At 51.9% G+C, this 562,056-nt stretch overlaps 10 protein-coding genes and 1 pseudogene across 21 annotated transcripts; 7 read left to right on the top strand and 4 right to left on the bottom strand.

The window, feature by feature from the left end:
* Positions 1 to 123,341: 123,341 nt before the first annotated feature.
* On the top strand, positions 123,342 to 457,441 carry KIRREL3 (kirre like nephrin family adhesion molecule 3; the record flags this gene model as incomplete). The annotated part of the gene is made up of 17 exons (XM_082330666.1): positions 123,342 to 123,402; positions 337,880 to 337,957; positions 362,073 to 362,222; positions 363,935 to 364,084; positions 402,249 to 402,406; positions 406,103 to 406,253; positions 411,848 to 411,953; positions 432,916 to 433,064; positions 433,455 to 433,582; positions 436,361 to 436,487; positions 441,870 to 441,970; positions 442,075 to 442,273; positions 443,385 to 443,420; positions 445,592 to 445,699; positions 449,496 to 449,605; positions 456,389 to 456,475; positions 456,998 to 457,441. The coding sequence occupies 17 exons, from the start codon at positions 123,342 to 123,344 to the stop codon at positions 457,439 to 457,441; spliced, it is 2,343 nt and encodes a 780-aa protein (XP_082186792.1).
* Positions 457,442 to 460,032: 2,591 nt separating this feature from the next.
* On the bottom strand, positions 460,033 to 478,367 carry ST3GAL4 (ST3 beta-galactoside alpha-2,3-sialyltransferase 4; the record flags this gene model as incomplete). The annotated part of the gene is made up of 12 exons (XM_082330871.1): positions 478,298 to 478,367; positions 472,373 to 472,442; positions 463,548 to 463,626; positions 462,935 to 463,004; positions 462,322 to 462,402; positions 462,120 to 462,217; positions 461,700 to 461,760; positions 461,363 to 461,458; positions 461,083 to 461,272; positions 460,829 to 460,972; positions 460,545 to 460,688; positions 460,033 to 460,119 (listed from the first exon to the last, which is right to left on the bottom strand). Exons 1-12 carry the CDS (start codon positions 478,321 to 478,323, stop codon positions 460,033 to 460,035), a joined length of 1,146 nt encoding a protein of 381 aa, XP_082186997.1. The 5' UTR covers positions 478,324 to 478,367.
* A 7,311-nt stretch (positions 478,368 to 485,678) lies between these two features.
* On the bottom strand, positions 485,679 to 503,180 carry DCPS (decapping enzyme, scavenger). Its single transcript, XM_082330718.1, has 6 exons — positions 502,946 to 503,180; positions 501,543 to 501,711; positions 493,679 to 493,824; positions 490,234 to 490,347; positions 486,951 to 487,061; positions 485,679 to 486,014 (listed from the first exon to the last, which is right to left on the bottom strand). Exons 1-6 carry the CDS (start codon positions 503,108 to 503,110, stop codon positions 485,748 to 485,750), a joined length of 972 nt encoding a protein of 323 aa, XP_082186844.1. The 5' UTR covers positions 503,111 to 503,180; the 3' UTR covers positions 485,679 to 485,747.
* Positions 503,181 to 503,430: 250 nt separating this feature from the next.
* On the bottom strand, positions 503,431 to 509,550 carry TIRAP (TIR domain containing adaptor protein). Of its 4 annotated transcripts, none has more exons than XM_082330719.1 (8): positions 509,508 to 509,550; positions 509,236 to 509,426; positions 509,007 to 509,102; positions 505,738 to 506,003; positions 505,235 to 505,302; positions 504,885 to 504,939; positions 503,997 to 504,596; positions 503,431 to 503,831 (listed from the first exon to the last, which is right to left on the bottom strand). In XM_082330719.1, exons 6-8 carry the CDS (start codon positions 504,889 to 504,891, stop codon positions 503,788 to 503,790), a joined length of 651 nt encoding a protein of 216 aa, XP_082186845.1. In that variant the 5' UTR covers positions 504,892 to 504,939; positions 505,235 to 505,302; positions 505,738 to 506,003; positions 509,007 to 509,102; positions 509,236 to 509,426; positions 509,508 to 509,550; the 3' UTR covers positions 503,431 to 503,787. The 4 variants fall into 4 exon arrangements, with proteins under 4 accessions (XP_082186845.1, XP_082186846.1, XP_082186847.1 ...); XM_082330720.1 differs by having other exon boundaries at positions 505,738 to 505,880; XM_082330721.1 differs by having other exon boundaries at positions 505,738 to 505,863.
* Positions 506,002 to 508,995, top strand: LOC309599371 (cryptochrome-2-like; annotated as a pseudogene). The gene is made up of 7 exons (XR_014230912.1): positions 506,002 to 507,236; positions 507,329 to 507,469; positions 507,586 to 507,753; positions 507,841 to 507,981; positions 508,064 to 508,215; positions 508,287 to 508,471; positions 508,547 to 508,995. The product of XR_014230912.1 is annotated as a cryptochrome-2-like (transcript).
* Positions 509,551 to 509,725: 175 nt separating the features above from the next.
* Positions 509,726 to 521,639, top strand: FAM118B (family with sequence similarity 118 member B). Of its 4 annotated transcripts, XM_082330628.1 has the most exons (9): positions 509,726 to 509,748; positions 510,156 to 510,190; positions 514,867 to 514,944; positions 517,057 to 517,309; positions 517,698 to 517,925; positions 519,189 to 519,317; positions 519,656 to 519,941; positions 520,569 to 520,956; positions 521,566 to 521,639. In XM_082330628.1, exons 3-8 carry the CDS (start codon positions 514,874 to 514,876, stop codon positions 520,700 to 520,702), a joined length of 1,101 nt encoding a protein of 366 aa, XP_082186754.1. In that variant the 5' UTR covers positions 509,726 to 509,748; positions 510,156 to 510,190; positions 514,867 to 514,873; the 3' UTR covers positions 520,703 to 520,956; positions 521,566 to 521,639. The 4 variants fall into 4 exon arrangements, with proteins under 4 accessions (XP_082186754.1, XP_082186756.1, XP_082186757.1 ...); XM_082330630.1 differs by lacking the exons at positions 509,726 to 509,748; positions 510,156 to 510,190 and having other exon boundaries at positions 511,725 to 514,944; positions 520,569 to 520,628; positions 520,714 to 520,956; XM_082330631.1 differs by lacking the exons at positions 509,726 to 509,748; positions 510,156 to 510,190 and having other exon boundaries at positions 511,725 to 514,944; positions 519,737 to 519,941.
* Positions 521,315 to 528,017, bottom strand: SRPRA (SRP receptor subunit alpha). The gene is made up of 14 exons (XM_082330627.1): positions 527,848 to 528,017; positions 526,922 to 527,005; positions 526,096 to 526,259; positions 525,816 to 525,976; positions 525,529 to 525,682; positions 524,873 to 525,026; positions 524,428 to 524,534; positions 524,111 to 524,229; positions 523,764 to 523,850; positions 523,491 to 523,663; positions 523,178 to 523,391; positions 522,936 to 523,099; positions 522,710 to 522,808; positions 521,315 to 522,376 (listed from the first exon to the last, which is right to left on the bottom strand). Exons 1-14 carry the CDS (start codon positions 527,971 to 527,973, stop codon positions 522,248 to 522,250), a joined length of 1,935 nt encoding a protein of 644 aa, XP_082186753.1. The 5' UTR covers positions 527,974 to 528,017; the 3' UTR covers positions 521,315 to 522,247.
* A 2,245-nt stretch (positions 528,018 to 530,262) lies between these two features.
* FOXRED1 (FAD dependent oxidoreductase domain containing 1) lies at positions 530,263 to 533,099 on the top strand (the record flags this gene model as incomplete). Its single annotated transcript, XM_082330525.1, has 9 exons — positions 530,263 to 530,574; positions 530,664 to 530,774; positions 530,853 to 530,971; positions 531,071 to 531,165; positions 531,421 to 531,522; positions 531,617 to 531,693; positions 531,794 to 531,942; positions 532,230 to 532,359; positions 532,442 to 533,099. 9 exons carry the CDS (start codon positions 530,263 to 530,265, stop codon positions 532,799 to 532,801), a joined length of 1,455 nt encoding a protein of 484 aa, XP_082186651.1. The 3' UTR covers positions 532,802 to 533,099.
* Positions 533,100 to 533,726: 627 nt separating this feature from the next.
* EI24 (EI24 autophagy associated transmembrane protein) lies at positions 533,727 to 541,554 on the top strand. Its single transcript, XM_082330605.1, has 11 exons — positions 533,727 to 533,820; positions 536,077 to 536,224; positions 537,603 to 537,748; positions 539,098 to 539,158; positions 539,752 to 539,818; positions 539,979 to 540,103; positions 540,190 to 540,309; positions 540,402 to 540,513; positions 540,639 to 540,750; positions 540,850 to 540,924; positions 541,054 to 541,554. The coding sequence occupies exons 2-11, from the start codon at positions 536,183 to 536,185 to the stop codon at positions 541,232 to 541,234; spliced, it is 1,041 nt and encodes a 346-aa protein (XP_082186731.1). The 5' UTR covers positions 533,727 to 533,820; positions 536,077 to 536,182; the 3' UTR covers positions 541,235 to 541,554.
* A 264-nt stretch (positions 541,555 to 541,818) lies between these two features.
* On the top strand, positions 541,819 to 551,884 carry STT3A (STT3 oligosaccharyltransferase complex catalytic subunit A). 4 transcript variants are annotated; one of them, XM_082330497.1, is made up of 19 exons: positions 541,819 to 541,906; positions 543,674 to 543,761; positions 543,939 to 544,064; positions 544,364 to 544,424; positions 545,065 to 545,186; positions 545,465 to 545,610; positions 545,873 to 545,963; positions 546,675 to 546,781; positions 547,187 to 547,351; positions 547,891 to 548,071; positions 548,615 to 548,770; positions 548,960 to 549,051; positions 549,742 to 549,897; positions 550,011 to 550,199; positions 550,282 to 550,398; positions 550,480 to 550,582; positions 551,179 to 551,367; positions 551,488 to 551,603; positions 551,691 to 551,883. In XM_082330497.1, exons 3-19 carry the CDS (start codon positions 543,977 to 543,979, stop codon positions 551,727 to 551,729), a joined length of 2,118 nt encoding a protein of 705 aa, XP_082186623.1. In that variant the 5' UTR covers positions 541,819 to 541,906; positions 543,674 to 543,761; positions 543,939 to 543,976; the 3' UTR covers positions 551,730 to 551,883. The 4 variants fall into 4 exon arrangements, with proteins under 4 accessions (XP_082186623.1, XP_082186625.1, XP_082186624.1 ...); XM_082330498.1 differs by lacking the exon at positions 541,819 to 541,906 and adding an exon at positions 541,967 to 541,982; XM_082330496.1 differs by lacking the exon at positions 541,819 to 541,906 and adding an exon at positions 542,755 to 543,592.
* A 449-nt stretch (positions 551,885 to 552,333) lies between these two features.
* On the top strand, positions 552,334 to 560,233 carry CHEK1 (checkpoint kinase 1; the record flags this gene model as incomplete). Of its 2 annotated transcripts, XM_082330765.1 has the most annotated exons (12): positions 552,334 to 552,398; positions 554,249 to 554,472; positions 554,577 to 554,641; positions 554,715 to 554,784; positions 555,256 to 555,444; positions 556,143 to 556,247; positions 556,320 to 556,415; positions 556,489 to 556,597; positions 557,448 to 557,625; positions 558,697 to 558,828; positions 558,929 to 559,030; positions 560,095 to 560,233. In XM_082330765.1, 12 exons carry the CDS (start codon positions 552,334 to 552,336, stop codon positions 560,188 to 560,190), a joined length of 1,431 nt encoding a protein of 476 aa, XP_082186891.1. In that variant the 3' UTR covers positions 560,191 to 560,233. The 2 variants fall into 2 exon arrangements, with proteins under 2 accessions (XP_082186891.1, XP_082186892.1); XM_082330766.1 differs by lacking the exon at positions 558,929 to 559,030 and having other exon boundaries at positions 560,095 to 560,192.
* Between the last annotated feature and the right edge of the window lie 1,823 nt (positions 560,234 to 562,056).

The following is a 562,056-nucleotide window of genomic DNA, read 5'->3' as shown; positions in this document are numbered from 1 at the left end:
CCAAAATGGGATGCTCTGATTAATTCCTGCCCCCCCCCGCCCCGTTTGTTTGCCGGCAATTTATTCCGATAACTCCCCCCTGGTGACTCAGGGGTAAACAAATGCGTATTTCCGAGGCTCCGATGTTTTGCCCCGTGGCTGGTGATCGCCTCCGGAGATGATACATGTCCCGGGTGAGGCTGGCGGTGATTTGGGGTGGAAGCACGTTCGGCGAAGCGCGGAGGGCTGGCTGTAACTTCCCTTGCCTGCAAGAGTTGTCTAGGAACAACACCACAAACCACCAAGAAAACAAAACCCTATTCCTGCTTTTTAAGGGTTTTTTTGGCTAAGCTCTTGGGCTGTCCAAAATGGGGAAAAGTGGTCTTCAGTGTTTGCCTGCTCTTTATTCCGTGCGTGTTTTCTCTTTGTTTTCTTACTGGGATCACTCTACTATGCATAGGACTCCACTCATCACTTTCTGCTCTTGAAAAGCCCCTTCGTGCAGGTGGGAATATTATTCTGGAATAGCAATGGCCAGAGGCAATGGTTAGAGGATGGTATCTGCCCAAAAAGAAAGGAAAACTTGGCTCGCTGCTAAAGCCCATATGGGAAAATCACAGCTGTGATCCAACAGATCCCATCGTGCAGTGCCCGTGCAGCAGGAACACGCTGCAGGTTTGGAAAAGGGACTAAACCTGTCCTGTTTTCATGTAGGAAAAGGTGGAATTGGTCAATTGAGAGTGTTATGATCTATCATTCAGGATAACTGGGAAAGCTTTGTGGTTTTTTTGAGGGGGGAATTAGGTTCTGTGTAGAACTGGAGTAGTTAATTTTCTACAAAAAATCCTGAAAGCCTGTCTTCAAAAGATAATAAAACTTGATCAGTTCACCTGGGTTTCCATTTTAATTCACTCTGAAAGAGTGTTTGTGAAGACACCTACTCTACATGCTCATAGCACACTGGATAATAGACCTAAGAGTTATAACTTGGTGATAAAAATAATGCATAGATAATGGAATAATTATCAAGTGCTTCCTCCGCGAATGCAAATCGGGGTTTTCCCTGTGTGCTGGTTTTCCCTCTGTGCTGGTTTTCCCCCACATACAGAGTTTTACAGCCAGGCTTTTGACCGAGCCGAGACATTGCATGGAAAGGGAGCAAAGCAATTAATGGGCTTTGATAAGGCTGAATCTCCAGCCGAACCATTTTGCAAGAACGAGGAGGTGGAGGTAGCCACGTGGCACGTAAGGGCTCTCCTCCATCAGCGTGACTTGGCTGGGGAGACAGAAGCTGATTTTTTGGCACAAAACCAGGGAGAAACCAGCCACGTGAGTCTACTTAGTTTACTGCTGCGCTAAGAGCAAATCTCAACAACCGCGGACCAAAGCAACCATCGGTTGGGCTCCACCACCCAGCCCTAACTTCTCAACTAAACATCACCATTTCTGCCATGTTGCCTCCCTTCCCTGCTCCAAAAAAAAAGCTCAGGGTCTCAGGAAGGATCCAAAACCTCTGTGGTTGGCTTGAAGCTTGGCTGAGGGTGCAGATGTCTCTCTTGCTTCCAGCTTAAATACCCATCTTCTTCCATCTGCATCCATTACAGAAGAAAACACGGGGTTGTTTTCAGAGTGTACGGGCACGCAATGGGATTCCTAAAGGTCTGTCATTTGGTGTGTTCTTTTCTGGGTGATTTCTAGCTATTTGGGACCCCCTGGGAATGCATCTCTCTGTTTTAAAGGGTAATGCTCTTAATACAAAGAGTGGTATTTAGGGGTTATGAGTATACTGTACAGAAGAGTGTTGTTACAGTCATTTTTAATAAAGCCTTTATTCTAATAAAAATAACACTTATAAAACTTAAATGAATCCGTAGAGCTGGTGGGAAAAGGGACAAGTTCTTTGCCAATTATTTTTCTTCAAAAATACTTCAAAGATAAAAAAAAAAAAAAAGAAGAATCAACCCACTCCATTCATTTCTTTATGAATTAATAAGAGCAAGAGAGAAATAAGCAGTTAACATGCATAGATTTCAAAACCCGGGGGGGATTTGGGGAATGATGTAGTCTGACCTTCCGCGTACCAGCAGCAGGGTTCAGGGAGGAACACCTCCACCGCCGCTGCTGCTCTCCAGAGCTGCAGCCCAATTGCTCTCCAAAGGGCTTGTTTACACACACGGGCCTGAAAACCCACATGTGGACACTTCTCAGTCCAAAAAAAGCTCCTTTCTGGCTTTTTTTTCCCCTTTATTTCTTTTTTTTTTTTCATTTTACCTAAACTAGAACTCAGGAGAATGACAGAGGTTTTTTTTCCCTACAAAAACTCTTTTGCAATTTGCTCTAGAAAAGCTCTTGTGCTTTAAATTCTTTAATATTTATTAAACCTCCCTGCGCAGACAATAAGAGATCCCTGCTCGCTGATTTGCAAAGCAGCAGATGAAGGTTTCCCCATGTGCCTGGAGCATCTCTTGCAGCGGACGCAGCCCTTTCTCGGTGGGAGTCTCAGGGGAAATTGATACTACCCATATCGCGAGTAGGACACGAGGGGTTTGACCTGCATTAAGTTCTCTTTCCCACGTTTGTTCCTTGCAGCTGGACTTTGCGGTTAAAGGTAATTCATAACCCTCTTTTCAAATTATTTTACAGTGCTGGGAGTTGCCCTGAAACACGAAAAAAATACTGCAAATAAGCATGTTTGCACTTAGTTTTTCTCATAAAATAAATCAGAACTAGACTTTGCTGAGAAAAATCAGTGTGTGGGACTCCCTAGTGCTGGGTGAAGTAAAAAAATCAGCAAGATTCAATTTTTTTAAAAGAAAAAAGCTTTTAAAATAAAAAATCAAACAGACATAAGGGATAAAACCCAGATTCTGCATGTTTTAAATGCTGGAGAGGAGGAGAAATAAAATACATATGTGACAACATCCATTATGCCAGGATCATATTTCCATTATACATGATGATGGAGCTGTTTGTATTTGCTCTGAAGCACAAGTGGATGCTTTTCGCATGGGATGCTTTTCTGGTCTGGCCTTGGAAATGCCTTTGCGTGCACCCTCACCTCCACACTGAGCCCGAGGACCTGATACTTCTCCAAATTAGGATCAGAAAGCCTCAAATGAGGTTCTTAAAATGCGGCCAGCTTGGAAACCACAGCTGCAAATCCTTTCTATGGTCACCAAGACCCAGAGTTAATTCAGAAGAAACTCCACTGCAATGACAGTGCAACAGAGCCCAACGTGCCTCGAAGGTGAGCTCAGCATCTTGGGCCACTCGTTTGCTTTTAATTCCAAGGTAGAGGGAGAAATTTTAATGAAAGGGTAGGATGAGAGGCAGCATTGTTACCTGGACCTGAATCTTTTGTATCTCCGACAGGAGATTTCGCTGAGGTTGAACCCGCACGTTGATAAGGCTCCCCCTTCTTAATGGCTTTATTCTCGTCCATACTGCCGTAGATAACCTGTTCCCACCAAACCCTCTTTATTCTTCAAGCAGAGCTCATTTCCCACAACCTTTTTAGACCAGAAGGGCATAGAAAAATAATAAGCACTGTGCACTGTGTCCAAGTTGAGAACCGTGATTATCCTTTTGTAGTGCCGGAGTTGGTATTTTCACGACACCGGCGGTTTATTTTAAGTGCATCTCTTTTGAGATGAGAAATGGGTGTTTACACTTGAAGTAGATGGAGAAGAGCAGTCAGGACTGGTTGGTCTTCCTGGAAAAGTGAGGGGCTGTGGCTGCGTGTGGGGGCATCCAATTTAAAGTCATCGAGTCTCTACCATGGGAGCATCACTCTTAAAGCCTAGATTGAAGGAGAACCTCACCAGCACCCCAGGGTTAGCCAAATAATGGCAAAAGCATTTCAAGCTGGCTTCGTAATACCCACCTGATTTAGTTTGTCAAAGCTGGGCTTGTAAAGGTGCACCCTGGCTTCAGCACCCGCTTCTGGCTGCAAAATTATATTTAAAAAAAGCCAGTAAGAATGATATTTCTAGGTGTATAACTTGATTTCTCAAAGTGACTTTGGAAAGATGGATGGAGATCATAGATTTTTCTTACTGTCATCCAGACTTGTGTCTGGACGCCAAGTAGGACAACAGAAATGGGTGATGAGGGGCAGATACAGCTTGGCCAGGGTTCAAAACCAAGTTGGTCATGTTCATAGGTCACCTATGGATCTCACCTCCTTCAAGACCTCTTGCTGCATCTTCATCCATCACATCTTCTGGGGCAAAGAGCAAAACTGCTTGAACTGCATCACCTCTCTGCACCATCTCATTCTCTTCTGCTTGCCATTAAAGTGTCAATATTTTGAGCTCTGTTTGATGACACTTCCAAGGTCCCCACGCCACCCGGGCTGGATCAACACCTGCCAATTCCGCACCACTGGGGCGGAGAAGAGGGTGTCAACCTGGCTGAGATGCACAAAGACGCTGCAATGATAATAAATTGGCTTGTCAAAGAGGAGGGCAGATTTGCTATTAATGGAAATAATAGTAGATTACATGGGCTTTTGTCACACAATATAATCAAAGGCAGGATCAAAGGGAGGGAATATAGCAAATGGTTAGCAGGCAAGACATGCTAATGAGATAAAAACGCTAGCCTTGCCACCTCTCCGAGCTTCAATCGAAGGATAATTGATACTAAATAATGTAATTTTGAGCTGTGGTGAAATGCACTTAAAACCAGCAGACAAGGCTGTGAAAATGTTTTAGTTTTTCTGTTACTCTGCTGTCATTTCCATCACTTTTTTTTTTTTTCCTCCATGTGGCAGCTGATTGTGTGTGTGGGAGCTGTTGGGGGAAGAGAGAATAAGTGGAAAAAACCCTACTTTGGCAAAATACTGGTGCGTTTACACAGCTTTAACTTTGCGGTGTAAAGCCCCTGGGTCTGTAGTAGGTCACCTCAATTCACCTGTGTTTGGGTTTGTGCGGTGAGGATGGCCCGGCGGCGGCACCGGCACCGCTCCTTGCAAAGACCCCGGGGATGGCACCGCTGCGCGGTGGCGGCTCTGCCACCTCCGCCGGCACCGCAATGCTCTTAGGCAGCAGCTTCAGCTGCCTCAAATAAAGGCTGCTGTTTCAACCTGCCACTTTAAGTGCAATTTAAAACTAACCATGATTTAAATGCAAACCGATGCAGTTTAAATGATTCTCTAGCAGTAATGCAGTGAAGTGCAAAGGTTTGGCACGGTGTGGTGTCAAAGGGATGTTATTTTATTCCCTGAAGCCGTGTTGGCTGAAGCTCCACTGCATTTCAGTCAGCTCTCTCTAGCCCGAGAAATTCGTGATAGTCTAAAATACTTTTTCCCCTGGAAAACTTCTGTATTGCCTGCTTTCTGGAAAAATAAAAATGCCAGACTAGACATACCTTAAATACTTCCTAGTGCTTTCACATGGCTCTTCCTATGTATTTTAGGGCAAACCTAACCCCTGGCACTGTCTGATTTGAGACCTGCCATCCACATTGGTGCGAGCAGCTCAGGAGAGACACAGATCTCCCTTTCTCCCTTGTAGGACTCATCTTTTTTTATTTCCCACCCTCCTGTGGTACATGAAAGATGCATCCGTTATAGTTGCAAGTCCCAGCTCAGAGGGCTTTTCAATCACCACCCAACGAACCCAGCTGTCAGCACAAACTCGCTGGAGAGCATCTGGAGACTCTTAGCAGATGGGGGGGGGATGTTGTAAAGTAATTCCCCAAGATTTGAAGGCAGTGAGCAGTGCAGGAAGCTGGATACTGTCTGGGGACAGCAAAAGAAGCCCTGCTTGGGGCAGAGCTGGCCCAAGGAGCCATTTATATCCAGCCCAGAAGATCCCACGTGTGGAAAAGCTTGCTCAGGAATCGCAGGCTTAAAGTGATGACAGCTTGCACCAAGATATGAGCATCCTAGTAGGGAAAAACTGTAAATTAAAAAATAGAGAGCTGTCATCCTCTGAGGAACATCTTTTTGGAACTGGAGGGAGAAATCATCCCTTCCTCCAGTTGATGACAACCATCAGTCCCCATTGGGCTTTGCTGGGGTAGACTCCTTGAGTACATCCATATTTTTAACATGTTCAGATTGCAGCAAAAGTCTGGGAGTATGAAGGTACACAAGCGCTTTGCAGAGTGTGGGTGGAGGAGAGATTTTCTGGGTCCAGTAATGGCTGCAAAGGACATCAGTGGTGCAGCTGAGCCATGCAAGAGCATCCCTTGCTGCCAAGGTAGGAAGAGCTCTGTGACAAATGCAATGAATGACAAGCTAAAAATAATTACTGTGGTGGTTGCAGTTTTTTTCTACTGATTTTTTTTTCTACTTAGAAGTTCCTTGTGGCAAAATTAATCAAATCAGGACATTCCCCAGAAACTTTTTGTTTTGCTTATTTATTGCAATGAGTTCGGCTGAGCAGCTTCCCTGCAGAAAGAAGACTGTTCTGTGTCACGGAAAATAAATAATGAAAAATAAAGGATCTTTTCTCCTGCGTTCCCAACCCCTCTTTGCTAATTGATGCCAAAGGCAATTACCAAGGCTAAATTAAGACTAATTTTGCCAGATTTCTTCTGAAGAACTTTGGAAGCACTTTTTCACGTAAGGATGCCCTGGGGAGTTAGGCAACACAGGAGAACACATGAGATCCAGGTTCATGTAACGTACGGCCTCAGTACCGGCTCAATGCTACATCAGTGTGAAGAGAAGACGGAGGGGTAATAAGTGGGTCCTGCTCAGTGAGGCTCTCAGAAACCCCAGCAAAGTCTGAATTTCAGCACTCTCTCGAATGCAGCCGCTAACCTGCTTCCCCCTTGTCTTTTGAAGCTTGCTGAACCCTAAGTGCTGAATTCCTCTCCCAGGATGCATTAAAATCCACCACATGCCTTTTCCTCTGCCCCGGCTCCTTGATGAACATTGCCACGTCCTCTTCTCCTTGCCTTCCTCTCCCCTGGTGCTACATAAACTAACTGTTGCTTTTCATGCCCTGTTTTCCCTGCGGTCCAAAGGCTGAAGCTGCCTCGTGTCCCACGTAGCCGGACCAACTTTCAGCTTACCCGCTTGGATGCTGCTAATGGCAGAGATTGGCACAGGCTGCAAAGCCAACCGCCGCTGGTGTCAGCACACACATGAGCTCACGTGTCTCTGCCTACATCTATTATCGAGAGGGACCCTAAGCAACTTGTCTTCCGCAGCTCCTCAACATCTGCTGACTGTTGGGGTGGAGGTCAATGAGCAGAGATGCTGAAATACTAAACTGGAATTTAATGAAGCCAGCACCTTCTTAAAATTGGGTCCAAGCTGTCACATGAGCTATTTTCACATTGCAGCCATATTTCAATCATTCATGCACCTCCTAAGTCCACCTGGATGTAAAGGAAATAGAGAAAAGTGGGATTTGAGATGGAATCAAGTTCCTGTGCCTGACCTGTCAGAGTTAAGGCAAGTCTAAGAACTCCTCATTTCTGGATAACACAATTGTATTTGCAGGATTGCTTTTTATAGATGCCTTCATCTCCTTTAATCATTAAAAAAAAAAAAAGGAAGGCAAAATATACACACGCAGATCCGGTGAGGTTCTTGTGCTCTGCTTAGACAATTGCTACCAATTTGAAGTGCCGGTGCACATATGCTTAGAGGCTGCGTGAACGTCAGCATCTTTTCACATGAGATGCTTTGGTCAAGGCTTTGCATACACTGAAGTGTCTATATTTCCCAGAACAGAAGGATTAGTTTCCTGGGCATCTGATTATATGGTTGTGGTTGTTCTGCGGATGATGACGGCAAGTGATTTATGGCAATTTAAGAAAGGATCCAAGCAGTTATTCCATTTATAGCCTTGTGCATGTGTATAGCCTGTGTATTCAAGGCACTTTGCATAAAACACAGGTGTGAACTACCAACAGCCATGCTGTGAGTGGAGTTTCTCATCCGTTCTCGGCGAAAGGACCTGATAAGGTACAACAGCCTTTGACCGCTCTTACCAAGGGTAAGAGAGTCACAGAGTCTGGGGTTCATTTTCTGGAGCAAAAAAAGAGTGGGGAAAAATGGTTCAACTCGGGCCAGAACAAAAAGATATTGTCTCTTCCTGAATTCCCAGTTAATTTGGGGTGGAAGGGGTGAGTCTTTTTCAAAATTCTTCCTCCGCTCCTTCTCCCATCCCATTTTCATCTATTCTGAAGTGAAATAATAGCCCTGCAAAGCAAAAAGCCAGAAGCTACATTTTAATGGTGTTAAAAATAAAACATTTTGAAGCAGTTGATGTCTTCCTTGCATTGTTTTTGTCTATAAGGCTTCAGTGGTGGCTTGCATGCAGAATGAGTGGGTTTTTGGGTCTACCCAAGAGGGCATTTCCTAGCAAATCTACTACTGTCTGGAAGGAAAAAAAAACCTGCCCAAGTCTCTTTCTCATTGTTTTTTATTTGCTTTTATGAGTACAGCTACGAGCTGGAGGACAATAGTCGCTGCATTGGCTCTGCTCGAGTAGAAGGAGAGAAACCGAGGTGAAAATTTTATATAACTTGCCCGTGGTCATCCAGCAGATATGCTGCCAGACGATGGCTGGGCAAGGTATATTTAGAAATGAGTTAAATAGAGCGTTCAGCCACCTGGGATGGGAGCAGCAGCTCCAAGTGCTACTTGAAATCGCACACATGGACTCAAAGTGGCCGCCGTCCCCCACAACTCCTTGCATGGAGATGAGTGGAAAATGGATGGAGATACTTGGGGTGTCCTTGCTCCTTGTTTGCTCTCCAGACGTCTTCCAGGCGTCTCATCCGACACAATGCTCAGATGGAGTAACTCACGACAGCCTGAACCTCCTCCAGTTTTGACATTGAGGAACTTTCTTTGCAGAATAAAGCATCCTGTAGGAAATGTTTTCAAGCTGTGGGAGTCGAAAAAGAGATTAAACATAAAAGAAAGATAAACCGCTGCGTCTTAGAAATGCGATATCTACACTCGGCCCATGTCTAATGAAGTGATTCGTGTAAAGCCTCCCCGGAGAGGCGGTGAATATTGCTCCTCTTCCAACTCAACCTTGGAGCCAGCGGCTTTGAATATCAGCTTTATTCCTTGGAAATAAGGAGTCAAGAGGGTGATGCTGTGAGGTGGGAATGGTTGGGAAAGATCTCGGAGTCAGGGACGATTCAACACAGCTAAAAAATCCCCCTTTCTTTCCTTCCCCATCTCTGGTCAAGGCTTCTTGGTTGGAGTGAGATGGTTTGTAAGCTTGTGTGTCATTCTCCAGGGCCTTTTTTATCTGCTTGTTTGCTCTTCTTTAGCATATATTTTGAAGGGTTCTGGATGAGCCTGTGTTTTATTGATCAGGCAGCTTTCAGCTCCTTTTCTCCAGCCCTTCATTAAAGCTGGGATCACACTTTCTGAAGGTCTCCCTCAAGGATTCTTGCTTGTGGAAACCGTATGATTATGGCTAAGGCTGCTGGACTTGAGACCACACTTGATATTTCCCTTTTTGTTTAGTGCAGAGATGCTCTATTTACCATAGATTTTCTTTCCACACTTGTTTTCCTCTGGCCTTCAGAGTGGGGAAGAGAAAGAGAGCTCTTGAATTTTCTTTGTTGGCTTCATCGATTAGTGTGTTTTGGGTTTCATTTCATTTCTTTAAAAACAAATTTGTGAGAGATGGGATCTTCTGGGTTTTCCCTTTAAAGTGGAAAAGGTCATGTTAATTAGCCATCCTTGTTATGACAAGCAGTGCTGAGGACTGAGGGAAGAATTTTTTCCGTTCCTGCCTGCGTGTGGGAGTTTGTATGATAAGGATGCTCCGATGCACATAATACAATCATTGTAATGCCTTCGGACCATTATGTAAACTGAGTAACATGTCACTCTCTTCCTTTTTTCTCTGTTAAATTAAATGAACTGAAGTTTGAAGGGGGAAGGTGGAGATTAACTCTTTAAATACTGGACACCAACAAGAGACATTCAGAAAAAGCTCCATCGAAGTTTTCCCTGCCCTCTAAAAGAAAGTGCTGAGAGTTACCTAAAACAAATATTCATCGGCTGGAAAAAGCCAGAGCTTCCTTTAGATTTTTAAAACCTTTTTGTTCTGCTCATTTGTGGAAGGTGTCTCGTTTGAAAAACACCTGCACTCATTTAGAAAGGAATGAATCGGAATAATAAATAGTACCCCCTTGTCATTCATTGAACTGGGAACACTTGAATTTTATTTTTTTTTCTCCTTCCAACTGTTATAAAATAGACCAAAAGAGGGCTATTTTAGATCAATAATCTTTTTTTTTTCCTCTCCCTTGATATTCCAGGTCAGCTGGCAAATGGAGAATTATTCTTTGCACAGTTCTAAAAAGCTCCCGTTATCACCCGTCTGAGACGGCCACTTGCCCCAGATAAGGGAGCTGCTGTCTGAGCGAATGGGTAATAAAGTGAATTGTTTTTGGAACGAGCTGCCGTCAGGTTTGCCCTTGATGGTACCTTCTTCCTCACTGCATCCCGGCCCCACGTTTGGATGCTTCGGCTCAGGGATGAGCATCCCTTGGTCCCTCTCGATTCCCTTTGTTCGTGTTTTTTTCTGCTCGCTTTCAGCCCAAGTCGTTCACGCCGTGCTGCTCCGTGTCAGAAATTCATTAACTAACTTTGCATTTTGATGGTAGACGTGGAAATGCCATCTGCTACCCAACGGCTGTGCTTTCTCATCTGCCCAAATCCTGCCGAACCCCGCCAATGTCACTGAGATTGGTTGAGCCGCTACTCGCTTTCCTGTTATTAGCAAATTAAGATACACTTCCCGCTGTTGATTTCCTCATCTAAACACTGTGCTGGGAACAGAAATAACCCTATTACTGGGCCAGGATATAATTTAGCCATAACACTAATCTTTGCTGGTCTGAGACGGGGTGTTATTCTGCATCTGTTGTTATTCTCCATAGCCCTTATTCCTAAAGCTGGGGAAATACATTTCCTTATCAAACAGCTTCATTTAAGTCTAATTAGATAGAGGCCCACAGGTGACTCTGTCTAATATCCTCCCCTCCGTCAGCACTACCTTAAGTACCCCAGGACGTGTGCTTGAGGAAGCCTTACTGCAGGAAAAAAGCTCAGCTCCAGCAGAGAAAAAGTCAGTTTATTCGTGCATCCTTCTGCGCTAAACACGGGCCAGGCAGTGATTTCCACGCTGATGGGGAGCATCGGATACCATGAGGAATAGCACTGGAGTCATGATGGGCTCCCCGTCGAGCAAGATACGGCTCGGGGTAATGGTATCAGCATCTGCCTCCTCGTAAAGATCCAAGATCCTGATCAGCGCCAAGATGGGGGGCGGGGGGGAGGGGAAGTGAGAAATTCAGAGCAGGATTTTTGATGGTTTTGGGAGGGATTTGAAGGGCTGTCATTGCTTTCTCAAGGTGCAAGAGGTTGGTAAGGTGCGAGGGAAGGATTTTCCTAAAGAGTGGGATTTGCTTTGCCATGCCAGCGGCTGGAAGCTGTCCTTACAGAGATAAGTTGGTGCACCTTCTCCAAAGAGAGGTCAGCCGTTGGCCATTGCAGGTTATGGCTGTCTATTTTTTGGATGCCTTGAGGATGGTGTTCATCTAGGCAACAGAAGGGCAAAGTGACATTTAGACAGGGAAAGCAATGCCCCCAATATGGTCTGCTCCTCTTTGGCTCTGGAAATAAGTTAAATGAGTACGTTAGGCTTAGGCAACCTGCTCTTGGGCACCTAACATTAGCAGAGATGCTGGTGGGAAGAAGGACTCAAGAAAACTGGGCAGTAACTACCCCCCCAGTCTCCCTTCCCCACTTTTCATGAGCTGAATCATCTTTACCCGCTCGATCCCTGTCCATCACTCCAGTGCTCTCCTGCAGGTATTACTGCAGACAGGTTGCAGAGGGTTTGGAAAGGTAAGAGGAGCTGGTAATTACGTTATTTGCATTCTTTTCCTCCCTAAAATGGACTGAATAATGACTTCACGTGAGTGCAGCACGATTAGCGGGAGCAAAGCTCGCAGGTGCCAGCTGGGAATGTCACCCACATTGGTGGCTTTAGGTAATGAGGAGGGTTCATCTCCCTCAAATCCCATCTGAAATAACCAGGATTTCAATCATCTGGCTCCTTGGAGGGTCTGGTTCCATCTCAGGGAGTCTCATGTGTCCCTGAGCAGATCCCAGCACATCACGGGGACCAGAGGGATGTGGTGCTCGGTCCCCACCCATGTGCAGTTCTTGGCAGCGAGGACTCTTGTCCCATCAATATAATTAGAGAAGGCAGAGAAAGGAAGGGTTTGTTATGAGAAATGACCAAGAATGAGAGTCAGGTTTCTCGAAAACATGTGACTCCTGTTTTCAATCCCTTGTCACAAAGCCAGGACTTGTAGGTTCTGCACAAATGCGTTCACAGCCTTCATTTGAGTATCTCATTTTCTCGTATTGACCCAGAAGGATTTGGGGAACTTGGTGAAATCAGTGCTTTTCTGTGAATTGCTTCAGCCTCAAAGAAGCTGCAATTTCCAGCGTTCCCCAGCACACATAGGAAACCTGAATATTGCTGCTGGACGGGTTTGGGATTCTTGAATCTGTTTGGGTTATTTAGCAGAAGCAATATTATTTAGCTGCCCTGAGTGCAGGCAAAGGGACCAGACACAGATCACAGAGGCCATCCCAGGCAGAGGCAGGGTTTCTCCTTGGAGACACAGCTGAGGTCAAAGCAACCGTTACCCTCTCCAGAACTCAATTAGCAAAAACCAAGAGTAAAATGAAAGGCATGAGAAAAAAACTTGACCCTGCTTTCAGCATCGTGGCATGGGTTATCAGCGGCATAACTCAGCGCAAGGCCATTCGGCGGGTGCAAGCGTGCCAGCGTGCATCAGTCAGAAGCCGGCCTGCTCTGCCTCCGATGTCTTCCAGTCGACTTGATTATTATTATTTTTTTTTAGCCCAGGCAATGCTCACAAAACCTCCTTGGGGGCTTCAGTTGAGCTGTGAATTCGTCGGACGCTTACAGCTATTCCCAGTGCCGGAGGCAGCTGCTTTGCTGCTCCGGCGCCCTGCAGCAGCGAGGCGAGAGTTCAGCTGCAAAGCACCCTCGGCAGGGAGCCAAGGAGTTAAATCCAAATTCACCCATACCTCCTGGCACCCATCTGTCCGGCAAAGCCAGGGCTGGGGCGAGCACGGCCGCAGGAGCCAAATCACTGCTGATTCCCTGCCAGGCTCCCGCGGGATGTTTGATGTTGATTGCTCACATGGGCTTCAAATCCCTGTGCTCTCCAAAGGAGATGCCTCTCAAGGCTCTTTTAAATCCTAAATGTTGCTTCAACCTTGTCCCTCCAAGCAGGCACCTCCATCGGCGAAAGAGCCATCTCCCATCAGCGTTCTCGCCTGCCTCCTCGCCGCTCCCGGCTACTGATCCAGGTCTCCTCCAGCGATAATTCTCTGAGGTCACCGGATCAAGCGAAGCAATTTAGAATAAATTGTGGTCGCTTCAGACTTTTGCATTAAACTCTGAACTTTGGGAGCTTCGCTGCACTGAAACTGTTGGCGATGCGCACCCGGGAGGATTTGTATTTATTTATATCCAAAGCGCTCCTTACTGCGCAACCTGCAGAGGCTAAGGAGATCAACGGGAAGGAGGGGAGAGTGGGGGAAGCAAGGAATATGTCTTTGGCCTTTTTTTCCTCCTTTAAAACCCAAAGGCAACTCTGAGCTTAATGGCCTCTGCTCGCTCGAGAGGCCAGCAGAAGGCCAGCGCGTGGTCAAAATTCAGCAAAAAGGCCTTTAAAGGGCATTTCTGAAACTCTTTTCTGGAGTTTGTTCGATATGGCTGTAGCAGAAGGCCAGGTCCCTGCTCGGTGCTGCTGCTGCTGAATACCTGTTTGCTGTCCTTGAGATGCAGAGAAGGTGGGGAGGACCTCCAGGGACCCCAAATAGCCGGAGATGCGGGAGAAGATATGAACTCAGACAGATCTCGAAACATCATCTCCATTCAGCTTGCTTTTGCTGTTGGGGGGTAGAGGGAAGGAGGCTAAAAGTAATTATTTAGAGGTATTTCATCTTGGCATCTTCTGAAATACATTTTTAATTCTATAATTAATGCTATAAAAAAGCAGAAAAATCACAGTTTAGTCACTCCTTTCTTTCTGATTTGCTGAAATACTTTGGATCAGCCCTAAGTGTATCTCACTCGAAGCTCTGGAAAACTTTAAATATTAATGGAAGAAGGAGTTTATTTAGCATGCCTGTTGCCCAGCTCACCGCTAGAGCCACAGCATCCCCTCACACATAGTACGGGTGTGTCTGGATTTAAGTGATGATGGAATTAGAGTCCATCTCCACGACATGCCCATCTGCTGCCGGTTCGGTGACCTACATGAGGTGAAATGAGATGTGCTGGTCTCCAGCCAACTCCTGGAGCGGGCATGTTGCCCCATCGTAAGCATAAAAGAGCATTGCCCAGCCTGAGTGCAGTAAAATGCCGTCGTGACAGGCACAAGAGGCCCCTTTTGGCCCCTATATTGTAATTCAATCACATTTCAGGCTGGGTTTTGCATATGTGAGTCAGAAAACTTACAGCAAATGGAAATAAAAAATCATACAGGAGATTTAGTCCCATTCACCTGAATCCAGACGCTGTTTTATTTTAGGAAAACTCCAAATATTGTGAATTTGGCGATGCTTGTGCATCCACGGCTTACATCCCTACTAGAATTTGCAGACCTACAGATGTGCTTTTCTTTCCTCGTATTCCCAACCCATGCCTCTTAGACCAGATGGAAAGTTTACCCTTCCCAATCTAGTGCTATCTCTGCATGTAAATGAAGAAATTTGAGCTTAAAACCTGTCAAGCCAACACCTTCCCCCAGGATTAAATTGACTTTGAAAGTGTACGCTTCAAAAAATACCCAAACAAGCAGGAAAAAATCCCAAAAGGAAAAGAATTAATAACCGCAGTGTTTTCTAATATGCACACTAAACAAGTCCTTAAATCTAAATGAAATCTATATTGCATTCATTTTCTATTTTTGAGCCGAGACTGGGCTAGTTTGGCTCCACATTCATCCAAATTTCATGCTTCTCCTTTGAACCTGGCTTATCGGAAGTGTTCACTTTCTTTTTTTCCTCCCAGTTGCCTTACGGTGGGTTTTCAAAACTCAAATCAAAGCAACGGCCTACATGGCAGGAAAGAAAATTACTGTCCTGTGTTCTTGTCCCCCTGCACGTGTTTTTGGGCATGATGCTCTGTGATGGCCAGGATTTGGGTATCACCCTCACTGTGGACCCAACCTGCCGAAATCCCACTCTGTTCCATGGACCAGGGGGAGAAATCTTAGCTTTGGGTGTTTTGAAGACTGCTATCAGACAAATACAATATGCCAGTCACATCACTGCTGGGGATTTAGTCCTGTACCTGTGAAATTTGCATCTGCAACAACAGGTTTCGGTGAATTTGGTGTATTTAATTTCCCTTCCGCACTGGGCTTGATCATGCCTTCCCTAGTGATAAGGTGCCCACACCACTCTTCTTCTAATGGACGTGTATTTCAGGGTAAAAAAGGAAGATGGCTCCTATTGGAAATGGCTTTCAAGATCCCTGATGGACCAGGGAAGGAAACCACAGAGGCGACAACTTTTATTTAAATTACCCGTGGCTAGCGGGGCTCCGAGCATCGCCTGTGTCCTGAAGACACAATTAGAAATACAAGCCCGAGCAAAGGAGCAGATGGACAGCAGTTGTTTTGCTGTCTGCCTGCACCTGCCAAATGAGCTTTCTTCCCCGAGCCACAGCGGTTTCCAAGTGCTCTTGAAAGCAGAAGGAGCTGGCAAGCTGGCTGCTGCCTCCCCGTGCCGCCGACGTGATGGAGCTGGATTTTGGGAGCGGCGGTGGGGAAGATCATTGGAGTTGCGTTCGCTTGTTGGAGGGGCTGCATGCTGGGGAGAAAAGGGATTTGAGATGTGGAAGAAGAGGTGCCTCGAAGACCTGAACCTAAATACCCTCTCACGTAACAGCATCGAGGTGTGGAGGGCAATTCCCACGGCAGTGTTCCAACCTCCTTTCATTTCCACCAGGGAGAATCTGGCAGGTCTGAGGCTATTTATTCCCCATGGGCTGAGTTTGCTCATCCTCAGAGGTCTTGGCTTCCTCCCCTGTAAAAAACCAAGATCCCAAATCATCATGGGCTATTTCTGCAGACATTTCCATGCAAACCCTGGCCCCGCTGAAGCCGGTTTTGTTATCAGCTTAATAGGGCCAAGACTTCAATTCATCCTTGCAATAAACTAGAGAAATGTTGTCGGTCTTGCATTTTCTAATCAAATAAGACTTTTTTTCTCATAGAAGAGGCCGTTCGCTAGCCCTGAGATAGCCGCCCAGCCTCAGCATGTGGAATTACAGATACTGCCAGCGCCTATTAACTGTACAAATCTTTGCATTGATAACTAAGGGAGAGATTTATGTCTTAAAATGAGAAATACTATCCCCAACAACAAAATTGAGCCCATGGATCAATCCAAATCAGAGTCCGCCGAGGAAGTAAATGAGGCAATTGGCATTAATTGGCATCTCTGGCATTTTAGCAGCCTGCCAGGAATGCTGGGCCAGAGGGACGGAGCTTCTCCCTTGCCCTTAGGGGGCTCCTGGCCAAGGTCGAGCCATTTTGGCAGGTTATTGGGGAATATTTGCGGAGTTTCCTCGGTGGTGCGTTTTGGCACCTTCAGGGAAATAAATCAAAAATCTACTCACAGGGCTAAATGTGCTTTAAAAAACCAGCTTTTTGCTTTTGCATACCAATTGGCTAATAAGCCACAAACTGGATTTTCTCAGATTAATTCCCATACATTTAATTTACTTGCTGCTTTTTATCCGACAGCCTTCTATCTCCAGGCAGGTACTGGCAGCCATGGGCAGGATTTCTCTAAATGTGACCGCTCCTGGGGGCATCATCATGCCATATCCTTCCTAACACCCCAAAAAGTCAAGACCTTGTGCATGATCTTTTGGGCTTGTACCCCATCATAATAACCTGGATGTCCACCATGTGTTTTTAAAGGAGTAACTGCTTTTCTGGTTTTATTTGCATGGGTGTACCCCAGATGCCACTTTTTGGGGTGCCCCTGGGTAAGCTGTACAAGCTGGCAGGGGGCTGGGGATGTCTTGTAGTCTGAGCTTTTGTCCCCAGGCCCTCAAATCTACCTAAACTATTCCTGACAGCTGCTTGTCTAAACTATTCTTAGATGGAGAGTCGGCGGTCTCCCCAGGTAACCGCTTCCTCGTCAAAGCCGAGCTGTGCTGGTATTCTCTTCCTAATGTGCCCTGGAGGAAATGATAAGACATCGCTAAAACTTCATAGGTGTTTAATCTTCATTATGAAGCAGTCCCAAACCGCCTGATGGGTAATGGATGGGTCTCAAGATACGGCTCTGCCGGTCCCGGGAGATATGGGCTGTTCTGCTAACCCCCGTCTCCCCCAGGCACATGGCTAGGGCAAAATCACATCCTCTCAGCTTTTGTTAAGAAGGCAATCCACTTTTAGGTCTAACAGTTGCAGGGAAAAAAAAAAATCTGGAAAGACCTACCTCCTTCCTAAAACCTCAGAAAGCAAATTAACCCAATCTTGCAATCCTCTGCTTAGTCTTAGTGTCACCCAGCACTGGGCACTTCCCAGAAAGAAATAAGGAGCCTGACCAAGCATCCCTCTGCCATTCAGAAAGGAAACCCAAATGAATTAGAAAATCCTTGCATTTCCCTGGGTCTTTCCGAGTGATCCAACAGGATGCAGAGAAACCTCCAAGCTCTGGAGCAAATGAGAAGGATTCGCCCTCTTGTTCACCTCTAGCTGGCTGGGTTTGTTCGGTTTTGCAAAACCAAAGCTTATTTGCCACGAAATGAAAAGAAATTGTCTCTTGGGAGACTGGAAGGGCTCCAGAGAAGAGCTGCTGCCATGAGAAAAGCTTTGTAAGCTGACCCATGTGGGATGAGGTTAAGGGAAGTGAGCAGGGACAGCCCCGAGCAGGAGATTGCTCATTCCTGCTCCGGGCTGTGGCTATAAATAAAGACCAGGATCTAAGAAAAAAAAAAGGAAGAATGAGTTGGTTTATTCTCCTTCATCAATGAGAGAGGACAGCTTTAAAGAGACACAAGAACAATATAGAACATAACAAGCCTGGTTTCCTAGAAATTAAGGCTGAGCTAAAAGCAGACCCGCCAGCTCAGCCAGATCGGCTGTCAGGGGGTACCACGATCTGCTGGAACTTGCTTTTACTCCTGAGCCCTTTGTGTTATTTGGGCCTGTGCAAAGCAGAGCTAAAAAAAAGGGTTTCTGCCCATATTTTCCCTCTTCTGCCCATTTCCAAGGAGAGCTGCTGGGCTTGAGTATGAAATGCAAAGAAAGACAAGGCTGCAAAGAAAGATTGAGTTGGATCAGAAATGTTATGGCCTCTCTGGGTCCTTGCCAGGTTTTTTCCCCCCCAGCAGTATGTTCCTGGCGTGAGCATTGCCAGAGGGCAGAAGGGGTCGGATACAGCCCCGGCCGCATCGGGCTCCAGCATCTGTAATGAGCCATCGCTGAAGCCGGGGGTAGAGCAGCCTGCTGCCGTCTGGGCATTAATCAGATGAAATGGGAAGATGTTAAGGCAAGTGCTTTTTAGTGCCACATTTTGTTAGATCCTGGGAGCTGACTGCTGCCACAGTGCTTTCCACTCCCTCCTGAAATGGCATGAGAAAGGCCTAATGGCTTTCATGGTGAAGACATCTGTTATTAGACCCCACACACTCGCTCTGGTGCTTGGGTTTTAAAGGGATTTCTAAGGAAAGGTCTGAGGATCTCTATGCAGCCTCAGAGATATGAGTGACTCACGGGACATTCATCCTTCTTATCATGCAAGGATTGTGCCCCCCTTGGCTACCAGCTCGGCCCTTCTCCTGCATCGCATTTCTTCATGGTCCCCATACCTTCCTCCTGCCGCGTCCCCGTGATGCCGCTGCACGTTTGGCAGCTGCTGAAGACCTTGTCCCTCTGCTGCTGAAGCCATTACAGATCTTACTGAAGCCTGGCATGGATTGCCTACACCCTTCAGCAACCTTGAAAACCCTTCAGTGGCCACAGCATCTGTCACCGCAGATGCCAGCAAGGATGTTCCCGGCAGAGGTGGGATGAGCCTCAAAGGATGCAGGAGTCCCCATCTGCCCTCAGGTCCATCCTTGAAGGTCAGAGAAGAGCACACATGGAGAGGTGTCACCTGGCAAATGCTCTGGTCACCAAGGAAAGGACAGCAAACAGACAGCAACAAATCTCATCTCCTATCCTCTTTCCTACTTTACGAACGAGGAAAGCAAAAGGAGCAGCCAAAATTATCCTTTTCTTTATCCAAAGTGGCTGACATTTGAGTGTTTCACTCCAAAAAAGCCCAGCAACAGTCCCCAAATCCTGCTCTCCTCATTCAGGGAGCTGCTGCTACGTTTTGTGGGATCTTTGAACGCGTTGCTTATAAATTCTTGTACCTTTCTGGGAAAAGGTGTGGTTTTTTCCTCATCACAAGCTGAAGGTTTTTTTCTCCTATAATAGAAGCTGAAAGTTTCTCATGTTTTGTTGCATTAACTGGACTGTGGGGAGAGGAGAAAGTATGTTTAATGTTCCAGGTAGATGTCCAAGAAAAATCAAAAGAGTCCAATACATGGAAACTCAAACAGCTCAGCTTGCCTTTTTCTGCTGTAAAGCAATCAGGTTCAGCAAAGGTGAAGCAACATATTTTATTTCTTTTTTTAAAAATAACTGTCTTGATCCAAGCAAAGCAGCCACAAGAATCCTTAATTGTCCGGTGCTGTCGGTAATGAACCCAGCCCCATAGCATGGGTCATTGCCTGCGGGGAAAAAACAAATAAATGGGGGAAATTTGCATCCTGTCCCCCTTTCTGGCATAATTCTGCCTGGTTTGGTTCATTTTTAGGGGTGACGGGTTCATTTAGAGCTGCGCATGGGCCAATATTGGCTTTGCAATTGTCATCGGTGAGCACAACCAGCTTGCTAAGAGCCTGGGCATCTTGTCACCAGCCAAAAATAGGGACGCAAGCTGGGAATTAAAGAGCTGGAACTTCAGCGATTGGGTCTTAGGCAGGAGGTGGGATATGGGAGAGAGGTGTTAGGCCAGCCCAGGGAGACATCAGCCCTCCATAGACATCCAGCGTGAAACATATGGGTTATGTGCATCGCCCCGGGCCCCGGCTGGCACCTACTTACCACACTGTCTTCTCCTTAAAGAGGAGGCTGTCACACCTGCCTGCCGCCTTGACGTGACATTGCCTGGTTTTTTCCAGCAGGGAATCCTCTCCCAGCTTCTTTCTCACCTCTCCGTGTGCTATTTTTTTTTTCCCCATTCTCCCTAGGGTTTTTAAGAGATAAGCAAGCAGATGTGAGAAGGAAATCAGTACGTCTCCTTCTTGATGCATTTCTAAGCACGGCTTTTCAAGGCTCAGGCACTAAAGAGGCTCTGGGGATCTCTCAGAGGTACCTTCACCCTCATCATTAAAAGTCACTTTGCCTACAGCTCTTTCTAAGCCAAGTGTCCCATAACCTTTGAGGTCAAGTGAGGCACGGCGGTTTGCATATGGCTCAAGTTTAAGGCTTCATGCTAATGGGGAACTATGGGGCCAGAAGATTTCCATCTTGCTGAATTTCTCCCTTGGAAATTAAATAAAACATTCTGGATCTGATAAATGCCATGGCCTCTCCATCATGGACAGACACCGTATCGCTGGCAAGCAGGCTGCCAGTTGTGCTCGGGATGCCTCGACAGGCTTTTCTCCTCATCTTCCAACAGCCCTTCTCTTCCCATATACATTTATAAAGTGCGATGGAAAGAGTTTTGTGATGTATTAGACCCCATGAATAATGCACTCACAAAACGCCTTGGTGCAACAGAGCATGTTTCATCCCATCAATATGATAAATGCAGGTACAGTTGTTTTAATTGTCGAGATCATGTTATAGTGAAAACGCATCTGTGCTTAGCCTGGGGGAACGTTAATGTTGCCCTGCTCTTGACGAACCAGTTCATTCACACACTGCCGTTCGGCTGCCTTTAGCAGCGAGCATGGGTTGGGTCCAGCAAAGGGTGAAGGCATCTGCAGCTTAGGTCCCTGCTGTTGCAGCCATAAGTCTGCAAAGCAGAACCTAAAATTGAGAGCTGGGCACCACTGTGTGCCCCAACCCATCCATAAGTTTATGGGTGATCCCAAACCTCAGGGAGATGCTCAGAGCTGGTGAAATATGGAACACTGAGTATAGGGTTTGTCTAGAAATAGGGTTTAAAGGATGTCTATCATGTCCTTCATGCCACCTCAAAGATCACACATACACCTTGGCTCTCCCCATTCCTGCTGGAGCAATACAGGAGGTTCACCTCCATCTCTGCCCCCCATCCTGGCCGATATGGTGGGCACCAGCCCTTCGGTTTGGACCCACAAAGTCCCCGCAGGCCAAAGGGCCACACTGGGTGCACGGCAGGAGCCGTGGCAGCTCTGCTTCCCACGCCACTTTATTTTGGCATTTCGGTGGCCGAAACGGGGTGCAGGCCAGAGACAGGAGTAAAATATCTCTGTAATAAACTGAAACATTTGGCTCTTTGAGCCGATGCCAGCTTTTATAACAATTTCCATCTTAAGCCGGCTCAATACATATTTAATGAAATCTTCTATAAAACCTTTAACAGCCCTCAATTCATTTCAAGTGGTAAATGAGTCAGCAGTTTGAAATGATGAGCAGGATTCAGACTCCGCTGTCGTTACTTAAGGAGAAGAAGTGATTCTTTTTTAATGCTTTTTCCTCTAAATAACATTTCTTTTTCTTTCTTTTTTTTTTTTTTTTCTTTTTTCCTTCTTGTTGCTGGTATGATGCTGCTGAATAGAGGCGAGGGCAGGCACAGAGGCACGAATCCCCTGACATTGGTACCATCCCGCCGGTCCTTGCAGGCAGACCTTGCCAACCCAGACTCCCCTATCTGACTGTCCCTTGTCCAATCTCTTGGTTGAGTCAGCTCCAAATATGGGTTCATCTCTCCCTGCCTCAGTTTCCCCATTTGCTTAGTACTACCAACCTCCTGCAAGGCGTTTTTGAGAGCTCTGGAGGGAGGGCCCAGCTATTAGTGCAGTCCAAATACCTATAACTTGGGATGTGAAAGCATTCAGGAGGGGGACATCGCAGCCACCAAGCGTAGCCCACCTGGGGAGCAATCACCTGCCCTGTTATTCCCAGATTCCCTTGGTATCAGACAGCAAAATCCCCTAAAGAGTTCAAGTTGCAAAGAAAGGCAGATACCAGCTGTGTAATCACCGCTATATGGTACCTGCTCATTTGAATAATGAAATGGCATCTTTGTTAAAGGCAAGGAGACTTCCAAGTTGTCTTGTTCCGCAGCTCACCTATAAAAGCCAAGCAAGCTTTGCAAAACATTTCAATTCTCTTGATCACTGTAATTACTGGAGGGGATCCAGCGCTGCTCTCTGGCTCGCGCGTGCCAGCAGGTTAGACAGAAGGGATGTGGGCAAAGGCTTTAAAATAAAGTGAATCGTGGCTCGCCTTTTTTTTTTTAAAGGCCTTTATTTTGCATTATATTGATTTTTCTCTTATTCCAGCAGCTCACCACAATGCGAAGCAAGCACCTGCCGGCATGGGGATGTGTCAGGTCATTTTTGGGTGGGGTGAGCTGAGGTTGCAGATATGTGTCACCGGCTATAGCGTAACATGGAGTCAGGAATCTCCACAGGGAGAAAGTACCCTTAAATATTGCTTTTAAGTTTCAGTGAGGGGGTGATGGTGGCACACAGCCTAATGCTTTCCTCTGGACCACAGTCAACTGCTGGCTCTGCCGTAGGACCGTGTGGCTGGGGTCGACTCACCTAAAGCAATTTGATGGCAGGCTTTCTAGCACCCCCACGGCTACAGTCATTCAGCATTTCCAATTAACTTTTGCATTTAAATGGCCTGCATTCTGCTGAATTCGTATCAGATGCACAACGGGCGGCCGTCCCTTCTAGTTTTATTCTGGCACCGCTGGGAAGCGGCAGCCCCGGTAGCAGCTTTCTGGGCAGGTTTGTGCAAGGTCTGTGGTTGGGGGGGTTATATAGGGAGGTGAAGTGGGTAAATTAAGCATGGTTGGGGGAAGCTGAACTGAAGAGACAGCTTGGACCCTGGTATCTGCTTATCCTAAGTGCCAGGGGAGGTATGGATCTGTCTGGTGTACACTTGGGTGAGCTGCACTCCTTGGGTACATCTCAAGGTTTGAGTGGTCACGGTATGGTACAGCCAAGAAAAAATACATCCACTTGCTGCCCTTAAGTGCTTGGAGTATTTTCTTCCAGGTATACTCGGAATGAGAGAGATTTCTAGGCAAAATGAGGAGGCATTCCTGTTAACGTGTTAGACCCAGGTGAGATTGCCTCTGAAACCCCCTGTACGCTTTTAATAACCGCTATTGAAAAAGGCTGAACTGGCCCTGGAACAGCTGCTAAAAAGAGCAACTTCATTGTCCTTGAAAAGGGAGAGCGATCTCAGGAGAGGCAAGGAGCAGAGCAGGGCTCCTTCAGCCTACCTAAGCAAAGATGGAGAGGGGACCTGGCTGCTCTCTATAAATATGTCAGAGGAAAAAACACAAGGGGAGGAAATAATGGCTTAAGTTAAAGGCCATCGTTGAACAACGGCTAAATTTAGGCTGGGAGGCAAAGGAAAGATCCTAACCGGCAAAGCAATTTGGTTCGGAACAAGCCGAACTGCTTCAAAGATTAAACTTGATTAGCTGGTGAATGGGATGACATTAGGCCAGACCTAACCCCGCAGCCAGGAGGGTGGTGGCTCCAGATAGCTCTCGATCAAGGGCAAGGACTGGGAGATGCCCAGGAGTCGCAGGAGCCCACAACACGTGTTGCAAAGTACCTCGAGGAGCAGAACATGGGAACAACCCAAAATACAACGGGAAATCTTTCGATCCAGATTGCCGTGCTTTTAAAAGCTAAATTTTTAGCAGATGTTTCATGAGTGCATGCTGCTAATGAGAGCTGAAGATGCTAAATGCAGGGGCTGTGCTTTAAATTGTTAATCCCGCTCTAAATCCATCAGCGAGGAGCGCATCTGCCAAAACCAGTTGACTCCCAGCTGATCCCATCTATCTTTCATGCGACTCCAGTGCAGGCAGCCTCGGCGGCCACCGTGCCGGGATGGGACCTGTCACTTCTCCTCAGCCCGCGGGAGAGCCGGTGAGGAGTTTGTTAAACAAAACCCATCGCAAGCTGTTATCTTCTACACACATCACCCCGATTAAATGGCACTTAATGGAATAATGAACCACAGGGAGAAACATACAAGGAAACGTCATTAAATCTTGTTAAAAATGAATAAAATTCTGAATCAATTCCCATTAGTGAATGCACTGATATTTCACGTATCTTTAGGAGTTTTATTATGCATTCATGCATAATCTGATATAATGATGGCTATTTCCCCCAAAACTCCTTTCTTCCTAATAAAAATGAGCAGGACGAAGGATCCAGAACTTTACTCTCTTCTGCTTTTTTTTTTTTTTAAGCATTATATGAAATATTTAAGCAATGTCTTTTGCTTCTCATGGTCATGCCCTTATTGTGTCAAGTCAAATTAGTTAAGTATACAAATGAGAGTAAACAAAGGTGACAGATAAATGAAACACATGGTTACCAGACTGTCAGAGGCCCCTCTGTACGGTCCATCCATAGGTTCCTCGATGGGCTCCTCGTATGCAACCCTGGGAGAAGTTGAGAGGAAGAAGCTCCAAGCTTCAAACAAACAAGTTTCTCAAAGGACCAGATGTGTTTGCCTCCCTCCCTCTTCTTTTCCTCTCTCCCCATATTGCACACTTTCCCCTCTCATTTAAACACTGAGCGTACACTAAGCAGAGCCAAGCAAAGAGTGGAAAACAAATTCCCTTGACTATTAGTATTTAATAATATTTGGAAAACACCAGCATGTAGACGTTCCTGCAAGGTTTGGGCCTCATGCTAAGAGCTGGAGGAGCACAGCGCAGCCACCGTATGAGCTTTAAGCGTGTTTAGTGTCTCCCAGGCAAGATGCAAAAGCTGGATGAGATAAGCCAGCAAAAACCTAGAAGAATTTGGACTGCAAATTCATCGGTGTAAGGACCAGATATACAAATTTGTGCAGTGCCCAGCATTTTTGCACTGCAAGCTTAGCAAAGATCTTTAACTGCCTTAAATTCAAAGTCTACAAGAAGTTTTAATGCATATTTTCCCCCCATTTATAGCCCCAGTTGTGGGACATGACCATCTTCTGCAAAATATTGGACAAGCTCATAACAAAAAGTGCCCGAGACAAAAAAAAACCCCTAATAAGTGGATACATGCAGACAGATGGAAGAGCAAAAAGTAGCAAGGAGGCAATATTGGTCAGCATGTTAAACAGGAGTCAAGGCATGATAGACAGCGAGACACCAGCTGCTTAGCTGTTGTCAGGATTTTAATAATAATAACAGGCTTGTTTTGCATAAACTAGCTGTGTGCATAATTCATAGATGTAATAAGCTGATCATTAGGAGAAGTCTCAGCTCACCTCCTAGCTGCATGTGGTCGGAGCGAGGTATTCGGTCTGGATCACGGCAGAGGAGAGCCATTAAGGAGGCATATGAAAGAGGATAATTTATTCTAATTCAAAAGACAGCTTCAGCTTGACCCTTTTGTGTTCACTCACCTTGAACAGAGCCAGTCAAGTTTCGCTAGCATGAATCCTCCCCGAAAACAAACTTTTCCTTCAAATCTTCCGTGCCGGGGGCGTTTCAAAACCTCTCCTTGATTGCAAAATTCCCAGTTTGCGTTGGGTTGGTTAGGTTTCAGCAGCCATGCCCCACTGCTTTGACTCCAAGCTTGGCTTGGTTTATAACCGGCCGCAGCCCAAATTGCAAATGAAGGGTCCCGGCTTTGCGAAATCCAAGTGCCGCACTTGAAACGGTGGACAAGGCAGCTGCGATAGTTGTTGGTCTATCATCTGCAGCCGCGCTGGGAGAAGCTTCGGAGAGCCAAGGGATCTTTAGCAAAGGCGTGACAAGAACTGAATGTAAATTAGAAATGTTCAGATACAAATTAAACAGCAAGGGTAATTAAGCCCTGGCTCAGCTAACTGAAGAAGGCGGTGAAGTCTTCACTACTTCAAGGTGCTGAATCAAGGCACGGGCTTTTCCGAAAAGTTGGTTTTCTGGGTAGTTGATTAGACTCAGAGCAGCACTCACCAGAGGAAAACCTTTTAGAAGTCAAACTAGAGGATTTTGTTTCCTTCTGGCCTTAAAACTGTGACTTTCTGCCTTCTTCGTTGCGTATTTATGGTGCAGAAACATCAAAAGGCCACGGCTGGGTCAGCGGGAATTGTGCGACTGTGAATTGTAGATTCCATAATCACATTTTCGACTCGAATTGATCCTCAGACCATGAAGAAATTTGCAAATATTTTCAAACGAAGAATATGGTGGGGACTTTTTCAATCTGTTTGCAGGCAATTTGCAAACAGAAAACCTTGGCAACATTGGCTGAATACGTAATTAATGCCGTGATTTATGTGCCTGGCTGTAATTTCTCCCAGCCTCCCTACTCCACTCTAAAAAATTTGGGAAAGACTTGTTTGCCTCACGCTTCATTTTGCTGGTACTTCTCCCTCTAATCCTGTGGTTTGAGATATCCATGCGTGGAAAGGACAGCATTTTCCGGGGGAAATAAAAGGGGGAATGGTTTGCTTTCCTGATGGATATGGGCAGAGAGGGCAGCTTGTTCTCCCGGTGGGACTTTTAGTGTGTTCCCCTTTGCCCCTGCCACAGACAGTGGCTAAACTTGCTCAGCACCTTTGAGTGGCAGAAGATGCAAATCGATCTGTATGCCATGTGGCTGGAGCAGGTATTTCTAGCAGTGCATGAATGCAGCGGTATTTGCATCGCAGATGAGCTTCCAAGCTACTTTCTCCTCCAGCACTTCAGCATCTCCCTGAAACCCTACAGAAACACCTACATTTAACCCCCTAAGTCCCCAAATCCTTCTTCTCCTTGTCTTTTGGGTTCAGATAGAGAGGGTAGGTGCTCAGCAACTCAAGACAGCAAGGAGGAGGTGCATTGGGGAATTAAGGACAGATCTGCCTCTTTCCCAAAATATTTGGAGGAAACGAAGGCATTCCTGAAGACCTGAGCAGGGCTATTGGTTTTCCATCAAGCCGATGCTGCCTGCATCGTCCCAAGTTTATTCTCACAAAGTCTTTAGTCTCTCGGAGGGTTTGCAGCCTGGTGTCTGCATTTCTGGCCCATCTCTCCTTCCCTGGGTATGTCCCTGAGAAAACTGGGACCAAACTCTCTTGACTTGCTGCTGTCCTCTCCTCCCATTACCCCTTTGCCTTGTACTCCCTGCCACTCAATCCCATAACGTCTGGCTAGAGCTGCTTGAAGAAAAGTGAACTTTTCTCATTTTTCAGTGGAAAAACCATGCTTCTGAAGAAAGGGAAGGAGGGAGAAAGGAGAAGAGCCTTTCTTTTTTCCCCAGCCACTTCTTCTTCCTGGCAGAGCCAGAGTATGATTGATAGAAAGAGATCCAGTCTTGATACTAAGACATCAAGTAATGGAGAGCCTACCACAGCTCCTGATAAGACTTTACTTAGCCACTCATTTAATGCATGTGTATCCGTTCTTCTTCTACCTTAAAAAGGGGACAATTATTGTTCCTATTTCTTGCAGAGTTGTTGGGAGCCTGAAGTTATTAAGGTCTGTAAAACCTCTCAGAGCCATTAGAGTATTTTGCTTTTCTACCACCGGAAAGCGTCCTGCTCTCTATAGCACAGCAAATGGTGTTGGCCCCAAAGCATCCCTTGTATTTAGGTGAAAACAGAGAAGATGTCCAGCCACAGAGGGGCTTCCAGGAGCCAGGGCAGCCGGCACAGCCGAGTCAATGTACGCCAACCGGCGTGTCATGATTTTGTATAATATTCCAGAAATCCTGCATTTTGCACAGGCCTTTTCATCAGACTATCCCAAATTGCTTAATTTCTGGGTTTTCAGAGGGAAAATGGGCTCTTTGCAGCTACAGACACGGTGGGGTCCTCTCCTGGGGTCCACCTCCTGGGAGGTGACCGATGCCATCGGCTTTCAATGGACCATCCAAGGTGGAAAGTCATCTCCAACTTCATTTTACAGCCTGGGAAACTGCAGTGAGGAGACACGTGCTCTCCCATCACAGCCTCGTCCCCGTCGCAGCCCCATCGTTGCTGAACGTGTAACTAAAATAAACCAGTCCAGGGAATGTTAATCCCTGTGATGAATCTCAGCCTGTTAACAAAAAAACAGCAGGTGGACCCAAAATTCTGCACCCCCCCCCCAAATAAAACTGTTTGATAGCAAAATAAATCCCCTGGGGCATGTTAGCTGCTCAAAAGTTTGCAGGGGAAATCCTAGGATGATGCGATTTGTCTGTCAAATGCAAGCGAAAAGGAATAAATATCCCGAGAGCGAAAACTATTATCCTTTCAGAAAGTGACACCAGCGCTGTGATTTACTCTACGCGTGGGTGCTGAGCCCTGGCAGCTGGGATGGAGGTGAGATAATCCTGAGAAATACTTTAAAAAAAAGAAAAAATCCCAATAAGGCACCATCTCCGCTTTGGAGCTATCGCTCCATGATTGTGGGATGCTGGCGATTTTTCACGAATAGCATTTGCTGCTCCCCAGCGGGAGATATTCATAAAGAGAGAGAAAAGAAGGTGAAATATCCCTCACACCCCCAGGCTGCATCCTCATGATGCTGGGGGGGGGTGATCTTCTTGGGTTTTGCTTCATTGGGACCAAAGTGGGTGTTTCAGAGTGCAGCACTCCTTGGCCAAGTTTCCAAGAGGCTGATGGACATCAGTGACGCGGGAAGCATCGCTTCGGGCTGCCGTGCCTCAGTTTCCCTCTTTGAAAATGCAGATTTTTCCATTTTCTTTTTTTAGCTTTTAAAAAATTGCTCATTTTTTAGGACTGGTGGGCACGGGGGAGTGGAAAGCAGACAGGTGGGTGGCATGGGCAGGGTACGGCAGGGTACAGCTCGGAGCTCGGCCAGTGGCAAGCCTCCTCCCTCCCCTGCCCTAGCAGCTTGCCGTGTATTCACTGTATGTTCAATTATGCATCGTTTCCTGTTCTCATTAGAGACCTTCAAACAGCCTTGAAAATATCCTCATTCAGGGCTTATTTTGTCCTCGTTAAATTTTTATCTCAGCTAAAGGAGGAAGATAATAGCATTAAACCCTACGCAGAAGCACATGAATGAGCAACGGCAAAGATCTCAGGAGCCGTTGTCTATCTGCCCACCCCAGCTCTGCAAAGACCCCCCTTTGGTTTCGTGGCCAAACCAGGATGGTTTTAACCCATTTGGAAAGCCAAGACGCGCCTTTCACTTTGCTGCATGAAAACAGCGTTTCCAAGCCATAGCCCAGCGCCTCTGTTCATTAAAACTCTCGAGGAGGACTTTAATGGGGAAACGGATTTTTTTATTATTTACATTTTTTATTATCCCCATCGCCCTTTGAGCCTTTTTTCCCTCCTGGCTGCTCTCTTTTGCTTGCAATCTCTGCACTTTTGGGGTTCGAGCGAACCACTCAGTGGCTGTGAGTTAGCTTGGGCCCTTTGGAGGCTCTTCGCTCATCTCCTGGGGCTGGTTGGGCTCTGCCGTGGGCTGTCCTTCCCCTCTCTGCTCCTGCTCCCCAAATCCTCCCTCTGGATAGAGGTGAGTGAAGGAGAACCGTAATGACTTTGCGATTGTTCAGCCTGGAAAACCAAAGGAAACCATGGAAAACGTGCTTTCGGGATGCATTTCAATCCCAAATCCATCAAGAAAGTTTCCCTGGTCCTCTCCATCCTTGCCCTGCTCTGTGCCTTCTCCTTGCGCTCCTTACCACCTCTGCTCCTTAAAAAAAAAGAAGATTGAGGCTTCCCATCACTAAATTCTTAACTATTTGCCTGCAATTTCCCCCAAGGGAAGGTTATTAGCAGCAACTTAGTGTCTGATGGATGGCTGTGTTGCTGAGGCTCTGTTTTGCATCAAGGCTTCTGAAGATACATCATTTAAATTCACATGGGCAGGCGTGTATTAAATAAACGCCAAGAGAAATATTTATTACAGCGGGGAAATTGGACTGCAGCTTTGTACGTACGTGTATTTATAGTGATTTAATAATCAATTATTGCATTGGCAGTCAATACGCACCTTATTAAATCTTTGCAGGAAGCCGTCTCGAGAACTTTCACTTAAAAAGGTGATTTTAATTCTCTTCTGTAATTGTTCTTTTGTTGCTCTTGGCCACCCATGAGCCGTACCATCTAGCTACGACATACCCTAGATGGACTGTGGCAAGGAGGCTTGTGGTGATGGGTTAATGGAGCCATGAATTGATTTTACTTTGTGGTCTTTATTCACTTCCCTTCCCACTCCCCAAAACTTTTTTTTCCCCTCTCATAAGGGATAATTCATTTTGTGATTGCAAATAGATCACTGTAAACTCAGTGTAATGGAGCAGTAATTACCTAAGAAGTGATGGATTTGGGTGGATTTTGTAGGCTAAACGATCTGAGATGTACTGTACAAAGTAGGAGCAACTATTTTGAAGCTGATCAATGAAATGCTGCGAGTTTTCTGCTTATTCCTCTTATAAGCAGCTGCCCGCTTAACCTTTACGGTGGAGCTGAAGCTCCCCAGGTCTCCCTCACAGTGCGTTTTATTACCACCTTTGGAAACGGAGCCATCTGAGACAGCAACTTAGCAAACATTGCACTTTATATTGCCAGATTCTCTGCAAACCCGTCATTTCCAGGCCAACATTTAACCCGGTATTTATTAGTCAGGTCCCTGTTTCCCAGGCAGGTAAGGGGCATCTCGGCAAGGCAAGGGTTGCCTCTTGCCCTCGCGACTTTGGGCATCGCTTTGGTTGTGAACATACAAAAGTGCCTTTTTTTTTGAGCAGTTTGCAAACTTCTGACGTGGTGGAACAGGATTCCTCTGTTATTGCAGGGATGCGGCCGTGTAGAGCATCCCTGTGCACCCTGGGGCAGAGGAAAGCAGGTCTGGGATCCCCAAAATTCAGGATGCGGTCAGGTCATCTGGCAAACGATTGCTTTTAGGACAAGCCACTAGTGGGAGCCGTGGTCCCATACAACCCCCAGCAGACCCTACACTCGGTGTCCAAGGGCAGAAATGGTCCCGTGTCCCTGCGGGCTCTGTCTGAGCTTTCACCTACCTTGTGGGTTTGGCAATGTCTTTCCCATTGCTCCTGGCAGCCCTCTTCTTGCATTCAAAGCTGGGCTTTCTGGGAGGAGGAATGGAGGACCACGGGGATGCCGGGTGGACGGAGAGGTCCGTTCTGCCCTTCCCACCGCGATGGAGATGCCCATGGCACCAACAGGGAGCACTTTCCTATCTGGCCCTGGAATAAGGACAAAGTTTTCTACTCCTGCATGGCTGCTTGGGAGATGGAGGGAGATGCAAGACACAGCCAAGGCTGGGAACAGATCTGCATTTGCTTCTCGGATGGAGGCAGCTTTCAGAAGTGTCTCTGAAGGACTCTATCAAACCATCTCCTTTGCAGTCTTGCTTTAGCATCAACCATCCTCCTCCTCTCCTCTTCCAGATAAAATGCATCTTTCTTATCGCTTCTCCTCTTAGGGAACCGGCTTGTTACCTGAAAGAACTGCTTTTCATGGGTGCATCTGGGGGGTTCATGGCTCACTTACTGCCCAAACACACGTCTGCCGTCACAGCTTAGGGATGCAGCGCAAGAAACCTGCCGGGCTGAGTAGCAAGAGAAGGCGAACTGCACGGCGCTGAGTTCAGGATGCCTCTGCTTCCAGAGCAGTGCATCCAAATCACAGCTGAACAAGCAGCTTCACGTTGTTTGTTCAGACCTTACTGGCTGGCCTCGAGGAGAAAATGATATCTTATTAGGGACTCTAATAATGTTCCAGATCATCCTCCGTACAGAGCAGATCTGAAGGATTAGCAAAACAAATGAAGTAATGACTTTTCTGTGAAATTAAAATTTTGTAAGATAATCCAAAGAGGAAATAGAAATTTTATTTCAATTATGCATTAAACTTTCTCAGCTCATTTTGGGTGAGGGTTTTAACTCCAGGGGAAATTTGTAACAGCATTGGGCCAGAATAGGCTCAAACCCTGCAGCCTGCTCCCGGACCATGCCGTCACACTGATGCACCCCTGCGCAGCACCCGGCGTGCTTGCAAATATGCACGACATCCCCTAAACCTGTCTTTTCGCAATTAAAATCCGGGCTGCAAAGCGTGAGCATGCTGCACGGGTGAGATATTTTGTCCTATGTGATAACTGCACAAATAATTGAAATTTCTTGCGTTGCTCATAGCTGAAGGAGTCCTGGACAGATAAGCGGTTAACAGATGGACTATCCTTTTTCCTTACTGCATCAGAGGCCAGAGCAGCATTGGGAAGGCCTTGGGCTTAAATTGGGACTGGGGTTTATTTCTGATTTGATTTTGGAACGTTCCACTTTGTGCTTGAACTAGCTGAGCTCATGGCGGTGCTATCAGCCCTAAATGGTTTACTGGGGAGAAAACCATGCTGGCAGGTGTATTTTGCATTTTAAACCAGATTTATTTATTTTATTAAAATAGAACTCAAGAAACCCCTTTGCTTTTCCCTGTAAGGAGAGGGGTGCGTCACACCATGGCAGCCCTGAGGAGCTGTCGGTATGAACAGGGCAAGTCTCCACCACCAAGTCCACAAGGAGTTGCTTTCCAGAGCTCCATCATACATAGAGACATTGGGATGCTGCTCTAAAATGGGGGTGAAGTGAGCTTCTGGAACTGCCCTAAGGGGACAGTTGTGACAAAGCCACACTTGCTGTCAACGAAAGGTTAACCACCATGAAAGATTTGACCAGGGAGAAACCTTCAATGGAGATTTTATTCCACATCCTAGCAGCTCTTAGGATCTATTAATGTCCAGGAAGGAAAAATAAATAAATAAATAAAAATTAGGTAATTCATTAGCAGCCATAATCTAGTGTGTGTCACATCTGGTTAGGCACCACAGTACATATCGTATGCCTCAAAAGCAAGGAAATGAGAGGTTAACGCATTTCCTTGGTTTTGTGAGCTGTCTACAGACCGCGCTCTTATCTTAATTGATACAGCATCAGCCTTTCTCTGCACGCCTCCGACAACAAGCCCAGCTTTTTGTCCTCTCGAGTTATTAAAGCCTCCACTCTGGATGATAGGAAGAACAGACAGGCTTGCTGAGGATGTGGTTCTCTTGGTGCAAAGCCCAAAATCTCCTTTTTTTCCAGCTTCTCGGGGCACAGGAGACATTTAATTCTTCTTCCAGTATTTGAACGCTTTGCTTTTGGGCTCTGGAGCAGAGGATAGGATCCAATCCCATCCTCACCCTGTGTGTTGAGGAAAAAAAACCACAAAATCAGCCAGTTTCCCATCCCAGATGGGAACACGTCCAGGCCATCTGGAAGCAGGTGGCCGTGGGCAGGTAGCATACGAAGCTCACTAAACGCTTCTGTGAAATACCACGGTTTCAGCATTTTTTTCCCAACCTGGAGAGAAAAAAAACCACACGACCAGTATCACTGGGACATACGCAACGAGCTGAGGCTCAGACCCAGCTGGTCACAGCCCCAGCAGGTCACACACACATCTGGCTGGGGGAAGAGGACAAAGAAAGGATGGCACCCTTCATTTGAAGCCTCCATCAGGATATGAAGGTGAGGGACCAGCCTTTCCACTGGGGCTGGATGCAGGCTTTTTGCACCTTAATTTAACCACTGGTTCCTAAAATACCATGTATAGGTTACGTCCATCTCTTCCACGAGGTGCAGCGAAGTCTCTCAGGACAAGTGCTGAGATCATTCCTTCCCAAATACTTGAGTTTCCAGCACTTTAGCCACCAATACCAGCTTTCTCCCAAACCTCCCCATGCGTCCAAGAATAAAATAAGTTCCTTCTTTATTTGTATTTATTCTGTAGATGCTGCCAGCAGGGTGGTGAGGATTTGGGGCCCAAATCTGCTGAGTAAGGCAGTGCTTATTTTGTTTCTCTGCTTTTTGCCACCAAAGGGCATTTTCTAGCCTGTGGATTGACGGCTGTGTCGCCCGCATGGCAGCGTAACGGGGTTTGCAGACAAAGGAGACCGACAGCTTGGTAATGATAGCAAAGCAAATAAATAAAAGTCTGGGTCTGCGTGCTGATAAATCTTTTACCAGCAACTCCGATTTAGGGGGGCAGGGCAAGGGGAATAAAGGGAAAAAAAGCCTCTGTTTCAGCAATACATCCTGAAAAGCACAGCTGCAAACCATTGAGGGCACAGCCATGTCCCCTCTCTGCCACGACGGAAAGAGGAGCCGGAGCCCCAAATTATTTGCAGCTTTGGGAGGACACGTCCTAGCCGTGTACGTGGGAGGATGTAAAGGGAATTTCTCCCCGACCTGGCTCGGATCAGCATTTGGTGACACCTGGGAGTCGACATGTGGCAGCACGGTGAGGATGCTGAGTCAGGGAGGAGGATGGCGGTGCTTCGTTTATTCAGCATCCAGATCCCATAGGATCCCTCACAAGCAGCTGTGGGTTTGATGCCTTGGGCCAACGGGCAAATCAGAATATATATAGGAATAAAAAAAATATATGCATGATTTAAAAAAAATAGGAGGATTTCCATCAGCTGTGATATGAGCTCTAGCATCTCAGCGTGGGACATCAGTGTGGACAAGCCTGTCTCCGACAGGGAATGGCATTAGCAGTGTTTACCGGAACTACATCCCAAAATAGTCTCATTACTCCTCAATATGCCGTGTCAGCACCCAGCAGTGAAAATAGTCCACGTTGATGCCTTCAGACTTCAGCAGAGCCATAATGGGAAACAAATTGCGTGAGACTCCTGGGCGATGGAGTGATGGCAATCTGCATTTGTGCTCTCAAGCGAGCCGGGCTTCAGCCGGGAATTCGATAAATACCAGTAGAGTTAATTCTCTGAGTGTGGAGCATCTCTTTGGTGATGGACAAGATTGACAGCTGTCAATGGAGCTGACAGCTTGCCGTGCTTCATTCCCGGCAGAAATGGAGATGGAGAAGGGGAGCTGATGGATCTTGGACCAAAAATCAGCGTACAGGACAGCCAGCCCAGGAAAGGAAGCAATTCCCTGTGGATATTTATATGCCAGGAGGTATACAAACCTTTTAAATTCTGCCAAAAGGGGGAAAAACTCCACTAAAACGAAAAAAACACCGCAAATGCCGCACGCTTTAGTTATTCCAATGGGAAGCCCTGTGTGCTGACCTACTCTTCCCCATACATTTCTTTTTTTTTGTGGCATAAACAGCGGGTCAAGCTGTCTGGGAGATGTCAGGAGTGATCCATGGGCTGGCTTCTTGAATCAGAAAGCTGTTTTAAGAAGTCCTTACATATCTCTAGCTACTTTGGTGGATGGTTTTTATTCACCTTCTTTTCTCCAACCCCTTTGCAGTTCCTGTTTCCAGGCTTATTCCGGCCAAAGCCACCCACCCTGCTTTTTAATAAAAGCTGGGCCTGCTGTACAGCTCTAGGATCAAGGGATTTAAGGTAAAACCCACCAATTTTCACACTACTTAGACCCCAAGAACCGGCAGTGCTTCAGCTCGGGGCTTTTCCCACCTGAAGTTGATTAAAATGAAAACTGGAGAGCTGGAAATGAGCCGTAAGAAACGCTGGGCTGAACTTTTCGCAGGAGTAAAAGGGGAAAGTGGCAATGAATTGCTATTATGCACATCATGTAGTCCCTGAAAGTGCTGCTGAGTGTAGCCATACATTCACACGGAGTCAGCCAGGAGTCCATTTTTACATCGCTATGGACAGGGAGATGGATATATGGACCATTATATGTTCCCATCTGGAGAAGAGTGGCTTTAGCTTTACGACCAGAAAGCCCTGGCATTGCTGTGGGCTTTGGGGTGGCTCCTTCTCATTTTTTTTCTCTCTTATCACCTCTTGCTTTCATGGGATGGTATCAGGCAGCGTAGCCACCTTTTCTCCTGCCTCCTTGACCATCGCCGCTCTTCCAGGGATGCAGGGATTTGGGAAATGAGCCCGAATCCTGCAGCAACGCCCTTAGCGTTCATTCACCAACCTCTGCATCTCCAAATCACTCCAAAAAATACCCATAGCACCAAATTCAGATTTCCTCCTCCCCTTCAACGTTGTGGCACTGGGCAAGTTTTGACTTTGTGTTTTCTTCTGGGGTGGGATTTTTTTGTTGTTTTCTGGATGCTGTGAACAAGATCTTGCCCCATTGGGTTAAAAAAGCCTTTTCTGGCTGCGGCAGCCCCTCACCCTGCAGAGCAATGTTGGGAATATTTGCACTCAACACAGTGTAACCATTTGCTTTTTACATAACGGCAAAGTTTTTTCATAGGAGAAGTATTTAATTTTAATTAGTGGCCAAGATTGCTCTTTCTCATCTTCCGCCTCTGTAATCCTCCCCTTAAATTAAAATGATTTTTTTGTAATTGGAAATTAGAAAAATTATTACAGATTCACATGAAATAGCAGTCTGTACTTGAAGCCCAAGTCACTGCGCATCCCTTTTAGAAGAAAACTGGGATACAGGTGGCTTCGCCCATCCCGTCTGCCTTTCGGTGCTGGGTCTGGAGACCTCCCCGCACCTTTGGGTTAAAACACATGATGCTTAATTGAGTTATCCAAACTCTTCTCCCCTTTCCACCGGGGTGGACTTCTCCTGAGGTTTTGAACCGAAACAAATTGCCTCTTTTTCTAGTTAGATCTCCCCGGGGCAAAGCTCTGCAGCAAATTAGGTATTAACATCTGTACAGCTCTGTTATCCATCATGCCAATCACAGCTCCATAATTGCCCACAATGTCTTCCCTGAAGGACGCCTGCTTGTATGTTTAATAAAACAACCAAACCGGGTCTCAAATTTCCTTGCTTGTATGAAAAATTCATAGCTGCAGTTCCTAGTAAGCGTTGATCCGTCGTACGCCTGCCATCAGCTGCGAGGAGAAATCCTGAGCCCAGGGAGATGCCGGCAGCACGATGGTGTTGAGTGGCTGCTCTGGAGATGCACATCAGGGATGCAAGGGGGAAACTGAGGCAGGGCAATGAGAAGCAGACAGAGGATTTGGGGTGAAAAACCCAGTGTTTTCCTCTTCGCAGTATTGGGTTGGTGCACATTGACTTCAAATATTCGCCAAGTCCAGAAGTGAGTTTTAACTTACCCCCATGCATAGGCTGCGGCACCAGCTGGGGCTTTCCAAACTCCTCAGCGACTCAAGCGCTGCCGGCAAGCGATTTCAAGCTCGTCTGCTAAAATATGCACCCGAAAATGTAACGTAAATTGTATATTTGATTGTAAAAATTGCAGTTCATGCTGTGTTGCTTAGTGACATAAATCATCCGGCGGTAGGGCAGAATACTAATGCTCGACTTCTGTAAGGAGCTGACATGGAGCAGCCTAGGTAAGGATTTATCTACCAACCAAATGTTGTTCCCAGGAGAGCAGCACAAGCAATTCTGCATAACAAACACATTACTCGGCTGCGGGATATACGCACAGATGCAAACCAGGGGAAAATATATCCGCCTGCTTCTTCGTGACAAACTCTCTGGAAGAGGCTGGTGCAGAGGAGAGGAGGAAGGCAAGTTTTCCGCCTGAGTTTGTGATACTGATAGAGAAATAAAAGCGCCTAAATGCACACAGGCAGAGCGGTGTTGATCTGTCATCATCACCGGCCGAAACCTGAAAGGAAGGGGAAGATTCATAGGAAAGTTTTGCTTCAATTTGGTAACATTATGGAGCTTTTTTTCAGAGGTGGTTTTTGCAGGTTGAGCATCATAAGCTCCTCTTTTTGGTGTGGGGAAACTGAGGCACGGGAAGGAAAGGTCCCATAGCAAGCCCAGGGTGGCTTTGAGAGAGGATGAGCATCCACAGGGTGCTGTTCAGAGCTGTATCCCTCCCATTTTGGGGGCTTGGTAATTGCCCATCTGGCTTTGCCACCCCTTTCAGCTCTTTAAACCACTTGTCATCCCACTTCGGCACCTGCTTTCGGATGGGATGAAGCCACCCTGCGCCCCATCCCAGGGCCTGGCAGTTCCCGAAGGATACGGAAATCCCTGGGAATGCATCTGGCACTAGGTGCTTTACAAAAAGGCACCGGGCTCTTTGAAACCACCCTCTCCCATCTTCGAAGCTGAGCAGACAGCTGGCGAGTTGGGAGGAGAGATGTGTTTAATAGTAATTAGAGATGTTAATAATTGAACAGATGATGAACCGGGGCACGGGAAGATTAAAGCTGAGATTTGCCGAAGGGGTTTAGATGCACGAGCCCAATTAAAAAGAACAAGAGGAATTAGACTAAATTGAGGCTGAGTTCCCAAATCCCTTAAGCCTCGGCAATAGATGGAGGGAGAAACAAGCTCTGTCTGTGTTCTGCTATGTCCCGGCGCTGGATCGGGCCCTTTGCAGCTCCCACGCTGGTCATCGCCGTGCTGATCCATGGGACAGAAGCAGGGGGGGACATTTGGGTTGCGACTAACAGGACCGTAGGCATGATGGGCTATGATGACCGATGGCCACCCGGTATTTGGGGGATGCTTCCAGCCCCCCGGTGATGCTCGTCTCGGCACGTGCAATCGGCAGCGTTACCTGCTCCTCCTGCCAAGCCGCTTCCCCGCGAAGTCTCTCCGGGCACGGCGTCTCCGCAGCCCCTTCTTCCCAACAAGCTCTTATCTTCCCGTAGCTGCTTCCTCGGGCGTTGCAAATACCACGATCTCTTGTTTTCCCAAATGCTCCGGAGGGAAACTGGGCATTTAATTTCCAAATAAACCCCTCGGATTTTTTTTTCCCCCCTGCCGCTGCCAAAGTGGTTGTAATAATAATAATTAATCATAAGCAAAGCTCGCTCTTTTGAACGGGACAATATTAATACTAGTTGGCAAGTTATATCATGCTTTACAGACATTAACTAATTAATCCTCAGAATAACAGAAGGTGTTTTTTAACACCCGAATTGTGATGAGCAGGGAAACATCCCTGGGATCAAACCCTTCCTTTGTCCCCAAAAAGAGACGGTTTGGGTTTGGGGGCTGCGGGCGATGCTCAGGAGCGTCCCCGGGGGACCAGCATCGCCTCCTGCTGTGGGCTGGACCTGCCTCAGATAAAATAAATCATATAAACCCCAGGTTGAAAAGCAGAGGGGAGCAGGAGGCTTGGAGTACAACACCCCTATTTTTGAGGGGGTCCCTTTCCACCGCAGAGCTGCTCCTTTAATTATTAATAGTTTATTCCACTTTTCCCTCTTTCCTCTCATTTACTGACTTGTTCGGGTTTTTTTTTCTCTCGCAACTAGAACAATGGGAGGGTTTTGAAGCTGGAGATGTAATAACGCCAGAGTCTTCAGTTTCCCCGTTATGATTCCTCATTATAAAGTTATTTCCCCACGATTTGAAATATAAATGATGCCTTTGATGTCTGCATTTTTAAAACTGCTCTTTTTAATTTTCTCCTTTTAATTTTTTCCCAACAAGATGCTCACCCACAGCCCCCCCCCCCCAAACACCAGCACCACTTAACTCAACCCCACTGCTCCGATGCGGCGTTGTAAACACGGCTTGGGCAGAATAAATAAAATGCCTCGAATTGCAAGACTTTGCTTTGAACAAATGGGATAATTGGGGCAGCTGGAAAAAAAAAAGAAAAGAAAAAAGAAACAGCCTTGAATGCGATTTCTTTTATATTTTTTTTTTTTAAAGGAGGGGGAAATAAAGCCCAAGCCTCCCTGCTTTTGAGCTTTTATCAATAAATAAGAAGCAGCGAGCCCATCTGGGCGAGGAGCGCTGTCAGATGTCCCTCCGAGCCGTGTCCCCGCCGCCATCTCCAGCTCCTCTGCCCCTCCAGTTTGCGGCGGTGGGCTGGGACAGGGGGCTGCAACGCCTTCGCGGCGGGGAAGTGCACGCTACAGATAAGGCCCTGCCAATTGTGCTCTAAACTTATTTAATTAAAAGCCGGAGACCCCTGGTGCTGGGGTGATGGCAGCTCCCACTATAATTTCCTATGCGTGCAAATATTTTAAGCATTGCTTGAGCATTGCCCATAGGCCAGCAGAGACATATAGAAGGTATGCGGGTACATAGGAAAAGGATTTTCCCACCAGTGTCCCTGGGCGGACAAGCGCCCCATATCCGATAAAGCTTTTTCTTGGCAAAGCCGGTGTTTGCAGGCAGGAGGGAGCCCGCGAGCGCCAGGCTCTGCCTGCCTGATGCTGGCGATAAAACCCCCGTTGCCGTGAGTTTAATTAAAAATTATTGTTTCATGTGCGTGGCGGGGGCCCGCCCTTCGCTTGCAGATGGATCCGTGGGAGCGGGTTCAGCGGGGTGTGGGTTATCCGTAACGGCGATTAATAGAGCTCAGGAGAGAGGGAGGCACCTTTGGGAGCAAATTGGGAAGAGGGGAGAGGAAAACTGATGCCAGCCTAGGCTGGCAGCATCCCTCGGGATTGCTGGGGAGATGGAAGATGCTTCCTGAACACCGGGACCGGACTTCTGCCAAGGCAGATAAGTCAAGGGGAAAGCACCGCTCTCTTATTTTTTTATATTTTCGGTTTAACATTTCCCTCGCCTGATCCTTCAGCTGAATTCCAGAGGTGATGTGTCTCGGCAGCGTTGAGCATCCCGGGAAAGCAGAGAGATTAATGCTGTCCCGGCTGCACAGCCCTGCACCGGGTTTATCTGAGGGATGCTGGAAGGAAGCATCTCCCTGAAAAATTACTAGCAAGTTGGGGTATTCCTCTACCCTGTAGTATACTCAAAAATCGTGGCCGGTTGTGGATTAAAATCTGGTATCTGGCAACCACGAGACGCAGTTCCCAGGGCAGGAAGCAAGCCCAGTTCACCAGCTGGATAAACAGGATGGCGAAAGAAGGCTGGGGAGCGGAGAATAACTCTTGAAACACTTAAAAACCCATGGAAACCCCCAAATCCAGGGCAATTTTGTCCCATCCCATGCAAAGCCCAGCGCCATCCTCCTGGCAATAGGGACTGAGCATCCCTGCGAGGCTGTACATCGCCGGGAGGTGACAAACATCCCGGATAACTTTCTTGGCTTCGCGGCACACGGGTACCTTGAAACAAGCGGCAAATTAAGATGAGGGTAGATGAGATCGTATTTAAAATCTATATTATACTTGTTTTTAGCAGGCCCCCAAGCTGGACGTATTATTATTTTATAAAAATAGGATATTGAAAAGAGAATCAGGCTCAGATGAAAAATTTAACAGTGAGTGCGATTTAAGTTTTCATCTTCTAACGATGTCCGGAGAATGGATGTCTTCTTGAAAAGGACAAACTGCGAATTAAAGTGATAGTCAGATGATAAAAACCTTCACTTAAAATATATATTTCTTCCCCATGTTATTAATAACATGCGAGATTAATATTTTAAACTGGATGAATTTTAAAAAATTTCATTTCCAAACCAGATTGAAAGCTTTTTGCTGAGATTATACTGTCGGGGGGGAGGACCCCTCCTTATATTCATTGCGGGAGCGCTATGTATATTTTATAGATGTTAAATATAAATATCAGTTGCCTCCCCCTCACCCCATTTTCTTGTGTCTCTTTGCACTTTGGAGCCAACACTAGCCTGGCTACTTTCAAAGGAGGCGGGGACTTGCTCTGAGGAAGCCAAAAAAGCCCTTTTTGCCAGCAAAAAATGCCAGCCCTAATGGATGTTATGCTTTTAAAGGGCACGGGAGCATCTCGATGCCGGGTCCTCGTGTGCCGGAGCAGGAGGGAGAAGTCCATAACTCACTGCCGGGCCCGGGATGCATAATTTATCCCTTGCAATTCTCCGTCAATTGGTTATTAAAAGTGCCCTCCCTGTGATGGGCTGTATTAAGTATGTACGAGGGAAGAGATAAATCTAGTTCCCAAGGTAACTAACTCCCAGTTACGGTCCGTAGGGAAAACTTTGCTTACTTTGTCACAAAAGATTGGTTATTTGGCCCATTTGGGGGTCAAAAATTAGTATTCTGGTTCAAAGCAGAGCAGCATCCCCATGTATAACCTCCATGAAGGTCCCTGCATCCTCCGCAGACCATGGGACTGTGGATATAATCATATATTCAAAAATAAAGTTGAGGGCTGGATCTGCTGGCATCGAGGGCATCATTTTTGCAGAGCTCGAATAGGCAAAGAGTCATTTCCCTCGATGGCCTGTCGATGAGGCGCAAAGAGCACCCCAGCGTCACTGAGCTAAACAAAATGGAAATAATTAAGAAAAAAAATAATTTCCTGGAGCAAAGCACCCTCCGAGCAGCCATTCTCTCCCTGCTAAATGCCAAGGATCGCAGCTCCGGGTCTCGTTGTGATAACGACTGTGAGCGGATGGAGAAACTCCCTGGGGCAGACGAAAAGATTGGGGAGAATAAAACTGCTCGTGCTGGAAAATATTCAGCTCTGGGAGGCTGCAATGTTAGGGGCAGTTGGGGACGGCTTCATCGAGGCGAAGGTGCCCTGGGCGGTGTGGGAAGGAGATGGGGGAGCTAAATTGGATCGCTCCAGTCGCTGGGTGATTGTGTGCCAGCAACTCGTGCATTTTTTCCTTCCCGATGTGGATATTTGGACGTAATCCACCTTCTCCTGCTCAGTAACACTCTTTATCCTGCGAGCTCCAAGTTTGCACGGCGGCTGGTGCTCTCGGCTGTGTTTTTCGGAGGGTGAAGCAGAGGGAAGAGGTTGAAGCAATTGCCCTTTATTTACAGCAAAAAAATAAAAAGTTATAAAAAGACCATCATAAATAATAAATACAATTTAAAAGCCCAGAGCAAATGGTCTTGCTATGTCCAAACTCCGCTGTTTCCCTATGGAAAGCCATATCCAATAGCCCCAGGTCTAAAAGCTCTGGGTTTCCCCGTCCTTGCCTCCCATGGGGTTTATTTCCTCGCAAGATTGTGGCATGTTCTTCTTATTTTCAGGCATTTTTGGCCTCCAACAATTGACTGGCCCCATTTCCTCATGCTCAGCAACACACACCCAAGTAATGTGATGACCTGAAGCTCTCCGCATCCGATTGCCCTACTTCTCTTTATCGGGCATCATCTGCAAACCGAGAGAACCTTGTATCATAATAATGGCACCACAATAATGTACCACTGCCATAATCCCTCTGCAAAAAATAAAGGAGAAAATAAAGAGGAAAAAAGCCAACAAAACTGATGAAATGGGAATGTTGGTGCCCATGGGCCCAAACGGTGAAAGGTGATGCTCTTTGGAAATAAAGGAAGAGGAGTGGCTCCGGACACATAAATGTCTAAGTGGGGATGTTTAAATAATTCAGGCAGAGGAATGAATAAAAAGAAAAAGCTTGGCCAAAGCAGGGAACAGCTCAGGAGGTGGCAGATCCAGGCCAAAGCAGAGGAAGGCTGGACCGGGCTGAACCTGGAGGCTGGCAGGGAACGGGTCGGATCCTGCACACCTCCAGATGCTTTCCTCCACCTCGTAGGGATGGCATCAATAGATGGCACTCAAGAACTGCTCCTTCCTCCTCTTGCAAATCTTCTACGGATGGTGGAGAGGTGATGGTTCAACTGGGGGGCAAGTTTTGGAGCAAAGAGGTGCTCAAATGGCCTCGCAGCCCTCCTTGCGCCGCTTGGAAAGGCAAAGCCGCGTGCTCGAACATATTTTGGGTGTCCAGGCATGACGAGGACTCGTTCAAAAACAGAATAAAAATTGCTAAAGACTTTACAAGGACACAGATCTAGGCTGAGGTCGGGATACACCAACATTCCCATATCCAGTGCTCCCGGTGCCGACGAAGGGATGAAAAACCGAGGGAGAGAAGGAGGGCAAACCCCCCCCAACCTCCTCCACCAAATTGCTTTTACTTAACAGTTTAGGTCAGCTTCAAGTAGGTCACAAGGATGTGTGTATCTTCAGAATAAAGTCTTTAATCGGCTGATGGATATGAAAAAATAAATTACAGTGGCAAAATGTAATAAACGTTAAAGGGAAAATGATGAGGGTAATATAACTACATTGATTTAACTAGGATGATATAGAGGAATTGTCTGGTTTATAGGTCTTTAGATGTCTATTAGTGGCTCTGTATTAAGGAATAGGGCTGTTCTCTTGATATACTTAAGAGCTGTCAGTAATTCCTATTTCACAGTCCACTGCTTCAATTCAGAAAGTGCGGTGCAGCCCCAGCGACCCCATCCCGGGCTCGCTGGAGGGTGACCGCCTGCCAAAGGTTTCCTTTTCAAGCCGGCGGCGAGCTAAGCAGCCAGATTATTCAAACCCACGCCGCGGCGAAGAGGAGCCGGCGGTCCCCTCCCTGGGGACTGCGGTGGCATTTGTTTTAATAACTCCTTCGTTACGCCCCGCTCTTCCTCCACTGCGGGAAAACTCCGTTCATTTGGGGGGAAAAGACCCCCAAGGCTTCAATCTGCAGGGTCCAGATGATCTTTTTCCCATGTTTAGGGTTACAGCTGCACTTTCAGACCTTTAAATGCTTTTTTACATCTACCTCTCTGTGCCTAATTTCACCCAAGGGGTGCGAAATGAGTCCTGCTCTTACTGCTCTCCCTTTCCTCCTCCTAATGAGCATTTCAGCCCAACTTCCAGGGTGCCGGCAAGGCCACCCTTAATGAAAATATATAAATATTTTTCCAAAGCAGAAAGAGAGGCAAGGAGTCGGGAGCAAATTCACAGCCCTGGCCCTGCGTGACCCAGGGCCAGCAGGTCGGTTGGTCCTCAGCCAGCTCCGGCGAAGCCTCCAGCTATCCATCGACCTGCGAAGGATGCTTGTAACTTGGAAAGTATGCTTATAATTGAGAAAAATAAAACCTGGTTGAATTTCCTGGATGGAAGAGGTAATGCCTGGCCATGGCAGCCCAGGACCACAGAGATATTTGATGTTTTTCCCTTTTCCATTTACTCCATAAACCCCACCAAAGTGAGGAGCATCCCAGCCCAGCAGCCTGCACCATGGCTAAAACCAGAAAATTAAGCTAGCCCAAATAACAACATCCAATATCATTCTTTAACATGAAAAAGGACAGATTGGTACAGTTCTCTTCCTAGCCTGCTCGCCGCAGAGAAATAATAACACTCCTTAATTAGACCTGCAGGGTCTATGTCCCTGTTCAGGCGAGGCTGGGATGCAGCTGGCGGCGGTGGCTTTTCCTGGGTTTTTCCTCCTGGGAGAGCTCGTGCGGGAGCGGATGAGCACCCCGGTGCCATCGGCCACCTTCGCCTCCACTCCCTGCCCCACCAAAAAAGATGGTTTTATTGAAATTGAAATTTTCTAGGGGGAAAAAGCAATTTTCCACTGGGAAAAGGCAAAAGGGTGGGAGCACAGAGAGGTTTGCAGACACCTGACACAGCCAGGGGTGGAAAGAGCAGAGGAGATTTTGGGAATGTTGCGTCTTCACCCCACCTGAAAGAAGGCAACCCGCTCCAAGCCTTTTGCAAAATAATTGCAAACAGTTTGCAATAATTGCTTTTTCTCTGGGGTTGGTAGCTGTAGATGTCAGGTGGCTCCTACCAGCCTTGGGATGCTCCTACCATCCTGCTGGGATGCATTTCCATGACGCATAGCATCCTCCTGGGGAGCAAATTGCGTGTCACGATAGAGCACATTTCAGCTGGATACAAAAGGGTTCAACCCCCCGACGATGGAGCAGGAGGGATAGCACAGAGCTCTACCCCAAAATCCAAACGAAACACTGCATAAAAAAGAAACAGGACGGGTTTGATCCCCAAACTGCCTTTCCTGCTTCTTAGCAAGAAAGAAACATTTCAAAAAGTATCAGAAACATGACGGAAAGATGTTTTTCTTGATATTTCATAACATTTTCACCTGCAGCATTTTGGCTGCTTTCTTTTTTTTTTTTATGGCTTACGAGTAAAAGAGGTTTTTATCGAAAATCTGTTTTTCAGGAACAAGAAAATCAATAAAAATATATCAGTTCAAGCCTTTGTTAAAGAACTAGGAAAAGGTCCCACTGTGCAAAAAAGAAAGCCTAAATGTCTTGCTCGGATTAGACACCAAACTTTTAAATGTCTTGTTACGCGAGACGAATCCCGCACTTAATGCAGAATTTTTTTGCATAACAGTTTGTAGAGATCCCGGTGCCGCTGTGAGCAATCCATAAACCAAATAAAAAAGGGCTAAAATCATCAAATAACTGGTTTGCAATGATTTATTTGGCCAATTTCAGCCATAACCGAATTCCTGCGGCTTCGATAATCTCTTTAGCATCGTCAGATTGGGCTTTGCATGTGACAGTTTTATCTGTTGCCGTTCCCCTCCCCTCTTTTTATTAACAAACAAAAAGTAGGGATGCAGTGCAATTGATCTGGCATTTTTCTAAGCATCTCCTGCCCTCCAAGTGTCGATGTTTCACCTTTGGGAAGGACTCCAGAGGGCTGGTAGTGATCTGCATCCCGGCACGTGTATTGGACTCCTTGGGAGCCGTTAGAGTGATGCAGAGATGCACTTTGCTTCAGTAAATCCAGCAGTCATTTAACCCCCCTGAGCACATATATATATAATTTTCACCATCCCTCAGTCCAAGCCAGGGCACTGAAGGACAAAGTTGACTTCTGTATTTTTAATACATTAATCTCAGCTGCTCTTTGCTTTCTCTTCCCAGGGATTTTCACCTCTACTTCTTTTTTTTTCTTTTTTTTTTTTTTTTTGCTGGACATATTCCAGCAGATCCAGGATGTGTTTGATATTGCTCCTACCGTATCAAAGCATTCAATGCACACAGATTTCAGTGAAGTGTGGAAAGCAAGCAAGAGATGTTTTTATCTCTCTGCCTCTTCTCTGAACCGCCTGGAGCCCGGACTTCTCTCTGTCTCAGCCACGTGATGCGGCTGCAGCCCCAAAGCCTCTCTCCGAGTCAAGGGAGGAGGCTGGGGCGATGGGTAAAGCATCAGTGCACACCTCTGGAGATGGGGCCAAGCCTTTGCTCCAGCACAGCTTTTCTGTATGACCTTCAAAAGGGCAGGCAGGCTTGGAGCTGTGCTTCTCCAAGGAGGTAGAAAGCTCCTGGTGCTTGCATCTCCCCCACGGTGCTTGCATCTCCCCCCTGGTGCTTGCATCACTGCCACGGTGCTTGCATCTCCCTCCTGGTGCTTGCATCTCCCTCCTGGTGCTTGCATCTCCCTCCTGGTGCGTGCACCTCATCCACGGTGCTTGCATCTCCCTCCTGGTGCTTGCAGCTCCCTCCTTGTGTTTGCATCTTCCCGTTGGTCCTTGCATCTCACACCCTGGCACTTGCATCTTACCATTGATGCTTGCATCTCACCTCCGGTGCATGTATCTCATTCCTGAAGCTTGCAGGGATCAAGCGGGATAATACAATATATAATATATAATAACATTTATTGCTGCAGCTACAGAGAGAAAGAGCATTTCTGGAGTGCTATAGGAGCCAAATGTGGGTAGCACATATATGTCTCCATACGGGTTTTTCCAAGATTGCTCAAGCTGAGGAATTAGGAACAAAAAAAATGGGGGAGAAAAAGAAACTCCCCAAAACCCCTTGGCACCAAAGACCTAGGTGGAACATAACAAAACACATACAGTGTGGAGAGAAATAGCTATGTGTAATGGACAATATACATAGGCAGAAAGACAATCATCAGCATCAAGCTGTTCTTGTGAAATACTTGGCAACGCTAATGCTGCATTTCTCAACCTGAAAAAGCAACCAACCCGCCATGAAGTGATGCTTCATGTTCAAAAACTTCTGGTCCAGGCTCCCAGGATGCAAGTGTTGGGATTTCAGGTCAGACACGTGTCAGGGAATCGCTCTCAGCCCCAAGCTGGAAATGGAGCTTGTTTTTCTCTGCTAGCCAAAGAGAAAAGTCTCCCCCTGGCTCTGCTTTCTGCCAGTTTACTCGTCACCCCAGTTAAAGGGCATCCAGCGGATGAGAAAACCTCCCCGGCGTTAATCACGGCGGTAACAACCTGCAGCGACCGGAGCAGCGTAATAAGGTCACATCCAGGCAGCAGAGTAACCCACTCCTCCTGTCACCTCTCGTCAGCCCTTTCTCCCCAAATGCCCTTTAATTAAGGGTCGCTAAAGACTTTCACTGCTTGGAAACGATCCCGAGCCCGGGTTTATATCTGCAGCAGAAGGAATGGACATGGATTTTTGCAGTGAGGAGAAGGAGCAAGGGGCTAAAAATGATGCTCCATTAATGGACATTAATGGACATTAAAATGAAAATAACTCCCCCCAGGCTCCCCCATCAGCTCCGTGTCCTTTTGGCACTGCCTGTCTTTGGATAAATAAAATATCAGGCTCAGCCCTGCAGACGGAGCCGGGAGAGGCAGAGCCACCGCCGGGGTCACTTCCCAGCCCTCCCCTTCCCTGCGTGCTCAGCTTCTTCCCAGATGCTGACTAATCCAATCGTTATTAGTTAATAACGAGCAATGGCCATTAACGGCGGGGACTGCATCTTCCTCCACTTTGTGCCGTGCCAAACATGCCGCCAGCACGCGATGAATAAATAAGGCTGGAAGGAGGCAGCTCACGGGTCTCCGTGGGACAGGGATGCATCTTTTGGGGACGTGTCTACTCTCTCCACATGCACCTTCACGTGTTGTGTCATGGTCAAAGCCACTGCAAAGCTGTTATGGAGGTGGCCAAAGCCTTTGGGAAATTTGGGTTCCCTCTCTCCACGGCTGAGAAATATTTGGATCGGTCAAAAGCAGCCTTGTATTGGAAGGGGATGAAATCGTGGTGGTGGATTCCTACCTCAGTGAAGCATGGGGAAGTCCCACTGATCTCATTAGCGAGTGATGGAGATGAGGGAGGGGATGGGATGTCTCATTATGGGGCATTTTGCCCACTAAGGAGCTGCCTGGAAAAAAATCTCTGGGCATCACAACATCCCCTTGTGTGGGAAACGAGATGTGGCATCTCATGGGACATAGCTCTCCATTCAGGGCTTTTAGACCTGGTGATTAATTCCTATCTGATTTCAAAAGACACATATCAGTCTCAAAAATACATTTCATTAAGAAAGGAATGGAGAAGATCCTACAGTGCCTGTGTGGACAGGAAGGCTGCAATCGCAAGCCCAACACTTTACTAGACACTAGAGACTCCCCACCAGAAGAAGGTGCAAACGCTTTGGCCCCAAGGAAGTGCCAAGAGCGGCTCAAACCTCCTTAAACAACCATAAACCCAAGTAAATCCGAAATCTGGAGACTCTCTGGGTGTCAACACCGGTGAGCGATGACCAGAGGCTCAGGGCTGGTTGTTCCCAGGAGCCACATGCTGGGAGAGGCATTCTGGGGCTGGTGGCATCTAGGGGGGGAATACTCATGCCCAGGAGCTCCACGGGCTCATCAGGCACCAGCAGGAGCCGCCTGCCTTAGAGCGGCTGGAAAATTGAGTGAGCTCGAAGAGAGACACGTCTGCAGATGAACATCTCGGGCCCCCTCTAACTGCCAAGCTGCTAGCGAAACAGATGGCTCCAGGTTAAATGTGAATTGCAAAGCTAAAAAATAAAAATGGTGTTTGTGCCCTTCCCTGCACCTTTATGATATATAAAGATACAGAAAGCGGGTTTATTTCCTTCGGAGAAAAAGTGTTGGGTTTTTGGTTTTTTGATTGGGCTGGGTTTTTTTTTTCCTTGCATTAGGGAAAACAAGGCAGGTTTTTGCCTGCTGGGAGATGGGGGAGCTCAGCTGCTTTTTGGGGGTATTTCAGCTCTGGGAAGGGGCAAAGCTTAGGAAAAAAACCAAAGATGTGACGCAATTAATTGCATGAACCATGGAAATAATACACACTGGAGACTCCAGGGTCCCTTGACCATTTTATAGATGTGCAAAATCCTTCAGAAGAGCAAGAGAGAGATGGGAGGATCTAACAAGCCCATTCTCCACCCTGGCAAGCCCAAACTGGGACCGGAGCAGGGAAAAGCCGTTTGCATCTCCCAGAGAGCTCCACAAAGTCAGTTTGTAGAGAGGCGGCCGTAAGGGCCCTTTCCTCCTTCAGCCGGGGATTACGGCGTAATTAAGGTGCCGTGTCAGAATAATTACCTCTCCCAGCCAGGGAGCTTGTCCCTGGCTCCAATTTATTCTCCTGGAGTGGAATTAGTCAGGAAGTCATTTGTGAAGGGCTGTGGTTTGATTCGGGTTGGCTTCGAAGAAGCCAGCGGAGAGGTAAAAACATCCCCCCAGCCCTTTTTTCCCTTTCTTTCTCGGCTTCGGGGGTGGATTTATTCCCTGTGACAGTCACTCAATGCTGTATCCCGATAACAGCCCAGCCACTGGCTTTAAATACAGGTGGGGCAATTAGACAGAAAAATAAGATCGTGGTTGCTACATGCAGCGGGGCATTTAAATACCTTTTGTTAATCCAATGATCGCCGTTCAGGCAGAGACAAAAAGAGTATGCGTCTTTTTGGAAAATAAATCTTGCACCGCCTTTTTTTCCCCATGTAGAGAGGAAAATATATTATTCATATTGAGACAAGGACCAGCTGAAGGATTTGCAGCTGAGGCTGCGGCTGGAGCAGCAGGAGTTGTGCCTGGCAGGTTCGGAGCGAGGTGCTGGCTGGGAATGCTGCGAGAGAAAATCAGCATCGTTGCAAGCAAAGAGGCAAAACCCATCGTGGCTTCACCCAAAGTGGCAATTTCCTCTTGCAGTCGGTGAAACCGAGCGTTTTCATTTGGTTCTGTCAATTAATTAAACTTCTGGTTCACCTTTTAAAGAAAAGGAAAAGCGGGGAAAAAAGCTTCTTAGGAGCTTTCGAAAATATCGCAGCAAAATGTTTTGGCACTTCTGAAACAAAGCCTTTCACTTCAGAGATACCAGGATGAAACACCTCAGCGTTTTTCAAAGGTTTTCTGCTCTTTAATTCTTTTTTAACCTGAAATTATTCATCTTATTAACATAATCCTGAATTCACACTGCTCTGGTCCTCCTCAAACATCATTTCCAGCAGATGCACAAACTGATCAAAAAAAATCTTTGCCATGTATTGACTTAAGGCCATAATTTTGCCCATATTCACACCTTATGACTATCTCCTAATTCCCTGATCAGCAAATACATCTATCAACTGGTAGCGAGCAATGCAGCCCCATGAGAAGCCCATCTTGGGTTCCCAAGATGCCCAGGAGAGTTTGCAGGAGCCTCCGGGCAGCTTCCAGCCCCGGGAAGGATGGGGCTGAGGTGGGAATGCTATAAATATAAATATGGGTGCTTGGTTTATTGAGATAAATTTGGAAGATGTTCCCCTGGCTTTCTATAACACGAAGGCGACATGTGTTTACTTCTGTCTCTCGTTGATATAAATATACATAGATATGGTCCATCCTGGTTTAGGCACATCCTCATCACTATATAGGCATTGCTATAAACTGTGCATCTCTCAAACATGTTTATGCCCCAGATTAATGTTTATACCCGCAGCCGGGTTCATTCCTTTGAACATCATGTTCACATCCCTTTGCATTCGGATGCACCAGTGGAAAGATGAGCCTGGCTCGAGATACCTGTGGCTCTCCATAAATCTTCATTTCCAGGTGGGGGGAAAGGTGGTACATGCACGTGCCCAAATCCAGGAGCTTAATAAAATGCTGCAGGAAGGTCTGGGGGACTTTTCTCTCCTCCTCAGTTGGTCAAAGCCACATTGCTGTCAGTATAATTCCTTGGATTTCATGAGAAATGTGTTGAAGAAGCCCTCCCAGTGTGGGCAAGAGTCTTGCGACGCAAAAGGACTGATGCAAACTGGATGCCACTGGTATGGTGATGGGAGATGGCATGGGGTGATGCTCATCCCTGCCTGGAAGCGTGGGAGTTTGCAGTGGGGTAGGCAGGACGCCGGCGGGGGGATTTTGGGGTGTGGGTTTGTGCACATCCCTCTTCTTTCTTGACTACTGTGGTGTTAGATAGCGTAATGGTCTCACCTGGGTCCTTTGGGATCACCCTGCCCTGGGCACTAGCACCCAAGGTGTTAGGGGAGAGGCGACGCGATAACTCAGTGCCCATTATGAAATAAGCTTAAGGCATCTCGTTAGCTGAAGGGCTGGATTCTCATTTACACTCCAGCCTCTCCAGGCTGCACGGCGAGGGCTGCAAACGCAGCTTGCGGAGCCCTTTTATGTTCAGAGCAGCTCAAGTGTAAATGAGAATCAGGTCCTCCAGTGCCATTTCTTTTCTTCCAAAGAGAAAAGATCTCCTTGACTACAGGGAGTGAAGTGGGTCAAGATGGTTTGGGGTTGACTTAAATCTCCTTAATGCTGTGGTGGGTGATGGTTGTCCTTCACTTGAGAGTGGAAATGTTTAAGCTCGTTTCCGAGGCAAGGGTAGCTTGCAAACCAAGGCACAGCATCCATGGGAGGGAGAAGATGCTTGCCCCATCACACGAGTATTAGAGCAAAAGGGCTTTCCCAGTTTCCCTCTGAGCAGAGGTCTCCTCCGAGGAGCAGATGAGCAGGCAATGGTCAAGGTCAAGGAACTCTTCTGGACTTCACTCACAGAGACATGACATTGCAAAGACATGCCCAGCAGACAGCAGGTTTCGCTGCAATAATCTTCCCGATTTTTGTGCTCCATTGCTCTAAAAGAGGACACAGTGATTTGAGCGTAGTGAAATAAATCTGGGTGCACGGGTAGCTGCAAAGGCTGTGTCTCCTGCCGTTGGGAATGAAAAGGTTTGTAGGAACCATAGTGGTGAAAGGGAGATGGACTCATGTGTAGCGCAAATACCTGGGGACGGTATTAATTAGTGCAAAAAAGAGGGGGAGGAAAGAGTGATTTGGCTGTGAGACACACAAAGATGTTCATCTTCTATTGAGTGGGTAATGAGGCTGTAACAAATTAATGTCTGGGGCTGGAATGTGTTCAGACGAGGTGATAAGGACGTGTCCATGCCTGGGAATGAGGATTTCAGAGATGGGGCTGTCAAGATCCCCCAGGATCTTCAGAAACTATTGGTAAGGTGACTCTGACCCTACTGATGACAGTAATGAGGACACCCCCTTCCACGGAGGGTGCCCATTCCCCTCCCAGAGATGTCCCTGCCACGGCTCCCGGCACTGGCATGGCCCCTCGGTGACTCCAGATGCCTGCTCTGGGGCTGGAGACACCAAAGCAGCCTGTCGCTGCCATCCCCGCTCCCGTCACTCCGTGCTGATGGAGCAATGGGATGAGACATGCTTGCTGATTCACTGCCTCTCCTGGCGACGTCGAACAACCCTCCTAGGAGCTTCCCTTAGCACTTAATCAGAGAAGAGCTTGTCTGTGGCATCTTAAGGACTTCTCAGGTGAGACACATCCTTCCCTGAATAATAAAGCAAGCTAACGTAAAGGTGGAGAAAGGACAAGGTTTTTTTTGACACTGCAACTCTTAACATCTGATTGCAGCCTATTCCCATGATGGATGCACAGAGAGGAGATGCCGGCTTTGGTGCACAACCTACTTAGTGTCTTTTCACTGTTTGCATTTCTCTGAAGCCTGAGCAGCCCCCAGCCTCATGCAATGATCCTTGCAAGGTGAGACAGGGTCCTCCTCACTACAGGAACCCTGTAGGGAGAAGTTAAGCGACTTGGCAGGGGTTGTGATGGAAATAACTCTGATTTCCCAGCAGAAATCACCCCAATTATTAGCCTAAATCATCACAGAAGAACTCTGGCCTGCATATTCTTCCTTTACACCAAGGAGAAGATGCTGGAGGAATCTGAAATTCAGATTCCTCGCTTTTGAATCACATCTGCTGCTATTGCTTGTGTTACAGCAGCTTGCAGAGCCTGGTGGAATCGGCAGCCCGCGTGCTGGATGCTACCCACATCCAGCCCTTCAGTTATTATCATTGCTATTGTTATGGAATAAATCACTCCTTAAGCTTCTCTCTTTCATTGCAAATTGTCCATGAAACACTTGCAATCTCTGCAGAGAGACACCTGGGTTGACTGACTAAATCAGATCAGTAATCAAATCCAGATCCCATCTCCTGCTACCTGGTATGAGTTATTAGTACTAGAAGGTGTTGAAGGAAAATGCAAGAATCTCTGCAGGAGGAAAAAGAAACATGTAGGAAAGCTTTCTTCTGCTTAGATCTGAACTAGAAAGGTCTGGAGCTTTCTCATATGTATTATTTAGCCAATATGTTTACTCTTTTATTTCTAGATATTTGAGGTCTGGGTCTTAACAGCAGTTATGCCTGATGTTTGCTGCAACCAGACCTTGGGTCAAGGAGTTGCACCAGTTAGCAACACCAAATAGATAAGGCAGGAGCACAAGGACTGATGCAGGGCAGGTAGGACCAGCAAGGTTGGAGCAGGAAGGCAGTTCCTTAGGTTACTCCTGAACCTGGACAAAAAGTGTTTGGAGTCATAATTGTGAAAAAACCCCATGTTTTAATGGCTTGCCAGACTTTTCCTGAATAAAGTCCTACACCTAGCTGGCAGGGTATGGCCCGAGTGCCCCATTTGGTGTGTTGGTTGAGGCATCAAGAAGTGAAAATTTGCCCTCAGTCGACAGGAGCTCCACGTCTCTTCATTGATTTTTGTTTTCCTTGAGATTTAGGTCCTCTCGCCCATATCTTCTAATAAAAGCCTCAGTTTTCCCTGTCTGTGAACGCCTCTGCCCGGCACAGCCGTATTGCTGGGGATAAAGGGCCCTGGGGAGCGAGCAGCACCGGCTCCCTGCGCCGCTCCGTGCCGGGGTCGATACCGAGTCGCTGTCTCTAGTAATTGGACTCCTCGTAGAGACAGGCAAAGCTGTGGGCTCGAAACTGCACTTGCACCTTCTCCTAGGACTTTTTGGCTCAAAATCTACCCCTCTGGAGAAATCAGATGTTTTGCAGAGGCTGAGCCTGGGGAGAGGGCAGTGCGTGTTGCGCCCTTGCAACCCCCCTTTAATTAGTCCGTTACACCAAAACCTGATGTTTTCTTCATTTGCAGGTGAAGATTCAAGGCTTTATTTTGTACCATGGGTTTTTTCTAGTGTATTTTGTCCCATTCCCCTGGTGTTTTGCTTGGCAGAGAAGGCAGCGCTGCCTGGGCTAGCAGCCCCCACCTTCTGGCTGCTCCAAAAGGCAGGCAGCTCTAGAGAAAGCAAATGGGAGGATGGATTTTATTTTATACCATTTTAATAAAGCGACAGGGAAGGAGTTGGATGCCTCATGACATACAGCGAAATCCAAACAAGCTTGAAGTCATCCCTCTGCCCTGGCCTTGATTCCACATTTGTTTCTGTACACGACTGAGCACTAAAGCATCAGCAAAGGCTTAGCAAAGCTCTTCCACCACAAAAAAAATAACCAGGTGGCTCAGAAGTCATGGAGAGAGATCAAGCACCCAGTTTTTTCTTGCTGGAGAACCAGAGGCACTCGTGGGTAGGCTTGATCCCTGCTCCAGAGGAGAGATTTCCACCCTCTGGATCCGTGCTGCTCCTGCTGCCTTCCCCACTCCAGCACTTCCCTGAGGATTGTGTCTAAATGGGATTTAAACTCCCCCATCCTTATCGCAGAGTAGTGACAGCTGACCGAAGCCTAAGGCTTATTCTTTCTCACTCTTGAAAAAACATGTATACATCTCTCTCTCTCTCTCCCCCCTTTTTTCCAGCTGCTGTAGCATCGGCTTTATCTTCTCCCATTTGCACTTTCTCATTCTTGCAGGTTTTTTGCATTGCTTGGCGAGGGGTATGCATGTTTTAAAACAACACAGCAGTATTGCAACCCGGTTAGAAGGAATAAACCTTGCAGGTATTGCCTCTGGATTTAGCCCAGGGCTTTGCAGGGGGAGGATTTAGCAGTCCCAGGGTCAAGGTGCAGCTGCCCTGAAGTCATATACGTGTACTTACGGGGACACATATTTCTCGCTAGATAAGAGATTATATCTGAACAGTGGGATACAGCCTATAAAAGGAAAAACTCTTGACTTGCCCCATGCAGTACTTAGCTGTAAAAGAAATCCCTCTCTTTTCTTCTCTCTGCTGGTAATTAAAATCACCAGCTTCGTGTTTCGAAGCCCGTCCTCGGGAAGGCTCCGGCTGTGCCCTGCGAGGGGTCGGGGTGACAGGGGATTTTGGCGTGCTCAAACGTCAGAGCGATGCTCCGGACGCTTATCCCTGCACCCAGCCAAAAGCCCTGGCAGCTTCATCCCTTCTTCCAGCCTCTTCCCTCTGCAACGCTCCCACCCACAGAGGGTGGGTAAGAATGTGTTTAAATCCCCGTAATGTGATAAAACTGGGGTGCAGGACCTGAATTTGGGTTCCCAGTGTTGTTCAGTAGGAGCTTTGGGTTTATTTTGGCAGCATCATTTCCAGAACGAACCTTCTCAGTCTACATGGGGGCGGGGGGAAGAAAAAGCCTTTTCTGATTGTGAGAGCCATCATTCGAGCAAGAAATACAGAAAGAGAGATGGGTCTCCATGAAGACCAGACCAGGGGCATCTTCTGCTGGGTGCCTCTGCCCTCGCCTCCCCGTGCAGCAGCCCAGAGCTTCCAAGCTGCCCAACCTGGCCAAGCGGAGGCAATCTGCTTTCCAGGGGAAAAGCAATTGCAAGGATTTTGCTCTGTTTCAGGCTGTATCTCCTCTAAAAGACCAGGTTTAGCGGCTTTGGCTCTCGCCATTCCTGTCACAGCCGTCAGCAGTGACCAGCTATTTCTCAGCAGCGTAATCTCCCGGCCGGAGCGCTGGGCTCGTGGCTGGGCGCCTGGGTCCTTCCCTGGGCGGTGGCTTCACCCCCCCGTGCAGATCCCTGCCCTCCTCTGCCCCACAACATCCCCCCAGCCCCTGCTCAGCTTCGGCAAATACAGATACAGGTACAGATATAGGTGGTATGGACATGGATTAGACGGATATGGACATGGACATGGATATGCATGATAAAGATATAGATACAGATACCAATTTTATGGATATGGATGGTATGGATATGGATACAGAGAGAGAGAGATAGGTATAGATATAGATTATATGGATATGGATATAGATGGTATGGATATGGATACAGAGAGAGAGAGATAGGTATAGATATAGATTATATGGATATGGATATAGATTATATGGATATGGATGTGAATGATACGGATGTAGCTACAGATGCAGATACAGATAGAGATGATATGGGTATGGATATGGATGATATGGATATAGATTATAAGAATATAGATATTGATATCAATGTAGATGAAATAGATATGGATATGAATATGGCTATTGATATAGATGTTATTGATATGAATATTAATGTGGATGTGGATATGGGTATGGATATGGCTATGGATATAGATACAGACAGGCATAGGTATAGGTATGGGTATAGGTACAGGTACAGGTAAAGGTAAAGATAAGGGTAAAGGTTGAGGATATATTTATATACAGACAAAGATAATGATATAGACATAGACATCATCATAGATATGGATATAGACATAGATGATATAGATATAGATATAAATACCGATACCGATACTGATACCGATAAAGATATAGATACAGATATAGATCCAGACATGATGCTATGCGAAAAGCAAGTTATTTTGGGGCATTAGCACAGAGTTTGGGCCACTCAGAGCCCTGAAAAACCTCACCCACAAGCCGCGAGGTAGAGAGGAGGGGAGAGAAGTTGAGCCGTCCCACTTGAAGCTCCTGCAAAAGCCCCTGCTGGGACAAAAAGCATTTGTTACATTAATCGGCGCTGGAGATAGCGCCAAACAAATGAAAGTTATTAAAGGAAGGGAGATGGATGGAGCTCAAGGCATCCGTTTGTTTTGCCAGCGCCAAATTCATTTCCAGAAAAAGCCCTTATCAATTTCCAGGGAATAGTTTGCCCTGTCAGTGCCGAGCGGGTGTTAATGTTCTTTACGGCTCCGTTAGAGCTGGTGCAGTGACACCAATCTAAATAAGGGAGGAAGGAAGGCTTAATCAGCCTGTCACTGACCAGTTATTAACATTTTAGAACAAGGGCATTAAAGGAGAAAATTCTGAGAGGTCAATTTGTACTTCAGGAGAGAAGCCAAAAAGATAAGGAGGAAAAACTAGGAGGAGAAAAGCGACGTCTGCCAGCCAGCGGTCACGATGCCGGCCATGAGACCGGGCTGGATCCGCCTGCTATCGAGGTACCCAAAAAATGCAAAGGACCTGAGATGGTGATGGACGGGCATGGGACCCTGCAGAAGGGCATTTCTTCCCGGTGAGGGTCTCCAGCTGAAGCCAAGCCTTCCACCCATGTCCTTGGCAGCGGTGTCCCCCCCTCTCCGCACTCACTCGCGGTCTCTGCACCCCAGAGGCGGTTGCAATTCAGCAGGGCCGCGTGCGATTGCTCTGCAAAGCCCTGTGGGATGAAAGCTGTGTGCTTAGATATGGTTTATCCCTTCCAACCCCTGATGATAATCCCGGATTAGTCCTTCCAGTATATGATTACATTTTGCCCACTCTCTTTGAAACGACACCGTTCTGGCCCTTTTCCCCGCAGCTTGTCCCACCAACCCTTAGGAAAACTGTTTGCCAGGCTCTGATTAAACCCTGCTTGCGGCAAAGTCCCGCCAGGATCCCAAATGACTTCACATACATGTCCCTCCCGGTCTGCACTGAACCTCCTCTCTGCTCCTCGCCCCGCTGCAGAGCTCAGCATCCTCCAGCCTCGAAACACCCGTCACTTCTAATGTCCCCACGGGGACCACACAGGGACCAGGCACAGAAATGCATCTATTCACCTCCCATAATAAATAAGCAGCTTTGCCTGTGACAGTGGCTTCTGGCCGTCACTCCCCCAGGCAGCTGGATCTATGGAGAAATAGCATCCCGGCTCCATTCTGGAGCACGGTATCGGCTGGGAAGCCAGCACCGCTGCTCCCCATTAGGTTTGTTCGCTATATGTGTTGCTGGGCCATTAAAGGAGTTGTGTGATAGCTGTCTGGCTGTTTGCAGGAGCAACGGAGCAGCAGGAGAGACAGCAGCCGTCCCTCAAATCATTTCTCCAGGGGAAAAGAAAAGACAGAGGAATAAAAAATTTAAAAAATAAAATAAAATCTGCAGCAGAGGAGTCAGGAGGGCCAACATTTCTAGTTTTGCTGTTTGTTTTTTTTTTTAAGTAAGGAGATTTGCTTTCTTTTCAAGCTCATTATTCACAGGGAACCTGACTCCAACGTGTCTGGACTCCGGAAGGGCTGGGGATGCTCTTTAGGATGGCAGTGCCTCTGCTGGTTAATGCAGGTCCTGCCAAAATAAACACAGGAAGGGACTCTTCGCTGGGGTTGAGTGCTTCTAGACGTAGCATTTGCATCGTGGAGCTGCCTTCAGTCCCAGTTCTGTCATACAGGCCCATTTCTTGCCTCGTACAGACCTTCGTCGATGTGATTTGGCGGGGTCCAAAGGCTGAAAGGATGCACCCAAGGCCAGGCTGTGGATGAGAAATACTTACCATTTTCTGGCCTCTGGGATAGCGGCTTGTCCTCCTTATTTATCCTACTTTTTCTGCCTCCTAGATGGGGTATAGACAGCAAGACCCCCCTCAAGTCCTGCCATGAGGTTTTACTTTGTGGTTCATGCTGTTCTGCCACCAGATATCCCTCCTTTCCCCCTCTCCCTTTATCCCAGATGCCCAGAAAAGAAAGGCGAAAAGCAGCAGCAGTTCCCAGGGTGGATGGAGCTACCTTTGCAGACCTGCCGCCAACACCCAGGTGCCTGATGATCCCCAGACAGCATCCATTACCTTGCACAGACACAGTAATTATTGCCCAGCCCATAATAACTGACTCAGCACCACTAATAAATGAAAAAAACTCCTTACGTCTGGGGGTGTGCAAAGGAGAGCAGTTAATTGTGATGGATTTTTCTGCTGCAAAGGCTGCTACATCCTCCAGTCCCTCTGGTCCAGGGCTTAGCATGGCCCTGATATCCCCAGCCGGCGTTTGGGGACCAAGCGAGGATGCTAATCCCGTAGCAATTCATTGGAGTGGGGGAAAAAGTAATGCTGAGCCTCCAGTCCTGGCTCTCGCTTCTCTGATGGCCCCTCTTGCAAGATTTGAATCCGTGAAAGATGGTTTTAATACCCGGTGTGCCGCAGGGATATTTGTTTGGCGACAGCTTGCGTTAAAGTCAACCAGCCCGAATCCACCCCGGTAAATAAACCGATGCTGAAAGTTGGGCTCCCCACGATGCACTTGGGAGGGGGAGTGGGGGAGATGGATGGATTTTATTATTGCCATTATGGCAATTATTATTATTATTATTTATTGGGCAAAGGGAAGGAAAAGCAATTCTTTCTCCTGGTCCAAAGGCCCAATTGCCAGGGCTGGCTCACGATGACAGAGCACTGCAAAGCAGCACAATAACGGCAAATTATAAATCATCGCCTTTTGTTTTGGATTGGACGCCACGAATCAGGGACTTGCCCTCCGTCGCCTTCCCATAAACGGGGTGACGTGCAGAAGGAAAATAGACACCGGCACTGACCCCAAACCCAACGGAGATGGTCGGGCCACGTGCTCCCGTGATGCCCCTATTGCCCTCCAACACGCGTGGGGCAGAGGAGCTGGGGTTGCCTGGGATGAGCCAACCCAAACAGCAACACAAAGTGTTGGATTTGGCTTCCCTTTCCGCATTAGAGCTGATTACATTAATTGCCATGTTTGTTTGGGGTTGGATATATTTTGTTGTCCTTTTTTTTTTTCAACTTCTTTATTTTTTGGAGCCAGAACAACATGGTTGTTGCCAAACGGTTGTAAGAGCGGGTGCTTTCCAGGGGAGGTCTCAGATCTACAGGGACTGGCCACCTCCTCCTGCAAAGCAGGAGCCTTTTATACCAAAGGCACCATGTCCTTGCACCTTTTTGGCACACTACTTCTTTTGCAAAGTGCCCCGAACCTGTTTTAAAAGGATTACCTGCTTCCTCGCAATTCAGCCATGGCTTTCCATGAGAAAATTTGCTTGCATTCCCTGGTTTTCCCCAAGGAATTGCAGGTCTTGCTCTCACCCCACTATTAGATTTGGTTAATCTCTATAAAGCAGAGATGTAGGGATGCTGGAAGCCAGGGAAATATGGAATATGGTACCCAGAGCAGCCCAGAGATGCTTCTCCCATCCCTTGGATCCAGCCTCCTCTGGGATGGAGCACCTTAGCCAAGTGCACAGCTGCTGAGTCGCTCAAGTTTTCAGCCACTGCAGCAGTGAGACACCGGCATTCACACACTTTCGTCCCTTAAAACTAAAATAAATGATCCCCTTGGATTAAACAGGACTGTGGCTGTGAAGTTCATTTGAAAGCTATCGCCATCAGGAGCGTCGAACTGCCCCCGGACTGCCAGGGCGCATCGGGGAAAGCCACATTACCTCCTCAATCAGCATTAAATTCCCGATCAGCCTGGCTGATTTTTGAAGATCTTCCATCTAAAGGTCGAGCAAATCATCTGCTGCGGAGGCAGACAGAGGGGACAGCAGGGAAGCAGGCACCGGCACAGCAGGAGCGAGGGATGTTGCTGCTGGCTGTGGACCATCCTGGGCTCTCCGTTTCAGGAGCTGGTTCCTGATGCTGGCCGAGGCCAGGGACTAAAAGGAACAAGCAAAACCCTGAGGCATCCCCAAACCTAACAAATCCAGAGTTTTCTCAGGAAAACAAAGTCTCTCCGAAAAGAGGGTGATGCTGAGCAATGGGAACATTGCACTGCCCGCAGCAAAAAGCCTTTGGTAAATGGAATTTCTTTTCTATAGATCTTATGTATGAAATTTTAGGGGAAACAGGGCTTATTTTCGTCCAAAAGCCAAAACCTGAAGTTGAAACCATTCAGTAGAAAAGGAAAGGGAGCACAGCCCTGTTTCAGCCAGACTCACCCCTCCCTCTGCCTCCCTCCTCCTCCTCCCGCAAGCATCCAACCCCACACCCCCTCTCCCCCCATCAGGTACCCAAGAGGCAACCAGACCCCCAACAACCCTCCACCGTGGTGCACAGCCACCAACCTGCCGCCCTCATCCCTCGTCCCCTCGATCGCTGGTAAAAAATCACAGCCACTCATTCCAGCATCCCTGTTTCTTCCAGGCGAACGTGTGATCCCCTTGGATGAACCAGGGCCGTGGCTGTGAAGTTCGCTTGGCCCATTAGCAGATTAGTTATATTGTGCCGCGAGGCACTTGGTGAAACCTTCAATGAGGCACTTATAGAATTAGGACCCAGCGTTTAATCGCTTTGCTGGTGGCTGAGTGTTATTAAATTCCCCTGAGTTCAGCAACTTTGTAGCCCGGCTCTTTTTTTTTTTTTTTCCTGCAAGGCTCAGAGCAAAGCTTGGAGCACCCAGGGAGCTTGGGTGAGTCAGGGTCGGGAACGGCATCTGAGAAGTGTTTTTCTTTTAATGCCATCAATCTGTCGTTATCTTGGTGGGTGAAATGGATTGATGGAGGAGGAGATGGTTCTACCAGGGGAGCAAAACATCTCAGTCCTGCTGAAATTAGTGGGAATTGGGTGTTTGGGGTGTTCGAACCCAGCATTTCTTTCCATGCCTCATCCATACTCCATCCCTGTGCTCCGAAGGAAGGCCAAGACTGGGCAGCTTCATTTAGAAAGCAGAGAAAAAAAACAGAGCGAGAGTACAGACTAGAAGAATATTAATATTTAATCAGAGCAGGCCAGAGGTTGCCGAGGCAATCGCCGTTAACTGTTATTGAAACAAAGCATTCATATTCCCACTGTAGGGGTAGTTTAGAAGCGCTCCTTTCTCCGGTCAGCACTCAGGATTGGTGCCGCGAGTAAATCTTCCTGTTAGGACTTTTCCCTGGGGAGGGAAGGGATCCCCAGATAAAAGGGGGTTTCAAAGCTGCTTTTTGCAGGACCCCTTTCTCTCTGCATCAGGGATGGCTTTGAGGACACCTGGATTTCCAGCAAAAAGCAACAAATATGCTGGGGGAAAAGCGACAGCCTCCTACATTGGGGCTCTGTGTGTTAGGGGATATAGATTTATATACCTGGCTTTCCCGGTGGGTTAGTACGTACTGGAGTTGTACAGAAGCGGAGTGTGCAGCCCTCTTGCTGTCTTTGCCCATCTCTTGATGAACCAAGAAAGGCTTTCTCCACCCAGCTCTCCTGCCAAATACTCCCTCCACCTTCTCTCCGCACTGTCTCCCTATCCAATATAAGATCGTCTTAAAAAATATATATATAATTAATTAAGTGGTCCACGGCTCTGCTGGTGTTTCACTCCTTCACTGATTTTCGGTGGCAACCTGCCCACGCTTCCTGAACCTTGGGCTTTAGAAAGCCCCAAGGAGATGTTTTGGAAGGACCTTCAAGGGTTGGCATCGTATCTTAACACCACGCTGCTTTAAATTCTGCAAGGGGTTAAGCCTCGGGCAGCAGCTCCTCGCCACCTGGTTTGACAGGTCATTAGCAGATTTGATACCTCACTTTCGTCAAAGCGGGATTTCTTCCCTGAGAATTAATTCTAATTTTTTGCCCGCACACAAATCATTAGCCCAGCTCTCCAAATGAAGTGCTAACATTTCCTGTCACCTCCTGCTCCTCACTCCCTGCAATTCCTTAAAGCTGCTGCAATCAAGACCATGAAAAGCTAATCAATTAAGCCCCAATGTATCAAGAGCTCATGAGCCACGGTGAAGAACCCAACACATCATTACCGAGCTTGCGAAATTTCTGCCGAAAGAGCAGATGTGTGGAAAGCAAAAGCATACTGTGGCCCAAGTGGTCCTTTTTCTTCACCACTACCTTCATCTCAGTGCTCCTGGCTGTGTCAAGTCATCTCTAACTTCTCAAGTGCTTTATGACCGGGAGAGGACACTTGTCTTCTCCCTGTTGGTAAAGGGAGATATTAGGTGCAGGCTGGGTCTTCCATTATAGACACGTTGAGATGCTGGTTATGCCCCAGATGATTTCATCATCCCTATGTGGTTTTTTTCCCTTTGGAAAATCTCTTTGTGGAGGACTGAAGAGGGTTTTCTTCCCCCTTTTCGACTGAAACCCCCAGAATCCTACAAAACACACCCCCACACCAAAAAATCTCCCCTCCAAACAGCTCTGCTCCAAGCTGCCAGTCTCAGCCAACCCTTTCCCTAAAATTAAACCCAAGCATCTGCATCAAAACACAAAATACAGAGCTCGCCTGCCCTCAGATTTTAGAACAGAACAGTAGTCTCCATGGAAACCCACACTTTGGCTTTTTTTTTTTTCCTTTTTTTTTCCTTTTTTTTTTTCAGTTCAGAAACCAGAGCACCAAAGCATGGAGCAATCCAAGGGGTGAGGTAAGAGCGTCCATTTTAGCTACCAGCATGGCAGGAGGGATGCATCTCATTTTTCTGGAGAAGAGCTGTGTGTACGGGATATACCTTCGTGCTTTTTCCAAGCAGAACACCTCAGTTTGTTTAAAGAAAAGGCTTTTTCCCTAACATATTGGATGTGGGCTCCCAGGCCTTGAATCATGGCTGGGCAGTCCCATGTCAGCCTGGTGCACACCAGAAATCCAGCTCTATGGATTTCCAGCCTGACCCCATCAGGCTTTTTGTTTGAGTTACCTTAAACAGAGGCCAGCTTCACTCCTGAAGGTGGACATCATGAACCTGCTGAAGGCTTCTTCAAGCCCTCAGAGCTGCTCTTAAGGCAAATCTCCCCATGGGCTTAGGCAGGTCTGAAAACATCATGCCTACGTAATGAAGACTAGACTCCGCCTTCCCAAATATTTTTAGTTTCCAAAGCTAAGTGTCTTTCCAAAGCGCAAAACCCAAATTTCATAGCCAAACCACCTCAAATGCTGGAGCAAGGGGCTGACAAATAAGCTGTGGCTGGTCTTACTCAGCACCCTCCGATACCAGCGCCCTTTCTCAAGGTCATTCATCTCATCCAGCATCTCATGTCTTCCTCCAAGCATTTGGCACTGGCCAACTCTTGGGAAAAGGCTACCAGATTTTCATCTGGTGATAAAAAGTAGGCTTTTTTTAGTAGTAAATATGCTCATGGTGATGCACGTCTTTGGGTGAAAACTGGAGTTATCTCTTCTGCACATCCTCCAGGTCATTATTAAGGATGCCCCAGCACCTGGCATCTTTTGAGGGTTTATTTGGTGCTCTCAGCCAGAAATTTCTTTTCATAGCACATGCAGGATGCTTTGTCCAAGCCTCAGGAACCTGCATTTCAGGGATGCCATCTCAGCCGCATACAACTTTAATATACATACAAACGCATGTCTGGTTTCTAAAGCCCACGTTGTTTTGCAGGATAAAAGCTGCTGTATATTAATACCATTATCAATAGGTCTTGAAATTGCTGGACTTCCTAATTACGCCTGACGACATGCTAAATGACAGAAGTGAAGTTTAAGGTCAACCACGGGAAAAATTAGCAGCAGCTTCTGCCTCTTAAGGGCACAGATGGAAACCACAAAATGGGTCTAAAATTTTCGCCAGGCAGCCCGACCTCTCTGCGCTGTGCTTGGGCCAGAGCTTCGTGGCTCTGCTCCACCTTGCACAAAATGTTCCGGAGTGAGACTCCTCATTTCTCTGATTTAAGAAGTTTGCCACAGCCCTTTCCTGGCAAGTAATATTTACAGGTGAAAATGCAGGGTGATATTTAGAGGTAAGTGGTATTTATAAGTACATATGCAGGGAAATGTTTACAGGCAAGATACTCATGGGTAATTATAGATCAATACTTCAAAGCAGAGTAAATAGAGAGGTAAAGGACCTTTGCTGGTATGTTACAAATAAATGTTTAGATATAACAGATGCACATAAGTACGTGTAGGCTATATGGAAGAGATAAAGATTAGAATTTAGATGGAGCCCTTTTATAGGGAGGCGAGGCTGTACCATTAGCAGCACATCTATAACTCAGCAACATAAGAGCATCCGAGCAACGCTATCAGATCAGCCCCACGGTCCATCAAACCTGGCATCAGGTTTCCAAAAGCAACTCCTAGCAGAGATATAAGTAAAGAAGTGAAGGTCAGGGAAGTCTTTTTTCTCTGTTTAAGGAGCCCTGATGCCTCCCCATCCCACCGCCCCTGCACAAAACCTGGGACCAGAGCCGCGTTATGCCTTTCCAGCTCCCTCCGACTCGCCGCATCCAAATCTCACTTGCCAATCACGCAGGAGCTCGTGTTTGACAAAGTTCAGCCAAGCAACGAGCAGCCTGGAAGGCCCTGAGATCCCGTAGAAATCCCCATCCAATTTATCAAGTCAAAAATTCAGCTGGGTGGGAGCTAACTGGGATGAAGCTCTGATCAAGGCAAGAGATTACGGCGGAGCCGGTTACACAAATCACAGCTCTCACTCGGGGGGAACAGCAGGGTGAAGGGGAGTTTTTCCAGAGCTGGGCATAGCTGGAGATAAGAGCCTGTTGTTGGTAAATAAAAATGCTGGGGAATCGCATGTCTGATCAGTGTCTGCTCCCATCAGGCTTGCAGAAGCTGGCAGCATTATTTCCAGGCTTTTCACTGAGAATACTAAGGGCATTCGGAAAGGCAAGAACAAAGCTACAACTTTATTTGAGAGCAAAACAAAAGCAAACAAATGCATACCCAGAAGACCGAGCGTTGAAAGAGAGCGATAGACTATTCAGCCACCATCTGAAGCAGCTCTTGGACAGCTCATGACTGTTAAAAATTTTCCCGAGGAGCAAATGCTTTTTTTATTTGTTTGTTTGTTTGTTTGCAGGGAGAAAATAAAGTGAAAGGATTGCCGATGCCTTTAGTAGTAAATGAAGACAAATATCCCCCGGCCGCGAAGATTGCCGGAATGGGAAAAACACTAGTCGCATCATTTTGGAAAATGTCTGAGCGATGCTTTTGGGGTCCTCAGGCTTATTTTCCAGAGATGAGATCTTGCACCCCAGATCCCAGGGGGACCTGACACAAGCTGCAGCTCTCGGCATCACAGGCTGGGCACCGGCATGTGTCACCTGATCCCCTGGTGGTCTATCCCAATGGTTTTGCATCCTCAGTATTTTGGAAAAAAAATGCAATTTCTCATTTACCTTTGGTCTGTCTCTGCCTTCAAACTATTTTTTTCCCATTCTGCCTTTCTCTGAGGGCTTAAAGAGCCCTTTAGTATCTGGCATTTTCTCCCTGTGAAGCTACTTAGACATGGTAATCAAGTCACCTCTCTGTCTCCTTTTTTAATAAATTAAGCAGATGGAACACTTTAAAGCATTTTTTTGCCAGCCCTTGAGTTATTTTTCATGGCTCTTTCTCAGCCCTGGCTTTCCATCCATGGTGCTTTACTGGCAGAGCTCAACGCGGGCATGGCCACCACCTCTCCCCATCCCCATCCCGCTCACGTCCACTCCCCGGGTATCAGGGTCGGAAAGCTGTGATCAGCCTCAATGAGGTTTTATAGTTTCAAAGCTCTTGCCAGTCAGATACTTCAGACAATCCAGCTCATTAAACAAAAAGAAAGACTTTAAATTTACTGCCTCCATCAATGTATAAAGTCTTTGGCTTCCCGACGGCCCCTGCCCAACTGGCATTATAACATAATAGCCTTTTTTTTTTTTTTTAAAATAGATAATAATTAAAGATTGGATTATGAGCTAGCCCAGCATCAGAAAAAAGACACAACTTTATCATATTACACAGCATCAAAATTAATTAGAAGCACGTTAATCTCTAATCTAGGAAAATATTGCAGGATCTCTGGCCTCAATATAACATCCCCCATACACTGACTGACAGCCTGCCCCTTTGAAAGTCTCCCTGCATCATGCCTGCAAAGAAACCTTTGCAAAACTCTGTGTAATCAATGTTGCTTTGATTAGTAAGAGCTTCCAGACGCTCTGGCAGACAGCTCCCACGATGCCTGCTGCGGATTGCCTTTGTGTGCGCAACTCGGCGCTTTGAGAGAGTTGTTTTAACAGCATGAGTGAGTCAGGTCCCACTCCTGGTCCGCTGGCAAATCACCACTTAAAATGCTTAGGAGCGTATACGCAGGTGCCTAAACTCACATTGATCACTCAATGCCTTTGCGATTGGGGATGGAGAGAGCTGAGCAGGGTGGAAATGCAGGCGGGAGAGCCTAGGCTGGACATCAGGTGGATGCAGCTGAGATTTGCCCACGGTTGGCTCCTTTCTGCTTTGCTTAACCAAGCCACAGCAGGGGTGAAGTGGGTAGCATCATCAGTGCTGTGTCAAAGCCACTTCACCCCATGTTGGTCAGGATTTGGGAACTCTGCTGAAGCTCCAGACCTGGGGTTGATTTGATTTTCCAGACCCATCTCTTGGTCGCCACCATTCCCCATGAGGTGCTGAGCAGGGCTCTGATCCGTGAGTGAGAGCTGCATCCCCCAAATCCCAGATGTGGGTCCATGTGCCTCCTCTCCAGGTGTGCTGAAGATGGATACGTTGACTGGGAGATGCCTGAGGACCACAGTGCTACCTGTATTCAATTCTGACAGGCAGTTTTTGGAGCAGCATAGACATCCTGAAACAAGGCTTGAAGTGTTACGCAGAGCAGCAAACCAAGGACAGCAGCATCACCATAATTTTAGCAACGCTCGCTCTCATTTTTAAAGAAAGCCCTTCATTTGAGCGGCCTGGAAAACTTTGCATTGGGCATAGAAGGGCTTGGGGTTGGGGGGATTTTGACCTCTAAGGAGGAACCTGGACGCCAGTGGCTCTGAATGAAGCTGTCCAGCTGCAATAGCAGTGCCCAAAACTCCTCCCTTCAGGCCACATCACCTCTCCCCATTTCAGGCTTTGAGCTTCACTTACAAAGCTGAATTCCCTTTGGCATCATGATCTATACAGTCCTGTAGGGTCACCTGAATTCGGGAGCCACTGACCAGTACTTATATGTCTCGCGACAACCTGGAAGAAGCAAGGAACTGGTGTTTGCTCAACATGTTTCATGTAAGAGAGACAAGAAGCTTTGTGGCAATTGGCTTTTCTGACCCGATCCAAATATTTATGTTATTCAAGTGAAAAGGGGCTTGAGAGGAAAGCAAAGGACCCAACCCAGGAGAGGAGGATCCCTGAGCGATGAGTTATTCAGCAAAGAGAAGTGCAAGGTAATGCGATGTGGGACGACCGCTTAAACTATTCATGCACTGCAGTGGTTTCTGAATTAATTGTAGCCTGGCAGGAAAACACCCAGGCATCCTGCTGGATAACCTGATGGAAGGATCTGCTGTTAGCCAAGCAGCAATTAGGAGGGGAAACAAGTCATTAAGCTGCATTAATACAGGGATGGAATGTTTTAATGCTATGATATTGGTCAGCTGGGCAAATTCGGGGAGGGGGTTGACTCCTTCCCTGTTCATCTCTGGAATAACCTGCCCCAGGACACCCGGAGGACCGTGGTCCCTGTCGTGCTGAGGTGGGATTGCCCATGGTCTGATGCAGACAGGCTCGGTGCCTGCCAAAAACCAAGGATAAATCTGAGGACCCGCAGGCTCGTTGCTGCCATCGAGACAGATGAGGCTGCTCAGAGCCGGGCTCCAACGCGGCACATCAGCTCCTATAACTTTATGGAGTCAGCGAGACTCCCTCCACCTCTCTGAGCCGAGGACAGGTACGGGAGATTGAAAAGACTTAAATTTGTGTCTACAATTTGGGTATTGCATTTCTTAAACCACAGGGATCAATTTGTTATGTCTCAGGGAGATCAGCGCGAATGTACACACATAAATACATATGAGAACCTGCGCATGTATATGGTTCCCTCTCCCTGCTTTAAAACATCCTGTCAGCCTCCTCTTGATCCTAATTGCTGCTACACATTGAGTTTATATCACAGACATAAATATATATTTATAATCTCCAGGACATCCTCCTTGCCAGCTGATAAATTCAAAGATGCGTAGATCACCCTTTGGGTGTCACCTACTGTCACTTGGCCTTTACGAAAGAATAAACTGCAGCCATTTCTCCACTTCATTTTGCACATGCTGATGTTACACCTCGGTAGTATTTGAGCACGTGGTGGGTTTTGCCCACAGTTTATATCCTTCGGGGTGCCAGTGAGCGGGTGGAGAGCTGGGGAGCTGGGCTTAGTGATGAGGTGCTGCCGGAAAAGCATTTTGAAGGGTGGGAGAAACATGTGGAGAACGATGCTACTTCTGCGCAGCATCCCCGACAGCTCTCTCAAAGGGGGTTTGCAGGACTCGGTTGAGAACATTCCTCTTGATTCCCTCCAGCATCCCTTGGGGCAGTTATCCATCCCATCCCATCCCATCCCATCCCATCCCATCCCATCCCAATTCACATATTCCTTCCCTGCTGTCCTGCTTGCTAGATGCTTGATGACCCTTTTATCCTGCAAATGCTGCCCTGGGTGAGGGGACTCTGATTTTCTGGAGGAAGAGGGTGGCACCCGCTCATTCATCCCCCTTGGTTTCCTTGGAGCAAAGCAGGTGAGGACAGAAAAACCGGTGCATGAAGCAACAGAGTTTTTGCCGCAGCAGAAGGGCAGAAGCTGCAGGTCAAGGTCTCACTCAGCACAAATCAGCCCAGTTCACAGGATCCGTCCTCCCCTTCTTGGAGGAGATCACTAGCAGAGAAGCAGGAGGTCTGTTTACCAATACAGTCTGGATGCAAAAGCCAAAGGCGACCTAAATATTGACCGTGATGCTCACAAAGCACTGAGAAACTGCAGCTTTACGGACCCTGGTGGTTTTTAAGTCCCAGCCCTCCTTGGCTGAAAAATGCAGTAATTAGGGAGCTGGTGCACTCCAGTTCTGAATTTTGTTCTGTTTAATGAGCCCGTGCATGCGTGTGCGAGCGTATTCACACGCCTCTCCTTGTAATTGCTCCTCAATCGTCCCAAATCCGGCACAGACGCAGCCTTCAAAGCACGCCGCTGGTGCGGGATGGGCTGGATTCGGTCCAGGATGAGCCGATGGGCAGCAGTGGAGCCACATCAGCTGGATCCAGTTTGGATGGAGACACATTTTGGGTTGCGACTACCTCTCCCAGGGCCCAAAGCAACACCTCTGCTTGCATATTTGTCACTAAATCCATATATTTGCTCAAATGGCTAAGCTCAAAAATCAGCTACATCCCATGCAAGCAGCTGTTTGAAGGAATCTACCTAATTTAAGGCCATTTTAAACTCACAGGTGTCCACCCAGGGAGAGAAGAGCTGCAGCCTTTCTCGTGCTGTGTCCCTGCTCCATCTCTCTGCTGTGCTTTCTTCCTGACGACGACAGCAAACCAGATCTGGTGTGAATGGGGGTTAGCTCCCTGCAGAGCTTTGCCAGCTTCTGCCAGCTGGTGGTTTGGCCCGCCTTGGATTTAATAATTTCTTTTGTCCCTCGGATTCTATGACTAATTATGATTACAAAAAAAAAATACACACAAGTTATAAAATGCAGCTGAATGAGAGTGATTTAATTTGCGACTCTTTTCGATGGGTGTTTAATGAATTTTTTTATAGCCCCTCCTTAACAGGCAAGCAAATCCCCAGAGGAAGGGAGAACAGTGTTTAAAACGCAAATAAATAAGGTCTCTATCAAAGATGATGGCTTCAAAAGGGGGCAAAGAAAGAGCCACAAGAGCCATCTGCCCAGTGGCCACCTGCCTTGCCACTAGCCCCCTCAACTTCTCTGCCAGCAATAAGGGATCTCAGAGAAAAGCTGAGCTTAATTAGAGCCCTCCTACCAGCCCTAAATATTGTTTCCCCCCTTGCACAGATATTTTCTCCCTCATTTATTCCTGGTTTCATCCTTGAGTCCAGCAGAAAGCGATGTAAAGCTCCTCTCCACCTTATGTGCATGCAACGGGTGCTGCAGCCTTTTGAGGCTACGCTGGGATAAAAGTGCCCAAGGCAAGACATGATGCCCTGGCTGCTCCAGCATTTCTCTCACCACCCTCTTAAGGTCTGTTTCGAGTTTTGCAACCATCAAACTGCATCTTTTGGAGTAAGGATTGGACCTCTGTGCTAATGCTGGAGGGCAGGGAGGGCAGGGGATGGGGATGCCCAACGTGTAGATGATGCGGGAGGATGTGGGTGAACAGGGATTTGCAGCGCCGCTCCCAGGGAGGAAAACCTCTTGGTGACTTTTTTACAAAAAAAAAACCAGCAGCAAGTAATGAAAAATATTTGCAGTTTGCATCTGCTCGGGAGAGATGGGTTTGTCTTTATTGGCTATGCTCGTTAAAGATCCTGGTGAGGGGAGAAATCCTGACATGAGTGATTGGGAAACTCAGGTGATGGAAGAGGGAGAGCAAAAGGAAAAGGTTTTTTTTCTTCTCCCCTGCTGAAGACAGCAGGAATTGGGGAAGGATTGACTTAGCACTATCCATCAGGAAAAGACTTTCCATCAAAAAGTGAGTAAGAAAAATTGCACCTGGGAAAAAGCAAGAAGCCTGCAAGGAGAGCAGCCCCGCTCGGCGCTGCAAACTCTCCTCAGAGGTCGGCAAAGTCTTTTTGGGGAAGGACTCGGCAGCGCGGGGGGACCTAGGCAAGGCGGGGAGGAAGGCAATAAGAAATTAAGCATTATAAAAAGAGATTAAATGGGTTAGGGAGGGTGGAAGAAAAGAGGACCCCCCGGAGCGTTTTGGGAACAGAGATGTTCTTCATGTGGGATGAAAGGCGGGGGATGTCAAAGCTGTGCCGGAGGGGGGGCAGGCTGTGAACGGGGGGGACATGTCTCGCTCAGTGGCTCTTTGAAGATTTGTCTGGTCGCTAAGAGCTTGGAAAATTATGCTGTTGGCTTGGTGGGTCTGCTTTGGCACCGGGAACAAGCGTCTTGGGGGAGTGCAATGGAAATATCCTCATTTTAGCTCAAGGCTGGGGTGCGGCTGCCCGGTGGCACGGTGATGCAGAGAAAGCCCTAAACAGGGGGGCTCTGACCACCTTCTTCTGAAAAATCCTGGCTCAGGCACCCTGCAAAGGATGGAGCTGGAACGGTTTGGGGCGAGAAAAGCTGTGGCATGGCAGAAACTGCTGCAAAGAGCCGACACGGCCCAGCGGGGACGGAAAGGCAGATTTTTCCCAGGATCCCAGAGGAGACCTTGCAGAATTTGTTGCAAGCCAAGAAAGCATAGAAAAGTTGATGGAGTGCAGCTGAATTGGAAGGCGAGGATATGCCCTGCAAGGACAATGAGATTTGTTACCAGCCCTTTCCACCGCTCTCCTGGTTTGTTCTGTGCTTTCTCTGGTTTAATCAGTCCCTGGCGCTAATCGGCTTCGGTCCCACCCCGCCGCGCGGTGGGGAAGACCCTCAGAGGGTCCCCTGGAAGGGCACAGCTCAGCCGCATCCAGCCCCAACGTTTCACCTGTTTTGGGTCCCATCACAATTCTCACAAAATAGCATTTGCATTATGTAAATTTGGCATATGCAGATCAGCCCTTCCGAAAATAATATGCAATCAGGCAATTAACAACTGCCTTGTCTTTAACTCACAGGTAGTCTCAATTCCTGCAACTCTTAATTTTGGATTGCCCGGCTCCGCAACCTTTATAGTATCATTTTTAACTCCCTGGTAGCCATTTTAAGGTGGATTTTCTCTTCCCCCCTCTTTATTTTCCTGCCCCAAGCCCTTACTGCCGTCCACCAGTTGCCTCTCCCTCCGCTCACCCACGGAGGGGAGGATGACAGAGGGATGCTTTTCTCACCGCAGATAGTACAGCCATAAATTTCACTTATATCCAGTAAAACACAGGCATCCAATTAAACCCATAATCCTATAAACCTGCCAGCAATCAACCACACTTTTAAAAATCAAGAGCGACAGGTAGTTTAAATCAATACATCCAGGTAACAACTTGCAGTCTGTAGGATCTTCTGACACTGCATTTTTTGCAGCTCCACAACAGAAACAACAAATATTCCAGGTTGCAGGTTGTTTTTACGGCTTTTTCCCCCTTTTCCTTCACCAGAGGAAATTGCTGAGTGGTGAGTGATGATCAGGGATCGAGGGAAATCAAGAGGAGTTTGGGTCTGTTGCAAAAATTCACAGCCAAAGCCTGATACAGCATCGCATCCCACGTTATAAGACATCACCACTCCTTGGCTTCTTCCCCTTGGAGATGTCGGGGGGACCGATGGTTTGGGATATATTGTTATTATCCAGACTTTTTTCCAGAGGAAAAAAAAAAGAGGTTTTAATTTAGTACCCGCTTTCCGATAACAGCTAAGGGCTCTGCCAGATTCGGAAACCTTTTCTATCAGGCACGGTACGAAGCGGTTGGCAACGTGAAGGGACAGGGCAGGTGATTGATGCTAAGGAACATCATTGCTGCTCATCACCCCGCTGGCAGCACCGGGAAGAGAGGAGTCACCAGTTTTGTGGCCATTCTTCAGGTCACCGTAGATGAATTTCTGGGTTTATTCTCTGTTTTCAGGGAGATTTCACCTGTAACAAGTCCAACTTGCTGCCTCTTGATGGTGGTGCCTCCTTGGGGAGGAGACCCATGGCTGTTTGCGAGGAGCACGGGAAAATGCAAAAGGAAAAGGGTTTAGTGCATTATCCAGGCATTTGGGCTGCCACCACCAAATTCACATGGTTTGGCAAACTCAGAGGGTTGAGTAGCACAGAGCCAGCATTCATCTCCCACCCCATCCGCAGGTTCCAGCTTTCAGGGGAAAAAATGTACTGTGGGCGAGACGATGCGTTGAGTGCCTCTTTGGCTCTGTCTCTATTCGATGCACCTTGAACTTGCTCAAAATAGCTTGGAAATGATGTTTTCACCTTCTTTTCCGAGGTCGCTTCAGCGAGGCTGGCAGGCAGTGTAATTCCCGTATTCTGCCTGTCTATGTCTATGTTGTATTATGTGTCGTTCAGTGTTAAAAATGGTTGGTTTTGCCAGATAGGAATCATGGAGGTCAGGAAAGCGAGAGTCAGATGGATTTTACACCCTGCATGCTCCCAGGAGCAAAACCTGAGCCAGCTCAAAACCCTGCTGAAGCCACAAAGAAGCTTTCCAGCCACACCAGCATCTTTGCTGAGAGTTTAAACGCCACACGTGCAGCAGCAGGGAAGTATTTTAAGCATATTTAAGAGTGCCTTAAACAGTTTTATTGAGGCTATTTTTTTTGTATCCCTTCACCTGTAAAACCAGGTACTTCCATCATCAGAGTCCAAACGCAATAAACGTGGCAGGAGTCATAAAAAAATCTTTTAGGTTGACCTGGAATAGCTTTTCAGGACCTCAGAAAGTGGATGTTCAGACTTTCAGCTTGCCCGGAGCAAGCTGCTTAACCATACGAGGAACCAGCGCATGCCCCAGCCCAATGGATGGCACACTCCCTTTCTTTTTTAGTCCTTTCCAGCAATAAACCGTAAGCTTGAAATTAATGACCACTTCATGGAGAGAAAATGTAGCCATTGACCTGGGACTGAACTTCAGCCATTCGAGGCAAAGCATTTGCTACTGTTCAAATGTTCATTTTCAGGAGTCGCGGAACAAAACCTTGATCTTCTGAATACAAAATGTTTCTAATGCCATCAAGCTGTTTCATCTCTCATCCTCGAAAGTTCATTTTGTGGGGAATGTCCAACACGTTTTCACTAATTTAATACCAAAAGGCAGCCAAAGAAATCTCCAGTGCAAATTTCCCGCATGGCTATAGCTCCAAAATAAGTCGGTGGAATAACGATCCAAGTGACACCCAAGTCGAGGATCTCAGGATCTGCATCCCAAGACCCGTGATCTCACCATCTCCTGGTTATAGAAAAAGCCATTTTCTCTTTTCACAGATTATTGGTACCCAGTCAAAGGATCAGCCCAGTGCAGAGTACGTGGGAAGCGACTCTCATATTCACCCCAGCTCCCAGAAGAGCGAGGGGCAGAAACCTGCCTCCCATGGACCCCTATAAAATACCATATTATTACCGACAACATGAAGAGGATCCACCTCATCTGGTGTGTTTATTCTCTGCAGACCTGGAGTTAAGGAGGGAAAAAATATAAATCTGTCATTTAAGGAGTCCCGTTTCCTCTCCTGGTAATAGGATTATTCAAAAATGTTTTAAATCAGAATCCCAAAGCCTGTTGTTGGTTTTTAAATGAGGCTGAGCCTTTCTGGTGAGGCTTTTTTGATCTTTCTGCTGGGTGTTGACTCCAAGTTGGAGTCCCAAACTTCTCTGGGGTTCATAGGCAGCTCTGAGCCAGATTGCTTGGAAAAAGTGGGGGTTTGGGGGTCAGAAAAGGACTGATTTTCAATCTCAGCAGCCAGGGCTGCACGGAAAGCATCTCGTGGGCTGGAGAGGCGGTTTTAGTGCAGCAGGTTTTGGTGACAATGCTGAGCTGCTCCCATCAGTCCCAGGGGACGCATCTAGTAAAAAGAAAGGATGCTGAAAAATTGGCAGGAGTGCAAAGAAAGGCCCAGAAATAACCCGAGGGCCAGGGAAAATGCCTTACAGTGGGAGACTTAAAGAGCTTCGCCTCTTTATCTTATCAGGAAGAAGAATGAGAGCGACTTGATTACAGCACACAAGCACCTTCTCAGGGAGAAAACACCGGGCATGGCAAAACCTCTTTAATCCATCAGCCAAAGGCATGACGAGAAGCAAAAGCTGGAAGCAGAAGCCAAATCCATTCAAATTAAAAATTAGGCACTGGCTTTTTAATTTTTTTTTTGAGGTATTTTTTCCATCAGCATGAACGATTAACCATTAAAACAAACCACCAGCGAAACGGCACATCCTGCTCCAGTGCCGCAGCGGTCGGTCCAGGCTCGGTAGGAATCAGCGAAGGCAGAATATTGGGGTTTATTGCATCAGATTTGGGGGTGCTGTGCTTCAGCAGCTGGGACTCGCATCGATTCACAAGGCAGAGGGCTGCAGATATTTCCAAGCCCTGCCTAACTCCTCCACCCTCGGAGCCCTCTGCTAGACGGTGAAGTTTGCCACTTCCCAGCCCCTCGCTCTCATCGCAGCCCGCAGATGCATCTGATCCACACTGCAGATAATGATAGAAAATTACAGTGTAATAAGATAATGGGATTTATTTATAGAATTTGCTTTCCAATCACGCCCACATGATATATGTATCCACACACGCGCGCGCGCGCACGCACATACACACAGCACTTTCTATGTATATATATTAGCATAAGTTGTTGGCTTTGTGGAAGCAAAATGCCACCTGGGGGATGTCGAGATGTTCCCAAGTGGTTCAATACCAGCGAGAAGGGTGCTGGCACATCACAAATAGTCCCCTCATCATCATAACAATAACACCATATTTCCATGACACTTTTATCTCAAAGCACTTGAAAAAAAAAGAGGAAAGAAAAATATAAAATAGATGTAAACTGCTACATGAACCCCAGCGTATGCGGAGATGGGAATTGAAATGCAATGACAGACTTAACCGGAGACAAATCCCGTCTCCAATAGAAACAAGCCAAGGGAAATTTAAGGAGGCAGCCTGTAATTAGCTGGTGATGGTCAGCACAGCAGGACTGTTAACGAACTTTCTCCCCGCAGGGCCCTGTTAGGTTTAAGAATACTGAGGTGCGGCAGGTTGGTGGGTCTCCAAATCCCAAACCGGAGTGAAGAAACCCAGCAAGTGCAACCTGAGGGTGATGAAGCACCACAATAACTGAATTAAGGGTGCGGTGGCTGTTCCACCTCTTGTTGGAGTCCCAGCTGGGCTTCCCAACACACAGCAATGCTGGGTTTTACCACTCACACAACATCATGGGGCTGTTAAAGCTTTAGGATTCATGGCTTTGGAGGATTCATCCTCCTGCCATGAGGCCACTGGGGTTTATTATTTCTTTCTTAATTCCTACAGCAATCTGCATCCCAAAATCCAGGTACAGGGTGAGGACAGAAGCTGTTAATCAAAAGGCAAATGGGCCAATTGCCCCCTGCAAAATAATCCTGTGCCCTACTGAAGCATCAGCCACGGACTTGGGGATGTTTGCAGATGAAACGATGGCAGAGTTGCTGAATCCCCGCTTCTTGGGGCTGCTGCTGCTCTGAGCATCCCCATCACACTGCTCACCCAGCACCCAGCCTGCTGCCGGGGGCCACCAACAGCCGGGGAAACCTGGTACCAGCTTTTTGGGTGAAACACCAACTCTTTTTGGAGAAAAGACATTTTCAGCACCTGCAGACTTATCAGCTAATGCATTTTTCCCGTACACTTCACTAAGACATCTATACACCGCAACGGGATTATACCTGCCCGTCCGTGGTGTCTGATCAACCGGGGACAGGCGGTGGGGGAGCATCCCTGCTCAGCATCCCAGCCCACACGTTAAACCCGGCCCCGCCGGGCATGGGTAGGAGATGGCAGGCATCTCTCCCCTCGTCTGCAGTGAGGTGCAGTTTTTTTCTGAGGGCTGCTGAGCATCTCCACCGAGCGGGCTTCCCTGGAGAAGATCAAAGCCAACCTCTGATCAGGAGAGCCGAGCAAGATCCCTTCGCTGTACAGGAGAACAGGGAGGAGAGAAAAAAATATAAAGAAAAGGGGGAAGGCTGGGAGCAAGGGGAAGTTTTCCATTATTGGGGCTGGATAGACCCTAAACAAACCCTGCTGTGGTTAATGTCTCACCTCTAACGACTCCGTCATGGCATGAGCGGGCTTTCGCAGCCCATCAAGGAGCTGCTTTATGCCAATGGCTTTGGGTGGGCAACGTAGGGCTGGCCGTACCCTGCCGAGCTCACCCACCCCTTTGTCCTCCAGCATCCCTGGCCCGTCTCAGCTCGGCTTTGCTGGTGGGGCAACCGAGGCTCTGAGGGCTTTTTTCGGAAATGCAAATGACTGAGAGGACCCAGATCATCTTTTATAGATGCTGTTGCCTCCGGCAGAAAAGCCGAAGCAAACTCCAGCACTTCACTCCTTTGATTTTGGCACTTTTAACCAGAGAGGAGAGAAAGACCCCCACAGCAGACCCCAACCCTGCAGGCACCGGAGCCGAGGTGGACGCTCGAGGATGCCCCACCATCACGTTCCCTCCTGCCAACCACCCAGCAGCAAAAAACTCATCAACGACACAGATTTTGGGGCTCTTTTCAGGCTGCGGGGAAGGGAGGGGAGAAGGTGCGGGACTGGCAGAGGTTCCCTCTCCCTTAAAATTTAGTTGTGCTCTATATTCAAATGGCAGTTTAATGAGCCTTTCCCTCTTTCCAGCAACTTTATCACATCATTAAAGTGTAGAAATGAATAATACATCTAGCGGCTGGATTAAGCTGAACTCCAGACCCGACGCAGCTTCAAACGGAGGAGGGAAGAGAGGCGGCTGGAGGACGGGGCGCTGGGCGAGGGCAGTAGCCATGCCGGGGAAAGGACGGAGTTATTTCGGCTCTGATGTGCCAAACCACATGCAGGGGTAGTTGTGGTCCTTCCCAGCAAGCCAAACTCCTGCCATTTTAACTAAGTGATGAACAGGAGCTGCTCTTACCCGAAACATCCCTCCTCCTCTCCTCTCTGGCCTGCAGAAATAAAGGAATCAATTTTTTTTGTTGTTGTTGTTTTAATATTATTTTTAATTATCGCTTCCAGCAAATTCATCCTCAGATACTGCACAGCGGCTGAGACAAGACCAGGCACAGGCTCCACGTGTGCCTCTGTCCCCAGCCCAGCTCCATCTCTTCCCATCCTTAAAAATGAAGCAAATTGGGTAAAAAGCCCTGATCCCTGTCACATCACCCCTCACCGAGCACTGGGGCAGGTCTTGGCCAAATTATCCCATTGCTGAAGAGAAGCATTCGTTACATCCGCACGGATGGATGGGCAGATGGAGGTTTTGCTGCTCTTGGAGGCAGGATCTGTCCTAAGGTGGCCACAACAGGGGCTCAGCACCCCAAGGAAAGGAAACAATCTCATTTATTAAAATGAAAGCTCATTTAAAACAGGAAAGAAGGCAAAAAAAGAAAGCAAGAGGCCAAAACAAACCATCTTTGGTTCAGGATGTGAAACGTATTCTCCCCAAGGGAAAAATAAGCAATTAATGCTGGAAAGATTCACAGATTTTGTTGTTTGGGGCTTTTTTATGAATAAATTGTACTCATCAAAACTGGTCTGTATATATATTTGCTTTGCCCATTGTTTGTGGGCATTGATTTATTTTCCTCTTACTCCTTCTGATTGTTATATTTCAGATGGTGCTTACTGATGTGAAAAAAGCCATCTTGTGTTGCTGATAAGTCTGGAGATAACGGCAGAGGTCAAGGAACAGATGGGGAAAGAGAAGAGAGGAGGGAAAAAAAGTTTCAGCATCTCCAGCTCCATCCTCACTCCCCCCAAACCTGCAGAAAAATAGCATCGAGTGGCCCAGAATGGTTAATTAGATGGATTTCCCCCAGGGCCAGACCGGAGGGAGAAAGGAAGGAAACAATTTAAATGTATTTCCTCGTTATCTGATCTCCGTCATTTTAATTTGTGCTCTCTTTGAGGCTTCTCCTTTTTTTTTTTTTCTTCTGTGTTCATCTTCTCCTGTCGTGTGTGTGTGTGTTCAGCTGAGTAATGGATGACATTGCAAGAAAATGGGAGGTTTTTCTTGTCCAGCCCAATAACCACTTCCAAGGTCCCACGTGATGGAGGGAGACGATGCTTTCAAGGTGAAGCAGAAAGGAGAGAAACTCTTCTCTTATCAGATCTTAATAAAATAAATTCGCTGCTGTATTCCCATCATGAGCCAAGAACAGCCTCATCCTTTCCCATTTTTTCCCCCTTCAATGCTGGTAAAGCCGGTCCTAAGCCATCACCCAAGGGAACTGAAAAAGTAATTGCTCGATAAGAGAGATCAGTCTTTAAGGAGAGGTTGAAGAGAATTACATCAGAGACCCAGGGATGCAAGGGGCATGTGGGGCGGCCAAGAAATAGCTGAACCCAGAACCAGTGACTCCCTAAAGCTGGAGGAAGGTCCTTTACTTGGTTTGAGGGCGTTTTTCATAGCATTTCAAAGAAGCAATTTGGTAAAATGGCTATTAATTATGCCTGCCTTTGTTTGAGCAATTAAGGGGCCATTTCACTTATGGGAGAGCCCAGATGGAGCCTGAATGAGGCCAAAGCAAAGCAAAGCCACCTTAAGCTTAATTGTAAATGCAATTTGATGCTCTGAATTTGGCCTCTGGAGCTACATTTAGTTGCAAGACGAAGGGAGCGGTCTCTGCATCCTAAACCATTTGGGGAAGCAGAAATAAGGATGCTAACAAACCTTTTGGTCGCGGACACAACACGATAGCAGGAGTTGCCCAGGAGGAATCGGAGCCCACGAAATCCTCGCCAGCATGAGGACAACATTACGGTGCCAATCCAGAGTGAAACGGAGCCCTGCAGCTCTAATTAAAAGGGCTGCTGTGGCTAATGATCTGCCCAGTGCTAATTAACTTCAAAACGTGGCAGCTCAATATGCTTTCTGCTCTGCTGCTGGGTTTGCTGTTGTTCGGACGTGCAAGTGCCTTCTCCAGGCTCCTCCTCGGGTCAGCATTTTTCCTGAGCCATCCCCGGGATCATCTCCTGAGCAGGGATAACTAAATCTTTGCAAACCTCTGAGATCTCTCCTCTTCCTTCTCCTCTCTCCTTTTATTTTTTTTTCTTTTTTAATTTGCCCAATTCTGGTTCCAAGTCTCAGAAATTGGTGACTTATAATAGAAGTGTCTTCTCATCCGTATTTATAGCATCGCACCAGCGTGATGCTTGCATAAAGTTCAGGTAGCACGGTAATTTAAATTTAGCTCGGGGAGGCAGCGAGGATGCAGTCATGTCCTTCGGGAGCGGATTTTCTCCACTTTCCCCCCAAGCTGGCTACGGATTCGTGCACTGAACCTCCCACGTGCTGCTTTGATGGGGCTGATTTTGGACGCACGATGGGATATGGTCTTTTCATCCCGACTTTGTGTTGAAAATCAGGTCTCCACATTGGTGTCAGGCAGAGAAATCATCAGCTTTAAGTATCAGTTTGGGTTTTTTTTTAAATTTAATTGCTTGTCATAGATAGGGGTTTTTGCAGAAGGGAGAAAAAGGTTCCCCAGCCCAAAAAAATGACCTGTGGAGTCTACATCCTTTGCTATACCAGTCCAATCCCATCCCATTGCCTCCTCCTTAGAGAAATACAGTATTACGGAAGCGTGACTGGCAGCCAGCCTTTGCCATCTGCTCTGGCCCCTCATTACAGATTCACAACAAACATATGTGACAATTAGATCCGTAAAAACATCTCGTGGATCATATGCGATTGAAAGGAGGGCATATGCTCTCTGCCCAATAAATCCCACGTCTGAGCTGGGTTTGCTCCTGAAGAAGACACTGAGGAAGAGGGATGAGCTGTTCTCCTCCCCTACGCTTGCGCATCAGAGGGAAGGTTTGGAAGAGCAATCCTGCTCTTCTGGAGAAGAGAAAGAAATGATGGGGAGTGAGGATGCTTGGAGGTACTTTGGGCTTTACAAGGGCCTGAACCCTTTTAGTGCCTAATTCCCTAAGGCCAAAAAGCACAGACTGGGCTTGATAAGCCAAGAGCCGCATGGAGGCTCATCTCAGATGAGCGCCCCGAGATTTGCACAAGGTCTCCGCGTCTCCTCCGTTGAAGAAGAACCTCTGTGTGAGGGCTGCTGGTTGCATGAGCGACTGATTATGATGATAACTGCTCTCAGTAGCCGAAATTGAATTGCTGCTCGAAAAGGAGCGGCACGGAGGGACGATGGCAGGAATAATAGTTACCGACTCCTCAGCAGCCCCCATAGACAGGCAGCGTTGGCACTGGGAGCACCACTGCTTCATTGGTGAGACGTGCCCAGGGAGGAGAACATCAGCCTCTGTGGCTGGTGCTCCTTGTCGCTTTGAACCCCTTGCAATCCACCAGAAAAATGTCATGGATGAGGCAAAAATCATCCTTAGAGCCTGGAAAGCCACCTATGAATTCTCCAAGCTCCATCTGCTCTTCAGCCTTTGGAAGAAGTTGTCTCCCTGTCATCTCATGATGCTCAATAAATTCCTCCCACCACGCGCCTGCAGACCTGGAGAAATCCACTTTTTTTCCCATATTTCCTCTGCCAAGCCTACTCCAGCTCTCTGCAAAATTAAAAGCTCTCTTAACCTCCTCCTTTGCCTTCCCTCTAATAACCACGTTGGGGAGAGATCCCCACGGCGCAGGCAGCAGCATGCCCATAAATAGCCCCTTGTGTTTCCCCAAATTGCCGTTTCATTACTATCACCTGGCTTTGTTGTAGCAATAAATTGGGCATGCAGCGTCTGCACATCAGCTTCTTTCAAGTGCTTTGATAAAGGAGGCCTCTGATACCTTTTTTTTTTAGTTCCCTTCTGCCCCAGAAAAAAGATGTGCGGTGAGGTTGCCACGCCGGAGGAAAGCGATGCTGCAGCACTGGAAGGCTTTGGTTAGTTAGTTTTCATTTAAAAGTTTAAATCATCACATCCCTGGAAGATGTTCCTGGGGTGAATCCAAAATAGAGTCTTTGCTGGGGATTTCTGGTTGTCAGCAGCCCACTGGAAGGAGAAACGGCTGCTCCAGCCAGGCTGGAGAAACGCTGGAAATCCCAAGCCGATGGGTAAATACATAGGCAGACTGGTATTTCAGAAAGATATTTCCTTCTTTCCTGAAGATAAAAATATGGAAGAATGAATGTAATTGGTCATCCACAATCTCAGTCTCTGTGGAAACAGAGGCAAGCTGCATTTTAATTTCACGAAGAGGCAAAGCTTAAGGATGAAAATAAAAGGGAAGCCTTGAAGAAAAGCCCCTCAAGGGTTGGGAGACCTCAACGGGGAGCTGGGACGGCTGGGGGCTGCTGCAAGGGAAGCGCTGGGCTCTTACTACGTGCAAGGGGTGTACAGGGATCTGCAATTTCTGGCTTGCCACCAAGGCTGGGGAGAGCCTCCATGGAGTTAAAAATAAGATGCCTTAATGCAAGCGCCCACCGCTTGCCTCTGACCCAGCCCAGATTTATCCATGCGCCAAATTAAGCATATTAGCCATCCTGTGAGGAATATTTAGAAATCTTTGGAAGATGCCAGCAGATGGGGCGGAGGATGTATTTTGGGTTGAGGGAACGGGGAGTCTGTTGAGATGTACCCAGAGGGCAGTTTTGAGTAGCATTGCATAGAGAGCAAGCGATGCTGACGGGAAACAAGGGACATGAAGCATTGCCCTTCCCCGGTGCACAAGACTTTTGGCAGAGCAGACCGCTGCATGTGAAGTGCAGAGATGATTTCGTTTTCACTCTGTATCACTTTTCCTCCCAGCCCCCTCTGCACGCTTGCCAAGGAGGGGAAAAAAAGCACTTTTTTGGAAATTGCACCATACATCACGTTGTGGCGGTCAGGCAATGGCAGGGGGTAAGCGATGGGTTTGGCATTGCTGGTTGGGCAACGGAGGATGGGAAGCAGCAGGAGTGATGTGGATGCTGTTCCCCAGACTCCCTCGATTAATAAAATAACCCAAATTGCTGGAAGCAAGTAACCCCGAGAAGCTTTTCCTACACACACACTCTCCCCCGGGGCTTCATCCTCCTTCATTGTCAGTTATTGAAACTTTCGATCACAACCCAAAGCTGATAAGTCTCCGCTGAAAATCACCCAGGGCCATATACAGAGGAGGAAAATTCATCTTTTCAACCAGAGCTTGTTGAAACTACTGGTTGGATTTTATTTTTTCTTTTTGCTATCCCAAACTGGAAAAGAACTCCAAATATTTTTTAAAATTTAAATTTATCATTTAGGTTTTCTGATGGAAAATCAAGGCTTCTGGAAAAGCTTCTCTTTTTCTCACTGAAGTCCTCTGCTGGAAAATGTTTCGGTTCCCTATGAAATGTGGGCATTACCACTATTGGTTTTCCCTGTGAAAGGGGAAACTGAGGCAAGGGGACCTTTCTCCCCTGACTTTTGCAGAGGATGAAAAGCCTGTGCTATCCCAAAAGCTGCATCTTCCCATCCCACACGATGCCAAAGAGGCTTCAAAGCAACCCAAAATGCTCCTTTTCAGTGTATAATATCTGCATAGCACCAAGAGGAGCCACGAATGCATGAATTAGACACTGGACAACATCGTGCCCAACCAACTGCTGCTCCCTGGGCATCATGTGCCGAAAATAGGGGCAAGGCTCCAAAAATGCTCTCCCCATCTAGATCTCCCCACCACCCCTCTTCTACCCTCCTTTCCCCATCCCTCAGCCCTCAGCAAATGCCACTGCTAAATATTACCCAAGGAAAAGGCCAAAGAAGGAAAAACAAAGTCACTGGACTCCGAGACAGATCATGGAAACAGAGAAGATAAATCCTGAGAATACAGCCTGCATGGGGAGAAAAAGACAAATACTGAAATAAATATGAAAAGAAGATAAATTTGGGCTACAGGGAGCGGGTGAGCCAGAGAGAGAGAGAGGAAATTGCACTAAAATAGACGAGGTTTCCTGGAGACAAAGGTAAAATTGGGAAAAATGAGATCTAAACCAAAGGGGGATAAATCATGAGGGCAGCAATGTCTGAAAATTATTGGGAATGAAGCCTTCCCAGTAAGTGAGACGTCCCCTGCAAGACCGATCTGCTGCAAGCAACAAATACAGCCACGGTGACAAGGACAAAGCTGGAGTGGGGTAGACAAATTTGTTGGGTGACTCTGACTTGTCTGCTTCTCCTAAAGGGGTTTCTGCAGTCATCCCCAGGTGGTCTGGGCTCCTCCTGCTTGGCTTTAGCAAGGTGTCCCCCAAAAACCAAGCTTTGGAGGAGGAAAACTATATGGGGAGCAGGTATTTTTCCACTGGGAGCTGTGTCTCCAAAACATCAGAAGCTCTTCATTTCCCCCAAAAAAACATTTTATCTGGGAAAAGCGTGCTCAGGCTGCAGCTGCCTTCTCTGAAGTTCAACCATGCAAATGGAGCCAACCCTTTTTGCCAAAGGTTTTCAGCAGAAATATTTCCTTCTACAGCTTTTCCCAAGAAAAAAACCCAGCTGCTAAACTCCTCCCAAAGCCACTAAATCCTCCACGGAGGGACCAGCGCCGTACCACGAGCGAGCGCTGCGGTGGGGCATCTCTTCAGCCCTGTGACTCCTGAAGACCAGCAGTATTTTTACCCTCGGGCTCCTCTCTTGCTCCTTATCTAGATGACACCGCACAGATAAATAACAGCGGTAATCCTAAATTGAGATCACAACACGCTTTACACTTCTGTGTTGCACTGTGAGCAAGGAAAGCTCTCCCCAGGCTGTAGGAAGGCAGCATGAGATTATTTTTTTTCCTTTGTGCCAGGCAAAGCTGTGACATAAAGCCTACGGCTTGTTACATGCTTTTTTTTTCCACATCTCCCCCACTTTGCTTTGGCAAGAAACTGAGTTTTCATCTGGGAAGAGCATGTGCCATGCCAAACACACCCCCAAATTTCCACTGGGAAAGCAGAAATCTGCACACCAACACACACAAACTTGGCAGCTCTGTTTTAGGGGGGGGGATTAAAAAGCCAGTGGTTTCTGCAGAGAAAATACTCCGTTTTCCCATCAAAAATCAACTTACTGCTCGCTCGTAAACCTATCACATCCCTGCTCATTTGCAAAAGTCTCTGGCTGGCATGAGGCTCTCGGTGTGGTTGGTGGTGGAAACATGGAAAGTCAAAGGATTTTGAAGGTGGATTTGAAGCTGATCTAGATGGGGACAGCAGGGTCCCCTTACGTAGGGCTTGCTGTCCCCAGAGGCTTGGGGACAAGCTCGTGGTTGGTGTGGCCCCCCCCAGGCAGCACCAACGTTGCCCAACACTGCGGTTTCCCAGACCCCTGCAGATTTTCCCAGGGAATTTGCTCCAAACCCAAGTGCAGAGGGGAAAATGCCTGAGCCAAAAGAAAGAGGAGACACAAAAGCTGGTGTCAAAGCACAGCTCAGCTCACGTATCCATCCAGCAGGTCCCACTGGTGCGTCCTCGTGTTTGCACATCCCACGCCTGCTTCCTCAGGCCTGGCTTTTTATATGCCCGTATTCCCCCTGTGCTCGTTGCTCTCCCGGCCTTTCCCCTCTCTTCCTCTCTCTGATTTATGTAATTTGAAGTCCTGGTTGGGAGCTGATATTATGACACGTCCAGACTTCAAAATAAACCTCCCTCTTGATACTGGGTTATTTTATTGGGTGCATCAAGGCTGAAAACAACCTCATTCATCTTAAGAAATGTATTTTCCCATTTGCTGTATAAATACATACATGTTTCCTTGCATTATTCACCTAGGCACAGCAGATAGATGAGCAGCAACAACGGCACCACATTTTTATTTCTCATTCTGTAACAGAAAAGGCACTGGGGAGGTTTGTGCCAGCAGCTCGGCGGTGCGGAAAAATCAGCTGGGGCAAAGGGTGGGGAGAAAATTGAACGGAGAGGAGATATCCCACTCCCAGCGAAAGTCATCCAGGGATGGGGACAAGGTCTGGTCTCCAGGGTCCTTGTCCAGGTCAGAGAGACGGTCTGGAAACACAGGAATTAGAGGTGGAGAAAAAGCCGAAGGACAGATGAAAAATAAGACAAGGAGGAAAAAAAAATAGGCAAAGAAGAAGAGGGAGGGATGAAAAGAGAGGGGGGGAGATGAATAATTGAAAGTCTGTAATAAACACAGTGTAGACACACAGAAAAAATGCCTATGTGAAAATGTAATTACTGGCTGTATCAATAACACCAGTGCACACGACTGGCTGCACTGGGGTTATGACCAAAACAAGCCATAAGTCTTGTGAATGCTCAATTCAGATGTGCCTTAGAAATCATCCGTGTTAAGGTCCAGGCATCTTAATTCCCCCACACCTCCGCGGTGATTTCATGAAATAATAAAGGGGAAACTCAGCCTTTCTTTACATCAGTTATGAGGCTCATACAGGACTCTGAACCCTAATGGGTTTTAGCCACAGTTCCACAGTCCTGTAGAGACCAGGTTAGGGGAAAGATGCCTATGGCCAACAGTCTTTGCCAAGAGCCCCCATGGCCAACAGCCCCAATGGTCAACAACCCCAAGAGACAAAAGTACCAACGGCCAACAGCCCCGATGGCCAACAGCCCTGATGGCCAACAGCCCCGCTGGCCAACAGCCCCGATGGCCATGGCCCGATGACCAGGGTTTGCCAACACGGCCTGGGGACACTCTTTGTCAGTACTCATGGAAGCTGATTTCAAGTCTTGCCTTGCCCTCATGAAGCAGAAAATGTGCTAGAAGAGTTAAAACCCCACTTCCCTTCCTTTTTAGCCCAAGATGACTTGAAGCCTTCATCTGCTATTTTTAAATCACTGCTGGGGATATGCAGTGGATTTCTCTTAATTGGACATCATTGCTGACTGTAATGAGTCCAAAATAGGACTCTCTTTCTCTTCATTAGCTTCCTGCATGAATTTGGAGTTTCATTTCATTGCATCAACAATCCTCACCTACCAGCGGCTGCAGTGCTACAATGGGATACCGCTTCCTTAATCGCATCCGGAGTAATGGGATAGGAAAATCAAATTATTTATCCCTGGAAACTTTGACCTGCACTGCCTCAGCCTTGTGCAGCCTGGGGGCCTCATGGGCCCTGCAAATTCATCCTCTTCTGGGTAACTCAACCCAGTGTGCAGGTATCATGCGGTGGTCCTGCTTCCTCTAGTCTCACCCATACTCAGACTCAACTGGGAGCAAATCAGCCCCAGGAGGGTGTCTGTGCTCCTCCACCCCATCTCCTCGCACACCATAACCTGTTGCAATGCGGCTCCTTCCTCACACACCAGCCCCGCTTGTCCCCAGAAGCGCTGATAAACCCAACAGAGATGCAGATTTAATGTTATCGGGAGATGCAGGGCATGTTTAGCAGGAACTTGAAGGATCATAGCAAGAGGCCTGGATGTAATCCAGGCTGCAGCGGATAAGGAACTGAAAAGCCGCCGCTGCTGCTGCTGCTTCTTTTCCTTTTTCTTTTTTTTTTTTCTTCTTTTTTTTTTCATTGGTTGAAGATTGCAAAGAGGCTGAGAGAGAAGAAAGGGAAACACGGGGACCTAGTGATAACGGGTGATGGACGTGATGCTGTATCCTCACTGAGAATACCAGAGATTGTAAAGCATTGAGAAATCAAACTGACAAGTGGGAACACAGGCTCAGCATAAGAAACGGCGGCTTGTTCAGAGCTCCTGCAGGCCTGGAGAGCTTTTCGCTTCTCCTCACGATGGATTAAGTGGATGTTGGCAATAGATAATTTTGAACTCCTTCTGCAATGTGTTCTGGCTTGTCATATCCTAAGGGAGGCCTGGAGCCAGAGAGACAAGCACCCAGCGTGATGCTCGCAGACACGAAACTCCTCGAACAAGGGGGGAGGATTGGCAAAAGCCATATCCTGCAAGGCTGGTGACACCGGGGAGCCTTTTTATACCTGGCCAGCCTCAACCATGGCTTCCCTGGGGCTGTGAGGGATGGGCGAGGAACCAGGTCGTGATTTCAGCTGGTTTGGCTGCAGGAGAGAACGTTGGCCTTGGCCAACAAGCAACTCAAAACTCAGTAGGTTCCCCAAGGACCCGTGGAGATGTTAACCTTGTCAGTTTTGGAGGGTTGCAGCAATTTTTGGCAGGTTTGGGAAGAGAAGTAACCCTGAACCTCAAGCTGCTCAGCCCCAGGGGAGCAGCAGTAGGTTGCAATACAGCCCAAACTGTTCCCTCTCTGCTGCACTCACCTTGGCTCACTCTCTTTGCCTCAGTTTCCCTCCCACCCCAAGGAAAAAATCATTCCCACATCCTGGGGTAACAGAGAGAGGGAAGCCGAATTTCAGGAGGAGAAAAGAGAGGTGAATCCCAACATCAGCACAAAAAAAGAGGAAAAAACTTCCCAGTATCAGGCAGGTGCAATGGGGCCCTGGCGGAAAAAAATCCTAATAACAAAAAATATCAAAACACAATCCTCCTTTCTAATTATTTTGCAGTGCCATGTGCGCGGTGCCAGCTCGGATCCAATCCTTGCTTCCATGGAATTTTTTTTAAGGCTTTCATGCCTCCCCCTTTCCCTGTATCGCTCTCCTGTTCATGGGCTGAGCCGCTTTCTGTTGTTGAGTACAGCAGAAGGAGCTGCTCTGAAAGGGCAGGGGATGCTCTGCGTCTAGATCAGAGCCACAGGCTCCTTTGAAAATCCCCAGGGCAAAGGAGTGGGGTTGAAACAGGATGCCCTGGTTGAGCCGCCATCCGCTTAAAATTGTCCGAGAAATCTAACAGCTTTGATGAAAAATGCCTGCCTTTGCCTTTGATGCTCCTGTCCAAACAGCGTTAGGTGTCGAGCTGATAGCGCGGCTTTCACCTGAGTTAGTGGCAAGAAAAAACATGCCCGGATAGATATTCTGTCGTCTGCTGAACTGGGAGCGATGATGGGGTATGTGGAAGTTTTAATTTATAGGTTCAAAGGCAGTGGATGCTGGAAAGTGTCTATAACCCGAATGAGAAATAAAGATTGCAATGTGAAAGCCCTGTCAGCGTAAGTAGCAAGCACTCGCCCAGGCACGAGCTAAATATTCCTGGGCCAGAAAACCAGGGTTGCCATGAAAATAAAAACATTTATAGAAAGTCCTCGCTACACGCATCCATATAGACGTACACGACTTTATGTCAAAACCCTTGGGATTTCAGAGCACCAACATATTTGGGGTGTTTGTGCATATGCGAGGAGCATCTTTTTTGGTTTTAGCTGTTTTCTGTCCATTTTCTCCACTGCTTGTAAGAAATTGGTTCAAACCCCATAAGGGTAGAGTTGAAATATCTTTGAATTTTGATTAATAACGAGTTCTCCATATGGGATACATAATAATCCAATCCCTGCCTGTGCCACTCCGTCAGATATAGGTCAGCCTGCGATACTGATCTCCGATAAACCCTTGAGCACTGGGAGAGATCCAGAAAGCTGAAAGAAAACGAACGTCGTGCCAATATGTAGGAAGGATAAACGAGATGACCTGTGTAATTACAGCCCTGTCGGCTTGACATTGATTTTGGGCAAAATAATGGGATGTCTGGTACAGGACTTGTTTAATAAGGAATTAAAGGGAATAACATAAAGGATGCCAATCAACAAGGATTTATGGAAAATAAATCTTGCCCAACTAAGTTGATATCTTTTTTTCATGAGGTTATAAATCTGGGCTGATAAAGGTGACGCTGTCAGCGTAATGTACTCAGGCTCCTGCAAGGTTGGGTCCTGCGTGACATCTTGATTAAGAAACTGGGAGGGTAGGAAATCACCGTGGCAGAAATTAGATGGATTAAAAACTGGTTGGTTGACAAGTTGCAAAAGGCACCTCTCGAAGTGGGAAGCAACAGGCTCTTCTGCTCCCCGCTGCCTGCAAGGGCCGGCTTGCTGCTATTTGACATTTCTATCAATGACCTGGAAGAAAACATCACGTCACCCCTGATAAAGTTTGCAGCTGACACAAAGATCAGGGGAATGGCACGGGAGGAAGAGGAAAGGGCATCGATACAAGATGAATCTTAATAAAGCCATTCGGCCAGCGCCGGAGAGGGGGGCTCTTCCCTTGGCAGCGGGGATGGGAGATGGGGCCAATAGGCGGACAGACAAGATTTGGAGGATGAAATGCAATGCTTTTCAGGCTGAAAAGCATCTTTTCAGGCTTTTTGGTATGAAAAGGTAGAAACTCCAGGGTATTTTGGAGCAAACCCGTTTTGGTTCTCCCCTGGGTAAGCCATGCACACCCATGCTCTCTGCGCACCCGGTCCACGATGCTCGCTTGACTTCAGCTCATTCCTCACCCACTTTGCAGGATTTCAAGGACTTGCAGTGCTTAGACCTTATTGCAAATCCCACAAGGCACCGGGCTGAGCCTTGTGGCTTCAAACTATATTAAAAACATGGCCTGAAGTGACTTGCCTGAAGGCAGGCACTGAGGGACTGCTGCTGCTCAGCAGATCTCCGCATCAGGTGGGCTTTAGGCAACGTGCAGCCAAGCTCAACGCTCCCTCCCTGCTCTCCAGCTCCCATCCCTTTTCCCAGGATTGAGTCTTTCCCCCTGCAAAAACCCTTTTGCAAGCCCCGGGTAGCCGCAGCTGCTGTGATTTTGAAGCTGCCTTCTGCGATTTCTCCCAATGCCAAACGCACACGACACTTCAGGGCTCTCCGTAGCGAGCACTTTATTGCTTCCAGAGCGGCTTTTTTCGGCTCCTGCAATCCAATGCCTGAGAATAATGGACAGGCTTCAGCCGAGGGAATTTAATTCTGCTCCCACTCCTTTCAGATCAGAGCCTGTGTCAGCGGGGTGCTCTTACAACAAGAGACTTTATTACAGCTTATCCAACACTTGGCAAGTTCTCAATCTGGAGAACTGGTTTGTACTACTGAGATTGCTGCTCTGCGTTGCATGCTAATAGAGATCTATAGCTGCGCCTTGTACGTATAGGGGAAGGGAGGTTTTTAAACACTGGTAGTGAAAAAGCACACTGGAAGACTTTGTGGAGGCTTGGGGTTGGTTTGAATTGGAAGACCTGCATCAGGTATGGTGGTCTAGCTGGAATTATTGAGCTGAAGAACTCCTTTTCATCCAGCTGTTTCCATCCACGAGAAAAGCAAAGAGGCAGAGATGTATGAAATTCCTCAGGGATGGCTTCTGGTCCCAGGTGCACGGAGCATCACCAGACACTGCACTGCACCCACATTCAGACCCAAACCTCCCCTTCTTTTTTTTTTTTTTTCCTTCTTTTTTTCTGGTACGAGCATTGCCTTCACCTGCAGAAAAGCCCTGGGAGCAAACTGACCTGCGAAAAAATGATCCACTTAATGAAACAGCTTGCAGCAGCCCTCAAATCCAGCCTCCCACAACTTTTTCCTCTAATTTATAGTTTATATTTCCCTGCTGAGGCCAGGCAGGGGGAACGAAACCCAGAAATCCTGTTTCCTGGGCTCCTGTCTTGCCAAAATAGAGCATCAGCTCTTCCTCTGCCCTGAGCAAACATCAAACTCCCTTTAACTTCAGCAAGCGCTCCCCAGGCCTGGCCAGCGAGGTAACTTGAGGATGCATGGCTTGTCACTGCAGATGACACATGCCTCTCTCTCAGGATGTGGTATAATGAGCTTCTTCGTGGTCTCCCAAGGCAGAAATGTATTTATGGCACAAGGGGAGATTTATATAGTTTTTCTTTAAAATCTGTCAGCTAATAATAGCCGCGGCTGGGGCTGGGTTGTGCTGGGCTTGCACGCAGGTATAAATCAGGGGTGCGCTCTCAAGCCATACCATCATTTTCTCCCATTTGGAGACCAAGGAGATAACATCGTGTGCAAATGCTTGCACCAAAGAGAGAAGGATAAGAAAATATTCCAGCTGGGTTACCAAGGCATGGTGTCTATATATATCCTGCTGCTCCCCTTGCACATCCCTGCCAGGGCAGACAGCCCCAAACTACCTGGATCACCGGGACCTTCTTGCAGCCCTGATATTGCTTTCCAAGGCAGGGATACCCCAGCAAGGAGAGGCTATCCGTGCTTCCAGTGATTCATTTTTACCCTGCCAAGCGACCTATATATCTTCGGCCTCAACCAGCAAGCGAAGTTGATAAAACGCCTCCCATTGTCCCCTGGTATCGCACAGCCTTGAACCGTACAAATGCCCTAAAGACAATTTTTTTTCAAGCAAAATAGATGCATATTATTTTTTTTTTTTATCCGTGGGGGTCTGAATATAATAGCTAACAGGTTCCAGAGGGATGTATCCTGTTAATTCCACTCATGATAAAGGTCTTTTAAAATGCCACTGATGCCTGAAGTGCTGATGAGTTTCCAGGTTTGCTGATTTGCGGACCGTGGGCCGGGCTCCCACCGGAGCCCATTAGATGGCCTATAGATAGGCGGCTGGATGCACAGGCACAATATGCATACCTGCCACTCAAAAGTTGAAAAGCATTACTAAGCAAGCCCATGCATTTCCCCTCTCCTACAACAAGGCTGAGGGACAGCAGATTAGCTCCTGGGTTTTTTCTCTTCATGCCACCTTAATTATTTTAGCGCGGAGCTCAAAGCGTGATGCTGGGGAGGAAGAAGAGGAGGATGGACAGGCTCTGCGTGTTGCTTCATGTCATCACCTTGCCATGATGCACCCTCTTCTTGCCTTCCACCCATCGCATCCAAAAACTCACGCGACCCACACCGCAGCGGCTAATTTTTTATTCTCTGCCCGGTTCGCACCACATATTTGTGCAAGTCCATCTTGAGAGGTTCCCATCGTAATGTCATCACGTCCACCTCATTTTTGCTCCGGGCTGCTTTATTTCTTCCTGCAAGGCCAGCCTGAGCTTGGTGGTGGACTGTGTAATTCAATAGGCTTGCAGATCTTTCTCGGGTCAATTTTAATTCTATTTAAAGGACAGTCGATAGAGCCATCTCTGGGGCTTTCTGAGACGGAATTTCATATTGTGTTTAATATGCGCTGAATGCACCGGCCGGGGGAGAAAGCACTTCAGCGTCAATGAGACATAAAGGATGGGACGGGAAGCGCTTTGCAACCTTTCTTCTTTGCTATTTTAGGCTTCACGAGACCCTCGTGAGATGGCTCCCGGTCTGATTTGTTCGAAGGCCTGCTCTTCTGATGCTCATGGAGACACAAATCAGCCCCTTCTTGAGCATCGCCAGCCAAAAGCCCACCCTGATGCCAGATTTACACCACTGTGAACCTGTCCTTGGGGTCCAGGGGAGGTGACATGCAGCAAAAAGGACATAACCCAAAAAGCATGAGATCTGAGTACCGCCGCATGACCATTATAACCTGCTCTACCTCCCTGTTCATCATAAAATAGGGGGTAACGTCCCAGAGAAGAGCTGGATATTAATAAAGAAAGAGGGCTTTCAATGCTGCTGCTCATCTAAAACGTTCCCTTAAGTGCAGGATGAGATGTTCGAGCACTAAGACACAGTTTTTATGCAACTTAATAAAAGGGAAAAATGATATCACCAGTGGAAAAAACAAAATGCGTGCAGGGGAATTGGATTGCATCGCTTTACACTCAGATCAATCCCGAGATTGCATTGCCCAAGCGAAGGAGGGAGTTTTCAGCGCTGCCTCCCACTGCTCATGCTAACACTCTAAAGGAAAGCTTTGCCTGGGCATTTTTAGGGGGACAAACCCCATCACCCCAGATGGAAATATTTTCCTACTGGACAAAGTAAGAAAAAATGCCAGACCCACCCAATAAACCTGCTGCTGTAGGAAAATTATTAGTGATGCATTGATGAGCACCTAGATGATAAATGTGGGTCCATACCAAGGAATAAATCCGCTTACCTCAAGTCAAGGTGATGGCAAAGCAGGGGTTAAAATACCCCTCTGGATTTTGCAGTGTGATGGGGGGGACCTTGCGGCCGCTCTCACTTTTTTGCGGCACGTCACGGGGTTCGCTCCCATCGCGGGGAGCATCCAGCCGTCTGCCGTGGCTCCAAATTAAATCGCCCGTTCCCTGCTGGAGATAATTAACGTATATCAGAGAGGAATTTAGCTGGAGTGGCTATTTCAGTAACATGCAGCGTTCTCCCCCAGTTTGGGTTTGTTTTCGAAATTGCACATAAAGTGCAACTGCGGCACATTTACTTTTCTATTATGCCTACGAAATTAAGTTAGATGGCCCTAATAATAGCATTGCCTTTAAAATAACGTTGTGTTTAAAGAACAAACTCTCCAATGTCGCCGGCACAGCATATTTGTCTTGTGCTTAATTTCCACTTGCTGTTGTATTATTAGACATTAACATGATAGTTTTGTTTAATCTCTGGCTCTGTCGCCCATGGCTGGCTCCAAACCGATCGCTTGCCCCTGTTGATGAAAGTCCTAATTCATCCTTGTTAGCGCAATTAGGAGGAAATTGGATAACGGTGCCACTTCTCACAAAAGGTCTGGGAGAGGGTGAGTCTCTCCCCCGAGAGGTGAAGCCGGCAGCGAGCTCTTGGCTGCGGGAGGATTAGTCAGCTCCCGGGAAGACGATGGGGACAAATGAATTGAGACTTTGTGAAGTTTTGAAGTGGAATTGGATGGACTTTGTTGCTCTTTTCCCAGCACGGAGGTGGTACGAGTCCCTCCCTGAAACCCAGCGAAGGTCATCTTCATTTTGAGGTTGTTTTGAGCACACCTACATGAAGGATGAAAGAAATGTGAAAATAACAGGATTATTTTTTCCAAAAAATAAGTCCTCGAAATCTTTCAGAAAAGCGTCTGTGGTTTTTTTGCAGCGTTTGCTCTCCGTGGGCATCTCTCTCCCAACTATGAACACGAGCACAGAAACAAGATGAAATGCTCTTCAACCGCGGCGCCGAAAATAACGTGCGTGTTTGTAGAGCAGTTCCCCCAGCCTCTGCACCTCCCGGCATGATTCCTTTAACACTTTTCTCCTTTCAGCCAAGCTTTTCTGGGTTCAGTTAACATCCCCACATCCAGGACCACGTGCAGACCCAGGGCTTGCTTTGGGTCTCTTCTCATCCTGGTCAAGATGGGACCTGCAGCAAAGTCCACCCAAAAAATATGGGGAATCATCAAATCTTGGGAATTTGCTGCCCCTCGGCAAAAATTAGGCATGCAGCCCCTAGTGCTCGGGATATCAACCTTCTGTTACAGATTTTTTTGCATAAAAAGAGGGAATTCGGGGCAACTAAGGAGGAGTTATTGTGGCTCTCACCCCACCTGGGTACTCGCCTTCCTACGTCTCAGAAAGCAAATTACGCTAAACCAGACAAACGAGCTTTTATTGCTTAATGAAATCCATTCCTCATGGGTACAACTAGGAAAGGTGCAAAGGCTTTCATACCAGAGGAGATTAAATACCTCAGGTTTCTTACCTTGGAAAAAAGGCAGCCAAAGGAGGATTTGATGGAGGTTTACAAATCATGGATGGCAGGGAGAAGGTGAAATGGAAATCCTAATTTCTGCAAGCGTCTTAAGACTGAAGTGGCACTGGATAAAATCAGCAAGAGGCAAGTTTAATGAAAATAGTTGGTTAAACTGTGGAACTCATTTCCAAAGGATTTTGTGGAAATCCAAATTATAAGTGGGGTGAAAGCAAAGGATTAGACAAAGTCGGGGGAAACGATCCATTCCAGTATCAAATGGACCGGTGCAGATGCAATCGTGGCAGGAGGAGTACTTATTTAGGAGTACTTATCGGAGTGCTTTAGGCAGAAGAGTTTTGTATGTGCATTCTCCAATTTTTCTGCCATTGCTTGCGATCCCTAAGGCCAGATCTGGTCCCTCTGACAAACCCACAGGGGAATATATATCAATAGCCCAAGGATCCCCCCCCCAAATAGATATATTTTATTATATATAAACCCACAGATGCCAAAGGCAGGAGCGAGATGATCTGAAATTGTTCAGGACTGTTAAGAGTGTCGCGGTCCAAACATCCCACTCCCCAAAAACTGGATATTTCCTGGTAGGGCTGGGACTTTGCCTGGGCTCCACACTGGTTATATTGCTTCTTTTCAGTCTTTGGGATTTTGGCACCATCCTTTTATTTTCAGGGCTTGTACCGTGCCCATCATGATGGCACTGAATGCTGGGATACCTACCCAGCCAGCCAAAAAAGGCAGCCGGTCCCTCAGGGGATTTACAGATGTGCCCAGCTGGAGGAGGCAGCAGGTACCATTGATTCTCAATTCAATCCTCACCACAGCAAGCTGGGAAAATCGCAGTGGAAACAATAAAAATAGACTGGAATTTGGGTAGACACCTCCCTCCTCCCCACTTCCAGCTATTCTCAAGCTTTTGTATAAATCAGGGTTTATTCATACTTTCAGGTGGGCTCGTTATTCATGCAGACAACTGCAACAATAACTCCGCAAACCCTCAGCTGCTCTTGACCTCCAAATAATCCTTGTTTTTTTGCTGGTATTTCAGACCTCCTCCAGGGAGAGGAAACAACGTGTGCTTTCGGCAGCCACGAATATGGCCTGCTCAGCTGCCCCAGAGGCGTTGAAGAGTTTGGAGAAGCCACTTGGGAAGGAGAGGTCCTCATGGCGCAATCATGGTGGGGATGCAAAGCTGCGAGAGCACATCTGGTCATGGCATGGTCGTCTCCAAGCAACCGCGTGGTAAAATCGCTCAGAAATAAACCCCTACTCTCGGCGTTCGGTAGGGTGTTTAAATTTCCAGCCTCTCTCATTTGGGATGCAACTGCGCTCCTGCTGCGGTGCCATCCACCCCCCAAAAATGGGGCTGCTACTGCTCAACCCGGAGGGTTTGCCATGTGTGCTGGACCTCAAAATGACGATATTTTGGTTCTTCTGAAACTCTTCTGGAGACGAATGGCAGAAGGCAACGCAAAATGAAGAGCAAAAAGCTGAAACTCATATTTTCACAGAGCAGAAACCCTATTTTTCCCAAGGGGTTACCAACTAGCACATCGGCGGCCTGGGGCAATTTTGGCACAAGGGATTGTGGGGCCCAGAAACTCCTTTTCTAAGGTGTTTTTTAAATTTTTCTTCAGGGCTTTCCTCGCACAGATCACGGCGTGCTTGGCAAAACATTAGCATGCAGCTCATTTCTGATGGGCCTGGGGAAAATAGGCTTGGACAGTGAAGGGTGGAAGGGAAAGGCTTGTGAATAAATGTCTTGTTGTCACAGTCTTATTAACCTCCTCTCAGTCTAATCCTGTCCTTAATTGACTTTATTCTGATTATATTCTTGATAGGCCAGTATCAGCCTGGGAAGGTGGGGTAGGAGGTGGCGATGAGTGGTTTACAGGATAGAGCGAGCTGGAGGAGAGCAAAACAGCGGAGCAGCAAGACACAGGCACTTGTATGCATGCACGTCTGCTTTTTGAAACAGCAAATGGAAGGAAAATGAAGTTAAAACTTCCCAGAAAAGGTGAAAAAAAAAAAAAAAGGAATCTCCACCAAAACAGATCACAAGCTACTGTTTTAATAATTAAGAGGCTTTAAACTGCCCGTTTAACACAGACGAAAATACCATCTGCGGGTAACGGGGAGATAAAGCTTGATACCTAATCAACCATCCTCTTGGTAAAGCAACATCACCCCATCTGTCTGCAATCAGCGGCGGAGCAGAGGCTGCGATTCCTTGAAGTGGCTTCTCCGTGAGGGTTCGGTAATTGTCTCGGCGGAAAGTAAGAGTTCCCCCTAGTGCAGAGTGATAAATCAGGGATAATAATAACTCTTTCCAAAATAATCCTCAGGCAGAAACAAAATCCAGCGGAGAAGGTGGTACGGAGTCAAAACGTGGCACCTGGATCTGAGGGTTAGTTAGTTAGGTCTATAAATACACCGAGCCTTTCCTGTTGACATAATATATTGTTATTAGTAGTGCTCAGCTATAAGGCTTTAGATTTTTTTTCATCTCTTTATTTCCTGGCTCCTCCTTGTGCAGTGATGCTTCTCTCATCATCACCCTGAATCTCAGGGCTTGCACTGCTGGTGGTAAAACCCCGGTGCCTTGCTGCGTGCAAAGAGGACGGGGACACCCCAGGGCTGGCTTCGGGGGGCTCTGAGCTCCTTTTGCAAAGCAGAGGCTCGACACAGCCCGTGTCAAGGAGTCCTTGAGCTTCAGCATCTTTCCAGCAAGGCTGGGCTTAGAGCCAAAGACCCCGGGATGGGTTGGAGGTTTTGTCTCACCGGTGCAGCCAAGAGGCAAGAGCAATGCCAGCCCAGGGGTGACGCGGGCTGAGCTGTGAGATGCTGTGGGATTTGAGATTTGCAAATATAAATGCAGATTTGCAAATGAGCATTTTACCCCAAACTCTTGGGGAGCAAACCTCCTCTGATGGCACCGTGCAGATGCGACGGGTCCCACCAGCCCTTTTGGGTCGCCCATCCCACCCGCTCCTATTTCCCCCCACTTTTTCTATCCACTGGAAGCAAAACCCCAGCAAACCCTACCTGTGGGTCAGCAAAATATGGGGAATCTGTTAAGCCACCCAACACCTGGATGAGGAGAAAGCCAGCAAGCATGAAAAAAATCACCAAACTACATAATTTTTTTTTTATTTACTTATTCATTCCCTTATTCATTCTGATTTTTCTTCTTTTTGCAAAAAAAAAAGGGGGTGTGTAGGGTTATTTCAATGTTTTGAACCGATTCTGTTTACTCGGGAGCTGATAGGATTGATTTACAGCAACGCGATGAATGCAGAGAGGGGAAAAAAGATACCGGAGCAGAGCAGCAGTGTTGGATTTCAGGGCTGGCTTTGCGGTGAATGCTAATGCCAGGAGCAACTTCAGGCCGTGGCCACCTGAAAAATGAAGGGCTGGGAATTGTTTTGCTGAAACTGGGATAAGGAGTGAGGAAAAAAAAAAAGCATCTGGCTGTCCAAGAGACTTTTTGTGAAAACGTCTTGGAGAAAACTAATCAAGTTTTAGTGTTTTGTGGATTTCCTTCGAGGTGATGGGGGATCTTTTCTCTTATATTTTTATTTTTTATGCTTTTTTTTTAAAGAAGCAATGGAGTAGGGGAAGAAAACATCAGAGAACCGGGTTTTTATTTGAAAAGGAATACGGACCAAAGGAAAATACAAACATTCAATTCAAAAGTTGATAATTTAATATGGTGAAAAGTTGCAAACAAGCCTAAACTACTACTTTTGGGGCTAGTTTGCTTTCCAGAACACATATAGGGCATTTTCTGGGAACCAGATCTACTTGAGAAACTTCTCTTTGGGGTCTCTAGATCTTAAACTTCCCATCCTCAGCTCTCGGGTTAAACCCCCCAGTATATAAGCCAAAATCCCCAACACGGACATCTCTGCAATAGCAAACCCCATCCCAGTCCTACGCGGTGTCCGCAGGCTGCTCCGATTTGGAAACTCCCCTGCAGCCTTAAATCTTGTCTTTGTGGAAATATATTATGACTTGCTATTCTGTGACCTTTAGGAAAGGGAAGCAAAAGGCAAAAACCTGCCATCATGAGCAAGGCAAAATGATGCCCATGAACCAGCACAGGGCATTGGTTTGCCGCTCCTGTTACGGTGATATTATTTCCTACGGAGGCTTATTTGGATCCCCATGACCTCAAAACTCCCCCAATTTTCCCCAATTTCTGTATCAATCATTACTCAGCTGCAATATTCCAAATGGAAACCTCAAACTTTATTCTTCGTGCCTTTATTCACCTATTTTTCATTCTTCTGTGGAAAAAGCAACGCTTTCTTATTGGAGACGGTGGATTAAAGGGGATATGGCAGGGATATCGCTCGTGCCATCGTGTCCCCTCTGCCGCGGCCACGCAGTCCAGCTGCATTAAAGCATCAGCATGTGATTCTCCAAGCACACGATGTTTCGGGAGACCGCGCACCAAGCTGGGCACGCCGGAGCAAATGAGCAATTTGCAAACACGTGGGAGGCTGAAATTTGTTGGCTGCAAACGTACAAAACACCCGAGCCGCACAGGCGGGGTGATTCACGAGGAGCGCCGCGTTACCTGAGTCATCCGCGCAATATTTGCCGCTGGTTGGAAACGAAGCCGATGGCGCTGGAGCAGTTTATAAGGAAAAAATAAGTTGACGGCAGCACCGGGCACTTTCTGCTGGTCAAGGTAAATGTGCAGGAAGTGGGAATAAAAATGCAAGCGTTGCAATGTGAGCGGGGATGTTATGCAGCCACCGCCACGGCCACAGCCATGCCAGGGGACCTGGGAGTTTTGGGGTGCAAGGCCAGGGGTGCACAGCATAGCATGGGAAGGCAATGGATTTTAGCACGGAGCTGCAGAGCATCCTCCTACTCGGAAGTACGAGGGATTTATAAGCCAGCTCTCCGCAGGTGCTCTCTGTTTGAGGTCTCCTCCAGCAGACGGCGTTGGGATGAGCCGTTTGGGGTGATTAACACCAACCCCAGGCTGATGGAGATGCCTAACCGCAAGCGGATGAATTCTTGCAAATTCGCCTTTGAACGCGTTGGTGTGCACACGTGTGCACGTCCCAACCGCATCCCCCTGCTTCGCCTTTTTTTTTTTTTTTTTTTTGATGAGCCTTGGATTTTGAAAGAGGCTCCTCTTGGCTGGCAGAGACAAAGGAAGAAATGATCAAACCCAGAGGCTCCTGCCTCTTGTCTCCTCCGCTCGGCCCCTTTTGCAGCGCTGCGGAGGAGCCCTGCTTTTAAACAAAAGCTAAACACTGTCAGTGGGAGAGCAAAGCAGGATCTCTCTGAAATGCAAATGCCTTTTTGAGAGCAGCCAGCTTTGAAAACAGGGATCCTGCTGACTCATGTTTAGGAATTGGGGGAGAAAGCCTGCTCCTGTGCCCTATCCATCTTCCTCTCCTCTTTAGCACTGCCTCATCCCAGGGATGCATATATAACCCCCAAACAGGCCAAGCGGACTCCACGGATGAACCGGCGTCGGTGGGGACAGGATCTACAGCCCAGCCCGGGTTTGCCTTGCACAGCCATCGGCTGCTCTTCCAGCAAGGCAGGGTCAGCACGACGCCGGCACAGGGGAGGATTTAGCAACGGGGCAGCGTGGATTTAAGCCTCCATACACTAGGTAGATTTGGAGGGGCAGCTCTTCAAATCCCTCTGCTCCCCTTTCTCACCTGCAGCATCTTCGTTTTCCCTTTCCATTTTCTCCTCCTGGTTGGTCCCCAGCTCTTATTTTAGGTTCGTTAGGGGTGAGCCTGCACCCAGCGCCCAGATCCAAGGAGGCAGAGAGCTTGCGGCTGCAGGGTCTCGCGCTATTTCCATTTAAGAGCAGATCCTGCACATTTCCAGGATTGAAGGAGCAGGACCCTGGCCTGTGTTTCTACAGAAAGGCAAGGGATGAGGGCAGGAAGGAAGAAGGAGGGAGAAGCACGAGAAGGAGGAGGCGTAGATCCCTTTCCGTAGGGCAATAAATTTCTCCATCGCACGGTGGCAAGAACAAGCGTGCAAAGCTGGCACCGAGCTGCCGCAAAGCCACCGAGTCTGCAAAGGGCAGAAGCCAAATCACTGGGTATTTCTGCATTTCTTTTTGCTTTTAAATCTCCCTTATTATTTTTGAGAGCAGACTGTCAACTTTGGCTGCTTAGACCTGATTTCTGAAGACATTTCCTGCCCCGTGCCCACCCTTCAAGGGGGCAGGAGGGTCCATATCGAGCTGCGTTGCTGTGACCCGACTCATCTGCAAACGTTTGCAAATGGTCTGCCTGTTCCTGGGTGTGCACGTGAGCCCGAGAGGCTAAAAATACGGGTCCATATTCTCCCCCCCAACCTTCGCAGCATCGCTCTATTTACTCGTTATTAATATAAACCCATAAGCACCTGCAGGGTGTCTCCGATCCGATGCAAAAGTCTCTTTTCCTGAGTGATGGGGAGCTGACAGCAGAGCTGTACAAAGTCATCGGCTCCTGACACCCGCCCGCAGACACCGCTCAGGCTCGCCCGGGGCGAGGTGGCCCCGAGACCCGAGTTAGTGTCATCGGGCGAGTGATCCACATCTCCGCCCGGCCCCTGGATTAGCACCAGGAATCCGAGCTGCTCGTAGGTGGGGTATCTGAAATCAAAACATGTAATAATAAGCAGAGCAATAATGGAAATTCCATGGCTTGCAACGATGTCGAGCTCCAGGGGCGTGATTGAAATTCAGGCTTTTTTTTCTAATGCGCTTCTGCTCTAATAATCGCTTATTTTTCCCCTCATGGCTTTTCATCTGAAACCACTGGTGTGCTGCACCAGCAGCAGCTGATCAAGACTTCACACGTCCTGCTCATTATCCCCCGTTTCACGCGAGGGGAAACGAGAAGGATTTATAGCACCCAATTTTGTAGAAGTGTTGCCCAAAGTGAAATACCCAGCCGTGTCTGCTCCAGGAAAGCCGCAGCCGTGCTGGGTCTAAGGCTGGGAGAGGAGAGACTTTATAGGGACAGATAAAATCTTTTATTAGACCAACTGATCTAGCTGGAAGCAGCAGACAGGTTTTAGGTGCACAGACCTGTCTTTGGGTCTCAGGTTGTCTGCAGGCGGCTCCAGAGCTCCTGCAACACATTGCCCAGCCTGTCTCCATCTCCCTAAACCCCAGAGATGCAGGAGATGAATTAACCCCAGCAGCACGGCCACCTTGAAAACCCTCCAACACCGACAAAGTATAAAATCCCACCTAAGTCCTTCTTCTTTTGGGTTTCTGGCACACCAAAATATCTCCATCGCGTGGCATTTGCCATTTTCCCCTGTATCCCAACCCGTTTTTCCCTGCTGCATCCCTTGCTATGGAAACCCACCTTGCAGAAAACGATGCTGAAAGGCAGGTAACAGAGGGAGAATTCAATCTGGGTACCGGAGCCACAGGCAATGAAAGCAGGGAGGAGAATGGTGAGGGCGGTAATTAGAGCAGAGCACGGGAGCGTGCGAGCTCGTGGGATCAGATGGTGGCCAGGATCAGCATCGCTGGAGGTGACACCCACAGGCGCGTGGTCTCGCATCCTTGTAGGTGTTTGGGTGGCTCTGGGTGATGAAGAGTGCGTGCAAGGGAGATCTGAAATCATGTCCTTGAGTCCTCGGTGCCACTGCAGTACTTTCATAGAATCACAGAGTCGTTTAGGTTGGAAAAGACCTTGAAGAGCATCAGGTCCAACCGTTAACCCAGCGCTGCCAAGGCCACCACTAAACCACGTCCCTGAGCACCACATCTCCCCGGCTTTTAAATATCTCCAGGGATGGGGACTCAACCGCTTCCCTGGGCAGCCTGGGCCAGGGCCTGACAGCCCTTTTGGTGAAGAAGTTTTTCTTAATATCCAATCTAAACCTCTTCTGGCGCAGCTTGAGGCCGTTTCCTCTCGTCCTATCTCTTGTTCCTTGGGAGAAGAGACTTTTTGCACTTCCATCCCTTCCATCCATGCCAATTCCCACCCAAACCCCCCCAGCCACTGCGCCCAGCCACACGGCCACGGCATCAGAAATAAAGCACGAGCTGCCATGCGTTATTTAGCTCTTCTCCTCTCCGTGTCTCATAGACCAATTCCACTGAGGAACAGCCCCTTGCCTCCCAAATTATTTATAACTGCGTAAGGCATATCAATAAGATTTCCCTTTTTTTGGAAAAATAATCAAAAGGGTTGATCCTGCTAGTAATTTATAGTAATTGTAGTAACCTGATAATAATTTCTAGCAATTAAGCACAATACTAATTCACTCATTTACTGAGTAATGTCTTGTCTTTATTTATGGGGGCTGTGCCAGAGTATAAATATCTTACTCACTTTGTTGGCTAATGAAAATTTACTAAGTAGCTTTTTTAAAAAAATGTTTATTCATTTTAAGCTATTCTTGGTAATCACGTGTGAATAAGGAGTAATTGCTTGACTTTGGGCTGGTAATTAGAAAGTACTAAGTCATTGTTTTCTTCTTGCAAGCGGATGGTTTGTTTAAGCGTGCATCTGCTCTCCCAGCATTAACTCAACCTGCCAGCCCCTCATCCCCTGCCTAAGCACCCAGGGCCGCATCCTGCTCTCTCTGAACAGGAGTTTTTCTGGACCCTTGGGCTGGATCAGCCGTGGGTCGAGGTGTCCAAGTGGGTGCTGAATTGCTCGACTCGTGTTGTTGAGAAGCCCTCCATCGGGTCTCGGAGGCTTTGCTCCGGGAGCAGAGCGGATCCATCAGCATGCAGGGCAGGATTTGCATCTCTTAATCAGAGCCGGATCCAGGGAAGCAACTTGCAATAAAAGAATCCCATTACAAAGCAACGGGCTGTGAAATACTGTACCTGTGTTGTACCCTGCAAACCTTCAGCCTCTTCTTTCCCTGCCAAGGAGGTGGGAGCTTCTCCTAAGTGTGGAGATGGGGAAGGAAGAGGCAGGGAATGAAATAAAAATGGGAAGGGGGTATTGATATTCATGCGGAGGATTGCTCATCTGGGGACCCTGCACCGCTCCATCGTCTCCGGGCGGAGGGATGCTCATGGGAAACTTCAGGAAAAAGTCATTTTTTCCCCAAAGACCCCCAAAGCAGTCAGAAAACTCATGTCCCTTCGCAGCGTTAGCCAGAGTACAGCCTTGCCAAGCAGAGCCGTGGCTCAACACCTGCAAGGATCTGGATGCAGCCCTCCACTTGGGCTGCACCTCCAGCCACAGCCCAGCCAAAGGGAAATGGGGCCAACTGATGTGAATTCCAGGCTCATGCACACCGTGCCTCAGTTTCCCCAACTGTAAACCGAAGTTAACGGTTCTGCTCTCCTTTGCGAAGCGCATCGGGATCTCCTGGGGAAGAACCGGGCTCCCACGTCAGGTTAGGAGACGGTCGCTGCGTGGGATGTTGGGCAACACAGCGTCGTTTCGAGGTGGTTGCAGACACGCAGCACAGGACATGATCTTTAAAAGCACCAAGCCATTTTGAAGTGCTTCTCCGAGAGCATTTACAGGGCCCTGGTTTACTGAGTGCTCAGAGCAGCCTGCTCCTGCTGGAAAACAGGCCTCGAGATGCAGTCAAGCACCTACAAATACAAGCTTTGCGCTGTCTTAATCTCTGCCTTTCTCAGGTTTCCCGCCTTTAAAATGGGGACAACCCGGCTCCCGGGGACACATTCCCAAACACCGCAGCTGCTTTGCTACCTGCACCCCCTATAAAAGTGGCAAAAATCTCTAAAAAGGCACCATCCTTCCCTGTCTCATCCCGATGCCGTAGCAAAGACGGGGGGAAGATCCCCAGCGCCTGCGGGTGCTGGGAATACCAAAAAGCAGGAGAAATCCAGGGGGATCATCACAAAGGCAGCTCACATCCCAGGGCACAGGATCAGAAATTGGATGCTGCAGATGACCTGCAGGTTCATCCAGTGGCCAGAAACAGGTAAGGAGGATTATATATGGTATTGGTATATATACATACCTGTACCATACCTATATCATACGTCCCTGGCAGCCAGGGAGGCAAAGGAAGAGTCAAAACACCACGGTGAGCATTTAGGGGTCTTAACCATCTCCTTGTCGTGCCAAGGTCCAGCAGCCTTGTGCAACACCTCCCAGGCCAGCTTCTCATAGGGACCATTTGCATTTTCACATCCCCATCCCTTTCCAAGCAACCCTTTCCTTCTGCACCACTCCCAGTGATTTCGCTTCGCTTTGAGCCGCGTCGTGGCCGCAAAGAGCCCCGTAATCGCAGCGGCGTGAGCTGCAAAGGCCAGAGGGATTCTGTGTCCTTCTGAAAAAGCAAAGCATCGCTGAGAATTTCCAAAGCAGCGACCAGGAGAGGGCAAAGGAGGTGACGTGGCTGGTGCTGTCTCCAAGACATTTCACTGCAAAATTGCTGTGGGATTGGCCTTTACAAAAAAAAAAAGCCCTTTATACCCCTCCTTTCCTCCCGCTCCCGCTGGCTCTGGTGCTCCCTGGGTGCAAAGGAGCCAGCGCAAGAGGAAGAGGCAGATCCAGGGCACCCCGATAAATCCCTGCAGGGCTCATGTCCAGCGCGCCTGCTTCCCAGAGATAAAAAGAAAGCGCTGCTCCTCCGAGGCACGGACACCGGGCTAATCTCTTCGTGCGCCTGGTCCGTCACCGTGCTACGGGAAGCAAAGATGGGCGAGGGAGGGAGACGGCAGCGACGGGGCTGTAAGCATCCCAAACCCTCCGAGGGAGACCAGCCCCAACCGGCTGCTTGAGGAAGGAGCAGCTACTTGTGTTTAGTTTGCAGGGGGAACTGGAAAGCATTTTTCCGTCTCAGAGTGGAAAAATAATCCTGCAGAAGGGCTCTGGGGTTTGGGTACATCATTTAGGTGCTTTGAGATATATCCGGAGGTGTGATGCGGCTCTGACCGGTCCCATGACGGGAATCTGGGAGGACTTGCAAAATTGCAGATGCTGGAGGAAAATCACTCAAGGAGCCAGAAAAAGGGAGCTGTAACGACATATAAGCAGCTTCGCAGGGAGAAAATACCGGGCAGGGAAAGGCAAGCAAACTGCCGCTGCAGGACGTTAGTGCCAGACCAACTCCTATCGGAATTAGGCACTCATTTTTAACCAGGAGGATGATTAACCCTGGGAATAAATTATCAGGCGACATAGGAAACGCTCCATCTCTTGATGTCTATGGATAAAAACTAGGTGCCTTCTGGGAGGCTCTAATCAAACCCCAAGCGCTGGGGTCCCAAAAGCAGCCCCTCGGGGATGGTCTCTGGCCAAGGGCCAGGAAAGCCGGGCTGATGTTCCCATCGGATCCCACGAGCACCGTGAACGCTTATAAAACCTGCCAGTCCATATAAAATGATTGCTCACCTCTGCCCTGGGAAATGACTGACCCATCCTGCCCTCTTCAGAAGGAACGACTACGAGACACTAAGCAATTGCCAGGTGCCAAATGGGTTTTTTTTCCCCAGCACTAAGAGAGGATTTAAATGTTCAGGCCAGATTAAAGTCCCCTCCCAGTCCGCTGTTGGTCCAGCAGCACGATATAATGATGGCTCTTACTTTAACAGCCTCAGAAGATGGTGTCCGTTGGCTTTCTTCTGGCAACGAAACTTGCATTTTTATTTTTTATTTTTCTTTTCCAAGCCTGGTCTTTAATCTTATTCGCAATTCCTGGGCTGCGTTATATTAATATCTCTTCATTTCTTACGCATGTTTGATGGCAACCTTGGGATGCTCAGAGCCCACTTGTAGGGCAATTGGGGGGGCAATGTCACGGGGCAGGGGTGGCAGGCGGGTTGCTATTTCTGCCTAATGACTTCCAGTTTAAATTACCTACAAAATGTCCTAATTATCCAGGTGCCATTTTAATCATCGGGGCGGCGGGGGGAGGCCGGGCAGGCTGACAGCTGCAGGTTGCCTCCGCTGAAGTGCTGCGGGGTGGAAGAAGGGGATGCAAACCACCAAGTGCCCAAAGCAAGGTGGAGAAAAGGGTTGGAAAATCCCTGTGGAGTGCTGGATCATCCCCTTATGTACCCAACTGGCAGCATAGCTGCAGGGGGGGAGCAGCGAGACCTGCCCGACCTCCCATCTCCATTCTGCATCCAGGTGACTCAATGCCAGCATCAAGAGATGCTCCCAAAGAACCACCACCCTCCACGCTAGGGGCTTCGGTACCTGGTGCCTTACCAAAGAAATGAATAGCATTTTTCTAAGTGGCCAATACAGGAATGTCAGTTAACAAATGTGGGATTTATCATTCCCATCCCCATACTCACAACCCATCGGTAATAAGTGAAGCAAGGTCCTAACCCAGACACTCAGTTCCCCCAGCCCTAGAAATGGGTTTGCTATTTAACCCCGACCAGCCAGGAAGGAAAAAACTGACAAAAATGAGAAAAGATGGGGCTTTGCCTCCCCCAGCTCCATCTCAGGAGGAACTGGGAGCGTTTCCGATCAAACACAGCCCCGCGGGGACTGCTCCGAGTCTGCAGCGGGAGCTGCCTCGCCTGGCTCAGCCGCGGGGAGGGCTCCCCGGGGACCCCAAGGCAGCGCTTCCAGCAAAGCTCGCAGCCTCTTCCCCTCGCAAAAAAGCCTTCCAAGTATGAGTTTTTGGTCTTCGGCACGGCAAACGGGAGGGATATTTTGGGAGCAGTCTTGTTCTCCTGCTGCCTTTCTTCTTTTTGCCTCCTGCTGCTGCTTCACTCTTTTGATCTCTCTTCTTTCCCTCTGCCTTCATGTCTCTCCTTTGGAGGCGAGATGCGGTTCCCTTCTCCCCCCGCCACGTGCACATCCCGGTGCCAAAATCCCGGAGACGCGTGGCAGCGTGGATCGTCCTCCCCAGGGCTTTGAAAACCATGAAAGCTCTGGGATGCCTGAAGCAAGCAAGCCGAATCTTCAGTGCACGCAGCCCTCCCCAGCACCCCCCCGAACCCATTCACCCAGCCCCAAAATCTTTCGGCGTAATTATTTAGATGGTAGCTTCCAAGCGGTTTGCAAAGCGGTTGCAAAGCCAACTGGTCGCCCAGTGCAAAAGCATGAATTATTCCAGCATTAGCACTGCTTGCCGGCAGCCAAGCTCTTGCAGCCTGCAAAAGCAATTGCAGGGTCGCAATAATTGAGTATTACTGGGTTGCAATAATATCGCAATAAAAAGTGGCATTGCAAAAATAACATTTATTGGCTTGCAATAATATTGCAGGGTTGCAATCATTGGCTGTTACTGGGTTGCAATAATATTGCAATAAAAAGTAATATTGCAAAAATAACTTTCACTGGGTTGCAGTAATATTGCAGGGTTGCAATAATTGGTTATTATTGGGTTGCAATAATACTGGGAAGAGAGAAATACACACCAAAACGGTGCATCGCTCCCATTCCCTTTGCCTCCCCACCCCAATTCAGCTCGGGACAGAGGCAGAAGGTGCGAGGCCGCATCTCCGTGCCGAGAGCATCCTCCAAGAGCAGCAGCAACCAGGATCTCATCAACCATCGGCAGGGCCCGCGTGTCCCCCGGGCACGGGCGCGCGCGCGGCACCGTGGCGGGGTGCATCCTTCAAGGAGCTGAGCTGTTTATTGGAGGAGTAATGAGATAATCAAGGAGTCATTTAGGCTCCTCTGGAGCTGGATAAGTGCCTCCGGTAGATTATTTTTTTTTGCATGGACCGGGTCCGCAGGGGCATCCCAAGCAACCAGGGAGATGGATGCAGCAGCCGGTGCAGGGGTTGCCGTTCATTTTCCATCCGCAGAGTAAAAAAGCAAGCTGATGGCATTTTGGCCATACCCCTTCTGCCACATAGGCCTTTTTTCCCTGCTATATTTCCCTACATGAAATTACCCCCCCAGGCTGCATGAGCAGAGCAATGCAAAGCACTGGGGAAACTGAGGCACGGGGAAAGGAAGAGGTTTTACCCAGCAGCCGAGCTGGATTAAAACCCCACGTCTCTTGAGTCTTGTTGGCAAGCTGTAGCCTCCTCACCACCCTACCGCTGACCCTCTTCCATCTCACGTTTTCCAAGAGCCAGCCAAGTCCCTGGTCCCCAGCTAACGCCCGCAGCCCCTGCCAGCGCGGTTTCCCTGTTCAGGGGGCTGGTGACAAGCTCTTAACATCTCCGTGCGCATATGGCAGCCTGACTCCTCTGAGCACATTTTTAGGGCAAACTTCTCATCCCACCGCTCGCTCGCCTGAAAATAGAAAGCTGAATTTGGGATGAAATGCATAGCTGTTGGCTGGGGAAGCGGCAGGCAGTTAAAAAGGAGGGGGTGCCAGGAATATTTCATACAGAAAGAAAAAGAAAAGCAAGAAAAAAGGACTTTTTTTTTTTTTAAGAGAAAGAGGAAAAAATGTTGTTTATGGTTTGACTTGCTAGGATCATTTTGGAAAAGCTGAAATGCTGCTGGCTGCTCCATGGTTTTACCTTTCTGGATCATTCAATGTTCAGCCCACCTCCTCTCCAAGACACCTGGGCTTCTCCAACCCCTCATGGCTTTGGTGGCGGGCGACTCCAAAAGATGGGAGCGACCCTTTGGGGACATCTTTGCCCAACTGGGGACGTGCTGGAGTGGGTTACACATGAGTCACTACATCAGCTGAGCATTTAGAGAGTATATTTAATACAAAATATGGAAATTCCCATTTGCGTGGAGGATTTCATGATATTTGTCAATGTTTCAATTGGGTTCGCAGCAAAAGCCGAGAATTTTCCGACGCTGCAAAAGGAACGTCTGCCAAAAAAAAGAAAATACATTTACACTCGAGCAAAACTTTGCATTTCCTTCAAACTTGGCCCTTCTCATACATCGTAAATGTGGCAGCGAAGCCTTTCCAGGATGAAAACAAAGACGGTAGTAAACTAGACCTTGCCAAAGAGAGGTGGGAAGCCATCCGCACCGGCTTTGGGCTCCGGGTGTGATCCAGACCTGAGCAGAGATGTCCCTGGAAGCGAAAGTCATCCAACCAGCAGGTCTGATGTTGTGACGTTGCGATGTCGTCCCAAGCCTTTTAGCTCCTGGGACCCTTCGGGATAACTTGTACAGCCCCGAGCACAAGGATGGGCATGACGGCGTTCTCCAAAAATGCACATTAATCTGTAATAACCCCAGCTTGGTACCCAGCCTTATCAAAGCCAGCGCTGCAAGCAGAGCTAGGTCGAGCTTTCTTCAGGCAGCGAAGAAAAGAGCTAAGGAAGGGGAAAGAAATGCTCTGAAAAAAGCCATTTGTCCCCTCGGCTTTATTCCGGCTGCAGAGCCGGAGCAGCTTGTAGCTCCAGAGAACTTTTAATAGAAATCTTCGGAATGAAATGGGCTACAGCTGTTTGCCTTGATAAATATATTTTATGCTACATGCCTCAGCCGCCATCTGTTTGCTGATACGAGCATTTCTCCTCTGCAGCAGCTGAAGAGAAGTCATCAAAGGGAATAGCAGGAGATGGGTTTCGTTGCAGGTAGAGGGGAAGAGGTGAAGTGGCCCGTGCAATGGAGTTATTCTGGCGGCTTAATGCAGCGAAGCTGTTACAAGAACAAGAGGGAAGACAGCGGGTGGGCTGGGGGTTGGGGGGAGCTGGGGTTTTCGGGGGAAACCTGGTCTTTCTGTTGGTGTTATCCAAGGGGAAATGCTCTGGGTAATACCGCGGGCCAAGGGCCAGGCTTCTGGAAGGTATTTAGATGTTTAGAGGTGCAGGTAGCAGCCCAGGAGGAGTTGCAGGTGCTTAAAGATCGTTAAAAACTACCCCGCTGCCTTGGGCAATCCCACGAGGCGGTTTTATGCACCTAAGTAAAAGGAGGGGTCTGACTTGGGCTCCTTCCCTCCTCTCTCTCCATCCCCACCCAGGAAAAATCCCCTTCTGCAAAAGTACTCGAAGAGCCACCCCCATAAACCACCCGCATGGGTGTCAAAGCCCCGTGAGCATCGTGGCCCCAGCTGTTTTTCTCCTGCCCTCCGAGCATCGTTTCTCCCGCAGAGACATCCAGCTCTCCTCGCTTTAGAGGGGCAACCTGAGACCCAGCGGGGAAATCGTTCCAGCTCCACGTACAACTTCACGGAGAACGCACCGCCACCCCCGACAACGTTGGTTTAATGGCTATTTGGCCTTGTAGGTAGAACCCCTGCCTTGCTGCTCGTGTAAAAACTTTGCTGGAGCGAATTGCACCGATCCCATTCGGCAACAAACCCTTGTGCGAGCAGCAGGACGCGGGAACGTTTGCACAAGCAGCCTGGCGATGGCCGCAGGTACTTACCCACTTGAAAATACTCACCAATTCATAGATATTCAGGCTCGCGGGACCGTTTGGGGAGCTGGGCTGACCTCCAGGCGGGAGCAATGCTGTCGGAGAGTCGCGTTTTGTTTTCCTATTTCCCCTGCTCTCCTATTAACACCCAGCCGTGGCACCACTACACTTAGCCTAGGTATGTAATAGCTGGTTGTCACTGGTGCTCGTATGCCTAGGTGACAGGTGCCCTAGCCAGAACATGGCTTATTATTATGATTATTGCTATCATCGCTATGATTATCATATTATTTTATATTGCCTGGATGGCTCAGCCAAGGTCAGGGCTGCAGGAGGTGCTATAGAAACGTATAGAAAAAGGGAGCCCCGTGTCCAGGGGGGGTTGTAATCAGGCAGCTGGGTCGACAGGCAGGCGGGCAGAGGTGAGGTGCCCCGGCTGGGCAGGAGAAGGGGAGCAGCAGGTCGGGTTTAATAGGGTTGTGCCAAATTCTGTCAGAGGTCGACATCACCCGCGGTCAGACGGCTGATGTTGGCAAGAAAACGTGGGCGCGAGCGCTGTCTGCAAGTGGAGCCGGCGTGGGTGACTCGGGGACGTGGGCCTGGAGGACCCCAAGGTTCATATTTCAGGGCAATTATGGTCTCTTTATGACATTTATTCCTGGAAAACAGCGTCCTCCCCCTTAGCCTGCGCTCCAGCTTGCCTCTGTGCTGCTTGCAAGCTGCGCGCATGGCTCAGCGCAGCCGGGCTGCCATGCTGCCTCGGGGTGGGACGATGCTGCGCGCCCAGCCCAGCAAAAAGGGTAGAAAATCCCTATTTCCTAATGGGCTCCGGAGGCTGGGATGCTATTCCTTCTCCCTGTGGATTTTGGGCCAAAACCTCCACAACTTGCCTATGATGCCCGCGTGACTTACAGGCACGGAGCACGCCCCAGGGCGGAGCGGGGCTGAGCGGGGCTGGCGTGGGGGACCCACACAGGGACGTGGTCCCCCCTCGACGTTCCTGGTGCCGGTGCACACCAGGGCATGGGGAGCAGAGCCGCAAATGGCTGGTGGCTGCTCAGGTCCCTCTGTCCGTGTCCACATCCTCGGCGTCCCCTTGCCAGCCCTCCATCCTGTCCCCTGCCCTCCCCAGGGTCCCCCCCTGTCCTGCAGCCCCCCGGCACCGAGCGATGCCGGCCCCCCCTTTTTGAGATGACCACGGACCAGCGTCAGCAGGGCTCCGATCAAAGCCTGTGGGAAAAGTCCCCCAGCACGGACAGGGGCTGGATCAGGCCCTGCCCAGGGCCGCAGCGATCTGTGCCTGTCCTTCACCGCATCTGCAAAACGCTCCTTTTCCCCTGCATCTCTTTCTCCCTCTCCCCACTCCTCCTATTCTTCCTCCCAGAAAGCTTCAAGCTCGGAGCACTTTAAAATTCAAGGGGATTCAATACAATGCAGGAGGTTTTATTTTTTTTTTTTTTTAGATTTTCCTCCTCCTCCCTCATCTCCGGCATCTTTCATACAAAGTGTCTCCAAGCATTTTGCCGGGGGAGATAAAGGCTCAGCAAAGCCCTTTTGCAGAGCCGGGCATCCCGGCGGCTCAGAAAAATGCCGTGAAGCAGAGAGCAAGCGAGGAAGGCGGCTGTTTCAGAGCGTGGGCACCCCGCAGCTCCTAAACCAGGGCTGGAAAAACCTGGGGGTACCGTGGGAAAGGAGCCCCCCTTCCCTTCAGCATCACCCAGCACCGTGTCCGCTCTCCCTGGATCTCAAGTCACCCATTTGCCTGGATCTCCTCGGTCCCCTCCCTGCCTCCGTCCATCAGATCGCACCAAGAACTGGGGCTAAAAGGGATGATTTGATTGTTCAGCATCCCACGGGTTGGTCCCCAACCTGTGGCCCCCCCCAGCATCCCAGGGCGGCCCATCCACACGCTGCTGCCGCTGCGTTTCGACCAACTCGGGAGCTTCTGCTGGGGGGAGGCTGTGGATTTAGGTGCTTTTATGTCAGCACACACTCATTCCTGTGAGTGATTCCTTTCAGCAAAGCCAGGCACTGAATCACTGGTCTGTGATCCTGTAAAATTAACATGCCCCGCTATAAATAACCGCTCTCTAATGGGCTGTCATTCGACGGCTTTTAGAAAGGCTCAGCTCGTGTAAGCAAAAGTTTTAATGACTGTAATTGAAATTAGATGAAACCCATCAATGTTGGGCTTTCTGTGACCCATGCTAGGACAAAATCTATCATGCATCAGGGAAAAATTACCCCCCCCCGGGACACGTCAGGCACGACAAAACCCGGGTAACTCTGTGAACACGTTCTGGAAGCGCAGGAGCCGGTTTGGGCAGGGAGGACGCTCAGCATTTTCCCCTTCCCATTCAATTCCTTGCGTGGCTGCGGCGGGATGGGACGTGGCAGAGGAGCTGGCGGGTCTGGGATGGGCCGATGCCCAAGAGCGTGGTGTGGGATGCTGGGGGCCAGATCACGGGCCAAGCTTTTAGCCCCGAAAGCTTGATATTGAAAAGGAAACACAAGTTATCGTGGCTGCAGGTAAAACAGGGTTCATTTTGCATTTGGCCCGAGCAAACCGAGCAACAGCACCTTCCGCAAGGGTGTTTGCCTTCATCCAGTTTCCAAGGGGAAATTCCGGCAGGAGCCGCCGAGGCCATGCCATGCCGACCCACGCTGCTGCCGTTCAAGGAGTGCACGATCACGGCTCGGATGCGATAAATTTTGCAGGCAGCTCGGCGTTTTGTTGCCTTGTTTCTTCTCCTCCCATGAAGACCCTGAAGGCACCCGGGCTCCTTGGGGCTGCAAACCCCACGCGTCACCCCCAGCCCTCACCGTAGCCCCCGGGAGCGACCGCCGGCCCCCGGGGACGGGATAACAAGTCCCCCCGCGCATCGCACGTGCTCCTTGCACATAACAAAACATCTCCTCTCCCGGGACACGGGGGTGGCACGGGGCAAATTAAGAGACGGCAAAATGCCCCAGAAGTGCTGGTTCGCCCTCGCCGCCGACGTGCCTTGGGATGCGCAAGGATGCTTTTAATGAGATGGCCGGGAAGCGGGGGGTTGCTGTGGGCTTCGGGTTTGTTCCTAAGGGCCAGAGAAAAGGAAAAGACAAGAAAATTGACTTTTTAAAATTTTTTTTGGTCCTAATAAGCCCCAGCAATTTACCGGCACGCGGAGACATACAGAAGGATGCTTGCCTTTCATTACCTGAGGAAGGAGGCTGGAGGCACGGCAGGGAGGCGAGCGGGGAGATCCGCGGCGCACGATTGGAGTGATTGCTGCAGGATTTTTGCAGCAAAAAGACCTGGAAAACGTGAACTAAATCACCCAGCCAGGCGCCCGTTGTGTTCCTGGGGAAACCGAGGCACGGGACGCTTCGGCCCAACAGCACCGGTGACTTTTTGGGGAAGCAGAGGTTTGCAGCCTGGCCCCAAAAGCTTGATATTTAAGAGAAAATACAAGTTATAGTGGTTCCAGGTAAAAGAAAGGGTTTGTTTTGCTTGTGGCCCCAGCAAACCGAGCAACAGCACCTTCCGCAGGGTGCCTGCATCGGCAAAGAGAGCATTGAAACGGCAAGGAGGGAGATGGGCGAGACGGAGACGAAGCGGCTCAGCCCTCAGCTTCACTCCCGGCGTTTGATGCTCTTCTCCGCGGTCGCCTTCCATTTATTCACTGTTTAGAAATCTTTCCAGCTTGGGGGAATGAAATTCAGATTGTTGTGTATTTACTAATTGAGGAGATGGATGGTTTGGGGTCTTTTTTTTTGCTACGAAACTTTTTCTGGCCAGCAATGTACTTTTTCCGACAAAGGTTTTTACTCCAGTTGGGCGGTTTCAACTCTTTTTAACCTTGCTATTAATGTTTTTCACTGAAAAAATTAGAAGTTAAAGTGAGGGCAAATGTTTCCAAAAGTCACAAGGAAACACAAAACCTCAAATTAGAAAAAAAAAGTAGCTCGGGGCTATGGGAGTGAACTGTTTGGTTGGTCTGCAAGAAAATATCATTCGAATTTAGCAGTTGCAGAAGAATTCTAAAAGGATTGGTTAACATTCCCCATCAGAGACAATGTTTTTATTTCAAAATTGCCAGCAAACCCAAAAAATTTCATTTTCCTCTCTCTCCATTTGTAAGTGAATATTCACTGGGATATTTGATAGCTGTAATTTACTCTTCAAGCTGTGTAATTAGCCACCTCAATCAAATGGCATCATTTCTCTCTTTGCTCGAAGAATAAACTTTTCCACTGCAAAACAAACGCCTTTTCCTCGACTTGAGCAAAACCCAGGGACAGGCTGAAATTTTGCAGCCAACTTTTGCTTTCAGCCGATGCTCACGCTCGTCACGGGTTTTGAAAGCTTTCTGGGAAAAAAAAAATAAAGGAAAAAAAAAAAGGAAAAGATGGAGCTGAATATTGACTCACAGCTCTCGCTCAGCCCCCTGTAACAGCAACCAGCTCGGCGAGGTGGGAGGCAGGGTTTGACTCGGTGTTGGCGAATGGGTTTTATCCCCTATACTGCGGATTTTGGGGATTCACGGCATGGGAGAAGAAGGGGAAGGAGCTGCAAGGTTACCCAGAGGTTCTCCTTTTTACACCCGAAAGCACCAAAAGCAGTGCTGAATCATTTTTTTCAGATTGTTTTTTTTCTATTTTTCAGCAGATAAAACGATCCTTATTTCCAATAAAGAAACAATTTCCCAAGGAGGTCAGGAACTGGAAATCTCCAGCGTCCCATTTACCTCCCCTTCGCGTGCGTGGAGGTGCCTTTTACGTCTGGGCGTAAAACCCTGCTCAGCCCGATTTCTCTGCTCGTCTCACTTTAAATTTTAGGAGGTAGCGAGACTTAGGTATAGACGTTGTAATCTGGGCACATTATTTACCAGCAGCGCTTATCTGGAGCCAGTCTCGGGAGATTCCCCAGGTGGCTGGGAGCTGCGAGCTGGAGTTACAGCCTCCGCACAGTAAAAGAGAAGGAAAAGAGGGAAATTGCCTTATAAAAACCACAAGGACTTTGGGCTTTTTTCTTTTTGCTGAAGCTCTTAAATTCGAGGCTGGCTTTCGAGCCTGCCCGGTCCTTGTCTTCTCCCTGGCAGACTTGAGAGACACAACTTTTCTTCCCTGTTCTTCTTAGCATAACAATCCCTTGTTAACATAATAAGATTAATTCTTGTGCTGCAATCAGGAAGCCACGCTTTCTCCAAGCCCTAAATAATATCGTTCCCATTTATAAGGTGCTTTTTTTCTTTTTTTTTCCCCTTTGCATTAAAAAAAAAATGGAAATCTTGTAATCTTGAGATAAATATAATGGTGTGGAAGCTTCCCATTCTCCTCCAATCTGATTGCAGTGGCAGCAAAAGGACATGCGCCTAATTAAAGTGCCAATCAAGCAAAAACGGAATTCATTGTTTTTATACAAATGCTCCGTTTAACCCTTCGCGGCTCGTTCGTTTTTGAGGGCTTTTATACATGCACCAGTTTTTTCTCTAGCAAAAAAAGTCCAAGCCAGGTTTCAGAAAGAGCTTGCGGGATGAAAAATCCAAAAAAAGGAGTATTAAAAGCCACAAAACTGGCAGAGAGGCCAGGGTCTGTCCGTGTCCCGCAGTCTCATCACATACTTGCCTTCGCATTTGTCTACAGCCAGCTCCTCTCTTGCAGACCACGGGAGGAGCTGCGGAGCTCCCTCCTTCCCTCCTGAGCTGCAAAGTTTTGTGGCACCTGAAAAAAGTCAGGATCAGGTGGTAATTCTTAGCAAGAACTAACGTTCATCATGTTCAGACACGTGAATAACACCCTGATCCGGAGGTTTAATGGTTTTTCAGTGGATTGAGACAATCTGCCCAGCTCTGAATCCCCCCGAGCACCGAGAGGGGAGCGATGGAGGGCAAAATCTGGCCCCAGTTCTCCTGTAACGCGCACAGCTCGGCAGAGGGCCGATGCCCCAGCACATCTGGGCACATCTGGGCGGTGAAACAGGAGCTGAAAATCTTACAGGAATGAGCAATTCTCTCTCAACCCCGGGAAATACCTCGTGGAGCTTCACCCCGGGCTTTGGAAGCCATCCTTCACTACCAGCTTCTCCGCAGTGCCCCGTAAATCCCCTGCTCCCGGAGGAGATGCTGAGATGCACCCAGCCCATCCACGCACAAAACTGCCGCAGGTTCAACTCCGCTATTTTAACTTTGCGTGGCAGGGAGCGCTGCCATAAAAGCAGACAACCGGCTGAATGCAAAGCACGCCCTTAAAATAACTTAGCATGAAAAGATCTGCATGAAAGGTTGCATCAAAGCATCGGGGGGATGGATGCGGGACTGATCTTGATTAAGTTAGGAAGGCCTAAGGAGAAACCAATTGGTGATGGTGTTTGGCCATCTTTGCAACTTTAATCCGTCTCCATCGTGGCGCGATGCAACCAGTTCTAGCTGCAATGGCATGTGGCTACGGGCACCGAGCAGGGTGGCTATGAGGACCGAGCAGGGTGGCTATGAGGACCGAGCAAGATGGCTATGAGGACCGAGCAAGATGGCTATGTGAAACCACGGGAGGAATTGGGGAAGGGGTGTTTGATGAGGACTTGCCTATTAACCAGACACACTCTTCCAGCCTCGGCAGCATCGCCTGGCAGCAGCGGTGCACTGCGGACGGGTCCCAGTTGCATCCCTGCTCCTTGCCACCCAGCTTCAGCCTTCCCCCCTTAGAAAAAGGGGATGCCAGGTTGGCGTAGAAAGCCAAGCTATCCCCGCCTGAAACCAAAATGTCATCAAAGCGTTCTTCTTCTTCATCTTTAACCCTCGAAGCCTCAGTGCCTTTCTCCCCCCCTGCCCCTGCCCGTTTCCAGGCCCTGCCTATCTCTGCCTGTATTGTTCCCAGACCTGCTGTACAAGAGTTTTAGCAAGTGCCACAAGCCGAGGTTTTTTTGGCAGCTGTCCACGCAGCCGGCAGAAAAAGAAGGAGACAAGGAGAAAAAAGAGCTCAGGCACTCCCCCCTGATCGGCTTCCCCGGCCTGGGTTGCTTTCCAAGCGGGGCCGGTGGGAGACGTGGAATGGGACCGGCACTTTGGGGCTGGGGTTGCATGGAAAGCCAAGGCAGCGTGAGAGGTGAAGGGCTGCAAATCCCCGTCATGTCCCGGGCTGGCATAGCTGGGGGCTTTCTGTAGGCAGCTGCCTTCACTTTTGCCTCCCTGTTGCCAAACGAAAAGGTCTCCCTGTGTTTTCTGGCCTTCCCCAAGAAGCATCCCGGGAAGGTGGTGGCCTGGAGGAGATCAGCCTCCTGTCCCAATGCCCCCGGCTTGCTGGGGGGAGAAAGAGAGTCCCGAATGTCTCCCCAGAATCTCAGAGGGACCTCAACCGGCTTCATTGCCTCCTGCCATCTCCAAGGGTGCACCTCCGCAACACCTCTCGGCCCCAAAGCTGCGGTGAGGTCCCCCGGTGCCTGCCAAGGGCTGGGCACCGCTCCTGACATCTGGAGGGACAACCGCTCCCTCCTCCATCCCGTTATCCAAATAATTTCGCTTTCCAGTTAGGAGACAGCTCATGCTTTGAAGCATTTGTCTTGCAAATAGGCAGGAAAGGTGAGCAGCGCTTTGCAGAGGGGGAAACTGAGGCAGGGTGGGCTGAATTTCCCTAAGGCCCTGGGGAAAGCTCTGCAGCAAGAGCAGGGAAAGGCTCTGAGTCCCCGGTCAGTGTTTTTACAGCAGGGCTCTCTATAGCTTTCACTTGTCATCTATATTTTTAAACAACAAGGAAAAGATTTTATAAACCAGGGAAAGGGGTGCTTATTTTCCTCTCCCTCTCTCTTCCAGGTGCTTGGCTTAGCTTTGTAATACGCAAGAACGAAATCCATCTGAGTTGCCGTTGTCCTGCTGTTTAAAACTCCATTTTCTGTCACTATTGCTTCATTTTTATCAAGTTGCTTACATGTTTTATATTATTCCCCTTTTTTTTTGCCCCCCATTTTGCTGCAGCGTTTCAGCACATTTTGTTTCTTGCACTTGTCGGTAAATAGCCTGGAAGTAAGAGAGTCAAAGCCATCAGAAAAGTATTCCCTTTCATTGTTGCCATGTTTCATATCTATTGCACTTGTTAATGGGGAATAAAAAAAAAAAAGGGGGGGAAAAAAGGGGGAAAAAAAGGGAAAAAAAAGAGAAAGATGCCGGGTTTACCCCCCTTGACTTTCCGAAGCAAGGGAGCGGTTTCTCAGCTGCTCTTCCCAGCTCCCAGCGTTGCTCTTTGCTGTTAGGCGGCGCGCGGGGCGGGGGTGCAAACCCCAGGCGGGACGGGGAGGCGCAGCCGCGGCCCCACCAGCCAGGGGCTGGAAGCGGGGCGCTGCAGAGGGACCCAGCCTGGGGTTCCCGCCTGCAGACGCAAACCTCTCCCGTTCGCTCCACCAAAGATTCCTCCCCAAAGGCCATTTCACCCAGCGCTCTGATTTTCCCAGCTCTTTCATTGGAATGATTCATTTCCTTCGCCAAAGCAGGGCAGATTTAAAGGAGATACCCGAGAAGAGCATCTAATAATCACTTTGCACTTGATTTTGTCTGCTGTAATAACGCAGTCGTGCAGGTAAAGGAAAGTTAGGCCCAGGCCAGGCAGTTTTGCAGGACGATGCTCAAAGCCGCAGCCTTCTTTCAGCTCCAGCAAGCCAGAATGATCTCAGAAACCTGCTTTTTTTTTTTTCTTTTACATGCACGGTGCAATTGCCTAGTCCTCTCAATCAAATTTGCCTAGCAATGTAGTTGAAACCGCAGAGGTAATCAGTTAATAAAACTTTGCACTTCCATGCTACTTCCAGGCAAGGATTTAAAGCCCTTTGCAAAGGTCAGCGTTACAATGGTGAGAATTTTCCAGCTGAAATGTTTTTAATGGGAAGGAGGAAAAAAAAAAAGAGAAAAATATTCCCTTTTCCTGAAAGTTAAAAATTCTGCTGGTTTTAATGCAGGCAAGGAATAATATTCTTGGCGGGGGGGGATAAGAAATTGCTGTAAAAATGTTAATGGTGTTTTGGAGCTTCACAGAAAAGTCTCGCATGTGTCGCAGCTTAACATACATTAGTACCCCTAGTCTGCAAGCAAACGGCATTTTGCAGAATAAAGTAAAAACCAACAGGGAAAGTCTCCGAATTATTTAGCACTCTAATTCCCACCGAAATCAGGCGTCGAGGATTTTATTCAACGTGCATTTGCAGTGCTGCCTGCTACCACCTGTAGCCGCTCCCCAGCCCTGCCTCGCAGGGGAGCCACAGAAACGTCCCCGCGGCCTCGGCCGCTGCCAAAAGCCCTCCGAGGGCCAGGGCTGATGTGACTTGCCCAGGGCAAGCTGGTGGCAGAGGGAAAATACTGTCCAGGAGCCCCACTGTCCCTTCCAGCCCCGGGAGAAAACGCAGGATTGTGGTAATTGCGGGCAAACATCCCCCTTTTTGGCTCTTTCCCTCCCAAATCGGTTGACAGGTACGCAAGCAGGCAGGGCTGGGAAACCCAGCACGCACGGACACCACCAAATGAGCTTTATTTCCTGAGGGACGCAAGCTAAAAATAATAATACCAATAAAAAAAGCTCTTCATTTCCAGGGTGACTACCCCTCCGCAGAGAGCAAAGCGTGCGTGCGCCAGGCCGAGCCGCTCGCGTCTCAATAAATAAATCTCAGCTCGCTGCGGCCCCTAAGCCAGGCTTAGCCCGCCTGGCATCGGTTTAGCTTATTAGCACGAGGAGACGTTGCGGAGTTCTCCCAGCTTAGCTAAACCAGCGCAAGTAGCCCCAAACCCAAGCTCCCAGCAAGGCAAGCCGGCGCTGGCAGAAGCTAGCCACGGCTGGCGAGCTGTGGCAACCCCTTTGAAGTTCACCTTTCAGCACAGCGGTAAGGAATTAAGGTCCACAGCTGTAATTACTTTCTAAAGCTCGGTCTTATAATTGCGCTCCCAGGTGCCCCTTTGCATTTGGAGACGAGGGAGCCTTTGGCCTCGGTTGCTGTGTGAAGCGTGGAGGTAAGAAATGCTTTTATTTCTGTGGTTTTGCTTGTTTATTTTTGCTTCGTTATTTTTGGGACCCTCTGCTCTGTGCCCAAACTCTCGCTGGCCAAAAATAATATTAAAAAAAAAAAAAAGGGGGAAAAAAGCAAGGTGGAAAGCTGAAAACTGGTAATGAAAGGAAGGAAAAGGCTCCGGCTGCTTCCTCCCCCGGGGCAGGGAGCGGCATGGGGGGGTGGGCACCCCTCGGAGGGGGCACCCCGGCTTTACACCCCAGGCACAGCCTTTACTACAGCCCTCGCACCCCAAAGCGCTTGGGGGGTGCACGAATCCCCCCCCCTGGCTGCAACCAGAGGGCGGGGGGCTGCACCCCGGCCCGGGCTGAGCCATCCCCCGCCTCCGCGCAAGTTACTCCCCCTTTTAACCATCACTTTCCTCCCTCCCCTTCCTCCACCACCCAAAAGCCGGGCTCCGCCAGTCAGGGCAGCGCTGCCGGGGGAGGAGCCGGCGGCGGCGGCGATGGAGCCGGGCGAGCGGAGCCGGCGGGCGGCGGCGGCGGCCTGAAGCCCCCCGCCGGCAGCGGAGCCCCCCGGCGCCGGGCCCACCCTGAGGAATGAGCGCTTTCCAGGCAGACCTCCTCCTCCTCCTCCTCGGGTGCTTCTTGCTCAGCCACGGTAGGAGCCGGTGCCGCACTTAGTTTCCGAGCGGGGCGGCCGGGAGGAGTAAAGGGGGTGGGGGGTCCCCGTGTTGGGGGGGGGGGGGGCTCCCCGTGTTGTGGGTGGGGGGTCCCCGGGTCGGGGGAAGGGGGCGTGTGTGGGTTTTGCTCCTTGCAAAAGGTGAGGGGAAAAAGGTAGGGGGAAGAGAAGGAGGATTGCAGAGTTTTTGCATGCATGCCTGGCGAGGCGGCTTGCTAAAAAAGCAAGCTTTTTTTTTTTTAAAAAAGAAAAAAAAGGGGGAAAATCTTTCGCATGCAAACGAGTTCTTTCTGCTCCAGCTCCGTTAATTAGATCGTGGTTGTGTGTAAACACGGCTTTGCTCAGCAACACCCCCCTCCCCATCCCCTCCCCAGGAGCGGGGGGCGATGGATGCTCGGTTGTGCTGGGGAGGGGGGCAGCCTCCCGCTCCAGGCGGGGGGGCTGCGGGGCCGGGGTGGGGAGCGGGCTGCTCCTGGGCAGCTGGTGGTGGTTTGGGGGGGGGGGGAAGAGTTGCTTTGGATTTGGGGAGCCCTGCGGTGGGGTTGGGGGGGGGTCACAGGCGGATCCCACCTCCCTGCAGGCACAGGAGCCGGGGCAGGAGCGTGGGAATCCGGAGGAATTTGCCCTGCAACTTTGCTACCTGCCAATCTCCCCCTAAATAAAAAAATCCAGCAGGATTTGGGGAGCGGGGAGCGTTTTGTGTGTGCCGTGCTGCTGTGTGGCTGGTCCCTGGGCTCGCTGTCACCTGTGGAGGACGCTGAGCTGCAGCCAGACCTAAGCTTCGCCTCTCTGCTGCTCATCCCCTCGCAACGCCGGTGTCAAACACCATCTGCGTCGCGTCCCGAAGCCAGCTTTTGTCAGGGGAGGGCTTGGGGTTGCTTTAAAAAAAAAAAAAAGGTGGGAAAAAAACCCCAAACCCACGCAGCTAGTCCATCTGTTGATTAAATGAAGGATAAAACTTTTGGAGAGAGTAGTGCTTCGCAACGGGCAGCTGTTTTTTTGCTCAGCCAGACATTATTGCTGAGCATCCCCGCCATACGCTGCGTTTCCCCCTGTTCCCTGAGCAGGGATGCCTTGTTTCGAGGTGGCTGGGCTTCTGGTTGTCCTTACCTCTTCTTTTCCCGGGCTTGGATATGATGTCGGGCTCTGATGTGATGTCGGGCTCCCGTGCTGCCCTCCCTTCCCCTTTTCTTTCCCTCTCTCTGCTTGTACTAATATTCCTTCAGGGAGAAAGCTGTGTTTGCATTCGCCTTTGCTTCTGCATAAAAGAAACCCACTGCGTCTTCGGTGTAGGTTTCTGGCTGCACAAATGTGAACTCTCCCCGGTACGGTACGGCAGCGGCGGGGCCGGGATTGGGAAGCTGATCCTGGCCTCCTCGCATCTCTCCCCGCTCCCAGGAATCTCTCAACTCCCTGCAGGTCAAATGGCAGTTTGCTGACGGAGCTGGATAAGTTTGTGCCTGGGATCCAGCGGGGATTTCTTTCTTTTTTTTTTTCCCCCTCTTCCCTTTTGCAGCCGTTGTTTTGAAGAAGGGCTAATGCACTTTTTAATAGCGCTTGTGTTCGAAAGCTGCCGTGGCTCCTCGGCTCTGCTGCGCGTAGCCTGAGCTCGCTTGATTTGTCTCCCCGTCTGTACCGTCAGGAGCGTGCATCTGGCACCTTGCTTATTCATGCCGGCTTACGAGGCAGGGAGAGAGTGCCTTGCAGAGCCTTTTTCGGCTTTTTCCTTCCGTGAGATGAACCGAGTGCATTTCTATGGAGTTGCTGCTCGCAGTACATGAGAAAAGGGCTGTCGACAGCATTGTGGCTTTCCCCTTTGGGGTGAAACCGTGCAAAGCATCCCTAACGGGATTTCATGCAAAGGCTTCCTTATCCACGTAGTACTTTGGGGGGAGGAAAGGCCTGGATGTGGGAACTGAAGGTTATTTTCTCGCCTGTGTTGCATTTGCCTCCCTGCGAGCGGCCGCTGCGGTGGTTGGGGTGGGTTCAGATGCGGTGGCGTTTGCTTTCCGTGGGCAGAGGTGCTCCCACAGCCGGTGGGCCGTGGGGATGGGACGGCACGTGGGCACCCAGGGAGCAGCCGTGCCTGGCTCTGGAGGGAGCTGCTGGGCCAAAACTCACTTGGAGGAGCAATTAAAATCACTTGACCCTGTCCATCAGGAGTTTCAGTGGCTCCTTTTTGTGGGCAAGGAGCAGGCAGGGCTGCCTTTCCTTGCCTGCGGCACCGAAGTGGCTTGGGGGGATTTGCCGTAATAAGGCAGGCAGGACTTAAATTCCCCCGAGCCAAGGGCAGCAGGGATGGGAGTTTCACCTCTGCTGAAAACCTCGCTTGGGATCTGTGGTCTCTGGACGCTAGTTTAAAAGCTCCCTTACGCAAAGCCTCGCCAAAAAGGTATTTTCCATCGCCGGATCTGCATGCTTATGCCCTTGGGTTTGTACTTCACGGGCCCCGTGCCTCCGTGTGGCGTTCCGGCATCCTGCTGTTCCTTGCAAACCGTGCAGGCTGGAAGTTGGGCTCCCGGCTGAGCTTGCAGGAGGAAGGTGCCTGCTGCTCCCCGGCTGGGGCCCCGCTGCACCTGGGTGCACGCAGGCATGGCTCAGCCTAGCAGGAGCATCCCTTTCGCGGCCGACTTGTGTGCCTCTCTTGAGGCGATCTAGGAGGAACAAATTGCCTTCCCTTGAGCATCCTCTGTCTTTCACCCTTGCAAATGGTCTGAAACAGCCTGCATTTTCCCTTTCTGGAAGTCGATAGGTCAGTGTTGCCTATACAGGGCTGTTTTTCCCCTGGCGTTACTCACTTTTCCACGGCTCCCCCCCCAAGAGCTGTCAGGACCACAGCTTTGGCGGAAGGCGAGGTGAAGTCGCAGCAGGATTTGCCTCCCGCGGAGACTTAGATGTGTGGTGCCCCTCGGTGGGGAAAAAGTTGGTGCTGCCATGAAAACTAGCTGCCTTTGCTTCTTCCCCGGGAAATAGCTTACCCCTCCCGCCTCCGCTCCAGTGGTGTCCAGACTGGGCGAGGGTGGAAGGAACTGGGGAAGGTGCCTCAGCTGTGGGAAGGAGCACCGCTGAAGATGTACCTACAGCCTCTTAACTGGCCTGTAACAGCCTAGATGGATTTGGCAGGATCCAAAATTTACCTTGGATGGGAAGATTTCTGCCTGTCTGGGGCTCTCTTTCCAGAGGCATGTTTGCTTTCCCTCAGGGTGATGAATACCAAGTTCTCCGGGTGTTGCAGGGTATGTTTTTCTCCTTCACAGTTCACTTGGTTCCTCCCTGGAAGCAAATGCTTTGCAATCTTCTGTCAGAGGGGCCTGTTATTAGCAGCAGTGGCTCAACTTCCCAGTGGCTTGTCATCAGCCCCCGGGTGGAAAAGGGTGAAATGATGCTGATGAGAGAAACCAGGCCAATTCCAGCCCCCCCCCCCACTGGTTAGGACCAGGAGATGAGGGTTTTCAGCATCTCAGAGGAGGTTAATGGGTGACAGGGAGCAAAAACGCAAGCTTACGGGGTGCTGGGAGGTGGGTGTACAAGGGCTGCTGGCTTTGCTCCCTGGTGCAAGAGGGGGTTGCTGCGTCTGGCAACCATGAGCCTGCTAATGAGAAGCCTGGAAATCTGTGCTTGTGATCCCTCTTTAAAGTTAATTCCTCCTGCCATGTAGAGAGCAGGGTAGCTTTGCGAGAGAAATGTGTTGGGCTGTTTTCCTAAACCCAGCAGGTGAATCTCAGCGCTGGGGAGCTGTTTGGGAAGTACAGGGAGTGCATATGGTGTGCTGCAAAACGAGCAAGTGCTAATGGGCTTTAAAAATTAAGCCAAGGAAGAGTGCTAGCAGCACAAGAAGTTGCAACTGGAAATGGTTGAGTAGAAGAGAGCAACGGTTTGGAAAGGTGCTTTGTGAAGGTGGGAGGTGCTGCTGGTGGGAAGGTGTGGGTTTGGTGAGGCTGCAGGAGCTCACAACTGGGCTGCGTGGGAGGGAAACCCGAGCAAGCCTCAGGTTGGAGCTGGTGTCGTCCAGCCTGTGCTGTCCTGGGGGAAAAGTGCGGCATCGCCTCTTCTGATGTCTGTTTTAACACAACGTAAGCGTTCTGCATGCTTCCCCATCTTCAGTCTGTGCCTCCTGCAGCGAGGTGCAGGTGAGGACCAGGGCTGACTCTGCTCAAAGTGGCTTTCTTGCGAGGTTTCGGTGAGTGTCAAAGAAGGAGAGGGAGGAGCTGCGGTTTTGTTCGGGTGCCCTTTGCCAGAGGGAGGAAAGCGAGGAGAAGCGCCTGCCCTGGTGCCACCGCCGCATCCCTCCTGGCCTCCTCCTTTCCCAAGGTTGGACGGAGGGCCCCGGGCAGTTTATGCACGGCACATCTCGGGCAGATGTCGATTACTTCGGTGCTTTTTAGGTGACACCGACTGGAGTAGAGACGTGCACAGAAATCCCCGACAGGTTACCGGCACTGCGTGCTACCAGCTCCCAGGCTCTCTGTAGTTGGGCTGCATAAAATAGGCTCAATGCTCTTCTTTCTTTTGTAGCCGTAAATAAAGGGGAGAGGCCGATGAGCCCCTCAGGTTGTGAACTGGCTGAGGACCAAGGGTTTTGAATAAACTGTTTTCCTGCAAGCAGTCTGTGATGGAGAGCGTGGCTGGCTTCAAACCTCCGGTTTAACGATCGGGTTTGCGAGTCGGTGCCGTGCTCGGAGCCGTCGGCTCCTCGGCGCGCGGGGTGGCGGGGACTTCACGAAAGGTGCTGCTGGAGCATTGGCTTCGTCGCTTCCAGGATCCTTGCAGTAGGATTTAACAGCGTTTATTTTTCTTTTATTTATTTTAAAGACCAGCAAATTTATAACGACGATTGATGAAGGCCCTAATTTAGCTTCTGTTGAGGAACAATGCGAGTCTTGTCTTTGCCTTCCTTGGGAGCTACCTCTGGCCAAAGAGAGAGACAGAGCAGTAGTGACCGGGTGCAAGCTTATTTTATAAATCAATAGGTAGTGAAACAAATTGGTTGTAAATCAGCCCCGTACTTATTTGCTGAGATTTAAGGCGGTTGGCGGAGCTGTGGGTTTTTAAGGCGGCCTGCCCTGCCTTCGGGGCTGGCACTGGTCCCAGCTCTTGCAGGGGGGTGTGTGAATCCATCGCCTGCAGTATTAATTTCAAACGTGCCAGGAAACGTGCGGGATTTCTTTTCTCTTGGCTGGGAAGAAATGAAGTTTAAAGCCCGTGCTACTCTTTCCAGGCATGGGTTGAATAGCAGGATCCTGATGCTGCTCAAAACTCTGTTTTCTATGGTTTCTGATCTGTGGGTTTCTGTTCCTTTACTTCACTGCCCCTCGGGGAACGTCTGTACTCCAAACTGCTCGAGGGGGGGGAAAGAGGAAAATATCCATTTCTGAATTGTGCATTGTGGTAGGACAGAGCAAACGCTGGGTTCTGGTCTTGGAAACTGTGGCCTAACAGATGTCCGGGTTCAATATGCCTTTTGAGCGGAGTCGAGCCTGTTTATTCATTGCCTGGCTGGCAAGACCCGTGCTCAAGTGTTTGCCTTTCCCTGGTGGCAGCAGCAGCCTCCGAAGTGGAGCAGAAGGAGCCGTAGGTCGCTTGGCTGCTGCATGGCTCCTCCTTTTACTCAGTTGCATTAAAGAGCTTAAAATCTAAACGTGCTTTGAGCGTACCTCTTGGCGGTGGGCTCCGTCCTGCCTCTTTTGATGTCGCGTGCTATCGAAGTGGGAGGTGGAAGGCTCGCGTTGTTAAATTCGGATGCAAACTTCAGGATAAGATCTTGTCTTAACGCGCTCGTTCAACGCCCCCGCTTGCAACGCAAGCTACAGCAAGCTTTTGGTCTTGCATTTTGGGCTCTCGGGGTGGAGCAGGATGGAATTGGGTTTTGAGGGCTTTGCCCATGAACCATTGATGCAAGCACCATCAGACTTTCAACTGGGATAATTGATGCTTGCTTTTCTTTCCAATTACTTTGTGTTTGGTGGAATTGCTGCGCTGGTTTGATGTGTACGTCGTCAGGTGGTGGCTAATTCACCTCGTAAGTGCTAGTGAATTTATGTTCTTGGGTCCCTTGCTGTCATTTTTCAGTATGGCACGTGGCAAAGCCGCGGTGTGTGCACCCTGCCTGGGTGTGCCAGGCTCTGGTCGGATGCTGCAGCACCCGAAGGCTGAACGTTTCGGGAGGCTTTTGGGTGAGCAGCCCTGTCTCTGTGGGAGGGGAAATACAGATACTATACTATTCAAGATAGATAGATAGATACGATACTATTCGATAATGGTTTTTAAGCAGCTCGCTGCCCGGCAGGACGCACGCCGCGGGCTGGGGGAGCCTTGCTAATCACAGATGAAGTAGGTGCTGATAGTGGAAGGGCTGAACTTTCTCCAGCTGCCTCTCGGATGAAGGATCAAAGCTTTGTGCTCTGGGTCCAATATTACTTTATTTTCCCCCAAGCAGGGAGGGAGTGGGAGAAGCCATCGGGTTTGGAGTCCCACCTTGCATTTTGGGCAGGTATTCACTCATTAACTCCATATTGCCCAACTCATTACAAGATCAGAAATGAAGGGCCTGAATCCTTCTCGGGCTTCCCCCCCTCCACTAGCATAAATGAGTATTCAAGCTGTATGCTGCCAGTCAGTAAATGTCAATAATTGGATAAGTGTTTCCTTTATATCACTGTAATTTAGCATAAGCTGCTTGGAAACAAATGTCTTCCATAAGCATGAGGTGTTTCAGTAAGTACACAGTCAACATTACTATGAGGATTAAATAAATGTCAGCCCCACTTGTATGCTCAGCGTCAAGTCAAGGCAGCCGCGCTTGCCCAACGGCCAGCGTGGCAGCGACAACAGGAGGGATTTGGGGAGTCTCTGTGGAGAGCATGGGATGGAAGGAGCCGCTTTGGATGGAGGTGCCTGGATCCTAAGGGCAGGGGGTAGCTGATGGGATGGGGTGCGAAGGGATGCGCGGGCCTTCCCTCCACACTAACAGGTCTGCTCCGGAGAGAGCCTTTCTCTGGCACTGGCTGGCAACCCAAAGCCGAAAACTTGGTGTAACCAGTGTTGGCTTGAGTAGGTGGAGTTGGCTCAGGATGTCTCCTTCCGCAGATCTGCCCAGGCCACCGGTGCTCAGGTGGGTCTACCTCTGCCTTTTCCAGTGCAAACTGGGAGTTGCTGGGCTGCAGTTGGCAGTCACGGGGAAGCAAGGCCAAGGGGTGAAGCTTGGCCGTCGCCTGCTTTGGAGTGAGGAATGTTTTGTGCTTTCAGAGCTGTCTGTAAGCCCTGAGCTTGCTTACAGCTCAAGGCTTCCCAAAGCCATGGAGATGCCGGCTATAGGAGTGGTGTTGGTCCATGCTGGCAAGGCCCATGAAGGTGGATGGAGGGAGATGGTCACCTTTGGCTGCTCTGCCTTCAGCTGTGTGAATGAGAGTTTCTCTCTGCCAAACAGGCAAGGGCATCTGGCTTCTGTAAAGGGATCTAAATCCAGCCAGCACGTCAAGGTGCTGCTCAATTGTCAGCAGAGGCTCGAATCAAGCGGCGTGTGCAGGAAAACCCTGCTCTTTGCCACCCCGCCCTTTGCATCTTCACCGGTCACCCTGAGATGTCGCTGAATGCGGTCTTGGTCGGTCCGTGGCAACCTCTGCCAGCAAGGAGAGAAAATCTGGGAGCACGGTGCGGGGCCGAGCTGGATCTGTTCCCATTCCCAATGATGCAAAACTGCTGCTTTCTCCCCAGCTGGCAAGTAGCTGACTGTAGCCACTTGTTCCCAGCTGCACAAAAATAACTGTAGACAAAATCGTTAGCAGTCAGATGAGCCTTATCAGCTCCTCTAATGCCTGTCTCTGCCTCTGGTCTGCGTGGACTTGTTACCCTGCAGAGTGTGTATTTTAATGACCGGCTATTGCTGTTCCAGCTGACTTGAGCAGAGCATCCCAGTCGTGTCCTAGCAGCCCTGGCGAGCGGTCGGAGCTTTTTGCAGCTCGCTCGTAGAGCGGAGTCTAACTGCGGCTCTCGCCTCGGTAGGCTGCGTATTTACGGCGCTGAAGAAACAGCTTGCGGGCATGTGGGGTGTCTTAATTCAGAGTAAAGGAAGGGAGTGCAGGGGGAAAGGAATACCTCAGTATTTTGAATCTCAAACCAGGTCACCTGGCAGAGCTAATGCAGTTTTTATCCTCGCTTTTTCGGTTCAGCCTGGCGGTGGCAGCAGCAGCGCTTGCATGGAGCAGAGCGGTCTGCTGCGCCCTGCCAGCGCCGGGCTCCTTTGGGGAGACGCAAGGCGACCCCCAGCTCTTTGGGGAGGCTGAGAGCCCCGAGCCTGAGGTTTGGGGTTCAGCAACCAGGGCCGTTCCCCCTCCTGTGCTGCAGAGAGGTTGCTTGAGGGGTGGGGAGGAGAGTTGGGGGCCCTCTGAAGTTCTGGCCCCTCTCCTGCGGAGCAGTGGTCGCCCCGTTGCGTGGTTGGACGCATCTCTGGACAACAGGGCGGATCTGGAGGTGACCCTGCCAGGGAGCACATAGCAGTGATACAGATGCCCTCAGCTTGCTCAAAAAGCAGAAAGGACCAAGGTGTAGGAGGGGAACGTGGGGCTGTGCCTGACCCGCTGCTTGCCCTCCGTGCACGCGTGTGCCGGCGCGATGCACGGAGGTGATGAACCCCCCGTGCGTCCTTGGGGGACGCGGGGTATCCCGCAGCAGCGGCAGGGAATGGATGCCATCGCTGGTCAGCGGTGCCTTGCTGGGTTGTTTTTTCCTCTCTGCCACGAGCTAATCCCCGGAGTGTGATTTAACACTCCTCTTTTCTCCTTCTGGCTGTGTCTTTAATAAACTGGGAGTGACGGGGCCACCCCCCCCCCCACCACCCGCAAGTGCCGAAGAAACAGAACCAACAGATGCTAAAATTAGGCACAGCTGTTTGCAGCGTTTTGTCCTCCCGATCACAGAGTCTGACACTGTCTATGCTTATTCCTCATCTTGTCCAGAGACTGAAAAGGTTTAAGATATCAAAGCTCTGAGTGGCTGGAAATTAACTCCTTCTGTCTAAGCTGAAGCCTGACTTACTGGTAGATGGTTACACTTCTTGTGATTTCCTTTATTTGTACTTAAAATAATGGAAATTGCCAGGTAACCTCGAGATGGGCATATTCTTTCTGTACTTGGGAGACAATACTGCTGGTTTTCCCTTGCTCATAAGCTTTCCCACCAGAGACCAAGAGAAACATCTTCATCTCTGCTGCCCCTCACCCTCTACATGCCTAAACCCAGTTCTAAAGCGCAGCTTAAATAACCGCTGCAGTCCAGCTCAGTCTGTGCACGCCTCAAGTTGCCCCGATCCAGCACCGCATACTGAATATTGTGATCTGCTCTCGCTTTGGCGAGGTGGAAGATGTGCTGAGCGCTTTTCCTTGGTTCGGATGCAGGCTTTGCGTCCGTGGCTCGGTCACCAGGACGGGCATCGTCCCGTGTGCCTGCTCTTCCACCACCCTCTGGGGTGCGTTTGCTCCTGACGGTGAAGGCGGGAGGCTTTTTAAGAGATGATGGCTGTCTCTGGTGCCTGCCACCCCTCGGAAGACGTTTATTCCCCTTCACTTGGGTTGCGCCGTAGGGGCTCGGTGTCAACGATATGGAGATGTACGCTTCAGAAAGGGCAGAGGGGAAAACTTCATGGGAGAGCAGAAGCTCCTTTCGTTGTCAAGACCAGAACAGTGTAGATGTCGCCTCTTGACAGATCTGCGCTGATAGCAGCCGCAGTGCTGTTGGGCTGGATGGGCGTCGGGGTCTTGCATGATGTTTTAAGTCTGAGGGATTTTTTTTTTCTTTGCCTGTTGTGTCTATCTCCTGCGGCAGGAACGGTTTCTGAAGATTCCTCTTGCTCCGGTCATGCTTAAAATGATAATATTGGTTTAAGATAGACACTTGCGATAAACTAGGAAACACGGCGCCCTTTGAAATCTTCAAAGCTCTCTTCCATCAAATGGGCTGGCTGGAAAGGCGGCTGCCAGGGCATTTGGATCGCCTGGCTTTGGATGCTAACCTCCTCCTAAGGCTGTGCTTTTCGTCTAAAGAGCTGACACCTCTCACCTTCCTCTCCTTCGCTGGGAGGTGTCGATGGCATCGGGGTGGTATCCACTGCACTTGCTCAGCATCTCTGTGCAGCTGCTTGTGTGCTGCCCGTGATCTCCCAAATTTGCCTTTTGTTTAACCTCTCTGCAATGGAAGCAAACCAGAAGGGGGAAGTGCTAACCAGGCAAAGCAGTTTGTTCCTGGGAGTGGGTCGGGATGGGGGGAAGAGAGAGGGGAAGAGTGGAACCTTTCAAGAACGAAAAGGACCACGTACAGTTGCCAAATGGCTCATGTCCCTCGATGATGTCTTTACAGTGGTGGTTGTAGCAAAATTTTCATCCAGCATACTGATGATTTTTCCGCAGCAGGTCGGTTGCTCTCTGTGGTTTGGCTTTCTCCCAAGCATACACAGAAATCTGTGTAGTGCTCTTAACCTCTGCGAGTTTTTGCTGACTTGAGCAGATCAGAGTTGCTGTCCCAGTGGAAGCATTTTCTTCAAAATCAGGAAGAAAAGTTGAAGTTTTGAAACTTGTTGTGGAGCAGGAAACATGTGAGAATTATGGATTGGAAGCTTTGAAGTGGACTTGCCAAAATTCTGCATTTTGATATTTGCAATTTTAACATGAAGTTCAGGAAGGGTGTTTTTGTGTGTGTGCAAAGGATGGCGAGTACCGCTGTCCTCTGGTGGATGAAGGGATGCTGGGAAGCTGTTGTAGAAACTGTTTGCCTATCGATTGCTGGTCATCCTTCTCTGGGGTTTGGAAATGGGATGAAGGTATCTTCTTGACTTTGGCCTGGCCAATGAACCCACCATGATGGCTCTCGCAGCGTGCCACTTTGTCACAATATGCTTAGTTCTAGGACAAGGTTAACCTGCTCTGTGTGCCCATAAAGCATCTTGTGGTAGGTTCCATACAATTGCATTATTATTGTCTAACCCAGTTTTTTCTCTTGCTCTGGTTGCCTGCTTCTCCTACCCGTTCTCCTGCACGCCACGAGGGCATCACGTGCCAGCATGTGCATTACTTGCTCTTCTCTGATAGCACCCTTAAAATCGGCTCATAATTATTGGAAAATATGGAAAGATTATAAAGGTGCCAACGATATTCATCTGGCCCTGGTGCATTGAGCAGGTAAAGAAAGGACCTAAGAGGCAGTTGAAGAGATTGATGGGCGGTAATGGGTATAATAGTAATTTTTGTCCTGTGTTTTTAATAAAGTGATTGACGACAAACGCAGCTGGAGCCCCCGTGCGGAGACCAAGAGATGCCGTTAAATTACAGAGGCTTCTTAACTTAATGAGGCCGTGTAATAAAAATGAGGCATAATGAGCAAAGCATAATAGTACTGTTATGCTTACGAGTGCTCTAGCAGAGGGCTGAGCAGGCAGCGCCTGGATGTGCCGGGGGGTGATCGTGTGATCTCTCTGGGAGGAAGGGCTTTCCTGGTTGGGATGAAGATGAGGAGGCTGGGGTACATTTGGGAGACTTGGAAAAACATAGGCTAGCCAAGTAACATGCTTGCTTGTCATCTGATGGGAATGAACGAGTAGGTGGGGTGCCAGACGTGGTTGGTCCCCCCCATGCTTTTGGGTTTGTTTGTGAGGTTTTGGGCAAGTCTCTGCTCCAGGTTTTATTCACTTTGTGTCACCTTGGGGAAGTCCATGCCAGCCTCCTTGCTGTGTAGATGAAATTGCGAGGGGGTCAGGTTTTGTGACACGAAGGTAAAGCAATGGGATTTTTTTTGAACAGCCTGGAGGCAGGAGGTGCAGGGAATCGATGGGCAGGCTCCGAGAGGCTGGCCAGGGCTGCGGCAGGTTTGCGTGCCAGCGCCTTGATTTGGAGACTCAGTTGAGGCTTTGCAAGACTCCAGCTGAGGCTTGCATTAGCTGGATTGAGGCCTTTTTTGGGCGTGGAGGTGGGAAGTGGATTAGCATCTGCAGAATGGTTACATCTCTGCTGCTGTTAAATGTAGTTAAACTTGAGCGACTTCCTTTCATTATTAGATTAGAAGAGAAATAAGTGTTCTCAGTGATGCATGCCCCTCATCGTAAGTACTAATTGAAAACAGGTATTTACTTTAAAATGAAAATGTAATACGATGAATGGTGGGCTGAGAGTTTTGCACCCGTAGGAGGGAGAAGCGAACGCACGCAGCCTCCCATCTGCTCTGCCCAAGCTCCGTGTCCGACGCGCGGCAGGATCTCCCACGCCGTGGGGCTGGTGGGCCGGGAAGCCTAGAGAAAGGGCTGGAGGCTCGCGTTGGAGCAGAGCTCAGAGCCTTCCTTTGGTGAAATCGGGTGCGTCGGGGTTTTCTTCATCTGACCTTGGTCTGCAGAGGACCTTCCAAGCTGGGCTTCTGTTTCTTCTCCTTGCAAACCCTTCCCAGCCAAAGCTCTAAGGGAAGGAGAGGTTAAGCCTTTTAAGACTGGGGAAGCATCATCTCCCTTGTCACTAGGGTGGTGGGGCTGGACAGCAGTGGTGACCCTCTTCCTGATGGTCTCTGCTACTTGAGACCCACCTTGCTGCCCTGAGCTTGCTGTCCTGGCCCGTAGCCCTGGCTTGGTGGGCGAAGTGGCCAGTGCTGGAGAGATGCTGGCCAATGCTCTACCTTTGGGGGCTGCTGGAGGAGCGTCAGGGACATCTCTGGTCCCCTCAGGCCAATCTGAACGGGTGCTGATCCCTCGAGGAGACCCTTGGCTGTGAGTGCTTGGGCTGTAGCACCCCTTGCCTCTTGTCCTCGCTTTGTCCACCCTCCTCCTGTCCCCTGCAACCTGTCTCAAGCAAGGCATCGCTCCAGCAGCTGAAGCCAGAGTCGCAGTGCTTTTCAAAGTGGTTTGTAGGCAAGGCTCAGTGTTGCATGACTGGTGACCATTAAAGGATGCTCCCTGACAAAGCCCCCCCCAGCACGGTAATCTTCGGAGGGAAGCAGCCTGGCCCTAATCCCTTTGTGCAGAGTTCCCGCTTGTTTCTTCATATGGGTGCATTTGTATAATTTGCATTTTGCACTCTGATCGTATGCATAGAATTCAAAATGAAATGGGGGCTTGAATAGATTTGCATGCTAATGAGGCACTGGCTTTATTTATTTATTTGGAGCCCTCTCAAGCAGGCAGCAGTCTGCTGGAAAGCAACTTGTGCGGCTCTGTTGGTGACAGAGGACCCTTGCTTTTTCCCAAGACCCACTTGCCCCCTGTGCGTAAGTGGTTGAAGTTGGTGGTCTCTGCTCCAGCAGCTCCTGGCTCAGTCCTGAACCCTTGTGGGGTTCAGCTGACCATCCAAGGACACTTTCAGCCCACCTTAACTAACCAGAGATGCCTTTTTAACGTTATACTGGTGCTAACTGGGTCTGGGTATGGACTTGGCACACGGTGCAGTGGAAATGCTACTGTGTTAGAGTTGGTTATAGCCAGCACGAGCCACTTGATGATGAATGCAGTGGTCCGTGGGCAAAATAATCAGAGCGTGCCCCCGTTCTCTCCTTGACTTTGCAGTAGGTGAGCGTGGGTACCTGCTGGCCTCACCGCCTGTGTTCCTCATCGCACCGTGACCCTTCCCTTCATCGCCGGGCTGTTACTTCTGGTGTCTTTCAGCAGCTGACCTTGGGATGTTGCATATGGGCTCTGGCTGCGATGCCCATCAATCCCGCTCTGCCGCGGCGTGCGGTGCTGCTGTGGTCCACCCACGCTGTTTTCCCTTGGCGGGAGCCTTTCAGCCTCTCAAAGTCAGCAATAGAGAAGAAAGTTTGGAAATGTTGAGAAACTGTCAGCTAGAGAAGGGAAAGCCAAGGGCTAGGAGAAAACCAGTTCCCAAAAGTCCACGCCATTACTGGAGAGGAGAAAAAGACACCAAAGCCCAGGTGCTTCATTGAATTGCAGCACCGTGTCCCTTTGCCTTCTCATCCCTGCCCTGTATCTACAGCAGATACGCCCGGCGTATAGCTTAATGCTCAGCCTTTCCATGCCAGCTCTCCCTCCCCAGGTGACTTCTGCTGCCGCCGAGTTTGTTGCCGGCGTGCTGAAAAACGGCCAAGCGAGGGCTTCTGAAATGGCAGCAGGAATTGGGTCACATCGCGCTGCCCCGGGAGAGCGAGTTTCTCTCGGAGCAGTCTGCCTTCCAGTTATTATTTTACAGGGGATGTTAGAGGTTGATAAGGGAGCTGTTCTGACTGCCAGTGGGGCTTATTTGGGGCTTATTGTATGCTCCAGTTTATATTTTAATATAGTCAAAGGTGACTTACAACTTTAATATTAATTTTAAAACAGATTGCTCAAGGTTTTTTTTTATCTACATGAAACCAGATTAATCTCAGCCTTCCTTGATCCTGCTGGTAGCTTTTCTTTCCCTGGCTGGAGACACATGTGGTCTGTGTTGCACCAACAAAAGACGAGAAGGAAGATGTTTGCGTGGCGATAAATAATTGTCATGGGGTCTGCTTTTCTTCCAGAGAAATCTCTGCTCTACGAGCTCGACAATGGCCTCAGTGGGAGCTCTTGCTTTTGTACAAGGTTCTCTGCCTCGGCTTGCGGAGCAGGGCTTTGCTGAACAATGTCCAGCTTTGTCCTTCCCATAGAAACCTCATTTTTTGTCGTTGTGTTTCTCCCCGGTTTTGCAGGCTCTCCGTAATACATGTCCTTCCGTGCCGCTTTGTGCCACCAGCATTACAATTTCTCACACGCTTGCTTTGCTGCTTGTAAGGTGTTTTGTGCCCGAGACGACGATATTTTGTGGGGTGAGAAGGTGGCCTTGTGGCAGGGCAGTGGGGTGGGCCATGGGGAGCTGGAGTTGAATCGTGGTCCTGCTCCTGGCTCCTTGAGCATCCTTGGGTGGTTGTGCTAGGCTGGGGGATCCAACAAGGTCTTGGAGATGCTTCTCCCTTCTGGCGCCTAACTTGGGGTGTTTCAGGCTGCCTTTACTGCCAGGTTTTTGCCTGATACTTTGGTCATGTTCAAAAGCATCACATTTACTCAAAGTTGGGCACCCAAAACTGAGTTGGCAAAACTCAGCATTAATGCTAGGCCGCTGGCTTGCCTTTGGAAGCGGAGGCTGGTGCCCTCTGACCCTTTCGTAGGTAATAAACCCAAATCTCGTGGTGTAAATGAATCCCCTTGATTTCGCTCCAACTCGGCTGGTTGTGTTGCTGGAGATGCTCTGAGCAGCCTTGCTGGTGCTGCCAGTCTGTGGAGCACCAGTGGGTGGTTGGTCTTTGTAACTGGAAGAAAAGGGTAAGAGTTGTGACTCTGAAGACCTGTGTAGCAGTGACAGTTGTTAAATTTACCCCAAATAATGAGTTTACAACGCGCTGTACTGGCAGTATTCTCTGTACCTCAGTGAATGATTGCTAGAATCAAATGTGCTGTAACCACCCTTTAGCTTTTTTCTGTTTTCTGTGTGGGATAGCATTTCACTGACGGTCCACGTTCTCCAGAATACTTCCCAAATGCTGCCTGTAGCTTTTCTCATCCCAACCTTACAAATAAGTGCTTTTCAGAGCCTGTTGTTCCATGTACGATGCAACTTGCTGTATATAAATGTGCTGGATTGATGGGCTGGGGGCTGGGAATTGAATAAGCTGTATGAATCTGATAGCCGTAGGCGAGGGGAACTGAGGCACAGAAGTCTGCAACAGAGATCCATGCTTGTAGGTATTGCAACCTGGGGGCGGGGGGGAAACAGGAGGGTTTGCTTGCTAGAGCTACCCCGTGTCTGTCTGTCTGTCCCACATGTTGTCTTTCAGCCTGGGGTGGGAAGCCATCAGGTATTGCGTTGGCTCGGAAGCCAAAGAGGAACGATCTTAAGACGGTGACGAGACTGAAGAGCCGTTAAAGGCAAGACTTGACACTGTGCAAGCGAACGCCAAACAGCAGCCACATAAATCCCATTTGTTTTACATTTCAGAGCTTAATGAGACAGAAATCGCATGGCAATTGTCATACGTGAAGGCAGAGATTGCTAGTTTGCATTTAACTAAAGCAACCGCCGTATGCGGCACCAGTGCCTGAAACTGAGCCGCGATACCCACTCGCTGCATTGCTGCGGTGACGGGGGATGGATGTCGCGTAGCTGCAAACTGCTGGTTGCCCTGAAACTTGGCACGTATAAAACCCCCAGCAGCACCAGCAGGCTGGCTTGCAGTCTTGGAGGTCACCAGCCTTACACCCCCTCTTCTCCAAAGTACTCGAGGATCACATTCTTCATGCAAAGAATTGAGGCATGCAGTAATCAAGTCCGGGAACCCAATTTTTGCATAATTTCGCTAGGATACGGGTATTAAAAACCATGTCCTTTGGAGCAGGAAACGTGAGAATTATGGATTGGAAGCTTTGAAGTGGACTTGCCAAAATTCTGCATTTTGATATTTGCAATTTTAACATGAAGTTCAGGAAGGGTGTATTTGTGTGTGTGCAAAGGATGGCGAGTACCGCTGTCCTCTGGTGGATGAAGGGATGCTGGGAAGCTGTTGTAGAAACTGTTTGCCTATCGATTGCTGGTCATCCTTCTCTGGGGTTTGGAAATAGGATGAAGGTATCTTCTTGACTTTGGCCTGGCCAATGAACCCACCATGATGGCTCTTGCAGCGTGCCACTTTGTCACAATACGCTTAGTTCTAGGACAAGGTTAACCTGCTCTGTGTGCCCATAAAGCATCTTGTGGTAGGTTCCATACAATTGCATTATTATTGTTGTGTAACCCACAGTTTTTTCTCTTGCTCTGGTTGCCTGCTTCTCCTACCCGTTCTTCTGCTCGCCACGAGGGCATCACGTGCCAGCATGTGCGTTACTTGCTCTCCTCTGATAGCACCCTTAAAATCGGCTCATATTATTGGAAAATATGGAAAGATTATAAAGGTGCCAACGATATTCATCTGGCCCTGGTGCATTGAGCAGGTAAAGAAGGACCTAAGAGGGAGTTGAAGAGAAGGTAGGAAGCTGTACAGAGCATCACTCTGGGCCAGCGGAATACCGTGGGTCCAAAAGTAGGCTGAAGCCCTGATGTCGGAGCCGTCCTGCACCAGTGCACATTTCAAACGATTTCCAAAGCTCTGCATGGCATCGACGTCTCTGAAGATTGCTCGCGGTGGTTTGCATGCTGGGCGGAGAAAGATTGCGACGGTACTTTATGAGGCTGTGGCAATACTTAATCGGCCACAGCTTCGCACCCTGGTCAGGAGGTAATATCATGGCTGCTTTTCCTAAAGCAGTTATTTTTAGGAGTGGTGGTGTTTCTGCCGTAGACACCTAGTCGCGGGAGCCCTGGCTTGAAAAACACCGTGTTGAAATTACCTAGGCAGCACCTTTAGCAAAGGCGTGCGCCTTGCCCACCGAGGGGTGGAAACGCTTCTGGGAATCATCTCAAATCTGTGTACCCATCAAGCTTTCCTCCATTTTTTTTTTTCAGTGTAAACCTATATCTGCTTAAAATTAGTTGAACAATAGAAAGGTATTCATGTCAAAATGCATTAGCTTGGGTAACTTGCTCCATCTCTGCTAATTTGTGCCTTAGCTTTCCAGATAATGTTCACAAATTGCTAAAGCAGTATTTTAATATGAACAGAAGCTACAGTCTTTTTGACAACTGTTACAGAATGGGCTGTGTAGGGAGCTCTGAAATGGATTTTTTTTTTTTCCCCCCCTTGTCTGTCTGAACTGAAAAACTGAAGAAATGCTATATTGGGTTAACTGAAAACAAGACTGAAAATATTTGTTTCAGGTCAAATAAAACATTTCATCTGATATGGTATGTTCTTTGTTCAGACTCAAAAAACCTTTTTTTAAAGTAAATTAACTTCAGAGATGTCTTGAGGGGGAAAAAAAAGTCTAAATGTTTCATGTAGAGGGGAAAATGGCTAAATAAAACACTTTTTTTTTTTTTTTACCCACTCCCCCACTTTAGCCTGAAGAATTGAATGGGTTTGATGGGAGTTCATGCATAGCACCAGTTGACCCACATCTTCATGTTGGAAGTATTATGCTGAAGATGCAGGGGGAAGAGCTAATGAGTCATTTTTCTAATGGGTATCTTGGTAGGTGAGAGAAGTACTGAAATTATGTATTTGAAGGAATAATGGGACCCTAGTTAGATGACTAAATCTTAATCATCCTGGGGGCGATGAAGAGGGGAAACTGTGAGCTGGATCATCCTGATTAGATAAGTTGTGGGTGAGGAGTGTTTTGCAGCTAGCCTAGAGCTTTGGGGGGGAAGAGGGGGAACCAAAACCAAGCTGACAGTCCCTGCTGCATGCCTTGCAACAAATCGAGCTGGGTCATCCCCGGTGTTGAACCGGAGACTTGTGTGGTCTTTTCTCATCAAGAGAGGTCTCCGTGACGGTGCGATTCAGTGACATGCTGGGTCACCGAATCTGCTCCCTGCTGCTGCTGCTGCTTCATCATCAGTTCTATCAAAATGTTATTAAATTCCTCCTAGTCCTGGAGGCACTCTGGTGTTCGGCGTTGCGTTTGGCTTCCTGATGACTCCTTACTAGGATATCTGAGACCTTCTCAATGGGATGAGAAACTCCTCAGGCCCGTTGTTGCTACTGTAAAGCACTTGAGAAAACCCTCCTGAGACCTACTGCCTGTTGCTGGGGTGTCTTAAAGGTGAAGCGAGCAAAGGCTTGCTTGGAAAATAATTCAGGTAGGACCTGTGGACTGGTCCAGGTCTTCTCCTGCACAAGCGATGTTGCTCTGGGCACGTGCATTTGGATGCATCTCTTCCAAGTTTGCACCTGGGGTGCTGGGAAGGGTGCTATCTGTTTTAGTGGAGTAATTGAGCAATCGCATTGTCCTGGACATAGCAACTAATGATTTTTTTCTGTATGATAATGTGTCTTCATTACTCTAGGGAAATCATTTGCTCCTGTGAAGACAGGCCTCTCATTCCTTTCATTGTGTGGGTTAAGGGGGAAGAGACTAATGGCTTAATTAAAAGGTTGGAGAGAAAAATCTGTCTTAACCTTTTTTTTTTTATTTAAAGACTACTGCGGGTAGGAAGATTGCACATGAAGGCATGCTACAGCCCAGCCTCGTCTAGTGGAGCTATTTGGTACCATTGCTTCAAATGAGGGACACAAATGTCGGGTCTTCACCCCGTCACCCATGTCTCCTGTAAGCCATCTGCCCGCTGGAGTCGGCTGGCGTAGGCATGCGCTGCCTTTCTTTGTGGAAAACGCTGAGATTTATTCTGTGTGAAAGGGGAACGTTATTTAAATCTGCACATTTTGCAGGATGTGAAAGCAGCTCCACGTAATATACAGCCTTCCTCTCCGCTGGGACTGCTCTATTAACATCTTTCATTTGTGTAGTTGGATGCTTTGCCGTTCCTTTTAGTGGTGATAATCCAGCAAAGACCTCTGTGTTGTTCACACTGCAATATTTATGGAGCCAGCCTTCCTTTTAATTTCCTCGCCGAGTTTGGCCATATGTAGAGATATAATACAAACGGTGGCTTAGTCGCACAATAGTTCAGGCTTTTCCCTTGGTGGGATGTAGGGCTTTTCAGCGACTGATTTGGAGCTGATTGGGTATCCTTTTGGAAAAGGAAGAGAAAGGTTTGAGTGTGTCTGTTGACAGCGATTGTGCTCTCCCCGGCTGCCTCCAAAGACAAATAGTGGTGGAAAGCCCTTTATTGGGACCAGGTGAATGACTTTAAGCAGAGTCAAGAGGACCGATGGGTCAAGTGCTGGGATTTTTAGGGCGGAGGGGACCCGCTTGTATGTATCCTTCCATCCAGCCCTTTCAACAACGGAGTGTTAGCGCAAGGCATGTCTTTGTGAATGAGAAGAGCCGTCCTGCAAATGCGCAGTGCCTCCAAGGCAGATTTTTTGGGGTGATGCAGAGGGGAAGGGAGCCCTTCTCAGGTGGCTCGTGCTTATGAGTGTTCCTATGCAGGGCCATGGGTGCCAATAGTTTTCTTATACGTGAGGGTGGATGGAGCCTGTGGCTTGGTTGAGGCAGCTCGGGTCCCACGGAGCTGACCATCTACCTGCTGGGTTTCACGTACGTGCCTTCAGGACTGCTGCGCGTGGTGCCTCTCCAAGCTCTGCCTGCCCTGCCTCCCTCCACGCTGCGTGCTCCCAAACCAGGCTGCTTTTTCCCCTGCCAGGGAGGGGAGCAGAAGGCAGCCTGGCAGCAGTGATGGGCACGTCCAAGCGGGTGCTCTTGAGGTTGGTACTTTGGCTCGTCTGGGTGCTCGGCTTGGCAGGGAGGCATCGGAGCACCCGACACGCACGTGCATCTCTCTGCAGCTCTGATTCCCCAGCTTCTTTCTCTTCATTTTGTGCGATTAAATATTAAAGCCAGTAAACACTTTAGTTCGTCTGCACAACTCTGGCTGCCCAATTATCCTCCTGCAGGGCTGTCATATTGTGCCAGTTGCTTCCCTGGGTGCTGGCAGCCTTTAGCCTGTACGCCAGTCATCGCTGCGAGGAAAACCCCAGCTCTCCAAACCTCTCTTCCCACCCCTGTCTGCAGCTCTTCAGTGCCCTGGGGTTACCTCGGTGCGAGATATCCCAAGGCAGTATTGGACTGCCTGCGTCTTTTCCGAGCGCCAGAAAGAGCTGTTTGTTCTTCTAAAGCTGTTTTGCAGGTATTGACAAGGGAATAAAGGGAGAGGTTTGGTGGTGGCTTCCTAGAAGCCTGTAACCACGGGTCAGACCTGTTGTACTGCGAAGCGCAGGAGCTGTTCTTCGCTCCCCGGAGCTCCGGGATGGCAATTCCACAGTGTGGTCCCAGCACCTTAGAAATCCTCGCTGCTTCCCTGAAGCAGCGACTGTGGTGGTTGGAGGTGGGATTTTGCTGTTTCCAAAATATTGGAGTTAAGGCATTGGCTTCTCAGCTTTAGAAATGCGGTGTTGAGTCTCTCCTCAGCCCCTATCCCAATGCTGAGGATGCCCTCCTGGTAACTTAAAGCCCTTTTTGTATTTTTATACAGCCGATGAGATTTTGCTGACAAACGAAGGGGAATTGCTGCAGCCATCTCTCCCAGCCTCAGCCCAGCAAAGCTGGTTTGTTGTGGATTTTTTTTTGGTCTTGCCTTTCAGGGCCTTGCTGTTCAGTGGAGTCCATTTCCAAGAGGGATGGGACGGCACGATTTTACTGTGGTTTCAAAAGACATTTTAAGTGCTTGAACTCCTGCCATCACTGAATTACACGCCTGAATCTGGCCTTGACTGTGCAGGCTGAATTTCTTGCTATGATTTTCAAGGTAGCCTGTATGAGCAGCTTGTCCTCTGCCAGACAGATCAGTGTTAACAGCTAATAGGGTTTCTCTTTTCATTCACTCAGTGGTGATGTGCTGTCCCGGACCTTGGCATTTGATGTGGTCAGGGTAAATATCAGCATACCCGCGAGGCGTCCCTGGCTTGTGATAATCAGCATATGCAGAGTTTTGCCCCAGAACAAAATTCAGATCAGAATTTTTTCTGGTCTCCATTAAAACTTATTACCTATTGGGATTGCTATCGACTAGGCGCTCTCGTCAGTCAGTATTTCCTTCCTGGATCAATAAATCTTGGTATTGATTTCAAAATAAGTCGGTATCTTAGAAGGACAGCGGTGCTGGCTCCAGCAGGCAGCTCAGGGCTCCGCTGCTGTTCGAGATGCCGATCTCGGCTCCCCGCAGGTTATCATCTGCAGGTTGCCACTTCCATAGTCAGCTGTAGGATTTTTGTCTCCGTATCTCAAAGCCAACCTCTCCCTCCGGAGATGAGACTTGGAAATACTTCAGCTGAAGGGAACAGTCCTTTTGCATGGCTGCATTTTGTCATCTCGCAGGTCAAGGGCTCCCGTTTACCTACAGTGCCTGTCCCCTATGGTGCGATCCCATCTCTGCACGGCACCAGCTTGCAGCGGAGGTGACCCCAGCGGCACGGCGCTGCGGATCTCCCCTGCGTTCGTTGGGATGGGTCCCAACTCTCCGGGCTGTCGGAGGACAATCCCTGCCAGGGTGTGGGCTTTTTGGGACAGGGAAGGAAAACTGCTCCTTCAGTCTTCTGTAAATTTTGCATGGCTCGTTACAGCGGTACGAACAGCTTGAATTGACCAGCAGCTCCAGCCATCCTCCTCCCCTTTGCATGCTTTGCTCCCAAGCACCTTGCTTTCCAGCCCAGGAAAACCTCCTGGAAAGCCAGTTAATAATGCATGAATCTCTCTAGGCTTGATGAACTTGTCCCTGTGGTGGCTTTTGTCCTGTATGATGTTTCATAAGGAGCTTTACTATTTTATACCAGCACCAGATCTTCCAGGCTTAGCTGGCTCAGGAGCAGCTGAGGTATCAGGCAGGATCCCTTATGAAATCTGTTGGGAGTAATGAACCGCAGATGACTCTGTTTTCTGAATCGATATCGAGCTGCTGTTGCTAGAAAGCTGCCAGCCACACAAATGTGAGGTTAGCGATGGAGGAGCGCTTTTACGGGGGAGTCGGGAAAGCTGTTGGTACTATCAAATGTCTGTGCTTTCCACCCAAGAGGCTTCTGTATTTCTGTCTTGGGCAAAGTGTCTGTTCCTGTTTTCTCCCTTGTTCCTTCCAGGTACCATGAGGCTTAGTGCAGCTCATGCTTGCAGAGCGCTTCTTGGGTAAAGCATGCTTGAAAAGTGCAAAGTATTTATTATTATTTGCATAGCAGCCCCTGACCTGCTGTGAAGAAGCAGCCCTTCAGCTCTGCTGAGTAAATATACCTTCATTAAAAAAACCTCTGCCTGTACTGCGCTGAACCACTCTGTCTCACGTTCGTCTGCTTTTTCATGTGTAAAAGTCTTGGGAGTATTTGACTTTAATGAATTTGGAGCATGCAAAAGTGCCTGCTTGGACCAACGCAGTGCAGCATCTTGACCCTGACGGCGCCGGTGACGGATAGGAATGCTATCCAGGTGGACTGCTGGGAAAGGATTTGCTTAAGGAGTACCTCTGTGCCCGGTTTAGAAGTTGCCTCATGGCTGGAAACCTGCAGGCTTCTGTGGAAGCCCAAGGACCAGTTTAGGGTGGTGTGGGGGTGATTTCCAGCTTGGTTTGCTGGAAGGGTGCATGGGCTGGGGCAGTTGCAGAGCTCCTTATTGAAAATGCTGCCAGCTCCAGCCCTGCTTCTGGGGCATCACACCCACGCTGAAAAGCCACCTTAGTCCTGCTAGTGCAAAGCTGTGTGGATTGCAAATGGGATGCCAAGGTTTTAGATGCTCTCAGTGGCCCGTAAAATCTTCTTGAGCTTTACATGACGTTAAAGCTTGAAGAGTCACTATTTAAAGCAGAGTGTTTTCACAAGTGCTTGAGGTTGGCTTAGCGCTGCTCATGTTGTTGTTGATTTAAGTCTAGTTCAAACAAACTTTTTTAGAGGCTGAGCAATCTGAAAATATTCCTCCCTCCCCCCCAGAGGAAGGCGGGCAGATAGCTGTGTTGGAAGAGCAGCTGGAAAGCTCTGGGTCTTGCTTTATCACACAGCAGGTTAGAGCCGTTTTCAGTCTGACTGCTGGAGAAGTGGAGGACGGAAAGCGTTGGCCATGATCCTTCAGCTCCCTGGCCTTGGCGGCTACAGTAAATCAGACGCTAGGCAATACTGGGTGCTAAAGGGAGGGGTTATTTCTGCTTTACGTCTCATTGATCAGCGTACAGGTTCAAGTGGGAAGTTGCTTTATCTTCAGCGTCTTGCTGAAAAAAAGTTGCACAGCTCAACAGATTTCCCTGATAAATTCCTGGGGCATGCTCTCCTCCTTCCCTCTTGTCGTCTGACAAATGAGGCTTTTGTCTGGCATTCCTTATTGACTTATTTGCTTTTAATGCAACTGCGTCGCAGAGAACGAGGAACCCAGGCAGCAGGAGCGTCTTGCTTGTAACTTTGGGGTCTTGTTTTTGATTTAGGAACTGGAGTGCTTTCTTGTGGTTCTCGATAGCGCTGGTTTCATTTGAGGGTTTGTTGCAAATTAAAAGCTCAATTTGCGAAAGATTCCCATTTGTTTTCCTTGCCGGTCAACTCTTGGTGCCTACTGTAGCACTTTTGGGCCCTGACCGGTACCCCTGCACCTGTTTACCTTTGCTTCCCTCTATTCAAGTGTTTTAGAAATGGGAAAGCCAGATGGGGACCATGTGGACCGTGTTCATGGCTGTTGTAGATGAAGAGTCTCGTGAAGCTTCCCAAAACCCCAAGAATGTGCCAGGGATAGAGAATAAACAACAGACGCCGCGGCGTCACTGAATAAAGCTGAAAAAGCACCATCCACCCATAGATGCAAGGTGCGTCCCACCTGCATTTTGCTTCCCGGGCAGCCTGTTGGTCAGCAGTGGCGATGAGGGCTCTGCAGTTTGCAAGTTCTTGGTGCTTCTACCCAAAATGGGATGCCATGAAGGATTTGTGCTTCTGCTGGCTTGCCCGTTAATCTGCCAAAGATGGGATTTGCCGAAACGCTTAAGAGCTGAAGTTCAGCTGGCTCGCAATAGGATTAGAGCTCCTAAAGAGGCGAGGATTTTAAAAAGCTGGTGTTGCAATCACCTCTGTCTTGGAGCCGGCAGTCTGGGTGTCTGTTGGAGTAATTTGGATGTAGGTCTGTTTTGTTTTTAGTTTCCCTTTTGGTGTCCTACTGTCTTTCATGCTGAACCACCTCTAAGGCAAGATCCCTTCGTTTGCTCGTAGGGAGCGCGGCAGTTGTCATCCTAGCATCCCACCACATCTCTCACCAGTTTAGGACAGGTGGAGAAGAATTAAAACCCAGGAGGATTACAAGCAGGCAAAGTGCAATTACTTAAGAAGAAATCCACTAGGATTCTGCTGAATACCATGTCTTAAAGGGACTTTTGGGGCTTCTTAGCTGTCTGGAAGCTTTGAGATCCGGTAAGACTGTGCTTTGAGAAAAGTAGTCTGAAGTCTGCAGCACCAGGGAGAAGCTTGCTGGGCTGGAGGTGATGCCGGCAGCGTTCTTCATTTGGGTGTGAAGTTCAGGCCCTGAAATTTGGGGCAACGCGTATTGCTGCGATGCAGCCCTTGGTGGCTTTGTACACCAGGGGAATGCTGTCGAGCGAACACGTTGAGTGTGTAGCCTGCCTGGCTCGCACCTCTGCCTGTGGGTTTGACCCGCTGGAGAATCGCATGCCGATTTGTAACTTCCAGAGGAAGGAAAAGACGGGCTGTGCCTCTTCCTTCCAACGCAGGATCAGCCTTTCCTATTAGAGACACCCTCAAAAGGTGCAGTTTCCTCTGGGCAAACAACTCGCTGCTGTGGGAGAGGTGAAAGAAGAACTGAATGGTGTGGTGGACCAACTTTCTCCAAGAGCATCCCTTTCAGATGCCTCCTTCACCATCTGGTCTTCTTCCAGGACCTTCCCTAGCATGTTGTCCGGTTGCTAACCGTATTGCTTTTCCATCTTCCTCCCGTTTTGAGCGATGCTCCCTCCCCCAAGTCCCAACACCATATGTCATTAAAATGCTTAGACATGTGGAAAAGGCCTTGACAGAGATTGAAGGAGACAAGGGAGACGCGGACAAGCGGAGACTTTGTCAGATGGAATGATTCTGACATTAGCGACGCTAACCCGAAGAGAAAGATATAGCTATAGGAGGGGGATGAACGGGTCGGGGGACGTGAATTGACAGAGGCACGGAGATGGGCATCGTGAGGCAGACAGAGGCGGAGGGAAAAGCGGAGCAATTTCCAGCAGCAAACGAAGGGAAAAGCAGCGGTGGGGATGGAGGACCCAAGCGTTGTCTCAGTTTCACGGTGCAGGGCAGTCTGTGACCCTGCCTTGCCTTAAGTTGGGGAATGTTTTTAGGTCTGAGACCAGCAAAGCAGGATTTTTTTTCCTCCTCCTCCCTTTGGTGTGCCAGGAGGTTGTTTGGGAGACTTTCCTCCCTGAAATCTCCTCCCACAACCCTGTGAATAAAGATGTTAGCTAGCTCCTGCCTCCAACCGTACCAGGTGAAGGTAGGAAAATAACCCTGAGAGCATCTCAGGGATGGAGGAAGCTTTTTGCCTTCATTCTCCCTTGTGTGAGTCCGTCACCTACTGCGGTTTGCCCACTGCAGTGGCAGGGTGCAGGATTCCCTCTGCTATCTGCTCCTTGCATAGACCTTCCTTAAAAAGACAAGACAGCACTGTTTGGCTGGTTGTTTTCATGCTTTGAAGGTATTTTTTTGCTTGCAGAGAACACCTCTGAATTGCTTTGCGATCCCATAAAGAAAACAAACGAAAGCAAGCCCACCCTGCTCCCATCGGTGGGGGGAATTCAAGCATCCACGTAGGCGGCAAGCGTAGATGTACGGCCCCGCGCGTTTGGTGTTCGGGGTAGGACGCTGGTGGGGAAAACCCAGCGAAGAATTCCTTGTGTCGTTAATGCAAATATGCCTACGGTTCAGAAAAACGAAACACTTGGACCCGGGAGGGGAGAAAAAAAGCAATTCCCAAACTACGTGCAACCTGCAACAAAAACACAGCTTCTGTTGTTTAAACAGACTTGGCTAGAAAGCGCCGGGAGGAATACCATCTGCGGCGTGGAGGGGAGCAAAGGATCTGACTCCAGGTAATAGCAGTCATTAGTGAGCCAGGGAAGGCAATATCGCGGGGGACGCTCCTGCATATCCCTCGCCCCCATGCTGCGTGCCTGCGAGAGGCCGCTCTTAGTTATTTATGAAGAGCTGGAGGCCAGGGGTCTCCAACCAGCAAGGGTTTGCCCCGGCCGCGGCTCCCGTGCCCTTTGGGGAAGGACCGGGAGGCTGCTCCCCGTGTCTATCACTGGAAAACCTGCTTTTAAAGTTACCTACTTGGCGAATGCTATCATGTCCTCTCAGGTGGCTGAATTACGGAGTATGGGGCGTTTCCACTGGTCCCCAACCAGTGCAGCAGTCTCCTGCCCTTATTTTCATGAGTTTTCCCCGCGTTCCTTGAGGGATGCAGTGATCCACCTTTAAATGTAAGGGCAGGTATTTGTTCTGGGCAGGTGATGCTTTTATAGAGGCTGGGCAAAACCAGCTTGTACGGTTTTCTCTGGTACCTGGACACGATTAACTTTGGGTTACCAGAACTTTATAGCGTCTCCCTAATTTCTGGTCTGGTGGTTGGGTTTTTGGGGCTGTATTTCCCCTCCTCCTTGTCTTTCAGCACGGTGGTGTCTCCGTAGATGAGTCACTCTGCAGACAGCCCGTTATTTTTTCTGCAAGTAGCCTATACAGAACAAACTTTGGTACTCTTAAGTACGAAGGGAAGCGTTCTTAGGGGAGACGAGCTCAATTTGTTTAACACTGTAATTCACTGTTAGAAATCTCTCTCTTTTGTCACCGACAGAGTCACTGGATGCGTCAGCCTTTGATCTCGGCGGCTGATCTTCTGTGTGCAAGAAATTTCAGTAATACTTTAAATTATGTGTCTAAGATACCCATTACCACCATGTTGCGCTTAGATTTAGGAAGACTGTCGAGGAGTAGATAAATACTAGATGAGGTGCTTTTTAAAATAGTTTGTTTTATTATAGCGGTATTTTTCTCCGCGAGATGCTCTTAGGAACTCGGAAACTGCATTTCCTCTCCTGCCATTTTAAAAAATGCTCCACAAGCATGGTTTATGGTAGTCTGCCTAATTTGATAGATGTTGATAAATGGCATGTCTTATAACTAGTGGCTTTGGGGCTAAGTATGCTTCGTGGTTGGATTCAGGTTTGCTTCTTGCTCCGCAATTAATTCCTTGGGTGACCTTGAGCATATTGCTTCGTGTCTGGCTCATTTTACTGTATTATCTAGAAATGAAGTCTTTCCACTTAGAGAGGGGAGTCGAAATGAAAGCTCTGCTGGCAGCTGGGAGATCACCTGGTTGTGTGCAATGGGTTGCAAAACAGGGTTGCATTTCACCCTCCGGTAACGCGTTGCGGTCTGTTGTGTTACGCTGGAGTTAAATCTAGCCTTTTGCTCTCATCTGTCAGGCTCCTGCGCTAAGGAGATTCACCTTGTTGCTTTTACACAGCTTCAGGTCCCTGGGCTTCACTTAACAGGATTGTCTGTCCGGGAGACAGCTTGGGGAAAATTTAAAGATGTGCTTTCTGCCTCCCGTGTTCTTGCTGTTGCCTACCTAGGAAAATCTATGGGAGAAGATCTCGCAGGGTGCAGCAGGGAGTGCTTGGGAAACGCATACCGAGACTTTTAAATCTCCTGTGGAAGCGTCCACCCGAGTGCCAGCCGCGTTTTAAAATCAAGCTTGAGGCTTGAGAGGCTCGAACTCCTCTTCTGTGCACGCATAAGCTGGAGAAGAGGTGGGCCCACCAGGATTATGAAGTACTATAGCTGTTGAGGCATTAAACGAGTGCTCCTAGGGCTGGGAGAGGCCACTTTGGCAAGGCAGAGCGCTCCAACTCGGGGCTCTTCAGGGACTTACTTTGGGCTGGCTAGCAAGTCCCGTCTCCCCGGTGCCCCGGACCTAGAGCTGTTGGGTCTGGCTCCTGCCGATGACTTGAGATAGCAAGCGGCAGCAGGCAACGCTGCGGGAGCGCTGCCGCTCTTCTGCAGCCACATCTCCAGCCGTCCCAACCCTTCTACGCGTGGCGACTGAACCCGTTTCGTAAACCCCAGCGGCAGAAGGGACTGGTCTCCACTCGTCGGCAAATCCGATGGTGTGACAAGAGAAAGCCGATGTTTTTCCAGGGCTAACAGCCTGTAGCTGTTGCTAATAGCATAATTTCCAAGCTGGTGTGTTCTTTTGAAATCCTATGAATGGGATAGGAAGGGTCTAATTTGGAGCTTTTAGCTACTTGACCTCCTGCTTTTATTTTAAACAGGCTGCGCTTGTGTGTTGTTAGCGGCCAACTGGAAGGGAGCGCGTTAGAAGGCGGCACGCCGGAGCGCGTGCCTGCGCCGCTGATGCCCCACAAATGGGTCTGTAGTCACAGCGATGCTGCTTGCTGTTGTTTAACAGGTGACTAAGTCATCTCTGAATATATTGACTGCGGTACAATGAAGTAAATTTATAAAAAGGTGGGTGGTTTTGTTAAAGATGAACTTGTGCTCTGAGCATATTGTATTTTTTTTTTTTGATCGGAGGAAGGTTGTATGCTTCTGTAGGCGGAGACACATGTAGAAGGGAAAAGATTTTCCTCGGGTGGGTGTTCAGAGCAAAGACACATTGATCGCTGGAAGCGGCGAGGTCTGCTTGGCCACCTACCTGCCTGGGGTTTTCCACCAGTCTTTGCCTTCTGCATCGAGCTCTCCCCTTTTGCAGCAGGGGCGTAGCAAAGCTTGCTTCCCTTTGAAGTGCTCGGAGAGCTTCAGGAGGAAAAAATAATGAAGTAGATGCAAGAATCCCTTCCCATGGATCATTATTCGGTGTGCCTGGACGTGCATCAAGGGGGGATGCAAACCAGACCTTAAGGCCTGGGAGCTGGTTATGGGGCGTGATGAGCGTAGCTGTGGCCAGAGTGCCTGTAAGCGTGGTTGCTCTTTAAAGTTCATTATGGACTTATTGCTATTCCTTGCAGCTAACGTAGGGGAATAGCTGCTGGAGGCAGTAATATGTCTGAGATAGTGAACTTTTTTTTTTTAAAAAAAGCTGCTGTACTGTGGTGAGACAGTGCTGCACAGGGCGGGTTAGCAGAGGTCCCTGTGAGGCATCGTAATGAAACACAGCACCTTTCACCCTTAGCCGAAGCTTCGGTAAATTGTGAACGGGGATTAAAATGGTAGCAAGAGCCCAGGGCCCTGTTCCTCGTGGCGCAAGGCACGCGGTGAATTTTGCTCAAGCCGAATTGGGGGGAAAAAAAAACCACGGGTAAGAAACCAAGGGTTATGGGGCAAAGGGGCAAGTCTAATGAAACTAACTGTGACCACATTCCCCAAATTAAATCCAGAGCAGTTGGTTTGCAGAGAACTCCCTGGCCCTGGTTGCTTTTTAATTCTTATTTAATGAAGCAGTCGTGCAGTATCTGAAAGAGGCGCAGAGATGGAGAGTCGTTGGGAGGGGGGGAGCGCAGGAGGAGGAGATCAAAATGGGTTTGTCAGTGCAAAAATCGCATAGAGCCTGACGGAGACAGGGAGAAGCAGCTCGCACGGGGGAAAATGAGACTGAGAAACAGCGAAGGTGTCAGAGCAGGTTTGTCGCTGACGGAGCCAACTGGAAGTGAAAGCATCACGGAGAACTAGAGGCAGATCGAGACTGTCAGGGAGATTTAATTTGTCCGAGGACTGCAAACACTCACAGCCCCGGTGTGATTGGAGTGGACAGCAAGGAGAGGCGGGTGCCTGCGGATGCTGGAGCTGATGGTGGAGGTACCCGATGAAGGGCCCGGTTTGGGAAGCTCTTGTGCGGCACCGCCGTTGTGTTGCCAGGCGTGATGTCCAAGGGGAGCGTGAATGGTTGTGCCCTCTGGCGAGCTTGAGGGTCTTTTGGTGTAGTTCCCAATGAACACTCAGTTGGAGTCTCAAAAAAATAATCTGAACCGAATAGGCGTTGGGGGAAGATCGGTGGTATGCGAGGGACTGGTGGCCATCTCCATCTGGAGTTTGGGTGGTGGAAGGGGAGCGGTGTGCCCCACCACGGGGTTGCCCTCCTCCCTGCCTCCGCTTCCCGGCAAATTCCCTTGTAATATTCCGCCCAGATCCTTTTAATATGACAGGCAGGGGATGCTGCTGTGCTTTATTGCCACCACGTTAATGAAAAGGCCATTGTAACCGAGCTTCTTCTTGTGACTTGAAGATGGATTTCCTCTTAAGGCGAGTAAAACAAGCTATCCTCATCCCGCGTGTAGATAAGAAATGGTGAAAGATGGCTGGGGCTGGAGCATATTTTGCTGGGCGGCTGCCATTCTTCTGCCTGACGACTTGTTTAAAATCCCAAAGACGGCCCCTTCGTGTCAAGCAGCGGTATGAATGGCACAGGTAGGGCTTTTTGAGAGCGCAGGGCACCGAGGGCCTCCTTAAAGATGGGGAGGAGGAAGCCCTCTCTGCTGTTGGGATCCAGAAGAAGGTCCCTTTCGGATGCCAGAGATGCTGAAACCTGTGCCCGTGATTGCATCGTCTCCCCTGGTCCTTGCGTGGGCCGGGCGGCTAAACCCGCTCCCAGTGGCACTGGATTAGGTGATGAAGCCTTGCAAGCTGGGGAGAGCTGCAAGCAGTGGGAGGGCACTGGGTTGCTGCCATCCAGATCTGCTACTAAGCCACAGCTGTGATCGCCCAGGCTAACTAAAGCTCTCCTGCCTCCTTCCACCCCCGTCTAGGTGCTGGGGCAGCTCTCTGACCAGCCTTTATGGCGGTTTTTCCTCTCTGCCTTTTCCAATATGGTTTTTTTTTGTCTTCTGCCTCTTCCAACCTGTCTGAAGTGTCCCAGACCACTGGGCACGCGATACTCGGACGGGGATCTTTAGGTGATGTTTAGCAGCGGAAGCAAAAAAGAAACAGCTAGTCGCTGTGTGCAGCAGCGCGCTCCCCTCCTAATACCGTGGAGAGGAGCTTCAAAAAGATGCAGGGCAATGATGCTGAGGCAGCGTTTCAGCAAACGAAGGGTCAGCCAAGGAGGACTCGGAGTGTTACGTGTTTCCCAGGTTTCAGTATAAGGTGGCAAGTTTGGGGTCCCAGTGCAATCGAACACAGGGCAGAGACCCTGGAAGTACTTGAAGCGGCGTGGAGTCCGATGGAGCTGTCGTCTGCCAAGAGTTTGGCCCCTGCCTCCTGAATTTGATGCATCTTTTTCATTTTTGCACATTGCTGCTGCAGGAAAGCTGGGTTTAAAAAATAGGGAGGGGAAAAGTTTCTTATCTGCTTTAAATTAAAATAAATCCAGAGCAGAGAAGGCCTTTTGTAAGGTCTGCTGAGTTAATGGATTCATAATGACTTTTAAAGCTTCACTTGGGTAAGAAATACTGTTCATTTCATAATTGCATATAAATATACTTTCTCATAATCCAGGACAGCATAGCAAAAGGAAATCTACTGGCTTAATTATAAATCTTTTTATTAGCTGGAACCCCGCTGGAATAAAAAAAAGCCACATATTGTTTTTATCTAAGAGGAAAAGCATGGGGAAAGAGGAGGGGGGATGTCTTGGAAATGAATTATGAGGAATTAAACAGGAAAGAAAACAATTCTGAGTGCTGCGGACTGTAGGGTAGCACTGCAGCTACCGAGGGCTGATGTGAGCACTTTTCTCTGCATCGATCTGTGGCCGTTCAGCATGCCTGCCCTGGCTTCCCCGGGTGTTCGGAGCTAGCGCAGAAGATCAATTCAATATCCAGTCGGTGGCTTCTCAAACATGTACTTTTATATCATGTTGACCTACCGTGACCCGAGCTGAAGCGGATTTGTCTCCTTAGCTCCCATCCACCTTGCGGGCACAGGCAGATCTCTCTCTCTCAAAGCTGGGTCCTGAGGGCTGGAGCAGAAGGCTTAGGTGGAGGAGTGTGCGGAACCCCGTGCGGCGCCTCGGGTAGCTGGGGAAGAAAGCAGATGCCTCCAGCGATGTGCTTTGCTTTGGAAGTGAGGTGCCACGTGTGCGCTGTGTACGGGACTGCCCGTGAGCAGAGGGATGCTGGGGGCGGCTGGGACCCCTTGCTTGCCCTGGAAGGTGGCGGAGATGAAGTCCAGTCACCCCAGCAGGTGCCACCAGTGCAGAGCTCTGGCTTCAGACACCATCTCCGCACGTTCCTGCGTGCCGGCTCTTCGAGGCTGAAGGATTGGGCTGCTGCGCCCACGCAAACAGCCCATCCATCACGCCCCGCTCCCCCGTTCCAGGGGAGCGCAGCACCCAAACGTTGCTTTTAAAACCCAAAAAGGGAACTAATTAAGCGCTTAAAGGTTGAGCAGCCCATTTGCACCTGATGGAGACAAACAAGGCTACCTCTGGGCCCAGGAGACCTGCTGCTCTTCGCCCGCTCCCCGGGGGCTGCTTGCAATTACAGGCTGGCTGCAAGCCCCCGGCAGCGCCGGGCGCCTGCCTGCTGCTTCCCCGGTTGCGGAGCCAGCGTGGCCGCGCCTGGCAGCACGAGAAACGTGGTGGGAGCAATCCCTGGGTATCTCTAAATCCTCCTCGCCGGGCTCGTGCGGCCCCGGCATCCCACTGCTGGACTCCAACCCAGGGGACTTGCGGTGTTTCAGGCAGCCGCTTCGTAGACTGAGCAGGCAGCTCGTTGCCGCCCGCTCGCGGGCTGGTAAGCCTTGGGTTTTTCTCATGCACCTCTAGACAGGCGTTCCTCTGAGTTAAAAGCCCATGAGCAAATCCCACCAAGACTTTTTGTTTGGCTGTAGGAAGGCTTAGAGTGGCATGGCTGTATAAAAATCCACCCAGGCACCTTTCCCTCTAATTTCCCTCTAGCCCTAAGGTGTTTTTTTTCCTCCCAGGCGTGTCCAATCCTTCCTCGAACCTGCACAAACTTTGCAGCCGATGTCCCGTAACTTTCTGCGCTCAGTCGTGCCTTGCTACGCGTTTCCTCTTGTATCAGCTCCATCAGGCTTGGTTTTCCTCTCGCAAAATGTGCAATTGCCATCCAGACTGGCCAGCTTGTGACTCCTGGGTATTCCTTCCCCCCTCTGCCTGCATTTGGGAGAACGTGTTTATAACACCTGTAACCTGCATAACCACAGGGAAGCACAGGAGCCCCTTGGGAGTCTTCCTCGTCTTGCTCCTCGCCTGAATTAGGGTGCTGGCATCCTCCGAGTTGTGTCGAAGGTGAAATACAGCTGGAAAGTGTGAAATCTGGGTTGTGACAAGTAATTTTGGCTGAAAGAATATGTAAAATTCTCCTTCTGTCTGGATATAACCCAGTTCTCTGGGAGGATTTAAAATACCAGCGTGGCTGGGCAAATAATTTCCCTGTTTATTTTGCCTTGTGTGTTGAGAGATCCGTTGTTAATTCATCCCTTCTTAGGGGAGCCCGGGAATGTCTTATCCAAGCTAAATCATCAACAGTTTTGGCTGGATCTTCCCTGGGTCCTGTACGTATTGATGGAGGTGGGAGGGAAAGGGAAAGCTACAGCAAAACCAGAGAACTAAGGAAAAGCAAAGCAGACCAGGAGAGTAATTTGCTTTGGGTTTGGTTTTTTTTCATGTTTTGAAAAGGAAATGGGGAGAAAAAAAAATAATCTCTTCTCCCATCTTTCTTTCTAGACCATGGAATTAAATCTATACCTATTAGAGAAACATTTCGACCCAGACATCTTTTTTTGTTTCCGCTCTTTCTCTGTATTCAAAAGCCTCCAAAGCGTCAGCATGTTTCCATGCAGGCGAGATGTGCATAGCATCTAAACAACGTAATGTCAGTGTGGTAGAGAAAATTCCCACTGAGGGCCCTGCAGGTCAAAGCAAGCTAATGTACGATGCCCTCCCTTGCACTATTGAGCGTGAGTTGTGCTGATAAGACTCCGTACGCTCTGTCTATTAAATCTTGTCTCCTGTATAAGCAACGTAGGTGCGGAGTTATTTATTTTTCCTGCCTTCCTCCCCCTTTAAATTGTCATCCTCAAGCAGGGGGGACCTGCTCGGCCGTAGGAGCTGGTGGTAGCCATCCTATTGGTTTTTATTTTATTTTGATTCTCTTTTTCTCCACTCGGCGTGACGCTGGTAACTTGTGTCTGCTTGCTTTACGTGCCGCTGTGGCTTCGCTCCAGGGCCTGTCCTCGCGTAGCGCCGAGCGGTTCCTCTCTTCCCCGCTGTCGAGGGTGCGAGGCGAGCGCTGGATCCCCTTCGGCTCCTTTGGAAAGCGGCCACGGTAAGTGGCTGATACTTCACCGCCGTCTGAAGCTTTTGACGTGGAAGATTTTCCAGGAGAGGTCTGTCTGATTGCAGAGCTGCTGCCCCGTACCCCTGCCTTTCCCCGTTTTGCAAGGACCATCCTGTACCAGCGGGGTGCCCAGTCGCTGTTTTTCACACTGCTGCTGCCTTTTGGTGCTGTTTCTCCATCTCCCGAGTCTTTTCTTATCCCAGCCGTGGGGCTACCTGGTCTGGTGATGAATGCATCCTCTCCTCTGGATTGCAACAGAAATTATTTCAGCTCTAGTCCGAGCCCCGTTGCAAAAGGCTGGCTGATTAACCACGTCTGCACCAGCTTGCTCAGCAAGGAGGGAGAGAGGTCAAACTGTGAAAGCTGCTAACGTGGGGCTTTTGTAGGAAACTGCTGGAGCCTCTTAGAAAAGAGGCCTTGGGGACTCATTATCTGCTGGCGATGTTGCAGGGAGCGAATTGGCTGTGGATTTGCTTTTAAATGGAAACGGGCGCGCGAGTCCAGCGTCGCGGGTCTCGGTGCAGCTCACCAAGACGGTGGGGTGCTCTGGGAGCAGGAGGGTGGGTGGCCGCAGGGAGCTTCCAGTATTTTGGGTGGGAAAGGTTAAGAGCAGGAGAAGGACCTCTTTTCCGTATTTCCATATTAAGGACCTGCTGTTCCCTGGGCAAAGAGGAGGATGACTCTGCAGGTGAGAGGTTTCCACTGCGAGGATAAGGACATGTCTTAGTGGAGTGATGGAGGGAGCTTGTGTTGTGCGGAAAGAGCAAAAGAAACAAGGGAAGGCAGCCAGATAGACACCTTTAATCTTTCACATTAACCGAGTCTTTTTGCCTGTGGATTTGGGGAAAGCAGCTGGCTCCTGTAGAGCCAGGCTGGCGAATGAAAAAAGGGATGATGGAGATCTCTGATGCTGAGAGTGGATAACGCTCGTAGGGGAGAGTGGTGGGGTGGGGATGAGCAGTGTGGGGGAAATCGCCGACATCTGCTCTCACGCTCGGCCTTTGCGCTGATCCCTCCTCGAATCTGACAATCCGCTCCCCCTAATCCCTAAATCCCACCGATCCGCTGCTGCCGCCCGCCCTAACGCTGCCTCCCTGTGCAATCTGCCTGCCCGCAGGCTAGCGGGTCGTCTCCGCCGTAGGGCGAGCGAGGCAGCCGCTTTGCATGATGCAGCCCAAATGAGACGTTGGCCTTGTTGTCAAACACTGATGGCTTTCCCCACCTGGCTGATAGAGGCATAGACATGAATTAATCAAACAAGCATCGGATGCTACGAGGAGTAACTCCCAATGGCTGCCTGAAAGGTGGCGGGGTTCAGCTGGTTTTAGGGTAGCGAGTAAAATCCCAGCTGCCTGGCTGTGTTTCTGTGGTCTCCCTCTGGTACCCACAAAACATATGAGTCAAAATGCAGGGAGGCCTTTTTCCCTGTGGGGCTGGCGGTCCAAACACTGTGTCAGGGCTTGACCTGTGCTCTTCTGCAGGTCCTGACCCAGGTTTATGTTGCTTTATTGTTGCCTTCTCAGTTATGATACAGTTATTGCTGATGTGCCTTTTTTTTTTTAGTGGGCAATGCTGCTTTCTCCTTTGGGAAATGTCAGTCTCAAAATCCAAACTTTGCACGGAGACAGAGAGTTTGCAGGCAGCCTTTGTGCTTCTGCAGAGGAGCGTGCTGTGGGGATGCCGGAGGCTCATCTTCGTGTCCTGAGCAGGAGAATAACGCAGGTTTCTTGGTAGAAGAGTACCATTACCTGGAAGAAGGGCGTATCTGTGGTTGCTGCGAGGTTGGTCCTATCCCAAGGAACACACACGTATAACTTCTTGTAAGGTTATGAGCATTTCCATTTTCAAATGCACGTGTGCCAGTCTTTGGGGCTTGCTTAGGTTCCTTGAGATGGTCCTTGGAAGCCACCAAGCAAATCACAGGCTGAGGGGGCCTTGCTCAGTGATGGGCTGATTTTATATATATATATATATTTCCCACTCCCTCTTCTTAAAGAAATTAGAGGTCTTTTGGGAGGAGGAGAAGCTCAGCTAACTGTCTTTCCATTGAAACCCGTTGGCATGAGAAACGTGCCGAGATGCCACCCATCATCTCTTTAGCACCTTGTCAGTGATTGAGACCGCGTAGCCAGCTGAACTGCCTATTACAAAATATCTTATCAGCTATTTTTTACACTATAACCAGGTTTCTTGGGTGTGGTTTTTCCCCCCCTCTATCCTCCCAAAATTAGCTGACTTTGCAGTACTTGACACACAAAAACTGATTGGAAAAATACTGCGCAGAGAGGCCTCTTTGGAAACGTGTCCCTGTGCCAAAGAAAGGTGGCTGCGCTGTTTCTGGGAGGGAAACTAATGTTCGTTCGCCTTGCTTGTGGACATGTTTATGGCGTCTTAGGCTGGCAGCACTTCTGCTGTTGGGGAAGCACGTAGATGTAGCCTGCCTTGTCCCCTATAAAAGTGTGATCTGGCGCCAGTGGAAACCTCTGTGTGCTCGGGGAGTTATATTGATCCTATCAAGTTGAACAAGCAAAGTGCTCCTGAGTTGCGTTGGCTCGCCAGATGGAGCAAAGCAGGGTTTGCTTTTCTTGGGGCCACGTCCTAGCCGTTGGCTGGCATTCTCTTGCATGTGCGTTATGATTTATTGCTGCGGCAAGAGCTGGGAAAAACATGCCCCAGAGCTGATGGTCATTAACTCAGGACATCCTGCACCACAGGTGTCCCGTAGATCCTTGGCTAGCAGGCTGACATCTAGGGATGTGTCACTAATTACTCTAATTACTGTTGCCCAGGACTGCCAAGGTCATCTCTCAGTTGTAGTTCCAGGCTTTGCTGTTCAGGCACAGCCCTGCCAGTTTAGCAGGAATGATTTAAATGACACTCAAAGACTGCAGGCGGTCGGATGGGATGGGGAGGGAGAGAAAAGAATACAGTCCGTGCGTTGCAGAGCGGTGCTACCGCAATGCCAAAATTTGGCACTTGCGTAACGATGCTCCTTTGGTCTCCAGCAGCTTTCTTGGGAAGGAATAGAGGGACTAAGGAGACTTTAGAGCTGAGACCGACCGTGCTCATGGTTGCTGTTGGGGTGGCTGTGCCGTGCCCCCCATCCCATGGATAGCCAGGCAGTCGGAGCCAGAAATAACTCAGAAATAACAAAAGCCCTGGCTGGCTTCCCAGCCTTGGAGCCAAAGCAAAGATGTCCCCGAGGTGGGTGGCAGGAGCTCAGCAGCAAAGATGGCATTAAGTGCCGAAGATGGATGCTTATCTCTGTAACCTTGTACCTCGCCCGCTCAAAGCATTGGTCAAGACGGAGACGGCAACGTCAGAGCCCGGGTTGGAGGTTCAGCTCGCAGACGGGAACGCGGCGAGCGCCCGGCTCTGCCCAGCGTGGGCTCGCTGGCTGGGAGCGCTCGCGCGGCACGCTGCCTCGCGCTCGCCGCTCGGAGGTGGCTGAGGAATAGATGACTCTTGCAGTTTTTGAGGGCGGGGGAGAAGAAAATATCATCGATGCCAGAATCTTTCTTGAATTTGGCTGTCTGGTTTAAATAAATCATATTTACAGACTTTACCTCGTCTGTACTTTTCCGCTCCGCTTTGGCTGTGTAGCAGCGAGGCCGTAGGTTCTTGCCAAGTCTGGGGAAATCTGAGTCAGTCTTGGTTACGAGGAGTTTTGTGGAGTTGGGATTATCTCGTCTCCACCAGTATTTCTCATGCAGTTGAGAAGGGGAAAAGACAAGAGGTATCTTTTCCTCTCCTTGCTAACAGAAATTGAGGCTCCTCCTCGCTCTGCTGTAGCTGAATTAGCTTAAGCCTTTCTTTTTGTTTAGGCAACCTTCTCTTATTTTAAACGTATACCCAGCAAGCCGGATTCATTACTTATTAATTTACAAAGTGGTAAATTTCAAAGCTGTCATAATGCTGAAGTCATGTTCGCTTTAGTTATTCTGCATAATTAATTACAAAGTAATAATTTGTACATCATGATATTTTCATTCCAACATGAAAGCGAAAGACTCGGGGCCGTAACAGCCTCGGGCACGGAAGAGAGAAGGAGGAGGTGTCCAGATGTGCTTGCATTGAGGGGAATCTCAATTCAGCCTCGCTGGCCGCAGCGTTTTGGGGGAGGCTCTCCTTGCTTCTCGTTGGGGTGGTCTCCTCCTCCGATCTCTCTTCTGTGCCTGGAGGTAGCTCTCCGAGAAGGTCGGCATCGCTCACGTTGCCCAAACCTTCTCTTGCACCTTGCTGGCACAGCTGGTTTGCAGACCCTTGCTGTTTAACCTGGTGCTCCTAATGACTTGCTGTGCGTTGTGGAGAGCTTTTTTTCATCCTCTCTGTGGGCTGAACCTGCTCGGATGATGTCCCAGCGCCTGCAGAAATGCTGCTGGGATGGGAGCCTCTGGGAGCCTCTGGAGACAGTGGTACGTGCTGGCGAAGGAGAGCAGGGCGAGCGTATTGCACAGCACTGTCATTTTATCCAGGATGCTGAAAAATAAATGTTGATTTGGGTGGGAAGAAATGCCAGTGTCGGATGAGCTCCACAGGGAACAAAACCCGTGATTTTATTGATTTGTTCTTTTGATGCTCTTTTTGTTTATAAACAAAAGGAGAAATGGTTTGTGTCTGAAACTGCCGAAGACCTGAGCCGCTGCGTCCGTGTGTACAAATGCGTCTCCGGGGATTGAGCAGAAGCTGTTGCCCCTTTGTACAAAGCCCCGCTGAAGCTGAGGTTTACCTGCAATGCTGCCGTTAGCCCACGCCGAGGGTGCTCTTCGCCTTCCTTTCTCCCGCTGTTGCTTTGCAAGGGGGTCGATCGCACTTCCAAACTTTTCAGCCATGAGAATTCAAAACTTTTAAATGACAGCCGAGAGGACCGGACTCGCCTGACCTACGGAGCTCGGGCTTTGGGGAAAGCTTCAAGAGATCCTAGCAAAACTCCCAGTAAGCTCAGTGGCATTGATTTCGCTCCAGACGTAATGAGCCTTAGCAGCTCTGTCAGTTGTGCGTCTTTGATCTCCATTTTACTCCTGGTTTCCTTCTCTCTCCAAAAAGCCCTGACTTTTGGTTCCCTGTCAGTCGATTCCTCTGATTTCTAGGTATTCCTGAGACAAGCACGCCGGTTTCTGCATCGTGCCTTTGTACCTCTCCTGCCCCTTGAGGAGGTTTCTGTTGCGAGTCCCCGATCCAGTTCCCCCTTGGCAGACCTGGATGTCTTCACGCCTCCCCGTGTCGATGCTGTCGATCGGTGAGGTCCCAGAGATGAAGTCAGCTCAACGGCTTGGCCGCACGAAGCGATGTTGAAGAGAAAACGTGCGAAGGAGGGACTTGTACGACGTGTGTAATGCAAATCCTGGAACCCCGGGTGGCAAAATTTGAACGTGCAACTACAGCAAACGCCACGCGCGCTCAAGGGCATGCCGTGCTTGCGTTTAATTGCCTGGCAAGCAGTGATGAATGGATCGCTTTGGACTTGAACTTTCACGTGGGAAGCCGGCTTCAGTCCGACGTCACCGTCCCACCAGCCAGACCTTTGGTGGATGTTAGGTCGCTCGTGTTTTATTGCGAGGGTCTGCCACGTGCCCGGTGGAAGCCCTCCTCTGCGGAGGACAGCCTCCGAAGGAAAGGGTAAGATCATAAATCTCCCTCCGCTGAATCACTCCTCCGTCGTCGGAATCGGCTCCGTCGGGAGCATCACTTACCAATCCGATGGCGGAAGAAAATATTCCTTCTGACAAGTTTAATTCATTAATTGCAGTTGATGACGCCACGTGCAATTGCGACAGTGAGTGGCGGAGGGGACGTTAACAGCGAACGGCGCGAGGATTTCTCAGCCGCCGTGCACTCCGTGTCCTTCAACGTAGCCGGTTTTGACATCCCGTCAGCGGCGAACTGCATTCCTACCAATACAGTAAAGGCTTTTCAACCCTCTGGAAACAGGACTGCAATTTTTATGAAGTCTGCCTATGTTTATTTCGTGAGAAAACAAAAACAAGATCTTGAAAGCAAACAGCTTTCAAAAATTGAGTGGTGCAATGGTAAACTTGTAATTTGGGAATGGTTGTTATATTTACCATTGCAAAAAATCAATCTATAGCTTTTGTGAGCTGGTTATTTTGCCCAGTCTGGAGAACTTATTTTAATCACTGGAAGCTAATCTCATTTTCAAGCCTGAAAATGGTCCCAAACATTGAAATTATATGTTAATATACAGAGATTGACAAAAGGAAGCTGCTTGTATCGACTTGGAATTAATGAAGCAATTCAGCGGTGAACAATAACGCTGGCAGGAGGTGTTAAGGAGAATTGTTGCGGTTGTTAAATTTTGGCACCGAGAGGTCTCGTTGCTCCAAGGAGATGGTCGGATCACAGCAAAATGAAAATTACCTGGGAACTTCGGAGTTATTGAGCTACCCTGAGTCATTTCAGAGTCCAGGAGGAAGCAGGAAAACGCTGGTGGAAGGACTCGTATTTATCCGCAAGTGCTTTACGACGTTGATGAGGGAAGAATTCTGTCTGCATTTATCTGAAATAGTAGAAATAACGTGTTCCTGTCTGCATTTATCTGAAATAGTGGAAGTAACGTGTTCCTCGCTTAGGTTGGGCCGTACCGGGCTGCGGGCAGCGCTGATGAGCTAAATTTTGCTTTGCGTTACAGCAAAGACAACTCCCGGGCAGAAGAGTGCTGGCGGTTACTCATCGTTTGCAGCTATGGCTTTGCGCATCCTCAGCTAAGGCGCTTGCAAAGCAGAGTTCATCAGCTGGCTGCGGGTCAGGCGCGTAGCTGTGCACGGACAGCAGCAAGACCCCGCGCGGTTTTGCAGGGCGGCCGAAAACTTGGCTTTTGCTGTGGATTTTCCCTTTTTATGGGATGCTCGGTAGCCCAAGTTGTCTTGAGGCTTCCTGCACGTGGCGTGGAAACTATTTGCTAGTTTTGGCTTGGTGCAAAGTGGTGTGTGGTGTTGGTTTGGCGGCTGACAGCCCAAAAGTGTTTCTCCTTCCCTAGGATCAAATTTGTAAACAGCTCTGGGATGCTTGGTGGTCAGCAGCGCGAGGCCTTGGAATTGCCTGAACCAGGCTTTGATCCTTTGACCGGCGATCAAGATCAGCCAAGAGACACAAAGCGCAAAGCTTCGTGTCAGTAGCAAAGGAAAAGTTGTTAAGAAATAGAGTTTCTGTTCTTTTGAATAAAATTCTCAAGCAAGACTACAGAAGGATGCCAAGATGTGTTGCTGCTGTTAACATCTCAAGCCTTTGAACTCATACATGCAATACTTGAGAGACCAATTTGAAGAAACTGAATTCAAGGCACAGCAAAAATGCTTTAGAAGCTGCTTACTGACAGTGATAAACATGTGAAACAGTGAAGTAAGTAGTCGCCCAGCGGATTTTTGAAGTAGCTGCTAGTGAAACTGTTCCTTCAAGGAAGCCAAAGTTGAAAGTTGAAGCATGTTTACCAATTATTGACTTGTTGATTGATGGCTTAGCGAGATGAATGAGATGTGAAAACATCAACACCGGTTTCCTTACGGGAGAGGGAGATTCTGCAAAAGCAGAGCGGGGCCATCAACGGGAGATGACGCGCTCCTCTTTTTTTCTCAGCACCGTGGCTGGAAACCACATCTTGTTTGTGAACGTGCATCCTCCTAAGTGTCTCGGGAGCAAAGGAATTGATGTCCGTGTCCAGGATTTTTGCTCATCAGTCTTCAGCTTCAAATGGGATTTCGCGTTCCCTGGCATTAACGCGTGCTTCGAGGCTTTTCTTGTCTGGTACCAAACTGCACGGGCTGCTTCCATGCATGGTTAGACTCGCAGTGTGCAGTTTGAGGTAGGCAAAGTGAAGTTTCCTGTTAATCTGTCTTGAGTATACTGCAAACAAAATTTTTTTTTTTTTTAAATTTCAAAGTAACTAAAAAATGTGGACGACTTTTTTTTCCTTGCAACAAAAAGTAAAAATGCTGAACGGTGGTTGAAAATACCCACGAGCTGAAGATGTTCTCCGAATGTAGCTCGGATTTGCAAAATTACTTCAAGCCCCCTCTCTGCCTTTTTTTTTATTTGCCATCCCCCCTCAAAAACCTGAGCTCTATGGAAGGAGCAGTTCGGGGCAGCGCTGCTTTGAATTTTAGGCTGGAGCAAATGCAAAATCTCCGCGTGAAAGTCTCGGTCAGGGTCCTGATATCCTCCTCTATCACCGCGCTCACCAATGTCTCTGCGTTCCCTTGATACGAGGTAGCATTATCGCGTTTTTAATGATGGAAAATAATTTATCTGAGGTCATAGAGTGAATCTGTGACTCGGGAAGGACTTTGCTTCAGAGCAGCTGTGTTCAAGCCTTGGGTTTTAACCACGAGACCGTCTTTCTGCCCTAAGAATTAAGCTACTTTGGGCTTAGAGATGCAGGTTTAAGGTCTACTAAAAGATGTGATTTTTTTTTTTTTTTTTTTTTGGTGTAAGGTGTGAGATGGCATTGAAAGCTTCAACTCGGGCTTGGTCCCAGGTACTGGTGTGCTGCCTGGGTGCCAGGAGCAGCATCTCAGCTCCTTGAAAAATCGACATCGTGCACTTTGTTTGCCCTGGTATCTGAAAACTCAGCCGGCAGGAGATTTGGATGTCACCAAGATAAAATGCCGCATTAAATGCAGATCCGTGCCACCATAGATGTTCTCCAAGGTGCAGATACACTGCCTGTGAGACGGACAGCTTGCGTTGTTTTATTGCAATCAGGAGTATTTCTGGTCCTAACAGGCTGTCTGTTCAGAGGGTCTGACAGTGCCCTGTCAAAGGCAAGCTGGTAATTATTAAAGCGATGGCAGCACATCGGAGCCTGTAAAGAGGGGGGAAAATATACTCTTAAAGCCAGCCCCAACCTTGGGTGCCTAAAAACAGCCCCGCAGCTTGCTGGTATCAGGCGCAGCAGTCCAAAACTTGCTTACCCCGTGTGCCGGTGAAATGTGGTGCCTCTTGAATGGATCTGTTAGAATAAATTTGTTAACTCAAAACCTTTTGCTAAATCAGTGGCAAAGGGCCCGGGTCTTGCTGGCTGCCTGGAGTTTAATCCCGTCCTTATTAGTCCCTCAGGTGGGTTCTGCTGTCTCTGAAGTCGGACCCTCTTGGCTGGCAGGGCCGCCGGCACCGGCTTTCTGCCAAGACCTCTGCGACGGTGAAGATGAGCTTGTTGCATCCCTGCCGGCTACGCAGCCCGCCTACGGGATGCCCGCCGCAAAGGCAGGGCTGCCCAAGCGCCAGCATCTCCAGGGAGCCCTCAGTCGGTCTGCGCTTAAATCCGCCACCGGCATTTCCAGCGCTTAATAGACTTCGCGTGGCCGGGCGAGGGCGAAGCGATGTGGTTCGTGTTGGGTCCGTTGCCGTGCTGCTGGGTGCTCACAGGGCTCTGTCTGGGGATGGTTGCGTTGCTCGTTGTCGGGGCTGGCTGTGCGTGTCCGTCGGCTTTTGGCTGGGCAGCTCTTGAGGATCGCAAGGCTTCATTTCTGAGGGAAGAGATTGTATCTCATGTCTACCATCGAATTTGAAATGGCCTTATTTTTGTTCTTTCTTTTTCTTTTTTGTGTGAAGAAATAAATGCCGTTAGGGAAAAGGAAGAAGCCTTGGAAAACTCCAGGGGCTGACAGTGAGGATTAGAAATGGATACAGGTGTGCACCAAGAAGTGATGGAGTCCAAGGCAAGGACGAAGCCTGCCAGACACAGGAGGTTTTTGTTTGCAGTGCCTCTTTGAAACTCATGAAACGGGGAGAAAGAGGAAACACAGAGTTTGTTTTTTCTTCTCTACAGAAGTTTGTATGTTTAATAACAGTGAGGCACTGAAATACTTTTAGCCAAACCCCCAAGCGCTGATGTTCCTCGGGGCCTGTCTGTGTGGTTTTGGGGCCGTGCCTCTGCTGTACATCGCGTGTTGTACGCAGAGGGAGCGCGACGTGGATTTGGAGCGCAGACCGCTTCCATAGCAGCCTCTGTTTTGGGGTCGGATCTTGTCCTGGCCTCCAAAAATCTCCTTTGCTGTCCTGTCTGCTTGCTCATAAATCAGTATGGAGAGGTGCTTTGTTCCCCCCAGGCAGCCCCAGCACCAGATAGCCAGTCTGAGCCGTCTTGGTGCCTTTTTTCCTCTTTACCTGTGATATTCCCCGTCCTCTGAGCCTTTTCTTGCCTTTATTTTCAAGTACACAGGCACAATATTGGGTAAGCGTCTTAGCTAGCCTGAAGGTAAGAGGTAGTGGGTGGGAGGTAAAGCTTTTAGGAGCCCTGGGGATAAAATAGAGCAGCTTATCAAAATATCTCTCTCCCTGGCTAAATAGTTCAGGATTTTGCTGCCTCTTTGACAAAACAAAGTCCAACTTGTCACTGTTTTCATTCTGATCGTTCTTTTTTTGGTGGAAAAAGCCGATCCCTTTCTTGGGTGAAAAGCCTGCTTTTCAGTCAAAGCCCGGTTTTCAGCAGAAGAGGGTAGGGAATTGCTCATCCCTATCGAAAACCTGCCTCTGCAGCTTTCTGCCGCCACGGCTCGAGTGCAGGCGAAGCAGCGGTTGCCCTTCCTTGCACCCTCAGCCGCTCCAGCAAGGTCTTGGTGCTCCGGGCAGGCCCATCAAGAGCCGAGCCTAATCCCTGTCTTTGCGGCGACGGGTGATAAATGCCCCCAGCATCCAGCTGTGATAACTTTGGGGTGTTGCTCGGAGCAGTCTTCTGCTGTCGGAAGGGGGAATAAGGTTTGGGCTGGGTGGGATGAGGAGCTCTAATTATTTGTCAGGTAAGAATCTGACCTTCTCTACTCACTGCTTAATTAGGCTGTCCAGAAGCTGGGATTAAAGACTTTGCGTTATTGGCTGAAGAAAAATAAAGATGGTTTAACATGACTTAAGCAACCTTCAGCAGCATCTGTTACGCTGCCCCAAATCCTCTGTGTGTTTTGAACCCCTGGCCCCAGAGCACGGTGGTGAGTTAGTACGTAGAGATTTCTCCTGGACATTTATTCTGAGCGCTCAAGTTGATGGCTGTGAACCTGACTACTGGGGATGCTTTTTCCGTGTCTGGCTTAACCAGTTTGATAGACTGTCCATCATTTATTTATTTGTGTTTCGGAGAGGGGAAATTTATTGCACGGACTCGGTTGGACAGCTGCGTGCGGTAACAGAAAGCAGCGTTTGGCTTGGACCTTGCAGGCTTGCAGAAGCTTAAAATAAAGCAAGGGGGGTTTAATAGGTGGGGTGGGCATGAAGCAAAGTGAAAAGGGTGAGGAGTTTTTCTGTCCCAGCCCAGGCTCTGCTCCGTCTCCCGTATGGTCGTGCTAAGTGGGAAATGTAGTGGGGTTTCTGGGGAAGGCATTCTGCAGGCAAGCACAAAGACCCGGTGACTTGGCCCCTAAGAGCCGAGGCTTGGAAAACGCTCTCCTGACGTGAGGTTTAGGTGAAGTTCTACCGTCTCGAGTGAAACCAAGAGTTCTGCTGCAGGCAAACAACCCTCAACTGCAAAAGTGCCCGACGGGCGCGCGGTGGGGCGGCATCCGGGGATGGGCACGTGATGGATTTATTCTGCTGTTGCCAAATGGCTGTTGTTCACGTCAAGGCTTTTATTGCGAATGCCAAGGGGTTGGGTTTTTTTTATACGTTGGATTTTTAGAACAGGGTATTCATAAAGGGTTAAGTTAGAGTGGGGTGACCTGGTGGCTTGCTTTCTCGCGGTGATTTGCAGGCTACAGGCAGGGCGAGAAGAGAAAAGCCTCTTCTGTAGCATGGTAATAATAAATAGGAAGCAAGTGTCTGGAGACGTTCGGCATGTTATTGTGCTCCTTAAAATACATATGCCTTGAAGTCTGCCAGGCGTTTTGTTCTACAAAGCATATGGTTTAACAGATAAAATGATTTCTGACCTGGAGACCTGAACTGACAACTTTGGAGACAAATAAAAACCAGGATGGCTCCATCTGTCAGGCCTGTTTCATCTCGGTGCTGCTTACTGACATTTATGCGTTTGCATCGGGGAAACCGCTTCGGTGCCCCTTTCTCTCCCTTCCCCGGGAGTCGGTCAGCCTCCATCCTCGCACGGCTTGGCTCGGCGCAGGCGTTCCTCGCCGGGCTTCTGGCCACGACCTCCCCTTTGAAGGGCTTTGCTATCTCTGTGGCTTGCCGCTTTAGCGGCTGCTTGCTGGGTCGGTTGCTGGCTTCGCTCTGAAGCTTTGAGCAGGATCTCTCCTCGACCTTTCTGGGGGTCACGAGCTTGCCACAAGTCTCCAAGTCAAGTTAGCTCCATCCCCGTCTTGATACCAAAGAGTAGTTCATAGATGTCATTCCAGTGGCGTATTCTTTTGGATGACGGAGCTTTGGGTGCTGGCCCTCGTGCTCTGCTTCCATTTCAGTTTGTCATGGGTGTGTTTCGAAAGCCAAGATCCCCTCCCAGCTTTCTGGCGGTGTTTTGTCTGTTAGGACTATCTGGTCCTATGCTCAGAGTTTATATCCTAGCAATTTCGTGTACTGCCTCCTGTCTCATGCAAGAGTTGTGTCCCTTGCAGAGGTGCTTGCTGGATTAACTCCTTGTATCCCTGGTGAATTTGGAGGCTGAATGATGGTTTAGAAAGCCCACCCGGCCTCTTCTTGTAGTCATTGGCGCGGTTGCTGCCTTCAGGCCTTGATGGCAGTAGGGAATGGGGGTGTCCAAAATTGGGTAGTGCCCAAAATTGCCTATCTGCCTCCGTTCCTTCGGGAGGGAGCAGCGATCCCAGGGACCAGGCTTCACGCATCCACATCTGCCAGGCTTTGGGGGATGAACTTTTCCCATGTTGCCTCCCAGAAAACCATTGACTTCTTCCTCCGCCCTGTCTCGCTGTTCTCGCCGTCTCCCCAATCTCCCTGGGTACGGTGGAACAGATGATGGCTTAGGAGCGAGGGGATTATTTCTGTTCTTACCAGCAAACACATACCCGTGTAGTTATTTAAAGCTGAAACTAAAAAGCCAGTAGCGTCTGAGAACAGAAGCTCTGCTAAGAAGTTTTAAGTGAACGTTATTAGATATGACCTCTTATTTATGAAAGACTTTGCAAGCGAAAGTCTGTTACCCTCTTATTGCCTCAGCAAAAGACCTATTTTCCCAGTCATAATATCCCCGCCAGCAATCAGTCTGATTAGAGTTTAGGATGATGCAGTAAATATACGAAAGCTCAATTTAACCAACGGCACAGAAGCAAATAATAATAAGTTGGGGGCCTTTGGCCATAAAGATGCAGACGTTTACCTTGAATGTTGACTTAAAGCATTTCAATTTTGTGCCAAATGAGGCTTGAAATGTATCACCCAATGTACAGCGTCCAACCAATAAAAATTGCCTTAAATATTGTACCTTCTCGCTGGCAGCGCGCTGCAGAAGTTAAACATCTCCTCCTTTGTTGGGGCTCCCTGGAAGCAATGCGATAACTGATGGGGTTGGTTTGTGGGTTTGTTTTGGGATCGCGGAGCAAACTGCGACTGTTCGCTGATGCCGCGGAGGCTTTCTGCCGTCCCCTGGACTGCACGGCAAAGTAAAGCCCTGGTGTCTTTCTGCTCCAAGCCTGCAACGTGAGGGTGAAGGAGCAGGATACGATGAAGGAGGAGTACAGATAGATAAAGCAAAGCCGCCGAAATCTTCATCTCCTCGCTTTACTGAGCTTCCTGATTCATTAGCAGGCCTGATTATCCAGTTCCTTGGCTTTAATCTCTAATTAAACACCACCGCAGACAGCGTGTTTGTGCCAAGCTGAACATAAGTGGCCTCTTCTTAATAAATGTGTAACTATGATCTCCATACTGTTAACCAGAAAAATGTGAGCGCCTGAAATTCTCGGGGAAGGGTAATTGCCAGAGAGACAGGCTTTTTTCCCCTCCCTCTTTAAATACGCGGTAGGTGACCGTTAGGCTTTCAGTATCTTTTAAATGGTAATTCCTTAAATCAGAAGCATTTTTTTTTTTTTTAAATGGAGGGGAGGCCTCTGCATGTGACCGTCAGGCAGCAAGGTGGTAATTAATGTGTCTGGAGCCGAGTCCGGGAGCTGGAGGTGCAATCTTTTGTTTTCAGCTCTCGGTGTTCCTTCTGCAGGCTTTCCGTGGGGACCGAAGGATGCTCGGGCCGGTGCCAACTCCTGCCTGCGCCGAAATGTTTTCTTGTCTTGATAGTGAGTGAAAGAGGTTCAGCGCTGTTTGAATTTCCATTCCGGTTTTGGGTCCAGCCTGCGTTGGGGTGGTCCACGTGGGAAAAATATTTGGGGGGAAAAAGTGAGGGTTTGCGTTAGGGTGGCGTAACTACTATGTATTGCATTATTCTGCTGCTTTTCTGAAGAACTGCTGGTTTAGCAGCAAACAGCTTCAAAATGGGTTAGACAGGATCACAGCACCTCTGGAAGGGCGGTTCTAAACTGCTCGAACCTGATTGCAAAAGCACAGTTGATTACACCGCGCCCCTACGCGCGTGCAGGCGTTTTTCTTTAGCCTCTTCTAGCACGCTGCCTAAAATAAGAACGACTGCTTTACAGAAAAAGCACGAAGGTTTGCAGCTGGTGCGTTGACACTTGTGCATGACACAGGACTAAACCAGTGCTACGTTTTTGTTTACAAAATAGAAAGCTTTTAGCTAAAAGAGAGGCTGGATGCGGATGGATGCGTGGGTCAAGGTTGCATCCATATAAAGTAGGGCTTAGAAAGCTCTGCGGTGTGTACAGCTACGCCTGCTTATCTACGTGGGCTCTTTCCCCGGTGCTTTTTAGCTCTTGCCTCTTAAATACCTGCTGCCTTTGCTTTTTGGTGACCGGCAAAGTTGGGCTCGGGCGGGGGACAGGAGCAGACTCCCTGAATCCCGCAGGACAAGGGGCTGGGGGGAGAAAGAGGGATTGCAACTGCAGAGCAAACAGATGGTTTTCCCCCTCTTTACTGGGAACCTGCTCCTTTAAAGTCATGGGGGACTCTTCTTTCTCCGGGGCGATGGTTCAGCCGTGGAGGCTGCAGCAGATGGAGAAGCTTTATAGCATTGCTCTAAATTCCCCGTGCCCGCAGAGGTGGATGCTGCGCGGTGGCCGTCTCTTCCTGGCGCTCCGCAGCGGGGGACCGGGCTCTTGCCGCCTCCCCGGCGAAACGCGGGGCGTGGATGGGGCAGGGCGATGCTGTGATTTTGCAGCCCGGCTCCCAGAGATGCTCTGCAGAAGGGCCAATACCTGCAGCCTAAGGGGCCGCCTCAGCCTGTGCCCCCCAAATTTAGGTGAGGTGGGATCACCCTGCCCGCCCGGGCGCAGTTGGGTTTCATACGGGGTGGGCTTTTTTAAAGAAGTAGAGGTAAGCAATCTCAAGCCTCCCCCCAGCACCGCCTTTTTTTTTTTTTTTTTTTTTTTCTCTGAGCCGATGTGAAGATCGTGCTTTTGTCAGCTTTCCTCCTGCTCAAAAAAAGGGAAGAATTTGAAAAGAATATTAAATCACATTTGGGAAGGGTGCGCGGAAGGGATGGGAGCAAGTTTTCCTATCGCACATCAGAGCCGCGTGTCCCACATTCTCTTCCTCGAGGCGGATCCTTTGCCTTGATTTCTCTTCTTTACCTTTTTCTTTTCTTCTGTCAGGACTCCTGGAATAATTAGTTACTAGCAACTGAGCGTGTGTGGTTTTAAAGGCATCTTTTATGTCAGCAGCATGGGTTCCCTTTGCCACAGCTCTCTGCAGTGGCTCATCCCCTTGAAGATACGCAATCAATACTTTTCCTGAACCCACTGATATACTTGGCCATCACTTAAATATCATTACAGGAAAGATTTCGACGAGATCACTGCACATTATACTTTAAAGTTTGACTTTAAAAGAATGCCTGGGCTTTGCTATGAGACATTAGTAATGGGATTCTCTATCTTTGAGCTTAATTTATTCTGAAGAGAAAAAGGCCATTATCTTAAATCTCTTTTCCCTCTTTTCCTCCTCTTACAAAAAAGAAAAAAGGAAAAAGCAGGCCTCTGAAGTCCAGTACTTAGGCGAAATCATTGTTTAATTGCTTACTCTTTTAACCCTTTGGAGGAAGGCGAGGTCAGGGAGAGGCGGGAGCCAACTGCGTTTTGGTGTCACGGCTCCTGTTGCTCCACAAACAACGCCGGGGTTGGTGTATTTTCCAGCCTCTCCTCATCTTGCCCTGCCTTGCTCTAGGATTAGCAAGTTGTGGGCTCGTCTTTGGTGAGAAGAGTAGAGGCGCTTATGTTACACAGTGGCGTAGCTTTGCTGTGGGTGTGCCCCAGAAGGATGGGTGGCCAAACCCTGCGTTTTCTCAGTGTTAGCCACCAACTACAGGATGGGAACCTCCATCTGAAAGACTTTCTTGTGACGGATAAATCCTCCTTTGCGGAGTTCTCCTTAGCTATGCCAGAGATCAGACCGGGGCGCTTGGCCACGGCTGTATTTTATGTGCAGGGACTGTTGAGAGCAGAGAGCCTCTGACCCTCCTGTTCAGCCAGCCTTGGTTTTTGTGGTGCGTCCAAAGCCTGCATTGGGCTTGTGCTTCAAAATGGAGCAAAAAGCCTTACTTTGGGTTTGATTCCACCTGAGGGTGGGTCTTGCCTTGGACTAAAGCATGCGGAACTCCTTGGGTTAGGCCAGAAACAGAACCCAAGCTCAGCTTGCAGCAGCAGCAGGTTTTTTTTTTTGCAAGGCTGAGGAGCAAAACCCAGGAAAGCTTTTCCAATTCGGAGCAAAATGTGGTTCCCCAGAGCGCTGGGAGGCGAGCCTTCGCTCACGTTCGTGTGCTTAACTGGGAAATCTATGGGGCACTGGAGCAGAGAAGAGCAGAGGCTTTGCCCCAGGGAAGTGCATTAACTCCAGATGTCCTGGCGTCTTGGGCTGTGGCTTTCCCAGTTCACTTGAATTGGTTTCTGCTCTCTGGGGCCCTCCTGGGTGGAGGCAGGACTCTCTGTCCCTTAGAGCTATAGCTGCTGGTGCCTGAGTTATCATACGAGCTAAGGATCAATTATACATTAGAGACCTGGTAATGATGAGAATTAAATGAGCTTTTGCTGAAGTGTGCCGTGCTTCTGTTCACCTTCAAATGGAAACTGCTCTGAAGAGCACCAACATCTGCACAAATAATCCATCTTCTGGAAAGCGCATTGATCTCCTGCTTACGTACGGGAGTGCTCTCCTGTTGTCCCTCCTGGGACGGCGAGCTCTGCGTGCAAGAATGCAGGATACGATGGTTTTCCAAAGGATTGTGCTTGGTGTGTGCGCGTCGCCTCTGGTACCTGCTTACAAGGAGCGTGGAGGCAGCAGGGTCCTGTGCCCAGGGCTCAGCCTCCTTCTAGGCTGCCAAGGCTTTGCCGTGGAGCGGCGTGGAACGTCTATCTGGATACGTATGGATGCTCCAGCTGCTCCTTCGCACGTCTGTAGGGAGTTGCCGGCTCTTGCCAAAGGCGCAAAACAGCGTTTCTCTTAAAGCATGACCTGGCGAGCCCAGAAACGGGCCTCCCAGGGTACCAACCTCTTGCGTTGGTGGTATTCTGTTCCTCCTTTCTCCAACACTTGGGTGACGTCCACCAAGCTGGGTTTGGCATTTTGCTTGTCCTACGCCTGGGTGGTTTTAAACGAGGCCATAACTTTGGCCATAACTTTGGCCGTAACCCACGGGTGTGTTGAGTCGTTCAAGGTTTCTAGTGTTTTGGATGTTTTCTTAGGGCTTTGGTCCGAAGCATGACTTAAACCCAGGTCCCTTGACTTAAACAAGTGTCCCTGGGCACCTATAGCATAGACTTTAATTCGTTCGACTTGAGTAGATTGATGTAGAGTCCTCGTGACAATCCAGTCCAGCGGTTAAAGCAGCATTACGTGCGCTTTTTTTTTTTCTTCTGCTATTTGAATCCATTTGACTCAGTTTCTCCCTATGGTAACGCTGTATTAATGATGCTTTCTTATTTCGATGCAGTTCTGAAGGTTAATTTATTTTTCCCAAAGCACTTAGCAAACATCAAGTGTTACATAAATCTCAAGTATTATTATCCGCAAGATGCATTGATTTGCAGAGAGTGGTCATATTGTCTGGGTTTCTTTTTTTTCCCTTTAAAAATTTCAAACCATTAGAAAGAAGGAAAAAACCCAAACCCATAGCTTTTATACAAGACCAAAGAGTTACAAAAGCAAAGAGCACAAAATGTTTGATCGATGATAAGGCAAATGGGGCCAATTGCGTATCAGCTCCAGCCTCTGATGATGGTTCGCACGGGAGAGTCGGGGCTTGCTGGGACCGGTGCTGCCGTGCACGAGCGCGGCGACGAGCTTGCGGTGCCGGCGCTGGGTGGCAGCTCACCAGCTGTGCGCCGCAAGAGGACATTTTTCCCACTTTTTCCTTCTTTCCAGGCGCCGTCTGCTACTCTGTGCTGCCTCCAGTTGCCCTTGGTTATTGAAAGGAGGGGTTCATGCGTCATTGGGAAAAATCAAATTCTTCCAGCAGAAAGCAGCGTTATTTACGGGCCTACGCCACTGTTATCTCCCTCAGGACAGGGCAATACAGACCGGCGGTTTTGGGGGTACTGAATGCAACCACCGGGAATAAATCATCAGGGAGCCGGAGCGAAGAGCAGGGTTGCTCCTATAGCTCCTCGATGACGCTGTAAATGACCCTATCGGGAACAGCAGGACGGGAGAGATAACCGAATGCTTTCTGTCAGGGTGGGGGAACTGGCAGAAACGGCGAGGTTTTATTTTTTGGCTGAGTGGCAACGTAATGGAAAGCACTGTGTTTTTCTCCATTTGTACTTGGAGAGCTAAGATGGAGTACGCAGCGACTACCTTATTTTTAGCCTCTTCAGAGCCATGAAAGGTGTCCCCTCCCCAGCTCCAAATCAATCATAACTCTCTTACTCATCGATTTACAGGCAGCATGAAACCACCTGCTCCCCACATCCCCGGGTTATTTTCTTTTTGTGAGAAATTCTGAATTTTGCATTCGCAAGAGGCAGGACGGTTGTAACCAGGGGCTGAGCTGAGCGAGTTGCGCCTCCCTTGACCTGCTCCTATGGCTCGCAGAGCCCAGCTCTGGCGTTCCCAACCCCTCACTGCTCACATCTAGGCCGAGACCAAGCAAACTTGTTTCATGCAAGCCTGTAAACTCGTAAGCTTTTGAGTCAATGAGATGGGAGTTGCTGATCCTGGGGGAACCAGCTCTTGCCGGTGGTCTCTAGTCTGGTGTTGATGGTTCAAGTGTTGGGTCTTCCTTGGGGCACAGTCATGCCAGCTCCTGCTTAATCCTCTTAGCCTGCTTATTTTCTGTGGAGAATGGGGATGTGTGGTGGTTGCACCAGGCTCTTGGGCTTTTCTCATGTGTGATAAGCGCTTGCATTTTGCCGTGGTGCACCGGTTTCCGAGACACAGAAAAGTGAAGAAGCTCTTCCTTTTCAGCAAGCCAGAAAGCAAGGGGATTTTTAATTTTGTTCGCGACTGGATGGGGTTCATGTTCGCAGAAGTGCTCTGACATTTTAGGCAGATGGACTCGACGGAAGCGCAAAGCGCTGTTGTTCCCCGACGAGATGGGAAAGCTGAAGATGCACTTGTAACAAACTTCCCCCAAATCGGGAGCGCGCCGCGGGTTTCAAAGCTGATCCGCTCGGCACCTCTGCTCAGAAGAGGGCTGCTTCGGAGGCAGTAGCTTACAGCGGTAAGTATGGACCGCTGAATGGGATCTCTCTCCTGCAGTACAGGCTTTCATTGTCCCAACCACATTTTGGTATTTGCCATAAGCCACGCGCTCTTATGAAAAACCATTTGCAAGATAAGTAAAGGAAAATGTAATCCCTGAGTGGAATGAAGGGTGCTTTGAAATGAATGGGGGATAATCCTTTTGTTGTCTGTTACAAATGCACTTTATTTCTGCATTATCTGAGCATGAGAATAGACTGTTCGCTCAGCCAACAAATCCACTGCAGCACCCTCTCCCCAATGCGTCAAACCCCAGTGGCGGGCGGCAGAGCAGCCTCTGAACGGCCTTAGGTCGGCGGCTTGCACAAAGGTTTCTTTTGAATTTCAAAATCCTGCTGGCGTGATTATTTCGGCGCTTGCAATGCGCGGAGTCTCGGCTTAGGTCACGCTGAAAGACGTAGGTTGAGATTCACGAAGCGGTCTGAGAGATTTAGCTGTCTACCTGCCCTTAATTTTCTATCAGGATGGGTAGGGAAATCTGACTAAATTGCTTTTAAAATCACAAAGCCCCATCTCTGCCCCAGGGAGCTCGTAGCCGGGTAGATGACTGACTTTCCTCTGCTTTCAGTGTGTTTTCCTTTCTCTTGTTGGCAAACTTCTAGCGATTTCAAGCCCATCGACTTATGCAAGGAGATGCTGCTGCGGAGCGTGGACTTTTTGACCCGCGTGGCCAGCGGCCAGGCGTCATCCAGCTGGCCACGCAGGCAAGAAAGTAAAGCTCCGAGCTTACAGACTAAATGCCGCGTGGTCGTGAACGGTGGTAGCTATTTTCAGCTAACGTTAAAAGTCCTTTAGTTACTGCAGGCATTGATTCTTGGGGCCTGTAAAATGAGTCACAGCATGGCTTCTCCTTGGTTTTTTTAGCGAGTAACCGAAGTTCAGGAGATATGTCATGAGATATATTTGTTCGCTCTGATTTTCTTGCCTGCTGTACCCAGCCTCCAGCCAGCAATGCAAAACTTCCTTATGCTCCCCCTCCCTCCTGGTTTGATGCGTAGTTTCCCATCGTGTGTCGAAGACAAGGTACAGATTTTTTGGGGGGTTGGTTTTGCTTGAGGGAAAGTCCTTAGAAGCGGGGTCTGTCCTGGGTTGAATGGTGTTGCGCAGCTTGCGACCTGGGCAGTGTCTTTTCCCGGGTAAATTGCCAGCAGCGATGCTCGATGCTCCGAAGCGGGAGATATAATGGGGTCCCATCAGAGCCCAGCTGTGCAGAGACCGTGGTGGTTTTCCCTAAGCAACAGGTCCAAGCCTGGAGCTCCCAGCAGTCCCACAGCCCTTAACGTGGATGGCAGCAGTCTTGGAATAACCCAGTTGCTTTTAGTAAAACAATTATAGCTGGTACAATTTGTCTTTGTAGGCATAGTAATTAAAGGAGAATAGGAAATTAATTAAAAAGCTAATTTTAAAGCCCGTGAATGTTGTTTTCGAATCTTTAAATGAATTTACTTTTGCTAAAGGCCGCCTTTTCTGATTTATTCAGCTCTGGTGGTGGTAGCAGGTGGGGAAACTGAGGGCAACAAAACGTCGGTTCCCGACGCAGCGTGATGCTGTGCTGTCTTCTAAGGAGATTATGCCATACATGATTGAAAAGACACAGGAACAGCACTAAGCTGGCTGTAAGCCTGTTGTCTTCTAGCTTTTTCCATTATGAAGCACAAAGGAAATTCAAGTTTTCTGCATCCTGGAGTCTCCTGCCATTCTAATCTCAAGCTAATCCCTTCCAACACGCATGCCGTCCGCCCTTGGAGCGGGTTTGTCGTGGGGTCTTGCCGCCTTGGGAGCCACGAAGCACCGCAATTAATCTGGGTGTTTAGGTGGCTTCTTCTAGACCATGTTGCGCTCGGCAGCAATTTAAACCAAGTGTCCACTGGTAAATGGTAAAAACTACCCAGGGAAAACATGTGATGTTCCCGTGCATAGCAAATGTGTTCATTAGCATCAAAGCTATTACACGGAATACCAAAATGACCTTGCAGTCATTAGAAGCTAGGTATGTTATGACTTAAGTTTAGAGGGACTTGCATTACAATGTAAAATCTAATTAGTGCTACCTCTACTAATTGCTACATATTGCTGAGGTATATAAAAATAAATGCATGATTGATACCAGGAACCGTCAATGCGAAGGTTAGCCCCCGTTTTTAAATGGGAAGAGAAATTTACTGCGATAATGAGTAGCAGTGATTTAGTTACCTTCGTTGGCACCTTGTTAATGGAGCTCTCGTTGTCTGCCTGAGCGTAAAGAAGGTTTTTGTATGTGGGTTGTGACCGTAGGGTTGACCAGCGCTCTTCGAGAGGCTGAATCGGGCTGCTGGAGACACAGCGGAGAGAGCTGGGGGGGGAAGTATTAGCAGGAATTGGTGGCGGTGGATTTGCCAAAAAGCTGCTCCAAATGCCTTGTGCGAGGCTGCAGCCGTGGATTTGGGGTCAGAGCCTTCATCTGCGCTGCTGACATTAAGTAAAGAGAAACGCTGAGGTTTTTATCCTCAAGTGCTTGCGTGTCCTCTTCCCAAAGCTAAAACCTGTGTTCTTGGGGCTGGAGATCGTGGTAGAAAGTCTCTATGAATAAGCTAAGGATAAGCGATGGGTTGAGCAAGGCATAATTTCTGCAGGAGGTTGTGCTCCGTGTAGGCAATGGCTGTATTTTCATGCATACAGATGATCAATTACTCTTAATAAAAACAGTTTTGCCTTCAACCTGCCTTGCTGGTGAACAGTCCACGTAAAGTAAGGCAAGCTTGGAGGTACGTGACCAGACCCACCAGTAAAGGTGTTGGAAATAAGGGTTGGTGTGACTGGGACGGTGCCCCTCTGCCCCAGTAGTTTTGTTTCTACCGTAACCACAAGTAAAGGGGTCGATGGGGGTCTAACGTTGAGGGGAGCAACTGTGAACGCGTTGGAAAGCAACCAGGAACGACTGCAGATGCAAAAGCTTCCTCTTGGAAAAGACCATGGATACCCGAATTGCTGACTTCCAAACGCTTTTGCTTCTCGACTTCATGACACTTTTGTTTCCCAGCTGCCTTGGTGTGGGGTTTTTTAGTTTGTTTTTTTTTTTTTCTTGTGGCTTTTTTTTTGCAATAACCAGGTTAGGAAAAATTGAACTGCTGATAATTAAAATGAAATCTTTGTTCTATGTGGTCTCTAGTCCTAGGAAGTCATCATCAGAGCCAGACAGTGATATTTTGATATGCTAGACCTTTTTTTTTTTTTTAATATCTGGAGGGAAGTTACAAAGCAGGGAAGGACGGCAGGCCTAGCAGTTTTATAATCGCTCTTTCTAATGTGCAGTATCATGGGATGCCTCTTAGATGTCTCCACGGTGGCTTCTGTGTGCTTCAAACACGTGTGCTGTTAAATGCAGAAACCAGCTACTGAATTAATGAATGCGGCTTCAAAGGACCCTCCCCCCTTTCCCGAGCCGGAGATCTGAAGGCGATCGCAAAGTGGGTGACGTGCCTTTGAAAATTATGCAGCGCAAACAATAAACCTCATTAAATAAAGTCAGCAAAAGCAGCATAGAAATCCAACGTGGAGAACGGACCTAACCAGGTCCAAGGCAGGCAGTAGCAAAAAATGCGTGCGTGCTGCACGGGGAGGTGGGAGCGGAGCAAAGTGCGTTTGGGTGCCCATCACGATCAGGTTGTAGCATTCCCTCTGGGGAGCTTTGGGATGCAGAAGTCGAGCAGAAGGAGCCCGGGTGCGATGCCAGCGAGTCTTACGTTGCAGGTTGGCTCCAGCAGGCCATGGGCAGCCCTGCCAGTGGAGGGCTTTGGATGGGTTTCTTGTCTTCTGTCTACTGAGAAGAGTTGGGCAATGCAAGGTGGAGCTGCTTACCTGCTCCTTCTTCACGGTGGTGGTGGTGTGGGGAGGGTTTTTTGAAGCAGGATGAAACCCGTGCCTTGGCAGGCTGTGGTCTCATTTATACCTGAATGTCTTCTAAAGTCTGGTCCACCTCTAATGTGAAGAGCGCTCAGCTCCACCACCTCCAAAGAGGACCCACCCTCCTGTTGGGCATGGGGCCAGCTTGGCCGCCCCGACGCTTTGCCCGCTCTGAAATGAGGATTAATGAGTTCTTCCATCTGATACTTGTTTGAGATTTGCCATTTGGGTTCATTTTAAGCTAATTTTATTCTCCACGTCGCTGGCAATTTATGCAGCAAACGCAATTATTGGAGATGAACGCCTGCCACAGCTGAAGGCTACAAGTGCCACTTCCTTGGCTGCGCGAGGAGCGGAGAGCTGGGGAATTGGGGCGGGGGGGGAGGGAAAAAGAATATTAGAAAAATAATCTTTCCCCACAATGCTCTCAGAGCTGATACGCACACCTTCATAAAAAAGTAATTTAATTTTCCCAGTGCAGCACGAAAAGGAGATCTAATTATCCACTTCTAAATTGCTTTCTTAATTTTTCAAAACATGGCTTTTTGTTTATGTCTTTCCCTGAGCCCTGCTTAGAGGCTGCCGTGGAGCTCACCTCCATATGGAGGTCAGCGATAAAGCCACCTGGAAAGGTACCTTCTCCCGATAGCGGGCGTCGGAGCTCCTCGTGCGCCGCGTGGGCCTTTCGGCCGCGGTAACGGTGCTTCTCCGCCGAAGGCGTCCTCCACGCGCCGGTGCTTCGGGAAGCGGCCCCGGAGCTTTGCCGGGAGCTCGCGTCCATTATTTTCCTCGCGGTTGGCAGGAGTTTTGCTGCCTGAAAGCTCTGCCCTTTTGCTGGGCTCTGGGTCTCGCTCGGAAGCGTTCGTACGTCCTGGCGGTCCGGCGTGCATCAGTATCAAAGCCCGTAATCCTCTGTAATGAAATTTCTGGCGTCTCCTCGAGATTCCCGCAGGCGCTGCCTTTTAGGCTGTTTATTTACCTTGTACCTGGACAATACTTTGCGCCGAGTCCCCGAAGGCCCGTGCTTCTGCAGGAAGCTCTTGTAAAAATCATCAGCCGGTGTTAGAGCAAAGAGAAGCGTTTGAGAAAAAGAACAGCCTTGGTTTTGATCGTATTGCGTAGTGCCCCTCTCCGTGCTTCGTCTGTTCTTCGCATGGATTTCCCTAAAGTTCAGCTAACAGGCTTGCCTCCTGAATTTAAAATGATGTACACACACGCCTTCTCTAATATTTATAGGATAAATGCGAAGCTGTACTTTAGTGATTATCATGAGTTTCTGAAAAACAGATTTCAGATGTTGGAGATGACATGACACCCTCAATTATTTACCGGGAACTGTTTTCAAACTGCCGGCTGCAATCTGTCGGTGCTAAGGTATTCAGAGGCTCACAAAACGGTTCAGGCGTACCTTGTCCGTGTTTTGACCTTTTTTTTTTTTTTGCGTTCAGTTCTCCCTCTGTGTGCTCCCCTGCGTCGCTGGGACTGGGCAATAGGTTTGGCACGGAAAACCATGGGGATGGGGTTTTTTTTTTATTCTGTTTGTCTCATTGGTGCTGGTGGGGTTTTAAATATTTATTTTTTTTTTAACCCCAATTTTTTTCCCAAATGTTAATGGCGGCAAACCATTTTTAGGTTTAGCTTTTTAGGTTCGCTTGCATCGTAGCCGTTTGGTTGCGAGAGGGGATGCGGAGCGGCGGGGTCGGAGCTGGTCCCCGCCGTCTCCGGCCGGGCGGCGCGGGCCGAGGTGCTGGCTGCTGGTGCGGCTCGCCTGCAGAGCCTGCCTGCTCAATAACGCTCTAATTAACTGCTGCAAACTTCAGAGGACCCAGCTCTGACTGTAATTGAGAGATCAACAGAGGCCGCGATGAAGTTAGATGTGCATACTAATTACTGAATTATCTAACACCTGCTTTTGAGAGCAGCACCACAATATAAATACATTTTGCGTTGTAAGGCCCTTGCTGTAAGGAACGCCAGATCTTGGGCGAGCGAGAGATGAAGTGCCTTGTCAGACGGATCTTAGATCCCTTTTAGTGTCGGCAGCTTCCCAGAGGCGGCTGCAAGACCTCATTTGACAAATCTCTATCCTTTATTTTTAGTCGGGGTATTGAGGCTGTCATGTTGCAGGCTCAACCTGCAAGGAGCCAATTAAGCAGTATTCCAAACATTAAATCAGATGCTCCCAAGGCGGCGGTGAAGATGATGACGACGATGTACTTCGCGAGGCCCCGGTGAATTCTTTCAGCGCTGCAAGTTTCGTGTCAGTGTCCAAATGACACTCGATTCGCTGCCAGCTCCCAAAGCCTCTTGGAGGAGGGGGGGAGGGGGGGGGGGGGGGAATAAAGTAAAAAAACAAAAATAGGATTCATTTTTCAGCTGCTAAAGTGACAAATGTAAAGGTTAAATATCCCAGACATAAGTGCAGTGGTCTACTGAAGGTCTGTTGCCAGTCATTCTTGGCACAGGGAGGAGAAACAAGTAAGGGGAGAGAAAAATCTGCTTTTTTTTTTTCTTCTTATTCCATTCCACTTTTTTTAATACTGATCAAAGGTGCGATTTCCACGTCGTCAGCTCAATCAGCCATCACCATCAGCCCTCTCAAGGCAATAATTTTCTGCTAAGCAATTTTGTCACGGTGCTGGAAGGAAAATGAAACCGGAGTTTTCAGTGCTTTGTCCACCCTGGAATCGGCACGTGGCACGGTTCGCCGTCTCCCCCTCAACAAGTGGTTATTCACTTTTTTTTTTTTTCCCTCTGCTGAGGATTAAGCCACTTACCATGGAAAATACTTGAGCTTTGCTATTCCCTCCTTTTTTTTGAGCATCATATTTGCTCAAGTGCCATAAGACTTGTTGGCTGCTTTGATGGCTTCAAGTAGTATTGTTTAGGCTTGTTACAGAGCTGGCTGCGTACTTTGCTGTTGGCGACTAACTATTCCATCCCTCCTGAAAGGCAGGAGCTTTTGTGAAGCCTCCTGCTCTTGAAACGATGCTTTTAGTCGTTGTTGTTGTGGTGCACAAAGCCTTGAAATCCAAAACTCTTGAATGTATTTGAGCCAAAGCCAGGTAGGTGAGGGGCTTGGTGAATTTTTTCTCGCACGACAGCGTGTTTGCAGAGCAAATAACCTCTTCTTTGGAGTCTCATCCTCAACAAGATGATGTTGACCTGTTGGGAAGACAGAGATGACTTGCCTGTTGCTGCCTTGTCCCGACGACTCTCTCCTCTGCCTTCTGATCAAACGGCCTCGTGCGGATCCACGCGAGGCGTCTCCAGTATTTAGGAGAAGGGAGTTGTTAGAAATTCCCCTCTCCTCTTATCAGCAGCAAACCTGGGATTATTGACTGCTTGTGATGCTCAACTTCCCATACGCTGGCCTCAGCCTACTGCTTACTTTGAAAATCTTTTTGTAACCGCAGTTGCCAAGCAACTGTCAGCTGTATTTCTCAGATGCTTACCGCCTTCAGGATGCTGGGACCCAAATGCTGCCGTTCCGCTCTCCAAGATTACCGTTTTCCCCAGGCAGCGGCCTCTGTGAAGGCCAGGTAGCGTGCTTCCCATCTTGTCCTTGTCTCCTTTATTACCGTGCCTTCACAAAGCTCTCTGTCGGCTCACCCCATGGGTTATCTGGCTGGTTAGGCTCCCAGGGAGTGCCTGGCTCTCCCCGTGTGTCCTTCCAGTACGTGCTTTGACGCCTGGCGTGGTATTTGAGTGCATGAGCTGGAAATCCAGGCGTTGCCCCTTGTAACCAGTCAAAGCGTTCCAGTTGTGTTGTATTTTTTCCTTCTTATGGAAAAACAAACCCTTGTCTTTTTGGTAGGAGCTAAGATTGGAATTAAAAAAAAAAAAAAAAGCAAAACTGGGTGTATTGTGTCTTGGAATTGGTGCTTGTGGTGCCTCGTGGCCGATGTAGCGGGGGTCCTGCTGCCTTTTGGCGTGCTGTAGGCTCTTGGGCTCCGGTCCTCGCCCAGGAAAGCGGGCGCTTGGGGTTGTTTTTGCAGCAGCAGAAGCCTGGGAGCATCTCTCATGGTCTGTGCAGAATTGAGAGGGCCAAGGGGAAATTAGAAGCCCATCAAACTTTGCCTACAGAAGTGCTTATTAACAGACTCCCTCTGTACATGGATATGCATGGTTTATTTCATTTTAGTGCCGGCCTATTCCATTTGGGTTAATAAAAGAAATATCCGTTCTATTAGGTGCATTACAGTGACAAAGCACCGAGGGAGAGGGAAGCTGCGTGCTTGTCAGCCGCCTGAGTATCGGGCTGTCAGTTGTGCCATCAAGCCTTGCTGCTTATTTGCAATTTTATTTTCAGATGTGATTGACATCTGGAGGCTCTGACATTCTCGGCACAAACATACAGCCTGTTATTATGCTTGCATTAACATTTTGATAAACACACAGTGCAGCATTGAAAAAGTAATTACATGTCATCACATCTCTGCCTCATCAAAGAAAACTTTGCTGTGTAATTGCTCCAAGATTTACCCAGGTACAATGTGCTGCTTCCAGAAAAGGCTCCTTTCTATTGAAGAGTTTACATTTACCTTTTAAGATGCACAATATCTTTTCCCCATGGGGCTTTCTCGGGCTAAAATAAACTTGGCGATACAATTTAGCTTTCCATAAATATGCTTGGATATTAGAGCGCGGTACTCTTTGCGTAACAGTTATTTAATGCTCGATGTAAATATGCTGTGGATTATATGGGCGAAGGTATCGAGGTAAGTTTTTGACGACTGGGGAGAAATAGCGCATTGTTACGTGGGTTTCTGCCTTAGCAGAAGGGCCCTTTTGCGCTTATATGGGTACTTCTCCCAATGACATCTAATTTTACAATAAAGCGAGCCTAGCTGAAGCGCCTCGCTGCAGATTCTAAAATATTGGCTATTTCCTCGCTTGTAAAGGACTTTTCTGATGTGTCTCTGAAAGAGGCATTATATGGAAGAATACAAATAATTCCAAGGTGGGTTTTTTTTTTTTCCCCTTTCCTTCAGAGCCAAGTAAGGAAGAGAAAACCTCATTGATGTCCGGTCAATAAATCTTGCAAGATAGACACTGAAGGCACTGAATGAAAGGTAGAAGGAAAAAAAAAAAAGTATATGACGATGAAACAGGTGAAAGTGGTCAATCGGACAATTGCTAGGCAGATAGTGTTTTCGGGTTATTTTATTTAAGATGTTGCAGGCTGGCCAAGCCAAATCGCTCCTTGCTGGGTAGCCTGGATAATAATAAAGCCTATTTTTGCTGCTGGCTGATGGGATTTTATTCCCTTTGCTCAAATAGTGCTCGCCTGGACTCTAGAATTACAAGTTTTAAGTTGTGTCCCCGGTTCTGGTGGGGTAACGTACTTAACCTTGATATTTCCTACCGACGGGCAATGTGTTGACTGTTTTGTCTGTGCGTTTTAATTCTTACGTTGCAAGCTTGCTTTGTTGCCTGTGGCTTGTTGGAGGAGATGTGAGGGGTCATGTATTGAAAAGTTGGTATAATGCCTCTTCTGGAGAGGAGAGCAATTCTCAGGGTTGGTCACCAGAGGAGCTTTATGAACAAATCCTTTGAGATGCCTTTTATCCCTTACTATAGCGGTAAGGGAAATGAGTGATGAATGGCCTTAGCAGTCATTTCTTCCCATCTTCAGTCCTCTGCCTTTCATCAGGGCTTCTGTTTCCAAAGGAAAACGTCCCCCTTCCTTCTGCAGCAACAAATTTCCTCTGCTTTCTTCTGGAGATGGAAGGGGAATGATGTCTAAAGCTTTTCCTCCTTGGCCAGCCGGCCTCGAAGCCCATCACTGCCATGTAGGATGGGAATCGTGCCAACCTTACAGCTGCCACCGCCTGAGCGCATTGGCTTTTCCTAAAAAACAATTCCCTCTTTTCCCGGGACTGGTGCACGCTCCTGACCGTACTGAAGCAAGCCAGCTCCTCCTGGGGTTGGGATCCCCAAAACCCGTGTCCTCCGGGAGGAGCCTTTCTCCGGGAGATGCCAGCGAGCGGTGGATGACGAGAGGCGCCTGGGGTCCTGCTCGGGAGCAGCTCGTTGCGTGCTCCGGGCACGCTGGCCGGGGAGGTCGGCATCGCTGACCTTGTTGGGGGGCCGACTGCTATAATACGAAGCATTAAAGCTGGACAGAATGGTGCGTGTTTCCAAGTGTGTTTAATGGTTTGATAATGCGATGTTAGTGTCTATTAATCCTCTAAGGAGATTGGTATTAGCTCAGCTTTAGCACTAGACTGAATAAATACGCTAACAGGATGCACCCAGGCTTGCGCCTGGAACATCTGTATCCAACATCTGTATTATTATGATTATAGGCTTGTGGCCTATATACAGTATCTATGAAATTAGATCTGGTATTATACCTTTAGAGCAGCTGGGATAGGTTAATTCCCTTGACTTGCTGCCCGTGACAGCCGGCAAGGCTGGAGGAGCAGCCTGGGCGATGCTCGGGGCGCCCGGCGTGCCGTGGGGAGCCGTAGGGCAGCGCGGCCTTGGTCCTCTGGGTTTTGCAGCGGCCGGTGGGGAGACGGCAGGCGCTGATCTGCGTCTGTTGAAGGTCCAAAACCATCTGGGCGAGCAAAGTTAAGCGATTATAGCACGGAGGGGTCTTTCTGGCGTTAACGTTTAACCTTCTGCTTTCTCGCCTTTTGCGGGGAACGGCTCCCTGGATTTCAATCTTTGCCATCCTGATGGATGCTGTGAGCAAAGAGCCAGGCTGCTTTGCCCAGAAGCTTCAAAGCGTCGTCCCCCGAACAGGCAGCTTCGTGGAAGACCCCGGCCGTGGTCTCCCAAGGGGCTTGGAGCAGGAAGGCATCCGCACCGACGTGCGGAGGCGGCAGCGGGGAAGTCCCGTGCGCCGTCCTGCCGGATCGCGCTTTATTGCATTACTTATCCTAAGGAGCCATTGCACGTGGCTCCTGATTCCTATTCATCTCTTTCAGCCCTTACCCATTTACTTTCAGGACATTTACATTTAAATGTGTGTTTCTTTAGAAGCTTTACAGGAAAGCAACATTGGACAAAAAAAAAGAGAGTTTAAAATGCATTTTTCATGCTCTTTCGTACTCTATTGATTTTGTTTTTTCTCATTTTTTCTTATAAAGAGAAGGTTTTCTAATACATTTTTCAGAAATAAAGGAGTCAGCAGTTCTACCCTCCTAAAGCAATAGTTATTCACCTAGATTATAAACAGAATTTGTGAGGGAGGGCTATTTATATAAATTTCCTTTTCCAATAAAACGACTATTGCGAAAAGGCAGGCAGCTTGCAGAGCACGGGTCCCGAGCGGAGAAGCGCGGTCGCCGAGTTTCTCCCTCGCCGGGCTGCTGGCGATGGGTAACGCGCCGCGCTTGGCCCGCGCCGGAGAGCTGGCGAGCAGGGAGCTGGGCGAGCCCTGCCTCTGCCCCGGGCAAGCATCTTGTAGGCAAAAATCAGGTTGTTTTTTACAAAAAAAGCCAGGCAAGGCTTTTTTTGTAAGCGCTGGCTTGCTGCGGTTTGACATCCTTGACGTCCAAAATTCCAGTTCTGGGTTTGAAATGGCTGTTTTCAAATGCTGTTTGTGTTGGTCTTTTTGAATGAGGGAGGGAGAAAACAAAAAAAAGACGACATGCAGCATGTCAAAATTAATGAGAAGAATTGCCGTCACTGACTCGATTGTCTAATCTTCCCGATTTTTTTTCCAGTTAGGGACTATTTCTGAGATGTTGATAGGATTGGTTTGGGTTTGGGTTTTTTTTTGCATTTGTGAGCAGGGTTATTTTTGATACCTCAAAAAAAAGAAATCATAGAACCTCTCTCTGGCTGTATTTTGATGTAGACAACCATGTATCTTGGTTAAGCTCCTAGAGTTTGCGAGAAGCTGCCAATGATAGTCAATAATATGCCCTTTTACATCAAATCTGCCTTCTCGGTTTGGTGGAAAACAAATGGGACCATATATACTAAATGACAAACTTTGGCTCAGAGGCTTAGCTCTCGTTTTTTTTGGTCTGTTTGGCTCTGCGGAGGTTGAGCCAAGTGGCTGTCAAGTCGCGGTCAGGCGAGGGAGGAACAGTCTTGCTCTCGTGCTCCCACCTCGGGCACTCGCCGCTGCAGAGATCTGGGCAAACAGCACAAATCTTGAATTAAATCTCTTATTCTGTGGGTTTTCTTATTTCCCTACTGCTGCTGCTATTACTATTATTAATGATATTAATTACTATTGATAAAATACTGCTGCTATTATTTTTTTTTTTGCTTGCTATGTGCCTCTGAAACGTCATCCCTCTTCCTTTCTCCGACTTGCTGCGGTCTCTCCCTATTTACTGCAGATGAGCTCTGCCTTCCTGGCTTCTTGCTTAGGGTTATTTCCTCCTCCTCCCCCACTTTTGTGGACCAAAATGTCCTTGCTGGCTGCAGGAACCTCCCCCTTCTATTTATCCTTCTGCTTTGTAATCTCATACAATGTGGCTTAATCAACCCACTGGTGCTCTGCTGAATCCTGTCTGGGAGACACAAAAGAATTAAAGCAGTCGGGTGTTGAAAAGCTTTTGCCCTGCCTCCGCGCTTGGCTCCGGGAGAGCAACCCTTGTCGTGCCGAGAGCTGCTGGGACAGAAGAAGCTGCCCTGGCTGGGAAACTCGGCTCGGGCAGAGGGGCTCTGCCACCTCGCGTTCCTGTATTTCAGATTTCTGGCCCCTAAAATGTGCCCAGGGAGCGGTGGGTCGCTGTGAACCGGAGCTCCTGCAGACCCCAAGCTCTTCGTAGCAAAGAGAAGCATCTCTGCCCCAGTCTGTGCCCAGAGGACGTGCGGGGAAGGCTGGTGCTGCTGCTGGACTAGCGCACCTGGGGGGCTTTAGATGTAGCATCACCTAAGGTGGCCCTCCAGCGATGCTGCTCCTCCATCGCTGCTCTCCATCTCTCGCCGGGGGAGCTATGGGCTGAATTTCATTTCTCTCTCCCCTTCCTTCCCTCTTGGTGCTGATCTCCAAGCCTGCTATGCTTTATAATAATTCATCGTGAAGGGCGTGGAGTTGCCCCGTGGGAATATCACTTTCCTACGTCCCATTGGATTCATTAATAACAACATTGTGTTATGATGTTTTCCCCTTGTATTATTCTATAGATTATTTTTATTATGTAGATACAAACCCTTTGATATTGTAATTGTGAAGTACACGTTATGAAGACAAATGTGTTTGGCTTAATGAGAATAGATTGCCAATAAAAGCTGAAGTAGAGGAAAGCAAGTTTTTTTTTGGCGTTAACCCTCATAGAAAGTGCCTGTTTATGGTTTTTTTAGCGTTAACCCTCATGAAAGTGCTGTCAGACTGAGCGTTCAGCAGAAAAGACCCTCAGATGCAAAGAGTATTTTTAGTCTGTTGATAAAGCGCTGACTTCTGGAGCGTTGGAATTATCTGATAAAAAGGGGGGAAAAAAAAAAGCCACCTCGGGTAGGTGTAAGGCTGAGAAAATCCGTGAGAGGATGCAGCGTAGCATGGTGTGCGCAGCAGAGGTGGAGCTGGACCGGTCCTGGTGGGAAGTTCTTCTGGAGAAGCTCATGCGTGTCCCACCAGGAGAGCAGCCGACCACAGCCCGACCGAGGGCCGGCGGTAATCCCAGTTGGGGTTAGAGTGATGTGCTGGAAACCAGTAAGCTCGGAGGGCCTGCAGCGTGGTCCTGCCGCCGCCTCCTGCTGTCTCCCTGCTCTTGTTGCCAATGATTGCAGAGGTAGGCACAGGTAAGGGGAAAATATAGTGCTGTCACGCGTCTTATTTGCTTTGTCCCCAGTGCTGGCTGGCTTTAGGGGCCGCCTCCTGCGATGCCGGGAGGTACGCTGCCTTCCCGAGCCCGTAGCGAGGAGAAATGCAGAAACTCTCCCTGCGTTAAAGGGAGGACCTGGGATTTCAAAATGTGAAAGGGCTTGCTAAGGCATGGCTTGCGCAACGCGGGCGAGAGATCATCCCGCGGCCAGCTGGAGGAGAGGGATCCAGGGATCCCAGCACCCCGAGCTGGGCTCAGCCTGCTTTTCCCTCCCTCCGTTCCTGAATTTACTCGGTAAGAGGTGTTTGCGCCGGGGAAGAAGGCACGCACAAATACACGCGTCCAGACACGGGCACGCCTCCCCGAGCACGCATCTCCAAGGCAGTCTCTGCTAACCTGTGGCTGCCAAAGTGAGATAACTCGGTGATGCCAGCCAAGGGAATCGCTGGCGAGCTAACAGATGGAAGGAGCCCTCGCCCCATCTGACGTGAGCACAGATTTAATCAGGTCACACTTTCCTTTTCCACCTGGCACAGGCGCTGGGAAATGTATCTTGATTTGCATCCTCCCAGCTTTCCCCGTAGACTCGTGACATCTTTGTTTTTTTTGCGACTTAACAGCGGCGATAGCAGCCGAGCGCGTTGCCACCTGTCGCGGGGACGAGCCCGGTCCCTCCCTGGCTGTTGCAGACCGGTTTGTGTTTCGGGCTTTGCCGGATGGCGGCGGGCAAGGAGAGGCGAGATGGGGGTGAAACTGGGTGGCGAAGGTGGCTGGTCCCGTGCTGGGGCTGTTGGTTCTGTGTGTTGGGTGCCTGGATCATTTCCACGCTCTCTTCTCAGGTTGAGAGAAATATTTAGGCTCAGCTTTGTTCTAGATATTGGTAAAAATGGGGCTGTTCTATGCTTGTGAGTGTTGCTGTTGCTTGTGACTTTCTTAATATTTAATGCCTTGCATTCTGGAAACCCACCTCTTGGAATGGGTCACTGAATGTAAATCTGTTTTCAGTAAGAAGAGAAGAAAAAAAAAAACCAACCCCAAAACCCAGAGACCCTCAAGCGCTATATTAAAGCTTAAAAAGACTTTTTTCTTTTTTCCTTTGAGATGGGAAAATGAATGAACGCCCCAGCAAAGGAGTTTTGTGGCATGGGAAGAAAGGGGCTCCTGCAAAGCTGTTGGCTACTTTCTTGACTAGATCTGGCCGAGGGTCTGCGAGGAGGGAGGTCTCTGTTGTACGGATGGAGAAACTGAGGCACAAAAGCAAGCTGATGGAGGAGGAGAGGAGCCAAGTCCCATGGAAGCCTTTGCGCACGCTATTATCCCGTTGGAAAGTAGATCAGAGCAGTTTGCGTTGCCTATATTGAATAAAATGCTAAAAAAATCAACATGAAAAGCAAAGGGAGGGGGGAAAAAAGTCACTCCCTGCCTGTGAGATCTGAGGTATTTGTGTGCCTCAGCAGAGCTGTCAGAGTTAAATCCCGAACGCAGCCGTTGGAGGCAAGTAAACTGAGAAGTGAAAAGTATTTTATTAGTATGCTGGTATTGATTTCTTAATGGCTTTTCTTCCTGGAAACCGGGAAAATATTTATTCTGCTTGCAAGTCGCTTGGGGCAGGGGCTGTCTGCGGGGCAGCGGGGCTTTGGTGGGCAGCCACGGGAAGGGTGTCCGCCTCCGAGCCCCGGCCTGCCGCTGGAAAGGAGATGTGTATTATCCTCGAAGAAGGTCTAGAAAGTATAGAAAGAAAGTATAGAAGAAGGTATAGAAAATTGTGCCAGGCTGGATTCAGTTCCCATCCCCTGTAGGCTCTTTCTCACTTGCGCATTTCTATTATTTTAAGCTTTCAGTGCAGCAAGGGAAGGAAAAAAAAGAGAAGAAAATCACTTTCCACCTGCAAATGATTATATAAAACACATCACTGCTGTAAAGCAAGGTGAGGAATCTGGGATAATAAGAAAAACCTGTAAGGAGGCTCATCAGTTTGCTTTGCCTACCCGCAGTCAGTGGGAAAGTGATGCATTAGATATTGGTCTGTTCGATCTTGGTTGATGCACCGCGCGACCGAGTTGCCTGGAAAGCTAAATACCTTGTTTGGGCTGCTCTTGACTTCTTATTCTTTTCTCTCTCCACCTAATTTTTTTGGGGACTGTGTTATATGAATATCCTCGGCTTAATTTGCATTGCATTAGAGTAAAACATTTTAAATTTCTTCGCAGCAGAAGTAAATCTGACAGACTTTATGAAGCCATTATACCTGCAGGTATTTTATACTTTTAAAATACATTCTTGTCAAGCTATCTTAATTATATTATTATATGTACTTTTGAACTCAGATCCACTCTTGGGTGATATATTACACTTCTGACAGTGCAGTCCTAAAAAGCTACAATTTATATCAAAGCTCCGTGGCGGAACAAAGATGTATCTATTATGGATTCAGGGGAATTTATTAATTTACTGTTTTGGAACACTTATTCATTGACAAAGCTTGCCAGCTTTAAATTTCGAGCGGGCGATGATTATGTGCAGCGTTTACGTGGCTTTTGGGGCTGTCGGGATTGCAATCGGGAATACTGGAGAGCAGCTGTAGACTTGGCTTGGCTTTTCCCCAGGGTCAAAGTTGACAGCATTAGCTCATCCCGGCGCGCATGTCCGCGTTACGATCCGCTTAGGGTCGTCGCCAGCGCTCTTAAGAGGACCTGCTCGGGCAAAACTGTCTTCAGCGAGTACTTAAGCAAAGCTGTTTGGTGCTCGAAATCGATGGGAGTTAAGAACGTGCAAGTTAAGTGCTTTGCTGAACCACAAAGCTTGTTTGCAAGAGCGATTTTGCTCACAGAAGTCTGTCCCTGTGGCTGGAGCCGTTTATTTGGGCATCGGGAGGGGACACGGAGCTGCCCGGGGAGTTGGTCATGACCATGGGCAAAGCCCTTGTTCTTCCCAGGCCTTGGTTTTATCACCCGAAAAAGAGGTTGGTGGTAAATAATTACGAATTAGCGATCTCCTTGTGGGGGAGGTAGCGCATTACTCTCGACTTCGTGGATGGCCTTGCTGCAAAGGGATGCTCATCTCACATACCGCTGCCTCGCAAAGTAGCCCACGGCCGTGGAAGGGCTTCGTTTCTTGCTGATGTCCGCAAAGAGCGGGGCCAGTGACCTGGAGAGGTGAAGGTCCTCTCCATCCTTCCTCTTCAAACTCTTCACCGACTCCACGCCGAAGCCAAGGTTTAGTGCTGGCAACAGGAGCATCTCCTTGGGCTCCCGCGGTCTTTTTCCCTCCTATTTAGCAGTGAGATGTACGGATCAGCAACAGTTCATACGCTCATTAAATTGCCGTCAGCTTTTCTGGCTGATCGGCTCCGATAGATGGGAGGTCGTTAGCTAAACTGGCAGCAAGGTGAGGGAAACATCTGCCTCCCTTGTCCGCGTTGGCACGCGAGGGTCTCGGCAGCTCCAGAAGAGCTGGTGGTGGAGATGCAATGAGCCGCGAGTGGTTTTTTTCAATGAACCTCCTCCTCCAGCCACTGTTTTCTTTCTGCCTCTCCTCGGGTTAAGAAGGCAAAGGGAATTGGAGAAGCAGCGTTAGACTTTCTATTCTGAGCTAGCAATCACCCAAATCCATTCAGAAAGTTTAATTGCTGCAAGTAAAACTTGTAAATACCGATGTGGCATGAAGCACAGTTGAGCAGGCAATTTTCTCCTCGGCCTTCTGAGAATTCAAATGATTTTTTTTTTTTCTTTTGTTCCTTATTGTTTTAAAGGTTTGGAATACAACCGATTGATTTATTTATTTATTTTCTTCTTCAAACCGCGTGCTTCCCTCCAAAACTGCGTTCCAGCCAGGCTCATAGAAAACGTCTTGGTATTGTCAAAAAAATCACTTTGACTGCTTCATCTCGTAAAACTTTCAAAGCTAAAAATTAACTGACATTTCCAAGCGAAATGTCATTTTCCTCCAAATAAATAAATAAATAAATCAAATGTTTTGACATTTTTCAAGCACTTTTCCCTTGCAAAAGAGAGAGACGTTCTCTAAATGAAAATTGTGTCAAAACTGACTTTTTCTTTTCGTGGAGAAATTTTGACTTTTATGGATTTCTTTCAGCGAGAAGAAATTCGGTGGCTCGCCCGCGGGGTCTGGCTGGCTCCAAGAGCGACTGGTGGTGGGATCCTATGGGGATCCAACCAGCATGCTGAGGTACTGCAGAAAGTCTTGGCTGGTCGACACTACTGAATGGTTCTGCCTGCCTGGCTGCGGGTATATATATATTTTTCTTTTTTAAATCTCTACTTTGTGCTGGCTTGGCTGCTTGCTTGGACACCTTGAGACAAGTTTGCAAAGCAGTTGAGCAATGCCGTGCTTTCCTGCTCTTCCACTGGACTGTAGAAAAATGAAAACATCTGATGTTTGGGTAAACTTTGGAAACGGCAGGTCTTTCATTCTGTTTTATCGTGTTATGTGGCAGTTAAGCTGAGGACAAAGAACAGCATCTGAGCTAAAAGCTGGTCTCAACTTAGGCTTGCCTAACTTTCACCCCAAGAGCGGAGCTGGGTGCATTAGGTTTAGCTTGCATTCACCCAGTCTTGCTGGATTTAAGACAGCCCACTTAGAGCTGTACAGGGGGGTTTTATTATTATTTTTACATCGATTGATGTGCTACCTGCCTTCAGTGAAAGCGGCATGCCTTGCTGAGTAAAGCAGATCTAAGTGTATTAATTCAGACACGTTGCATGACTCAAGGGACTCCGGGAAGCGCTGCATCGGAGCACGGCTTTAAGGAGGGTGGGCAGAGCTCTCCAACAAGAACAAAGTCTCCGAGATGGGATCCTCAGCCAGGGGTTAGCAGGGCTGCCGCGGAGGAGCTGCTCCGTTTTGCCCGCGGCGGGGCAGGCCGGTGGCAGCAGGGCTGGGAGGTGCAAGCCGGAGATGCTCGCTTGCCTCTCGGAGAGATGCAGAATAAACGCATCTGTAGCTGGTTCTCTTGCTTTCGTGTTAGGGAGTTAAATTGAATTGGGTAAATGGCTGCAGTATGTTGTAAATGATGTATGGAAGGGGGGTGGAATCTCTTCTTGATGCAGGGAAATGTTCTGTGTTGGGGGAAATTTCTCGCAGACGTTTCCCGTAATGACACAGCCGGGAAAGCTCTGGGACCAGAAACCTTCAACTCAAAAGGGGTGAAAGAAACATCCCCCTCTCTCTTTATTTCCATCTTGTTTTCTCTTTAATATCTTATTTCCCTGGGAACCGCCCTCCCCAAGTATTCATGGGCAACCCCTACTTGGGTCAGCCAAACCTTTCAGACACAACCAGTGGTTTCACCCCAAAGCTACCCCCTGTTTTCCCTGCTGATGCAACTTCTGGAGGGGGTTTTAAAGCCAAGTCCTTTTTCGTTTTGGTTTGCTTTGGGTTTTTTGCAAGGCCATGGAGATCCCTTGCCTATAACGCCTTCTTTCTTGCCTTTCTGCACTCGGCTGCTTGCTTGCCGTCCTAGAGAGTGGGGGAACGGTGTCAACAGCCTCTGCCCATGCCGAAGGCTGCTGCAAAGCGGAGGGGGAACCGTGAGCGGCCACGGTGGGGAAGAGTAGTAGTCATGCATTTAAATTACAGTTGGGGAGATTTAGCTTGAGCATCTGGAAAATCCTTTTCTCGGTGAGGAGAGTGAGGCCTTGGGACAGATTACGTGGGGAGAATGTGAGCCCTCCATCCCCGGAGGGTTTTAGGGCAGCTTAGACACACATCAGCTGTTTTTATTGGAGACACAGTTTCTCCTGGTCCTGGAGAAATACAGAATAAGAGGCTTGAGAGTACCCGGAGGGATCGTGTAACCCATCTGTCTTGCTCTAAGTCCTGAGTCAGGCAGCACCGGACTGGCTTTATCAAGGATCGGAGACCACCACAGGTCTCATCTGCAGGAGAAGGTTTCTGCGGCCGGTGGAGACGCTCATTTGGGACGCTGGTGAAAGGGTGCCCGACCATTTTGCCAGGCAGGTGCTGTTATTTCTTGCACGAGTCCCAACTAGTGCCTGCGTTAAGTCCCTTCGCTGCCATTTTAAGGATAACTTCTGAGGACGGACCCTTGTGCCAAAGGGATGGAGTCCGTCCCACCGTGCGATGCGGTAACAGCAGCGAGCTAATGCTGAGAGTAGGCTGGCTGATGTTTGTGTCTTCTCTGAATTGCAGCTTGGTATACAAAGTCTTTATATCTCCATGCACTTTTAATTGACAGCCACAATCTTTCTTGCCTCCTATCTTCTTGAGTTGTTGCCTTTCGATGGTCTTGGCTGTTCCTGTCTCGGACTGACTGCTTGCCAGCAGCAGGTGAAATATTTTTCCCATGCGATCTGTACCTGCCACGGGTGTCAGCACTGGAAGTTGTCCTCCCTCTTGTAACTTGGCTGTGCAAAAAGTGACCCTCTGGGCTGCTCTTGGGCCCAGCAGTTGAGGTCAGCATAGAAAGGTACGGGCTGGGCAGCGAACCGCAGGCCGACGTCCAAGTGGGTGATGTTGCAAACTGCTAATTTTGGGTGCTGGCATCCTCAGTTTAGGAAGGTAGGACTGGTTTCTGCATCTGGCTTTTATCTCCCACCCTCCCGTGTCGGCGTCCTCCTTCCAGCGGTGGGTTGGCCGCTGCCTGCATCTCAGCAGCGCCTTAGCCCTTGCTTCAGAAAAAAGGAAAAGGCTTTGACTATTCCTTGGCCAGGGTTCAGATCATCTGAGATCGGCCAAAGCGCGAGCTGAAGCCCAGACACAGCCTCAGGCCCGCGGTGAAAACCTGCTATTTTGGGAGGCGAATGCATGCAAGGGGCTATTGGTTATCTGTCAGCGCAGGCGAACCGGTAAATGAGAGGTAGTCAATGACATAAGAGATGTCAGGTTTTATTTCCAGTAAGAGCCGGTGAAGCTGGGAAAATTGCTCATTAATGCTTTATTGATATTCATGTTACTATTGAGGAAGTCTGGGGTGGGAGGTGGAAGGGGGGCCCGCGCCCATGTTAATGGGGCCAGGCTGAAAATAGGTTCTTTTATGCCTGGGCAGAGGGTACGCGCTGGCCACGGGAGGTTCGGCGATGTCAGGCTCTCTAAATAGAGAATAGATCAGCTCTGTGGCTGAGCCAAAAGCTTTGGAGGAAAAAACTAATAACGCGGGTCAAGCTGCGCCAGACGCAGTGGAGTACTCGCTTTTTTTTTTTTTTAAAAAAAGCAAAATTTAAAGCAGATTGTTGTAAAACTATGCAAAATGTTCATCTGTGGGTTTGGGACTGTTTAACCCTCATGTTTGCGTTAGCATTCTGTTTTTAGAGTAATTTGAATTTAAAATGCTCTATCAAAAGGAATTTATTTCTAAAATGTCAAATTACTTTATTTCAGAAGTGCTGACGCTAAAATGTTTGGATTTTAGAAAACAAAGCAACCTCCATTAGTTGTTTGGCGTTTTTGACATTCACAAGTATTTTTTGTGGCTCTGAAACTCCTTCCCCCAGGTGTTTTCTATACCCTGCCCGGTTTTGTAGCTGGGAATGGGGTCGAACACTGCAGCTCCGCAGGGAAAGACCCCAGACCAAGCAATTCCCAGCACGGTCGCGGCTCCCGGGGCTCGCTGGAAATCGGATTTGCTCACCCCCTGCACCCCAGTCCCCCCAGCCTGCTTTGGTTGTGCCCTTCGTGGCAGGGATGAGGAATAAAGCGGGTTCTGTACATTTGGGAGCGTAGTGTTTTCTTTAGGATCACCCAGGATTGGGATAAATCCCTTCCTGCCTCAGTTTACCTGTGCGTTAGGGCAGGAACCGCGGTGCCTTTCCCTGCTATGAGATAAACGATGTGCAGGCTTCGAGCTAGGCTGCCAAAAATCGCTTCCCAAGCCCTTCCCAGTTTGCGCTGGCTTTGCCGAGAGCCTCGTGCCTCCCTCGAGCAGGGAGCTCCTGCGGGGAAAGCCAGCACCACTCTGCCTCTGCGCTGCGCTTGGCCGGAGCAAACCTGCAATATCTCAATAATTGAGATAGTTTTGAAGGTAAAATACCTCCCGGTATCGTGCTTAATAAAGCTCTGCTTCTCATCTGTCATCGAGCAGCCTAATTTCCTGGGCTGCAGATCAGTAGGGAGGCAGCCGATCGCTGAGGCCCCGTCGGCGCAGCATATCCATCTCGGAGGTCCGCCGTGCATCATTCCCCTCTTTTCGGAGGTCTGGCTTATTTTTTTTTTGTGCTTTTTTGCTTGTTTCCACGTGTGTTCACGCGCACAGAGAGCGTTTGATCGGGGTAGGATTTGTGGAAGGGCGGGATGTAACATCCCGAAGGGTGAGCTTGACCCAAAACTCCTTGCTGAACCACGAACCACTCCTTTGGGATATTATTTTAAGCTCAGTATGTTCGCTGGTCTCCTGCGTTCAGTCTGATCCTTCTGTCTGCTGGGACGTTGTCTTAATGGAGCATTGGGCATCCCACGGTTGTTAAGAAGCTTATCCTTGTTGTTCCTCGCGTATGAAAGCAGAATCGCTCTTCTCGCTTTATAGGTAGAGAACGTTTTCCCTGGCGACGTCTCCTGCCAGCCTGCTTTCCCAAGGTGGGAAGGCTTCCCATTAAAGCTGTGCTTCCAGGAGCAATTGCTGGTCAAGGGCTGGATATTCCCTTTTTGTGAGGCATCTGGTGAGGCACCCCGAAAGGTGGAAAGCTGCTTGCAGGTACCTTCCCCCCCGTATGAAGAGAGGGGACTAACGAACGTCTCTAGGGGCTGAGCTGATGAAAGATGCTCAAGTCAGCGTTATGGCACTGCTGCTCCTAGGCCTAAGCGGAGCAGAAGGTCGTGGAGGCAATAATGTGCAGGCTGTCGCTCTCCAGTATTTTATGGTCCTTTCCATCACCGGAAAGTTGGTTCGGTTGGAAGTTGATTAAACTTGCAGGGAAAGATAGTGATTTATGCCAAACCAGTCCTCCCAACCACTTTGTAGCCACGGCGTGAATTAAGGCTGATTTAAAACTAAGGGAAGGCTCTGTTCTGCCTGGCGTAGGTTTGTTGGATCGGGCTGGGGGGAGCATCCCTCTCTGCTTCTGCTCCGCCGGGTCCCTGGCTGCCAGCCGGCGCTGGGGGAGGAGGGCATGGGCCAAAACCCGGGAGCACGGCCGTTATTCTTCTAAATGAAAAGCATCTCTTCTCATTAAAGCTGAAAATTACGGTCCGCAGATAACTCTGATGGTGGTTCATGGAATCAATAAAGCCCCAGTTTGTTTTGAAAGCCAAGTTGCCGATATGCCAAAATACATATTTTGCAAATTGCTTAATTTACATTTGAAAAGATCAAACCTTATTTCTTCTGAAAGCCGAGAGGTGGGCTGGGGGAAGCGATATGCGCGCAGCAATTTAAATCTCCTTTTTGCTATCCTGCGAGATACATAATTTGATCGAAATTGATAGCAGTTGAGAAACTATTTTCTTTTGGGTTTGGTTTTGTTTCTTTTTTAAAACAACAACAATGCAGGGAAGCTGATGGTCTAAGTTATCAGGGAGTTGTTACTAATTCTGAAGCAGCCGTAGCTGATTTTTTGGAAGCAACATTTCTCGCTACGCAGGGCGTCTTCCTTTGCAGCGTCTGTCTTTTGGAGGCGTGATGGTCATCTGTGCTCTTGGGGATGCTCGTTGCTTCTGTCTCAAGTTCTTTACCCTTTCCTAGAAACTTTGTTGGCACTGGAAACGTAGGATAGAAAAGCCTGTCCTGCGTGCAGCAGATACGCGCACTGGCCATGAACTCGTTAAGGCCGGCTCAGCAGAGGTGAGGTGGAGCTGTAGGCTTGGATGGGGACCCAAAATGCTGAGCCTGTTGATCGTCGAGGAGTTTGGTCCCCGGCCGAGTGTGCAGACAGGCGTCAGCGACGCCGTGGGCATCTGGAGCCTGTTTTAGCCCAGCTGTGGGATACGTGGAGCTGAGCATCCTATCAGCCCCTGTAAGATGTCAATAAAATTCACTTGAATTAGCTGCTAACTTACTCAGAAAGGGGGAAGAAATGTACTGAGTCAAAGCTGCGGTCTGAAGAAAATAGCCCTGGCGTCCCCCTTCGGCTCTTTGCACGGCGCTGGGAGCTGCGTCCTGACGGCGGGCTGGGATCCGGCGCCGCTCGCCGGAGGGTGTCCGTGGGCGGCTTGGCAAGGGCGAGGGCTGGTCCCCAAGGCGTTTAGGAAGCCTGCTCAACGCAACCTGCTGCAAGCTCCTGCTGCAGCTCTGCTCCTCCGTAAAAACCTGGAAATGTCCCTTCCCTCCTTAAGTTGCCTGATAATTTACCTGCTCCCTCCGGAGAGACGTCCGCGGCATGCCCGCACCCTTCTGCCCGCCCCGCCCAGGGACTTTTCTTTTTTTCCATAACCAGCCTCCCTACCCACTTGAAAAATAAAGATGTATGGCTCCCGCTTGAGGAGAATAGATTGTTTTCGATTGCTATTCATCTATTATTTTAGAAAGTAAAATGAATAAAACTTATGCAGGTCACAGACATTAAAGAGTGTTTTTATATCAGTTTGGGAGTGCTTGTCAGCTTTGATTTATTAAGTAAAGTTCCCAGACTGGCTACTAGTATGTGTTGTCAGTCTCTTGGTAATGGATAGACCTCACAGCTGAGCGCTCTGTGATTAGACTTCTCAACTATATATTTTTAAATAAAGGCATCGCTTTTTTGGGTTTGCTCATTTCCCTCTCTTAGGCGATTTCATTCATCTTCCCTCGCCCGCCCTCCCTCCCTCTGCTGTAAATTTGGTTTTGTTGGAAGCTATGAAGCGGGTAAATGGGATGCATCTTTAAGGGGTTGTTTTGTTTTGTTTTGTTTTCCCCCCTCCCAAGCTTGCTCCCAACTTAGCGTGATTGATTAAATGTCAGGGGGGGACAAAAACTGGATGAGCAGAAGCTATCTAAACAGCTTTCCAGAGAGACCCGTTGCACAGGCTGCTCCGCCACGTGCCGCTCTATTACTAGGACTGCGTCAGCATTTTTACTATCCAACTGCTCTTCCTTGGGATTTAGGGATGGAAATTCCCCGAGCTGCACGGAGAGGTGGCTGACGGAGCCCGCGACCTCTCCAAAGAGAGCAGGGGCTGAGCAAACCCACCGCTGCCCGCCCTGCTGCCGCGCCGCGAGGCTGCGGAGAGCGAACGGGGAACGCGAAGCCTTGCGTGCCTGATGAAGAGTGACACGCGGGGACGTTCAGCGGCGCAGTTGTATCTCTGCTAACCACGACAATTTGTTTTCCCTTTGGAGGATGGACCTAGGCTGCCAGGCTGAGCTCAAATCCTACTGCTTGCTTACAGGAGCCTCTCTTCGGGCGTCTCAGCCGCCGCTCGGTCGCGGAGGGCAGGGGATTTGCAGTGCTTGCTCGGAGCTGCTGTTACCAGGCTCATGCTGTGATCTTCTCCTAGGGACGACAGCAACTGGGTGCTGGAGAGAAGTATCCTGGACTAAAATCCCCAGCTAGAACTTTAATTACGCTTTCATAAAGAAGTGAGCTGGAACGAGGATGTGATTATTTCCCCAAGGGCTGAGGAAGCACTGGGGCTAATTCATTAGCGTGGGATTGAAATAGCACAGGTGGGAGGCCACCAAGTACCTTCGGTAAATGCGGCTTGCGGATCCTTCAGGAGGGGCAAAACTCGGCGACTTCCCCAGGATGCTGGGCTGAGACAGCAGCCTCTGGGGTTTTTTTTATCCGGCACCTTGTTCTTAGAACAAACCTGAGCCACGTAACTTGCCAAAATGCAGAATGCACTGAACAGACAAAAGAGATGTCCAATTGCACCAATTTCGTAAGCCTTTTTGCTCTCCAAAAATTGCTTTTGATTTAAAGGTTAAGATCTGACAAGCTAACAGACCTGAAAGAAAGATCTTTTCTTCCCCCTTCCTCTTTTCCTCCCAGTTTCTTTCAACGCTTGAACGATGGGAACATCTGGATGGGAACATCTGGATGGGGAGGGTGGGAAGCAGTTCATTTGGGAAGTGCTTTCTGCTGCTGTTTCAGGACACGGTGGCTGGATGAGGACTCGGTTTCCCTGCTCTGCATCAGCCTCTGCTCCTTCTTGCAGCAAAATCCCTGCCCGTTGGTAAGGGGATGAGCGGCCCCGTGAGCAAAGAACAGGCGGGATGAGGATGAGGAGTGTGGAGAAAGGCCAGCGCAGGGTTTGACGTCGTGGTTTTGGAAGGGCGAGCGACGTGGCTGTGGTTATTTGATGTGATGGTTTACGGCAGGGTGCTGGTCCTGTTTCTGGAGCTGGGGTATGCCTGTAGCAACGTCTTTTGCAGTTCATTAAGCGTCTCTGTGTTGCTGTTGCTCAGCCTGAAATGGCATCAGTTGCTTTGCACGTTCCAGTGCCACTGCCATTATCTCCTAATAACACATCCATTAATTATTAAGCCAGCTTGCTTATTCTACACCTTTAAACGATAACCCTGCCGTACATGCTTGCTTAATATATGCAACCCCAGTGTGCTTTGAAACGGCTCATTAGGGGTGTTTTTAGTTTGTCCCTACTGACTGTTGTTTCTGAAACTGCCACGGTGCCAGGCAGGCGGGAATATCCCGGGGAAATAAACGCTGGAGGCTCACATGCTCATGGGGTACGGGCTGTTGGGAAAGGTGGTTTGGCCATCAGAGAGAGGGATCGGCCGCCAGGCCCCCCGCAGGTACGAAGGGAAGGGTCTCCGCTGAGATGGGGTGGCCGGTTGGGGCCGGCCAAACTCCCTTGGTGTCGGTGGAGCTCGAGGGGGAGCGCCCACCGAGCCCCGTTGGCGTGCCCCAACCTTGGCCTTGGTGGAAGAAGCTCTTCTTCCAGCCCTTGGCATCAACAGCTCGTTTCATCGTGCCCACCTGCGGCTCGATGAGGCCAGGCTCAGCAGCGATGCTGCTTGCTGTTGAGAGGTGGTGCCGTGTTGGTGGGAGCTGGGCTGACCTCTCCCAGAGCTGTTTCACGTATGCCTGAGGGCCAACAGCTTCAGCCCTTAATGCTTCAGAACCAACATGAGTGCGGGTAAACCCTCCATATCCTACAGCAGAATCCACCTAACTGGGTCCTTTATTCCTCCGTCGTTTTTGTCCTCCCCAAATAATACTGGCTGCGCTTTCTCCAAGGTACCAGGTAAAACTCCAGAGCAATTCTCCCTTTGTCGTTTCCCAAGAACGTGTGAAATAATATTCCCCTGCGGCGGGACTGACTATCCCGGTGGCAGGTTGATGGCTCGGCGGTGGTTTTCTCGCCAGCTGAACGTTGCAGGTTGGTTTTTGTCCTCTGCGTGCCCATGTCCATCCTTTGAGCCCGATGGGGAATTCCTGGGCTATTAGGAGGAGCTAAGACTTCCAGGTTAAAGACAGCGAGGGAATGCAGACGTGCGCTAGAAAATATTAGTAAATGAAAGGCGCTGTCTGGCCCCCCAGGCCTCTTGTTTCCAGCACAGCTCCTGCTGGAGCACCAGATGGGGTTTAATCAGGACCGCCACAGTGCCGGAGGGATATTATTAAGAGACATCTAGTTCTGGATGAGAGAAGATTATCCAGGGTTTATTTCCAGCTGATAACACTCTGCCCTTCCATAACACCTTTTATCTGAGGATCTTGGAGCTCTTTACAGACTTCAGTTAATTAAGCCTCACATTGCCCCCTGGTGTCGTGGGTGAGACCAGGGCGAAGCGTGGGTGGAGGAGCAATTAGGAGGGATCCCGCTCTGGCAGGGAGATAAGATAGATGATCTCCTGGCTTTTCTTTGCTATCTTATTTGCATGTTTATCTCCCCTGTGCAGTTGAGCAAAGCGAACCCAGAGGTCGCGCCGCCTGCCCAAAGTCCTCGTTCGGTGCCGCACCAGGCTAAAAACTCGTGGGTGCCCTTTTCCAGCCCCCCAGGGTGCGGGATGCAGAAATACGTCGGTGGTGCGCGATGCTGGCTCTGCCCTCAAAGTCTCCCTCTTCTCCCTTCCCAGCGTTGGTTTTCCGCTGGGCTCCACGCCTCGCCTCTGCTTGACTTTCCACCGAGTTTCCTCCCTGCAAACCCTATCTCAAAGTCTTCCTTTGGTAGAAAATAACGACCAAAAAACCCCTCGCAGGCCTCCAGAAAAAGAGCTGTTGCTGCCTGCCGCTATAGGGCCAGGGTTCTCAATGGTGATTTCCCCCGAGAACAGCTGGGCCTGAGGTTTCCTTCCCCTCCTCTTTTCTTTTCTTTACTTTCCCCTAACTAAAAATCAGGAAGCTCTAAAATCCTCTTTGAAGTAACACTGTATGAAGAGGATTTATCCCTGTCCACTTAAATATTCATGACAGCTTGCATTTCTGTTCAAAAAGACACTTGTTTATTTAGATAAGATTTAATTTATTCATAATTTACCTAAATTTGCAGGAGCGTGCATGTACATTTTAGCTTATAAGCAGCGTAATACATAAAACATTATTGAGGCATGCAAATTACACAAATACAGCATTTGAAACTGCCTGCTTGTTTTAGGCAGATAACTAATTTCTTACCCTGAGTAGAGACACAAACACAATTGCATGGGCTTGTTGCCTGGGATTCGGCGACTCTGAATTATGCTTCCCTTAATGGAAGAGGCACAGCTTTTTAGCAGGGCCGTGGCAGAGCCCGCTTTTCTTGGAGCGTGAACCGCAGTAATGCCAAAGCCCTTTGCTGGCCGCGTTTTCGCGGTCCTCTCCCCGCGCGGTCAATTCGGGTTTGCTCAAGTCTCTGAGTTGCTATTTGTTTCCCCGGGGTGGGGTTAGGATTTGTAGCGGGGCATCGTCTCACCGGTGCCTGGGCGGGGAGGGATGATGGATCGAGTAGACATCCCCACTCCACACCATCGATCCGGCAGTGTGGGATCCGCTCTTGCTGCGCATCGACCTCGTTCACGTGCGCGCAGGAGTCGCTTGCCCCTCATTAATCCCTGTATCCCTCAGGGTGATACAGCCACTTGTTGCTCCTTCGGGCAGCCGCATAGCGCAAAACCATCCCGCTTTCCACTTGCTTCCAGATAATAATTGCACGAATTTAGCATCCACAGAATGTGCTAGGCCGTGGGAACGGGGTTCGGCTTCCTCCCAGATCTCCAGCGCCACGTGCCATAAGGACGGCAGCACAAGGGCTGGGGGCTGGAGGCACACCAGGGTTTTTGGGCTATGCGTTTGGCAGCTGGGCGACAGGCACTGACTTAGCGCCGTGAGGACTCTCAGCACTGTTAAAAATTGTTTCTAACAGGTCCCAGTCGGGAAGTAGGCGTTTGCAGTTGTGTATATGAAATCTAGGGTGCGTGCATATGAAACCTGGAGAAGGAGATATCTCGCGGGCTTGAACGTTGCGCAAATCGCCCTGCGTACGGCTGCGTTACCCCACAACCTGTTGTTAAGATTGCCTGCCGCTTCCCATAAGCTTCTGCTTTCCCTTGCCTGCAACCGTGCCAAGCTGTAGCTGTTTGGGCTGGCATCTCCATGGCCAGATGTCCTCCCCGGGCTCGCAGGCTTTGGTGGTTTGTTTTGCAGGGAGGGGTGGACGAGGAGGGATGGGGACAGCAGAGCTGTTTGGTGCTTTGGGTTTTCCCTATCCGAAATCACAGCCGACGTTTTCGATCGTTTCCCAGATTGAGGTTACTGGGGAAAATACATCTATCCTGGTTTTGCCCACTGCAGAAACGACCTGTGGGTAGCTCCAAGCCTGACTGCTTCAGGACAGGGACTGGTGCTTTTGGCGGGGTCACGAAAATGCCTTTCTAACCTCGGAAAACCCTTGCACCTTGGGAAAAAAATCTCTTCCCTGTGTTGGGCATGGCGTTGAGTGTGTGATGCGCTGCAGGTTGATAGGTAGGGTAGAAACTGGCTGGATCTGCCTGGGAAATCCCCACCGAGGAGGCAATTTGTGCTGGCCGTGTCCGTGTGTCCCTTGTCCTTCAGGCTGCCAAGTAAACCGGAGCAGGGTCTGCCTTTTTTCCGTGGTATCTGCTGGGTCACGCAGCAAGGAGGAGGAGGTGGTTATGTCTGGATGCAGTCTGCGTTTGCATTATAAGAGACTTTAATTACAGAGGCTTAATTACACAATCACAGTATATTTGTTTTTTCCGCAGGACCGTGCCCTCGCTGCGTGCACAGGGTGGACAGCGTTCGCTTAATGAGTTGCTTGGCTCGGGTGCTGCGGTGATGAGCACCATAGGAAAGCCCAGGAGAAAACTAATACCCTGTCTCAGAATAACGTGCAGCAAAATAAGGCTTGGGGCCACCCGTAGAGCAGCGAGGAGAAAGCGCAATATTAAATGCTTCCTTATTAAAGGAGCTCTGCTTATTGTGTGCACGCTGTAGATCCTTAAATGAAATGGCGTAACAAGTATGCGCACCGAGGGCTTTAGTAGTCTTAACTTTGGCAATGCTTAATTTAGTATGAATGATCCTGTTATCTGACCACGATCTTTCAATTTATGCATTTCTGCCTGCATAGAGGTTTGCATAGGGGGATCAGAGGTATTCTTTATATAGGATTAATCACTGTATTGTCCTTTTTTCACCTAGTCTTGGCCGGTGTTCATGCATAGACGGTATTTTTAGGTGGGAATATTGTGATGGAGCAGGCAGACTCAAAAGAGTTTTGTTATCAGGTGGGGCCTGTTGGAGCTACAGAAACGCAAAGGAATGGTGGTGGCAGTAAGCCGTAGGTAACGCCGCGTAGGTGAAGAAACACAGACCTCAAAAACGAGTGCTGGAAAAGAAGTTGGCTTTACCCGTGGTTTTTGGAGGGAGCTGAGATGAGGGAGCATGGGTGCAGAGGTGAATCTCCGAATAAAAACTTCAGGTTTCAAATCGTTACGCTTAAATAGCTCATAATTGCGCGTGTTTGAATGCCACGATGCCTGCACCGCGTGGAACGGGGGAAACACAGCGTTTTGGTATGCATGCACGCACGGCAGTAACGTGGAGAGCTGAATATTTACTAACTATCACCGAGCGTGGTATATTGGAAAAGAATAAGCTATTGATTGGCGTTATAAATAAATAAATAAGAATCTCCTCTCCCTACCACCTGTAGATGTATTAGGGAGCAAATATTGAACGAGGCTCTTCTGGCTCCCATGCAATTGATGCAATTTATTTTCAATTTGTCAAACGTGGCATTGGAGCAACAATTGGTTTTGGTGATTTATTAGGAATTTTCTAACCAGGGCACTCTGTCATTGGAGTTACTTCGCTTGTGTCCCAGTAGATTTTTGTCTTTCTGCACGCTCAAGCTGTGAACCCAAGGCGACGAGTTTTTCTTTATTTTCCTTTCTTTTTTTTTAAACCAAAAGGGAGAACCAAAAGAAACTAAGCCAAAAAGGGAAATGGGGAAAAAGTAGCAGAATTGACATATTTTAAACATGATGACAGGATCGGCTGTTTAAATTGCCTCTGTGAATTGATTTAAAACATGTTGGTAGGCATCTCTATTTCATTAACTGTCTTTCTCCTTCATTTCAGTCGCTGGAGTCATTGCCTCTTATTACCTTCCAGGCTCATGATATCCATCCACATGGTTATTTTAGTTATTACTATCTGTATACAGAAAATATAAGAGGCAATTTTGGGACAGAAGCAGCTTGGGAGGGATGTAGGGATAGCGAAATAAATAAGTTGAATTCTGCATGACGCCCATGATATAAAGCCATCAGGATTACGATAGCGTTAGTGCTAGGTGTGCGTTTTGGTCAGAACTCATGGGAAAACCGTACGGGTTTGTAGTCTCCCATCTGGACCTGGTAATGAAGTTCTTTCCCGGCTTGAATAACCACTAAGGAGCCAAACCCAAATTTTCTCCTGGGAATTAGGTGGTCCAGTGCGTGCGTGGTATTTTGCAGCCCTTCTGACTGCTGCAGCATCGGGAGCTGGGTGCGTGCGAGGTGTATTTTCACTCTCCTCCCGCTTTGAGGTAGAGTAGGAGGACCCCATCCGTGTCCTCAGGGGCATCAATGATCTTGTCCCTCCAAGGAACGTTGGTGCTCCCCTTAAATAACAGGTATGATGTGAAGAGGTGTATGTGACGTGTGCAGAGGCTGCTGAGCGTTACGGGGCGCACCATGTGAAGGTCTGCCCGCTAGGACTAGCTGGAAAAAAAAGAGGAAAGCTTTTTGGGATGTCTTTCCCAAAGCTCAGTAGCCCAGAATCCAGACTTCTCCATCGCTTCTTTTCAGATCAAAAAAAAGAGAGTTCCAGATTATTTTCAGTTTCAAAAATGCTGTAGCTTACAATATTTTTTTTTCCAGCGCTCTGCAGAGTCATTAGCTTGCTTACAGCACTTAAAAGAAAAATGTGGTGCTTAGGAGACTTAGCTTCTGTTTGCTGTCTTTACCACTAGCTAATTGGTTGGCTAACGAGCAAATATTTTTCCTCTGTTCCTCAATTTCCCAGCTTTTTGACTTGCAAGTAGGAAGAGAAAAAGCTGCTGGTGGTTGGCAGATAGCAAAGGGAAGCGTGTTGCGGTGAGGCAACCGGAGTCGCGCTGGAGATGCGATGGCGGCTCTTGCTTCCAGCGGTTGCTGGCGCTGCCTCCTCGTTTCGCGCCTCTTCTCCTTCGCTTTTGCATCCTATAGGCCTGGTTTTACGCATCCTATGGGCCTTCAGAGCCGGTGCCTGGTGGGGAAGGGAAGGGGCGAAGCTCTGCAGGAGCTGCGTGGGAGGGAGCCGCGCGACGCGGCGGACGGTTACCGTTTGGAAGCGGTCAGAACAAAGCATCGAGGAGACTTGATAAGAGCACTCGAATGATCCTATTAGCAGGGTAACTGCGGTGGGAAGAGGCAGTTCCTGGCTGCACACAGAAGCATTACCTTGATTTAAAGGCAGTGTTTGTGGCTTTAAACTCTGAATTCCCTGGTTTGGCTTGGTTTAATTCAGACCCCAACAAAGCGTGCTTGGTGTATTGCAAGAGGATGCTATTCACCCGGCTCCCTGTTAAAAAGCGATGTCACTCTACGCGCACGGGCACAATGAAATACACTGGTGGTCTTAATAAAGCATGTTGTAAAGGCACCAGCTTATTGAAACCGTGGATATCCTGAGCGCCGGGAGGAGAATAGAGAGCTGACCTGACAAGCAAGAGCCGACCTCTTAAAGGAATTGATCCATTGCACGAGGACGCTCTTGCCGTAAACGGCAAAGCTTCGTGAAAGGGTGACCGTGGGCGCGAGCTGCAAAGCGCTCCTCCGCATCGAAACCCCTACCCCAGCACCGGGGCTTGGGGAAGGCGGCTTTTCCCTTGGCTCGCTGCTAACGGCGCGGCACCCAGCCCCAGCACCCAGCCCCAGCGCCCAGGAGCATCTGGGGCCCATCCAGATGCTGCTTAACCCGTCCGCCTTTGCTGTTGAAGGGAACCCAGCCCAAAGCAAAGCCCAGCTCTCCTGGCTGCCTGGGAGCATTGCTTTACCTCCCTCCTGCCCTTTTAGTACGTTAAATCATTATGTGTGTTCGGGTCAGAAATACACCGGTGGCTTGGCAGGAGGTTCACGTCCAAGAGCATCGGCTTGCTACCACCTACCTGCCCTCACGTGTGGTTTTGGGAATGGCAGAGGGAGCGCGTTTGCTGCTTGTTAGCTTTTTCCCCGCTATCTTGATATATTTGCGATAGTCTTGTTTTTCCTTTAGTAACTCTTCTTTGTGCGAAGGGAATGCCTAGCTTTGAGTTTGCAGGACCACGGAGGTCCTTCTGCTCGAAGAGACGCTACCGGCAGCATCGCGAACGCCTCCCTCGGCAGCGTCCAATTTCCAAGGCCTGGCGCTTAGAAATGTTAACGCTATTTACTGTAGCATGGGCCGGATAATGGCATTTCTCAACATCTGTTTTCATTTAAAATTTCCAAGCTTTTTTTGGTTTTTTTTGACACGCGGCTTCTGGTAACGATGCTGCCTCGTAGGTACTGGGTTGGCAGGATGGGAAGTGGCAGTCTCCAGCCCGAACAAAGCCACCCCCAAATTTTTATTAATGAAGATGTACAGCTGCTCCTGGGACTTGGCAATTGCCTGCAAAAGCTGGTGACAGGATTCATCTCGCGAAACGTACCTGCGATAAATATCAAGTGGGAGTGATTAGCAAGAGGTGGTTAATTCATGAGCGGGTTTTGCGTGTTGGCTGGGGAATAAATTGGTTTCCAGCGGCAGCAGAATGTATTATTTTTCCTCTCTCTTCCCCAGCCTCCTAAAGATGCTGCAGGCCTGAGCTTGTAAAGCAGCAACTGTGGCAGCTGCGCACCTCATTTACCAGCCAGGGTTGATCAGCCTGGGAAGGAGAAGGACCTGATGAAGCCTGAAAAGCTGGGACGTGCTTAGGGAGGAGAGGGAAGGGTTAAAACCAGGCAGTTTTGGGTTGGTTTTTTTTTTGCAGGTGAAAGGCAGCAGTGATAGTTATGGTAGATAATCATCCTGCTCCATCTGGGTTGCTAATTGAGGCAGGACTCATTTCCTGAGGGAGAAATAGCCTCCCTGTTTTCAGGGCATTAACTGCCCCTTATTGCGAGGGTCAGAGGCAGGTGGCCCTTTGGAGATGCTCCCCGCCTCATCCTAAGATGGGTTTTGCTGAAAGAGTGTCAACTATTTTCCTCCTATTTTCATCCATCCCTGGCACTTTCCATCTCCGCCTCGTTACAGGCTTGGCAGGGGAAAGAGGCGGGGGGGGGGGGGGGGGGGAGAGAGAATAGGAAAGAAATCTTTCATTTCCATTTCCAAAGCCGCTTTTCGGCTCCCGAAGAGCAGGCGCGCGGAAGCGCTGCTCACGGAGCTGCCTCTGACAGGTCGGCGCTGGGGGGGGGAAACCTGTGCTTCCATTTCCAGCCCTGTCCCCCGTGGGCAGAGCGAGCCCCGGCGAGGAGTTCACGGGGATCAGCGAGGAGAAGGAAAACAATTTGATCAAGGGGCCCTGGAGTCAGGCGCATGGAGAAACTGGTCTGGTGGGGTTTTTCAGCTTTAATCAGTGTCAAGTTGATTTTATTTTGAGAGAAGTGATGATATTAAAAATAAAAGGGGGGGGAGTGAGTGAAGCACCTAGGGGTATATGGGGCAGGGCCCCATCAGCTCTTCAGCTGGTCCTTCCTAAAAAGCTCAAAGCTTTTTAAAGCTAATTATATGAGAAAAGCACGGTGGGGGGGTTGCAGGTGCAATATTTTACCTTGCGTAGCCATGCATATCTAATGCATTAGCAGCATTCTTCTGTTTTGTAGCGTGATTTGGGGGGGGGGGGGGGGGGGATCATTTTATGCCAGGACCCACGTGGCTTCGGGGAGACAAATCCCTGGGAAAGCTGCTTTGCTATGTCAATATGTTGGGACTGGGCTCGCTGCTGGCAGCGGGGCGGACGGCGGCGATGGTCCCATCAGCCCTCGCTGCTAAGCTGCCAGGGCGGACGGCAATTAGGGTCGGTTATGGTCCTCTCCAGGAGCTGCCTCCGTGTCCTGTTGCTGCCCGTGGCCAGCTTTAAGTATTTATAAGAAAGATTGAAGAAAATCCTGCAGCAGGCAGCTACGGGGGTCATCTACCCTCCAGACAGGTCTTGTCCTAACTCTTAATTATGAGAAATTGCTTTAAGACCTGAAGGCTGAAGTTTTTATTGTCCATCCCAAACTGCTCCCTTTTAGCATCGACTGCCCTCGCTCGCCTTCATCCCCCATATAAACCTTTGATTCTTTCCAAAACCACCCAAAGTCACGTTCTTGCTGACGCGGGCCGATGGAAGTGAGCTGGCGTTTTGGGGAGAGGCAGCCCTTTTTTGTAGGCAGGGAGTGGAGGCTGTCTCCAAAGGCGTCCCTCGGGTTTTCAAAATGGTTTTCATCTGTGCCGAGAAAGTAAGAAAAACCCGTGGGTGGCAGGCTGTTGCCTGGAGAAGTTCTGCTCGCCATCTGCTTTCGCTCAGACCCAAATTCTCCCCTGTTAATGATGGTCATGTACATCTATATGATGTACATGACCATCATATATATATATATATATATATCTCTTTTTTTTTCTTCTGATCTGAATTGCCCCAGCAAAGCTAACCTAAAATCAACGTTGAAGGAAGATGAAAGTTCACATCTTCTTTCCATGCCAGAGAACACAACAACAAGAGGGTTTTCAAACTTCTCTGACGTTTTCCTTTTCTTCCGAGCGAAAGGTAGTAGGAAAACAATAAAATAAGGTTTCCAGCCTGGACTCCAGCTGCCAAGAGAATTATGAGGCTTTTTTTCAGCCTAGTCTCAGTAAGGGCTTTTTTTTACATCCCAAGCCGGGAAGGTGAGATGAAACACTGATGCTTGATGGTGCATAGGCAAGCCTGTCTTTTACCGTGCAGCTGCAGCCAGCAGTGAAGAGGTCAAGTCGTACGACGCCGTCTCCTCTCCCAGCCTTGTGTCAGGCAAAACAATGAATTTCCATAATTTTACTCCAAGCGCGAAAAAGCGCCTTTGTCGCAGAGATCGCGCTGTTCTTGCAAAGACAATGAGTCTGTGCAGCGTAATTGTGACCCTGTGCTGGCAGAAATGCCAGTGTGCTTTAATGAAGAATCCTAAGCAGAGGAAAAAAACCAAAAAAACCAACCAACTTTAATGCTTGCTTGCAAGCCTGCAGAGGTGAGCTGTTCCTCTTGATAGAAGAATGAGTAAAAATTGGCCCATGCAGCTCTTATCCTACCTCAATTAATCAAGATAATGGTCTGCTTGCAATGAGCTACTTTTGCCTTGCTACCTCCTGTGACCTCTTTGAATTTTGCGGCACTGGGGGTAATGCAATCGTGCGAGTCCCGTGCCTGGAAAGCCCAGGTCTCTGCTGGAAAACAGGAGAGAGTGACCATGGCCATGGCTTTGTGGTCACCACGGCCACGGCTTCGTGGTCATCCCGGCCAGTTGACAGTGGTGGTGGGCAAGTGGAGGCTCCTAAGTGGAGCCACAGGTGACTTAGCCTGATCTTAGCAATCAACAGCTTATTCATCCCAGCTTCGATGTCATGCTCTAGTAACCAGGCAGTTCTTGTTGCTCATCTAGAAATCCCAATCGAATGCCTTCATTATCACACAGCAGTGTTTCCTTTGTGGATAACAAGTCATACTGCAAGCATTAATGTGGCCCGCGTCGTATGGATTTGTGTTGTGGGATTGTTGTAAGCTCTGATTGAAGTTTTTCCTGCGATTAGGGTATTTATTCAGGTGTGAGAGAGGGAGTCTCTGTTGTCTAGTAAGATCTGACTTCGCCGTGCGTCTCCGAGGGGTGTTCATGAGGCCGTACCTTAGGAAGTCAAGTTAATAAGCTGCACGCGTGAGCCCTCTGTTTTCCTCTGTCCCATCTTGCGCCCGTCACCGGCATTGCCGTTGTCTCACTGGAGTTTAGACGCCACCCGCACGGGGAAACCGTAATCTAGACGTTGCTTGGGATTTTAGCAGCCATCGAAAGGGGGTTGTGGTTGGAGCGTCGTCCTCTCTGCAGGGCGTAGATGTCTTCCAGCAAAGGTGGATGCACGGATCCACAGCAGAAGGCGTGAGCTCAGCTTCTTGTCCGCCCAAGAACAAGACAGCGCTCTGGGGACATGAAATGGTCTTTTCTTGTGGTATGGAAGAAACAGGACATCAGGTGGGGCAAGGGCTTCTGGTCCAGCGGCTGCAGGAGCTGAGAGGCAAAGTTGCTCCATCCTGGCTGAAAACCGTGATGCTTTCCTTCCTTGAGGAGATCAGTGGCGATTCCTTAATTGGGATGAATGTGTAATTGGGGGAGAAGCTGGCGGCACCATCTATCAATTCTACCAATGAAAAATGATAGGAAGTGGCGTCCTCCCACTGTCTGGCAGGCTCCCAGCCTCCTCCACTGCACACTTCATTATCCCCTTTGACTGCTTCATCTGGATAGTGTTCATCCTTAATGATGGCAGAGCGATATTAAGTTTCTGCAGCGTGATTTGATGATTACCTCCCCACTCCCTGTTCCTTCTGGAATAGCAACGGGGCGTGTTTCCAAAACACCATGAGCTGCTAGATCTGGACCGATGGTTGCAAGGTGAGGAAGAAGGATGCCCATACTTAAGGTCCTGCCTGGTATGCACGGTATTTCAAATTCTGCCTTTCCATCGGTGTTTCTGGCCAGACCGCTGTTTTTTTGGCTCCGGGAGAAGTTTTAGCTGCGACACCAGCAGGAGGAGGGTGCTCAGTCCCGCCAGGGAGCCGTAGAGCTGGGTGGTGGATTAGACAGAACGCTGGGCGGTATAATAAAACGGGCAGAGCTTGGTGTTACGGTACAAATGGGTGTCCAGGCCAGACAATAAAGCGGTTAAATTATCCTGTGGGTTGTGGGCAGCGTGGGCTATAAAACCTGCTCCTTCTCACCTACCTCCTGGTGAGCCTCACGCAGTATCTCAGAGGCAGTCCCTCACCCTCTGAGATGTCCTTGTGGGTCTCCTTTCTTGCACCTGACTTTCTCACTTTCTTCGTCCTCAGGCGCTTCAGTCGCTCACCATTAGTATGAGCCTCACGGGCTGGACTTTGTCAAATGCTCCCAGTCCATCTGAGAGATGCATGCCAATTGCAGCTCACTTGTCCGCCGAGCCAAGTAATCTCTTCAAAGTCTTCTAACAAGTTAATAAGGATTGATCTGCTTTTCATGAGATCATGTTGACTGTTCTTAATGAACCTGGGCGTTTTCAAGCCTTTCTTTCCCCTTAAAAATTAGCTTCCAAATAAATACTCTTCTCCCTGTCGATGGGCAGCCGATTCTTTCTACATATCCCCAGCATTAAGATTTTGACTGAAGGAGGTGACCCTCCAGCTTCTGTGATGGTCACGTCTGTTGGTTTTGGGGAGGGGGTTAAGTTAAGCAAAAGCTTACGCTTGGTCCTAAATAAAGATGAATTTAATTACAACTAACTGTCTCCTTGAGTGATGGCTTGAGAAAGCAGGTTCAGGCCTGATTTTTCTGAAAGATATGTAAGGTTTAGTTGCTATCCATCTGGAAACAGCCAGATCTTGGTTTTCTTCTGGAGAGGCTAAGCCTTGAATAGTATGAATAAAGGTGGGAAGAGCGTTTCAAGATGAGCGCTCAGAGCAATGAAATTAGTGACTTTTCTCACAAAAAATACCCATGGCTGTTAGCGACTGGGATAATCCATCCTACTGTCTGCAGCAGCGCCAGGAAAGAGATGTTAGAGTAATGGGGTCTTGGAGAGATCACTGGTTCTTCTTGTATAAATGTCCAAAGACTTGTACTCCATGTACCCTGTCTTACCCGTTTTAAGGGAAATGTGTAAGACTGAAGTCCTGCTTTGTCATTGCTTCCCCTGTTTGTTAAATCCCTTGTGCGCGTGTTACCATCTGGTCCCTAATGCTTTGTGTCAGTTTTAAGTTCCCCTAAGCTTTTATTGACCATTTCTTGTGTTATCGGCACGCTCCCTAATTCCTCTTCTCCTCTCCCTGGGGATCTGAGCCCTGACTTGCGCAAATCCTCATCCTCTTCATTTGCGAGCACAGATGCAAAAGTAAATATTGTAAGTGTCGCTGTCGGCTTCTTATCCTCCTCTGCCTCCAATTTCCCTCTGTCACTCTTATCTGCGCTGTATCCACTTATCTCCTGTGTATATATAATGGTCTTTTCCTTTACTGTTTTTGTAAAAGCCGGGAGATTCTCCATCGTTAACTGTCTTTGCTCCTTTAATTATATACTTGTGTGTTTACCTTCCCGAACCCATGCCCCTTGCTTCTAACACATTCCGACTTCTAAGCAGGTGAGTTTTCTTTGTAGGCCGCTTTGATTAAAGATAGGGATGTACCAAAATCCCGCGTTTTGAACGCTCAAAACCTTGCGCTGTTTGAAGCTGAACCTGAATTCTGCGTCGAGCCAACGGTTTTGTCTGCTTTGAATGCTGCCGTGACTCTTAGGGTGGTACACGCGTGAGATGTAGAATATAACGCCGTTGCAGCCCTCGTATTGATGCACTGTACGAAATCAAGGGTGGTTTTTATCTCAGCGTGTCTTGATTTTCCTGCCTGTGAGATGGAGATAGCATCTCCTACAAAGAGAAAAGAGTTGTGCGGGTCAGAGCTACTCCAGAGGACAGCCACCGGTAGAACTGGGAGTGGAGGTGCCCCTTCTGTTGTGGGTTTTTTGTGGATGCCAGGGGTATTTTGGGAGAGGCCGTACCCAACGTGCACGTGGGGTTTAAGCTAGAACATGAGCAGGAAACCCCCCAAATTTTTTTGGAGCGTCTTGCTCGTTGGGGAGCTGCAGCCCTGGTCCGTGCTTTGTGCTAGCATCTGATCCACCCCAAGCCTCGTGATTTGTGGTCTGATCATCGCTGATGTTATAACCTGCTTACGAATTGATTTTTTTACCTGCAAATGCCACACAATAGTGTTTATTACATAACAATTCCCATCAGGAAAATGTCGTGTTGTATGATGTACAGCAATACTAAACGTTGGCGTAGCGCAAGGGCTCCGCTTTTTGCAAGATGCAGCAGTTTGTAATTTCAAGATCAATATGATGATGTGATTTTTGAATTTTAATGAATAAACTACACCGCTGTTTGTTGTTTACCTGCTTTCTGATTTTTTAACAAGTGGCTCTAGTGATAATTACCGAAATTCTGTAGTCGCAGAAGGAGGGGGGAAGGCGGGGGGGAAACCTGAATCCTTCATAACTATCCAACTGGGCAATTATCTCCATACTGTATGTGCTGCTTTTCTATAAATGTTGAAATTCAGTAATTACCACTAGAGCCAGCCGTGACATTTCGAAAGCAGATACATAACAAATAGGGATGCCATGGAGTCATTAAAATTCAGATATCAAAACAGCTCTCCCTATTCTTCTTTGCGTGAACCCATCTCTTTGTTTCATGAGGAATTCAGTTGCCAATTAAATACCTTTTCTTTTCTTTTTCCTCTTTTTTTATTTTTTTCCTTTTACAAACGAATTCTAATCTCCACGAAAGGAGCAGAATTGACAGTCGTGACAGTTGGTGCATTAGGAAAAAACACGGGTGAGTTTAGTCCTTCCTAAGGAACCCAGCCAGCACCTCCCCAGCTTTGGAAATGGTGAGGTTGTATCAAAAATTTAGGGGGGAAGGGCGTTTTTCCCTTTTCTCCTTCTGGCACTATTTTTCCTTCTCATCCTGCAAGGGAAAACGTCTTTTAAGGTTGCTAATAACTTTGGGAAATCTTTTTTGCCTGTCCCACCAGGGCTCTGGTTTCCTCGCCAACAGGAATAGCTCAATTATTTCCCAAACTGTTATTGGCGCTGCGGTCTCGTAGCAATCGCTGGCGTCTGGCAGTTGTTTCGGGTTTTTTAACAATGTTGTCTCGTTTACGGGTTTGACTCTTGGAAGACAGGATTTGATGCCTCCCAATCAGTCGCAAATGAAACAGAGGGATTGACAGCGTGGAATTGATCCTTCCTTTGCGAGCCCGTAACAGCGAGACGTGTTTGTTTCTGAATCTGTCAGTGGGTTGTATGTAAACCGGGTGCGATGAGGAACCCGTGCGCTGAAAACAAGGAGAACAGTGGTTTCATAAACCTCACAAGGAGAAAAACCTGTAGGGTTTCTACGCCTCCTCTCTTCCCTGCTCGTATATTTTTCAGTGAATGTCTTTTAGAGACAGCAGGATGACTTTGTTCTGAGAGGGGTTGACGTACATGGAGGTAATCCCGATCCTTGGGCGCAGGTAAGCACCACGAGCCTAAATAATGATAACAAAGGGGCTTGGAGAGGTCTGTGCTCCTGAAGACCCACAGCTTTTGTCTTCTATAGCTTTACTCCATGCTTTCCCTTTAGTTTGCCCATAGCAAAGGTCTCCTCTCCTCTTGGACAACACCCTGGCCTCTCTCTGTCGGGCAGATGATTTATTGCAGCCTTCCTCTAAAACATAATTCTGCTGAGATGGAAAGATTTCATTTTGCACTGCACTAAAAGAGGAGCTGCATTAGCTCGTAAAATTTTAAGAGGCCTCAAGTCCATCCTTTGGTTATCCAGTAGAGGACAGCTTCGATTGCTCCTCCATCAGCTCCTCTCCGGGAGCAAAGCCTTCAGTGAGGCTCGTTCAAGGAGAGCTTGTCTAAGGTTTATTCTCGAGCCTGATGCATATGTGTTAAGGTGAATAGGAATTATATTCACTTCAAGGAGAGATGAGGCCCTTGTGTTGACTACATTATCATTTATACTAACAAAAAGAGCTTAAAATGTTAGCATATTCTTTTGAAAACGGAGCTTTGCATCCTATTAAGAGGAAGGAAACACAACCCGCGGCGCATTATATTTCCAAGCGCCTGTCAAGAAACGCTTACGGCTGTCGCCTGCTTACTGAGCATCCAGCTATAGGAATAAATTGGGAATCGCTACCCGTGTGCTGATCCCCTAACCAAGAGACAGGAGACGCCGTTCCATGGAAACGCCAGCCAAACGCCAAACTGAGATCTGCGTCGGACAGGCGCTCGGGGAGCTGGGGCTTTGAGAGCTGCAAAAGCTTGCTCGTGTGGAAGGCGTGAGTAGAAACGCCTCTTCCAGCTTGGTTTTGGGGGGTGGGGGAATTTGGATGAGATTCCCCCAGCTTGTGGCACGGTGGGTTTTGGCAGGGTGATTTCTAGCCTGGCTGGAGCAGAGAGGAAAAACAAACTTAACTTAACCTTTCCGATTTGGGAAAAGCACTTAAACATCAAGATTGCATTCTGCTGGTGTCAGATGGTTGGTTTCGCTGCAAGGGAATAAGCTGAAAGTCTTCAGCTGTTCAAAAGTTTGCAATATGTAGCCCGTGGCTCTCTTGCAGGTATGTCACGTGCTAAACTGGCCATGGGGATGGTGCTTCCCATTCCCTAAAGCTGCCCATCCATCCCCTGGGGAAGGCAGTAAGTTCTGCCTGCATCGGTGCAAGCCGAGCCTTTGTTTTAAGGACAGATGAGAGAAAACCCTAAATCCCAAACAGCAGAACTCAAAAAGCTCTTCCCCGAGCAGGGCTTACGGAGATAAGCTGCTGCTTGGCAATTTGCTAACTTGAACTTGCGGTAGGCTTTCTGGAACCAAAATCCACCTTGAGGGAAGGAAACAAGGTTGTCAAAGGGGCGGGAGGGTGCGGAGTTGCTTCGTCGGGCTGCTGAGTCTGAGGCTTTGAGTCCGCTACAACTGGATCGCCGGTTTGGAAGGAAATCGCTCGTGTCCCCTTCACGCTCTTTGCCATCTCTGCTGCGTTGCACGAGGAGGACACGTGCGGCTCCTGGACCCACTCAAGCTCGTTTTTTGGGTGAGAGTGGATGCGTTCGTTTGGACGGGGGCACGGCGTCCTCGAAGAGCAGCTTTCCTGAGCCGGAAAACCAGAGACCGTTTTTAAAAGACACCATTCTTATTTCTGTAGAGGCCTCACGGCTAAACGTGTGTATGAGCACGTCTGTCAGTTGAGACCTTCAGTTGCTGATTTGCTTTAGCCAACATATACTTTGTATACTGGGCGAAGCGGTGGGCACGGATGCACCCTTGCAGAGCTCCATCCCGCGTGAGCTGCAGGAGATGAGGCAAGAGATGCCATGGGGCAGGCTTTGCTAACAGGCTGGATGCATCTTTATTGGCATCTGCGTTATCTCGGTGCAAGTCCGTACACGCTGACACGCGCTGCGTCTGTCTGCGCGAGCAGGTGAAATGAAGATGTCTCGCTGTCCTTTCTCATCAACACTGGTGCATCCAAGATCCCACTGATAGGCAGAGCACTCTTCCCTTCCCTGTCCACTTTGATTAATTTGGTGCCTCGTGTCTGCCGTCTGTGAATTTGTCTTGGTTTTGCTCTTCCCCTTGATGCTGAAGTTTCCCCCCCCTCCTTTTCACCTCCGTGCTGCTACAAAGCCCTACCCTACCTAGGCTGGCCTGACACGGTGAGACCGGCAGGAGATGATGTACGTGCTAAGTCCCTGTGCATTACAGAGCACAAAATCCAGCCGTGAATCCTCTTTACAAGACTCCAGAAACGGCTGCTAACGCCAATGCACCGGCCGGAGAACCGGCAAAAGCGCTGCAGCTTTCAGGCACTTCAAACCCAACGATATCAGGAGGGCTTTGGGCTTGCACAAAGTGCTTCCAGCTTTAATGCAGAGCAGGGAATAAAAGCTCAGCAACAGCGAAGTCCGTTGGAAAGGTTTCTTGTGTGTGCGGTAAGATAATATATGGTAATGAGGACAGCACCGAGTTGCTGTAAGTTACAAGAACTTATCACTGCTCTCTGCTGTTGCGGCACATTCCCGGGATTCGCTCTCGCCAAAGCAGCGTGAACAGATTTATTTTGTATTGTTAGACTGTCAAGCCACTGCAGAGCAACAGCTTCCAAACGATAACTTCTCCAGCGTGCAGAAGTTGTGAATTAGATGCTTTTAGTCCCCAGCAAACAAACGAGGTGGCTTGACAGCCGCTGAGCAGAAACCTTCCTCCCGCTCCCCCTCCGTGCTTGCCGCCTATGGTCAGCGGCTCGGCGTTGGCTCCCTCCTACCAAAACCTGGTGAGGCTCTTAAGAATGATATCAATTTATTTCTAGCATCAGAGTGTGCCAGAGCAACCGAGCATGTAATCAAGGAGCAGAGAGAAGCGCTTTCTTACTGATCCTTAATGTGGTCTTAGCTGGGCAAGTTTGGGTTGGTTGGGTTGGTTGGGAAGGAGTTGGGTTTGAAGAAGAGGAGGTGGCCCAGGCAAGGGGGATGTCTTGTGGTGGGACGTCTCCTTTCCCTGCCTGATGGATCAACGTCTCTCTTCTGGGGTCTTTGGCCCCCGTTGCTGTCCCTGGCAATGGAGATTTGAGTTTATAGGTGTTGGAGGCGGCTTCAGCATGGAAACCATCTAGCTCTGTCCGCCACAGCCAGGCCACGCGGAGCTGGAAGATGAATGGCTGTGGGTGGTGGTTAACGGTGTCATTGTCCATAGCCGTAGGTGACACCGTGAAACCGTACCCATCAAAGGGGTAGCCTGCAGCAGGCTGGGTGGTTCAGCCTTTCCACGAGCTACGTGGGCACAGAGATAACTCCTGTAAGAGCAGGAGCTCCTCTTGGATGTGGAATAAAAGGGAAAGACGGAGAATTGGAGCCAGGGAGATGAAACACCTAAGGAGACTGGGAGGAGAGCCCAGGCTTTTGTATAATTGTTCTTGAGCTGTCGTTCAGTCCTGAAAAGGTAAAAATAATGGATGGTCCTCGGTCTTCGTGACTGAATTGCCTTTTTTCCTTCTCCCTTTCCTTTGGCTCTTCTGAATATCTACAGAAGTTTATTTCTTCTTGCCGTGGGCGTTGCACACGTAGGTCTGGGCTGCGTGCCTTTTTCTGGATTAATACAATTATCGGGTGGGAGTATAACTTCACAAAACCCGGGATTGCGGTGCCGCCTCCCTCCCGGTGCGGAGGTCCGGGCACTGGCTCGTGAAGGCAGAGCACCATGCAATAGGATTCAGGCTGGAAAGTTTTGCTATTATATTTTTAATATTCCGGTAGAGTTTGAGACTGTATCAAGAAACTTCTTTGAAAAGGAAATAAATCCATAAATTATAGCATAGGCTCTGCAGAAAGGCAAAAGGAATACAAGATTGTTTAAATGCATTATTTGCTGACCTTGACAGTTTACTTGTAATGTTATTTAAACATTTGGTTTTGCAGGGCGGTGTTCTTATTTATTTATTTAATAGGCTGCCAGCTTACAAATTGCAAAACTTTTGCAGTTCCTCTTATCTTTTGCAGAACCACTGAGATGGCAAAATATATTCTCTGTCTCAACAATTCAGTCTATATTTGCATGAGGAAATTGGAAAGCAAGTTGTTTTTCTTCGTTTGCATGGCGATACCCAGAGCGCAATACAATTCACCGTTTAATTTGTGGTAGTTAGCGTGCGAGAAGAACGGGCCCAGCGGTTTGGCTCGTTTTGTTGCTGATGTCGTTGTCGTCGTAATTAGAATTGATTTATAAGGAAAGGCAAAGAAATCTAAACTACCTGTTTATTCAGCGTAGTGTCAACCTGCGGAGCGCAGTAGCTGGGGTCACCGAGTTCAGATCTCCTACTGGAGACGCTGGAGGCGTTTTGCTGAATTCAGTTTTTCAGGGTTGAGCTTCTAATTAGTCAAGTATTTCCAAGTGGATGATGGTGGAAAGTATCAGACCCAAAATCGAAGCAGGCAACAGCAGCAGCTGGGCCTCCACTGGCTTTGCAGGACCCAACTCCAGGAGGAACCAGGAGTCCGTTGGGACGTCCTTGCCGGGGGACGCGCACGGGTTTTATAGCATAAATATCACACGCCAGGAGCGACTTCATCCTTGACTCGTTGCGTTAATTTGGCTACAGCGGTACATCTCTGCGGATGACAGCTCAGGGCAGTTCGGAAGCGCTTGATCGGATTGGGGAATCCCTCGAATGCAGGGAAAACGTCTGAAATAAAGCTGCGATGGAAGGCATCCCCTGCAGTTTGTCAGTATTTTGTGGTATGCTGGTATTGCTGAAGATAGACCCCACCTGAAACATTAAACTAAAAGAGCGAGCTATGAAGCTCGTACTCCCAGCTTTGGTTTCTTCAGTCAATGGAGAGAAGCTGGCAACCTCAGTAGATGATTTGTCTCAGCTGAAAATAGGCGTTTGAGGAGACTTGCCTGCTAAAAGTGCTCATTTCTCTCTTTTGACTGTGAAAGAAATCTCAGGTGACTGATTCATTCTTCAGCGCCTGACTTGAGATGTCTGTCCTGCTTGCTTCAAACAACTTTGAAGCTTTTCGGTGCTTTCTGAGCATTTTAAGAGGAATTGAATTTCCTGACTTTCGCTGTACGTCACTGGATTAATCCTCAAGCTGGAAGCAATCTGTTTCAAGTGAGACGGCGCAATAGTAATTATGAAGCTGTTGAGACAACAAGAAGTGTTTTGGACAACTGGTTTGGTCACGAAGGAGTTTTGAAAGGCAGATTTAGGCCAATGCCAAATAGGCTTTGAAAATCCCACTATTTACTCTTCAGAATATGCAGGAGCGGAGATTTTATGAGTAATCCCTGTACTTCTTCAGCACAAAGAAATATTAACGTTAGATAGCGATCATCTGACTTTGTAAAAGAATAAATAAGGCCAGGAAGATTGAATGGTTGGAGAAAACCGTGTCGCAAATGAAAATCCATTTCGCTTGCCCTCTACAAGCACGGGCCAAGGTTGGAAAAAGGCTGAAGTATTGGTCTTTTTTAAATATGGGTCAATGAGGAGGAGCTGGAGGAAATACGTGTACGCGTCCTTAAGGGCTGTAGTTACCGCGAGTGTGGTTTTTGTCCTTGTGTTCGAGTGCTAGGAGTGTGCCGTAGGTTGAAAGTTTTATTTTTGGGGGGGTGAAGCTTATGATGCGAAAGAGAAAAGAGAATAAAACACTCTTTCGGTGCTGCTTCAGGACTGAGGCTCAGAGATGAAGCTCATAAAAAAATGTTAATCATCTGTGATAAGAGTTCTCCTAAAAGAAGGGATTTCTACTACCAGTAGGACACAAAGCGACGGCAAGCCATCTATTTTGTGTTTCCATTGCAAAACAACCCGTGAGGACGTCAGGAGTGTCGGGACGTCGCGGCCGCCTCCTCCCCTCCGCCCTGCAGAAGGGAGCTGGGGCTGGGGGCCGCTGCCCATCGCGCCCGGCTCAAAAAGGGGAGCTCCCGGGGGAGGCGAGGTAGCGAAAAAGCCAGGAGTTTTTTGCATATCTGTACGTAGCAAGCAATGTTTGCCATTTATAATATTTCAGGGGAGACCTGACTTTATGAAGCATTCATGAGCTCGGCCTCCCGGTATGCGTTTGTTTTTTTTTTTTTTTTCCCTGGTTATTAGGAAATATTCAAATACCGCAAACAAATGTCAGTCTGTAGAATATTCATGAAGTCTCCTGTTCGAGTTGGTCCCTCAAGTCGCTGCTGGCTGGAATACATCAAGCTAATGCTGATTGCGTACATTTAGGGTTGAATAAAGATATTCTGCTAAAGAAGTGCAGAATTGCTTTTTCTAGTTTGGAGACTGGGGGTATTGGAAAGGCTCAGACGAGTCCCAGGCCAAAGAGCTACTAATGGATGTTGTTTTTCTACGCGCTTGACCATCTCTTGATAACAAGGGTGAAATTTCTCTCTTCTTACTCTGGCCGTCTTAAATTCCTGGCGAAACATTTTTACCTGGGCTCCCCTCTTTAGTCAAGAGTGCTTCAGCCAAAATATTGTTAACATGGTAGGGAATCATTTGAACCAAAAAAGGAACAGTTTAGGGCTTGGCCTACCCAGGTTTTTCTTCTTCCCGCTGAGTTTGGATAACCTACGGCAGAGGTGGGAGAAGGGGATGACTTGATCCCAGGGGAGCAAAATTAGGAAGGTGAGCGTTTTCATCTGGCCGTCAGAGATGTAATAAAACAAAGTAGATGGAAGGTGAAGCTTCCACACAAATTCAGGCTTGAAAATAAGCAATACCCTTAATAAGGAGGCGAATTTGTACTCGGCCCAGTGTGCCGGGGGTGATGGTAGGTTGGCAAAGTTTCAGTGGAAACCAGGGGTTTTGCTAACGCCCCGGTGCTGTAGTTCGAGCGGGTGGTAACGCGGGGAAGCCCTCGTGTGCTGTTGAGGCCAAAAATAGGTGATCACAGCGCTCCGGCCAGCCTCAAAAATCTGTAGACCCAGTCCCAGGTAGTTTGTGGACGCTGCTGCAACACACGTTTATAATAAAAGAGCTTTGCAGTACTTCTCCGTAGCAGCCGCTTGCTTTTTAGTAACCATCTTTAGCATGCGAGCCGCAGGGAGAAATAATTACATTTAATAGAAACGGTGGGTTCCCAATGAAGATGTACGGTGCCTGTACACAGTGTGCTCCTAATGAACAGAAATGTCGTGCCAAAGTAGTAGATGAGAAGGATTATATTCTCAGAGGTGTATTGTGTTATTACCCTGCCTTTTTGTTCGGCTGTCTGGAGATGCCGTGCTCCAGCTAGAGGCAGGTGTTGGATGGGAAAGACTGGCGAGTTGATGGAAAAGGGAATCCCACACTGCTTTTAAGAGATGCTAATTAAAGGGTTTAATCTTGGTTTGTTTGCTAAGCGTCCCGAAGAGGCACCGGGAGCGGCTGGGAGGGGAAGATGCTTTTATTTGGCCACCGCAATCCCTGAGCGGAGGTGGGGAAGAAGCAGCTCTCCGGTGGGAATCTGGCCTTCGGACGGTGGGAAGGCCGGCCGGGTCTCCCCTGCCGTACAGCCCACCTCCCCTTTGCCTTGCCTTGGTGTCCCTCAGCCGTGGGAGCTTGCTGGAGCCCGCAGCGGGGCTCCTTTCTGCAAGGCAGCTCTTTGCAGTCCTCCTGCTACCGAAATGCTTCGCCTCATCATCAGCCTGTAACCAAGCCGCGCTGAATTTGCGCGAGATGCTTCGCAAGCTGCTCTTCTTCAGCCAGTGCGCCTACTCATGCAAAATGCAAGAGACCTCAAACCTTGCTCCTAATTTTTCACTCCCCGTTAAAATTGCTGCATAAGGATATTTGAAGAAGTCGTTGCCCCCTGTGGATATTATCACTTAATCTTTTTTTTTTTTTCCCCTTAATAAAAGCTAGGCACGAAAGTCTTTCAAGCTGAAAACAAGCGCGTCCTGTGCTGCTGGTGTCTCACAACAGTATTTTTTAAGATCATAGCTCATAACCACGGGGAGAGCTCTCTGTGGAGGGAGCGAGAAGTAACTTTCTGTTTATAGCCATTTACCTTCGGCTGTAATGTATTTAAGAAGGAAAATTGCCACTTACACTTGCAAAGCAAATTGGCTTGCGCTCCGTTAATAGGTTTCTAGCGTCTGTCTAGGAAAGGTCATCCTGGAGGCTTCTGCTCTCTGCAGCATTAGTCTTGATGGCCGGGAGGGAAAGCGCGGGGCCCCAAGCTGTAATTTCTTCCATATGTGAAGACCTGAGCACCACCACGCTCAGGCTCGCCAGGTTTCTCCATCATCGTTGCATCCCGGCTGGGATGCAGCTTCATCCTTGGTGTCTCCTTATTAAAGCAGGAGCCCCCCAATGTGAAAACCCCCAGCTTGATGGGGACCCGGTGGATGGCATTTTCCCCCCTCCCTTCATCATCTCCCACCTTGCAGATGCATCAGCTGTGTCCTGCTGCAAAAAGGGCCCGTGTTCCATTTTAATGCTATTAGCCATCGCCTTGGCAACAAATATAGATGTTGTGTTTGCAATAGCACCGTTTCACAGGTCCCTGAGGAGTCTTTACCCTTGAGTGCATTTAGTTGATAGCGAAACCAAAGTGAACATAAAACAAGCAGGTTGGAAAAGAGGCAGTGGCCTTTTTTGCTCCAGTCGGGCTCCAGAAGTGCAAATTATCAGGTCGGGTAATGTAGCTGACTGTCATCCTGTGTGTAAATCTCACCCACTTATCTGTCCTCGCAAGTGTTGAGCAAGCAGCGTTACCAGCTAGTAAAAGCCACGGTTGTGGCAAAGCTGGCAAAGCAATTATCTTAATAACTTAATCAAATAGCAGCAACAGTAATAATAGAACTATGTGTTTGTTTGGAAGTATTCTCACCTTTATCAAGGCATCAATTTGGGGGAGCAGCAGGAGACGGGAGAACAGGTTGTGTTTTCAGTGCACGAAGCAAAGCCAGCTCAAATAATTGCGGTTTGGACTGTGGGCATCTGGCCTCCAAACGCAATCCAGAAATCGCTGCTAGCTGCCGAGGCGCCTGGTGCAGGGATGCTCAACGCCTTGGAAAAGAGACTAAAACATCTCCGAGAGTGGTAAGGCAAGGACGAGAGGGGGATGAGGATGCTCAAAAACAGACTCTGGAAGAGATAATCTCGCGAGCAGGGACCAAGTCACGCCGGCAGTGGTAAGAGCTCAGATTTAACAGGAGTGCGTGTGTTACCATATTAATTGGACGGAAGAAACTTGCTTCCCGTGGTCCAGCAATTCATCTCTGCCTCGGGAGAGAGCAGTCTGCTTGTACTTCTCTCTCTCTTGTCTTAACGCTGCTTTGCATCTTCCTAGGCCCTTGCTGAGTTTTCCTCTTGTCCTACACCAAACTAGGACTTGGTGGAGCAAAAACTGGCTTTACCTTTAATTTCTGCAGTTTCCCATGCAGCGGTGCCCTGATTTCATCTGCCCGTCTCAGCCCAAACGACAGCTAAAGTGCGTTTCCCAAAGCGTGCGCCGGCCAACCATGGGATGGCACCTTCTTTTAGGTGTTTTCTTCCATCAATCCAGCATTCGCAACGCAATACAAAGATCTCCCGTGTCCTTTGGAGCTCATTCCCTCATTAAACTTGAGCGTAATCAGGCCTGTGCAGCCAGAGGCTGGAAGGGGGAGCTTCGTGGATGGGCCCTGCAAGGCATCGGGGAGATGCCCTTGTCGTCGGCCGGAGGAACGAGTGTCTCGCTAATGGACCCTGCCAAAAAGATGCCTGGGGCTCGTTATAGTGGACGTAAAACTTGAAGGTCAACGTGGCACGGAGGGATGTTTTTGGGCTTAAGAAAGAAAAGCAGAAATAAAATGTGTTGGAATTGTCTTTAGTCTGTTTGAGATTCTGGGCACGGCAGGCTCAGAGGGCAGGCTTCTCAGAGGAGGCATGTTTCTGATACTCCACCACAGCTGAATCTTAATCGCGATGATGTTTGTTCCCCCTGGCAGATCTTCCCTATCTGTAGTATATTTTTCAAACAAACATCCCAATGAAATTTTTCCATTCATTTCAGTTCAATTTTCCTTTTCCCCATCTTGTAGCCTATGCCGTGTTTTCGTTGCGAGAAGAGCGCTGCCTTCCCCCTTCTAATGAGGTGCAGGAATAAGAAACTTGTGCTGAGTTGGGTTGAGAGAGAGGGGTCACTTTCCTTCACCCAGCCTCTTTTTATGTCTCGCTTTCTTGTTCTGGGTTTTTTTTCTTATTTCTTTTTGCCCCCTTAACAGTGAGGCTCATCATCCCTTGTCAGGCTTGGTTGAGATTCACCAAGAAATTCAAAAGTACTTACGCGACACTGATTGCTGGACCAACAAGGCTGTCGAAACGGCTTAAGAAAATGAGGCTAAAACTAAAGATGATAATTAGTGAAATTGGTAAGAAGGAAAGAGGCTGGAAGGCTTTCCAGCTGCTGGACCTTGTGGGGATCATAAAGGCGATCCAGCACCTGGAGTAGAGACAGTTAGAAAATGAGCTGAGAGGTCTTCTGCTGAAAACTTTGAGACAGATGAAGTTTGACATTGTTTTCATCATATGCCAAATACTTTGGCGGGGGGAAAAAAGGCAGAATATTCCCCTAGAAAACGCTTTGATTGATGTGCCTTGAGAGCTGTCATTCAAACGTACCATACCTTGCTTTTCCTCTCTAAAATGGGTCTCCGCTGCTGGCTTCCCTCTTCTGTAACGCACGGGCTGTCGGTGCTTTAAGGAAGGTAACGCCGAGGCTGAGGGAGCCCCAAATCACCCAGGGATTTGCGGAGAGATGCGTGAGTGGCAGGGACGTTCCTGGGGATGGTTAAAAGGAAAGGTGGTTTTATCGCAGATTTTCTCCCACCAATTCATTACGTTCTGATCGAGGGGTGAAAGGATAGAAGATAGCCAAAGGCAATGCAGGTTGTTACGTCCCCTGCGGGCTGATGAATCGGAGGTTTGTAAAGACCTGGGGAGCCTGCAGCGGCTCTGAGCAACACCTCTTCCAGCGCATTTCTTTCTTGCCCAGCTGAGCGTCTCCAACACACGTGGATGGATAGCAAAAGGCTGCCTCTGTCTCGTAGATCTTTAAGGTTAAAAGAAACCCAGTATATGATGTATGGCCCAAGGGGTGCGACGTAAGGACTGCTGTAAGCAGAGACAGAGGTGAACTGGCAGAGCTGAAGTAACCACGTGTAGGAGTAAGGATGGAATAGCTGGGGATGGCATAGGAAGATGCCAAAACCAGGAGAGCCCTGGTTTGGGGCTCGGATGCCCAGGCTATTTTGACATTGCTTTCCTCTGCAGCACCGGTTAATTATTTGGGGTTTCTGTGAGTGCCAGATGCGAACACCGAATTCTTGGCAAAGTTTTGCAGGAGGAGCTCCTCCTGCCCTCGCGGTGCTGCACGGCGCTCGCCGGCGATGGGCGCGTTGAAGTAGGTAATGAGCGTGATGGAGTGCCTTTACACTTGACACCCGTGTTTATAAATATGTATCTACATGCAGAGGAATTGTCTCAAGCTGGTCAAAACACAATTATTTCATTTTCCTCCCCGTTCAGGATTGTTGTTGTTTAGGAATAAATTGCTGCTGCTGATCGTGATTTACAAGGGCAGGAACGACAGCATGAAATGGGCTCGGTGAAGTGATTTTGAATTTCCACTACAATTACTCTTCTCTTCAACCATATGATTCCCTTTTTCTCGCATGCACCAGCCGGGTCCCGGTTTTGTTTTGCTCGCTGCAGCGCGTTGATGCCCTGGGAGGTTTTACCTGCCCTTACCGTGCAGCGAGCCCTGGGGCTGGGCACGCAGAAACGAACCTGAAGTGCTAAATTGCACTTTAATGAAGGAAGCTGGCAGAGAAGGTACGTCCCAAAATCCCACTGCGCTGGCGCCGAGGGACGTTGGTGCTCTGACTTCAGTGGCGAAGTCAAGAGTTAAGACCCTGGATTTGTGTATACCTGTGTTGTGTATACCTACTAACTACTGGGTAAATTCCTCCTCCTCTTGGTACCTCAGGTTGTCTGCTATTACGCTCTGGATAAGGTCTTCTGCCTCCAAACTGAGCTCGGCAAGCCCACGTGCTCCTCTTGGTGAGGCTCTTCAAGTTCAGACAGATGGGTGAGACTGCGTGTGTCGCTGTTAAAGCTCTCCATGGCCCAAAGGGCAGCCTAGTTATTAGAAAAAGGGGCTGTAGGCTTGGTAGAGGTTCATCTCCTCCTGTCTTTTGTGGTCGTCTTTAGCTCATTCAGCTTCCCCAGGGTCACATCTGTAAACAGGCTAAAAATCCCACGTTCAGGTGGGCGGCTGGGGGACACTCTCATGGGTACGTACATTACTCCATCCCTAGAGGTATTTAAAAGATGGGTAGACGTGGTGCTTGAGGACATGGTTTAGTGGTGGGCTTGGCAGTGCTGGGATAACAGTTGGACTCGATGATCTTAAGGGTCTTTTCCAACCTTAACGATTCTGTGATTCTACTCTGAGTGAAGGAGCAATTTAAGAAAGCAGAGAAATAGCTTGGAGGAATTCCGCTTTCTCTGCTGTTTCTTGGCTTAGTTTGCTGTTGGAGGAGAAGCGTGCAAGCGTGACCTTCGGGCTGCCTGTGTCCCTTTGCATCCCTTACCCACCCGTAAGTCTTTCCCTCCCCTTTACCAATGGCTGCAGGAGCTCTGTAGCCCAAAGCTGCCCTGCTGTGACCCTTCCGGGACACTGGGATTTGTGGATGGCGTTGCTAATTCAGGGCTGTTTTCCCCATCTTGCGTTGCTTTACGAAAGGTATGTGCTGGGGACTCCAAAGTTATTAACAAAAATCAGAGCTCCGGTAACATAGTGCTAATACAAAACCACGCCAGCTACACTGAGCTCTAAATAGTATAATAAATGTGAACATCTTGGGTAATGTGATTTATTATTGGCAGCATGAATAGGAAAATAATAAAACAATATAATGATTCTGCAAGAAAAATGAGTTTTTTTATTATTATTCATACTTCGAAGCTTGTTTACAAGGCAGGAATGAGGTCAGACTCTTAAACAGAGCAACTGATGCCAGATCCTCAACTTTGTGCGTATCAGGAGATGTAATCCCCTTTCCCCCAAGTTCATTTGCGCGGGGAATTAGGCTCCCCGGTTTCATTATCGCTAATAGACCTTGCCTGTTTCTAAGCGGCGCGGTGTATTGGAGTGCCGAATTGATAGCTGAAGCTGCACAGCTTGATGGGCGAGTTGTTTTTCCACGCCTGGCAGAGGGAGCGATGGCGTTGGGAAGCGGGATTCATCGGTTCGGCTCGGTAGGGTGGAGGCTCGGGCTGGGATGGGGAGAGCCACAGGTCCGAAAAAAGGGGTATCCAAAACGCTGTAGCGCTTGAAATGATTTTGCTGGGAGGGAAACCGAGGCACAAAGGGCTGATGCGGCCGATCCGGCATTGGGCTGGCCGGCAGGACCTCGGGGATGGTCCATCAGGACGCACAGCCTGGCATGGGTGTTAGTAGGGCAGTGCTGTTGACGGCGGCACCCCCGACACCCCCTTTTCCTTCCCTACCGGTCACCTCGACCGCTTTCCTAAGATCCTCCTGTTTTCCCAGGGATGGAGGGAGCCGTCGCCTTCTCTCTGTAGCGCGTGGCGCATCCTGCAGCTCCCCAAAAAAGGCTTCATCCGTCTTTTTATTTTGCATTCCGCTTCTTGCCCAACACGGCAACATTTAACGGAGACAGGGCTAAGCAACACTTATTTTCATCTTTATTTTGCATCAGCCCAGCTGCACTCAAGACCAATTGGATTTTCCATTACTGTGGCAGGTTACGATCCTTTGGTTACTTTTCCTGTAATTTTCATGTTTGCCTTTTAATATTTCTTATGAGATTGAAAGCTTCGGATAAGAGGTGGTAAGCTTTTGCTCAGCATGTTACAGAGGAACTACTTGAATTTGAATGAGGTGCGAGGAGGGTTGAGAGATAGCGGGGCTGGCGTCTGCTCTAAGGCTGTGCAGATGAAGGGAGGTGATGGAGCTGAGCGCGGGGAGGCCGTAGCGCACGAAAAAGCATTTCTTAAGGCCCAGCAGTGCTAAATCTCCGCACCTTTATAACGACAGCTTCTGCTACCATCATCATCTCCCATGTTTTTCAGTAAAGTAATTCTTTTAGGTGCTTCATATATAGATAGATTTTTATAGAGAGAGTTTTTCTTATTTATATATAAATATATATCTATATCTATTGTCAGCGGGTATTACAAAGAGCATAAAGCACATCTCTGGCTTCTGCATGTTGAGCTCGGCTGGGATCACCTCGCAGGTAGGAGAGCAGAAACGAGCCAAACCCCACCAATTCCCCTCCACGGGGGGGGACCTGGAGGGCACTGCCACAGATTCGCCGCTGTTGGGATGGCTGTGGGATACTGCTGGGATCCACGGGATTTGGGGAAATTCCTGGATGCTTTGGGAGAGAATATGTGTAACTGAGCATTTATGGCACCTTATTTTCCTCCAAATGAAAATAAAAAAGGCGCTTTGGGCTTTTTTTCTCTAATAACTTGTGCAGGAGACTGCCAGCTTCCCTGCTTGTATCCCTCTGGAAAGCAAGGGCTTGTGGAACTCCTTTTTATCAGGAAATTAGGTAATGCCAGTTATCTTAAATGCCATTAAATGCTGCCGATGACGCTAGCTAAAGCATTCACGGGTGGTGGCAGAGAGCAGCATTTCGCTTGGCCGGGGCGACCAAGCCACGCGGGGATATGGCAAAGGTCTGCGGGAAATCTCCGTCGTGGGACCCAGATATTGCATTTAGATGTAGTTGCTTTCGTTAGCTCCCTACTTTATAGCACTCATCGGTCTTTTTCCCCTGCCAGAAAGTCTCAAATGTGCTAAGGAATATTCAAGCCTCTTTTGGCAAGCGTTAGAGATAAGTGGATAATAAAACACACCTTGAAAATATTCTCCATCCTATTATTAGCCACTTTCTTCTTATACTTGCAAAGACAAAAAAAAAAATCCGGTTATAAAGCAGTACGCTTTTCTATATTGTCAGTCCATCATGTCCAGACGCTTGCAAAGAAAATCTTTCAATAATATTCTCACTATTGTTTGTTGATTGGCTGCATTAATCAGTTGTTGGTAGCCTCGGCTACGTGTTCCCGCGAGCGTGCGCCATTTAAAGCCCCCTCCCTCCCCGCAGCCTCCTTTTAAGCTCCCATGAAACTTTGGAAACGCCTAAACCACCGCTTCAGCAGGGACGAGAGGAGACGGATCTGCAAAGATACCTGCTCTGCTTTTAGAGAGAACAAAAGCTCCCTGGAATAGCAGCTGTTATTTACTCCTCTCTCATCAGCAGATTTGACCTAATTTTGGGCTCCCCTCGCCTTTTGTTTCAAACACCTGGTTGCGGCATCGCCGGCGGATCCGGCTCCTTTATAGCGGCTGCTTTTATTTGATGGGGGAGGCGGGCGGCTGCTGTGATTGCGGGGTGGCTGCCTGTTGGGCTGGAGGAGCGGTGCAGAACAGGCCACCCCACCAGGTAGCTTTTGGGAAGCCTACCAGAGGTTCTCTTCAGCACGTTGGCACGCACGCCTCGCGCGTTAGAACAGGCGTGTGGCGTCCGTACGGCCATCTGGTTAATGGTGACCGCGTCAGCTTTTGCTATATCTCACCAGTTGGGCTCAGGTGATGGGCACCTAAGTCGCTCGCTCCCTTTTGCATCGGCTCATGTGGTAGGAGCCATTACTTCAACCTCGGAAGCTGCCCAGTTCTCTCCGGCGCTGCCCGAATAAATGCAGCAACAGATTTGTTATGGCTTTCCATTTAAAACAGCCTCCAGCCCTCCTGTGCTGGCGAGGAGGCAGGCAGGCAGGGAGATGCGCTGATGAGAAATGCGGGGCCCCGAAATTCATTTTTCAAAGATGGCAAGCAAAGCCGGTGATTTATCTGCTGTCACTCCGGTCCGAGCAAACCTTCCCCGCCAGGTGAGCGACGTAGGAAGGGTAGCTCACCAAATGTGAAATACAACGAAGCCCTGTCAAGCTTCCTCACCTAGAGCTGGTTTTTAGTTTGAGCCCTGAAAGTAATTAACAGCACTGGCTTGAAAAAAAACAACGAACCTCTCTCCCACACAGTCTCTCGGGTCTGTTAGCCAACTTTCCTACCTGTTTGCCTCCCGCGTTCCCTGTGAGTTTTCATGCTGGTAGCTACCTCTGTCATCTCTGATTTATTGCCTTCAGAGTGGGACCTTCATCCCCGGGGCCCAGCAGCTCTGAACTGGCTTTAGAAAGACCTTTGGTGTCATTGGGAAGGACCCGCTATCTGGCACAGCGTGACAGTTTTTGGAAGTGTTGGGTCCCGTTGGACTCCCTAGAGGCGCTCATCCATCTGTAAGGCAGTCTTCTCCGGAGGTGGCTGGTCGCAAATGTTCCTGGCAGACTTTTCAGCCGTCTTAGTAGAGTTGCGTGCCGTGGAAGCCACCTCTCCATTTATTTGGGAACCATGTGATGATATAGCCGGCACCACCGGGCAATAGCTGCGTATCACCTCTCATTTACACGGGTTAGCAGGCAGCCCTTCGTGCCCTCAACCACAATATGGGATCGACCCGGGAAAGCAGCAAAGCTGGGGGGAGATCCGCAGTTGGTGCAGAAAGGAGGCACTTTCTTCCCAAATCAGAGGGTTTTGGGGGGATTACGAAGCCAGGCAAGCATCGCAATGCGAGGCTTAAAAAAAGGGGGTTACAGAAATGAAGGGGAACGGAGCAGAAGCAAAAGAAAGTCTTGTTATGATGCACGTGTAGATTGGAGAGGCACTAAAAGGTCCACAGCCTGCTGCGTGCACTTACATCTTGTGGTGGAGAGAAGTCCAGCCTTCTTGCAGGCTTAATTCTGCTTTAACCTTGTTGGATTAATGGCGTGCACGGCTCAGGGTATGTCCTCCTCTCCCCATAGTCCCTCCAGCAGCACTAAAGCTTTTTGCAAGCTGTCCTTGGGCACGATGCCTAAGGGAGGTGAGCCCCATCTGGGTGAAGGTTAGCACGTTTAATGCACAGCGTTGCTGTTCAGCGGTGGCGAGAAGGGGAGGTTTAAGGTGTGACTGTGCTCTTGTCTTGTTGTCATGCTGAATTATGAAGAGATACAGGGTGTCTGGAGGTCGTGGCCAACGTACTGGACTTGTAGCATTCAAGGTCTTTTTCAGTTGGTCACCTGCACTGGAATTAACGTCCGACATCCAGTGCCTGGGTGCTCCAGGGTGGTGTCTCCTGTTGGCTTCGTGTTCTTAGAGCAATGCGGACAGACCAGCTGAGTATCTAGCTGGAAAATACACGAATAGCTAGCCCACGTCCAAATAAAACTAGGGGTATTTGCTCCCATGCCATTGCCGTTTTCTAATAAGGATGCAAAGAAAGCGTGCCGCCTCCCGGGTCACCCTTCGTGTACGGAGATCGCCCTTTCTTCGGGCAGATTGGAGGGGAGCTGCGCGAGCCAGGGCTGCAGTCCTCCCTGGGTCAGCCCTGGTCAACAGCTTAGCTGGGAAATCAATCGGAAAACTCGAGATGCTGTCCAATAGGGCTGGTAATTCTCTATCCCTATTGTACCTAGCAAATAACAGGAATTTTTATACGTGTGTGGTTGCTTTTTTCCAACCAAAAATGAGAAAGTAATCATCAGCCTGTGTGGTTTGAAGGAACCTCTGCCTGATCGAAGGTGGTGGCCACGGGCTCTGGTCAAATTTTAGATGATTTTAACCGCATCGCTTTTCCCTAAATCCCTTTTTTGTGTGTGTGGTTTGAGATGGCTGAGTTGTTCTTGACCTCCTGCCTCGAATTCTCATGGCTTGTTACTGCTCGTCGTTAAAGAGCCGCTGTGCTCTACACCAGAATCAATGCAGTTCAGGCCTAGGTAAATGAATCCTGTAGATAGTCGATTATAAGCACTTTGGGACCCGTCTGAGTGTAAAGAAGTTATATAAATGCAAGCAGTTATCTTGTAATTTAGATAGTGAGATGAATAGGCTCTTTAGAAGTACCCAATAGGTATGGATAGTTATTGCTATTGAAAACCTTCCACCTGATGCTTGGTTTAATTATCAGAATTATTTCAGAAGCGAGTTCCTGAAGCCCTCCTTTCTGCTCAATGGCAGCACAACCTGGAATTGGGTTGTGCCGTTACAGCTGGATGCCAAAAATCTTGCTGTTGGGTATCGTTGCAACTCGTGCTGCGACCTGGTGGGCCCTGTGGGAGGAACGGCCACCTGTACGTCGTATTTGCCCAGATTTAACGACAATTATACTTAGGAGAGCTGATTCTCTTTGCCTTCCCCTTTTCTTGCTGCGTTGGGTGCATGCACTGCAGATTCGGTTTCCAAAGCTGACTTTTGGGTCTTTATTACTCCAATCAGTCAAACATCTTGAACAACCCAGTGATTTCTCATCCCCTTTACCGTAATGAAGCGTGCGAGGCACTTGCCAATTTATTAACGCTCAGATCGCTTTTATTAATGCTCTTAACGTGCCAGCGTTAGGGCTAGGACTTTGGGAGAGGGAATTGGCTTTAGATAAAAGAAAGGTGATATTTTACTCTGAAAAGAAACACGGAACACTGCGAGACTCGTGATAAATCATGCGCTCGACATCACTGCAGCTGTGATTGAAATTAATGGGAGTGGCGAGGCGAAATTCCCCATCATCTCTTGCAAATCTCAACTGGAGTTGGCGTTCTCAACTGCCGGTTTTGTGCATCGCCGTGCTGTAGCATCGAGCCCAATGCTCCCGCACTCGTTCTTCATGTAAAAAGGGCCCTCCAGCAGGCTGTAAACTTTACGACGTGATGGAACAAACCGGAGCTAAAATGTAAGCTTTTTGTCATCACCAAACGCAACCACTTTGGGGGCTCGGCGGGACGATTGACTGCAAAAGGCAAGGAAAGAAAAAGCAACGAGGTCTTCAGTCACTTCCAAAATATGCAGAGCGGCAGAGTCGGTTCGGAGCGAGGCAATAACCTCGGAGTTGCTCTCCTGACTCTAATAACCCAAACGTTGAAGGCGCTGGGTTGTATCTCACCAGGAACGGAGCTCCTCCAGCAGCGCAGCCTGCTCACCGCTGTGCTGGCGCACTGGAGTCAGTAAAGGTCCTTAGCGAAGCATTATTTCATACGGCGCTGCTTGCCGAGTCTCCTGGTTGCGTATGAGACAACACGGCATATATCTAGTCAGAGGGCCTTTTTTCTTTTTTTTTTTTTCCCCTTTTTCTTCCTTTTTTTTTTTCTTTCGGGAAGCTGCCTTCTTTGCAGGTAACAGATTGATCGCAGGTGGCAAATCGCCAGACTCTGCCCTGCCCATGGCTGCCGTAAAAAATTGAAGACGTCGCGTTGCACGAAACTGCCTCTAATGAAACATCCTCGCCGTTCCCTGCAAGGAGCGCGATGCAGGAAGCTTTTTCCTCTCTTGAACACATGGCGCTCCCTTTTTTTTGAATTAACCCACAGCACCGTTGGCGTTTTTTAAGACCTCTTTGATTGCACCTTTCGGAACATAGCTTCTGCTCTGATTTCTTAAAACTTGAAGCGGGCATCAGGGCTCTTACCCCAAAGAAGCACGGGCCCTCAAAAGCCATGGAGATGTGTGGAGCAACATCCTATTTTCCGCTGGGCTTTTGAAACCTTTCTAAGCCAGGTGGTACCGACCGACAAGGGCAAGGCCAAGCAAAAAGGACTCCAAATACAGCAAGGAGAAGTCAGTGGGGACGCAGGGTCTCGGCACGCATCTGCTCTGCCCAGTTTCTGTTATCGAAAGCAGTTTGGAGGGGAACCAGTTTTCTTTTTTCCGAGATACCTTTTCACATCTCTCTCTCCTGCAAGCACGCTCCGTCTGTACATGCAATAGAGGTGGCTGAGTAAAGTGTGGCATATGGGATTAGGATTTTTTTCCCCCATAATAATGGTTAAGCAGATTTTGTTCTTTTTGTTTTTTTTTTCTCCTCTCCCACAGAAAATAAGTTGGTTTTTTTAGCATGGGCTCTTCAGCAGGAACTGTCTGCTTTCGATCAACTGTTTGAGCATATCAAAGAAAGAACATATTGCTAATTTTGGCCAAAAATTGATGGCTTGTGTTTAAACCACGTGTTCCTTGCTCTTGAGACCTACCAGCTTTCAGCGAAACACTTGCAGAAAAAAAAATGTCGATGTAGTGAAATCCTCAGCGCCTCCATTTCTTTTTGCTGAGCTTTCTCGTGGAAGCAGATTTCCCAACTAGCTGTAAACATCCATTCCCGTTCCCCGTTCATGAATTATCCAGTGCTATTCCACTGCCTCGTGGCAGAGCTCAGTCGGTGAACAGGCCGTCGTGAAACACTCCGGAGCTGTAATTAATAGCTCAACCTGCAGAAAGAGCTGAAATTTAGAGCTGCAAACTCTCGTGCGCTCCTCTGATGCTCTGCCTGGAGGGAGCAGGGACTTCGCCGCCTCCGCCGTGTCTGCCGAGTGACCTGGGCCACGGAGCTTTGCTGAAAAGCAAAGCTTTTCCCCGGCAGGGTACAGATAAACATTTGTGCCAGCTCACAGCCGGAAAATAGCGAGGGTTTCTCTTCAAATTCAAAGAGTTTGTGAGAGGAGCAGCCAAAGAATGGGACTGAAGTGCTTCCAGGGCAGAAGTTTGGGAGGATCAGGGAGTACGGTACAGCCTTTTGCCTCGGTCTTTTGGGAAAATAAACTGGTTTTCCTAAAAGCTGGAGAGGGGACAGGCTGGAAAGTGTCCGTGGGCTCATTAAAGACAGGTCCGTTGAGTCAGAGACGTGGCCTCGGTCCCGCTGCCCGGTGCGGGATGCTCGCTGAGCATCTCGACCTCCGCCAGCCAGCCCCCTCCCTCCCACCCCGGCACGCTCTGCCGGCGTCCTCGCCGAGTGCTGAGCGGCACAGGGACATCGGGAATGCCCCTCTCAGCCCTCCCGTTAGAGGATGAGACTGGTTTAACAAGCACACGGGGCCACCACTTCGGAGGCCGGGCTGCTGCTCTCCCGCCGTGCCTCGGCGTGGGAGAGCGTGCGCTTCGTTCAACCGGAGCCGTCGCTACCGGAGCGGCGTCGGCAGGTCAGCGTTACGGCACCGGAGCTGCTAACACATCGTCTGCCGCCGTTTCCCACTGTTCGCAGCTCTCCCACAAGCAGGCAGGATGGAGAAAAGCCTAGGAGAGGAGGAATGAGGTGTTGCAGGGAAAATGTCAGCATTTCTCTGAGCTGGCAGCATCCCACCCCGTCCCCCGTAGGGGCAGGACGTCCCTCTCCTGCCTCCCTTCCCTCTTGCAGAGGATTTTCCCGCCTCTCTTACCCTCTGGCTCTTGCAATACCCTATCCGTGGTGTCTCAGCAGCATCGTACCTCCTCCTGGCTCTGTTTTTTGCGTCGTGATGGCTTGGCTGATAGCAGCAAGGAGATAAAAATGCACATTGGGTTTTCTCGGGGCGGGGGGCACCTGGAGACCAGAGACCCATGACGCAGAAGGAAATGTATAATAAATCGTTGGAGCACGCCTGGTTTGCTGTCCCCTCCTCATCCTTTGCACTGGCCCCGGCCCCGTTATCTGCTTATCATAAACCGCACAGAAAACATACGGGTGGGGAAAGAACCCTTTCGCCAGGCCAGCTGAGAAAACCAGCTATAATTAAAAACAATGATGCATTGGGGTTCTAGCGTTTGTCTTTATTCCTTGTCAGGCTGCCGAAGACGGGGCCAATTAATCTGTTACAGGTGGGAGTTAGTTTTAATACTGCGTTGAAAGTCAAGCGGGCTGTTCAGCTTCTTTTCCCACCGCCTGACTTGGTCCTCCTGCCCTCTTGCCTTCATTAGTGTGAGACAGTAAAGAAAATTACAGTATAGCCCGCTCACGGCAGCTGTAGGGGAAGGGTTTTTTTAAAAAAGACAGAAGTAAATAACAGTGACCTGGCAATTACTGGAGCATTGTTTATTCCAGTGCTAAATGCAGAAGCCACAAACCTGTTAAACTGCAGGAACATGGAAACCTGTTATAAAGAAGATTAAAACCAGCTAGCCTTTGAAATAGGAGTTTGGTTTTTCTAAAGGTGATGCACACAGGATTGTTTCTTCCTTACTGATGCTTTTAACTCTCCCCTCTGTAGTATCATACGTAGTTTACACGGAGGGAAAAGGATGCTTGATCTGTGGAGGGACATACCCAGACAATTAGCTTCAAAACACCTCTTGCTGCAACCTCAGGTTGGAATACACTGAACTGAGTTGGATTAATCAGTTTTACAAAGTGATTCTTGAATGGGCAAACACAGGGGGGTGGTGGCGTCCAGTGGCCAGGAGAGGTGGACCGAGGAGCCGGCGGGCTGTTAAATGTCCTTCGGCTGTGGGAGCGGGAGGTGAATCTTGGAAAATAACAAAGCGGAATTTATGCTGACTTAAGTACCTTTTTAATGCTTAAATGCGTGAATTATCTTCCCGTTAATTGGGGGATTTGAAATATCAGTGAGCATATGCACAGCCTTACCTCGCTTTTTCCCCGGGAGAGGCAGAAAAGCCCTCGCAGGGAGATGCAGGGAGATGCAGGGATGGCCAGGGAGGTCGGCTGGAAACGGCGGGGCTGCGGCGCGGTGCCCGGTGCGGGAGGTGCAGACGCCGCGATGGGCAGCGGCGCTCATCCTCTCGGCCCCCCGGCATCTCTCCGCCGGCCCCGGCTGACCTCTGAGGCTGGAGAGATGCCTTGGAAAAGTCACCCTTTCCTCCAGGGGCTGCGGATCCGATGAGGTGGGTGAGCAGAAGGCCTTGCTGTCTTCTGCAAGCCCTGTAGCTTGCAACTACAGCTTCAGCAGCATAACTGCAAGAAAAGCTCATCTGCAGAGCGAAGGGGGCTCATTTCCAGGAGCGAAACCAGGGTTTGCCTAACCCTCACGTTACCTTCACGTAGAAACCCTTTTGTCCGAGCTGCTGCCAAAGCTTTATTGCTTTCTCTGCTGGGGGGAAAGGAAGACCTCGGTTCCTCCCTTTGCGTCCTCCTTGCAAAATCCTGCTCCTCCTCCGTGCTGAAAGGAGATGATTCCCGTGGCCAGAGCTGATGCTTGTCCTCCGTCCCCTTTGCCGTGGACGTGGAGCACTGCTGGCTTCTCCTGGTCTGGGGGCAAGCCGGGAGCCTTTCCCCACCCGCTCCCCTTTCGTTACTTGATGTTTCTGTTCGGCTGCTGCAGGGAAAAATCCGTTGTTAGCAGCGCCCTAATCCTTAGCAGCTCACTTGATTTTCCTGGAGTCAGGGCTGGATTTTGATCTTGCTTGTAGTTGTGTAAATCCTCGTTTGGCTTCAGCAGAGTCGATCCAGGCTTTGTAATAGCGTGAGGGAGATGAGAGTCCTCTGCCGTTCCTTCCTCCACCCAGGCGCCCAAGCCCTTGGAGAGCTTGAGTCGATCTATACTCCTCGCCTCGTAAATCTATACGTGAACTTGACCAGTATTCCCCTAGGGTAATGCAAATCAATATGACATTTTTTCCCCCCCTCCCTTTCCTTTTAACAGGACTATCTCAGGAAAATATAAATCTCAGTATTAACTTGAGCTGCCAGCCCAGAGGGTGTCATAAAATCAGGGAGAACAGTCCTGTTAACCGGGAAAAATCAGGGCAAGCTGAAGTGGGAGAGGGGGAGAGAGCTGGCAGCGGTGCTAAGGCTCTGCCGGCGCCGGGGGTTTGCAGGTGCTCCTACCGCTGCTGAAGCCAGCAGGGGAGTCTTCGTTAAAATGCTGATTTAACCAGCGCGAGGGATGCTCTAGATCAGCTCTTTCCGTGCGGGAGCCAGATGCCGGCGGGATACGGACGTGTCACGGGAGAGGTGTGGGGTAGGGTAGCCCCGCTGGGTGCGGTGGCCTTGCAAAGGGGAGCGCAGCCCGGGTGCCGGTGTGCTGGAGCCCGGGGGAGACGCAGCGTGATGCTCGTGGGAGCACCCCGTGCCTCCCGGGAGAGAGGCAGCCACCAGCCGGGCCGATCGTCGGCTTTGCATCGAGACGGTCGATATTAATTCACCATCTTGCCTCGGCTGGAGGCCTCAGGGCCAAAAGCAGGCTGCCTTAGGGTGAGGGCTGATGCTTGCTGTAGGCAGCTCGTGACCTGCATGGAGCAAAGAGACCGTTGGCACCAAAGGTTTCCGTCGGTGGTCCTTCCACTGAACCGTTGCTGTTGTAAAAACCGTAATAGCTCCGATCAGCTCGTTTAGCATCCGTATTTGGAGTTAATAATACAGCAGGAATTAGCACAGCCGAGGAGGGCACTGCAAAGTACGTTTGTTTGTTTATTAAAGAACCCATTTCTCCCTGCTTTTGCGTGGATTAATAGCTGAGCAGAGACCTTGAAAGGTTAAGCGCTCGCATCCCGGTTCATATTTTCTTGCTGTTTAAAAAAACCCACAACTACCCAATTCATTCAAGTCGCGGCTTTTTCTGCAGCTAAAGCAGTTTCCCAGAAGAAGTTGTCACGCAGGCTCACAGTTATGTAAATGCGATAGTTATTTCTGACACCCGTAAATAATAGTTCTGTATGCACCGACACTGTTTCCTTACCTTATCATGCTAGGTCTCGAGCCATGATTTAGATGTTTGCAGCTTATTAGCGTTTTTTGGACTGTGGCAAGCAATTTGTACGCCGCGTTTCAATCTTACTTTATGCACGCGAAAGGGGAAAAAAGTGATTAGCGCCTTTTGGCAAGAAATATCTACTAAATTGCTGTTCTGATCAAGGTAAATCAAGCCATCCGGTATAATGATCTGGTGTCATCCGTAAGCCAATCATCCCCAAAGCTACTCCACGTTCACAGGAAAATTAAGACCTTGTGGTTTTTGTTTGTTGGGTGTGTTTTTTCATTCCCCTTCTGCTATGGAAAGATGTTTTTCCTGCAAAATCCGTTATCCTGAACCAGGGAAAATAGGCTCTAGCCTCTTTCATCAGGAGATCTCAGTGCACCGTTAGGGTGCTGAAATAAGGCTTGGGAGAATCGTATCGTTTCTTTGCTATGCTCAGATTAAATATAATCCTGGACAGGTAAGCTTTGCTCAATAACACCCGGCACAGGCGAGGTACAGGACCCAAGAGCCGTGAAGCTTATGCCGTCTTTTCGGTCTCTTTGCCAGGCCGCCGGGCCGGTGGATGCTCTCCTTGCCACGTTTCCCATGGCCGCACGCGGTGGTGGTTCGACTGAGCAGCAAGTGCATCGCCGAGCCCAGCTGCCTGCTCTGAGGCCGGGGCTTTGACACTTTTGCCACCCCTGAAGTAGGTTTGTCTAAGCTATTCTTAACAGTGAAGGAGACTGCAAAGCTTTTTTTTTTCCCCGGGAAGTTTTTTCTAAACGTCTTTCCTAACTTTTTCTTGCTGCAATTTAAGCTCCTTATTTTTCATCCTATCTGCTGCGGACATGGAGAGTAGCTTTCCTCCCTCCTGCCACTGGCTTTTTATGTGTTTGAAGATTATTCCTGTGGCTCTCCTTAGTCATCTCTTCTGCAGACCAAACAGCCCCCGTTTGCTCGCTTAGTCCTCTTTGGTGGTGTTCCCTCCTCCTCCAGGCGTTGTCACCGCTGTCACCTGGACGCTCATCCCCGTCTCCTTTCATGCGCGGTGTTGCAAACCGGGCTGCTGCTTTATCAGAGCTGAGCAGAGCGCGAGGGTCGCTTTGAGTCTCTTGCAGGTCCTACTCGACTGCGTGCAAAGAGGAAAAAAAAGCCAAGTCTTCGTGGCAGGGGAAGATACGCTTCATCTGTTTCCAGCTTGCACTGGAAAGCGTTAGGTGCACGGGAGATGGGCGTGAGATGAGGCGCTGGGAACGACCTCTGTCCTCTCCTCTCGCCAGCAGCCGCCTCTCACGGCCGAGTTTGCGTCCTTGTTGGGGCTGCAGCTAATGAAACTCTTTGCTAGTATCCCCCGACAGCCCTCTTGAGGTGGCTCTTCCACCGCTTCACCCTTGTCGCAGTTCAAACACTCTTAATTTCCAGCCAGGATTCATTCCCGTGACGGGATAAATCCAGCTGGGGCCCGCTCGTGAGCCCCATTGCTTCGCTGAAGCGAAAGGGCAGTACGATGGTAATGAAGTAGGCGGGCTTCTGCATCCTATAGCTATAGGATCATGCGGATGGATGGGAACGTAAACTTGACCGGTAGCTGTGGCTCGGGCTCCGGGAGGCTCCTCGCCAGCTGGGAAGGAGGAGCTTGGTGGCGGTTGTTTGAGATGAGAGTTATTCGTGCAACCTGGCTGTCCGGTGAAGCCCGGCTCCCACCCTCCGCCTCCCTTCAAAGCATCCCCCGCCAGCTTTTTTGTGCGTGTTTAGAGCCACCTGGCCCTCCAGGCAGTTCGCTCGGCTGGAGGCAGAGCTGCCTTTTGAAGTCGCTACCCTCCGCGCCTCGGGCGCTTGCGTGCCCGGCACCCTTTTTGTAATTATCTCCAATCTGACTGCTCATTTCCACCAGAACTTTAAACATTGTTCCTTTTTATGTAGCACGGCTTTTTAATTTCCCTCCCTAACAGAAGCGATTGTTTATGTTGTAAATGCCACATTAGTCCCTGTGAAATGGAGGTGGAATTGATTTTCATTTCGGAGATTTCACAGCTCGCCCCAGAACTTTTCTGCTTGATTACCGGTGCTCAGAACGGCGCGGGGCTCTGAGAGAGTCAGAAACGGCTGCGCCATGTGGTACCTACAAATACGAGAGTCTGTCTTGAAACGTAGCTCCCCTTGCTTTGCTCGCCTGTAATTTGGCTTTGCGTGGCAAGGCTTTGGGAGCGGGATGGCTTCCGTGAGAAGCTGCTGGAAGCTTCCCTCGTGTCCAATAGAGCCACCGCCAGCCAGCTCCAAGATGGACCCGCTGCTGGCCAAGGCCAAGCCCATTCGCGATGGTGGTAGCGCCTCTGGGACAACGTAGTTAAGAAGGGGAGGAAAAAAACCCACAACCCTGTGCAACTGCAGCTGGAGAGAGGAGTGAGAACATGTGAGAGGACATCTGGAGCAGGGGGGCTCTCCCTGTCCTTATCTCAACCCATGAGCCTTTCCCCCATCCTTATCTCAACCCATGAGCCTTTCGTTGTATTTTCTCTCCCCTGTCCAGCTGAGGAGGGGGAATGATAGCACGGCTTTGGTGGGCACCTGGTGTCCAGCCAGGGCCAACCCACCATAGACAGCCATCTCAAAGAGTTTGCATCTTCAACTCTGCCATCCTGCTCGCCTTTGCAAGCCATGGTTCAATCCAGGGCTGTCACTGAGCTTTCAGGAGTCGTTATCCCACCGGCGGGCAAGTCGAGAGGTCAAGGAGCTGCCTGGTGATTTTTTCGTTCTTGAGGGGGATGCTTGGATCAACCTCTCCCTTCCCAACTGTGAAATTCAGGGAGAGGTGAGCCCAAGTCAGCCTGTCCATGTGACGGCCCGTTCTGGGCGATGCTCACTTAGACTGGTGCTTTGCTTGGCTTGTACCAAGCCTTTGGTCCTGGTTGTTCCACCTTCTAGGTGGGTAAGGCTGAAGGAGGAGAAGTCCTTTTCTTTTTTTTTTTTTTTTGTGGTGGCGTGATGGAAACTCATGTTTCCTTCCAGCCCAGCTCACCGGTGCTTGCAGGATCAGGACAAGCTTTGATGAAAATAAGCTGTCCTTTGGCCACCTTCCTCCTAGGTATCGTACAGAGGTATGATACCGATGGGATCATCGCTCCCCATCGTTCAGCTCGTGTCACCAAGGCTTGTGAAGACATCTTGGAAGATCCTTGGGGAGGTGGAAGTCACTTGCATGGGGAGCAGGAGCACTGCCTGGTTTGCAGGGCTGCAAAGCCACCTTTCCCGCTGGTATATCAGCCAGAGCGGGGGGAGTTGTACGAGGCCGTGGGTGGTTTCTGGTAGGCTGGTCCCCAAGCCGCATGGAAGCTCCGTAGCTCTTTCTCCTAATGAGGTGCTCGTGTTTAATCACCCCGAGCCCACGTATCAAAGGCAGGCTCGTTTTGCGAAGGGAACGCGCATACCCTCGGCGATACCGCGGTGAATCATTTGCGAGCGGCCCAAAGGCTGAAATATGTTTGCATCAACCGTTTCTCAAAGAATGCTACGTAAAGAATCAGTTCATAAATAACTAGGCTTGAGCACGGAAAGTTCATAAACCTCAGAGCCTGTCGAACAATTTGCTGCCAATAATTCACTGTTGTGGGGTTTTATAGAGGGCAAAGGGAAAAAAAACTGCAGAATTCTCCTCCCTATCGCCTTATAAATGAATTAAAAGAAGCTGGAGAATAATCCGTCCTCTTCCCAAAGTGTACTTTTGGAGCAGACTGCCTCAATTCCCGTGCAAACACGCGCTCGCCTCTAGGCGACGGAGCGGGATCCAGCCATGTGCGTGCCAAAGGGAGGCAGAGGAGAGCGGCGAGTAAGTGGCGTGAAGACAATTTGCTTGGACCGGGGAGGAAGATGCGCTCTGACAAGGATAGATGGAACGAGGTTGTTGCCAGAGAAAATCTCAAGGAATTGCGAGCCAAGTTGGGGGGGAGCCTTGGATGCAGTGAGCATGCCGATCTCCGTGTGTTTTTTTTGGTTTTGAAGCAGTAGAAGCGCAGGGGAGGGGGAGAGGAGAAAAATCCAAAGCAGCTTTGTCAAGTCTGACATTCCTTTTGCATCCAAAAGTGGGTATTGATTTTCCACCCATGACTGCTATAAATGAGAATTTCTGTGTCGCGGCTAAGGCCCGCGCTAGTTGTGTTTCTTATCTCTTTAAATATGATTACCTGCGCTTCGTGGTTTCACGGTTAAAATCGTAATGAACTTTGCCAGCCCAGTCAGTCCATCGTCTCGGGCGCGCTTGTGCGCGTGATCAAATGAATTCTCTCGCCGGTTACTCACAGCTCTATCTCTAGGCTACAGGTTTATTGACTTACCGCTAATTTTCTTGTCAGGATAATTCTTCCAATCAAGATTTAAAACAAACTGGGAGGTTACTAAAGTGCTGGAGATTAAAGTCCTAATGCTTTTTGATTTGATTAAGGTACCTCTGAGCGTGGGTATTTATTTTCGGGGGGCAGGAGAGGGAAGTGGACGGGGGGGTGCGGACCGGATTTTTTGGTTTGGTGCAAAGCTTTTCTTGGAGGGACCGGGTTGTTTGTTTAGAGCAAATCCCTTCTTCCATGCCAACATCTGCTGCTCTGTATTTGCTCGCAGGGGAAACTTTAAAAAAGAAAAAAAAAAAAGAGAAAGAAAGAAAGAAATAGATTATTTCCACTGCATCAACCTACAGGCGGCTGCTGGCTGCAATTTTCTTCAATTTCTTGCCGTGAAAAGCAAGACCGTTCATTTTGTAAGTGCTGCTTTTGTGTGTGACCTATATTTTGAAAACTGATGGGGTCACCACCTCCCTCCTCCCAACCTGTTGAACCAAAGTGTGTTTGAGATCTGTCCTAGATTGTATTTATCTCGAAGATTATTTAAAAAGCAAGGTAGCTATTACTAATAAGACAGTGTTCTTCTGGTGGGTTTTGATTTTTCTTTTTTTTTTCCCCTCCCCTTTACTCTCCTTTGGAAATGAAAATCCTAGCCTGGCTCCACCTGGCCAAGAAAGCGCTTTCCTTCATGTCTCTCTCCTTCAAAGCTGATTTAGAAAGCACCTAATCTTTCTCCATTCATCATCTTCTGACCTCTTTCTTATTTCCCCCCCCCCCGTTGGCTGCTATTAGCCTGGCTGGCAGATGTAAGAAGGTGTCGTAGCTTGTCAGGCAGTTTTGAAGACATCCTATTTGTGCATATGGATACACGCAATTTCAGCACTCGGCTTGTTTAATGACACGTCTCCTTCCCGGTTGACTGGAGGTTGAAACCAGTGCAAGACGGAGCCCGGCGAGATACAGCAGCCCAGATTCATCCACGTTCAACGCTTCTTTTGGTCTTTATCGAGTTTGGGGTCTTTTTTCCCCATCAGAAGTTCTTTTTTTTTTTTTTTCTTCCCCTTTAATCTCACTTTCTATTAAAAGTCTTCCTAGAGCTAATGTAATAAATTTAGATCCAAAGCCAGATGCATAGCAAAACTTTTGGCAGAGAATACTCTATCAGAAGACATTGCAAATGAAATATGCTTTCCCCTGGGGATTATTCTACACTTTAATTTAATTTGATATTTCAAATTAAATTAATTCAAATGGTTATACAGTTTCCAGGGAAAACAGACTTCATTTATGATGTTCTGCCACCGAATTGTTTTGCTCCTATCGTATATCTTATATTGTTACCCGGGAATGATAAGTAGTGACAACGTAGGATTTTTCCATGCCCTTTGTTTTGCGGTTCCCATCCGAAAGGGAATGGAAACGTTTCCTTGCGCAGGGGCTTATCCGGGTGGTTGGTCCGACATTTCCACGGAAACCTTTTTTTTTTTTTGGCTGAAAATTAGATTTTCATCAAAACGTGGTTTAAAAAAAATAACGCGCTTGCTTTGAGAATGTTTTGGTTTTACGGAACTCTTGCTGGTTTTCAATTTGCAGATGAAAAAATAGCGAAGCTTTGTTTGCGATTGAGATTTTGATATACCAGGCTTTAGAGCACGGGGAGGACAGACATCGGGAGATCAATCCAGTCCGGGCTGGTTTGCTGGCTAATGCTTTTGGTTTGGGATTCTCGGTTTTCCTGCAAAAAGGGCACAGGTGGGGAAATCTCTGCACTTTCCGAGCAGGCAGAGCTTTAGCCGTATGCAGGATTTAGGTGGTTGCGTTGCGTTTGGAGTGGGTCTTTCCTCCTTAATCTGCAAGAGGCAACTTGGTAAGAACAAACCAAACCCAAAACCTTGACCGGTTCTTCTTCGGCTGCCGTGCCCCCGTCGCATGGGGTTGTAACAGCCCTAACCCCACTTTTAGCTTCCCAAGGCCTGTGTGGACTCCCGTGGGATTTCTTCATCGTCACCTTCTACCGCTTTTGAGGTGACTGATTGATTTAACGTGGCTTTTCTCCACCGGCTCCTATTATCCAGAGCCATCAAGTAACTTGCACCAAACTCTGAAGTGCATTAAGACAAGGTAATTCAGGGAAGTGTTTGCATCTAGAAATATATGTAAGCGCTTTCCTATCTGCTGGCCTGTAGAAAAGCCATTATTCTCGACAGGGGAAAAAAAATATTGGTAATATCACAAGAGGCTTTGGAAGAGAACATAAAACTAGTTTCATTTTCTAGTCAACTGAGATCTAATATTTCCTATACAAGATGTTTAGATGTTTTAGAAAAAGAAGCAATGTTTATTTGTCTAAAGCGACAGACGCACAAAAGTTCTATATCGTTCTTTTGGCTTTTTTCCATTGTAAATGGTTTTGTAGGGAGGATTCTCTTTCTCATCGATCACAGCCAGTAGATTAGAGAAATATAAATATCACCTAAAGAGAACGGAGCTGAGCCTGCTAACGAATGCATGGGAGAAGAATGAGAAATGTGGCATCCCTCCTGTCGGGGAAGGCTGAGCGCCGAGGCAGAGATAGCCGTGCTCTCTCCCCACCTTCTGGGGCTTTATTTGCTTGGACTATCCTAGGCCAAGGGCCCAGTGTGATATTTCTTCTCAGATGTGTATTTTGGGCCAGTCCAAACCCATTTCGTTGAAGTAGTCCGTCATCGGCAAAGGAAGATTTGTCAGAACATTTTTTTTTTTCTCCCCTTTCCCCTGCAAACGCATTGTTGTTTTTTTTTTTCAGAATATTTTTCAAGTCCAGCAAGGAATTGTTCCAGAATAACATGTAGCCCTAAAGCACTCTGGAGAGCATGAGATTTAGATGCCTCCATGGTCTTACTCACAGCCAGGAGCCTGGCAGCCAGGCTGATGCTGCAAGCTTTTGCCTTTTGAGCTGTGGCCCTTCCCCAACTAGTTTTAGGCGTGATGAGAGGCGAGTCCTTGCCCCGGGGAGCTCACGGGTGGCCAGACCGTACGTGTGATGGGGACAAAACAAGCAGTTACAGGGCCAGGGCTTGGAGTTGGACTTGAACCTCCCTCATCCATTTTGCAGGCGCATCCCCATCGCTGGGAGCGTTGGCACGTCTGACTGCACTTTGAACGTTTTAAGCATTGGGATTTTTTTTTTTTTCCTTTTTTGACTCCTCTTTTCTTTCTTTTATTATTATTCGAGAGCGATTTCCTCCTCGGCGCTTCCCTGGCAGTGAGGAAGGCAGCCAGGAATTCTTAACCTTGAAGCTTCAGTGCTTTGGTTTGATCATGTGCTGCCGGTGGTTTCGGTGCGGATGCTGGAGCTCAAGTGGCTCTTTGGACGCCATCAGGGAAGCAAACCCCAGTTGAATTAGCTCAAGTTTGATGGGGTACGGAGCACGCCACAGTGCCTGCTCCTCTGCCGCTCCTCACACAGACAGCGAACCTTCCTCCCAGCGCAGATTTTGCTCTTCTCATCTCGTCTTGGTGGTTTACCTCGCAATCCATCTTCCCTCCCTCCGTAACCTCTCCGTCCCCCGTAACGCAGCCGGCAGGCTAAGCGCATCCCCGCCGGCGCGGTGGCCTGAGCGCGCGCAGGGGGAGAGGACCGGGCGGCCACGGAAAGCCTCTCCGATGGGCAGCGTAGCCGTCTTTTGGCTTGCTTTCTCCTCCTTGCAAACCCTTTCCTCGGCAATGAGGTCCTGCGCAGGCCTGTGGTCTCATGGGCCGCGTTTGCAGGGTCAAGCCATAGGAAAGTAATTGCTGTAAGAGGTCCCTGGTACCCAGCGCTCACGCTGCGAGCAGATGTGCCCGTCACCTGTTCTGCTGCCGCGGCGCCGGAAAAAACAAGTGCTGGAAATTAAAAAATGCAAGCGACGGCAGGAAGATGCCCTTCTTCAGCCAGCCCTGATCCTGCAACCCGTTCGTTTTCTTTTGCCCCTCTTCAGAAAGTTTCTCAGGACGTGGCATGCCCCGTGACGCCCCTACTTTTATTTTGTTAGTTTTTTCTGCAGCGGCGTTTTGTCTCTCACCGAAGTCATCGTGTCAAAAAAGAGATTGCTTGAGCCTCATTCTGCGTTTGGCTGGTTTGTTAGCATCCGCAAAGAGCCTGCGGCGAGGGGCCGGAGCCCTCCTCGGGTCACCGTGCCGCTCCGGCAGCGATCTCGGAAGAGCCGATGCTCATGAGCCAAGAGGAGCAGATGAGGAGGCTGTGTTTGGGGGTTTATAGATGAGAAATTGAGTCCTGGGCTGCTGGAGGTTTTTCTCAAGGTCGTACCAGCGTGTTGGCTGGACTCAAGGGGAGGGTAGGTAGCTGTTGTCTGTAAATACCTGCAGAAAAACTGTGTTACGGGCCGGATTTTGCAGGGATGCACATCTCCGCTCCAGGGGGTGGACCGGAGTAGGTGTCCCTGGGGAATGACCACTTGGGTAAGGATATTTCTGCCTGATGCCACAGTCCGAGCAGCTCACGGTGCCTTTCTTCCCGTCTCGGATGCGGTACAGCCTTTCCCTCCTTGCTCTTGGGGTGAATTTTATTTTGGGGGTGAATTTTCATGTTGCTGGGGATGCCTGCCTTGCTCCCCAACGAGCTCTTTGCAGCCGAGGTTAATGACCACTGAAGGAAAAGCCTTCAGCTCAGGGCAATGAAGAGTATTTGTCCTGAGCATCTTGGAGCAAGCCGAAGCCAAGAGGAAAGGCACTCGTGTGTGCCCAGGTCCTCGGAGGTGGGTGCGTGGCTGCGGGGACCGGTGTCTCACGTGCTCCATCACACCCTGCCCCGAGTGGAGCGTGGTCCCATTGCCCTGACCTCAGAGCATCGTTTCTTTTTGGTTAAATACATTGGTGCAGCTAAAACCTGCGATCTAGGAGGCCGTTTCAACGCTGCTTCAAAAGCCCTTTGGGGATGAGGCTGCTGCCCTTAGGATGGTTTAGGAGTTACTGGTGGAATAACCTTTGGGGACCAAGTCTCGCCTTTCACAGAGGCGAGGGAGGAATTGTTTAAATAAACCCCTGGGGCCGGGAACTGGTGGTGACCCACAAACAGTTCATTTTTTTTATTGCTTTCCACATCTTCCCCAGGCTAAAGCTGCGTCTAGTAAAGGAAAACCAGGTTGTTACTGCGGGAGTAAGCAAATCAGTAGACGCGGGCAAAAGCTGAATAGATTTGAGCATCCAGGAGGCCGGAGCCGCGCGAGCTGAACAGCACGTGCACCCATTTCTTTTCTTTTGCTTTTAACGTCCCACTGACCTGCAGCCCCTTTCCCAAATGATGCATTTATGGTTGAATTTTTCATACCGTTGTTTCAGTAACTGGGGGTAAACCCAGCTGCCGACTCTTCGCCGGATGGCAATTCTCGTTTCAGCTGATGTTTTACTCATTGCAACCAAACTGATTTCTTCATCCGCCGGAGGATGTTATCGGGAGCTTTATTATTCTTTATCATTTTAGCCACCGTGTGGTTGCTCGCTGGCCAAGCAGGTATCTCCCAGCCCAGGTACCTTCTAGTGCTGGGAACTGTCGGAGGTAGGAGAGAGAGGGGATAAATACGCCCTTATTTACTCCTCCCTTGACCTAAGTAGAGACCGCCACCATCGCTAATGATCGCAGGGTTGAATTTGGGGCTGTGGGCATCAATACATCCATCGGCCTCTGTGCCAACATCTTCGTGCTTGTTTTGTGGGAGCTACTCATCGCCTGTGGGAGGTACCGACTCCACCGGTAGCTCGGCCAGCACAAAGGGATTTGTTCACTTGTGTTGCTAATTAAATTTTGCATCGAAGGGCGCTGTTTCGGCTCCACGTCACTGCCCCTCCAGCCAAAATCGTCAGCGTGGCGTCCGCCCCGGGCCATCAGTACTAAAAGCACAAGCCGTAGCTTGGCGGGCTCCGGGCAGAAGCCTTGTCGTATCCTATCAGCATGAGCCTCACACTCTCCTGAGCACCAGCCACGAGCAGAAAACGTGACAAATGCAGTCGCAGCACAGATGTAGAGAATAAACAAGCCCTTGCCCACGTTATTGGATTGCTAATGAGGAGAGACCTCATCAACCGCCCAGCCATCTAATTTCTCTTGGCTACTCTTCCAGCCGGTCAGGAACCGCAGGAGGCACGACGTTTTCTGGCACAAAACAGTTCTGGGAGGGAGACGTTTCCAATGGGAAAATGGCCAATTCTCCCTTTCCCTCCCCGACTTTTGATGTTGGAAATCTCCTTCGGACCACGCGTTTTGTGGTGAAAGACAGAAGTACAATCCCGACCGCTTGTCTCGATCGAGCTCCCGAATTTCCCAGCACCTCCCGTGGCTGCAGCCCCGTGTGCCTCCAGCGGCGTGCCAAGCCTCCGTGGGATGGGAAGCCATAGAGCCTAAATCCTCACCCCGCAGTCCTCGTTTCAAGCGCTGCACGATAAAACCCAGCGCATTTGGGTTTGTTTTTTATTTTTTACAGTTACCTCTCCTCCGTCTAAGCGGAGTTGTCTTGGAGTTCGGCCACGGAGCTGAATTCACCGCTGCCCCTTCCAAAACTCAAACAGCAGCTCCATCGCCCTGCCAGGAGTTTTCCTCCTCGCTCTGCTGCCTTGCAAAATTGGAGGTGCCCCATTCCGCCAACGGGCCGCAGCCCCCGTGGCTTTGCACGTGCTCCCGGCACCGGTCGTGTCGCACCAAGATCTACTGCTCGCCCAGCAGTGTCTCGACTCACAAACTAATTAAAGTTCATGTCACACCGGGAAGATGCAAAATGCTCTCTGAGTGCTAGATGTTATTATTTTAAGCTTCCCTTCTTTTTCCTGAGGCGCAGCAACTCCCCGAATCCCAGCTGGCACACCACATCCAGCCACAAAACACCGCTAATTGGGTGTTTCTCCTGTTGACCTCATTTCTCAAGCAGACTTTGGCTGGGTTTATTTCCGTGGGGTTTTATATTTTTTTTTGCCAAGAGGGCTCCGAAACCAGATACGCAGAAACCAGCCACTTGATGAGCGTCATGGCCAATCCTTGGTCGTAGCTGCCCTGTTTCAAGGTTTGATAACGCTGCTCTTCCCCCACCATCATCCATTTTACACATCCAAGGAAATAAGGGGTAGAGGGAGACGGGATGGAAGGGATCCAGGGCGGGGTGATGTTTTTGGAAGAGGTTTCATTTGGAAGAGGTCTCGGACAGGCAGGCCCTAGGCTGTCGCTCCTTCCCATCAGCGAGGCGTTATCAGGTCTACTGTCCTTAAGATGTTTCACTGCAACAAGATTTGGATACTGAGAGGCAGCTTTTCTTGCCGATTCCCCTTCAAAAGATAAGGTGACTTGTGCGATTAGCGATGTAGACCTCAGCCGGTCTCTCCCGGTACAACTCCCGCTGCCCGATGAACGCGCCGAGTTCATTAGAGCCGGCTTTGTTCAAGTTGCCCCGAACGGCTTCACCTCCCAAAGCATCGAGTAGCACCCCATTAATTCGGTAATTGCCTGGCGTTATTGGGAAGGTGCCTCCTCCAGCAAAGGCTCGGTGTCACCTTGCGGAGGTGGCGGGTGGAAACCTCGCCCCGATGGTCTCGAGGTGGCTCCTTTTCTTCCTTCGTACTCGTATTTATGAAAACATACTTCATTCCGTGCCTCGGATTCTGCCCCATCTGCCGTCCTCAGCATTAATCAATTGTGCTGTTTCCCCCGTAGCGTTCATTACCTCCTTAAAAATGAATGCAGGGAGAAAACACAATTAGATGCTGCTTTGGTTAAATAATACCTTGAAAAAAACAGAACAATGGCTTTAAAAATAAGGCGAGAGTGAAGATCGCACAGTTTGAACTAATGATGGAAATTACCTCGGGTTAAGTTGGATTTTAAATCAGAGGTTTGGGGGGATTTTATTTTTTTCTTTTCTTTCCAGTGAATTATGACAAATATAGAGGCCTGCTGGATGGATGATTAGATTTTTTTTTTCTCTCCCATCCGCATTGAAAAATGAAATATTTCTGTAATATTAAATCCGTCAAATTGATCAAAGTGCAGTGTCAAAAAACGTTGTAAGTGCTTCTTCTCATCCAATCCCCTCGGCGACTGCAAACCAGAGACCTTTTCATATCCCTTTCTGGAGGCGGCTGGAGGTTACCTCTACCGAAAGAGTCTCTGCAAGAAATGAGTCTGCGTTTTTCCATCTCATTCCCGTAGCAGGGACTTACAAAGGGATGCGGATTTGGCACGTGAAACTAAAATAAGTGCTCCTCAGCTCTGCGGGTTTGCCTCTACCTATGTCCGTCATCTGTCCTAATAGCATCTTCTTCCTCCTGCCTCATGGCGGGGTCGGGATTAGGGCGGATACGGGCAGAAAAGGGGGTGATAAAGGGAAATTTCTACTTCTCTGGTTAAGCTTTGTGAGTAAATGCTGGGAGATTTATTGGTATTTCCCCTCCCCTTCTGTTTTCCTTTCCCCTGCTTACTTTCGCTGGAGAACAGGAAAACCAAACAAACCCGAAACCCCAAATATTTGGTAATTGTTTGAGGAAGCTAAGGCAGAGTGTGTTCAAACATTTGGAGAGGCGGTAATCTGGGGCACTGCACAGCAGGAGAAATGCAAAGCATCTCCAGAAAAGAAAGATTTGGGTTTTTTTCCCCCCAAAGCTGTCAACGAGGAGAAGCTGCGAGGGTTGGGGGTTGCTAAGTCTAGAAAATAAGGGATGGTCTTCAAGGAACGAGGTGGTTGTAGGTAAGACGCTGAGCAGTTGTCAGCATTCAGAGCAGTTGGATGGGAAGCAATCAGCTTGGTTTCAGCAAGAAAAATTTTATGTTGGTGATGAAATGGGAGGGAAAAAACCTTCCGCTGGGGTGGCGGAGCATGGGACCGGGTAATTCGGGGTGTTGTGGGCTTTCCTTCGTTGGGATGTTCATTGAGAACGGGTTAAACGAAGATTTCTTGGAGGTTGCTGGTGCGTACCCGGTGCTGTGCCCGGGGAGGCGTGGGACAGGGACTGCCCTGCCCTCCCTTTGCTTTCTGTAAAGCACGTGCCGGCCGCTTCTGTCGCTGTTAGCTCTGCTGCGCCGTCCGACGGGAAACCTGGGCTGTCTTCAAAGGAAAAAACACGGGGGAATAAAAGGACGCGGCTTTTGCGTAGGCTTGCGTATCGGGGAAGTGCCGTTCGCTCGCTCCAGGAGGACGGATTTATTTCGGTGGCTGCGTGGAGATGCGCTCTCAACTTCCATAAAGTGTGCAAAGAGCAGCGAGTTTTGCTTCATCTCTCGATGAACGGGCAGCGCTTTCTACGTGCAAAGCAAGGAGTGACTGGTTCTTGCAGAGTCGTTTTGCTGCTTTGCGCCTCGGCGTCCCTCGGCTTCGTCTGTCCGGGCGTTGGAGATCAAAAGATGCAAATCTCCGCTCTCCCGGACATTGATTACTTTGCTTTAGGAGCTCTTTTTGCTATCGCCTAACCCTCGCAAGGGAGAAGAAGCATTTTCCTTACTTACACAAATGGGGAAATGGGTGTAAAAGAGCTGAAGTCATTTTTCAGAAAGTCCCCGGCAGAAATGAGAGAAAGCCGGAGCCCTCCTTGCCTGGCCCAGCCTCTGGTGAGCGCCTGGCACCCGGAGCGGGGTCTCAAACAACCCTGCCGAAAGGCAGCAGAGAGGTGGATTTTTTTGCAACTCTGCTGCTTCCCAAATTAGAAACAATTTAAGGATTTAAGGATTAAGTACCATTAATTATTGCCCAACAAATGCTGAACTACAATGGAGCACTTGTGGAAATGGAGAGAGAGGAGTTCTGTGTGAATACTAAATGGCTTCATTAATGCTCGGTGCAATTTCATTGAGTGATAAATTAATTCGCTTGATGCTCCCAGAATTACCGAGTGGGACCGCGGGCACGTGCGATGACGGGCGAGCGGGAGGCCAGCTTCCCCCTGCCTGTGCAGAGCAAGTCCCGCAGGTGTGGGATGCTCCAGGGCAAGGTAAGGGGAACCCTCGAGTAAAGAAAAAGTGAGGGAATTGGTTTATCGAGTGAGGAAAAACCCAAACCGCTGCTGTTCCCTCATTTGGAGCACGCTGGAGGTTTTGGAGGTCAGGATGAGAGCGGGGGGGGGTCAAGGCCGTTATCTCCCTCTTGCATCTGGAGGTGATGCTACACCTCCTGCTGCTCGGCTGCCAATGGCGGGCCAGCTGGACGTCAGCCCTGGTTTGCCGTAACGTTCCTTGTGTTTCTGTTCCTTCCTTCCTTTCCGCTGCAGCCGTAACCACGGGGCTGAATAGACCTTTCCAGCCCATTGATTTCCTTTGGCCTCTGGCTCCATGGCTCGTGCTAGGTGGTCCTGCCCTCCAGCACCCGGGCGAGCGAGCTTGGGCTTTGCATCCTCTTCAATGCTCATGGTGAGCTCTTGCAAGGCTTGGAGCATCCCCGGCGCGTTGGCCTCCCTCCAAGGGCGCGTTTACCTGGGCCTGGAGAAAGATTTTGTGCTTCCAAAATCCGAGGGAGGGACGTCTGGCATGGCAGCCCAGCAAAGCGGTGACAGCTTGAAACTGGAGCCTGCTTTCCTGGCAGAAAGAAGCGGAGAAGGAGGAGGGAGCAGCATCCAGCCAGGATGTCTCGCAGTGAGTAATTTCAGTTTCTCCTCTGGCTGTCATGGCATGACAGCTGCCTGGGCAGAGCCTCGCCGCCTCCCTTTAGTACATGTTACCTGGAGTTCAGCATCGGTTTTCTGTCCCTCAAGACTTTTTAGCCTTCCGTTGCCTTGCAGCGTTATCGATTGCTCACCCGGCCGTAGCCTGGAGCCGGTATTAGGTGTGAACAAAGCGCCGGCCCCAACAGGCCGGCGATGCAGGGCAGGATGCTCTCAGGTTCGTTTTGCCATCGGTCTTTTTTTAGCTCTTTTCCACGTTGCCCTTTGGCTGCCTCCCGTGCCTTGCTCTGCGCCTCGCTCTTCCCGAGCAAATTTACAGCGACTGTAGAGGTCGGGTGGTTTCGTGGCTCAGCGTAGGTGAGTCCCTTTTTGCCCCATGGTTTAGGGTCCCTTGGCTCGTTTGGTTTGCAGTCTCACTGCTGAAAGGCAAAGAGTGGGAAATGGCAGAGGGGGACTTTGTTCCCTCCCTGCCAAAGGGAGATTTAACGACGAGGACTGGGGTCTGTTTCTGCCCCGCGTACGGCACCGTGCCTCTCCACCTCCCTCTGCCTCTTTCCTCTCCCAACCACCACAAGATGGCTCATCTTGATGGCACCAAGGCTTGTCTCGTGCTATCGTGAGACGTTAAGACCCTTGTTTTGGTGCAGCCAAATGGGTCTTCAAGATATAACCCCGATCTGCGTTGGCCAAGAGCGATGGGTGTCCAGCATGCCCACGTAGAGGGATACATGTGGATGTGGGAGACTTCTGTCTGGTCTCCAAGACGGGCAGGTCTCCTCCGCCGCGTTAGCGTGGTGCTCTGCCTTCGCACGGTTAACGTTCCTACGTGGCTCCTGGTCCAGCCCCAGCCCGCATCTGGGCAGCTCAGAAATGAGACGAGCGGAGGAACGCGCATCCCCCGGCGCCTGCCCATGAAGACACGTCCATTAAAGAATGGAGGAAGAATAGCTAATTAACAACCCTAATGCCAGCAACGTGCAGAACCCAGACCAAAGTTTTCCTAGCGTAATGAGCTGATATAAAAGCAGCCAGAGGGAGACATCGTCGGCTTTATTGGGCTGGCAAAGCCGGACGATATAGCTGCGCATTCTTGAGTGCCATCTTCTGGCACCTTGTATGTGAACCAGTTGCACGTCTGCGTGGCTGGAGCAACCTGGTAACGCAGAGCTGCTGCCAGGCACGAGGAGCAAAGCAGATTTCCAGCAGTTTCCAATGCATCCTTGAAAGATGTATGGGGGGGACACGCTTTTTTTTTTTGCATCCTACCATCCCTTTGGCTGGTGCGTCCCTGCCTCTGCCAGCACGAGGAGCCGCGCATCTGCACGTCGTTGGTATCGGCTCCCCATGCCAGCTTGGGAAGCATCTGTTTACTGGTTTATTTATCCCTTCTGCAGTCACCACGGGAGGATAATCTCAGCGACATGCCACATCTTGTTTACAGCCGGCCCCTGAAAAGTTAGAAGCGCAAGTTGTGGGGTGGGGAGGAGGTGGGGGAAGACGTGGTCGCGCACACTGGGAACAGAAAGGGGAGCTGGGGAAACGTATAAAATATTAAACGACATCGTGGCAAGGCACAGACAGGGGTAGAACAATAATTAAAGTAAACAGCACATCAAAAGCCTGGCTAAAACTCGCATTTAAATTGCAAGTCAGTGCAGAAACAGCTCATGTAGCCATGTGTAAATGTGTTTCTAGGAACCTTTTAAGAATATTAACGATGATGGAAGCAGAACAGCAATGATTCAGACTTTATGTTATGTGACAGTCCAGGAGGCCACCAGACTCGTGCTTGGCTGTTGGCGTAAGGAAGCTGCTGAGAGCTTGGATCTTGCCAGAGGAGCAGGTTTCTTTCCAGGGAGATTTGAGGAGAGAGGGATCCTGAAGCGAGCAAGGATGGAGCCTCTTCTCTTGCCAGGGGTGTGCACAGTTTTCCTTCAGCCCCAGGGTGGGACTGCACCCCTATAAATTAGGTGGCAGGGGCTTCCGTGATTTTGTTCCCTACGGCCAGTCCCAGGTTGCATCCCACTGTCTGCTTCCCCAGGCTTTGCCTTAATTAGTTTTAAATGACCCAGGTCTGGTTCTCATGCGCTCTCGCTTGGGATCCTCCAGCACACGTCACCATCGGCGCCGCTTTCTCCATCTCCCCTTTGCTTGCAGCCGCCCGTTGCTCCTGGTGATGCTTGCTGCTCCATTTCTAGTCCGGAGCACGCTTGCTCCCCACGTGTATCGCCACGTTAGCACCTGAACACGGCAGAGAACCCATCGCATAATTGGAAAACTCAGGTCAGGACTGGGGCCGTGCAAAACAAGCTGAGCAGCAGCATCGTGGGTGCCTGGCTCCTTCCCCGAGACGGGAGATGACACAGCACCTTCCCTCCCCGGCTCCGCTCGCCGTCAGCAGAAGAGCACGGTTTGAATTAAGGGCCAGAAATCAGTGTCAGATTTGTCTTGACTCCCACGCTGAACACCTTTGGGCTGTAGAGCAAATCTCTTAATTATTCCCTGTGCCATCTGCCCTCGCCTGTACAAGGACTACAATAGCTCTGTCCTTGGGGAGGACAAATTCTCCTTAGTCCTGATAATACTGTGATTTACAGAGGATTTCCCTGACTAGCCTTCAGGGCACGGTGTTACCTAATGGAAGCAATTAAAAAGCATCGGGAAGTGACCCCCTGAAAGTTCAGGCAGCTCCAGGTGAAATGGGGGAATGAAGAGAGAGAGGGGAGCGTGCGGTTGCCTTCGCCCCGCGCCGCAGCGGGCGCCGGGGGTGGGAGCGGGGCGTCCTGGTGGGCGCCGGGAGGGGGATGCAGCAGGAGGGGCTGAAGAGGACAATTGCAGGTGGAGTGTTTTTTCACTTGACTCTGTATTTTTATAAGAGGTCTTTTGGATATTTCAAGCTTGGGAGGTCCTTGGTAGGCTGCACGAAGGTTTAACTTCCCACAGGGTTCAATTTTCCAGCAGTTTACGTTGCCAGACTTTCCAGTTGTCTCATAGCAGCAGCAAACTCTTTTGCATCCTTCTGTGCTGCAGCTCCTAAGCTGCTGTTTAAAGGAGAGCATTAACCCCTGCTTTATATATGGGGAAACTGAGGCACGGTGTGGGGGGAAGAAGTCGCAAGGGGCCAGTGCCCAAGCCCAGGGTCTCCCAGGCAAGAAGCACCCTGGGCAGCAGCGCTGGCGGCCGGGGTGAGCCTCCCCACAGCTTTACCCGTGAAATATCTGTATCACTGCTCCTTCCCAGGGCAGTCGAGAGCAGCCGGCAATCAGAGACCTCCATCTCCAGCGCCAGACAGACAGCCCTAACAATTTCCAAGCGTGATTGCCTTCAAAATATTCCAGTCACTCCTGGGCAATTTGCAGCCTTGGCAGCCCGATGATTTTTTGTCCCTGTCGAAGCGATGACGGCGGAGTTGAGGGCCACCGAGGCAGGGTCTGACCTTCTGCTAGGGTAGGTCTGGGGATGCCGTGCAGTCACATAACGCAACCCAAGTTCAAGGGAGGGTCTGGGGATGCCGTGCAGCCACGTAGAGCAACCCAAGTTCAAGGGAGGGTCTGGGGATGCTGTGCAGCCACGTAGAGCAACCCAAGTTCAAGGGAGGGTCTGGGGATGCTGTGCAGCCACGTAGAGCAACCCAAGTTCAAGGGAGGGTCTGGGGATGCCGTGCAGCTACGTAGAGCAACCCAAGTTCAAGGGAGGGTCTGGGGATGCTGTGCAGCCACGTAGAGCAACCCAAGTTCAAGGGAGGGTCTGGGGATGCTGTGCAGCCACGTAGAGCAACCCAAGTTCAAGGGAGGGTCTGGGGACATCATGCAGCCACATAGAGCAACCCAAGTTCAAGGGAGGGTTTGGGGACATCATGCAGCCACGTAGAGCAACCCAAGTTCAAGGGAGGGTTTGGGGACATCATGCAGCCACATAGAGCAACCCAAGTTCAAGGGAGGGTCTGGGGACACCGTGCAGCCACGTAGAGCAACCCAAGTTCAAGGGAGGGTCTGGGGATGCTGTGCAGCCACATAGAGCAACCCAAGTTGAAGGGAGGGTCTGGGGATGCTCTGCAGCCACGTAGAGCAACCCAAGTTCAAGGGAGGGTCTGGGGATGCTGTGCAGCCATGTAGAGCAACCCAAGTTCAAGGGAGGGTTTGGGGACATCATGCAGCCACATAGAGCAACCCAAGTTCAAGGGAGGGTTTGGGGACATCATGCAGCCACAATAGAGCAACCCAAGTTCAAGGGAGGGTCTGGGGACACCGTGCAGCCACATAGAGCAACCCAAGTTCAAGGGAGGGTCTGGGGATGCCATGCAGCCACGTAGAGCAGCCCAAGTTCAAAGGAGGGTTTGGGGACATCATGCAGCCACATAGAGCAACCCAAGTTTAAGGGAGGGTTTGGGGACATCATGCAGCCACGTAGAGCAACCCAAGTTCAAGGGAGGGTCTGGGGATGCTGTGCAGCCACGTAGAGCAACCCAAGTTCAAGGGAGGGTCTGGGGATGCCGTGCAGCCACGTAGAGCAACCCAAGTTCAAGGGAGGGTCTGGGGATGCTGTGCAGCCACGTAGAGCAACCCAAGTTCAAGGGAGGGTTTGGGGACATCATGCAGCCACGTAGAGCAGCCCAAATTCAAGGGAGGGTCTGGGGACACCATGCAGCCACGTAGAGCAACCCAAGTTCAAGGGAGGGTTTGGGGACATCATGCAGCCACATAGAGCAGCCCAAGTTCAAGGGAGGGTTTGGGGACATCGTGCAGCCACGTAGAGCAACCCAAGTTCAAGGGAGGGTCTGGGGATGCCATACAGCCACGTAGAGCAGCCCAAGTTCAAGGGAGGGTCTGGGGATGCTGTGCAGCCACATAGAGCAACCCAAGTTGAAGGGAGGGTCTGGGGATGCTCTGCAGCCACGTAGAGCAACCCAAGTTCAAGGGAGGGTCTGGGGATGCTGTGCAGCCATGTAGAGCAACCCAAGTTCAAGGGAGGGTTTGGGGACATCATGCAGCCACATAGAGCAACCCAAGTTCAAGGGAGGGTTTGGGGACATCATGCAGCCACAATAGAGCAACCCAAGTTCAAGGGAGGGTCTGGGGACACCGTGCAGCCACATAGAGCAACCCAAGTTCAAGGGAGGGTCTGGGGATGCCATGCAGCCACGTAGAGCAGCCCAAGTTTAAGGGAGGTTGGTCCCATCTCCCAAGGACAAGCGTTACCGGGACCAAAGACCTCTCCCCATGGCTGCACGTTTACCACCCCAGCAAGAGCAGGATTTCAAATGCAACTGGGATCTTCAGGGATGGGCTGGACCCGCTCGCCAGCTATCCCGAAATATCGCGGGTGCAAAGGTTTGGGAGGGGGGCTGCGGACCTGCTCCCTCTCCACTTCAGCTGGAGGGCAGAGGGTTGAGGCTGAGAGCTCGGGGCTTTTCGGGATGACCACGCTTTGTAGCAGCCAGGAAAGCAGGAGAGCAAATTTTTACTTTCTTAGCCAGGCTCCTTGCCCTTCAATAGAGAAAAGCATAATTTTATTTTGGAAATAGCTACCTCTAAACATAATCAATTTTCTTTGGTGCCTAGGTGAAAATTCAATACCACATGAAGCCCTTTCTCTAAGCGATCGTAGGTTTAGCAAGGATAGGATTTCCCTTTTTCCCGGCCTTGCAAATAGAGTGGCTGAAAGCCTCCTCTCCGGATTTTCCCGGCATGCAGATGTTGTTTTGACCTAGATGCTTAAGCATTCGTTTACTGCTGAAGTTTTGCGTTTAGAGGTCTTAAGAGTTTGTATCGTGGGCTGTCTGGAAATCTCCAAAAGGGACAAAAATACCGAGGGCAGCTCACGAGTTACGAAGGAAAAGCGATTTGACGTTATTATGCCTCCGTTTATTGGCAGCCCGCAATGAGATGTCAAGAAATGTCAAAAAATCCCATGTGCACGTTGGTTTGGTTCAGGAAAAAATTGCTGTTTGCCTGTGCCCGGAGGCTACGAGTCACTCTGCTAATGCAGAAGGCACTAAAATGACCCCTTTGTTTTTCTTATGATCACTTCTGATAGCGCGCTCTGCCAGAGATATCATATCTTTGATCTCTCGGTGCTGATGTTAAGTCTCTCTTGAGTTCAGTAGTATCTCCTTGAGATTAATACTTCATGGCATTCTCAGCACCAAGCTGTCCTAACCCATACATCACAAGATGTCACGCTTCGCACTCGCCTCCTGCCTCAATGACTTCACGCTGGCACAATAAATAACCCTTGGCCAGCTCCGCTCTCCCCCGTTCGTTGTGTACAGAGTTTAACGAGGAAACTCTCTGGAAGCGAGGAGGGAAGGGATGCTCCTGCAGCCGGAGCGGGCGCGAGGACGGCCCTGCTTCCCTCTCCGGAGGGAGGAGGCTGCCGAAATTTCGCGAGGGTTATTCCTCTTCCCTCGCCCGGGCGGAGGGATGGAAGACGCGCAGCGGTTTCTCCGCGACGCCTTATGGGGAGCGACAAACCGGCGTACCCCTGGGGTCCCCATCTGCCAGCTAGCTCGTTTTGCATCCTGTCCGTTAGGCGAACGAGTTAGGAACATCGCTTTCTGCTTTGGCTTTTGCGCTTGCTTGCTTGTTTTCCAAGGGCTGGGCGAGCAAACCGGGCTCCTTTTGCAGGATGGTCTAGGTGTAAAAACACCTTCCTTCTTTTGCGGGGTGAGTGAAGCCGGCTGTTAAGCCACCGTGCTGCAAGAGGACCGCAAAATTCAGATGGGGCTGTTTTAGAGCCCTCCAAAACCCTCTGCATCACCCTGACCCAGTGGGCGGCTACCGGCTGCAAAGCCCCCACCTTGCCCAGGGGAAAAAGGGAGTTTTAAGGGGACTTAAAACGTTACGTCCATCGGAGGTTGGGTGTCTGCAGGTGAACGTCCGTGCTCATCGAGCACCGTTTAATCTTGAAATGTCCGATGTTGAGCGGGTACCGGGAGCACAGAGCGGGGTCTGGGCTGCTGTGGCCTTGTCGCTCTCGGGATTGAAACGAGGTCGTGTCCGTGCTGTAGCCTCAGAAGTCCCAGTCTTGGAGATGCTTGAATATGAGCGTTGGGAGATGCGCCCAGGGGACGCAATCTGCTGTCGTCTGTGCAGTTTGGGGTGAAGAGGACTTTGTAAGATTTTTTATTTTTTTTTAATCAGTCCAAGGTCCATCACTTATTTCTTGAGCATTTATGTGGTTTTGGTGGTGCTGCTGAAGTATTAGGTGCCGTTCAGCGACCGTGTTTCAGGGACTGGGGAGTCGAGCCTTGAACGGCATTGCAAAACACCTTGGGCTTCATGCCTCCTCGCTCAGAGGCGCTCTGCAAAGTCAAGGGCAAGAAGGGTCCCCGTCAACTCGCAGCCTCCCTCCTCTCCCTGGGTGCGTTCGGCGCGGGGGAAATGAACCCGAAGGACTTAGCCGAGCCTTGCATTAACGCGCTTGCCGGGGAGCGCTGCGGGCGCGATGTGGCTTTGCACCGCGTCTAATGCGCTGCGCTGGGGCAAAGACCGAGCTGCCGACCGTCCTTGAGTCCCCAGCCCAAGAAAGGGGTCTTGGTTTTGCACAGCGTGGGGTTGCTGGGGGAAAAAATCCTTCAACTCCCTCGCTGCTGATTTCATGGAGATAATTGAAAGGAAGGAGTAAGGTCTCAGGGGAAGGAGTGAAAACCCCAGCGCTAGACAGTGCTAAAACGAGGTGTCCTGCAATCTGTGAGCCTCTTGTTTGCAGGGAGGTGGGCTGTGCATCCCTTCCCGCTGCTCAGGGTCCCTCCAAGGCGCCGGTCGCAGCTCCCCTATTGACAGAGGGGCTGCTTCCTCGCATTTCTGCTGTAATCTCATCTTTTAAAGCACGTTTAAGGCTCAGAGCACCACCTGCGCAGAGCCAAAAGGTACCTGGCCCAAAGAGCACCAACAAATAGATGAAAGCCGGGACGCTTTCCCAAAAGAAGAGGTGATGAGGGCACGCTGCAAGGCTTTCTCTCCAAAAAAAAAGGCCTGTATGGGTTGGGTTTAATTTAATAGTGGCTGGATCAGCCATTTCTGCGTCGAAGTCCAGGTGCAAAGCAGACTGGGCTGAATCTCTGCTGCTCTGTCTAATGGTAACCCACCAATAACCCTCGCGCTGATAAACCGGCCTCTAATGAGAGCAAGCTGCTAACAGGGCCCGGGAGGCAGGTGAAGCGTGCACCTCGCCGGCTGGGTGGCCGATAACGAGAAGGGACGATGCAATTAGAGCAACCCCCTTCTTTTCTTTTTTTCCACCGGCCTCTGGGAAAGAGAGTTTCAATTTTTTAAGTTCTGTCACAACAGGTTAGAGTATTAGCAATCATGGTTCACTGCCATCTGTATTTGTTCCATTTGTGGCGTTTATGATGGTTATCCACATTAATTATTTCGCCGCTAAAGTCCCTTCTAATTTCAGAACACTGTTATTTCTAAGAAAGATGGATATTAAATATGCCACACATCAGCACGGGGTGGCATTACACCATGCTATTAAGTTCTGATGCGAAGGCTTGGCAAAAAATAACTTTGCTATTTGTAATCACCGTGAAGTGTTTTAGTGTTGCAGCTTGGAATAAGAAATAAAGATGATGACAGGAACTGATTTCTTATTAGGACGCGGTGCAGGAGTTTACATAAATCAGGAGGGAAATAAGAAGGTAACCCTTGGCTGGCCAAATCCATGCTGGGGACCCGTTGGCCGGGGTCTGGTGGGGTACAAAGTCTTTGAGGGCATCTCCACCCAGCACCAAGGGCCTTTATCTGCCCAGGGAGCCGACGAGACCCTGGTTGGGTGGAGGGAACCTTCACTCCAGGAAGGATGGAAAGACCCATCGATGCCAAGGAGGGAGCTGAACCCCCCAGGTGTTTCGGGGCTGGCGTGCGATGGTGCAGAGCTTTTCCTTGGGCAGGAGGAGCCTTTCACGTGCGCGTGGGGCTACGTTTTGCACGCGCAACCCTTTTCCCCTCCTTGTTGTTGCTTATAGATATGTTAGGCTTTTTGGAAGCCGCTGCGTTCCCATGGCTTACGGGTGCTACCCGCCTTTCTAATGCATGGGCGAAGCCCCAGGGCTTGCTGTAGACCAGCCTGTAAGGGTCAAGCACTCCTGGGAAAGCAAGGGAGAGGGGTTTTTTGAGGGGGAAACGGATTCCCCCATCACTCCTGCGTCTCTTAAGGATGTCCGGTGCGGTGGGACGGCCGGAGAGCCAGGTCGGATGCGACTCGCCGCTGGCATTAACCATCCAAGTCCTGCAGCAGCAGGCTGCGTTGCCGGAGCTGCCCTTTAAATACGGCTTGATCCAGAAAGCAACCCTCTGTTGTCCTGCCGGGGCGGGAGGAAGGAGGCGATGCACCCACATTTTTGGCAGTGGCGTTGCCCCGCGGGTAAATTTGGCTTCAGCCAAACGAGGCGTAGGGTTGAAGGTGATTGTCAAGGGCACCTGGGAAAAGGAATTGCACGAGTAACTGCTTTGCAGGTTACTCGAGGTTGTAGCAAGAGCTGGGTGTGGGGTTAGGGAGCAATTTGCCTTGGGTTGAGCCTAAGGAAAATTCTTTGTGATTTTCAGCAAACCAGTCAAAGAAAAAAAAGAAAAAAGAAAGAGGTTGAGATCAAATGCAAACGTTTTGCTCGACTCCCGGGTGAAATGCTCCCTCTTAGCAACGAGCGTTTGTGTACGGGTTTCGCTAAGAGCGAGGGATAATTTGAAATGAAAAGTAAACTAAAGGGGGAAAAAGTTCCCCTGTAATTTTTTTTCTTCAAGTGTCAAAGCAAATCTCTCTGATTCCTTGGGGTTTTTTGATTATTTATTTTTGGCTGCTGTGGTTTTAGTTCCTCAAGTCACGGAAAACTTGGCAACGCATCTCCGGAGATGTCCGTGCCTTGGAGAGATGCTGCAGAGCGCACAAATTTCAGCCGCGTCCACTCGGGCATCTCGGCTCCCGGGGTGCTTCCAGGGGTGCTTCACGGGTGATCCCATGGGTGCTTCAGACCATCCCTCTGCCCCGAGCCCAGCAGCGGCAGCGGGTGCTCAGCGGAGGTGTTGAATCCAAGTCTTTGCACCGCAGCCGGGTCCTCAAGTCCCGGTCTGCTTTGCGGCTCGGCTCCCTAGCAGCTCATGCTCAACACAGAAGGATACACCAACCTTTCTCAACTGTTATTGTCTATTAATTAAACGCTAATTAATTATTAACAGGGTATTTATTGAGATTTAACAAGTCTGCAGCTAAAAAAGAAGAAAAAAACCTGGCGGTGACAGGTGTTACACTCCAGTAATGAGGTTCTTAATAATCAATTGGCATTTGTTTGACTTAGAATAACATTCTTATTAAAGCTAAATCAACTCTTTACTTGAGACACTTAATTACATGTGGGTTATTTTTTTCCCCGCCGCCTTGCCTCGGCGCGGTGGGAGTTCCCAGCCCGCGTCTCCAGGCGTTGACGGAGGAGGCTGTGCCTTCGTCAATGCGAAAGGTGATGGTTATTCATCGAGAGTGCCACTTAAGGAACGATTTCCCCGAGCTCCTATCCACGCTCGCGCTGACGGGAGTTTTAAGGGCTCATTCGCCTTTCATTAGGAAAGCTGGCGTGCTGGGAGAGCTGTTGGGCTGGTACCGGCCCCGTCTCCATCCCCGGGCAGCCGCTGCCACCGAGCATCCTCCTCCCTTGATGTAGGGAGGGAATTAGCAGCCTCACCTTTCACTGGATTATTTATTAGAAATCACATTAATATTGGGGAAAAGTTGCTAGCACGGTGCTAGAAACCCACAGGAGGGGAAAAACAAAAATCCCTCCAAGCGTCTGCGTGACCGCGGTACCCTGCGGAGAAGCAAGAGCTTCGCAAAAAGCCGTGGCGATTGCTCCGGCTGAAGTTTTGCGTTGCTGACGTGAGGGCGAACGGCTCCCTGCTCCGTTATCCAGACAGTTCGTTTCCTCCGGGGTCGGCGATGTCTTTGGAAACCCCGGCGTTGGGTACATTTTTGCCTTGGAAGGAAAGGGGAGGCCGGGCAGGGGAGCGACTGCTGGCTTTAATTGAAATTTAATTACTTCCCCTTTTAATGCGGCTTTTAAAAAGGAAACAAGGATCCCAGTCGGGTGCTCTTTTGGCACAAACAACAACGGGGGGGGGGGGGGGGGGGGAAGTAGCTGACAGCAACAAACTGTGCTATTAGAGGATCATTATTCTGATATTATTTATTTCAGACTTTTTGATACTCTCCAATGCTTGACTTCACAGGCTCATTTAGTTCCTTTCAAAAGCAAGGCAGTGCTGCAATTTGCCAGGAGAAAATGTGATAAACATTATCAAGGGGGGAAGGAAAAAACCCGGCGACTGGAGGGATAAATATATATATATTTACGGGCCGGGGAGACGTGTGGAGAGTGTGTTTCATGGCTTCAGAGCCACGGGGCCGGGCTGCACCCCCGGGCAGAGGATCCAGAGGCTCAAGCGATGGTCGTTTTGGCTGCCTCTCAAATGGCAAAGCGCTTCCCTGCCTCTTGCCTGGGAAGACGGTGGCGGACATGAATATTTTCCTCCGTCTCCTTTGGCGTATTTGCCGTCGTGAAACCCTGGCGCGGGTGAGATGTGCTCTGAGGCTCCCTTCGAGAAGCGCTGGGCGCAGAGCGAGCGGGGCCGGGATGCTCTCGGGGTGCTGTCAAGGGGGGAGACACGCTGCAATCCCAATATCCAGGAGAAATATTACCTGTTACCCTGGTGTAAAATACACTTGATTTCCCCCGTGCCCAGCTCCGCGTGCCAAGGCGATGCGTGTTACTGTTTACACAAGGAGCGCTCCAGGAGGCTGAAAACATACAGGTGTAATTTCTATCTCGGAGGCTGGTTTGCTTTGCATGAGCGGCATTGCAGAGCTGCAGAGAGGGATGCCGAAGTGCATCAAGGCAGCAGTAGGTTAACGGCCCCCCTCCGACCCTGGCGAGAGAGCCAGGAGGTCCATGTTTTTGCGAGGTTATCCAAAACCGAGAGAGCTGGGGTCTGTCCCAGCTTCACGGGAGCACAAATCAAGGGGAGGAATAAGCCAGCATCTCCAGAAGGAGTCTTGAGCATCCCTGAAACTTTGGGAGCTTCTGGGCGTTGCTGCCAGAAAGCGTTAGATCGCGATATCATTAGATCACTAGCCTCTGCCTGGATTATTATTGATAGTCAGTGAGAGCTGTTGCATCCAATTAGGTGTATGGATTAAGAGAATCCCTTCTGAAGTTTGCTATCCCAGGGGGGAAAAAAAAAAAAAGGAGAAAAAAGCTTGAATAAACTGGTTTGGAAGGAAAGCCAACCCTTAAAAAGCCCAGTTATAGGGGACTCTGTCAAGTCATCGTGTCAACGCGGCCTTGATGGGAGTGCAGTCACCTTCGAGGGTAAAATGAGCGGATTCTGGAAAGTTTCAGTCGAAGCAAAGTTGGTAAAAATAGCATTTTTTTTCCAGTCCTGTTCTTTTTCTGGATATCTTCAAACCAGCTTACTGCCATGCTTTATTCCCCACTTGTAACGCGGCAGCCAGATTATCGCGTTGATTTAGCTAAGGGGGGGAAAAAGAGAGCAGATTTTGGTGCGCACCTATCGATCGCAGGAGGAGGCTCCTGCCCCGCGGGAAGATGCTCGGGTACCGCTGCTCAGCTTCTGCTTGCCAAAACCTCTCCGTGCGTTTTGAAGCAATCCACCCCCCGTCAGCACCCCGCCTGGCATCGGCAGGTTTGCCGTGTCGGCTCAGACTAATAGGAGGTTTTGGGCACAGCCTAATTTCTAGCAAAATTTGCCTGTCCTGGGTTTTCTATCTTTTTTCCCTCCCCGACGGCCAGCAGGCCGGCCCGGCGTGTTGCGACGTGACATCTTGGTGTTCGGGGTGGGTAGGCGGACGGATAGCTTTTGACGTGCCTCAGCCAGAAATTCCTCTCGAAAGGGAGTCTAAAAAAAACCCCGCCACGAATCACGCAATTCCTTTATCGTCAAAAGGGCCGCGATATTGAAAAATAAGCCTTGATGTTGCAAAATGATTGAAATGCCGGGAGATGATTTAACTATAGCTACCTTGCTCAAACAGCCCTTTTATGCTCGGTGCAGGGGGGGTTTATATATATGTATGTATTTTTTATATATTTATTTTTTTTGCAAAGACAGCCTGATACCCGCCGCCGCTTTCAAAGGCTCTTTTGGGGTGAATGTGGCCTTTGTTGGGTTATCTCCAACCGTGGCGGACCCGAACCCTCTCTGCTGGGATTCAGCTGAGGTCTGCGGGTTGCAAAGCTGTGTCGAGCCCTGCGATTTCCCACCTCGCCTGCGTTTCCCACGGGAAGGGGGTTGGATGCAACCCTGCGATGCCAAACCTCCCCAATTTGAGCATCCTCACCTGCTTGTCATTGGAAAGGGGTAGAAGAAGGGGAAAAAATAAACCAAACCACGCCGTACCTGTAAAATAACCCTCCTGGACTCCCTGCCTTACACCTATAAAGCTCCAGCACTCCCATGTGTGTTTTTATCTCGGCACACGCAACCGCCAGTGGCGCGTAGCTGTTGTAGAGCGGCCAAATTTACTGGGAAAGAATTAAAAAAGGAGGGTTTCCTAAAGAAAAAACCAAAAAAACCCAACCCTAAAGCGACAGCAAACTGCTGAAAACAAACCAGCCCCCTCCGCACCTCCTGCTTTGGCACCGTAACGGAGCTTGTAGCCATTATACGGCTTTTTTTTTTTTTAAATAGAGTCTTAGCCGGCCTGGGAGAGGGATTTGCTCTCCCCAGAGCCTTGTCTTGGGGACGTGTGTCAGAAGCATCCTTAAATCTTAGGAAAAGAAGAAAAAAAAAAATAAAAGCCCTGGTCTGGCTGGGACGATGAGAGCCCGGCTGCCGTAAGGAGCTGTAAAAAACCTGCTGATAGACAGATGGAGTGGTGTAATTATCCGCGGGGAGGGTGGGGGGGGAAAGCGCTCGCTGAAATTATTAGTGTGGGCAGACAATTAGAGGCTTTTCCAGAAGATTACCCTCTCCCTCCCATCTGCGCTCCGCGGAGGAGTTTTGACGCTGGCGATGCTGTTTCCATCCTCAGCCGATTTGCCCAAACGACGGCTCCGTGGTCGTTCGGACTTCGCCGGCGTCCCCGCGACCTCCCCCTCTTTTTAGGAGGAGGGGAAGATGCTGATGGGGCTTTTGGCCCCCCTCCGCGTGGGTGGGGGGAGCCGTGGGTGCGTGGCGGGGTTCCCCCGGGAAATCGGCCCTCGGGAGGCTGCTTTGGGGTGAGCTTTGGCGATTCCTGGCGTTCCCCAGCTCGCCGGGGACGTTTTCAAGCACGTTTGCTAGCCGCGGGGAGGGCGGGCAGCTCCCAAGGCCGGCAGCGAAGGGAATAGCTAATTGCAACCCAATTTCAACCAAAATCATAATTTTCATGTTGATTGGGTTTTTATTTTCAATATTTGATGTGCTGAGGAGTTAACCAGGAATTATTTTGGATGGCTCCCGCCTTTTTTTTTTCCTTTTTTTTTTATTAAAAAAACAAGTTAGCACCTTTCATTTCAGCACTGAGAGGTTATTTCTCAACAGTTTATTTTTCACGTTCCAGCCGCTTCATTTTGAAAACATTGCCACTGGCCATTTGTTGAGTTTTCTGAATTAGGGAAAAAAATATATATATATCTCTCTGAAAACAGAGTACTCTGATGATTCACAAAGTCCTGTGTCAGCTTTTCTTTCCCTCGGAAAGAAGAAGATAAATGGGGTGAAAACTCTCACCCGGCTCCCATGATAACGCTGGGGATGGAGCCCATAACCGAGTATTTCCCACGGTCCCGCATCCTCCTTCCTCTCGGCAAGGCGGGATGGCAGCACCTTTTGAATGAAAACCACTTTTGACACGCAAGCCTGGCTTTGGGGTTGGGCGTATATAGGTTTATTTTCCCTCTTGTCGCATCTTAAAAGCCCTGTCTAAATCCTTTGCTTCAAACCCGGCCAGGCTTTAAGAGGCGACCCGAAGCCTGCGGACTCCTTTCTGTCCCCTAAATCCGTATATGTGGGGAGATATAGAAATAAAATAAGAACTCAGTAAACCGCGTGGTCTAAATTGCCATCAAGATACGCTGGCTGCAAAGAAAATACGGAAAGTGGGAGCAAGAAATAATTCAGGCCTTGGGAAGGGAATTAATGGTTTGCGAACATCAGTGGATGAAGTTGCCTGGAGGTCGAGGCTGTTTGCAGGGCAGGGGTGAGCTTTTACCCGTCGCAGCGAGCGGCTCCTGCGAGGGACCCTGGTTTCTCTTTTGCTCCTTCTTTTACGGAGCAGAGGGACCAAAATGCGGCTTTTCAGGGTGGGTTTTGCTCTTGGGAGGTGCTTTGCTCCTGGAGGTCGGAGTGTCTCTGCTTGGTTGTGTAGCGGTACCAAAGAGGTCCCTCTGTTGTATATTCTGTTTTATTCGCCACCTTCTTGGTTGGGAAACTCCTGTGCGTGCCCACGCGAGCGTCGCTGCCTGCAAACCCTCGGGGTGCAAAACCCCATTGCTCCGCTCCTCGCCGGGGGGATGCCCTGAGCATCCTGGAGCTGGTGGTGGTGGGAAGAAGCCCCGGGGGTTTAACCAGCGCCGTCTCCCAAGCTGGTTTTCCAAGGTTCTGGCATGGTTTGCAGGTACCAGCCGTCTTTCTGTCTTTGCTCACCCTACCTGCCGAAGGGGCGGGGAGGGATGCAGAAAAAAAAGCGGCAAACGATGCCCTCGGTGCTTTGCTGCCAGTGCCGGGGTTGAACAGGGAAGGTGGGTGGCTGCAAAGGGCACCTCCAGCAGCAGCTCAGGCGCCCCAAACCTCTCCCATCCTCCCTGGCCTGCTCTGACGGGGCCGTGAGACGCGTCAGCATCGTCTCGAGGCTACGACGCGTTGGTCTGTGTGATATTTCGGGGACAGAAGCGTGGATCACGGGCAGCTTTCAGACCTCGCAAAGCCGTTCGCTTCTCCTCTCCCCGTGAAAGATGCCCTCACAGCGAGCGGTGAAACGGCCATCCGGATCTTGTTTCAGGCGAGGCTCGTTTTGGCGTGATGCGCTCTGGCACCGTTCTGTTCCCGCTCGCATCCAAGCCGCGCAGCGGGAACGTGGGAGGCTGCGTTTGTTTATTTGCTCTACGCGGCAGACTGCGGCGTGCCGGGAAGGAGATGCTCACGCACCAACCCCGATGCTCTTTAAGCGGTCCTCGATGGAAACAAGCTTCGGAGGCCGCGACGGGGGATTGAGCGGTGCTTCCCGGCTCTCCCACCCCTCCTCTCGCCACTGGGAGCCCTGGCAGGGGTTCCCCGGCACCGATCCCCCCTCGCCTCCCCGCTTCAGCCTCCGGCAGCTCTGGGAGCATCGCAGCACTTGTCCCCCCATCCCTCGCCTGCCCTCCGGCCGCTTACATTTTCCCTTCTTTCGTTCAAGGCTGGATTACAACCTCTCTTTGCAATTTAATTGCGATGAGATGCATGCGTGGTGCTGGTAGATAAGGCTAGAGAGGCAGTCAAAGATGCGTTCACCCCACCGATCACTCCAACCACAGTTTGTTTATATTTTTTTCCTCCTATTTATTTTTTTTGCCTCCTTTCTATTTTTTTTCCCCACCCTGGTTGGTTCGCTTGTTGCTGCTTCCCCCAATTCCACCATAAATGAGCTACAAATGATCCCCACGACGTTGCTACTTCCAGTCAGATAAATCTGCGATGCATTTTGTTGTTCTCCTCCTGAATTTACTTTCCCCGCCCTTGCCCCCATTTCCACACCATCCTCTTTTTTCCCTGTTTTCCTCATTACGCCTGAGCGTTGCCAACCTTTCGCACTCGACACCCTTTACGCCATGTCGCGTTCAAAGCGGGAAAAGGAGAATTTATTGAAAGTCTTTAAATGGGGAAAGGAATTTTCTCTGAGAAAGAAAAAGCGCAGCTCGCAGCCCGGGTTTGGAAGAAGTTTGGCAAGGCGGCTCGGAAGGCGGAGAGAGGGGTAGGAAACCATCTCTCCCCGCTCCCCTAATTTACAGCTGTGACAATGCGATGCCGTTAGTGCACATCCATCTTCATGCGTAAGGGGGGAAAAAATCAAAATAATAATAGAAAAAAAAAAATCATTACGTGCCTTTCAGCATTGACCAGCCCGAGGAGACGGGAGTTATTCTTAAGAAAGTCATGTATCTTCTTTACTTTGGCATCAACATAAATAAAATTATTTATCTCTCACATTTAAATGCTCTGCACCTTTAGCAGGCAATAAATTCTTCTCTCCTGTCCCTTTATATATTTATTTCTCACTCCATCCTTCACCGCTGGATGTGAAACCGCAGCTTCCCTCCCCGCTCGGGGCAGAGGGAGGACCCCAAAGTTTTTGCCATCCTTCCCACGTGCCTCAGCCTCGGGGAGGGATGAGCCACGCCGGAGCGATGCGCGGTCCTTCCCCGCATCCCGCCTGGCTTTCCCCCGCCGCCGCGAGCCCCGCCGGGGCTGTTAACTTCCCCATGCGATGGGTCAGCCCTGATATTTCATCATTTGGGTATTAATTGCTGCTTGGGATGGCAGCTGATGGCGTGGGATGCCTGGGCCGGGGTGGGGGGGACCCTACCGATGCTGTGGATGCTCCTGGTCCGTGCTTTTCTCTTGCCTGATGTCTTTAATCAAAAGGGTTGTCGGCGTGCCGGGGTTGACAGCGGAGAGGCTTGGGAAGCTGGGAACACGCACTAAAAAAAGCCAGACCTCATAAACGTTGCATCCCATCTTGCTTTCTTCTCCTCTCTCTCCTTGGTGCTTTATCTGACACGATCAACTTCTGCTTCGCTTTGCTTTCCCTCCTGGATTTAAAACGGAAATAAAATAGTAATAATAATCGTCTTGCAAATCAGTGTGTATTCTTGTAATGGCGAAATCATAGAGATTTTAACAGCAACCTCGATATTACTGTCCATCTCGCGTAGGGCTGTGAATTACGATGGCGGTGAGGTGCCCGAGTGGGCTCGTGGTCGGTGCTGCTGGGAGGTGAGGTGGCAGAGCGGGCTCCCCGCCGGGATCTGCGAGACCTTGGGCAATGTCAGGCGACTCTAGGGGGGACGTGCAAGCCGGGGTCTTCTGGGCGTCGTGATGGGACAGCACAGGGACGGCTGAGATAACCCCTAACCCACGCTTAATGCGTGACGTGGCGAGTTACTCTTTGGACCCGACTTTGTGCCGCAGGCTGATGCCAACCGTTGTGTAGGAGCTCTTTGTAGACTTGGCCTTCAAGCCCTTGGCTGGGTCTACAGTGCTGCAGGCAAAAGAGGTGGTGGAGGGCTCAGAAAGCCGGATGGGGGGCTGTGGAGGCACCGCAGGGAGGTGGTGGAGGAGCGCCAAGGGTGCCCCGTTGTATTTTGAGGGGAGAAGGTCCAAGATGCTGCGTCAAGGTGGGCCAAGGTGAAGTTGTTTCCGCAGGAACCGCCCAGGAACGGCTCGGGTCTGCACCAAGAGCGGGCAAGCAGGGTCCCCATACGGGGCACCCCGTCAGCATCCCCCTGGTTTTTAGCAGGCAAAATAAATCCAGCTGGAAAGCCCACGTTTTCAAATTTCAAGCAGCAAAATCTTAGTGCCCGGACGTCTTTTGGTGGGAAGATGTTTGCTCTTGCTGTGGGAAATCTGAAGGGGTTTGGGATGAGTGGCTTTGTCTCGGGACCACATGTAGCAATGCAATAGGAAACAGTCCCCTCGCCTGGACTTATTTTTTTTAATTTCAAGTCCGTATTTTTCAAAGCCGTCTGTCTCCTCCCCCAACCAAAAATAACCTAGCAGCAATGACATTTTAACAGGAAACTAAATGAAAACGCTTGTTTTGAATTGACATTTTGACTCGAAACGTTGATTTGTTCTGGATTTTTAGGCCGGAGAGCAGCAACACACTGTTGTTGCAAATAAGAAAAAATGAGATCGGCTTGAAAAATAGCCATAGACTCTCAGGACGCGGCGGGGACAGAGAGGGGCCACTTTGCTCCTGGGGAGTCCCAAGGTCTCTGTGTCAGCTCTCTGGGGAGGGACACAGGAGCCAGCTACTCAGCTTCTGCAAAACCTTTGCGCCTTATTAAAAGCAAGCAAAAACAGGGCAGTTTTCTGTTTTCATGAGAAAGCTAGAAATTTTCGCAAGGCGGAGGGAGGGGGAATCCATTTTTCCCATCAGCCGTTCTTCGCCGGCTTTAGGAGGACGATACTGTAGATGCGTTGCGCTTTCACCTTCTTTAAATATCACTGGTATTTATTTTCATTACTCGCTCTTAATTGTAATGAAGCTGAAGTCTCCTCCGTGCCCTGATGGGGAATTTATCCCAAAAAGCATCTAGAAACGTTCGGTTTCTTGGTCTGCAAGCATCCTTTCATCTCTCCAGCATCCCATCTGTCTGTCTAGCTGCTCCTCCACCGCTTCCTTCCTCTTCCTTGTGATCACAGCCACCAGGACCTGTTAAATGAACATTTTCACAAAATCTTCGTTTGCATTTCAAACGAGACAAAAGCCCAGGAAAAAAAGAGGGGGGAGAAAAAGCGACCTTTGCTTTCCCGGTTCCTCCCCGTTTCTCACATCTGAAGAGATTATTAAACTCGTCCAAAGGTAAAAATCTCAACCCTTCTCCACGCGCCTCCGGTGGAAATAATTTCCCTGGGATGTTCGCTTCCCCCCATCCTCTTTTGGTGTGGGTTGGGTTGGGTTTTTTGATGTTATGATGAATTTGTGTGATGTTGCCCTCTAATGGCTGATCAACGGGAAAGCTAGGAGACCTGCCCAGGAGATCTTCCTTTATTATTCCCTGGGATAAATGGGGGGTTTTTTGGAGATGAAGGGGGGTTTGCTCAGTACCCAACAGAAGCGAATGAGAAATGCATGCTACGCTCTCAGTGTTGCTTCTCCCAACCCGTTGTCGTTCATCCCTCTCCCCCCTAAATAGAAATAACCCAAATTAAGATTTTGGGATGGCATTTTTTCCCCAAAAAGCCCTTTCTTGGCTGCCTCCACGCTGCGGGAGATGCCTCGAGGACCCCAGCAGATGACTCCCCAGCACCGCAGCCCCGCAGACGGGCCCTCCTCCAGTCATTTCTTTTTCGAACGAGCGAAAACATTTTGACTTGAGCTTTCATACATAATGATGAGGGTTAGTTACCAAAATCCACACATTTTCTTTAGTCGTTTTCATTTACTACTGTTTTAAATTATTTCACAGCCTTGCAAATCTCCTTCTGACAGCCAGGGCCCAGGCAGGGAAAGCAAGAGAGGGAAAAAAAAACCTACTAAGTGTTCATTTTTCACATAATATATTCCAATCCTGTTAGGTCGTGCTGGTGAAGGTAATATTTCTGGCATTCATTTAATGAAATTGACAGTGATGAATGGTTAATTATACAAATTACATTCTTATTAAACCCCCTGGAATCACTGCCTTAGAAAGTCTTAGCTATGGACTTCTCCCGCTGTATACACATTTTTTTTTTAGGAGCATCTTTACTGCTGGCTGCTGCAAAACCGTCTTCCAAAAAACCTTGAAAAGCATTAAAAATCCCCTTGTTAAGTCAATTACTGCAGATAAGTTAATCTTAATGGGATGCTTAAACCCCTGTCCTTGCATAAGTTTACTTTTCATCCCTCTCTCAGCTCTGGAGGCACTGGAGAGAAAAGTTTTCCGGCGATTGTTGCGACAAATGGATTAAGAGTGGATAAGTAGGGCTGGATGCAAAGTTTCCATCGAAACCGGTTTTCAGCAAAATTTTCTCCCTGAGAAATGTCCCGTTTTGGGGTGGGGGGCAGCGGGATGCCCGTGTGTGTGTCCCCCCCGGATCGGTTGCTGGATGGGGATGCGATGCCCCGGGGAAGCGTGGTCCGGTTCAACCCTAGCACCAGACTCTGAAACGAAGGGAAAAAACCCAGCAATGGACAAATCTCATTTCCCAAGCAGCGCCTTTGGGAAGGGAAAAGCTCTGCACGAGGCCTTGTAGCGCCAGCCTTGCACCTCTGCTTATTCCCGGGGTGTTAAACCCCGCTCCCGGCCGCGCCAGCTCCTCCTGGTGCAAACACGTTGCAGTAGTTTTAATTGCACGGCACGGGATGAACTGGCAGATATTAGCCAGGCCATGTATGCTCAGGGAATAAATGTAATAAATAGACTATTAAGTTAAGCAAGTTTTCAGCTTCAGCAGTGAAAGTGCCCATCTATCTTGCGTGGCTTTCTGCATGCTTCATTACCGCATGTAACCACGCTGAAAAAATATGCTTTATCCTTTATAATTAGATGATAAGTTCCCTAAGATATACGTTAGCGCTGCCAACCACCTGACACTCCGCAGCGGCGAAGAGTCACCCGCTTCCAGCAGCTTCTAATGAAATTTATTATCGAGCCTCATATTAGACTAAGTTAACATCACTTAATCTTCTTACTTGACAGAGTTATGTACGAGGCACTTCAGGATATATTGGCCGGGATTTAGGGACTGTGAAGGGAGTGAGCCGTGCCAAGGGGGTAGAGGTGGGCGGGAGGCGATGCTGCGGGATCGGCCTGCCCTTATTTCCCCATCCCCTTATTCCTCCTGATACCCCAAAGGGTCGGAACATCTTCTGCGGCTTCTCGTCATTTTTTTAACTCAACTGCAGGCTCGCTTTGCCTTGCTGAATACAGATAACAGCAGCAGTTAATAATTAAGAAATGAGCCGTGACCTCTTTGGAGATGGAGGAGAGCGTGCAGCGTTATTTGGCGTGAGCAGAGTGTGACCAAAAATCAAAAATATTTCCTTCGAATGACGCAGGTTGCAGAAAAGCGTCCACCGGGTCTGAAAATTGTCAGCGCATCACCGCCTGGTCACAGCCTCTCTGCGCCGCGGTCCTGGCGTCGTCCAAAGCGCTCCACGTCTTTCAGCAAAGGGAAGCGGTGGGGTGGCTTTCTTCCAAATTTTTCTCCCGATTTTCAAGGGAAGCTGGAGACGCACGGGGGTTGCAGGGAATTTTCACGAACAACTCGTTTGGCTTTGGATTTGGGGCTTCATCCATCGTCCCCCTCCCTTCTCCCCAGCTTCTTTGTCTTGATAGCCAAACGTTGAACCCCCGGTGCCTGCTAGAGCCTTGAATACGCCGACGGCAGGAGAAATGCTAGAGCTACCGTCGCATCTCCCTCTTTTTACTCAATAAGCTTCATAATCTCTGTGTGACTACCTGTATCGCAAAAAGACAGGAGGAGCAGGGGGAACTTTATGAGCTGGTTGGAGCAGGCAACTCCATCACCAGCCGTGACTATTATTATAAAATATTCTGGACGTTAACTCAATAAAAAAACTAATAATGAGAGGAACCATCTCTGCCGTTGTTTATAGCTTCTTTAAGTGTATAAGTGAGCATGAGGTGATTAATGAGGGTGATCGGAGAGAGAAAGATTTGCATGCACAGTGCTTGAATTATTTCTTTATTGCATGGGCTTCCTGGTCCCTCTGTTTATTGTGCTGCTCGACGCTATTTAATACAGAATGACTAAAGTTATGAGATCCTATTTATTCCACCTGACATTGTCCCCTCTGCCAGCTCAGCCCCTGGGACAGATAGCGCATGCACAATGAATTCGGAAAATATATTAAAAAGCAATTATAAACTCCCTGCCTTCAGTGTCCTGGCCTTATTCTTCACAGCGCTCCCTGAGAATTAGCATAATGTCTACAGGCTCTCATGGAGTTATCAAAACATGATGAGTCTCTATCTTATTTTCAAGAGCTGATGGATCCAGGAGCTAAAGGTTGCCAAAGGTGCCTTCGTATACTCCTCCTCCGCGCCCTGGTAAATGTTACTGGTACCAGTAGCACGTTTCCCCCGCCACCAGCCACCCCAGGAGATGGTGGCAGCCTAAATTTTGCCGGCTCAGCGCATGTTTCTTGTATTAAGCAACGTCCTTTGCTCTTCCCACCACGCTGGCTCCGATATTAGAATTTCATTATGTTCCTGGGCTGCTTTCCCCACCGTTTTCTGGTTTATAGACTTCTCAAAACCTCTCCGAGGGACAGGAGAGACGTCGGAGTGAGCCATTCTTATACGATGGGTAATTTTTCTTGCCTCTCAGGGTAAGATCCCGTTGACTGCGAGCTGGATTTTATCATTTCTCCTTTCTTGCTCTTTCTCCAGAGCTCTTACACCAGGTATTGGATGAGTTCTCAGCCCAGAGGGTGATGGCGTGGCAGTGGGAGCACCCTGCACGCCCGGGGCCGGTGGGCAGCCGCGCCGAGGCACGAACCCACCGGGTCAAACACCGTTTACCCCGGTCAGCCCCGCGAGGGTGACAGCCGTCAAATGGCCAGGCGGGGGAAAAAACCACAATTTAGGGGCTTTCTGAAATTGCAACAGCGCCTCGGATAGTTTGAGTATAATTTGGGGTTAAAATGGTGGTGAAACTGGGGTGTTTCACTGCGTCGTAACTGGAGAAAACCAGTAAAGCCATAACAAAATTAATGCAACTTTGCCAGGTTGCGCTGGAAAAAACTTCTCACCTGGATATCGCGCTGTTTTATTATTTATGTCTTCTCGTTCGCATAATAATACATAGATATGTTGCAAATCGGAGGTGGCGTCGAAGCAAATGGCACCGTGCGTCTCCATCTAATTATATACAATCTTTTGGGTTTCGTTCCAGCTCCGCCATAATTCTCTCCTGCAAACCTCGTGCAGGATTTTAGCTCACTCCCGGCACAAAATGCTTCGTCTCCGTTAAAAGTGAGGGTGCGTGCAAATAAATTAGCATTTCAGGAAGTACTTGAAGGCTTTCATAGCCTGTCTTTACCCAGAAACTGTTTATCAAGCATCTTAATACAGACCAATTTGTATACCTCAAAAATACATTTATTCTGTAAATTGTTTATAGAAAACCAACAGAAGGAAATGGGCTTTGCTGCTATTGAATTCATTAGTAGCAGACTGCCTGATTGCTTTTATTCCTTTTAACCTCCTATTGTATATTTTATTCGCTTGGAATATTTTATATACCTCGGCGCTGTGCTGAGCTGGAGAGATTCTGCGCTGGGGGTTTTCAGGGGCGTCGGGGAGGATGAAACCAGCCCCAAATGGAGAATCAGATGGTGTCGCTGCTTTTTTACCCCACGTGCTGGTTTTGTTCGAATAGCTAAGAGGAGATAGCGGCAAATTAAATGATCTTGTTTATCTCATGTTGAGCGGTCGCAGAAAAAACTGCGATCCCCCCGGCTTTCCCCGTACGGGCCGGGAATCCTGGATGCCTTAAAACGTAGGGATCGAGGGCTGGCAATCAGCTCTCGTGGGGATGGAATCGGGGTTTCTAGGAGTGACTTTTCTGCTTTTTGCCCTGGGGAAACGCATCTGAGGAAACACGAGAGCCCCGGGAAAGCCCCAGCTGTGGAGCACTGCTGTTTTATTGCAGTCCTCCCCTTCTGCAAAGCACCGCGGCATCCCCGGCGCGCCCTGGGGCGCAGCGGGAAGGGGTCGGCCGTCAGAGCAGGTGGCTTGCCGGAGTGGGAACGCTTGCGGTCGGTGCTGCGGTGGGGACAAAGCCGGGGAGGGGCGGCAGGACCCTTTCTTGGTGATGGAGGTGTTGTGTCGCTGTAGGTTTGCCTCGTGGAGCACTCCTAAAATCCCTTAATCCTGCCTAGCTGCTCCGACTTCTATCGCTTCTTCAGAAAAGGGGGGGAAAAGCCCTAAGAAAAACCCTCCGAAAGAATTAATTAGACCAAACCGGTGTCTCCTTGTATCAGCCAGATCGGGCCGTTGCCGGAGCAGACGTCGGCGCCGAAGCTGCAGGCACTCGTGCAAGAGCAGAGCTGCGAGGCGCAGCTTTCCAAGGCTGCGACGGGCTGATCTGGATTGCCCTAAACAACTGGGTCATTAATGGAAAATTCACCGAAGAAACGAAGCCGTTGTTTGATTACACTGCTTAGGGGTTTGCCCAGTGTCCTCAGCCCTGTTAATCCCTACCCCATCACCTTGTATCGCACACACACGGACCCAAAATGGCACTTGCAGAATATCTTTGAGCAGAAATCCTGTGGTTTTACCCGCTTACTTTGGACGTGGTGGGTGCTGCGGCTGGATGCTTTGCCCATCTCTACCCAAAGTCACCCAACCCTGGTCTTAAATATCGTGGTCGCCTTCTCTCCGGAGCAGTGGCCTTGCAAGCAGCCTTTCCTGGAGAGCGGTTCGGGATGGAAATGCTGCTCTTGGCTGCCAGGGCTCGGTGTTTAGGGGATGCATGCTGTTCCTACGTGCTTATGTGTTGCATGCTGTTAAACTGCGCTGAGTAGTTTGTAACAGGGTTTGCCTGCTGATTAGGACGCCGTTACCTCCAGGGTGTAAGAAGTCAAGGCTCCCCGTAACTTCGTTGGTATAAGTCCCTGGAGTCTTAGTCTGCTGTCTTGTATTGGAGAATCTAAGGAAGAGATGAGAGTAACCAGGTCCCTGGGCTGGAAATAAGCCTGAACCCCGCTTTTTAGTGATTCTATAGGAATCCTGGTTCGACAAAAGAGTAAATACAGGATCCACTTGGACGCAGGAGCTGCTCCATCCCTCCTGTGTGCCGGAGCGTCTCTGTTCTCGCTTCGCGCCTCCTCCGTGCCACGCAGGACGGCTGCCCCCGAGCGAAGCCGGCATCGCTAGATGGGCATCCTCTTTTTGATCGCGGCGACGCGCGTCTTTCATCACGCGCCGCAACGCCTACGCGTGCTGTGCGTGCAAATGACGAGGTTTAAGAGGAGATCGATGGCTTTGAGTGTGAGAGTCGAAGGGAGGCTTTCACCTCGGGGGCTCCCGAGCAAAGCACCTGGAAAGTCGAGCAATCAATTACTTGCATTTCCCCTCCCTTCACTGTACGCTTCTCTTTCATATTCTTCTCCTCCGAGGCATTAGGCTTGGATTTTAGAGCGTGAATAAATAAAATATATACATTCAGCTCCAAAACATTTTGTGCCTGATCCAAAATACCCCTCGGTGCCGGGCCGTATCCCAATGCAAAGGAGCAGAGAGAGCACAGGGGTAAGATCGCGCCCAAAGGTCAGCGATGCTGTAAAAGTAATCCTTTGCTCCAAAACATCCGAGGGACCCTCAGCAGAGGAGATCGGGGTCACGACAGCGGCTTCCCCGTGCTCCTGGTGGCCCTTTTAGCCTCTTTCTTCAACGTGCTCATCTTCTGCTGCCATGACTTCAGGTTTAATGGAGAAGGAATAGCACGGGGAGAGGGTGCGTCCTCACCGGATGGGAAACAGCCGGGAGCCACGTTCGGGGGGAGGACGTTGGCTACGGGTTGACGTTGTTGAGGCAAGTTTAACGTGTGTTTTCCTGATGGCACAGGCTTTCGTACGCGCTTTCACGTAGACCCCCAAACACCAAGGCATCTGCACGCACGCAGCCGCGCGCGTCCGCCGCTATCCCTGCCCGCCTCCTTCGCGAGGGCGGTCCGTAGGTCCGGGCTTGGGGATGATCCTTTGCAAGGTCTTTACCTCCTTGCCAAAAAGCCAGTGGAGAAAGCAGGAGGGAGAGGAGGGAAGAAGCAGCCGGGATCGGCTGGCTTCAAAAAGAAGAGGAGGGGATGAAGGGGAGCAGGACGGCTGGGGCGGGTGGAGGGGTGGCATTGCTCAGCGAGTCAAAGTTTGCGTGAAAACAAACAAGGCGTTTGCCAGACCGCGAGCCTCCAGCGAGCCGAGGCGTTTAGCGCTTGGGCAGGACTCCGTCGGAAGCCTCCGCGCGACCCGCTTCGGAGAGCCGTAGCCAGCAGGAGGTTTTTTCCCCCCTTTGAATAGAAGTAAATGGGAGAAGGAAAATAAAAAGAGACAAAAGAGGGAACCTTGCTTGGGAGGGAGTTTTGACACCGGGAAAGAATATCTCCCTGAAAGGGACGACTCATCCCTTTTTTTGTCCTCCCTGCTATCAAAAAAAGCCTCCTCATCCCTGCCAAACCTGCACCGCTCCGAAGGGGGACCCGGGCAGGGTGTTTGCCTGTCGGTTTGTTGTTCTGCCTCCGTCCCTCCTGCTCTCCGGCTAGCCAAAACGCAGGCTTTCTTCTCCTCCTTCTTCATTCAAATCCTGAAATGTTCCTGGGGGTCCGGGGCATTTGCTGGGGGTGAGCTGGGGCGGCTGGGTGCAAGCCAACCCCTTATTTCGTGCGTCCCTGTGCGTGGGGTAAGGCATCCCTATAATTTCACAATCCTCCCCGGCGGTGGCACAGCTGAAAGATGGTGGCACGGTGGTTTTTTTTCTTCTATACCCCCTTTTCTTCGCTCTTTGCGTGCTGGGGGTGGAGGGGAGACTCGGCGAAGAAAAAGGCTGGATCCACCCTAAAACTGTGGTCTTGTTTTCTGTCGGGGAGAGACAAAAACTTCTGCTGAGCTTGACTTCAAAGGCAAGCGTCGAGCCTTAAGATATTCATTTTAGTAATTCATGTACAGCTGCATTAGTTAGGGGCTTCGCAATGTTTTATCCACTTGTCACGATTAGACATTATTATTATTATTACTGAAAACAGAGATGGCTGAGAGATAATAATTCTTTATGAACCTCCCGTCACAATTAATGTAGGCTCCATACTTGCCCATTTACTGAGTTTTAAGCTAATCATTCCTTATATGTGTTTCAAGCCTTTAGTGAAGTACAAATAATTTGAACTAATTAGCTTATTAAAAGAAGGGAATGAAAACAAATGGCACATGAATGAATTGTGGGATTTCGTATGGAATTAATATCTCACTAATACATGTGGATTTGGTAAATTCATTATGCATTCATAATCAGACCTGATGAATCACCTAGCTAATTCAGGAGTAATTAGGCATGAACTACTGACACTTATTTTAAAGCGCGACCAAACTAGTTGGCTTTATCCTAAGGACTCAATTATGGGCTCCGAGGCGCAGGGAAGCACTATAGCCCGCCTTGTAAAATCGGCCGGTGTTAAAGAGTGCTGCGGCGAGCCCCGCTGTGATTTATGGCTGTGCTTAAGGAGATCAGAAGCGAGGGCGTCCAGGCTTCCAGCCCGGCGGGATGCTGACGGGCCCTGGCGCCCCGGCCTTGGGAACAGCGGCCTTGCAAGGGAGATCCCTCGTAGGAGATATCCGTGGCCCCCCTCCCAGAGTTAACGAGTGCTGTTGCTACCCTTGTGACGGGCTCATTTTTCACCGCTTGGCAGCTTGAGTGCCTTAATAATTCTCGTAATTACTTATTTTTGTATTGCCATAATGGCTCGTGCAGCACAGCGTCCTCCTTGTCCAGCATCCTGCTGAAGGCGGCGCTGATGCAGAAGTAAAGCAGCCCGCTGGCCCAAAGAGAGGAGGCAGGGAAAGAGGAGGATTGAAAAAAGTGATGTGAGGGGGAATAGCCCCAGCCAGCCGACGGGTTTTGGAGGTGTTGAGGCGAGGGAGAGCTGGAGGAGGCTTTGCAGAGATTTATAGGGGCAATGGAAGAAAGCACGGAGGGGTGTGCAAGAGGAGGGTGGTGGAAAGCGTGGCGTCAGCTGGCGTAAGGGCCAGGAGGAGCTGGGCGTGCGTGGCGAGGAGGGCGGAGGGCGGCGGGACGGGCATCTGCGCCATAGGCTTCAGGCTGGCCGCAAGTTTGCGTTTGCAAAGGCCAGAGGAAAGGACGTTGCGGGGTTAACGGTTGGACTTGATGATCTTAAAGGTCTTTTCCAACCTAAATGAATCTATGCTTCTATGAGTGCTTGAGCCGGGTGGGAGGAGGAGGAGGATGCAGAAAAGCTTTGCGGGGAGAGGACCAGGATCAAGCCGAAGGTTGCAGTGGGGTGACACTGTGCACGGTGATGGAGAAATGGTGCAAATGAGCTCTACAGCAGGCGGGTTGGGCTTGACCTGATGGTGAGACGTCTCCGAGGGGAGGCTGGACAGAGCTGGGGCTTCTGCTGGGCCGGGTGGGAAGGTACCCGCCGCTCCCTCTGCGCCAGATATCTTCCCATCTCTAAAGCGAACCTCTGCTGCAGATCCGTGACTCATCTGCCTCCAGGTACCAAATTTGTGTTTGCAGATAAGATTATCCAGGGATTAATTGTAGAGGGAGAAGAGAAATGTAGATTAGTCATCCCTTGAGAATAGACATAGATCAACAGCATTTAGAATTACCTTTGGGTGTTTAACAGCCACGGATCACCAGAGTACCTGAACACCTACCGTGTAAAATCAACAGTCTCGTTAATTATGAAAAATAATTCATGTCACACCAATCGAAACCCGCTAAAATCTCTGCATTCGTTCCAGGGGCGGCTGCATCGCTCCTGCGCTCGCCCCGGGGCCAGCAGACTGTCTTTTTTTCCACTTCTTCCCATGCTTTCTCCAAAAAGCCGGGGTGGGAAGGTCTGGGCGGCAGCAGATGCCTCTCCGGTGTAATTCCGTGGTGCAGTCCTCCCTTTGCAGTAGCCACTGCTGTTGGGAGCACCAGTGGCTTTCGGAGCCAGCAATACGCCCTGGGGAACCATCTTTGCTGTCTTCACCAACGCGTTTACCCGCGGCCGCCTTCCCTCTGGGCAAGGGAGCTGCCACCGGTCCCGCTGCATGGGAGAGGCTGGGTTTGCCCCCACAAACGGGCGCTGGCTGATCCTCAGCCCCTAGGGACGGACCAGACCTCTGCACCTCCAAGGGTTCATCCCGCTGTTAACACGTAACGAAAGTCAGGGACCAGGCTGCAAAAATGGAGAGCTTTGGTTACGCTTTCCAGAGGACGTGCGTGGTAACGCAGCCGTGTTCCCGTGTGCCGACCGGCCTAAGAGAAGAAAAACAAAGTGAGCAATCGTATTCTGTGCACGCCGGGAGCTTGCTGCCTGGATCCACCAAGCAGCAGGGCTGGGACCCGCTCCGCTCTGCGCTGGGTACTTGCGATGCTGCGCGCAGATCCAAAGTGCAGTGCAATCACAAAGAATAAACAGTAGCAATTACTTAATACTTCATGGTGATGGAGTATTGAAAATTAGCACCCGAGTTAAACACTAATAAGACACATAACACTCTGTAAGCCTGCAGAATTTTATATAGTAGAATCAAGAGTAAATAAAATTACAATTTAAACAAAGGCAGATAATTTAATTATCTTGTAGGCACAGTACTAAAATTTGGAGTGATTGGCTAATCAATACGCTATTACAAAATGCAACAACGGAGCCCGCCCGTGAGGTTGTAGGAGATGGGTACTCGGGGCTGACAGTGAGTTGCTGGGTTTGGGTAGCGGGAGCCGCCAGCGCCGGTCCCCGGGCCGGTCGCTTTGGCAGGGCTGTCTGGAGGAGCAGCCTGAGCGTTCGAATGATCTTGGTTGCAGCAGAGATGAACCAAACTCCAGAGGGTTGGACTTGCAGAAGGAAGAGACGTGGCACTTGGGGACATGGTTTGGCGGTGGACTTGGCAGCGCTGGGTTAACGGTTGGACGTGATGATCTTAAAGTCTTTTCCAGCCTAAACGATTCTATGATTTAAATCAGACTTTCTGGAAATGAGTAGAAGGAGGGAAACGGGCACTGCTATAAGAGCAGTGAAAGAATTGCCACCTATGAACACGCGTGTACAACTTTCCCCCGGTGCAGCAAGCCGGGCTCAATACAGGAGCCCGTGCAGCCGTTGCCTATCCGCACCAAACTGCCCAGAAAGATCTAATGCTGACCTTCACGATCAAAACTTTTGCAAGGTATTTGGAGCTCTCAAGTCTGTCCCCTGCCTCGGGTGGCCTTCCAGGCTGGGGGGCAAGTCATCTTCTCTCTAGCTGTTTCTTTGCATTAAGCCTTGAGAGGGCTGTTCTCCATCCCTGCCATCTTCCAGGGATGACGAGGAGGTGCTGCTTTTCAGGGCCATCCGAGCTCACAACCCTTCTGCCTTTTGCACCCAGAGATTTCAACCCCTGAAGCTCCCGAATACCCCTCCATGCGTGAGACAGATAAGCAGGAGCGCGTCGTGCCCTCCCAGGGTTGCGTTTTCCCCGTTAGCAATTTGCACGACGAGTGCTTCGCCATCCGGATCCCCAGCTGGCAGGAGCTGGCATCACCATGCCGGCGGGGGGGAGGCCGTGCCAAATTCCACCACCTGAGGATCTGGCCGCTGCACGCGGCCGACTGAGATTTGTGACGAGCGATAGTCTGCTGCATCCCAGCGTGAAATGCCCTCCTTTGGTTCCACACCGATGCCAATCTTCTAAGGGAAGGCAGAGCTTCTTTCCAGTCCATTGTATTTCGCTAATTTAATTCCATTCCGTATGTCAAATCGCATTATATATTCACACCGACGGAAGATCTATTTTTTTCTTTATTAATATTAAGACATTTATTTGTCATTTTTTAACGAAATTGAAAAGGAATCAAAACCTCATTTTCTGGAAAAGCGGCGTTCTTGGCGTGCGTGCGCGACTGCAGCTGTCTCTCTGTGTGCTGGCTTGGATTTTTATGCGATTTTTCCCTCCCGTTTCCAAAAGCTGGCTTTTGCACGTAACTCCCCTACCCCCCGCTGGGCCTTCGCGGGACTTCATGTAGCAAAACCCCCTCTTCTGTGTTGCACGAGCCCCGATTCGGAGGGACCACGAGCGAGGAGCACGCTGGGCAGCTGGGGCGCAAACCTCGCTTTCCGATGCCAGCCCCGGCGCAGGTGGGAGGGCATCCTCTCATCCCATGCCACGGAGGTCTTCAGCAACCAGGGGTGATGCTGGGATGGCAGGAGGAGCGATTAGCAGCAGGGGGTTTGGGTTGTCCTGTGAAAATCAGGTTGCAAATAAGGTTGCTCCCTCCTGCAGCCCAGCCGCAGGCGACTACGGCACTCGGGGCTGGTGAGGCAGCAAGATGCAAGTCCCACTTCTCACGAGGACGTGAGATCCTACCGTTTATTTTGTAACTTGCCCTCCTAGATATTACACTTCAGGGTGTAGGAAGAAGGGTTTTGGAGCAGGCGGTGGGAGCCTGGGGGTCCTTCCAGCCTCCGCAGCGCCGAGCTCCTCTTGCCCGCGGTCGGGATTGTCCCTGGGCTTCAGTTAAGGGGAGCAGGAGGTGGGCTGGGTACGCAACGAGGCGGCGGAGCAGGAGGTGGGCTGGGTACGCAACGAGGCGGCGGAGCAGGAGGTGGGCTGGGTACGCAACGAGGCGGCGGGCTCCGCTTTTGGAAAGAACAGCATTTGAAAGGTGTTGTGGTCCAGCGAGACTTGAGTTACAGGGAGTATAGTGCGCTCCTCATGCTTGTTTTACCGAGAGGAGCCCGAGATGCTCAGTATGGAAAATATCCTTCAGCGACCTTGGCAGGAAGCAGATGACATCTCTAGCTGCTGTAAAACCATTTTAATGGTGTTTCGGGGAGAGGATTATGATTTGAGCTGCCGAACAACTGAGAAACTCTTGCATTTTGTGGAAGACTCCGCTTTCCTGTAAAAGCCCCTTGATCGGCAGCCGGGGAAACGGAGCGAGAAGCGGTAGCGGCCATCTGAAGTGCGCGGGAGTTGGAGCCGGGAGCGTTATCCCGCCGGCTGCCTGCCCGGTGTTCTGTCCCCCTTTGCCCAAGCAGCGCTGTCCCCACCATCTCTGCTTTTCTTCTACCTTTGCAGCTGAACTCAAACAGGTTGTCGGTTTGGGGGTTTTTTTGAAGCAGAATTATGCTACGCCGTGGCCAGGGCTGATCATGTTGTAGAAGGCGCTGAGCTCCTCCTTCTACTCTGGCAGCCGAGAGCTGGGTGGTTTGGGTTTTTTTCCCTTTCTGTTTTGAAGCTCTTTGAGGGCAGGTTCTTCGGAGAATCCAATCTCTTGAAAAAACTGTGTTCATCTCAGGCTGCCGTGGACCCGAGCTGTGGATTTGTCGCTTATTCTCCAACACGAGCGTTGATGGAGTTAAGCACGTAAACCAGAAAGAAAGGAGGTGTGGAAGGGCCGTGCCTGCCCCATCCGTGCAGGCTCATAGAGCATGCTGGCCAGCCGCGGAGATTGGGTGATTCGATGGCTAACGAAGCCTAGATCTGCATTGCAGTAATTGCAGCAAGGGGTGGAGATACCAGAGGTGGCTTTGCAGGGAGCTGAAGCAGAAGAGGGAGCATCACGGGGACACGCGCTGTGCTGCGTAGGCTGAGCTTGCTGGACACGAGCTGGTCAAAAGCCAGCACCGATGGTTGCGTAGCCCTGCAGCGGTCGGCTGTGAGCGAGTGCGGGTTTTGGTCGAGGCGATCCCTCACAGGTCCCTGCGCGGCTTCTCAGCAGCAGCCGTTGTGCGCTTCTCCATCTTGCACTGACTCAAAGGTGCTCAACTCAGGTGTGATCCCGGAGAGCTTGTGCTTGGCTCCCCCGAGCCCCTCAGCTGATGAACCTCGGTGATCTCCTTCGCTCTTGCAAGACCGATGGCGCCAGCGAGGTGCGGCCGTTCCCCGCGTCGTTCCCTCCCCACCGCTTCTTCTCCAGCGTTGCGGACCGGCCCGCCAGCCGTGCCTGCCGGTGAGGTGCCACAACTTGCTGTCTTGTCCCTGGAGCTCAGTTGACCAAGCTGGCAACGGCGTTTATTTTTCCGTAGGATACTCCCAACACAGCACAGTTCGCCTGAGCTGCAAGAAAATCCAACATTTCTTCCAAAACCAAATGTTTTTTAAAAGAAAGAGAAAAAAAACCAATCCCACGGTTGTTTTCCTGCTGTATCAACATAACCTGAGAGAAACCCATTGCTTTGATGAGGTCTGCGTGTTTCCTTTCTGGTTTATGGTATCGTATGATTATAAAGTTGAGACAATAAAAGCAAATCAAAGCCCTTTGATATCATGAAAATGAAACGTTTGGGTTTGGCTAAAATGAAATATATTGCTGAAGCTGCATTGAAGTACTGGGATTTTAAGGATTGTCTTGTGGTGCTTTCTGAAAAAAAGCGTTACATTAAATTTAGGTAAATTTTAAAACAAGCCATCATTTCAATCAAGAAAAAAAATCCTAATGTTTTGCTTTGAGAAAGCAGAGACAAAACCTTCCTAATTTTCCCATAGAAAAAGAGCGAGTATTTCCAATTAGAAGTGTTTCAAGCCGGGCGTCAACAATTTTGGGGCATTATCTGACTCTTCAGTTTTCAGCAAATGAGGTTTCTGATTGGAAGGAACTTGCCCATCTGTAGGAGTGTGTCCTATATACAGGACTAATAATGTTGGCATGAATAATTCATCGATCTTTATTACATGGGAAAGTATGTGTGGAGTGCGATGCACACACAGTTTCATCAAAGAAAAGCGTATTCAGTTAAAAAATAATCAGTTTTGCTGTAGATTTTAGAGTGCTTGCCTTCGACTCCATCTTTGGGTGAACTGACGTCCAGCAAATCAGCCTCCAAACTCGACTTTTGTTTGTCTCTGCCCGATCTGTAGGGAGATTATTAATATCATGTAGCATTCAGTTAATAGGTCAGATGTGAGACCTTATTACAGATCTAGGATAAATTGCCTCTCCGGTAGCATATAGCTTGACCTTCACGGACTTCGGAGTTCAATATTCAGCCTTCATACATTCAGCCTTAATTACTGTGTGCACGGGCATTAGCGCTGCCACAAAAGGTCCAAGTTCGTTTAGCCAGGTCCCTGCTTTGCATCGTCTCTTTGCACGCTGCCGGGCCAGGGAAGGACACGGCAAAGGCTTTTTCAGGGGGCGGGTTTAGACCCGGGGTCTTGTTCACGTCTCCTCTCTCTTTTAGTTGTGTTTCAGCCAGAAATCGGACCTGGGGTCTGTGGGATTGAGGGAGTACGGTGCCTTGCTGCCTTGTTGACCTGGATTTTGGGGATGCATTCGCAGGGTCTTTTCCTAGCGCTCCCCAAGCAGCCGGGAGCAGGTCCTCAGCTCTGCAGAGCAGCAAGTGCACAAGACAACCGCAAAGGCTGCAAAACCAGCTCTGGTTTCCCCCGAAAGCCCAGCGGAGCTGGGGGAACATCGGGGATTTGGGCTTTTCCTTCTCTTAGGAGCAGCCGGGATGATTTGCGGTGGCGTCTCTGATTGAGGACGGATGAGAATGGGGGTGGTTGTTGGGTGAGAAACGTGGGTATGGAGACCGATTTGATGATCCAACCTGTCCCTTCCCTGGTCCAGCAGCGTGAACGGAGGGCGGTCGCCGGGTGTCCCCCAAGGAGAAGCTCCAGAGGGTCCTCGGGGAGACCTTCCCTGGAAACGCACCTTTTCGGTTTTACTAAACTCTACTCGTTTCGCCCGGGGAAAGTCGATGGCCTTCATTACGAGTCAGAGCAGGTGACATAATTCTCCTCCTGCGCTTTCGAATCTATGAACACACGAACTTAATATTATCAACACAGATACAGATAGCATTTTAACGCAGTATTTATCACCGCGCTTTCTCGGGAGAAAATCTATCAAAGCTTTAAATCTAAAACTCTCCCATTCTTCTCGAGCAACAAGATCAATTCATTAATATTTGGAAAGCTCTCAGTGTTATTAATCATCTGTTATTATTTTATTTATGTACCTCTTAGTAAGAAAAAGCGGGCGAACCAAGGCCGGTCTCACTGATTGCATTTTTTAACTTGGGGGAATGGGGGGGGGGAGAAGGATGGGAACGATTTTATTGGGTGAAAAAACACCTTTTGTGCTTGCGTTTTGCGTGGCAGAGGGAATAAAAGATGCTGCAAGTCATCTAAGGGCTGAGAAAGGTAGCGGGTTAATTGTCTTATCATGAATTTGCTTCGTATTCGTGGTCACAGCACAGATCGTAATGAATTTATTTCGTATTCACCTTCCTTCCATAGGTGGTGTGTTACAGTATAATAAACACCTATATCACCGGGGTGGCAGTCTGGGAGGTGGTCGTAGCCCGGGCTGGAGCGGACGGACCACAGAAGTTATTAAACCCTGCTGCCGATCCGCTGTGTGGAGAGGTCAACCTCCTAAATGACTTTAGCTCCTTCCCTGGGTCTATCTCATACGAGTACCCGCGGCTCGAAAATCAGTTTGTAATTGACTGATCCAGACAGACGAGTTTGGGAAGAGGTGATTGATGTCAGCAATATATCGGAACGCAATCAGCCTGGCCGAGAATACTAATTTTACAGCCTTTAGCAGCCCAGACCTGCCGCTCAAAGACACTTTGGGTAAGGAGATCAGGCTGCTGGTCTCCAACCCCAGCTATCGCCCTTCTACTTTTTCACTCCTCGCGAAGCGGTGCGGGATCAGGAGGTGCAAAGCCTGTTCTGTTTTATTGGCACTGAGCCGCGGTTTGCTCTTAAGGTCTGGATGCCCCCGAGCTTTTCAGCATACGCTTACCTTTGAGCTGATGAGCGGTTTGGCTGATCTGGGGAGGCCTAATCCGCCCCAAAATGTCAGGAACGTGCGAGGACCGTGCTGAATCAGGCCAGATGCAGGACAGGGGAGTGCAGCGCGCGCTGGGAAGCTGGAGGCAGCGGGGCCTGCAAGCTTAAGGGATTTAGATAGGCTTGCACGGAATAACAGCCTTCCGCGCTTCGGTCATGGGAAGCCTTTTGCCCTGCGTGCTTAAATGGCAGAGAGACAGACTCCAGGATTATCACCGAGGTCGTTATCGGTAGCAGGACGTGGGCTGTCGATGCTTTCCATGAAACGGGGCTGCAAGCGGCAACTTCTTGGTCACCGGAGCCGCATCCAACCGCGGCTCCGCTGCAGCGGCCGAGCCTCCGGTCCCCGGGTCCCCAGGTGGCTGCCCAGGGTCACAGCATCTTCACCAGGCTTGGGAAAGGCCTGGGAAATCAAGGTGGGTCGGCTAAAGCAAAGCCTCCTGCTGCCTGGGGGACTGGAAGGGGGTGAATGGCAATGGTAGGATGGATAAATGAGAAAATCCATGTTGCGCCACTCTTGTGCTTTTCATAACCACAGCAATAACTCAGACAAAAATCACGGTTTAGTTGCTTCGCTGCAAGACCAAAATTAAGCGCCGGTGATTCTTCACCTTGAGGAGCAGTGTAAAGGAGCCTTTTCCCTTTATATTTTCTGGATAATTAGATTAATGGTGCACTCTGGGTGAGTTTTAATGTGTGAAGGCTATGTTAGATCACCGTAATTCGTTGCTTTACCAGCCAAAGTGCTCAGAGCCTGGGATGTGTGTGGGTAAGTTCAGGGCTATAGCCTGTCTCCCTTGAATAAAGCAGCAAAGGTCTCTATGCCGCGATCACTAGAGGATGCGTAGTGGCCACAGGCAACGCCTACACGCGCTCCCTCGACAGGACAAAGCCCACCCAGCTAAAACTTGGCCAAGAGGGTTTATCGCCCCGTGGTGCGGCGCGGCGGCGCGGTGACAAAACAGGCTCGGGCGGCACCGCTGGGGGTTCGGTGTGGACCCCGAGATGGGGGCACTGCTTCAGCTCTTATTTTTGCGTTTCTTCCTTTAAAAAACTGAGCAGTAAAGCCTCTGGCGTGGAGCGGGGATTTTCAGAGTTAACTGGTCGCTTCCCGTTCAAACTGGTCCTAAACCCCTTGCCCCATTTGCGAAATCTCTGCATCCACTCTGATCGCCAACCAGTGCCTGCAGAGGCAATTGCTGGCTGTCCGAGTTACTAGAGAGAAGGCACAGCTCAAGATTTACAAAGCCCCGATTCTTTTTTATTATTTTTCCTGCTTATAAATACAGGAGGCTGATAATGAGCATCGACTCGAGCCGGGAGTCAGCAGGGATTTGTTCTGCGAGGTGGGATGCTGATGGCCAGGGATCCTCACCGGTCGTTGCCTGGGGGGCAAAGTCCTTGGTGCTGTTCGGGTCTCTGTGCTAGCTCAAATCAGAGTTCATTTTGGGATAGTTGCCCACTTGTGGCCAATGAAAACAATCATGGCGTTTCCCCCAGACCTTGCGTTGTTTGGAAACACCTTATTTCTCTCCGTCATCCTGCAAGAAGACCCGCAGGAGCGGCAGAAAGCAGGGACGGCTCCGCGGGGAGGATTGCAGGGGGTCGAGGTATGGGAGGACAGAGTTTCCCCTCCCTTCCCCAGCCTGTTACAATCGCAAAGTTGCATCTCGGCTCTCCCTCTCCAAGCGCCCCGGCTGACGTGCCCGAGCGACAAGCGGTGTCGCGCTGAGCTGCCTTCATCTGTCCGCAGCCCGAAAACGTCAGGTTTATGGCTCCGTTGCCCGTGGTAATGGCCTCGCTGAGCAGCATCAATTGGTGCGATGGCTGTCAGGGGAGATGAGCATTTTTATTTCTTTATCAACTACTTCATTGCTAACCTTCGGCTGACACGGGATCTTTGAATCGTGCGTGTGGGCAATGCCTGTATTGCCGTCGTCTCGTTTCTTCTCCCGCTTGTCCTACCTCCGGGTTGGGGTTGGGATCTCCCCGGGACAACAGGCACAAGCTGTCGGGCGCTGGTAGCGACGTGACCGCCTGTCCCAGGCACGCGCTTTTCCATTGGTGATGTGTTTCATCGGCGAGCTGACCTTCCCAAGGGATAATTACCGATCCAGGTGCTGGCGGCATTTTCCTTCCCCTGCCCTCTGGCTCCTCCGCGGCTCGGCAGCCGGGACAGGTCCCTCCTGCCTGTCCTGCCTGCTCCGAGCTCTCAAACGCTCTGCAACGTTTGCAGTCCCTCCAAGCCTATCTCCACCTAAAGAGGCCGGTGCCGCCTTCATCTCTGCACCTCTTTAGCTCTTCCCTCTTTACGCCTTGTCTTCCTCACTGGCAGCATATGAAAAAGCCACAGAAATCGAATCCCATTTAAAGGCATCCACCAAAAGAGGATTTTTTTTTTTTTTTTAATCCTCCTTCCCCTTCTCTCTTCTTGAAATGAAGTTTCTTACACTGCTCATTAGATGATAAGTGAATATAGAAAAACCTTTGAGCGAAGGTAATTCCTGGCGTGCGGAAGAGGGCTGCGGTGCTGGCTGCACATTTATGAATGCAAACGAGTCTGGGCGTCCTGTGGGGATGCTTTGTCAGTCCTTTTATCTCCAAACCCAAAGTTCAAACCGACTTCCTGAGTCAAGAACCATAAAATTATTCTGCTGAAAAAATTCTCAAATGCCATCTGTGGAGGGGGGAGACCTTCATTCCTCAGCCTCTGAACTGGTCCGTGCATGCGCGGGGGAAATGAAAGAGCCCCTCGTTACCAGGGTCCTATTCAACTCCGTGCTGCTCTCCTATAATTGATGGAATATATTATGCTCCGACAGGGAAGGTCCTGGTGACTCAAATGGAAATCCGTAGTAATAATAATAATAACCCAGTCTACTTCTGTAGGCCATTTCATCTCCAGATCTCAAAGCGCTTTTGAGACAATTAACCAAGACCCACAGAAATCCTTGTGAAACCGGGAAGCCTTTAACACGAAATTTGCCTTTATTGCAAATCTAATGTGAGTTAGAACTTGAGGGTCGGCCCTTCGTCTGAGCACCGTCAGCACCCCAAGTCCCTGTAGTGTGGGAACAAGTGTAATTCCGAGAGATTGCTCTGCTTTTTGCGTATCGGCTGAGATTCAAGTGAACGGTGCGTATTAGGTGCCAACGCAACCGTGGTCACGGGTTAAAGCTGCCCAGGAGTCTGACCACACTTGTCTGGTGTGTTTTGGGAAGAGTTTCCAGGATCTGCCATTAAAGAGCTGCAGATGTGTGGGATTGGGGCATTTACCTGTGATTTCAGAGCAGCTAATCTCTGAGCTGATGCTGGAGCGTCGTCCCTGTGCCCGGGGCCGAGTTTCCTTCGGGGTACGGGTAACCCCACGGGTAGTGTCGAACATGCCGCCTCGGAGATAAACCCTTGATACAGGTTGCACTTTTCGGCTGGGATGGGCAGAGCGGTGTAAAAACACCGGCACAGCAACATCAAAACCCGAATAAATAAAACAGAGAGGACCACGTGGTGGGGAAACGGCACCAGCGAAGGAGAAATACAACTGGTGTGATCGCCAACGCATCTGTCCCACTTACTTCCCACCCAGGAGAAACAACGCGGCGCTGCTGACGCCTGCCTCGTTCCGAGCCGCTCTGCCAAAGATCGGGATCGTCCTGGAGGTTTTGATTTAATTGTGGCACCACCGAACAGTCCGGTTTACGGGCAGTTGGCTGGAATTTTTTTGTGCGTTTTAAACTTCATTACTTTTTTAGTAGCTCTTCCCGCAGAGGCGAACGGCTGCGGTGGTGGTGGGGACCAGCACAGCTGTGCGTGCCGCGCTTCTGATGCCCGTTTAGCTGAGCGCCAGAGCGGCAAATACCTCTTTGCCCACACAATTCGGTTGTGATCTAAATCCCGCTGGTGGCCATGCAACGACCAAGCCCGGCTCCTGACTTCAGCTCACCTGGAGCAGATGGAAACCTTCTAGGGGCTGAAAGGAGAGCTCAGGCTCTCTTCCCTTTTAATCTTTCTTTATGCGTCTTGGCAAGCAGGGTGCGGCCAGGGTAAAGACTTGGGCAACCCAAGACGAAGCTGAGAGGTCCACGTTGCTTTGGCAGCTACACAAGCAAGGACCGGAGGATGCTCTCTTCCCATCCAGCCCTCCCTCCAGCCGAACCCTTCCACCATCTCCCCGCCTAAAGGTAGAGGACCCTATTTAATTAAGTAATGAGAATCGAATATGATTGCTACAAGCATCGGCTAATTAAAAGGAGGGAAACTGCAAATGAGAAGTGCCATGAATTCAGTAAAAAATCAATCAAATTAGAGCGTCTCATCATCCCTTCAAATGGGCCTGATCTTCTCCCTCCTCCTCGCTGCTTAACCCTTCGCACTACCCGGTTTTGCTCGGTGTTAGGGGAGGATGCTGAAGAGAGACAGGTCGGGGGAGAAAGCGGCACGTGGCCACCCCGGTGCTTGAATCTTCTCACGAGCGCGGCTGGCCCCGTGTTTTCCTTGCCTCTCTGCAGGTACTCGCCTGGCTACTGGCGGGGCCCTTCTTCCTTTAAAATCTTCACCAAAGAGACTGACGGCAGCACCCACCAGAAGAGGAAGAAGAAAAATCCCACTTAATCAAATCAAAGAGAATATTAAAGCTGAGCTTTTTGTACAGCAACAGGCCTCAGATTGAGAAATCCCCTCGGTCGGTGCGGGGAAGAGCAAGGGAGAGGGAAGGAGATAAAAAGGCATCAGAGTTTTAATTAAAAAGCTGCATCCCGCCTTTGGTTGCGGCTTGTTTCCGGATCCCTTCGTTAGGCTTCAACCTTTAAACGCTCGTTATCAAAGATGTACAAATTCCACCGACTCGGTGCATGCGTTTGCTTGAAAAAGCCCTGTTTGCCTGCGGGTCCCAGTGCAGGCGGGACGGCGGCTGCTCGCTGGGCCAGCAGCAGAAGGAAGAAGCAGAAATCATCGTCTTGGGGGGAAAAGCATCCCGACCCCAGGGATTTTCTTCCATCGGTTTCGCTGCCAGACCAGCTAATGGCCTCTCAAACCGCAGCGATACATGCTCCAGCAATGCTCGCGAGCTTGCATGGGGCAGAAGGGTAAAACAAGGTGTGTGATCATTAAATTGCATGCTTGTCGGAGAAAAATAAGGCCTGTCGGGGACTGCGGCTCCCATCACGCGTTGCTCGGACCCGATGGCAGAGAGGATTTCCAGTGGAGCTTTAGGACTGCGTAGTTTTGGCTGAGCCCGTCAGCATCTTGAGGTGAGTATCCTTGGCCGTGCCCCGGCGTTGCGAGGAGCTCCACGCCTGATCCCTGCAAACTGCGGCCACGCGAGGTTTGACCGGCGCCACGGTCCCAAAACCCTCGTATGAGAAGTGCCACGGGATCTTTCACGGCCACCAAACTGGGCTGCATAGAAACATGCTGGTTTCACCCCAAGGAAACCAGATGCACTTTAGGATCTAGAATAGAAACAGATCCTATAACGTGGGTAAAAAAATTCCTCATTCCCTGCATTTCTCCCTTTTTGGCTGCTTTTTGCAGGGGTCTGGCTGTGACACTGGGCTGCGTACAACCGCCGTCTCCAGCAGCGTTAAATGTTTAATCCCGAGAAGAGCCGAGAGGCCGGGACACCTGGGTTCGATGCTCGCGCTTGCCAAGCTGTCTTGCCTAATAAATAACGGGGTGGCAGGAGTCAGGGCACACAAGTTCGGTTCCTGAAGGCGTCAAACCTTTTTTCCTTTCGTGCCCGATGCCGGGGACCGAAAACTCAGAGGTGGTGGGTGACCTTGAGCCAGATTCCTCTTCCCATCTCCGAGAAGCTTTCTCCGTCCCTCGTGTAGGGCTGCTGAGGGACCTAAACTCATTTCTGTTTGCAAAGTGTTCGACCGCCTCTGCTCCGAGCGCGCGGTGCTCCGAAACCCGGCTGCCGAAGGGGTGCAGGGTGCTGCTTTCATCTCGGCGCAAGGCAAGGGTGAGGTGGCAAAACTTGCTTTCCTCTGGGGAAAAAGCCACCGCCACCTTGCCATCCTGAATTTAGGACTACGCTCCATCCTTTTCCCTTTAAATAAAATCTTTAATATAGCGACTTGCCGCCTAAGCGGGCGGCCCCGGTCCCTCTGCTGGGTCCCAGTGACAGCTGCTGGAAGCGTGTTACTGCAGCCAACTGCCGGACCTGACAAGACGCGTTAATTAGGATGTGATGTACCACGGTGTGACACGGCTAAAGCACAGCCGAATTGGCAGCGTCAGTCAGAGCGGGGAGAGGGGGGGACACGCGCGCCGCTTTTAATTAAAGGGAAGCGTGCGCTGGCAACGAGGTGTCGGCGCCAGCGCCGGGACCCTGCTCGCTCCAGCGAGGGTCTGGCTTGTTCGAGGTCTGCGGCTGTTGTCCTCAGGCTGGTCCGGAGGGACCTTCCCTGCCTGGGAGCAAACTCAGACATCGGGTTTCTGCCTTCTGTTTTTCCTGAAGGAAGGACAAACCAGGACACTTTGCCGTCACCCAGATCTCGTTTAGGTCTGGTGTCTCTTGAGGTAGGAGGGTTTGGCTTATAGCAGTGCCGCTCGCGTCCCCTGCCGTCGCCCAGGCAGTGCTTTCGGGTGTCCTTGGATCCACTGCCTTGATAGGAGCCCGTGCTGAGGCGGGGGCTTGGGTGACCTGGATGTGCCCAGGGAGAAAACACGGGTCGCAGACCCAACTGTGCGGCTACTCGCAGCTCCTGCCGTCTGCCCCGTACCTCTCCGGCCATGCGGGGTGACTCCAACATCCCGCCTGGACCTTAGGGGTCAGGTCCCCCTTGGCAGGGGGGATGCCATCAACCCAAGCTGTGCGAGTCCTACAGGGCATGAAGAGCTGGGGCAGGAGACCTGCGAGGACCGCTCGCTGCTCCACGCTACCTGGTTTTGGGTGGGTCACCTCATTACTCACAACCTCATCAAGATTAACGGGACTAGTAAAGCTTTTAGGGTGATTTAAGTAACATCTTCAGTAGTTTGTCTGGGGAAAACTACTGCCTTAGCCCTGGACACGGGGCCCCTTTGCCTGATTTCAAGCCAAGTTGTTCCTGGCTTTACACCAGAAACATCTTCATCTTTGGCATAACTACACCCAAGTAAATTGGGGAAGAATCTGGCTCTTTTTTGGTACAGCGATGAAACCCTGGGTCTGGTCCTGATGCAATATTTGTCTCCATGACTCCTGGTAGCAATGTGCTTCTGAATCGATGGAAGTTATTTCCCAGTTCGCCCCGAACTATACACACGGGCCCAGTTAGACAGGTGAATGGTATAGCTTGCACGTTGTTGTTGTACTATAATTGTCATTGCTCTACAAGGAGCTTCAGATGTATCTCCAGTGGAGATAATAACCCTAGTTTTATAGCAACGTAGAAATATATACCCAGGCCTAATTCCATAGAAGGGCAGAGCCACCTCCCCCACGTACCACACATGTGATTGCTTTTTCCAGCTCCAAGGGAGCTTTTCTTGAACAAAGGATACATATTCCCATTTCCGTGCAACGGGCTTCAGGGAAAAGGCAAAAGAAAGACCCAGGTTTTCATGAGTCATCAGTGAAGTCTCTCCAGGAGAAAGCTCTCCAAGGTGTAGCGCTTGGGACGGCTTCATGTGTCTAGTGGTGGCTCTCCAGAGCCATGAGCCCCCTGGAAGGTGTACTCAAGAAGGGGACCCAGTATCTATGTTTATAGGGAAGTAAAGACCCCAAAAGAGACCAGCGCCATGCCTTCGGTCAGAAACTGGGCACGTGCACGTGCAAACACAGACTCAGCCTTACAGAGTTACCGATCCTTATAGAAAACACTGCCTCAAGCAGTTTGGAGATGCTTCCCCGCTGAGCTTAGTGGTTAAACCGTGCGTTGAATCCACGTTTGGAAGAGCCAAGGGGGAGGTTTCTCCTGGAGAGCCTGTCCCACGCTTTACCCCAAGCCCCGTCCATCTTGGCTCAACGCCCCCACTCCGATGGGTGGCGGGTGGATCTCTGGGCTCCGCTTTCTGTGCGTTGCCCTTGGATTTCCCCGATCCCTTGGATTTCTTCCCAAAATGCAAGATGGTGTTTGGGGCTTTGGATCTGATGCGTCCTTGCCGTATCCCCTGCTGGACCTCGCTAAATCGGTTCCACCTTCTGGTCTTCATGCAGGCTTGTGCCCATCACCGATTGAAATACTTAGCCTGGCTTCGGTGTCAGCGCTCTCCTCCATCCCACTTCTCACCTCGTCCTTTGCCCAACCATGGGCTCTTCCACGTCCTACAGATCTCCCTTCCCTCCCCCTTCCCTACCTCTCCTCCCCAGGATTCATGGACCATCTTCCGTCAAGCAAAAGCGGAGGATGGTGGTAGGTGGGGCTTCCTTCTTTCGTTGCCAGCGGATTTAAAAATAAAAAATAAAGGACCCTTGTGGTTTGGGCTAGGAAATAAAATGTTGGGGGGAGAGAGAAAAAGTATTCCTCAACATAATGAAAACACAAATGGACAAGATAATTATCTTCATAAGGGCTTGGATCCATGACAATACATCTCATTTTATAAAGCCCATTAGAGCTGGAATTTTATGCAAAACGCTAAAAGAAATCTAAAAATATAAGGCAATAGAGTCAAAGCAATGGGGATTATTAAAGGGGGGGAGTGTTATATTGGAGGCAATAAACCCTGGAAGAACCAGGAAAACAATGTTCTAGTAAAACCGTAATAAATGACTGTGGTTTAATCACTTGGTAAATAACTAAGATATTTCTGCAGGTTTTATAGTGTCACTAAAAAAAAAAAAATCCCAAACCCTTGTACATTAAGGATTCAGCCAAGATGATTTTTCTGGAGACAGAATCGCAAGAGAGTGTCATTTTAGCAATTTACTTTTTTAAATAATAGTATATTATTTTCTGCATGGATCCACTTTTTCAACCTCTCCCGTGCTTTTAAGATATCATTTACCATTAGTTGGTTTTTTTCCCATTCCCCACTCAGCATACTCTTGAGTCTTTGAACACACAAAATTATATTATTCTGAGCAATCTTCCCCACCACAGCAAAAAGCAAACACTTAGGGAAACTCCTGGAGGGGCTCAATTTTAATAATGATCTTTCATGTGCTTGGACCCTAATTGCAAGATATTATATGGGTGGTTTAGGAAATATAAGCACATTTTGCATTACTTTCTCTTTACCTATTAAATAGCTGGAATCAAAAGGGTGGCTGTTCTTCCCCCCCTCAAGTTATGGTGCATTATATTAAAATGAAGTGCTTTAATTTCATATCCTTTCCTTTCTTCTGAATCGCTTCCGTGCAGCTGAATGAAACCCAGCTCTCCATTTAATTTTCAAGCAGGCGGGTTAAGTGCGGGGAGGAGGTGCCCGAATCACGTGCCTGCCCCATCATCAGCGTGCCGATACCAGTCCTGGGCAAAAACTACCTGTCCGTAGCCGCAAACACCTTGCTCCTGAGTTCATGAGCTTTATCCAGCCCTTGTTGCCCTGGTGGCAAATGTGGGGACCCGATGTGAAACCCTCCCTGGCAGAGGGGGACATCCACCCCCTGCGGTGACGGGCGCTGCCCGACGCCGGGATGCATGAGCCGACGCGGGGCTTTTGCCTTTGAAAGTCTTGCTTCCCTTCCTGCAGGACCGACATCTTTAGGGGCTAACCTTCATGCTGGAGCCTCTAATTCCCCTGTAATATTTCCTCAGCCTTCGGCACCTGAGCCTTCACAAGGAGAGCTGTGATCAAAAGCCCCCCGCCGCATTTTCTAAACAGCCTATTAATGCAGTAAAGCTGCGACGGGGTGTCACTGTAAGAAACTCAAAGCTACGTTCATCAGGAAAACCAACCACGCGTTGTACTCCCTCTTACTTGTTCAGTGTCTCGCAGCAAGCAGACCCCTGTGCCGTGCTTGGTTTTAATCCTCCTGGCAAGGTCGGTGCTGTCGGGACGTGCACACCAGCTCCATCGGCGTGAACGGGAGTTGCAATAGGGGAGCTCGCGCCGCGGAGGTTGATAAATCAGCCAGCGGGTCACCCCCAGTCCAGTTGCAAAGCGAACAGGGCAGTTATTTGGTGTAAGGCAAGTAGCTTTTTGCTGCAAATAGCTCTTCTTGTTTGTTATTAAGTGTGGAGCTAAACGTAGCCAACGTATGGTGCAGCTTTGCTGCGCCAGCGACCACTGTGACGGGGCTTTGCTACGATCGGTGCTGGGGGAGGCTGAATTTAAGACCCAACATCAGAACCCGAGTCTGATGAGGCTCGTACAGACTCATAGAATCGTTTAGGTTGGAAAAGACCTTGAAGATCATCAAGTCCAACCATTAACCCAGCAGTGCCAAGGCCACCAATAAACCATGTCCCTAAGCACCGCATCTTCCCATCTTTTAAATCCCTCCAGGGATGGGGGCTCAACCCCTGCCCTGGGCAGCCTGTTCCAGCGCTTGACAACCCTTTTGGTGAAGAAGTTCTTCCTAATATCCAACCTAAACCTCCCCTGGTGCAACTGGAGGCCGTTTCCTCTTGTACGTGGCCCCGGGGAAATTCGCATTTGGCTAGACGTGTAATTGCGAAAGCTTTGAGCGTCTCCACGCCTCGATTCCTCCTGTGCCTTCAGTTTAGCTAAAGGACCCCTTGCTGCATTGCCTGGTCGGGGGAGAGCGTTGCTCTGAGCTGCGAAACACCCCTCTGTGCTGCCCCAGCGCTGGCTGCGCTGCCATGGTCCTCAAGCCACCAACGTCCACTCTGCAAGGAAGGCTGTAGCCCGCTTCCCACGGAGCTTCAGCTTGTGAGTACCTGTGCTATTACAAAGAGCTCGTTCGCCTGGAAATGGCATGATAGAAGGAGATTTATTAACACCTCAGGCTTCATGGTTTTGGCATCCTCCTTAAATATTAATTTTGCTGCGGGCAGCTGTTAATCTTGCCGGGTGCTGGGACCCAGGGTGACCTTGTAGATGGGAGCAGGCGCAGAGGTGGCATTAGAGCGGGGACTCGCTGGGCTTCTCCCCGTGAGCCCGCTTCTGCCACATCCCGACTGTAAAACGAGGCATTTGGGCCGATGTTTTGGTCTGTCCCCAAGGGAGACCTGGTCCAAACCTCCAGGAGATGGGGTCGGCTTGCATCTTCCCATCAGGAAAAGCCCCGTCGCCCCATGCCTGTCATTGTCTGAAAATCCCTGGGGCCGTGTAGATAAAAAGGAGAAGCATCATCTTTAAAAGTTTCCGTCTCCCACAGTTGTGGAGAGAAGGCTTTAAAATAAGACTCCTTAAAAGCTCGAGGCTCGGAAGGGAAATAGAAAGAAAACACTAAAATTTACTTGTTTTAAAAACGCCTGTGATTTTTTTTTTTTTATTATTTTTTAAGCTGGTCCCATGAGGTGGAGGTGTAAATCATGGGTTTATTTGAACGCTTAGACTGGGAAATGCATCTCGTTCTTTCTCCTTGGAGCCTGAGAGCAATGGATGCTTAAAGCTTGTAAAGTCCCTTAAAATGTACTTCTCCATCTAACATCGTGCTCTCATAGAGTCCAGATCCGAGCAGCCCTTGCAGGAGTCCAGCCGTTGCCGAAATTCCCATCGTTTTTTTCTTTTCTCCGAGCAGCTCGCCCTCCTCGGAGCCAGCCCCTCCATTTCCAGCAGCAGGACACGCTCTGTTTCCTGCACGGATCTGACTCTGCAAAAAAGGATCTCGGCCGTAAATCAAAAGCCGAAAGCAATTCTTAAAAACAAATTTAAAGTCCCGAACGCAGGGTTTTTGAAAAAAATTTAAAAATCAGTCCTGCTAGGTTTACTCCCTAGCTGGCAGGGAAGGGAAATAAATATATAAAGGCTCGAATTAAAATTCCAGGGAAGTCATCCAAAATAAATATGTAATATTTTCCTGCAAAAGACCGTAATATTATTTTTATTTTTTGCTCCCAATATGATCAGACTACTTTACATTTTAATAAATGCATAGTTTTGAAAGGGAAAATAGTGTTGCTTTGATATGGCAAAGATTATTTGATCAAATAACGTATTAGAACTTTTCAGGACTGCATTACGGAGGGAAAATGTTTGTTTCTTTGCAGTATTCATCTATCTAATAGGCAATGATTGCAAACAAATAATTATATGCTGGAACAAATGGGGAAAAATTAAGGTTATCTGGCATGGAACAGCACAAAAAAAAATCCAGTAAGCTAACAATAAGGGAGGAACGTATAGCTAAGTGTTTCGGAGATAATTGCATATCAATTGGTTGATTGCGGAGCGGGTTGCAAAATTAAGACGGCTGATTGTGTGGCAGAGGAGGTCTCCGTCCTCTCGCTCGCACGACGTAAATGTCACCCGACGCGTCCTGCTGGGCGGCTTCTCCTCCTCCAAAGCAGCCTGAAGTCTGCAGGAGCTCCTGATGGCAGCGGTGGCCTCTTCGTGCCACGTTGTCCCCAACGGTCCCGCTCTCCGTTGAGGAGCCGGCGATGGTCCCACGCTCCGTTGAGGAGCCGGGGTGCGGCGATGCGGAGGGGGTGGGTATTTTGTGGGTTTTGTGGGTTTTCTCTCATCCTCTAGCCGTTGAGTTCCCAGAGATGCTCAGCTGGGGAGCAGCTCGATTTCTCTTGCCAAATACACGAAGATAGGCAAAGCTGTGGTGAGCATCCCTTGGAGATGCCTTGGCTGAACTCCTTGGCCACCGTTGAGGGTCATGGGCAGGTACAGGCTGCAGGTTCTTAACGAATACCGTGTGTAATGAATCTCTGCTGCTTTAGTGAGGAGTGAAAGAGCAAAAATAATTATTGTAATTGCTTTTTGCCTGCTTTTCCAAAGCGTGCCCAGCCGGTTACGAGCGTGGGGCTCGGTGTGAATCCAGCCCTTGTAAACAGCTGATGAAACTGCCAGGTTTACAGCTCCTCAAAGGCAGCCAGGGAAGGGGAAACGGCTGGGACGGAGTCCCAAAATCATTAAAATCATGCACGCTGAAATATATAGAGGCAAGCTCCAGAGCAATAACTGGCATTCAGCTGCGCAGCCCGGCGGGTGAGGAGGTCACCCCGGGCGGGCTGCGGGGCTGTCCCTCCCGATGGAAACTATGGGGGGTCACCGAGAGCAGATTTTTTTCATTGCTTCGTCTCCCCGATCGCATCGCTGAAGGCCTGAGGGCAAGGGACGGGGCGGCTTCCCTTTGCTGCCATCTTTCTGCATGCACCGGGCTCGGAGGAAGCATCACAAGCACCAGGGACAACTCGATGCCACCGGTTTTCGCCGCCGCCGGTTGTGTGTGCGTGTGCGTGCAGGGCTGTGCGCAAGATCAAGGCTCCTTCTAGGTGGGAACGGGAGAAAAAGCAACCCAGCAAGCGCTTGGCAGGTACCCGGGCTCTTTCTCATCACCGGGCAGAGGTGCAAAGAGCTGGACAAAGACGAAAGCGGGAACGGCGTTGCTGATTTTAATGAGCTTTCCTGTGGGCTGATAGCCACGAGCCAGTAGGAAGACATGCCTATGGCCTGGGGGGAAGGAGAGAAAAACCCCGTGTGCTTTTAATGGTCTGATTCCCCCGCTTTTTGCTGGTCCTGGATGAAAATACATCAGGTCTCCTCACAGGGTGCCATGGAAATGGCGTTGGAGGGTTTGACTACGCTGATTTTAGACTCCCATCAGCAAACCTGGTGCGTCCTCATGGGCTTTACTACTGGGCTGAGATTTATCCCACCTAAATTTTGCTGTCTGTCTGTTGTAGGTAGCACGTGTCACCTGGCAGAGGTACTGATCTGTCTTGTGTTGAGCAGAAGGAGCCTGGACAAGCCCGTGAGATGTAGACAGCCACCTATTCAGTAATGGAAATTATAGGGAGTGGAGCGCATCCCCAGCGCGCTCATTCTGCCACCCGATGCTCATCTTTCCCACCGTCCGTCCCCCTTTCGCGCGCCCTGTGTGAACAGCCTTTTCCTGCACGGCACAGAGCAATTCTCACGTTCCCTTGGCAGCCTGTCTTCCATAATCCACTTAAAATTTGCAGCTTTTTTTCTTTTTTGTAAGCCTCCCTTTAAACTCTTGATGTAGCTCTTTTTCCATCTGTTTCTGCCTATGCATCTTTTCTGCACTCTGCCTAATGACTTGCTCTCGCTAGGAAGAGACTGTATATTAATATTATCATTATAATTCTTCTTTCCACCACTTCAGATCTTGTGAGGAATGTAATTGCTAAAGCAGATTTTGAGTTACATCATGATAACCGAGCAAGTTACAGGGGAGGTTAGACTATCACTTTGCTCAGTAGTTTCAATTTCCCTTCAGCGTTGCTTTCTGAAGGACCCCCATTGCACAGCGAAGGCAAATCCCACGCTAGCGAATTCGTTATTACCGTCGGTGTTACTGACGTTATTAAGTTCGTGCCTGGCGGCCCCGGTGACGGGCTGAGATCCTGTTGTGGTAGGGGGCTTGTTTCCCATCGGACTCCTCTTCCACCGGGTGTAGGTCCTTTCTCTTCGCCTAGTTCTGCACCCCAGAATTCCTCTCTTGCTTCAGTCCACGTGTTCCCAGGGAGAGTATTTTCCTCTGCCTGTTGTTCTTTCCCCGGAGGATGCAGTTCCCATGCGGATAACACGCCCTGAGATGTTTATTCCACCCCATTGCAATGGCGTTAATAGTCTCCGTGCGTTTAATACCTGCCTAAAATTAAGCTTTATTTTGCACTAGGGTGAGGGAACCAAGGCAAGCGGCTTTGCTTTCGCCCTCAGAGCAGGTTCCCGCAGGTTCGAAGTTAACGGGACACGAACGAGGCAGCACCCCCGGTGCCGGGCTCTGCACCGTCCCCGCCTTCACCGCAAGCTTCTCCGACGCCGACCGTTTCCTCCTCTCTCTGTACCTGCCATAGCAGGGCTCCCCTCTTCCCAGGGACCACGGTCACGGTGGGGATACTCATAAATAACACAAGTAATCACACCGTCGGTGGACTTGGCGATTGCTCTGTAGAGGCTGGGGTTAATTTGGAAACGTACAGGAGGGAAGGGTGCTCTCCTCTGCCCATCGCGTGGTTTACCTCCGGGCTGCTAATGCATCTGCCCCCTCGGCTGCCTTTACGCTAACAAGCTCCCCCGATGCCGATGGGGTCAGCTCCATCGGAGAGCTAAGCCTGCCCAGCGCTGCCTGCCGAAAACCCCCGCGTTAGGTAGATTGATGGCTCGAGAGTGCATTGTACTTATTAAGCGGAACAGACTATTTTCATTAAGAGACGCTGACATTATTAAGGCCGGTTAAATGTCTCCCGGAGATTGTGTGCCCAGTGTGTGCTCGGTACAGTATGTTCTCCAGTTTGGCTGGGACACCCGAAATTCATCCATCAGCCCTGGACTCATTTCTGCCCGTTATCCCTCAGCTGCTGCGTTTCATTTGGGCAGTCCTCCCCTCTTCCTCCTCTAATGCAGTTCCAGGGACTCAGGTGGATTGAGAGCCGGGGACTGAGAGACTTTCATTATTCACATTGCGTGCACCTGAAAATTGCATTGCCTGCTGGCTTCCAAATTGAGTACATTAAATACAATGCATTAAACCTCCGAAATATGGAAATATCCAGGGAGGGCCTCAGATTTAAGACATTACACAGCAGACTCCCAATTTTAGAGACTAGCGAGTTCAGTTAATAGGCGGGCGCGTTGTTGGTGCGGAGCCAGGGAGGAGAGGGGGGAAAGCTGGCTGTAGCGGGGTGGAAGGAGGCGAGCCAGATGGGGTCCCGGTCAAAGAGGAGATGCTGCGTGGGATCCCGGCAAAGAGGAAGAGTTGGGCTGGATTAAAATGTGGCAAAAACCAGGCTTCATCCCCTGCCCGGCCGTATGTTCTGTTGGCTTTTGTGTTGGGCATCCCCTGTGATGCTAGGTGTTGCTGAGAGCGGGATGAGGGGGTCCGAGCTGTGCAAAGTCCTCGGCGAACCCTGTGCGTCCCGAGCTGGTGGGGAGACGCTGGGCTGGGCATGCAAAAGACCCACTTTTTCCCCTCTTTGCTCCGCTTGGGCACCGTTCACACGGGGCTTATTCGCCCCTCGTGAAAAGCGGAGCTCGTTCCTCTGCACACAACAAGGTTTCTCCGGCTGAGTGCTAATCACTGTCCCTTTGGCCCTTCTCAGTGCCTACGCGAGGGCTTCGCCGTCGTTGGGCAATTAAATGTTGACCATGAGAGGTGGTTGCTGGTTTGTAGGTGGGGAAACTGAGGCAGAGCAAGGAAAATAACTCCTTGTCCAAGGTCAAGAGCCTCGGTAGCAGAGCATGGAGCAAAACCCAGGCGTCTTGCGTTCCCCGTATGGAAATCAGGTTGGGCTTTATACCCGCCGCTCATCTGACCCAGTTATCTCCGCATTATTCACTGTTACTTTTAATGACATGCCAGTATCTCCCCGAAACACATATTTTTTCATTAAAAACTGGAAAAACGAAGCGGGAGCGCTGCCATTCAGATAAGATGTTCAAACTGCCTTTGGATTTATGTCGCCCGTTTCACTGCTCGCTTGTGATGGATCTCTCCATGCCTCACAAGCTTCGCGAAGGGGTTTCGCCGCCGCCACGCGTGCGGACCCACGTGCGGTCCCTTGGAGAGCTTCCTCCCCACGTCCCACGTGGCAGCTTTCCCCGGCCCAGGTTGTACCACAGCGTAGCCGCGCAGGTCAGGAAATGAATAAGGTGAAAATATTGAGTTTCAGCTGGGAATTTAATTAACCAGGATTTGATTTAGATAGTGGATTTCCACTTCTGTGAGTAGAAAAGCACAGCAGGGTCTTCGGTGACCAGTAGCGATCAAGGCTTTGATTTAAGATTTCATCTTGAGAGAGGAGCTCTTGATAATTTAGCAGCCCTCGGCAAGAGGCACCTGTGGCTCGGGACAGCGGCTTCCAGCAGCGCTGAGAGGGGCTCCCGTTGAAAAAACAACGGCTGACCTCTGTCTTGTTGGCAAAACCTGGCTGCTTCTTGCTTGACCTCCACCCCAGGGCCCCTAAGCAAAGCAGAAAGGTGCCGCTGCTTCTAAACAGACCCTTTTCGCCAAGGAAAAGGCCTCCCGTCCCCAACGCTTCTGGTTTAGAGAGAGGCCAAATCCGAGTCCAGATTTCCTCCTCGTCTCCAGGTTGTTCCAGTCTTGGGTTTTGTTTTCGCTCCATCTCTGGCTGAGCTGCCAAGCTTCACCTCCGTTAAAGCCAGTCCCGGTCAGCGTGTTTCCCATCTCCTGGCTGGAAGAGCATCCCGCAGCGCCGCCTCCTGCTCCCCCACGCCGCCCTGGGCTCCCACATTAATTGAATAGTACATTTTAATGCCAGGCCTGGCAGCTTGCTCTAAGTGATTGTAAACAGGGAGTCTTACATAAAAGGAGAGACTCAAACATAAAATTTTATGGCTTAGTACTAGCAATTAGAGGGGGACATGGGTGTAGTTTGGAGCAAAGGTTCCTGCTCCTTCTCTTTAGAGGGTTTGCTTTATTTGCACAGCGTTTCTGGATGCGTCCCCTCCCTCGGCAGCGTTATCCCCGCCTCGTTGCGTGCCCGGCTCCGGCCCTGGGGATGCCCGGGGCGGCGCAGGTGGCGGCGGCCGGGCGCACCTGGCTGCGAGGGAGGGCGAGCTGGGCGCGCGGCGGCTGCCGGGAGCTTGGCAGGAGGAGGCGAGCGGCAGCAGATGCAGACTGTCAAACGGAGCAGATGCCTCATTAGCCACAGCGCCGCGCAGCAACAGCCCAGCAACAGCCCAGCTGTGCGGAGGGGGCGGCCGGCAGCCGTCCTTCGCAAAATGAAGTTGTTGAGCGCTCGCTCTTGCTCGCCTCTCTCCGCTTCTCTCCGCGTCCTTCTCCTCCCTTCCCCATACTGCTGTGCTCAGCTTGTGCAGCAGCTCGTTGCGCCCTTCCTCCCCATTCCCATCGCATCCCCGTTGCAACCATCCCAATTTAACCCCCCCGAGCGTCGTCCCTCACTGCGTGGAGGGGGAGACGCAAGGGGAGAAGGGCTGGGAGCCAAATAGCGATCCATTCCCGCCAGCACCCGACAGAGTGGGTCCCCACGGGAGGGGGAGCAGCTATTCGGGGGCGGTGTTGGGTGGCTGGGGGGGTTTGGCACCGAGCACGTCGTCTCCGACCTTATTTCACCGCGAGCTGGATACTCAAGTGAGAGCCATCGCTCATTGGCTTAAACAAAGTGTAGTACAAGACAATTCAATTAACGGCGAGCGGAAGTCAATAGCGCGGCTCGGTTGGCGCGGTGCTTCCCGAGCCGGGGGAAATCAAACCGCTGTGCTGGCGCCTGTTGGCCAAGGGCTGCGATCCCGGCGTGGGAGAAAGGGATGCTGGAGAGAAAACGGGCTCCTGGAGCATCCTCTGCAGTGAAGAGGCAGAGGGATGCTGGAGCCTGGGTTTCTCCATAGCCAGCTGCACCCCAGGCCGTCGCCTGGGATAAAACGGCGGAAAAGGGAAGATCTGAATGATGTTATTGATGAGGGAGAGCCAGGTGGAGGGTCAAAACTGTATTTCTGATGAAGATGGGTAGGAGAGACAGTGGCAGTGGGATTTTCTGGAGAAAGAGCTCCTCCTTTCTGGACGGCAGGCCTGGGACAGGTCCTTGCTGAGCCAATATTATCCATCGGGACCTCACAGTCCTGGCAGCTGGCACTGCTCTCCGTTTCTGCCCATTAGCTCACAGCAGCCAGCGCGCAGGCTGGGGCTCTCCACGCTTTGTCCACCTTGCTTTTGAGCACTATCTGCCTTTTCTCTTTGCAGACCCGCTTCTCTTATCGAACGACTGGAAACAGGCAAAGATCCTCTGATTTCACATCTCCGTCCTCTGCCCATCCTTGCATTCTCCTGCATCTCCCCTGAGCCTCTCCAACAACTCCCCCTCCCATGTACTTGTAATGCTATTCCCGTGTTTCCCGGGGTTTGCTTGTGTTTGACGAAAAGACCTCATCATTCCAGATTTGTCTTGCGTGAGCTATCACAGGATTAGCGAACTGGAAATCTTTCAGAGTTTTCTTTCAGAAGCTAGTCCCTCGGGAGCATCGCTTTAGTAAGTGATTTTTCTGTTCTAGCCCAAGGAATTGGATCCGCATCCGGTAGCCAAATTGAATTCATTCGGGCAAGGTTAAGAGCCATTTGATACAGTTTTAGATTAGGTGAAGGCAGCCATATATATTTCATATTCTGCACTAACAGCTGCAGAGTTACCAGGGATGGGCCAGCGTAGCGCTTATTGACTGCTCCCCAGTGATCCCGCTGTTACAAATGGATGTGGCTAAACAAGGGAATGGATCTTAAATCTTTCCCTGCTGAAAGGTAATGGAAATAAGACAAAGCAATAGGCAAAAGGAATGGCTCGACACTTAATAAAAGGTTGGTGTGGCTGTCGGGGTGGTTGTGGGCAGCCGGCGAGAGCTTTCCCCTCGGGTAAGGGGGGTCTGTTTGCATTTGTCCCGTTGGCTTGAGCTCTTTCAAAGAGCTACGCAGGACTGCGTGGGACCCTTATAGAAAAATATTGCTGTAGTCAACAGCGTGGTACCGAGCATCGCTGCTGTGTTACCGTAGTAACACGGCGGTGTTTGGGATCCTTCGTGCGGTACGCTTGCCTTCCTGGGCTTGCAAAGAGCTGAAGTAAGCCGACGTAGGTTTGTGGATGCCGATGAGGAAAGGTTGCTTTGTGTCAGCCGAGAATACAGACATAGGTTTGAATAGAAGGACAAATGAGTTTCTGTGTTTTCTTAAGGTGAGCCCATCCATAATCGTAGTGATGCCTGAAATGCTTGTGTGCAATCGCCATCTGCTCCCCGCTGGAACGATCTCAAGAGCGGTATCCCCTGGGGCTGGAGCCCTTCTTCTGTGCCCTTGGCCCGTTGCAGGAAAGAAAGGGAAAAGAAATTGCTCTGAGGTCTGCAGAGAGCTGCTGCTCGGGCTGTAGAAGGCAGAGGGGTCTGGGCGTCTCTGGGGTAGCACCCTCTGCGTCCATGGGTTTAGTGGTGGACTTGGCAGTGCTGGGTTAACGGCTGGACTTGATGATCTTAAGGGTCTTTCCCAACCTTAACGATTCTGTGATTCATTTACAGCCATGGAAAGCAGGGAGAGAAATCTCTCTCGTCACTGCAGGAGAGCTTATATACAGCAGTGCCCGGTGCCCAGGTTTTAGCACAAGCCACGCTCAGCCTGGCTGATGAAAAAGGGCTTTGAAGAAGAAGTAAGTTATAACCGAAAGTCCCTTTTGAAGGATCCTAAGGCAAAGGACAGTCAAGGCCCATAAAATTCTGTACTTACTCACAAATCTTGCCAATACTCAAGAGCATCGGTCCCATGATGTTTATTGCTTTTCTAAAGCCCCCAGCTCCTGGAGTCATGACATGAAATGAGGAATTCAGCTTTTTGTGCCTTTTGACTGTTTGGTCTTTACTGTAGCAGGGAAAATTTGGAAAACACGACCTTTACGTTCTGCAGAGCCAGGGAGCAAATAAAAAGGATGTAGCAGTAGTTTGCTGTTCATTTCTATTTCTAAAAAATCTTATTGTTTCTTTTTTTTTTTTAATGCACCTCGATCTCTCACGCCTTTTTTAACTGCTTGGGGTGGCGACGTGTAAATAACGACAGGGTTTAGACCTTTTTGTGCATCCTCTGAGCTGCTCCTTAAACTGCTAGAAATGAGGCAAACGAATTAGGGAAATAAAAAGACGCCTGGAGATCTGGCAGAGCAGAAGATGAGCACGGGTCCTCTGCTAGGAGCGAAGGGAACGGGTGCGAAGTGAGAATGCTTGAACCGGACCCATGTCACGCAAAGAGAGCTCTTCAAAGGAGGAGACAGCGGAGGAGTGCTCTTCGGCTTTGTGGCAGCAGAAGCGGCTCTGGAAATGGTGTTTGGTCTCAATTCCCACTCCAGGTTGTCTGTAGGACATTCGTCAAGGGTGTTCTGGGGGCTTTTGTTAGCCAGGGTTCTGGGAGTCATAGACCTGCAGTTGTGTGAAGGTGGCATCAAGAGACATCTCTGCTTGACCCCAGGACAAAGCAGGGGACGAGAGGGTCAGGTCATCACAGCGGGAGGACACAGGGCACCGCCACAAGTGGCTGCGGATTAGGATCATAGAATGATAGAATCGTTAAGGTTGGAAAAGACCTTGAAGATCATCAAGTCCAACCGTTAGCCCAGCACTGCCAAGGCCACCACTAAACCACGTCCCCAAGCACCACATCTCCCCAGCTTTTAAATCCCTCCAGGAATGGGGACTCAGCCCCTGCCCTGCGCAGCCTGGGCCAGGGCCTGACAGCCCTTTTGGTGAAGTTTTTCCTAATATCCAATTTAAATCTCCCCTGGCGCAACTGGAGGCCGTTCCCTCTCGTCCCATCGCTTGTTCCTTGGGAGAAGAGACCGACCCCCCCGGCTCCAGCCTCCTTTCAGGCCGTTGCAGAGAGCGATGAGGGCTCCCCTCAGCCTCCTCTTCTCCAGGCTGAGCCCCCCCAGCTCCCCCAGCCGCTCCTCCCCAGCCTTGTGCTCCAGCCCCTGCCCCAGCCTCGCTGCCCTGCTCTGGCCACGCTCCAGCCCCTCCATGGCCTTCGTGGCTACCTGGGCACACTGCTGGCTCATATTCACCTGGCTGTTGACCAGCAGATGTCATTTAAGCACCCCTTTATCTGTCTTTTGTCGGTAGAAGCCTTCCTCCTCCTCCTCCTCCACCCATGTTCATCACCCAAAGTGGCGCTATGAAATTTGGGTTTTCTTTGATGCTTCCTCTGTGAGTAGCATCACCGTACCGGCTTCGCTGTGTCTCCCCTTCCCCATGCTAAGTCCATGATTCCTCCTCCCGTGAGGCTTTCACATCTCATTTTCCTGGCCATAAACCTTTTTCTCCCCATTTTCCCCATCTACTTACCCTCGTGTTAAAGTGGCCATAGGACTGGTGGGGAAAATGGACTGTCTTGTTCTTGTTTGAACCAGGGAGAAAGCATCCTCCCTATTCACAATCCCTCCTCAAAAAATTCCTCCGTCATCATCGTTTGGTTTGTTTTAATAAACCAGTTCAAAACTACAAGGGTTTTTTTATTTTGGTTAGAAATGAGCGCAATCCAGGTAGAAATGTTTTAGCTTGGGGGATTTTTCAACCTAAAAAGAAAAAAATAGAGAAGGAAGCGTGGAGGAAACAAAGCTCAAATAACACAGCGCTATGAATCCCACTGAACTGGGAATTAAACACTGTTCCTTTTCAATCGTTTCCTCGGAGAAGACCAGCCACTGTGAGCAGTTATGACAAATGTGTTTATATTGTTTGATGGAAATCTTCTAGTCAGTACTAAAATATAATATTGCAGGGCAGGATGGGGAGGGGAAGCTGTACATTTATCTGTCCTGAAAGCAAATAGCACACGTTAGGATTTACATGGATACGGGCATATCAGGACTTATTGGACAGTAGCCGTAGGTCTTTAATTTAGGGTATTTGATGGCTGTGTATCCAGCAGTGTCAATGCAAGGGAGAGCATTTCCCTGTTGGCATCTGCACAGACCACAGCGATAAATTCAGGATGAAACATCGCGCTCATCACTGCGATACCCTAAAGGGATGGCCGGGCACGGAGATGGAGAATGATGTCTCACCAGGCAGGGCTGCGCGCTCCTCGCCCCTGCCTTCGGCAGCGGAGGCACGGGCAGAAGCTGAGCCAGGCAGGAGCTTTGCTTCCTCCCAGAGCCGACCTGGACTCAGGAAAAAAACCATTTTTGCTCCTTTTCAGAATTCATCCTTTTTTCCAGGGTCCCAATTTCATATCATTTTGAGGAGGAGGCAGGCTTTGGTGCTGACTCGGGATGTCTCCCTAGGCCGGCTTCAGAGGAGGCTGTGTCATCTCCAGCCTTTCAAGGAACCCACAAGGGCTTAATTAAAAACTAAACTCGGGCACCGTTATTCAGATGAGACTGTCGGCTCCTCTGCTGACGGCAGCTCAAACTTGTCACTTTGCTCGTGCTGCAGATCTGTGCTGTAAGGTAGGAAATTTCAGCTGAGAGACAGGCCCCGGGCTGGCGTGGGCTGAACCCTTCTGCCGCAATCCTCAGGCTGGCGAGAGCGGGTTGGGGTGACAGCAGCATCCCTGTAAGGGCAGGGAGCAATCAATCAATGACACTTCATTAAAAGAAGCATTGAAGGCAGCTGCTTGACAGAGCCAGGCTGTGGAGGTGACACAGACCTGACTCCAATCACTCGTACTTCAGGGAGAAGAAAAATCTGCATTTCCTAATCACGTTGCTTTGGTCAGAAGTCTCTTGTTTCCAGCTCCATTCTGGGCATTTGCATGCTTGGAAGGAAAAATGTAATATTAACCGTTGCCTCCCATCACTGAGGAGTCAGCGGTGACATAAAAAGGAGCAACTACAGAGAGAGGTGGTTTGGGGGGGGACGTGAGAGACCCAGAGGAATGTGAAGTCAGAGAATAGCTTAAAAGCAGCATGGAAAATACAGCATGTTAATGCAATGATAGTCCTAGCAGAAAACAAAAACCAGGCACTGGAAGAGGCCAGTATTCCCAGCAAAACCAGAAAACCAGGTACTGGAAGAGGTCAGTATTCCCAGCAAAACCAGAAAAACAGGTGCTGAAAAAGGGATATATTTGTGAAAGATGCTTATTCCTGTGTGTACGGCTACGTGCCATGTTAAGGGGGGGAGTGCGAGTGTAGCATACACGTGGAAAGGGTGGTGTCCGCATGGAAAGGGTGGTGGGTGGCTTCATGGAGGTATCACGCCTGTATGATACAGGCAACGTCACGTGTGCGCACCAGGAACATGTGTAGGATGTACGTCTGCATGTGTTTTTGCATCCAGATCGATGGCAGCCTGCATCTGGGCGCGTCCGTGTCTATGCGTGGGGCGGCAGCGACGCGGCGCGGGGACAGGCGTGCGGCACACGTCTGTGCTCTTGCTGCAGGCAGATGGCACGGCTGTGAGGCTGTAGAGACCGTGGTGAGGTTGTAGAGACCGTGGTGAGGTTGTAGAGACCGTGGTGACGTTGGTCCCTCTCTCGGTCCCATAAAACCACTGGATCTCTGCTTTGCAGAATGGTCCTCGTTCCCAGGAGCGTGTAGGCAACACTGTCCGCACCGGCAAGGCTTTTATTTGCAAACTCTGGAACCGTAGAGCAATGGGCAAAAGACACTGAGCTAAGTGTAAAGCGACAGCTAAATTTAGACTGTCTGGGGGAGGAAATAAGGAGAAAAAAAAAAAAGCCACCAAAAAATGAGGCAAAAACCTTTGTGAAAAAATTGCCATCCTTAAAAAATGAGAGCGAATGAGAGAAGAAAGGCCAAGAAAGAGATGAAACAGCTAAGGCAGGGAAAATAAAGCGAGAGTTTTATTTACTCCCTCAAAGATCTGAGACCTGCCAGAGGAGTTTTTGGGTAACTGATCTCAGTTTTTCCATTTTGCAGCTGCCTGAACCCATGCTCGTAGCCAGAGCTCAGTGCCACGCTGTCCTGAGGCACCCGTGGGTGCTGGTGGCACAGGCTTGCAGTGCTGGCACCGATGCTGATGTTGGCAAGGGACGAAGGGACTGTGCTCGGACACGGAGACACCCACGTGGGCAAACTCATTCCAGATTGAATTAGGACCAGGAAGGTGGATGCTGTGGCAGGTTGCAGAGCTGCCAACAGGATTCCCCCATAAATGCAGGACAGAGGCAGGGTGATGGTGTACAGCTTCTGCCCGGGGTCCTCAGGAGATGCTGTAGGATCCCATCAAGGGGCCACCAGCAGCTCGCACATCCCGCTGATTTCCAACACACAGTGCCCCTGTGCCAAGCAAATCCCACAACCATTTGCACAGGGGAGTAGCCATAGGGAAGTATTTTCCACATTATTTGTTGCTCGAATGGTAGAAACTAGGTTGGACCTTGCTCGGGTGCTTCCGGAGCAAGCGTGAGAAAGGACATCTAGTACCACGTCCTAGTGGACGTGAGGGACAAGATGGACACGCAGAGCGGGAAGATTAGGAATCCTGCCTTGGTGGGTCCTGTCCCCTGCACACACCTCCCTGCCCCTCCAGCCTGCTGCCGCTGCATCTCTCTCCAAGGAGATCCCATCTGCTCTCAGCGCTCCATCTGCAGCCTTCAAACAGTTGCTGCGGGGGGGAAAATAAAAATAAAAAATTGAGTTCGGGACAGGGGGAAGAAAAACCAAAAATTTAAAAAACCCAGCTTTTCTGGCATCTCATAAATCTCAATTTATTTGTCTCTTTCTTTTTATACAAGTGTGAAGGGAAGCGAGGCCGACGCGTCTCCGCCGAGGGCGGCGGTGTGTGGAGAGCCTCCCTGGGGACCCTTTCAGCATGGCGGGGGACACTCAAGGCAAGATGCCTTCAGCCGCCTGTGGTGAGGGAGAGGCGGTTTGTTGATTTTAATTTAATTTTTTTCCTCCGGTGCTTTTGTGGTGGTGTTATTCAGAGGTCTTTTTTGCCCCAGGGGTGGAAGGTGCTGGAACATGCTCGCCTCGCCTCACCTCACCACCTGAGGGTGTGGGGTGCTCGTTAGGCCCAGGTGCTGGCACTCAGCTAATTAGGGCCCTGAGGTAACTCCTTCTGCCTGCTCCTCTTGCTTTTCCCCTCCGCTTTGCTGAGGGAGAAGTTGCTCGGGGTGGCTGCGGTGGTGATGTTTTGGTGAGGTGAGGAGATAAGATGGGTGCCACGGTGAGGAAACAAGATGGGTGCTGCGGTGAGGATCCCCGGGTCCGTGCAATGGAGGACAGGTACTGCTTTCCCTCCTTGTTGCAAAATACTGTGTGGAATTATCAAGCGTCCTCCCTTTAAAAGCTCTCGAGGAAGGGTATTAATGTGTATTTTGCTGCAAAAGCTGTGTGGTCTCTCTGGTTTCCCCAGTCCTGAGGTGTGATGGCTGGGGAGACGCTGCCTCGAGGCTGCCTTTCCTCAGGGCAGGTGGCTGGGTGCAGGTGGGTATTTAGGGTTTTACAGTTGCTTGGGTTTGTTGTTTTGGGGTTGGGGTTTTTTTTGTGCTGCTCAGAGGAGATGGCTCTGGTTTTCCTGAGCTCTCAGTGGGATTTGCTTAGGGGTTTGCCCTCCACAGCGCCTGGATTTGAGACGCCGTGTAGCAGCAGAGAGGTGGGCTTTGGGTCACTTCCAACATCGGGTTGTCTTGCAGGATCGCAATGGTTTGCTACAGTCGTCTCTGTAATCTCTCAAAAGCCTGGGCTTTGAGCTGCTTTGGTTGCACAGCGAAGGTTTCGGGGCGTTGCAGGTTTGTGTGAGCAGGGCTGAGAGCAGGCTATGGCTGCTGCTTCCCACAACCAGCACCTCAGCTGCCCTGCAGCATCTCCCCCGGGCCGGGTGATGGTGATAGCCTGGCAGCTTTTCCCTCCACATGGCGAGGACTGTTTGACCACCCCTCTTTCCTTCTCTTCCCACAGCGCTTGTATCCGAGTCTTCGTTTTTTCCTGGGCTAGGATATTTGCAACTTGTGAGCGGTAGCGCAGCAGTAATTACACTCTCCATCCCTTTCCCATCAAGAAATAAATGGAAGAAAATCACATCCCAAAGTACTAGCGCTGACCTTCATTTCAGAAGGTTACTCGCAGTCAGCTGGGCTATAATCTAGCCCTAAATTTACCCAGGACCTTGCTGTTCCCTCAGCCTTGTTGTGTGCTGTAAAGCAGGGCAGCTGCCGGTACTTGCAAGGCTGAGAGGGGAAGCTCAAGCGCGATGGGAGCCATTTTCTGGAGGGGAAGGTGTCTGTGTGCGGGGTGGCTCTTTGGGGGTACGGGGGGAGGCGTGCCGTCCTCAACAGACGGGGCCTGCCCTTGTGCTTCGCTCTGTTAGGGGCTTAGAGCAGGAAGGTATTGGGGTCCCCCGGAGGTCAGACATTTAAAGTTCATTAAACCTGTTCTCTTCTGTGGCCCGGCAGAGCTGTGACGCTGCCTGTGTCTCCCTGAAATGTCATCTTCCCCCTCTGTGGATTGATAAATTCCTTTCCTAAGACTTGTGTGATGCTTGACGTCGCTTTAAAAGAATACGCGCATCCTTCCCTCAGTTCTACATAGCTCTGAATGATGAAAACCCTCTGCCGGGGTTGGCAGTACCAAGATAAACCTCGGGGAAGGCCAGCACGTCTGTCCGGTTCCCTCCGGCCTCTTTGTTGTTGCACGCAGATGCGTGCCGCTGCATCGTGCCGTCTCACCAGCCCGCTGCTGGCGGCAGCCATGGGCCGATTCCAGTTCCCCTGCCTGTCGCCCGGTCAGGGGGACCTCTGGGAACGTGGTCACCGGTTTGCTTCCCACCCTGTCGCCCGGAGCATTTAAAGCTAGCTGGGGGAATATGTATCTACCCCCGCCTCTGGTAGGCTGTCCTGCAGGTGGGGGGATATCTCGCCTTGCTGCAGAAGAGGAACTTCTCTGGGAGGATGCTTAAGGAACGCTGAGGTGAAAGATGCTGTCTTGATCCCTTCTATCTACAGTTGCGGTCCTGGGCCTCGGCTGCCCTAACACGAGATGCAGGGCACGAACTGGATCCCGATACCTTTATTTTTCCTCTAGACTTGCACTGTGCCTTCCATTTGCTGCCTTGCGTTTGAAAGAAGGGGCGGGGAGGAATAGATGGCAATAAGAATTGCGTTCAGCTATTTTATTTAAGTCATAATCATTTCTAATCTAAATGTGCAGGAACTGTATTACACAGCCTAATCAGTCACATATATTGTACTGCGTCTTCAGTTTAGTGAAAAGTAAAAGCCATCTCGAAGGCAGAAATATGTTAAATGAGCATCTCGGAGGCCGTGCACCTTTTTTAATGGATAGAACAGCCCTGGTAGCTTAGCTTCGGCGGTTTATGCAAACCAGTCCGGCAGGGTAGGGATGCATCCCTGGGACGCGAATGGTGGAAGGAATGACGGGTCTGTGGAGCAACGACTGCCCGAGGAGCTTTCTCAGGCAGCAAGCATCGCTCGGAGAAGGGTATTTTATCTGGGTAGATTGCAGTGGGGGTGTGTGGCCTGAAAAAATGCCCTTCTCTTCCCACGCGAGCCCCGCAGCAGCGTCGGTGGGATCCATTCCTCGGCATTTAGAGCAGGACTGAGGAAACAGGGGCAGCAGGCTTTCCTCTTGTGCCCTTGAGTCGCTGCGTGTTTGTCATCCTTTAATACAGGTTGTTGTCTCTCTTCCCGCCCCCGGAGGGCTGAGCCCCCTCAGTGAGGGGATTTGGGTGCCCGCAGAGCGTGCCGGGGGCGATGCGAGCGGCCTGATGCGCCGCAGGACTCTCCCGCGGGAAGTCCCGGAGCTGGCGAAAGGGAGGGACGCTATTAGGGAAGCTGGAATCCCTCCAGCGTCTCTGATCGGATCGTGTTTGTTCCCTCCGTGTTTGCCAAAAGCACCCTTATTTATTTCATCAGCTAAATGCTGAAAACCAGATGCCTGACTTCCATCAAGGCGTTTAATGATGATGATCATTGCTTCCTCTAACGCAGTGTCTTCTAGCGAGGGATGATGCCAAAGCAGCGCACAGCTGTTGACCAATGGGTGCCTGTCTGTTTTCTCCAGTATTTTAGGGTACTTATCTATTTTTGTGCTAGGGCTCCTTTTTTTTTTTTTCCCCCTTTTTTGCTGAGTTGCAGGAAGTTTTGAGGTGGAACGTGGCAGCTGTTTAATAGCGCGCAGGAGCCTGGCGAGGCAGATGAGCTCGGGGAGCGAGGAGAACCTCCTGCTCCTCTGTAGTGCTTCAGAATGCCTCGTGCGTGCTAAAAACGTGGTCCCTGCACCCTCTCGGAAGCAGGAAAAGGATGCTGCTGCTCTTTCCTAGCTAAGCCATGAGTAAATAACACAGATGAGGCTGCAAGAGGAGTTTTTGGCAGAGCCAGGAGGAAAGATGTTTGCTTTAGAGGTTTGTTTATGGTGCAGAGGCATGCTTTTCCTTTTCTTGACATGGAAGCACCAGATCGAGCTTGAGAGGACGCCAGGTAGGGCACACGTATTGGGAAAGGCACCGGTGTTGGGAATGCTGGGATAACCTGGCACAGGAAAGCTGCGCGGACCTTGTATTTACACAGGCATGTACCGAATGTTATTGTGAACTGCTCCCTTGATTATGAATCTGGTTCATTGCTTCATTTTGTCCGGTGGCTTCACCTGGAAGGTGGGAGCAGGGTCATCCTCGCATCCCAAGGTGCTGCAGGATGATCGTGCTGCGGGCTGCTGTCGAGACAGGCAAAGGCGCTTGAGTAGGGCCGTTCCGAACAGTGTCAGGAGACCTTTAGGCTGTCACCATCCTATAGAAAACATACGGGGTTGTTAGATTTAACTGTGGTGTCGTGTTCCTTCTGGGAAGTGCTGTGTGACTTCTGGAGGTATGTTAAGATCTTTTGAGAAACAATTAAGAATTTCAGTATGGCTTTGATTTTGTTGAACAAAATGTTGACGCGACGCACCAGGCTACTCAGATTTGTTTTAACTTGCAGTTTAGACTTCAAAAAAAAGAGCATTGAAATGAATTAGCGAATTATTTTGATTGCTTTGTTCATTTTTCCAGCAAGAGAGCTACCCACCTGGAAAATACTGACTGGCTGCAGGCAGGAGCAGAATTTATTTCCTGAGATAAATGGATCTGGGATAAAAGTTCCCTTTATTTTTTCATTTTGGCTGCAAAGGGTGATATGCTTCTGTTCTGCTCTTTGTGCTGAAGATCAAATAAGAAGGAACTTTGCATAGGTGTGCCACCGCCTTTCAAGGCAAAGTTTCTCCCCCCCACCCCAACCTTTTCCTCCTAGAAGCAGCACCTCGGACTTGAGATGAGAGCAAAATTAAACGTTCCTTTCGCAGTAATGCTGGCGTGACTCTGAATCCCAGCACTGGCACTCTTATTCCGTTTTCCGTTCCACGCCTGCAGTCTCTCTCTGATCCCTCTACCTTGGCCTCGTTTTATTCTTTTTTTTTTTTTCCTCTTTCTTTCCCCATTTCTCTCGCGAAGATGGCTTTGTGGAAGAAGCGTCGTTTCATTTTCCTGAAGGTCCTGAGAGGGCGGCTGGCAGATCTCATATGCAGGGTGTCAGCTACATTAAATGAACACACACAGATCACTGTAAATCCCTATTTACACATAATAAACATGAGGGTATAAACCACAGAGGAAATAATACATTATTGATTACAACAATGGTGTGTAATGTCCTTTGAAAGGCAGGTGGTGCGTGCCCATCCATCAGCGCTCCTAATGCGGATCCTCCTGCTCCTTGGGAATGCAAGGCAAGTCGCTTGTGTTCTGCCACGCTCCCCTGGCTCAGCGTGGGGAGAGGAGGGCAGCCAGTCGTGCACGGTGGAAGACGGATTACAGCCTGATGTTATTACAAGATGTTTGGGGATAGAATAGCAAAGTGGGGCGTTTCTCTGGGTGACCTGAAGTCCAACCTGTTGGACATGTTTGGATTTTGGTTAAGCAAGCAAACACTCGAGAGAAAATTTCCCTACAAGTGGAGCCAGAGCACTCAAATCTCGATGGCTTTCCCTCTAAGCGCAGGTGGATCTCTCCCTTTGTGTTTAGGCTGCACAAAAAGGAGCATTTTTGTACGCGGGGTCCCCGGTCACGCGTAGGAGCATGGCACAACACGTGAAGGGCGCAGAAGCGCGCCAAATAGCTCGCTGCCTTTGCAGAGAGGAGGATCTGTAGCGATTGAGGAGGATGGCTTACAAGCCCTGACAATAATCTTCTGACTCGAAGTAGTATGCATCCCAAAACAAAGTGTGGGGGGTCTTGTGTGGCTTGTTGTTTTGTTTGGTTTTTTAAATGGTAATCTAAAACGCTTGCTATCTGAGGTGCCTTATCAGCAGTGCTGGCCTGGTACTTATGTTGCAGTGATGGAGACCAATGTTTTGATGGTTGCTGAACTTGTAGCTGATGATTTCTTCTCTTTTTCAACAGCTAGCGCCATCCCTAATCTCCCGTGCAATACGTGAAATTCATTCCCTTGTTTTATCTCTGACTGAGGTTGCGGGAAAGTGAGGTCCCTGAGGCTTGACAGGCAATTGGAATAGGTTTTGTTTGGTTTAAATGAGTTGAGAGTTCAAACCCAGGCAGGTAATGGAGCGGTTCTCCTCCCCTTGTTCGCTTTTAGGGGCTCGCAGACCTTGCTGCTCCTCGCAGCGTTGGCTCGAAGACCAGCTGTGCTTGGGTCATATGAATTTCAAGGTGCAGCCGCGCTAACAGCAAGAGCGTCTTTGTGAAAACCGCATAACTTGAAGCGGCACGTGGGGAAAGCTTCCCCCCCGCGAGCCGCCCCTGACCTCGGATCTGAGCTGTTTGCTCACTCGTGTGAACTCTGCAGTGAAAACATATTAAAGTTCCCTTTTCCTGCGGCTTTTTTCCTCCAGGTATTTAATCTTAGTTTACAGATGAAATGTGCAGTGGAGAAAAAGATGCTAATCACACAGTTGCTGCACTCTGCTCCAGCCACTGAAAAATTTATTACCATCTGTCCTGGATTGGACAGGGCTGTGAGCATCAAGACATTAACATCTTTGAAGCGGCGGCAGATAGGCTCGGCACCGCAACAGGGCACGGCATCGAGGCCGTGCAAAGAGCTCGCGGGGGTCTGGTAGAGGAGAGGTGCGCTTTGTGGTCTTCTCCTTGCTTAAGGTCAGAGGCAAGAAAAGTCCGTGTTGTGCTCATAACTTCCATCGCTGGGCTGTAAGTGTCATCTCGGCAGCTTTCTGGCGTTCTCTGTTGGGGGGAGTTTTCTCTTTTTGTCAACCATTTAACTAGTCAGCTCTTCCTGCTCTTTTTTGGCCAGGTATCGAGACGGCTGTTGCTATTTCAGTGTCCTGGATATGTCGTTATGTACGTCCCTAATGGGTCCCTTCCCTAGCTGTAAGGGCTTTATATGGTCAAGTTCTGCCAGGCTTTGATGAAACCAGAGCAGAAGGCGAGGGCAGAAATCGGACCAGAAACGGGATTTCTCAAGCTCCCAAAGAAAGGTGTTTGGCTGAGCAGCTTTCTGAGCATGTCGTAATATCAAACCGTCTTGGAAGCAAAGACACTGCCCTCGGTGTATTATTGGACTTACAGTTCAGAAGTGTTCAAACTACAGCTCCCGTGATGCATCTTAAATACGTGATTTGCGCTTGGCTTTTTGCAAGAGCTGTGTTTCTCCCCGGCTAACTCCTCCTGCAACGGTACTTTCCCTCCAGCACCAGCAAGACCAGCTGCATCTTGGAGCGCGCAATGGTTTCATAAAATACCTCTCCTGTGGCTGTGTTTGCATGTGTTTCATCTTTTTTTAAAAGAACTTGGACTATTTTTGTAAAACCTCACACCTCAAAAAACCAAAAATTGCTGAGCAAGGAAATAATTGTCAGCAGTGCAAGGAGTACTTGTGTCTCTCCTGCAGCAATTAGCAAACCTATATGCAGGCTTGGCTGTCTTTCCAATTAAACTCTGGCAAGCTGCAATACATGATGTGATAATGAAGCAGAGAGTTTTGGAGCTACTCTGCTTGCTATTTTGAGGATATGGGAGCTTTAGGCTGTCTGGCTGAAACTAAGCCATTGAAAGTAATGGGCTGGACAATCTCACCCCATTACTTTTAATGGGATGGAGAGAGCGCGCGCGCGGGAGCGGCGCGCTGGCGCTGGGGGAAGCGGGGGAGCTGTTTTCACGTAGCCTTTGAGTTATGGCCAACGCTGGGAAAATGCCCCCCTGGCAGTGGAAGCCAAGCTGCTTGCAATAAGTTATGGGGTTTGGCAGCAGGTGTGAGGAGCGGTAGCAGGGACGGCGCACAAAGGCGTATATCGGCATGGGCTGTGAGCTGGGGCTCGCCTTGGTCGAGGCGTGTCGTGAGGAGAACTGCAGCGTATGAGATCCCGGCTGCTTGTGTGTGGTTTGGGCTGCGTAAGGGCACGAGCAGGGTGCTAAGTCGTTCCCTTATACCGATCTTCCCTGGTTTCCCTTCCTACCTGTGATAATTGCATCTGTAGGGTGAAGTAGTTAACGTCGCGTGAGCTGCTAGCCTTTTTTGCTGAAGCTGGTGAGCACTGCCAGCAAAGTGTTTGCGGCGTGAAGTTCCAGCCAGCAAGACCAGTTGCCGAAATTGTGAGTTTTCAGGTCAATCGGGAAACCGATAATGCTCTAAAAGGGGAGCGGGGCTGGTCATGAGACAAAGTAAATGTCGCGGGCTTAAAGATTTAGGCTGAATGCTGCAACCTGCAGCTGGTGTTGTGGATGCTCCGTGTCTTCTCTGGCCCCAGCCAAGGTGACTGGTGCCGATTCAAACAGAAGCAGCACAGCTGTTGTAGCAGGATGCATGCATGGCCTACCAAAATCTGGGTGATGGATTTGTTTCTTCTGGCGGCTGCAGATTTGGTCCCACCACGACGTTGAAAGAACGTGGTCCGGGCAGGGCAGCAATCAGCCTCCCGCAGCGTGACATTTGCCCGTTCGCTTTCCTTTCTCCTATTGCTGAGCGTGGCCGAAGCCCTCCCTGCCAGCACACTGTAAAGTTTCAATACCTCAATCAAAGCAGCCTTCCCGCAGGAAGGGATGGAAATGTAATGATTAGATAATCCCTGAAATCTCGTGGCTTTCTCCCCTTCCCCGTAATTGCTGCCTTGTTCGTTGGCGGCGGGTAGGGACCCGTTTGCCTGCTGCCCCTTCCATCTTCGCACCGCGCTCTTTGGGCAAGTTTTAATGGAAGGGGAAGAGCGGGGACTGCAGCGAGTGCACCTCCAACTGGGATTAATCTCAAATTGCTGCTCCCTTGGCCAAGTTACTCATCCGTGATGGTTCGGTAACACCACCATAAGCGAGATTCCCCGAGATATTTAGGTGCCTCAGCAAACTCAAATTGCTGGGAGGTTTAAGTAGCGAAGGGGGAAAGAGGGGTTCACCTGTGGGTGAGGGTCTGACCCGAGGTGACTTGTTCACATTGCTGGTCTCCTTCAGCTCGGTACTGGTGGATGGCCCAAGAGGAGCTGGCGTAGCGTGGACCGGTGCTGCTCAGCAGGTCTCCTACCCCTTTCTCACCTGGAAAGCAGCTTAAAGAGTTTTCTGAAATGGCTGAGAGTTGGGAAGGAGGGGAAAAATAAAATAGAAGCTGAAGATCAGAAATTTATAAAAAAAAAAAAAAGCCTTGGATGCACAAGAACTGCAGCCGTGCTGTGAGGTAACCGGCAAATACAATTTAATTATAAGATACACAGAAGTAATAGCGTTTGCGAGGCTGGAGCGCGATTTCCCAGTAATAGAAGGACCGCGGGGTTCCCTGCCTTTGACTGTCGTGTCGTCTTCAAATGAGAGCGCGGCTGTGCTTCAGCGCTTTCCCTGCCTTCAGAGGGGGTTAAAGGGCCACAGCTACTCGGTCTGGGAGGAGCCGGGGCAGTCGTGAAGGACTGGGAGCTGCTGGGCGATGGGCTCCGCAGGATTTGAGGCAGGAGGAGCTGATGGATCTGGGGCGGATGGGCTTGGAGGTGATGATGGTGATTTCCTTGGCCAGGCAGGGGATGACTGTGTGTCTTGGATGCTTCCAGGGGCAGAAGTGGTTTGTGCTTTCCTGTATCATCCTCCATCTTTCTAGCATTGTAAAATGGATGGCTTAACCGGAACCACTTTCAAGGCAGGAGGTGTGAGAAGCTGTTCTTGATCCAGAGCGCTACAATAGATGTGACCTTTACAGTGCTGTGGCTTTATTCTTATTATTTTTCTCTCCAGCGTGTCCACAATCTGCCAGAGCAGCGTGGGGACTTCCAGGGCTTGTTGCAAAGCGTTTCCATTGCCGCGGTCTCCTCCGAGTTGAGCGGAGGCGTTACGGGGTAGTCTGGGCTGCGAGGCTGGGATGCCTCCTGCCTCATGCAGATCTCCAGACCTGCACGTAAATGTGGCTCTCTGTGGGCCGGGGGAGCAGAAAATGCGTTAGTTATTCCAACACGAGATGCTCCCGCCGGGCTTCTGGCTAACGTCGTGCTGCGTGTGTGGCTAATGTTGCTTGGATTGCGATGGGACGTGCAGGGGTCCTGCAGCAGGAGCGAGGAACGGTGCAGTGGCTTTCAGTGAAATGAGAAACCAGAGGGTTCGGTGAGGAAATCGGGTCTTTAGAGAAAACACTGTGTTCCTAAGGAATCAAAATACATGGATCTTGTGTTTTTTCTCCATGTCGGTTTTGTTCTGAGCTTTTTCATTCGGATTTTAGACCGTCTTAGAGGCGAACAATCCCTCCTGGTATGCAGGAGCACACCCTGATGCCAGCGCAGTCGCTGGCGATGGAGCAGGAAGGCTCGCCCAAGCTTCGGCTGGCCCAATCCATCTTCCAAGCGCCCCTGCCCTTGCAGACCCCCCCGTCCGACGCAGACCCCGTGTGCTGCAGTGTCTGGGGCTTTTCCAGCCCCTGGGACATGTCCTCGGAAAGGCATTTTGATTCCCTGCAGAGCTTGTTTCAAGTGCAACGGGCGAGGTGCTGCAGAAAGGTGTGATGGGATTCACACGTGTCCTCCACCCTGCTGGGACAGCGTTATTTTTCTGCTACGTGGAGTTGAATACGCAGGGCCTGGTTTTGGGAAGCATCGAAGGGGAAGGCTGCTGGACAGGGAGGAACAAGCGATGCTGCGTCGGTGCCACCACAGGCCTTGTCAGGCGGCTCCCCGGGTGGCTGCACGTTGGGCTCTGAGCTGCCAAGCAGAGCGTGGGGGCGGGTGACAGACGGCCCCGGGCCATCCGAGCCCTCGGCTTGCCAGAGGGAGTGCCTGGGGGAGGCAGAGCGGGCAGCCGGGGCGAGGGACGAGGCTCAATCTGCCCGATAGCCTCTCCTGCCCTCGCTCTTCGTGCCCCAGAGATGCGAGGAGCTCCGTAGAGTGCGCGGAGGCTGTGTCGGCGGGTGCAACGCAGCCACCGGAGTGTGACCGAGACAGATGTGCCCATCGCCGGGCTGTCCTCCGATGGCCCCGCTGACTCCTCGGAGTCAGCGACCGTGGTCTCGGCAGTATCTGTCCCCTCCTGGGGGAGCGGTGGGGATGGTGGCCTGTCATGGTTTCGGGGGCTGACACGGGGAAACCTCAAGGAGAGGCTGGGGGATGCGTGGGGAGGTACTCGCGTATCGCTTAAATTTCTCTCCGAGCCTTGTTCCTGACCTTCCTGCAGCGGGTTGCTGCCTTGAAACAGATGTATTTTGTGGCTCAGATGGAGCGGCAGGTACAACGGGCTGCAGTCAAAAGCAGATTAAATCCCCGGGAAGTCCTTGAAGCGCAGGTCACATCCACCAGCGAGGTGAATTGGCCGTAGCCCCACCAAACAATACAGACGTCCTCCCAGGGAGAGTCCGAGCTCCAGGGCCGTAGCAAGCCGAGGAGCTTCAGAGGGTCTGCGCTAGGCGAGATGAAAGCGGCGACAGGCTAGCAGCTCTTGCAAAATACTGTAGAAATCATGTAAATTGGGGAGAAATGCTCGAGCTACGCCTGCACGCTGTGAGATTGTAAAACGAAACGTTGACCCCGCAGGGGTGGAGAGGGCCTGGAGGCGTCGCTGCGGACGGTTGGCCGCGCATCCCTCCTCGGTCTGGGGGGAGCAAGCGGTAACCTGAAGTTGCGGGTGACTTTCTTGCCAATATTGCCCACGGATTTGCGATCGCGGGCGGCCCCGCCAGCCTTTTCCAACGCCTGCGAGTGGTTTTAGCAAGAGTACACAGAAGCCTCCGGCTGCGTTGGTTATCTGACCAGCAGAGCTCTCATTAGCGCAAACAGGAGTTGATCGTTATTGTTAGTGGTGAGGAAAACAGACTCTGTTTCTACATAACCTTTTATTTGTTTTTCTTTTGACTAAAACAAGCGCTGTGTGAAAGTTATGACTTCTGCGACAGGAAAGATTCCTTTTGCCTGCACGCAAGGTGGAACTCGCTGCTACAAGACCTCAGCAAAGGAGGGCATTTCAGATGATTTGATTAATGTAAATGTGTCCCTCTGCGTACAAAGGTACGAAAGCTGTTTATGCGAGAAGGTTCAAGTACTGAAGGCTGCCTTACTCTGGGGTAAATTGTTTTTTTCTTGCGGCAGCTCCTTCAGGCTTCTTTACTTTGAGAGAAGGAAAAAAAAAAAAATCCTAAGAATGACTGGATTTGAGGTTTGTGAGGATTCTTCTTCACTTGCTGGATGCTCCCCAAATAGGATATGTTTGTAAGAGGTTTGGAAATGGAGCACGAGCCGTGGAGGGGGAGAGTGGGGAACACAGATTGAGCGCACTGAACTTTAGGGACCAAAGGCTCTGCGTTGCTGCTAGGGGAAGAAAAGCTCTTCAAAACCCTTCAGTGCTGAGTTACAACTTGGAGGTGCCTTTTTTCCCTTCGTTAGCCAGGGAACACAGGGAAATAATTCTCTTTGCTCAGCAGCATGAATCCCTTTTCCTCCTTTCCAGTTGTCTTTCCTGCTAAGAAGCAACTTTTAATTGTCTGGTGCCGGGGCAGAGCTCGTTCTTGGGGAGAGCCGCTTACTGGGTGGTTTCTCTAGTCTTCCCCTTGAAGCTTTTGGTGCTGGTGTCTTTCAAGGCAGCTTGGATAGCTGGATGCCAAGCGTACTGTGATATTTCCAGGTATGTGCCTGTCTAAAGCTGTTTGTCCCGGAGAACCTCCTCCTGGGTCACGGCTGGCTCTGGTTTTTCACTGGGTTGAAAGAGACTCAGTGAAAATAAGCACACCTAAGTTTTCCTGTCATTTTCCATTATGGTTTTTAACCCAAAAGAATGTTCGGTAGAAGTTTTGAGGGCCCTCCAGACCTTCACCCTTCAGCACCAGACATTCCCCTTAGGGAAAGCAGCGCTGGGGCTGGCTTGTTCGGGTGATGCTGCTGCTTGAGCTGCATTCTCGCCCCTCTCCAGCATTGCCTGAAGCAAATTGAGGTCTTAACAGAGGTACTTGGCAAGGTTTCAATTTGGGGGAATTTTCCTTTGCCCTGCAAAGCTGAACCATCCTCCCCAAGGTGGTCTTCACCCCTGTGCAGCAGCAAGACTTTGCCACTCCAAAGTCTCCGACCAGAACTATCTCCCGAACGGCGGCCTGGTTTCTGCAAGCTCTGCAGTGATGTGCCTTCCCTCTTTCGTACGAACAGGACTTCCAGGTCTGCGGACCGTCAGAGAATAGCCCTTCTGCGCAGTTGAGTTTTACATCTCGGAGCAATGAGCTGGCAAACACCTCTGCTCCATCTGCTTTCCTTCGTTGATGGATTCTTTAAAGTCAGGTTGTGGTCCCACAGGGACGCACCCGACTAATCCTCTGCTTTTAAGATTTTATTTGTGCAATAAATGGATGACAAGGTGGTTTGCAAGTACATAACACAATAAATGGGTTTGTAAATGCAACTTTTCTGCAGAGCACTATAGAATAAAATACAGTATCACTACAGCATTTAATGCTGATCTCGGGTTCATTCATATTTCAAACAGTAATGTGCCCATTTTCTCATCTGGGAAGCCTCTTAGGTTTTTTAAATACATTTTTATAAATGAACTGGGCACAGATTTAATAATAACTTGCATTTGTATAGCTTTTTTTCATCTCCGAGGATCTTGGATGGCTCTGCAGACTTAGCGGTGCAATATAGAAATGACGTGCTGAAGGATCCATTTGCTCTCCGCCGAAATGCGGCAGTAGTTTGGATTGCTCAGCAACGCTCGTGGATGCAAACGACGTCGAGGGAGGAAGCTTGAATCCAGCGCTTACGGCAGAAGGTGAACGGGGAGGGGAAGGAGGCGGCTTGTTTTATGGGTGCTCAGAGCAAAGGCCTCTGAAGAAGAGGTCACAGGGATGTGGAGGAAACCTGCACGAGAAAGGCAGGGTGGCTACTGAGCCTGGAAACTAGGATGCTGAAAAACAAAGAAGAAAACGCTCCTTCACACACTCCTGACTTTGGGGATGCATCGTCGCTGGATACGGAGAAGCCAAGAACACGGAAAGACTTGGGAGACTGGTCTCTTCTGTTCATAACACGTTTCTTTAGCAAGATATCCAACAGGAGACAACTTTATCCGTCAGGACAGGAGACTTCTAAGCAGGAGCAGGTTTCTCAACCAAAGTGTTTTCAATCCAAAACTCTTGGATTTGGTGATGTAGGATCTTCTCACGTCGCCCTTGCTGGCCAAGTTAGAGAGGAAGCTATTGAGCTTCTTTCCTTGGAGATTTCCATGCTCTTTCAAGAGCTCCCAGCCAAGGTCTTTGCTTCTGAGGTCCCCAGGTGAGATGAGGCTTTTCCAACCCTCTGTCTTTCCCCATCGCCGTGTTCTGGTGTCGCTGACGCCGGGATATTTGTCACGGAGGTTGCCCGTTCCCCATCCCGAAAAGCAAAAGTTCAGAACGAAGCTCATGCATATAACATGTGATTGGAAAAATATTTACAGATAGCAAATTGCCATCTCTGTAGGAGGAAAAAGTGAGAAAATGGAAACGTGATATTTATGTTAATACAAAGTTTTTAAAATTTAATCTAAGAGACCAGCTGTTTCTGCTTCTCTTATAAGAGCTTAATTGGTATATAATAGCATAGTTAATTAAGTACAAATCAATAGTTTAAAACAGCTAATTGATATTTAATATGTAGGGGAAAATATAACTTAGTTGTAAAATAATTAACTCAATATTAAATAAGCAATGGAATTGCAATTATGCCTTTACAATGATTATAAAGTTTATCGTTCTTTAATAAACTTGCAATTAGACAGGATGAGCTGAAAAATTATTAAACAGGTATTATTGGCCTATTAAACATTTATTATCATTCCTGGTGGAATACAGCTACACAATAGTACACATTATATGATTGTGTTAATAAACCTTTATTACTGCTTTACAGCTTTAGCCTTTACTGCACCGGTTGATCAGAAACTTTGTTCCCTCCCTGAGTTGTGGGTGGAGGAATTGCCTTGAAATTGAGTAAGGAAATCCCAAACGATGGGAAAAATGAGGAAGAAGTGGGAGGATTCTGTAGTTCGGGCCAGCGAAGAGAAATCTTTCTTCCAAAGCAAGCTTGCCCGGTCTGTGCATAAAGATCCCTTTCTAGAAGACCCCGAACTCTTGTTTCTTTTAATTGGCTTTTGCTTTGTCGTCGCTGGCTGCCCCTAATGCTGGCAGCGTGTGGTTTGAACTTGCTCGTGCTTTGTCCGATGAGTGGTTCTTCTGCAAGGTTTGAGGTGAATTAACGCAGGTACTTTTTGAGCGAGTCAAAAACCTGGTCCTGCCATGTGTTTTCCAAACAAGGTACTTAAGCTTACACTTCTTAAGAGCGCCTGGGATGATAAACTTCAACTGGAACTAGTTTTGCTCTGCTGGGAAAAATCAATTGCCATCGCAAGGAAACGGATGGGGTTTGTTTTGTGGGTGGGGGACACGCATGGGTTAAAGTGTTCTGGTTTCAGCGGTATCTCAGCAGCCCCCCTAAAGCCAAAACATTTAAGATGCTGGGTGTCTGCTTAACTATTTTAGCTTTAGGTAGCCACTAAAAGCCATGAAGTGGTGAGACATCCTTAGGCGCCAGTGTCATCTTGAAGTATTTTACCTTTTAAAGGCACTGTCAAGTATTTAGAGGTGCCTTTAGCTATAAAGATTTTTGCATGTTCTCACAAATTTATGGTATGAATTATTATAATGCAGTGCTCTTGTATAGCTCCTTTCATCATGGGATATCAAAGTGGTTTATAAGCATTAATTATAGCACCCCTCAGGGAGGCAAATGGAGGATAGACACCCATACCGGTATGTGCTGATCCAGGCTCCAGACAGGTAATAACCCAGATTTCATCTGGATCCAGCCCACATGGCTCAGCCCTGGCAAGCCATCCCTCCTCTAAGGGCTAAGTCGTGACTGGGACCTCGTTCTTGGGAGCATTTCGCTCCCTGCGACTGGAAGATGAGAGCTGGGCATCTGGGCGGTGGGATATTCCTCTCCCAAGGAGGCTGCAGCTATCGCTGCCTCCATCGCTGCCTGGGCTAAGGATGCTCTCGATGGCGTTTGTGGTCACGGAGAGCACGGCAGCTCCCGTCGTGCCAAGCCTGCGAGGCCAGGAGAAACCCAGCCAGCATCCGCAAACAGGCCCAGGCGTGTGTGCCGGGATGGGCGATGCGCGTCTGAATTAGTAAGATAGGAACGCTGGCTTGCTCAGCTCCACTGTGGGCTGCGCTGCCTTGTGTGCCGCTAATCTAATTGTGTTGTTTTAATTATGCTTTGATACCTTGGTGCTTGTTGAAGGCTCAATAGGAATCGATGCAGTTTTGCTTTCCTATCAATAAAGACGTAAAAACACCTCTCGCCTGCTTCGCAGGCTCCGTGTAAACGACCCCAGAGACTATCGGCAGGCTCACGGCCTTCTGGCCACGTGCACGTGGGATGTCTGTTTTCACGGGCGTTGTGCAACCCTGCATGGAAACCCCACTGGAAGTTCAGCAGCGTCTTATCGATGCTAGCTATCGGGCAGGGGCAACCTGTGCCGAATGTCCTTCAGCTAAAACTGGCAGACCCCAGCAGCAATCGGGACTAACGGAGGCATCTAACGCCCCGCGAGTCAACGCCTTTCTTGGTGTGTTTGCGGTTGTTGCGTGCTTTGTGCAGATCGTGGTAGATCACGTCGCCTCCATGCTGCGGAGCAAGAGGGCTGGTTTCCACCTTTGCGTCCGCGATGGGAGATGGTTGCTGTTTGCCTCTTCCTGGTAATTAGGGCTCCGACTCAAGGAACGGCTGAGGATGCGGGTAGCTGATTCATCTGCCCTGATTTGTCTGATCTTTAGACACCTCTGAGTTAGTCACCACCTTTCATGGCCGACGAGAGTTACCAGCACCCCCAAAGTCATCCCGAGTAGGTGAAGTGAGTCACTTTCTGGAGATGCCTCTTTCTTTCTGGGGCATTACCTTAGGTAGAAATGTGGATTTAGGGGAGCAATTAAATTTCAGCTTACTCTAAGCATCTTGAGAGAGTTACTTTTGGCTGAGCATCGACTTCAGTGGGATTACACGTGGGATTTGTTTTGGTTAGATGCTGCTGTCCTGCCTGATGGGAGCCTTAGGTCCTTTAGCCTCTTGCAAGGTGGAGCTCTGTTTAAGGTTAAAGTGCTTTAACTAGTCTGGCTTGTACCCTGAGTGGCCTGGGGTCAAAAGAAGTCTATTTTTTTTTCTGGGTTTAGGCTCTAATTCTGCCTCATGCTGTGCGCAAGAGGAGGATGCTGACCCCTCTGCTGGGATGCCGTGGCAGCTAGCAGCATTGGGGAGGGCTGTCTGTATATCTGGGTACATACCCAGATAAATCTGGGTGTCTTCCCCGCACATCACGCTGCGGCGAGCAACTTTCCTCTTCCTCTGGACGCAATTCTGCAGATCTGCAATTCAAACCCAAGTTTGCATCGTGGCCCTAAAAGCCAAGGCTGCCAGGCAGCGCTCGCTCTGCTCTGAAGTTGTCGCTGCGCTCTCAGCCCTCCTGCTTCGCTGCCTTCCCCGCTCGCGTGCGGCGCAACTTCGCGACGATCCCGAGCGCTCCTTCCTCGGCAGAGGGGGGCTCTAAAGAGACCACGGCCACATTAAGTAAACATCAAAGGGGCTTTGATGAGCAGGGCTCTGTAGAGCACAGAAGCCCCCGAGGAGCTCCGCAGGTCCGCAAGCAGGCAGCATCGGGGACACGGTACCTTAATTTTCCCCACTGTGACACAGGAGAATTTGTTTGAAGAACTAGAGCTTTTTGCCGCTCCGAGATGCGCGCGGGGAGAGCACGCAGCCTACTTCTGGAAAAACCCGTGTTCAGATCTCTCTCTGTTACCGATAGTCAGAAAACCCCATTAAGAAACCAAGGCATCAAAGGCACGTGCCTCCTCAGACTCTGGCACTCTGCTGCTTGTAGGGTCGCTTGCTTGCTTCTGAAGAGCAAGATGCCTCAAGCCAGGCTTTTTTCCCTTCTGAGGGCCATTTCCCATTTTACTTTGCTGCCCGCTAAGGGAGAAAGGGCTTAAAGAGTCCATCTTGTTGCGACGTGCTGATGTGGAGGAAGATGCAGCTCGTTGCCTCTGCTTAGTGTAGAGGAGCGCTTAAGAAATGGGCAAGGGAGGGGACGGTGACCCTCCGGTCTCTAGACACGCGGGGCTAAGTGGAGCAGCGCAGCAGCAGTTGGTTTGGGACCCCCAGCAAAGCCCAGCTGTGAGGCTGACCGAAGACCTCAGTTACGTCCCTGCCTTGCTGGCGCTTAACCTGAGCGGTGTAACCAGCAGGATTGGCTCCCTGCAGCATCCCCTGGTGCTTGCTCTTGTCCCCAGCCTAGTCTGCTAACATCCCTCTCTCTTCTCTTGCAGAACTGGGGCTCCCAGGAAGAGGATGCTGCCTAGTACTGGGGTTCATGTACAAGGAGAAGTACCGCAGGATGACTGAAGGTGAGCACTTCCCTCACCTTCCACTCTTCCTTCCTCTTTAGCAATCTCATTGTAAGGGATGTGGGTGAGCTACCGCTAGGAACACGCTAGGTTCTTGTTCACACCGAGGAGAAACTCCCGCTTCCCCTTTCATCTCTGAAACATCTTAGTGGGAAGCCCCCTGCGTGAAGCTGCGAGAGAAGAGCTTGTTAGTTCCATCCAAAATCCGCTGTCTTTTTCCCATGGAAAGGAGTTGTTGTATGGGAAGCTCTTCTAGCAATTGCCGCATCTAGTCTTTTTAATTCTAGTTGGGTGGTAGTGCCTCACCGTGACACCTTCAGCGAACCAGTTTTCGGTGCCTTTGCACCCCTCAGAGGAGCCGTTCCGTTGTTTGTCAAACCCCTGCACTCTGGCAGAGATCTCATGAAAATTTCCCTATTTATATTCTAGGCATCCCCCAAGTACTTTATGAGCATTGATTAATCCATAGAAATATCATAAATAATTATGAAGCATAATAACTAAACAAAAACTATTTACGCTCGGAAGAATTGGCACCCTTCTGGTCGCTTCGTTGCTTGGCTTTTTCTGGAGCAAACCCTGGTGCAGCACCATCTCTGACTAATGCTGGAGCAGAGAAGGATTAAAGGTCCCAGAGCCCTGCAAGATGGAAGGGTCTTCAGGGTGGGACCGCAAACTTGATCCAAATGTGGATTTAATCCTTTTTGAGGGCTCTGATTGGAAATTATTTGGGCAAAGGGTGTGATCGCTTGCCCCTCTGCGCTTCCCTTTGCTTGCGTGGGCTGGTGTACTGCCAGCAGTTAGCCACGGGAGCGCCTAGTTTTGCAGGGATCTTCGTCTTCACGGGAGTAAAAGGTGCATTAACTTTCGGGGCTAAAAGTCTCGTGGAGGCACGTTTATGGCTCAAATACCAGTTAGAAGATCAAAGGTTCCTTCAGTTTCCCAGGAGCCCTGATACTGAGCTGATAACGTGGGGAAAGTACTTCACAAGACTTCACCTCGTGCTTGTTAATTACCGCGTGCTTTTGAAACATTGATTAGAGTACGGTTTTAACGGGAAGGGGCTGCCCCGTGGGAGAAGGGCTGGCAGAGTCTTGTCCGAGTGCTGTGAGAAGGTGCGATCTCTCTCTCTCCGTACGTTCCTGTCCCTCGAGCCTCTGGGAGAGGCTGCCTGCGGCTGCGCTGGGATGGGGATGCTCGCGGGGTGTCTGAGAGCCGGCAGGACCGCGGGCCCACCTGGGCATCCCGCCGATCCTTTGGGATCGTTCGCAGAAGCTCCTGTCCCTCCCGGTGGATTCAAAGCCTGCGTCCGCCTACGTGGCTTTGTGTGGAGAGAACAAAGAAACATGAAAGGCCAAAAGTGAAGCCTTTGTGTGGGGAAGGGAACAAAGTGTGCCTGCCTGGCGCTGTGCAGCCAGCCAGTTTCTGGCCCCCGCAGGCTCCAGGACCACTACGTTTAAAGGTACAATCTGCCAAAAACTGAAGTCGGGGGATTTCCATGGCTACAAAGACCGCCTAGGACTCGTGTTTTCACTAGAGACGGTTCAGGATGATGATTGCAGGCCTCAAACCGCCTGGGTTTTTGGTGGATTTCAGTGCAGATCCACCCCGTACGGTGTGGGCTGAGCTCTGATGTGAGCCAAGCGGGGGGTCTCAGATGTCTGGTCATCTACAGAGGTACAGCGAAGGTATTTCCTTCCCACAGTACCTGAGCCAGACTCTTTGGGCCAGTTACCTTGCAGGGATAAGGAGAGAGACAGCTTCCCTTTTATGTTTTTGCCAAGTGAGAGCTTTCCTTTTTTATTGCGTGATGGTGCTAATGAATAGCCCTATTCGTAATTACAGGGTAGCGGAAGGAACTGAAAGCAGAGGTAGGCAGTGGGGCAATCGGATAATTATGAGGTGTGGGGTCCCCATCGTAGTGGAAATGGGTAATTACAGGGATCGTTAGAACCTTGCTGTCACGTAACGGAGACATCTACAGAATGCGCTCGTAGGTAGAGAAGCACAAGAGGACTTAGACGGAGGCCTTGTCAGCGTGGAGGAATCGCTTGTCGGTGGGAAAGCGCTTCTCTTGGCTGTCCCCATGGAGAAGATCCAGGCTGGGCACTTGCAGACCAGCGTGGCAACCTCTCCCAGCAGGGTAAAATAAACGTTGTGGCTTACAGATGCTCTGTGGCCATGCCCAGCGAGGGCCTTTGGTAGCATTATGTTGTTTGTTTACCAGCTGGCAAGTGATGGGTGTCCATTAACACAATTGATTGCAGATGTGAGCTCTTCTGGCTGAGCTGTCCTCCAGGGCAAGAAGCCAAAATAAGTGTCCGAGAGCTTGCCTCTGTTAGTCAACGCGTATCAGTGCCTTATGTCAACCTGCGCGGTGAAAAAACAGGTCTGGATGAGGTGTTGGTGTCTCTCCCAGCTGTAAGGCGACAGAGCAGCCTGGGCTGCTGCCGGCACCACCGGTGACGTGCAAGGCAGAAAAATTTTGGGTGCCGTCCCCTCAGCTGGCGTTGCTGTGCCGCATCGGGTGCGATTGCCTCTTGTTTTATGGCCGCTGTGAAGCCCACGCCAGGGAAGGTGCTGGATTTGGGCGCGATTTGGGGGTGCGTATGGGCTGGGGGGTGGGAAGGCGCCGCTCCAGCGTGGCTGCTGTATCCTTATCCCTTTGCAGTGATTGACGATTGCCTCGCCTGCGTGCTGGGATCGCTGTTTGGTGTGCGGCTGTGAGTTGTAGGGTGAAATTAAGCTGGTGACAGTTGTAGACAGAGGGAGAGAGAGGTAGAGCTGTCTGTAATGACGGCCTTGCAATAAAGACGCTTTAGAGTTAATCCTCCACCATCTGTCTTCATTCCGCTAATAACCCACTCAATCAGATGCTGCCGACTGTTTGTTAACATTCAGAAACAGATACATAATCAGGAGGAGCGTGCTGTTTGCTCACGAGGGGCTGGGTTCCTCGTCAGGAACAGCTCTCCCCTGGCCACGGCGGCGGTTCGGCGGGGGCCGCGGCTTGCGGACTGGATGTCCCAAGGCACGTGCCGTGCAACGGAGGCGATGCTGAGGCTGGCGGTGAGCTGAGTTGCCCTGCTTTCCCCGGGGCTTGTGCTGCCCTGGCTCAAAGTGATTTTGGAGCAGAAAGGTGGTATCTATGAGGTGAGTCACCTTAGTCGCCCAAGAACAAGGATCTCGAACTAACCTGAGAATTGGGACTTGTTTTTTTCTATTCCCTCTTCCCTTCACATTCAGTTCTCTTCCCTTCCCAAGGGGTGTGCTGTAAAACCTCTCCCTGCTCACCTATCGTGCTTGATCCCTGCCCGTCCGTAACTGCGGGTCCCAAGTTGGGCTTGCCCCGCTCTCCTCTGCGGCAGTCACGGGCAGATATTCAGCTGTCGATCCTGCTCCTGCTATTTTTCTTCCTCTCTCCTGCCTTTGACTTCTTGCCAGATCTAACTCGAGTCATTAGCAAGCGTCACTGCAGCAATTATGGCACTTTTTGGCTGCCATTCATAAAGCTACTAACGGGAGCGATTAAGCGCTGAGAGGTGTCAGCCTTCTCCTTCACCACCTGTTCCCGCCAGCCGTCGGCTGCTGGAAGGTGCCGACAACCTTCTCCCCGCACGCAGGGCAGCTCCCTTCCCGCCTCTCGCCTCCTTTTCCAGGCGCTTGGCTGGCTCTCGTGTCCTCGCACGCAGCGGGCAGGTGGCATCTCCGCGGGATGGACCCAGCACTCAGTGTTGTCGCTGTGTGGAGGGGAAGGGCGGGCTTTGTCCAGTGTCCAAGGTTGGGTGGTGAAAGCAGGCGTGGCTGGGAAAAGGGACAGAAGAAGGACTCGGTGCAGCATCCTCCTCCTGGACCAGCTAATGGTTAATGATCTGTGCTCAAGGAAGGACAAACTTCAGCTTCCCTGCTGGGTTTATAGCCCTGCTTTCTGCTTTGCTCGCATCCACGCCATCGGCTAGGGACAGGCACGAGGCTAAAACCCGTACCTTAATCTGCAGGCAGCCTCCTCGGTATCGGCCCCCATAGATGCCAATGCTGACTGGTGTGCCAGGAGAGGGGCTTGGGCCGGCGTTATCTCTGGCAGCAGCCACCCTCCGTTTGCATCGTGGCTGGAAGCAGAACCCGGTCTCTGTAGTTTTGTGCATTCAAGGTGTCTCCATTCACTACACAAAGCACTGCGATACCAGCAGCCATTACTGCAGAGCTGCAGCTCTGCGTAGCAACGAGTGCCGCTCTGTGTTTAATTGGGAGAGGGTGTTGCTTAGCAAATCGTATTTGCTGGGTATCGACTGTAGAAATCCGCTCAGGTAAGGGCTGTCCGAGTCCACGGCAGCAGATTTTTCTCTAAAGGCCACGTGGCTGTTGTGGGGCTCTTGGTCAGCGTAAGGCAAACCTTGAGGTTTGGGGGTATAGATGGTGAGAAATGAAAAGTTTTGCGGTCTGAGCTGCGAATCGCACCTTGACTCTTTTGTTCGGAAGGTTTGGAGTCTTATTTAAAGGCGCTGGGACTAATGCAAAGCTGTGATGTCTCCTGTTGGGGGAAGATGGAGGTCCCAACAGGGGACCATCCACGTCCCTCAAACGCGGACGATTCATCCGTGTACCTCAAACGCGGGTTGGGGTCGGCCCAGAGGGCCAGTGACGAGGGTGGCCTGAGCTGAAGGAGAGCCACCAGCCTCCTCTCCTCCTGATGGCTCATGCATCCGACTCGGGATGATTCGGATCAGCCCCTGCCTGCCCGGCAGCACCGGGCAGCTGCCTGTTTCTGGCTTGCGTTATCAGCTGCGGCTTTGTGCTTGTGAACCGCGAGCGGCGTAACTCTGGCTGGGGTTTTTTTTTGTCTTCAACTTCAGCCTATCTCTAGTCTGAAGACAGGTTTCGGTTCTGAGACATGGGGAGAGGATTGTGTATGCATATGAAAGCTGTTTTTATGGCTTATAATTATCTCGTACCCATCCTTAGAATAATTATAGCTCCTCCGTTATTAATAATTGGAATTCCAGTCCTTGTCATAGATCACAAAATGGAGAGGACGCTCAACCCAGGGTTTGCATAATGTACCTTGGTCTAAATTGAATAATTGGTAAAATGGTGAAAATCGTTAGTTTTTTCCCCCATTCCTTGGTGCTGGAATTAGTGAGATATTAGTGCAATTAGCCAGTGCTTCCATTTGAGGCTGCAATCATTTGGTTTGTAATTTAGAATAAATGTAAAAGCCCACTTGTGCTTCTGAACAGATTATTTGTCCTGTTTAAAAGTATCTAATGGGGTGGCTGTCATCTAAGCAAGATACATTTGACCCATTTCAATTTGTTTCCCTTTTAATCTGCTATCTGTTTTCCCGGATCTTTTTTTAATAAAAACATAAAGAAGTGGTGGGTGAGAGAGACCAAAGAGGGAGAGAATAGAAGCGTTATAGATCTGGAGTTTATCATAAGCCAAAGTAACTTGAAATCAAGGCTGTTAAACTGCAGAAAGCAATAAAAAGAAAACACTATTTGGAGATCGTTTAAAGGGCCGAGTGACTTGTCAATGAAAGGTTGCTCTATTCGACTGCTTCTTAATAGCTTCTCAAAGGGAATCTGCAGCTCTTGCAAAAACGAAGGCTGTGGGTACTCTTGCAGCAGCGCTCTGCTGCGGGAGGGAGCGTTTGGGTTAGCAGGGTGCCGGGTGCTGCGGCAGCAATGCCGAGACGGGTAAAATCCGATACCAAGAAGGACGGAGAGCAGAGGAGGAAAGGAGAGGGATTTAAACCCCAAACTGGGTTTAGGCTTTAAAACATGTCCTAAATATTGAAGCCCTGGATATCCTGGGAGGCACGGAGGCATCGCTCTTGTTTGGGCTGTAGGCAGATCTGTGCCCAGTTCAGCTGGCTCCAGCCATCCCACCGTGCCCTCCCCCTTCTTCAGCGGAGAACGGAGGGACGCGGTGCCTTTCCCTCCCGAAGGCTGAGCATCCTTTCTACAGCGGTCTGATTCAAGGCTCCTCTCTCTGTCAGGCCCCGTCTTACTGCCTGGAGAGAAACCAGCTGGGACTCTGGGATGGAGTCCCTGCTGTTTTGGGGAAAAAATGGCTTGTTCACAGAAGCTGGCTGTGCCTCTGCTCCAAATGCCTCTCTGCTTGAACGCCCCTTCTGCTGCCTGCCGTAGTTCAAAGCCAGGAAAATGTCCTATTAGAGCGTGGCGCCGAGACGCAGTGACGTATTCGTGCCACCCATTAGCAGCCCAGCAAGGCAGTTGCTGCCTCAGAATTGCTTGGATTTATGGGGACAGTTAATCTGGGTCTTGCAAGTGACTCTTACATCTGTAGCAGCACAGGCTGAGCCTGAATCTTCCTCAGTCTCAAGGATAAATCGGAGTCAGCACTTCTTACCCCTGTAAAAAGTGACCTTTCTCCTCTACCAGACGCCCAGTGCCTCTGTGCTGCTGGGGGCAGCCTGCGCTGCTGGAGAAGCTCAAACTTCACCCAGTTCTCTGCCCTGACGGTGGAAAGGGTCTGTCCTTTGGGACCAGACCTATAACGTGTCACTTGCTTTAGCTCAAGCAGCTCTGGCTCTGCTCAGCCTGCTTTAACAGCCCCTGAACAGCTTGAGCATCTTCTTGAGCATCCCAGCATCTTCTTACGCTTTGTCCTCTGAGGCCTGGGCGACCGGCAGGACCCACTGGCACCAGTCTGCGGCCTGGGACCGGGATTCCCTGCAAAGCTTTGCTGAAAGCTACAGGATCCCTGGCACAAAAAGCTACTGGGATCCACTGTGGCGGTGGGTCCGTTATTAGCTGATGCCCAAAGCTCCCCACGGGATGCGGTGGGAACTTTGCATTGCTAACTCTGCCGTCGTCGCCAATAAAGGTGCTGTCTCCTCCGGGGCTTGGCAGCTCTGTGACAGGGAAGCTCGCCTTACCCCAGGTGTTGTCACTCGTGTCTCCCCGTGAAGACACGATCGCAATTGATTAAGGAAGGCATCTCCCCTCCAAGCTGCATTGAGCCTTTTGTTCTTTATCTGACAGAGGCATTTGAGAAGGAAGAGATGAGTGGATGGAGCAAGCTCCGGAGAAGTTGTTAAAGATGCATTGTTATCAGCAGAGGTCTCATTGATATTTCTGTGATGCTTTGTGTGTCTGTTAGGTAAACAAGGCAGGGATGTAAGTAAAACCTGACGAAAAACCGGTAAACAAGCTGTCTCTTTGTCGAGTGTCAAGGGGAGGCTTTGCCTGGGTTGGGTCAGCTGGAAATCGGGGTGAAACGCAGGACCTCGCTGGAGAGGCGTACGCTGCCGTGAGCCGAGTCCTTGCTGGCGAAATCCATCGCGCACGTTTCCAGGGATGCTGCCGAGGGAAGGATCCCGTGTGTTCCGCGCCGCTTGGTTCAGGCAGGATAGGCAGGAGAGGAGTTTCATCCGTGATGCTCCGGTTGTCTACCGCGGTTGCAGTGCAGCTGAGCACCTCTGCTGGTTATAAATCTGATAGAAAGCTTGCGAGTTTTATGGTAACGGTGTTGTTGCAGCAGTTAATGGTCTAAGGGTATAATTTTATCTATTGATTTGAGTAGCGGTCCCCTGTGGAAAGCTATTGCTGCGTGGTCTTAAATAAATGAATACAATACTTCCCTGTTCCTGGAGTACCGGCGTAAGATAATTCAGGAGCTGCTTCTCTCGCTGTCCAGCCGGCAGGTGTGCACGGGAAAACCTGGCATCCCGTGGAATCTGGCCCTTTGCAGGGGCTGGAGGGCCTGCTAAAGTCACTTGGGGAGTCTTAGGTGGTAATAAGGACGGATCAATATCTAGGGGGGACTTAGAATATCCTGGCTACTTGAATTCCGTTCCCCTTTAGGTCCTTAATGGCATTTGGAATGGGATGTGCACCTAAGGAACACAGCAAGCTGTTGGGAAAAACTTGTCCTGTAACGTGCACCTGAAAAAGGGCAGAGATAGGTTATGTTCTTCGCCTTACGCTGGCTGGCTGGTGCTGCCTTTGTTGGGCTCGCGGTGGCTTATTTTTAAAGTTTATCAGGAGGCGGGGGGGCACGAATTAAGGGAGATGCAAGGCTTCTCTCTGAAGACGGCGACTCTGGCTTTCTCATCTCTGCGCTGCCTCCGGGCTACCCTCAGAGTCTACCTTGGAGCATGTGTCTCTGTTGATATTTTCTCCTCTCTGCAGAGCTGCTGCTGCAGCCCGGGGGTCTGTTATTTAGCTTTCCGCCCACGGCGACCCTCCCGGAGAGGTTGCTGGTGGGCAGGGTTTCGTCAGCAATACAGGTCATGCCGTTGACGTGGTGTCCACCAGACGAGAACCTGGACATGCAGGTCTGGCTGTGCCATCAAGTCTGCTTCTGATGATGCCGTAAATTCTCCCGGCATGGACAGGATAGCACGGCTGTGTGGAAGCCTCCAGCTTCTCCAAGTATCTGGAAGCCATTGCTTCCAAGAAAAGGATCCGGAGTTTGATTCAGGAAGGGGGCAGGAGGGGTGACAGTATATCCCTACCCAAGGCTGGAGAAAGAGCGTCTCTTCTGCCATTTTTTGGGAGTCCTCCTGGGGCACAGGCGCTGCAATGCAGTGCCGCTTTCTATGAAGCGCTGCAGGCCTACCCGCTGCTGCAAGGAGACGCGTGGCTCGTTCCTGCCTGGTCCAGATCTCTCATCTCCCTCTCCTGGAGGCAGAGACACGTGCACGCTTTCTGCAGGCATAGCCGGGGCTGGAGCTTCACGGACTGGAGCAATGAAGCAGTACCAAGTTACCGTCGCTTAGAATATCAATTAAAAGTACTGCAGCCTTGGAAGTCCTGCTCTGAGACATACCTGTGTTGGTGAACAGCCAGGCGTGCCATTAAAAAGGCTCTCAAGCCAGCAGAAGTAAATCTACTGTGCAATTGTGAGCAGAAACTTGCCGTGGCTAGAGTACTTCCAGCTAAAGCCAGGCTGCGGGGACGGCCGGGTAAGATTGTTGTGAAGATGAAACCCTCCTGGTGTTACAAAGCCTGTGGCTATGGTACGCTATGAAAAGGCTTAAATAAACAGTTCGGAAGCTCTGTTCCCCGCTGGTTTCCCTGTGTCTTAGGTCACATAACGTCATCTCTGCTCTGCAGTCCCAAGCTGTAAGATGAAGCTCCTTTCTTAAGGGAGCAGTGCAAGACAGCTGTATTTCACAGCTCTAATGACAAATTGAAAGAAATTGTGTGTTTCAGGGCAACACGATGAACCTGTTCCCATTTCTCAGCGAAGTGGGACTTTGTTGGATTTGACTGAAAGGTACTGCAAAACACCCAACAAAGTATCTTGCTTTGTTTGGGCTGGCTTTTGCCTTTTTTTTTTTTATAGCCTTCTAAAAATCCATTCTTATCATAAGGAAATAGTGAAATATTGTTGTAAAGTATCCAGTCGAATGCTGCAAGTCCTGGTCTTTTTCTTCCCAAGCTATTTGCTGTATCTGGCCAAACCCTGCCATCTGTATTCACTAAAGAAAACTGAAGTCCATTAGCAGCCTTCAGGTTGAGGTTGATGAAGACAGAAGGAACAGGCATGATCAAAAACCTGAAGGATAGGTGGGGAGCATGAAATTCCCCTTGGCCCGGCAGCCAGCACGAGGGTTATTTCGTACCCGGGGCTGCTGCTGTGATCCTTCCCAAAGCAATGATCTTAAACCAGAAACCTTAGCGATTCCCTCCGGTGCGGCAGCGATCTCGGGGCCCGTATATACATATCCTTTTCTGCCCAGTGTTTGCTCCCATAGGTATTTACTCCATCTATAAATGGGGCTAATCTTAAAACACATCCCGAGATACAACTTGAGATGGGTTTTTTTTTCCCTTTAACAAAGATGAAGGTTTTATATAGACGGGGGAAAGAGAAGGGAAGTGAAATGTTCAGTGACTAATGATCCTCATCAATATTCATGAGAGACGGTATGCATTTTGAGATTTAAAATAAAGGAAGGAAGAAAGAGAGAAAGGAATTGACTTCTTTAGAAGCTAAATGAAATATTTAGGTTGACCTGGAGATAAGTATGCCAGGTCTTTGTTGCCATCAGCTTAGACCAGCATTCGATCAAGTTTTCAAAGAGAAGCAGGGGGAGCTGAGTTGCCGGTGGAGGTTTCTGCAGATGGCGTGGCAGGGAGGTACAAGGGTGGTGGCTGGTGGGGCAGCAGAAGTCTTCAGCTGAGGGTGAAGTCCACGTTAGGCGCTGTACAAGCGGGGAGGGAAGCAGTCCCTACCCCAGGAACCTGCATCCTAAGCCGACTCAAGGAGGGGTACGGAGTAGCAGCAAGGGGGGCTGTCCCAGCGGCGAGGCTGGGCTCAGGCTTGGGCTGTCCCAGGCGAGTCCTGGTGCGCGGTGTCCTCGGAAGAGCTCCGGTCCCTGCGGCAGGGCTGCCCTCTTTGGGAAGGGGCAGTCCTAAAGCGGTGGCTCAGGGGCTGCGGTGGACGTGAACGGAGGCAAGGGTGCCGTAGGACTAAGCAGTCTGGTGAGAACTGGCCCTTGCACGAATGAATGGCTCTGTCTGCAAATGTCTATTGATAGCTGGGGAGCTGATTTCTTTTTTAACGGAAAATATCTCTCTATCCATTGTGCTGTTCCTACCTGAGTGTTTTCCTCCTTTCTCTCCCTTCCTCCCTGCCCCGTCTTTGCTGCAGCAGAAAATCACCCCAAGCGTGCCTAACTTGAAGGTGAAATTTAAAGCCCCCCCAAGTACTTGAAAATAGGTGGGGGACCCTTGATCCTTCCCCATTTCAGTCTTTTGTTAGCTGGGGTGGGGAGGAGGAGGAAAGCCTCTGCAGAGAAAATACCTGAACTACGGTTTTGTCAGAAGGACGTTGCTCTAGACGTGCAGCAGAGGACGGAAAGATCACCAGGATCTTGGTAACCAGATTTAATTGCTGAAAGAGCACGTCAGGCCTGGAAGAAAGGTTTCCTCCCAGCCTTCTGCATTTCTCCTCTTTTAAATCTGTTTTCCTTTCCTCTTCTGCAAGTTGCCCTTGTCTCCCTCTGCTTCCAAGGCTGCTCCTTTTCATTTTCGTGCCATCCCTTCCCTCCGCCGAGTGACAGCTGTCCCACCCCCGCCAAGGTCGTTTGCCCTTGAGACCATCTTTGATCTGTGCCCTGATAGAAGGGCCCGGTATTGACTTTGGCTTCAGCTTCATTAAGAGGCAGCCTCATTTGTCAACTTGTTTGTTTCGATAGCTGCTTGGGAGATGGCAGGGCCCGCAACCCCTCCTCGCCGAGCCGCGGCATTATTCCAGAATTAACTCCCTTTTCAAGGGTTTGCAGGCAAGGTCGTTGCAGGTGGCCCTGCACGGTCCTCTCCTTCTCATTAATCCATGTCACGGGGGTTTTAAGCAAGGTTAGATCCAGTCAGTTTGTGGACGGGAGACTTCTGCCGAGGCTCTGGGTGCTGCGAGAAGCGGCGTGGAGGTGCATTAATCCGCAGTGCTCCCAGCTGGAAACGCAGGCTGTCGCACAGAGGTCCCGTCTGCTCGGAGGGAGCTCGGTGATGGGCACTCGGACGAGCTCTCGTGGTGAGATCCTTGCAGGAGGTTCTCTGGGGCTGGCTGCATAAGGATGGCAAGTAATGAAGATGAATTTCTCTTGTCAGTTGTCATCAGGTAACACATCTGCCAATAATAGCTTCCAGTTTTAATCCAGATGGTCAGATGAGGTTAATCAAATAAGTTACCCAGGCTTTTTTTCCTTTCCTGTTGGTCGGTGAATAATGCATTGACAGGCGTTTGCCTGTAGCGTTTGAGTCCCCAGGGCGACTGTCCTGGAGAGCTTGTAGTGGCAGGGCTGGGACCGTAGCTGGTGGTCGTGACAGATGCGTTCCATCTGCTGTTCCGCGGAGGATTTTGGTGGAAACAATCTTTTCCTAAAGTCGTGTGCAACGACTGAAGCTCTAGACATTGGCATTCCCAGGGTTGTTGAGGGATTTGGAGTGGGTTGGTACAACAGCCTTGGGAGGCAGAGAGGTTCGTGGCAACACAGAAATATCTCTGCTTTGCTTAGGCTCAGAGCAAAAGGAAGAAGCTGTGTTGCTGAGGACGGATGGCAGCAGCACGGGGTGTTTCCAGACCTGTCTGACCTTGCGCAGGAGAAGCAGGTGAAGACAAAAAGCCAAACTTCACCAAACTGACAGCCGGGCTCCGGTTAAGGAGACCTTAAAGTCTCGCTGCCCTCGTGGGGAAGGCGCTAGCGATGCTGTTTCTTTACTCCTGAGAAATTCAGCAGTGCTAACAGAGCCTTTGACAGCCAGGAGGCGTGGAAGCATCAGCCCGGCCCTACAAGTGCCCACGTTAAGGGAAGCAGCTCAAAAACCAGAAGCCGGATTGTGCTGGTGCTGGCTGTCCTGGGTACCGCTCCTGACAGCGAGGAGGGAGCTTAGGGAAAGATGTTCCTGGCTGTTGCCATGGGCATTTTGCTTCAGCGGATCCCGAGGTAATAAGGCATCAGTAATTGCATAGCTCCACGCGGGCTGTGGTGTGACTGGCACCGGAGCGTTGTGTGTGGCGCCGGTCCCCGCAGCCCGGGGAACGTGGAAGAAAGCCGGGGAGGATACTGACTGCGGTGGCAGGAATGGCCCAGGGATTAGAGAGCAGGTTGTAAGAGGAGAGAGGAGGAGGTAAATTTATATAGTCTGGAGGAGGCTCAAGGGGAGACACGACCAGAGTCTATAAATACACGCAGCAACAGAAACCAAGGGAGGAAATTATTCAGAAGAAGGGAGGACAAGGAGCAGTGCCTGAAGCAAAGGCAAGAAAAGTTTATGCTGGGCCTTGCACGGAAGGAGAACAGCCTTCGGCATCGGGCGCCTGGCCGAGCTGGGCACCGCCGCTGCCGAGCCACCCCGCTGCCGCTCTGTGCTCCCCATCCCCTCTGGAAGCCTCCCAAAGCCGGTTTCTCTCTCTCCTACCCAGCTCTGCTTCATTTTACAGCAGCTCCAGCTCGTTTCTTCCCTGCCAGCCGTTTCACACTGGCATCTTGCACCGCGCCGCCCCAGCATGCCTTCGAAGGTTTAATAAAACAGATTGAGATGCATTTGGGCTCATGGCTTGACAACTAGTTCCCCTTGGACGGGAACATTTGCCTTCGCTGGGTGACAATGCTTTGAGCCCGTCGCCTTAGGCACTGTGGCTCATTGCTAGTCATCTCTCCAATGAATAATACACAGGCCTGAATATCTGTCTGCATACATCTTCCTTTCCTATAGGGTAATTTAATGTTATCTTTGGGCCTCCTGCTCCTGAGATGAAGAGATTACTTCAAACCTGCAGCCTGCAACCACAGCCATTGGTTTCAAACGTCATTAAGTTTCATTATAACAAATAAACACTGCAATGACATTTATAAGTTACCAGAGAGCACAGAAACACAAATATGAAGCAGATAAACTGCATTTGATCCAAATAATTACTGCAGGCAATATCGAGCTTAGGCTGAGCTGGCAGCCGGGTGCCGAGTAATTTATAGGAGTCCGTAAGGCGCTGTGTTGCACATTGCTTCTTAAAAATTATGATGATGGTTATGTGTCTCTCTCTGAAGCCTTAAACTCGTCTCGTTCCTGCCTCGCTGAAGGCGGGAAGCCTTTCCTCAAGTCAGAAACAGCGGTGGTACTGGCTAAACGTGCGGTCGGTGCTAGTTTGGGGACGACTTCTATCCCCATTCCACAGGATTTTAGCCTGGAAGGGGACCTGCAGTTGAGGTTTGCTGTGGTTGAAACTGTAAAAGTGGCTTCTATCCCCAGCTGAAAGGTTTCTAGAGGGGGGATTGCTTGGAGAGAGATTTCCACTGTAAGAGGGTGTAATATTATCATAATTAAGTTCCTTTTATTTTGACTCCTAGCTTTACGCTACCTGCTCTTAATCCTGGGGAAGGAATCCTCTACAAGCAAAGCAGATGGAAAAGCATTTCCCCAGCTTCCCTCCCCCAAAAAAACCCTGCATGCAAAGGGGTTTTGTTGCTGTGCTGGTTGTGTGAACTCTCAGGAGGCTTCGCCTCCCTGCTCCGGGCTGGCACATCATCTTGTCACGGGATGGAAAGCTTCCTCTGTCCTGCAGGCATGGAGGCTCGACCCAGGAGGGGGTTCAGAAACAGCTGGGTTTATTGATGAGCATCTCTCATTACCTGCTAATTAACTCAGCAGGCTGCAATGTGCTAATCTCCTCTCGGACTGGGGTTTTGCACAAGCAAGCCATTGACTCTGCAGTGGGGACCATTGAGAAGGAGCTAGTAACAAAACAAACAGCAGAGTCTTGTGTTTAAATACATTTGAGTCCCCTTCTGGCGCGGTCCCTTCTCCTCCAGCAATAAAGCAGAGAAGCCGCTGGGTCTGTTAGCGTCGGTCGGGCACGGCCGCTTCCCCGTGGCTTCTCCCAGGGGTGCACCTGGGCTGATAAGGCAGGTGCAGGGCTCTAAATACTGACTGAATTCACATTTCCTCTTGTTTTGCATGGTTTTATTTGGTTAAACCCCAGTGAAAAAGCAGGACCCGGTTGTTGTAGGCATCGGTGCGGGTCGCTGGCCTCCTCCGTGATGGAGCGATGGAAAACTGCGCTTTCTAGGCATTTCCCTGGGTCTGGGGATGCTGTAGCAGCAGTGGCTTTCGAGGGGGGAGAGCTTTTATTAAGTCTTTATGTACGGATGGAAGAGTACATGAGTTTTTAAGTGCCTTCCTCAGGTAACAAGGATGGGCACACGCATGAAATGTTTGCTGCTCCAGCAATGATCTGCTCCCTGTCTGTTCATCTTTGCATCTCTCACCTCCTCCTGTCTTTTTTTTTTTTTTGTGGATTGCATATACTTAACTTCAGGCTGTTCTTCAGAATAATTTGTTCTAACTCTAAATATGAATCTTACATGGAAAAAAAAAGTGCACGTATTTACAGTCATTTCTGCTTGGAAAAATCCAAACAAACAATAATTACAGCAGAAACCTGCTAATTCTCATTCCACTTCATCTTCGGGCTTGATAATTCACACAACATAACCTAAAGCAATCTCGCCCCGCTTCTCGGCTGGGCTAAACAGCAGGGAGCTGGAGCGAGGCCTCGGCGCGGTCTTGGTGCATCTGTAATACCCCATAGCGAAGCTGGCCGGGAGCCCCCCCAGAAGCTGCCCGGGCGATGTTTGGTGCAGACAGCAGCGTTTCAGGGCGATAGTAAGACTTGTTCTCGCGTCTTTCTGCCTCCATCCCTGCGGTTTGGTACCCCGCCCAGGCGTTGCTGATTCGGGGGAGGTGGCTGCTGGAGGGCGTCTTGCGCGGTAGCAATTCGAGCACCTGCAAAGATGGAAACGAAGTCCCGTAGACTTGGCTGAGTGCTCTTTGCGTGAATTCCCAAATCTGTACGGTGAGCACGGTGTCTCTCCAGCCTGCGGTGAGCGAGCTTACGCTCAAATTTCTTTTGAGAAGGATGCGGGTGTATATGTATAGATTGAAGTTTGGGTTCTTTTCTGGTAAGCTTTGGCAGAGCCGTGTTTAAAGCAGCGGAAGATAAAGGGGACAGAATAAAAGCTTGTTGTGCAATGGGGTTTTCACTGGGAGTTTGGCTGGAAGGTGGAAGACAGAAGCAGGATTTTTCAGTAGTTTTGGTGTTAAATATCCGCATTTGCTGTTCTGAAATGAATCTTTATTTTGATTTCTCTCTGTGACTCAAAGCGTGCGATAACAGATTTTGAGAAACGCGGATGGAAGTGAAACACGGCGCAACCCAGGGCGCGCTCCTTGGTCTAATTTTCCACACTGTAGACTGCACAACTTCCAGTTGCTACTCTTCCTGGGAGCAGAGCCAGACTTTGAAATCTCCAAATCGTTTGTGAAATGGATTATTCATCCTTCTCGTTTTCCTGCGGACGAGTGTCCTGTGTGCCCTCTAACTCAAAGATGAGCTGAGATTTATAGGGCTGTATCTCAAAAGAGGAGCCCTGATCTGGGAGCAAAGGGTGGGCTAAGGGGACACACCTGGATTGAATGTAGCCTAGGGCTGGGGGGGATCACCCAAGAGATTTCAGAAGGTCACAAGGGGTAAAATCCTTAAGGATTTTATCCGGGAGACTTTGGGGGGGGCTGAGGACCCGCCGAGCCCTTTGCGAGCGCTGTTTGTCAGCTATAAATGGGTAGCGTCAGAAAAGCACCTGTAATTGCCACGGAGAAAGCTGGCTTGGCTGGAGTTGCCGAAGCATCCCCCCGTCGGTCTGGCCACTGCGGAGCCGTGCCAGGACATCTACGCCTTGACAGAAGAGCAAATGGTAATTTATTATTCTGCGACAGGTTCCTCAGGAGCGCTGATAACAAAATATTTCGTAGAGTCGTTGGCAATTTTCAGTGAGAGCTGGGGCCTCCAGGTAGATCAGTGTGAGGAAATCTCTTCCCTTCTGCTCCCGAGAGCAGAGCATCTCGGGTCTCAAGCGTGATCCACGCCGTGCCCAGGGTTTCCAGTGCCTTTGAAACAGCTCATGGTGCTGTTGCCCTCCCTTTCTGATGAGCAGGCGCCATCCCTGGACCCCAGCAGCCTCGGCCGGAGGCTCGGAGCCCGATGGTGGGGTAACTGCAGCCTGGAGCTTTCCCTCCTCTTGACCCTCCCCTTCGGCCGCTGCCCCCCTGCGAAGCCTCCTCTGCTTCTCTGCCGCGGGAGCGAGCAACCCTCATCTGCTGGTCCCCATGGCAAAGCACCACCTAATTCAGTTTGCTGCTTCTATCTCTAGCCCAGGAGAAGTCCTGCGTGCCCCAAAGCTCATCTGGTTATTTTTTTTTTCCGGCTCTGTCAGCTTGTCTAATAGAAGATAACGCGGCTTCCTACGAGCCCGGCTTTATCTGGGCAGCAGGTACGGGTGAGGTTGTTAAAGCAGAGCAGCCAGGAGCCATCCGTTGAGGCTGAATATTCAGTGCCATCCAGTCCGTAAGGTCACTCGAACGCTGCTTTTTGGGGACAGCTTATTTTTTATTCCGTCATGCAGTACATTAGTTTGTTTTCTATCGGTGCAGCTAGCGAGAACAGACATTTAATCTCACAAGAGGTAATTCTCCAAGCTGGTGCTGGGAGGAGGTTGCTAATAAATATCCCACGGTAAGTATACTCTTACACCTTTCCCAATTGGTAGCTAATAACAGAGCAGACGATGACATTTAAGCCCTTTCTGCATGGCTGATCAAACTACTCACAGTGACTTTGAAAGCAGCGCTGGGATTTCATGTGGGTATCAAAGCAAGTGGAATACTCGATAGTTCAGATCTCTTGCCTGTGTGACTAATAGACAAAAAGATTTCTAAAAGGTCTAATATCTTCTTCAAAATTTCTCTGTCTCCTGTTTGAAGCTACTTAGTGGACACAGTGGGATGCTGATGTTTCTTCTCTAAGCAGCATTAGGAAAATATCTGACATCACTGCGGGATGAGCTCAGACGTACGCATAGGCTTGCGTCTGGCTGGGAGGCAAAGGCTTATGCCAAGCTTAAACTCGGCTCAGCCTGGTGTCGCTGCTTTTCTTGGGGTGGTCCCTGCCCCCAGGATCATTTTGGCTTTGGTTTCACCTAAACGTAGCCCTCTTCTTCCCCTCCGTAGCTGCACGGCTGCCTGGAGCTCATGGGGACTGGCAGGCTTTGCTTGTTGGGGCGCTTCAAGGGGAAAAAGGTCCCGTCTCCCTCCGTGTTTGTGGGTGAGCAAAGTATGAGCCCGGCTCTGCGCGAGGAGAGGGGACGCGTCCGACGCCAGGTCGCGCAGCTGGCTGGTCGGTGAGATGCAGGCTGCCGCTTGCCTTTCCATACAGCTGATTCATTCCTTGACTGAAGGGTGTGGTGCTTTTTGTCTTTCAAATTGAATAATTCAGCAGCATCAAGCGTGCAGAAGCCACGTGAGCCGGACTTACATAGTCAAACTAAAAAAGGCCAAACTGACATTTTTGTTCAAACAGATTTCTTTTTTTTTTTTTTTTTCCCCTGAGGAAGCAAAATAAAATAACAGAAAGTTTATGCAAAGGACGAACTCAAGCTACCTTTCCTTTTTATTCCATGAAGCCAAAAGGAAGTGCAAGGCATGGCTCTGGCCATCACCAACAAGCGACCCTCCCTTGGGGATGCCGCTCCACATCCCCTTACTCTGGACAGCATCGCCGGTGCAATTCATCTTCCCCTGCCTGGGGAGCCACAGGTTTTTTGCTTCTCGGAAGGTGCAAGAAAAGTTTGCCTTTGTCGTGGTCTGGGGAAATCCTTGCTGTGGCCCTGGGGACGCTTGGGTGTCCCTGTCCTTTTTGCTCCGCGGGTGCTGTGCTCCGCCAGAGCTTGCACGCCACCTCGAAGCTGGGCTGGGCGGCAGCTCTCACCGGGGCGGTAATTGGGAGGCAGGTAACGAGCGGCTCTGCCGCCCGCACGGCTCTTCCCCGCTCTCCCTGTTTGCGCTGTGCTTCCCCATGAGTGACAATTCCAGAGAGCTTTGTAAATAATGTAACGCTTTTGTCTGCTTGCTTTTCCTCGTCATCTAAAAATCAATGCGGGCGTGTGTTTTCGAGTGCGACGGGCCTTATGCAGGGAGCTCGTTGTCCTTGGCTCGGAGAAGAGGACCCATTGGAATGAGCGCTGAGAACCAGCCCGTTTGTCACGGGATCGATCGCAGAAGCTGCGCGGGGTGGTGCGGAAACAAGCCCTCATCTGTCGGGAAAGCGTGGGCACACAGCCATCGCTACCCTCCCTTCCCGGTCCTCTCCACGGTCAAGAGATGGCTCCATCTCCAAGCCATGGTAAGGAGAAACCAACCCTGAGCGGGGCTGAAAGGCCGTGACTTTACATCAGGGCGCTCGGTGGTGGATCTGCTTGGTCTGAAGAGGGACCCTTCGAGGATGGTGCCGAGGCTTAGGTTATCACGCAGCCACCCCTCCATCATCCTCCTACCATGCGTCGCGCCGGCTCCGAGCCGAGGGAACATGGAGGGACGAGGAAAACGTCCCACCACCCTTAATCACCCGGCCTTTCCTTTCTGAATAGTAACATTTTTACGAGGAGCTTCATAGTCCTCCTTCGACGCTTCTGTCCTCTCCTCGACAAAAAGGACTAATTCTTTTCAAAACACAATGGAAATTCAAAGCTCCACTTACATAAAAGGAGCCCCAGTGTCTCCGTTTCTAATGAGTCATTGTTCCCTCTGTAAGTCCCTTGCTTCTTACTACAATACTCACTTCTCTTGGGTAATGAAAATTTAACTATCTGCTGTTCCCGGCTGCCTCTTCTCTTCTTGCAGCAAGTTGTCTGCAGGCAGGCTGGTTTTTACACAGGAGGCTGCAAGCTGAAATAATTCAGACAAGAAGTCGTGCAAACAGATTTCGGTCTTCAGAGAGCTCAGAAACAGCCGGTCGCCGATTCAGGCTTTGGCGACGGAAGGAGCTTCAAGGTCCTGCTGCGGCGCAGACGCCCTGCGCGACCTTGGCGATGTTGTCGTGTAGGTGCCTCCCGCCGTTTTCTGGGTTGTAAAATGGGATTTTTGGTCCTTCTCACCACGCGTGGGTGTTGGGACTTCTCTGAAAAGGAATGCTACGGTGCTGGCGCCGTGATTTCCCTTGGAAGGCACAAACATAGCAGAGTCTCAGCCTTTGTTTGAAAGAACAAGGCAACATTACAGAGAAACACTGAAAAACAGGCACCACAGGTGCAAAACCCATTAAGGAAATATAAAGAGTTCTAAAGTGGTTCTTTCTTTTTTTTCACTCTTCTTTTTTTTTTCACTTACGCTTTTATGACATGCTTGTGACTTCATAAGGATCCTGCCTGTGATTTTTGAAAGCAGGGTTAGCGGTATTGCCTGCTCGCTGTTCGCGGTGGGTCCTTTATTCTCCCATTTGTGTTCCTGCCGTTTAGGATTTCAATAGCTGCCAGAAGTGCCCCCCGCTTTTGTTTTAGAGACACTTCCCCCAGGAAGACAGGAGATCGCAGGGCCAGAAAGCAGGTCACGCACTCGTCTGGCGGTGCAAATAGCTCCTCAGGGAGCCAAGCAAAGGCAGCGACCAGGAGAAGGTGAGGCTGGGAGATCAAGAGCCTCTCGTGCCCTCTGCCGCCAAAGCCCCCCTCTACAACAGCAGGTCGACCTGCGGCTGACAACCTGCGTGCAGCAGAAGGGCAGCTTGAGGGTGTGGACAGGACTTTGCCATGGCGCTGGGACGTGGCCAAGAGGCATGGTTAGCATCTCATTTACATATCCATTTGCCTTTTTTTTTTTTTTTTTTTTTAAATTAACAATGAATTCAGAGTCCTAATATTTGCTTCTGCTGGATGAATAGCAGAAGATGCTCGCATGGATGCTCTTGGGAGGGCAGAGCAGCTCCCAGCGACGCTCGCAAGAAGCCAAGTATCAACTGGGTTATTTCTTTCTTTGAAAGTAAGCTAAATCGTTACACTTGAAGAAAAACAGGGTGTGGAAGTAAAAGAGGACTACACCTGGGTGGAGGGGGGACTTGTACACGTTGCTGCATCTCCCTGCGCTTCGCGATTGCTGCCAGAGGAGCGCTTCCCAGAACCAGCACGGGGGTTCCTGCCGTGCAGTAGGAGAGCGCTGTCGTAGGCGATGGTAGATGGCCGATGGCTGGGGCAGGCACCCTGCTTGGACTCGTGGTTGGGCTCATGTGGTCTGAACTCCAATCTCTGCAAGGATTTGGATTTGGGAAGGCAGGTTGTAGTTAAAAGCGGATTTTTTTGGCTAATAGCCTATTGAGCGGAGAATGGGAAACTTCTGGTCCACTGACAGCATCTTGGGTGACCACTGAAGGGCTTGTTTTGTTTGGTCTTGGAGTCAAACCACCCTGCTTCGAAACCAAAGCACCGTTTGGTAATAACGTTGTAAACGTTCACGGGGAAAAGTACCCAACTGACGTGTTTCAGCCCATTTTCTTGGAGCTGAAACAGTTCGACCTGCATTTGTAAATCACCCTCTCCCAAGCTCCCCATTTGCAGTTATTTTCTGTCAAGTATCTTATCTCCCTTAAAACTTTGCTGCAAATTACTCGTTCCTTTGACATTAAGACATAAGACTGCTGAAAGCTGTAACGTGGACCGGGCTCTGATCTTCCGAACCCAGTTAAACCCAGTAATCAGACTTTAAGCTGATTTGAAAGCTAGTTGAGCTCTGCCTTCAGTACTTTCCTTTTTTTTTTTTTGCCTTCTTTTTTTATCTGTGATTTAGGGAGAGATGATCCTGCCGTGGAGCAGGGACTGGCCCAGGTAATGCTCTTAAGGTCCTTACTCCCGTCTCTCCTCTCCTGTGACTGAATCTCAGCTGTTCGTAGCTGAGATGAAGCCTTGGCCGAAAAAAAAATATGGTTTTAAGTGACAATTTTTCACACTGAACAAACAGAGGGAAGGAAAAGACAGGAGACATATGCCATGTTTCTGCTCTGATTTTCCCTGGCCGTCAGCTGCTCTCTAAAACAAATCAAGAAACGTAAAATTAAAAAAAAAAATCCCAACCCTAAAAAGGGCTTCATTTCCAACAGCAATTACCAAATGAAGCCTCTGCTTAATGGACATTTTCAGAGGGCATGGACACCACTTTGTGCTTCTGCTTTCTCATTACGACTCGTGCAGCTCCCAGCTGACAACTTGATAATTCTCGCCGATAAAACAATCTTTTTGGGTTATTGCTGCGTTCCAGCGCTGTCCCCGCTTGCCCGCCTTGCCTTGAGAATTGTCAAGATTACGGAAGGAGCCGTGAAAACATAGTTAGCGGGTGGAAAATATATATTTTAAAAAAAAACCAAAGCAAGAACAAAGCAAAATGCTCACTTTTTCCTGCTTCCTTTCCTAATCTTCTCTTTCATCCCCACTTTTCCCTAGTATCCTAGCAGTGCTTGTCCTTTATGGGTCCGAATAAAATACAGGACTGATGAATATTCCCTTTGAAACTGAATTTCTAAATCTTAATTCAGCAAAGCAAGGGTTTCTGCTGGTATCGGAGGCCACCGTGACTTCCAGCGAGTCTCTCCCAGCAGCAAGAGCTGGAATCTCCTCTGGAATAAACCTCTCCTGTTGCGCGTGCAGCACCGCACCGGCAGCCACCACCGTGGCCTTTGGGAGCCCCTGTGATGAAAATCAGATTTCCTTGCAAATAGGTGGGTGCCGGGAGAGCCAGGACCTCTGAAATGCCCGGGAACGTGGTGCCCGAGGTGCGCCCGGGCGCTGCGGCGGGGTTTGCAAAAATTTCAGCTGGGCTTTTCAACCCGGTGTACGTAAAAGAGTAGAAATCCAGAAAGGATGGCTCTGCTCTTCCCCGTGCATCTCGAGCTGGCTAAGAGCAAGTTTAAGTTAAGCTGCACTAAATTAAATTGAAATATAAGCGTTCACGTGGGGTCTTACGTTGGTTTAACTGCACGCGTTCGAAAATGATGGAGCTTTGTAGCTTTGCCCCGTAGGCAAGGCCCAACAAACTCATTTGGAAAGAAGTTTGGTTGCAAGAACTTGTGTCACACTTAACCTTGGTTTAGGATTAATCATCAGTCAATGATTAAATTGAGTTAATGTAAATTAGGACTGGATTGATTTAGGGTGGTTCACATGGAGACTGTCCTGGTTTAACAAATTGATTTTAAAGAGAAACTTTTTTTCTTCAGCCTGGTACGATTCTGTGTATTGAACCGACGTTCAGCTGAGGGGTGTGGGCTTTTAATGCTGTGCCTGTCGCGGGGCAATAATTCACACACGGCAAGGCTCCTGATCTTTAAAACCCCTCAGGTCATACAGCGAGTCGCAATCCACTCCTCCTGCCTTTCTTCCAACTCCTCTTTTTTTTCAGATCTCTCCTATATCCAGCGTAAGAGCGAGACTTCAAGCGCTGGCAAAGCCGCTGTGCAGATGCTCCGCAAATAACGGACGCAAAGGACCGGGCTCACAGGGTGTCCGGATACCGGCAGATCACCCTGAAACGCCTTTCCATGTAGGACCTTCCAGCGTTAGACGGTGGCACTGCGTACACGTGCTAGCGTGTAGCACCCCGAGCTCTCTCTCCCAGATATCCCCGAGGTATATTTGGTCTCGGGGTGCTTTGTCAGCATTTTTAGTCTCACTTTTACTCTTTTCTTTACGAGCTCAGATGTGAGAGAAGGGAGCGATCTGGCGCCGTGCTGCCGTCTGCCCCGATCGCCGTTGAGCCATGGGGATGTGTTGTGTGGGCATCCCAGATGGAAAACCAGAGCGCTCGTTTTGGAAAGAAGAAAAAAACTGCAGGAATTAATGCTTTGAATGTTTTCAGCCATGGCAAAGTCGAGGAAGGATGATGTATTTCAAAGAGTGGAAATAAAACAGAACGCTAGGGCTTAGCAAACCTTGATGTGAAAGAGGTTACGCTGCATCAGAGCGCTCCCTGTTGAAAATGAGACGTTTCACCTCGCGCCCGAGGCGTGAGACATCTCACCGTGGCAGGAGATGCCCCGAGGGCTTTGAATTGTTGTCGCAGCGTTCAGGGTGGGGAAGGGTGAGGGGAGAGGTGATAAACCACCACGTTTGGTCCCCCGCCCCGTGTCAGCCAAGGTGGTCGGTGTCACGCTTAAGAGCTTGGCTCGTTGGGGTTGGATGGTTTGCGAGTTTGATGATGAAACTGTGGCCGCGGGCAGTGCTGACCCGGGACCGTTCCTTCCTTTCATCCCCAGGGGTGTGTGAAGCTCCCAGCAAACACAAGCAGATTCTGCCTTGCGAAAAGAGAGACCAGCAGCAGGCAGTTATTTTCCTATGGGTTTTGTAGCCGGTTCTTAACTGTGCCTCCTGATTTCCGAGAGCACATGAGCGAGACTCGGAAGCAGAGGACCAACCTTCTCTCCTATTAGGTGTAATACAAAATATTACTGCTTTCTGAAAGCCTGCTGCTTTTCCATCTGCTGATCACGGTGGCTAAAACGCTAGTGCCACAATTCGGAATAAAATAGGTAGGGGAAATGCCTGGCACCTCTTTGCTGTATCGTTATTTTTTCCCCAGGGAGGAAAAACATTGCAAATTTTTGTCTGAGCGTATGAGGAGGCAATAAATAATCACATAATTCACAGGATTCAGCCCCTGGGTTTGTGCCGTGGCCGGAGCGTCTCGGGCCGCTGCATCCCCAGGCACCGCACTGCGTGGAAACCCGCCCGAGAGCTGACAGCCTCTTCTTTCTCTCCTGCTCCCCTCTCCAGGCCAAGCGTCCTCCTTCACGCAGCAGCCCCAGGACCAGGTGGTGATCGCCGGGCAGCCCGTGACGCTGCTGTGCGCCATCCCCGAGTACAATGGCATCGTGCTGTGGATTAAAGACGGGCTCGCCCTGGGCGTGGGGCGGGATCTCTCAAGTAAGTCGTGATACTGCCCTACCTAAACAAGCAACACGGGAGCTCTCCTTACCCAACAGCGCAGCTACAATATTTATTTAGAGAGTAAGAAGCGATTTCATTTCAACTGCAAAACCTTCCAGCCAGCTCAAACCCAAGCTTTGAAACTTGGAATAAACAAAAACTTTTTTCACTCTGGCTTGACCCAGAAGAGCTGGTTTCCCACAGGTGTGACCCGACCCTTTGGAAAGCCTTGCTTTGATTTCAGTTGACTTTTGGAAACAAATGTCATGTTTCCAAAACGCAGGCTGAAATGTTTTGTAAATGTTGAAAGTGCCTGTTTCGACATTCTCAAAAAAAAAAAAAAAAAAAGGAAAGTCTCTCTTTGGATAAATGTTTGTTGCAATCCAGTGGAGCCCACGAGTACTTGTGGCTTCCTTGAGCTGTACTTTTGGCAAATTATAGTTTGGTAATAAAATTCCCCAGACTACTTGTTACTTAATCCCACGCGTGCGTTGAGGGTTTATTGCAACTGGCGAAGACTCTGGAACAGTAGTGGAGAAGTTATACAGTTTATTCTATATATTTTGCTGGAAAATGCGAATTTTTTAGTGAAACATTTCACAGGACTAAGGGAGAGCATTCGCTTAAGAACCAGAAGCCTGGAAGGGCTGCAGCCTTGTCCCCCCGAGCGCAGCAACGTGCGTGACATTGCCACTGCTCAACTTCTGCAGAGCACAGGAGACCCGAGAGGCTTTTCCCGGTCTCCAGGGCCCCCGCTCTCCTCTACAGCGCAATGCCTGCTTTTTCGTTTCCTCTTTTTTTAATACACATAATTACTCATTTCTTAGACTTGCCTGAGCGAGCAGTCCCCTCTTCAACTGTTTTTCAAAGCTCTGCGCTACAACTTTTACATATATTAGAGAGCAGAGCTCTCCATACGAGACTTTGCAACACGAATGGGTAACAACGGCTCCGCTGAAGTATGTAGCTTATGTGAATGACTTCCACAATTAACGGAGCTGGGGCTGCTTTAAGCAAGAGGAACTGCCAGCTCGCATGATACCAGCTCAGCCAGTCACCTAATTAGCTAAATACAAACAAACCCGTCATTTGTATTTCTTGCGGTTCAGGAGAGCAAATCCTGCTGTTGATAGCTTGCGAAACAACAAAAACGCAAGAGCGTGCCAGGCTGCCTGCCTTACGCAGCGCATTAATCACCGGCGCGGGGAAGGACGGGGTGATGGCAGCCCTCCTTCTGCGGTGCTTCAGGTGGCTCAAAACGCGGGGCAGGCTGATCGGGGCTGCCGGTACCCCCGCAGAGCCCTGCCCAACGTTTACGCAGGCCTAATAGGGGAGGTATTCCAGGGTTTCACCACCAGCACATGCACAGCTGACTTAAGGAGTTAAGGAAATCCTGTGGCAGGTCTTGGAGGAGCTGGAGGGGGTGGGTGTCCCTGGTGGAAGGGCTCATCCCTTTTCCTAGGGATTTCAGTTAATGCTCCTTCATCAGCACTTCTTTTTTTGAACTCTTAGGGCGAAACCTGCAGTCCCTTTCCCGAATTTGGCAGGCCTCTCTCTCTTTTTGGGCCGGCTCCCAAGGAGGGGAAGGAGGTGCCTGGCTCCTGGGCGTTTGCAGTGGGGCGGCTGGGGCTCCGGACCCATGCTGTATACTCTGCATCCTTGGGCTCGTCGGTCCAGCTCCCTCCTGACTCGTGTTTTGCGTTCTGCAGGTTATCCGCGCTATCTGGTCGTAGGAGACCATCTGTCCGGAGAGCATCACTTGAAAATCCTCAGAGCCGATCTCCAAGATGACGCCGTCTACGAATGTCAGGCCATTCAAGCAGCCATCCGATCCAGACCTGCCCGGCTGACTGTTCTCGGTAAGTCCCGTCTTCTCGTCGCGCTGGACGTTATTTTTGTTGTCCTCGCGGGCGCAACGAGTGGCTTTTTGACAAAACAAACAACGGAGGAGGATGTTGCGTGGGATTGCAAAGAGGAGGCGGCTCCCAACAGCTTGTAAAGACCCTTTTTGGGTGGGAGAGGGGAGAGTAGAGCTGGCGAAGGTAGAGGGCTTTGTTGGCAGTGGTGGTGAGTGCTTGGAAAAGGCAGGCCGCATCAGCGAGGCTCCGCAGGATGGATGCGGCTTCAGAGAAGTTAATGAAAACGGTGTTTTTCTTGAAAAGCTTGGGCAAAAACCAGTCTGTGTTGCTCCCAGATACATCCTGCTTATTCAACCCCCAAAGTGAGACTATTTACGTATTTAAGTTTGTTTAAATTGAAGTTTGGATTTGTTTTTTCCTTGTTGGTTTTTTTCCCTCATTAATTTTTAGGGAAAAAAAAATTCTTAAAAAAAGATCCAAGAGTTTTAGTGCTTTTAGTCAGAGCAACTTTAATTAGTCTTAAGCAGCCAAAAAAAAGTGAATTAAGGTACTGGTTCTGGTTGAAGGTGCGCCTTGTCGGAGTCTGCGCACCGCCGTGAAAATGAGTTCTGGTTTCTGGTTTGTAATTTCCCCTGCGTTTGTTTTTCTCTCTCCGCAACCCTACCAAGTACCCTACCCCCAAACTTCCGTAACCGCCATCCCTTCCTTCCCTGACCCCGCAGATAATGATGATTTTCCTTTTGATCCATCCTTCTGCTCAATCAACCCTTGGCAGCAGCTCAGAGCTCTTACATGCGCCCATACATGAAAGAAGCCTGCAAACGAATCGGAAAGCGGAACGGGGCTGTCAGGGGGACTTTCTCGCTTACCGACAACCTCCGCAAGCTGTGTCGCCTTCCCCTTCTTCGCCTGGGCTCCCTCCTTCTGTTGTGAAGGCAGAATACGTTGCTGGAGCCAGACAAAAGAAATAATGTTATTTAATTAGAGCTAAAGATTTCAAAACTAATTTAGTCCCAGGGCGCGCGGGCGTACGTCAGAGCTCAGAGCTGCTGCGAAGCGTTGATTGAGCAGAGAGATGGTTTTATGGATCAAAAGGAAATCGTTATTATCTTTGGGGTTATGGAATGTGTTGAATAGATGGTAGTTAATGTTTATGTGTGTATACATGGTAGTTGCTAATTGGTACATTTACCTAAGATGTTCAGCAACTTTTATTTGTAGCCTGTTTTCCTTTTAAGAAAATTAAAGTTGTAACGCATTCAACTTGGGCCCGATCGATAAGAAAATGGGGCTTCGCAACCCGCCGGTAGCACATCTTTCACTTTAGATGTACTTATGCAGATGTTGTGGGGGAATTTAAGGCTGGTTGGGGAGGTACGAGCGCTAATCCACACCTTCGGAAAGGGACCGGGAGGCCGTTAGCCCTCAGCAGATCGCGCTTTGATACCTTTGCGGTAGGATGGCGGGTCCTGCCGCACCGGCCGCGGAGGCGGACGTTGCCGCGGGTGGTCTGCGGTCTGCGTTTTAGCCAGCCCGATGGAGGGGAATAGGAACGGCACGTTAGGAGTAGACGCCTCCAACACCCCGTGTGTTAAGAGCTAGCGCTGGCTCCTGACAGCCGGTTACAGCGTGCAGTGCGTCGTGCTGAACTTACTGTACCGTAGGGAGGCAAAGCGCCTGTTTGTACAGAAAAATGGAGAGAAGATGGGTAATGCCACCAGCTGTGCAGACATTTCTCCTCTTTGGATCCGGTACGTGCCGACTCGGCGAGCCTGCTTTAGTCGTGAGCTAAGCAGCCATCTCTTGGAGGGATGTGGATCTCCCAGATTTCATCTCGCTGGGTTAGGAAGGGATGTGAGAGGCTACCTGAGCCACCTCATTTGGAGAAGTCGCTTGTGGGGCATTCCTTTTAGCTTTTTGATTGCCATCGGAGGTGATTTGTAAATCCAGGAGGGATTACTTGTAAATTAATTTTAAAAGCCCTCTGCTCAAAACCCAGCCTGGCTCAGGCATCCCGCTGCCCGCGTTCCCAGGAAGCCCAGGCTGCCTTCTCGGTGCCTCCAGAGAGGGAAGCTGGGCTCCCTCGCTCGTGGCCAGGAGGGAGAGCTTCAAACAGGAGGATATTGCTCGCACCTCCAGCATCCTGGCAGGTAGGAGGGGATGGAGACCTCCCATCCCGGAGGCTTTCTGATTCATCTTTGACATTCAGCCAAAGCCTGAATCATCCCAGTCTGCCCAACCGAGGCTGCAGGCATCGCCTAGGCAGGAAACAATCCCGAAGCCATCCCCAAATCTGCGTGCGAACCCTGAAGAAACGATTTGTCGCAGCTGGAGCAGAGCCGGGAGGCTCTCGTGGCCAGGAGCCCAAAGCGTGCTGCTGGGTTTGCCGACTCGAGCGGCTCATCAGCCGGTCGGGGATGCTGGAGGTGGTTCTGGGGAACCCCATCCCACCCTATCCCAGCCTTGTCCCTGGGAAATACCTTGCCTGGGTTTTTTTTTTTGCATGGATTGGTGCTGCCTTGTCCGTTCTTGCCAGCTTTTCTGCTTTCTTGGTATCGCGAAATCCCCTAACGCCTCCCAATTCACTTCCCAACTGCTGTCATTCATGTCTGACAACAGCTTTACGGGGCTGATGCCTCCTACTTCCCTGCTCAGACGCAGAGCATCTGCATTAATATTTTAATTAAATATTTAAGGTTTTGTCACATTGTTTTCAAATCTACATGGTTAAATGTAGTGGAACAGATCATTCCGTAGCCTTGGAAGTCCAAACACTCAGACAGATGAGCCTATTAGTGGCATCAGCGTCGGGAGAAGTCTTTTATTTGTAGAGTCTCGGGGGCAAATATTGCTCAGGAACCTGGCTAACCCATCCCAAAGCTGGAGGACCCCCCCTTCTCCAGGTCTCCCTCACCTTCCCTCCTACCATCACCCAAATTGCCCGGGGAAGGAGTCGCTGCCCTCTCTCCTAGGGATGTCTGCCCAGCGGGGAAGGCAACGGCTGACAAAAGCCGATGAGACGGGGTTTGGGAGATGCGGAGGCATCCGCGTTTTTTGCAAGCAAAGGGTGCCAGGGCAGCAGTTTGGCAGGGGAACCCAAGCCGGGCAGGCTGTGGGAAAGCCACTGGAGGGCTATTTGCTACCTGGTACATCTTTAATGGCAAGGCTTCTTAATTTATGATCTATTTAACTAAGCTGGGGTATTCATTAAATAAAGTAAGCGCCTGATTAGGACTTGAAGAAATTTAAAAATAAAATCAGGCAGCAATCGAGCGAAATTGCAAAGCAAACACTTTGCCTGTAACCACTGGAGAGTTCCCTCCGGTCTTCCATCAAAGCTCGGAGCAGGGAGGGCAAATACAAGAGATTATATAGCCAACAGATGTGTGTTGTTAAAATATGCATCTGCCAGCCGTGTAGTTGAAGGAGCCAGAGGGCTAGCTTGTGGATCCTTCTGCACTCGGGGGACCGTGAAGGAATTTGAGGCCCCGCCAGCCGAGCTGGGATTTGCAGACACGTTAATTAGTGTTGAGCTCCCAGCTCGCGAAGGCAGCCAAGCGAGGAGAAACTTTGAAGAGAGCGTTGGCTTCGCCGGGAGGGAGGAGAGGGGAGGGGACGAGGGGAGCCCCCGCTCGCCGCGCCGATCCGGCAGCGGCGTTGCGAAGCCTCAGCCCGCCGTGGCCGGGGGTAGGCAGGACCCGAGGTGCCGGGAGGGCGGTCAAGCCAAGCAGATGGACGGCGAGGCGTTGGGGAAGCTGGACGGTAGCGTGGTTGCTCTTCTTCACTGGTGTCTTGGCAGGAGCATCCCAAGCCTGTCCTGGTCTGTGGTCCTCCAAAGGCAGGGAAGGGGCTGTGGAATCGTGAAAACTGGTGAAGAGCCGTTCACGGTGGGACAAGCCGTCCTTCGCTGCACACCGCAGGCTCTGTCTTCTGTGGTTTTAAACAGCTTCTCGTGAGCATCACGTAGGTGCCAAAGGCTTTGGCCAGGGGAGGGCTGGAAGGGACCCCGGCACCAGATGTGATGCCTCCAGCTCTGCCTTGCACCACGGGCTGGCCCGGCAAGCTCCGGTACGCCGCTGGCTCTGCAGCTCGGCGCGGGGAAAGGGTTGGTCCCAGAGACATGCCGGTGGGAGCGTGGTGACAGCCGGGACAAGGGGACCACGGGGGTGTGGGGAGGGAGGCAGAGGAGCTACTTCTAGAGACTTCAGGTGAATAATTGATAGGCAATTAACTTGTACATTTACCTTTTATAGTCTAATTCCCTGTCTCTCCCCCCTCCACGGCCTCTTCTAATATTAACTCTGCCTTCATGTGTGTCCCATTAGAAATAAAACTTTCTTAAATCAACATGAATTATTTAACGCTACAGATTAAGTTAATTTGAAGTGAGGGCTCCTGTCTTTTCAGATGGCACAAGCCAGGGACGGGAGAAGAGGCGGGTCACCTAGGTGTCAAGTGCATTCATTTTATTTTTTATTTTATTCCAATCCTCTTTCTAGCTGAGTCTTTCCAGTCCTCCCCTGCAGAGCAGAGTAAGTTATTTCCATTACCAAAATGATTGCTGGCAGCTTGAGACATCTGCGTTTCCCAGCTTTCCTGCTCTTTAGCGGAGTTTGATCAGAAAATAAAGAGGCTATGGCCTGGGAAAGGCCATTTTTCAATATTTGTTTGTAATGCTGAGCCGCAGTGAAAAAATGCGGACTATGTGACGTTTCAAATCCGGAAGCAGTTCAGCTTGGACCCGTCTCAAGTATTTTTCCCTACTTTTTAACAGAATTCAATTCTCTCAATGCAAAATTCAGCCTAAACCAGTACATGGAATCAGGATGTCCATTCAGAACAAAAAATTGAGGAAAATGTGATCATTTTCTTCCAGGCAGTCTCTTTTCCTTGAACAAGTTTGGGTCTTCCCGAAGCTGCATTTTTCTGCTGGGAATATTTTCAGTGGCAAAATAGCAAGCAGGTCTACTGAGAATGAAACAGAAACATCAAACAATCGAGCACAAATCCCAAATAACCTAAATATTTGATGTCATGTCTGAGCAGCTTAAGTTTACAGCGCTCTGAGCCGGCTCCTTTTGATAGCAGAGGGTGGACGGGTTTCTTTGCAGGCATCCCTGGGTGGCTCCTGGGGTGGGAAGGCATCTCCGCGGGCCCGGCTGTACCCAGCCGGGCGAACCCCGGGTCTCAGAGGTGCTTGGTGCTGTACAAATTCAGGGTGAAAGGCAAAAAAGGAGAAAAAACAGATCAAAGAGAGGTACTGTATGCTAAATACTGCTAAGATAGGGAGTAGTGTGCCCAGTTTGCGTGAAAATGGGAAAAGCCCCTTCCCTAAGGATCCCGGAGGGAGTTTCCCCGTAGTTACTGGGAAACCCGGAGCTTTGGCAAAGGCAGCCCAGTTTGCACGCTGCTTGTGGCGGCACCCTGATGGCTCTCAAGCCTGTCCCGGTCCAATAGGCACCGTTAATACGCCGCTGCGTGACCACGAAATGTAAATACATATATATATATATATACATCAAATGCATTAAAAATGATAAATATATCATTTTATCCCGACAGGAGAGGGCTGCATCTGAGCAGCGGCGGGTGTTTCATCACACGCCAGGAAGCTCACCTGGGCCAGGCCAGCACTAAGCAGATGCTGCCTCTTCTCCCTCAAAGCCTGGTCCAGTGCTATCGCCTCGCACCGGTTTATGAGTAGTCTGGCAAAATTTGTGTTTTCTTAAAGCCCTGGGCCCCAGGGTTAGGTGATACCATGAAAGTCGTCTTGTTCTGTACGTAAATTAACGGCTAGCCTTCGGCGCCGCAGAGCCAGGTTTGAATACCGAAGGAGGATTTGTGTGCCTGGGAGCCCGTCTGTTTTCTTTGAACTGTATCGCTTGGTCTACCAGCAGATACCACCTCTCCCATCAAACTTCACCCTGCTTATATCCTCAGAGCCGCAACAGCATTCCTTCCCGAATGCTGAAGATTGAAGGACCACAGAGTAAATAGGCAGAGACACGGCTAGAAATGATTAATGTTGGGATTCTTGCACTAATCTGTGAGTTCTTGTCTGGACGCGGGGAGGGCCTGACCTGTGTTTTTATCGAACACGAAGCGTTTGGCTCCTCTAGGCAGAGCCTGCTGGTCTGTAGCGAACTGATGGATGCAAAGCACACAGAGCTGATAAAAAGCCTTCCTGATTCTCTGGCATCCCTTCAGCTGCAGCGCTGGCGGCATCCCTTTACCCTCTGCCCGCCTCCCTGCCCCTCGCACAGGAGCCAGGAGCCATTACTCCTGGCTACGATGGCCGCGAAGTTGTGAAGCGATGTGGGGGGTGCTTGCCGTGTGTCCGCATCCCTCCGTCCTGCTGTGCTCGTCGCTTGTACGGCTGTGTCTGTGCCGCCTCCCGCTCCGGGCACAAACCTCTCTGCGTCTCACCCCCAAATCCTCCCCGGTTTGCATAAGGCGTCCGGGAGCCGGCGCTGCCTCTGCGTCGCACGAGCCTTTCCCCTCTGTATCACACGCTGCATCCAATAACTCCTGCTCCATGCAGTGCATGTGGACGGGGGAGATTATTCTGCTTTTCTGCCCTTTTAGATCGCTGACACCTTGCATTCTGCATCCCACAAAGAAACCCCGCGCATCTGCAAATCTCCCTTTGCTTTGCACGCCTACGCGCGTTTCTCCCTCTTGCCAATCAAGACAAAACTCCCCCATCTGTATCCTCGGCATCTGCATTATCCGTACGCGCAGCAGCTCCTTTTGTGCCTCGCACGCACGGACGCGGTATAGATTGCGGCGCTGCGCGTCGGGGCTGCGCTGGGCGGCTGCCGGGCCGGGGGATCCATCACCGCTGGGAACTTGGTGGGTTGTTAGTGACCTGACAAAAGTATCGACTCCTTCTCCCCTTGTCAGCTGGCGGAGAAGAATGAGGCCCTCGAAGCGTGACATCACCTGAGCGACAGCCCCCGCGTTCTTATCGATCCCCCCTAATGAAAAATGAACCCGAGGCGCGGCAGGGGCAGGGCCAGCGGCGAGAGCAGAGAAAACGCTTCGGGAGGGGATGCGCAAAGCGGCCGTTGAGGCGTTCCTGCTCGGGGCTGCCTGCCCACCCCGTGTTTCTGCTCGTGGCCGGCCTGGAGGGATGCGTTTTCTTGGGTCTGAGAGCTTTGCCAGCCCTATCCTGGGTTGCTTTCTGCATGTCTTGCATTTTCTCCGCTTCTTTTAAGGGTTGTCCAGCCTTGCACCCGCTCGGCCTGTTTCTGAGCTGCTCTGCCAGCCGTGATAGAGCTCCCAGCTGCGACCGGCATCTTCCCCAGGTCACGGCGGAGAAAGGGTTGGGGACCCCTGCGATGAATCTCTCTCCTTGTTAAAAATCCATCGCAATGCTGTCTGTTCCCAGCATTTCCGAGCGGCGTTTGCTTTTGATGCAGCGTCTGACGGGTGTCGGCTTCCCGTCTGATGGTAGGACAGGGATGGCTTTGGGGCTGTGGTGTTCCTTTTGGCTCAACTTGGGCGTCAAAACGGGATAGCCGCGTCTTAATGACTGACCTGCGGGTGTCCTTTGTAACTGATAGGCAAATAACCTCCCCTGCCCCAGGGTGTTCATCTCTTGCTAAGGCAGAGGCTGGACAAATGGCCCTCGGGAAGGGACTATTACCATTTTTTGATGTTAAAAGATGCCTGGCACGCTCAAGTTAGGATTTGATCACGCAGGCACCTTGAGTTTGAGGATTTGATCACGCAGGCACCTTGAGTTTGAGGATTTGATCACGCAGGCACCTTGAGTTTGAGGATTTGACCACGCAGGCACCTTGAGTTTGAGGATTTGATCACGCAGGCACCTTGAGTTTGAGGATTTGATCACGCAGGCACCTTGAGTTTGAGGATTTGACCACGCAGGCACCTTGAGTTTGTTTGGGATGACAGCAACCACCCTGCTGCTTCCCAAGAGCCTGCCTTGGGCCGGTGCTTCCTTACTGGGGTGTGCAAAGCGTTTTGGCTGCGGGCTCCGTGCGGCCCCTGCCAAGGCTGGCGTTCGAAGCTGCTGTGAGATGAGGAGTTTCATAATTTACTAGCAGGTGGCTTGGCTTTGCGGTGCTGGGCGACGCTGTGGGTGCTGAGCTACAGCAGGGCATGGGAGGCAGTACCCCTGCTGCAGAAAACGCACGGTACCTCAAGGGATCGCTTTAGGTGATAAATCGCAAACGAGGGACCGCTTTAGGTGGTAAAGAGAGGCGGGCAAGCATGGATATGGCATTGGATGACCCATCCAGGACCCAGCCTTCTCCCCGCTCCTGAGAGTTAGGCTGAGGCTTTCCCCCGGGGGACAGGCATGAAACCGCGCTATCGGGTTCCTCCAACGCGCTCAACTCTGACCTCCGCGGTGAGAGACAAGGGATTCACGGCAAATTATGGATTTAACACCTATGATGAATCTCCATTACAGCATGAAATGAGAAAGGAAAATGTAGCTAAATGGAAGATCTCCCCTGGGCAACAAGAGGCTGCAACTTATGAGAGGCTGGGGAAAATGAAAAAAAATAAAGGGAGGGGGGAATCAGGAACGAGGAAAAACCTTGTTCCTTTAAATATTTCAAAACCTTTATAAGCCACTGCTTGCAGGTTAGTAGGGACGTGGATTAAAGGCCAGGGCTCAGACCTGTGACATATCAGAGGTTTCCAACATTGAGTGGAAATGAAATATCGTTGGGTACTGGTCCGTCGGGTGCTCGGGACAGCCGGTCCCCAGCACCGGGGACCAAGACCTGCCCTTCATCACATCAACGAATGTAGCCTGGCCCGGCATCAGTCGTCTCCCTTTAGGAAACGCCGATGGAGCATCCTTCCCTGGCAAGCACGCTGATGCCTTTCAGCTTAGACTCGGCTCCGGACTCCCCGACTTGTGGCTCCTGGGGTCCCCACCACCGTGGCATCCACCCCTTGCTGCCCGCTGCTTCCATAGGGTTAATCCCTCTCCTAGGGCATCCAGTGGCGATGACCCAAGAAACGTCTGATATTTCCGAGGCTCCTGTTGAGCTGGGGGTGGGAAGCAGAAACCGGAGCGGAAGCATCACGCGGGGTGTAATGCAGCTGGAGGTGAATTCCCATGGGGAGGAGCAGTCAGTAGCTGGCGGCCGGGTGGCTTTGCTGGAGATGCAGGAAGGAAAAAGCGACAAAATATGGGCTTAGCACTGGTGGGAAAAGCAGGGAAGGGGCTGCCTGCATGGCTTGTCCTCCTGGCTGTATGGGTGGAAAGGGAATCCGGTGATTTATGGCCTCGATGGAAGCACGAGAGTCCCGGGTTCATTTCTGTGCTGCCAAAGCCTCCGTGCGCGACCTTGAGCGAGTCCTTCAGGCTCAGATCCCTCCCTTAAAGAAAGGACAAAAGGACGGGGGTGAAGCAGAAACAGGAAACTTTGGGTTATAAACACGATCTGCCTTGCACCCTGCGTTCGTGGCAGTTACGGCTGCGACGTGGATGACATCCAAGAGGCTTTCTGCGGTCAGTTATTTCTGGGGTCGGGCAGCGGCCGAGCAGAAATGCTGCGGAGTCATAGTTTGGAGACAAGTGTCTCTATTCTCCTTTGAGTCATAAATCACGTAGGAACTGAACTCTCCTCCCTGTGACCCAGCGGCACACGAGGGATCCTCCTACCGTCCTTAACTCAGGGCGGCGCAGCGGGGATGTACGCCGGACAGCTTGCGACGGGTTCGGGTAATCCGGGGAGCGTCCCCGTCCCCAAAGCGGCTGTTTCTTATTCAGGTTGTTGCTAGGGAAGTCTGCAGAGATTTCTCGTAGCGGGTGAGAAGTGACTTTCAAATCAGAGACAGCATGAAAAATTGCAAGGGGAAAATAAAGTCTTTCATGATACCACATTTAATTGCTAACAAAGACAAAAATCACACCTCTCGCCTTTGGTCCACCAGCGAAAGCCCAGATACCAGCTGCCCCGTTATGTATTTGATTCCAACTGGTAGGTTTAAAAGATGCAGAAGGTATTTAATGATAATGATAATGATTTACATTTATATAGCGCCTTGTATCCACTGGGATCACAAAGTGCTTTATATATCTATGGATAAAAATATACTGGATAACAAGCACTCCATCCATCACCAAATCACAGCCACTTCCCCGGTGAGGCAGCAAGCTGTTCGGGAAAGGGTTGCTGCATTTCCAGAGCCGCTCTCCCTCCTCGCTGCTATGGCACTTGGGGTGCTGTACGGTAGTTTTGTAATAAAACCAGGTGATAAAAACACTTTAAAAACAACAATGTCATAAAAAGGAAAACCCTCGCTGTCATAAAACTGCACACAACAGAACAGGAGGGGAAACTTGAAAGGGAGAAGGTTGTAAATAGGGACTGTCACCGTCGTGGAAATCAGCTCTGGAGGAGAGAGGTCTTGCAGCTGCTCTGGGTTAGAAGGTGGAGAGCTTGGCCAGCAGCAACATCTCCGAAGGGCAGGTACCGTCAGAGCTGGTGGGTAGAGAGGGACCTCCCACGCTTAGTTTGGAGGTGGCAACGCAGGGAAAAATCCCAACGCCTGAGGCCTGAAAGATGCTTCTGCCTCCATGCCCTGCTTCGTCCTGCCGTGGAGCAGGTCTCCCGTGGGTTGGGTGCAATCCGGCCGCCTTCCTCCTCCAGCCCCCTGAGCGAGGGAGCTGTGCCGGCGGCAGCGAGCGTTGCCGGCTGAAGGCCGGTGGCTCTCCTGGCTCCATCGAGCCTCGCTAGCCCAGCATCCAACCCCTGGAAGGAGCCACTCGGGTGAGACCCTTTGGTGGCAGCGTCTCGCTCAGCTGGGTCTGGGAGGCAGGCGAGGGGAGGGGAGGAAGGAAGGGAGAGAGAAATTGAGGCTCTTAGAGATATTCATTCAAAATTCATAGGCGCAAAATTGCAGTCTGCATGGATTTGTTTCCTTTTGGAAATTACAGGAAACTACAGGCACCAACAACTGTTATTCAAATAGCCACTTTAGATGATTAGGATGGCAGGAGGCTGTACTTACACATGCAGACCCAATATAATCAGACGCGAGGCAGGGTGGGAAGGCAAGGCCAGGCAAGGGGAAGCTGAAGGAGCTCATAAGCGTAAGCAGGCAGCGGGGCAGCTCTGCGGGAAGAGACACGGGGCCGAACCCAGCCCTGCCGCTGCGGTGTGAAGCAGGAGCATCCTATTAGCTTCCCCTGGGTTGGAGAGCTGGCAGGTTTGGGGTGATAAGGGAGAGCGTGGAGCTTGGGTGGTGATGCCTGGAGGAGGTGTCTCACCCCTCCCCAGCAGGCAGGCTGCAGGCAGGCTGCAGGCAGGCACAAGCACCCTTCCCTCCTGCCTGCAGGCAAGGGCTCTCCTCTCCCCTGCACATGCATCATGGCCCAGAAACGCACGCTCCTCATCCCGTACCCTCATGCACAAGCATGCATGACCACTCCCCAGCCCGTTATAAATCAAGAAAGAGGGAAAGTTTTCACCTGCCCTGAATTTAAAAAAAAAAAAAAAAAAAGAGAGAAAAAAGCCACACGCGCGCAAAACCCTGAGCAAATATTGTTTTGAGGATTGGCCTGAGGGTCAGCGACGAAATGCAGGCAAAACATCTGAGCCACTGAAGGGTGGAAATTGTATAATAAAAATAGACTCTGCAGTACGAGTGGAGAGGAGAGACTCCCAGCTTTTTACCCAGAGAGCTGTTTCTTTTGCTTTTAAAATGTCTCTCTGGGGTATCAGCAATGTTGTGCAGTGCAGAGCATCCAGGAGCACCTCATTGCCTTCCTCGCCGCTCGCAGCAGCATCTCCCGCTCAGGCAAACCCTCTCTCCCTGAGGCTGAACCTCCTTCCTACGGATGGACAGCTTCCAGCAACCTGCCGCGTCTTCGCGAGTCGCTCAAGGTGTTTGTAAATGTTTGCACGCAGGCGAGCATCCCATCTGCGGGCGCGTTGGGCCCGCGTTGGCAGCCGCGAACACGTGGCTTGGCAAGGTTTTTAGCTGGAAGCGCCTACGGCGAGCGGCAGGCACGCAGCATCCAGCGCTTCGCTGCAGGGCTGGACCCGAGTACGAACCCTCCGGGACCCTCGGCTTGCCAGACCCACACCTGCAGCCTTGCAAGAGTACCTAGCTCCTTTCCCTGGCTGCACGGTCGTGGAGGACTTTATGGACTGTTGTCCTGGCAAGCAAGCCTTGTCCTAAAGCACCTGAGTGATGGGCAAAGCTGGGTGTGGACATCTTAGAAGGGAGGGAGACCTAAAATGTCAGAGCAGGAGGTCTCGAAGGGGGTAACTTTTAAGTGCAGCCAACTCAGGAGCTTTGACACCTTGAATGGGTAAGGAGACCTTCTCAAAACCCCCAGGCTCTCCTTAAATGCGGGCAGCGATCAGCCAGGCCCCTGCTTCCCCCCCCGCGGTGCTTTTTGGGGTGACCTTGAGCGCGTGTTGGCCGGACGCGGATGCTGACGAGCTGCTTTCCATGCTCCGGCTTGCCTTTCTTGTCTTTACAAGTGCTTTTCTCTTATCTGGTAGTATTTTGCAAAACTTCACAAGCTTTTAGTGGCAAGACTTTTGCGAAGAGGCTGTTGATAAATCTGGAGTAGATGGCAGGAAGGCTTTAGTGCCGTATTCTCTTCCTTTCCATTGGAAAAAGCGGCTTATCTGCTTCGGAGAATACAGGTTCTTCCTCCTTATCCGTGCTGAAATCTTATCTAAACTGGTTCAGGTGGCGGAGCCGAGAGAAGGAAATAATTAAGCAAGAGACAGGTGAAATGCTGATATTATTATTACTTAAATGGCCCAAACCTCTTACCCCGTGTATTTTTTTTTCTTTTACTTTTTTTTTTTCTGCTGGTGACACATAACAAGGGAGAAATCGTTTTTTCCAGGTTATCTTACCCATCCACACACACGCAACGTGGCCCCCCTCCTCCCCACCCAAATATAAATCTCGTTTAACTGGTTCTGTTGGCAAGACAGAGAAATAATTAAGGCGAAGGTGGCTGAAATGTTGATGTTATTACTGTAATGCAGCAGCCTGTTTAGTTTCTTTGCCGATGAAATGCAACCAGGGGAAAATCAGTTTTAAAGATTACCTCCCAGAGATGCAAATTGAGGAGCGGAAACCATGTAGTCAGGAAGAAATGGTCTCAAACTAGGAAACATTTCAAAGTCTGTGACAGTCTCTTAGGGGCTTTTAAGACCACAATTTACCTTTTGACTGCATTCTATTTTCTCTGAAATCCTTTATTTCCTTCTTATTTATTGACTGGAGAGACAGCACAAAAACGAGAAAGTGATTCTCCAGCCGCTGGTCTTAAAAATCCATAGAAGAAAATTATTCTCGCGAGGGCGGTTTTTTTTGTTGTTGTTGGGCTCTTTCTTTTTTCCTCCCCCCCCCCCTTCTTTTTTAGCACTCTCCGTGAACCAGGGCTTAATTGAATCACTTTGCCATAGAGGGGCCTCGAACTGGCAGGTATCAAGGTCAGCGCCGTCTCAGAGCGAGAAGCCCTGATTAGAGAGGTGGGAACCATGGCAATAACGCGGCGGGATGCGGAGCGCCTCGAAGCTGGCGGGTCTCTCTCCGTCCGCACGCAACGAACGTGTCGGGAGCCGGCGGCTGAATCGCAGCGATGTGCTCCAAATAGGCTTGCTCTCGTTTCGGGGATGGCAGTCTGGATTAAGAAAATGCTGCTTGGATTAGCATTGCACTCTTGGGTTAGCATCGCGCTCTTAGATTAGCATTGCGTTCTTGGGTTAGCATCGCGCTCTTAGATTAGCATCGCATTCTTGGGTTAGCATCGCGCTCTTAGATTAGCATCGCATTCTTGGATTAGCATCGCGCTCTTGGGTTAGCATCGCGCTCTTGGGTTAGCATCGCGTTCTTGGGTTAGCATCGCACTCTTGGGTTAGCGTCGCGCTCTTGGGTTAGCGTCGCGCTCTTGGGTTAGCGTCGCGCTCTTGGGTTAGCGTCACATTCTTGGGTTAGCGTTGCGTTCTTGGGTTAGCATCTCTCGAAGCAGCAGTAGATTGATGAGCTTCCATGCCTTGCTTTGCGATTCACGCTGTTAACGTGCACTCCCCTTCCTCCCGTACGTATCTCAGGGTAGCGATTGAGTCGCTCGCTCGCCTCCGGAGTGAGAAAGCCCTCTGCTTGTGGCAGAGACGCGGGGGCTGCTCCCAGCCGCACGCTTCGCCATGGGAAGGGGAGCCAGGCTGGCCGGTGCCTGGTCCCTCCTAGCAGGTCAGCTCAGGGATCTGCAAGGCGCCAGCTCAATAAGGGATGCTTTTGAGCAGCCCTAGAGGTTACCAACCAATGGTCCTTCACCCACCCCTTCCCAGGTCTCTCCAAAGCCTCAAACTTCCTCTTAGGAGCAGACGCATCTCCATCCTTGTCTCCCTTCCAGCTGGTTTTAGCTGCAAGCCCAGAGCCTGGTCCCAGCATCGCATCCCCTTGGCCTTGCCCCCTGCTCCCTCTTGCTCCTCACGCGGTGGTTTCCCCCCACCGCGCACACACGTGTGTCGCGCACGCGTTTCTGTCTGCGGGTGTTCCCTGCCGGGAATGAGACTGAGACGCGCCGGAAAAAAAAATCCTAAAGAAGTCCTGCAGTGCTGGCCTAGTTAGACCGTACCTAGTTGTGAGCTAACTCTGCTGCCCAAGCGAGCCCCCTGGAGACAGCTCTGCTTGGGAAGAAATAACTAGATTAAAAAATAGCACATCAGCTTAGGCTAATATGGCTCAGAATTGGTGCAGCCCAGTAATTAGAGGCGAGATCTCGGAGATGAAATCCTTTTAAGCCATCCAGTCCGTCTTTCAGCTAGCTGTGTTTAATTACTCCTAGCTCTTCTCAGCCCTGCCTTTGCAGAAAGGACCGCGTTAGGACATCTCCCGCTCCTCCATCACTTGTCGATACTTTTCTGTTTAGTTTCTGAGGTTGCACCAAAAAAGATCTGGGCAGATCTGCAGCAAAGTCACGCCTGACCATGCTGCCAAGGTCGAGCTGTGCGTCTCCTCCTCCCTTCCTCCAAAGCACTGCGGGTGGTACCAGGGCTTCAGTCCTCAACAGGCAGCCCAGGGATGTCCACAGCGGGATGGCGGTGGGGCGGGGAGGACAGGGAGCACCCACTGCTCTGGGTGACGCCTCTGGGAACGCTGCAAGAGGGGTTACAGGCTCAGGAAACCTCCCGTTAGATCTGGAACAAGGATTTCTGTGCGCAGGCTCCTAGGATTGGGCTGCTCCATTTTCTGGCTCTGTGGCTTTCTGTCTCGGCTCCCTAGGCAGAAGTTGGAGGTCCTTTGCCTCCTAGTGCTGTTCAAAGGTACCTTTGACTGGTGCAAAGGCAGCAAGAGGGATGGAAGAGTAGAACTGCAGAGGTTTGAAAAGTTTCCCTTTAGGAGTGAAGGATTTTGCTACAATCGAACTGAAAAAGGACTGGTTTGGGCAAGATCTCCAGGAAACCGCTTCTTTCAAGCCCACCTGCCTTGAAAATTGCCACCTGGGTGTGCACATCCCCGTTTGCCTTCCTGGACTCAGACGTCTCCTGTGCTGCAGTGTGGCGTCTCCGGTGATGTGTTGCGGTGTGTCGCGGTGGCCGGGAGCCCCGGGCTCTCTCCTGGAGGCAGGAGCTGTATCACAGGAGAGGTTTGGGGGGGTTGCATCCATTAACACGACTGAAAAATGAAATCAGAGCCATAACCACCCGTCTCCCAGCTTTCTGCGTAGCCTGTCTCCTATTCTTCCTCTCTCCTCTACACCTTATCTGATTTCTGCTGCCGCTGCAGACTCCGGGAGGAACAGCATCCCCTGGGGATGCAGGATGAGGCAGCGGGACCCCTCGCCCTGCAAGTCCCCCCCAGCACCAGGACACCCCGCTGCCCTCCGCGCATCCATTGCTGTGGCGAGAGCACCCTCTCCTGTCTCAGCCTGCCTCACTGCATTTTTTTCCTTGCTCCATTCCCTCGCATAGAAACCGGCGCTGAGGCTCTCCATCGCGTACCGGGGTGAGGACGCGGGTCCGGGGACCCAGCAGCCTGGATGCCGGGCTGGGCACCCGCACCTCGTCCCGGCACCCGCACCTCGTCACGGCACGGCGGCGGCGTGCGCCCCGGTGTGCTCCTGACAGCAGCACTGACGTTTGTTAGGAGAACCGGGGGAATATTTAAGTAAAAAACTTCGAGGAGAGGTCTGCTATAATTACTAATTAGATCTGGTTATAATTATCTCGCTTTGCAGTCCCATACCTGCCGCGGAACAGCTCCAGTTCCTCCTAACAATTAACAGAGAAAGTCTTTTATGACACACAGGGTGATTACACCGCAATTGCAGCCTCCGTGGCGAATGCTGACTTATTAAAGAAGGGCCGATATTTACAGAAGAACATTGTGATCAAATTAGGCTAAAATTAACTGGAGTAAATTAAGAATACCCGTTTTTTTTCATCTGCTTCCCTTTCTTTTCTGCCACAGAGTCGCCTCTGGGTTCGCTCATAATGCTCTGTGTTGATTGCGGTACTTGACTGGGCAAAAAGATACGGAAAGCGGCAACGACCCATTTCTCTGGTTTGCCTCTGCGTGAAATCTGCATTCGCATCTCCCTCTCGCTCATCCGCCTCCTCCTGCTCGTCCGGTGCCGAGCCACAACGCTCCAGGGCAGGACCCAAACCTCCGGCGTTTGCAGCCCCCTCGCACGCTTTAATAAGCTTTAGCTTTGCTAAAGGCTCTGCCGGAGTCTCTCCTGCCCGGAGAGCCGGCTCAAAGCGCTCGTCGCACGCTTCGTGTTCGGGGCCTGGGTTTGCTCAGAGCGATAGCAAGAGGGGTGGATTTCCCCCAGCGATGCTAAACCCAGCGCTCGCTTGCACTTAAGACGCGCCTTAATGAGTCCAAAGCGAAGGCTGGCGCTCAGCGTTAGGAAGAATGGCGCAACGAGGCAGTTGGAGACTTTTTTTAATAGCTACGGGCCAAACAAAATAATCATCAGATGGTTCGAGGGTTTTTTTTTTTCTTTCTTTCAAACCAAACACAATTATTGGTGAGCGGAGTGTGGTTTCGGGAGGACTGGCTCTGGCTGTGGGTACCCAGCAAGTAGCTGATGCAAACACACTTTTGGCTGTGGCAGCGTGGGATGGGTTACGTGGATCGTGGCTTTGCTTCTCCTGAGGAGGAGCCTGAATCATCCTAAATAATAGTCTAGCAGAGGATGGTGGAGGTAATGAATAATATAAATTATCCTTCCAGTTAAAATTCATGAATTTGACAGGCTTTGCAAATTGCATCTTATTACGGATTCACCAGCTTCTCCACCTTTACTCGATCGCCTCATCCCTAATCCTCCAGGTCAAAGTCGCGCTGAACATCGGGGTCCCTTATCGCGTCTTTGGCAACTCCTGGTTTTTCCCTTAATCCGGGAGCTCCGCCCTCGTCCTGGCTTAACACTTCCTAGGCCGTGTCTGCAGGCTGAACCTCCATCCTGGCAGCTCCACTGTGAACGTTAATTCCCAGTCGGCCCCTCGATGGGCAAAACCAGTGCAGTGACTGGTAGTGCTCCTGCAGGGCTGAGGATGCTGTTAATAGAGGCCGTGCCGTCCGCGTCTGAGGGAGGCAGACACAGGGCATGCTTCAGATGGGCATTGGGAAGATGCTTTCTACAGACGCAGTGATTGGGATGAAAGCTTTTGCAGTGAACAGGTCAAGATGCTCTCTTTTTCCTCCTTTGTTTCAGTGTTTCAGCTCACATGAAGACTTCGATAAGGTTTTAAGTTTTGTCCTCTTCTTTCTCCCACTTCTTTCCTCCAGAGAGAATGAGTGAGTTAAAATGAGGGGAAAAAATCTTCCTTTTTCAGGTTTTTTGTCATTGGAAGACTGAAAAATTCCGTATTGTCTGCCCAAAACGAAACGTTGGAGTTTCTTGTTCTTTCTGTGAAAGCGTGATGATTTCCGATGAGCTCTTTCACCTGTTTTTTTCGGTGACTGCGGAGCTGGCAGCCGGCGGGGATTCCTGCCCGCCGCTCACGGGGTAACGGAGCCGGTGCCGGAGCTGCAGGTCCCTTTGCCCCGTGGTGGCACGTTTGATCCCTCGGTAGGTGCCAGGGTGGAGGTACAGGTAGCAAGACAGAGAGGTGGAAAGGGCAGAACCACCCTCAACAGGTGTTTGTGCTGCTCCCATTCCTGCACCCCAAACATTTCCCTTCCCATGGCTCCAGCTCTTCGGAGATGGGGCTGGCGATGGTCGTGTTGGAGGATTTTCCTCCGGCAGGTCCTACCCTGGGGAATCAAAGAAGGCAAGCGAGGGTTCACTGTTCACATCGCACCTGAATATTCACGAGAGCTGCGAATTAGCCAGCTACGTCACCCAGGCCGGGCTGGGACGTCTTTCTGGAGTCCTACCTCGTTCCTCCAGCAGCCTTGTTGCGGTGAAGGAGAAAATTAACAGTGCTTTTTGCTTCAGGGACAATTCTTTCATGCAAATCATTTTTGGAAACTGGCAAGTGTTGAGGTTCTTTATTTGCAGAAAGCACGTGGGGTTTGTTGGGAAGAGGAGGCCATCTCAAGCCAGGTTTCTAACCCGATTCGTACCGTCCCGGGCACCATGGAGGGTCTAAAAGAGAAGAAATCAAACCCCCTCCAGGCATGGCAGAGCCAAACCCCTGCGTAAGGTTTTCTCCCTACCCTGTTTCTCAGCCTGCCTTTGCATTAGTGCAGCACAACAAAGAGTTAATTGAACTGGTAAAAAAATAAGCCCAGAGCAGAAGCAGCATCCTCCTTTTCTCCATTGTAATGAGTCATATGTTTTCTTAACGTATCCCTGCTCCTTTCGCCGCTCTCCTGACCTCTCCGCGTTGCCGCACACCCCGTTCCTGGTTAGGATCTCCAGCCGGCCTTTGTAGTGCATTGTCAACCCTAATTGCTGTCTGCTTGGGCCCGTAACGCGTACGGTTCAGCGAGGCTGCAAGAACAGAGCAAAGGAAGACAGAGGAATCAGAGTATCAATCCCTGGCTTTGCTACGATGCTCATGGCGCCGGGCATCCCTACAGAGTTCGCTGACACTCAGCCACTCCTTTTGAACAAATGAGGACGGCGAGGAGCGGTCAGGGTACGCTGGTCCCTTTCTCTTTGGGAACGCGAGAACACGATTTAGTCGGAGGCAAAATCGCCGGAGAAATAATTACAAGCCAGTTACTGACTCGGGTGAGGTGGGGGTGGCAAATGGCAATGTGACGCCGCGGTCCTAATCAGAGAGGGGCTGGCAGGACCCGGCGCGGCCAGCGTGAGCCACGGGCTGGGAAACCTCGGGGCGATGCCGGAGGGGCTGCTGGCCAGCTGGCCGGTGGCAGGGACCTGCGGGGAGGAAACCCAGAGGCTTAGAAGGATCCTCTTGTGTTTTCTGCGCTGCAACCCAGCACGGTGCTTGGTTTAGCCCTGGAGGGCCCGAGTGTTGTGACCGATATCAGGACTAAGATGGCAGCTGGCACTTGTTAATATCTAATAAGAGGTAAAAGCGGCACCCGTTGCCTCGGCATGGTCCAAATACGTTGGTGACTTGAGACTGGGACCGTGACTCCGTCGTTTCCCTGCTCTCGCAGAACAGCCCTACTCATCTGAACTTGCAGCGTAGTCCTGCCCGCGGCGCCTCCCAGAGTTGCGCTCCCCAAAAACCAGCGGCAGTCCAAAATTTCCCGTGCAGATCGGGTTTTTCCTCACTTGCGTGGCTGCAAATGGTGTGAATTGGCCAGCAGCGCTGCAGCCGGGGCTCCGGCACGGTGCTCGTCTGGGGTGGGATGCGGTGGGGACAGCAGGTTGAGCAGATGCGGGGACCGTGCAGGCAGCGCCCCGACGATGATTGCGATGGGGACGTGTCCTTGGTAGGCAAAGAGAAGGAGCGTGGCCAAGCCTAGAGCTGAGCAGCCCAAAGTAAAAAGCTCCTTGGTGTTTCTTTTTTCTTCACAAACAGTCCCCAAAGCAAGCTCTGACGCAAGCACGGCTGTTTGTGGATGCGTATAACCCTTTTTATTTGAGGCTAGGGCTTGTTTGTGAACCTGCTGCTTCGAGGCACGAGGATGAATGCCGTCGCAGGGAGGCTTAGAAATGACTGCAATGCACAAGAGGCACTCCAGAATCAGATGTCAGGTCCCCAAAGCCTTGAGACTGTGCCAAGAAGCGAGGGAATTTCTAGTGAAAATAAAAATGCTTTGCCTCTGTTATTGGTGGAGCATCCCAGGGTCAAGTTCTGAAGCTTTGCAGTACCGAGGACTAGAAATGTGTTGGTTTTTCTGTGATGAAAGGCTCCGCTCCTCCTCTCTTCAAATCGACTTAGGATCTGGGCTGTAAGAAAAGCGAGAAATGATGCGACAAGCGCGGCACAGCTGCTGTGGATTTGGTGACGCTGAGTTAGCTGGCAGATGTTCGCTGCCCATCCCTCCACCCTGCAGAAGCTGAGCAAGGCGTTGCCTCTCTCCAAAGCAATCCGAGACCCCCGGGAGCTCCCTCGGCAATGCCGATAGACCCCATTTCTGGGAAGGGGATGACTTGCTAGGCACGCAGCTGTACCCCGCGCTCACTGACCCCTCTCTGGGGCGGGAAGCAGAGCTGAAGGCGAAGGGACCTCCTTGTTCGAGGTCGTTTTGCCCAAACCGCCATGCCCAGCACCCGCCGGGTGCCACCAGCCTGGGACCAGCACGGGGCTCCTGCCCACAGGCGATTCAAGAGCCAAGCCACCTTCCCCTCCGCAACCCCTTCCTCGCCATCTGTCCTTCCGTGGTCCCCCTCCTCTGGTGTCAACACAAGCTTAATGAAAAAGCAGCAGATGTTCCTTTGATTTCAATTTACTCAAGATTTTAACCTAATGCAAATGGTATTTTGCATCCAGCTGCGACGAGGCAGTCTGGGCCGAGTCCCCGCATCCCTGCTTGCAGATTTCCTACCTGTCTCGCTGACTTGACGGCAACGACTCCCTCCCAAAAAGCTTCTCCAGGAGGTTGTCTCTGCCAGGCCTCGGGAGCAGCTCTGCCCTCGTTCAAGCTGTGCAAAAGGACTCGCGGCAGCTCCTGCGCGCTGGCGAGGCAGCGGTGGGATCCGTGAGAGAGCATCGTTTTGGCCCGGGTGGAAATTTTTCTGTGTGTTTTGGAGATTTCTCATGAAACGGAGTAATAATTGAGAGGGAGAACAGTCAATAGTGAGTAATTCATCTGCCAGATTTAGCTTAGCTTTCCCCTCTAGGATTGCAGCAAGCCAACTGCGATTTCCTGACCTTATCTCCTCTCTGAGTGGGTAAACAACAAACAAACTCTTTTGTCGCTGCCTGGAGTGGCTTGAAGATATTCACAGAGCCGGTTTGTTTGTCACCAGATGGGAAAGATGAGGCTTTCTCCTCTCCCTTGCATTTTCACTACCTGAATTCCTCCGTGTGCGGACGCAGCTCCCGCCGGCTCTTACGTGCCCGGGTGTTGCTGTTGCACCATCGGGTCTGTGACCGCCAAGGATGGGATTTTCAGGTCATGCGATGCCGCAGTCCCGGCCCGCGTTGCAGGCTCGGTAGGCTCTCCGTGCGCGGAGAGCACCCACAGCTCGCTCCCACCGCCAGCTCAGGCAAACCCTCCACCGCTGACATCCTTCGCTCAACAACTCTCCATCTCCCGAAGGACTTTGTACCGTTCCCAGCCGTCGGGACCAAAGATCTTCAGCGTGGGAGGTATGAGCTCAGGGAAAGCACAAACGCATCACCTATCTTCGCCGCTTTCCGCTTCCCCAGGAAAGGGAGACAACCTTTTTTTTCCCCTGCATAACATGAATAAGTGCTCTGCAGAGGCAAAACTATCGTTTGCCTCTGCCTGGGCTACTTTTCAGAACATTATGGTGGTCTGCAGACCGAAAAAGGCATGGCACTCCAGCCTGCAAATTGTGCTAGTCCATACATCTCCTCTTCATGGAGACCCCTGCCTCCCTCCCGCTGGAGTCCTGCAAGCCGGTAACGGGATGAGGATGGGCAGAAGGGGAAGGAAAATCCTCATTCACTGGAAAAACACCCCCAAATTCCCCCCCAGAGCAAAGCGTGGGAGGAAGAAGCATGGCCGGCGTGGAGCCCATCAGAAATCGCAGCCTCATTACAAACGGTGATCCCCTGACACGGAGCGGCAATTTACAGGCACCATTAGCCTACGCCAGAGACGGAGAGATAGCGAGAATGTCCTATTTTCCGTGCCTCCTGTATGCCACACGATTCATGAAGGATAAAAATAATTAGCCAGAGTGTCTCAGGGATGATCGGCAAGCGCCTGGGGGCTGGGAGTTCCCCCGATGTGCCGTCCTTGCCTCCAACGCTTCGAAGGCGAAGGAGAAAACCTTGCTGGGAGGCCGGCTGTGCGCGGTGAGATGCTGCCGGCTCCGTGGGAGCAGGCTGGGCAGAAGGGAGCTCTGCCCATCGCTCCTGCCTGCGTCTACAGGGCTGGTGTGGGATGCTGCCCCTAAATCTGCGGCCGCCGGGGCGGGCCGGTCCCGCGGGGACAAGCCGGGCTTTGGATCTCCCTTCTTGCAGCGGGCAGGACTTGGCTCCCGCCGTCTCTTCCCTCCCCAGCCCTCCCTCGTCCACCTCTGAGTGGCTTCTCTGCTTTGGAGCCTCATGAATTTTTCAGTTAATTATTAGGCTCGCTAAATTGCACCGTCGGGCTGTTGTTAATAACGGAGGGGGTTCAGGGACAGTCTGGGAACTGGTGGCAGTGCGGCGGCACGGGGACAAGCGGGGAGCGAAAGAAGGAGCTTTGCATCGCTCCCCTGCCTCCCAAGCCCACGCACCCAGCCAGGACCTCATCGTTCCCAGTTTCCCCAGCAGCCAACACTCGGGTCCCCCTTTTCCCAGCTTTCTGCCTCTCCTTGCTCGCTCTCCACCCTTTAACGCGCCGCCTCCGGGCCGACGCGCCCTGCCTGTCTCTCTGCTCATTAAGGCACAGCTAGTCTCAAAATGAGGGCTCGTGAAGTGATGGAGCCAGTGGCTTTCCAGCACAGCCCTCTGTGTCCAGAGCTGGGTGACGTTTTTCCCCATCGCCGAGGAGTTCACCGGGGGTTATTTGTTGTGCGAGTCGAAGCTGGCAAGGCGTTTTGGCTGGGAAAGGGCAGCAGAGGCATTTGCGTTCCTGAAAGCATCCACACGTTTCACAGGAGCCTTCCTGAAATGACAGGTTAGGCATGGGAAAACCCAAAACGTCTGTTTTGACATCTTCCAAACATCCCTTTTTGTGCTAACTCAGCACGTCTTGTTCAACAAAACTGGCCTGAATTCCTAAGCAGCATTCCCTTCCCATTCAGCACAGCCCGAGCTTCTCTCCCGCCTTCCCCCCGCAGCCGCAGGGCAGCCATCGCAGCAAACCCCTGCCCGCCCTCCGCGCCACGTCCCTCGGACAAACCGACTTTGTGCTTTCTCATCTCTCTCTTCCCTTTCCTTTCTCCCCATCATCCGACGGCAGCCGGGACCCGAGTGATTAAAACCTCAGGAGGCAGGAGCGGGACTTTGATGGATGCTTTTGGTAATGCCGGTAGCATCTCTATCTGTACGCCCTGCCGGGGAAATCCATCTTCCCCCGCGCGAGAGCTATCGCAGCGTAACGCCAGGGCTCCCGGCAGCCCTCGGCACGTGCCCGGCCGCAGGAGCGTTGGTGCCGATGGGACGTGCCGAGCATTTTAAGCGGCCTCCCCGCTGCGGTGGGAGGCAGGTCCAGCCCTCCTCGCGGCGATGCCGTGATGGGACAGCTCATGTCCCGTCCCACGCGTGCACCGGGGATGTCCGACTGCCGGGGGTCCAGGAATGCATCCCGACCCCTTCGGCTCTGCGCTGGGCGTTAAAAAAATAGCCAGAAAAAGTAGCTGTGGCTGAGGTTGGCCAGGCATCACCTACAGCTTGTGCTGTCTTTGGCTGTATCGGGAAGAGATCCAAACCAGCTCGGAGTCGGGGGGCTGTCGCATCCCGCGAGCCTTGGGGCTCCAACATGGGCCAGGGCTCCTGTGCTTGTGTTTATTCTTCTGTTAGCATTTATGGATTTATTATAGACTTCTGTTAATGCCTTTGGGATGCGTTTGTGGGTCAAACTGAATGAGAGCTCCTCATGCGCTCAGTGGTTTTGGATAGTGGGAATAATGGTAGAGCCCCTCAAAATGGATCCCCCCTGAGGAAGGAAAAGCTGATTTAACAAAAATAGCATCACCTCCCACCTTGTTCTGTGTCCTCTGGGACTTCTGTGCTGCGGCTGACTGGGGTCGTTTCTGCTCGGACCTGCGATAAAACCGAGCACAGGCTTGGTGAGCAGATACCTCGGGCGGCGGGAGCTGAGATGTAGTTAGTGCTGTCCTGGCTGCGTCGCCTTGTGCGGGTGTTACCAGGGGATAAATGGTCATGTCTCCAGTCTAAGGAGGAGAACAGACTTAAGGGAGTTGCCTCTTTCCAGCCCATAACATTTCGGCGATGTTAGATGGAAGAAGGATACCTAGAACTGCGAGAAAAGAAAAATCAACCGAAAACTCAGAAGGAAACGCGGCTGTTTCTGCCGCAGGACCTCATGGGAGTTGTCATTCAGACACCTTGCGCCCGCTCCTCTTCGCTTTCCTCGCCTCATTGCCCAGGTCAGGCCGAACCTGCTCGGATGCACCACCACCCGCGCCCTCCAAGAGGAACGGGAGTCCCTGACCGAAAGGTTTCCCCCGTTGACGTGTTGTTGCCTTTTTGCTATTGAGTCCTTAAGTAAAAAAGAATAAAATTCCACCGCTGCAGACATTTTCCCTGAAACGCTCCATCAGTCAAAAAAAAAGAAAAGAAAAAAAATCAATATCCTATTTAGAAAAAAAACAGTTGGGAGCAGGTTTTGGAGCAGCCCTAGGTGTTACCTCCCCAAGAGTAACAGCGGAGAAAGGGAATGCCGCGTCCTGCAGCGAAGCGAGCGGAGGGCTCCGGCACCTCACGAATTACACGTCCTCACCCCAGCAAGCCTACGAGCACCTCCCGCGCCTCGCTATTTTACCGTTAACAGTTGCCGAGCTGTGAACTGCTTCTAAAGCAAAGCACCTTTGGAAATCAGTTTACCGGGGGTGGTAGGAAACGGTAACGTACCGTTTTCTTCCGTGCGCGTCAGGGGCCGGCGGGCAGGACGGGCTGGGAGGCTGCAATTAGCTCAGCTTGTTTGGTTAGCTCTTCCTTCCCACGCTCTACCGCTCCCTTTTCTCTTCACCATCTTCCTTTCACCTGGTCTTCTCCCACAAACCCAACCCTTTCTATTAAGGTTGCCATCATTTTTAAAGGGCTGAAGCCCAGGGAACCTACCCATTGCTTTATTTCTCTTAAAATACCCTTTTAGTTTGTATTTTTTTTAAGCTGCACATGCACTTCTCTCCCTAAGGATGGGGTGACACCTCTCCTCTCAGAGAAAACCCCTTGAAAAACACCGAGACCCAGCAAAACCAAAGCTGTTATTCTCTAGATCCTTCTGTGGTGGCTCTAAGCAGGCACCAGGAAGGATTCCTGCCATCGCAACCCAAGCTTCCTACTACTATGCAATTTGCAGGCTATCAGGGCAAGCTGTATGAAGGGGTCTGGCTCTGGGGGGATGCCTTCAAAGAGGGGCCCTGAGAGTGAACGGCAGCCTGGGGGAATTCCCTCTGAACAGAGGTTTCAAGACTTGGGTAATTTATCTTAAAAAGGGGATTTGCTAACGGTTTATGCAAGGATGAATGACCCCAGGAAAGGCTGCGGGACGGGAGGGGCATTCAAGGGCATTCAAAGTTTGTGCCTGCGAGGCCAAACCTTTTCCGTACGGCTGTGCCGCTGCCTGATAACCAGATTCGGAGCGGGCCCAGACATGTGTCAATGCTGGGAACACTGTGATTGATCGTGCTCCATCCTGGAAGGGTTGGATTTTGTCTCCTTCGAAACACCTGGCCCCGGCCGGTGTCGGAGATAAGGCATTGCAGCGCATTGATCCAGCCCCATCTGATGGGTGCCGGATTCATCCGTAACGATTTGCTCGACCCTATTGCTGCCGTGGCTGAGGGAAGATCTGCAGAGCCCGTGACCTCTGCGACTTAGGGACACACGTCCCTGGCATTCAGCAAGCCCCGCATAGGACCCATCGCCTAGATAACATCATCGGTTGGTCAGCTTGTTTGATTTTTAAATGCGGAGCTGTGCACAGCACTTAAAATATAGCGGGGAGGTTGTTTTATTGTTTGCTGGGGCGGGATGCCTGGCTGCAATTACACTTTTGCACAAGAAAAGCTGCGACAGGGCTGACTTAGTATGGCGTGCCGCAGGAGTCCTGCGGGTGGGAGCGGGGTTAGGACCTTCTCCGGCACGGCAGCAGGAGGATTTGGGGTGTGAGAGGCTGCGTAAGAGATTCGGACCAGTCGTGTCAGGCAAGAAGTGTTTTCTAACCTGCCAGAGCCCCCGTGCTGGCTGCCGCAGTGGTTTTGAGTCCAGCTGCTTTGCACGGCCGTGGTACTGGGGAGACAGGAGTGAAGAATAGCGCTGACAGATCTGGGACGTGGCAGGGGATTAGCCTCTTTCCAAGGCCTCCATTTATTATTTCTGATGGTGTCTTACACCCAGGAGGGTTCGGCTGGTCCCCAGATCAAAGCTCTCCGCTCCCAGCTAACCCCTGCGCACGTCGTTCTTGTCTCGGTGCTACCAGAAGGCGAGTGCTAAGCACCGTATTTCCATCTCCCCGGTGGGTCTCCCTGGCACGAGCTGCCGTGGGTTCCTCCGTAGCAGCGGGGCCAGGGATCTGAGCAGGAAAGAGCATCGCTGAATGGGATGCGCAGCCCGTTCCCACCTGGGAAGGAGGGATCTCCAAGAACTTCCAACTGCTGACCTGCAAACAGAAGAAGTATTGCCCTGGCCTGGGCTGATAGGTGCTGGAAAGGGGTAGATTAGACATGGCTGTACTTCGCTTCCGACAGCCACAGCATAGAAATGAGCTGTAGGCAACACCCGGCATCCATCTGTCCTCTTCTGATCCTACATTAGCCCATCTCCATCCCAGACAGCCATGCTTTAAGGTTCTGGAAGCCTCTCCATCCCTCCAAACTCAATCTGGGCTGAAGTCAGGTGCTTAGCACTTGGGAGCAAGTATCTGTGCCCTAGTAGAGATGGTTCAGTTGAGATCTTCTTGTCATTGCTGCAAAGGTGAGACAGGAGCTTTCCCAGCGGTGGGCAGGTCCGACCCGACGTCTGCACGGAGAGCAGTGGCAAATCCCAGCAGCCAGATCCAGGCTTTCTGCCTCCTTCTCCAGCCCTGGGCTGGAGCTGAGAAAAGCAGTAACAGCCGGCTGCTTTGGAGGGTGGGCATGGTTTAAAAAGGAGCATGGGATAGAGCAGTGGCCTTCAAGAAAAGGAGGAGAAAAAAAGAAAAAGCATCCTTTCACCTTTAAAAAAAATAATAATAAAATCAGTCTTCCCAGACACAAAGTAGAAAAAAACCTCTTCAAATTGCAGTCTAGGCACGCCTGTGATTTCTCAATCAAGTGACAGAGTGCCCGGTGTCGGTGGGAGCAGGCAGGGCTCCTCTCCATCATCCGAGGCCAGCTCAGCCGGCCGAAACCAGGTACCTGCAAATCCCAGCTGGGCAAGGCTGAGCAATGCCAGCCAGAGAGGGGAGGGCAGAGAGCCTCTGGGACTGAGCGATGGCCTCAGCGCCGGGGCCACGACAGTGAAAATTAGCTACTGAGCTGGAAACACAAACGCCTTTTTCTTTTTTTGCCCCTGAAAACCAGGCAGGAGCCCGGAGGATTGAGGCTGGAGATGCAGCAGGGCTGGAAAAAACAAACCTCCCCTTGCAGTCCTCACCCTGCGGGGAAGGGCTGTGCCCGTCCCCGGGGGATCTCCCACCCACCGTCTTTCCTGGACATAGACTGAGATGGGGAATTCTTCCTGGTGATGCCCTCCCTGCTTTTGATACCAGGAGAGAGGGATGAGTCCTTCCCCTTCCATCTCCTTACCTTACACATTTGTTGCTTTGCTGGTGCACCAGGCTCCCAGCAAAGCCCACTTGAAGGGAAACGCAGGATTCAGCTGTGCCGGGTCTCCTGTCCCTGTAAGGGCTCAGCACTTGCCCTTAGGGTAGCACCTGCCTGTGGCTAATTAACAGAAGAGGTGTTGGCCAACAGAGGTCAAGGCATTTGCAAGGATGGATCCAGATAATTATGCCCCAATCTTAATTTAAATCCCAGTCTCCCATTTCTTCCAGCTGTGCTCTGCATCACAGAATTTTCACGGTACCTCCCGGTTTCTCCAGGACCAACAGCACCCGGGCGCTGGGGACACGTGGCCGGTGAGCACACCAGGACGATCACACAGCAGGCGTTTATTTCCAATTTGCTTGAGTGCCGTAAATTCGCACGGAGCGCGGCAGGGACCCAGCGCTCTGCAGATGAGCCCCGCTCTCGGTAATAGGCAAGCACCCCGCGTGCGGGTGAGAAGCGGGCAGGGCGGCTCCGACGGGGCTCGGGCCTTTGAACCTCGCCGAAGCAGGCAGGATTTCTCCCATCCCATCCTGCAGAAGATGAGATCTAAGAGCAGCTCCCACCAGCAGCAGCTGGCTGAAGGAGGGGGCCAGCTCATGGGGTTTGCTCCAGAGCATACTTTCTTCTCTTTTTTTATTTTTTTTTAATGAACAGTAATAATCCTCCCCCCCTCCCCTTTTTTTTTTAAACAATTTGAAAATATCTGACATACGGGAAAAATAATGAATTCCATTTTTTCGCCTGCGTTCTCTGATCTGTCAGTCTGCACCCAGGAGCCACGCACACGGGGGGAGGAGGAGGAGGCAGGGGGTACTGGCCTACATTGGCTAGGTAACGATTTTCCTGCCTATCCCCCCTTCCAGGAGAAGGTTCAGGCATGTCCTGCAGTTGAGGGGAGACAGGAGACAGGCTACGCCACCATCTTTTCCTTTAGCCCTTTGTATTTCTCTTTGTGGGTGGGTATCCGGGGTGGTTTGCGGCTGCGGTAGAGAGGGATGTGCTTGGAGGCCCTTTCTGCAGGATGGCTCTTCCCCGGTGCCCGCGGGCTCGGGGACTTCACCCGCCACGTCCCTGCTCCCTCTCCGTGCCTGCTGACTGAGAAGCCGAGCGGCCTTTGGTGGCTCCGAGACAGGTGAACGCAAGGCTGTGCTGTTTCACTTTTAGCATCACCCCCAAAGGTGTCTTAAACTGTAGCCCAAACCTCTGCCCTCCCTCCGAAACGGATGGGGGCCGTGCCCTGCTCCCAGCATGGGACTGCCGCGGTCCCAGGGCAGAGCTCGCCCGGGAGCAGGGACAAGGGGCTGATCCGGCTGGGAAAGCCTGGGATGCAGGGCGGCTTCACTTCCACCTAAGCAGACGGCATAGTCTGTGCCTCAGTTTCCCCTCTTTGAGATACGCAGTTCCCTGTGTGACAGGGGATCGTATGAACGAATTTGATTATTACAGTGGTAACAAGGCCAGTCGGGCAAATAATTTTTCCTCCCTTCCTATCCCGTCCCTCCCGACACATCTGGGAAGCTTTACCCTGCCCTGCTTCCATCCCCGACGGGCGGAATTGGAGCCATTACTCACGATTGCCACGGGTCACGCGTCCGCCTCGCTCCGTAATGGTCAGCAATACCCTTCGGTTGAAGGAGGGCCGGGGCAGCTTAGCGTAGACACAAGCAAAGCAAAACAGCTCCCTCCGAAGACTTCAGGACCCGAATTAGGGCTTGGCAGTTGACGTGATCCATCCAAACACCGACTTGACTGGGAAAATTAAATGAGGAACTGGTAAATGCAATGTATTTGCTGGGGTTGTATTTCCCTTTCAACTGGAAAAGGAAATTTTAAGTTTCTTACTCATTGCAGAGAGAATATTTCAAGTACACAATCAATACCCAGCCGGCTACCTGTCCGCCTGCAAGCGCGGCATCTGGCTCTTTATTAAAGCTTGGAGGGGTTTGCCAAAGCTTTTTTCTTCCCCTCCTATGAAAGGCTTTTTAGTAGAATACAAATGCTCAGTTATCCTGTGTCGGATCTGATCATGTTTTCTCCAAAAATGGATGCTGCCCAGAGCCAGGGCTCACAAAGGATTTCAAAAGTTTGGTTTAATTCCAATCTGACATGAAAAATCAAATATTTAAAACACTCTCTAGGAAAGAATCTGGGACCAAACCCCCTCTCAGCTTGAAAAAGCAGAGAGGGTGACAGCGATAACCCTCCACACGGCCCGGCGGGGGCTTCGGTGGGGGAAGAGCAGCCCCTCCTGGGCAGGGAGTGGGGAAGTTGAGCCGAGCTGGCGAGTTCAGGCAGAGCTTTGCTGCCATGAAATGAAGCCATCTCTGCAAAGCTTCCCTGGGTTTGAGGAATCTGCGTTCTCCAGCAGGAGAATCTGCATTCCCCCAGAGAAATCCAGCCTACTGACCCAAAGAAATCTAGAAAACATGGGCCTTTCAGTGGCTGGATGGAAACAGAGATTAATCATTAAGGGAAAAAAAAAAGGGGGGTTGGAAATATTAGCAGTGTTTCCCATGAGCTTCTTAATGTGGGGAGCGTCCCCGCGTCACGCTCCGCTGCAGAGACAGGAGGGAAGCGGGGACGCAGGTTGCTTTGGGTGCTGTCACCCCGCACCAGCTGCCCGGGTGTCCGCTGGGGATGGAGCGGAGGCATCACCGCGGGCAGCCCGCCCTCCCTCCCGCTCAGACACACACACACTGAAGTGCCACAAGACAAATAGGACCGAGAAAAAGATGCACTATTTAAACTTTCATCACTATTTTTCTCCCTGTTCCACTTGTTTCTTTTGATTTATATTTTAGCGTGTTTTCCCCAGGCTGTGCTGTTCTCCTGCATCTGTTTCCTCTCCTCCTTCGCTCAGCAGCAGCCGGGTGCCTTTCCGAGGGCACCCGCAGCTGCCCTGCATTTTTCAGGCTGTCCAGGCTCAGCTCCCTTGGGTTGGCAAGAAGAACGAGGCAGCAGAGCTCCAGCCGCAGGGCGGCGGTAGGCTGGGGAAGACGCAGGGGACACAGAGGACCTTAGACACGACATCCCCCCTCTTGCTGTCCCTCCCTGGCTGAGGAAGGGCTCTGGGGCAGCTCGTTAAGCCTCATCTATACTGCACAAACCGTGCAATTGCCATACAAGAGCCCCATCCCCTTCGCACCCTTCCCAGGGTGGGTGACCCCGCCAGGGCTGGGCACGGGAGAGCCGCAGGAAGGGTGCCAGCCATGCGGGCATCCTCCAAACACCCAGCCAGCCACCCCACGCCAACCTCGGCAGGGCCAGAGGCTGGCAGCACACGGGTGGGAGGCTGTACGCTTTGAAGCGATGCCAGTGTTGGCACCGCAGCCAGCATGGCCTCTGTACATCGAGTGTGCAACACGGACTGAGTTTTTGCAGCCTGGCTGATGTAGGGAAGGAGGACACAGGCAGCTTTGCCGATTATTTTCCTTGCAGAAGAGCTGAACCTCATCCTGCTGAGCAGCCTGCAGACAGAAACGGTCTCCAGGTTTCAGATGTAGGACGCAAAGGAAAATCTGGCCGGTCGTGCTTGGAGCAAGGAAAAATCACGCATTGGAGTCGGGACTCTCAGCCCTGCGACTGACCCCCTTTGCAAACTCGGACCACTTGCTCTGTATTGTCCCTTTTTCCTTACCTGCCAAAGCTCCTCACCTTCGATCCTAATTGCATCAGGGAGATTAGAACGAATGCATATCGAGATGGTTGAGGAGAAGATGCCATTGCAGCCCAGGATTAGGTTTCCTCCAGAGCCCAGGTCACCAAGCCCCACAGATTTGCCATAAGTCTCCAGTTAGCGCTGCCTTGAAAAACATAACCCATGACAGCACTCAGACACAGCAAAAATCTCAGCCTTTAAAGTGCTGGACAAAACCTAAGAGCCTGTTTATAGCCTTCCTAGAGCTGCTGGAAACCTGAATCCTAAATGTGTAAAGTCCTGATAAATGAAAAGCTAAACATTCATGTAGCTGTAAGCTGCTCGGCAGTGGTTTAGGCCCTCACAATTTGTAGCCTTCAGGCTCGATAATACAGTGAGATCCTAGGCAGTCTGCTGGAAAACCCCTGCCAAAACCACAATCCCTATAAGGCGATTCTCTTACCCAGCGTAGCAAGCTCCATCCTAAAAGCAGTGGTGTTTTCTAGCCCCTTTTCCTCCTCTTGGGAAGCCATCCTAGATCTTGATGAAACAGAGAACCTTCTTTCTTCCCTAGTGTCCAAATTTTCCTGCTTTTTCCCCCCCCCTCATCTCCTCCCAACCTTCCCCCAGTTCTTTCACTGCAACCAGGCATAGTCTCCCAGCCTTCATTTTTCCCAATTAAGCACGCCAATCTCTTCTGATCTCACCTGGTAGGAAAGCTGCTCTTGCCCTTTGATCAGCTCCACAGCCTTCCTCTGCATCCCAAACCCAGCTCGACATGCGTGAGAGTGGCCAAACCCACCCAAGATCTCAAGAGCATCTTGCAGAGCAACACCACCGGCCTCTGCAAAGCACCTCCAAGGCTGGCGGGGAAAGCAGGCACTGGTGTCAAAGAGGAGGCAGTTCCCTGCGGTTATCAAGAGGAGGTGATCCACCAGTCTTAAATAGAGCACAGAAATGATAGAGCAGCTAATTAACTTGCTAAACATCATTAACACCAGGCTTATTGTCAAAGTCAGACCCCCCCCAGCCTTGCTACGTTGACTGCTTGCAGAGGGCAAGCGCCTGCTCCTTTCTGGAGCAGGACAGGATCCTCCTGGGAAGGTAAGGAGACCACAGGGGCTGCAGGTTGAATCCTGCTTCTTTCACAAGCACCTTGCCAGCCAGCAAACCTGAACTCAGAAAATGCCCCAGCATGGAGCAGAGGTGGGATTTGCAAAGGAAAACACTCTCTGCAGGGTTTGTATTGCAAAAACTTCCACGCAGCAAGCAGCTGTATGCAGATCAGGGCAGCGCCTGGGTACAGTCACCCAGAGCAAGTGTACTATGATGCCCTCATCAGCTTGACTTGTCTACAAGAGGCAAACATGCCTCTTTGACAAGCCTGCGATGCGATGTCTGAATACACAAACACTTCACCGCACCAGAGCAAAGCTTCCAGATCCACCCTCGCTGCATGAGAGGGTCAGCTAAGCCAGCTGAATCCCTCCGGGCTGTCTCCCTGGGGCTCCCCACGCTTTCCTTACTGTAGAAACAAAATACAGGAGCAAACGTACCCTTGTTCAGCTTGGCTTCATCATCTTCATGGGGCCTCGCGTTCTCACCGAGCGCCAGCTCGCTGGAAGGCAGCGGGCCCCCCAGGTACTGCCAGCAACCCACTGTGGAGGGCTGGGGATGCTTTTGGTCTACACTTAGACTCAGCTTTGGGGCTAGAAAGCACCTTGCAACGGTTTGTAGCACATTGTGATCACCAAGAGCATCTTCTCGTCACTGTTATTTGCTTAGCACGCATGTAAGATGAGCCCAGAGCCTCGAGGTCTCTTAGGGAAGATGAGCAATGCATCAGCAATGCTTACCCAAGGGATCTCATTCCTCGGGGGACACGCGTGCCGAGTCTAACATCAGCTGAACATCACTCGCAGATACACGGCCCCGAGCAGTCCTCGGGGGCTGCTCACCATCTCACCATCTGCCTCTCCAGCCCAGCAGCTGGGTGGCCCTTCCCTACCGGTGAGCATTTCGGGTTGAACCTCTTAACGCTGTCCCAAGAAGAGGAGGTTTGTTACACAAACCCAGCAGCAAGGAGGTACCAGCCACAACACAAAAAAAAAAGCAGGCCGCCTTAACTAGCAAGAAGTACTGGTGGCTGGAGGGCTCTTTGCTTTCTCCACTTCCAGGAGCTGACTTCTGCCTGGAGGATCCTGTTATCTCAATAAATATTGCTGATAATTGAGGCTCTGTCTGCTCACCACAATGCTGTCCAGCTGCCGGGAGCATTTAGAGACAGTGATGTTATTTCTTAGCCTAAGCTGCAGCGTTAGCCTGGGGTATTAGTTCGGTGCTGAATAATTCTGCATGGGCTCATTGATTAATCATACGGTTAAGTCTTGCAGGACAGGACTGTATGCAAGAAAGCCTCTAACTAGCCAACTAATTTAAGAAGTTGGTGAATGCACAGCCCAAGAGCGCACACATTTATTTGTATTTCTTTATGCTGATGGGCTGTAAAAGAGGCTTTTCCCAAAGCACTCCAAAGGGCAAGGAGCAGAGACCCCAAGCTGTCCTTGCTTGTCCAAGCAGCCCACAGCTATGGAGAACAGATTAATGCCTGTCCAAGGCTGGTTTAAAAATGTCAGCAAGCCCTCTGTTTTGAGAGAAGAAAATCAAGGTTTTGATGGGGAGCAGTTTGTCATTGTTTCTTTGGAAAGTTGTGTCTGCAGCAAAGACAAGAACAGTTCCCCCGCTGAGGTCCTGAGTGCACCGTGAGGAACGGGAGACCTTAGCTCATAGAATCCTTTAGGTTGGAGAAGACCTTGAAGAGCATCAAGTCCAACCATTAACCCAGCACTGCCAAGGCCACCACTAAACCACGTCCCCAAGCACCACAGCTCCCCAGCTTTTAAATCCCCCCAGGGATGGGGACTCAGCCCCTGCCCTGGGCAGCCTGGGCCAGGGCCTGACAGCCCTTTCGGGGAAGAAGTTTTTCCCAATACCCAACCCAAACCTGCCCTGGCGCAGCTTGAGGCCGTTCCCTCTCGTCCCATTGCTTGTTCCTGGGGAGCAGAGACCGACCCCCCCGGCTCCAGCCTCCTTTCAGGCCGTTGAAGAGAGCGATGAGGGCTCCCCTCAGCCTCCTCTTCTCCAGGCTGAGCCCCCCCAGCCTTGTGCTCCAGCCCCTGCCCCTGCCCCAGCCTCGCTGCCCTGCTCTGGCCACGCTCCAGCCCCTCCATGGCCGCCTTGGCCACCTGGGCACACTGCTGGCTCGTACTCACCTCCCACCCTAGAAGGCCTCAGTGCCATGTCCATGTGGGGATCATCTGTCTGGACCCCCACCCCAGAAGCCGCTGCATGTCATCCATCTCTCCAGCTCATTCCTACTCTTGTGGGCTTGAGCCATCATGGATCCCTTCTCTTCCGTTCTCTTTTTAAACTTTCCAGGCATGTAAAGGTTAACTCCCTTTTCTTTGCTGTCAGGAATAAACCCCCCCCAACCCCAAACAACTCTTCCTATTTATATCCCTGAATTAATCAGAAAGGCTAGCACTTCTGCATCTACATGATTAAAAATTAGGAGACCAGATTCTGTAGTGGTGCCTTATAATAATAACCAATCCTGGGAGCACAGTGGATGAATAATGGATCATGGCTCTACGCTACTGGCTTCTTGCTTTCCCTCCTTTCTTCTTCTCCTCTTTTTATCTTTCATTCTTCTCTTCCTCCTCCTCCTCCTCTCCCAGGGTGGAGTTTGAGTTTGGGGAAGGAATACATCCATCCTTCATTTTGCAGAAGTTAGAGCTGTTGGGAGACATTGCTGATTCCTATTCATCAGACCCCAAGCAGATCCCCTGGTTAGCGAGCCTGGAGACCATCAATAATTCATGGCTACATGAACAACTGCGGGATGATAACCACTTACTTGGGAAGACGTAATCAGGACCCATTCTCTCTCCTTCTCATCTCCTTAAGCAGCTCCCCAAGTCTTGCTGCTAATTCAATAGAGAGAAACAGGAGCAAAATGGGTTAGAAAACAAGGTTTTCTGGCACAAGTGGTTCCATGCGTGAGGTTGTTCCTTGCCCCATGTCCCCTAGGTTTCATGGGCAGCTAAGGGACAGGCCGGACTGCTTTGAAGGGCTGATGTTAAGCCAGTGATTACAAAAAAATATCCTTCAGATGTCAGCCAGCGGGACAGGACACCAGTCAGGAATGTTAAACAACCCACCGTGAGAGGCCCTTCATTTAATTCCGAGATGCTCTTCAGAGAAAGGCTTGTGGGTTGGTTTTTTCCCCTGCTCCACAAGATGAATTTCCAATATTTTACAAGCTGAGGTCAAATTCAATTAATAGCTTCAGTGAGGGGAAAACACACTATTGAAAAATGTCATTTTTTTTAAAAAACAGTATAAACTCACCCAATGCAGGGGTTGTTGTTTAAAAAGTGGAAAGAAATACTTCCTTAATAGTTAAATAACATCAGAATTCAGGAGAATTTTCCACATTTTCATATTCAGGGGCTGACACATTTCGACTAACCCAAACCACAGATTTTTTCACTTTTTTTTCTACTCTTGTACCCTGAAAAAATGTACATTTTGGATCCATGTAGAAAAGCTTCCCCCGCCCCGGTCCCTGGGTTCCACCCACTGAGCTGAAAAATCCCATTACTCACGGCGTTTGGCAGATGTGTATGTGACCAGCCTTGTGTGCAACCAGCACATCTGCCTTGCCTACAAATCCTCTGCCGATGCAGGCAGCCACCTTTGAATTGTCAGAGAACATAATCCCTTCCCATCTCCCGAATTCAACCCGGCACTGGAGGAGCCAGTGAGGAGTTTTTAAATATTTCTCAGCCAGCTAAAACGCCGGGGCAGCTCAGGAGCAGAAGCGGAGACATGCTTGGGGATTTCAAAGCCCAACTTCAACATTCTCTTTGCACAGCTCAGCCTGGTGCCAGCCAGCTCGGGGAGAGGGAAACAGCACCGACTTTAACAAAAGCAGCTCCGCTTTGGTGGAAAAATTGGCTGCATCCCCTCGGTAAGGATGCTGAAGGGTAGGAGGCTTTCGCCGCCTGCTCCTGAGCTGGGTGTGAAGCAGCAATTTCTTCCTACACCCTTTGCTGGCACGAGCTCTTCTGCTCGGGCAAGAGGGGCTGCAACGGGGATGCCTTTCCACTGCGTCCTCTGCATTTCTGCTGGCTTCCCAATGCTGCAGGGGCCCCAAGAGCTCCTGAAACAGGCCACGAGGTGGCCGGGCGACACGTCTGTCTCTAGCAAGACCTTTGGTTGCCCAAAGGATCTGGTTGGGAAGAGCTGGACTGACAGCTGTAGACCTCTCCCATCTTCAGAGCAGGTCTTGGCTGGAGCTGACCCAGCCAGGGTAGCGGAGATGAAAGGTCCTCACTGCAGGATGAGAGGGCAGCCCCTCTCTCCAGCTGAATTTCCCATCTCTCACCATGCTGGGGGTGTTCAGAGATGCCAGGCTTCAAGAGCTACTCACAAAAGAGGCAGCCGCGCTCAGGTGCCCCTCGTCTCCTGCTTCCCATCCATCCTTGTCGCTGGCACAAAGAGCTTCCCCACACAAGAAAGAGATGCCCAGGGGCTGTGTGATACCAGCAAAGCCGCGTCCTGTAACGAGGACGCGGCCTCCCACAGGCTGTCGGGCTGAAGTGGTTTCAAAGGAAGGTTGAGATCTGAAATGTCTCCTTGACATCCTCGGCAAAATCTGCTTTCAGAGGGAGACGCTTAAAAAGACTCGGCATGGCGAGAGGGAGTCTGACCGAATGAGAGGAGTTTCACAGCCTTTTGTGCAGCGAGACGGCAGCGCAGGCGACGAGCAAAAGCAGCAGGGAAATCAAAGCAGGGCAAGGGAGCGCTCAGGGGTTTCTCCATCCCTCTGTGATGGAGGGTTGGCAAGGGAGCCCTCTTCAAAGGCAGGCAGGCTGGAAACCATGCTCCTGACACCCGTAATAAGCTGTTTTCTCCCCCCCGAGTGCAATAGGTAACAGTCTGAACCCAACTCCCCTGCCCTTCTCCTCCACATCACGCTCACCTACCTTCCAATTTGCAGTCAGAGGAACAGGGGTCAGACCAAAGCCCCTCCGAGCCCCGTGTCCAGCAGCAGCCAGCTATCATTGCCTGGGGAGAAATAGAAGAACAGGGATGTTTCCTGCAAATACTCACCATCCTCCCAGAGTCTGCAGCTCAGGGACATCCTGGGCCAGAGGTGTTTGAGTATTTAGTAGCCCTCGGTGGATTTCTCTACCACAGACTTGATTTCTCATATTACTGCAAAGCTCCAGCGGCTACCTGGCCCACGTCCCCTCTCAAACTCCAGCCAGTTTCTGCCGCTGCAGTTCAAATCTGGGGCACAGCTTCCATGTGAGCAGCAAAAGGCAAGCCGGCTGTAACGTGGTGAGATGGGGTTGCACGCTGCCACAGCCCCACCAAAGCCAGCCACGGAGGTTTGAGAGGTCACAGGCCAGTCCTGGCAGCCCAAACCCCACAGGTAACTCCAGGAAGGTTGGTTTAATGCTAGCAAATGACATTGTCTCCTCTGTGCTTTTTCCTTGCAGTTCCTCCAGATGATCCTGTCATTATGGGGGGGCCCATCATCAGCCTGAGAGCAGGAGACCCCCTCAACTTGACCTGCCATGCGGACAACGCCAAGCCAGCAGCCTCCATCATCTGGATGCGGAAAGGAGAAGTCATCAATGGAGCCACCTACTCCAAGGTGAGGCAGGACGGGGCTGGGGACACACGCTGTGCTCTTCCCTGGCTTCAGAAAGGTGTGCCAGGCCTGGCACTACTCTTCACACAGCCCCAGAACATCTCGGGCAGCGCCTTCAGCTCTGCAGAGCTGAGACTCTCACCCTCCATCACCCCGTACAACCTTCCCGATGGAGAGGCTGGACGGAAAACAGTCAGGAAGATGCAAGTGAGAAACTAAGCTGTCACCAAAGTGGGCTCTGCTCTGAATTTGGCTGGCCCTTTGTACCCTCTCAAAGCTTATAATTGCCTGGCATGCCCCCTTGTCCCCCCAAAATCCCACCCGGGTGTGGTGTTAGTATTGCGTACAGCACTGGCCTTGGCTCTGGCAGAACCTCTGGATCGAAAGGTGGTTGCAGTGACATATATTCCCTCCTCCAACTGCAATCTTCCATGAAGAATTGTCAGGGTTGTTGGCATTTTTTAATTTAAACAGAAAGCCTTTATTGGGTCATAAAGGAAAACATCAAAGAGCAATCAACAGCGTGCTCAGAATGGGTACCCACACGTTCTCCTGTTTATAGATGCCTGATGTCTGGTAAGCGCTAAAGATTCAGTAACATTTGACGTTTCTAATGAAAATTTCTAAAGAACAAAATTTGAGACATAAAATGGGTCAGTTTGCAGCCATTTGTAACGCAAGCAAACTTCAAAGTCAGGAGTCAAAGGCATCCCTCAAGCTCCTGAAGATCTTTTAATAAACATTTCACCCTCTGCTACCACTGTGAAGCCTCCACCCAGCTTCATTCCAGCAACATCCCCATCCGCTTGGAAAAGCGGAGGAGCCAGAACTCCCTCCTCTCCTCCTCCCTGCCACTCTGCAGAGCACACCGATAGCTCAGCTGGAGCTGGGCTGCTTTCTTGCAGCTGCTGGGTGTGAACAGAGGGGAAAATTGCCCCCTCTCCCTGCATGCAATGCAAGAGGCAGCACTAATTAAAGCCAGAAAGAACTGACCTCTCCCTCTCTCAAATCAAGTGGAATTAATTAAAATCCAGGCCATTGACATGCAGTTGTTTATAACTTATTCTCTTCCACCCAAGCCTTCCTCTCCACTGCAGACTGCTCAGACCTGCCCCAGGGGAGCCAACATTAAGCCCTTTCCCTTTCAGACCCACAAGTAATGGGTATCGGAAAAGAAAGAACACCCCTCCTTTATTTTTCTTTAAAATATTTCCAAGAAAAAGATCTTCTGAAGCAGAGCTTTCAGGCTGCAGCTCCACCTCATACACAGTACAGAGATTTCCATGGCATTTTAAGCAGCTGTCAGGGATGGTCTGGAGGGGGAGTCCTGTTCTGCGTGGGGGAAGCACCTTCCCCTTTTCTCGGGGTCAGAGGGATGGTGGGGACCCATCTGGTGATGGGGGACCTCGGTTTCTCCTGACTTACTGGAGATTTTCATGAGGCACTTCCACAAACGCTTCCCTGCCACAAGCAGGGAAGAGCGATGCTCTGGGGCCGGGCACGCACAGGGGGGTCAGCCAGCACCAGCTGCATCAGAGCTTATCACCCCAGGCACCACAGTCCCCACACATGCACGAGGAACCCTAATGTGGCCATTTCTGTGACTGTCTTAACTTTGTGAAACATAAAAAAAAGAAAAACACCCCTCAGAAAAACAAACAGCCAATTTCAGCTGTTTTTTGAATGGGAGGTTTTGATTTTGGGGGGTCTGAGAAACCTTTCCCTTTTGAGGCTCCCTTTAAGATCACACCTCAGTTTTTCTCTTTCTGCTTTTTCAATAAAACTAAAGCCCAACTCAGATTTCATTTGCTCCAGATATTCCAGTCAACCAAGAAGAAACGCTGTCCAGGTTACTGATTGCCTGAAACCATTTATACCAAGTAATAATTTCTTTATTTCTCTAAATTTCCAATCCACCAGCTGATTAATACGCAGCCCCCCGCAATCACAGCCAGGCAGTATAGAATAGCCACAGCTGGCCAAAAACCCCCATACTCACCCCAATCCCTATTGAAGGGGACAGGGAATGGTCCCTATAGCCATAGGGGGTGTTAGAGGATCCTGCAGGGTTCGGAGGCCGACCCAGAGCTCAGGGGTACGCTGGGAAGGTCCTACCCAGGTTTGGGGTTCACCACATCCTCAGCAGCAAAAGCAGGGCTGTTCCAAAAGGGAAGGGCACACAGGGCAGCATCCTTACCACCAAGGGCACAGCACCCGTGGAGCAGAGCAGGTTTGGTGGTCATAGCAGGGTCAACCACAGCACAGCAATCTCCAAAAAGTCCATACTAATGAGACAGCTCTGAAGCCAAGCCAGAAAACCCAACCCACACCAGCAGAGCCAGAGCTTAAATACAGCTCCTGGGTGATGAGCTCTTGGGTAGAGGCCCCAGATGAGGTTTGTCAAGGAAATTAAGGACTGTTGGTGCGTTCAGACCCTGACAATCACGTACTGAGACGTCTTGGGCCTGCTTCTCCCCAGCTTCTGGGCTGATTGTGGTGGCAATTGCTCAGCACCGTGCCTTGTCTGGTGCCTGAGAGAGACACAAACCTATGTGCATGAACGCTGTGTCACGCTGAACCCAGGTGGTGAAAGCATTAGTCTTGCTGCCATATGTTTATAATTCAGTAAAGCATTTATCTTACATTTTGAGGAGGAAACTTGAAGGATACAGACTTAGAGAGAAAAACTGTCCGGCAGGGTCCAAAATACATAGTTACGGGATGGGTGTATCCATGGGCATTTATCAGCAGCTGGGAAAAGCTGTGTTTCTGGCATTTCTGGTCCCCGGAGGGTGTTGATAAACTGGAGAGAGGTCAGAGGAAAGCCCAGAGGATGATTAAAAGATTGAAAACCATGCAACATCTTGAGAGCCTCCGAGGGCTCAAAGCTTACCAAAGACAGGGCTACAGGGTGGCGTGACCACGGTCTGTAAGAGCTTGCAGGAGGATTAGGAGTTTGATAAGGCAGGGCTCCCGGGGCTCGCCGATAAAGGCATGGCAGGCCACCACGGCTGGAAGTCAAAGTCAGATAAGTCCAGGGAAGAAACAAGGTGCCAAAGCTGAGCAGACAGAGCTGGTTAACCACTGCTGTACCAAGCCTGAGGCTGTGGATCTCCAGCATCCTCGGGTGTCCGTTACGGCGATCACCAGCACGAGGCGAGCCAGGAATGGTGATCATTTACCATGGGCTGGGCTGGACCACTGCACGGCAGCCAGGGACCCATGGCCAGGATCAGTCCCGTGCTGCTGGCGGCCGGCGTCACCGCTCATCGCTATGTAAAGTGGCCCAGGCAGCTTTTTGCCCTCACCTGGCATAGGTGCAGAAGGTGACAGAAGGTTCAAGAAGCCGGTTGCCCTCTCTGTCCCCCGGCTCCCTCTTCCCCAGGACAGCAGGTGACACGTATCCCGCTGGAGCTGTGATTCCCAGGGCTGGGCACAGCAGGGCTGGAGGGAAACAGATGGGAGTTAAGTGCCCAATTCCCAGGGAAGTGCGGTGAAATTTGTCTCTGCTATTCCCCTAAGGCTTCTTGGCAGGTTCCAGCCAGAGGAACTGTTATTGCAGAGCGCTGCTTGGCTGAGAAACTCCTACGCGCGAGGGCTAGCTGTGTGCGTGCAGAGCCTGGCACAACTTTTGGCCAGGGCACGGGCCCCGCTCCTGTAGGAAACTGCCTTTTCTCATCTCTGTTTCTCCCCCCGCAGACCCTTCTCCGTGACGGCAAGAGGGAGAGTATCATGAGCACCCTTTTCATCGCCCCCTCCGACATTGAGAACGGGGAGAGCATCGTCTGCCGCGCCACCAACAAAGCCATTCCCAGCGGGAAGGAGACCTCCGTCACCATTGATATCCAGCGTGAGTACACGGCCGGCCGAGCTGCCTCTGGGTACTGTGTGATCCCAACCTCCCTGCTCTGTCCATCGCTGCCCCAGGGCTGCCCGCACGGGTCTGACTCCAGACAGGAGCGGGATGCTGGGGTTTGGGGGTTTCCCTTTACTGGGATTTACTGGTACGTGGATACGGTGAAGTCAGAGACAAGAGATCTCATCTCTTCTGAGCTCCCTGGGGCACCAGACGGACGTGAACACCCCTGGGGACAGGCTGCTTCCCAGCTTTTCCGTCTTGTGTCCATGGTTTTGAGCAAAAGCAGCACCAGCTGCCATGCTCTGGGCGGCCGGTGGGCGTTGCAGGTGGACGGATGCGTGCCCTGATCCAGGCCTCTGGGCTCTCTGGAGCAGGGATGTATCCCAGTTGTCTTTGGCTGAGAAAGCAACATCTCTGGACGCGGCCAGTAGCAGAGATAAGGCCCATTAAGATTTCTGGTACAAAAAGGCGTGTTTCCAGTCTTACAAGCTGTTCAACAGTAAGTTTTTTGTATTGTTCTCCACTGAGATAGCATGTTAGACACCTAATCGGTGGGAAGTCTCCCTGCCGTGAAATACAGCTAGTGTCAATCACCATCTGATGGGGGCAGGTGTGTGTCGAGAGCCGTATCATTTCCCTTTACTGTAAATCCATGAAGGAATATCTTCCTTCCTCAAAAATTCACATTTCGCAGATCTCTTCCCTCCTCCTCTGCAATAGCTGCTGTTCTCGGGCTCATCCTGACCTCCCTCCAGCCGGGCTTCATTTGCACACACAATTCCTGCAGCTGTATTTACCAACAATTTGCAAATGCAGGGTGTTCAATATTAGCATGCCAGCTGCTTTCCAGAGTCCAATTAAAACTGGCTGAACAAACTCAAGCACAGCAGAAAATTCACCATTTAAGACTCGCAGCTTTTGCTGCCGGAAGATTAACAGGCTCTTGGGTCGCCGGATAGCATGTCCTGACAGAACCGGCCAGATAAAATGAGATAATAGCATGGGTTATTTCACAGCCGGCAAACAGTTACAATAGCTGGAGATGCACACGCGTTCTCACAAACAACGCAAAGCCGGAGACATCATTACACTGTGCTGTACGGTGCGGGGCAGGAGACGTGAGCTGAATCCCGGAGCCTGATGGGATCTGCTTTGAGAAGAGAAAGACCCAATAAAGAACACCAATTTCCACTCCGAGCCATTAAATACTCCATGCTGTGAAAGTAATAATAATAATATCCTATCCAGCTATTAAAAGTATGTTGTTCTTAATGGGGTCTAATGAGGATATCAATTTCCCAGTGCTGGATGGGTGATGGAGGGATAGAAAAATACCAAGATGGATTAACCAGCCTGCGGTGGGGTGGATTTCGTCCTGAATGCAAGAGCCTGCTCTGGCTGCTGCCCGTCCGTTAGGTTTCACTCCCAACCTCGTAGGCAGCTGGCACTTCGGGAAGAGCTAAAGGTACTTTCCTTAAGCAAAAATTATCTGAGCCACTCGTTTCTCCTGGGGAACTGTGCTGGGCGAGGCTGGCTGCAAAGGCAAGGTAGGCTGCACACCCCGGCGATGAAAGGAGGTCCTTCCCGTGGCTCTTCTTCCATCTTCAAGCAGAGAAGCAGCACCTTGAGGGGAAAAAAGAAGTGTTTTCTACAAGAATAAGGAGGTGGGCAGCAGGTTTTGGCTGGTGAGCTTTCCCCAGCCCGGCCCAACCTGCCGCATTTCACCCCGGAGCCTGCGCATCTCTGCCTCTGCTGTTCGCACCATAGCAAACGTTGCCCAGCTGCACAGTTCAAAAGAGACGGCCTTGCGAAATAATCCCAGCCAAAAATAATCCCTCCCAGGAAGCAGCAGCCTGGTAAATCACTCCTCCTGCTTTCGTTTTCTTTCGCAACTCAAAAGAGCATCAAAAATGCTCACGCTCAGCAAAGAAACGTTATTTCCTACGCAGGGTGTATGCACGTGGTGGGAGGGAATATCTTCTTTCAGCTGATGCAGAGCTGAAGTTTGGCTCCCATCAATCTCAGGCAGGCACTGCCTGACCATCTTAGCAGCAATGAAATAGCTGAGTCATAAAACCCTCCCCTTCCAAAAAAGAAAAAAAGGGGGGGAAAAAAAGGAACTGGGGAAAAAAAAAAAAAGCGCAGAGCCGGGTCCGTAATGGCAACACTAAGCGACTCCAGCTGGAACATCTGTTCAATGTGATTTCCCTTCCACCAGCCACATCAAAGTCAGCCTCCTGTGAGTTATGTGCCGAACATCACAAGTGGGATTAAAATCATGTTTAATAGTTTGATATGCCATAAACTATTTATACTGCCAGAGCCCAGTGGCTCTATGGAACCGCACAGCCAGCGTGCCGGGATGGGAGGAGCGGGGTTATTGCTTACCCAAAGCCATTTGCTCCGAGCCTCTGCACACACATGTGCAGTTGCTCATTTTTACACCTTTTTTTTTCATGGCGAGAAGGGATTTGACTGTGTCCGTGTTTTTTGCAGGAGGTGGGAGTAGGAGAAAGCAAGCGGGGGGTCTGTGGACCAGGGCGATGAGCAAACCGCAGGCCACGTCGCTGTGTTGGAGGGTCTCCTGCTGTGTTCATCCGTGTAGCACTGGAGTATTTGATTCCTTTTTGTGCTTCCCACTGAGGAGTGTGAAAGCCCCGAGCTGAAGAGGCATCTTAGTCTGCTTCCAGCTCCTCGTTCCTGCTCACTTGGCCCGCAGGCTGCTTTTGGATTCAGGGTAGAGGTTTGGAAGGGCCCAAGAGGCAGCAGTGCAAGAGGCGGCACGGTGCCTGCAGCCCGTGGAGCTCAGCCCGTGACCCCAGCGATGGTTTCCCAGGTGCTGATTTCGAATAGCGGGAGCTGAGGGGTTTGCTCGGGTGCCTCGCTGCCTGCACGGCTGGCGAGGAGCGATGCTGGTCCCCCGGTGCCAGCGTGCTCGCCGGGATACGCGGTACCTGGGCGTGCGAGCATTTGCATGCACACTCTCCTCCCGGCTGCCTGTAGGCTAGCTCTATCTGATTCCATCATTCAAATTAATTACAAGAAGCCAGGCAGGAATTATAATTGTAACCGAGTGGAATTACATTCTGATGAGTTACAATTTGTCTCTTCTTTTTTTTTTTTTTTCTCCTTTAAAATACCCCAAAACACACTCGCACACGCAAACCCACGCTACCCGCGGCACCCGCCGCCTCGCGGGGAAGCTACCGCAATATTAGAAAGCCCAATCCCGTTTGCGAAAGGCAAGATCAAAGACTTCAATTCATTTCCTTTGCTCTTTGGCTTTTATTTTTCTTTTTAATCTCCATTTATTTTTTTTCTTATTTTGAGGGCAGGAGGGAGCCGGGCTCATTTTAATACAAAGAGGCTCCTCTGTAAATCGTAGGCGCAGCTACGAAACCATCAAACAATGGGGAAGCTACTAAAGAGAAGCGTGATTCATAGTTAACAGAGGAAGGTGATTAGCTGCTGTTGTATAACAATAGGGAAGTGTCAGGATGCCTGCAAATGAATTAGGAGCCCACTATATATCTCTGGGCTGTTACGTTGGGGAAGCTCATTTATATTCCCAACTGCACCCATCTTTATTGTCATTTGAATTGCACATTTTAAAATGAGATTAGGGTAAATTGAAAATACCTATAATTTCCCCGTCATAATTTCCCATCAAGAAGGCAGGTGGCTTTGCTCGCAACAAAGCGGGGCTCTGGCTGGGTAAATAGCACGAGGCCGAAGGAGTTGGGGACCGGCAGAGGAGGCGGCACTGCAATATGCCGCCGGCCGCTGCCTCCCCTCTCCCGTCTCACCCAGCCAAGGCCGCTGCCGAGGCTGCCTCGGAGACTCCCCCTTCGTCCCCAGCCTTGCTGCAAGGGGCCATCCCAACCCCATCCCACGCCGGGCAGGGAGAGGCAGGCTGGGATAATGCAGGGTTGCTTTGGATGCCGTCCTGCTCTCCCGGCACGCGGACAGACTTGCTGCTTTCCTCCCCTCCCCTGCAGCTCTGCCAGCGCCGACCCTTCCCGTGCCTTGGCGGACCGCATCGCTTTTTCCTCCGCAGCTCCTCGTACGCGTGAGGCTTCGCCCCTTGCCGTTACCTTTGCAAAGTGGGACCGAGAAGAGTCAAGCTGTTCTCGCATCAGCGTGCCCAGTTCGAGCCCCTACCCTCAAGCAAAGGCGTCGAGCAGTTTCCAGTGAGCCGAATCTCTCCAGCAGGCCCCTGATTTGTGTATGGTGGAGAGAGAAGCCAACAGGGAAGCTTTCGTCTCTATTAAGCACAATGGCACTCCTTGAGCTTGCATTAGAGCCACGGCTTCATGGCTTCACAGCATCCGAGCAGTAAATTGAGCATCACAGAATCGTTTAGGTTGGAAAAGACCTTGAAGATCATCAGGTCCAACTGTTAACCCAGCACTGCCAAGGCCACCACTCCACCATGTCCCTAAGCCACTCAACCATGTCCCTCGTGCCACCTCCAGCCCTGCGACGCTGACCCCCTTCTCCAGCGCTGGGCACCGGGATGCCCACCCGCACGTGATGCTAAGGGAGGTCCCCTGGGCCAGCGGCTACCAGCCAGCTCGGCTCCCCTCAGCTCAGCAGGGCTGACCCCCGGCCCCATCTGCTTGGGAGGGTGGCTGAGCAGCGGAAGGATGCTGCTGAGATATTTAGGAAGAGGAGAGAGGCAGCAGGTAGAGGTGAACATGGAGCACATCCTATTTTAGGGTGTATTTTTGCATAGGCTGCATCAGACTCCCCCACTAAGGGCAGGAGAGCCCCTTAGCCGGATCGATGAGCTGGCCTCAGCTCCTCTCCGCAGCCACAACGCAGTCTCCAACGGGACAACTGGTTCTTCAGGCACCTAGAAAAACTCCTCGCAAGGCCTTTTCTTTCTGCTTTTTCCCTCAAATGAGGTCCCATCCTTAAAACCTAAAGCTGGAGGGCTAACACCCCCTCTCAGGTATCATTAAAAATTAAAACAACTCTGGATATTCTTATTCCCCATCTGAACATTGCACCCTTTTCGCTTCTCTCTTGCTTTCATCTGTTCTCTCCTAAATTTTCTTTGCCGCTAAAGCATTTAGATGCTTATCATGTAAAAAGAAGAGAAACCGAGCACCAGCCGGCAGAACCGAAAGGCCTGTGACACCAATAAGGGCTTGGCAGAGATGATTAGGCTGATGAAAGAGCAGAAATGCCACTTTCAAGTTAGCGGATAGACAAAAGATCATCATTACACAGCGAGATATTAAATGGGAGCTTTTCAAAGCAGGCAAGTTTATGTCCTTAAACGGGAATCAGAGCCAGCGTTAACGTTTTTTAAGTGAAATGCTGCATCGAATGAGGTGCGTGGCTCTCCTTTCTGTCGTATTTACTGAAGCCCTCCAAGACAAGAGCGGTGTGCATGATGTGAGCCTGTCTTACAAAGCCCTAAACTTTATATCACAGCATCAAGGAGTCTCAGGGCTTTTGCCATGTTTTCTTACGACCAACTTTTGCTTTCCAGACTCAGCAGCCTGGCAGGCAGCAGGCAAGGGGGTGCTGTGCCACGTCTTTGCGTCGCTCACGGCCTTGTCGCTGTCTCTTTGCAGACCCACCCCTGGTGAACTTGTCCGTGGAGCCGCAGCCGGTCCTTGAGGACAACACTGTCAAGTTCCACTGCTCCGCCAAGGCCAACCCTGCCGTCACCCAGTACAGGTAAGGCGGCTGCGGTCCTCTTCCCAGCATCCCCGCTCCGATGGCTCCCCGATGCTGCTCTTGCCTCGATGATGTTGTTAGGCGTTGAGAGGCTTCAATTGCCTCCGCGTTCGGCCGTCTGCTACGTTTTGCTGCATGCAGCAAGTCCTCGGTCAGAGATTCACTGGCGCTTTGGAGTGGATTAAGAGGCCTGGCACCGAGCTGGCGGAGCCATCTGTTTGGGGACATAACGAGCAAAGCGCGCCGAGTGAAAAGTCTATTATGGGAAAATTCCTTTGTTTTTTGCATACTCTTTTATGATTTGAACAATACAACTCCATTGCCGTCTCCCTGTAACCCTTAAGCAACCGTCGTAAGCCTTTCTAACCCCAGCAGCGTGGAGCAGAGCTCAGAAGAGGCCAGAGCAGAGGTGCCTGGGCTGGAGACATGGAGGGACATAGGGGATGGGCTCTTCTTGAGTGGGACATGCTCCTTGAGTGGGACATTCTCCTTGAGTGGGTGGGATCGTCACTGCTAGCCGGGGTCTCCAGTGCCCCTCCACTGGCCACGGTGAGCTTGGAGCAGGGCACGAGCGGTTGAGGGGCTGTTTGGCACCGATGAGGCCATCGCAGGGGGAGAATTGCAGGAGAGAATGCATCGCTTGCAACTGCAGTAGGGCTGGGATGATGGGGCTCCCTGCCTGCAGCCCTACGCCGAGGCAGTCCCAGGCCTCCCTTGATCTCAGTACTCACCAAGATACTGCAGGGACTGATGCGTGGGACCCCAGCCCCAGCTTTATCCTGCGGCAGCGAGGCTCGTTGCTCACCGTGTTGCGTTCAGTCGGTCTTGTTCACTGCGGAAGGTGAGCAGATGGCTCTGCACCAAGCAGAGTCGCTGCCGTGGGCTCTTGGGAATGGGCATGAGGGCTGCTAGCATGAGAAAACACCCCTTCTCTCAAAGGTTTCTTGGCCTAAGCAGACAAAAATACTGGTATGGAAAGCGGGGTGGGCTATCATCACGCTTTGGGAGAAGAAAGCATCGTGCTCAGCCTCCTGGCTCCAGCTCTTGGCCAGGCGGGCCCGTGTCTGAACCAACACAGAGACATTTCGCAGCAACCAGGTCCCCCCCCGTGACACCGCTGCAATCAGCCGCTCACCCCTCCTGCCTCGAAGTTACGAGCACAGGCGTGCCATCAGTTCTGGTTTTGCAACAGCATCAGTTGATAATAACAGAGGAGGCACCTCCAGGGACAGGTTACCGTGACCCGCCTCCTGTTAGGCTCGTACGGCTTAATTAGTACAATCGAGTTTGCTGGTAGGAACGATTCCTTCCGGCTGGATATCTGGTATCAGCACAACAAAGCAATAATTGCATTCCTAGTTACACAGAAGAGTTATTAATTTGAGAAGTCAATTAATGTCAAAGATACAAATAGCCCTGTTTTCATATTTACAGTTAGGAGGAAAACGAAGCGCGTGACAATCTGGGGAAGGATCTGGGCGAACGTCCCACGTGGGTCTTACGCCGTGATTGATTCTGGTAGAGTCGGAGGCAAACAACCACCTTTGGCTGAGGAACCAGAGGGTGGCAAGAGCCTGGCAAAATTTCTGCTCCAAAGACGGGGCATCTAGCCCGATCCTCAGCAACAGGGGCTTTCCCGTCATCCCCGAACCCCCACTGGGCCGATCCCCTGTACCGTGGAGCAGCCTTGAAGGCTCCCATCTGGGTTTTCTCCTTCCTCTTGGGTGTTGCCACCCTCTGGGTACGCGGCTCTCCCTGGCCGAACCAATGCTGGATTGCTTTTCCGCACCAAAGAGCAGATGGACCCGCCACGCTTCTCCCGTCTCCGGTGCCGTCTCGTTAGGCAGATGCCGCCCGCAGCCCCCTTCTTCCCTTCCCGCCCGTCCCAAGGCCACGTCACCCTGCCCGTCGCCTGCGCGCCGGGATTCCTGCTTTGCTGCAAAGCGCTTCGTGACTCTTTTCACGATGGACTTGACTATCAAAACTAATTGCGTGTTTTTTTCAGGTTACGCTTTCTCATAAAAGGGATTTTTTGGGGGAAAAAAAAAACTAGGCATTTTGCGTTTCTCATTTCCTAAGTTCCCTTAACATGTTAACATCACACAGGGCTTTTTCCCTACCTGCGACAAGCAAACAGAATTCAGCAGCGCTCGGTGGGGCTTCCTTCCACTGAATGGCTCCGAGTGATTGGGAGGGGATTCGTTTCCCTTCCGAAAGATCCCAAAGCTCTTCACTAACTACGTAAAGGCGGCAGATGTTTCGGCACCGAAGCCTGGAGTCCTCCGGAGCGGGACATCGAGCAAGGAGGCCCCTGCACCTCGCCGCTGGCTGGGAGGGGAGGTAGGCGAAGGGGTGGGATGCGTAAAGCCCCAGGACTGAGGTACTCAAAGGTGTGAAAAGGCAGAACATGAGCTCGGTGTCATCCCCAGGGCCACTCGGGACCCCGTCACTGATGAAAATGAACTTATTCTGCCTTAAAAACAAACAATAGAGAGAAAGTGTGATATTTTTTGTCTCCCAGGGGAGAGAACCACTCTAATACATCTCCTATGGCTTCCCTCATTCTCAGATAGAGATACCAGATCTTGGTCTTCAGCCGACATTTATTTTTAATACCTCCCAATATGTTTGTCAGTAAACAGCTCTGAGCACAAACGAAAAAAGTCTAAACAACATAAATCCCCTTTTCTGGGCATAAATCCACAGCCAGCTCTGCAGGGCCATCCCTGCTTCGAATACACAAGCAAGCTGTCACCTTGCTTGAATTTGCAAGGGGCAATAAGTTTTGCAGGGGGTTTGCACCCCAGGTTTTTCTGCTCGGGAAAAGCAAGCGAGGTTGAGCATCTCACCCAAAGGCTTCACCCAAAGACGCTCGGCTGGGAAGCATCCGTGAACCGTGCTGCTCGTTAGCCGCTAAGCCGGTCCCGGGGTTTTAAGCACAGACCCCTCACTCTCTTCGTTAGGGCGGTAAGGGAAAAGAAGCAAAATTCAATAAAATTTCCCAGGAGACAAAAATCTCCTTCTGCCCCCACCCAAACCCCTCCTAGAGAATATAACTTTGATGAAATCAAGGCAGCTGCTTTTTCCTTAAGAGGTTTTCTTCGTGCTCTCTTATATAATACATCACATACGTCTGGTTTTTAATGCAAGGAAAACTCGGTTAGAAAGGAGACCTCGGAGCAACCTGCTCCCAGAGCCGGAGTGGAAAGTTACAGCCTGCGCCGCATCTTCTCTTCTGGGCGGGGATTTAATGACATTTTGTCAAAATGGACAGGTTTCTGCGAAATCTTTGGCCTCGGTGGCGTTTTTTAACCGGACGAAAAGCCACAACCCTTCCACCCGAAAATCTGCTGGTGTCTCGTGGTGTTGGGGATGGGCTGGGGCAGGGGGGTCCTTTGCTGGAGACGCGGTTTCTCTGCTCCTTTTCTTAGCTGAGGACGCCCTGCAGCTGAAGCCGGAGCTGAAATCCCAATCCCCCTCCCTCCCTGGCAGCCACGGTTCCTTGACGAGGAGCGTGTTTTTCCCCAGGGGGATTTGTTCGCCCGCGATGTCACCCAGGCTGTCACTCGCTTCTGGACGCGGCGCAGGCCAGTGTCACCAAAAGCGAGCGGGGGGAGTCGGGCAGAGGGCCGGCGAGGTGTCGCGGTGAGGCGTGAGTGGGGTCTTTTTGGCAGAGGGGTGAATTAACCCTGGCGGCAGGGGTTTTGCTCATTGGCATGTTTTCCCCTCTCACCATGCAGAGCACTCTTTGCACAGAGGTATCCTATGGCCTCTATAGGGTCTTGCACCCCGTCTGGCCTGGATTTATCCCATCTCCGCCTGGGAGCGTGTTCCCTTTGCAGCTAAAGAGCGGCTCAGCCCGCCGAAATGCTGCTTGCTGCTGCCAGTGCAGCATCAAGAAAGGCTCGAGGGGAACCCGGGCTCGGCAGCACCTCCACGGATGCGTCCCCGTCTGCTTTAGCACCGCGGACATGGCTCCCTGGTGTCCCAGCGATGACGGGGGAAAGCCACCCCTTCCTCTCCCCTTGCCTCGAGCCGCTGCCTGCCTCTGCCAGCTCGTTTGCAGGCAGAGCATCACGTAGCCGCGGTGCCAGGCTGGAGGAGCAGCGGCAGCGAACGGTTCCACCAGGCAGCGAACATATGTGCGGGCAAATTGCACCGCCTCGCCTTCCTCTAATAACGTGCTTCCCCCGCGCCTCTGCCTCTTGGTGGACGATTCTGGGATGGGGAGGGGGGAATTTGGGAATTTACTGACTTTCTTTTGCTGCAAGCAAACGGGCAAGAAAGGGAAAGCGAGAGAGAGTAATTAGCTGTCGCCGTTGTTCTGCCACCTGTGATGGCGGGTAAAATTAATGGAAAGCAACAGAAGTCGAGGCTACGTGAACCGACTCACAACCAGGCCTCCTCTTTGCTCACTTCAGATCTCTCTATTTGCCAATCTTCTCTTGGCTTTTGATGTCTGTTGTGTGTCTGTGGGGTGTTTTTTTGCTGTTATTATTTATCACTCGCGGTAAGAAAGAGAATCTTTAAAGTGGCAGAAGAAAATGGGAAAGTTTAATATTGCAAGAGGCAGAGTCCCTCAGCCTTTTGGGCTCCTCCGATGATGATTATTTTTGCAGAGCGATGGGGAGTTGGTGGAGGCAGGGCAATAACACATATCTCACTCTCGCGCATTGATACGGTGCTCTCACCCCCAAGGCTAGCAGAGACCTTTGCAAATTGTGTTATCTTTGTAGTCACGGAGGTGGGGGCACATTTCGAGCCACCCTCCAGCATCAGCTGCGGTTCGGGGGACCATTGCACTTCCAAAACAAGGCGTGGGACTGACGGACAGACAAACAGACAGAGGTGGAAAGAGAGAGCTATCCCTTCCCAGCTGCTGCAAGGCGTCTGGCCCTGGCGTTGAGCACGGCAGCTGTGAACAACGTGCACATCTCTCCGTAATTGTGTAGGACATGGCAGAAGACGCAGCTGATGCTGCAGCAGAAGCAGAGGTCAGGAGGAGCTGGGAAGCGTTTATTTAACAGCCACCCAGGGGATGGTGCTACACCTCTTCTTCCCCATCCTATAGCAGAAGGGGGATTGCGTTTTGTGCAGTCCGAGCAAGCTCCACCGGCCCCTGTTGGGCTGAAGCCGAAGGCGCTGCCTGCCCAAATATTGGTGAAGGTCTTCCTGCATCAACCAGCTTCATGAACTGCAGCTGCAGGTCAGGGCTTGAGCCACGCTGCCTTCCTGGACCACAGGGTGCCTGGTCAGGCTGTGCCGGAGCTCGGAGCCAGCCCACAGCATCCGTCCGTCCTCAGCCCCACCGTCATCGCCGACGCACCGCATGGCTCGGCTTGCAGCAGGAGCGTTGGTTCGCTCGCTGGGCTCCGGTCTGTAGAAAAGACCTTCTTGTTTGGCCCCTGGAATGCACCCGATGGGGACAGTGTCCTCTCCTCCCTCCGCCTGTGCGCAGGGGAAAACAAAAAGATGTGACTTGTTCCTCTTGCAAAGCGGCAACGACAGGGAAGAGATCCAGTGCCAGGCCCGTTCCTTCAGCTGCTCCCCAGGGTCCTGGCTGTGGTTGGGGTGCGGGGTGGGCATTTCCCACCCAGCCTCAGGGAGACGCGTGGGTGAAGAGCCCAAGCACCTTTGACAGATCTGCTGGCTCCAAGGGATCGTACGTCATGCCCAAGTACAGGTCTGCGAGCGTTTTGGGGGCAAAAGTGGCAGATTTGTTGGCGTTCGGGTAGATATAGAAAAATTGCACCTGATATTGAGGAGCTCTGGGAAGAGAAGGAGAAAATAACGATACACATCATCTGTGCTTTGGCCTGCCTGTCTTACACCGTGCCGTCTCGGAGGCGTTCGTTCCATGGAGACGCATTCCCACATTTTGTTTTAACAAACCCAGAGGAGAAGTTCAAACTCCACAGAGCATTGCTGCTCTTTTTACTTTGAGTCTCGTCTGCACAGTTCTGGGACCTGCTGGCATCTTACCAGACTTATTCATGAGATGCTTCAGGCTGCCACGGAGAAGTCAAGTTCTCCGAGAGCGCGCGCCCCGTGTCCTGCTGGAAACGGCACCCCTGCGGCTTGCAAGTTTGCTCAGACGCTTGAACCAGCTCCCTCGTGGGGCGGCATTGCTTTGCTACGTGGCAAAGAGCCAGACGATACGAGTGCGTGCTGCTGGCTGACGTTGGGTGGAAGAGGAGCAAAGCCAGGAGCGTTGGAAGACCAGGAGAGCCTTATCAAAGGGATGGGGAATGGAGGAGGGGATGAGCAGATGGCCAGCCCGTGCTTGGCTGGAGTGAATCGTTGCACCTTCACTGCCCCAGTAAACGTGGCTGGCTGGGCCAACTGGTTGCTAGAAGCACTTCCATCATCCATCAGTCGTGGGCTCAACACATAGACCCAACGTCTCCAAAACAGATCCCCAGGGCAGAAGAGAAGAGACAGCCCCTGCCCTAGGCGTCTGGTTGTCGCAGAGGAGGAAGCTCAGAGTGAAGGTCAGCGAGGCATTGATTTGTGGGTGGCAGCCGGGGATTCCCATCCCTAATTCCTCATGCTCACTCCTCAGGGATCGGCGCTGTTCGGAGGGGGTCCCCCCGTGCCAGAGGGCTGCCCCCAGGGATGCGTCCGAAGCAGGATTCGAGTGAAGGGCGCCAACCCCCACGGCCAGGCAGTGATGATGGATGCATCCTACTTCATCTGACCATGATGAAGCCACGTGCTTCCTCTAGAGAGCCGAGGAATTCGGGTCTTAGGGAAAGAAGAGTCTCAGGAATTGTTTCCTGCTGCCAGGACCATTGAGCAGAAGAAGAAATCACCCCAGGCACTGGGAGCAGATCTCTCTCTTCCAGCTGGCTCTCCATTGCTCCTTCACTTGATCAGCCAGGCTTCTGGATGCGCACAACATCTCTGTTCCCGGGGGAAAGGCGAGGGGAAGGCATATTTGAAGTTTGCTTTTCCATTCCATTTTGAAGAATGCTTTTCCATGACACCAGAGTTGTCCCGGCCTCTTCCACGTAGCTGCTGCAGAGTATGTTCACAGATCTGTAGGCTGTAAAGGCCAGAAGGGATTATTGGATCGTGGGAAGCCGATGCAGAGATTCAGGGCGATGCATTTCATTGGCAACTATTGACAGAGAAGTGGCAAATGATCCATTTAACGGCCATGCCTGGCGCTGCCTGCAGCCAAGCCACAGCCGTGGCCGTTTTCCCTATTCTGGCACTATAAGACCTGAATATATTTTAATATGAAATTCAGATGGCTTTGAAAAATGTCTCCCGGGAGTTGGTGTGTTTGGAATGCTGCTTGTTTTCTTCTGCTCGTTCATGAAAGGCCCAGAATAAAAGCGAACATCCCTCCTGTACCCTGCATTCCCCAGAGCTTCTGATCACTGAGACCACTACCTAATTGGCACATTTTTGGTCTCCCCAGCAGTCTCTGCCATGGAAGGGGATCTGCAATATTAAGCTCTTATTAAATGACAATCACACCTCTATCAATATTTAAAAGGGACTGTCAAGGGTTTGAAACACACTGCAGAGCAGCCAGCGACCACAGACAAGGTGTGAAGTCCATGGACGCATGGGCGTGCTCCCCCACGTCCATCGGGCTCGGCGTCGCACTCGCAGGGGAAAAAACACCCGGACGTCTCCGCTGGGGACTGCAAGGGGACCCGGCGCAGCCCCGCACGGTCCTGCAGAGCCTCAGGGGTCCCTGCTCACCGGGAGGCTGCAGAGAGGCTGGGCCAGGGAGCAGCTCACCAGACGTCTGGTCCAGGCAGGAGGCATCTCAGCATCTTCAGGTGGAACGGTCACTCTGGTTTTGCAGCCATTTCTTGGCACGCTTAGGACCTTCTCCCCCCCAAACTATCCTCCTCCTTCAGTCCGGCGTGAGGAATCTGCTCATCTATGCCAACGTGCAGGCTCTGGCCCCCCGCGCTCCCGGTTTTTGCTGCCTTCCTCCCATCTGCTCCCTCCTCCTCCAACAGCCGAGGCTGCCGTCTGTCCAGCGGCAGGACACTGCGAGTCCGCATGCCGTCCCTTGGCAGGGCTGTCACCTCTCCCGCTGCCTCCCGCAGCCTAACTTGGCAAGGGAGGCAAGAGAAGCCGGAGCGGAGAAGGGGCCCGCAGGCGTTTCACAGCAGCAACAGAATAAATCTAATTTATAGACATAGCAAAACGCAGCTAAAGCGGGAGTTGAAATGAATGCAAAGCACACAGAGGTCTCAAGTTATCGGCACTGTAACATTTTTCCTGACTATCTCTGTTTTCCTGCCCGGGTTTGTCTTTGTAGCTTCCTCCCAGACAACTGGACCTTTGCTCTGAAGTGAAAATGAAAGCTGGGCAAAGAGAAAAATAACGGGGAATGAATTCTTCAGATCTCCTTCGTGATGCATCAGCCCCATCTGCCAGCTCCCTCTGACAGGGAGCGGAGCGTGGCTGGGTGGCAGGCAGAGAGGGAAAGACAGGCTTTTTAAAAAAAAAAAAAAATATAAAATCAAAGGCATAAATATCCCTGCAGCTGGGAAGTGAGGCTGGGCTGCCGGGGGGGCCGCGCCGAGGCACACGGCTCCAGGTGAGACGGGGAAGACGGGGTTGGCAGAGCCTCCCTTCGCTCGTGGAGGTGCGAGGACGGGGAGATTTGTCTTCCCCTTCCCTGGCTTGTCAGGGTAATGGGAACAAGCGGGTGGGAGATGTTCGGAGGCAGCTCGAACTAATTAGGAAAGAGCGTAGAGGAGAGAGAGTCTGATGACTGGCAAGGGGAGAAAAAAAACAGGGGGAAGGAAAGCGCTTTGTACTCTCGAGCCCCGCTCCCTGATGTGGAAATGATTAAAGGTGGCGAATGAAATGAGTGATGAAGCAGCCAGCCCAAACGGCCACGTTGGATGGAGCCTCTCCATGGAGGAGGCTGGCAGAGGGGTTTTGCCGGCGTGTTTGAGGAGGGCTCACTGAAAGCCGGGGTGCACCGCGGTGGTGGCCGTCCCCATCCAGCCGGCACCACCGGCATCCCGCTGGGCGGGAGTTGGCAGCCTCACAAGTCTTCGAGACTTTGCTCGTGCACTGCCGTTCCCCAGCGTCGGAGCGAACCTGCCTCCAAAGCCTCTCATTTCCAGCAAACTTTGCGCCCAAATCTCTGGGTGCTAGCAAAGACCTGACGGTTTGCTACCAAGCAAAGCTGCTAACGCCTCTTTTAAACATCCGTAGGGTTCGGAGAGATCCGAGGGTTGTGTTTTCCCAGCCTCGTTGGTCACCTCTCCTTCGAGACAGTCTCCCGGTGACTGGGAAGGTGACTGGGCAGGGAGCATCGTTGGCTCCGCTGGCCAGATCTCCTCTCCTTTTGCAAGGAGAGGTGGCAGCTTCTCAAGCCTAATTTAGCAGTCTTTAATCTGAGTTATTCCAAACCACACTTGCCACTTCCTTCATGCGTTCCCGCAGGATGATGGGCTGATTTCACAGAACGAAAAGCCTTAAGCAAATCTTGTCACACAAGAAAATTGATTTTTCAAAACTGACTTTTACAAGATTACTGGTGGTTTTTTTCCCCTCATCTTTCGTCTATATCGTTCCCTTCCAGTCTCACGAGGTGGCTTCAGATCTAAGGAAATTAGAGATGCTGTGACTAAATTGAAAATGTAAAAAGAGGGAGAAGGAGGAAAAAAAAAAAGACACCCAGCACTCAGCACCTCTTCTGCTGCCTCTGAAGGATACGGCTGTGTGTGCTTATACTTGTACAGCAGCAGAGATGCCTCCTGCGCCTCTCCTACTGCCATAGCCTCCGCGCGACGTCAGGCAAGAGGCTGTCGAAGGCCTATGCCAGCATCTCGCGGGGAACGTCCCCGGTGGGTGTTCCTTGGTGATCCTCAGCTGGATCACAGGGGTTTTTTTCTTCCTCTCCCTCAATCCCTCCATTTTATTTTCTCTTTTGGAAGAAAAAGGGGGTTTCCTCCTGCCGCTCGATTCGGAGACTTCTCAATGTGTTTTGTCAAAAAAAAGGAGAGGAAGAGTTGCCTTGAAGTCGTTTCAAACAGCTTAAAATATGCTAAGCTTTTGTGTTTCTGCGATATAAATAGTGAATCCTCTTAGAGCTTCTGGGGTCGGAAAGGCGTTGATTGAAGAGACCTTCAGCGCTGTTTGAGGTTTTTCTGCTTTCGTGCCAGAGGGTGGGGAAGGTGGCCAGGGACAAGCAGGGTGTGAGTGATGAGGCAGGGGATGCGGGAAGGACCCGGGATGGGGACAGGGGTGCACCCACCTCAACCCTGCAGGTGCTTTGCTAAAGGATTTTGCTTCTTGAGTCCCTCTTTCCTCCTTTCTTGCCGTTTATTATTATTACAGGGGGATTTAAATGGAGGACAAAGTTGTTAGCATCTGCTTCTCTCCCTGTCACCGTCTCCGCTCCGGTAAACCAGTGGCGACTTGGTGATCGCAGCCGACATCGTTTATTGTTCATTTGACTAATTCCCCAAGCAGCGGCCTTGGAAACATCTCTGCTTAAAAGAGCTTTCAGGATAGCGACAAAATGTAGGCCAACATGCATGGCATGAGTGTGAGAAAACCCGATGGATGCTGGCATCCCAAAATAAACCCCTTGGGTCCCACTCGCCCCCCAGGAACGCGCATCCCGGTAATTTCCCCAGTCCACACGACGATCAGAGGGCTCGTCCTGCCATGTGTAGGCTGTCGGCGCGCGTATCCGCTGCTGAGCTCGGGCAAACGTCGCGCGGCCTGGCTCAGCTGGGAAGTCAGGCTGGGTTCATTGGGAAACAGCAAGGGAAAAGGCGGCACAAGCTGAGCTGGGGCGGTTTCTGGCAGGAGAGCCTTTCCTCTGCAAACCTGGATGACTTCGGTAGCTGTGGCCAGGACGTGCTGTGCATCCTGACGTGAAGTTGTCTGGGCGTGCTTGTTCGCAGGTAGATGGTAGATGTTGCGGTAGGCAGCACCTAGCCTTGCAAAGCCCATCCCAGAAAGAGCCCAAAGGGATTCTGGTCTCATCCAGCATCAGATCATGGAGTAACTCTGTTAACTTCAGGTCTTGAAGTTATCCTTGGCTTTCTGTTCCTGTGCAAACTCTCTGGAAGCTGTTGGTAAATATTAAAGCAAAGGAAAAACGCAAGCTGTTGTCTGCGGATTAGGCGGCCATTTGTCGGTAAAGCATAAAGCAATGCTTATTGCTCAGCTCTGCTTTGCTACTGAAGTGTGTAATTAAGGACTTAATGCTTTTTACTTTTGGAGACTTCTTTTTTCTTGAAATGCTGTTTCTTGCCGTTTTATACAGAAGTCAGTAGCTAATCACAAAGCCCTTATGGGTCAGTCTGCTGTACCCGTACGCAGCCACGTTTGACTATTTTCTGGCTGAGGAGAGCAGTGCTGTTACCAGAGTGGTATAAGGGGATTTAAGAGGCTTGGCCAAGAATAATGACTTGAGGAAAAGTTTGGGGATGGATGGATGGATGGGTGGACGGATGGTTGCATGGATGGATGGATGAATTTCATACTGAAAAGATGAACAGATCTTTTGGTGAGCTTGCAACTTTGTTCTACTCTGTATGTTGCCTGTATATTTGCAGAGGGAATGCCTCTCGGGATATGCCATTTATTATTCCTCCTTATGAATTGCCAGATCCCCGAGTTATTCGCAGTTCAGCCAGCCAGAGCCCATGTTGGATTACACAGAAATCACTGCCCTTGGCATCTTCTGCAAGAAGATTCCCACGTAATTAGGACTCAACCCGTCTTCACCTGGGGTGCACGCCTCCGAGCTCCGTTGCCTCCATTGATAATCCTAACTTGAATCATTTGATCTAGGCACAGTTCGGCCCTGAATAATTAACTGTTCCGACAGGACCGGCTAAGGAACCTGCCAGAGAAGGAGCTGTTCCTCACACCAACCCGAGGACGTGCCAAAACGCAGACAGATAGAGCCTAAAAAGCGAGCCTGAACGATGGGATGGCAACGGCAGCTGTCGTGGGGAAGGAAGGGCTTTAGCGGGACTCGGTGGGTTTGCTCAGAGCTGGGGCTGGGAAGCCAGAGGGAGCTGGCTCAGGCTGGTGGGCACCGTGTCCAAAGCAGGGAGCATCGCCTCGCTGTTTGGCACGTCCAGGGTTGGTCATGTCCTTGAAGAGTTAATATAAACCTGTCCCGAGGTCTGTCTCCTCTCTCCATGCCAGCGAGAGGTGCGTGCTGAAGCCCTCTCGCACTACAGAGATCAAACCCAAAGCCCTTGAAAACATCCCAAAATCAAGCCCGGGTCAAAACCTCGGAGGAGCTTTAGGAGTCAGCCAAGAAAGAGAAAACCCTTTGAAAAGCCCCAGCCTCCCGACAGCTCTCTGGCCATGCATGAATCCCGTGCGCAAGAAGGCGGGAGCCTGCGTGCCCATCGTTTCTGCCCTGAAGCACGTGGATTTGGTGGCTTCAGTGATCTGAAACATGCGGGCCCAGCCCAGCGCTGGCTCCGAGATCCCCCTGGCAGCAGATTTCTTACGCTGATGAAGGGCTGGGGTTTTCTATCTCCATTTGCCGACTGTTTTTTTCTTCCCGCAAACCCCAAAGGAATTGCACAGCGAGGTGTAAAGTGGTAAAGGCCACAAGCACGGGTGATGTTTTTTAGGTGAAAAATAAGAGCTGTAGTAGAGGGAAAGGCAAGTTTGAACAGTTTCACAGCACAGATTCGCTTTGCGCTAAGTAGGAGGATAAACACGGCAGAGAATTAGCGCTTTGACGTGCCAGCATCCATAAATCTGGCTAAAGAAATGCTGCTACAGGGGTGGAGTGGGGTAGGAAGACCCCAGAAAGGACTAATCCCCTTAAACGATTTGAGGAAACACAAACCACGTGATGAAATTGGATTACCCGATCCGCGCAAGAAATAATAGTGAAGCTATTAGTCATGTCTATTGTGTGGCGGGATAAGTCAAGACGATGTAGGCAGGAGAAATGAAATGCAGCATCGCTGCCGAAGGGGTAAAATCCCCCCGGGAGAGGTGACACCTCCAAGCTCATCCAGGACTAGGGATTGACTCATATCCCCAGTATTTCCCCAGGATAAGCAGTTTTGGCAGCTGCCTGTCGTAGCCTGCTTCTTCAAACCCATCTGAATGGTTTTAAACTTTGTCTGCACCTAGAAAAATTAGGAATTGAATGTTAGTAATGTATCTTGGAAAAATAAAGTACAATTTTTAGATGATCCCATGACCCAGGGGCCAAGAGGAGAGGAGTTACTGCAGAAGAGGAGGGATTTGTGAAAGTGGAGGGGACGAAAAGCATCCATCATGGCAAGAGAAGTGCCGAAAGAGGGATTAATGGGGAGAGGATGGGTGCACAGCCCTCTCATCTGAGCGGGTGGAGGAGGAGGGGGGATTTTAAACAGCGGGCTTAAAAGACCGCCAGATCTAAAGCATCTGCATTTTGTTTTGATCTGTCAAGAAAACAGCTCGGATTTGCAAAAGGAATCACCCAGCCAGTGAAGTTTTGTGCTTTTCTCTTGAAACAGTAATAGCTTTTCCATCAGCGCATCTCCGGTTTCCTTCCAGAGGGGATGAGCAGCCCCGCCAGCCCCTCGTGCCGGGGAGGGAGCCGGCGGGGCACGATGGGGTGAGCTTCGGCCAACACCTCCCTGCTGCAAAAGCCATGGCCGTAATCCTCTACGGATTCGCAGCGCTGCGAATACCGGGGACTCAGGCACGTGGTCCAGGTATTATTTCTCGCCGTCCCCCGGCCAAGCCACCCGTGGGGTCCGTGGCCATCCTGCATCTCCGGCGTGCACAGAAATCCAGGCGGCACGCTCCCAGCTGGATCTTCCGCAGCTCCAGCTGCAAACCCGGCTCGTGCCCGGTCCTGGGGCTGCGGTGCGTAGCGTTACGCCATTGATTATCTGCACGGCTCATCAGCCAGCTTTAACTATTTACAACAGTTGATCAGTCAAGTCATTGACAAGTTAACAGCTTTGTTTACCTCTTCCCCTCCGCTTCTGCGGCCGATTTGTTCCTATCACTGTGCAAAGCGAAAGGCTATTTTGATTGTTTTTTTCACCGAAATGAACCGCGGCTTGTACAGTCTGTGCCGGTGACACGGCTTGAATCATGCTGCCTGAGAGAGAGAAACCTTCTCACCTCGGTTTCTCCAGGCTCCCGTGCCATGGGCAGCACGGATCTGGCCCTGGGGCATTCCTGCCCGTCTCTGCTCCGGTACCCCAGTGCTCTCCAGAGAGCTGAACTCCGGTTGCACATCTTCAGGCGTGATTTGGGAAGCTCCAAGTAGCCCCTCGCTGATTTTTCCCACTCCTGGCACCTGCTGATGGCGAGGAGGAGATGCAAAACCCATGCACTGAAGGCACCTCCCTTAAAGACTGCAGGTTGATGAGCAATCAGGCTCATCGCCAGCCTCCTGGCTTGGCAGGAGGGGGAACGCCGAAGCTGAGATTAGATAGGAAATCAAGCCAGAGGTTTCTTCTGCACAGCAAGGTGTTATTATTATCATCAAAACCCCAGAGTGTTTAAAAACAATCAAACCCCAGTAGCGGCAACTGGTGTATTGCAGCGAGCGCAATCAGACCCCAAACATGTCCGTGTCTGGGATTCAAGTCTGAACTCTTGAAATTCGGGAAAAGGTTGCAGTCTTTCTCACTGTTTATTTGTTTCTGAAGAAAAGCCACATGGGAAAAAAAAATAGGCGGGGGGAGATTAGGAAGGCTGGCACCTCCGCTCCGAGGTGCGGCATCTCCGAGGTTACGACCTGGGGTTCACTTTGCAGCGGAGCCAAGATGCCCGCGTCGGGGATGGAGAGGTTTGGGAAGAGGCCGCTGCTGCAGCAACCATGCACGGATGGAGGTTGGTCAGGATGGGAGCTGGAGGCTTGGAAGCCTTTCATTGAGTATGGTGGCTACCATCGTCTTTTCTCCCCTAGCCCACGTGCTCGAGGACCGGCCAGCCATCAGCAAGGACACTCAGCGCTTTGCTCAGGGCTCTGCCCTCCTGAACTTGATTAAACCCCAAGCTGGAGGGCCCAGCTTTGTAATTTAGATGGCGGGGAGATTAGCTATCGCCTGCGCCGGCTGATAAATGAACCCGCTGCGTCAGCACGGAGGGAGGACAGCGGCCGTGCGGCTGAGGAACCGCACGGGGCCCACACGTCTTCATTAGGGAGGGAGCAGGCAGGAGAAGAGGAATAACCCCATAGATCACCATTATGGAAATTTACTCTTAATAAAGAAATAATTTGCGCGATGCATCACACCGGAGTCGTGCGGGGGGGTAGCGTGACACCGCTCGGGCCCTGTTGCTCGCTCAATCATTGCGCACAAGGCTGTCACTCACGGGAGATGCTCTGCAAATGTGGAGCTGCCAGCAGGAGCCGTCCGCTCTCCTTGCCGGCCACGGGCCTCCGAGGGCTGCCAGCACATCGTCCGTGAAACACCATCCTTCTCCATCAGCTCCTCAGGCCGAGGGATGCCAGGGTTACGGGGGGCAGCGGAGGGGTGCGGCGCGGTGCTCGCGGCATCGGCTCTCGTCTGAGGATGAGAGGGGACTGCCACGTTACGGCAGTAGGAATTGAAGGTACTGCGGGCAATAAAGCAGCAAAACCCATTCTCTGAGCAATTTGTAGCAATTAATAGCCATTCCCAGGAATGAAATGTTAATTAATTCATTCCCTGAGCCATGCATTTATTTAAGGTATTTGTGGGTGTTCTTGGTACTTTTATTAAGCAATTAAAATGCGTCCAAGAAAATATTTATCTATTTTAAGTCATTTTGTGACTGTAAACCGTAAACTGTTTTGTGACTGTCATTTTGTGTGTGTAAACACAATTTATATGGCAAGAAACTGCTTTATTTTGCATTGTTAATTAAAAATTACGATACACTCCACTTCCCCGGGTTACACGCCATCAGAGCAGCCGATCTGCCGGGAAGTCTGGTTCAAGGAGCGCGCGTGCTGCTAGCAACTGCAAAAAACCTCCTTAGCAAGGATCCACGTAGGCTGCAGTATGGATTTAAGTAGTGCTGGATTATATTATTATGGGTTATAGAGTCCCGAGAGCCCCGGCATCCCTGTGCTGAGGGGTGGGTGCCGGTGACGCCCTCGGGTTGTTCACGGGCTGCTGGAGAGTGCCGTGGCCTGATGAAGAGCTTTATAAAGAAGAGTATGTACAAGTCCTACAGCTTTCCCAGGGCTGTAAAGTAAATAGCTCGTTCACGCTCGCTGTTTGTTGAAGAATTACAGGTCCTTGTACCACAGACAGAGGAATTTGTTACGGTGAGCTTGGGCAGCGCTCAGGCAGATGAAGTGCTCACTAGCGATGCTCCTCTACATACCAACACTCTACGGGGCATGTCATGCTCCGGTTGCGAACGCGGTTAGCTCTTCACGGGCTCCACGAGCCTGGAAACGCGGCCAGAAATGGGGTCCTCGAGGAGAAGTGATGGGGATGCTGGGTTTTTACCCCTTGCGCAGAAGACGACTCAGCTGAGAGTGAGTAGTCTTCTCTCTCTTCTTCTCTCTTCCACGGTGACCCTGGGAGGAAGCACAAGCGCTTCATCCCGGCTTGCGGCAGGTTTCCTTCGGAAACCAGAGCAGGTCGCTGAAACACTGACTTATAAAAACCCAAACAAAGCCGCGGCATTGCTTGTGAGCTAACATATCCCAAACCGTTCTTCCGTATTTGCTTGTGGGCACTCTTAGCTGGGAAGCGATCGATGGAGTCTGAAAGATGCTATTTCCCCGGAGAATGTCTCCTTAGAAAAGTCCCCCCTCCCTCTTATCTTTAAGTGTTAAAAGGACCCAGTACAGGGTGGGGTTTTTTTTCATTCTTTAATCACTGTTTTTTCATTGCTGTCTGTAATAACCCCTTTGAAGCTTGGATCGAAATATGTTTCCTGGTTGAAATTTGTTTTCCTCCATCACCCGGGCTGATGCAATTTCCAGAAGATACTGAACTGGGAGGCACTGGGCACTCCCTCCAGAGAGGCCAGAGAAAAACAAACGCAGGTTAGAAATATGGGGAAGGAAATAACAAAATGAAACTCAGCCCGGAGGGGAAGAAATACCCATCTGGGGAAACAGGCTGAGGTGGTGCTTGGTGAAGAGAAAGGAAGACGGGAAAAGGTGCAAAGCCTGCGAGGATGAGGGACGGCAGCAGATAGGATGCTAGGTCTGCGTTGGCCATAGGACATGGGGTAGGGGGGAGAAGTGGTGAATTTGGGGCTAGGTCCTCAAAAGGTGCCTGTTGGTGGTAGAGACCAGACAGCGAAGGCATCTCACGGTGATGCTGCCGCTGTCACCCCTGGGGACCAGCCGACAAGCGCGGCCCGTGGTGTCCCTTCTGCCGTGCCAACATTTGAGTCCTTCCCTGCGGCGTGGAAAGCCCAAGAAAATCCTGGGAAGAGGTCCTTTGGGCAGGATCCCCAAGGGGATCAGCACAGGGGGGACACAACGCTGCTGCACAGGCCTGTCCCTGCAGCCCCTGCAACGTGGTTTGGCTTAGGAAGAAAACCAGCAGCGAAAGAAATGACGGGTGAGTTAGCGGCTAAGTCATACGAGGAGAGACTGAAGGAGGTAAATTTATATAGTCGGGAAAAGACTCCGGGTGACACGTTTGCAAGCTATAAATAGCTTCAAGGTAGCAATAGAAATGAAAGAAGCCCCTGCTCTCAAGGGTGGTAGGACAAGGAGCGCTGGCTGGGAGCCAGGCTCGCTGTAATAAGGCTGGTGGGAAGAAATCACGAAGAGCCAAAGCGGTGGAGGTGGTGGATGGGGCTGCTGGAGCACCCTCCACATCTTCTCAGCTCCGTTTTATTCAGATTCTGTTCATAAATAGTTACTGAAAGGTTAATAGATGAGTAAGGCATGTTATGGGCTTGTTAAAAACATGAGCAGCTTGCCTTCTGGCTGTCCACGAGCACATCACGGGAAGCTTTACAAGAGGGTTATCAGCTGTCGTTATTAAAAACCAATTTGACATTATAAAAGATCTATACTGCTTGTTCAGCCACATTGATTTAGCAGTGTTAGGCCTTGGAAAACTGGAGCAAGAACCTTGATCTCTGCTGAAGCACGAAAAATTGCTGTTTGTGACACATCTCCGCGCTCGGGAAATCCAGTTTTGCGGAAGCGATCGGTTTTGAACAAATACATGAAGCACCGTGCCACGGTTGTTGGTGTGTGTTTTCCCAAGCCGCTGCAAAATCAAACAACTCTTGGAAACCTTGCCCTCCGTTTTGCTTTCTTTGGCGACATCCAGGAGGATCTCACCTGAAGTCTGCCCAGCTCGAACCCACCTCCGGACACTTCTCCATCTGGTTTCCAAGCCCCGGTGCCCTCCGTGTCGCTGCTGGGAGGACGATCTGTGAGGACATGACCCAGGGAACTCACAAGTCCCTTTTATCCTCATCTTGCAACCTCCTTCTTGTCCTTTGCAGAGCAGGGAAGGTGGCTTTATGCAAAATAACAAGGGAAGTGCCAGGCACGAGAGAAGCGCTGGATTCCCCCACGGGTTTGGTGCCGCAGTCACCCCGTCCCATTGACCGCGGCAGTGAAATGGCTTCGTGGACCTGGTGCCTCCCTTGAGCACCTGAGCAGCAGAACAAGACCCTTCAGAGGCTGGAAATCTGCTTGCGGCTGGGATCCTCGATGGGAACAAAGTTGTAAAGGAGCTTAAGGGAGCAGAAATACCCCTGACAAAAAGCACAGGATATTTCCATGGTCACCAGCTGAGGTTTCCCTGTCCCTCCAGCTTTCTACCTTCCTTCCTACTTGCTTTCTTTCATCAAGTGTTGCTGAGGTTTGGCTTTTTGACTAGCAAACCGAACAGAAGGCAACGAGGACGTGTCTCTTCTCCACCCCACAACCTGTGCAAACCTTCAGGGACGAGATATCAGAGGTCTGGCAGATCCCCCCGGCTCTCTCCTGCCGCAGCCAGGGATGGAGGAGCATCCCCAAGGGACAAGCTGGCAGATGCGACGGGCAGCGTCATTCCTGAGGCAGGGAGGCAGCAGGGCAAGGCAGATCCCATCGGGAGGCAGGGAGGCGTGATGCTGAGATCAACCTCGCTGGCCGACCTCTTGCAAGCCCCTTGGCTTGGGTTGCAGTTCCCTCTGGAAGGAGAAAGGCATCACCAGAGCATCATTGGCCATTCAAACCTTTGGAGCAGCACCTGGAAGGCGTCGCTTGTGCTGGTTTTTCCATACGAGAAGCCTCCCTCTTTAACACATGAAGCACAGCCCTGGAAATAAAAGCGGCGTCTCCTGATTAATTATTGAAGGAGGAGTCCGGGGAGGAAGGGCGGGTAGGGAAGCCAAAGTGGCCAGTCAGCATCTGTTAGAGGCGCAAAGATAAATGAAATGAGAGGGCAGATAAGTGCATACAAATCAGCTCACATCTGTACCGCTAATACATCTCTTTCAAAACGCTTGTGTCATCGGATGGTGGGCGAAGACTTGCAGGTCGGCTGTCCTGGTTCAGTTAGGTTGACGTTAGCAGGCGCTGGGGGAATTTGCTCTGGCAGCGCTCTCAGAGCGTTTTCCAGCCTGCCGTGGACCGGCATTTCGCTCTCGCCCCAGCCCCACAGAGGCACTGGGGGAACCAAAACGGCCTCAAGCTGCGCCAGGGCAGGTTTAGGTTGGATATTAGGAAAAATTCCTTCACGGAAAGGGCTGTCAGGCCCTGGCACAGGCGGCCCAGGGCAGGGGCTGAGTCCCCATCCCTGGAGGGATTTGAAAGCCGGGGAGATGTGGTGCTTGGGGACATGGTTTAGTGGTGGCCTTGGCAGTGCTGGGTTAACGGTTGGACCTGATGGTCTTCAAGGTCTTTTCCAACCTAAACGATTCTGTGATTCTGTGTATGAGTTCGCTGTAGCTCCCGTTGTCTTTGGTTGCCTTTGGGGCAACACGAGTCTGGCATTAAAGCAAGGGGAACCCATACCGGAGCGGTGGGGACGAGCAGAGGAGAGCAGTGAAGGCAGGAGTGGGAGGACCCTGAGCAGATGCTGTTGGCTTGACGGGGACAGCTTTCCCAAAACCACCCCACCGACCCCACGTGGGAAGCAGCCTCCGTGGCTCGTCTCTCCGGAGCCTGAGGGGGCAAGTCCAGCTCCCAGTGCCTGCATCTTTCCCCAACCCAAGCATCCCAACCCATCCAGCGCAACCAGAGGAGGGCAGCCCCAAGACAACAGGGGCAGAGATTCCTCAGGGGAATCCTCTTCCCTCTAATTTACCCGGCAGTTGTTTTGGGAGGATTATTGTATTTTTTTCCCCCAGGCTGCTGCCTGCACTTTCTTTCCCTTCTCCCAGCGAGCGGCTGGAGTTGCACGCCGCCTGACAGCATCTCTTGTCTTTCCCACCCACTCCAGAGTGGCAGGTTGCCAGATGGTGCCCCATTAGGTCACATTTGCTCATTGTTTGGCAAACAGCGGCTTAATTCAAGTGCTGAGTTGACAGCTTGTTCTCCAAGACAATTTGCAAGTTGCAGTGTTGCAAATGCCAGCTTGGCTTTTCAGGGTAATGTTATTTCAGCTGCCTTAAAGGGATAAAGTTCTCTTTGATTGGAACAAAAAATAAAGAAGAAAAAGGTGAAAGTGGGGGGAAGCTGAAAAGGTTTTTAGTGGTTTTGATGCGGAAGGACCAGTGGCGTTGGTTGGCATGCGTTCGGAAAGGGACTGCTCTCCTGGCACTGTGGTTCCTCACCAGCAGAAGCTCTCCGTGTCCCATCCCTCCCATCACTGAGGTCTTCCAGTGAAGTCTTCTGGTGTCTCCTCTCCAAAACCTGCGGTTATAATCCCTGCATCCCTGGGGAAGCGGATGATGCCGAGGACAAGGCCATGTCCCTCCTAAAGTCAAGGGCAGCAGCAGGCACCCTATGGTGTGCTGCACCCCAGCGCTACGACCCGTGCGTTGGGCGAGCGAGTCTCCGCCATCGCACACATGTAAACAGCAAGCGACACAAAACAGCACCGCGACGATGCTCTTTCTTCTTCAACAGGTGGGCAAAAAAAGGCCAGGTTATAAAGGAAGCATCCGGTGACTTCTACGAAACCATCGTGGACCACACCTTCTTCTTTGAGCCCGTCTCCTGCGAGGTCACCAACGCGCTGGGCAGCACAAACATCAGCAGGACCGTGGATGTCTACTGTAAGTAATCTGTCAGCGTGAGACTGGCTTCCCAGGGCTAAGCAGGGTCAGCAGAGCTGCTGAAAATTAACGGGAAGGGGGCATGGTGAGATCTGACTTGCCCAGGGTGACCAGAACTTGCTGGGCTCTCTTGCAGCTCAGATTTTGTAAATGCTCTGGTGGTGGGACCCATGATTTCCTCCTGCCTTGGTGGTCCTTGGGGCGCTGGTCGTTCTGGGGTTGCAGCAGACACCTGTCTCGGGCTCTTCTTTATTTGGGGGTCTTATGTGGCTATGACCCATAGGTCCATCAAGACCTACCACGCTTCCTCTGACAAAAAACCTCTTTGGTTTGAGGGTTTCTGGTTGACACAGCCCATCGCTGGGATTAACTCCGGTCTCCTCCGTGCAGTTGGGCCCAGGATGGCGACAGAACCGCAGTCCCTCCTCGTCGACCTGGGCTCGGATGCGGTCTTCAACTGTGCCTGGACTGGGAACCCATCTCTCACCATCGTCTGGATGAAGCGAGGCTCAGGCGTGGTAAGAATCGCCGCTGGGGTGGTGGGAATGGCACATTTGGGGCATGAGGTGCTGCGTGATGCTCCCCATGGAGCAAAGCCCGTACCTCTGGGCTGGGAGCTCCTGGCTGGACAAAACCTGGACCTACGAGGCTCCGCCAAATGCAGGGGACAACGTGGCATTGCAGAGCTGCAGGTGAGTGTCCCCAGTCCAGAGAAGTGCATTAAGCAGTAAAGGCTTTATTGCCTTTGTAATATTTTGGATGAAAGCGTGTGTGAATCCGCGAGGCATTTGGATGGCAGGCTGGAAAGTCGGGCCTGGCGGCCTGTTTGGGAGAGGCAAAGGGAAAACTAGACTGCTGAAAATCAGTGCCCTGGGAGAGGAATCGAGGTTGTCTGGCCCTGCCCCATCGAGTCCTAGCAGAGCCACCTTCCAGAGCACACGCAGCTCTCGCCCGCGGGAGATGTTTGCAAAGGAGTCCTAATAGAAGGAGAATCGATTCCCATGATGATGGGCGTAAGGGTTAAGCAGAGGCCGGAGCATCACTTAACCTCTCGCTGACAGGTAGCCTACACGTGGCCCTTTCTGGGATGGTCCTTTCTGGCCCCCAGACCCGCGAGCTCGCGTCCTAACCCGTTCACCCCAGTTCGCCTCCGCTGCGGGCTGGAGCCTGCAGAAGTGGGGGGAGCCTGGATCTGGCCCAGCAGACTCCTCCACATCTCTTTTGTCCTGAAAAGCGTAAGGAGCTTTGCAAATATTAATCGCGGCTCAGTCAGCCCAGGGAGGTGCGAGATGCTCTGATCCCCTCGTTACAGAGAGGAGGGCTGAGCAAAGCCACGTTAAGAGGCTAAAGGAGGGCCGAGATGTGAAACTTGTCCTGAAGGCGCACGCGGGTTTGGGTTTGAAAAGCGTCTTTCAGCTTCTTCTGGGCAGATGCATCCCGGAGTCGATGAGGCAGCGCTGACTTACGCAGCTCAAGACTAGGTGTTATCAGAGAGCTGGACTCAACGGGAGGGAGACGAAGGGGCTGAGTCGCGCTCCTCCCCTCCGCTCCCCAGGGACAGACCGAGGAGGGGAGCGGACATTGAGGCATTAACTGCTGGGGTATTTTTTCCAAAGCGTAATGAACTCGGCGAAGGCCATCTCCTGGGAAGTAATTATAGACTTGGGAGAGCTGATGGCTCGAATCAGCTAAGGAATCCCAGTGGGTCAATAATCCCTGGGTGGTTTCCCATCCCGCAGCTGCGGTTGTTGTTTCTCTGGGTTATCATCATTACAGGCAACGCTCTCACACCTTAGGCTGCTATTTCATTTTCTCAAAGCCGCCGGAGCGTGCAGGGCGGCGGAAAGGAGCCACGCACAGCGAGGACGAGGGCTTCCCGACCCTCGCCGTCCAGCCCCGGCCACGCATCAGGGCTTGCCTGTGCCTTGGCTATCGGGCAGCGCGCAGGCAGCGCGCAGGCAGAGCAGCCTTCTCCCTTCTTATTTGGCTCCCTCTAGCTGACTCGAGCATCTCAGGGCTCAGGACAGACTCACTGGCTGCTTTAACCCCGCAGAGCTGCTTGTGCTGCTCAGCAGAGCCGCTTCCATCTTCCCAGAGGGATGCTGGCAGGGGATGCTGCTTTGTAAAGCCCGTCAGCGCCCAGCCGTCATGGTGGGATCCACCACTTTTCCCAGCCCCTCCGCTTTCGGAGCCAGGTCAGGCTCCCCCAGAGATTACCTTCTTCCCTCCTACTTTGCTAGAAGGAAACAAATCAGTGACAGAAGAGAGGATGAGGCCAAGTCAGCACAGGCATTTGCATGGAAATCTTTGTAATCAATGCTAAAACATCGGGTTTAAAAGGGATTTGAAACTCCGTGCCTCTGCCTCAGGCCAGGTTAGGGGTGAGATCCCCATCTTCTTGCTACAGGGAGACCCAGATCCGTATCCAACTGCTGCTCAGGGCACCAAGGACTTTGCAAAGCATCAGCACAAATTCCCAGAGGCATCAGCTGTGGGAGCAGCAACCAGCAGAGCCGGGGGCTCACCGAGCAAGCGCGTGCTGGAAGGAGGAGAGGTGATGGGCTGGTCCCAGCCTGCAAAGTCCTGGGCAACTGGGAGAAATTAGCCCCCAGGCACACGTTTCCAACATGGAAACGCATTGCTCCAAAAGCTGCTATTTGTTCTAGACCTGCCACATCTTTTTAAATACCACCAGTGCCGGGATTCTGCTGACAGCCTCAGCCCAATCCCTCTGCTTCAGCAGTTTTCAAGGTTTACTAAAGCTGCTAATTGCACTGGCGGGGCAAGAGGGCAGCGTGGCCGATAGCCACGTTGCAGCCGCTCTATAGGGAGGGCTCTTGCCCAAAAGCAGCTGAGATTTTCCCGGCTATCCAGCCCCGGTTCCCAGGGGGCTGCCAGCTCTCCGGGTTGGTCTTCCACCACTTCTGGGTTTGAAATCCCGGAGTCAATCCTGGCAGCCTCCCCTGCACCTGCGAACATGGAAATGGAAGTGGGGTTCTCTCAAAGGCTTTTCTGCTCTGGCTTATGAGGCGGTTGTATCTCTGCAGCCCCCCAGATTTTTCTCTTGTATCTTGAACTTCTCGCAAAAGTGGAGTTTGTAAAAATTCAAATGAGGAACAGGATTATTTCCCCCTGCAAAACTGGGCCGTTTCTTTATTCCTTGGTCAACAGCAATAAGTGGTATTTCCATGCCACGTAAGACTTTGTTTTCTCCGGGCTGCTTTGGAGCTCGTAACGCCCGGCTCATGTTCAACTTCGCATCCCCCCCCTGAAAGCCACCCCCTCCTCTCTTCCAGGTCCTGAGCAACGAGAACAAGCTGACCCTGAAGTCCGTCCGCCAGGAAGACGCGGGGAAATACGTGTGCCGGGCTGTGGTCCCGCGGGTCGGCGCGGGGGAACGGGAGGTGACGCTCACCGTCAACGGTACCTCTTGCTTTCCTATTGCTCTTCCATCCCGCCATCTCATTGCTTTGTTCCCATTGCTCTAACAGCTCGCGTCACCAAATTATCCGCTCGGATATTTGCTTATAAAGCAAATCCCACCCACAGCTGGATCCTGCCCTGCAGGCAATACGAGCAATTAGGATTTTGCATGGAGATGCATGGGTTAAAGCAAAAAAAAACTCAACGTTATCTGAGACCCGCTTGGTTCCTTATTATCAACAGGGGTTTATTGAGTAGTTGGGAGCTGGTGTCTTTAAATCTTTAATAGATTTATCTTGCAAAACCCTTGCAAGGTCGGAGAGCACTGTTTTCTCTGTTGTACAGCCAGAGAGCTGGGAATTGAGCCTGGATCCGAGACCGGCAGCCTAATCACTCTCTCCGAGCCCACGTGAGGATACCTGCGAGAGGCAGCAGTGCTGTACAGCTCCTCCACGGCTGCTCGGGGCTCACCCAGCACGGCGTCAGGATGGGGCCCGGACCCTCACCCATGCCTGGGAGCTGGGAAGCACTCCGGAGCCCTGGGGTTTAATGATGACCTGGCCAGGACCCCGCAGCAGCCGATAATGAATTTCAGCCTAAATATGGAAGGGGAAGAGCCAGGCAGGCTGCAAATGGTATAAATAGAGTATGAATTTTGCATTGTCTCTCACCTGTATGACAAACTGGCAGGCTTCAGTCCCCGCTCACTGTCACAAAGAGAAGAAAATAAGCGGGGAAGCAGCACAGGCAGCGGCAAGCGTTAATTTTAAATGCAGATACTGCTAGAAAGGGAAGCCAAGAGCAACGCAGCAGGGGACTGAAAACCAACCACTCCCTTGACTTCAGCTCAGCTCCTCGGCGCCTGCATGCTCCTTCCCCGGCGGCTGCTGGGTTTTAATTACAATTAAAGTAGCTCGCGGAAAACAAAGCAACAAATTAGCACAAACAAAGAACCTGCTCCTTTCCTGACACCTACCAGGCACGCGGCCGCCTTGAACGCAGAGCAAAGCGCTCAGCAGGCTCAGGGCCGTTTGGAGCGTGCGGCATGGAAAAGCTGCTCTCGAGAGCTTTGCAGCTTAGGCCGCCGCTGAGCTTTTCGCCTTGCAGAGCAAATGAAATCCGTGAGCTTCGCCGCTCAGCTTTGAGCATCTCCCGGGAGCCGACTGCCTGCAGCAGCCCATCCCGCTAGGACGGGGGATCCACTGCTGGGGTTTGGTGCAACCCCAAGGTGACAACGTTGGGACATGCCGTCACGGGCGTTGGACCCTGCATCGAGGGAGAATCCCACACCTCCGGGTCGAGACGGTCTCCTGGCCCTCCAAGCTAGGAAAACCAAGGTGGGCAAGCCCCAGGTCCGACATCCACCAAGCACCGGGGCTCGGCAGCCCGTCCTGCGGCCGGAGCAGCTCTCCAGCTCTGGCAGCACGGCACGGGGTGTCTAATCCAGCTAATGAATTCTGCTGAAAGTCTTTCCCGCTCTAATTCGAGAGGGAGGTTGAACGCTTCATATTTTCAAGTTATTTTAAATCCAGAAGGTGATACAATTGTCTTGGTATTATCGGTTGCCTTTCTCTGTGGGCTGGGATTCGTCACAGTAAAATTAGGCCTTTAGAAGTGTCTGCTCTGGGCTAGCTGCATAGACTCTGATCGGTGTGCACGGGCTCCGATGGGGCTGATCCATCCCACCGAAAGCGCAGGGACCCCGACTGAGGGATCTTCATCTGACCCAGCCTGGGCCTGCAATCCTGCCTGTAGCAGCCCATCCAGTCTCAAAACAGGCAGAAATCGTGGCAGCACGATGCTGGGGTGGGACGGCGTCCTCCTGCCCTCGCTGCAGTCGGGTCTCGCTGCCCTCCCCACCGGCAGCCTCGCCGGCCGGGTCTGCAGTGCAGAGAGGGGCTGGCAGCCCGGCCCCGAGCCGGAGCGTGAGGCCGCCAGCCTGAAAGGAAGCAGATATGATTCAGAGTCTCGTTAATGGGAAGAAGGATTATGCAAATGAGCAGCGTTTGGCAGGGCCGGAGCAGCAGAGGCAAGAAGGAAACGAGGAACTGTTGGTGCCATCATAAATCAGCAGCAGACGGATTTACGGCCCCTGCACGAGCCAAAGCCTCTCGATGCTCCTGACTGCACACATGGCTGGTTGAAGCTCCCACCCCGGTAGGAGAAGCACCCCAAGATCACCTCCGCAGCGGGACTGCCTGCGGTACGGTCTGTGGATGCATCGCCCGGGCTTGGCAGGGGCTGCTGGGCAGGGACCACCACCCCTGCCCATCTTGCTCTGCCAGAAAAGGTTTGTTAGAAGGGCTGGACAACCCTGGGTGGCTAATTCAAGGTTTAATTTGCCTGGGATTGACCCCCAATAAGCAAGCCAAGCCTGGGAGCACAGCAGCGGCTGACCTGCCACACTGCTTGGTCGGGAGAACATCACGGTGTCCCCCCAGCTCACGCCTGCCCATGGAGGGCTTCGCTGAGCGTGTCTCCTCCACCGCTTGCGGATAGGGACCATGGGATGGGCCCTGGCCGTACCGGGCAGCACGAGCCAGCCCAGGGCTTCTGCAGGACAGAAGGAGTTAAACCAAACTCTCCTGCCAAACCATTGCGAGGGCTTGGGAGGAAAAGTTCGGATGGACTCAAGCAGGCTGGAGAAGTCGAGGCCATCCTTTCATTCCTCCAAGGCTCCCGAGTCAGCAAGCTGCCTTCTCTTTTGTGCGAGACACCAGGACCGCGCAAATAAATTGGCACCGGCATGCTAAAAATAACCGCAACCAATAGCTCCATCATTTATATCCATAGCAACATTGTTTAAAGCCTTTTTCCTGCCTGTGGGCTGTCTCACACTTAGCGCTGAATGCCAAGCCGGAGATTGGCAGCTTTCATAAGGAGCCAGAGCCTGGTGGAGAATCAAACGCCGGCCCCAAATGTGAAGAGGCTGCAACTTCATGCTATTATTTCTGGGCATGTTCATCTCACAAATGGTCTTTAGTCATAGGCTATTATCATGATGATAAGCCTTCGACTCTGAACTCCTAAAGCAATAATAAAACCCAAAGCCGTTGGCATTTGTGCCATTTAAAATCCACTCTCCTTGGGGAAAATGATCCTTTTAATGATTATTAAGCCATTTTTCTCTAGCGTCACCCAATCTTGGAGAGCTTCCAGAATTTATAAGTAACATACAACTGTCGAAATAGAAAGAAGATGGCTTTTTTTTTATTATTAGTATTATTATTATTTAGGCCTGGCCTACAGATCCCATCGCTGCTCTTGCCTCCGTTGGCTTTGGGTTCATCAGCGATCACGGCAGGCGAGCAGGAGGATCACCCAGCGCGTGTTTAGTTAGCCAAGAAGCTGATCCCGTGTGCCTTGTGCCACCCTTGGACGATGACGGGGCCAAACAGGTCCCCGTCGCATGTCCCATCCAGGAGGAAAAAGCCCCAGCACACGTTTAGGGCCATCTGCCCCTCACGCTTGGCTGTCGGCATGGTTCTGCTCTTGCATCGGACACGGGGAGCGAAGGCTGATGTTACCACCTTGGGAATGCTTGGGAAGAGCGATTTCAGGAAGGCCAGGTGCTGTTTGCATCGTCCTGAAGCAAGGACCCAACCGAACTCTCCTGAAACTCCAGCCAACACTTCTGAAAGATGGGCGATGGATCAATGAGAACGCACGCCTCGGGAGCGTACCTAGAAGAACATCTTGAAGAAGAGCATTTGGGCAGAAAACCACAACAAAATGTCTTTCTTTTTTTTGTTCTGTTTCTGATATAAAGGGACACACAAGTTTCCGCTAGCGTACAGCTATGACCATTGCATCAAAACAAGTCCTGACCTTCTCCTTCACGCCCGGCTCCTGCTATTACCAATTTGGACGGCGGCTCACTTTCAGCAGTAATTTCCTGAGCTGCCAGAACTGAGTTTCTGGTCACTGGTCAGCGAATTGCGCTTCACTGAGCTGCTTCTCCGTGCATCTCACCTTGGAACATCACAGGGAAGCAAGGGTAGGGCTGTATCTCGGTGGGAAGTATTCGGGGAGCGTGAAGGTTTGGTGCAGAAAGGCGTTACTGGGATAATTTCAGTAGGCAACTGTAGGCATGAAAGCACCAGAGTGAAGAATTTAGCATTTTGGTACATTTTTGTGCATTCTGCAAATTTGTAAGTGGGCGATGTGGATGAGAATCAGTCGGGAATACCCAGGCGAATCTGTTTTGCCCCGCTTTACCCCAAATCCCTGAGACTTTTCTTAAAGGAATACATCAGCTGCAGGGGAAAAAAAAAGAGAAATTGGGAAAAATTGCTCAAATCCACAAAGGATGGATTGATGGGAGAGAGGAGGAGCACAGCAAGCTCTCCCCCTCCGACCATCCCAGAGACCTGGGCTCAAGACCCGACGGAGGTTGTCCCCAGCAGCGTATTGGCCTCTTGTAACAGCTCCTGTTGCAGCTCTTCCACTTTGCACGGCCGGTACGGAGCCCGACGGTGTTTCCACATCGCTCTGAAGACGGGTGTGTGGGTGGGCGTGACGACAAGGCTGTATTTGCTGACAAAGCCAGTGGCAGACTCAAAAGCAGGAGTGACAACCAAGAGCAAACATCCGAAATAGCCGAGCTGGGGCAGGGGGAGACTTCCCAGCCCCTGCCTCCTCCCTCGCTCATCCCATGATCATCCCACCAAGCCATGCTCTCCTCTCCAACCCCTTTTCCCCCAAGTGTGTCTCTTCAAGATGTCCACCAAGGCAGGACAAGGACATTTCTCTTCCGAAGCCAGCTCAGACAGTGTTTTCGGCCTCATATCGCCCAGGGAGAGCCTTTCCTAGCCAGGTTGGGCTCCTTCGGCATCTGAATGGCGCAGGAGAGCCCAGCTGATGGGGTCCCAAGGTTTTTCCAGCAGAAATTTCTCCACCGCATCGGGCGGGCTGATTGCAGGTCACTGATGGTGGCTTGCAGGTAGCAGCTGCCCATCAGTGCCTCCTCCTGCCCTCCTCCTGCTTCCTCAAGCCCCTGGGGAGCAATTAGTGCAATGGCTGCTTAACAAATCGGGGAGAGCGCAGAAGAGGAACACCAGGTGGGCTGGGCTCCGGCTTTGCTGCTGGAGCAAGCGGCCCTTCTCAGAGGCCGGGTTCACCAAGGAGATTTCCGCAGGGTGATTTAATCACCATCCAACGCCGGGGATGTGGGAGCAGAGATGGGGGCTTTGCAGAAAACCAGTGAAGCAAAGCTCCCGCTCTGCGTCCTTCTGCATCACAGGAGGCGAGGGAGCTGTTGCTCCATCCCTCCCCTCACAGGGGGACTCCGATGTCCCTCCGTGGCTCTGCTAACACCCCCCGGTACCTTCTATCGCAGCCACCCGTGCGAGCTGCCAGCAGCCCCTCTCCTCTCTCTTGCAGGGCCGCCCATCATCTCCAGCACCCAGACGCAGCACGCCCTGCACGGCCAGAAAGGGCAGATCAAGTGCTTCATCCGCAGCACCCCGCCGCCAGACCGAATTGTGAGTAGCACCCCACGGGGCAGCACCTCGCGGGGCATGGTGGGTGCCTGGCACACCTTAGGGTGCCCTGCGGTGGGGAGGCTGACCCCTCTCTTCCTTGGCAGGCTTGGTCCTGGAAGGAGAATGTCCTCGAGTCCGGGACCTCCGGGCGCTACACGGTGGAGACGGTCAGCACGGATGAGGGCGTTATCTCCACGCTGACCATCAGCAACATCGTTCGGGCCGATTTCCAAACCATTTACAACTGCACTGCCTGGAACAGCTTCGGCTCCGACACGGAGATCATCCGGCTCAAAGAGCAAGGTGGGCACCGCTGAGGAGCCAGTGGGGGCTGTGGGGCAGTGGGAATTAGCACCTGGCCGGGCTGTAAGAGTGGGGAGATGCTGTGAGAGGCAGGAGATGCTCAGAAAAGCTCTTGGGATGTCAGAGGAAACTAGGAAGGGTGGTAAAAATGCTCCAGATGTGCTAGCTGTAGGAGTGCATCCTTAGAGGGTCAGGAGGTGGGACAAGCCCTGCAAAGTCTCTGCTTGATACGGTATTGCTCCACTTTGCCTGTGCTGCTGAAGCTGGAGGGCAGGGGCCAATCCCGCACCCCTCGCTCCCTGCCCCACGGTACAAGGTGATGCCGCTGCCACAGGCTGGAGGATGATTTATAGCCTTAGAGAAACAGGAACGGCTGCTCCTACCCGGGAGTGAGCGGGAAGAAGGCGTTTGGGCTGGTGGCAACCCTCCACCCCAGCCACCAGCCACGATGCCAGCACGTGTTTTGCGGGGCTGGGCTTAGCCACCCAGCCTCAAAGGCACCTCAAGCTGCTCTCAGGGGATGGCCAGGGGATTCCCACTCTCGGGGCCCTCAGTAGCAAGGGAGGGAGATGGCTTTTGTGAGGAACACTTAGCTCCTGGAGGGACTCCAGTTCTCTTCTATTTTATTAAATGCCAGGGCAGGCAGGTGGATTGTTCTCATTAAGCCGTGATTTATAGGCAAGGCTGCCGTCCAGATTAAATCAGAGCTAAATGAACCCCTTAAAATTAGCCTTGGGCTTCTTCCAATGCAAACAGAGCCAGTGGTTTTTCCAGGTTGCCTGCCAGTCAGCGGGAGCGCTCAGCAGCACGCCTGGGTCCCGGCGGAGGGCGGCCGGGCAGCCGAGCCGGGTCGGAGCTGGCGCCGCAGCATCCAAGTCCACAGCCGGCTCCGCATCCGAGATCCGAGCATCCCTGCTAGGCGATGCAAGGGGACATCCCTGCCCTGGGCAGGGGGACGCCGTAGGGTGGCTGAGGATGCCGTAGGGTGGCAGAGGCCATCCCCTTCATGGGGACATCCCAGAGAGAGGAGCAGAGGGCTGAGCGCTCAGGAAGACTGACGTGTGCGCTTGGGCTGTGCAAGGCTGTGGACACTTGCTTTATTTTCAAACAGGTACGGAAATGAAATCAGGAGCTGGTATTCAAGCAGGTATGGAAATCATGAGCTGACGGTGAATGTGAATTGTCCCCAGCCATTACCACACCTGAGGACCCGGCGTCCTCCTCCTGGCCTGGCAGCTCTCCGGCAGGGCAGGCAGGGCCGGGCAGGGCAGGAAGGGGCATAGGAAAGCTGCAGGGCAGTGACTGGGGCACGGACTGGGAAGCAGGAGCGGTCCAGTCTCCGCTCTGCCACTGCCTCTGCTCTGCAAACCAACACCGCCTTTCTGTGCCCCAGCTCCCCAGCCACTGAGAGGGGGATAATATTACACAGCCACGTTTCAAAGTGCTGCGAAAGGGCCCGCTTAAGTGCTATAATGGGGCCAAAAAGAGAGAGAAGTAGAAGTTTCCAGGGGCATTGGCAGACATCAGCTTGTCTCAGCATGCCGGGAGGGTGCTAGCCAGCGTCCATCGCAGCCAGAGCAGGGCCGAATGGATATTTGGGCAGATGCTGTGGGACGTGCTGCCCTCCTGCCTTCCTCGTCCTCTGCGCCAGAGTAGGGATCACGGGAGAGTGCGGAGCCAGCAAACTCCTCCTCATCAGCTCGCCCTTGTCTTCGGGACACGGTTTACCATCCCAGCCCTGTCACTGTCCCTTTGCAGTCACCTTTTTTTGCCTTCAGAAGGCTGAAAGGCACAGGCAGGATCGGTGATCTCAGGTCCAGGATGAAATTTATGGTCAACACCAGCTCCACGCCAGTGGACGATGTGAAATGGTTTCCTTACCACCCAGTCGAGTGTTGGCCATCAGGCTGCCGGGCTTCGCTTCTCAGCTAGATCACCCCTGTGTCCCCATGTCCCAGCGGCATTCCCGTTCCCCACCTGCACAGGCGAGGAGGAAAGAGGACCACCTCTCTGCATCCATTTTTTTCCTAAATTCATCCCATCCATTTGCAAGGCAAGGGCCTTGAGGAGAAAAACACACGGAGGAGTGCGGGAAGGCGGTGAGGACACGTTCACCTGGCTTAGCCGGCCATCACGGAAAGGGTTACCCCTCTTTTAGCCCGCTGAGGGTTCACAAGAGCCTACGGGGTGCTTAGAAAGAACAGGAATGGGGACCTATAGATATCTGCTGCTTTTGGGGAGAGGGTCTTCGGGCTGCGGTTTATCACCCCAGCCAACAAAGGCAATTGGTGGTACCCCCAGCTTTGGTGTCCTGCGAGCGGGAGCGCTGCCTGTTGCTGCCTGGCACCAACCCAACACTCGCCGTTAAGTAGGAGCTGTGCTTTGAGGGACCGGAGGAACTGAGCAGGGAGATAACAAGGCTCTTGGGCTGCAAATCTGACCCTCTCACCGTAAATGTGATTTTATATTCCACCCTCCCCACACCTCGCAAGCCGCTGCCTGGATCTGCGCAAATAAATCAGCTTTGCTGGCTGAGCCACCGTCTGAAAGCCCCGCTGGGAACCCAACTACAAAGCTGTCGGAGGCAGAAGGACACGAGCGCGTAACCCCTGCTCTGCAGCCAGCATCCCCGCCCCGCAGCCCTCGCCCACCGCAGCCGCCTGGCCTCTGCTCATCCCCGGCACGGGCCATCCCGCCCATCCCGGTCCTCGTAGCAGCCTCAGGGGTTCGGGGAAGGATGGCAGAGCTGATAAGCCAAGGGAGAAGGCAGGAGATTGGGATATAAAACAGGCAGAGGCTGTGAATGATGGCCCGTGGATTAATTCATCCATATATACTTAGCTGAGCTACTGCGTCTGGCAGGCAGGCTTGGTGCCCGACTCCATCCCTCCATCCCGGCTCTAACCTTGCTCCCAGCCCGCTCTGATGCCATTTCTCTTTCTTAATAAGATTAACACGCCGTCTTCTTTTGCACTTTTCATCCTTTAGAGCTATTCATTAACCCGCAGGGCGCTATCGAGAACAGTTGTTAACCCGCTCTTCTGGCTCCCTCCTCTTCTCTCCCTCCCAGGGGAAACTGAGGCACAGAGAGATCAGGGTTTGCACAAATCGCAGCGCGCACCAGTGTCCCACGGGCAGCCCGTGCCGGCGTCACCCACGCAGGGATGAGGGAGCGGGGAAGGAGGTCCATTTGGCCCCAAAACCCTCCCCAGGCTCATCACCGAGCCGCTTTCCAGTAGCCGGGGGTGGGTCCCTTGGGGAAAAGCCACCTCTCCGACCTTCATCCCGGCTTCATGCTCCCTCTCCTTCCTCTTGCAGAGTCGGTGCCGATGGCGGTGATTATCGGAGTGGCCGTGGGGGCCGGCGTGGCGTTCCTGGTGTTGATGGCCACCATCGTCGCCTTCTGCTGTGCCCGCTCCCAGAGGAGTAAGTGTCTCCCCCGGCCCCGCCGCACCCCTTCGGGCACAAAACCTTGGCGGGGGGGGGCGAATAGAGTGGGTCACAAAGAAATTAGAGGCTGAATTTACTGAGACGGCACCAGCGCAAGCTGCTCCTCGGGTTGGCCTAGCACCACTCGGCTGCTAACGGCAGCCCTGCGGGAGAAGGAAGGGGTTTCGGAGCACGTGGAAAACACCGGCAGCTCGGGAGGCATGCAGGGGTGTCCTGGGGGCCAAGGCACTGCGAAGGGACCTGCTCTTAACCCCTCCCTTGGAGAAATCCTGATGTCCAAGAGGACCATGCCACATCGGTGCTTAAAAACCCTCCTCGGTTTGTGCTCTCGGTTCTGCTTCTGGTTTAATTCCATTTTTCTCGATGTAAAATGCAGATTTCCTAGTGGGAACTTGCAGCCGGCTGAGGAATTTTACATGGGCCATGTGGGTTTTGAAGCCTGGCTGCGGTGGGAATACGAGTTAAAGCGACATTAGAGACGCAGGTAGAGGAGAGGGAGGGGTGAACAGCGTGGCATCATGTTGCCTCATTAAAAAGACACCGGGAAATGAAAGGAGGATTGTTGGCTAAATGAAAAGGCATCAAACCAGGAGGGAGACGAGCGTGATTGTCTGGAACATCTCAGGCCACGGGGGAGGAGATACTCGATGGTGCTCCTGGCTCGGGAGACGCGTGGTACGGATGCCGGGATGCCAAGCTCTCTGTGTGTGTGCCAGAAAACCCCGTTGGTTTTTCTTTTCTTTTTTATTTTTCCCCCTCTTGATCGTTTGCAAAGCAATCAAAGACACCAGGCTCCTCTTGGATTTGGGTATGAACGCACGGCCTCCCGCGGCAGAAATGTGTTTAATTTTAAGAGCGATAATGATGCCTCTCCCCGTTTTATCCCTTGTTTTTTGAACTCTTGCAGCCTCCATTAGCAAGAATTAACAAATAAAATGGGGGGCAGTCATTAATCTTGCTTTTTGGGGGAGGATTGCTGATGGACCGGACCCAAGACCAGGCCAGTGTTGCAGAGATGATTCAGCAAGGATGGACGATTCGAGCGCCTGAAGAAAGCGGGGGCCAAGCCATGTTGCCATGTCGGATGTAATCGGCCATGCTTTCCCCAGGCCGCATCGTTTGGAGCAGAGGAGAGCACGTGGTTCATTATCTTCTTCTTATTTGCTGTAACCAGGTGGTGCGGGGTTCTTTACAGGACATACAATTTAACCCTAATGCCCTGACAACAGATCAAAGACGCGGTGCAAGTGCCAGGTTTTAGAGTTCCTCCCAAGCTGGAAGCGTGCAGAGGACGGGCAGGTCTTTGGGGGAAAAAGCAGGGCTTTTCCAGGAGGGAACAACCCCATCCCACCCAAAAGCCTTGTGTGATTCATCTCTTGGATGGGAATCCAAGTGGTAAATCGGGAATAAGAGGCATTTTCCTCGCCAGGGCGAGGAGGATACGTATTGGGAGGAGGGCACTGGGGACGTGGTGGCATGGCACTGCTTGAAGTCCCTTCCCTCCGCTGTATTTCCAGTGCTGTCCCACTTAAAAAGGACTTTTTGGCCTCCTATACACAACGAGCTGCTGGGTCTGGGCATCTTCCCAGCGTGCTCACCGCACCACTGCTCTTCTTCAGCTCCTCTTGCAGTGTAAGTCCCCAGTTGCCATGCCCTGGGGAGAGGCCTACAGCATCCCCGGGCCGGAGCGCGGGTCCCTGGGCTGCCCGCAAGGCTTCTTTGCTACTTCGTTTTGGGATCGGAGCAAGCGAGCAGAAAAGAGATCATCCAGGAGATCAGAAAAGATCCCTGCCCTGAGCTCCCTTCCCTCCCTGCTGGACCCAACCGGGGACGCTGGTTGGGTAACAGATGCTTTGCCGGGTGCTCGCCGCTGGAGAGGAGCGGGATGCCGTGGTGCTAACGAAGCAAAGCCCGGTGCAGGTGGGGTTCTCCGCCCTGAGCTTCGTGCAGGGAGCAGGGGGTGCTGGTGGCAATGGGGCTACTTGGTCCCCCATTCCATGGCTCCAAAAGCCCCTTGGAGCTGCCAAAATCGGGTCCCTCCTTGTTTTTGGGGGGAGCTGGGAGCATCAGTGGTGCACCCATGGTGCAAAACCCTGCTGTCCCAGGGCAAAGGGCTTTTCTCCTGATTTTGCAGGGGCTAATGCAAGCCAGCTGCTGTGGCCGCTAGCTCCAGCAGCAGGTGAGCATTAGGAAGGTAGAAAAACCAGGTTGAGAAGGTGAGGAAAGGACTTTGCTCATGGTTAGTGGTGTGAAATCAGCAGCGGTATTACAGAGATCAGCTCAGGAGTGATGGGACCAGCAGAGCACTTTGATATCAGGAGAGGGACTCATTTCCTAGCAGGATGACTGCAGATTCCTCTCCCAGGACAAATACCGGAGCGTTGTTGCATCATTTAAAACAACAGCCTGCAAACAAAACCCATTGGCAGGCTGCGGGGATGGCTCCGCACGGCTCCTGGCGGAGGGGACAAGGTGACCCAGCAGTAATTCTGGAGGAGGCAGCTCCTGATGGCTGCAACCGCAGCTCATGGCACCAGGAGAAGCAATTCCTGGCCTTGCTTTGGGGAGATACAGCAAGAAAATGCACCGGGTGCAGATACACCAAGCCTGGAGGCTCTGGAATTTAAAAAAAAAGACTTTACTGCACATCTGTTGTTGTATCTTCGGTGAATTAACAGCCCAGAGTTATTTAAGGGGGAGCACTCCTGGGAGAGGATGTGCAAGACAGTAATTAGCTTCTCCTTGTGATTAAAGACGGAGGCTCCGGCACCAGGAACATGGTCCTAGCCAGAAAAAAAAAAAGAAAAAGCAGTAATAACCTCCCAGCGAAACTCTTTGCCTTGCACCGAGACCTGGAGACGTCTGTGGGTGACAGATATCGAGGGCACGGGATGCTGAGATGGATTAATTCAAGGCTGGAGCTTCAAGCCGGTCTCGGCGGCGTGATTCGGTTTGGTTGACAGATGAAATCACCGTCTCCTCCTGCGTGGTCCAGCCGCTGCTGGCCTGAGTCGGTGCGGGCCTGGCTTGGCAGGGCACCGCCGGTTCCTTTGGCTGGAGGTGGATCTGACGGTTCGAGGCGGTTTTGGGTCCGGGAGGGTTGGCGCACCCGTCCTAGGAGGTGAGAGCCAGATCGTAGGCTGAAGCCCGGCGTCAAAGCTGTTTAGATCTCCCTGCTCAGATTTGCATCCATCTCTGCTTTTCATCTCGGATTCACCTGGCCATTTCTGCTCCTGCTGCTCGGTGTCTTTGGTTTAATTTTGCTAAAACGACTTCTTCAAAGCACGCCTGACACCTTCAGGGGAGGCAGAGCGTCTCTCCAGAAATGTTTCTCTGCCCTGCATGAAAACAGACTGCTTGGAGCAGCAGCCAGGGATGATTTTGTCGTTCCCAAAGCCCTGCCTATGTCTTTGTTCACTGCTTGGCCTTCTCCATCTCCATCTGCACCCCAAACCTGGGGAAGGCTTTTTCTCAGGGGCTTCCCAGCACCAGGGAAGAGCTGGTCCGTCCCTCAGGAGCACTGGTTCATGTTGATAGCACGTAGGTATGGCAGAGCCTAACCAAGCTCCCAAAGGAATTAAACTAGAAATCGGAGCTCCCCGGAGGCGAAGCTTTCCCCTGCCCATACCTTAGCCCAGTTCTCAGATGCGCTTGCTGAGCCAGGGTTAACTTTCCCCGGTGCTGCTGGACGTCCTCGGCAATCGGTCGGGTCCCTGAGGACGCTCCAGGATCGCCTTCGACTGACCCCTTCTCCATCTCGCTCTTTGCCCAGATCTCAAAGGTGTGGTTTCTGCCAAGAACGATATCCGCGTGGAGATCGTCCACAAGGAGCCGGCCTCGGGCAGGGAGACGGAGGAGCACCCAACCATCAAGCAGCTGATGGTAAGGATTTACTTCTTCTCCCCGTAAGCAATTACTGCTTCTCCCCGTAAGCAATTACTCTGGGTAAGCGTTTGACGGTAATGAGCCCAGGCACATGTAGTTCAGTGCCGTAATCCCCACTCGAGGCAAAGATGCTCTTCCAAAAATCTTGCTCTTGAGATCCGCATTCTCCTGCCATAAAAGCTCCTCGAGTGAAACTTTGCTAATGAGGAGGGAGAGCTGGGAGAGGTTTATTGCAGTAGCCCAGCTGCCCGCAGGGCTAATTGCAAAGCAAATTTGCCACCTCGCCTGGGGAAAGAGCTGCAAACTGCAAGTAGACACGCAATAGGTGAGCACAATATAATAATGAGCTAATTAGCCAGCGAGAACTCAGCTCTCCTGGACACAATTAAGAGAGTTATATGTGCAAAAATAATGTATGTGCACGCAGTTGGTTGCGGATTGCTGACGCCAGCCTGGGCCTGGGTCTGGAATAACCTGGGAGGTGTCACCTTCCTGAGGCCACTGCCTTTGCCCCAGGGGACCGAATGACACAGGCAGGGCAAGACGCTGATGGCTGAGATCCCAGGGAATTCAGCTTCGGCCCATGGACCCGGCGCATCCTCGCAGCCCGGCGTTGGCCGTGTCTCAGCCCCCATTTGCCTTTGCTTTTTCTTGCTGGTGTCATGGCGCAGGTGACAAATAGAAGCCGAACAAATGGCAAAGAAAGGCCTGAAAAGGTGAGAGAAAAGAGCAGATAGGAACGGGAGAAGGGACTGAAGAGGCTGGAGGCTGCTTTCTAGGCTGCTGGGTGGTTTATTCCTGCTCTAACCCTCCGATTTTTGGGCAGCACTTGTAAGCATCGGCATGCCCTGCCTGCAAAGGCTGTTTGATGAATTGCTGGTGGAGAGGCAAGGATCGTGGGGCGGGCAAAATCAACGTCTGACGGTGCACGTGGACAGCAAGGGAGCCTCAAAAGGAGAAGGCAGGAGGAGATGGAGATCAGGCATGTTATCCCAGCACCGCTGCGGTTTCTGTGCAAGACCCTTCGGTCCCAGCAGGGCTTTGCCCCGAGGAGTCTGCAAATCCCCAGCAGGATTTGCAAGGCTTCGCCGGGTGGAAGGACAGAGGAGGCTGGGCCTCGGGTTTGGCGCAATCTGCTGGGATGAAGGGGATGAGGAGCTTCCTCTCCATAGGCCCCTGTCCCACCGTCCGTGTAGATCAACAGCGCCGAGCCCAGACCTGGCTTCCAAAGGAGAGGCTAAGATCAGCCCAAATGCTGCTCGAGACCTTAACCACCGAGCTGGAAGCACGCACGAAGCCTCGCAGAGGAACCGTACGAGGGCCATTTACCATTGACGAGTAAGTGAGGAAGAGGATGGTCGTGGGAGGCCAGGCACAGGATCTTGCAAGACATCGTCGGGGTTTGCCGAGATTATTTGCCGGAGCCAGAAAGTGATTTCCCATCAACGCGTGCCCTCGGTGAGGCTGGTGCCGGAGCAGTGCCGAGCTGCGCTGTCCCCATTTCCATAAGGATGCTGGCAGGATGGAAATGGCGCAGAAAAAAAAGACAATATTGATTTGATAGCCGGGAAAAACAAAGCCTGACGGGGAGAAGTTTACAGAGCTCGTTGTTTAGCTGATCAGCGAGACTTGTGAGAAGTGGTTTGGTTACGGCGCAGCGTAAAGGGGCTATTTCAGTGCCAACAGGGTAGGCAACGTCGAGCACTTTTGGCTACCGAGCGTAACAGCCTGGCTGCCGGAGCGGGAGAAGGTGATTCCAGCCCTCTCCTGGCCAAACCCAGGCCCTTTTCCTGAGATACATCAGTTGGAAATAACATCGTTGGATCAACGCTGTTCAAGAGGCTGGAAGAAATGGTCCATACGTCTCTGACTATGGGTGGATTTGGTTGGGACGTCCTACCGGGCAGGGAGAAGACATCAAAGCCCCCTCCCCTGCCTGGACCGGAGCATCCCCATCCTCACCTGCCCTCGGCAAGAGCGTTCCCAGCAAATACTTCCCATTTCTTTTCTCCTCGGAGCCCCCGCGGCCGCTGCTCTCCCTCATCCCCCTCCTCGCTGTTCCCAACAGCCGGTGCGAGCATCCTCCTCTGGCCATTAGAGACCCAGGCTTCGGATGCTGAACAGATTCCTCATCAGAGGCTCCGAGTTCGGCAATGAAATGATGGATCGAGTTTAAAAAAAAGTCATCCTTGCTAACGAGCGGTGATGAGACCTCTCAGCACCCCTTGCCTGCTCCCTGCCCTCACCCCAAGACTTTCCTGCTCTCCCTCCTCCCCGTACCAGCGTTATTTCCCCCGCCGCTGCTTCGTTTGCCTCCCCTAAGCTGCTTGTGATATTTCCAGCCCGGGCTCAACCTCGACGGTGTCCTTTGAAATGATCTCCTTGCCCTCAACAATGTTCATAACACCTTGCTGTTTAATATCAACTGCGAATTTCATTAACATGCTGGGTGCTCGCGCGGCGAGATCATTAATGCAGATGTTAACGAAAAGCAAGCCACGCTTGCAAACGGCTCCCCTCGGCTCAACGCCTTGCTGCTTCGCGGCGGCTTTTGCGCTCCCCATCCCGGACCCTTGGCCAAGCGCTTGAGGTCCGGCACGGCCCGACCCGCTCCTGCCAAGCTTTGGGAGCGGTGATCCACCCTCCGCACCACCGACGGTGCCGTCGCGCCTCCCTTTCCCGTGGTGTTTCCACCTCGCCGGAGCGTTTTTGGCTGCAGAGTGCCAGCGTGACTCTTCTTCCCCCCCCCAAAGGCTATTGCATTTGTTATTCTCCAGCCATCTGTGACCTCCGCAGCTCTCCGTGCTTTTCACAAATGATTATTCATGCATCTATAAATTCATTAACACCTTAGGATACACGTCATGCTGTCTGATTTGCATATGTTCCCATCGCGGTCCCCTCCCGTTAGCTGTTCTGCCAGGCGCTGCCTACGGGCAGGGAAAAGGCTGCCAGCCCGCAGGGGCCCGAAAGCGAAGAGCAGCCAGCGGCTGGAGGCAAAAGAGCCGGTTAAAGGGGCTGAGCCTGGAAAAAATAAATCACAACGGCAACCTTCTCTCTCCTGCCAGGGTGCGTTGCGTCAGCGCGCCAGTTGGGCTGAGCCTGGTCTGCGAGTAGGGGGTTGAAGAGCGTCGTCAGCTCCGACGTGGCGTAACCTCCTCCGTTGGCATGGTGGGGTTTTGTTCCTGGCTGATTGGACTCCGTGCCTCAGTTTCCTCATCTGTGAAATGGGGCTGATGATCCTAAAGGAGCCGTCCCCACTGCCAGGAGGAATTGTGATAGAGACGATCCCAAAGCGACCGGCAGGCAAGAGCATCCGAAGTCGAAGGGGCTCCAGTGCGGGCGGGTAGACCCCGGCATCGCCTTTGCCTCATATTTGGGGTGGAACAGTCAAAATAACCCATCCAGCAGGCAGGTTGATGATCTCTTCCTTGCTCACCTTTCTTCCCTGTCCCCATCCTGAAACCCGTCCCTCTCCTCCGAGGGGTGTTCCCAGTTTGTTCACAGCTCGCAGAGTGCATTTTCCACTCAGGAGCTCAGCTCAGATCCCCACAGAAGAGGAGAAATTAAAAAAGCGGAGGTGAAATTCAGGGCGAGGCTCATTTCTACCTGCAGCCCAGCTGTCACAGCATCATTTTCTCTGCTTTTCTCCCCAAGAAATGCTCCAAGTGCTCCCAAGAAAGGAAGAAGGACGCGAGAAGGATGACAGGCTGGCCTCTGCCCAGCCAAAAACCAACATTTTTGGGGACCGGCGGGACGAGGTGACGCAGCTTCACCTGCGGGCGTTGGGAGGGAGGGCACAGGCGCTCGGTGGGAGCTGACGGCGCCGGGCGGCAGAGGCAGGAGCCGGCGTGTGAAGGCGATAAACCCGCGGCCGGCTGGGAAAGCCCAGCGGGGTGGGTTTTTTTATTTGTGTGCTTGTTTCCTCCCCGGCAGCCGGTCCCCGCTGGGAGCAGAGGAAGCTGCCGTCTTGGGAATCTATTAAACAACATCCCTCGCCCCTGGTAGGGTTTGACCCACACGAGTTTCGAAATGCGGCTGAGTGGCATCCAATTATCCAACAAGCGGGAAATGTTCTAATTAAAGGCGGTGCGAGGGAGGGGGAGGCACCTCCCCGGAGCGAGGGGCTCGCCCTGCGGCTGCCGGGCCTGGAGGGATGCTCCGGGAGCCGGCCGGGCACACCGGAGGGAGCAGCATTTTAAAAACCATATTGTCTCCGCTAATGAAAGCAAAGAATTTAATATCTGGTCTGGCGGATTCGACATCTCAGGTGAAAGCAGCTTCATTTGGCGGCGTTAAATGAGGGAGTGCTCCGGCAGGCAGAGGATTAGGAGGCGCGGCACTGGAGATGGCCACTATTTTTATAATTTAAATGTCGTTTCCCTGCCTTGAGTGACCTTGAGACGTCGCTTTGCTTCGCAGGGACGTGCTCCCTTGATGGTAGGAGCCAGCACGGCAAAGCTGATGTGATGCTTTGTAACGGGGGGGGGGGGGGGGGGGGGGGCACTCTTTTGCAGCAGGGGAAACTGAGGCAAGCAGCGGTGGCGATTACGGATGCAGCTCATCGCATCCCTGAGCCGTGTCGGTCCAGGAGGGACCAGCGAGGTTTGGGCACAGGGATGGCTTTACACCGCGACCGGGATTCCCGGCTGCAATGTGCACCGGTCCTGGGACGGCGAAGGCTGCCAGCACCCGGCGCTGTCAAGCAAGGTTAAGTCCTGGCACGACATTCCCGGGATCAGGCCGTGCCTTCGGATTCGGCAGCACCGGCAGGAGGGGGAATGGTGGGCACTGCCACCTGCGTGGCAGCAACGCGGCCGAGGGACCGAAGCGTATGGGTGCTGTAGCCCAGCTGGAGAAAACCACGGCTCCGGAAAAAAAGTCCGTGCACGATGCCGGAGCATCCCGCGCCTGTGCCGGCGTCCGTGAGTGCGTTGCCAGCTCGTGGCCGCGCGCTCCGACCTTTCGGGTCTCTTTTTTCCTGTATTTCCCTCTTTCCCCCTCTCCCCTGCTGCCTCTGCTTTCGTAATCCCCATAAATAGCGGTAACAGAGTTAACTTTTGTTAACTTTCATTCGCTCGCTCGTGTTTACCCAGCGATGGCAGAGAGGAAAGCAAGCTAACGAGCGGCCCGCCGCCCGCTAATTAACGGCGCGCGATGGCGTCAGGGCTCAGCCGCCGCGCAAACTTTAATAAAGGGCGCGGTAATGACCGGCTGTAATGCGGGAATTGGAAACGCGGGGATGCGATGGAGCTTTACGGCCCGCGCTCTTGGTTGGCGCGGGGGCTCGGTGCCCTCTGACGGCGCCTGGGCTCACTGCAGCCCCCAAATCCACAGGGTGCAGCCCCCAAATCCACGGGGTGCAGCCCCCAAATCCACGGGGTGCAGCCCAATCCACAGCATCCCCCAGCCCTGGGGAGAGGCAGGGACCCCACGGGGCTGGAGGAGCATCCCGGTGCCTGGACCGCTCCAACCATCGCAGCCAGAAATGCCATAAAACAGCTTAAAATATCTCATCAAACCCAATTTATTAATTCTAGGCAGATTTTGCCACCGGCAGGACTGTCCCCTTGGTTCTCACCCGCTCGTGTCCCCTCTCCGTCTCCCACCTGGGCCACCCGCGCCGAAAACCAGCCAAATCCGAGGAGGAGAAGCGGTTTCTCCTTTTCTTTGGGAGCCAGGAGCTGCGAAACCCTTGCGATGGGTTTGAGACGGCTGCGCGCAGCCCCATCCCCTGCCTCTGCAGTGATGGGCTGGGGGTTTAGGGTGTCGCTGGGGCTGGCGTGCAGCCGGCAGAGCCAAAAAATCACCCAAAAGCCCTCCACGTACCATTTTAACTGCACTGAATTTAATCCTCAGAGACACTTGTATTTACCTTGGTAAATCAATGGCTGTTACAGGCTGCTTTTTTCCTAGGAAAACTGAGGTACTTTAATTTATTGCATTTAATAGCCATATCAAAGGCTTTCAGGAGCTGAATAGAAAGCGCTGCAGGGTGAATTTCCACAACCACTTACCACATTTTAAAAAGGAGACGAGAAGTTGGGCAATAAAAGGGAATTTTTGGGCTGATCTGGGGCTGTGATCAGGGTGGCTGGAGCAGAGAAACCGGGCTGGAGGCTCGCGATCGATACGGGAGAAGATACAAAAAAAAAAAAAAGGCAGCTGAGAAATCGGTTGATAATTATTCCGCTTCTGCAGAACCCCACCTTGCTGAAGGAAGTGTAATTAAAGCCGTGGTCTAATTAATGTGTACCTTGCCCCCCCCGATCGCGGTCAGCCTTCAAAGGAGAAGTAACGAGGCGGAGCGAGATGGGTGAAGGCAGCACGTCGGGGCGGCAGCGTCCAGCTCCGGGGGTATGCGAAGGAGCAGCGGGAGCAAAAATTGAGTCGAATCAAATCAAAAAGAGCTTCTGCAAGCCCGGCTGTCCCCTCCTGACCCGCTTAGCAGAGTTAAATAGTTCGCTTTCCACATCAGCCTGGCCTTCTTAGTCCTAAGCAGAGGGAAAAACCCAACTTGTAACCCAGGGAATGGCGCGGCTTTGGGGCAGCCGCCCGGCTCCGCTGCCCTCCGCCGCTGCCTCGCGGGAGCGTCCCTGGGCCCGTCCTTCGATCCGGGTGGCGGGGGCCGGCGTCTCCCTTCAATCCGGGTGGCGGGGGCCGGCGTCTCCCTTCGATCCGGGTGGCGGGGGCCGGCGTCTCCCTGCGCGGGGCTGATGGCAGGGGTGGGGGGAGAACGGGGGCTCGGGGACGCTGCCACCCACCCGCCTCCTCTCCTAGATGGACCGGGGGGAGTTTCAGCAGGACTCGGTGCTGAAGCAGCTGGAGGTGCTCAAGGAGGAGGAGAAGGAGTTTCAAAACCTGAAGGTGAGCTGGCCCCCGGGGACGCGGCCCCCTCCGTCCCCAGCCCCACGGGCAGCTGAGGCTCAAAGCCCCCCCAGGTGGCTCCTGCAAGAGGGGCTGCAGCACGTGGCCGGGGCGCTGGCACCCCGGGGTGCTGAGCACCCATCCCCGCTCCCGTCCCTCACCCAGCGTTGCTTCTTCCAGGCTTTCTGTCCTTGTGCCGTGTCCCCTGGTGTCACCAATGGTGGCCCGTACCCTGCGCAGGGAGGGACGCTCTGGTACCCCGGGTGCCGTTCCCTGGTCCCAGCACCCTTTGGGGGATAAGAAAAAGGTGTGCGCCAGGACAGCGGGGCGCAGGGGGCACCCGTGCCTCCCTCGGCCCCGATTTGGAGGGGGCTGAGCTGAGCGGGACGCGTTGGTGGCCTCTGATGCTGCATGGTTGAAGGTGTCCTCTCGCACGCCACAGGTGCGTGAGTGGGATGGGTGCCCCGAATGCCAGGGTGGGCACCACCAACCTGCCCCCCCCCCCCTTTCCCCACCCCGCAGGACCCCACCAACGGCTACTACAGCGTGAACACCTTCAAGGAGCACCACTCCACCCCAACCATCTCGCTGTCGGGCTGCCCGGCGGACCTGCGCCCCGCCAGCAAGCAGCGGGTGCCCACCGGCATGTCCTTCACCAACATCTACAGCACCTTGAGCGGGCAGAGCCGCCTCTACGACTACAGCCAGCGCTTCGTGCTGGGCATGGGCAGCAGCTCCATCGAGCTGTGCGAGCGCGAGTTCCAGCGCGGCTCCATGAGCGACAGCAGCTCCTTCCTCGACACCCAGTGCGACAGCAGCATCAGCAGCAGCGGCAAGCAGGACGGCTACGTGCAGTTCGACAAGGCCAGCAAGGCCTCCGCCTCCTCCTCCCATCATTCCCAATCTTCTTCCCAAAACTCAGATCCCAGCCGGCCCCTGCAGAGGCGGATGCAGACGCACGTTTGAGCCCCTCCGGGGACGATCGGGACCCTCCGCGCGGACGCAGTGGACAGTCGCGCCCGCTGGGAGCGGCGGTGGGAAGAGGCCGGGTCCAGCCTCCCCGCCCCAGAGCGGGGCTGCAGGGTGGGGGACCGGCCCCCCGATACACGCTAAGCACAACCCCGCCGAGGACGCGCCGAGCCCCGGGGAGCCGTCCCCTCCGCGGGGCTGGGGACACCCCCGGCCCGGCCACCCACCCCTGCGCCCCCCCAGCCGCTCGCCTCCGCTTCCCTCTCCCACCCGGCTCCTTCCCTTCCTTCTTGGTGTTCGGTGTCCATACTTATAGAGTCCGTTTCGGGGGGGTTAGGGGGGGTCCTGCCACATGGGACAGGGTTGGGGGGACATCGGTGGGACGGGGACCCCCCCGGGAAGGGCCTCTCCGCGCTGTATCGCAGCGCCGCGGTCAATACAAGAGGTGTTTCTCGTGGCACGCCTGGGCTGATGGCCGCCCCGCCGGGACCCCGGCGCTTTCGGTGACACTTTGCCCCGGCGTGGACCCGGCCTGGAGCTTCAGGGGTGCCGTGGCCTCGCGGTGGGGTCCCCACGGTGGGGAGGCTGCAAGGGGAAGGGTCCCCACCTGGGGGACGTGGGCGCAGTGGGTGGCCGGTGGCAGAGGGAAACTGAGGCACGGGGCAGCCGGGGCCCCGCGACCCCCACCGCGGGAGCCCGGAGACGGGGCGTCACACCGGGGACACAGCAGGTAAAGGCCACCACGGGGACGTTGGGCATGAGCACAGGGACACGGCACAGGGACATGGGTGGGACACTTGGGGATAGGGGGACACAGGGATCTGGGCATGGGGACAGGGGCTGGGGCGTATGGGGACATAGGGACATGGTCAGGCACCACAGGGACATGGGCTGGGGCATTTGGGGACATGGGCACAGGGACACGGGCACAAGGACTTGGGCTGGGGCCTTTGGGGACATGAGGACACGGGGATCTGGGCATAGGGACGTCGTCCGGCACCACAGGGACATGGGCACAGGGACATTGGTGTAGGGACACGGTCAGGCACAGGGACACAGGCTGGGGCGTATGGGGACATGGTCAGGCACCACAGGGACATGGGCTGGGACACTTGGGGACAGGGACTTGGGCTTTTGGGGACATGGGGACAGAGGGACATGGGCACAGGGATCTGGGCATGGGGACAAAGGCTGGGGTCAGTGGGGACATGGGGACGTGGTCAGGCACCACAGGGACATGGGGACACGGGCACAGGGACTTGGACTGGGGCATTTGGGGACATGGGGACACAGGGATCTGGGCGTAGGGACATGGTCAGGCACCACAGGGACTCGGGCTTTTGGGGACATGGGGACACGGGCTGGGACACTTGGGGACAGGGACTTGTTCTGGGGCATTTGAGGACATGGGCACAGGGACACAGGCACAGGGACAAGGTCAGGCACCACAACACAGGCTGGGGCCTTTGGGGACATGGTCTGGGACACCTGGGGACAGGGACTTGGGCTTTTGGGGACATGGGGACAGAGGGACATGGGCACAGGAGTCTGGGCATGGGGACAGAGGCTGGGGTCTGTGGGGACATGGGGACGTGGTCAGGCACCACAGGGACATGGGGACACAGGAACGTGGGCTGGGGCATCTGGGGACACGGTCAGGCACGGGGGGACACAGGCCCTTGGGGGACATAGGGACATGGGGTGGGGTAGCTGGGGACAGAGGGACATGGGCACAGGGACGTGGGGACACAGGGACACAGGCTGGGGCAGTTGGGGACACGGGGACACAAGGACACGGGCTGAGGCCTTTCGGGACATGGGGACACAGAGACAGGGCACAGCCACACTTGAGGACATGGGGACAGGGCCACCCTCCCCGCCCGTCCCCCCCCGTCCCCGACAGCAGCGGCACGCGCACCCCGGGGAGGCTCCACCATAAATAAGCTTTTAAATTAATTAAATTAAACCGACCCCCCCCAGGACCCCAAGGGCAGGCACCCCGCGGTGTCCCCACCCGGGGGGGGCTGCGGGGACGAGCCCCCGCGCCAGCGCTAAGGCACGGGACGGGGCCGCCCAGTAAAAAGGAAATTTAAAAAAAATGGGGAAGGGAATTAAATATTTGGGGGGGGACCAGGGCCAGGAGGAGGCGAGGTGGGCCCCCGCAGGCTCCTGCTCCCTGGGGGGGGCCCGGGCCCCCCAAAATCAGCCCCTGGGCGGGGCCCTCGTCGCAATACGAGGGAATTAAGGGAAAGAGAAAGGCCAGGGCGAGGGCTCCTGCCCTGCCTCGCCCCCCCAGGCCCGCTGGGAGGGAGGACCCCCCACCCCAAAAACCCCCTCCGGGTCCTCGGTAGCTCTAGTGCGTCGGTAGGAAAAGGGGGGTGCCCTGCGGGGCTCCCTGCACCCCCGAGAGCCGCCCCCCGCCCCGGGGGACCCACGGTCCAGCGCGGCCCCGCTCGCCCCAAGCGTCCCGGGGCGAGGCGGCGGCGGCGGCGACGAGGATGCTCTGCCCTCGCCCGGCTCCGGCCCTGCCGGCGCGGTGTCCCCCCACCGCGGCGGGGGACGCTGTCCCTGCGCGGCCCCCGCTGCCCTCAGAAGTAGGTGAGGTTCTTGACGAGACCCAGCTCCAGCATCCGCTTGATGGCCACCGCCTCGTGCGAGACGTTGTGCTCCGACGCCTGCGGGACGGGGAGCAAGGGGTGATGCCGGAGCCCGGCCACGCGTTTTCCTTCTGCTCCCTCCCCGCCCTCCCCCTCGCCCACCCCACCAGCCTTGAGTTGACCCGACACCGTCACCTGAAGCGAGGAGCCCCCCAAAACGAGGGACGGGACCCTCCCTGCCCAAACCCCCTGGCCGTGAGCCCTTCTGCCCCCTGATAAATCAGATCCAACTCTCCACCGTGGCTACAAAGGCTACGGGGAGAAGCTGGATGACGGTCCAAAGGTGGACCTCAACAGCCATCGTGGAAGGGGAGCGAGGGACGCCCATGGGAGAGCCTCCCGCGCCGCCCAGCATCACCGAACGCTGCTCTCCTGGGCCGCCATCCCCCATCCCGGGGGAAAAATTGGGGTTACGTGGACAAAAAGTGGGGGTAGATGCTTACTGCCATGGACTTGAGCGTGATCTGCTCGTAGTAGTGAATGGTTTGCTTCTTGTTGGATGAATCGGGGTAGCCAAAGCCCGCGATGTGCACCAGGTCGCAGAAGTGCAGCGCCAAGGTGATGGCCAGCAACCCCGTGGTGGGCTTCTGGAGGGCGAGGGTGGAGGAGAGGAGGTGTGAAGAGCCGTGGGCCTGCAGCCAGCTGCACGGGGAGGGCCGGGGGGAGCAGCGGGGAGGACGTCACCCCTCAGCGGGGTGCAGGGCGCCCGGCCATCCCCACCCCTTACCTGTTTGACCTTCCGTGGTTGCTTCATGGGGAGGTTGAGCAGTTTAGCAGCAGTTACTTCCATGTAATAAGGGTTGAGGATGCGCACTTGCTCCGGGTTGGCGTCCCAGATCAAGGGGGGCTGTTTCCAAAACCCTTTCCGAACCTACGAGAGGACGGAGATGCCCAGTGGTGTCCCAGTAAGAGAAGTAGGGGCCCGGGGTGGGGTGGGGTGGGATGAGGGGAGGGTTGGACCCGGTTCCCCGCCACGCTTACCCTCTTCTTGTCGTTGAGGATGGCCTCCATCCACTGGAAGTCCATGGGCTTGAAGGGCACCAGCACCAGCAACGTGTCGGGGTTGTTCTCCGTCCGGGGGTTGAAGTGGGCCGACTCGGGGTAGAAGAGGCGCATGGTGGTCTTGGAGCCCACGTCCTGCTCGTAACCGTGGACCGGGGCGTTGTTCAACCTTGATGGGGGACACGGGGACATCACGGGCGTCAACCCCGTCCGCCGGTGGCACTGGGGAGGGGTCAACGGGACGCAGCCAGGGCCGTACCTGATCACAACGTCGTAGGTGTTGATGGTCTCCCCCATGGAGCTGTTGCGGAGCCGGTGGCCGTTGCCCACCACCGCGCACCTCCGGCACTTCAGGCTGCGAGAGAAAAGCCCTGTCTCAACCAGGCCTGCTCTAAATCTTGGGTTTAACCCCCAAGGCGGGGTTTAACCCCACGTTGTCCACTCTACAAAGCTTCCCATGCTCTGTCCACCATCCCTGGGCTGCAGAGGTTCATTTTGCCAAATCCGGGGCCCACAACGTCCAAATTTTTCCCCTCCCCAAGAGAGCAACGATGAAGAGAAAGACAGAAAAGCCCCCAAACCCACCCCGGCGTTACCTCCGGATGCTCTCGGGCAGGGAGTAGTGGGTGATCGACAGCAAGCGCAGGAGGACGTCTTCTGCAAAGCAAGGGCGAGGAGAAGGTGAGCGAGGCAGCTCCTGCTTGCTACCAACGCCCTGGTGCTGCCCCATCCCTGGCAGATCTCCTCCTGCCGGTAATCCCAGCTCTCCCCAGATCTGGGCAGATGATCCTCGCCTGGGGCTTAGTAAAGCCTGGCCTACCCTAAACCCTCTTCTAGGGACCACCTGCACCCAGGGCAAGTAGATAGGCACCACGAAGTCTAAAAATCAAGCAAACAACTTGCTAGGGAGGAGGAAAAAAGAAAATAGTCCCCCTCAAAATCAACCCGCAGGTGTTTTTAAGAAGGACGGACAGGCAGACAGACAGAAATCCACAGCGAGCGCCGCCGAGGCTTACCGCTTCCTTTCGTGCCGTAGGGCAGCTCGTAGAGCGACGGCGTCTTCACCCAAAAATAGTCCTTCAGCTGCAAGAAGAGCGGGTGGTCCCTCGTGTAGCTGCCGAGGAGCAAAGGGCCGGTGAGAGCGGGATGGGGGGACGGCACAGGGGGGGGGTCCTGGCTCCGCGCCCCCCCCTCCTTGCTCCCGACCCCGATACTCACTTCCCGATGAGCTGCGCCGCTTTCTTTTCCACCTCCCCGAAGGGACACGTCGTCTTGTTTTCTTGCACGGGGAAATAAAAGCTGTAAGGGAAAGGTTAAAAACAATGACGCCGGCTCCTCTGCATCCCTTTCCCGGCAAAGGGGGCTCCGGCACCGCCGCGGTGGGATTCAAGCCGTGCCGGCAGCGCCGGGGATATCGCTGGCCAGATTTAAGGTCAGCTCCACTTTGGGTATTTAATTGCTGGGCTTGCAGCCTTGCATCAGAAGAGGTCTCTCTTGCTCTGCTCATAGACCTCACGCTTTCCCCGTCTCGCTGGGGCTGGGAAGAGAGCGGGGTTTTCTCTTTCTCCCGGCCTCAGAAAAACACCGGCGGTTGCCGAAAACCCCGCGGAGCCCGGCCACCAACGCACGCCGAGGGGGAACCTCGGATCGTGTCCCCCCTCCTCCAGCAGCAGCCGAGGACGCTGCCACCTCTCCGGTCCCTCGGGGTCCAGCGAGACGATGCTCCCGCATCCCTGGGCGGGCCGGGCGGGGGGATGCCGCCTCCCGAGAGCGAAGGAAAGGGCAGGAGGTCCTTTAAATTTTAATAAAAGCCACTCACAGCTGTATGTACCTGTCTTCCCGGTAGATCGAGTACCAAACCATCACCAGAAACAGCGCCAGCACCCCAAGTATCTTCCCTCCTGTGTGCCCAGAGAGCAGGGGGAAAAGAAAAACACCGTCAAGCCGGTACCCGGGGTTCGGATAATGGGATGTCGGGGACCTGCAGCCCCCTGGGGATGCCCTGGTAGATCCAGGATTGCGGAGCCGTCCCCGGCAAAGCCTTCTCCCCGGGGAGCGGCGGGGGCCTGGCTGGCACGGTCCCCCCGCGAGGAGCGGCTCCAAGATGGAGCCGGGTTGGTTTTGTTCCAGGTCCAAAAGCCGCCGTGCCATTTCCTCCTGCGCGCCGTGCGTCAAAGGGCGCACGAACGCCTCCCTCTTTCCGGGTGCCTCCACCCTGTTTTTCCACCGTAAAGACGGGGTGCCCAACCCCGGAGGATCGAGGACCCCAAAAATCACCCTCCCCGCCACAACTTCGCCCGTGACGCTCCAACGCTGCGTCACCCGGTTGGAGCTGCGGCAAAGCGGCATCCTACCCCTAAAGCCAAATTTCCAAAAAGCAAATCCCTTGGGACCCCCATCCCTGCTTGGAAAGAGGGGGACGGGACCCCCGCCACAGGACTCACGAGACTTGTTGATCATTTTTATCAGCAGGAGAGGCATCAGGCGAGGGCCGGAGCTCTCATTGCGGCTGCCGCCGGTCACCTGGAGCAGGAAAAGAGGGAAGGAAAGGCATCGGATGAGGTCAAAACCCACCCGAGCCATCCCCAAAAACCCCATCCAAGAGGCATCACCCCCCGCTCGCCCCATCCGCGCCTCTGGACGAGCGGGCGCGAAGGCTCCCCAAGGGATTTATTTCCCTTTAAATTCACATTTCGCTGCCCCGCAGCCACCAAAGGTTTGATTTATACGGTTTATAAAAGCCAGGCAAGCAGCCGCGGTTCCCGAGGAGCCTCGGCCGTACAGGTTAAACGCCGAAATTCCAAAGGAAAAAAAAAAAAAAGAATTAAAGAGGCAAAAGAGCCCCCGGTGGGGTCTCAACCGCAAAACCCCAAAGCCCCCAAACGATGCCCGTGGCGATGACTTGGGGGGCGATTTTAAGCCCTGGCTCAAGCATCCGACCAGCACCAGCCACCGCAGATACGAAGCCAAACGTGCCGCCACCGAGCCAGGCAGAAAGGAGAGGAGCAGGCGAGCGGGATCAAAGCAAAGAGCATCACGTACTTGGGGAACCTGCAACGCCTTCAACTGAACCATCCCGGCCCGGGGAAAGGGGGATGCCGCAAGTTTAATGCGCACGCAAATGCCGGCCGGGGAGGCAGGGCGATTTTTTTCTTCCTCCGAAACCTCTCGCTCCTGAAATAAGGCAGCAAAAAGCCGTGGTCGGAGCCACCCTGGGACCAGCTCAACCCCATCCTGTCGTGACACGGCAAGGATGGAAAATTAACTTACCAGCTGGGAAAAATTTAGGGCATACGGTGTGGGACAGCGGACTTGTCGGTGCCTAACGCAAGGTCGGAACTGAATTCTGAGATGGCGTTACGTGTGGCAAGTCTCCCTTACGGGGGGGAACCAAATCTTATTAAACAAGGAAGAAGCGGGAGGCTACTGGGGCTCTGGAGTGCTTTTAACCACTATGCCGGGCAATCCTAATTACTCATTAACTACGCAGGCAGCCTGCAGCTGATGGCACAGGCCCGCAAGAGAGAGGAGATCCCCTTGCTAGCGAGACCTGAGGGTTCTCCGATTTGGCTGCGTCCGTCCAAGAGGCAGCCTGCGCCCAAGCGACGTACGACAGGGACGCGTTAAGGAAATCCCTGCTATTGATCCGGCAAGGCTCATTCCCCTTATCCGTGGCCTCCCGGGTAGCCTAAAGACATACGTAGCTCATGCCCAGGACCGTATACGAACCACGCGTGCTATGAACACCGCCGTCGGCCCCCGCGGGAGCAGGTCCATGTCACCACCTGGAGCGAGTTTGGGTAAGAGAGGGTGAATTACGGGCGCCGCACGGGTTGGATCGGATCGATGGATTCATACTTCTGCGTGCAAGAAGGCCATGGAGGGGCTGGAGCGTGGCCAGAGCAGGGCAGCGAGGCTGGGGCAGGGGCTGGAGCACAAGGCTGGGGAGGAGCGGCTGGGGGAGCTGGGGGGGCTCAGCCTGGGGAAGAGGAGGCTGAGGGGAGCCCTCATCGCTCTCTGCAACGGCCTGAAAGGAGGCTGGAGCCGGGGGGGTCGGTCTCTGCTTCCCAGGAACAAGCGATGGGACGAGAGGGAACGGCCTCAAGCTGCGCCAGGGCAGGGTTGGGGTGGGTGTTAGGAAAAACTTCTTCCCCAAAGGGCTGTCAGGCCCTGGCCCAGGCTGCCCAGGGCAGGGGCTGAGTCCCCATCCCTGGGGGGATTTAAAAGCTGGGGAGATGTGTAGTTGGGGACGTGGTTTAGTGGTGGCCTTGGCAGCACTGGGTTACAGAATCATAATCATTAAGGTTGGAAAAGACCCTTAAGATCCTCAAGTCCAACCATTAACCCAGCGCTGCTAAGGCCACCAAGATAACTATTGGACTTGAGGATCTTCAAGGTCTTTTCCAACCTAAATGATTCTATGATCATCGGAGAACATCCAGAACCCCTCCAACGGGTTTGTCATGTCCACCCCACCGACCATAAACCAAAGTTCAATAAGAAATGTCACTATCTTTGGCGTAGAGCCTTGGCGATGAGAGTGCCACAACAGCCCCTGCCTGGCACATCCATCGCCGAGCTCCGGTCCAAAGAACCAATTCCACAGGGCGAAGTCAGAGAGGAGGAAATGAATGGAGTCCCGTTAGACCCCCGCTCTCGGCAGGACCTAAACGATTTTGCAGATACCCCAACAAACAACTTGCCTCCCCGGGGAGGGCAGCGAGCCACCCTGCCCGGCGAGTGCTGGCTCGACGATGGCTCTTTGATAAACATTATGAACCCAGCGTTGCCATTCCAGTAGAACCAAGGAGAATTTTTACAGATTTCCTCATCGGTGCGGGTGCTCAAATGTCGGCAATCGCCAAGGACCTAATGCCTAAATGTGAAAGCCGGTCGCCGTAAGCATCACAGGGGTGGATGGGGTTGTAAAGGAATGCCCCACAGCAAAAATTGCCCTGTGGCTCCCAGCTGAGAAAAAAATTGACCCCCCCCAAAGTACTGGTCGGTGCTGCTGACATACTGGGATGCAATGGGTACGGCAAGCGTGGAAACTCCCCGACGGCTCCGTCTGCAGTTTCGCCAGATGAGGCGACGGAGAAACAGCGTGGCTTGAAGAGGACGAGCCTGAAGCTATGAACTTAGAGACGTCTACACCTTTACCCCCGTCAGGAATTCCTGATGTCAGGCAGTGCCCCCTGCCAGCAGCCGCGCAGTCGGGGTGGTAACAGACTCGGGGAAAAAGAGGTGTTACCAGTCGTGCTGCCCGTAATTCCCCGGTCTGGCCGGTAAAAAGGTCAATGGACGGTGGTGACTCGCGACTGAACGCCAACACCGCACCTTAAACAGCTGCCGTACCGAACATCGCTAAATGAGTAACCCAAATCCAGGGAGCATCACGCCCATGGATGTTGACTTTAGCTGTCAAAGACGTGTTCTTTACCATCCAGGAACACGACAAGGCCCAATTTGCATTTATTTGGAAAGGGATACGGCGCACCTTGAGCGGGCTGCTGCAAGGCTACGGACACTCCCCTACCGCTGTCCGCGACGCCTTGGCAAAGGTCTCAACAGACATTTCCAGCCCACCGGTAGATGGATATAGCAATGACGTACTGCTAGGAGGAGAAAACTCGGAGGAAGTCAGGCGTACGATGGAAGGCGTACGAGAGAAATCGAGGATTCGGGGGCTTAGCCATTCCTCCGTCCGAGCGTCAGGGACCCACGCAGGAGGCTAAGGTCTGGCGGATCAAAGGAGCTGTTTCTATTCCCCCAGGCACCTTGGAAAAAACAGAGCACGGGCAGAAGCCATCTAGCACGAATCGGCGCAAATATATCCCTGGTTTTTTCTATTCCTGCCCGTCCCTTACGCAATTCGCTCAGCAAAGGTGAACCACGGGAATGGACGAAACGGCACGAGAAGGCGTTAGGATTATTAATGAGAACTGAGGCTATTCCAGCCGCTGTTGGGAGGCATCCGTGAAACGATGCCGCGTACGGAAGGCCACGTCTTGGAGGAGGAGAGGGCGAGGAGATGTTAAATGCCCAGACAAGGGGAAAGGTGCGTGCCCGGGCTGGGCGATGGAAATCCTGGTCTCAAGGGATTAGTCACCTTCTTGGGGGCTGCGCCCATCTCAGCACCCCGCCCTGCCTAACGAAGCGCTGCTAATGAACCTGGCCCCTGCCCCGAGGGGGCCACGTCCTCGCCCAGGCAAGAATGAGTCAAGAGCAGCGGCTTTTGGGGCAAAATATACGGAGAAAGAGGAGAAACGGGAGCAAAGATGGTCCCACGAGAGCCAGGCGCTTCCCTTCCTCATCACCAGCTCCGGAAATTAAAAGGGCAGGAAGGGCAATTAAAAGGGAATTAAGGAGAATTAAACCGTGCTACAAGCAACGGGGCGGGATACGAAGCAAAGCAAACCCTGTCCATTTGACAGCAAAGCAGAGGGATGGGGGACGGGGGGACCCTGGGAACACTCCTGTCTCCCCCTCAACTGCTTCTTCTCCGTAAAACACGGATATCAGACCCCTTCCCAGTGAAGGGTGCCCGGGCTCAGCCCCACCATCGCCTGGGGACCCCAGGAAGGGGAAGCCAAAGCCCCCCCTCCCCGATTTCCAGCCTGGCTCTCCGCCTGCATCGGGATTTCTGGCTCTACGAGTCCCTCCCGGCTTGGGAAGGAAAGGGAAGATCAAACCCACGATGGCATCTTCAAGGGTCGGAGCAAGCAGGGACGAGGAGCTGGGGGGTCTGGCCCCTTTCTACAGTACATTTGCTTGAAAAAAAAATAAAATTAGGGGAAAGTCAAAAGCAGCTGGTGTTTTCTTGGGGGGGTTTCTCTTAGCAAAACTGGCCACAAAAGTCCCCAAGGGGAAATCTGCCACCGCAGCTGGAGGCTGGCGATGCTCCCTGGGGGCCTGAACACCCCCGTCCACCCAGGGCTGGGGTGCTGCCAGGCACGGGGACCCAAATTTAGCACCAAATTCAGCCCCCAGCTCTCTCCTTCAATGCCAAATCACCCGGCTGAGCCTCCCACCGACACGCTTCACCCCTCCCGCTGGCTTAAGACACTGGGAAAATCCGCTCTCACCCCCGGTGTTTGCTTTTACATACCAGCTTTTTTTAAATATTATTTTTTTTTGAAGGCTTTATGATCTTTTCCCAGGCTTGTACACACAGGTTTGGCCTGATGCATCCAAGGGAAACACAGTGAATAATCTCAAGGAAAAGGAACACTGTTTAGTTAAGCGTTAAAGCGTTCAGGGAATGCAGAGCAAAACAGAGCACACCCAGGTCGCCCCGGTGCCCAGCCCAGGGGTGTTTTTCAAATGAATTCTAGCTCCCCCCCTGCTACCAGATCCGCAGCCCAAACCAGAGCGGCTGCTTGAAGCAGGAAGATCCGAGCGCCCTGAGCCAGCTCCTTCCATCCTGGGGCCGCAGAGCTGGCGGAGGGAGAGATGGGAAAGGGTCCTGTCGATCCCCGCAGCATCCCTGGTCCCGCAGCATCCCTGGTCCCGCAGCATCCTCGGGTACCCCGGCGCGGCATCCTCGGGTACCCCGGCGCGGCATCCCTGGCCACAGCACCCCTGGCCAGCGGGGCGAGGTTCGGGGCTCGACCACCTTCGGTCCAGGGCATCGCCTCCCTCGCCAAGCCCCGCAGCTGGGGGGGAAAGTCCCGGCTGGATTCGGCTCCCCGCGCTTGGAAGAAGCAACCGAAAAAGCCTCTCTCTTCGATGGCTCGGCAACGCACCACCAAAGCACCCCCCGGCTGAATATTATCGCTGCATAAATTACTTTGCAGCCAGGTCTCCCCTTCCCCAGCCTGGTGTTATGGGAAAGCCCCAGGATGCTGCGAAGCTCCTCACTGAGTTTCCCAGTATCCCTCGGATCTGGAGCAGGGTTTCACCTCCCAGTTTCCCCCCCTCCCTGGAAAGCCCCTAGGAGATGCCAGGAACAACGGCGGGGACCGACCCTCCTGCTGCGGGGGTGACGCCAGAGGAGCCCATCCCTGTGTCTCCATCCATCCCCATCTCCCCCCGTGCCCTCGACAGCTCCAGCCGGATCCGGCATCACCGGGTTTAAGTCACATCAACCCACAAAGCAGCAACGGGCACCGGCCAAGCTGCTCCCAGCCCTCATTCGGGGGAAAAAAAATAAATAAAAATGCATTTAAAGTCATGGAGCAAGCGCAAAGGTGGGGGGTGATTATAAATCCCCCCACACCATCCCACGGTGATCCCAGCCACCCGCTGCCATCCCGGCAAAGCATCCGCGGACCAGCAGGCCACGCAGCACTTTTATGGTACTTTTACGTTTCCATGGTAACCCACGGATTGGGAAAAGGAAGCTGTGACAGGAGGCGAGGACACCTCTCCCATGCTCCCACCATCCCATCCCATCCCATCCATGGGGCACGGAGCTGCCCGCTGCCCGGTCCAGCTCCCCCGGGGGAGAAGGATGCTCGTCGGAGGACGAGCCTCTCCAACAGTTCACCCAAAAACCCAGCTATTTATTTTTAATTGGAGCAGAGTTGGATTTGAAGGGATCACTCCCAAGGAAGGGATGCACCAGCAATCCCTAGGGATTCACTCCCAGCAGTGGGAGCTGAAGGGAGACGGACAGACAGCCAGGACAGCACCGATCCCTTCGACCCCAGCCAGATCACCTCTCCCGAGCCTTCACGGCACACGGGGCCTGGCGGGGACCAGCAGGACAGATCCCGCACTCCATTTTGAGGACAACCACCAGGATCAATCCCCAAGGAAGCCGTTTACAGCTCCGGGATCTTCCAAGCCCCCATCCCACGGGTTTTCTCCACGCGGTAGGGCTGGGATTGCTGGAGGAGCCTGGCAGATGTCAGCTTACCCCCCGCGCCGGCTCGGCCGCATCTTGCCTCGGCAAAGCCATCGCGTGCCGGAGCCTGATCGCAACCTGGGAGGCGGCCGGGGGCGATTCTCCGGGGAAATGATCCGGCCAACTCGAGGCACTGCCTGAGCTTGGCAAAGCATCAAAGGTACCCAAATCCTCAGCCTGCCATCCCAAAGCTTCCTCGCCCCGGCTGCTGCGAGCTCCAGGCGCTCGGGGATTTTTTTTTTTTTTCCAAGCTGGGAAGGAAACCGAGACCCACGGCGGCGAGAAAAACCTCGCGGGATTGCAAACAACCACCGTCGCAAGAAAAAAAGGCAGCAGGGTCTGGATCCGATCCCCCCCTAAGGGATGCTGCGGTGGGATGGGGACGCTGGGGGGGCCCAGGGACGCTGCAGGGGGGACCGAGGATGCTGCGGGTGCAGGCAGGGCTGCCTGTGCCAGCCAGAAAACGGCAGGGCAAAGGAATTGCAAGAGCCCGACCTGCGAGCGCAGCGGGCTGGGGGATGCAGGAGGTCATTAGGATGCGGCACTGCAAAAATCAATCCCGTTCGACACCGGACATCGCCTCGTCGAGGGCGCAGGGAGCCAGCCTGTGCCGCCAATACCCACATTCATCCTATTTTAAGAGCCTTGCAAGTCACTTTAAAGGAATCTTAATTGCCTTTTAATAGGAGAGGCCGTGTTGTTTCCTCAGCCCGTGGTATCCTAGGAATACAATAACCCGGCCAAAGATTTATGATAGGGAAAAAAAAAAAAAAACACAACCCTTGTTGGCACATAAACCGTAACAACACATTTACCCGTGATGAGGGTGCAATTGTAGAGGTGGCAACAGCAAATAAGCTCAGGTAGCACAAGTCTTTCCAAAGAAGCAGGCTTCCAGAATAAATCCGGGCTGCTCCTGCCTTTCCACAGCACTGTTGGTTTTAACGTGCTCGGGAGCCGAAACGCGACTCAGGCCGGCACTGCCGCCATCCTCTCCTCTCCCGCTATTTATTTTTTAATCCTTACAGCAGGAAAAACACAGGGATGGGACTCAAATCCCTCCCTACGGCCCGAAAACACCGGCTGCACAGATATACCCGAGCACCCCATGCCTCCGGGGTAACCCCATGCCATCAAAGGAGCTACAGGGCTCCTCCTCGGTGCGTCAGGCTATATTATTATAGGTTATCTGTTATTATTCGTATTATATAGGTTTAATCACTCGTTTTCCTATTTAAAAAAAAAAATAAAGACCCTTTTTGCCGGATGTGGCTCGCTATAACCCGGAGGTTATAGCTGAGCCGCCGGAGGAGAGCTGAGCCACTCGTTGGGGGGGGTGGGGGGACACAACCCCACGCTAACGAGACGAGGGTGGGCACCGACTGGTGACAATTTTATACCCGTGGGGTTTCATCGCCGAGTTTCGAGAGCCCCCGGCGCGGGTCCGACCACCCCTGCCTCCTACCTGCCCCCGTCTGCCACCACCATCACCTCGTTGCCGTGTTTACTCGCCCGCATCTCCATCCCCCGGGACGGCCCAGGGATGCAGGCGGCAACGGCGAGAGCGGCTTTGGCAACACGGTTTTGCACCCATGCTTCGGTCTAAAACCCCCCCAAAAAGCAGCAGAAAGGGGACGGCAGCAATCTCGGGGTGCAGGCAGGGTGAAGGCAGCCTTGCCCTGCTGCCTGCGCCCCCGGGAGCGGCAGGCAAAGCGCCCGTAGGGAGCACCCGCTCCCTTACGGCGCAGATGTGAGGTAAAAAATGAAACCATCGAGATGCTCCAGCCCATCCCCAAGCAACACCCGGATTCAACCCCAGCTCGCCAGGGAAAGGGGGTGGGAAATTAAGGGATTTCAAGCCCCGTGGCTGAGTTATCCCACAGGCAGCTACCGTCCCCAGCAGCTTTTGACTACTTTTAAGGGCTCAAAAGCTGCCTGCCCAGTCGCCATCCCCTTCGCAAGGCTCCGAGTGCCACCTTAACCCCTGTCGCCACAGCAGCCCTGCGGTTTCCCCGCCATTTCCTCCATGCCTCCTGTTTTGCACTGGCGAACGGGCTGGTTTTGGGGTAGCATAACCCCCAGGTAACCCCCACCTTTGAGCTCGAGTCCTCTGGCCCCCAAAACCTCCAGGGTGAAGCAGCCGGATGGATTTACCCCCCTGCCTCTACACCGGGGCGCTTCCGCATCTCCCCTGCTCTCTTCTCCCACGGTAAGGACCGCGGAGGAAAATATCTAGAAAATAACCCGCTCCATCACTTTGCGCCCCCAGCATCGCCTCGATGCCCCACTAACCCCATCAGCCACGCCGGGAGGAGGATGCTTATCTCGGGAAGACCTTTTCCAGCATCCCCGGCAGCGGGAGAGGCTGAAGCCGGTCCCCATCGGAGCAGGATAAGCTGGCAGGAGGTCGCGGTTACTTACGGTCCGTCCTCTTGGTCCAGGCAGAGCAGGCAGGAGCTCGGCGGGATCTACGAGGCCATCCTCTCTTCCCCTGGCAAAGGGAAAAAGGGAGAACACCCTTAGGGCTACGGCAACCCACACCGGCAGCATGCGAGGAACGCTTCGCTTAGCGGCCATCCGCCTTCGGATAGGGATCCAGTGGATCCCTGTGGATCCTCATGCAGGGCAGCTGCAAGCACCAACGGGGAACCAGCTCTTGGGACCGGCAGAAGGGCCCCAGAAAGCCACCCACCTCCTCCAGTGCCGGCAGCACCCAGGGCCGGGCTTCCAGCTGCTTTTAAGGAGGAGGCGCGGCGGTTCAGAGCCCACACCTCGCCGGAGGCTTCCCCAGCACCTCCTGGCCTTTCCCACCGAAATCCCCTTCCATGACTCACTCGGAATTTTAGGAAGGGGGTGATGCCCTTTCCCCGAGGAAAGGGGGATGCAGCCCTGCTCATCCTGGGATGCTCCGCAGCTCTCCTGCTTTCCCGCACGGAGGAAACTCCTTAATCCTCCATCTCCAGCACCTCTTCCCTCAAAACTTCCCAAATTACGCATCCTTGCCCAGCGCTGTAATATCCTTGCAATTTGAGGAAGGAAAAGCCCTGCCGAAGAGCTGCTGTGCACAGAAACCCTCCTGCCATGCTGCCTCTCAAAGAAAAGCCTCTCTGCCAGGACAGCTGCTCTGCATCAAGCTTAATTATCTCAGCTAACGAGCAGCAAGGTGGGGTGACGGAGGGGAAAAGGAGCCAGCAAAGTGAAATGAGCCCATTGCTGTCTCCAGGAGCCAGCTTTGCTCTTCCCTCTGTGCCGGTGGGATGGATAGGGACAGTGGGAATCACAGCTCTCCCCAAAAAACCACACGAGGAACGATCTCAGCCCGGTTTGGTGCAAGGAAGGGCAAAGCAGATGGGGAAGGGTGGCCTGGACAGGACCAGCAAAGCTCTCTCCGCAGCCGGTGCTCGAGCCCAGGCAGAGTAAATGCTTCCAAGGGAAAAGTCTGAGGGGCAGGAGGTTTCCTTACCTCTCGTCCTCTCCTCCAGCTGGGAAAAGCAAAAGATGCTGGGGGCCACCAAGCCGGTGCAAGCCTTCCCCAAGGCATGCTTTGCTCTTAATGCCCCCTTAATTTTAACAAGGAGGGTATGTCCCCGTGCAAGGGACGGGGAAGGAAACCACCGTGCATCTCCGAGATGCTTTTCTCCCGTCATCGAGGCTGGGTGCTTCTCCCCAGGGACTAGGCTTTCCACAGATGCCCCAGGAGGATGAGGGACAGCCACATCTTCCCAGACCTCCAGCCAAAGCACCTCTGCTTTCTCCTGCCTCTGCTATTTGCTGGGGGGAGCAATTAAACCAGAGGGCTGGGGGCAATCAACAGCCAAATCAGACGCACTTGGGGCTGCTTTGCAAGTGCCCAAAAATTCACCTTCCTGCACCAGGGTCTTGCCAGCAGCCCCAAATCCACCGGAGCATCCAACATCGCTGCCAACAAGGAGCTTTTTTATTTAGAGCCGTGAATTATAGGATTTGCTAAAGAGGTTAAACTCCCCCCAGGGAGCTCCTGCTAAAGCACTTTATGGCACAGCACCAGGCCCTGCCCATAGAGAGGATGATGAGGATGCTCAGAGGTGCCTGAGGGTGGGCAAGGCGATGCCTCCTTCCCCGCAGCGTCCTCCCGGGAGGATCAGCAGGAGACCGCCATCCCTTAAAGCACATGGGCCCCGCCGGGGAGGATCCCGAGATCTTGCCCGAAGCTGGTCTTTCCAGCTCAACTGGAAGAGCTGGGAGCCAGATCGCTGCCGGTCTCCCCAGGATTGTTTTCCAGCCTCCGGAGCGGCTCCCTCGCCATCAGCCGATGCAATCGGCCGGTCCCAGCCCAAAGGTCCAGAAAAAAACCCATCGCGGTTCAGGCGTCCGCCGGGTCGAGAGCCGCCGTCTCCACCACTCGCCACGGGCGGCTCAACCCATCTAGCAGCTGATCCCGGTGGGAAATGAACATCCTGTATCCCAGAGCCTTCCAAAAACCCTAAAAAAGCTGAATTTTGCTCCTTTTCCTCCCCAGCTACACCGCCTGCCTCAGTTTCCCCCCCGCCACTGCTTACCAGGCTGCATTTAAATAACGATTTCCAATTTTGGCGGGGGGGCAAAATGCTCGCTCCCTGACATCTCCCCTCCGGGATGCTCCTGGCTTCAGGCAGAAGAAAACAAAAACCCCAACCCTTCCTCTATTAAAGATTAAAGCCAGCCAGGATCAGTCCTTTGAGGGGCTCAGCCCCGGTGCAGGAGCAGCCCCGGCGGGCACGGGCATTTTTGGGACTTGCACGGGCAAGAGGGGACACGTGCAGGGCACGGAGGAGCCACCGAATCCCTCCCATCCATCATCCTCCCCATCAAGGACCGGACCCCCGCCCCAGCAGCTGTTAAAAAAGAGGATGAGGAAGATGGAGACAGCGTTTCTCCTCCAGCCAGACCTGAAGCAAGGCAGCTGTCTGTCCGTCCGTCCGTCGGTGCTCCATCACCGACGCCAGTCTCCCTCGGTTAAAATTACCTCCCGAGGGTGGAGAGAGCAAAAGCCAGGCTGGGAGGGGAATAAAATCCAGGTGAGCTCATCCTCCTCCTCCTCCATAAAAGACGTCTCTACTTGGCACGAGCGAGGTGTTTCCAAGCCCAGCACATCCCTCACGTCGCCCCGATCGTTATCACCCCGGGACCAGGAGCTTATTCATTCGGCAGGTATTTAGCGGGAAGATAATCCAGCCGCTTGCCAACCATCCTTCGGCCGAGCCAAAGGTGTAATTCCAGCGCGGGATGCGATTTTTCAATAGAGGTTTCCCTCCTGATCCTCACCCCGGCATCCCGGCGGATGCTGCCTGGCCAGGAGAGGATGGAAAAGCAGGACCCCCATCCTCCACCACAACTGGGTTTTTTATTAAATTAATAATTTATTAAATTGATAATAAACCTATTTCTACTAAATCCCCGAGAATGGGAAGAAAAGCAAAGCTGCCCAGCCAAGCTGGATTATCCAAAGCAGCGACCGACCTAAAAATAAACAACTGCTATTTAAGGACGAGCCTCCCACGATAAACCCCCCCAAAAAAAAACAAAAAGGAGGAAAGAAGCACAAGAAATCGCCGCTTTTTCCAAGCTGGGGTGTTTAGCATCACCCATCAGACCAAAAAAAGCCTATTTTGTGTTTATTTCGTAGCAAAACTCTGTGCTTCTAAGAGAAGAGCATCCCCAGGCTTAAAGCCACCCATTTATAGACACCCCATGCATTTAGGCAAGCCAGGCAAATAAATAATGAAGATTTAAATATGCATTTGCATAATACGGATAATCTGACAATTTAACTTGTAAATGCAGTTGGAATTAAGCAGCGACTTTGTTAATTAGGCAGCAAAGGGGCCCGGGAAGCCCCAGCTCCGCGGCAGCCGCTGAAGGACCATAAGGATGCTAAAGGACGCTAAAGCCGAATTTGCCGGGGGATGCAGGGGCTTGGCAGCCTTGGGGCGGGTTTTATCCCCCTAACACAGTGCCGTGGCACCCAACCCTTGTGTTCACCCGTATTTTTATGGCAAAAGGCCCTCCCCGGCTCCTCCAGCCGTTCCTCGGGAGCTGCCTGCACCTTCCCGCCCTGCCTGCACCAGCCAGCACCCAAAGCTGCAAGGGCTGCCCTCACCCCACGATAAAATAAAGGGCAGAGGGAAGAGAGCCTGGGGTAATATTTTTGAGGACAAATAGCTATTTTTTGGTTGTTGTTGCATAAATAGTGTGCTTTGATAGCCGGGCTCTTGGCCACCCTCGGCTCCCTGCACCCCAAATCCACCCAGACGCAGCCTGGGAGGGAAACCTGTTGAGCCCGTATGTGCGCAAACAGGTTCGTTGTGATTATATATATATATATTTTTTAATTCTATTTTTTGTTTTGAAGTGGCGCTGGTTATCGTACAGAGATGGGCCCGAGGACTTCCCAGCCCTCGGCTTCTCGGCTTTTACCCCGCAGCATCACGTTTAACCCCTAAAGCCCTTCACTCCCCTTAATTTTTGACACCATCCCCACATCCCACACCCTGGTCCTCCTCCAGTCCCGCATCCCCCCAGTCCACTTGCATCCCCTCTCTCTGCATTTTTGCCCCCTTATCTCTCACTTTCCACCCCATTTTTCCCCACCATGCCCCCGGCGCTCGCCTCCATTCCCAACCCAGGCGGGTCCGGGTCCATCCTCATCCCATAAAATCCCACCCCACACCGGGGGGGGTTCAGACGAGCCCGACGACCACGGAGCTGCCGGGACGGGGTTTTAATACCCAGACGGGGGTGTTTTATTATCTGCCGTGGGAATGCTGGGCTGGCAGCGTGCATACAGCAGCAGCAAAGCCCCAGGGCAGCAGGTTCGTAGCGTTAAAAGCAACCCCAACATTGCTCAGCGCTTTCGTGCCTCAGTTTCCCCCCGTTTCGCAGCGCGGGGAAGCTCTGCCTGGTCGGCAGCGCAGGCAGGGGACGTAGCAGGGACCCCGAGCCCCAAACTCCAGCCCGGCTCATAGATATATATATATATTTTAAAAGGAAATTAAAAAACTACCCGATGGAAATGTCGCAAGCGGCTCAAAACCTGACGCAGGATCCAGCCCGGGGCTGCGGCTTGTGCAAGGCCACGGGGCAAGTTGCAACCTCTCGCCGCTGGCATCATACTCTGGTTAAAAAAACCCTGAGGCTCGGCTGACTCAGCCCAGCCGGATATCGGGATGCCAAATCCGGCCGGGAAAACTTCGGTGAGGCTGCCGGCGAGCTGGGGGGAGACATTTTGCAAGGGGAAGAACCGAAGCGGGAACGGCATCTGGAAGCGATCGGAGGCGAGGAGCCTCTCCCAGGCGCAGTGGGGAATTCCAACGGCGTGAGCTCAGGTTAAAGCCTCCTTCGCAGACCCAGGATTAAAAAAATAACAAACAAGCTTCAGCATATATATATTTATACCTGAAAATAACGAAGGAAAGGAAGCCAGCTCCCTGCTCAGTCCTACTTGGACGCGGCTTTGCGATTTAGGTTGATTCCGATTCACAATAAAAACACCCCAAAAAAAAACCAGAAAGAAGAGGAGAAATCTCTCCATAGATTTGCTGATAGACTTTTGCAGGCGTGGTGTCGGGAGGAGAGTCCTCCTCCAGCGCTGCGTTGTTTAAAACAGCCTGGCTTGCATTACGATGCACCCTGCACCATCCATCCCAGGGCACCGCTGTATCCCACCTCCGAGCATCCCTCGCCGGCACGGGCTGCATCCCACACTGGTCCTTGAGTGGCAGCGGCTCAGCAAACCCAGGAGCGTCCCAGCATCCTCCGGATGGCACGGAAAAGCCGATGGAGGATGTCATCCTCGCTTAGACAGAGCGGTCCTCTGCAAGGGACCGGTGCGGCGGGGAGCCCCCGGCCCCCTCCAGCCACCCCTGAGCCCATGGGACCGCGACCAGCAGCACCCATGGGTGGTCAAAGCCACCCCTGTTGGGCACCCTGACGTCCCCCTGCGGCTCCGCCGTGCCCTTTCGCACGGCCAGCACGTAAATATGCACCTTAAAACCAAAAATACCTGACCGCACGTTAACACCCACGTCAATATTACATAAATAACTTGCCCGTAATTCATATAAACCACCTGCACGGCGGCTTGTCCGCTCAAAAAGTCCCAAGCATCCCGCCAAAGCGATGCCGGCAAACCTGCACCCTGTCTCTGTGTGCCGGAGCAATTTATGGCAGGGCAGGATCCCCAGGGGATGTGCAGGATCTGGCCCCCTCCGCCAGCGCCTACCAAATCCTCCCGCTCCCCCAAAATTGCCGCTTCGGCCCCATCACGCACCGAACACCCCGAAGCAAGCGCTTGCCCGCATCCTTCCCACCTCCATCGCTCCCACCCACCTTCCCGGCGGCTCAGCGGTCATCATCCTGCGCCCATCCACAGCACGGCAGAGCCGGACCAGCCGGGAGCAGCGTCCACCGGCGATGCCGGCACAGCCGCTTGGCGGCCTCCGGCAGACGGCAAAACACATCCTGGAGAGGAGCCGCAGCCCGTGCCAGCCCAAAACCGCTCCGAGCATCCGCCAGTCCAAAGCAAACCGGGATGGAGGGGGGTTCCTTCTCTGGTTTCGCCGTTCCCCGCCGGCCAAATCCCTTTCTCCTTCCTCCGAGAAAACTTTCCAGCCCAACCCCGGTCACATGCAAGGGGTCAGCAGCTGGAAACGCAAGAGATTAGCAAGAACTGGGCTTTTTTTTTTTTTTCCCTCTTTTCCCTCCCAAGAAGACGCAGGATTTTCCTAGAAAAAGCTCAATAAACACACGGATCGCGGCCGGAGGATGAAGAAGCCGCCGGTGTCCAAGCGCAAGAGGAAGGCAAGGGGAGGTGAAAAACACCAAGAGAAGAGAACCAGAAGTTGCAAAGAGAAGCGCGAAAGTGTCAAATCATTTCCTTTCCTCGCTGCAAAATGAAAACCGCTCGTGCCGGTGTCCCCGACGGTGTCGCACGAGGGTCACCGGCCTGGCATTCCCGGTCTGGGATGGGGAGAGCGGGATGGGGTCCCCATAAGGATGCGGGCCAAGCCGGGATGCCAGCCTCTGCAGGAGGAGGACCACGTCCCTACTCCTTATGCAGCCATCACGCTACGCTCAGAGAAAACAAGCAAAAGGCAGGGAAAAATTAAATAAAATAAATTATTTTTTAAAAAAAGGATGATAGGAAAAGCTCTTGAGAACAAGACTCCCGGCCTGAAGCAGCTCTGAAATACTCAGGACTAACGCAACGGGACCATCGCCTTACACAAGAGAATAAGCAACGGAATAGGTGGGATTTAGAGATACTGCCAAAGAATTAGTTTTAATTAGTGGGATTCAGTCTGAGAATCGTTGCCGGCCAAAACCCCCCAAAAACAGGGATGTGGAGGGCCCCGGTGTCGCCTCTTGCAACCTCTGATGGTGGTTGCAAGCATGGGGACGACCCAAGCTACGAAAACCCAGGCTTGGAGACATTAAATATGGTTGTTCCAGGGTTTAAGATGGCCTTAAATAGCTGTTTTCACTCCATGGGTGGGTTCGCGCTCCATGGGTGGGCTGGGGACCAGGAGGACGCTCCGGTCACCATGACGGTCCCAGCTCTGGAAGACACCCTACTCACCGATTTCCACGGTGGACAGCCCTTAAAATTAACGTCGCCAGATAGTTCCTCCTCTTCTATTTACATTTGCAGAGCCCTGAGCCTGTATCCCCACGGGATTCGGTGCCTTGCCGTACCAGTTGCTATTAAATCATCGCCCGGAGCTGGAGGAGCAAGCAGCCCGCTAACGATGCGGGTAATTAAGCACAGGGGTTAGGGAGAGTCCAGCAAAGCGCGCTGATCCCATCCTATAGCTTGTAAGGATGTTAGGAGTGCGTTAGAGGTTGGACGTGTCGTTAGGAGCCAGGGTAGGAAGAGGAGACTGCTGCCCGCGGGACAGCCAGCACCGCAGCTGGAGGCGGGCATCTCCTGGGATGAGTCCACCTCGGCTCGAGAGCCCGGCTCTTCCCAGGCCGGGATCCGGCACGCGTTACAGAGAGCCGCGACACAACGGGAAGCGCGATTGCAACGCAAGAGGAATCGCGATTGCAATGCAACGCGGCAGGGAAAGGCAAGCTGACTGCAGCAACGGCTCATCCCCGGCCCCAAAGCTCCAGGTCGAGAGCAGTGACCCCCCCGCCTGCTCCAGCCCCTTCGTTAAGCAGAGATGGTTCCCTGTACATGCTTAAAATCATCGGTTCCATCACCAATCCGGGGTTCTGCCCTGCCCGGGGTGTCCGTCCCGTGTCGCTCTGTCCTGCCGCTCGCCACGGAAAGCCTGCGCGTCTGGCAAAGCCCGGGCAATCCCTCTGCTCCGCCGCCAGCCTCTTCATCTCTGAGAGCGGTCGGAGGGAGAGCCTGGCAGGGAAGACAGGCAAATTCAGCGGGGTTTTCCCAAAAGCTCCACCCTGAGACTTTAATTAGCTCATCTCGCTACGAGATGGGGACCAGAGTCGCCGAGCAGCCCGGCACCAACCCACCGGGCATCAGGGCTGCGCAGGCATCGCTCTATTGACCCGACGGGGAACGACGCCTCCCGTGCCCGACGTCCAAGCCAAGGAGCACAAAAAAGCCCCCGGAGGAAGATTTTCCTTTGTTCTCCGCTCCCCAGAACAATAAAACCCCATCGGCTCACCCTGCGAAAGACCTGACAGTGAAAGATGGACAGGGAAAAGTCCGGCTGCTCCTTTTTCTGCTGTCTCGGGGCAAGCATCCTCATCTCCCCTCGGGAATGAGCCCATCCCGTGGGAGAAGAGAGCTCCAGGCGCACGCGATGGGGTGGGATGGGATTTATCAGGATCCTGCACCAGGATCCCGCTCCCAGCGGCTCCGTCCATGCCAGGATCGGTCCCTCCTATCCCTTTGGGATCGCCAGGCTATGGCAGCGCATCCCTCAACAGGTCAGAGGATGCTCGGGGATGGGGGGGAAAAAAAACCGCTCAGACCACTTAAACCATCGTCAGCCCGCGCCGCGGCGAGAGCGATACTGTCCTGAGCCGCACACGGGGCACGTCCTCCCCTCCCCAGGGCCTCCGGGAGGATTTTCCCTTCCTTACGCCGGCGCCCGGGCGTTAATATCGCACGTACCCATCGAAACCGGGCCCCCGCACGCTATCGGGAGACGCCAGAAACTCTCTTGCCGGGGATCTCGGGGTGGGTTCGCCTTCCTTAGGGATGGCCGTGGGCAGGACGGATGCCGAAGGCCGGTTTTTCCCGGCGAGACGCAAGGGTTTTGTTTTGCCGGGGATCGGGCGGCAGCGGCCGGAAGGGCATCGCGAAAGCGGGGGCTTCCCTCTCGCCGCTGCCCGCGCACGCTTCGCCACCTGGAAGTTCAACGGCGCTCAGGCGCTAATTAATTACGGTAATTAGAAAATATAGTAATTAAAAAAAAAAATAAAAAAGCCGAAACACAGAAATAAAGCCGCTTTTTTGCTTTCCGGTGCGTCGCGCTCGCCAGGCGTGGGATGCGTGGGTGGGGGGCCAAGCTTGGGTTAAGGGGGGGTCCTCCCCTATCCCCAATTTGCACCCCTCCCCCACGCAACCCCTGCTTGGGGGTGCAAAATCCCTCTTCTGCCGCCCCCCCAGCGCCGCCCCCCCCATCCCAACCCCTCCAGCCCCCCCAAAATAAAAAGCCACAGGGCTTTTGCTCGCCCCCCCCCCCTTGCAAATTTGCAGCAGAGAGGAGGACATGGGGGGACACGGACGGACAGACACACGGACACGGCCCCCCCCCCCCCCCCGCTGCGGACTCACCATGGGGCGGGTGCGGGGGGGGGATGGCGGCGGCGGGGGGATGCGGGGAGCGGTGCGGGATGCCGGGGGCAGCCCGGGGATGGGGACGGGGACGGGGATGGGCGGGGGGACGGGCACGCTTGCGCACACGGCCGGGATGGGAGGGAGGGAAGGAGGGAAGGAGGGAGGGGAAGAGCATCCCGGGAGCTGGGAGCACCCGGTGGGTCCCCCCCTCCATCCTCCTGCGGGGCAGAGGTGGGAGAGGACCCCCCCATCCCACCCCCATCCCACCCCCAAAAATCACAGTGCTGGGGGCAGCCCCCTCCCCAAGCAAACTGAGCCCCCCCCCCCCCCGGCACCAATCTCCCCCAAACCCCCCCAAATAACGCATCTCGCAGCTAATTTTGGCAAGGGGGGGGTGCAAAGCTTCCCCCACCGGGGATTTACGCCACGCCGGGGGGTTCACAGCGTTCCCCCATCAAACCCACCCCCAGACGATGCGCGGAGGCTCCAGGGACCCAACTTGATATTGGGTATTTTTTTTTCCCTTTGCAAAGAAGTGAATTCCCGCCGCAGGACTGCCCCGTGCCCGGCCAGCGCCGTTTCCCACGGGATTTCATTTCCATCCCATCCTCCCGATAGACAAAACCAGCAGCTGGCCCCTCAAGGCTTTTATTTCTACGGTTCACCGCGCCGGGGTGGGGTTTTGCCAATCCTTGAGATAATTAGCGATATTAACGCCGATTTTTACGTTGGAAATAATGTGAAATATTGGCTTCGGAAGCAGGCAGCTCATTGCTGAAGGCGGCAAAGTTTATTCCTCTTTATCGGGCTGGAAAGCAAGAGGTAGAGGGAATCTGGAGGGCACCAGCCCCACGTGAAGACCGAGACGTCCAGCGCCAACGATATTAATTGATAAAATACCTGTTGAGGCGACGGCTCGGGTTTTGCCAAGGCTAATTGAACAACTGCATCAATATTTGACGAGCATCCTCCTCTCGGCCCTCAGCCTACGTAGGATGGGGTTTCCTCGCCGGCAAGAAGCGAGGCAACGGGGCAGAGAGTTTTACCCGTGGCAAGAGGCAAGGCCGCCGTAATTAGGTTTTAATTGCCGCCGGCTCGTAGACGATCCTGGGGTAATTACTGGGGCCGCAGCTCAGCGGGGGGGAGCTGGGATTTGCTTGAAGGATATTTAGACCCTTCGGTCTCTTGGGTTCCCCCGCTAGGTTTATGGCATCTGAAAACAATAAACAGCGTTCAATAAAACTCCAGCAATAATAACGCATCCCAAATGCCTATTTTTACCGTGCCCCCAAGGCAGAATATTAAAAGCTTTGCTTCCCGGGATATTTGGGGTCCCCAGCTCCCTCCCTCTGGTGATGGTGGGATGGGCTCCAATGGCCACCACAACTCCGGTAGACGCCGCGGTTTTAAAACCCACCGGCAAATACCGCGCTTTGGCAACGTATTCGCTGCCTTAGCAGAATGCCACGAGCGTCCGCTGGGTAGTTAGTCATTGCTAATGGCTACGCCCTGCCCTAATATTTCATTTACAAAGGATAAATTGCCAGTTAGATTAATTCAGCATGATGAGCGCCGAGTAATTTGGAGAAGAAAAGGGTGCGGGAGGGGAAATCCTGGCTGTTTGAGAAGTGAATATGTAACGAGCTCCGCCATCACCCCGTCCAAAGCCATTCGGAAATCGCGTCAATAAAACGGTTTGGAAAACTCCCCGGCGGCGGAAGCGGGGAAGGGGACCGTTCTCCTGCCCCACGAGCGCGCGGGCAGAGGTTTTGCCATCCCAGGACAGCCTCACGCTCCCAAAAGGGTGACGAGGACAAAGCAGGAGCCGGGCGAGCACCATCTATTAATAAAAGAGGAGGGGGATGCCCTCGGCCAGGCTCGCGGCGTCTGCTGGAGAGGGACGAGAATGGGGCGATTCATGCCCAGCACAAGCCGGCTTTGTCCTGCCGACCACCTCGGGCTCGACCCGTAGCCTAGAAATGGCATCTGGCTTTGCCAAGCCGGCCCCGGGACCTCAATAAAGGCTCCAGCCATAGATCCATCAAAACGCATCCCGCTGTCCTCTTCTCTTGGGACAGGCGCCGTCCTGGGCTCCGCGTATCCCGCCCTGCTCCCAAAGGAGGTGGGTGAGGGCCAGCGCGCTTTGTCGTCTCCCAGGAGAAACGATTCCTCCAGCGGGAGCAGACAGATGGTCTGCGGAAGATGTGCTGCTCGGTCGTCTGTCACAGCCCTCAGAAAGTCTATTTTCAAGACAGTTTGGGGGTTTTTTTGTAAATACCTGAAGCTTCCCGGGCGACAGGATGGTCCCATCTGTTGTTTAACCATCTCCTCTCCCGGGCTGACCTAGGTGGGTACATAAAACCGTGATGTTCCCTCACCCAGGGAGACCAAGCTCCCTCTTGGCACAGAAAACGCTCCGGTATCGAAAAAAAAACCTCATCCTTTTCCTTTAGCAACTTAAAACCTAGCGATGCAAAGATCCATCTCCAGATCCACTGCTCCCCAGCTCCTCAAGCCACTCTGGCCCCAGCTGCACTCTGCTCAGGAGATGGGCAGATCTGAAACCAGAGGCAAAGCCTCCCCGAACAGATCGCCCTGGCTTTCTCACCACGGATTGCGTTTTTGCAGAGAAAGAAGAAAAGGTGGCTGCATCCCGATGCTCTGCCTCTCCCTGCTGCTAAAAGGTACCAAGGAACTGCCTGACCTGAATATTTATTAATCGGATGAGCCGAACAAAGCCCCGGGCATCTCTGATGATGCTACTTGCAATCCAGCCAGCTCCGGACCGCTCCATCACAGGGCAGCGTCGTGGCACACCGAGCAGCCCTGCAAACAAATCCCTTCTGGTTTTAACCCCACATCAGCAAAAAAAATCCTCCTTTTAGAGCCCAGTGTGTTGAAAGGAGTGAATAACTGGGGTAGCCAGCAAGGCGATTCCTGCAATTACATCTCTGGTTAGCAGCTGGCCAGAAAGCAGAGCCCTTTTTGGCAGCAAGAACTCATGAAGTTTTCAGAGGTTGGTGTCTGGCGGAGAAGACGCAGGGGAAACGATGGCTGGGTCAGCGGACCGAGCCCCTCTCTGCACGCAGAAATCATTTTTTCCCCACCACGACGGGCGTGAGGACTGTTTAAACAGCATCAGGCAGTGAGGAAAATGTTGGTATCTCACTGAAGGAGCAAAAAAATAAAACTTACTGGAGCTGGAAAGCGGGGGCAAAGTCATCCAAGGTCTCGGGAGGCTCCTTTGCCAGGACCCTCCAGCTGCAGGAAGGCATTTACTGCCGTGCCGTGCCACCCCCTTGGCAGAAGGAAGAGCGATCTTCTTTATTTTATGGCTTTTTTTAACCAGCACGCTGAGGAATCCTTGCAAAACCTTGAGAAGCCTGTGGCAGGGAGGGGCTGCCCTTCCGAATGAGCTCGTTTAAACCAAATATATGACTAATTAGCAGGGTAGAGGTGATGGCTCCGAGGCAGGGGACCAGGCAGAACGCGCAATCGCGTTTGCCTTCACAGAGCCCAGGGCAGCCAGCCGGCTGGGAAGAGCAAGGAGTTGGGTTAGTCATTGATTTATTTGGAGCAAGAAACCCCTCCCTGTCCCAGGAAAGCTGCAATCCCACTCCCAGGAGTAAATCCGTAGGAAATAAGTGAAGCTTTCTGAGGACGGCGGGTCTTCTTGGAACCCTCCTCCCCGGTTTGGGCTGACGTTTGGTGGCTGGGGCTGTCTTTTGGGTGGAGAAGATGGATGCAGGCAGATCCTCCTGCCCAAACTCCTCTGCTCGCTGCATCCCGGAGGCGCCCAGCCTGGTGCTACGACCCTGGTAAAAACCAGTCCACTAAAAGGGGTTACTCAATCAATGTTTTAATTGACTTGAGCAGAAGGAACCGTTTCCATAGCAATGGGCTGTCAGCCCCAACTTGTACAAAATCAGAGATAAAAAAAAATAAAAGCACCAAAACCTTTAAAAAAAAACCCCCGAAAACAGGCATTTATTAAAAATACAAAGATACAAAAGCCCCTCTGCCAGCTCACGCTCTTCCCGCCTCCTGGAATTTCTTAAGGAGAAGATCGTCGGCCCGAAGGGCGAAGGTCAGGGCCCGTTTCTGGTAATACATGGAGTCCATCGCCAGGTTGTCAATCACGTCTGCCAGGAGATGGGCTCTCTCGACGGAGCTGCCCGGGGCGTCGTAGCCCAGGGCGGTGAAATGCACGTGCAGGTGGTAGTAGGAGGGTTGGTAATGCAGGTAGATTCGCAGCTGGGATCCGGGCACGCCGAAACGCTTCGCTACGGCCTCCTAAGGAGGAAAAAAAAAAAACCACAGGTCAGGACCAGCGACACACAGCGAGGGCACGGGGCGGCTGGGGCAGGCAGCACATGGACAGACAGACCTTGCAACGGACGGAAAGGCGCATCCCGGGATGGCACAGAAGGCGGAGAGAAAGGCAGAAGTGATTTCTGCTTCCTCACAGCGAGGGAGAGGGAGAAGCTGGGAAAGATAGAGCTCTTCCCCATCCCGTTTCAGCCTCCGCAGGGATGGAGCGATGCCTCTTGCTGCCCCACTTTTCTCCCTCCGTGACGGGACGTGCTCTCCGCTCGTATCGTTTTCCCTTCCACCCTGATCGCTTCGGCTTGCTCGGCAAGTTACGGGGATCCTGTTACCAGCCGGTGTAATTAAAGCTATAAACAGCAACGGCGAACTCCGGCACGCTGGCTTGGTTCACTGCTCAGCACGCTGCAATCCCCTGACTAATCTCTTAATTAATCTCCACTTTCCCCAGTGCAATTACTTTCCAAATTTCTAACGCGGTGAAGGAAAGAGAAGCTATCGCGCATCCATCTACCAAGCACACCCCGTCATGGGGCTGGAAAAAACTCGTCGGCCGGTGAAAATGGCCAAGGGGCTGGGAAGGAAGTTATAAACACGAGGAGGACTGGGCTCAACTCCTGCAGCTCGCTGCTAACGGAGAAATATCGAGCACCCCTGAAACGCCTCGAATGCGACACGGCTTTCCGATGCCGCGGGGGGAAGCTGCCGACGGAGCAGTAGGGACGGGGGTCTCCGGGCCGAGATGCTAGAGAGGGCAGCGCAGCCCTGGTACGTGACGTATCATCATCTCTCGGGTGTCGGTCCCCACACAGATGCTGTTGGTCAGGCAGCTGCCGGAGAATGCAGGCAGGGACCTCGCTCTCCCTGGCCGGGCCGGCAGCGTCGGACCGGCCTCGCGCTTACCTTGCCTTCTTGCAAGATGTTCCTCAGCAGCGGGAGGTGCTCAGCGGTGAGGTCCCGAAGCGACTTGACCTCCCGGCGGTGAATGAGGGCTATCAGGTAGAGGTCATCCAGCTGCAGAGAGAGAGAGATGGAGGACGGTGAGGAAGGTGGCCACAAAAAGAGCGGACGGAGTGCTTTGGACCTGACACACCAACCGCAGCCGCCCAGGCTGTGCTCTAAGGGCCGTCGTGTTTAACCCACACCCGAGCTGGGTTGAATCCAGTACAAATTTCCCAGTACGAGATGCGCTCACAAACCCACTGCACCTCAAAGCATCGTTTTTGGACAAACTGGGTTTTGTCCAGGAAAAAGCAGAAGAGGATAGCTTCACCCCAATCGATGAACAGCGGGATCACAAAGATTTTCTCAGCTTTAAAAGGCAGATCGACTGATCAACCCTCTTCCACCGTGTTGCCCTTGCACGTTCACATCTCCCTGAGCGTCTCAGAAACGTTGTCCCGGTGCAGATGGAGGCTGGCAGAGAAGGTGCTGGCACCCACCGTGCTGCACGGGGGAAACTGAGGCACCCACCAGGCCGAGGGTCTGCCAGCCACCCCCACGCACGGACGCCGCGTCGAGCGAGTGGTTTACCTCCACGCTCAGACGAGGATTTACAGTGAACCGCAGCGGCCAAAACTGCGACTGTAGATTTTTCTTCCTGAATGAAAAGCTTCTGGGCAAATAGCCGGCCACTTTCCAGTCGCACCAGTTCCATAAATAATTATTTTCAAGACCTAATCGGTCACCGGACAAGCCCAGCGCAGTAATTACGTCCGTTCAGCAGCTCTCAGCCAGCCCTTTGGCCATCTCCTGAAGCACTTACCAAATTCAATGTTTAACAAGACATAGGGTTGTGGGTCATTACGCTTTAAAAAATAAAATAAAATAAAAATCTCCATCCCCTTCAGCTCAGTTAGTGGCTTTCTAATACAAACACTGCAAAGCGAAGGGTTTAGATACTTGAGAGCCAGCAGATCTTTTCAGGGCTGTTGGAAAGCCATCTGGCTATTTGGAAACAGATGCTTGTGCCAAAAGATGCTCTCAGGACCCCGTCTCGGGGCTCTCAAAACACGAACTTGCTATTTGCACCCAGCCAGCACTGCAATGCTCATGGTTCGGTTTGATTCCCAAGGCAGCCTGTGCACAACTTTGGAAAAAGACGGCGTATCAGCTTGTCCTCTTCGGATCAGGGCTGGCTGGCGGGAGGAAAAGCAAACATCTCTTCTCCTTAGGACAACATCTGCATGTTGCTGTTTGAAACAAATAAGCCTGTTGCTAAAAAGGCCCTGAATGATGTCATGCCGGGCATCGTTTCAGGCAACGCCTCAGGGCTCCTGCGGGTTTGAAATGAACTCAAAAGAACTGGGGAAAAAAAAAACCACACCAAAAAAAAAAATTTGTTTAAAAAGCCCCCCAAGAAACCAACTCAAAGCACCACCAAGGTCGGGCGGCAGGAGCTGAGGCTGCGCCCAGAAGGTCGAGGCCGGCAACAAGCGTGCAGACTTCACGATGCAAATGAGAAATCATCTTCTCATCAATCAACCTGAAATAATTACAGGTGAACTCGTAGCATTTGCGGGCAAGGCGCTACGCTAGCGCAAGGCAGTGCTGTCAAAGGGGAAGCTCGGAGAGTCCTGCTGCGAGCTCTGTCTTGCTTCCCTAATTTAATTTAGTAGCCTCGCCTGTTCGGTGGGACGCGGCAGAAGGAACCGGTGCTCGCCCTGGGGCTGCTGGGATCAGCTCTGGCTCAGCGTCACCCACAGCCAAGAAGAAATTCCTTGGCTCGAAGGCAGAAGTCGACAGCCCTTGCTGGCACGCTGGCTCGCCTGCCTGGGAAAGAGACAGGCAACACGAAGGTCCCGGGTAGCCCCAGAGATGGCGGCTCTCTTGCTGCAGACAGCAGCCCAGCCGCTGGGAAGAAATCAAGATCGTGTTCAGAATACCAGGAGGCATCAGCAGCGTGGGGAAACCTCCCCTAAAGACAAATCCTACCATTTAAGCGCTCCCTGACCACGCTAGCTGCAAGACAGAGAAAGCTAAAGCACAATTTTTAGCCCATCCATCTCCAGTCGTGATGCGAGTTGTGAAGCTTGGTTGTGGCGAGGATTTACACCAAGGCTTTGGCCGGAGGGAGGAAAGGGACGGTGTGTGGCACGTCTTAGGATCCCTAAGTATTGCCACCCTGAAAGTAAAGGGCACTGAACACGGCACGGTGGCGTAAGCACGACTGCAGGCTGCTTTGCAAAGTCTCTCCAGGAAGAAGGTCGCACCTCCCAGCGAACAAGCAGAAATTCGAGCTTCGTTACCCCACCGCAGCTCGGCAAGGGATTTTTGGAGTAGCTGACGTGCAAGGAATTTGTGGTGACCAAGGAATCTGTGGTGACCGGAGGCTGCCCTGCAGTGACGTACTCACCTGTCCTCCCCCAGTCATTCCCCTGGGTGACTCAGCACCAGACCACAAAGAGGTGCTCCCAGCACAGAAATACAGAATTGTGTTGCCCACAAGCAGGTTTATGTTCCCATTTTGTTTAGTTCCCATTGCTAAGTTTTAATCATACAGTAACTTTCCCTCCCACCACCTGCAGAAGCATTTTGAGGATCAGAAACACAAAGGGGACTTTTTTTTTTTTGACTCCACCGACTTCAAGGGGTGCACGTGTGGAGTTTCACCTCCCCAGGCACATCCCCAGAAGGACTGCACAAGGAAATAATGAGCCACTCAATTTAGGATTACAGCCTGGGCTTAAAAACTTCTGCCTTTCAACAAGCAGCCGCTCCCACGAGGGGGTTAAGCGGCTGCTCATAAGCTAACAACCATTTGTTTAATATTGTGTGGAAAAGAGTTCGTTGCAGCAACCAACGGACAACACATCTGCCCGGATTGCACCTAAAGTTGAGGCTTGCAAGAAAAAGAAAAAAAACACCCAAACAAGTTCATCAGGAAAATATAAGCAGCTAGATTTAGGTTCAAACACATCACAACAACGTTTGGGCTAATACAGGAAAGCAAAGCTAATAAATAAATCAGCAGCAGGGGGAACAGCCTGCATTTTGCAGTGTCCACAATGAGCGCGTGATAAAAGGCGCTGGCAATACCATCACTTAATAACAGCCTGAACAGGAAGGACACATTTCCCTACTAAAACTTTCATTAGCATGCTATTAGTAGCATGAAAGTGGACATTTCCTCTGGATTACCTTCGGACAAGCAGCATCCCTTCAAAGACAAGAGGAGCAAACAAACCTGGGTTTGATTCCACTTAAAATCTGGAACTAGAACAAAGCCATTGCAAGGATCTGGATTTTCATGGATGATTCGATCGGCCTCAGCTTTCTTCTCCAGGATATTATACACCCACTGAAAGAGAAACATGCGATTTATAAACCAGCAGAGAAAAAAAAAAAAAAAACACAACACCTCGGGCACATTGAGCTCAAGCTCATGGATTAGTGTATATTTGCTACAAGTAGAATATAAAAAAAAGAAAAAAAAAAGCAACAACTTGATTTCAAGATGACCAAATCATTTCATGGCTGATAACATTGGTAATTAATTATCCAGAAAACACTCCAACAACAAACTCCAGGCTATTATGAGCACTTCAGTGAAAAGATACCCCCGATCCCGCTGCATGGCACCGCCGGCTAGCTAAATTATTCAGGGATCTTTGTTTTCCTCTCGAGCATTAAGAACTGGCCACAGCTGGAGATGAGGTATCGAACGGAGATGGTTTAGCCCAGTGTAGAAATAGTTGCATTTGCCCCTAAGAGGATTTGGAGATCATTCTCCTCGGTGGGGTCTAGCAATAAACCAGACCTGGCTGCTTTACGGGGCCGGAGAGGGAGCTGCCGCAAGCGCTAAAACCCCCAAGGGGCAGCGGGATCCCTCCTCCGTGCTCCCGCCGGTCGGCAAGGGCCAGGTACAGGCGTTCAGACGGATCAGCCACCAACACGAGCGACTCCGAGCACGCCAGACCCCAGCGAGGCGGGCCACGGTGGACACCAGCTCTCGTGGGGCTCAGCAGACGCCTCTCACGGCACCGCAGGGCTGTTTGCACCTTTTTATCTCCCAGGTCGCGCTGAAACCTTTACAACTAGGTCTGGGAAGGGAACTCAGCTGATTTTTCCCATTCAGAAAGGAAGGAGCAGACTGCTTGCGAGCCTGAGGTTGGATGCGGCTCCCGCTGCCGGCAGCCAGCGCTCGCCGGGCGAATAGGAAAGGCTTGCGTTTTCTTGGGCAATGCACGTCTCTGTTTCCTGGCTGATTAGAAAAGAGCTCACCGCTCTTCTTCCTCTACATTTAAAGCTTCAGCCTTCAGACTGCCCATAATCCCTGCTCCGGTTATCCCCCCGGCGCTTCTCCTTCAAAGGAAAGCACCATCCAGAGACGAAATTCAGCAATGAAATGGAAGAGACCAGGGATAAGAAGCAGAATAAGACAAGCGGAAAGCATCTTTTGCTTTTCCTGGCTACCAACCTGAGCTTGAGCATCCTTCTTTACACCTCCAAAATGCACTTTGTGCTCTAACTTAAGTCTACCTTAAGTATTGGACTGCCAAGGGAGTCTCCAGCCAGATAGAAGATAAGACAAGGCAAGCAGAAAACGGCTGGGGCTTGGAAGTTGAAAGCATTTTGAGGCATTTTCCCCGTCAAGTTTAGGAATGGAACATTTTGGTCGCCCCAGGTGGGCAGGGAAGATGCAGCCAGTCTCGCAGACGCACCGAGCGAGCTGGGTCAGGGGATGCTGCGCACACCAGGCGCTCGAGATAAAAAGACAGCCCGTCTGGGGAACTCCATCAAGGGTTTCATTAATCCAGTCAAAACTTAGGATCATTGTGAACTGACCTGAATGTATCCTTGGAGACAAACGAACTTCTACTCCCTTGGTCTGTTGGGGTTTTTTTATTTGTTTGGTTTTGGGGTTTTTTGCTTAAATACCTGTTTTTTTCTTCCCAGCACCAACATCCTAGAGAAGATCAGATTCTCAAAGTGATTTTGGAAATCCCGGCACAAGATCACTGCGCTCTGTGTCCCCAGAAGAAAAGCAGGGCAGGAAGCTCAGCAGGAAATCAAAGTTTGCCCTTGGTTTTTTTCCTTTTTTAGGCCTGCTCTTTTCACGAGTGCCAAGCTATCATTGCCCTAAATAAGTTCACCGATCAGACGAGCTGAATTTTAAACCCAACGCTGCCTCATGTGATGGGCAGGTCATCAGCTGATTGCTCTTGCTGTTTCCAGCACAAGCCCAGCGAGGACAACACATGTCCAGAGACTGGCACCACAATAAAACTATTATACTGAAAGCATCCAGGCTTTGCATCCTCCAGCAGAAAACAGAGCCGCTTCTGTAGTCCGCCGGTATTTCTGTTACCCTTCACATTTCCCCTTCTGCTCGTCAAAAGCGGTTAGATAAAGAAAAGAAACTGCATTCTGAAAGCACAGAGACCAAGGACTGACCGTGCTGACCAAGATCTCTTGGCAGATGCTCCTGATGGTCACCAGAAATGTGTTTCCATGTACAGAAATCAGCTCGCAAGCACTTAGTGGAAGAGGCAGAGAGAGCTCAAGCAGCTTCTGAAGGCAGCTGCTACACCAGGAAACTTAACAGAAACTTAACTTAAACTTACGGAGAAAACATTCGTGCAGGTTGCTGTCTGGTGGAAACACGCTCCTGTCTTTCTCCAGCTAAAAAATGCTGCCTGTATGCTATTGGCGTTGCAGCCTGGCTGCCGACGAGAAAGCTGAACGACGGAGCGAAGAAAAGCAGGCAGGCGAGGAGTAATCGAGCGCGTACTGCGGCTTGCAAGGTGCCTTCTGGTACGAGTGGCAGAAAGCGGGATCCACTTTCATCTGCAAGCGATTAGAAAGCAGACATTGCCAACGCTGAACCCTGTTAACCGTTCTGCTGCTGTGTGAGGCAGCAGGAAAGAGGTGGGGGGAATAACCAACCACAGGCCCTTGGGGTTTTTTTTGCGGTTTATTTTTAACGGATAGCCTCAGCACACCCAGGATTTGTTTTATTCCCCTTTCTGTGCAAGCTGGCATGAATTGGTCCCTACTACTAAAGAAGATGAGGAGAGGAATGGTCAAAAAGGATGTAAAACAGGGAAAAAGTCCATTGCTGCCTGGGGCAAGAAGGGCGCTAGAGGCACAGCTTCACCACGTGGAATACGGAGGGAAGGGCTGAATGGCAGAGGAACCGTAGGCGAAGCCTGAGGAGTGAGTCGCGGTGCAGGAATCCAAGAGCAATCTGCGCCTTCCCCTTTCCACAACACCCAAGAGACTCCTAAAAAGCCCAGCGAACCGCACCACCGCCCAGGGAGCCACCCTCGGAAAGGAGGAGGAACGCCCCAGGAAAGTCTCCAGAAGCCTTGAGAAAGGCGACTTCGGGTACGTCTCCAAGGCAAATGTTTTTCTGCAAAGACGGAGGATGCCCCAGAGGACAGAAGGATGGGGACACCGGGGGAGCTTAGGGGAAAGAGAGCCCTGTTGAGCATCGCTGAGCTTACCCCGAAGGTCAGAGAGTCTCAAGAAAGCACAATAGATGAGGGGATGCGTGCAGGCAGCATCGCAACTCAGGACGAGCAGAAATAACCTGCAGCCTCTTCTGCCTCCAACCCGGCCTTCGGAGGAGACATCTGACAGCCCAGCGTGGTGAAGAAGGAGACCAAAGATGTCCCTGGTGCCCATACCTGGATGCTGAAGCTCTGGGACTGGATGAAGGGCAGCGTTATGTTCTTGTAATCCTCCCAGGTTTCGCGGATGAGGTGCACTTCTTGACAGAGGTATTTCTGAAGGTGTTTCTCGGTGGCGGGGTACACCACTGTGGTTTTTATCTCTAGACACAAACATGTTTATGAGTTACCATCACAGACAAAACCCGCATTACTTCCTTAGTCCCCGATAAGTCTGTTTTCCCTTCCAATAAATGCCACGCTAACACATTTTTAAAAGGTATTGCTAAAATAGCAGGTTGGAGGAAAACGGACAAGGAAAGCAAATAAATCCTTTAACCTCCCAGGCTGCCACTGCTTTTCTCGAGGAAGGATAAACCAACAACACAGCCAGGGCCTGCCTTTCCAGTTCAGGTGGAGGAGTTTGCTGTCTGAAAGGTTTTTTTTTTCCCCCCACACTCGCTCTTTCAGGCATATCAGCAACATCGGGGCCGAGCTGGGGTTCCCAGGGAAGAGCTTATGTGCAGTCAACAACCAGGACAGAAACACAACCCGGGGGGCATCTTCCTCATGCTTAAAACCAAAGCTCGTGGGATGTTATCGAGCGAGCACTCAGCAACTTTCTCCAGCCACAAAACCAGGGGCCACGCTGGGGCTGACTCGAGGAGAAGCCGCTTCCCAGAGCTCTCGGCCATCAGGATGCTCAGCCTCGAGCCCCGGAGGTCAAGGGCACGGGGACAGATCCAGATCAAACAAGGCGGGTCGATGGGTTAACACGGCACGGGACGAGCTGAGGGAAGAAGGCTGGATGATTCCCCCGCACCAGCTGGCAAACAAAGAGCATTTAGCTGTTTACTTTAGCAAAAGGAAAACAATTTCTGTTTACCTCAAGATTAACACTTTTCTGCGTAATTTCTGTGGTGTTAAACAGGATGCGAGCGCACAGCTCGTCGACCTGCCAGCTTCCACCTCGGCAGCAGTAAATCTTACCCGCAGTGGCAAAACACTCAGAAAATATCCCTCTTTGGCCAAGATTAGGTGTACGATACAGAGCCTGCCACAACCCCAAGGGCACCAGCGGTGCCTCCGCCTTCCCAGCTAACGGAGAGCCGCTACAAAACTTAATCCGGGAAGGAGAAAAAACCCCCGCGAGCCTGGACGAACCCCGAGCAGATGGGACCAAAGTGGGGCACTGCAAACACTGCAGCTTGTGCCCGAGGCCTGCCACGGTCACGAAAACCATGGGTTGCACACTCACCAGGGGACCAAAGAGTCGTGCTTCACGCTTTACGTACATATATATGCTAGCCAGACACTGAATATAAATATCTACTTGTTCCTAAAGCCAGGATTTAGGGTGGGTTTTTTTTCTTTTTAGTTTTCTGGTTTCTGGTTGTTTTTCTTTTTTTAAGGTCGGCGCTGCACAAGCTGGGAGACTCTGCCTTTTCATTTCATGCCAAACCCAACTTAATGAAATCCACAGGAAAATGCTGGTAACATGAAATATGAAAATGCAAACCACAAGGGCAGTCTGGTCTGATTCCCACCGTACACATGTTCAAACACGGTTGTTTTCCAGGACTCGATTAGCACTTCGAGTGGGATGATGTAATAGCGGAAAAAAAAAAGAAAAAAAGAAAGACAAGGCTGTAGCTCCTCCGCTCCTCACTTAAAAAGACCAGCAAAGCACTGGGGAGAAAACAAAAAGGCAAAAGATAAGAAAATACCACGTTCAGCCTCAGGCTGAAACTTCCACAATTTCATTTTCTACCCCAAAACAAGAGCAGGGATGGCAGCAGAAAGCCCTCCATGCTGGGGGCGGTGATAAGGGCAATGCGTGCGACGCAGGGGTGCCGAGACCCTTCACGGCTTCTCCGGCACCTCCCCAATTTGGGGGGTGGCTGCTCTCGGTGGGGAGAGCCGCTTAGGATACTTTAAAACCAAACACGAGATCAGAGAAATCCTTAATGTGCAGCTGCGGTTGAGCAGCAGATGTTTGGAAGAGGAGAGCGGGGAGAGGCTGTGGTCCGCTAATGATTGTTTCCCTTCTAGAGGTCTCATCAACCCTTAAACGCCTCAGCAACGCTAATTAGCGTAAATCACTACAGCCAGAGAAGCTGGTTGATAAATGCTAAGAGCCCGACTATCGTTAAGAGCCCCACGCACGAGATGCGAAGTCCTGGCTAAGGCTGGGCTCAGCCGTAGGAAACATCCACGGCGAGACCGGGCTCGCCACGAAATCTTTCCGTTGCTGGCGACCGGCCGCGTTCGTGCTCCATTTTAAAAGCCGCCCTGCTCCTGGCAGACTCCACGTGCGTTAAAGCATCACGTATGCCGTGGGGCAGCCGAAACCTACCCTGGCCTGGAAAAGGGGGTGAAGAACCGCTGGACACGCGATGTGGGGTTTTTAAACTCGCTGAAGGGTCAGGGATTGTCTCTGCTCATGTCTGAGTCACGTCAGCCGGCGTGTTCCTGAACACCAGCCCAGGAGCATCACGAAACGCCTGTGGTTTATTCTGGAAGTCAGGACTGACCGTCAATTAACTGGAGGTTATAAAAACAGGAGGTTTAATTGAAGGAACCCGGATGAGCAGGAGGAAGAGGTACTGAGATGGTAGAGAACAACCGATCAGGCAGTTCACCCTGCAAAGGGTGTTTGAGGGGATACATCGCACCGTTGTCTCCCTGCCCAGGGGAAAAGAAAGCTCGGGGTGACGAGAAACAAAACGACTTCTCCCCTCTCCTGCTAAAACAGAGAAAAAACTAACCCAAGACACAAGAAACCAAACCAAACCACCGGCTCAATTTGGGGAATTTCTGGAAAGAAAGGGTTGGAGGCAGCTGTCACCAGGAGGAGAGGATAAAACACATTACCCCGTGCTCCCTGCGGCACAGGCCAGCTACGCAGCGCAGATGGGAAGGAGGTCGAGAGCGCTCGTGCGCGGAGGAAAGCGCACCCCAGGCTCGGCAGCGATGCCCGTCCCCTTCCGCGCCGTCCCCAGGCTCTGCCAAAATCCCCCTCCAGCTCGCCACGTCAAACTTCAAACCAATGCAAATGGCGAGGAGAGGCCAGGGTCACCCGCCGAGATGCCTTGCGCTCGCTTCTCCCTGTAGTTTTGTTTTAAATAGATTTAAACATGCCAGGGAGTCAAGAGAAGCACGCGGGGCAGGAACAACCTGCTTCTACTTTTGGGCAGGGGTGCTTTTTCCTCCCTTTGGCTTATAATCTGCCTAATAAACTCAACCATCAGGCGCAGGAAGGTGCAGAAACACCTTCAGAAACCCGAAACACCTTCAGAAAGAGCAGACAAAGTCGCATTTGCACTCCTGCAAGTCTTCTTTTCCCCTGCAAGCCTCCTTCCTGCTGCATACGGCCCTGCGCTGCCTTCCCATCGTCAGGTATCTCCTTCGACGTAGCCCTAACTAAATATAACGATGCACAACCTCCCCCTTCCCCTGCTGTATTAACATCATTTTATTTAGTTTTATGACCACAACGGCGCAGCAGTCGCAGGAGAACACCTAATTTTAACCCATCCCCACCCAGGCATGACCCTGGCTTTGCCTCGGACATCTGGGGCTCTCGCAATTGAATGAAATAAAAGCAGAAAAGGATAAAGCTTGCAAGAGCTCACAGTCTCCGAGGCCAGCACATGCCAGGGCAAGCCAAGCGGGCTGCTGGGGACTTCTGCCAAGGCTGTCTGGCCCCTGGTTCCCATCCAAGGAGGTCTCAGTGGGCTCTAGCTGCAACAGCCGCAGCAAAGAGGAAATTTGCAGGTTCCCAACCCCCAAAAAACACAGCAAAGCACGGCGATGCTTCCCACCGTCCCCCAAACCACCCCACGCGCTCCCACACTGCTTCAGGCTCCAGCTTTTTATTTAAGTGTAAACGCAAAGAGTTTTCCTGGCTGGGCAAGCCCCACAGGCAGACGGAGCGTGGAAACGCCGGGAGATGAACCAGCCTTCCCAGTGCAGCTCGTGCAAGTTCCTCCAGCTCCTCACTGCCTGAAACCAGACGCTTTTTGGGCTGGGGAAGGCAGGGATATGTATCGCTTCCTGCATGACTGAATACTTTCCTTCCACGCTCTCCCATTTCTCCCACAATTTCTCCACCCCGGGTCGGAGAGATGGAGCCGGAACATCTCCGATGTCCTCAGTTTTAGATGTTTTTAATAAGCTTCAGCCTGCAGTACAGGGATGAGCCGTGCCCAGTGAGTAAAGACTCCTTAAAGGACTAATAAGAGCCCTTAAATTACATCAGCAGGGCTTTGGTGCCATGAAAATCAACATCCTTCAGCAGCCAGGCAATAGGAGGCTGCTTTTTGCTGGAAACAGCGAGTCCTCTTTGCTAAGCGGGTGTGAGCACCACCAGGAGCTGGATGTTATCAGGGAACGTATTGCTTGAACCATCTGGCTTTTGCAATCGAGCCTTTGGCAGCAGGAAAATATTTCGCCTGGTACGAAAGCGGCCCTTGCTCTCCCTGCAAGGGAGAGTCCCAGAGCTAGGGTTTCCTCCACCAGCATCTCACACCTTTAGGCATAAACTGCCTCTTAAATCTAGGCAACCTCCAGCAGCTGGCCTTAAAATAAGTTATGCACACCTGCCTCAGCCGTTAGCCGGGCAGTTATGACCAGAGGGCACGCTCCCTGACGCCACTCCTCCTCGCAAACTCGCTCGCAAAATTTCCTTCTCCGTAGTCGAGTGGTTTTCGGTTGCCCTTCAGACAAACTCTGACCATTATCAAGCTGATTTGCAAGTGTTATTTCCTGGTTTAGCCTTGACACATCTCTCCTAGTGGCCAGTAAAACCAATGAGCCAAGCAAGACGTGGATGAGGTCCTCTTTCTGACCGGCGTCATCTTCACACAGCCCCATCCCGGTGTGCTCCCAACCCCAAAAATCTCATCTTTAAGCAGCAGCAGAGTGAAATTCCTCTTCCCAGGGCAGAAGGGAGTCGTTTGCTCAGGTAATGTGCTGCTTTTGGCCTCCCTTTCTCTGCCTTCACCACGCAAACAAAGCGACTGGCCCAGCCTCACAGGCTCTTTTTACCACCAAGACAAAACAAGCTTTCATCGCACGGGGCCTGCGTTAGCTTGACTCCAGGAAGGGAACAGCATCCGACTCGCTTAAACGAGGAGGCGGGGAGAGGGTGAAGAAAATATCCACTTTCAGCTATCAAGAAACTCCAGCTGAATGAAGAACCCCCCGGGGACTTCGGCCCACAAAGGCGGCATTGAGAAACGCACTTTAAAAAAAAAGCGGAGGGACCCGGAGGCAGCTCCTCACGCCATCAACGCGCCCGACGTCGCAAGTCGCCTGCTGTTGCGATTTCCTCGATCCGGAGGTTTGCCTTATCTTCAGAAAGCGAGAAGCTGAGCGTGGAGGGCTTGGCCGCCCGGGATGCTGTGAAATCCCCGGGGTTAATTCCTCTTCTGCGGGACACCGCGGCTTTTCGAAGGAACTGCTTAATGCCAAAGTTTGACCTTTTCTGCAAAATACATTTACTGCATGACGTTAACCGGGTGTAAGCCTGCAAGCACCAGGAGATAAAACCCTCTATCTCTCTCACCCTGCAACCAAGAGGCCGAGATAGACCATGTGTGAGGGCTCGCTGGGTCTCCACACAATCACTCAACGTCCAGGGATTTCTCACAAGCCCTGACATTGTCTGCAGCCTTACAGGAAATTTCTCCTCCTTTGTTTTACGTTTACAAGCTGCGTTCCTCGCGTCGACTCCTTCCCTGGGCCATGACTCAGCTCAAAGGGACAATTCCCTTCTCCTGACACACACAACCATTCCTTCTGGTGCCAGCCCAGCTGCCCGCCAGCAGCTCACACCTGCCAAAACAGCTATTTGGCTCCGAATTTCTTCTCTGAAGAAGCCTCCTCGCTCACTGCTCAGAGCTCAGGAGCCTGGAGGGCAGCACCGGGGTTCGCAGTCCTCCCCAGGTCCCAACATCCAGAGCAGGTGCACCAATGCCAAGGAGAAGGCTGGGAAGCAAAGATGCGCCACCGAGTAACGTTTCTGCAAAACCCGCCTTTTAAAGGCAATTTTTAAACTAATTACAAAGATAAACTTCAGCAGAAGAAAGTCAGAGGCTTTTTCCCCATTCAAACCTGCAAGAGGAACGGCACAAACACGCATCCGAAAGCGCAGCAGGTTTGATCCAGTCGTATGTGAAATAAACAGCGTGGCTACGCGGTGCAGAGGACAGGCCGCACAGAAACAACCCGAGCAAGGATTTAGTTTAACAAAGGCCCAGAAAGGGGATGTGAGAAGACCCAGATTCACCTCATTTTGCTCCAGCCTCTCTGAAAGAGCAGGACCTGGCATGGTGCTGACAGAGCGCGGCAACCCTTTAACAGCCTTTTGGCCCCAGCGAGGGGTTTCACACCTGGCATAAATCTTAAATTAAATAAAAAAATTTTGCTATCGGAGTAACACTGGAGTTATACAGCGCTGCAGCAAAGGGCTACAAGAAAGTCAAACGGCAGCACGGCTGGAAGGGCTGCAGCTGGAGAGAGGCCCAGGGGATTTTAGTCTTGCAATGCCACCTCGTGGGAATCGCTGCAAGTCGCTGCCGGCCTCGCACGCAGCGGGTGCCCAAGCAGGAATTTTTCCAGCCGACGAAGCATAGCTTTAACATCTTCCCACACAGGGCATCCTCAAAAAACGTGGTGTCGCGATGTTTTCCTGCCATTGACACATGGCGTTTTAACGCTGAAACCCCTGATTTAGAGTCCTCGACGGGACAAGAGGAGCTTTGCACAACTCAAGCTCCCAGAGCCAGACAGTGCCTCCTCCTACACCACGGACATAGTGCTAACACGGGAGCGTTTTCGGGAAGGAACATCAAACATCCCAAAAATTTAATTCAGGACCACAACAACTTCTTACTTAAGGCTATCACTGATTAATTTCGACTCTGTTAAACTTGTTTGGCTATCACTGTGCTTACGGAAGCGTCAACACGTAATTAATCACTGCACTTTGAGAATTTAAACATGTACCAGCATTAAATCAAAGTGCCCAGCCTGCCGCAAGAGCAGCGCGCTGCAATCGCAGGATGCCTTTCCACCATAAGAATCCGTCTCGCAGGAGGACAGCCTCCCACTGAAGCTCTCCAACCCCCTCATCTGACCTCAGGTTATTATAATACTCGGTTATTAACTGGGTTTCGTAACACACGGATGTGTGAAATCAGCGGGGAGAGGCTTGAAAGGCAGAGGGTAGGTGCCCCTTTGCCCCAGGCACTCGAGGTTACCAGCATTTAAATCCCCACTGCAAACATGCCAGCTGCCTGCCCTTACCAGGTGACATCGGGCAACCAAAATAAAGCACATGAGATGACACCCTGCAACGAGGAGAGGCTGACAAGTGCTCTACAGATATTGTTTTCAAGGTAAATCTTACAGGGAGAGACAACATCTTACCAGATTAACTGATATCACTGAAAAAAAACCACAAGGAAAGCTTTCAGAGCCACAAGCCCTTCTTCACCTTTAAATCAAGGCGCAGGCAGATGACTGCAAGTCATCAAGGAAGGGCCATTTAACAGCCAGCTACTCATCAGCTGAGCCAGGTGTCTGAGCACAGGGGAAAAAGGGGTGAAACAAGGCAGCACCCAAAGCTTTGGGAGGCAGATGTTGCCTTCAGAGTGGCAACGATCCACCCATCTCCCCGCCTCGGTCATGTCTGCTGTTGTCGGCCAAACCATAACCGGGGTGGCGTGGTTGGGTTCGGCAGCGGCACTTGCTTCTCTCGCTGTGTCCGCCCCTCCGGAGCCGGCAGGAGCACGCCGACCCGCACCCCAGCCACGACCGAGCCACGGAGCGAGCCACCCTCCCGGGATCCCCCCCACGCAAGGCCGAGAGCGCTCACCGCTCAGCTCCGGGGGAGGATAGAGGTGGTACGTGCTGTAAACGTCATTGCGCATCTGCAGCTCCAGCTTCGTGTGCTTCTTCAGCAGGTCCGATACCTTCTCCTCCTGGAAAGGAGTCTTTTCCAGGATGACTATGGCATCTGTCCCCTCGCCGGAGGAGCTGGTCACCTGGAATAAGAATGGATAAAGCCGTTGGCAAACACAGATCCAGCGCTAGGGGAAGAGTTTGAGGCCAGGACCTGAATGCCTCCACCCAGGGACCACGGCAGACACCGCGCAGCCCCTCAGTTCTCGTGTGCAAACCACTGGGCAGCACTCGCCCAAAACTAAAAGGCACATTTGCCCTGAAGCAGGGCAGGAATCTGCTCCCCATCAGGGAAGGCAGGCGGTTTTCTGGGGGAGCACGGGATGCGGATGACATCTCAGCCCATCTGCATCTCCCCGGATGCTCGCAGCGCCCGTGGCTGCATTCCCGCTGACCCACATCACCGATTTCATCTCAGATATTCGCAAGTCGACACTTGTGGGGCTGCTGACTGGGCAGTCGGAGGGTCAGGAAGAGGGCAGAGGCAGGCGCAGGGGTTTGCATCACGGTCAGGGAGCAAACCCAGGCTGTTTTGGGGCTGCCCTTCTCCAAGGAACCACAACCCGGATCCGGACGTGGGCTGAGCGTGCTGGTTTTGGGAGAGACAGGGCGCGGAATCGCTGCCGTTTGTACAGGACCCAGGCGAGGCCTCACCGAGCACCACTTGGGGAGAGCAAAAGGGTTCATCCAGGGCTCCCAACCCAGCCACGCTCACAGGGCAGAGCGGGCAGGCCGGTGCCCAGTTCAGTTACCCACTGACCATCAACCCATTGCCCCAAACATCCCCGTCCTCATCACCCGCTTGGCTGCACGTCCCCAGGAGACAGGAGCTGAGGCAGCTGCATGGTTCCCGCACCACGGCCAGGCTCTCCAGCCGTAAAACTTAAAGAGTTATTACAAATTTCTCTTTTAGGGCGCTTGATTGACATGCCTATCCTATCTACAGCCCCAGAGTTAGCATCTTCCTTGCAATTCAACGCCGCTTTACTTATCAGGCACGAAAAACCTGCTCTCGGGGCCAAAACCAAGAGCCACGCTAATAAGAAAAAATAACCTGAGGCTCGAAATGAGGCCGCCGCCGAGAGCGGCCACCTCCCACCCCCCGGCTTTGCCGGCTTCGGGCTGGAAAAGCCAGTCTGTGTTGAGTAAAGAAGGGGAAGGGAGCGGCGGCCATGCTGACCCCGGCCGCGCCATGTGGCGCCGGGGGGCGTGGCCTTGCGGCGGGGGCGTGGCCTTGCGGCGGGGGCGTGGCCCTCCCCTCAGCGGGGAAAATGGCGGCGGGCCCGGCCTTGCCTCTCCCCCCCCAAGCCCCGGTACCTCCCCGTGCAGGAACACGGCCTTGTCCCTCGCCGACTCCCGCAGCACCCGCCGCAGCCGCAGCTCCGCCAGCGGGAAGGCGGCGGCCCCGTCGCGGGGGGCGGCCCCGGTCGCCGCCGCTTCCTCCTCCTCCCGCCTCCTCTTCGGCCGCGGGCCCTCCGCCATCGCTGACCCCCTCCCTCCCCGCACCGCGCCTGCGCGGGGGCCGCCGGGAGCGCGATGGCGCCCCCTGGCGGCATGGCGGTGCCCCCGCCACCCCGGGGAGCTGCAGGATCGGGCCCCCCCATTGGAGCCCCCCCCCAGGGGTCAGGGATCAACCCCCCCCCGCCGTTTGGGCTGTCGTACCCCCAGGGCTCCCTCCTTCCACACAGAAACCCGCAAGGTGGAGGATTAAAAAATAAAATTTAAATTTCTGCATTTAAAAAAAATCTAAATTTTCTGCATTTTCAGAGTCCCAACAACAACCCCGCCGGCACCCACCCCTCCTTTCCCCGCCCCCGTCAGCTTAGGGGGGGGTCCGAGCCCCCCAAACACCGGGGGCACATCGCCGTGAGAAGCTCTGAAGACCCCCGCAGCTTAGTGTTTGCCCGAGGGGCAGCGGGGACCTGCCGGAGGACATCACCGACGTCACCACGACGGCGGCAGTGTCACCGCGACGGCGGCAGCGTCCTCCAGGCCGCTGTCACCCCACGGTGGCGGGGGGATCTCCCCATCTTCGGTCCCAGGTCTGGTCCCAGCGCCTCGGCTTCGCCGCCCTCCCCCCGAGGTCTGCGGGGACACGGCCGCATCCAGATCCGGCGGCACCGGAACGCCGGCGGGGACGCCCCTGCCTGCTCCCGGCGCTACTCCGTCCCGCTCGAGGAGCTCCGGCACAGCTCTTGGAGGTCTGCGGAGGCAGCAGACAAGCCCCGTTAGCAACCAATTAATCTAAAAAAACCCAAACCAACTATTTAAATCAAAAATCAACTATTTAAATCAATTTATCCGCTCCCTTCCCACGGCCTCCGCCCCACCGGAGCGGCGTTTCACCGGCGCGCCCCGGCGTACTCACAGCGCACGACGGTGTCTCTGATCTGCTTGAAGCTCCTCTCCTTCAGCGCCATGTAGATGTAGTAGAGGTTTCGCAGCTCCTTGGGATAATCCTTCCGATCCACGTCCTTCAGCACCGGGATGGTGCGCCCGTTGGCCACCGGCGCTTCGGCCAACGCTTGGTGCATCTGGTACTTGCACCACGGATCCCGCAGGAAGCCGGGGGTGATGAGCATGACCCAGCAGTGGCTGTTTTGCACGGCGTCGCACAGTTCCGTCACCACCGCGCTTCCCGGCGTGGCGTCCCGCAGCTGGAGGAAGCAACGGAAGCTTTCGGGTTGACCTTCCAGGTAGGACACCAGTTCCTCCACCAGCTCCAGGTCCACCTCGCTGTGGCAGATGCAGACGTCGTAGCTCTTGGCCCACCGGGCGCTGCCCGAGGCGTTGATGTCCGACGCCGAGACGGGCGACGGGCGGACGGATCTGGAGGCACTCGTGCCGGGAGAGGAGCCGGAGCTCTCGGCAGAGGATGAGGAAGGTGAGGATGAAGCAGAGCGGCTGGCGTTGAGGCTGCTCTCCGCCGAGCTGGGCTTGGGCTTGTGCAGGAGCCGCCTAAACCAGCCTGGGGAGCCAGAGGGCCCGCGGTGAGGTTTGGGGGGCTCGGCATGCCCCCCGCGCTTCCCAAGGGGCGTGGGCGGCATCGCCGGCTCAGCAGGACACCTCGGGGTGGGAACAGCCAGGTGGGATCCTACCCCCACCCCCCAAAAACCACCCCAGCCCCAAAAAACTCGGCTATCAGCGAACCCCGGGTGCTATCACATCATGGCAAGCGGCCCGCGGGCACCCTCGCGTTCCGGCAGGGAGGAGATGCTGGGTTATCCCCCCCGGCACGAACCGAGCCCAGACTCACCGGCCATAGCAGGCAGCACGCCGCTCAGCCGCCGATCGCCGGTGTGAAACCTCTCCTGCCAGCAGGAAAAAAAAAGGGATTAAAAAAAAGAAATTAGGAGAGCAGGAACAGCCCAGCGGAGGGTCTCAGCCCCAGGAGCTCAGACGCGCAGCTCTGGGGTGCTCGCCTGCAGCCCCGGGGTGCTCGCCTGCAGCCCCAAAATCACCCCCGGCAGGGTTTTCCGCCTCCGCCTCCCCAAAATTTGACAGAAAGGAGAGTTTCGACCTCAAGGAGGGCTGGAAGCAGCGGCTCAAGCAGCCCTCCTGCTTTTTTAGTGCCTGTTCCCAGCTCTCTCCGCCGGAGATACGCACCTGCAGTGAGCGAGGCCAAGCGCCGACAGGCAAGAGAGAGCCTCATTCCCGGCAGCGGGGAAAGGATCCTGTGGAAGGGAGAGGCAGGGATCAGCGGGGATCAACCGGCTGCTGGCTCAGGTGATGCCCGGATCCGCGCGTCCTCAGTGACGCCGGCCCCGGCATCCTTGCCCATCCCTCGCACCGTGCCTCGGCATCGCGCTCCCGCCACGGTTTGGGGTGCCGGGACCCTCCCTGCGGATACCCAGGAGCAAACACGGCTGCTGTTTTCCACTGCTTGCATCACCCCTTCCGAAATAAAACACCTCAAGTCACACCGAAGCCTTTGCCCTACCCCGAAAACGGCGCAGGACAGCAGCAAATGCCGGCAAGATCCCGGCGCACCCGCGGAAACCACACTCCCCAAGCGAAACGCCGCTTAGTAATAGCAAAAAGCTTGAGCGCGGCTTGAAGGACAAGCAGGGACGGTGAACAGCAGATGGGGGAATTTGGGGAATGCCTACCTGGGATGCAGGAGTCGGGTACTGGAGCAGGGAAAGGGGATGCATCAGCCCCTGGGTTCGGCAAAGAGGAAGATCTTCCGGGATCGCCGAGGTGGGAGAGGAGACAGAGGATGCAGCACGTTCACTCTGGAGCGTAATGGGATCTGCAGTGAACGGCGAGGCTGATCCATCCTTACAGCTTCCCCATCCGGGAGCGGTTCCCGACGGAGCGGAGGACGGAGGCACCCACCAGCTTCCCCAGGGACAGAGCGGAGGAGCTGCTCCGCCTGGGCGTGCGGAAGCGCAGGCAGGGGAAGTCAGCAGCAATCCCGCGAAGCCAGCCCTCCCCGGGGCTTCCCTCCCACATCCGCCACCGGGCAGATGCTGTTGCCGGCCAGGCGTCACCGCGCCCAGCCCTCACCAGCAAGCCCGGACCCGCTTCCCTCCCTGGTTTTATAACCACAGACGGGTCCATCACCGCCGCTCCCGCTTATTTTATGAGTTAAATTTACCAAACAAGGCGCTTTTCCCCCCAAAAATCCGCTCCTCATCTCTCCTTTCCCAGGCCGCATCCCCCCGGGACCCCCCGCCATGCAGCACAGCTCCATCCACTGGTTTCGGAAAGGCCTCCGGCTGCACGACAACCCGGCACTGCTGGCGGCGGCCGCCGACTGCCGCCGCCTTCATCCCCTCTTCATCCTCGACCCCTCCAGCGGCCGGGCAGGTGCCAACGCCCGGCGGTTCCTCCTCGATGCCCTGCGGGATTTGGATGGGAGCCTGCAGGAAATGGGCTCCAGGTGAGTCCTGGTGCTGTTCCCAAGGGATTTGGGGGGGGGGGGGTCTCGAGGGGCTTCGTGCCCACCCGGCTCCCCGGCAGGCTGTTCGTGGTGCGGGGCTGCCCGGAGGAGGTGCTCCCCCGTCTCTTCCATGCCTGGGGGACGACGCGGTTGACCTTCGAGGTGGACACCGAACCACTTGCCCGCCGGCGCGACGCTGCCGTGGCCGAGCTGGCGGCCCGGCACGGCGTGGAGGTGATCCGGGAGGTGTCCCACACCCTCTACGACACCGAGAGGTGGGTGCCTGGCACCGTCCCTCGGGGTACGGGGGATTCGGCCCTGGTGCGCAGCGTGTCCCTCCCTCTCCCACCCCAGAGTCCTCGCCTTGAACGACAGCAAAGCCCCCCTGACCTACAACCGCCTGCAGAGCCTCCTGGCATCCCTCGGACCGCCGGAGAAGCCGGCCCCGGCACTCACACGGGAGCACCTCCAGGGTAAGCATGGGGTGGACCTGGGTCAGCATCTCCCTCACTGTTCACTCTGGAGCAGAGTGATGGCTGTCACACCCTCACTGTACACGGCGCCCCAGGCTGCCATACCCCGTGCCAGGTCAGCCACGATGCAGACTACGGGGTCCCCACCTTGGAGGAGCTGGGTCAGGACCCCGCCGAGGTGGGTCCTCACCTCTACCCCGGCGGGGAGACGGCGGCACTCGCCCGGCTCGACACCCTCATGGAGAGGACGGTCAGTGCTCGGCACCATCACCCTAATTTCGGGGCTGCTTCGCCTTCCCCCATCCCAAAACACTACCCCGGTGTGCATTCCCCCCCATCCAGGCCTGGGTGTGCGGCTTCAAGAAGCCCGAGACGGAGCCCACCTCGCTGAGCCCCAGCACCACCGTCCTCAGCCCCTACCTCAGATTCGGCTGCCTGTCGGTCCGCACCTTCTGGTGGCGGCTGGACGAGGTCTACCAGGGGGTGAGGCGGCATTTTTGGGGTGGGGGGGAACCAGAGGGACCCTGCCGAAGGAGCGGGGGGCTGGAGAAGACAGGGGCCAGCCCAGCCAGAGGGGCTAATCCTGCCTTCTCCGGCAGCGGGAGCACTCCCGGCCCCCCGTCTCCTTGCACGGGCAGCTCCTCTGGAGGGAGTTTTTCTACACCGCCGGTGCCAGCATCCCCAATTTCGACCGGATGGTCGGCAACCCCGTCTGCCTGCAGGTCGACTGGGACGACAACCCCCAGCACCTCCGTGCCTGGAGGGAGGTATTTCCATCGGGGCTAAGCCCCAAGTCGTCCAACCCCCCCAAAAAATGTCCCCCTGCCGCATCTAACCCCACCGCCCCACACCAGGGCCGGACGGGCTACCCCTTCATCGACGCCATCATGACCCAGCTGCGCGCCGAGGGCTGGATCCACCACCTCGCTCGGCACGCCGTCGCCTGCTTCCTCACCCGCGGGGACCTCTGGGTCTCCTGGGAAGAAGGGCTGAAGGTCAGGAGATCTCCCCCAACACCCGCTGGCGCCCGCCAGGCTCTTGGGGACACCGTCCCCACGCCACCGCGGTGTCCTGCAGGTCTTTGAGGAGCTCCTGCTAGACGCTGACTGGTCCCTCAATGCCGGCAACTGGCTGTGGCTGTCAGGCAGCGCCTTCTTCCACCGATATTTCCGTGTCTACTCGCCTGTCGCCTTCGGCAAGAAGACGGACCGGGACGGGGCATACATTCGGTAGGCGTGAAACCCAAAGCCACGCGAGATGGCGTAGTGGCCTGCCTGGTGGCTTTGACACCCTGCCGTAGAAAATACCTCCCCATCCTCAAGGATTTCCCCGCTGAGTACATCTACGAGCCCTGGAAGGCGCCGCGGGCCGTGCAGGAGCGGGCGGGCTGCTTGGTGGGCACCCACTACCCCCAGCCCATCGTAGAGCACAGGGCGGCGAGCGAGAGAAACCTGGGGCGCATGAAGGCGGCCCGCGCCCAGAAAGGTAACAAATCCCCCAAAAGACACTGAGCTCCCCCTGCACCCCTGCCGCCACCCTGGCTGCCTTCCTCTCCTCCAGGCACCAAGCGGGAGCCACCGGCCAGCCCCTCCGTGGCCAAATCACGAAGTAAAAAGCCCAAGACTGAGCAGCACTGAACCCCACGGCGGCTACCAGCCAAGGTCAGGCACCGCTCGTCCCATTCCGACCCATTTCACTCAATCGCCTCCCTTAAATTAATTCCTTCCCCTTTCTCACCCTGGTACTGATGACTTTGCTGCTGCCACCACCCCAAAAATCAACTCCCCATCTGAGGACATGCCCCAAAGGAGGGCGAGTTACCCGTCCCTGTGACTCAGCCCCAACCGGAGCGGCTGGACCGTGCCCCAGAGGCAAACACCGCCCCAAAACCTCAAGTCCCCAAGGGGCGACACCCCACTGGGCCGACCTCCGCCCCTGCCTTAGCTATAATATAATGATTATTAAAGGGAAGAGAGCAATTAAGCAAGCTCAGTGTGGTTCACAACGCGCCTTGACCCACCAGCAACAGCACCACGTTGAAATCTGATGGTAGCACGGCTTTTTTCAGTAACACCGGGCCGGTCATCGCGGGGAAGCCTGCAGCTCACTCCATTGCCTGCGGAGAGTATTAAAAAAAAGGGTTGAGGATAGGGTGAGCACAAGGCAGAGCCAAAGCCAGCCCCTGTAAAGGTGTTTAAGCGAGAAAATAAGGTGGATTTTGTGTCTAAATACGCCCACCACCAACGCACCTTGTTTATGGTGCCAATACAAAGCGACACACGGCCTCCCTGAAAGCCAGAGAACAGCTTTTCCTTCACAGAGAATTACGGCGGGCAGCAGAGGCCAAGCACCGCTCTTACGGCCTCACAGGGCTGGAGACATTGTCGCAGGGACGCAAGCTCAAGGCAGCTCGAGGAAAAAACTCGAGGAAGGAAGGGCCCTGAGGGGGAAAAGGGCACAGTCACACTCACAAGCCTACAACAGGCCCCAGGACCGAGCCCCCGGCCTCTCACACCGGCACCTGCGGAGCAACCGCCTCACGAACATCCCCGGCCGCGACTGCCAGGCGCATGCGCCCGCCGCCTTTTATAGCTCGAAGAAGCCTCGCGAGAACACGGGCGAACTCTCGCGCAAGCGCTTCTCTGCCTCCCACGATAGTCCCGCCTCTTCCGCGACGAGCCAATGAGAGGGCGGGGCGGAAGGGGACGGGCCAATCGCTTCCCGCGAGGCTTCTCCTCATGGGGCCGGGCGCGCGGCGCCAGGTGCGTGCAGGGCCGGGGCGGGGGGGGGGGGCGCGTCGCCATGGCGACGGCGGGCCGGGGTCTCGCGCGCGCGGCGAGAAGGTGGCCGCCATGAGGGGAGCCCCGAGGGCCGCCATGGCGGCGGGGGTCCGTCCCCTCGGAAGGGGCCGTGGGGCTGCCCCGGGAAGGGCGAAGGAGCCGGGGGTGAGCCCGAGGGAGCCGGCGGGGAGCGAGGGGGACGGGGGGCGGCCGCCTTATGACGGCGGGGGGGCGCTGGGGCCCGGCCTCGCCTGAGCGGGACCGCTCTGTCAGCATCCCCCGCCCTTTCTCCCTCTTGAAAAGCCATTTTCTTGGAGGTTTTTCCCCCGAGGAGGAGCCTCGGCTTCCTCCCTGCCTGCTGACATACCGTGTTCTTCCTTTTCCCTCAGGTTTAGCGTGAGAGGGGGCACAGTGGAGAGGAAAGGTAAGGCCTCGAGGCGCCGGGCATCCCTGAAGGTGCAAAACAGCATGTCCGGCCCTGCTTGCTTTCCAGAATCACTCTTGGGAAACCAGCCCTGCGTGCAGAATCGCCTGCCCGAGGGCCGTCCCGCAGCCTCGTCTGCTGGGGCTTAAATCAGGCAGCGCAGGCTCCTGTGTGAGCCTGTTGGGATGCAGAGCTCTTCCAGGCTTCCCTGTGTCACTCTGTTTCTGATGAAGCCGGTGGGAGCCCGAAGCACGTGGAGAATGACAGCGTTCAATAAAAACCTCTGATGTACTTTAACTTGCATCTGAGGGGGCTGAATCTTGTGTTCGTAACGTCGGGACGAACAGAAGCAGGGCTCGTTTTCCTTGCGCCGCCGGTCCCCGTTATCCCTGTCCCTTTCTAGGAGGGTTTTGACGAGCCTGCTCTAATTGCGAGTCCCACGTGGAGGGACAGAGCTTGGGAATCGGCCAGGGACGACTCGTTAACGTCCTTTCGGATTCTTCTAGCTGAAACGTAGCGGGCTTTACACTATAACGTAACGTTTGCCTTATCCTGACATCTTAAAGCCACTTAACTTAAAAAGGAGATCTGAATTACAGCCCTCGCTGGTGGTAGTTCTTCTCAGCACTCCAAGAAGCTAAAAATAACTGATGAGCAATGAATTTGTGCTTGCTTCCTTATATAATTTGAGGGGGCTGTTCCAGAGGAGCCCTTCTTCCAGCGTGGAGCTGGAAGCGCGCAGTTTTTACTTTCCTTAAACTTTAAACGTTCAGGTCTAGCGTGAAGGTGTTAGTTGTCCGTTAGCTGCTGAGCGTGGAGACAGTCGAAGGGTGTCTGCGGTGACTTCCCCATCTCCTTTGGTGATGAGTCGGTGGAGAAAACGTCTCATGAGCGTCAACCAGGCTCAGTGCCGGGTCCTGCACTTGGGTCACAACAACCCCAGGCACCGCTGCAGGCGTGGGGAGGAGCGGCTGGGAGCTGCCCGGCGGGAAAGGGCCTGGGGGTGCTGGTCGACAGCCGCCTGAACATGAGCCAGCAGGGTGCCCAGGTGGCCAAGAGGGCCAGTGGCACCCTGGCTTGTGTCAGGAACAGTGTGGCCAGCAGGAGCAGGGCAGGGATGGTCCCCCTGTGCTGGGCACTGGGGAGGCCGCCCCTCGAATGCTGTGCTCAGCGCTGGGCCCCGCACCCCACGGCGGCCATGGAGGGGCTGGAGCGTGGCCAGAGCAGGGCAGCGAGGCTGGGGCAGGGGCTGGAGCACAAGGCTGGGGAGGAGCGGCTGGGGGAGCTGGGGGGGCTCAGCCTGGAGAAGAGGAGGCTGAGGGGAGCCCTCATCGCTCTCTGCAACGGCCTGAAAGGAGGCTGGAGCCGGGGGAGTCGGTCTCTGCTCCCCAGGAACAAGCGATGGGACGAGAGGGAACGGCCTCAAGCTGCGCCAGGGCAGGGTTGGGTTGGGTATTGGGAAAAACTTCTTCCCCCAAAGGGCTGTCAGGGCCTGGCCCAGGCTGCCCAGGGCAGGGGCTGAGTCCCTATTCCTGGAGGGATTTAAAAGCTGGGGAGATGTGGTGCTTGGGGACATGGTTTAGTGGTGGCCTTGGCAGTGCTGGGTTAACGGTTGGACCTGATGACCTTAAAGGTCTTTTCCAACCTTAACAATTCTATGATAAATTTTCTGGGGTGGTTCTGCAGGCTGGGGGCTGACATTGCCTGAGCGGCGTAGTCCCGTTCCGCGTGTTTCGTAGAGTTACGGCAAGGTTTTTGTAAATATACGCTCAAGCGTGAGCGTCAGCATTAATTTTACGGATGCTTTGTTTAGGCGTTTGGGATGCATCTTCCTATCTCAGGCGTTTTCGCAGCTGGATGTGTCTTCTTTATATTACATATGGAATTGCTGTGGTTAGGTTTGTTCAGTGTTGGCAGCTTGGGCATGGATTAAAGATGTTTAAGTTTTCCTTGCTGAAATCTGTACCTCAACGGCTTTAGGATCAATTAACTGGTTTCTTTGGCGCGGAGGGGGAAGGAGAACACCACAAACCTATGCAGGGGCTCTGTAAGCGTAGCGCCATTAATAAAAGCGATGAGAGACAACGCCGTGACGGGAGGAGGTGGCAGCCGAGCCAAGAACCCGCGGAGTTTGATGTTTACGCTCTCTCCGGCTCCCTGTAGTCTGAATAGCTGGAAAGTTCCCGACGTCTCGAGGGGGAAGACTGGACAGACGCCTTTTATCTTGTAAGTGCCCGTCGCTCCCTCTCCTTCGTGGCACCGGCGTTCACGGCATGGCCGGGGGCTTTTTTTTTCCCCATGGCCGTGGTGCCACGCTCTGAGGTAACGCTATTTAATTTCAGTTACCTCGACCGTGCTGGTGTGATCGCCAGCAGACCTTCTCCCCAGGCCTAAAATCTGGAGGTTTACATTGCTTGGCTGAATTTCCGAGACTTGTTCTTAAGAGAAATAAGTGCTTTTTTGGAGATGGAAGATGACTAGATATTATTTCTCATCTTTTTTTTTTTCCTTTTTGGCTATGTGCATTAAATAGAAATGAAGATTGAAGTTTGTGATATTAGACAACCATTTCTTGGTATCTATAATTATAAAAGGTGGTTTTTCGTAAGTTCAAAGTGAACTTTTGAACATCCTTAATGCTTTAGAGGCACTTAAAAATTGAATTGATGACTCGGTTTCTGCTGTTCAAAGTAATGCGAATGTGTAGGACGACGGAAATGGGAGCAGCGCTTGGGCAGGTGAACAAGCGAAACAGAGGAAGGCCTAGGTAGGAGTTTATAAACAGGCTTAATATTTGAGACTTAGCGGATAATTCGCAAGGTAAAGCTAATATAAACTTAAATCATATCCGTAAACTAAGCCGGTGGTGAAGCTGGGGAGGGTTTTCCCTTCGGCTGTTAGGTGTGCTGCCTCGGAGGGGGTTGACCGAGCAGTGAGAGCTCAGCATGTTGCTTTTCACAAAATTCCTTCTTAAATATTCCCCTTAATATTCTTAAATATTCCCCTTAACGAAGGTTACGTGCTTTAGTCACTAGCTCGTCTGAAGTGTCTTTGCACCCTTAATTAAAATTTGGCTGCCTTTGTGGGAGCAGCTTGTTCTTCCAGAAGAGTCAGCTAATCCAAAATGAGAGATCTTACCCTACTGGAAAGAAAAAAAAGAGGTTTTTTCCCCCCTTGATGTTTTCCATCCTGGCTGTGCTTGGCTGTATTCACTCAGAGTGAGTTTGATGTTACCGCCTGAGCGATCATGTGTCCGGCGGGTCCTCCCGCCTCCCCGAGACTCACCGCCTCGCAGCGGGTGTTTTTCTGACGGTTTTAACTCCCCGAAATGGTTCACCCCGTGGCCTGACGCTCGCAGGCGTTTGAGGAGCGTGAGTTTGCAGAGGTTCGTCGTCGGACGTTTAAAACCGGGAGGTGCGAGCGGTTGGCAGGAGCCTTGTTCCTCGCTTGCTAAACGAATGTGAAACTTTTATCCAAAATCTGGGCTCTACAGTAAAATCAAAATCTGATTATTTGAGGTGATGGGCAGCACATGCTAAGCGGTGTTTGGGGAGGCAGGTTGTGAAGGCCAGCTCTCTGAGGTGTTATTATATTTTTATAATAATGAGATATTATTCTTGTAATGGTAATTATAAAGTTTTCAGAAGTGGTCAGAAATAAAAGGCTGGCGAGCATACTGCACCTGAGCGCCTGCGAGAGTCGGCGCGCCCTATTTTCATCATCCAGCCTTGAAAGATGACGCTTAGCTAGATTATTGGGACGATTTCTTAAACGATCCCTGCCAACATTTGCGGCGCAGCTGAGGTTTCGTACCTGCAAAGAGCTGCCCTGCGTATCAGCCGTCACTGCTGCTGCGAAGCAATCGCCGGCATCTCGTTTGTAGGACAAACGCTGCGATGTCACTGAGGCCGCGAAACCTGTAAAAAACTGGGATTTTGGGCCGGCAGCTCTTGCACAGCGTTTCCTTTTGGCAAAAGCCTGCCCACCAGGATTTTTGCCGGACTCTTCGTTACAGTTGGCGAGAAAAAAATGGATAAGAGCGAACGGTTGCATCTGCTTTCTTTCCCTTTTAATAGTCTTATTTTGGAGAAGCAGGGTTGGGAAAGGACCGTGTGCTGGCAGACCTTTTGTATTTTATGTCATGGGCTGTTGAAAGAGTCCTCAGACGTAGAAAGCTTCCTTTCCACGGGCTTTAAGGTCATATCCCACCGCCCGTAGACGTATGGCGGGCTGGATAATCCTGCTCTCCTCGCCGGAGAACGAAATACTTTTTGTAGCCAACAAAAATCTTTTTGTCTTTCTTCCCTCCCGCTCTTTTCGCAAGCAGCAGGTTTGCTAACAGGCATCGCCTCGGAAAGGGGGGGATGGCCAAGGTGGCATGAAGGGGCTGGCAAACGGTGGTCTGCCGGTGGCGACTGTAAGCCGGTTTTGTACAAAACAGCCCTACGATTTTATCGAGCTTCGTTGTAAAGGAAGCTAAGGAAGTGGATGAGAGCCACGGGGCAAAGTTCAGAAACAAAAAAGTGCAATTCTCGGCCCGAAGGTGATCTCATAAAGATAACAAACCCCGGTATTTATCCGCCCGTGAAAAGCTGGCTCGACAAAAACCTGCGGTCTGTTCCACGTCGTATTGCATATCTGTAGTGACTTTGCTTGTGGTGATTTGTCTACTATAGAAACTGGATGGCTTCTACGGTGAGCCTGGGTAAAGAAACATTGTTGGAAGATGGAATGCCACCTGCCAAAAAGCCCAGGTAAATTTAATTATACTCCAGTGAATTTCTAATAATAAGAGCTTTTTCCGTAACCTTGCATTGTTCTTTAAAGAGCATGACACTTGGCACCAAGCCCCAGCCGTCGTTTCGGTTGCCGACCCAAGAAAAGCGCGCTGTCTCTAGCCGTGCCCCGTAACTAGGATTTTCCTGCGGTGTGTGGAACAAAGGCCTTAACACCCAGAACGTTCTTCGTTGCTGGTTTGTTTTTCTTTTAACCCCTAAGCCGGGATGCATGGTTGCACAGAAAGCTTGATTTACTGTACTGTCTCCGTGGGTTTGATCGGTGTTAACCCTAGCTCAGGTCCTGCCCACACGCAGGGTCACAGACGCGGCGGTCGCGCTTCTTCACTTGAGTTGGACGGCGGTTGCCGGGAGGACAGGCGATTACTCAAATTAGTATGATTTTCTGCATGTAAAGGCTAAATAATCCCACTCTGGAGGCTCCCTGTACTAATGATTAGGTCGTCTTACAGTTCTCCAAGCGGGGACGTGAGCATGACGCTAACTTGGGGCATACCCACGCTTTTTGCCATCCAAGGTTGGTGCTGTGGCTGCTGCGATAGCACGGCCTCAGAAATTAAGGCATTGCCACCTGCGAATGAGCAGCTAATTCACCTAGGGAGCTGTCTTCCACTAATCTGATTTATTTACGACTTAGGAAGGGCTGGAAAATAGTTTCTGGTCTCAAGGTTGGTCCGGTGACTGTGGAGCGAGCAGAAAAGAGGCTGGGAAGTTACTTTTTCCTTGCTCAGGATATCAGGGTAGGAACACGTGTATTTATCAGCGTGGGAACAGACCGCCTCTTTCAGAGCTGTCACGTAGGACGTTGAGACTTGGGTATTTGGTTTTAGTTTGGATTTCAGTCCCTAGGTTCCTGGTTGTGTTTTTATACCAGTTCATTAGCATGAATACTAATTTATTCTTTGCGGGTGAGGCTTGCAGTGCCAAAATTAAAACCCATTGATCACCACTAACAGTGAAGACCTCCTCAAGAAAAGGGTTAACTCGTCTGTTTTTGTAGGCAGTAGCGGAGGAAAGGCAAAGCTCCATCTGTGTGGTGTCGGTTCCCTTCTCGCTAAATATCACGTGTTTGCAGATAAAAAACATTCCTTCCAAATGAGCTGCCTCCCTGGGCTGCTGCTTCGATCCTCTGGGAAGCTGGAGCTGATCCCCTGCTTCAGAAAAGCAGCTTGACACCAGGCAAGGCATGATGGGGAAAAGCACATCTACTTAATAAATAATAAACGTCAAATTTAAAAGCACCGTGCAGGTGTAAAGCTAGGAAAATGAGGAAGAGGGGAGCAGGAGGAAGGAGGATATAGTCCTGCAGCTTTTTCATGAGACTCTTCGTGTCAGCTGGGCTTCCGAAAGATTGGCCTCAAGCGTCGCGCTTACATTGCAAGCGTAACAGGGAAGGGATTTCTGGTACAGCGACGTCCCGCTGAGGGCTCTTCTCCCCAGAGAGGGGCTGGAGGGTGGAAAGTCCTCTCCGGGGCAGAGCTCTGGGAGGAAGCCTTCCCTTCCTTCCTTTTGTGCGGGGATGAAGGGGGCTGCTGTCTTCAGGCCCCTGGCGAGCACCTTATTTAAACCAGGCTGCGTTTAATCCCCACTTGGGGGGCCGATGCGTGCTGTGTCTCGGTACGTAAAGAGAATGTATGTGTCTCTACAGCCACTGGTAACGTATTCTGTATTGCTCACCACACCTTTTCCACTGTCTTTCTGCTAGCTTCCAGATAACTATTATTAACAAGACCTCCCTTATTCCAAATTTTAATTGGATTAGCTTTGCTTCCGAAGTATTCCAGGGCGGTATTGACTTAACCGTCTCGGTAATGGACTCGATTGCCAAATGTGTAGTAATTAGGTACCTCATAGTTGTGGCCATTTGTGATGTTGATCCGCGGAGCTGCGCGCTGTCTTTAAGGGATACCGAGCTGCTCCTCTCGTCCTGTTTATCAGAGGACCCTAATGGACATTTGATTCAAAATTTAGGCAGAGGGTACCTCCTGCCTGCTGGGTCTGCGTGTCCCACGACCCGAGACGTCCTTCCATCGGTGATGGTACCAGCTGTGCCCCTTTCTCCTCTCGCAGGAAGCTGTTGCCGAGCCTCAAAACCAAGAAGCCTCGGGAACTTGTTTTGGTGATCGGGACGGGAATCAGCGCAGCCGTTGCTCCCCAGGTCCCAGCGCTGAAGTCGTGGAAGGGGTTAATCCAGGCCCTCCTGGATGCTGCTATTGACTTTGATCTCCTGGAAGATGAAGAGAGCAAACGGTTTCAGAAGTGTCTCCATGAAGACAAGAACTTGGTTCACGTTGCCCACGACCTTATCCAGAAGCTGTCTCCGGTGAGTGTGCTTGTAGCACTGTACCTAAATATTCGGTAGCCCTCCCTGAGCACAAGATTTGCCTTGTGGAAATAGCCAAATTTGGTTCTCCGGCATGCCCCCAGCTCCAGCCATTCCTCTGTCTACAAGGAACGGCAAGTGCGGGTGCTGTGCTGGGTTCCCGAGCTGTAACTCTGCCCTGGACGCCAGCTTTTGGGTATTTATCTCCCTGGGAGCGTGCTGAAGGGGAGCACCCGCCTCCGTGCGTAGGCGCTCTGTGCTTGCCGTGCGAGCACCTATAGCTTTGCGGAGGTCTTCGAGAAATAGGTGGGTGGTTTTTCATCGAGTTGTTTGGCACGAAGCGTGAAAAGCAGCTGGGCTCTGATCTTAATCTCTCTCCCCTTCTCAGCGCACAAGCAACGTTCGCTCAACCTTTTTCAAAGACTGTTTATACGAAGTGTTTGATGACCTGGAATCTAAAATGGAGGATTCTGGGAAGCAGCTGCTTCAGTCTGTGCTTCACTTAATGGAAAACGGGGCGCTCGTGTTAACCACCAACTTCGATAACCTGCTGGAACTGTACGCAGCGCACCAGGGGAAGCATCTAGAGTCTCTTGACCTGACTGATGAAAAGAAGGTAAACGGTGATGATTTTTTTTTTTTTTTTTGTTCGGGGCTGAGCTGGGACAACGCAGGACAGTGGCGGCTGCGGGATGTGCCCTCCCGCCCGCGTGTGGGGATTGTACTGTTCCTAGTAATTTAAATGATGTTAGACAAACTGCAAGCAGAGGCTGTGACCATTTTGGGGCAGCGAGCAGAGGAATGAAGTCGAACGCTCGTTTCTGAAATGCTGTGCTTGCTGGCTGACATCCCTTGCTCAGGAGGAGCCCTTAAGCCTGGTATCTCTTTGATCTCTGTCCTTGAAACCTCTGGCTTGGCCTTGCTGAAGTACCGCAAGCCTCGCTTCCACGTAAGGCTTGGGTTGACGTTTCTAACTGACATGGGAAACGCCGTGCGAGACCCAAAGCTGACCTTTCTATTTTTATAACGTGCTGCGGAGTGCTTTTTGCGACAGAGCGTTCTTGGGGCTGTAGCCTTCGAGGCTTCCCTCTTGCCCCGCGTCCTCTTTCTGAAATGGCCGGATGGCTCCTGCTGGGACACTCCGCCTGCTCCGGCTTCTTCTGCCGTGCTCTGGGATTCGTAGCTGCTTGCTTCACGCAAGCTTCCCTCCTTCTGCCCCCAGTCAGGCAGAAAATCAGACTGTGAAACCCTGAGCTCTTCACCACCTGCCCACCTCATCTTTCCACCCTGGTGGGGAGCATCTTGTCCTTCTGTTGGCTCGTTAACGCACGCCACGCGTGCAGCGCTCCGTCTCTTTCCATTCTGAGTCATTTCTGCGCTTCACGTTTCCTGCATGACCTCTTAATCTGCATGGCTGGAGGTGCTTACAGTGTTACAAATAAGCGTTTTAATTATTGCAAGCTTAAACGAGCTGAGGTCTGCAGGAGTAAACCGAGCGCCTCGGAAGTGGCTTGCTGAAATGAAGGTCAGCTCTTGAGCTCCCTCAGAGCCTAGAGGGGCCAAGAAATAAACTTTATAGGCTTGAGAAACATGTTGACCTAATATTTAGAGAGTTTTCCCCCTTCTTCTGCCGAGTCCGGTGTATCGATTCGCTCTCTTCCCATCGCGTTCGCCGTTCAGCTGAAGCGTTGACCCGAACAAGCGCCGTAGGCTGTAGCTGCGGGCCGCGATGGACTCGTGACCTCTTGAGGAGATAAGATGGAACACGAGGAAGAAGCTGCCTCTTTGAAACGCTTCCCCAACGCGGTGTTTTTAACAGCACCGTGGGAGCTAACCTGATGCGCTCGCTAACGTTTCTGGAGGGGTTTGTTTTGCGCAGGTGCTGGAGTGGGCGCAAGAGAAGAGGAAGCTTAGCGTCCTGCACATCCACGGCGTTTACACCAACCCCAGCGGCATAGTGCTCCACCCCGCCGGGTACCAGAACGTGCTGCGCAACACGGAGGTCATGGTGAGGCAGCCCTGCAGGGCGTAATTTGGGATCCCATACGTTGTCTCTATACATACCCCACTTCCCACGCCAGCTCCTGGCAGGCCCCTGTGTTAACTCAGCCGAGTTTAAAGGCTGGGCTTCCCGCAGGGTGGTGGGAGAGTCCTTAATTTTGCGAAATAGGAGAGGAGGGATGGATTCTCTGGCCCGCTAACCTGCACAAACGCCTCCCCGCGTTCGCGTTGAGGGTGGCTGAATGATGACGCTCCTCAAGCGTCTCATCAGCGATAAGGCAGATGCTGTTTCTTGTGCCTTGCGAAGACAAGACTCGCCTTGACTCGTCTTTCCCTTTTTTAAAGCGAGAGATTCAGAAGCTGTATGAAAATAAGTCATTCCTGTTCTTGGGCTGTGGTTGGACTGTTGATGACACCACGTTTCAGGCCCTGTTTTTAGAGGCTGTGAAGCACAAGTCAGACCTGGAGCACTTCATGCTCGTGCGGAGGGGAGACGTGGATGAGTTCAAGAAGCTCCGTGAGAACATGCTGGACAAAGGGATTAAAGTGATTTCCTACGGAGATGAATACGCAGACTTGCCCGAGTACTTTGAGAGGCTGACGAGCGAGATCGCCACGCGGGGTCGAACAGGTACAGGGCTCGCGGGCCACGCGGGACGGTTCTGCGTGCGTCCGCCGTCCCCGCGCTTAACGCGGGGATCCTGTCGTACGCCACGCGGTTCTCGACTGTCACCGTGGGCTTTGGAGCGCAGGCAGTGTTAATAGCCTCTCTTTGTGCTATATCATTCCTTAAGCTTTTTTTTTTCCCCAAAAAAAGTGCAGGTGTAGCTGAATTTGGGTTTACTTTTATGAAATCACCCTATGTTCTTATAGTTTAAACAGCTCTGCTGCTTCCCACGTTATTTTGCGCAGCTGCAGTTGTTTATTCCCTTTGTAGTGAAAGGAAAAGGGCGTTTCGGTCTTGCTGTTTGGTCTCGCTGACCTTCACGCTACTCCGACTGAGGTCATGCTTTAACATACAAGAGATCTTGCTAATAAATCGTGAAAATGAGGAAAAGAAGGGAGTTTGCTAGGCAGAGCCTCGCTGAGGGTAAAACCCAGCCAGAAAAGCTTGTCGCGTGAAACTGCTGCATGCGCGCGGCCGGCAGCGCGCTGCCTGCGTCGCTTAGAGCCTGGGCCGTTGGCGCGAAGCCCGCCGCCTGCGCGGTGCCGCGGGGCTCGCCTCGCCACCCGGCCCTTGCTCTCCGCTCTCTCCTAGGCGTGCCTAAGGATGGACAACAGCTCAACGGCTCCGCTGCTGCCCACGCCGAGACAAAAGGTGAGGCTGTCCCGAGCCGAGAAAGGCTTCGCCCTTCCCTTTGCGCCTCGCCGGCGGGTTTGGCAGAGCCTTGACTTTCCCGCAGGATGCAGCACTTGAGCATCGGGACCCGTGCGGCGGCGGGGGACTCCCTAGGACGGGCCTAAGCCGGAGCCGGCAGCTCCCGGGGAGGCCTGCGCAGGCGGTTTAAGGCCAGCCTAGGGGAGGAGGGAAGCCCACCGCCATCCAGCTGCCACCCACACGCACCGAGCCCAGCCCGGACACTTCAGGCACAAATCAGAGGCCGGAGCGGAGCCTCCTCGGACAGACGGACGCCTGGTTTAACGTAGTAATTGTCTTTTTATCGAGGTTGCGCGCGCCTGGGGAGCGCGGTCGCCCCGAAGGAGCCGCAGCCTCCTCTAATTTCATACTTAGTGCTTTTGTATTCTGTACTTTCAATTAAAAAAGAAATGAAACTTGAGCGTTTTTTTTTTTTTTTTACTTGAAGCTCTAGTTTTCTAGTCCTGTCTTTATACTGCACGGTATTTTGTACGTTGAAGCTCATATTAAAGGCCTGTTCGCTTAACTTTCGCCTGGTGTGTGGTGTACACGCCCTCTCAACCCCCTCACGCAGGCAGGAGCTTGTCTTCCCCCCGGAGGAGGAGGAAACACATCCTGGCTAGCAGCAAGTTATTTATACACGGAGAACAAATTATGAAGTTTATTTTATATAAATTATGTCTCTTTAGCAGACAGCATTCAATTTATTGCACTATAGCACATCTGCGATACGGAGCTACAAGACATCGTAAGAGTTTTGTATTATTCAGTGTAGCGCTTCAGACTGGGATCGAGGCACTCGAAGGAGGGGGAGAAAGGGTGCAGGAAAGCAGCAAGCAGCCACCGTTATCTTCCAGTATTAATTTTTTTTCCTTTTTTTTTTTGTCCTTTTTACCAGCAAATAACGCTGAGGCCAGCGGGCAGGAGCCAGGCAGGGCCACGCTGCCTTCCCTCTCCGGCCACGATTAGCGCTATCGGACCGAGCTGCCGCAGCTCTCCAGCTCCTGCCCAAATACGCGGTGGCCGGGTACCCTGCTCTGGAGTCCCGGTGACGACAGAAACGGGGACCTTAAGGCAATTTAACATCTCCCCCTCCAGCCCAGCGCAGGCCGCCGCCAATTTTTTTGGTTTATCAGCTTCGGTGGAGCTGCCGCTAGCAGCGATATGAACAACCAGATCTTCTAAGCTATCCTGCTCGCCCCTGCCAAAAGCCACTCCTATGTCCTCCCTAAGCTGGTCTAAAAATCAAAAGCAGCTCAAAAAAACCCCCAAAAAACGCCTTCAAACCCCCCCAAAAAGCACAGCAGGTCCTTGCGCTGCTCCCCCTCCGTGCAGCACGAACAATACAAAGCTCTGGATTCAGCCTCCCCGCGAGGGAGCCTGCGTCGCTTAAAACAGAATGAAGGAACCCAAGGGAAGGGGTTTTGCTGGATAAAAAGGGGTTTATCCAAAAAAAGAAAAATAATACCCTTCGTGCCAGGGATCCCTTCATTCTGTTCTGCACTACACGGGAAAGACTAGCCGGTAACGGGGTAAAGCATGTTCTTCTCGGACATCTGCAAACAGCGATTTGGTGGGTTTTAGGCCTTCATGAGCGCTGCGACCACGGCCTTGGCGTTAAGGCTTCGCAGATCACAGTAAGTTTGTCCGGTACCAACGAAAACGATGGGCTTGCTCGTGATGTAGGTCATGGAGATGGCGGCGCCGACCTGCCGAGGACAACGAGCAGCGTTAGCCTGCAATCCGGCGCTACCTCCTCGGGGGAACGCGCCGAAGAGCTCGTCAAATATTCAGCCTCCTGTTTCTCGGAGCTGTAGGGTCCCTCTACGCCCCGCTGCAGCGACACGTATAAACCGAGAGACCTCACGGCCCCGTTTCCCACGCGCGCGGAAATCAGACCGCTAAATTTTGGTTAAATGGCTTAAATGCAAGAGGAAGGCAGGGGACGGCGTGGAAGCACCCCGCGTTTGGCAATTCCCGTCTCTCCCTCTCCGATCACCAGCGGGAAGCTCCGCGCGGAGCCGTCTCGACGGCCTCCTTACCTTGTCATCGATGGTATCGAATTTGGTGAGGACGATCCCGTCGATGAGCCGCGGCGTCTGGGCCATGGAGTGATCAGCCAGGGCCTTGTTGAACTTGACCTGAGGAAGGGGATAGAGTGGAGAAACGCGTTTGTGACGCTGCCGCTGTCTAAATCTCCGGTAAAACCTACGGAAACGGCGTTTTTTTCTTCCTCGCTCTTTCAGGAAACAAAGCCTCGACCCTCACCAGCTGATCCACAGCCTCATTTCCCACCAGCGCTTCCCCAACGAACAGGACCAGGTCGGGAGCGTTGACGGCGATGAGTTTGGCCAGCGCCGTCATCAAGGGAGCGTTGTCCTGCATGCGGCCCGCCGTGTCCACCAGGACCACGTCAAAGCCCTGGTTCCGAGCTGGGGAAGACGAGGAGGCAGCGTTAAGCAGGACGCTTCCCCCGAAACGGCGTCTCCCGCCAACGGTTTTCCACCTACCGTAAGAGATGGCCTCCATGGCAATCCCCGCGGCGTCCTTGCCGTAGCCCTTCTCGTAGAGCTGCACCATGGTCCGCCCGCCGTGGCTCTCCGGAGGGTGCAGGGCGTTGAGGCGACGGGTGTGGGTGCGGAGCTGTTCCACCGCTCCCGCTCGGAAGGTGTCGCAGGCGGCGATGAGGACGCTGAAACCGTTCTCGATGAGCCAGAACGAGATCTGTAGGTGGCAACAGATTAAAAAAAAAAAAAAAGCTCGTTAGCAGCCACAGCCCGACCTCAGCACCCGTCCCAGAGAGCCGGGAGGACCACGTCCTACCTTGGCCAGGTTGGTGGACTTCCCAACACCGTTGACGCCACAGAAAGTGACCACGTAGGGTCGGCGATGGCGCTGGGCATCCATGACGTCGCGGAGGACATCCACGCGGCGCTGGGGCTGCAGGATCTGCACGAGAGCCTCCTGCAGGGCCTGCTTCACCGTCGAGGTCACCGCTGGGAAGGAGGAGACGGACAGAGAACCTGTCAGGCCTGGGGAACGCTCCTGAGCCCCCAACCACAAGCAGGAATGGTTCACAGCCACACGGCCACTTACTGGTGAACGTCCCCATCACCTTCCCTTCCAGTTTCTTAGCCACCGATTCGCAGAGCTGCACTGCAATCTCAGCTGCCACATTTTTGGCTTTGAGAAAGAGAGGGAGAGAAGGGGAGTTAGCGCTGCTGAGGAGGTTACGCACACCGGACATCAGCGTCAAGGGAAGGACGGCGTCGGCGTGGAGGATCCCCACCAGCCTGCTGGTGGGCTCTCCAGGGCTCCCCAGAGATGAGACAGGAACCCACCACGGTTCCTGCGGGCAAGAACGTCCCAAACCGTGGGTGGGTTCCCGATGGAGCGCAGGGAACCACCTCAAACTAACCCGCTCCCAACGGATCCAGACGTACCGATCAAGTGATCCTTCATCTTCTCCAGGACGGGATCCATGTCCTCTCTCGTCAAGCTCTTGGAGCCCACCAGGCCTTTCAGCATGCCAAACATGCCCCCCAGGCCACCCTTCTTCGCGCTGCGGAGAAACAGAGCAAGCCTTAGGTTCGAGGAGCGAGTTGCATAGGGCACGCAACGGCCAGATGCAAGAAGAGCCCACCACGCAGCTACCAAACACACCAGTTTGTCCCCGGTGCATTACCGGTTAGACTGGAAGAGGAGTTACGGGAGAGAAATTAAGCAGCGTGTGACAAGCGGGGGCTGCAGGAGCCTCTACCTGGGTTTCGAAGGGTTCTGAATAACCTTCTCCTCCTCGGCTTCGTCATCGCTCTCGTACTCAAGGTCGTAGAGGCGGCCGGGCTCCCGATTTCGATCCCCCAGGGCCTGCGAGGGGGGAAAAGACGCACCCTGAAAACGGGCAACGGCTTACCGGCGTCTCCCCCCACCCGCTTTCCCCGCCACAGGCGGCACCGAGTTATCGCGAGCAGCGGAGGCGGCTCTGCAGAGATCTTTGCCACGCAGGCTCAGCCGGTCGACCCCATCTGACGCCGTTTGCAGGTGAAAACATCCTTTAGGCAGCAGCTTTAGGGGCCGGGCGCCGCGATCCCCGTTTCTCGGACCTTCTCAGCCAGCCGTGGAGACCAGGCTGGGTTTGCAACGCCCAGCTGATCCCAGAACAACGTGCTAAAGCGGACAGAGCGACCCGATTTTTTTTTCCTTACTGTATCAGGGTCAAATTCCTCCACGGGACAAGCCTCCGCGCTCCCGTTGGTAGCGGAGTTACTGTAATCGAGTACTTTGGCATTAGAGTTCCCCAGATCCCACACTCGGGGCTTCTTCCCCTTCTCCTTCTGTGCCTCCGGCTTTGGGGATTTGCTGAAATAAAAACCAGAAACACGTTTTGTTCAGCGCAGGGAAGCAGCAGCAGTCGCTTCCTTAGAAAATGTGAAAATTAAGCGCCTGGATTACCCAAAAAGGCAGAAATTAAGGCTAAACCTGGCTGATTCTGTCTCCGGAGTTTATTTATCTGAACTTTAACCCTGCAGCAGGCCGCTTTACCTCGAGGCAGGCATCGACGCGCCACTGCCCTTTGCTCACAGCGGGGAAGCCTCGCTAAAAAGAGACCTGGGCCTCTCCCAGGCGCACGCTGGGTTTCTGGGCCTCCCAGGGAAGGGATCAGGCTCTGTTACCCCTCCAGGACCCCGAGCGTGCCCTTTCCCAGCAAGCAGGGAAATAAGGAAAAGGGAAATAAGGTCCGGGAAAGCAAAATCTGACTTTCAGGGGTCACCGAAGGAAGGAGAGGCTCAGCTGTGGCCGAGGGACACCAGGAAGAGCTGGTTTGAAGCACGGGTGGACCGACCCTGCCCTCGTTCCCCACCTGGACTTCTCCCCCGCTTTCATGTGTCTCTTGAAGAATTCCTCCCGGTTTTTCTGCAGGATTTCATCCTTGGTCAGTTCCTCCCTCTCCCCGGCTGCGGAAGGTTGCTTGTCACCCGCGGACGCTTTACCGGGCGCTGCCACAGCTTCGGTTCCTGACAGAAAGAGCCCCGACACGAGCTCAGAGCAGCGCTCGGGTGCTACCAGAGGACTGGGAAAGCGCAGGCTGCGACACGGAGCTCCGGAATATTTATTTCCCCTCCCCATGGACCTTTCCCGTGAACTCACCCTCTTTTTTAGAGCCTTTATTCTTCTTGTTCTTGACTTTCTCCTTTGGTTTCTCCCCTCGGGTTTCTATCATACACTTGACAGTCTTCTGGGACTTGAGAGACTGCTCAAACGTCTTCATTACCGTGGGAGCTCGGACTTTACTGCTCTCCTCGGCGTCCCTGCGGGGAGGTGGCCCGTTAGCCTGAATTTCAGCTCTTTCCCCTCCCCCCCATCTATCTCCGCTCTAAATGGAAACTTGAGAGGAAAAAAAGAATAAATTAAAATCACGCTCTGCTACCGGAGAAGGCGCATGAAGTCATCTTTAAAATCAAAGGTGCCGTTTAGGAGGCCCAGGGTGCCTTTCTGCTGGAACTCGTTGCGATATTTGTCTCTGAACTCCTTGTGGACGTCATCTATCAACTTGTCGACGTAGGTGAGAGTCAGGATCTTCTGAAACCCCACCTGCGAAGCGGCAGAGCGAAAAGATGTTGCTCTTCCAGCTAATTTAATCGCGGCATCTAGCTGGCAAGGAAGCGAAAACCTCGCCGTTTGATACGGCGATCTTTAATTTCGGCAAGCTTCGGGCTACGTTTTCTAATCTGACCCCCCCAGCTTTTAATACGCTCTCAAAATAAAAAGGAAAAAAAAACGGCACAGCCATTTAAAAGGCGACACCGATAAAAATGGGTTTCACGGCAACAAAAACACATGGCGAAAGAGCAAAAAGCCTTTTGCTTATCTTTAGGTACGGAAGGTTTTGTGGATTTACAGAGATAAGGTATGGGGAGACTGAAAGGGAGAGCGCTAAAATATTTTCTCAGGTAAAGGAGTGACACATTCTTGGCTTTTTTTAAATAGATCTGGTCAAAGGAAAAAGTTTTATTAGGATGTAGCAGCCTGTACAGCTTCTCTTTGAGGTTTAACGAGTTTTAATCCTATCGCAGGTGATTAAAACAGACTCCCCGAGACCCTTCCGGAGCCAGGAACGAGGAGGCCCACTCCGGAGCGTCGATCCGCAGCCATACGCGGTTAAAAATCCCTTTGTTTTTCCTTTATTCCCCCCTTTTTTTGGGACAATTCCCCTCCCTGGGGGGTTCGGGGCCCTCCCGGGGGAGGTCGCTTACCACAAACACCAGTTCGAACTGGTTGTCCAGTTTGTACTTGAGCGTGAGGGCTTCATGGGTGAAGGAGTTGTTGCCGCCTCGCTCCTAGGGAAGAGGAGCCCTCGGAAGGGGGGTGCCGGCAGCACGGAGACCCCCCCAAATCACCCCCCTCCCCAAAAAGTGGTCCGGCCCCCCTATAGGTAGTCCAGCCCCCCCCACAGGTGATCCAGCACCCCTTATAGGTGGCCCAGCCCTGCCTCAGCACCCCTTATAGGTGGCCCACCCCTCCTTACAGGTGGTCCAGTACCCTTTACAGGTGGCCCAGCCCCCCCTCACAGGTGGCCCAGCTCTCTTACAGGTGATCCAGCACCCTTTATAGGTGGCCCAGCACCCCCTTATAGGTGATCCAGTACCCTTTATAGGTGGCCCAGCCCCCCCTCATAAGTGGCCCAGTGCATCCTTACAGGTGGTCCAGCCCCCCGTTATAGGTGGCCCAGTACCCTTTATAGATGATCCAGCCCCCCCCATAGGTGGCTCACCCCTCCTTGCAAGTGGCCCAGCGCCCCCCGATAGGTGGCCCAGTACCCTTTATAGGTGATCCAGCCCCCCCCCTAGATGGCCCACCCCTCCTTACGGGTGGTCCAGTACCCTTTATAGGTGGCCCAGCACCGCTTAATAGGTAGCCCAGCCCCTTAACAGGCCGCCCACTCCTCCTTACAGGCGATCCAGCACCTCTTATAGGTGGCCCAGGCCCTCCCCCCGCCAGCTGGCCCAGGTCCCTATTATAGGTGGTCCAGCCCTGCTTATAAGTGGCCCACCTCCCCCTATAGACGGTCCAGCCACCCGTACAGGTCGCCCAGTCCCCTTACAGGTGGCCCAGCCCACCCCCTCCCGCAGATGGTCCGGCCCGACCCCCCCGCAGGCGGTCCCGGCCGCCCCGCGCAGACCTGCAGGAGGACGGAGCGGATGAGGGCGTTGACGGGCGCGGTGGCGGCGGCGGCGGGCCCGCGGACGCCCTGGAAGCACCAGAGGACGAGGCCGCCCTTGCTGAAGATGGTGAAGAAATCGAGCATGGCGGCGGCGGCGGCGCCGGGCCCGGCACACGTCGCACTGCCCACCGCGCTTCCGCCGGAAGCCGCCGCCCCGACGCGCTCCCATTGGCGGAGGGGAGGGGAAGGGGCGTGGCGGCGACGGGAGGGGGGCGAATGGGAGGATGGGGCGGGGTTATGTTAATAAGGGGGCGTGGAGGGGGCGTGGCCAGGCGGTATGCTGCGCTGGGGGCGCGCTCTGTGCCCGCCGCGGCGGGGGGGGCCCGGGGGGGTCCCCGGGACCGGGGGGGGCTCGGGGCCGCCCCCTCCGCACCTCGGCCCCGCTCGGCTCCGACATCTTCCGCGGTGAGACCGGGGGGGGGCTCCTGGGCACCGGGGGGGGGCGGGCTGTGGGGGTTTGGGGGGGTCACGGCGGGCGGGAGGGGCCTCGGGGGGGGGCAAAGGGATAGGGGGGTCACTGGGGGGTCTGGGGTGCCTATGGGGGGTCCCAGGGAATGGGGGGGGGTCACTGGGGGGGTTATGGGGGGGTCCCAGAGAATGGGGGTGCTCACTGGGGGGTCTGGGGGGGTTATGGGGGGGTCCCAGGGAATGGGGGTGTCACTGGGGGGTCTGGGGGGGTCCCAGGCAATGGGGGGGGGGTCACTGGGGGGGTCTGGGGTGGCTATAGGGGGGTCCCAGGGAATGGGGGGGGTCACTGGGGGGGGGGTTATAGGGGGGCCCCAGGGAATGGGGGGGAGTCCCTGCGAATGGGGGGGGAGTGTCACTGGGGGGGTTTTAGGGGGGGGGGGTCCCAGGGAATGGGGGGGTCATTGGGGGGTTATGGGGGGGTCCCAGGGAATGGGGGGGGTCACTGGGGGGTCTGGGGTGGCTATAGGGGGGGCCCAGGGAATGGGGGAGGTCACTGGGGGGTTATGGGGGGGGTCCCAGGCAATGGGGGCGGTCACTGGGGGGTCTGGGGGGGCTATAGGGGGGTCCCAAGGAATGGGGGGGGGGTCACTGGGGGGTCTGGGGTGGCTATAGGGGGGTCCCAGGGAATGGGGGGGGTCACAGGGGGGGTCTGGGGGGGTTATGGGGGGGTCCCAGGGAATGGGGGTGTCACTGGGGGGTCTGGGGGGGTCCCAGGCAATGGGGGGGGTCACTGGGGGGGTCTGGGGTGGCTATAGGGGGGTCCCAGGGAATGGGGGGGGGGGGTCACTGGGGGGTCTGGGGTGGCTATAGGGGGGTCACTGGGGAGGTTATGGGGGGGTCCCAGGCAATGGGGGGGGGGTCACTGGGGGGTCTGGGGTAGCTATAGGGGGGTCCCAGGGAATGGGGGGGGGTCACTGGGGGGGTCTGGGGGGGTCCCAGGAAATGGGGGGGGTCTGGGGGGGTCCCAGGGAATGGAGGGGGTCACTGGCAGGGGGGTTATAGGGGGGAGTCCCTGCGAATGGGGGGGGGAGTGTCACTGGGGGGGTTTTAGGAGGGTCCCAGGGAATGGGGGGCTCATTGGGGGGTTATGGGGGGGTCCCAGGGAATGGGGGGGGTCACTGGGGGGTCTGGGGTGACTATAGGGGGGGCCCAGGGAATGGGGGAGGTCACTGGGGGGTTATGGGGGAGGGTCCCAGGCAATGGGGGCGGTCACTGGGGGGTCTGGGGGGGCTATAGGGGGGTCCCAAGGAATGGGGGGGGGTCACTGGGGGGTCTGGGGGGTTATGGGGGGGGTCCCAGGGAATGGGGGGGTCACTGGGAGGGGTTATGGTGGGGTCCAAGGGCATGAGGGGGTCACTGGGAGCAGTTATGGGGGGTTCCAGGGAATGGGGACGTCACTGGGAGGTCTGGGGGGGTTATAGGGGGGGCCCAGGGAATAGGGGGGGTTCCTGGGAACAGCAGGGTTACTGGGGGGAGTCTGAGGAGGTTTAGGGGGGTCCCAGGGAATAGGGGGGACAGTGGGAGGGGTTATGGGGGGGGTCCAGGGAATGGGGGGGTCACTGGGTACTGTGGGAGGTCCCAGAGGGCACTGGAGGGGACCCAGGAGGGACTGGGAGGGTTCCCAGAGGGCACTGGGGGGGGACTCAGGAGGGACTGGGGCGGGGGGGGGGGTCCCAGGCTCCTGGGGGGGGTCCCAGAAGGTCCTGAGGTGTTGCAGGGGGTCCTGGAGGAGTCCCAGAGGGGCCCGGGGGGGGCAACCAGGGAACTGGGGGGAGCCTGGGGGGGTCCCAGGGGATGCAGAGGGTCCTGGGGGGGGACCCAGGAGGGACTGGAGGGGGTCCCAGGGTACTCGGGGGGGCTGGGGGTGTCCCAGGGGATCCTGGGGGGTCCCAGAGGGGCCGGGGGATGCAGAGGGAACGGGGGGGCTGCCAGCTGTGCCCCTCCCAGGCCTGGCAGCCCCCCCCCAATATCCCTCCAGATTTGGGGCCACTTCTGGGGCGCCTGGGTCAGACCCTGAAGGCTCAGCTGCCGGCTTGGGGGGGCGGGTGGGGGGACTGGACCCCCCCGGGGACCCCCCCGGGCCCACGCCCCCCCGAAGAAGCCGACGTGGTGGTGGTGGGGGGCGGCGTGGTGGGCTGGTCGGTGGCTTACTGGCTGAAGGCGCTGGAGGGCCGGCGGCACGGCATGAGGGTGCTGGTGGTGGAGCGGGACCCCACGGTGAGACACCCCCCTCCCGGGGCGGGGTACGTCCATGGGGACCCCCCCGAACCCCGTTTTATTCTGGTGGGGGGGGGTGTCTTCTTCAGTATTCCCGAGCCTCCACGGTGTTGTCGGTGGGGGGGATCCGGCAGCAGTTTTCCCTCCCGGAAAATATCCGGATGTCCCGTTTCTCCGCCAGCTTCCTCCGCAACATTAACGTATGTGGGGTTATTTGGGGGGGGGTATTTGGGGGGGGGGGTCCAGCCCCGCTCACCAGGGTACCCCTCCCCTTACAGGAGCACCTTGGGGTGCCGAACGAGCCCCCCGTCGACATCCAGTTCCAGCCCTCGGGATACCTCTTCCTCGCCTCCCCGCAGGGCGCTGCCAGGCTGGAGGCCACCGTCCGGCTCCAGAGGTGGGGGCCACACGCACAAACCCCCCCGAGGGGTTTTTTTTTTGGGGGGGGGTGAGGGTCTCATGCTGACCCCCACCTCCGCACGCTGGCCGTCCCCAGGGAGGAAGGGGCGCAGGTGGCCCTGCTGTCCCCCAGCCAGCTGAAGGCGAAATTCCCTTGGATAGACACGGAGGACGTGGCCGTGGCGTCCTACGGTACGTGGGGGGGGGCGTGGGGACCCCCTGGGGACCCCCCCTCATCCTCATCCCCCTCATCCTCATCCCCCTCATCCTCATCCCCCTCATCCCCATCCTCATCCCCATCCTCCCCATCCTCATCCCCATCCCTATCCCCGTTGAGTGCATCCCTCATTCTCACTTTATTTGGGGAAAGGGGGGGTCCAGCCCCCCCAAATTAGGATTTTTTTAGGTGCTCCCCCCCCCACGCGTGTTTCCCCCCCCCCCCCCCAGGTCTGGAGGATGAAGGCTGGTTCGACCCCTGGACCCTCCTCAGCGCTTTCCGACGCAAAGCCATGTCCCTGGGGGTCCACAGCTGCGCCGGGGAGGTGCGAGGTGAGGAGGGGGGGGACACACAACGGGGAACCCCCCACCACCACCCCCGGGACCCCTCAATCTCCCTCCCCCCCCAAAAAAAAAAACCCTCCAGGTTTTGTCACCTCGGCCGAGGACACGATGCCACCGCAGGGACCGACACCGGCGACCGCGCGCATCAGATACGTCCACGTGAGTGCGTCCAGCCCCCCGCACCCCACGCAGCAGAGGGGGGGGGGGTCCCCACGAGTGTCCGTGACCCCCCCACGGGGGTGTGTGTGTCCCCCCCCAGATCCACATGCCGGATAGCCTGGAATACCAGCCGGTCTCCTGCGCCATCGTGGTCAACGCCGCCGGCGCCTGGGCCGGGGAGCTGCTGGAGACGGCCGGGCTGCCGGAGGGGCTGTGCCGGCCCCCCCTCCCCATCCAGCCCAGGAAGAGGTGAGGCAGGGTGGGTGGAATTTTTGGGGTTCACAGTGGGGGGGGCACCCTGGCATCACCTCTTTATGGTGGGTGAACCCCTTGGTCCTTTATTTTTGGGGGTGGGGGTGGCATTTTGGTACCCCCCACCCCTCCAATCCATCAGGGAGCCACGCGAACCCCTCAATGCTATTTCTTTTTTTTTGGGGGGACGCATCCCCGCCCCTACCACCCCCCATACGGTGTCAGGAGGGAACCTAAACCCCCTCAACCCTATTTTTTTGGGGGGGTGCCCCCCACCTCTATAGGTATGTGTACTCCTGGCACTGCCCCGACGGCCCCGGCTTCTCCTGCCCCCTCCTCGTCGACACCACCGGCGCTTATTTTCGCCGCGACGGCATCGCCGGTAACTACCTGGGCAGCATGAGCCCACCCGAGGTGAGCCCGTGCGGGGGGTCCCCTATATTATTTCCCCCCCTTAATTTATTTTTTTAACCCCTCCCAATTTATCGTTTTCTAGGAGGATGAGCCGGATCCCGGCGATCTCTCGGTGGATCATGATTTTTTCCAGGAGGAGGTCTGGCCGCGGCTGGCTCGGCGAGTCCCAGCCTTCGCATCCCTCCGGCCCCGCGGGGCTTGGGCGGGCTACTACGACTATAACGCCTTCGATCAGAACGGGGTGCTGGGTCCTCACCCCAAATTAGAAAATCTATTTTTAGCCGCCGGTTTTAGCGGACACGGGTTACAACACTCGCCCGCCGCCGGCAGAGCCGTGGCCGAGCTGGTGGTGAGGGGTCGGTACGAGAGCCTGGATCTGGGGCGGTTGGGATGGAGGAGGTTGGTGGAGGGGGAGCCGCTGGAGGAGGATGGGGTGGTTTGATGGAGCCGGGAGGGGGAAACTGAGGCACAGGGACCCAGTCTGGAGGGTGGGGGGGACTGGTGTGGCCTGGAGAAATAAAAGGGATGGATGGTGTGTGTGCCGGGGGATTAAATGGGGGGGGCGGCCCCAGTGTCCCCGCTCTGTTCCCATACCCACTGTCCCCATTATCCAGCCCCGCTGTCCCCAGTCCCAGTATCCCCAGTGTCCCCGCTACCTCCTATTCCCCGCCAGTGTCCCCATTACGTTCCAGTGCCCCCACTCCCAGTGTCCGCATTGTATCCCCCATTACCCCCCAGTGTCCCCAATTACCCCCCCATTTCCCCCCATTATCCCCCATTACCCCCAGTATCCTCCCTTATACCCCCCAGTGTCCCCCATTGCCCCCATTTCCCCCCAGTGTCCCCATTATCCCCCTATTACCCCCAGTATCCCCCTATTACTCCCCATTTCCCCCCAGTATCCCCCATTTCCCATTGTCCCCCATTACCCCCAGTGTCCCTCTATTACTCCCCATTTCCCCCCAGTGTCCCCCTATTACTCCCCATTACCCCCAGTATCCCTCATTATCACCCCAGTATCCCCCCATTTTCCCCCAGTATCCCCCCCATTACCCCCAGTATCCCCCTATTACTCCCCATTTGCCCCCAGTGTCCCCCATTATCCCCCCGTTACCCCCAGTGTCCCCCCATTACTCCCCATTATCACCCCAGTATCCCCCATTTTCCCCCATTACCCCCAGTATCCCCCATTATCACCCCAGTATCCCCCATTCCCCCCCCCGCTCCCCCATTATCCCCAATTACCCCCCACCGCGCCCTTTGGCGCCCCCTGGCGGCGCAGCGCAGCCGGCCGGCGGCAGCCGTGCGCATGCGCATCTGCCCCCCCCCCTTCGCGGCGGGCCCCGCGCCTGCGCAGTGGCGAGAGGTTGGGCGCCTGCGCGCTGGGTGGCGGCCGGGCCGCCGGGAGCTGGGCCGCTCTGCCGCGCCGTGCCCCCCTCGGCCCGCAGCCCGCGGCCGCCGGTGAGTGCGGGCGGGGGCCGGGGGAGCCCCGACTTGGCGGTGGGGGGCGGCCCGGAGGTTACCGGGGGAGGCCATGGGGGTCCCCCCCCCGGGGACTGTGGGGGCAGTCATGAGGTAACCGTGGGCCTCAAGGGAGCCGTGGGGCAACCCTGAGGTAATTTGGGGGCCTGGGAGATCCGTGGGGTAACCCTGAGGTAATCTGGGATCTCGGGGGAGCCGTGGGACAGCCCTGAGGTAATTTGGGGATCCGTGGGGCAACCCTGAGGTAATTTTGGGTCGCGGGGGATCCGTGAAGCAACCCTGAGGTAATTTGAGGATCCGTGGAGCAGCCCTGAAATAATTTTGGGGTCCATGGAGCAACCCAGAGGTAACTTTGGGATCCGTGGGGCAGCCCTGAGGCAACTTTGGAATCCGTGGGGCAGCCCTGAGGCAATTTTGGGATCCGGGACCACCATGGGGGCAGCCCTGAGGTAACCGTGGGCCTTGGGGGGACTATGGGGCAACCCTGAGGTAATTTGGGGATCCGTGGAGCAACCCTGAGGTAATTTTGGGATCCATGGAGCAACTCTTAGGTAATTTTGGGTCCCAGGGAATCCGTGGGGCAACCCTGAGGTCATTTTAGGATCCATGGGGCAACCCTGGGGTAATTTTGGGCCCCTGGGCCACCATGGCGGCAGCCCTGAGGTGACTGTGGGCCTCAGAGGGACCATGGGGCAACCCTGAGGTAATTTTGGGATCCGTGGAGCAACTCTGAGGTAATTTTGGGATCCATGGAGCAACCCTGAGATAATCTGAGGATTCATGGGGCAACCCTGAGGTAATTTTGGGCCCCAGGGCCACGGCGGGGCAGCCCTGAGGTGACTGTGCCCCCCACAGATGCTTCTCTGGGACCATGGGGACAGCTCTGAGGTGAAATTGTGCTCCCCGCCCAAGGAAGCTCTAGGGGTGGCTGCCCCCAGTAACGGCAGGGACAACCCTGAGGTAAATTTGAGCCCTCACCCCGGGGCACCCACGGGGCTCACCCCCACTAACAGTGGGGCGTAACTGTGGGGCAGGCCTGGGCTCCCCATCCCAGGCACCTCTGGGGTGCTACAAGGATTCCCCCGCCTTGCACGGTGACCCCCAACCCTGGGGTGCCCCCCAGTCACCCAGCAATACCCCTGGGTCACAATAAATCAGGCAGGGCTTTCTGCAGAAGCCGGGTCAGGTCTCGCTGTATTTAACACACGTTTCCGAGCCTGAAGGGTGGTGAGGCACGGCCGCCTGGAACAAAGAAAACGCTCCTTTCTGCCTTTTGTTTCTGCCGCGACCCGGACCTTGGACGCGTCGGATGCCAGGCTGAAGCGAAAAGACCCCAACGCCGTGCGTGGGGCTGAGCGTGTCCGCTTTGAAGGCTTGGTTTGAGGGTGAAGGTGCCTGTGATTAACTCGATGTCAGTGAAGCTGGAGGCAGGTTCTGTCCCACAGTTTCATCCGAACTGGCATTCGCTGCTTCGCAGGAGCGCAGTTCAAACCCTGGCAGGTTTTGTCTCGGGATAATCAAAATAAAAACCTTTTTTTTTTTTTTAATCATTTTGAATTGCTTGTATCCTGCGCTGCGTGTTAGAGAGCAACAGCAACACTGACGTGTTGGGGCTTGCGGCACCAGCCTGCTCCAGAGCCGCCGGTAGCTCCTGCCTAGGAGAAAAAGTGGTTTGAATCCTGGTGGAAAAGCTCCCCGAGTTTCATTAGCTGGTGGTTTATTTATTTTTTTTTCTTACTTCAGACGCTGTCTGTATTTCTGCGGCGCTTTACAAGAAGACTTAGCACAGTGCTTTTGGCAAAGGGCTGTTTGGCGTAATTACTGCTTTCGGGCAAAAGCTTATGGGACAGCTCAAGAGCTGCCCTCGTTTTGTCAGGCTCCTAATGGTAGACCTCGAGATTCTTACCCGGCGTGTGAGGAAGAGGAGGTGCGGAGCTGTAAAGCGTTAAATTAACGCTGGATTTAGCAAAGATGTTTTCACACCTCTTGGGGCTGGCTCTGCTGCCTTGTCTTTTCCGAAAATGAGCTGTTCCCGGGACTTCGAGTTCGTTAATACGAGATACCGTGGAATTAACAGGATGGGTCCTTTCTCCAGCTGTAGGTTGGAGAATGGTTGCCTGATGGGAAGCCAGTGAGGCTGTTGAAAATCGCTGGGGTGTGATTTAGCTTGTAATTACCCCGCTCAGACCGACGCTGTTAACGCCTGCCGCGGTCCCGTGTTTTCTCTCTCCGCAGGCTCCACCCGTTTCCCATCTCTCCAGGATGAGAGAGGTTTGGGTTCGGCTTTTCCCCTCTCCCTGTAGTTGATAGTTTCGGAACCAGAGGTGATGCTGGAGTCGAGATGGCGGACAGCGTGAAAACCTTCCTTCATGACCTCGTCAGGGTAAGTCTCCGCCTTTCGGGCCCTCTGGCGTAGGGACTGGTCTCGTTTGATGCGGGGAGCACCCTCCTTCCCTACGTCATCGAGGGTGGATTAAAAAATTTGAAGGAAAAGGGGCTGTGGGTGTATTTGAACCAAAGACGTCAATTTTGTAAAGCAGAGATACCCGTAGGCAAGCTTTCCGCTCGCCGGTGATGGTTAGATTTGACGTGGTTGTGCGGGATGTGTTGCTCCCCAGGTGTTTTCTGGGATAATTTCCGCCCAAGCCGGCCGTTTTGCCGTGTGCCTGTTGCAAAGGGCTCGGCGTTCCTCCGGGGCGCTGCCGAACCTGCGACGGATTTCCTCTGGGCGAGAGTTAATTTATAGTATGAACGTCGCAGTTGTGTCACGGTGATGAGGCGTCGTGTGAACTCGGTGCTCCTGCGCTGTCTTGTATCATCCAGGTGTAAATACAGGCTTTAAAACATTCGTGACGTGACACTAAGAAATAACTTGTTTCCAGAAATAACTTGGTTTGATCTTAAAAATCTGTGGCACGCTGGCCACGATCTTACACGGGAGGACTCGTGTCGTTTCACGATGCTCTCGCGCCATCTGTAAAGCAGCGGGGAGAGCAGCCCGTGTAATTAATTTCCACCTCATTAGGTACCAGCAGCATCGCGTTTTGCCATTTTGGGACATGCGTTTGGCATCAAAATTTATCCTTTTTGGTCAAAAACTCCACATACCGAACTGGCGCGGTAGTGACGCTGTCCTGGCTCACGCTAGCATCCTTACGGTTTTTATTTTGAAGGGAAATTTTGATAACGATGGCTTTTGAGGCTGGAAATCACTGCGCGTGGAGTACTAGGAGTCTTTTAAGGGAAACGGGTTGGCACGGACGTGGCTGATACGAGGATGTTTCTGGGATGCTTTTATTCATCAAGCTCGTACCTATAGTCCGGCCGCAAGGACTTCGCACATCCGAAATATTTTGTGTAATTCTATTTTCTTGGCCTTAGAAATGCTGGCAGGGGAAGAAGGGCTTTCTGCCAGGCGGAAGAAACAGGCTGGGAGAGATCCGACTCTGGCTTTTGCCAGGGTTATAAATAGCGGAGATGGGATGAGAAATTACACCTTTTTTTTTTAAAAAAAAAAAAAAGGGAAAATACCGCTGGAACGTGCGGTGATTTAGGTCACCAGGCTGTGGAAAACAGTCGCTGTTGCTGCTCCGAACGTTTGCTCCGGGTCAGCCTGGCGCTGGCTTCCCCTGCTAGCCGGGGAGCGAGGCCGGCCGCGCTAAAATCCCTGTCCGGGGAGGTTTTCGATGGCCTGGGTGGGCGACATCCCCTCCCTCCTCTCTTGCGGAGCGGAGCGTGACGGCCTCCCCTCATATCCGCAGGGAATTAAGGACTCCATCTGGGGCATCTGCACCATCTCCAAGCTGGACGCCCGGATCCAGCAGAAAAGGGAAGAGCAGAGGCGAAGGAGAGCAAACAGCGCGCTCGCCCAGCGGAGGTTTCACATGGAGGAGAAGAAGCAGGAGAAGTGAGTACGGGGCCCGATGCGTCGTATGTCGGGTCGTTCGCCGCTTCGCTTTTAGTCCGTCGAGGGCAGGGAGAGCGAGCGCGACTCCGCCCGGAGCTTTGAGGAGCCCGGCGAATTGCAAAACCTCCGCGAGTCACAGCGATTTGGCTGAGTTTGTGCTTTCGAGTTTTTTTTTCTCCTAAATATCCGCCGTATCGCGGTAGCCTGGCAAAAAGGGAAGTTGAGGTAAGCGGGGTTTCAGAAATAAAGCCATAATTGTTGCCCGCACGAAGATCTCCGTAAAAAATACTTGTCGGAACCGTCGGAGACCTGGCAGAGCTTGCGGTGCGCGTTGGCAAACGGTCCGTAAACCCAATGGCCCTAAAGCGCGGAGCCAATAAATATGGAAAAGGTGACGGGAAACGCCCTTTTTCCACTCCTTTTCAGGGAAGAAACAGCAGCTCCGATCTGATTTACGCATCCGGGGCGGATCGAGTCTCTTTTTTTCCCCGCAACCATCTACAGCGGTTGCATCCACTAAGGCTGGAAATGCCGGAATTGCATCCGCGTGGGAGCAAAACAGCATCTGTTCTTGCGTCTGCCTCCCAAACCGCGCCGAAACGTTTCTCCGCTGCCCCGATGACGGTCGGGCTGGCGCCGAACGCGGCGACGTTTGGTCAGCGAGACGCTTTTCGAGACGTCTTGACAAATTATTCCGACTCGCTCGGCGGTAGTCCGACTTTAAGTCGAGGTGATGGAGAATTCCCGATCCTCCCCAGCTCATAGATATTCCGGCACGCGGGCTGCCCTTGAGGAATGATATATCATTCCTATATTATATATAATTCCTATACGGGGGGACTAAACAGTCGTGTTTTCCTTGTAACGAAAGGAAGCGGAAGCCAACGGGAAAAGCGCTGCGGCGTCCCGCAAAGCGAGAGAAGCTGAAACCCTGAGCTGAAAACAGCCTCTTCCAAAAACAAAAATACACCCGAAAAGCCCTAATTTTATCGCGGTGAGAGTTTTGAGGAGCACAAAACCCAAAATCTCTAATAAATGCTTAAAAAATCTGGAAGAAAGCTTTGCTTTTCTTCCGTTTCGGTGCGGAGACGGGGAATTAATAAAGGTTGAAAGCGTCTCCCTGAGGTAAATCTCCTACGGACGTGCGCTGGCTGGAACCTGGCGCGCGTCCGGATTTCTCCCAGGATCCCCCGTGGTTGGGATCGAATCGGTTGAGCCGTTTTCTCCGCGCCATCCCTAAGACATCCAAAACGCGGGACGGAAGCGGTTGTCGCTTGTTTAGGGGACGTTTGTCCAGGCGCTGGCACCTTACCGCGCCTCTCACCCGTCTCTCTCCTGCTCCTCCGCAGCGAACCCCGGATAGTGAGCCGGATATTTCAGTGTTGCGCCTGGAACGGAGGCGTATTCTGGGTAAGCGGGAGATTTTTCTTCTTTTCTCTGTTAAAAAACCCCGCTCCGGCGAGCGGGAATGTCCGCTGTGGGTGGTGAGCCCGCGGCTTGGCTGCGGGAATTGGTTGGAGTCGCGAAATTCCCAGTCCCGATGGTGTGTTTTAAGGGATAGAGAATCGGAGGCTCGCTTGGGAAAGCCGCACGGTAAACCCGAGCTGTTTTCCGAGTCTTTGAGACCCCTCTTCCCCCAAATATTCAATCCCTGCTCCGTCGCCGTCTGGGAAATCGCTTTAGCAAATTGATTATTGATAGATTAAAGACATTTCCTCAGCTCTGGCCTCACCGCGGCCGTTTAACGAGGTTAATCCTTAACGGAGCAGCCTAATAAATCGCCGCCTTCGCTTTTCCACGAGACCGCGGCCGGGTACGAGGAATCCGCGCGGAAAATATCCCAATCGCGGGCTCGATTATAGATTTTGGCCGGGTTTAAGCGGAGATCCTTGGTTCTGTGTTCACGGATCGCTGCGTGGAGGCGGGTTGAGGTTGGGAGCGGGAGAAACGACGGCGCGACGCCTCGCCGAGACCCCGTTGTTTCTTTTTTCCCCCCCCCGCAGCTCAGTCTCTTCTTGTTTTACCGAGTATTTATCCCCGTCCTTCAGTCGGTGACGGCGCAGATCATCGGTAAGTACCGCTCCCCTCCGCGCGGTACGGAACACGGGGTGGGTTTTTTCATTTTTTAATAAAAAGCGACCGGGAACGTTGATTTCAAGAGCAAAGGTTGGGGTCGGAGGCGTCTCCCGATATCCCGCCGCTTCCTGACGTGGTTTTTCCCCCCTCGAAGGCGACCCCTCCTTGCACGGCGACGTCTGGTCCTGGCTCGAGTTCCTCCTCACCTCCATTTTCAGCGCCCTCTGGGTCCTTCCCCTCTTTGTGCTCAGCAAAGTGGTCAACGCCATCTGGTTCCAGGTGGGTGACGGCATCCCGCACCCGAAACGAGGCGGGGAATCGCCTCCTTATCCCCTTTTCCGCGGATTTATTTTTTTGGGGGGCAGGACATCGCGGATCTGGCCTTCGAAGTTTCCGGCAGAAAGCCTCATCCCTTCCCCAGCGTCAGCAAAATCATCGCCGACATGTTGTTTAACCTCTTGCTGCAGGCGCTCTTCCTCATCCAGGTGAGATTTACGCCGTCACCGGCCCAAAAAATAAATAACGGGGCGATTCCGGAGCGCTCCTGCCTCCCCTCCTCCCTTTTCGTTATCCCTAGGGAATGATCGTGAGCCTCTTCCCCATCGACCTCGTCGGCCAGCTCGTCAGCCTCCTCCACATGTCGCTGCTCTACTCCCTCTACTGCTTTGAGTACCGCTGGTTCAACAAAGGTGAGCGCCGCTCCCTTTTCCCAAACCGAGGCTTTTTCACCTCAAACGGCGCCCGAGCTGCGTTTCCCCGCCGGGTCGATCCCGAGCGTGACCAGCTCCTTCCCGCGGGATTTTCTTCCCGCCAGGGATCGAAATGCACCAGCGTTTATCCAACATCGAGAGGAACTGGCCCTACTACTTCGGCTTCGGCTTGCCGCTGGCTTTCCTCACGGCGATGCAATCCTCTTACATCATCAGGTGCGTCGCCGGGCCGCCATCTTAGAGCCCGTCCTCTACGTCAAACCCGCTCCGTTTTTATTATTTTCTTAATTTTATCCTTTTTCCCCTTTTTTCCAGCGGTTGCCTCTTCTCCATCCTCTTCCCTCTCTTCATCATCAGCGCCAACGAAGCCCGCACGCCCGGCAAAACCTAGTGAGTGCCCCTCCAATCCGCCCCGGAATCCCCCCGCCACCGCGGCTTTTCCCGGCGTTGGGAACGTTTTTCCAGCACCGGGAACGCTTTACCGACGCCGGGAGCTGACAGCTTCCCCTTCCCTTTCAGCCACTTCCAGCTCCGTCTCTTCTCCCTGGTGGTTTTCCTCAGCAACAGACTTTTTCACAAGACGGTTTACCTCCAGTCCGCCCTGAGCGGCGCTTCCTCTTCCTCTTCCTCTTCCTCCTCGGAGCGCCTCCTTTCCCCCCAGCCCTCTCCCGCCAAACACACGCCGGCTGCGGGGCGCTGAGCCCCTTCCCCTCCCTCTCCGGCGCGGGGAGGGTGATTTTTGACGTCCTCCCCCCTCCCCGCGCATGCACCGTGACGTGGAAAAGGAAAAAAAAAAACCGACACACACAAAAAAAATCCTTTTTGGGGTTGTTTTTGGGCCGCTTTCTCGACTTTTCTCTGGGATTCGGACGCTGACGCATTAAACGGAGGAATCACGATTTGCAGCCGCCCGCTGCCTGCCCGCTCCTTGCCGCCGAGCGGGGCGGGGGGGTTCCCCCGGGCGGGGGGGACCCCACGGGGAACCGGGACCCCGCGGGGGATCGGGCCCCGCCGCGCCCCTTCCCCGCCCACGTGGCGCCACCCGTGTGGCGGGAACGGCCCCTCGCTTCCGCGTCCGCCCTCGTGACCCTGCCCGCGTGACCCGCCCGGCCACGCCCTCCCCAAGCCCGGACGGACACGTCACGCCTCGTTGTCAGCCGGCCCCGCCCGCCCCGCCCTCCGCCAATCGGAAGGCGACGGGCGAGGCGCGCGGCGTCCCGCCCTCGGCTGAGAGCCCGGCGCCGCGGCCAATGAGCGCGGCCGCTTGTGGAGTGGCGTCGGTGAGATCCAATGGGGGGCGGGTCGCCGCGGCGGGCAAGGGCGGCTGCGCGGGGCGGATGGCCGGGGCGGCGGGGCCGAGCGCGGCGCCCGGGTGAGGGCCGCGGCCCCGGGGCTGAGGGGTGCCGGGGGCCTGGGGGGCGAGGGGCTGTGGGGTGCCCGGGCCTGTGGTAAGGGGGTTGTGGGGTGCCCGGGCCTGTGGGGCGAGGGGCTGTGGTGATATGGGGTATCCAGGCCTGTGGGGTGCCCAGGCCCATGGGGCAAGGGTCTGTGGGCTTGTGGGGTGCCCAGGCCTATGGGGTGAGGGGCTGTGGGGACATGGGGTGCCCGTGCCTGTGGGGTGAGGGGTTGTGGGGTGCTCGTGCCTGTGGGGTGAGGGGCTGTGGAGTTGTGGGGTGCCCAGGCCTGTGGGGCAAGGGGTTGTGGGGTTCCCAGCCTTCTGGGATCGGGGGTTTTGGGATGGGTGATGCTGTGGGGTGCCCAGGCCCGTGGGGTGAGGGTCTGTGGGAATATGGGGTGCCCGGGCCTGTGGGGTGAGGGGTTGTGGGGTGCTCAGGCCTGTGGGGTGCTCAGGCCTGTGGGTCAAGGGCTTGTGGGGTGCCCAGGGCTGTGGGGTGAGGGTCTGTGGGAATATGTCGTGCCTAGGCCTGTGGGGTGCCTGGGCCTGTGGGGTGAGGGGTTGTGGGGTGCCCAGGCCTGTGGGGTGAGGTGCTGTGGGGTTGTGGGGTGCCCAGGCCCATGGGGTGAGGGTTTGTGGGGTTCCCACCCTTGTGGGATCGTGGGTTTTGGGGTGGGCGATGCTGTGGGGTGCCCAGGCCCGTGGGGTCAGGCACTGCTGGCTGTCAGGGGCTGGAGCCTTTGGGGTGCCCAGGGCTGGGGGGCGAGGGGTCGTGGAGCGACGAGGTGCGGGGCGCAGCACAGGGGACTCGTGGGGGGCACGGTGTCTCGTAGGGCACAGGCGAGCTTGGACGGGCCGGTGGCAAGAGCGAGGCTGTGGTCCACGGCCCAGGGACAGCCTTTCCTCCTTCCCACCCCGGTATCTGGGGACTGGTTCCCCCAGCCCCTGTGGCGGTACTGGGTGGCGAAGGGTCCCCCAGCACCCCGTGAGTCATCTGCCGGAGCTGTGGAAATGGGGGTGCCGGTGGTGCCGCCCTGGCAGAGCCGCTCGTGCCTGGGAAGCATCTGTGTGCGATCGTTGTTAGCCGCTGCTTCTTACCCAGGGGAACCAGGAAATAATTACAGCGCGCGCTGATTTCCCTATCAATTATTGGCGAATGCGTGCAAGTCGGAATCGCTTCTGGGTCACAGAAGGGCCCAGGCCCAGTTTGGATTTTATTTTTAAATCTCAGCCTGTCCCAATTTGCCCCCGCCCCCCCGTTGTAGCTCAGAGACGCGAACTGAGGGTTTACCCACCAGTTCTGGGACTGAATCAGCAGGGATTAGCGGGTTTTTTTCCGGACTGATTGGGCAAAGAAGTATTTTAAAGAAACGAGAGTGTTTTCAAGACGTTATTCTCTGGCCACAGTTTCACTTCCTTGGTGTCTAATGCCAGGATTTTCCTCCGCCCAGGGAGGTTGAATTCAACGGTCAAGTTGTCCGATAGAAGCAAAGCTGACCGACTGTGCTGGTCCGCGGTAGGAAACCCCTGGGATCTATATGATTAACATCAATAATTCCAAACGGGAGCGGCCAGGAGCCGTTCAGACCTCATATACAAGAATACAGCACCGAATTCTTGTGATCCCCATGGGTTACCTGTTTCGTGCATCGCTTACAGATGGTGGTTAAGTTCCAGAGACCAACCAGGGAAAATTTAGTGGTTTTGCTGAAAGTTTACACCTGGGTTTTGTTTTGTACGCAGAGAAACAGACGTGTCCTCTGCCCCAAAGAAGTTCTGGTCTCTGTAAAAGAAAGAAAAAGCTCCGCTGAGACTTGGGGCGAGCTGTCAGGTGAGGATGGGAGGCAAGGGGATTTGGGGAGGGAGGCACGGATCAGCGAAAGCACCTGAAGGGTGGACGACGGCCTCCTTGGGCAGCAGCGGGGTGTTTAAGGTCCTATTTTACGAAGCTTTTAGAGACGTCGTGGAGCTGGCTCGCTCTTTGATCACCTTCCCTCTTTGTTTTCAGGTGTTCAAGCATCCTCGATCTCTGCTTTTGATGTGAAAATGACCAAGTTAGGGTTTCTCCGGCTCTCCTATGAGAAGCAAGACACGCTGCTCAAGCTCCTCATCTTGTCGATGGCAGCCGTGCTGTGTAAGTCCGCGTCCTGCCGCGCCGGCCGTGCGGAGGGCTGCTCGTGCCCTCGAAGGGGGACCCCGGGATGGAGCTGCCTCTGCTCCTTCTCTTTTTTTTTTTTATAGTTGTGAAGCTCTTAAGTGAGCGCTTTTATTCCTTCCATATCGATTCTTTTGAAAAACACGTCTTTCTTTATCTTCCTAATGACAAGTTTGAGACAGAAACCATTTTAATCAGTCAAAGTAGATGAGAAACCTAATAAAACTCTGGCTCAGTGAGTGCTGTAAATTCACTCGGCCCTTCTTCTGTGGTTGCAGCTTTCTCCACGAGGCTTTTTTCCGTCTTAAGATTCGAAAGCGTCATCCATGAGTTTGACCCGTGAGTGTCTTCCTCCCGTTTTGTGAGGTTTTTCTCTTCTGGAGCGCGCGGAAGTTGGGTGGTGGTTGCTGGGCTCAAGTTAATCCCCGTTGAGGAGGAGGGATTTGGAGGGCGGTTTTCAGTGCAGCTAGTTTTTCCTCTTCTAGACCCAAAATTCAAGTCTCAGTTCCCAGGACTGAGATCTAAGTCGGGGTAATCGCCCAACACCTCTTTTATGCTGGTGATTCTTTGCCTGAGCGGGGCACAACAGGAGAGGGGGCTCCTAGGACAGCTTGTGTCCGCGTCCCAGGGTTGTTGCTGGTTAAATCAGGTGCGAGGGAGAACGTTACCTTTGCAAACCCGCTTTTAAACCCCCTGGGAGGAGGGCTGAAGCTTTGCAGCCGAGGTTTGGGGTGGTCTGGGGAAAGTGGAGTAGTTCCCTCGGCATGGAAAACACGCGGTCGGCCGTTAGGACGCTCTCTTACCCCTAGACGTCGGAGAAGGGTATCCCAACGGGCACGCGGTTTGGTACTCGGCCTGTCCAAAGCTGCCTCGTTGTCTGAACGCTCGTTAAGGACTGGGGTTGTGACGCGCGGAGCGGTGAGCGGTCGATGTGGCTATACCCGGATGCGGGGATGCTTAGCGCTTGTCGCCGTTACAGGTATTTTAACTACCGCACAACCCGCTTTCTGGCGGAGGAGGGCTTCTATAAATTCCACAACTGGTTTGACGACCGAGCGTGGTACCCCTTGGGCAGGATTATCGGTGGGACCATTTATCCAGGTAAGCCGTCGGGCTTTTGCTGAGCCGAAACGCGCCTCGCGCAAGGGAAAGGAGGAGCAGATTTGGGAGAGGGGCGGGTAGTGTACGCGGAGCAGAGCCCTGAGCGCCAGCGGGGAGAGGAGGGGAGCTCGGGGGACGCCCTTCATCGAGGCATCCCAAGCAGCAGCTCCTTCCCGGCGAGGTTTTCGGCTGCCCTGCTGTTCATCGCGAGCACGCAACCCCCGGTGCCGCGGGCAGACCGAGAGCACCCCGATAACGGTGGTGTTTCTGTCCCGCAGGCCTGATGATCACATCGGCGGCAATTTACCACGTGCTGCACTTCTTCCACATCACCATCGACATCCGAAACGTCTGCGTGTTCCTGGCTCCCCTCTTCTCCTCTTTCACCACCATAGTGACTTACCACCTCACCAAAGAGCTCAAGGTAAGGGGAAGCTCGGGGCTACCTTGGAGGCTTTCGCTTTACGGAGGAGCAGGGGCCGCGTGCCTTTCGGAAAGGCAGCTCGCGGGTTTGGAGGTGACCACCAACCCCAGAACTTCTGGGAAGTGGAAGATCTGTTTTAAAATTTAGTTGTAACACTCAATTTTTATTCCTTTGAGGCATAGCCCTGCGTGGTACAGCACGATAACGGAAGCCCGAAAAACCGATGGCTTTTACACCCTCTGGCTGTGTTTTTTTTCCCCAGGACGCAGGGGCAGGACTCCTTGCTGCCGCCATGATTGCCGTCGTGCCCGGGTACATCTCTCGATCCGTTGCCGGCTCCTACGATAACGAAGGTGAGTTTGCGGCACTCGAGCAGGGAAACCTTTAACAGCTTTGGGAAACGATGGCAAAGCTGCTACGGAGCGCGACAGAAAAACCATCCTTTCGCAGCGAGCCCTGCCAGGTCCCTGCGGTTTAATAACCCAACGGCTCGGAGACCGGTGGTTGTTCTCGCCTCCGCGGTTGCGAAGAGGGAGCGCTTCCCGACGCCGGCAGCGAGCGCACCCCGTTCCCCGAATACCCTTGTTTGCAAGTCAAAAAGGGTTTTGCCACCTCCACCAGCTCTGCTTGGGATCGGAGCTGCTCTGCGGCTCCCCCGTGGTTTTATCTCCGTTCCGGCAATGACTTTGGGGCTGGCAAAGGCGGCAATCTCATCATTGACGCCTAGGGCAGAAGAGGATCCAGGTTCCTCTCCCATAGCTGGGCTTTCAGTGGCCATGTAAGGAGTCGCTGTGTCCGGAAAGGCTAGCTGGTGTGGCTAGAAGAAGCCACGTTGAGCTGTTACCTACAGTAAGACACAAACATCGCCGTCTTTTAGAAATCAGAGATGAAACCCTTTTCCCGGGCCTGGCTCTCTGTGCGAGGTGCTGTTCCATCTTCTGATGGACCAGCAAAAGCATTTCTATATTTAACGCAATTGAGCGCTCTGCAGCGCCCCAGGGGTTATATTAACGTTTCGGGGCTGGCGTGAGCTTCCTTTGACCTTTCTGTGTCCTTTTACCCAGGTATCGCCATCTTCTGCATGCTGTTAACCTACTACATGTGGATCAAAGCCGTCAAAACTGGCTCCATCTATTGGGCAGCAATGTGTGCTCTTGCCTATTTCTACATGGTAAGCGTTCCTTCTCCCGGCGCCAAAGTATTTCTGACTCCGAGGACCGAAAATACACGGCGCGCCGTTCCTGCGTCCTTGCGTTCGGGGAGCTAGAACCTCTGCCAAGGGCTTGGCGTGAAAACGGAATGGATGCTTTCTTCATTCATTTCCACTTAGCAAAACTAGCGGGGTTTTGTGCAAAGTTTTACTAATAGCGTTGAAAAACCTGGCCTTCTGGCAGCTGTGACTGTTGAGGACGCCCTGGGAGAGAGCAGATTGCGGCTGGCGTTAGCGCCGGGGGAAAATCCTGCGCGTGATCCCAGGAAAACCAAACCCGCCACCTTCGACCTCTCCTGTGCGACCTGTTCCGTCCTGGAACTTGTTTGTTTTTTTTTTTTTTTTCTTTCTTTTCTCTCTTGGCAGGTCTCCTCGTGGGGTGGCTACGTCTTCCTGATTAACCTCATCCCCTTGCATGTTCTTGTGCTGATGCTGACCGGACGCTTCTCCCACAGGATCTACGTAGCCTATTGCACCGTCTACTGCTTGGGAACCATCCTCTCCATGCAGATCTCCTTTGTTGGCTTCCAGGTGGGGACCGGAATGATTTGCAGGCTCAAGGACGGTCGTTTCGTGGGCTGTAGCAGAACAACAGCGAGGTGGCACCCCGTTTCTCTTCTTGCCTTCGCCGTTGACGTTATAAGTGGGGGCTGGCTTCTAGTTCTAGCCCCCGTTACGCTGATTCGTTGCGACCTTTGGCAAGATGAGGTTTTGGAGGTGCCGGGTGGCTTTTAAAACTGCTAACAACCTTCACGGCACCGGTTGCCTTTCTTGAAAATATTTCTGTTTTCGGTGAAGGAAAGGCTCACGCCCGTGTGTGTCTCGGTATAGCAGGAAAAATGCCCGCTTCGCTCAGGTTTTCACAAGAATCGGGTTAATTTTCCATGTGGATCCCTATCTGGGAATCAAAGCTGATGTAAGGAAGTGACTTGTGCCAGCCGTGCCGTCCGCGGGGAGGGGACGGTTTCCCGTGACTTTGCTGAGAAGTGCTTTGTAAAAATAAGCCGATACCGGGCGCAACGCGACCCTCGTTCTCCTCCGTAGCTCATCACGCTCTCCTCCGCTTGCAGCCTGTCCTCTCCTCGGAGCACATGGCTGCCCTTGGAGTCTTCGGCTTGTGTCAGATCCACGCCTTCGTGGACTACCTTCGGAGCAAGCTGAACCCGCAGCAGTTCGAAATCCTCTTCAGGAGCGTCATTTCCCTGGTTGGCTTTGTCCTCCTCACCATCGGGGCCGTGCTGATGCTGACAGGTAGCCCGAGACCGTGGCGACGATGAGCGCGTTTCGCCGCCGGCTTTGCCTCGCTTTCTTTTCTTTTCCTTGCTTTGAAGAGCACGTAATTTGTCAATCCGAATTCCGCGTTATTGCCCGCACTGCGGTTTCAGTGCTCGCGAGCCTCCCTCGAAGGAGGAGGCTGGGACCTGCCCTAATTTCTGCGTTAGCGGGGAAATATTGAAGAAGCAGCTGTGAGATCTGGGCTCCGGGTGACACGAGGCGCAGAGCGAAACCCGTCGTGACTCAGCGCGCGCTGGGGACGCTGAGCCGATGCTTCAGAAACCGAGTGTCGATCTGTAGTAGCGAAGAGATGCTAAAAATGTAGGTCGGGTGGGGGAGAAAGCTTTTTAGGGTAAAATTGCCCTGTATTTCCTTTCTAAAATGGCAGTTTTGAGTAATAGAGATGTTAAACGAGGTCCAGGATTGCTCATTCCCGTGCTTCCCCTGTGAGGGAACATATCGACGTTGCTGGTTACTCTGCTGGAACTGAAGATGATTTTTTTTTCTCCTCTTTCCTAGGGAAAATCTCCCCGTGGACGGGGCGTTTCTACTCCCTGCTGGATCCTTCCTACGCAAAGAACAACATCCCCATCATCGCCTCCGTCTCCGAGCACCAGCCCACCACTTGGTCCTCCTACTACTTTGACCTGCAGCTTCTCGTTTTCATGTTCCCAGGTGAGCCCGGCGCCGCTGTCGTCACATCCGCGATTTATTACATCAACGTACAACGCCAGAAGGGTTTTATTCTCTCTGCTCACGGTGCCGAGTCTGCCGTGGAGCGCGGCCTGCCTCCGCCGGCTGTTTTTTATTTCGGGCACCGGATCGCAAAGGTGAACCTGACCCGTTTCTCTTTCCCCTTCGCAGTCGGTCTGTATTACTGCTTCAGTAACCTCTCGGACGCCCGCATTTTTATCATCATGTACGGGGTGACCAGCATGTACTTCTCCGCTGTGATGGTGAGCGCTGCGGCCTGCTGGGCGCAAGCAGGATGACGAAATGCTCTTAACGACGCTGATTTAGTTTATTTTTCTGAACTCATTAATGATGATTCTTCCGCCTTGAGCCGGTGGAAACGTTCATGAGGCTTTTCTCCCTTCCTTAAAACTGCTTTATTCGCCCCTCTGCACGGCGGGGGAATGTGACGTTGCAAAACTTACTGGTTGTGGTGTTACTCGCTTCCATGTGGCCACCGCTGTCCGCCACGGAGTCTCCCTTCCTGGTCTCCCATAGCCGAGTTGCAAACCCAAACAATTTTTCCCGGTATCCAAGCAAGGACCGATGCCAAACGGCTGCTTAGGAGCCCGTTTCCACTCTTGCTCCAGCACCCCAAGCCCTAAATGCGGGTTGATTTCTGGTGTGGAGGCACCTACTAATTCTTGGCTCCACCTAAGATTGCCCGAGGGCGTTAAATTCCGCACCTTGGCCAATTTTGAGGTCTTCAGAGAACTTCCCTGGGGGTGTCTGAGATGGTGGCAGCTCCCAGCCTCCACCCGCTAAAAAAATCAGCGACGGGTTTATCTGGAGGCTGACGTTTCTGCTGAATTTGAGGTGCTGCGATAGGGATGGCGTTGAATTTCTCTCTTCTCTTGGATTTCTGCCCTGATTTCTTCTCCAACAGGCACTGACTCTTCTGCTGCTGCCCGTAGGTGCGTCTTATGCTGGTGCTGGCCCCGGTGATGTGCATCCTGTCCGGCATCGGGGTTTCTCAGGTGTTGTCCACCTACATGAAGAACCTGGATATCAGCCGACCGGACAAGAAGAGCAAAAAGCAGCAAGACTCCACCTACCCCATCAAAAACGAGGTGAGCGTTGGGCCGGCTCAGGAAGGGGGAGGAGACACCTAGTCCTGGTGGGGACAAGTGCGGGAGGCTGGTGGCCTCTTCCCTCCAGCGTTGACCCCCGTTTCTTCCCCCAGGTTGCCAGTGGCATGATCCTGGTCATGGCTTTCTTTCTGATCACCTACACCTTCCACTCCACCTGGGTGACCAGCGAGGCGTACTCCTCCCCCTCCATCGTGCTGTCTGCCCGGGGTGGGGACGGCAGCAGGATCATCTTTGATGACTTCCGAGAAGCTTATTACTGGCTGCGTCACAACACGCCGGAGGTAAAGGAGGGGGTAACTGGGGCGGTGGGAACCCAACGTTGTCCGCTGAGGCGCTGACGGCACGTCTGGCGTTTGGGTGCAGGACGCAAAGGTGATGTCCTGGTGGGACTATGGGTACCAGATAACCGCCATGGCCAACCGGACCATCCTGGTGGACAACAACACCTGGAACAACACGCACATCTCCCGCGTCGGTCAGGTAGGTCCTGCCCTCGCCTGCCGCCTTGCCCTGACTTGCTGGGGGCATCGCGTGGCGTGACTGACTCCAGGTCTGCTCCAGGCGATGGCATCGACGGAGGAGAAAGCCTACGAGATCATGAGGGAACTGGACGTCAGCTACGTGCTTGTCATCTTCGGAGGCCTCACTGGGTATTCGTCTGACGGTAAGATCTTGCTCTGAGCTGGGTCAAACCCATCCAAAATGGCTCTCAGAGGAGTGAAGTCCCACCTTCAGCTGAGGCTGCGAAGTGGAAACGCTACCAAAATGCTCCTCTCTTAAAGCTGCACGTCCCTTTTTTGCTCACCCCCAGCTCAATTCCTCATTCTTTGCCCCAACTCAACTCCTCACTGTTTGCCCCCCAACTCTTTGCCCCCAACTCAACTCCTCGCTCTTTGCCCCCAACTCAGGTCTTTGCCCTCAACTCAACTCCTCACTCTTAGGCCTCCAACTCAACTCTTTGGCTCCCAACTCAACTCAACTCCTCGCTCTTTGGCCCCCAACTCAACTCCTCACTCTGTGGCCCCAACTCAACTCCTCACTCTGTGGCCCCAACTCAACTCCTCACTCTGTGGCCCCCAACTCCTCACTCTGTGGCCCCCAACTCAACTCCTCACTCTTTGCCCTCAACTCAACTCTTTGCTCTTTGGCCCCCAACTCAACTCCTCGCTCTTTGGCCCCCACTCAACTCAACTCCTCGCTCTTTGCCCCCCAACTCAACTCCTTGCTCTCGCCCCCAACTCTTTGCTCTCCCCCTTTCAGACATCAACAAGTTCCTGTGGATGGTGCGGATCGGGGGCAGCACGGACACGGGGCGCCACATCAAGGAGCACGACTACTACACCCCCACGGGGGAGTTTCGGGTCGACCGTGAGGGCTCCCCGGTGCTTCTCAACTGCCTCATGTACAAGATGTGCTACTACCGCTTCGGCCAGGTCTACACCGAGGCCAGTAAGTCCCCAAAACCGCCCCCCGTGGGGGGGGGGACACCACTTTTGGGGCGCCCCACCGTGCCCCCAACATCTTCGGGGTGCGACGTGGCAGCGCTGCCTGTACTTTGCCCTCTCCTAGAGCGACCGCCGGGCTACGACCGGGTGAGGAACGCCGAAATCGGCAACAAGGACTTCGAGCTGGACGTGCTGGAGGAGGCGTACACCACAGAGCACTGGCTGGTCCGAATATACAAGGTACGGCCCCAAAACAAGCCCAAACCCCCCAGATTTGGGAAAAACCCATTAAATTTCACCTAACCCAACCTTTTTTTTACCGCTCAGGTGAAAGATTTGGATAACCGCGGTTTGTCGAGAACGTAGAGGAGCTGCCGCCGGCCGCGCTGCGCACCGCACTGACCTGTGAAGCAGAAATATTTTGGGGTGTTTCTTTTTTTTTTTTTGTCAGATTTTGGGGGGTTTTTTTGAGGGGGGGGGGTGGTTTTATTTTTGTTTTATACCGTTTGTAAGCGCAGGCAGCAGCGGGACGTCCCTGCCCATCCCTGCCTGCCCCTGCCTGCCGGGGAGTGATTTTTATATACGCACGGAGCAGTCGCCAAATCGGAAATAACGGCTTTAACCGGGGATTGATTAACGAGGAATTAAAAATAAGAATAATAATTAAAGCCAAAAAAAAAAAGCGCTATTTGAGTGGGTTTTTCCCCAAATTCTGCTGCTTCCCGCCCCCGCCGGCGCGCGGGAGAGGGATTTTGGGGGCGTTTTGCTGCTTTGAGTGGATTTGAGACAAAATTTGGATTGGGTCGTGGTGGGAGGGGAGGGGGCGGGGCCAGGCGCGCGGGGGGGCGGGGCCCGGGCGCGCTGCGCGCGCAGGGCGGGGCGTGGCGCGGTGGCGCCGGCGGGAAAAGGCAGCGTGGCGGGAGCGGGGCCGGGACCGATCGCGGAACCGGTCGCGATAGCGGTCGCGGGGATGGCGGTTCCCTTCGTGGAGGACTGGGACCTGGTGCAGACGCTGGGCGAAGGCGCCTACGGGGAGTGAGTGCGGCGGGGCGGGGGGCGGGGAGCTGCCGCCGGGGCGCGGCCCTTGCACGCCCCTTGCACGCCCCTTGCACGCCCCTTGCACGCCCACCGCCCCCCCGCCTGCCCTTTGCACGCCCCCTGCTTGCCCCCTGCTTGCCCCTTGCTTGGCTGTTGCACGCCCCCTGCTTGCCCGCTGCATGGCCACTGCTTGCCCCTTTTGTGCCTGCTGCTTGGCCACTGCTTGCCCGTTGTGTGCCCCCTGCTTGCCCGCTGCTTGGCCACTGCTTGCCCCCTGCTTGGCTGTTGCGTGCCCCCTGCTTGCCCGCTGCATGGCCACTGCTTGCCCCTTTTGTGCCCACTGCATGGCCACTGCTTGCCCCTTTCATGCCCGCTGCTTGCCCGTTATGTGCCCCTTGTGTGCCCCCTGCTTGGCTACTGCTTGCCCGCTGCTTGGCTGTTGCGTGCCCCCTGCTTGCCTGCTGCTTGGCCATCACATGCCCCTTTTCTGCCCGCTGCTTGCCCACTGCACGGCCACTGCTTGCCCCTTTTGTGCCCGCCGCTTGCCCACTGCATGGCCACTGCTTGCCCCTTTTGTGCCTGCTGCTTGCCCGTTCCGTGCCCCCCTGCTTGCCTCCTGTTTGGTTGTTGCTTGCCTGCTGCTTGCCCCTTTTGTGCCCACTCTTGCCCCTTGTGTGCCCCTTGTGTGCCCCCTGCTTGCCCGCTGCTTGCCCCCTGCTTGGCTGTTACGTGCCCCCTGCTTGCCTGCTGCTTGGCCATCACATGCCTCTTTTGTGCCCACTGCTTGCCCCTTGTATGGCCACTGCTTGCCCCTTTTGTGCCCGCTGCTTGCCCGCTGCTTGGCCATCACATGCCCCTTGTGTGCCTGCTGCTTGCCCGCTGCATGGCCACTGCTTGCCCCTTGTGTGCCCCCTGCTTTCCCACTGCTTGCCCCCTGCTTGGCTGTTGCATGCCCTTTGTGTGCCCACTGTTTGGCCACTGCTTGCTCACTGTTTGGCCATTGCATACCCCTTGTGTGCCCACTGCTTGGCTGTCGCTTGCCCGCTGCTTGGCCGTTGTGTGCCCCTTGTGTGCCCATTGCATGGCCACTGCTTGCCCACTGCTTGGCTGTTGCATACCTCTTGTGTGCCCACTGCTTGCCCCTTGCATGCCCACTGCTTGCCCCTTGCGTGCCCGCTGCTTGCCTGCTGCTTGCCCACTGCTTGCCCCTCGCGTGCCCACTGCTTGCCCGCTGCTTGCCCCTCGCATGCCTGCTGCTTGCCCACTGCTTGCCCCTTGCGTGCCCGCTGCTTGCCCATTGCTTGGCTGCTTCATGCCCCTTGTGTGCCCGCTGCTTGCCCATTGCTTGGCTGTTGTGCGCCCCTCACGTGCCCACTGCACGGCTGCTGCTTGCCCGCGGCTTGCCCGCGGCTTGCCCACTGCTTGCCCCTTGCGTGCCCACTGCTTGCCCATTGCTTGGCTGTTGTGTGCCCCTTGTGTGCCCACTGCTTGCCCCTTGCGTGCCCGCTGCTTGCCCATTGCTTGGCTGCTTCATGCCCCTTGTGTGCCCGCTGCTTGCCCCTTGTGTGCCCGCTGCTTGCCCATTGCTTGGCTGTTGTGCGCCCCTCACGTGCCCACTGCACAGCTGCTGCTTGCCCGCGGCTTGCCCACTGCTTGCCCCTTGCGTGCCCACTGCTTGCCCATTGCTTGGCTGTTGTGTGCCCCTTGTGTGCCCACTGCTTGCCCCTTGCGTGCCCACTGCTTGCCCATTGCTTGGCTGTTTCATGCCCCTTACGTGCCCACTGCACGGCTGCTGCTTGCCCGCGGCTTGCCCGCTGGGCGCCCCGCTGACCCCCCACCGGCCCCAGGGTGCAGCTGGCCGTCAACCGCCGCACCGAGGAAGCCGTAGCCGTGAAAATCGTGGACATGAAGCGCGCGGCCGACTGCCCGGAGAACATCAAGAAGGAAATCTGCATCAACAAGATGCTCAACCACGAGAACGTCGTCAAATTTTACGGGCACCGGCGGGAAGGCGCCACGCAATACCTCTTCCTGGAGTACTGCAGCGGCGGCGAGCTCTTCGACCGCATCGGTACGCCCGCTAAAATATTCTTCTTTTCTAGAAAACGCCGCGTTAAAAAATTAATCCCGAAACGGTTGAGAGTTGCTCTTCCCCTTCTTATTCCCCTCGCGCAGAGCCGGATATCGGGATGCCGGAGCCGGAGGCGCAGCGTTTCTTCCAGCAGCTGATCGCCGGCGTGGTGAGTGCGGCGGCGCTGGCGGCGCTGGCGGGGGGCGTCCCCGCGCGGCGCTGACCCGTCGCTCCGTCCCCAGGTCTATCTGCACAGCATCGGCATCACCCACCGCGACCTGAAGCCGGAGAACCTGCTGCTGGATGAGCGAGGTGGGGCAGGCGGCGCAGCCCCCTCCGCCCCCCGGCCTTTAATTCTGACCTTTAATTGTGAAGTTTAATTCTGACCTTTAATTGTGAAATTTGTGACCTTTAATTGTGAAATTTAATTGTGAAAATTTTGAAATTTAATTTTGAAATTTAATTTTGAAATTTAATTTTGACATTTAATTTTGACATTTGACCTTTAATCGTGACGGTTTAATCGTGACGGTTTAATCGTGACTAATTTTGGCGCTTGAAATTTGGCGCTTGAAATTTGGCGCTTGATTTCAATTTTTTATTTCAATTTTTGATTTCAATTTTTGATTTCAATTTTTATTTCAATTTTTTATTTCAATTTTTAATTTTCAATTTTTTATTTCAATTTTTAATTTTCAATTTTTATTTCAATTTTTAATTTTCAATTTTTATTTCAATTTTTAATTTTCAATTTTTAATTTTTAATTTTGAATTTGGGCCCAGACAACCTGAAAATCTCCGACTTCGGCTTGGCCACCGTCTTCAGGCACAACGGCCGGGAGCGGCTGCTCAACAAGATGTGCGGCACCCTGCCCTACGTGGCCCCCGAGCTGCTGCGGCGCCCCGAGTTCCGGGCTGAGCCCGTCGACGTCTGGGCTTGCGGCGTGGTGCTGACGGCCATGCTGGCCGGAGGTGGGCCGCCGGCAACGGGGGGGGGGCCTGCGGAACACAGAAGGTGGGGGGGTGGAGAGGATGCTCAAGGGACGCACGTGAAACGCGGGGGGCGTGTGAAGGGCACAGAAAATCGCCGCGGTGTCGTAGTCGGTGCTGCAGCGTGCTTTTGCACGCCGCAGGGCTTTTGCACGCCGCAGGGCTTTTGCACGTTGCAAGGCATCGCACACGGCAGGGCTTTGCACGTTGCAGGGCATCGCACGCGGCAGGGCTTTTGCACGCCACAGGGCATCGCGCGCGGCAGGGCTTTTGCACGCTGCAGGGCATCGCACGCGGCAGGGCTTTTGCATGCTGCAGGGCATCGTGCGCGGCAGGGCTTTTGCACGCCACAGGGCATTGCACATCACAGGGCTTTGCACGCTGCAGGGCTTTTGCACGTTGCAGGGCATCGTGCACTACAGGGCTTTGCACGTTGCAGGGCTTCGCACGTTGCAGACCTTTGCACGCCACAGGGCTTTTGCAGATTGCAGCGCCTTCGCACGCTGCACGCCTTTGCACGTTGCCCCCTTTTCAAACCACGCAGAACCGGTCTTTATTACCCCCTTTGCAAAACCTCTCTGTGCAAACCGTGCCGTGCTTCCTCCTTGGCTGCATCCCCCCATTTCTCCATGCTCCCTCTGCACCGGTGCAGTAACGCAGCGGGTTTTCTCCTCCGCCAGAGCTGCCCTGGGACCAACCCAGCGATAGCTGCCAGGAATACAGCGACTGGAAGGAGAGGAAAACCTACCTCCCGCCTTGGAAGAAGATCGATTCGGCACCCTTAGGTAAGCAACCGGCACCCGGCAGCACCCGACGCCGCGCCGGCAACCGCCATTTCCCCGCTCTGTCTCCCTCAGCTTTGCTGCACAAGATCCTGACGGAGAGCCCGACGGCGAGGATCACCATCCCCGACATCAAGAAGGACCGGTGGTACAGCAAACCCCTCAAAAAGGGTAAGGGGCCGGCGGGGAACGCGCTCGTCCCCCCAGATTTGGGGGGGTCACTGGGTGTCTTCTGCCTTCGCAGGGGTCAAGCGGGCTCGCGTGTCCTCGGGGGGCGTCGCTGACTCCCCCGGCGGCTTCTCCAAGCCCGTCCGCTCTGATATGGACTTCTCGCCGGTGAAGAGCGCGCTGGGGTGAGCCTCCGCGTCCCCTTTGCGTCCCTCCCCGCGCGCTCCGGCTCGCAAGCGCGCGCTTGGGCGCTGCCGGGTCGCCTCCTTGGGTTTGTGCTGCTGGGGTTCGTTGCTGCGGGGGGAAGCAGGAGCTTTCCTGCGTGTTTGCATGGTGCGGGGCTTTGCTTGTTGCAGGGCTTTGTATCCTGTGGGGCGTTGCAGGGCTTTGCGCGCTGCAAGGCTTTGCACGTTGCAGGGCTTTGCGCAGCGCAAGGCTTTGCACGTTGCAGGGCTTTGCGTGCTGCAAGGCTTTGCACGTTGCAGGGCTTTGCGCAGCGCAAGGTTTTGCACGTTGCAGGGCTTTGCGTGCTGCAAGGCTTTGCACGTTGCAGGGCTTTGCGTGCCGCCAGGCTTTATACTTTGCAAAGCTTTACACATTGCAGTGCTTTTACACTTTGCAATTCTTTGCACGTTGCAGGGCTTTGCACACCACAGGGCTTTGCACAGTTCAAGGCTTTGCACGCTGCAGTGCTTTGCACATTGCAAGGCTTTACATGCCACCGGGCTTTGCACATTGCAAAGCTTTGCACGTTGCAGGGCTTTGCGCCCCGCAGGGCTTTGCACGCTGCAGGTCTTTGCCCTTTGCAATTCTTTGCACGTTGCAGGGCTTCCCCTGTGTTTTCACCAGGAGGTGGTTTGGTGGAAACCATGCACAAGGCTGTGTTTACCCTGCTTGCGTACGCTCCATCGTACAGAATCCTGCAAAATCCCACAGCGGTGCAATTCCCCTGCTCCGATACCTCCCCGTTCCCCACCCGTGCAATCTCTCCTTTGCACTGCCGTCCCTCACGTCCCGTCTCCCCTTGCATTGCAGCGAGGAGAAGGCGAGCTACTCCACGTCGCAGCCGGAGCCCGGCACCGGCGGGGCGCTCTGGGAGAGCGGGGCGGCCAGCATCGACAAGCTCGTGCAGGGCATCAGCTTCTCCCAGCCCGCTTGCCCCGACCACATGCTGGTCAACAGCCAGCTCCTCGGCACCCCCGGCTCCTCCCAGGTGCTGCGCGGTGTTCGGGGTGCAGCTCTGCAGGCTTCGTTGTGTCGGGGTGCAACTTTGCAGTATTTGGGGCACGACTTTCCAGCGTTTAGAATATCAAACTGCAACTTTGCAATATGGGGGATGCAGCTTTGCTGTGGTTTTTTTTGTCTTGGGGTGCAGCTTTGCAAGGTTTATCATTGCGGGGTGCAACCTTGCACTATTTGGGGTGCAACTGTGCAGTATTTGGGGTGCAGCTTTGCAAGGTTTATCATTGCGGGGTGCAACCTTGCACTATTTGGGGTGCAGCTTTGCAGTATTTGGGGTGCAGCTTTGCAAGGTTTATCATCTCGGGGTGCAATCTTGCAGTATTTGGGGTGCAGCTTTGCAGTATATATAACATTAGGGAGCAACTTTGCAATATTGGGGATGCAGCTTTGCATTATTTATCAGCTCAGGGTGCGAGTTTGCAGTATTTGGAACAGAACTTTGCATTATTTTTGGTATTGGGATGCAAATTTGCAATGTTTAGGGTGCAGCTTTGCAGCGTTTATAATACCAGGATGCAACTGTGCAATATTAGGGATGCGGCTTTGCAACGTCTATCATCTTGGGGTGCTACTTTGTAGTATTTGGGGTGCAATTTTGCCGTATTTTTAGTATCAGGATGCAACTCTGCAATGGTTGGGGTACAACTTTGCAGCATTTACGCTATCAGGGTGCAACTGCAGTGTTTGGGATGCAGCTTCGCATCCGATTTAGCACATCAGGGTCCGACTTTGCAGTATTTATTATATTTGTGATGCAACTTTGCGTCACGTATATAAGATTAAGAAGCAGCTTTGCACTATTTATAATACTAGGGAGCAACTTTGCAATATCGGGGGTGCTGCTTTGCAGTTTTTATAATATTCGAGGTGCAACTTTGCAGTAGTTCTGCAACTTTGCAACCTGGGAGATGCAACTCGCAGCCTTCACCATCAGGGGGTGCAGCTTTGCAATATTTATCCTCTCAAGGCCGCGGTTTTGCAGAGCCGGGGCTGCAACTTTGCGGGATTTGTAACTTTTGCACCCCGTTTTTGGGGCCGGCAGAGCCCGTGGCAGCGGCTGGTGAAGCGGATGACGCGCTTCTTCACCAAACTGGACGCCGATGGCTCTTACCGCGCCCTGAAAGAGGTCTGTGAGAAGATGGGGTACGGCTGGAAGAAGAGCTGCACGAACCAGGTAGGGATTGGGGTGCAAAATCTGGGGTGCAAAATCACGCCGTCGCATCTGCAAATAACTGGGGGGGGGGGCCACCCTCCGCTTTGCTGTCGCTTTGCAGGTCACCATCTCGACCACGGACAGGAGGAACAACAAACTCATCTTCAAGGTGAACCTGGTGGAGATGGAGAGCAAGATTTTGGTGGATTTTCGGCTCTCCAAGGTGAGCGGGGGGCTCGGGGGGGCGCACGGTGGGTGCGAGGTGATGCAGGGTCTTGCAAGACTGCAAGGTTGGGTGCAAGACCCTGCAAGGTGATGCAAGACCATGCAAGGTTGGGTGCGAGATGATGCAAGACCATGCAAGGTTGGGTGTGAGATGATGCAAGACCATGCAAGGTTGGGTGCGAGGTGGGTGCAAGGTGATGCAAGACCATGCAAGGTTGGGTGCAAGACCGTGAGAGGTGGGTGCAAGCTGATGATGCAAGACCATGCAAGGTTGGGTGCGAGGTGATGCAAGACCATGCAAGGCTGGGTGCAAGGCGGTGTTGGTGGGTGCAAGGTGATGCAAGATGGGCACAGGGCAGCGGCCGGTGGGCGCACGGTAGCTGCGAGGTGATGCAAGGCGGCGTTGGTGGGCGCAAGGCAGTGCGTGGTGGGTGCAAGACTGCAAGGCAGCGCATGGTGGGTGCAAGGTGGTGCAAAGCAGTGCAAGGTGGGTGCAAGGTGGTGCAAAGCAGCGCAAGGTGGGTGCAAGGTAGGTGCAGAGCAATGCAAGGTGGGTGCAAAGCGGTGCAAAGCAGTGCGAGGTGGGTGCAGAGCGATGCAAGGTGGGTGCAAAGCGATGCAAAGCAGCGCGAGGTGGGTGCAAAGCGATGCAAAGCAGCGTGAGGTGGGTGCAGAGCAATGCAAGGTGGGTGCAAAGCGATGTAAAGCAGCGCGAGGTGGGTGCAGAGCGATGCAAGGTGGGTGCAAAGCGATGCAAAGCAGCGTGAGGTGGGTGCAAGGTGGGTGCAGAGCAATGCAAAGCGGCGCAAGGTGGGTGCAAGGCGGTGCAGAGCGATGCAAGGTGGGTGCAAAGCGATGCAAAGCAGCGCGAGGTGGGTGCAGAGCAATGCAAAGCAGTGCAAGGTGGGTGCAAGGCGGTGCAGAGCGATGTAAGGTGGGTGCAGAGCGATGCAAAGCAGCGCAAGGTGGGTGCAAGGCGGTGCAGAGCGATGCGAGGTGGGTGCAGAGCGATGCAAAGCGGCGCGAGGTGGGTGCCAGTCGATGCAACCTCTCCCCGCGCAGGGCGACGGCCTGGAGTTCAAGAGGCATTTCCTGAAAATCAAGGGCAAGCTCAGCGACATCATCAGCACCCAGAAAGTCTGGCTGCCCGCCACCTGAGCCCCCCGCACCCCTCCTGCCTCCTTCCCCTCCTCCTCCTCCTCTTCTTCCTCCTCTTCCTCCTGGCGGGGCTCCCGCGGCAGCACCCCAACGCCGTGAAGGCGACCGACCGCGCGCCACAGATTTTAAAGGTTCAATAAAGCCCTGGGGGGGACGAAGCGAGGCCGCGTGCTGCGAGGGGGGGGGGGTCGCAACGGGTCCCATCCTGCCGCGGCCCGCGGAGGGTGCTGGGCTGGCCTGATGGGTGCAGCCAGGGTGCTGGGGGGGGGGGCCGATGCAAATTGGGGGCCCTGGGGTGCCAGTTAAAAAAGTTGTTAAATAAAAAATAGCAATTAGGGGTCGGTCCCCCCCCAGCTTGTTTTCACCCCAAAAAAGGGGCACCAGCATCGTGGGTGCGATAGAACCCCGTTTATTCCATATTTTGGGGGGTGGTTTGGGTGCAATACAGCTTTTTTTTTTAATTGGGGGGGGGGGGAATCTCAATGAGCGTGGGGCTCGTTCACCCTGAAACCTACTGATGGCATTCACCCTGAAACCTACTGATGGCGTTCACCCTGAAACCTACTGATGGCGGCATAAATCCCAGTCCAGGGTCTCCGCCGAAGCCCTGCAGCCCGAAACCGGCCTGTTACCCCCCCGGCGAGGTTTCGGGGCTGACCCCGCCGCTCCCCCCTTTCCTGCCCTGGCTCGAGGCAGCTGCCCTCATTTTCCAACCTCTCTAATTGCTTTTCGGGAAGGGCTAACGAGCCCCAGAGCTGCCAGGGGTTGTTAGCACTGGAGCGAGAGAGGAGAGCCAGGGCTTAACCCCTTCCCCCCCCCCAAAAAAGAGCATCCCCCCCCCAAAAAAACCCCACCCCAGGGTGCAAACCCTGAGCCATCTCCCAGTTTCACCCCAAAACTGCATCAATTGGGGCAGAAAACGCTCTTTTTGCTTGTTTTCCCCCTTTTTTTGCTTGTTTTCCCCTTTTTTTTGTTTTTTTTCCCCTTTTTTTGGTGGTTTTTTCTTTTTTTAATATCCCTCCGCCCGGCTTTTTTTCGGTGGGAACCCCCCTTGGGCCAAGCAATTAGCGGCGATTTTTTAATTGCATATTTATATTGCGAGACCCCGGCAGCGGGCGAGGGGGAAGGAGGCCGCCGCCGCCTCCGACCTTGTTTGCTTTTCAACCGGGATTAAGCGGTTTTAATTGTCCCCGAGATCACAGATTGCGGCCGGGGGGGATAATTAGGCTGAATACAGGGTTTTCTGGTTCACTCCCTGCAGGAATTTATATTTCTAAAGGGGGAAAAAAAAAATAATATAAAAGCTTTGCTTTGGGAATGAAGGGGGTTTGGGGGGTGGTGCGAGGCTGGACACAATTCATTGCATGAGTGGGTCTCGCCTTTGCAAGGCTGCGAGGGAAAAGCCTCCCCTTTTAGCAAGAAATTATTTTTGGCGCCGTTTCCCTGCTGTCAGGTGATTTTTTGGGGGGGTCCCGGGGCGCGTTTCGCCCCCGGGATGCTTCGGCAGAGGCCGCGCGCCGCTCGCGCTCCGCCTCAGTCTCGCGCGTTAACCAGGCTCGATTCTCCCAATTATTTTCAACCTGAATTTTTAGGGTTTTTTTTGCTCCGGAGGGCGAATATTTTCAGCTTTTGGGGTTGGAGGGGGAAATTCTAGGGGGATAAAAGGGGTTTTTTTTAGGATCGCTCAGGGGAAAAAGGGGGCTGCGCGGAGCCGGGTCCCTGAAAGCGCCCATTGTGCGGCCCCGCTGGGGACAAGGCGCTCTCAGAGAGGCGGCGGAGCGTGCAAAATGCCTTAAACCAACATTATCGCGGCGCGGGCGGCTTCTTCTCCCCCCATCATCACAAATTCATGGCGTTCCGGCGGGC

Source organism: Platalea leucorodia (assembly GCF_965183815.1).
Source record: "Platalea leucorodia genome assembly, chromosome: 20".
Classification (NCBI taxonomy): domain Eukaryota; kingdom Metazoa; phylum Chordata; class Aves; order Pelecaniformes; family Threskiornithidae; genus Platalea; species Platalea leucorodia.
This window is presented reverse-complemented; position numbering and strand designations above follow the sequence as displayed.

Excerpts from the sequence above, each read along its gene's own strand:
- DCPS (XM_082330718.1), bottom strand. The coding sequence starts at position 503,110 with ATGGCGGAGGGCCCGCGGCCGAAGAGGAGGCGGGAGGAGGAGGAAGCG. Across the intron at positions 493,825-501,542 it reads TCCTCCCCCGGAGCTGAGCG|AGATAAAAACCACAGTGGTG; the intron begins GTGAGCGCTCTC and ends GTTTGTGTCTAG. Across the intron at positions 486,015-486,950 it reads ACATCTTGCAAGAAGGCAAG|GAGGCCGTAGCGAAGCGTTT; the intron begins GTAAGCGCGAGG and ends TTTCCTCCTTAG.
- TIRAP (XM_082330719.1), bottom strand. Across the intron at positions 503,832-503,996 it reads CAGAGACACCGTCGTGCGCT|ACCTCCAAGAGCTGTGCCGG; the intron begins GTGAGTACGCCG and ends CTGCCTCCGCAG.
- FAM118B (XM_082330628.1), top strand. The coding sequence starts at position 514,874 with ATGGCTTCTACGGTGAGCCTGGGTAAAGAAACATTGTTGGAAGATGGA. Across the intron at positions 517,926-519,188 it reads ACCTGACTGATGAAAAGAAG|GTGCTGGAGTGGGCGCAAGA; the intron begins GTAAACGGTGAT and ends TGTTTTGCGCAG. Across the intron at positions 519,318-519,655 it reads TGCGCAACACGGAGGTCATG|CGAGAGATTCAGAAGCTGTA; the intron begins GTGAGGCAGCCC and ends CCTTTTTTAAAG.
- SRPRA (XM_082330627.1), bottom strand. The coding sequence starts at position 527,973 with ATGCTCGATTTCTTCACCATCTTCAGCAAGGGCGGCCTCGTCCTCTGG. Across the intron at positions 526,260-526,921 it reads AGTTCGAACTGGTGTTTGTG|GTGGGGTTTCAGAAGATCCT; the intron begins GTAAGCGACCTC and ends GCCGCTTCGCAG. Across the intron at positions 525,977-526,095 it reads GACTTCATGCGCCTTCTCCG|GGACGCCGAGGAGAGCAGTA; the intron begins GTAGCAGAGCGT and ends ACCTCCCCGCAG.
- EI24 (XM_082330605.1), top strand. The coding sequence starts at position 536,183 with ATGGCGGACAGCGTGAAAACCTTCCTTCATGACCTCGTCAGG. Across the intron at positions 539,159-539,751 it reads GGAACGGAGGCGTATTCTGG|CTCAGTCTCTTCTTGTTTTA; the intron begins GTAAGCGGGAGA and ends CCCCCCCCGCAG. Across the intron at positions 539,819-539,978 it reads GGTGACGGCGCAGATCATCG|GCGACCCCTCCTTGCACGGC; the intron begins GTAAGTACCGCT and ends CCCCCCTCGAAG.
- STT3A (XM_082330496.1), top strand. Across the intron at positions 544,425-545,064 it reads GTCATCCATGAGTTTGACCC|GTATTTTAACTACCGCACAA; the intron begins GTGAGTGTCTTC and ends TCGCCGTTACAG. Across the intron at positions 546,782-547,186 it reads CTCTTGCCTATTTCTACATG|GTCTCCTCGTGGGGTGGCTA; the intron begins GTAAGCGTTCCT and ends CTCTCTTGGCAG.